Below are 500,168 nucleotides of genomic sequence, written 5' to 3'. Positions count from 1 at the left end.
TATTGGAAACCAGACTTACCTTCTTTCTTTTAAGTGGTTACGTGTGGCTAGATGGTATTTCATTTTATGTAATTATTAGGATTTATCACACAATCTCTCCACAATGATGGACTTTGAGATTGTATCTTGTTTTCTATTAGAAACAATCTCCTTTTCTTGGCTAAACTGGTTTATTATTATCTGTTTTATTTTGTTTTTCCCCAGAGAACTATACCTTTAATTATGTATTCTATTATTTTTCTGTTTTGTAATTCATTAGTTTCTGCTTTTGTTTTTTCTTATACCTTCCTTAGATTAATTTTGTTGATCCATCTCTATCTTTCTAAATAGAATGGTTTTTAAATTCATTTTTATTATAATTTGCTTGGTAAAGTTTTACCTTGAGCCCAACTTCTAAAGTTTTTTGCTACGTACTATCTTTAATATTGTTATTTTTTATATACTCTAATTTCAGTTTTACCTGTTTCCTTTGCATCAAGATCTCAAAGAGCTTTAAAATTTCAGGTAGCTAGGTTTCTTGTTTTTATTATTAGTATTTAGTTTTATTTCAGTATGGTCAGGGAAGATTGTTCTAATTCCACTTTTCCTAGAATGCATCAAGACTTTACTTTGTGGACTAATGTATTCTTTCTTTTAAAATTAAATATCCCATCAGTGCTTGAAAAGAAGTCTTATGTTAGATTATGCACTTTGATATGTATCTACTGGGTTAACCATATTGATTGTATGATTCATATTTCATATTATTTTGTCTCCTTGTTCTGTTATGACTGGCAATATCTGTTACTCTTATTGTGTTTTGTTGATTTCTTATAGAGGTTTATGCTTTTATAAATTTTAACACTGTTTTTGGTGCTGAAATATTTATAACACTCGTTACTGATTTAAACTTTGATATTCTAACAGCATGTAGAACAGTACCTGGTGCATAGTAATTGCTCAATTATTATTACTGAATGTACTAATAACACTTTATATTCTTTAATAGTTTTTGCCTTGAATTTACTCTTTTCTGATGTTAATACTATGATTTTTTTGGTTGTGTTACCATCTGACTGGCTTATCTTTGACCTCCTTTTACCTTTAACCTTTCTGAGTCATAAAGACTCCTAGATAGTTTATTTTAGTGTGGATCTTTATAGATTTGGTTTGTTCTCATTAAAGAATCCTGTATTTATTGATATAATAAATGTTTACATTCTTAATGCTTCTTAACTTACATTATATTTTCTATCTTTAATGCTCCCCCTATCTCTTACCTCATGGGTTGTCTTTTCTTCAAATGGTATACATATGTGTCTTTATGAATAAGTGTACATTTTAATGATAATGTCAAAGATTTATAGTCTATTTTTTGGTCTTTCAGAGATTCCTTTTATAACTTTGTAGAGTGGTTTTAACCTTTATCAATTTATCAATTATTTACTGACTCAGTGACATGAGTGAGAAAATTAACACATAGGCTTTCTCCTTACTTTTGTCAATATTGTCATTTCACTTGGTTAATTTTATAATTTTAAATAGTATATTTAAATCTCAGTTTCTTGATTTATCATCTTTAGAAAGTAGAGAAACTTTCCCCCTCCCCTGAATTTGGTTTATTATCATTTTTTATTACTGAAATGTATAACAGTTCTCTCCATAAATGTACTTCATACTGCTGCTTTGCATCATTTCTAAATATAAATAGGTTCAGATATCCCTATCAGGCTTTCTACTAGAGCTCCACATTTATCTCTTTGTTTGCTGGGTTTTGGACCCGTCTTTTTTTTTTTTTTTTTTTAAGTAAGACTCATGGAGTCACTGAGCTCTTGCATGTCTGAAAATGTCTGTCGTCTTTATACTTGAACAACACTTTGGCTAAATATAAAAATATTTGTTCATACTTTTTTCTCTCTCAGACTTTTGTACACATACATTACAGGTGGATTACAGATTTTCCTCTATTGAGTATTGAGTGTTGGTGTGGAGAGAAGCCTGAGTTTTTGTTCTCTTTTGTTTGCTTTCCATTTTGTTTCAGGGTACGTATTTGTGTGTGTGTGTGTGTGTGTGTGTGTGTGTGTGTGTCTCCTCTGTACCTGAAACATTCTATCCTTTATACTCAGTAATTTTACCAGGAAACGTCTGTCCGTCTGGACTGTTCATTTTGCCTTCTGAAGTACAAGGTATTGGACCTTAGGGGCAGTCATGCTTGATGGATATTGACTTTGCTTTTCTTTCCAAAATATTGTTTAAAATGCTGTGCTAGCATTACTCTACTTGGCAGGAGGCATCTTTTCCTACATATCTTTGGAACTGTAACTTGTTTTAAAATAGAGCCTGATTATTTCTTTTACTTCTTTTAATGACCCACAAAGCTTAGTTTGAGTAATGTAGGCAAAAGGTTCCTACTAAATTCTTATTGCATATATAAGTGATGAGCCTGGACCCACTTCCCTGCTGCTCATTCACCCTCTGTCTCTACTTCTCTCTAAATAGGGAGTGTTAATGAGGTTTTTCAGAATGTTGTCCAATCACCGTCTCCCAAACTTACCACACTTCTGGGAAAAGAGAGAGAGCTGGGCTGAGAAGAGAAGTCATTCCTGGTACCTTCCATCTCTCACTTTCCCCAAACGAGACTTTTCAAAGATTGTGGCATGAAATTGTATCCCTTGTTCTGTTTGATTACTGCTGTACATTTTGTTTTGTATTCTTTGCTGGATCTCAATTTTTTCTGTTAACAATGTTCATTCACTCAGTTTTAGGGAAACTTGATACCTGACTTCACTCTTCCATCTTACCCCAAAAGTCATAAAGCTTTCTTAAACAAGTTTAGAACCTTAAAAGCAAAGCTGAGCTTCTTATTCTCCCTTATATTTCTTATAGATCCTAGGCCAGGGCTTGCATACAATTGGCATTTAATAACTACTTACTAAATGCATAAGTAATAAATTTTATGGTAAGTTGGTCTAATCTATAACCTATTGTTGAGGTACAGTCACCTTGGAATCGCCAAGTCTAGTTTTTGATTAATCCACAGAGGTGATGGGCAAAGCACAAGGGAAGAGCAGTAGGACATGGAAAAAATGGCCACACTTCACAGTGAGGATGTTTAGTGCCCACTTCAACCTTGGAAGAACTGAGCTCATCTATTTACTTTCGACCCCTCATGGTATATCAGGTCATAGGGCCTCTAAAAAGACACAGGTGAATGAGCAGGAAATTTATTAGGAGTACCGTTTTCCTTTGGATTAGTTTTTTTTTCCTTCTTTTTCACTAAACATATCAGTTTTAAGGGCACCATGTGAAATTTGTCCCGTGGCTTCCTTTTATTGCCAAAGCCAAGGCTCACCTTGGACTATCCATTTTCCCTCTGGGCCTTTCACCTGCTGCTTAGGGGCCACCCACCCAGCTACTTAGTGGGTATGTGGCTCTGCATTTAGCCTTGGGCAGGTTCAGCTTCATGCCATTGGGCAGTTTCTTTTTCAGGGACCAGATGAAAAAGATCACAGATCTTTTTGTTCATTTCGGTGTCTGTATATTGATGTTGTTTCTCTCTTCCTCCTTCAGGAAAAAAGAACAGGAGTTGGACGGGCAGAAGAAGGTGACTTGCCTTCTGCCTATTGATTTTCCTGTGCCATTCAGCGGTTCATTAGTTTCTCCTAACTACAGTTCTGCATTTAGTGGCAGTTTGGGCTGGGACATTAGCCACCGAGGGGGACTGACTGTGCCTCAGTCACCTAGAGGTGAATTGGGAAGGTGACTTTCTGACAATATGAGTGTGGGTGCTTTAGAATCAAATGCCAGGGTGTTTTTCTGTTGGTCTTATATTAGTGGTTTACTATTTCTTACATGAGTAAAGTTCTAGCCCACATGAAACTTTGAGACTTTAAAAAATTAATTAACTTATTTTTATTGAAGTATAGTTCATTTGCAATGTTGTATTAGTTTCAGGTATACAGCAAAGTGTTTCAGTTATACAAACATATACATCTATTTGTTTTAGATTCTTTTCCCTTATAGGTTATTACAAAATATTGAGTATAGTTCCCTGTGCTATATAGTAGGTCCTTGTTGGTTATCTGTTTTATATATAGTAGTGTGTATATGTTAATCCCCAAATCCTAATTTATTCCCCCCCGCTTTTCCCCCTTTTGTAACCATAAGTTTGTTTTCTATGTCTGTGGGTCTGTTTCTGTTTTGTGTATAAGTTCATTTTTATCATGTTTTCTTTTAGATTCCACATGTAAGCAATATCATATATTTGTCTTTCTTTGTCTGGCTTACTTCACTTAGTATGATAATCCCTAGTTGCATCCATGTTGCTGCACATGGCATTATTTCATCCCCTTTTTTGGCTGAGTGATATTTCATTGTATAAATGTACCACATCTTCTTTATCCATTCGTCTGTCAATGGACATTTAGGTTGCTTCCATGTCTTGGCTATTGTAAATAGTGCTGCAATGAACATTGGGGTACATGTATCCTTTTGAATTATGGTTTTCTCCGGATATATGCCCAGGAATGGGATTGCTGGATCATATGGTAGCTCTATTTTTAGTTTTTTAAGGAACCTCCATACTGTTCTCCATAGTGGCTGTACCAATTTACACTGGTACATTGGTTGGGAATGTTGGTGGTACATTCCCACCAACACTGTAGGAGGAGGGTTCCTTTTCCTCCACACCCTCTCCAGCATTTCTTATTTGTAGACATTTTGATGATGGCTATTCTGACCAGTGTGAAGTGATACCTCATTGTAGTTTTGATTTGCATTTCTCTAAGAATTAGTGATGTTGAGCATCTTTTCATGTGCCGTTTGGCCACCTGCATGTCTTCTTTGGAGAAATGTCTATTTAGATCTTCTGCCCATTTTTTGATTGGGTTGTTTGTTTTTTTGAGACTGAGCTGTATGAGCTACTTGTATATTTTTGAGATTAATCCCTTGTCGGTTGCATCATTTGCAAATATTTTCTCTCATTCTCTAGGTTGTCTTTCCGTTTTGTTTATGGTTTCCTTTGCTGTGCAAGAGCTTTAAGGTCCCCTTTGTTTATTTTTATTTTTTAATTTTTATATTTTTTTGTGGTACGCGGGCCTCTCACTGTTGTGGCCTCTCCCGTTGCGGAGCACAGGCTCCGGACGCGCAGGCCCAGTGGCCATGGCTCACAGGCCTAGCCGCTCTGCGGCACATGGGATCTTCCCGGACTGGGGCATGAACCCGTGTCCCCTGCATCGGCAGGCGGACTCTCAACCACTGCGCCACCAGGGAAACCGCCCCCCGCTTTGTTTATTTTTGTTTTTATTTCCATTACTCTAGGAGATGGATCCAAAAAGATATTGCTGCAATTTATGTCAGAGGGTGTTCTGCCTATGTTTTCTTCTAGGAGTTTTATAGGATCTGGTCTTACATTTGGGTCTTTAATCCATTTTGAGTTTATTTTTGTGTGTGGTGTTATAGTCTGTTCTAATTTCATTCTTTTACATGAAGCTGTCCAGAGACTTTTTAGAATATCATCCAGGGTGGTGGTGGGGAGACAGTTCAGGGAGAGGTGGGGCTAACCACGTGTATGAAGACTAGAATGTACACTGACATATTTTAATTACACATAATTAAAAAAACTTTTTATAATTTCTAAAATAAGGAATTGAAAAACATACGAAAGTAAACAACATTACCATGAACCCTCATGTACTTAGGTTCAGTAATATTCCCCCGTGGTCCATCTTGTGTCATGAATGCCCTTTATTTTTTCCACTCATATTTTTCCAGACAGCATATTATTACACCTCTAAATATTTCAGGATGTATTGCTAAAAGATAAGGACTAAAAACACACCCACAAATACAGTTATCACAACTAAAACATAATTAACAATGTTTCTTTAGTACCATCAGATAACTAGTTGGTGTTCTAATGATCTCATAACTTATTTCTTTAGCTTGTTTTTGTGAATCCACCCTTTATTTCACGTTTGGTATGTATCTTAAGCATCTTTTAATCCTGAGGTTATCCCTTTCAGTTTACTTATTTTTATTTGCCATTTAGTTTTTGAAGAAGTTGGGTCATTTGTCTGGAGAGTTTCTTACTTAGAGTCTGGATTTTGCTTATTGTACACCTATGGTGTTGCCTAGCATGTTGCCCTGACCTGTGTTATTCCTGTAGATTGGTAATCTAGATGCTTGATTAGATTCAGGTTTAATTTTTTTTTTGGCCAATGCATAATGCCTGACTTTCTTTTTGTGATGCTAGAAATGTATAGAATTTAAATCTCTATGGTGTAATATTTGATGAAACGTAAGCATGGAATATTTTGACTTATTTTAAAAAGTGTATCCTTTGCTGATAATTGAAACCAGAACTCCTAAGGAAGTCTTTAGACATTCAATCCTGATAAGATAAAGCAGCAGATGTGCTATTAGTTTACAGCCATATGGGAAACTCCTCACTGCAGTGTGAAGTGTAACCTGGGCAAGGTGCCCCTCTCTTGCGGTAGAGGGATCTGGAGCTGAGGTGTTCTGTGATGGAACAAGACCTGCCCCTGCTGTTAGTTGCAAACAGAGGTCATTTTTAGTCCATTTTTACTTATCAACAGAAAGAATCTTATTGACAGCCTGCTTTCCCAACTGCTGCAAAGAGACACGGCCTCTGACTCTAGGAGTTTGCCTTCTAAAAACAAAACAAAACAAAACAAGAAAAAGACTATTGTTCTTAACTTCCAAGGGACTCTGTTACCACAAGAATAAAGCCTCTTTTTTTCTTTCGGTTGAAGTATGGTTGGTTTACAATGTGTTAGTTTCTGGTGTGCAGCAAAGTGATTGTTTTATATATATATATATATATATATATATATATATATATATATATATATATATATAATATATATATTCTTTTTCAGATTCTTTTTCCATTATAGGTTAGTAGAAGATATTGAATATAGTTCCCTGTGCTGTACAGCAGGACCTTGTTGTTTAAATTCTCTTATTAAATACCTGTCTATCTATCTATCTGTGTGTCTGTCTCTCTAGTGGCCTAAGTAATGAGAAGTTGGGTATTTCCTAGATATTTGGTTAATAGTGATGTGTGGGCAAAGATAGGGAAATATTCCTTTAATACCTGTGTTACCCTTTTTACTGGATGGGGATATCTTTCCTAGGTGAAAGATATCCCCATAGTGGGACTTTCCCCATAGTGGGAGGGTTTGGATACCACAGGAAGCTGGGGGACAGCAGAATCTTGCTCTGAGAGAGTAGTGACTTTGATCAGAAATCTCTTTGTGGCATTGACTTCCGTAATACCACTACATGCAAAATCAAAGCATATTCATCAAGTCTTCACTCTAGAACAGCCGCACACACAGACACGTCCAGGCCCATAGGACTTCTGAATTGGTGTGTAAATTGCATGAGTTTCCTCTGTGCTGACAAATGCCATCACTCACCTCTTCCCAGATAGATTCGTCCTTCAATTTGCTTTGCAATGAGAGTAGCCCATGTAACTTGAGTTTTCTAGCCTCTTGAGGTCACCCTTTCATTTTGTGTCCAAATAAACGATGGAGGCCCCATCTGGGGAACTGCAGGAAGCCCAGGTACCTCTGAGGGAACTTCTGAGGGTTCTGTAGAGTGCTGAGGTCCCAGGTTCATCCCTCTCACTCCAGACTGCTCCTGGCCCTTCTTTGGTCACCCCTAGCTAGTTCCATGAGGCCCCAAACACAGACATGGGCAGAAGCACGGTCTACCCTGAGGTCAACATTCTGGCCAGGAGCGGCTTTTCAGCTGTCTGAAGGGCTGCCTCCACGAGCGAGTATCAGCATCTTTATAGGGCTATATTAGCATCCACTGTTTGGGCTGGCTGTTAATCATCAGAGAGTTTATAGAGTCGGGTGTTGATTTTAAAGAGAGAAGACTGGCGACCCTATTAATGTGCACCTGTTTTTTTTTTTTTTTTTTTAGTTTCTGCTTCATAACAAAGTGAATCAGTCATACATATACATCTGTTCCCACATCCCTTCCCTCATGCATCTCCCTCCCTCCCACCCTCCCCATCCCACCCCTCCAGGCGGTCACAAAGCACCGAGCTGATCTCCCTGTGCTCTGCGGCTGCTTCCCACTATCTATCTACCTTACGTTTGGTAGTGTATATATGTCCATGCCTCTCTTTCGCTTTGTCACAGCTTACCCTTCCCCCTCCCCATATCCTCAAGTCCATTCTCAAGTAGGTCTGTGTCTTTATTCCCGTTTTACCCCTAGGTTCTTCATGACATTTTTTTTTTTAAATTCCATATATATGTGTTAGCATACGGTATTTGTCTTTCTCTTTCTGACTTACTTCACTCTGTATGACAGACTCTAGGTCTATCCACCTCATTACAAATAGCTCAGTTTCGTTTCTTTTTATGGCTGAGTAATATTCCATTGTATATATGTGCCACATCTTCTTTATCCATTCATCCGATGATGGACACTTAGGTTGTTTCCAGCTCCAGGCTATTGTGAATAGAGCTTGTGCACCTGTTCTGTTGCACCTTTATTTAACCTTGTCTGCGAGTGTCCGGATGGACATGATGGGTGTGGCCGTGGGACCTGATGAGTGTGCCTCCTGCTCACCCATTACTGGTGCCAACGGTAGAGGAATCCCTCTGGTGAGTTTTCCTTGTTTTGCAGGGAGCAGAGAGTGCTGTCCATTAGGTCCGTGAGGCATTTGGCCTCCATGTGGGAGGGTACTTCCCCCACAGAACTTTTCCGTATTTGGTGCAGTTGTTCAGAACCATTGCTAATCAGATGACTCCCTTCATTCTGTTCTGTGGAACAAAGGTCTTGGGCCTAGGGAGGCCTGGATTCCTATTCCTGTACTTCCCCTAAACAGTCCTGTCACCAATCTGGCCTTCAGTTTCTTCATCTGTAAGTTAAAAGTCTGTTAGTTTGCTAGGACTGCCATAACAAAGTACCACAGACTGGGTAGCTTAAACAACAGAAATTTACTTCCTCACAGTTCTGGAGGCTAGAAGTCCAAGATCAAGGTGTCAGCAAGGTCGGTTCCTTCTGAGGTCTCTCTCCTTGGCTTGTGGATGACCACCTTCCCTCTGTGTTCACATGGTCTCTCCTCTGTGCATGTCTGTGCCCTCTTCTCTTCTTGTAAGGACACTGGTGATTGGGATTAACTCCTGCCCTACCCCTCTGCCCCATAACTCATTTTACCTTAATTACCTCTTTTTAAAGGCCCCATATCCAAATACAGTCACATTCTGAGGTACTGGAGGTCAAGACACTTCATCATATGAATTTGGGGTGGGGGGGTGAGATACAGTTTAGCCCAGAGCAGGGGGTGAGGTGGTGGTGGTAGAGGGTACTTAACCAGTGATTTTCTAATAGTGCTCAGAGGAGATCCCAGAGACCGGGGTGACAGACTATCCCGGTTTGCCTAGTTCTGAGGTTTCCCAGGACATGGGACTTGCAGTGCTGAACTGAGCAGCCCAGGCAAACCAGGGCGGTTGGTCACCCTGCTGGTCTCCCACGGAAGGCACAGGGCAGGCACTTGCTTCCCCAGCCTCTCTCAGCCAGAGCGGCACTGCTTCTCTCAGCTTATCCATTGGCCTTCTAAGTGAGAGTTAATGTAAGAAAAGGGTCTCGTGGCCCCAAATCATTAGAAAAACCACTTGATTCAGTGGCCTCCAGGATCCTCTCCTGCTGTCAAACGGTATGATTTGATCTCACTTGCACACACCGAATTCCAGCCCGTTGTTTGAAACTAATAACTGATCGGAGCAAAACGAATATGGTTCTCATTTTGTCTGTGGCTAAGGGTAAAATAAAACAGAACAAGAAACTGTGTGAAGCCTTGCCTGTTCCGAAGCAGAGCTTGGTGCCGTGCCTTAGTGATGGCAGGTGACACTGGCCAGGCACTCACTGTGCTCACTTTATTTTATCTTCACCCCCTAGCCTCCTAGCAACTCTGTGAAGTGGGTGGCAGCAGCAGCCCCACGTGCCGGTGAAGAAGCGGAGGCCCAGGGAGGTGGGCAGGTCTCCAGGCTGGCCAGGGCAGGGCCTGGACCACGAAGGCAGTCTGACTTAGCGCCTGTGTGTCACGGCGCTGAGCCCAGGTGCAAGTGGGGAAACAGGGACTGTCCTGGTAAGTGTAACGTAACCCCGTCTAGGCTGATGGGCCAGATTCTTCTCTCCAGGAAGGACATCTCACCCACCCTCACTTGTCTGGCCTTGACCAGCACCCACTGCTGGTCCTGCTTTTTGCTCCTGTAGAAGCAGAGCCTAGAGCAGTTCTCAAGGTGTTCAGAGGTTTTGGTGATCTTGCAATAAAGGACACTGAATCACATAGTGGCAAAATTGTTCCCTTGCTAATTCTTTTTCACGTCTTGTGATGACGTTAAGGGAAAAGTTTGTACTAGGCTTTAATTCTACCCCATCACTCCATGATCTCCCTTTTTGCAAAAGAACAGAGGGCAGCACTATCTGGCTGGACTTGAACAATTGTTGTTTTTAGCATAATCATCTTTTTGCTGTTAACTTTGATATATGGCAAATGATTTAGGGTAGAGATATAAAGTGCCTTTAAAAGACATTTATGAGACTTCCCTGGCAGTCCAGTGGTTAAGACTCCACAATTCCACTGCAAGGGGCACGGGTTTGATCCCTGGTTGGGGAACTAAGATCCTGCATGCTGCACGGCATGCCCCCCCCAAAAAAAAAAGACATTTATTTATATGAAAAAGCAAATAATTTAAATGTATTTAGTAACTACTAGCACAGGTAATGTACACATATGGCAAGAATTGTGAAGCATGTGCTGAGAAAGATGGATTTTGTGAAACACTGGCCGGGAGGAAAGGTTAGAGTTCGTTAGAATCTTGAAACCAGCGGATGAAAGGCAGGAGTCATTTGACCAGCCGACCTTTTAGGGTCATTGTCTCAACTCAGTGTGAGCCTGGCCTGGGCTCTTGAGGTGCTGGTTGGAGATCCCTTTAGAGCACGGTACGCCTGCTAGGTGAACTCTGGAAAGACAGATTCCCTTCCAGTATCAACACAACAGCTATTGGGATTTTGTTTTGTTTTATTTTGGTAATGGTTTTCAGTATCTTTGAAATGCCCCCATCAGAAAGGGTAGGGATTAAATAATGGATTTTTGTTCCAAGTCAAAAGGCTGTGTCTTGAGAGAATGCAGTTTAGAAGATAATTAGAATTAGAAGTGCAAATTGGATTGCCCAGCATGAGGCAGAAGTGCTCACCTTGGGTGGACACCAAGCCACAGCATGGGGATTGGATGCTGTGGCTGTCTGTGTTGGAGCTGATGGTCTCTCCCTTGGGGTTAGAAGCAGCCTAGGGTTGGGACCCCTCTTCTAGCCTTGGAGTAACTACACTTGAAGGGACTTTTTCGTGGGATCAGTCTCGGGTGACTTTGTTTGCCTGCCAAGCTTGCTGCTGGTACTTAAAAGTACTTAAACTCCACAGGGCCATGTCCTTATTAAGTAGAGTACTGCTAAGGCAGAGTGAGTTTGAAGCTTCTGGTTAACCATTCAGTGTGGTTCCCACAGTAGGCTGTTGCTGTATGGATGGGATCTGGGCTTGGCTAATCCTTGCAGGACCCAAGACCTGGATGGCAGTGGATACTGTGCACTGACTGATGCTGTTACCAAACCAAACTTGGGTCTGATCACCCGGGCACAGCAAAGCCATCTACAGACACTGGTTGTGGTGAAGGAAAGTACAGCATTTATTGCAGGGCACCAAGCAAGGAGAATGGGCAGCTCATGCTCAAAAGACCCAAAATCCCTGATGGCTTTCAGGGAAGGGGTTTTAAAGGCAGTGTGAGGGAGGTAGCTGCAGGGTGCATGATCAGCTCGTGCACAGTTCTTGGATTGGTTGGCATCAAGGTGAAGTTTCAAGCATCACCAACCTTCTCGTTTCAACCAGTCTAGGGTCTATGTTCTTGTGGTCAGCAGTTTTCATCTGGTGGGGCTCTGCTTCCTGTAAAAACAGCTTAGGAATGTGTGTCAGGCCTTTGTCCATACCTTTCAGGGAACTGGGAGTTTGGTGATTCTGCTATGTGGCAGATTTACAGTCTAAATTGTTACCAGTTTCCTGGCCCAACAACTGTTCTTTGTTTCTACATCTTCACATTTCCTAATCATTAACTCTTGAGCCAGCCTTTTGAGATTCAAGGCAGGCCTGGAAGACTAAACATAAGCCTTCTGCTTCAAAGGACAGGGACACAGGGGTTTGTACATGGTTTCAGTGCCTGGTACAGGCACCAGATCCTCCTCCTTAACAGCCCAGACTGTGCACATAGACACTAGTTTCTAGTGACCATCAGAGAGGTCTGGTCAAGGTTACTATAACCTGGTACATAGTCTCAGACCCCTGGCTTTCAGCTATTTTCCCTGCAGCAGCAGCCACCAGTCCGCAACTTAGAACGACAATTGTCTGGTCATGACTGGACATCCTCTTTGGCCCTTTTACTCCCTCCTGCTGTGTGGATATAATTTCCCCTTTTAGAACTGTGTTCTTCAAGATGTTTCAGAGTCATGTTGCCCGCCCCTCCATCTTCTACCCCCATTTCTTAAGGAGGCTTCATATCCCTCATTTAAAAAAATCTACTTAATATAGAAGGGGAAAATTAAAAAAAAAAAGAGAGCGAGAGAGAGAAAAGTACCACAAGGTTGCTGGTTAAGAAATAAAAATATTCTTTTTTTTAAAAACATCTTTATTGGAGTTTAATTGCTTTAAAATGGTGTGTTAGTTTCTGCTTTATAACAAAGTGAATCAGCTATACGTATACATATATCCCCATATCTCTTCCCTCTTGCGTCTCCCTCCCACCCTCCCTATCCCACCCTTCTAGGTGGTCAAAAAGCACCGAGCTGATCTCCCTGTGCTGTGCAGCTGCTTTCCACTAGCTATCTATTGTACATTTCATAGTGTATATATGTCCATGCCACTCTCTCACTTCATCCCAGTTTACCCTTCCTGCTCCCCATGTCCTCAAGCCCATTCTCTACATCTGCATCTTTATTCCTGTCTTGCCCCTAGGTTCTTCAGAACCTTTTTTTGTTTCATATATATGTGTTAGCATACGGTATTTGTTTTTCTCTTTCTGACTTACTTCACTCTGTATGACAGATTCTAGGTCCATCCACCTCACTACAAATAACTCAATTTCATTTCTTTTTATGGCTGAGTAATATTCCATTGTATATATGTGCCACATTCTTTATGCATTTATCTATCGATGGACACTTAGGTTGCTTCCATGTCCTGGCTATTGTAAATAGAACTGCGATGAACATTTTGGTACATGACTCTTTTTGAATTATGGTTTTCTCAGGGTATGTGCCCAGTAGTGGGATTGCTGGGTTGTATGGTAGTTCTATTTTTAGTTTTTTAAGGAACCTCCATACTGTTCTCCATAGTGGCTGTATCAATTTACATTCCCACCAGCAGTGCAAGAGGGTTCCCTTTTCTCCACACCCTCTCCAGCATTTATTGTTTCTAGATTTTTTGATGATGGCCATTCTGACCGGTGTGAGGTGATACCTCATTGTAGGTTTGATTGACATTTCTCTAATGATTACTGATGTTGAGCATCCTTTGATGTGTTTGTTGGCAATCTGTATATCTTCTTTGGAGAAATGACTATTTAGGTCTTCTGCCCATTTTTGGATTGTGTTGTTTGTTTTTTCGATATTGAGCTGCATGAGCTGCTTGTGAATTTTGGAGATTAATCTTTTGTCAGTTGCTTGGTTTGCAAATATTTTCTCCCATTCTGAGGGTTGTCTTTTTCTCTTGTTTGTGGTTTCCTTTGCTGTGCAAAAGCTTTTAAGTTCCATTAGGTCCCATTTGTTTATTTTTGTTTTTATTTCCATTTCTCTAGGAGGTGGGTCAAAAAGGATCTTGCTGTGATTTATGTCATAGGGTGTTCTGCCTATGTTTTCCTCTAAGAGTTTGATAGTGTCTGGCCTTACAGTTAGGTTTTTAATCCATTTTGAGTTTATTTTTGTATACGGTGTTAAGGAGTGTTCTAATTTCATTCTTTTACATGTTGCTGTCCAGTTTTCCCAGCACCACTTATTGAAGAGTCTGTCTTTTCTCCATTGTATATTCTTGCCTCCTATATCAAAAATAAGGTGACTGTATGTGTGTGGGTTTATCTCTGGGCTTTCTATCTTGTTACATTGATCTATATTTCTGTTTCTGTGCCAGTACCATACTGTCTTGATTACTGTAGCTTTGTAGTATAGTCCGAAGTCCGGGAGCCTGATTCCTCCAGCTCCGTTTTTCTTTCTCAAGATTGCTTTGGCTATGTGGGGTGTTTTGTGTTTCCATACAAATTGTAAAATTTTTTATTCTAGTTCTGTGAAAAATGCCATTGGTAGTTTGATAGGGATTGCATTGAATCTGTAGATTGCTTTGGGTAGTATAGTCATTTTCACAGTGTTGATTCTTCCAATCCAAGAACATGGTATATGTCTCCATCTGTTTGTATCATCTTTAATTTCTTTCATCATTGTCTTATAGTTTTCTGCATACACGTCCTTTTTCTCCTTAGGTAGGTTTATTCCTAGGTGTTTTATTCTTTTTGTTGCTGTGGTAATTGGGAGTGTTTCCTTAATTTCTCTTTCAGATTTGTCATCATTAGTGTATAGGAATGCAAGAGATTTCTGTGTATTAATTTTGTATCCTGCTACTTTACCAAATTCATTGATTAGCTCTAGTAGTTTTCTGGTAGCCTCTTTAGGATTCTCTATGTATAATATCATGTCATCTGCAAAACAGTGACAGCTTTACTTCTTTTCCGATTTGGATTCCTTTTATTTCTTTTTCTCCTCTGATTGCTGTGGCTAAAACTTACAAAACTATGTTCAATAATAGTGGTTAGAGTGGACAACTGCCTTGTCTTGTTCCTGATCTTAGAGAAAATGGTTTCAGTTTTTCACCATTGAGAATGATGTTGGCTGTGGGTTTGTCATATATGGCCTTTATTATGTTGAGGTAAGTTCCCTCTGTGCCTACTTTCTGTAGGGTTTTTATCATAAATGGGTGTTGAATTTTGTTGAAAGCTTTTTCTGCATTTATTGAGATGATAATATGGTTTTTCTCCTTCAGTTTGTTAATATGGTGTATCACATTGATTGTTTGGCATATGTTGAAGAATCCTTGCATTCCTGGGATAGACCCCACTTGATCATGGTGTGTGATCCTTTTAATGTGCTGCTGGATTCTGAAGAAGTAAACATATTCTTGTTTCAAAAGCCCAATGCCAGTAATCCTGTGATCTGTTGCACATAACAAACTTTTCTTCCCACCAGGAAACATCTGTATGGATTGTTTCATTACAGCACCACGATGCTTGGACTTGAATCGCTTCCAGATCCCACAGATACCTGGGAAATTGTAGAGACCATAGGTAAAGGCACCTATGGCAAGGTCTACAAAGTAACTAACAAGAGAGATGGGAGCCTGGCTGCAGTAAAAATTCTAGATCCAATCAGTGTAAGTAACAGTTATAAATTATAGCCACAATATAGTGTTTCATACACACTGAGCTTTCAACTTCTTTCTTTGTTCTGGGGATGATTTTCTAGGGATAATGAAACCTGGCATGAAATCTCAAAATGAGTTATGACTCCTTAGCCCATCTGAATGAAGGGACTCCATTTGGAGTTAAAACTTCCCTTGATTTTCTCTTTTGTCCATTTACTATTGTTTTGATTTTGGTTCCCTGGACCCTTCAAATGTTATTCTCTTGGAAAGAGTGATTTGTTAGGTTTATACAGAGGCTGATCTCTCTGTAAGTTACAAAGTGATCCAGACTTGTGGTATTCAGTCATCTTAGCCTGGCATCCTATTTCAGAGCACTGAATACTGAGCCTATAATGTTGTGCACTGTTTACCACAGTGCGGTTGTAAGTGTCCTATCCTGGTTGGGTCCCTTTGGGCTACTTCTCCTTAATTGCTTTGAAAATTCAGACATTTTTAAATTAAAAAAAAGATATTTATAATATTATTATTAAGAATATATAATGAAGACATTTATTGGTATAACAGTTAGAAGGCTTTAGTTGGTATCTGAATGTCCATTGTTAGGTATTTTCAAGATATGGTAATGATGACATTAAAAATACAGACTACATATGCTTTATTAAATGGTTACTTGATCGTGATATCATTCCTGTACCCTTCCTCGCACATTATACTGAATCCAGCATGCACTTTTTACCTTGTGTAGGATATGGATGAGGAGATTGAGGCAGAATACAACATTTTGCAGTTTCTTCCGAATCACCCCAACGTTGTAAAGTTTTATGGGATGTTTTACAAAGCAGATCACGGTGTGGGAGGACAGCTGTGGCTGGTCCTGGAGGTAAGAGGCTCCCATTGGGTAACCAGCAGTTCAAACAGAGCGCCAGGGGTGAGCAGACTCATTGTTGCCTAAATAGTGTAAGATGCACATCTGGGAAGGTGGTCTCTCCTGCATGGCACAGGTACCTTACCAGATGTGGTGTTCTCCACGTTCTTATGAGTAGGCTGTGTGCTGAAAATGTGCACGTTTCTCTGCTTGTAAGGTTTAGTAATCTTCTTCTAATTCAGTGAATACAGGAACACAGTTGGAAAAGGTTATTTTCAACCCTAGGCTGGGAAAATTTCACTGAAAACATGTTCCGATTGATGCAACTCATTTTCAAAAATTGTTAACCCAACTTTTACTTGGTTGCCAGGTTTGAATCAGCCCATTCATGTTTATTTGTCCTCATCTTTGGCTGGGTTTCCTGAAAACGGACTCTGAGAATTGTGTATGGAAGGTGTATTGGAGAGTTCTTACAGGAGCTAGATGTGCAAGGAAGGTGGGATTGGGCAAGGGAGCCATTAAGCATCAGTGTGGTTGCAGAGGTCTCAGCCCATCCTCAGGGAGAAGAAGACCTGGGATCCTCTTGTAGGGTTGTCCTGGATTTTGTCTCTGCAAGAGCCAATCACTTGGTGCATGCCACCCTGGGAGGGGGTGTGGCCTTGGGGGAGGCAGTTCCCTGTAGTTGGGCACTGTTCCTGGTGAGAGGTGCCACTGGGACTTGGGAGCAGGGAGCAGCTGATATTCCTGGCAGCATCTGCTCTGAGGAGAGAATCTGAAGGGAGCACCAGTATATCCAGTGTAGTCTTGCCCTTTTTCTGCCTTCTTAATGGGAATGAATGTGTGTAACTGGATGCAAAAGAGTCCATTCTCCACACATAACAACTCCTCCACGGAACTAACATGGCAAAGACACAGTGACAACATATGAAATTAGTATATTAGGACAGGTCTATTGTATTGCCTCAGGGTGGGTATAGGTCCACCCTGATCTGTCCTGGACTCTGCCCCTCTGAACCAGCCTCCGAGCCTGAGGTCACATGTGTGATCCATGAGCACGGGGACATGTGTGAAAGCTTTAAGAGAGAAGCAACAAAGGAGAAACCAGCCCTCAATTCGCTGTCTGGGGTCTCTTGTCGAAAACCTTCCACCTGGCTCTGGGAGGGCCTGGCCATGAGGCAATATATACTGGCTGCCATGGCAACGAGGTATGGGGAATTCGCTGGTATTCAAATGGAATGATCTGCAGGGACATTTCTGTCACATCAGTTGCCCTCTTCAGAATATAAAGATGTAAGCAAGGGGTTTTGGTTTTCAGAAATCATCTTTGTCTGTTTAGTTGGCTGGTTAAGTCACATAACATATTCTCATAGTATCACCTTTTGGATTTCATGATCCCCCACCCCCTCCCTGGGAATATTATAGATTTTATCCTGCCAATGAAGCTCTAGAATAACATTAATTTTTTTAATGCTCATTTTCATGAGATATGGAAAGTATTGTTTCTAGGGTCTCTGATTATATTCTTTTTTTTTAATTAAAAAAATTATTTATTTATTTTTGGCTGCGTTGGGTCTTCATTGCTACACGCGGGCTTTCTCTAGTTGTGGAGAGCGGGGGCTACTCTTTGTTGCGGTGTGCGGGCTTCTCATTGTGGTGGCTTCTCTTGTGGAGCACAGGCTCTAAGTACGTGGGCTGCAGTAGTTGTGACACATGGGATCAGTAGTTGTGGCTCACGGGCTCTAGAGCACAGGCTCAGTAGTTGTGGCACATGGGCTTAGTTGCTCTGCGGCATGTGAGATCTTCCCAGACCAGGGATCGAACCTGTGTCCTGTGCATTGGCAGGCAGATTCTTATCCACTGCACCACCAGGGAAGCTCTGATTGTATTCTTCTTAAGCTCTGTAAGGTCTCAGTGTTTTAAACCTCATTATAATTTGATAATGTAAGTACAGTGACCGAGAAGTTTGTTTCTTTTCACTTTACCACCGACTCAAAAAGACTCTGCATTCGGATATAGAAAACTGAACTTCCAGGGATTTTCCAGGGCCTGAAATGGGACCTTCCCTCCCTCCCTTTTACCAGGAGAGTAGGTGGGCTGCTCAGACCTGCCACCACCTGGAGAATAATTGCTCTTCCTGATGAGGAGTGACCAAATGTTAGCCCCTCAGGCACAGCCAAGGCAGCCAGAAAGGGCCACACATGGCCTTGAAAGATGAGAAGGAGCCCAGAACTATGAACTGAGCCTTGTGCAAATGCTCCCCTGCGACTGTCTCTTGCTTTTTCAGGGTGACTAAGTACAGATAATGAGGTTGCCCTGGCACACTGAATTATTCATACCTCAGCAATACAATATGCTGATATTATGCCCTTTGCAGGTTGTGTTGGCCCATGCCAAAGTTGCTGGCATGGGGAACCAGATATCCTCAATCTTTTCTGTCCAGGAATAGGCCATCCGTGCCAGGCTACTGGGGTAGGTATGTCCAGTGCCTCCAGTATGCTCATAGACACAGGGATTCTTGGGCTCCTAGAACTGACAGGGACCTCGGCCTTCCTTCTGTCACTCTCCTAGTGTTCAGCTGAAGAACAGAGACCCAAAGGAGGAGTGACGTGCCGATGGTCCCATACGAGTTATATGGCAGAACTGGAGGTGGACAACACTTCAACACTTTTCTCCCATCCTGTGCTGTTGCTGTCTGCCGGGTCCGGGGAAAACAGACTTGGGATCTCTGGTTAAAATGGCAGCAGTTCCTGATTTCACACACAGACACACAGACACACACACACACACACACACACGGAAGATAATGACAGTCCACATAGCACCTTGACCATGTTGCTCCATCTGCAACTTTTTTAGGACACACACACACACACACACACACACACGCGCGGAAGATAATGACAGTCCACATAGCACCTTGACCATGTTGCTCCGTCTGCAACTTTTTTAGGAGTGCTTTAGGAGACTTGCACAATAAAATTATGATCTGTTTAATATTGCTCCCCTCATCCTGTATATTGAGATTAAATTTATGTTGCCTTTGCTCTTTCCTTGCCCGAATGTGATGAAAGGACCAGGGAGAAGCTATTCCACAGAGCAATTCTTGAGGATAGAAAAATGTCATTAATAACCCTCTTAAATCACCACAACTCTGAAAACAAAAGCAAATAAAAATGTCATTTCTGAAATTAATTACTAATTGTTAGCAGAAAGCAAACCAAAGCTTTCTTGCATAACAGACACTTACTATAGGAGAAAAATATGGACAGAAAACACTCATACATAGTAATGTTTTGGAAAATTTGTGAATAAGTTTTATTCTAAATTAATATTAAATTTGGAAAATCTGTAAGTTCTATTATCTCTCACCTAAATGAAACATGATAAGAAATTAGACTTTTAAGAAAAAGCACCAGGGACTTCCCTGGTCGCACAGTGGTTAAGAATCCGCCTGCCAATGCAGGGAGCATGTGTCTGATCCCTGGTCCGGGAAGATCCCACATGCTGTGGAGCAGCTAAGCCTGTGCACCACAACTACTGAGCCTGCACTTTGGAGCCTGCGAGGCACAACTACTGAGCCTGTGTGCTACAACTACTGAAGCCCACGCGCCTAGAGCCCATACTCCACAGCAAGAGAAGCCACTGCAATGAGAAGCCTGCGCACCACAATGAAGAGTAGCCCCCGCTCACCGCAACTAGAGGAAGCCCACGCACAGCAACGAGGACCCAACGCAGCCAAAGATAAATAAATAAAACAAATAAATTTTTAAAAACCTCACATTAAAAAAAAAAGCACCATATTTCAGAAAAAATACCTAGTATGTGCTAAGACATGAAGTACATTTTCTCTTTTCCTTTCAGTATAAAACCTTCAGCAGGTAAATACTATTTCAGCCTGAATCACATTCAACTTAAAAGAAATGGTTTAGAGTTTAGAGTGTTAGTAAATGAGAATGTAAAGTAAAAACAAACAAACAAAAAGCCAACTCCTTATATTTTAAAGCCAGATAAAAGAATTATTTTTTAACCTGTTTTTTCCTCTCAGAGGTCTTTGTGTAAGTTCAGTATCTAAGCCAGAAGGGGGGAGAAAAGATATCTCTGTTCAGTTTTTGCATTTATATAAGGCCCTAGAAAGTCCAGTCTAGGCCCCAATATCATTGCAAGTTAACACTTAAAACCATTTTCACCCATTGACATTGTGGCATGAGTCGAGTTTATCACGTTAACAAGTCAGGGTCCTAGCAGGACACTGATGGTCTGCAACGTAGCTCTGGCATGTTTTGATTGGCCAGAGATGGTTAGAAAGCCCTGGAGCACCGAACACTGACTCAGATGGCAGGTTCTGGCCAGGTTCTAGAATGAGAGTCACTGGAGTGTTGGGGGTCAGGAGGAAAGTACAGAACGGTTGGGAGCGGAGAAGGGAATAACTGTGAGATGTAACCGAGGTGCATCCGATATTTATGTGCTCTCTGCGTTCAGCAAAAGCAAGAGAGCGTGAAGAGCTGAGGTGTGGGAGCAATTCTGCCCAACCGCCAGTCTGTGCATGTGCCCTGGAGAGAGGCTGGAATGGGAGGCGGGAGTCTTGGGGCCCTCCTGCCTCTCATAGTGTGAGCATCTTCCCCCCAACCCCGCCCCCCGACTGGAGCTCCAGGGTTTCAAGTGACATTGTCTTCATTCTTCTAGGTGCAGGCCAGTGACTTTATCTGGTATCAGTAAAATAAACACAATCTCTCCCAACAGTGTGGAGGAAAACTATGTTGCTTGGCCTTCCTGAGAGGTGGGCAGTGTCCAACACGGTGCTCCCTAAGGCATCTTCTAGAGTAATTTTGACGATCCTTGACTTTTGCTTTATGCCCTCTGTAGACCCTAACACCCTTGAAAGATGAAGTCAACCAAACAAAAGAGCACTGAAAAGAAATTCCTCTTAATTCTGCCATCTGACTAGGGCAAATCAAGATGCCAGTATAGAATCTACTTGACAGTTGCAATTTTGACTAGAATAAAGGTCTGGTGATTGTGTTGCATGGGCCATTCTTTAATAACATGGAGGAAAGTTGATGGCTTATTGAGCAAGGAACATTTTATTGCTTGAAATTATGGCCGTCATAGCAAATGCACATACTGTGATTGAATCAATATTCAATGATGTTTTAGAAAATTGATGTGGAATGTAAATGATTTTTCCATTTTTCTTGGTTTGGAGTAAAATGCTCGTTAAATTCTAGATGCATCCAGCTGCCACATTTCCTGAATGCTGAGGGCGTCGGGAGGAATGCAGGGATGGAGACCTACCTCTGTATTTGAGTCTGATGGCTGGCAGGGTGGGCAGGAATAAAAGGCTGCAGGTGCCAGCCCTCAGGGGTGGGGTAGGAGGCTTGGCTGCTTTCTTACAACTCTAAGGGGATTATTTTATTTGATGCATTTAAATATAGTTCCTTGTCATGCTTTTAAAATGTTCAGTCCATCTCACTGAATATTTACTCCGATTAGACCATTGTCAGTATGTACCTGCTTTCCTTTTTTATATCCAGGTACCCAAAGTCCTTTCCCTGTAACCCATGGGTTGCTCTTTAAAACCTTGCTGGTGGGCTTATCAACTTCACAGGACTGCTTCCTTTAAAGGTGCCCTGAGCAGTTTATTTATATGTTTCTTTGAACCACAAGTCAGACAGTTCTTAAATTCTGACATTTAGTGAACAAAAGGCACCAACTGAGTCTGATCCTTTTGTTGTTCTTAAATCCACAGCTGAGTTTTGATCCTGCTGACAAAATGGCAGCTCTTAGTCCCTCCGTAGGTTCTAGAGCTATGAAGAAAGTTTATAAGTTGGCTACCTATATAAAATGCCACTGAATAGGCTCTTGTTGCAGAAATGGCCAGATTTAAAGTAGGGCAGGAGAGACTCAAATGAGGTTTCAGGGGAAAATTCCAGGGTTGAGTTAGCTTGGATCATCACCCAGCACTTAATTTAAATGTTCTCTGGGTAGAATTTTAATAGTGCACTTGCAGTACAGTAAAGCATGTGCCTCCCTGAGATGGGAGCCAGGCTGAGGAGTGGCTCTGAAGGCGTTACAGTGCCTTGTATGTCTATTGCTGCTTTAGCTTTAGAGGATCAAAGAACTTTATTGCTATTCTTATACTCACAAGATCCCTAGACTCTGTTTCTTCTTAACTTTCTCTATCCAGTTGGTACAAAATTCCTGTCGATTCTATGTCATAAAAGTCTCCCATATCTGTCCCTGACTCTTCGTCCTCAGGACTCTTGACTTTTTGACCCTGCCTCTCTCGATTGCTTCAACACCTCCTAACAGGTGTCCAGCTCCCTGTGTCTTCCTGTTCTGTCCACCCTCCAATCTGCTACCAAGGTCATCTTTCTAGAAATCTGAACAGACCTCCTGCCTAAAACCTGTCAATAGCTTACCACTCCTATCTAATGGTATATTATGGTATCATAATATGTGTGTGTATAGTAATAAAGCCCACACTTCTTAGAAGGGCACACCTGTCATTCCCTGTTCCCCCCTTTTTTTCCCTGTCTTACCTGCTCTAGGATTCTGTCCCTTTGTCCCAACAGTGGCAGAGTATGTAGAATTCAAAGACACACAGACATAGACACATACACACACACACGTGCAGGCAGACAGACACACTACCTCCCCCCTCATTCTTCTGTGCTCCCCTCCTTTGCACACGGTGTTCCCTTTCCAGGGATGCTCTTCTTCTTGTTCACCTGCCATAAGGTCCTATGTCCTTCAAACTCATTGTATGTGTTATGTCCTCTGGGAAGATTCCCAGACTGTTCCCTCTTCACCCTAGCACAAGAGAAGGCACCATTCTCTCTTCGATGCCACCACACTCCCCTTGGGCACACCCTTTCTTCCACCTGCCACTCTTATTACTCACGAGTCCATTTCTGATGCTGAGCTCTTTGAGGGCAGGCACTGTGTTCATGATTGAGTAATGGGTAATAAACTGGGCAGTCACAAGCTATTGAGAACAAAGAGGTAACTTTTTTTTAACATCTTTATTGGAGTATAATTGCTTTACAATGGTATGTTAGTTTCTGCTGTACAACAAAGTGAATCAGCTAGATGGATACATATCCCCATATCCCCTCCTTCTTGCATCTCCCTCCCACCCTCCCTTTCCCTCTAGGTGGTCACAAAGCACCGAGATGATCTCCCTGTGCTATGCAGCTGCTTCCCACTAGCTGTCTATTTTACATTTGGTAGTGTATATACGTCCATGCGACTCTCTCACTTCATCCCAGCTTACCCTTCCCCCTCCCCGTGTCCTCAAGTCCATTCTCTACGTCTGCATCTTTATTCCTGTCCTGCCCCTAGGTTCATCAGAACCATTTTTTTCCTTAAATTCCATGTATATGTGTAGCATATGGTATTTGTTTTTCTCTTTCTGACTTACTTCACTCTGTATGACAGACTCTAGGTCCATCCACCTCACTACAAATAATTTGGTTTCTTTTTATGGCTGAGTAATATTCCATTGTATATATGTGCCACATCTTCTTTATCCATTCATCTATTGATGGACACTTAGGTTGCTTCCATGTCCTGGCTACTGTAAATAGAGCTGCGATGAACATTGTAGTACATGACTTTTTTTTTTATTATTTTATTATTTTTTTATTTTTTTTCTTTTTGCGGTATGCGGGCCTCTCACTGTCGTGGCCTCTCCCGTTGCGGAGCACAGGCTCCGGACACGCAGGCCCAGCGGCCATGGCTCACGGGCCCAGCCGCTCCGCGGCATATGGGATCCTCCCAGACCGGGGCACGAACCCGTATCCCCTGCATCCGCAGGCGGACTCTCAACCACTGCGCCACCAGGGAGGCCCAATGACTTTTTGAATTATGGTTTTCTTAGGGTATATGCCCAGTAGTGGGATTGCTGGATCGTATGGTAGTTCTATTTTTAGTTTTTTAAAGAACCTCCATACTGTTTTCCATAGTGGCTGTATCAATTTACATTCCCACCAACAGTGCAAGAGGGTTCCCTTTTTTCCATACCCTCTCCAGCATTTATTGTTTGTAGGTTTTTTGATGATGGCCATTTTGACTGGTGTGAGGTGATACCTCATTGTAGTTTTTTTTTTTTTTTTTTTGTGGTACACGGGCCTCTCACTGTTGTGGCCTCTCCTGTTGTGGAGCACAGGCTCCGGATGCGCAGGCTCAGTGGCCATGGCTCACGGTCCCAGCCGCTCCACGGCATGTGGGATCTTCCTGGACCGGGGCACGAACCTGTGTCCCCTGCATCGGCAGGCGGACTCTCAACCACTGCGCCACCAGGGAAGCCCCCTCACTGTAGTTTTGATTTGTATTTCTCTATTGATTAGTGATGTTGAGCATCCTTTCATGTGTTTGTTGGCAATCTGTATGTCTTCTTTGGAGAAATGTTTGTTTAGGTCTTCTGCCCATTTTTGGATTGTGTTGTTTGTTTTTTAGATATTGAGCTGCATGAGCTGCTTGTATATTTTGGAGATTAATCCTTTGTCAGTTGCTTGGTTTGCAAATATTTTCTCCCATTCTGAGGGTTGTCTTTTCATCTTGTTTATGGTTTTCTTTGCTGTGCAAAAGCTTTTAAGTTTCATTAGGTCCCATTTGTTTATTTTCATTTCTCTAGGAGGTGGGTCAAAAAAGGATCTTGCTGTGGTTTATGTCATAGAGTGTTCTGCCTATGTTTTCCTCTAAGAGTTTTATAGTGTCTGGCCTTACATTTAAGTCTTCAATCCATTTTGAGTTTATTTTTGTGTATGGTGTTAGGAAGCGTTCTAATTTCATTCTTTTACATGTAGCTGTTGAGTTTTCCCAGCACGTAACTTTCTTTTTAATAACTAAACCCAACTTTGTTATTGAGCCCCCAGCCTGCCTAGAGAAGACAATTGATTTTAACTTAACCTGTTAAACTTAGTCCATAGAGTGACCTCTTTGGGAAGGGGCAAGTTCTGGGAATTTGTATCCCGTTTTCACAATCCAGTTCAAAGCTTAGTCACTTGGATAAGGACTTAGTTTTTTAGTGGTTTTCTCTTTCCCCATTCATCTTTCCTTCTCCTGGGTGACGTCTGGATTTGGATACAGCAGATGGTCATGTAAAGCCATGGCAGTGAGGTCAGGGACCTCCAACTGGTGACCCTAAGTCCTTCTACTGTCTGCGTTTGGTGTCTCCCCATGTCCCAGGTCCCTGATACTCCTTCTTATTGTGAGGTCTGCACTCACTGTCTTTCCTTCTCATTCAAACTGTAGCCTTGTCCCTGAACCCAAATGGAGTATTAAGTTCTGAATCTCCAGCAAGTCATGAGCAGGCTGTAGGGAACTGTTAGAATCCCAGCCTTGATGGACCTCACCATACTCTACTGCCATTCCACTCAGCATGAACACCCCTTTTTTGGCATAAGGCTCCTGTGAGGAGGTCTCTCCTTAGATTTCCATATAAAAAGAGGTTCATAAGAAATGGTTTCATTAGCATTATCCCCTTACACAACCACCCCCAAGAGGGAGCATCCTCACCCCAATCTTATTCTCTCAAGCTCTCCAAGCTTTATGCCATCAGCCCCAGAAAAGCTTTTCTTTTTGTGGGTTGAGAACTTCCCTCATGTCATGTCCTACATTCTTTCATAGTCATCATTTGACTCTGTGGTCAGTTCTCCAATTTTTGTTACTTGAAATATAAATCTAATTTGGGGAGTCCTGAGAAAATTATTATATATTTGTCGAAAGCTTAGCTTTTAAGATTATTTTACGAATCATGACACCGAAAATGCATTCATTGCTCAAGAGAGTATTAGATTGAACATTGAATGTTATGTGCCCTTTCAGGGTCATGTAAGACATAGTTGAAATAAAAAGAAAGTGGAATCCTTTGGAAGACATTATCCTGGTACTCAACATTAGGGCCATGAGAGGTATCAGTGTTGAGTTACAAGTTACAACTGACATTGGTAGAGAGAGGATTCCAAGGACACATATAATCCCAGACTCATGGGACCATTATAGCCTTCAGTGCATTTCACTGTTCTTGGCTCCTTCCTGAATCATTCCTGACAGATAGTAATTTTATCCTAGTTTTAAAGATTCCTCATTTTGTATTATATTTTTAGTCAAATACTATTGTTTAAGAGCAACTTAAATGGTAAAAACTTGGGCAGATTCATTTCCAGTTTATCTTGATTGTTAATGTGTGTGCAAGGTATCTGCTGCATATGTAGTGGGGAACGATACACACATCAAACAAAAGCACCTGTTCACCATTTATTAAAACCTTGCAGATGTTCATCAGAGTCGAATGGATCCTACTGTATTATTATCTTGATAAAGAGTGTCTTCTTTTAGGAAAGGTGCTAATCTGTGCCCCTCACATTTCTTTGCTTATGAAAAGCCAGTTGACTCAAGCAGCCACAACCCAGAGGACCCCCCACTGTTCACTAGTTAACTCTTTCCCAGATTGTAGACAAAGTGCCAGGAGGAAACCTAGGTCTCTAAAGTAGGGTTGTAACCTGTATAAGGACAAGGAGGGCTCTGAGTCTCCAACAAAAGCTCTGAATTTTCTCAGCAGAAAAGTGCAAGATGCATATACAACATGCTGCCTACAGTTTCAAGGTATTTACAAGCCCTGCTGAAACAAGTTAAGAACCCTTGATTTAAGATGGCATGTAGCAGACCCAAATGGGCACATTGCCTTCTGCACTTAGTCAAAATCACCCTTGAAAATCCTTAAATTGCTGTGAAAGAATAGTATGCCTGGCTTACGCATTCTCACATCTCAGTAATGTATAATATGTAAAAAGAGCAAATATGATATACTTTTACAGTGTTTTTAATTACAGGAATAAAACAAGAAGAGCATAAAGTTGCTGAACTCCTACAGTTGAACATGAAAAGGTTAACTGCACACATGATGCAGTTCTACTCCATAAACTTGACGTGTAGCGGCAACTCGGGAAAGAGCTGCTGGTTGGGCTTCTGCTGCTGGCAGTACCAGCACTGGAGACAGGGAGATTGAAACAAAATGTATTCCCTCCTAAGTGTCAAGGGCGTCCATCTTGCCTCTTTCAGCCTTTCCTTCAAAATGCATGTTTTTTAAAAAAAAAATAGTCAATATTCATGTAAAATGAAAATATCCCATAAGTCACCATGATTCCTTATATGCTTTCTCTTTTTAATTTCTAAATAATGTCTTGTGCTTTTATATTTCACTTAACAATTTAAAAAATCAACTTTTTGGACATGTACTTTCACTCATAAATCATCACCTTGAATAAACACACACACACACACACACAGAGAGAATGAGATTTGATTGTGTAATGGAAAAGGGAAGTTTAATTGTTCTGACCTGGAGTTTTGTGATTTGCAAATTTATTTTACTACGTTGAGTCGGTAATAAGTGGGCTTTTCTTCTTAATATGTTTTTCTTTTCTTTTTGTATGTGTTCTCTTGCTGTCTCTCTCCCCTGGCACCTCTTCTTGCAGCTGTGTAATGGGGGCTCTGTCACCGAGCTTGTCAAAAGTCTACTCAGGTGTGGCCAGCGGCTGGATGAAGCAGTGATCTCATACATCTTATATGGGGCCCTCTTGGTAAGGACATCCATCAAGCTGGGGGCAGAGGGAGCAATTTGTCATTGGTTGGCTCCCCATTGCATATTAACAAGGGGAAACTGCCCTATAATATGCAAGGTGTATAATAGGGGGTGTAGCCAAATGTGGACTTTGATTAGATTTTTAATAGTAGGGTAACTGTTTAAAAATAACCATGCAAATTTTCCTTTTCTCTTTCCTGTTGTTTGGTGGCGGTGGGACACCGTGCAGGGCCTTCAGCATTTGCACAATAACCGAATCATCCACCGTGATGTCAAGGGGAATAATATTCTTCTGACAACAGAAGGAGGAGTTAAGCTCGTTGACTTTGGTAATGACTGCTTGTCGTTTGTTTTCTTGATGTGTGCAGTTTAGCCAAGGGCAACAATTTATTGCAGTCTCAGAAGACTGGGGCCTCTCTTCTACGCCATGGGCTGAGGGCCTTTCCAGTCACACACAGGCTGGAGAATGGGGGGTCGTTCACCACATGGATCACCCTAGGAGATGCTGTTTGTTAATCTATTTTCAGCTTTAGAAGCAATTTTTAATTTTTTAATTTTAATTTTAATTTTAATTTTTTAATTTAATTTTATTTGTTTTTTTTTTCTAATTAGTTTCTGCTTTATAACAAAGTGAATCAGTCATACATATACATCTGTTCCCACATCCCTTCTCTCTTGCGTCTCCCTCCCTCCCACCCTCCTTATCCCACCCCTCCAGGCGGTCACAAAGCACCGAGCTGATCTCCCTGTGCTATGCGGCTGTAGAAGCAATTTTTTTAAAAGAGAATATAAAAGCGTTTCAAAAGAAGAATTCGAGGGAAAAACTTTGGTTTTCTGGGAAGGATTTCACATCTCAGGGCAATTGTCTATAATTTACATTTTGTCTATTTTTTGCATATGAAAAGAGAAAGCAGTTTGGTCTTTCAAATGATTTTCTGTAGCCTTAGGCATACTTATTCCCAGTGAGCAGAAGGTAAAATAGTCCTTTGGGTCTGAAAGCTAACATCCCTTTAAATTGTGATTATTGCTGCTACATGTGAGGCTGGTTGAACTGGAAACATTAACAGGAAATGGAAGTGTGAAAGGAAACGCAGAGCAATATCACCTAAGGCCAGAGAACTATTAAATATCTGCTTGTGACACTCCTGTGTTGATAGTCACAAACCAACAAACCATTTGGTTTTCCTTTTTAAGTTTATCGAATGGTTTAGTCTTCTAAACAGGTTCAACAACAATTAGTACCTCAGCATGATTGTTATAAATAATGAGAAACCATTTACAGAAGCACTTTTTAAAATGTTCTTTATCATTGTCAGCGTAGTAGGAGAAAAGATCGATGATTTTGAATATTCATTGTTTTATTGGTAAGAAAGAATTCAGTGTTAAAATGTATCAGTGAATCATTTACTCAGAAGAAATTACTCAAAAATAAATGAATTACACTAAGTATATTGGTTTATTTACTAAAAAGCAAAGAAAAATTGCAGAGGGTTTAAATAGAATTTAAAGAGCCCTCTTTGGCTTCCTAATAAAGAATAAGGAATGAAAGCAGTTAGCACAACAACTACCCTGAAAAAACAACCCATGGTCCTTGGCAAATCTATGCCTAATGTTTTAAAGGTATGTTCTTTGCTGATGAGCATATGTATTCAGATTTCTAAGTTCTTATCAACATCATTAGTGGCCACCATTGTTATTCTCTTAAGGGCTGCATTAGATTTTGCTTGGTATAAAAGAATACCTTGTATTTGTAAAATACTTTACAATTTATAAATCATTTTCACAGTTCCATTTTTTAAAAAATTTACTTATTTTATTTATTTTTGGCTGCATTGGGTCTTCGTTGCTGATTTTATTTATTTTTGGCTGCATTGGGTCTTCGTTGCTGCATGCAGGCTTTTTCTAGTTTCAGCGAGCGGGGGCTACTCTCCGTTGTGGTGCGCGGTCTTCTCATTGCGGTGGCTTCTTGTGTGGAGCACGGGCTCTAGGTGCGTGGGCTATGGTAGTTGTGGCTCGCGGGCTCGGTAGTTGTGGCTCATGGGCTCTAGAGCGCAGGCTCAGTAGTTGTGGCGCATGGGCTTAGTTGCTCTGCGGCATGTGGGATCTTCCCGGACCAGGGCTCTAACCCGTGTCCCCTGTATTGGCAGGCGGATTCTTATCCACTGCACCACCAGGGAAGCCCCCATAGTTGTTTTCTTACTTGGTATTTAAGAAGAACTCTTTGTGATAGGTGTGATGAGTAGCATTATCCCCAATTTGAAGGTAAGAAAACTGAGGCTCAGAGTGAGGTTGTCTGCTTGAGGTCATACAATTAGGAAAAGACATAATTGAGAAGGGAAACAGGTCTTATGACTCCTAATCCAGTGTACCTTTACATCCATTATGGCATAAAGAAGAGGGCTGGCTTAAGACTATGACAAAGTACATTGGAATTATATTAAAATTCAGATCCTCAACGTTGAGCCCTAGATAATAATATTATTAGTCAATTTCTTTTTCCATTTGACAAATGTATTTTTCATGTCAGATTTCCAGCCTTCTAGGTAAGATAAGGCACTGAAAACTTTTTACGTCTACACTGATGCTCTATTATAGATAATACATGCCAATTTTCTTCCTCCATCACATGAAACACCATTTTAAGAAAGATATCACCTGAAATATTTTGGAAATATAGTAGGAAGGTATTTTGGGTTGATCCTAGTTCTTGATGTTTTCTTTTGATTCCAATTTTGCAGCAGTATGGTAGAAATGCTCGATTTAGATAGATATGTGCTCCCACACAGCGGTTGGCAAACTACAGCCTGTGAACCGAATCTGACCTGCCTCCTGTTTTTGTATGGCCTGTGAACTAAGAATGGTTTTTACATTTTTAAATGGTTGGGAAAAAATCAAAAGAAAAATATTTTATGACTGTTAAAACTATGCATCCATAAATGAATTTTTGTGGAAACACAGCTACACTCATTTGCTTCTGTGTCGTCTATGCTGCTTTTACATTACAATGGCAGAGTTGAGTAGCTGTGACAGAGCCTTAGGCTCGCAAAGCCTAAGATATTTACTGTCTGACCCTTTATGGAAGAAGTTTGCCAGCCCCTGGTCTAGCATCATCTTCTGCTCACTGCTGAATTGTGACACCCTTTTCTTATAGGCGTCTCAGCTCAACTCACCAGTACACGTCTGCGGAGAAACACGTCTGTCGGCACCCCATTCTGGATGGCCCCTGAGGTAAGTAGAGGGCAACTCTTTCTTTGTATTTGCTGAGAGCCTTGGTACTATGCCTTTTTATGGGGAGGTCACACACTTCACAGAACTTTCAGGAAGAAGAAAATCCTTTTTCCTCATTGAGCTGTGAGGGTTCTGGTTTGGTGAGTGATAATGATGACAAACCAGAACTTAATTTCAGAAAATCGGGATTAAGTCACAGCTGGCCCGCAGAATACCTTCATGCAGTTAGAAAAAGGTGCCCCCTCCAGAAGATGCAGCCCTCTACAAGGGTCCTGGCTTGACAGGTTCATCCAGCCATTGTGTAAATTAGAAAAAGTCACCTTCCCTGGATAGATGCAGCCCCAGTGACACATGGCTTGGTGAAGAGACAGATTTCAGCTCCAGCTGGCTTACAGAACTATATGCCATAGTCCTGGTGGTTTTTTTTGTTACCAGATACATAGCAACTTCTCTTGTGTACTTTTTTGGCTCTGTAGTAAAACCTGGGATTTCGCCCTAATTTAGTACTGGCATTACCACAGAATCCTCTATGAAATGACACATATAGAAGTTTTGGGAATCTTCGGGCTAGTTACCGCATACCCTGAAACAGTGGCACTGTACAGCTTTGCTTGTCAGGTCAGCATGTTAATTCCACAGCACTCTGGCCTGAGAGCAGCTCTCTTGGATCAAGCAAATGGGTTCTTTTAATACGAGGACTCGGCAGTCATCTCCTTAGAGGTCTGTCCATCTCCATCCTGTCCCTGGGCTTTCCTTCCTCTGTGTGACTGCCAAGGTGGTCTCCTAACACAGTAATCGGCTTACGCCAATATGCTCAAATTTATTCTATCTCAATGGCCTTCTCTTTCATACTTGGATAATGGACAGACCCATTTTAGAGAAAAAGAAAATCCCTGCAGATTCCAGTGTTTACTTAAATCTTAAATTGATTTTAAAAACCATGAAACTAGACACACACTTATTTAGTCATTTATATTTGTAATGCTATAAACAGCTTTAATTTAATGAGACAAATGACATTGTTTTGTGAAACTCAGTTGTCCTTTGCAATGTGAATATGTTTCAGAGCATGACGGCATGGATTATTTTGAGTTATTTTGTCAACCTTACTACCGCATACCATGTGGTGACCCAGTTTTCCCACCACTTTACTCAGCGAGAGTGATCTGTTTGTTTAAACAGCATCTCCTTTGGCCTCTAACAGGCACATCTCTGTTGGCTTAGTGCCGGCTTAATAATAAACATAAATATGGGCACTGAAATTGTGTGGCAATTAGCCATCCAGATGATCTGGAACATGTTTTTACTGCAACTTCTCCCATTTTATTATTATTAATAAACTATCATTGAAACAAAAGCAAAAACATAAAAATTTTCATAGGGACCTCATGAACCCCACTTTGAGAAACACTGTCGGACAAAGTCAAGATTCCTTTGAATGGGGAACAAAGCCCTTCATATTCCAGCTTCTGTACTGTCCAGCCTCATTTCAGGTTACTTTTCCCCAAGTTACTTGTTTTTAATGCCTCAACAGAAATGGACAACAGGTAATTCTCCAAATCTATCCTTATGTGTCATTCCTTTAAACCTTTCCATATATTGTTACATCATCTGGGATGGCCCTCAGAACTCTGGAACATTCCTCCTCAATCTTCAAGTCTCAGTGCAAATGCAACTCCCCTAGGAAGCCTTCCCTCATCCTTGGCCAACTAAGGTTCTTCTTCCTGAGTTTCCACTGCAGCCTTTACACCTTCCATTAGAAAACCATGACCATTGTATTGTATTGGGTTGGCCAAAAGGTTTGTTCCGTTTTCTCCATAAGATGGCTCTAGTAACACTTAGTCGTCTTTAACTTCATTCAGAACAATTTTGTTAGATTGTATTGTGACAGCTGTCATATCAGCGTGCATTTAAGAAAAACTTATCAAAATTGGTGAATTTTTGTGTAGCCATTTTAATATGGAAGGTGGAAGAAAAAACGCAACACTTTTGGCATATTATGCTTTATTATTTCAAGAAAGGTAAAAATGCAACTGAAATGCAAAAAAAAAGATTTCTGCAGTGTATGGAGAAGGTGCTGTGACTGATTGAACGTGTCAAAGGTGGTTTGCAAAGTTTCGTCCTGGAGATTTCTCACTGGACAATGCTCCACGGTCGGGTAGACCAGTTGAAGTTGACAGCGATCAAATTGAGACATTAATTGAGAACAATCAGTGTTATACCACACAGGAGATAACTGACATACTCAAAATATCCAAATCAAGAAATGAAAATCATTTGTACCAACTTGGTTATGTTCATTGCTTTGATGTTTGGGTTTCATATAAGTTAAGCAAAAAAACCCCTTCTTGACTATATTTCCATGTGCGATTCTCTACTTAAACATAATGAAAACGTTCCATTTTTAAAACAAATTGTGACAGATGATGAAAAATGGATACTGTACAATAACGTAGAATGGAAGAGATCGTGGAGCAAGTGAAATGAACCACCACCAACCACACCAAAGGCCGATCTTCATCTAAAGAAGGTGACGTTGTGTATATGGTGGGATTGGAAGGGAGTCCTCTATTATGAGCTCCTTCTGGAAAACCAAATGATTAATTCCAACAAGTACTGCTCCCAGTTAGACCAACTGAAAGCAGCACTTCAGTGAAAAGCATCCGGAATGAGTCAACAGGAAATACATAATCTTCCATCGGGGTAATGCAAGACTGCATGTTTCTTTGATGACCAGGCAAAAACCATTACAGCTTGGCTGGGAAGTTTTGATTCATCCGCCATATTCACCAGATATTGCACCTTCAGATTTCCATTTATTTTGGTCTTTACAAAATTCTCTTAATGGAGAAAATTTCAATTCCCTGGAAGACTGTAAAGGGCACCTGGAAGAATTCTTTGTTCAAAAAGATAAAAAGTTTTGGGAAGATGGAATGATGAATTTGCCTGAAAAATGGCAGAAAGTAGTGGAATAAAACATTGAATACGTTGTTCAATAAAGTTCTTGGTGAAAATGAAAAATGTGTCTTTTATTTTTACTTAAAAACCAAAGTCACTTTTTGGCCAACCCAATAGTTGTTGGTAAGCAGGTCTCCCAACTGGACTCTAAACTCTGGCAGGGACTTGGGATGCCCAGCTCTCGGTGTAGTGCTTGATACAGGCTAGATGCTCAATAAGCATCTGTTGGATGAATGAATACATCGGTAAAAAAGTCAAAGGAGAAGATGAATTTGGAGGGTAGTTTGAGGAGGGCTTTAAAACTATTGGTATTCACAAATTTCTCTGTAGATTTTGATTAATTTATTATTAAAGGAAAGCATAACAGGCCACTCAACTAATATTTAGTGTGGCATAACTCAGAAGATGGTGTTCCCGTTACAATCCGCGGCAAGTTGGTGTTCCCAGAACCACAAAATGCAAATAAGAGCAACCTGCTCTTGGCTTTGTACATTTCTCATGAGGTGTTTGTGACTTTTCAGTTTCAGCTGGGTTGAAGAAAATATGTGGAGTGTTTCTATTTACGGGCAGTTTAGTGGTCCATGGTGAGCTTCTGTTGCCCAGATTGCCTGAAACTGGTTCCCTTCTCATCAGGGAAAAGCCAGTGTTGCATTTTGCCTGCTGTAGTGGATAAATTGAGGAGTAGGCAGATTATGGGGCGGAGACCTTGACAGTGCCTCTCAGGAGCAAGTGCCCAGTTGCTCTGTGTATGACTCAGAGATTCTCTCAGGATGTGTGCTTGCATCCAAGATGCTTTGGGACCAGGCTGCAGTTCTTGAGACTCAGTCCTACACAAACCTCACATTTTTATTTTTCAAATGGAGAATTACTCTTTCCAAAAAAGAGTCTTTTAAGAGTGTCCACAGGAATAATCTTCCATTTGTCAGTTCAATTCAACAAACTTTAAAAAAAATTTTTATCTTACTGAAATATAGCTGATTTACAATGTTGTGTTGATTTCTGCTATATAGCAGTGATTCAGTTATATATATACATATATATACATATATTCTTTTTCACATTCCTTTCCGTTATGGTTTATCACAGGATACTGAACACAGTTCCCTGCGCTATACAGTACGTCCTTGTTGTATATCCATTCTATATATAATAGTTTGCATCTGCTAATCCCAAACTCCCAATCCATCCCTCCCTCATCCCTTCTCCCCTTCGGCAACCACAAGTCTGTTCTCTATATCTGTGAGTCTGTTTCTGTTTCGGAGATAAGTTCGTTTGTGTCATATTTTAGATTCCATATATAAGTGATATCATATGGTATTTGTCTTTCTCTGTCTGACTCACTTTGCTTAGTATGATAATCTCTAGGTCCATCCATGTTGCTGCAAATGGCGTTATTTCATTATTTTTTATGGCTAAGTAGCATTCCATTCAACAAACATTGATACTCTCTTCCGTGAGCCAGGCTTTGGGTAAGACGAGTCCTTGAAAGTACAATCAGTAGTAGTTCAAATGGACATTGTCTTCGTATGGTGGCCTGTGTAGTATATTGATCCCAATATGCTTTCACTTCTGCTTGTGTGAATAAGTGGTATTTAGATTAAATATGACAGCAATGTATGCGATGCCAATGCCAGTGGAATAAAACCATTGCATGCCACCAGTGCTTTTATTTTGAAAATGCAGCAGAATGATCCTTGATCCTATTTTATTTTTGAGAAATTGAACCAAATTATTCTTTTCCCATTTGTATTTCCATTTTGATTTCACCAGCCTAAGCACAATATTTAATTCAAATAGGCTATGCTTCAAACCAGGTAGCTAATGGAATGTGACCAGATCACCGTCAAACTTTGACACGCAGTCCAAACAGCAGTTCACCGGGGCAGCTTGAAGCTGCAGCATGAACTGACTATCATATTCACAACAGTCTCCACTTATCTCCTCTTGCCATCTCACGTGGACACTCAGAAAGTTGAAAGATGCTGGGTAAAAACAGTATCAACTCAGCAGTGTAGGAGAAGAAAAATTTTAGGGGGTGCGCTTAGTGTGATAGTACTTTGAAACAGTGCTACTGGGGAAATATTGGCTGGCATAGTAAGGGTTAATCTAAAAGTCAAGGTCAGTACAGTTTTTTACAAACTGAGTACGTCAGTAGCATACTATGACTCGGGAAGATGATTTTAAGAGGGAAAGAAAGATGCTCAACATAGAAACTGTATTTAACAGATTACCCTGAGCAAAATGACTTCAGCAATAGGAAATGAAGTTTCTCCTGTGAGTACAGAGGTAGATGGTACAGAGGTAGAATCCAGACTTTGTTGATTCAGCAGCTCAGTAAAGCCATCAGAAACCCAGGTTCTTAGATTTCCCTGGCTGTGACTGCTGCAAGTTGCCTGGCTTCATTGTTAGGGACAGACCTGGAGGCGGTTAGGACAACATCGTCTGTGAGTGTCTGAGGGGCAGCAGGGGCCCCAGTATTCTAGCAGCCACCAGTGAAAGCGCCCGTGGTACAATCCAACAGACACCCCCTTTACTCCCTTGGGGCTGCCCTTGGCCAGCCAAGAAGTTGAAGTGGGTTCTCCTCCTGTCCTGGGATCAAAGCCGTGGCCACTCCATACTGGTTTCCTAGGGCTGCCATACAAAGTAGCTCAAACTGGGTGGTTTAAAACAACAGAAATTTATTATCTCACGGTTCTGGAGGTTAGAAGTCCAAGCAAGGTGTTAGCAGGGCATGCTCCCTTTGAAGCCTCTAGGATCGTTCCTTGCCTCTTCCTAGCTTCTGGTGGCTTGCTGGCAATCTTTGGCGTTCTTTGGCTAGCAGCTCCGTATCGCTAATATCTGCCTTTGTAATCACATTGCGTTCTCCCTGTTTGTCTGTCTTCACATGGCCATCATGTTGTAAGGACACCAGTCATATTGGATTAGCGAGCCACCTACTTCAGTATGACCTCACCTTAACTAATTACATCTGCAATGACCCTATTTCCAGATAATTTCACATTCTGAGCTCCTGGGGGCTAGCACCTTAACATATCTTTTTTTTTTTTTTTTTGGAGGACACGATTCAACCTATAACAACCCTCCAAATACTTAACATCCCTCCTCTGTAGTAAATAATTCAGATTTCCAAGGTAATCAGTCAGTCATTTGCAACCTACAGGTCCTCATGTTACAGGCGCTAGCTTAGTTGGAGAGCTCAGCTTTGCCTGTCTGCGCGCGCGCACGCACACACACACACACGCACACACACACACACTGATCTCTCTCAGCCTAAGGTGTTTGAGGCAAACACAGTTCTTTCTGTATGTGCTAGAATGTACCATATGTTCTTCTGGACATACCATAACAAACTGCCTTCTCACGTGAGCCCTCAGTACCTTGAAAATTTTGTGCTGTCCTACCTGCTCTCTGGCCAAGCATTTTTGGATTATCTCCTGAGATGTTTGGCTCAGGTCACTTCCCTCAACCTTCTGTTGACATCGAGCCTCTGGTCTCCCTCCCTGCCTGTGACATTGGCTTGTATCTTAGACATATATATATGTTAACACAGTCCTCCCTTTACCCATGTTTATTGCCTCTTTTCTCCTTCCCTCTCTCCTGATAGCCAGTTTCTTATAAGAATAGAATAATAACATCCCAGATCTGCATAGAACTTTTACAAATATTATTCTTAAGTGCTCACTACCTGTGAGGATGCCAGTTAGGCACGATGACATTGATTTTATAGACAAGGAATCCAAGGCTCTGCCAGTCTAAGTGCCCAGGGACACTGGGTGGGTAGGTGGGTAACAGTGACTGGAGTCTTTGTGTTGTGACTCAGTGAACTAAGGCACGTGCAGTACAACCCATGCCCACTGTCAGTATTGGTATTGCTTGGCTAGTATTTCCATCTAACACGTACCAGATTAATATCCTGGTCTATAGCAAAAAAGGGATACAAGCCTAACTTATATTTATTTATAGTGATGGCAGGGGGTTAGGGGTAGTTGATCCTTAATCTACCTTTCCCACCATCACATGTAGTGAAGAATTAAACTGAATATTTATAAATGACTGAAACCCAAGAAAAGTAACCAACATCATCATTATTGTTTTTGTTGAGGATATTTGTAGTCTCTGTTAAAATAACGCCTTACAGGTAGCTGGGATGCACTGGTGTGACCATGCTGATTGTTAAAATATTGAAATACTTCTGTTCTAGATGGTAAGTAGCTGCCATCCAGAACCCCTTGAGTGCTCCTTGGCCACGAGAGGTGCCTGTCTCTTTCCCTGGGACACCCAGATTTTCTAATGGTCCAGCAACTCCAGGGGGTAATGTCTGGCGAGAGGGGACCTCAGGGACCAGTTTCAGTGCCGTGTGCAGCTGATTGTCAGATAGTTTGAATATTCCACCTACTAAGCAAGTATACAGTGGGAAGGAAACTTTCACCTACTGAGGACTCACCCACTAATGCACCGGGACTGGGATGGGTGCTTTTTTTTTTTTTTTTTTAAACTAAGTACCTAAGGTGTCATATACTGTATGCCCAGTAAGTCATTTAGTTTTCTTTTTTTTAAAATCTATTTATTTAATATATTTATTTTTGGCTGCATTGGGTCTTCGTTGCTGCGCGGGCTTTTCTCTAGTTGAGGTGAGCGGGGGCTACTCTTGGTTGCGGTGCACAGGCTTCTCATTGCAGTGACTTCTCTTGTTGTGGAGCACGGGCTCTAGGCACACGGGCTTCAGTAGTTGTGGCTCGAGGGCTCTGGAGCACAGGCTCAGTAGTTGTGGCGCACGGGCTTAGTTGCTCTGCGGCATGTGGGATCTTCCTGGACCAGGGCTCAAACCCGTGTCCCCGGCATTGGATTCTTAACCACTGTGCGACCAGGGAAGCCCCGGGTGCTTTTTTAATACATTATTTTATTTCATTCTCACAACAGCTCTCTAGAGTAGATATTATTTTCTTCATTTTACCACTGAGGAAAATGAGGCTCAAAGAGGGGTAGGAGGTATTGTGCCCAAATTCACATATCTGGTAAATACTGGAGCTGTTTGGCTTTTCAGAGTGCATGGGAATCCAAGTTACATTTTACAGGTGAAGAAACTAAGGCAGGGAGAGGATACTATTCATGCTAGTTCAGAGCAGACTTGCCCCCAGAATTCAGGTTTCCTAGCCCACCAGCCTTGTATTCTTCTGCTTCAGTGTGTTCATATGAGATGTGCAGTGTGGAAAGTGTGTGCTGAGTCAGCTCCTACAACAAAGCCATGCAGAGATGGAGTGGTGGTGGAGACACATCATTTTAAAAGACATACATGAAGGACCTATCACCTGTAACGTATAGGTTGACTAAACTTTGCCATCCCACCAATGAGAGAAGCAGCCTATATATTAAGGATCCAGTTTACTTGGAATCTTCCTAAAATAACCAAAGGTCTGTTTCTGTATTAGAAAGCAGACTTGTGGATAAAATAAATATTTGCTTCTTTAAAAAAATTTTTTTTTCATTTTTACTTCCATCTGCTAATTGTTGCAAACAAGAGCTAATCAGCTGAGTGGAAAAACAGATGTGCTGCGACAGCTCCAAAAATGGGTCTCTCTCTCCCTGGCAAGGGGTTGACTGGGGACGGTTGCCATAACAACTGGCTTACACCAATGCAGACATATCGCAGGCTTTTTGCAACCACTCTTGCCTTCGTCAATTATGCCGTTCCTAGCTAAAGGATACAATAATGCTATTTCCTTTGGCACTGCCAGGAATAGACATGACAAAAGAGATATTTTGTGTTGAAGGGCTGAGAAAGCCATAAACCACTACAGAGCTGAAATATTATTGTTGTCATTATTACCGTTTTGTTCCCTAAGCTCTAGCTAATGGGTTTGGTACCTAATAAGAATTAATAGCATCTGTGGAGTGCTTACTATGTGCCAGGCACTAAGTGCTTTGTATGAATTAATTCATTTGTAATCCTTACAATAACCCCATAAAGTTACTGCTATTACTAGTCCAATGTTTTAGAGAAAGTAAATAAGTCACAGAAAGTACTGTTCTTGTCCTTGGACAGGTTGTTAGGTGATGCCACCAGGATTTTAACCCAGGTATTTAGCTCCAAAATCCTCCCTCTTAGCCACTATACTAGAGTATATTTTAGGAAGATTCCTTCCTATTTTAGGAAGATTCCAAGTAAACTGGATCCTTAATATATACGCTGCTTCTCTCATTGGTGGGATGGCAAAGTTTAGTCAACCTATACGTTACAGGTGATAGGTCCTTCATGTATGTCTTTTAAAATGATGTGTCTCCACCACCACTCCATCTAGTATAGTGGCTAAGCAAACCATTTAATTGCAACCACCAGTGTACCAGGTAAGATGAATATCTTTTTTTTCCAATTTAAAAATTATTTTAGATAAAAATTATACTTCCTAATATGTTGAGGAAAGTGCAGTATTTCAACATGACACTAGAAACCAATGTAATTAATGCCCAAGGGAAGGATCTGGAAAAATAAAATAACAAAGTTCTTCAGAATAGAATTTAGGAGATTCGGATTTTAAATAGTTACAGCTCTGCTACTCATTTTAAAAAAGCGATTGTGGTTCAGTTATTTTAATATGGCTTCACATTTGGTAGAAGAGATAAGAGTACAAGTTTTGGAGTCAGATAGACCTGGGAGCAAATCCTAGATACCCTGCTTACCCACCTGATCACTGACCAACAGCGTCAGAGGACAAAATGAAACGATGTACTGAAAGTGCTTGCTGCAGTACCCAGCATAGTAAGTGCTTTAAAAATGGTGGTGCTGGGCTTCCCTGGTGGCGCAGTGGTTGAGAGTCTGCCTGCCGATGCAGGGGACACGGGTTCGTGCCCCGGTCTGGGAAGATCCCACATGCTGCGGAGCGGCTGGGCCCGTGAGCCATGGCCGCTGAGCCTGCGCGTCCGGAGCCTGTGCTCCGCAACAGGAGAGGCCACAACAGTGAGAGGCCCGCGTACCGCACAAAAAAAAAAAAAAAAAAAATGGTGGTGCCTATTGCCTGAGCCCAACCCTCCCTATCCTGTTCTCAGCTGGAAGGAGACTGGCCTGGGTAGTCTCTGCCTCCTAGGTCCCTTCTGTGTCTCAGAGAACATTTATGGTTTCCAGGGGGAAGAGCCTCTTCCAGCTCTCACATTCCGTGCCTCTGGTATTAGTCAGATAAGGAAGGTGGGATCTCTCCAGATCTCAATAAGGGTGAAACAATGGCAATGGCGAGACCTTTAGGGTCTGATTTTACCTGACTCTGTTCTAAAAGGCTGAGGATTCTTGGGATCCCATCTGCCAGTTACTTCACTGTGAGGAATGTAGGCTTTGGTTGCTCAACAGATTCAAGTGAGGGGTTTAGAACCTTGGATCCTTGGCTGAAAGACCTGTGTGTCTTCCCCCAAGACATTCACCTCTGAGATTCTGTAGCCATTTGTGTTCCCTGGTTCCCTCCAGATTCCTGTGTCAGTCTCTAAGAAGCAGGGATTCCCTCCCTTCTCATTCTGGGGCTGACCCTGCCTGCATTCCCAGAGTGGTCCTGCCTTCAGGGGGCCTGGAGCACAACCCAGGCACCTGGGGCTTCGGCGGGTAAAGGGCCCAGAGCAAGGGCAGAGTGACTGGTGCAGCCCTGGATTGTACCCTCAGCTTCAGTGATAGCTCCCCTCTCAGCTGGAGCTCTGTGGGGTTGAGTCATATGTCATCTGTCAGTGTGGAGGTGGGGGGCTGGCCCTGGAGGTGACGGTGACTTGTTACACTCCTCCTGGCGGGTCTAAATATAGGACCCCATCTGAGGCCTCAGCTCCCAGATGTGCAGAAGCACGTGAGCCCAGAGCAGAGGCCTCATATCCCCCCTTCCCCATCCTGCCTTCTGCTCAGTGCTAAGTAAGATGTTTCAAAGTAATAGCCTCTGTGAGCATTTGGAACTTTCCAGGCTGTCCTCCCACCCCTCTCTGGGGAGGTGAGAAGGGCAAGACACCTGCTGTTTCCCCTTCCTTATCCACCAAAGAGGAAGAACTGTTCCCGCAGGGGCAGAAGTGTTCGCTGAAGAAACGTCAGAGCCCACCTCTGCTCTTCCTGAGCTCTGAGGCTCAAATCACCTGGTGGCTACCCTCTGGTCAGTGCTTCCACTGCCCCGCCCAGGGCATAGGGGCTCAGCCCCAAGAAAGGGAAAGGGAGTTCACGGCTAGGCCAACGCTGCATCGGCTCCTCTGTCCGACGGTCCTTGAGCTGTCGGAGGAAAGAAAAGGGAGGCGGGCAGTCAGCATCAGGAATGGGACCCAGAGGAGCCTTGGGGTGGAGATGAAGGCAGGAGCAGGTAGGGGTGTGCAGACTTGTAGTTATGGTGCTCTGTTATGGCCCAGCTTTTCCCCACACCTTCTTTAAACGGTTAAAGGAAATCACTGTTTGGTAGGAATGTGTGACATTCCCAAGGGCATTCTGGTTTGCCTGGTGACATCAGCCTGGGAGAGGACAGACCCAGAGACTACGTGCAGGTAGAGGGGTTTGCCCGTGCGGGAGCATTCAGGTATTCTGTTTGATTTGCTTCCCTTCCTGTTTTTCAGATGTACTGTGGAGGAGAACCCCCCTCCCCAGTTAGTTTCTTGTCACGGGTTTATGCTTTAGTTCCGTTACCTACTAGCTGTATGACTTTGAGAAATTTCTTAGCCCATCCTAATCTTTTTCCTCACCTGGGGTAAGAATACCTGACTTAACAGCTGTAAAATGAACTGAATTATAGAGCTCCTACTCATTCTTTTTTTAACTGAACTCTGGTAGAATTGGAGCACTAGCTGACAAAGGAAAGGGGCAGTGGAAGGGAAAGTGAGGGGACAGGGGAAGGGAGAGGTGGCAGGAACTCCATCTGCTTACATGCTCAGAGTATGGTGTGGCTATGGCTTATGGAGCACGGAATCCCTTTGGCAATGGCTCAGCGTTCTGTGTACTATAATAATCCCCAGGAGATACTTCCCTCATGCGGGAACCATGGAGTTTGCTCCTGGTTTGGCCACGAACCAGCTCTGTGACTCTGGACAGGTCAGCTCTCCCCCAGCACCTTAGTTTCCTCCTCTGTGAAATAGGGGGGTTGACTTAATGAATCCTAGGATCCCTTTCAGCATCCATCTCTGATGTGGGGAAGCTGCTGGAGCCGGGGAGGGTGGTGGGATGATCCTGGGTCTCTAAGCAAATGTGTTCCTTTGGAGCCTTTGAGTACTAAGGACAGATACAAAAATTTGGGGTCGTTGATTTACCTTTCACAGGGGAGTTCTGTGATACTGGTCCTGAGTTTGAGAGCAGGGCTTACCATATAGTTAAGTATAAGTGATATGTTCCCAGGACTTTGGGGAATTTAAGTGCAAAAATCAGTGTGTATGCTGGCCTCAGACCCAGAACAGTTCCCCTCTGCCCTCCACCAGCCATGGTGGGAAGTGGTGTTGTGTATGCGTGTTCTGTGTCTTTTTTTTTTAAATTAATTAATTAATTAATTTTATTTATTTACTTTTGGCTGTGTTGGGTCTTCATTGCTGCGTGCGGGCTTTCTCTAGTTGCGGTGCGCAGGCTTCTCACTGCGGTGGCTTCTCTTGTTGCGGAGCACGGGCTCTAGGTGGGTGCACGGGCTTCAGTAGTTGTGGCTCGCGGGCTTGAGAGCACAGGCTCAGTAGTTGTGGCGCACGGGCTTAGTTGCTCTGCGGCATGTGGGATCTTCCCGGACCAGGGATCGGACCCATGTCCCCTGCATTGGCAGGCAGATTCTTAACCACTGCGCCACCAGGGAAGCCCTGAGTGTTTTTAATTTGAACTTTGTTTTATTTTTCTAAAGGCATACGCTGAATGTTACAATCCTGAGAAAAAACTTGTAGAACGTCATATTTTAATTAGAGACCTTTCTGAATTTCATAAGAACAGTATAATTTAAATTATTTCTGGCAGTTTCTCAGCGTACAAAATATAGATTCAGTTCTAGTCTTGAGTTTTATGAATGAACTAAAAAAAAAGAAGAGAGAGAAAAAAAAAACCCCATACATTTCAGTTCTTCTAGTCCACATCCTCTTATAGCAAAAAAGCTCAAATCTCAAATGTATCCTCCCTCAAAGTTACATTTCATCCAAGGGAAGAGATTTCATGTGCTTGTTCAGTATCTCAGCTTGTAACACTTTAAGATGTTTGTATGTAAAACTGATGAATAATATTTGCCACTGGAATATTTATAACTGCAATTTACTATTCCAGGGAAATTCCATTTTCGAAATCTTTATGATCAATAACATTTATTAATTATGCTATGTGAATTATGTAAGCAAAATTAAGAATCCTATTTGCCTTCTTACCTCTCAGCCCATCTTATTTGCCATTCTATTGACTGTATTTTGGGGCTCAAGGTCAGCCAAAGATTAATAGCTTTAGGTTTATTTGCTTTGCCTCTTTGTGAGCTGAAATTTAGCTCTTGAGATAACAGCATTTTGCCTCTGTACTTGAGTGAAATTGTAGTCTTGACCTTTTGTTATAGTTTTGGATCACATGATCAATTCTAGTAAGGTGAGAAATCAGATCATATAAAGCAAACCTAAGTGCATTTTTAATGACATTTAAAAATATTAGTGGAAAAATAAAATAGTCTGAATAACATCTATTGTTTTTTAAGTTTGGTAAATCATTTTTTATAAGAGCAAAACATTTTTCCTTATGGTGGATGGTGCTACTATAATATTATTTGCTTGAAAGTATTGGTTAAAAATCACATTATTGAAAGATTTCAGCACAGCAGCTCTTTGATATATCATTTGATAAATGGTTTAAGTTAAATAGGTTGGAGAAATCTAGGTTTTCTGAATGCAGGAGTTCGTACGTTGACTGTTTTTTGTCCCCTTTACATCCAGTTTAATACAGATGTTCTTTATAGATAATGAAGACTTTGAGATGAGGAGAAACTGTTCTCTAAGGTTCTTATAGCCCAAGTCTTTCTGCAAGAGGTAGAGGGTGGATCTTACCCCCTATCTTGGGAACTTTATCAGTAAGCCCTACTCTTGGTCTAGGCTGAAATGAAACTGTAATCATGGGGCATTTCATGGGATCGTGGTGGCCTGAGAAAGTGTAAGTACTAACTCTAGTCTGGTGCTTACAATGGAAAAGAATATGGTTGAGAAGAGAATTTCTTTAATTCTTTTTAAATTCATGGGACCCTAGTTTTACAACCAAGACAACACCTTTAACCTGTCACCTTGCTGATGAAGAATCCCCACAGCCAGTACATACCCCTGAGGAAGGAAACACACCCTTGAAGATCAAGGCAAACTTTCTAATACTTATTTACATTTTCAAGACAGAAAAACAGACAAAATTTGTTCTTTTTTGTTATAGAAATAATCCATGTTCCCTGTAGACATTTTAGAAAATGCAAAAAGTTTTAAAGAAGTAAATAAATAAAATGGATATTACCCATACATCAGTGACCTAATGATATCTACTATTAACATTTTGGTGCCATAGAAAAAGCTGGGTAACCTGCATTTTCCTAAGCAGTGCTTCAGATAAGACCCATGAGGAAGGGATTGTTTAGTTTGCATAGGAAGAAGAGATACAGGGAGATTAAATAATTTGCTAAAGTTACCCAGTGAGGGGGTGGCAACCAAAATGAAGATGGCTTGCTCTGGGATTTTCTTGCACCATCCAGAGGTGCAAGTCTTTTCACGGTCCCAGAGCTTTTCACAGTTATTTTTCTCCAGCTCGTGGCTGAGGAAAGGGCCAGCCTCCTCAACAGAACTCAGGGGACCAGGCCCGGGATGGATAAGGAGATGACATGTGTCAAAGCAGTTGCGTTATCAAGTTGTGGGTGCAGTTTTACCCTATAAACTCCTTTAGGAGAGGGGAGGAGGGAGTGACTGGGGAAGATTTAGAGTCTACAACTTTGGAACCCGTTAGCTTGAAGAAGGCTTACAAAGAACTGCCCTAACAAAGAAAGCTGACTGCTGGCCTTTGCTACAAAGACCAGTAGAGCTAAACTATAGTGAAAACTTATTTCTTGTCCTTGGTTCCCTCCAGAAAGAAGTTTTGGGCAGCCAAGGTGGTAATGACCAACATTTGGGAGGCTCAAGCCCACCTCTGGGTAAAATTGGCATTGAGCACTGAGGCTGTTAGTGCATAGATATTGCTAGTTATCCGAGTATTCGTGTCTTTCCCCTTCCTAAAATAAGCAGCAGTGTAGTCTAAACGTATCAGAAAAGCCATAAGTTTGCATTTCAAGGTAGGAACGTGGACATGCTCCATGAACCAGCATCCAAACAATTGCTCTGTCGCTGAAACTCATCTTCCTTAACGGAGGCATCGTCACAGCAACCAGCATCTTTTCATAGACCTTAAGACCTACAAAATACTGGCAATAAAATCCCCTCAAGGTTCCAGCCACCCAGTTCACACCCCAGAATGATCTACTGTTCCTAGGTAATTTGCATGGAGAGGTTAGTCTCTCAGTTTGAGATATCTTTTTGAGATAAGAAAGCCACTTATTTGGAAATCATTAAGTCATAGAATATTAGAGCTGGAAGGGTTAGTAGAGATGATTCATCCCCACCTTGCCATCTTATAGATCTAGAAAGTGAGGTCACTATAACTAAAGAATCCTCAGCTCAAAGTTTTCACGGGACTTGCTCAAAGGGACCCAGCTGGTGAATAATGGAGTTCCGACTTTCTGATTCCAATCCAAAGATTTTTCAACAAAGCTTCTCTGATGAGTGCCACAAATTGATGTGGATGAGGAAGGAAGAAAGATAAGACATAATCCTTACCCTGGGTTACTTCTGTTTACTTCAGAGGTCACATTGATGAGATCCTAAGACTGGCCCCTTTAAAACCTAGAAGAAGTGATGAGGTTAATGATAGATTAACACCAAGTAGATAAAACTACTCATTAAAACTCAGAAACAGTATAAACACTCACCGATGTCATGACAAAGAGTTGAAGATTGTTAAAGGTGAGTATGCAGAAGTATGCAGGGACTTATACATCCTGAAACTCGTTGAGACTCAGCGAGACAATAATTTAATCTTGGAGCCAATAGGCCATTAGCAAATACTGCACTAGAGCTCTCTTTATTTTGATTCATTTAATTCTGTGCTCTTAGCCTTTGCCAGGTGCACTAAATATTTTGTAACAGTCTACATACACATCTTTTGGAACATTCCAGAAGGCATATCCTCTTCATATGAACATGCTAGTGGGACTTTAAAATCAACTTTGGAGAATTCTTACTTTGTAAAATTGACATTCATTCGCAGTTTTTCTATTCACAATGCTGGATTAAGATAAATTTACCAGTTTGTTAAAGTTCATGATATATTGGGTTGGCTAGAAAGTTCGTTCGGGTTTTCCGAACGAAATGTAAGATATATTTACTATAATATAAAACTCCATGAAGTCACTGATAACATATCAGTGCTCTATTGTTACCCTTTAGTATATTCTGCTTCTGACCCTGATGGAATTTTGTTTTTCTTATTGCATCTACATGTGAAAAAAAAGAAGTGAGTTTCCAAGAGCACACATGATTTTTCTGTACCTGGTTAGAGGTAGAGCTTAGACCCAATTTGAACTTGTTATACTGCCTACCAAACTGACTTCTTCTTCCTGACTTCCTGTTTTATAAATGGCACCATCATTCTCCTGGTCACCCAGGGTCATCATGTTAGTCTTCCTTGGTGTGTCCCTTTTCCTAGCCTCCCAAGTCCTGCAAGTCTTGCCTTGAACTCTCTCTCACACCTATTCTGTCTTCCCCATTCCACTGCCACCAACATCATTTATACTGCTATGACTGAAGTAAAGGCTTGAGGTAGAGGAGAGAATACACTTCCCTTAGGCATGTCTCCTCCTGGGGGCAGTAGAGGTGAGGTGGAGGAGTGGAAGAGGACAAGGTGTTTGGGGTTCTGGGCCTGTGTCAATACCATTTCAGACTCCTCACTCCCCACCCCTCTAAAATGACTTACAGAACCTGGGAAACCTGGTGCCAGGGCAGTGCACTTACTTGACATTGCCACTCTCCTTTTCTTTGGGGAGCATTGTAACAACTGATTCAGAGAGCTCTTTGAGAGGTCACTTCCTCCTGGGGGCAAGACCAATCGACCATTTAAGCATTCTTAACTCAGCTTTAGTTTACCTAGAGACAAGGAGAATGCTGAGCTAAGGAGAATGAAATTACTTTTTCTCCTAAAGAAATAGGTGCAGACTTTGTTGTTGGATTGATAGGGAATCCAGTTCTAGGATGTGTTGACCTTCAGTTGGGGTGCAACCTCTCAGAGTACCTCTTTGAATCCCATCACATGTAACCCAGTAAAGAGAGATGGAAAGAGAGACTCCCTCTGAAGAGATAGAATTTAGGTGACAAAAATCACGAAAACGTGATTAGTTTGGTCAAAATATGTGTACAGATGCTGATAATTCAACTGATTCTTGAATATAACCTTTATTATTTAGAGTAGTTTTATCACATTGTGATAATCTGTTTACTTGTCTCTCCTCTGCCTGCGTTCAAATTCTGTCCCTGACCATGACTAGCTATGGGTACTGGGGAAGCTATTTAACTGTGCTATGCCTCAGTTTCCATACCTACAAAAGGTGATACTAGTACCTACCTGACAGAATGATTATCTACCTACCTAGTACCATGCCTGGCTCATGGGTACTCAATAATTATTTGTGAGTTATTTTACTAGAGACATTTTCTTTAAACTTTTCTAGAAGGCTAAGCTTAAATAATTCCCTTGTCACATTACAACCTGAGTTTAGGGAAGAGAATTTGGCCAACGGATACTCTTCTATTAATCAGACTGAGCTGAAGATAGTGTGTGACTGTCTGTAAAGAGAAGTGGAAACCAGATAAACGTTTTGAATATTTTATGACAGCACTTGGGAATCGATAGGATGTCTCCATTCCCACATTTGGACGGGTTCTTGGAATTGCCTTCTGTGTCCCATCCAAGATAGCTAGAAGTTGATTTGAATTTCTTTCTGGAAGTTGTGGACTATGGGCACTATTTACTTTTTGTTGTCTTGCTTAGCCTGAATTGGTCTCCCTGTAATATCCCAAGCTTTTGGAGCCCATATCCTTTATTGGACATGCTAGGACGTATTGTCTTAGGACATTTTTAGTTGTCAAGGTTTGTCATTTAATTTATTATAGATTCACTTTAAATTTCACTTGGCCGTAGCTCCTGTTGGAGAAGGATAGAGTCTTATTTCTTTTTCTTTCACAAGAATGTATAAGAATGGTGAACTATTTGCTGATTGATAGGTCTAAAATTATGTTTGTCTTACACATTTGGAAATGTCATTTCTGGAAGGGAAGGTGGTAAATAGCCTTCTCTAGAGACCTTTTAGAATAATGTAGTTTCTCACCAGATTGAGGTGATGAAAGTGAGATCTTCGGGGGGCAATGTAATGGCCTCTGCTTCCAAAATTGGAATTATTTGAACTTGAGGCTGAATGCATATTTGAAAATAATGTGTTAAAAGTATGACTTTTATGTGTTAAAAGGATGTTCTATGGCAGGATAGTCTATTCAGAGGATTGGGCTGGGATCAGGCCAAGGATGCAGGTACATAGAGTATCCTCAGCACAGTAGCCTGGGTGCAGGTACATAGAGTATCCTCAGCACAGTAGCCTGGGTGCAGGTACATAGAGTATCCTCAGCACAGTAGCCTGGGTGCAGGTACATACAGTATCCTCAACACAATAGCCTGGGTGCAGGTACATACAGTATCCTCAGCACAGTAACCTGCTAATACATAGGCCAGATCCGTCACTCTTCTACTCCCCATGGCCAGTTGGTCCATCTTACTCAAAGTCAGAGACCTTCTGATGGCCAAAGAGGGCAGGCAGGACCATCACTTTGGCCCTGCTGAGGTCTCCATTGATGCTGTATATCTACCTCATAGGCTGTTGGACATACATCATCAGACTCTAATAAAAGTCTCCCACCTGCTCATAGCCATGGGTCATACTTGGTCAAGGAAGCAGATTTAAGGTCAAACAGGAGCATTTGGTTCCTGCACAGCCTCTGGCCCACCCCTGCCTTCTCCTGACCCCACTGTGATAGCCACCAGAGTCTAAGTGGTGGGGCTTTTCCTGTCTGGCTCAAAACGTTGATAGAAAAAGATTTCCCCACAAGGTTCCATACTTTCCAAACCAATGACAAGCCCAAGGGCACTTTCTGGTTCCCCTTCTCTTGCACCTAGTAGAGCTAATACCTGAAGCAGCAGCTGGGCTGAGACACAAACCAGTTGTTGGGGTATGAGGAGGGGGCCGATTTTCTTGGAAAAGGGGAATGGGAGGGAGTGGTTCCTCTTTTAAGTTAAGCACATCAGTCTCCCAGCAGCTTTGTGCTCAAATGCCCTGCTCCTAGGGACTTTGTGCAGGAGATAGGCATCTTTGAGAACAGTCACTCCTCACTGTTGAATTCAGCAGCTGGTAATGAGATGAAGGATCTAGACAAAGCCTTTCCTTAAAGGACATCAGGGTGGCTGTGGTGATGTATTCACCCTTGTGCCTCCCCTTGCACTGTTCTTGGTATCTAGAGGGTTCAATGCATGTTTCTTGAACTGAACTGATACATTTTTAAAAGTTAATGAACATATCAGATGATAAATCAATCACACAAATAAGGCCTAGAAAACGGACATCTTATTATTACTGGAATTTAATATCAGTATAGCCAAGGGAACTGAGAAGGGGGCTAAGATCGGCCAAGGGCCTTTCAGGACATCTGCGGTGTCGGTGGGGTTGATGTGTTGTGTCCTGCTTTTGTCTGATAGGTCATTGCTTGTGAGCAGCAGTATGACTCTTCCTATGACGCTCGCTGTGACGTCTGGTCCTTGGGGATCACAGCTATTGAACTGGGGGATGGAGACCCTCCCCTCTTTGACATGCATCCTGTGAAAACGCTTTTTAAGATTCCAAGGTAGGACACAAGATGGCGCTCTTGGCTTATTAGTTCTTTGTGAAAGAGGCTCTTTAAGGATAATAAATAGTTCATTAACAGTTTCTCTCCAAACCTGTGAAAGCCTGATTGTAAAATGTATTTCTTTTTTGGGGGGAGGTGGGGGCGGATGCAGGGAAGTGGGGGAGAGGGTGTTCCTGAAAGGTAACATAGTCTAAAAATGATAGGACTATGTCATAACAATTGTATATTTTCAGTACTCTTATTTTTTTGACATGTTCATTTTTTGCGCTTTGCAGGAGAAGACTGAAAATGCGGTGTTGGATTAGGCAATCTGTCTAAATACTGGTGTTTTCTTTTTAAATTATATAATCATGTCTGGTTTTTTTTTTTTTTTTTCCCAGTTTGAATCTTTCTCCAGTATGCTGAAAAATTTAGGGACAAAAAAATGTATACCAGCACTAAAAAATATCAGAAAAATGTTACATCAGTCATGACTTTCTCTCCATCCTTTAATTTCTGTCTCAATGGGCAATTGTGCTGAACGAGATCTGTTTGAAGGGTATTTAAATGCCAGTTTATTATCTATTGTCTGTATTCATTAAGGGTTTGTACAAGAGGTTTGGTTGTTTGTCTTCCGTCAGAATAGGGCTGATGTTTGGCTGGAGCTTCTAGTTATAGAAAATGAAGCTCTGGAAAGCTCCATCCAGGAGTGTTGCAGGTTGGGAGATTTGTACCTTCCACATGCCTCTTTCAGAGGAAGGCCCTGGGCCGGCTGGGAGCCATTTAACTGCTTTAACAATACAAGTGTTAACCTTTCCTTATCTGCACAGTCACACAGCTATCACAGTCTTTAAAAATGTCTCCTGATTGCAATTTGCATTTCTGATTAGGTCTATTTATATGCAGATGAGGCTCTGTGGCATTCATCATCATAATGTTATCATTTTATACTTAATCCGGATGTGAACAACCACCCACCATTATTCCCAAAATGATTCCCACCCAAGTCAGAGTTGGTTTTTTTGCCTTTTCCAAAGTACAAAAACAGGTCCTGGTGATTAGGACAAAGCTCCTGGCTTTTAAAATTAATAGTCTGATGAATGTTCAAAACAATGTAAGAATGCAGGACCCCAAAACAGTATTGTGTGCAGTAATATGTCAGGAAATGAGAACTGGTATCTGGGATGATTTGTGTGTTTTGATTTTTTACAAATGGTTTACTCTTTATTTACAGTAGCCACATAATTTCTCAGTTATCAGAATTAAGATGTGGTTTCTGATTAGCAAGACATGTACTTTTGATAAGAGATCATCTACTTGGATATGTTTTCTCTCTCTGTCTTATTTATTTATTTATTTATTAGTGTGCATTTGTGTACAGAGCAACTGTTCAAAAATTTCATAGGGTGATTAATACGAGGCAGCCTAGAAAGTGTGTGTGTGTGTGTATGTGTGTATGTGTGTGTGTGTGTGTACATGCAAATGTGTATGTGTTTGACAGACCGTTCATCTCCAGTGACTCCTCTTAGCTTGCTTGTGGTGCCCAGCCAAACCTCTGATATCTAATAACCTTTATACTTTCGCTCCCCTCTCTTCTTCCATCTTGGGAGAAGCTTCCAGATCTGAAACACAAATAACCAAGCCCCCTACTGCTTGCCTCAGGACAGGGTGAACTTCAGGAACAGAGCAATTGCTAGAAAAGGATCTTAGGGGTGACAAGGATCCTTATCCCAAAGTAGCTTGAAGCTTTCTTTCTTTCCTCCTGGTGTAATCTCCGACCCTTTTACCATCTCTTGGTTCCTGTGCAAGAGATGAATCAGGTTGAACTAGGGAACGTCAGCACTAGTCGGTTAGCAGGACCCTCAGTGTGATTACGTGTGCTCAACACTTGGCCTTTATCACAACCTTAACGGCCGACTGGACATTTCTGGACAGGAAGGATGGAGGTTTTTTTTAAAAAATGTAACATATTTGTATGTACTGTATAGCTTTTTATAATCACTAAGTTATTTACTTAAAAAGTATCCTGTTAATTAGAATCACGCAGTTCTCTTATGAAGGGCTGTGGATTGACCAAGTGCAGTCTCATGTGTGTTCACGCGCATGTGTATACTCTGTATTAACCTTGAGAGGTAAAAATGTATCCTTTCCTCAGAAAAGCTTTTTGATGGAAAGTGGAGAAATTTAACATTTACGTATTTTAAACAGGCACTCAGTTTATCTACCTGTATGTTTCATGGGGCTCTCTCTCTCATTCTATCTCAGCGTTTCCTTTTGTAATAGGAGAAGAGTAAATGACAGGTAATGACAAAAATCCTTTGAATCTATTAGGCTTCAGAATTTTCTTTGGTTATGAGTGTTGTCGGTGTTCTGGAATTCTCTTCGATTAAACGATGAAGTCCATTGCAGGGCACTCTTGGGGGCCAGAGTCCTGTGTGTGGCTTCCTCCTCTTCCCTACAACCCTTTCCTGGCTGGAAAGAAATTGAGTAAATTACCAAGTAAGGAAAGAAAAGACCTTTCCTCAGTCCGGGAAGAAGTGACTTTCACGAGTTCTAAAGGACTTAGGAATTAATGCAGTGCTGGTTACATGTGAGGTGGGAGCCTCAGATGTCAACGAAGCAGGTGATCACACGGGTTCCCCAGGCTTTGTCAGAAAATAGGAGTCGAGACCTGCCTGGGTGTGCTTGATTTGCCTGCACAGGGGTCTCCTGCTTTCCCCTCTCTGCCTCCACCCACCTTCCCCTTTCTTTTGACCTTCACATTAGAAGATGACACACGGGGTCGTTGTGACCTGTCTTTGAAACACTGCGCGACTCACAGTCTTTCCTAGTTGCAGACACTCAGAAATTGTCTGCTGATTGGCATTAGAATATGACACATGGGGTCGTCGTGACCTGTCTTTGAAACACTGCCTGACTGACAATCTTTCCTACATTGCAGATGCACAGAAATTGTCTGCTGATTGGCAGAGCAGCCACTGTTTGCTGAGCCTGTCAGCATGTGTCATCTTGTCTAACGCCTTTGCTCTAAAAAAGTCACCCCTCTCTGACAGTCACTGCTCTGGCTGCTGCTATTTCTCTCCAGGAGTTAGAAGAGAGGAAAGGAATGTAAACCATTTCTCTAGGCATCAGTGGGTTCGACAACATCTCTCTCAGGACTCTCTCCTGAGGACTGTAAATTCCAAAGGCTTAGAAGGATCCTGCAGATGACCAGGATATATTTTTCACTTAAAAGGAGATCTGTTTCATAGATTATTTGCAAGAACCCATAGAATTAGGAGTATACAATTATGTACATTTCTTGGCAACCAGGTATCTTTCCTTAGCTTGGAGTCTTTGGCTAATGACCTCTTGGACCTCTACAGATGGGGTCAGGGGGACAGCAGGGACTAGCGTGCGTGTGTTTATTGGACAAGGACGGGGAGCCACGTCACCTGCCCATTTATTTGGGGCCAGATAGCTGCTGACTCTGTGCAGAGTCTTACTGCACGTTGAGTGCTTCCACCGCATTCCTGTGGAAAAATCCTGTTTTCAGGATTCCCAGCAGAAATGTCCTCGGTTGGGAGTGGATGGGAAAGAATGGCTTGAACATTCCAGTCCCTGAAGCCAGTGATTTTTCCTTCGTAAAGAGAAATTTCCCTGTAGTACATGATTTGGGAAAAGAACTTGTGATAATTCCAATTTATATTCGGGCTTGTTTTCCTCACCAAATTTAGGTTGTTCCAAACTGTACCCAGCAAGTTAGTTTCCTAGGGCTGCCACCACAAATTACCACAAACCTCGTGTCTTAACAGAAATGTATTCTCTCACAGTTCTAGGGGCCAGACATCCAAAATCAAAATGTCAGCAGAGCCCTGCTCCCTCTGAAGGCTCTAGAGGAGACTGCTTCTTGCCCCTTCCAGATTCTGGTGGCTTCTGGTGCTCTTTGGTTTGTGGCAGCATAGTTCCAGTCTCTGCCTCTGTTTCCACGTGGCTTTCTTCCCTGTCTCTCTGTGTCTTCTTTTCTGTCTGACCAGTAAGGGCACTCGTCATTGGATATAGGTCTCATCCTAATTTAGGATGGTTTCGTCTCAAGATCCTTGTCTTAATTACATTTGCAAAAGACCCTTATTCCAAATGATGTCACATTCTCAGGTTCCAAGGGGACATATCTTTAGGGGACCACAATTCAACACACTGCACCAACCAACTTTCATGTTCACCACATTCCCTGAGAAACTAATTTGGGGGGCAAAATATAGGACAAGTAGCTACAGGATGATGGGAAAACAATAGCTTAGATTTATCGAGTGCTAACTATGTGGCAGGCACAGTGCTATGCGATTCACAAATACAAGTGCATTCATTCCCACGGTGACCCTTGAGGTAAGTGCTATCACCACCCTTTTTTCTAGAGGAGAAAACTGGAAGCCCTGGGAGAAAGCCGCTGGTCCTGCACCTATAGAAGGAAAATGATTTGAATCTGTGAAGTTTGACTCCAAAGCCCTCATGTTTTGCAACTACACTGAAAAGTTAAAGACCTTCCTTAAATTATACTTATTTATTGATGAATTATGAATTCACACCAAGGGGACTGGAGTATAAAGAAATGAATAGGAGGGAACAGTTCTCAGAGCTTTCTGAGAGGCTGTTCCTGAGTTATATTTGGCTTGAATAAAATTTTCCTTTAAAAAAAAAACAGAGACAGAAATGAATTGGATATCCCGGCCTTTAAGAAGCTCACAATCCAGCTTCCTTCTCCATGCTCCCAATTTCAAACTGACACAGTAAACCTGAGAGTTAGAATTTTATTAGCATCAGTGAGTGTGTCAGTCAAGGAACTGAAGAACAGAAATCAAGAGTCATCATAGGTGAGCACAGGCCCTCCTTGGCTCATTGATTTATGACTCCCAAACCAGAAATCCCTCCCTTCTCCAAACTCCCCTTCAAGCAGCTGCCTTTTAGTTCCTGTTTTAGAACACTTAAGACCAGTGTTTAAACTAAAGAATTTCAGGTTATCATTATTGGTACCCAGTCCTTTCTGTCCCATCCCACCCTCCTTGCAAAACCTGCACCTGCCATGAACATCAGGGCTGTTTCTGGTAGGGGCAGCATCTCCTCCCTTTCATCTTCCTCTTATTTTTTCAGTAGGAAAACCTTGCTTTGGTTGTGGAATAAATGGAAATCTGCTTCTGGCATCCTGATTTGGAATGCGTTTTCTCACAGAAACTATTTAAAATGGTTATTTAGGAGGAGTCAATGGAATACCTGAAGTTCTCACTTTTCGTGCATTATTAGACTCTTATGGCCAACTCGAGTTTTATAATTGAGTCTGAGGACATAGCCTGTCTCTAGAACTTCATGCTTATGTAAAAAAAAAAAAAAATGCTTTCCAAGCTCTAAACTACCCATTTACAAAAGTGCTTTGGAACACAGTCTGCTGGGGATTTGAGAGTGAGCGTGCCCTCTAATCTAGGATATCTCTAACTCTGTTCATGCTAAGTCAGGCTTGGGCTGAGTGCTTGAGTTGCAAGATGAATAAGACAGGGATTTTTTTTCTCTCAAGGAGAACATAGTTTACTGTCCCCTCCCCCATTCATTGGCAGAGGTGAAATGGGCAGAAGTCGGATACCCAGGAAAAAGGAGAAAGGAGGAGAAATCACAGAGGATACTCTTGGGCTACCTGGATGCTGTGGACGGCAGGGCTCAGAAAGCATGAGTCTTTGTGGGTCTCAGTGCCTGCAATTGACTCTTGTTCTGAAACAGACTCCCTGGGCTGAGTTTTCATCGAATTTCATCTGAATTTCTATGATTTTTAAAGGGTAAAGATTTCTTTTATTCTGAATTTCCCAATTCACAAAGCAAATTGTTCCTACATGGGTGGGAAGCCAGCTCCTCAGCTGTGAGAAGATTCAGAGGCAGCAGGGAGTCCCGAGTCACCAGTAATTGTCTTAGTGTCACAGAATTGTCACAGGACATTTTCCCTTATGGCTGTGAAATGTAAGGAAAAGAAATTAAAGCTAAACTATTGTTGGAGTGTAATCAGTGAAGGGGGGTGGGTGTTTAATGGCACAGTAAGGCTTGGTTTACCCTGGGGGAACTTTGGTTTCTCTTTATCAACCCAGGTCACTTAGCTATTGGCCTGAGCAACAAACCCTCCCAATCCCAGCTTCACTCATGAAGCAAGAAGAGCTAGAAGAATTAGCATCATTTAGCATTTATTGAGTGCCTAAGAGCAAAAAAAGTTTTGAAATACTCCAGTAGAAAAACCATGGTCTTTTATGAGTCTTTTTCTTTCTTTGTTTTTTTTCTAGTCGCATTTTAGCGGATTGTAATCCCTACCCCTCATGATGCCTTCGGGGTGCCCTCCTTCCCTGTGGGGTATCCCCTCCATTTCCTTGAGAACATAACATAGTAGCTGGAGGCAGCTGGTAGAAATGCCCCAGAAGGCTTCTGCTCTGTGGAACATGTTTCCAAACTCTTTTCTAATTTGAGTCGAGCAGCTGGGGCTGTTAGTTCCTGTGGAGGTGCGGCTTGCTGCCCCTCCTGAATCCTGACAGGCAGGGAAAGTTCAGCTTTGCAGGGTTTCATCTAGGGATCAGGTGGCAAAGCAGGGGCGTGCCTCCAGGGAGTGCTGGTCCCCATCCCCGTGGAGTAAGAAGCCCACCTTGAGAGAAGGGAAAGGCCAGTGAATGAGAGGTGTTGACTTCAAGCACTATCCGCGCTTTCTCCCTCATGACTCTGATTTCATTATTTTGGCACCACTTTGGCTAATTCCCATTTAGCTCCTGAATGGTGGAGAGATGGGCAAAGAGGGTAGGCAAGGAAATAGAGCTCGAAATAGTACCAAAGGGTTTGAGGCACCCTCATTTCCTCTTGATTCCAAAGAAAACCAGGGAGTCAAGGTGAAGAATAGTTATAAACTGCCTTCCTGGGTTAGCATAGTGGTCGGGCAGGGGCAGCACTAGGATGAAGGGTGGTAAGGTGGTTATCTGGGTGAAGGCTCATCACAGCTGGAGCTGTCCGTTCCTGGAGAATCCTGGAGTCAGGTGAAGCCAGTGTCATAGGAAAGAAAATACAGCGTAGTGGTCAAGCATCGGTGTTTGTGTCACTTATGTACTGGTAGGTAACAAACCACCCCCAAACTCAGTTGCTTAAAACAGCAATTATTTATTGTTTCTCATGAGTCTGTGGGTTCTTGGGTGGATCTTGGCTGGACTTCCTCGTGCAGCTGTGGTCAGCTGGGGATTTGGCTGGGTGCTGGCTGGTCTAGGATGGCCTTGTCTAGGACGACTTGGCTCTGCTACATGTGGCTTCTCATCATCTAGCAGGCTAGCCAGGGCACGTCTCACATTGGTGACAGGGTTCCAAGCATAGATACAGGAAGGGGTAGAAAACTGGGCTATTTTTACAATTCATTGACCTCAGTGTTCTGTAGTCAGTCGGCATGGGTTCAAATACCAGTTCTACTACTTTCAAGCTGTATGAACTTGACCAAATCACTTGTCTCTGCACCTCAGTTTCTTCCTCTGTAAAATGGAAATATGAATGGTATCAGTCTCATAGAGTTGCTGTGAGCAGTTAATGAATGTAAATTGCTCGGAACGGTATATAGTAAGCATTCCATTTTTGCTGGCTGCTATCGAAGAAAAAAATCTCAAAAGTGTATTTATATTGTAAGGAATTTGCTTTCCCTTGTAGCTCAAGAACTGACACCTTCCATTCAAAAGAACCACCTGTGAGATCAATCATTTGAGGGTTTTAGCTAATTGACTGATTGATGATTACATGGGACATTGAGAAGGAAGACTGATTTCTCAGTAAACCCTTACTACTTCCACTGTGTCTCTCTGAGGGAATCTGCCCTGAATATCCATTGTCACAACTCCTTTGTTAACAGACCCACTCCTAAGAGATGTGGACCCAGCCCCCCCCGTCCCCAGACACACCCATGAATGTGATCATGGGACTTCCCCTTGGGGAGCAGAGCTGGCCTTGGTCCCCATTCCCATGACGTCTACAATGAGCGGTGACACTGTCATCCTCTGAGAACTGAGGCTGCAAGGCTTTTCCTTTCCTCTCAGTTCCATCTTCGTGGCAGGTTTGTGCTTGGTGGGTGAGTTGTGTGATGGGGGCTTGGCTGCCTCCCTCTACAGGGTCCCTTCAGCCCTCTGGGTAGGTATAACCTTCCCCCAGGTTCTGGAAATTTCATGTCCCCAGGTAAAGGGACAATGGTAAGAGCTCTGTCAAGATTGGGTTTCTTTTTGCTACCACTTTCTCCTCCAGAGGGAATGATTTCTTTCCAGCTCAGCCTGCAAAGGCTATAAACATTGGCAAAGGGAGACTGAAACCCAAGCCAGGTGAGGGGATTGTAAGGAGAGCACTTCGTTGCTCCAAATGAGTTCAAGTTTCTTGGCTGGGAGGAGTGATACTCCAGGGACTGAGCAGATGAGACTGCTGACCCACTGACAGTGATCTTGGAAGAATTCTGGAGGACAGGAACAGTGTTAGAGGAGTGGAAAGGGAGAATGTGTTTTAATTCTTCAGAAAAGGGAAGAAGGCAGGACCTGCAGACTACTATCTGGTGAGCTTGACTTTATGCTGGGCTAATTATTAAGATTCTTTTTTTTCTTTGAATAGCTTATGAATTCTTAGAAGGAAAAGCTGTGATCACTAGGAATTGGCATGGGTTCACTAAAAATAAGCTATGTTCGACTAATGTCCTTGTTTGGTGTTACTGCAAGATGAAAGCAAATGGGGACTGTTTTATACAGAATATATTTGGAATATTGCCCTGAGGTTAAAATCTATTGTGATGTCTTTGTGGCCAAGATGGAGAAACACAGGCTGGAGGATGGTGGTGGTGATGTTGATGGATCATAGTCCAGGAAGGATTGTGTTGAGGAGCACTGGGTGATGGTGTGGGTGTCAACATGGAGGGAAGTCCTGGAGGCCTTGGGCAGGGCTCTGCTGACTGTCCTGCCTGCTGAATGTTTTAAAATGTGTAATGAGTTGCAGGACACAGTAGCCTGTTGGTCACATAAGGGTAGCTGGTATGCTGCATGGCAGACTTGGAATCCCCCAAAGACCTCTACTGCCAAGAACAATGGGATTCTCTAACAAGCAAGTAGGCTTGGAAACTCTGGTGAGCTGTATAGGCTGAGAGGGCCATGGCTTGAGAATTCATGGGTGGAAAATGAATTTAATTGTGGCTGTAAGTTCAGTTGGGGTCAAACAGTAAGACAGTCTTTCATGGTTCACGTTTGGAAGTCAGAACAAACACCAGCCCACACTGGCTCCATCCCAACCAGACCCCCTTTGGAATGATGGCTTCGTTCTGGGCACCACACTGAAGATGCTGCCAGAGAGTCTTACCCTGAGAGAACTCTAGTGGGCCTGGAGCTGGCATTTCAAACTGGGATTCGGACACTCAGCTCTGGTTCTGCTCCTGCTCTGTCACCGGTCCATCCTTTCACCTCTCAGGGGGGCAAAAATGGCACCACCTTAAGCAGAATGTTTGGCACTCAGATAACAAGGCCTGTGTAAACCGTTTCCTTCAGCATCCTCCCTACGCTTTATGGGTACCAACAGAGAGAAACGTGAGTAGTCACCAGCTGCAGGGCCGGAGCCATTCCCTAAGCAGCCAGTCTCACCCGGCACAGAGGTCCTTAATCTTCACTGCAGTTTACAATCTCCTGGGAGCTTTAAAAAATACCAGTGCCTAGGCACCACCCCCAGAGATTCCAATGTAATTGGTCTGGAGTCAAACTCAGCATTTATATTAATATATAATTATTTTTTACAAATATATACATTTGTAATAATATGCATATAGTTTTGTATTTTAAGGTTCCCCCAGACGATTCTGAAGCGCACCCAAGGTTGAGAAAAACCCTGCCCTGAAACAACTATTAGACTGTTGTTTGTTTATTTATATTTCAAAACTGCAGTGTCTCCCCTGAAAATTCTGGTTCCTGCCTTCCCCATCCCCACCCCCTGGTTGAGAATCGAGAAATTAGAGATGTTACAGGTGGGAGTGTGTTGTACATTATAAAGAATGTAAAAGCAGAAAAAAAGCATTTCATCAGAATAGTCAGTGGTGATTGTCCGGGGTTGAATTGTCTCCCACAAAAAGATATGTTGGGGCCTCCCTGGTGGCGCAGTGGTTGAGAGTCCGCCTGCCGATGCAGGGGATACGGGTTCGTGCCCCGGTCTGGGAGGATCCCATATGCCGCAGAGCGGCTGGGCCCGTGAGCCATGGCCGCTGGGCCTGCGCATCCGGAGCCTGTGCTCCGCAACGGGAGAGGCCACAACAGTGAGAGGCCCGCATACCGCAAAAAGAAAAAAAAAAAAAAGATATGTTGAAGTCCTAATTCCACAGGACCTCAGAATTTGACCTTATTTGGAAATAAGGTCATTGCAGATGTAATTAGCTAGGTTAAGATGAGATCATACTGGAGCAGAGATGGTCCTTAATCCAATATGACTGGTGTCCCTATAAAAAGAGGGAGATTTAGGGACTCCCCTGGTGGTCCAGTGGGTAAGACTCCGTGCTCCCAATGCGGGGGAGCCCAGATTCGATCCCTGGTCGGGGAACTAGATCCCTCATGCATGCCGCAAGTAAGAAGTCCGCATGCCACAACTAAAGACCCCATATGCTGCGATGAAGATATCGCATGCTGCAACTAAGACAGCCAAAATAAATGAATGAATGAATAAATAAATATTTTTAAAAATTATTAAAATAAAAAAAAGAAGAGTGAGATTTGGACCTAGACTTACAGACATATGAAGACAAAGACATACAGGAAGATGGCCACAGTGCCACAAGCCAAGGAATACCTGGGCCATCAGAAGCTGGAAAAGATGAGGAAGGCGCTTTCCCTAGAGGCTTCAGAGGGAGCCTGGCCCTGATGACACTTTGGTTTTGGACTTCTGGCCTCCAGAGCTGCGAGGGAATGAATTTCTGTTGTTTTAAGCACCTAGTTTGTGATACTTTGTTACAGCAGCCCAAGGAAAAGAATACAGCAATTTTATCTTGTTTGGAGCCTGTTGGTCCTGGACGACTGCCTAAGTCATGATTAGGGCTGGGGGTTTGGGGATAGGAGTGAGAAGTTTGGCCTGTAAGAGTCCTGGGGGAGGGGGTAGTGGGGGAGGGTTAGACTGGCTAGACTTCCACTCCATCAACCCCCAGGGGGTATTTCTGTAGAAATCAAGGCGTTCTTACATACCATGCCTAGCAGGACTCACATAGGAAGTGGGTACATGAGAGTTCCTCCCCTCCCTTGCTCTGGCCCACTGAGCCAAGACTTCCTTCCCCATCCAGCCCTACCTGGGCAGGGAAGAGTCCCTCCCTTCCACAGTGCTCAGCATGGAGAACAGAGCTCTGCATTTCTTCTCTGAGTTCCTTCCAGACTCTGGACTTGTGGAGTGGAGTACCAGAATGAAAGGAAATGGCTCCATCTGAGAATAAAGGGAACCACATGGTAGAACTTGGGGCATTGAGAAGTAGCTGTGGTGGCCTATCACGTATCTGGGACAGGTATTGTGAGGCAGGTGAGGATGTCCCAGAAGACCCACATGTCCTTTTGGGCAGGGCCAAGCACAGTGGAGCACAATCCAATGAGCAGAATCATGCGCTTTCCATGTCCCAAAGGGCCTCTCCACCTGCACAGAGGACAGATGGGCATCCCAGCATCATGCCTGGTCCTACCTCTGGGATGCAGGTGTTGCCTTCCACCAGGCTTCATCCAGGTTTTGTTCTTTAGCTGCACACCTAGCTTGTGGCCAGTTTAGGGAACGGTGAGGAGTACTGTGTGTGTGTGTGGGGGTCTCCTCCTGGGCCCTATGGCCTTATTGCTTCCTCTGCATCCAAACCCTCAGCTCCTGCTTACTTTGGCCTCATATTCTTGGTGTGAATTCTGGTTCTGCTCTCTGGAGTCCTGGTCCCCTGCTACCCCTCTTTCTGTGCCACCTGTCTCTTGGGTTGGAAGCTCCAGCACGCATGCTGCATTACTTATCAGTCTCAATGGGTGTGGCCTCTCCTGCTGCCCTTATCCTGCAGTCCACTCCTTCTATATGCCTTCCTTCTGGAAGAGTGAGGGGATGGGAAGCCTAGTGTTTGAAGGACTGAGGAGAGGTTTGAAGTTAGTTACCTTTAGGCCACCAAGTCACAGGGAATCTGCCTGATTTGGACATTTCTGGAAGTCACTCAGCTTCTGCAGGATAATACTGATTTATATATTTTTCTAATGTCTTCAGGCGCAGCCCCATAATAGCAAGATCTGAGGTGCACATCCCCTGTGTTAATTTCTTACTGCTGCTATAACAAATGATCACAAACGTAAGTGGCTTAAAACAACACAGATGTATTATCTTACAGTTCTGAAAGTCAGATATCTTTAAAATCTGACTAAAATCAAGAAGTCATCAGGGTTGAGGTCCATTCTGGAGGCTCTAGGGAAAAATCCATTTTTTGCCTTTTCCAGCTTCTAGAGCCTACCTGCATTCCTTGGCCTCTTCCTCCATCCTCAAAGCCAGCAATGGCTGGTCAAGGCTTTCCCACATTGTATCACTCTGACACTGGCTCTTCTGCCTTCCTCCTCCCCAGTTACGAGTTCTTGTGATTACACTGGGCCCACACAGGGTAATCTTCCCATCTTAAGGTCAGTTAATTAGCAACTGTAATTCCATCTGCAACCTTAATTCTCCCTTGCTATGTGGCCTAAGAATGTAACCTAGTGTGCAGATTCCGGGGGTTAGGACACAGACATCTTTGGGGGCCATTATTCTGCCTACAATACCCCTCAGAATACTGCCCAGGAATTCTTAGAAATCTTCAAAGGTGTGTTCCATTTGTGGCCACAGCCATTTTGAGCTCCCATCATTGTGTGACCTCTGCCCTCTTATTTCTCTCATGTCTGACTCTTCTTTGCCCATATCTATTGCCCTCTCAAATGCCATAACACCCCTGCCTATGGGGCTGCTGGTTCTGGTTATGCCCAAAGGCTCTGGTCTTTGGAGGCCAAAGCACTGGTTCCACCCAGAAGAAGGGAAGAGTAGCCTCTCTAGCTCTGAGCTAGACTCTTGTCATTTGCGTCCCTGTGCAACTCTACTTGTGCCCAGAGCCACATCATTTTGGTCAGCTTCTGGGCTTCCTCTCTTGACAGAGTAGCATCAAATCCCTCTAGAATAACAGGTTCTTCTTCTTTTTTTTTTTTTTTTTGGCGGTATGCAGGCCTCTCACTGTCGTGGCCTTTCCCGCTGCGGAGCACAGGCTCCGGACGCACAGGCCCAGCAGCCATGGCTCATGGGCCCAGCCGCTCCACGGCACATGGGATCCTCCCGGGCCGGGGCACGAACCCACATCCCCTGCATCGGCAGGCGGACTCTCAACCACTGCGCCACCAGGGAAGCCTGGTTCTTCTATTTTTATCATCATTCTCTTAATCATTCCAAGGAGACAGAAAGGAAACAAACCTACACCACCCCCTCCACCTTCCTCTGTACTTCCCCTGCTCCAAACTTAATCCTTTTGGTTGCATGAGTTAGTCAATAGATGCTCTTATTCATGTGAACCTACACTTGAGGTTGAAGCTGAATAAAGGAGAGGTGCTGACTGTCTAGTGGTCTCCAGGGTGGGAGGATACAGGACAACCCATCTTAGTACAGAGAGGAACTAGTAAGTCTTCTATACCTATGCATTTTAAATCTAAAAACCAAGAAACAAATTATGCTTTCCTATTACTGAATATGAAGCTTGACCCTGGTGCCTTCACTCAGTCCATGTGTTGGATGGTCCTTTCTGGTTTGATCTGCAGATGAATCACGAGGGAGCTCCACAGCCAAGGGGCTGAGAAGGCCCCACTTGTAGGTTCAAGTGTAGAGTCCTAGAAAACATTGAGGTTATAGGGTGCCTCATTAAGTGGTTGTATGGAAAATGCCATCAAGTGTCAACTAAGTAGATCTCCACAAAGTGGACAAGAGGCTTTAAAAGATTTCTGCAAAGCAACCTTGGATTGTATCTGATTCTCCTAATGCAAGCACATCCAAGCAACAGAAAGAAATTGCTGAGATGATGACACGGCTCCTCCTAGGAGAGCTCTTCATCAGCCACATGAGGTTCAAAACAATGATAAGCTAATCAGCTATGCCAAGAAATCAGTTTTTAAAATCCAAAATTACCATGAAGACTATCTGAACTATGGCTTTATATCCACTACTGTTAATGATAAACCTCTTCCTCAGTATATATTGTGCACGAAGTCATTAGTATGAGCCAATCAAACCTCTGCAGTCTAACTGCTGAATGTTTTGGAGTAATGTTAAAAAACACATTATTTATTTCATGTTATTCATTTTTTTAAATTGAGTAACACTTGTACACAATTGATAAGAAAGGAAATTGTTATTAGAGGGTACACTCAAAAATTTCTTACTGATAAAATATACAATCAAAAAAACTTGGAGACCACACTCTTCTAAACGTAGCTTTGGGCCCTAGTTCAACCATTGTAAATAGTTCTTCTAAAATCGTTTGTCCCTTCACAATTCACATTTACTGTCTTAAATGTAATTTCTTTGAATCTCCACTGTAATTCTGATAGGTAAGGTTTTTGTCATTTTAGAGTTGAGGATTCAGGGCTCAAAAGAGTTATGGTTTGCTCCAAGACACACAGTTAATAGAAGCTGATACGTAGCAGGGGGTGAGCTTCAAGTGGTCTGTAAACTCCCCAAGATTGAATGCAAAATGGACCATTTTTAGGAAGATGGTTGTCATGAGTCTAATTGTGTTCCTCAAAAGTTATATTGAAGTCCTAACCTTCAGTACCTCAGAATGTGACCTTCTTTGGAAATATGGTCTTGCCAGAGGTAAAATATAAGCCATCCAGTTTGTAGTACTTTGTCATGGCAGCCCTGGGAAACTAATACAATGGTCCATAACTCTGAAAGGGGTTCAGGACCCTAAAACGTTTAAAACCACTGATGTAATCCAGTACAATCATGAGCAGAGGAAGAAGCCCAGAGGCTGAGAGTTTCTCTAGATGATGTGGCTAATTAAGAGGGATACGTGGCTGAGTCCCACACATTCTGACTCCTCAGTTCAACTTCAAGGCCAGGAGGGGTGAATGTGGAGAAATTGGCCTTTTCCCTTCATCACTAGATTTGTTGTTGGTTCTGCCTTGGTGGTCTGCCTCGATTTGGCATGTCTCACCATTCTGCCGATGACTTTAAAGGAACAGGTGGAAAGTGTGTTGTGTCTTTGCCTTGATGATGATGTACTTCTCTGGAGATCATGGTCTTCCTTCTGCTCCCCCCTTCACTTCCTTCCAAAAGTTCACATTTGGTACTTCTGCGTCTATTAAAAGAGGGGGAAAAAAACAAACTCAACTGTAACTAAATATGTATATGAACAGGGAAATAGTTCATTGGCTTGGTAATGTTAAGCTCTCTAACTGGAAAGGGGTTGAAAAAAATCAGTGCATCTGGCACAAAATTACAAGTCAGGGAAGAATGACTCTAGGGTAAAAAATATTTGCCAAATAAGTTTGGCAAAATGTAAGAGTTTCCTAGTTAAAACTAGGAGCATGTGTGTGAATAGTGACCTACTTACAAATGGATTGTAAACTGTTGCTCGGAATTAATTTATTCAATCATCTGATCAGTATTCATCAAGCGTACACTGTGATCAGGCACTGTGTCAGGCACAGCAGTGAACAAAACTAATTTCCTATCCTCATGGAGTTTTTATTTGGGGGGTGGAGAGAAATAATAAACAAACAAAATATGTAATATGCTAAGTGGTGATAGGTGCCTGACTGAAGAAAATAAAGTGGGACAAGGAGAGTAGAGGGTGACAGCTGGGGTGGGATTTACTATTATACAAGGTGCTGAGAAAAAGCCTCTCTGGTAAGGTAGAGGGGAGAGTCTAAAAGGAGTGAGGGAGCAAGCCATGCCTAGGGAAAAAGAAAGGGCAAAGTTCCTGAGATGGGAAGGAGGTGGGCGTGTTTTAGGATAGCAAGGAAGCCAAGCTGGAGCATGATGAGAGAAAGGCAGGGCCTCGTAGGCCACTGTAATGGTTTTGGATTTTTTATGAAAGAGATCAAAAGCCATTAGAGTTCCGAGTAGAGAAGTGACATGAAATGACTTCTGTTTAAAGAGATCTTCTGAATAGTACATGGAGAATGGAATGTTGAGGGGTGGGTAGGAGTACAGGCAGAGAAACAAGGAAGGTAAGAGGCTCTTACCTGTTATAACACAGGTAGGGGAGAACGGCACCTTGGACCAAGGTGGAGGTGGTGAGAAGTAGCTGGATTATGGATATAATTTGAAGGTGGATTTGATAGGCTTGCTGATGGATTAGATGTAGGGCATGAGAAAAAGTGAGGAGATCTCAAGGTTGTTGCCTGGAGAAACTGGAAACAGGCCATTTTCTGCGGTGGGGATGGTTGTAGGAGGAGCTGACTTGGTGGGGGTGGGGCAGGAAATAAGAGTTCCGTTTCAGACATTAAGTTTGAAATGCAAATTGGTCATCCGAGTAGAGCTATTGAGCAGGCAGTGAGAAACAGGAGTCTGGAGCTCCGTGGAGACATCTGGTCTGATGTCCTCAGATGGGAGTCCTCAGAATATACATGATATTTAATGTCATGCGTCTAGTAGACTTTACCTGGACAGTGGGTGTAGATAAAGAAGGTACAAGGTCCTGAAGGTGACTCCAACATTTAGAGATGGGAAAGATGAAGAGAAACCAGGAAAGGAGTTTGATAAGTAGTGGCCACCGAGACAAGAGGGGGGCTAAATGAGGGTGGTACTCCAGAAACCAAAGAAGGAAGGGTTGAGAGAGAATGATCAAAATGTAGCAGTGCTCATGAGTCAAGTAAGATGCAGATTGAGAATTGACTATTGGATCTGATGACATGGAGGAAACCAGTGACTCTGTCAAGAGCTAGTTCCATGGTGCTATGGGGATGAAAACCAACCTGGAGTAGGGTCTGAGGTGATGGCAATTCTGTTTCTTGAGCTGGGTGGTAGTTAGACGAGCTTCAGAGTTTACATGATACAGGACATAACAGAGCAGTTCAAAAGGGAGGCGGGGTTGAGAGTGATCAGAGACAACTCTTTTGATAAGTTTGCCCTAAAGGGAGCAGACAAATGGGATGGGAGCCGAAGGAGGAGATGAAGAATACATTTTCTAAGTTTCAGTGGTCATTTGTATCTGTGAGTGCTATTAGTAGGGCACTGCCAGTACGCATGCATAAGACCGTGGTCTTTGTTATGTGTATGATGTAGTCTTTCATTATGAAGTGCACGCAGTATGAAAACTATGTTCTAGAGAACCATATGTGCCTGCCTGGGGCATGGTTCTATATGTAGCAATGTTACGTCCCACCTAGGATGATTTGATAATCTCAGTTGTTAATCTGCATCTTTGGGGTTGAGGATGCAAATGTTTGAGAATAAAATAGATTGGGCAAGCTTAATCAAAGCTCAAAGTCAACGATCTAAATATTTAGGATACCATCCATTGAATATAAATGTGTAAGTACCGACAAGGTATGAAGGATTGCTCAAACCTGTGGAGATGCAGAGGTCAGACAGGCAGAGCTTCTGCCCTCAGGAGTTCACAATCTATTTGAAACTCCCTCATGTAACGAAGAGCACACGTAAGGCAGACAGAGGGAAGGTGTCAAGTCTGTGGAGATGTAAGAGGAGAAATGATTTTGACCAAGGAGATCCAGGAAGGCCTGGCTTTGTACCTGCGCTGAACCGTTACGGATGGATGAGGTGATACTTCAGAAGCGAAGTGAGAACACGAGCAGGGGAAAAGTGCAAAAGTGGGTCCAGGACTGGAGTTGTGGGCATAGGAGTTGGGACTTGAAAGTGACTTGGAGAACCGCGTGCTGAGGGTCTTGATGGCCACCTGGAGCAGTTTGTTGGGACTGCAGAGAACTGGAAGCCATTAGTCTTTAGGAGAACCGTGACAAAAACTCCACCTGTGTTTTAGTAAGATAACGACAGAGTAAGGATGAACTGGAGAAAGTACGAGCAAGGAGGCAAGGGGGGCATACAGAGGCTGTGCCAGGGCCCAAGCAAGACAGCACACCGCCGGGGGAGGGGGAGGGGTCGCAGGGGCACAGGTGTCTGGACTTGCTGATGCTTGTGGGGCACGGTCAGCAGGTAGAAGTCAAGGCTGATCCGTGCCCAGGTTGCCGTGGGTGTGTTTACCCCAGTCGTGTACTGAGGCCTCTCTGTAAATCTGAGGGTTCCAGTCAGAACCCTGAACCTGGGCTTTTCCATGTCAAGTTCTCACTCTCAAATGCATCTTTACTCACTCCTTTGTGTATCTGGGGTCATCTGTGTAGTTTGATTATCTCTCTGATTGGATGTAAGGGCCTTTGAGGACTAGGACTATAACTTTCTGACTCTTTATATCTGTCATAGCACCTAGGACCAAAATTGTATGCATACTATATGCTCAAATTTGTTTAAAATAAAGAGTAATTTTGAGGTAACTGAGAGTAGATGTATCATTAAATAAGTCTGAAAACAGAGAACGAGAAACGGGTTCACGGGAAAATAGGAGACAGTGAAAATTAGAGAGGCCACGTGGCATAGACTTTTAGCATCAGGCTTCTTTGATTGTTTATTGCTGTGTTACAAACAACCCTAAATGGCTGAAATGCTTAGTGACTTGAGCAGCAGTTGATGGTTTATCGTGATGCTGTGGGTCAGGAATTCAGGCTTGGATAGTTCTGCTCCACGTAGTGAGAATCAGCTGGAGTATTGGCTCAGCTGGAGCTGCTACTTTCAGCTAGTAGTTGACTGGGCCGGGAGTTCTGAGAAGTCTTCACTTACATGCCCTGGGCTCCTGCACGTGGCCTCCCCTCTCCACCGGCTTCCTCACAGCATGGTGGTCTCAGGGTTGTCGAACTCCCTATGTGGCGGCCAACTTCCCAGTGCACAAAAGCAGAGCTGCAGCTCTCATAAGGCCCTGCCATGGAAGTTACACACATCCCTTCTGCTACATTCCACTGGTCAGAACGCATCACAGGGCCAGCCCAGATTCAAGGGGAGGAAAATAGACTCCACCTCTCCGAGGGAGGACTGGCAGAGAATTTGCAGCCATCTGTAATCCACCACACAGACATTCCTGAATTTGAATCCTGGCTCTGCCATTGCTGGTTGTGTGATTTTGGGTAAGTGTTGTGAACTCTTTTAGCTGAGATAATATCAATGTTATTGGGTGCTGTGAGGGAAAGAGATGATATGGCAAAGTGCCCTGGCATGTAGTAGGTGCTCAATAAATAGTAGCTCCTATTATTGCTACTGTCACACGCACTCAAAGGATAAGTTCGATGAAAATTGGCAAGAGGACGTCTGTTGGATATGACATTTAAGAAACCTTTCGTGACTGCCTGACTTTGGGAGAAAGTAGAAGCAGGGTGATTAGAAAAAGCCAGTGGCAAAGGTTAAGCTGTAAGTGGATTTGAGGGCAGTGAGCACAGCTTGGCAATGAAAGGTGAAATAAAGTGAAAGGGACTGTCATGTGGGGAAACCAGGTTAAACAGAAGGGCAGGCGGAGAGGTGGAAAATGACATATGAAAGGAGATAATTGATGAGGGCAGAGGTTTTAAAGAGGTTTCTTAAAATTTTACAGATTCATATTTAGAATGCTGTGATTATGAGCCAGAAAGCTGTTGAGTTTTGCTTTCATAACAGGACTCCATCTCTTTAACTTTTCTTGCTTCGTGATAGAGGGGTCTCTTGTCCTCTCACCTTCCAAAGTCTCCCTCTGGTTGGACACAGACACTTAAAGAATTTGAAGCTCCTCTAGATTTTTAAGTCTTGGCCTTAATTTCAGAGTACTATGAATTCTTTGCCTATAAATCACACCACTGGAGACTCTAAAACTCTGAAAAGGTTCATGCATTCCAAAAAGATTCTAAAAGAAAGCACTTTTCTGAATAACTTGGAAGGTAAATGTGATAAAAACCTACATCATATGTGAATTTGGGAGTAATTATAGCATGGCTGGGGCCAAAATCAGCAAATTAAAGTTATTAGGAACACAGCCAGGGCCCCAGGGCCCCATGCCAAGGTGTGGGTAGTCACAAGCAGAAGGCAGTCAAGGTCAGGCAAGGCAGGGGCCAGGACACAAAGTAAAGGAGCTGTCAGGTCAGAGAGATGTCCAAACCAGGGGTTTCAAGGTAGAGAGATAGGCAGGGAGTTAAAGGACTTTAGTTCCCTGGTTGGATTACAGCTCAGGTAATGCCAGACTTCGTTGCTTGAAGAAAATCTGTGATCCTACTGAGGGCTTACTTTTAGCTTCCACTCTTTTTTTTTTTTTTTTTTTTTTAATCTTTTTAATCTTTCATACTTTATTCCTTATATTGATAGGTTAAGAAAGTAAAATTTTCCTAAGTACTGATTCACAGATAATGTTTAGAAGCAGCACACAAAACATTCAGTTTCACAAACAGTAATATCCAATGATCCCCTTAAATGCAATTTTAAATCCTTACTTCAAGCTAAGTGCAAGAATAATACAATAAGTTAAATACACACAAAACCTGTATATGCTGAACTACAAACGTGGTTTCCATAGCCACACATGGTCTTAGTCAAGTACACATTTCCACAATGAACAAGTACTAACAAATATGTTAATAAAACACCACCCCAAATGCTTATCCTACCATCAGCTTTTTCAGCAATGCCATTCCTGCTACTGAAAACATTTATATTTAGAAGCTTTAATTTGACCTGGGAAAATGAGTTCTCTTAAAACCTGACAAACAGTATAAGCCCCAAAGATTTAAAATCAAATAGGTCTTCCAACACAGAAGCATTCATAGGAAACTTTTAGTTTCTCAAAGAGTAAAAAATTAAAATCAAAAAAATCACTTGTTATCTAAAGAAAACAGTATTAAAACAAATTATCTTAAGACAAATAAACACTCTTTAAAAAGGCTGTATTTTCTATCATTTTCTCCTTAAAAGAAACACAAACCAGTTCACTTTTTTTTCTTTTTTTTTTTTGCGGTACGCGGGCCTCTCACTGTTGTGGCTTCTCCTGCTGCGGAGCACAGGCTCCGAACGCGCAGGCTCAGCGGCCATGGCTCACGGGCCTAGCCGCTCCGCGGCACGTGGGATCTTCCCGGACCGGGGCACGAACCCATGTCCCCTGCATGGGCAGGCGGACTCTCAACCACTGCGCCACCAGGAAAGCCCTCACTATCTTTTAATAACTTAGACTACTGTAATCTAAAAACTTTAGAAACATGAAACACATGTCTTAGCTATCAAAGGTACCATTTAGATTTCACATATTAAACAGCTACAGTACAGCCTACAATGGCACAAAATCAGAAGGAACTGAATGGTTTGCAAGGTACTTTGACTTACATGTGGTCATTAAAATCCAGTAAGTAATTCAAAGTATGGTAATATAATGGCAGGCAATTAAAGGCTCAAATATCACTCTAAAATTGAAGACATGAAAATAGACTGAAAACTTTGTGGTTCTCTATCTTTCATTCACATGGCTAGATATCAGAACCCTACTGTGGAAAATATAGTTATTAAATATGGTTTCCCCAGAAAATAATGAAGCTTCAGAAAGTACAAAAGGTGTCAAGATCCATAGTTTGCTTCATCAAATGCTTTTCTAGCTCGTTTCAATTCTTCATTCATAGTAAGCAAGTCTTTAACCCTAGCAAACTTTCTTGGGTCCTTTCGAATCAAGAAGACGATATCTTCAACTTGTACCCGACCTTGTCTTCCAATTGACATTGCCTTGTGAGTCATTTCAGTGATGAACTCTATGACAGGGTCTTCAAGAATATCTACTAACTCAGTATAAGGATTCTGGTCATCCCCAAACCCATACATCATACACCGTAATTCTTTAGAAAAAAGTCTCTTTCTTTTACCCTGTCCACCTTCTGCACCTCCTCCAATTTCTTCATTTTCTTCCTCAAACGTGGGGTCTTCTTCTTCATCTGCCATCCCAGCAGCCAGCCACCTCCAGAGCGCGCCCGCCTCCCACGGAGCGGGTTTTACTACTTCCCAGCTTCCACTCTTATACCTTGATTTCTCTCTTCTCTCTAGTTAGGTATCCATCTCTCCATCACTTGGCTTATTCCAAAAAGTATTTAAGGCCATTTAAGAAAATGCAGACTATGCAACCAGATGAAAACACTTGAGGGAAGGAATTTGCATAGATAGAAAACAAACATAGGAAAAAGATTAAGCCAAGGGGAGGGTGATAAACAAAATGCACACCATACTTTCTCATTCACTCATGGACCACACATTTGTTTCTGAGCTTCCTAGCTGTCAAGGCAAAAATAAAAATACAATCAGTTACATGATTTGCACAGTGTTCAGAAGATTAAAAACAAAAGCAGAGTGCTCAGGATGGGTAACATAGTAAACAATGTTTTCACTATCATCTTCATGGTAAATCCAACAACGGTTTTTCAATGTAGATTGATATTATGACTATAAAGAAAAATTCAGTCAAAATTAATAAAACAGTGCAGTTCATATGTATAGCTCTCTGATGATTTGGCCTAATACAAGATTAATTTTTGGATTTTCTAGAGTAATAGATTAAATGCCCACTCTGGCTATAAAACAAAACACATCTAAAGTTAGTAAAGCATCTAATTTTAATTTTTAAGCTAACTTTAATCCATGTCATTTCCTGGTATACTCCCTGAGTTAAACAAATGGATTTCTAGGTAACTGATCAAGGTGGTTTATTGTTGGTTTTAAACTAATTATATTTTTGTAGGGTATCTACCAGAAATTATGACTTGTTTTAGAATATTCTTAAGTAATCTTTTTCCACGGCTCATCTCTCACCTATTTCTTAACAGTTTTTGTCAGTTCTCTGTATGTAGAAGTGAGCTTATCCTTTTCTCTGTCTCATGGGGGAGTGGAAGGACTGACGCAAGTGAGAGAAGGAAGTCCCAAATTCTATGAAAGTGTCATAGTAACTAGGGATCTGTAGTGAGTTCATAATTCTTAGTTCATGATGGATTCTCATCTGTGGAGTCAGAAATTAAAGAAAGGTCAATAAGAGCTATAAACAGTCCTATATTGTTCTTAACAGGTTGCTTCTGGTGGTAATAGTGTAAAACAGTGGCCAGTGGACAGAGTGTTTGAAAGAAGGAATCCTAGCAGAAACTGTTCAAATTATTAAATTGAATGTCAAGTAATATGGGGTTTATATGCTTAAAACTTTGCTTTTCTGTACGGTAACTCATTCAATTTATGAACATTTCTGCCTATTGGTAACTCTACTACAACCTTGGTGGCTAGAGGGGATGGGGAGATAAATTTTAAAATGTAAGACACATTCACTATTCTTCAGTCTTAACAGTCATCTAGTTAGAAAGACATATGAAACATGTGAAAAATGTGTGTGTATAAAGGAGTACCAATGAGCAATACTGAGATGGAAGTAAAATATTTGTAACATATGTAACAGATAAAAAATTAATATCCATAATATATAAGGACCCCCTTCAAATAAGTAAGAAAAAGATAGTCCAGTTGAAAAAAGGATAAAAGTTAGAAATTGGAATTCTACAGAAGAAATATGGATGATGCTCAAACTGTTCAAATCACTATACAGAGACATCAAGGAAATGTGAAATAAAATAATGGGACACACTTGAGTTGCTTCATAGGGTGTGAAAGTTACCTGAATCCAGCTCTGCCCAGGTGAAGGTAACATGAGAGCTGGGGACCTGCTATTTGCTCAGGTGGTGGCACATGTCATTAAGCCTTCTTAATGTGAGAGATTCCTCCACAACAGAGTGTGGGCCTGGTGTTTAAATGATGTGTACTTTTCATATGACAAGGCCCCCAAACAACTCATCTGGAGCTCCAGAGATAGCCTAGGAAAAAAGCTGACTGAGTTGTCCCTATTTGAAGCGAGTGTGTATGTCACCAAAATAACATATTCCTAAGAGATCTTCAGAGGTAATTTTGACTGTATGTTTTTTTTTTTTTTTAACCTTACCACTTCAGAACCTACACTCCATTCTGCTACAAGTAACATGTGATTTTACTGTGCCACTTTTTTTCACTCATTAGATTTGTAAAATAGGGAAGGACTGCTAATAACAAGTGTTGGTGAGAATGTGGGGAAACAGGCATTACCATTGTCGATGGTAATATTGGTAGCCTTTTGGAGGGCAGTTTATCAGTATCAAAATCTCAATAAAAATACACTTTGGCACAGCAATTCTCTTAGAAATCCATCTACAGACATACTACAAAAGTTCATTGAAGTGAATGTACCAGAATGTTCATCACAGCAGTTTTTATATTAGGAAAAAACTCTCTTAAGTAGGGGAATGGCTAAACAACTATGATATATACATTCTGTGGAATGATATGCATCCATTAAAAAGAATGTATAGATCTGTATGTGCTGACCTGGAAAGATTTTAAACAGAGGTTCTCAAACTTTAGTGTGCATTAGAATCACCTGCAGGACTTGTTAAAACAGATTGCTGGGCCCTGTCCCCAGATTTCTGATTCAGGAGGTCTGGTGGGGGGCAGGGCAGAAAGAATTTGCATTTCTAAACAAGTCTCATGTGATAACGATGCTGCTGCTGGTACGGGGTCTACCCTCTGAGAACAGCTGTTCCAGAACTCAGCTTTCAATGAAGAAAACCAAGTTGCAGAGCATTATGTACAGTACGGTCCTAGTTACCACAAATCTCTGCATATTTGAATGGACATAAACTCATGGAAAAAGGCTCAGAAGATATACTATAGCAAACTGTTAACAGTGCTTCCCTCTGAGGAAAAGCAGCACTTTTGCTTTGATTCTATGCTTCTGTATTATTTCAGTTTTTTACATGGGGGATATATTTATGTTTTACTTATGTTAAAAAGAGAAATTATAAAAAGAAACAGAACTAATAAGTCTGTTCAGTCGTTTTGAGAGAAACAGGGCTAGAGTTTGGATGAGAAAGACGGATACTGATGGGTGACAGAGCCACAGAATCCAAAGCGTTCATTTTGAGTTTTGCTTCGCTCTCAGACGCTGGACACAGGGCCGCTTAGATCTGAGGCACCTCTTTACTTCTCCCAGAGCCTGTTCTCTCAGATTTGGGATTTGATGTTTCTGCTCCTTGCTCTTAACCCAGTGCTGTTTAAACCTGCGCTATCTACTAACTTGCACAATTTGGGCTCCTGTCCTTGTGGCCCTGCCCCCCGTGAAAGCCCCCCATAGTCTGACAGTCATGGGTGGAGCCGCCATTTTGTGTCCTCCAGTTGTTGCAAGGTGTTGGGATGGGGTGGTAGCTTAGGATAGGACTTTGTAGGGGTGAGGAGTCGGAGCTGTGACCTGAGGGAAGGGGGTACTCACCAAGGGAGCTACACCTCCTGGCTAGCCTTTGTATGAACTTAGACATTTGGTAACTGTCACTGTTTATTTCATCAGCCTTTCTTTACTTGAATTTGTATAGTAAATGTGAGAGAGGAGAAAGAAAAGTGTTTTACTCCAACTACCATTCCTGCTACTACTACCAGCCCCACAACCATGGAGTTGTGTAACACTTCACCCTTTGCACACTGTATCTACACGTATTCTCTACTTAATTCTCAGACTCTGGAGGGAAGTGTTATACTTATGTTCTAGATATGGAAACTGAAGCCCATAAAGATTGCTCCTAAGTAGCAGATTTGGAAATCACATCCAGTTTTTGTAACCTCAAGTCCAGGCCCAAGAATTCAGAAATGAGAAGGACCTCTCCCTGTTCTCCTCAGGGTATTATTTTAGTTTATTTTAGTATTTGTTAATGGGGTAAAGAAATGGGCGGGGGAATATAAATGTGGTGAACATGTTTTAGCTCTAAAGCTTCTAATTGGAAAGTGGCATAATCTTAAATAGTTTCATTTTGTTTTTCAGTAATGCGCACATTTCCTTTCAACAAAATAGAATTGTATAGGTAGCTCATAAATCTCTTGAATGGGGGGCCTCTGGTGTCTATAGATAGAGATAAATCACAGTGAGAGGACACTGAACCATGAAATGATTCTGTTAACATGTCCATCTGCCTAGAATATATTTTCAAATCTCCAACAGAAGTGTCTAAATTATGAAGGGAGGTGGCCTAGCAAAGTTGATACATTGGTATTTGATACTTTTAAGCTCCTCCATCTGCTGCTTCTGCTTGTGTCAAGCGCGGCCCAGTGGATGGAGTACGACATGGCCTAATGCTGAGTGGCTGGAATGAACCATTTTAACATGCAGTGAACCCAGAGATTCCTTAAGCTGTGTTATCTTGTGAAAAGTAAGATATTAGTGCTACTTGCCTGGTCTAAGAAATTGCAAAAATTGCTAAGAGTCATAATGAGAATTTTTACCACAAAGAAAACAAATTTAATGAGTTCTCGCTTTAAGCCCAGTACTGATTCTGATACTACCTACAATGGGATTTGGAAACCTTCCTTAAAATTGCTTTTGCCTTTTCAAGTTGCTTTGAATGTAGTCTCAGAATTTGGGGTGGGGACTAGTAAGTTTGGGTGGCCTGTGTGTTCCTGGGTTTCCGTACACGGCAAGGTGCGAATAGCTCTTTGTGTCTAGGAACCTTGCAGATGCCAGATGACTGCTAGGGGACTGTTATTTTTCTACGTTTTATTTTAATGCCTCTAGCACAGGTGACTTATCTTTCTAAATGAGAACAAAAGTGAATACTTCATTTTTGACTTGGCACATGGAATGGTTCTCTTCCAGTGGTTCGCAAAGCTTGGTCCCTGAACCAGTAGCATCAGCATCACTCGGGAGCCTGTTAGAAATGCAGATTCTCAGACCCTAGCCCAGACCTACTGAATCAGAAACTGGAGGTTCGGCCCAGTGATGTGTGTTTTAACAAACGCTGTGGCCTATTCTGATGCTCCCTGAGGCTTGAAAACACCTGGGTGGGCCATTCCCCCTTGACTCCTTTCCAAGCCCTCTGCTGCCTTGGTGCAGGCCCTCATGAACCCTGACCTGAGCCATTGGAGCAGCCCCTCCCAACTGGTCTCCCTACCTTCAAGTCAACCTCTCCAATCCATTCTCCATGTCACTGTTGGCCTTCTTAATGAAATGCCAATTTTGTCTAGTCACTAGTGGAGCACTCAACACTGTAGAGGGAGACCAAGTTTCTCCCCTTTACGCCACTCACTCGCAAGGGGTGGCCCCAGGCAGTGGATGCAGTAAGACCTTGGTAGTGACGGGGGCATGTGTGGGGGGTGGTAACCATTACGAGAAGGAATATTGGGTAACTGATCTTTCTTCCTTTTCTCTTAGATGAGCTTGTGTGGTGTGCATGTGTTTTCCTGGAGACCAACTTTATTTGCTAAGACAGGATCAAGAGGGTCAAGATTCAAGAATGGCTCTCTAAGAAGGATCCATAGAGGCTACTCAGTGTGCTTTTAGTATAAGCCTGAGGGCTGCCTGGAGCCTAGGCCAAAGGGGTCTTCTCAGATCTCTGACGTCTGACCCATCTCGTGCAATGACCATCCAGGTGTTTAGGGTCAAAGCCTCAGCTGATAATTAACAGAGAAGCCTGGAACAGTCCTTCTGCATTTCTCTCTTGGGAACTAGAGGCAAATGTAGGGATCTGAGAATTCTGAGACCCTGGGTCCTTGCTGTATATTATCCTAACAAACCTAGGATCTTCCTTTTGCCTCAAATCCCTGAGTGACCCATGATTGCCCACAGGATGTAGTCCAGATATCTTGCTACAGCCTATAAGGCCCTTCATATTCTGGTTCCCACTTGCTTTTTCTTGACACTGCCCAAATGCACCCTGCTCTCCACTCATATCAAGTTTCCTAAGGAAGACATGCTCTTTCCTAGTTCTCTATGTTTTTCACATACTGTATCCTTAGCCTGGAATGCTCATTGCCCCCTCGTTCTCACATATTCCACATCTTCCACATTCCCCTTGGGCCCTGCCACTAACCACATGTTGACCCTCCTTTAAAACCCAGCTCATATTTCACCTCCTCTGTGAAACCTTCTTCAAACCCATCAGGCAGGATTGGGCTCATGTATTTATCACATAATGTTGGTCTAAGAAATACTTTTTGTGACAATTGCCTTATTTCCAGAGTAAGACATTCCCAAGCTTGAAATGCCCCCAATTTCCTGGGCCATAGGTAAGAGGCCATAAGAGGCCTGGAGACTCCACTTTGAATGGGGAGGGTGGCTGTGGAAGCCACAGTGTGGTGCTGGGCCAGTCAGATTTCCTCTCTTAGAAATTTTAACTGAGACATAGAGAGTCTTCTAACTGGTGGTATAACATCAGTATAGACTGGTTGGCTTATGAACAGCAGAAACTTCTCTCTCACAGTGCTGGAGGCTGAAAAGTCCAAGGTCAAGGCGCTGGCAGATTTGGTGTCTGGTGAGAGCCCACTTCCTCATTCATGGACAGCAGTCTTCTCACTGTGTCCCCGCATGGACGAAGGGCTGAGGGAGCTCTCTGGAATCCCTTTCAAAAGGGCACTAGTCTCATTCATGAGAATTCTGCTCTCACGACGTAATCATCTCCCACAGACCCCACATCTAAATACCAACACATTAGGGACTAGGTTTCAACATAGGAATTTTGAGGGGAAACAAACATTCAGTCTATTGCAGTATATGAGCTGAAAAGCTGGAAAGAGTTGGGGCTGGGATGGCCATAATGGACCTATAGCAAGATGGATAAGTAGAGCCAGCTGAGGGGGGAGAGAGAGAGACAGAGACAGAGAGAGACAGAGAGAGGAAGGAAAAGAGAACAGAACTGACTAGGAGTCGGTGAGACAGCGTGGTTTAGGAGTATGATCCAAATTTTACGTACCTTTCCTCTTCCCAGCCTGGTTCACTTGGGACCTGTCTGAATGTAATTTTGTGTTCTCAGGTTTATTGGAATGCTATAGCCTTAAATAAAACTCCCTTTGCTCAAGCTATTTGAAACAGATTTTTCTTCAGTGCAAACAGGAGAGCTTTAACCAGCCCATCTCTGGGAGCTTTCTGAGGGAAGATAACAAGGCTTCTCCCCTTTGTATATTTTGTATCCTGGTATTAGTAAATTTTGAATGAGTGAACTAACATTAGGCACTAAGGACGCCGCAGAGCATCTAGGAAATTATTCTGTAGAATCAGAACTGAAAGGTGTAGGGGGAGTGGGGGGGGGGGTTGACTGCAAAGGAGCACCAAGCAACTTGGTGCTCGGAGTGATGGAAATGTTCTCTATCTTGATTCTGGTGGTGATTACGTCTGTATATGTTTGTTAAAACACACACAATTGTACACCAAAAAAGGGAGCGTTTTGCTGAACATAAATGATAACTCAATAAACTTGACCTAAATAAATGAATCAATTAGAAAGAAAAAAGAGCAAAGTAAAATAAGATTTTCTCCATAACATATTAATTTCCTAATAAAGAATCTCAAAACATTTTTATTGTTTAGTTTACCCACTTCTCTTTTTCTTTTTTTCCTGTGCCCTTAGTCTCCAGATAATATGATTTTGCTTTCTGGCATGTTCGACATTATTCAAAGTGCTGCCAAAATAGAAGGTACTAGTTCTCCACTTTCTACTTCTGAGTAGTGTTAGAAACAGAAGATTATGCTTGAAGAGAAATGCATCCACTTTCCTGAGCTCTAGGTTCTGCTGGACCCTCATTTAAACATTTTGCCTATTAACTATTTGATTTAAGGTCTTGAAGCAATATTGATTATACTATCCTAAGCCAGCATCTCCCAGACTTAAACACTGGTTCATAGGATGTTTAAACAGGGTAACTGAAACCAACAACAATTACAGCTTATGAAGCTTGCTAGGGTCAAATGCATTTGGGAAATTCTGGTTTAAACAAAGTAAACAGGCCTTTTTGTTTTTGTTTTAGTTTGTCTGTTTTTTTAATTGAGGTATTATGACATACAACATTATATTAGTTTCAGGGGTTCAACATAATGATTTGATAATTGTATATATTGTGAAGTGATCACCGCCATGAATCTAGTTAACATCCATCTCCATACATAGTTACAAATTTTTTTTTCTTGTGATGAGAACTTTTAAGATTTACTGTCTTAGCAACTTTCAAATATACAATACAGTATTATTCACTGCAGTCACCATGCTGTACATTACATCCCCATGCTTTATGTATTTTATAACTGGAAGCTTGTACCTTTTGATTGCCTTCACCCACTTTGGCAAACCACCCCCTTCCAATTCCTGCCTCTGGCAATCACCACCAATCTGTTTTCTGTATCTGTGAGCTTGTTTTTTTTTGTTTGTTTGTTTTGGATTCCACTTAGAAGTGAGATCATGTGTTTTTTGTCTGTCTTTGTCTCATTTCACTTAGCATAATGCCCTTAGGGTCCATTCACATTGCTGCAAATGGCAAGATTTCATTCTTTTTAATGGCTGAATAATATTCCATTGCATATATATATATTTCATATATATATAGATATATAGATAGACACACACACACACACACCCCACATTTTCTTTATCCATTCATTTGTCCATGGACACTTAAGTTGTTTCCATATCTTGGCTATTGTAAATGATTCTGTGATGAACATGGGAATCGGATATCTTTTCAAGTTAGTGTTTTCATTTTCTTTGGATAAATTTCCAGAAGTGGGATTTGTGGATCATGTGATAGTTCTATTTTTAAGTTTTTGAGCAACCTCCATACTGTTTTCCATTGTGGCTGCACCAACTTACATTCCACTAACAGTGTATAGGGTTCCCTTTCCTCCACATCCTCGCTAACACTTGTTATTTCTTGTCTTTTTGATAATAACCATTCTGACAGGTGGGGGTTTTTTTTGTATAAATTTATTTTATTTATTTTTGGCCACGTTGAGTCTTCGTTGCTGCATGCGGGCTTTCTCTAGTTGCAGCGAGGGGGGGCTACTCTTCGTTGTGGTGTGCGGGCCCAGTAGTTGTGGCGCGCAGGCTCAGTACATGTGGTGCACGGGCTTAGTTGCTCCACGGCATATGGGATCTTCCCAGACCAGGGAATGAACTTGTGTCCCCTGTGTTGGCAGGCGGATTCTTAACCACTGTGCCATCAGGGAAGTCCCCTGACAGGTGGTTTTGATTTGCATTTCTTTGATGATTAGTGATGTTGAGCATCTTTTCATGTACCTGTTAGCTATCTGTGTATCTTCTTTGGAAAAATGTCTATTCAGATCGTCTGCTCATTTTTTAAATTGGCAGCAAAAAATGTTTTTAGCTATTGAGTTCTTTGAGTTCTTTATGTATTTTGGATATTAACCCCTTATCAGATGTAGTAAACAGGTTTTCTTATTTCAGGACTTCCTGATGTCTTAGAATAGAGTCTGTGAAATGAGATACTGAGATTTGCAAATGTCTTAGATTACTGCCAATCCCATTTCATCCAAAATTATCAGGTATTTCCATCCCCTTCCTACATCTTTGCTTTGGAACTTGATTTAATTGAATCATTACTGTTACTATGACTTATTTCATGTGTACTATGTCCTAAATACTGTGTTGTTGCATTAATTTTATTTTGTTTTATTTTAGAAAGGCATGGAGCTAGGGCTTCTTGAACTTTTCATGTTTATGCCATATAACACATACATTAGTTCAGTACTAGCTTATTTTAAAAATAAGTCTTTGGTGCTTGTAAGGAAGGCTCATTGTCAGGGCAGGAATGGTTTTCCTACCCTTTTGTTTTGACTTCTGAGGCATGTTTCTTTTTTTCTTTTTTTTTTTTTTTTTGTGGTATGCGGGCCTCCCACTGTTGTGGCCTCTCCCATTGCGGAGCACAGGCTCCGGACACGCAGGCTCAGCGGCCATGGCTCACGGGCCCAGCCGCTCCGCGGCATGTGGGATCCTCCCAGACCAGAGCTCGAACCCGTGTCCCCTGCACCGGCAGGCGGACTCTCAACCACTGCGCCACCAGGGAAGCCCTGAGGCATGTTTCTTAAGGAATTGTTTCATGCTTTGCAGAAAACACATAGTGCCATAAAACCAGTAAAATCTGTGCAGAAAACAAAACACACAATGAATAGGTTAAACCAGTGGGCATTCTGTGGGTGTAAAGGTAGAAATTTTCATCTTAAATAATAGTGCTTATATTTTGTTCACACAGGGAAAAATAAAACAAAAATAAGCACCTCTGTGTGATTCTGTATATAGTTACAGTGGTCATGGCCTTTAAATACTCTCCATCATTTATGTTTTTTTAACAGCAGAATTTTGTAATCTTTACTAAATCCAAGCTGCAATGAGTGAAGACCTTGGAGGTACCGTTCCATACTTTTTATGCTAGCCAGTGTCATCTCCTGGAAGGGATTATTCATAGATCACTTGTAAATATTATTCCTAGAACAGTGATTGTCACTCTAGACAAATGAAGTGATACAAAAAGTTGGAATGGGTTTCCCATCTATACCTGCTGTCATAGAAAGAGACTTTCACTGAAGTCAGGAGTGGGTGGTATGGAAAGTAATGTTGGTTCAAGACCTAAATGAACTGTTCCTAGTACAGACCGTTTAAATGGCAAATAAATGGGTAACATAGAGAACCTTGGACCGATATGAATGGGTCCTCTATTATTGATAGACTACTTATTCAGAAAACCCAAGCTATGTTAATTCTGGTCTCATGGTACCCTAAAAAGCTTTCTAGAGTAGAACTCATATGCTTATGTTTATCTAAGAGCTTCCAAAGTCCACTTTGGTAAAATGAGGAAACATTTTATGTAGTCTGCAAACCCTGTAGCTTAAACAGTCCTGCCATCATACAGTTTGCAGCTGTCATTAGGTTGTGAATGTGGGCGTAGTCACGTGCCTGGCCAATTACAGGAAGCACAGGAATAGATCATCAAATCATTACTGGAGCCTAAAGTGATGACCATCAAAAAGGCAAGTGGGAGTAGTTAGTATTCAGTTCTTCACAGGTGGATAAAATCATGCCTGGCCAGTATAGCCAATTACCTGTCTTGTAAACATAATTCTTTGATCTCCAATCTCTTTTGTAGCAGCAATTTCCAGCATAAATTTCACCAGCGGAAAAAGAGTCAGGACTCTGATACAAAGGGGCTGTTTTTGCTTTATAATTTATTTATTTATTTGGATCATAATTCTGTTTCTGGTTTCTGTATATTTTAGTCTAAAAGATGAGGACTGTTCTGTGAGCCCCCTCCCTGCCCCCCAAATATGGGCCATTTTATGCGTTATGTGGTAAATGGGCTCCAAAGGTAAATTGTTACTCTGCAAAACCTGCTGCTCAGCCAGGCAGGGGCGGCTAAGATACAGTGAGCACCAGCTCTGTTTGCTGTTGTGGAAAATGTCCTGCTGACAGGTCACTGCTGAAGCCCAGTGTCATCAAGCGGCACAGGTTCTTGCAGCCGCGGGTCGGAAGGCTCCTGCTCTCTCTGCTGTTGGTCAAGTAAGCGTCTGAAATGCGGGGCTCTGGGTGTACCTAGAAGCCCAGGCTTAGCAGTAGGTTTGAGGGCTTTGGAAGCACACATACTCTATTCTAATGATTGTTAGGGTTAATCACATCATTACCAGACTGTTTTTCAAGCATATTGTGCTTTAAATAGGATTTCCCAGGAAGCTAAAATTTAATGGTGTTTTTCACTGACCATACTGCTTTGTGGTGATCTCTTGGGCAGTCAACATCTGTGGCTGATGCAGAAAAAAAAAAAAAAGTTACTAAATCAATGTACATCAGTTGCTGGTTTTCAAAGAGATTCTTGATTTGTGCCTAATGTAACTTATAAGGGTAACTGTACTGTGGCTGAGTGTGATTGCACAAAGAACTCACTGAGCACTGCTTTTACAAATGAAAGCCGGTTAGAGGGAAGTGGTCCTTTATAAATGGCTTCATCTATTCATGCAACTTAGGAAACCATTTCTTTTACGCTGGTAATTTAAGGATAGCTCTGCTGGGAACTAGGAATTTTGTTTTAACTGTACTGTTTTATCTGATTACAAAAGTAATATATGCTGACTGAAAAAATTCAGACATTACACAAATATATGTCTTACGGAGAATGAAAGCCTGCCTTAATCCTACCCCTCAGAGAGTAGCACTGTCAACAGTTCGCTGCACATTTGTATTTTTCGTGCAGAATACACACACACACACACACACACTCTTCTGCAATTTGCTTTCCCAGCTAGCATTTAGAGAAAATGTATTTTAGACGGAAATGTTCTGATATATCATAAAAGAAACTAACTTTTCTATATGTTAGATTTTTCAAATTATGTTTGTGTTCCTGGAGTAGGTTAAGATGAGGCATTTTCAGTGCCTATTTATCTCCATAATTATCCAAAGGCCCTGAGAGGCCATGGGTGGTTTATTAGATAGATGTAGAAAGAATAACTTCAGTACTAAGCTTTTACCTACATAGTGGTCTTCCAATGCACAAAGCATTACAATTATATGGAGACAATCTGTAGCCTTGGAAACAATATGGCAGTAGTGACATCAACAGCAATTATGTGTAATTTTTATCCCCAATTTATCACCAAGGTAACCAGAGCAAGGCTTGAAATTTTAAGAATTTTAAAATCCTATATTCAGCAAGAATGTAGGAAAGGATTATACACGCAGGATCCCTTCTACGATTCATTCTATTTCCCTTATAAAACAGCTCTTTGGAATTCAACTAGCAGACATCTATTTTTGGCAACAGCTGAATGCTTTAGAAGCTATTAAATAAGAGTCCAAATATCCTAAACACTAAAAAGAATTCATTATGGTGCTTAAATTTTATGATGTTCTTCCCTGTTAGAGTATCTTCTGCTTTAAACAGCAGTTATGGGACACACCCTTTTACAGAAGCAGAAGAAAGGGGACAAGTGCACCATCCTTTGGTCCTTTGTAAAGCAGGCACAAACTGGCTCATTCCTGAAACTAACAGCATTGTTACCACTAACAGCAATCATAATTGCCTATTCCTAGGTTAAAAGATTCTGGTCAGTTCTCTGTGCAGATGTCAGAAGGCTGGAGGTGGGCAATGGTGCCTCTAGTTGAAAATGGCAGTTAAAGTGGCACATTATGTTCAGATTATTGGGTCATTCCTGATAAGTTTGGATAAGTTGAATACTGATGCTGAGCAAACGAGTAAGTGAAAGAATGAATGAAAAATGCATAGATGTGCATCTTTATGCATTATTGCTACAATAAACTGACTCTTCAGTTTCCCAAGAATCCCTTTTGTCCCGCAGCTGAGCAGTTCTTGTGAATTCTTCACTCACATATTCTGTTTTTAGTTCCTTCCATAAGTAGAGAACTCCATGAAACAAAGACCACAGCAATGACCACTCCACAGCTCCTTGCTGATATACAGTGGAAGAGTGTTCATACCATTCATCTATCCTCTTAAATCTAGGGGAAAGGACTGAAGGAGAGGCAGAGAGGAAATGCCTGTCCTTCTGGGATCTGTTCAATTTGAATGTCCACCGAGCACCCTCTATGTGCCATTCCCGCACAAAGCAGTGAATCTAACACGAACATTCAAGGGACCCAGAGTCTAGTTACAAAAGGCAGATACGTAAGTATAATTATTGGTGGAACTGTATGACATTCCCAATGTTTAAATGTTTTTGACCTACAAACAGCAGCAGTCTCTTGTGGTTCAGCCCAGTATGTGTCAGTGTGGTAGTTATGATAACAGAGAAGTATTCGAGTCCAGTGGGGGTGTCCAGAGGGAGTGTGGAGCAGGGAGGGAGAGAGGCAGGCAGAACAGGGTATTTTTCTGAGGCCTTCACAGAATTTTGGTGAATGATAGGGAGAAGAAGAAAGAGAAAGGAAACTTTGGGAAAGGTGTTTATGGTAACATGATTTATTCCCTAAAGAGAGTGGCCTAGGCTTTTTAATTTTTAAAAATAAATTTATTTGTTTGTTTGTTTGTTTGTTTATTTATTTTTGGCTGTGTTGGGTCTTTGTTGCTGCACATGGGCTTTCTCTAGTTGTGGTGAGTGGGGGCTACTCTTTGTTGCGGTGCACGGGCTTCTTATTGCGGTGGCTTCTCTTGTTGCGGAGCATGGGCTCTAAGCACGTGGGCTTCAGTAGTTGTGGCACGTGGGCTCAGCAGTTGTGGCTCGTAGGCTCTAGAGCACAGACTCAGTAGTTGTGGCGCATGGGCTTAGTTGCTCTGTGGCATGTGGGATCTTCGCGGACCAGGGCTCCAACCCGTGTCCCCTTACATTGGCAGGTGGATTCTTAACCACTGCGCAACCAGGGAAGTCCTTTAAATTTTGATTTCATTATTGTGTTAAATATTTAAAACATACAGAAAAACTTAGAAAATAATATGACACTTGTGAATCTCCTACATCTGCTTGAATTCCTTTCCCTTAATGAATAAAATGTAATAAATAGAGGTAAAGGACCTCTACCTATCTCATTCCTCTCTCTCCATCACACTAAAATTGGGGTGTATCTTTCCCATGAATTTTTGCAAACTTTTATTGCATATGCATATATTAATAAAATAGTACATTGTTTGATTCTTTTAAAATGTTACATAAACTGTCTCATACTATACATATTCATTTGTAGCTTGCTAAACATACTGTTTTTGAGGTTTATCCATGCTGATGCATGTAAATCTAATTTGTTCATTTTACCTGCTGCATAGTATTCCATTATTCAAATACATCATACTTTATCCATGTTCTTATTGATGGGTGTCTACATTGTTACTACAAACAATATTGTAGTTGTCTTCTTGTGTACATGTACAATGAGGATTTCTCTGGAGGACATACCTAGAAGTAGAACAGCTATGTTATTGGATATGCACATCTTCAATTTAAACAGGTATTAGCAACTTGCATTTCCACAGGTTTTTTTGTCTTTATTAATTTATGGGAACGTCTTATAGATTATGGAGACTAATTCTTTATTGTTTTATGTATTGTAAGTAGCTTCTCTAAGTCTGTGGCTTGTATTTATCTTTATTATAAGACATCTTCATTTTTGAAAAATAACTTAGCTGGGAATAGAATGCCATGTTGAGAGCTCTTTTTTCTCAGTATGTTGAAGATGTTATTCCAAAGAATGCTGGCATCTGCTCCAAGTCTCTGTCTGAAGCCCACCTCTGCTAAGCCAATGGGCTTCACCCATTTCGCGGGTCCTGAGCTCATAGGAGCCTGCTGAAAATCATATAACCTTCTGCCTAGAAAATGTATAAAATGTTGCCTATTAGTTTGAGAGATTGTGCATGCTCAGAAGCTCATCCATGGCCCCAGGTTAAGAAGACTTGTTATAGGCCCTCCAAAGGTGGGCGGTCTTTCCTTGTGGGAGGCAGACCCTATCTTTCCATGTAGAATTTCGACCCTTTTCCATTTCTAAGCTCCAACTCTGAGGAGCAGGGCACTGGCCTGTGTGTGGGTTGAGTACTTCTTTTGTCCTTCCAGTCTAAGGAGTAGCTGAAGGAGTGGCAAAAGGAAGAAGTTGGTCTAAAGCAGAAGAGATCTGTAAAGGACAGTCCATATGGAAATTGAAGTGGAAATATAAGTTGCTAAGATGTTACTTATCCATCTGTGTAACCACTGGTGGCTAATGGTACATCTGTACCCACATGGTATACAAGAAGAAGGGTGTTTGAATGGGCTTTCCAGTATGAATTATTTAGATGTCTCCACATTAAAGCAGACCTATTATAGAAGATTCTTGTTATCCAGGTATTGGGAAGCTGCAGGATAGCACTGTGTGGGATTAAAAGGAGGTTACAGAACCGAGCAGAGGGCTGTAATGGGGAGGTACCTGGGTCCTCATGGGCCATGAGACCACTCTTCATAGCCCAGAGGAGTGCAAAACCTTTGCACCAATTGGTCTCCTTCGCATGTTGAATAGGATTATTAATAGGAGGAAGTCCTGGGGGGAATACACAGCTACTTCTTCATCTTCAACAAACTTACTTGGCATCCTTCATGACTGAGGCCCTCACTGGGTGCTGGGATATAAAAATTCACCTTAGGAAAATATTCATTCCCCATCCCCTCTCCCGCATTGTTGCTTCAGACGGTTAAGAACGTGTGGTTGTTCTCCTTGCACCTTGCAAAAGGAATTGAGCTAAATTATAGCTTTCCATTTATAAAACAGTGGTAGTCTAAAGCTGCAGAGTGCAAAATTCAGAGATTGCCATAGTAACTCTGCTTTTCTCAGGAAGTAATCGAAAAAAAGGCACTTTTTACAAAAATAGAATATTGATGTCTATAAGGGAATTAATTTACTGACTGATAGAGGGGAAAGACAAAAGATGAGCCATTGAGCTGCATTTTAATGTGATTGTGATTATCCCCAGGGTGGCAAGTAGCTTAAATTTGTTCTTCTATTTTTGTAGCAAAGAGCACATTTCAGCTTGGTTTGTGTATAGAAATAGTTTCCAGAACAATATAGCGTAATAAGGAATTAGCACATTTGGTAAAACACTGAAAGGCTCCACTTTGTTTCTTGCCATTATCAGTTTGACGAATGTTACAATTGCTTGCAAGATATTTAATCGCTGTTCATGATTAGCACAGCAGCAGTACTATAGGAATAGCTTGTGAGCGTACTTTTAACAAGGAAATCTAGCCTTTCACAGGTGCCATCATGAGACCAAAGACACAAATATATGAAGGAAAAATGATTAGGTGAGCAAATAATAATTATGATAATCATGTCCTAAAAATACTATTTGGAGAGTTGATAGAATTTTGATGAAGGCTTATAAATGTGTATATTTATATATGCGTTGATATAAATATATGCCATATATATTTCAGGGCTTGTTCTCTGTGAATTTTCTTCCAGAGAATTAGAATCATTCCAGGGGTAATTTGTTTTATTTCCAAATCAGGTCCCAGGTGGCTAAAGAGTAATCCAAATGAGTGAATCTCAGACAGTGAAATATTGGGTCCTGTGACGGGAATGGGGAGGGGAATTTGAGGATACAGCCTTCCCCAGAGACCAGCCAGATCATACCTCTGGTACGGTTGGTCTTAGATGGGAGGAAGTGAGAATAATATGGTTCTTCCCTCAGGACTATTTTCTTTTTAACAAGAGAGGCAAATCCTTACACCAAAGGACTAGAACTCTAGGAGAAAATCTCAAGCAAGATAACCTGCCATGGGAGTTCAGGATGGTTGGTGACTAGGAGCTGTCTCTAGCTCTACTTAGGATTTATATCTCTTACAATGTTTCTTATGCTCTGGAACAGTGTGTTTATGTATCTGCTTTCCCTACTAGATTATGAATTCATGGAAGGAAGGATAGTGTCTTAATTATCTCTGGAGTTATAGACCTAGCACAGTGCCTGAAATAGAGAGAATGGGAAATAAATGCCTGAATGATTAACTTATTAAATGAATGAATCCACTGAGGCAGGCTCATGTCCCATTTTCTAGGACCATCCTTGTTCCCTGGACATTGCCAATGGCTTGGCTGACATAACAGTTACCTTCAGTGCTACTGTGACCCTTAAAATAACTTTCCAGTAAGTTTCTTTTTTCTTAAAAAAAAAAAGAAACGGAAAGGGAAAATATTCACTGAATGCTTATGGTAAGCCAGTCATTGAGCTGAGCACTTTACATATTATTATATACATTTAATCCTTCAAAACCCTTGCAGAGTAGGTGCTATTAATATGCCCGCTTTTTTTTTTTTTTTTTTTTGCGGTACGCGGGCCTCTCACTTGCCGTGGCCTCTCCCGTCGTGGAGCACAGGCTCTGGACGCGCAGGCTCAGCGGCCATGGCTCACGGGCCCAGCCGCTCCACGGCATGTGGGATCCTCTCGGGCCGGGGCACGAACCCAACCCGCGTTCCCGGCATCGGCAGGCGGACTCTCAACCACTGCGCCACCAGGGAAGCCCCTATGCCCACTTTTTAGAGAAGGAAACTGAGGCTCAGAAAGGTTAGCTAAGATTTCATAACTAGCAAGTATTAGGGCCAGAATTTGCAACCAAGCAGTTTAGCTTCCATTTCTTTTCCTTTGTTCCCAGGAGACTGAGTATAGATGGAAATGAGCTCAATTCTGGGATTCCAGAAATAAGGGTAAAAAGCTTTTTAGTGTGGGAGAGGCTGGTAAGGAAAAAAGGTACATCCCTAGATCACAGGAAGAATTATCTAGGGTCTTTGATGAGATCTAAAAGCCTAGGAGGTATCTCCTGAATATCAAAAAACATTTGTGCTTGCCTTGTTAGAATGAGATTATAAAATCTTGGTGTGGCAAAAGTCTTGAATACTCTCAGTGGTATTGTATGCACTAATAAGGGGACTCACTGTTGTGTTGCGTTTGCAGTTTTTTAAAGCACTTTCATATCTTGTTTCATCTGATTCAACCCCCTCTGAAGTATGGAGTGCATAGAGCTGGTCAGTATCCCAGTTCCCTTTGTCTGGGCACAGGGTCAGATTGCATTCACCTACGCCTTTGAAATTGTGTCCGACCATGTGAGTTGCTTTGGCCAAGGAAATGTGAGTGGAGGTAACACATGACATTTCTGGGTGGAAGCCTTTGAAAAGCGAGTTAGTTACATGTTCTCTTTCCCCTGACACTCGGATGGACAACGTTCTTGATAGTGTGCCTTGTCAGCTACAGGACCGATATGGGTATGGCTTATATTAAAAGAATGGAGTCATAATCTTCATGTAAGCACCTCCTACCATACTAGGTGGCTTAGGGCCACAAGAGAAGACTCATTTCCAACCCTCAATCTAAGGATATGTCATCTTCTAAATCCTTACCCTATGGCATATCTTACGCCAACCCCTGCCCGCCAACCATGTCCCTCTGGGGAGTAGTAATGCAGAAGGTGCTGGTGTCCCTGGGAGGTTGGTAATAAGGGCACTTGGTGGCTGGGCCAGAGTGGCAGAATCAGGGACTTAGTGCTGCAGATGTGAGAATACCTATTTCTCCTCTTCTATTCACCTTTGGGTTTTAAAAAGTAGAGGGTCAAGCACTATAGGAAACAATAAGAATGACAAGATTGAAACCAATTCTCTTTTTTTTTTTTTTTTTTTTTTTTGTGATATGCGGGTCTCTCACTGTTGTGGCCTCTCCCGTTATGGAGCACAGGCTCCGGACGCGCAGGCTCAGCGGCCGTGGCTCACGGGCCTAGCCGCTTCACGGCATGTGGGATCTTCCCGGACGGGGGCACGAACCTGTGTCCCCTGCATCGGCAGGCGGACTCTCAACCACTGCGCCACCAGGGAAGCCAAAACCAATTCTTGCTGGCTTTTCATCCTGGCACATCTAATCTGCAACCAACTTCAACTAGTGCTCATAAAACAAAAGTGAGGTAGACATCAGGGTATTCTTCTGCCTTTTGAGATTCAGCACCTTACATCTTAAATGACTTATTTGGTAAGACTTAAGAGTTAGGGTTTGTTTTTGTTTTTATAGTCCTTCATCTCAAAACTAGCTAAGAGTGAAGATGAACCAGATCTCCACATGTGACATCTCTTGGAGATTCAAAACGAATCTGGAGAAGAGGTGCTGAATTACAAAGAGAGGGTTTCTTCAGTTAGTTGATGTACCGTGGTGGGTGCTGGCATGCAGGCACATCAGACTCTTGCAGGCTACGTCTGTTGCAGGCGGCCTGTGGAGAAGACATCTCAGCCTAGGAAAGATGCTCCATCAGACAGGGGAGCTGGAATCAACTGGATGGCAATGAGAGTAATTTCCCTGAATGTTAAACCAATCTTCTTGTCAGTGTGTGGTGATCCCTTCCTCAGCTGAACTGGAAAGACCACAGGACCCTTAATTATCTACACCGACTGCTCAACCAGGTTTTATTTTGGGGACTGAAGACCTAGGAAAAAGCATCCTAGGTGACTAATGAAGATATCCTAGACTTGAATAAATTACTTAGTCCTAATAACATATTAGGGTGTCGAATTTGGGGATGTTGATATTTTAGGTTACTTTATACATCAAATGATTTATCTGAAGTTTGAGGGAATCATAGTCCCTCAAACTGAATTGATAATGGTTATAGATTATCCTATTTTTGTATACTTCTGGGTACAAAACACAGTCCAATTAAGGTGGAATGTTACTAAGAAATTTTTCTGCATTCAAACTCTTCTGCTAAATTCAATTTACGCTTAAAATGATCAGAAGGGGAAAGAGGCAGAATCCTTTAAAGAGAATGCCCTTTGCCAGAATCCCAGCTTCCATCAAGAAACAAAACAGCGGTTGGGAGTTGCTGGGTGGTTTCATGACTAATCTTCAATAGTCTACTTGCTATAACAGATGATAGTTATCATGAGCAATTGTTTCCTGATTGTGTGGTGCAGAGTCACGTGGCAGGTGATGGTGGGGACACACCAGCCTAGCATTTCAGGGCCTTTTTGTGTGTCAGGGTCTGTGACACACGAAAGAGGAGAAAGCCTATAGGAAACAAGCAACATAGAACTGCCACTTAGGCTGAGTGGAAGCAGGAGCCTGAATTTTCCCTTAGGTGCTGGCTAGATAATTAGAGCCAGCAACAGGAGGCAAATTAAAGCCTTACTGGGAAATTCTAAATAGGTAGGTGTTTGTGAGCTTTGGATACTTCTCTGAAGCCCTGAAGCAAGACTCCAGTGTGGGAGCAGGCATCAGCAAGTCTTCCCACCAAGCTGGATGTGTCCTTCAGCAGCTCTGAAAATTCCTCTAACCCACAACGCTGCCATAGAGAATGAGATCGACGAGACTTCTGATTTTAAAAAAGGAATAGGCACAATGAGTAATAACAGTTGAAGCTGAAATTGTGTGAATAGAATTCTTAATTTTGTATGTGGTCTTGTATTTCTTTAACTCTTACTCCACCTGGTATTTCCTCTTAGAGTTAATATATGAATGTTAGTTAACATGATTATGAAGAGTTTTAAATGGAAAAAAAATTATATGGAATGGAAGTACTTATTTTAAATAAAAACAGAATTAGTTATCTGTTTTCCACAATTTAAATGAGCTAGCTGTGTTTGGGACTGTGTAATGTCAATCAATAGTACTTCCCATAGTGGGAACAGCCCTAATTTCAACATGGGATTTCAGAGGGGCTAACTTAACTAGTTCTTAGAGCAGTGGTTCCCAAACTTCTTCCTGCCTCCAAACTCCTGAGAGGTGTAACATATACTATACTAAAAGGAGGGACTTTCCGTAGTTGTGAAGTTCATCCTAGTAAAAGCCCATGGCAGGGGTAGGGGAAAGGGTATTATCTGGAGAGCATGAAGCGTGTTTCGTTTTAAATTTTTCACTCTCCCTCAATGAGATCACTGCTTTAGAGAATGGGTCCTTGCAAAAACAACTCTTAGATGCTAGTTAATCTCTCAGATGTTGAGCATTTTTCAGGAGAAAGAGTTAAAATGTAGAGGTATTGACTATGGGGCAAGGATGAAGGCAGCTTTGGTGTCATGATGCAATTACAAAAAGCAGATGGTTTGACCCAATACTAAACCTTTTTGATCACTTTATTGTTTGATTGGTTTTTCTATTATAAAAGGACTATGATTAGGTCCTTGTTATAAAAAGATTGTGAGATACTAAGTACTGTAAATCTCTCTATTAGAGGTAGCTCCTGACTACAGCTTGGTTTATATAATCTCAGACATTTTCTATTTTCTCGTGTACGTATGTATGTATTTATGTGTTTGTGCACCCTTAGATTTTTCTTGTGCACATACTAACATATATTTATACACACACACACTTTTGTAAATTTGCTTTTTCACCAAAATATGATCATACCATTTGTATTTTACTAACTTTTATTTTTTTCACTTAACAATTTCATCAAAGATATCTTTCCTTGTCAGGTCTTATGTAGATCAACCTATTCTTTAAAATGGCTGTGTTGTGTTCTGTAGTACAGAAGTTTTATAATATATTTAACTTTTCCCTTAGAGATAAATATTTTGGATGTTTCTCTTTTTTGTTGCTCTTATAGACAATGCCTCCATGAATATCATTGTGTATATATTTGTGTATCTGTGCATTTCTGTGGGATAGTTAGTAAAAAGTGGAACCTGTGAGTCAAAAGATATATTTATTTTTAATATTAACACATATGACCAAGTTGTTCTAAAAGATAGCTGTGTCCGTTTATATTTTCCTCCAACAGTGTGAGAATACCCATCTTTTTGCATTTTATTAACACTGGATATTCTCAGTCTTCAAAATTCTTATCAACATGGTGGGTAAAATTATATCTTATTTTCATTACTCTGGTTATTGGTAGATTTGAACATATTTCTGTATGTTTTTGGCCATTTGCACTCCATCTAAGTGAATTGCTTGTTGATGTTTTTCATCTATTTTTCTATTGGGGTTTTTATATATTCTTAGGAATTTGTAGATGCTTATAATAGATTATGGCTCTTAACCCTTTGACTATTATGTGTTGCAGGTACTTTTTTCCAAGTTTTCTTTTGGCTTTCTAATTTTGTTTAATGTATCTTTTTCTGTACAGAATTTGAAATTTTAGTGTAATTAAATCTGACAACTTTTCCATTGATGGCTCTTGAATTTTATATTATGCTCATGAAGCCCTTTCCTATCTCAGATTTTAAAAGTATTCTTTATGTTATCATTTGAGATCATGTATTTAGATAATAGAAATATTTAGATTTTTAGTTAGTTAGATTTTTAGTCCATCTGGAACTTATTTTATGATTAATTCAAGTAAGGATGTAATTAGATTTATTAAAATGTGAATAACCTATTGTCCTAATACCATAGGACATATCCTCCATTCTCTACTATTGTTAAGGATAGTTCATCCTTTTCCAGTGAAATGGCTATTTATCCCACACTGAAATATCACATATACATGGGTCTGTTTCTGCTCTTTCTATTCTGTTCCGTGTTTAAAACAGTACCATACTGTTTTAATTACTTTACGGTACATTTTTTTAGCTGACAGGGTGAATCCTCACTTTTTTTCCAATATATTTCTGGCTATTTTCCCACATTTCCTCTTCCAGAGGCTATTCACAGTAGAATGTGGCAATGATAATGTCAGAGGCAGTTTCCTTCAGATTAGAACTGAAGATTATTTAGTCCTGGTCCAACCCTTGTACTTCTCGTTTCCTAACCTTGTCACCAAGCATTATATCAAGGCTTTAGTAATAATGGGGGGAAGGAGATACAGACTTCCCTCTGTCTGCTAATTAATACCTTCCTAGGACACTTTCCCCTTGCCCATCACTCAAGTAGTCCCGGCCCTGAGATCCTGTAAGCGTTTGTTCCACGTATTTATTGTTGCGTAACAAATTACCCCAAACCTTTGTGGGTTAAAACAACAAACATTTTATTACATTTCGTGATTTTGGGGTTAGGAATTTGGGCAGAGTTCAGTTGAATGATTCTTTTATTTCACACTACATAACCCGGGGTTACCCAGTGGTATTCTGCTGGTAACTGGTCCAGTCTGCAGGGTCCAAGATGGCTTCACTTGCATGCCTTGTGCCTTGGTGGGAATGTCTAGAAGCCTGGGCTCAGGTGAACCCCTCTCCTTATGCATGTGGTCTCTGCAGCAGGGTAGTTATCTGCATGGCTGTTCAAGGCTCTACGAGCAAGTGTTTCAAGAGACGGGAGGTGAAGGCTGCCATTCTTTTAAGGTCTGGTTTCCCAAACTGTCACTACATCACTTTTGCAAGAGTCTGTTGATCAAAGTAGTCACAGAGCTGGCCCAGATCTAAGGGGTGAGGGCATGGATCTCACTTATTAATAGGGGCATAGACCCTACCTCTCAGTGGGAAGAGTATCACAAAACATTTGCATGTGGCAGTTTCTAATGACCTGTTTTGGGCATGCTTCCACAGCATTTAGAACTTACAAGTCAGAGCCATGTGAAGCCTTTCTTCATTATTTTATGAACTCCATGGGTGTACATACACAATTTATGTGTGTGTGTGTGTGTGGTGGGGAAGTTCAAACTCAAACAGTCTAACCTTGGAAATACTGGCCATTAGTTTGGCTTGTGATTTTCAAAATGTCCTTGTCAAGTAGAGTTCAGTTGGCTGGAGCACTGCATTCATGACCCCAAGGCCAGGGATGTGGTCCTCATGTGAGATGGGAGGACTTCTGCAGTTCTGGCCCCACATTAACCCATCCGCCATTACATGTCTGGATGCCAAGTGACAGCATGGACAGATGACCGTTTGGGGGAAAGCAAACCCAGGTTCTTCTCTAGTTGGGTCTGTGATGTCATCTTAGTACATGAAGAGTCATTAGGTACCCACGTACATTTTGTACTTTTGAATAATCTATTAAAAAACTGTTTTTTAATTATTATGTTTATTGTTTTTTGCAAGTATCTCTGTGTGTTCTCAGGCAAATGGAAATGGGGAAAACATTTCTTTTACACTCATTCATTCACAGGTGATATAATCTTTCTTCCATTTCAAAATCCCTGTGATTTACCAGGTCTTTTATTTTAGGTTGATCACAACATTCTCTGCTTTTCTCTTGACCAGTGACTTGAAAAGGCATATGTACTTTCACTACAGAATAGGGTGCTCAGAAACAGGTGGTGAATTACGCCTTTAATGTGAGAAAATTAAAATGATCTGTTCAGCGAGTCAGTTTTCTTCCCAATGTACCTTTCTTCCTATTATCAATATGATAGAGAATTCATTGCATATCAGTGGCATGTATGACTCTAAAGCTGTCAAATCCCATTAATTTAGGCTTCCCATCCCCTCACATGGCCTTGCAGTGTGAGGGCAAGACACTTTGTTTCACAGGTGGAGGGAATGCTTTGTCTCAGCTGAAAATGGGAAGTCATTCTTTCATGTGCCTGCTCTGGCTCACAATGAGTACTCGATAAATATTTTTTGAGTGAATGGCTAGGGCAATGATTTAAATGTACTGGCCTCCTATTTCCAGTCTTTTGTTTGCCCTGTTGAACCCCATTGTCTCAGAACATACAGTGATAATAGACTATTCTCAGTTTCTGAGAAAATGTGAATGTTCTATTCCAACAACATTGCAAGGGGGTGCTGTAATTGCTGTATGCGGTGCCCTGTGGAGGCCTTTCTGGTATTCAGAGACCTGAAAGCAAAAGTTAAAGAAATCATTGCCTCCTGTAATTATTTTTGTAGCCATGTTGCTGAGGGTAAGACATGGACACCTCCCTTCTCTGTGTCTGCACAAAGGCACCTCCCTGGGCCTGGTGGGAATAGATCTCTCTCTCCCACCAATATTTACATCAGTGGATGTGCAGAAATCACTGCTCCCACAACAATCTTGACTTGTGTAGGGATCATGCTTCCTTCTCCTTGATCGCAGACAGAATCTTTAGTGCTGGGCATACTCTGGGTGTATGTCGGTCTCTGGGCTTCAGAGTCCAAGGGGCTGGGTTCAGACACTCATGTTGATTTAATTTCTCATCCTTCTCTCAAGAATCCTTTTATTCCTTGATGTATTAAAAATACCATCTTAGTTATGTATTATGGTTAATGACCCCTTCTCACATTCCTACAGACCTTGCCCAATTAGACTATCACACTCCTCCCTTCCCCAGCCTTCAAGAAAGACAGCACCAAAAGCCACCCAAACAAGCTTATTCTTTTAGAAGGGACCACGAATTCAAATATAGTCAGAGGCCACATCTAGCCATGAAAGTCTTTTCTAGCTATGAAAGTCCTAAATAGCATCTTCTTCCAATAGAAGGCTGTTTTGCTTACATTGAAAATCTGTTGTTTGATGTTGCCACCTTCATTAATTATCTTAGCTGGATCTTCTGGATAACTTGCTACAGCTACTACATCAGCACTTGCTGCTTCACCCTGCACTTTTGTGTTACAGAGATGGCTTCTTTCCTTAAACCTTATGAACCAACCTCTGCTAGCTTCAAACTTTTCTTCTGCAGCTTCCTCACCTCTCTCAGCCTTCATAAAATTGGAGACTTAAGTCCTTGCTCTGGCTCAGGCTTTGGCTTAAGGGAATGTTGTGGCTGGTTTGATCTTTTATTCGGACCACTCAGACTTTCTCCATATCAGCAATAGGGCTGTTTCAGTTTCTTATCATTCTTGTGTTCACTGCAGTAGCACTTCTAATTTCCTTCAAGAACTTTTCCTTTGCATTCGTAACCTGGCTAACTGTTTGGCACAAGAGGCCTAGCCTTTGGCCTATCTCAACTTTCCACATGCCTTCCTCACTAAGTTTCATCATTTCTAGCTTTTGATTTAGAGTGAGAGATGTGCAACTCTTCCTTTAACTTGAACACGTAGAGGCCATTATAGGGTTGTTAATTGGCCTAATCTCAATATTGTCATGTCTCAGGGAATAGGGTGGCTCAAGGAGAGGGAGAGAATGGTTGGTGGAGCAGTCAGAACATACACAGCATTTACGGATTGACTTCATCATCTTGTGTGGGCGCGGTTCATGATGCCTGAAAACAATTACAGTGGTAACATCAAAGATCACTGATCACAGATTACCATAACAAGCAGAGTAATAATGAAAAAGCTTGAAATATTGCAAAAATTACCAAAATGTGACACAGAGACACGAAGTGAGCAAATGCTGTTGGAAAAGCACAGAGTTGCCACAAACCTTCAATTCGTTAAAAAAAAAAAAAATGCAGTAAAGTGCAATAAAATGAGGTATGCCTATAGATTCCAATTTCTCCACATCCCCTCTAACACTTGTTATTTTCCATTTTAAAAATATAGCCACCCTAGTGGGTCTGAAGTGGTACCTAATTGTGCTTTTGACTTGCATTTTCCAAATGACTAATGATGTTGAACATATTTTCATGTGGTTATTGGCCATTTGTAAATTTTCTCTGGGAAAATGTCTATTCAAGTTCTTTGCCCATTTTTTAAGTTAACTGTTTATCTTTTTATTGTTGAGCAGTAAGAGTTTTTTTGAAAATGCATTCTGGATACTAGGTCCTTATCTGATATATGATTTGGAAGTATTTCTTCCCATTCTGTGGGTTGTGTTTTTACTTTTTTGATGGTGTCCTATGAAGCACAATTCATCTTTTTTTCCTTTTGTTGCTTGTGCTTGTAGTATCATATCTAAGAATCCATTGCCAAATCTAAGGTCATGAATATTTACTCCTTTGTTCTGTTCTAAGAGTTCTCTGGCTTTAGCTGTTAAATTTAGATTGTGCATTCATTTGAGTTAATTTTTGTATTTGATGTGAGGTCTGGGTCAGTACTTTTGCATGTGGATATCCAGTTGTCCCAGCATCACTTGTTGAAGAGACTGTTATTTCCCCATTAAATGGTCTTGGCATCCTTGTTGAAAATCAATCAGCCATAGATATATGGGTTTATTTCTGGATTCTCAATTCTATTTCTTTTGTCTATATATCTGTCCTTATGCCAGTACCACACTGTTTTGATTACCATTGCTTTGAAGTAAGTTTTGAAGTCTGGAAGTGTGAGTCCTCTAACTTTGTTCTTATTTTCCAATATTATTTTGGCACAGGATTATCACTACTTGTACCTAAGGCTGTCTCATTCCTTTGCATACCTTCTTCTCCATCCTTTCCATCACTCACATAGTAAGTATCCTAAGATGCACATTTCTTTAGGTGTTCATTCTTTTCACTGTCACAGATGTTTCTGGGGAGTAGAGTTTGCTGTGATTTCGTGATACTAATAACCTCTGAACACGGTCTGGGATAGGATGAAATAGCAGGGAGCCAAAAATTCGACACAGCATCCGTCTCTGACCCATCCAGCTGGGACACCCAGACAGCATTTTGTAGTGGTCCATTTACTTATCTGTGATTAATCTGTAAGCAGTTAGAGTGCAAGGATGGCACCTCTGATATTTAATGACCCTTGCCTTCAGTAGGAGCTTACTATGCCTGTTTAGTATATTACTGAACAAAGGAATCCCTGACCAAATGTGGGTAAATGTTGTCTCACATCTAGGGAAGGGTTCCAATCCCAGTGACAAAGGAATTGCTTCTGGTCGTTAGTAAACCAGTTTTTAAATTGTGATCTAATTTTGATCTAAACCAATAGACAAAATGCCACCACAGCAAACCCTGCATGGAAGGCTAGTGGGAAGGAGAGGAAATGTTTATTGGCAATTAGCTAAGCATAGGGGAGACTTTTCTGAATATTTTACTTGGCAGCTCCATGTGGTCCATGCAGACCACTGTGCTAACCACCTTCCCTGTAGTTTAGAGGCCTGTTGAGATCACTGCCATCTGTTAGCCAGGGAAATCATGCCTACCTGCAATTTGGGGGCCATGTTTACCTACTATTATTGTCTGAATTCTAGTTATATTTAAAGCTGGCAAGTTCCCCAGTGCCTTATATGGTGTGGGGATTTTATACCCACATATCTGAAAATGTATGTAAACTATACATGGAGGTGCTATCTATATTTAATTTGTGATGTAATGGTGTTTATTTTATTAACCACTGTGGAATTGTAGGACCTAGACAAGTGGGTATCTATTTTTAGAAAGACAAATAAACATATTAGCATTGCCCCCTCCACTGTTTCCATTAATTGACATTCTTGCTTCCCAAATTTGTAGTTTTAAAGGTATAATAGAAACAAAATACTGCATAATATTTTATAAATTAAAAACAAAATCTCTACTGTGCTTCTGCATCCTTGATGCCCAATTTGATCTGCCTCCTTGCTTTGACATGCCATTTCAGTCACAGGAATGATTGGGTAAAATACCATAGACATATTGCATTTAGCCTGGAGGGTGACCATTAGCTAGTGAAGAGGTATTTGTCTTTTCCCTCCTTCCCCCTTAACCACAGTTTTTAGTGTTCCAGAGCAATCTGTTCTTACCAAAGGAAGCTGGAAACAAAATGAGAATAAATAGTTCTTGGTCAGGCTGTAAATGAAACCTCACACCTGCTCATTTTGCCTATAACCTGCAACTTGCACACATTCCAGTGTGTCAAGAAAAAGGTCACATGTGGGCCAGCTGCTCCAAACCAGGATATTTTTTGTTTTTTTTTAAAATCATTTTCTTATTTATTTTTATGAGTAGGAGGCTAAGGTATAATTCTCTTAAGAGATACTCCAAGCAGATTAAGGAAGACTTACAAGGTCTCCTGTAGTCTGAGGAATGTATGACAATTCTTATACCTTGATTTCTGGAGACCCAGGTTTGTTTGAGGCTGTCTGACTCATTGAACAAGCTCCATCTAAAGATATACCTATGGTCTTCATATATTCAAAAGGCCTCCCTTGCAATGATGTTGTGAGAATAAGGTCATAGTGTGCACTCACTATGAAAGTTCTTCAGGCTGTAGAGACAGAATTGTTGGTGTGGTCTAGGATGGATGTGTGTGGGACTGAACACACAACCCAGAGTCAGGGCTGGTCTAAGGCAAGCTGGGATGTAGGTTGAGTTTGTCTTTGCAGCTCAGCTTTGCCATTCTTTGCAGAGACCTGCCCTACTTGTGACTGTCCCCTGTACTCCTCCTACAGTTCCCGTCCTTGTCTTTCCATGCCCCACACATAAGCTTTTCTCCCAGAACCAGACCCAGGGCATGGGGCCTTTCTTGTTCCCTTCTCGTCTGTACTGCCTGTTCCTGTGTCCCACACTCTGGCCAACAATTCCTCAATAATGGGGTAGTAAGTTCAGTAATAGGTTCTGATGGCCAGGGAGATGATGTTTCAGAGAACAGAGCACTGTGACTGCTGTGACCAGATGAAGGCTCAGCATTGCCCTGTGGGTGGGAGACTCAGTTTGAAGTGGCCCTGACGGGGCTGCTCACCCTGACACTGAACATCCTTGTGCTGGTTATTTCACCTCCCTGAACTTCACTTTCCTCCCCTGTAAAATGAGGGCTGTGACCTTTCCCTCTCAGGGGAGTGGTCGGGGTTACACGGGGTGGTAGATAACACGTATGGCCTAGGGGCAAGATTTACTGCTCAGGAAATAAATGAGAGTTCCTCTGCCTCCACCCCCAAACACACACTTACAAAAAAAAAGACTTGGGGTGGAGTGGAAGGGAATATAAAAATCATCTCATCTAACCTCTTGGAGAAACATATCAGTTGTAACCTAGAAAAGTGATTCCAGATGCAGAGGGAGAAATGTCCAGCTGAGTCCTCTGACTGAGAGCTGTAGGCTGCACTTATCCTCAGGGCCAGCCTTGTCCAAGTCTGATCTTGCTGCTGTATGATCCAGTGAGAACATCTTTGGAAATTAACACTCAAAATGTTCCTGAAAGGGACTTACTTCCCACAGATATGCAACCAGCCACCTGGACCCCAGATTCGTTTTTAACATTAGTAACCCTGATCTTCTAAAAATACTCCTCTGGGAATGTACTGAATCCATGTTGTATTGTTTCCTCCTCTCTGGACAAGGCCTCTTATCCTCTCTCCACACCCACCTCTTGGTCACCCTCTCATTCTGGCAGCTGCAGGGAAGATTTCTCTCCAGCTGTCTATCAAGTCTTCAGAAGCCAGCTGGAATGTAATTGTAATCTATTTTCCACCCCTCAATAGTAGTGGATGAACACACACACACACATACACACACACACACACACTGCTCAAAATTGCAAGGAGATGGGAGCCAGCACTGCCTCGTGACTCACACAGAGCCCCGCGTGGATAATTTCTGCCATTCATACTGGCCTAGGAAAGAAAACAAGGGTCCATTTGGGTTTTGACAGATAAGAGGGGAAGGAGGGGGCTGTGCTCCCTCCCTACTGCCTCCCCCCTCTGCCCCCCGTTCCCCAACTCACACGCCATTTCCATAAAAATCACATCCTGCTGGCCATTCCCCTCCCTGCTCTCATCTTTATTATGCTTATTTAATGTGCAGTTTAGAATTGGGACTGTGGCTAGATTCTGCCAAGCACTTCATCGCAGAAGGCCTCAATAACCTTGAGCTAGGACCTGATGTGCCCATTTTCCTGGTGAAGGTTAAATAGGCTCTATTTCATTAAATCATGTATTCATCCAACCAAAATTGTCATGAACTCAGCACGAAGAGTCAGATTCAGAGGGGAAAGCTGAAGTTGCATTCCTCCCTATGAAGTGTGCTTCCCCTCCCTAGACAGGCTAGGGTGCCATTTACAGGCTCATCCCAGTCATTGCATTCTCTCCCTCCCCTAAATTCCCTTGGTTGTGCTGCTCTGTCTTACGATCTTTCATTGGATCTTTAACTTGTTAAGGACAGAAAATACAGCTTAAAAGGGAGGAATATATACACAAAAATACATCAATATTCAGCTCTGAGTACAGAGTTTTATATTTTGTTTGCAGGCACTCAATTAAGCAGTATTGAATGAATGAATGAATGAATGTTCACATAAGGAACAATGTATTTTTTTTTTTTTTTTTTTTTTTTTTTTTTTTTGCTGTACGTGGGTCTCTCACTGCTGTGGCCTCTCCCACTGCGGAGCACAGGCTCCAGACGCGCAGGCTCAGCGGCCATGGTTCACGGCCATGGCTCACGGGCCCAGCCGCTCCGCGGCATGTGGGATCCTCCCGGACCGGGACACGAACCCGTGTCCCCTGCATCGGCAGGCGGACTCTCAACCACTGCGCCACCAGGGAAGCCCAGGAACAATGTATTTTAAGCTAAATGTCTTGGGATGGCTATGGGGAAATGCAAGTCCTAATGGAAGAGTAAGATTTGGGTTAGTTGACAGAGATAGGAAGTCCTAGAATGGGAAGTGTTGGAAGAAAAGCATCTTGTGCTGGGGGTGAATCTCTGGTGTTAGAATACATAAAAGAATACACTAAAGCTGTATTACTCAAGATTATTCAATTTTGTCCCCACTTATGTTCCTCAAGGCTGGTCTACCAATAGCCATATATTTCATATAGCATCAGGCATTCCTTACAGGAGTTCATAAACTGTATGGAATTTGTATTGGGTGATTAAGGCCCTGACTGGACAAATTTAGGACAAATTTTGCTTCAGATCATTCGTACCTTATTGTTCTTACTCTTTTATTCTATTGTTTTTTGGTTCCCACGATTCATAAGCAGTACATAATTCCTCATCCCTTTGCTTTTGAAAAGACTGAAGTTTCAGGAAATAAAAGAAGCATTTATCTTATGATTCCTGGAAGTCTGCTTTATTTTGCAGAATGAGTCCTCATAAATTTATTGTACAATGTTAGGGATTATCTGGAGAATTAGTTAGAGTGAAGAGACTTATGATTTACTTATAGTTCTTAACAGTAAGGTCAATTTTAACATCACCTATTGAATGTTTACTTGGCTCTTGATATTGCATTTAATGTTTTATGTGAATCATTTTTACTGATCTCATCTGATCCCAATATTGTATGTGTCATTGCGATCTCACTTTACATATGATGAAACCGAGGCTTCAGGGGTTGAGAAATTGTCCAGGCTCATGCAGACAGTAAGCAGTGGAACTGGGATTTGAACCCAGGCGGTCCAACTCAAGAGCCCACATTTTGCAGGTTCTCCCAGCCGTAGCTTCTTTCTGTGACTGGAACTGTGGGCCTGACAAATACCTGGAAAGATCACATTCTTTATCTCCCAGGATCTAGGCAGATCAACACAAATGTGACAGATGTCTGGGCTATTTCAGAGATGATTCCAAAGCATTATTATTATTATTATTTTGTAGGCAGGATTACTATTGATTGTTACTACAATTTAGGTGGAATAACTTGCCAAGTATTCCAAACTGAAAATTCCTAGTGTTACAACCTTCCAACCATACATGCACATGTATATACATATGTATATAGTATGTGTGTGTGTATGTATAGATGATGGGGTGTATCAGATTTAGACAGTTAATTATTTATTTTAGGTGTATCAATCTGCTGAAGTCTCTCCCAGTTACTCTGAAACCAAGGTATTCCCAGGAAAATCTGTTGAAATTTTTCAGATGATCTCCAAATGAATCATTTACTCTTCCAAAGAGCTTTTTTTTGTTGTTGTTCCTCAGAACAACCTTCTCTAAATGCATCTTCTGAATACTTGTTAAAATCTTTATTCTAATTTGAAAAGGTCATCTTGTTTACCCACCTATGCCTGGGCAGGAAATCTTCTTGGAAGATTGTGCTTATATTTTTATTGACCTTGAGGATACCATACCACCTATCTTGGCAGCTTATTGCCATTCCTAGTAATCTAGATAGTCAGGTATTTCCTGATGTGTGATCCAAACCTCTCCAGCTGCTTTGGCTCATTCCATTTGATTGTCATGATACTGATGTTATCCTGTTTGTGGTCCTTTTCCCAAAGCTAGGAAATCACAGCATTTATAACTGAGTCAGTAGTTATGGTCACATTTCAATTTCCTTAAGTGCCTCCATCTTGAACAGCCCTCTGAGTCCCAGCTTTTGTAATGTGGCCGAGAAGCTGTGAGAATGCCGTCTGTTTGCAAGAATGGGGCCATTGATGGTTGCACAGTTGACTTTGAAGATGGCACTACTGATCCAAATCAAGATTTGAGACTTACAGAATCTTGCCTTGGACAGTTAGGTGGACCCTCACTTTGTAGAGAGATGTGGCCTTTTGAGAGTAATTGGGTAGAAAAATGAGCCTGGAGTGGCATTTATATAGCATTTTTATTTATTAAGTGTAACTGCTGTACTCAGCTTTGTATAAAACATGGGAGTAATAGGATCAAATTAAGGAAAACTACTTAGATGGAATAGCAGGGAAGTTCCCTAATGAAGAGATCTGGTAGACCATGGAATAGTCTTCCCCAGGAAGGCTGGTCTTATTGAGATGGGTTACTTACCATGGAACCAAATAGTCCCCTACTGGATGCATCTCAGATCATTTTCACTTTGGTTTGTGACTTTGGTTTAATTGGAAAAGTATCTCACATCTGTTGTTGACTACCTAAGGCTATGCTTCTCAGATTCTAATCATGGCAAAATCACCTCATAAGCTTGTTAAGATGCAGATTCCTGGGCCCTATTCCCAGAGATTCTGTTTCATCAGGTTTGAGTGTTGTCTGGGAATATTCATGGTCACTAGATTCCCTAGATGCTTCTGATGCACAAGTGCTACTATAAACTCCATTGTGACAAACAGTGAGTTAGGGCCACTTTAGAAAGTTTCCCGATATTATAGTAAGTATATCTGTACATTTTGATTTGTTCCTTGCCCTCATTCTAATAGTCTACTTTTCCCCATCACCAGAGTCCCTTTCTACTTGAGAGGGATGATGTTTGATGGAGGAAATGTTTGGTGAAAGGGGGGAGGTTGCTCAGAGGAGCATGCTCCTCCAAGTATCCCCTAGCCTCACTCAATCTGGCCTTCCCTGGCTTTCCTGTAAGGCAGCTTGGTGTAGGACAGTGTTTCCCAAAGTTCTATGGCATGTTAACAGTTATTAGGAAAAAAGGGGTTGTATGGTCAGATAAGTGTGAGGAACACTGCAGGAAACAAAGTTAACTAGATTTTTTTACTTCAGTGTTTCCCAGAGACTTTATCATGGCAGAATCTTCACATTTTCCTGAACTTTTTGACCACAGCATTTCTCATGGGACTACTGATTCATGGAACACACTCTGAAAAACTCAGTGATTTGAAAGCAAGAAAAATTAGTTTGTAACTTCAATTCTGCACCCAAATAGCTCAGTAACTTTATGCTCTCTAAGCCTGTTTCCTCATCTGTGTAATGGGAGTAATCATGTGACTTTTCCTAGATCACAGGGTTTTTGTGATGATTGAATGAAATACATTTATGAAGGTACTTTGTGAAGTGTAACGTGCCATTAGTTGTCATTGGAAAACTTATGAGGGTCACGTTCATTGAGAAACTTATGAGTTGCATGCAAGTTTGGAGAGTGGAGAGTGAACACTGGACAATTTGTCTTCATCTTTGCTTAGACTTTGCCTAGACTGGCCAAATGGACTAGAAAATCTGATCTGTTTATTTCACCTAGGTTTGTATTAATACCACATTAGTAGTTAACTAGAAATTCTCAGAATACTGCTTTCTAGATCATTCCACTGACATACTGATTTAGCCAAATATTATAGCCATAGATACTTTGCAGTCAGTGCAGAAACAGGACTGGGAAGTGGTGACTCATGGTGAAGGAGATGTTCAAGGCCATGAGCCAATAGGATGAAGAGGGCTAGGACTGGGAAGAACTGGAACCTGGGCTGCTGATGTGTTTATTGGGCTGTATCCCATGGGATCGTTGACCCTAGACCAAATTCCATTGTTTCAAGGAGTTTGGACAAACTTGAGCTCAAATAAATAATAGTCATATACAAGGGGTCCAGTACAGTGGGTGGGAAAGGTAGAGCAGTGGGTGCTTTGTTGCAGAAACAATGCTCATCATTTAATAGGTGGAGTGATGTGATTCTGAATTGTTAGTGTGGGTTGGAGCCTGATGACAACTACCACCTACAGGCATGAGTTTGTTGAAAGACAAAGATAAAGAGAAAATCTTGTAATCAGCAGGGGAAAAACAGCTGATAATGTGCAGAGGAACAGCAATATGATTAATGGCTGATTTAGCACCTGAAAAATGGTAGTCAGAAGGCAGTGGGATGACATATTCAAAGTGCTGGGGAATACTGATAAAAATTTTATATCCAGCAAAACTGTCTTTCAAAAATGAAAATAAAGGCAGTCCCAGATAAACAAAGACTGAGAAAATTTGTTGTTAACTGACCTGCCTTATAAGAAATACTAAAGGATGTCTTTCATACTGAAAGGGAATGATAACAGATGGTAACTGAAGTCCACAGGAAGAAATAGAGAGACAGGAAATGGTAAATATGTGTGTTAATATGAAAACTTCTTTAAGTATATTTTTTTCAGTTTCTCTCTTAATTTCTCTAAAAGATACATGATTTTGTAAAGCAATAATTATAACACTGTGTTCTTAATATGAGACAATATTGAATTCAGGACCAAGAACATTAAATTAGTCCAAGAAGGGCACTTTTTAATAGGTGCTATTTTTTAATGAAGATATAAGATGTATATCTATTTATGGCATCACATTCATAAAGCAGAAGGTACAAGGAGTTATACATTAATTGCAAAAGTTATTTATTGAACCTCTTTCATTCCATGACAGTTGTAATACATTAAAAAATGTAAGCAATACTATAAGTTTTTATGAATGTTTCAAGAGTGCTTGAAAAGAGGAGCATTCTCTATTCTTGAGGGACAAGGTTTTATATATACGTGTATATATATAATATATCATATATATGATATATTATTTGCATATATTATATAAAAATATATATACTTAAGTTGTGCCTATTACAAAGACTACAGAGGCATTCTCAGATTCCAAAAGTATAAACAGTACAGACAACATTCACTGTCCACAGTGCAAACAAACTAGAAATAAACAAACACAGAAAACAAAAATTACCTGCCATCGGGGTATGAAAAAAACAAAATCATCTTTAACAACTTAGGCTTAAAAGAAAATCTAAATGAAAGTTGAAGAATATGTAGAAAGTAATAATTATCAAAGTACTACATATCAGAATTAATAGGAAATAGTTAAAGCAGGGATTAGAGGCAAATTCATAGCTCTAAATACTTATATTAATAATCAAGAAAGAATGAAAGTAAATGCATTAAGCTTCCAACACAAGAAATTTAAAAAAAATGTTTAAACCCAAGTGAAGTAGAGGAAGGAATTTAATAAAATAGAAGTGGAAATTAATGAAGCAAAAATATAGGAAACAATAGAACCAATATATAAATCATAAGCTCTTTTTTTTTTTCTTTTACGGTATGCAGGCCTCTCACTGCTGTGGCCTCTCCCGTTGCGGAGCACAGGCTCTGGACGCGCAGGCCCAGCGGCCATGGCTCACAGGCCCAGCCACTCTGCAGCATGTGGGATCTTCCCGGACTGGGGCACGAACACGTGTCCCCTGCATCGGCAGGCGGACTCTCAACCACTGCGCCACCAGGGAAGCCCCCATAAGCTCTTTTTGGATAAAAATAATAAAATAGATGAATTGTTAACTAATCATGAAAAAGTAAAGTTTTAACATACAAAATTTTAAAAAAAAGAGGAAAGTAACCACAGACACTGAGGAAATTAAAAGAATCATGGGAGGCTACTTTGCTCAATTCCTTGCAAATAAACTTGAGCATCTGAATGGAATGGGTACTTTTTGTAGGGAAATATTATTTAGCAAAAGAAAGGATACCAGGCAGATGAGAATGCTGTGTTGTTCACCAGCCACTCACAACCAGGAGGAAATCAAAGAGATTACAGGTTTTCCTCAGGCATGGTCTGAGACCTTCCTGAGAGAGAACAGTGAAATGGGCATTGTGTTTACTCAGTATGTTTCTTTTGACTTGATGTTGATGTATTTGTTCTTAATATTCTTAAGGTGCAGTAACCAGTGATACCTCCCCTGCCCTCTGTTTGCTGAGTATGCTTGTATAAATATACTTGCTGGCATTGTATGTTCCTGCTATAAGAGTAGCAGCACAGTTATATGATAATATAACACAGCCCCTCCTCCCCCACCCACCCACACCCCAGGAGGGACAACAGATTGATTTTTGAAAAGGAATCTGTGAAATAAATACAAATTCATTCATTGGTATGTCTCCAGCATCCCTCTCCCATATTTCTGTTCTTTCAAAAGGTTGCTAAGCAACCAGGTAGGAAAATGGTCAAAGCCCATGTAAAGAAAAGACATGCTTATGATGTCAGAGAAATAAATGTGGGCTTGTTCACTTGGGCTTGCTTACAGACTGCCAGGACTTGCACCATAATTCATTCAGTTTCAATGACTGCAATTGATCTTGAGGTTGGTGAAACAATTGGCCCTATCTGCCCACTGGAGACATGACTCAAGCCACCCAGGTGTTAGAGGGGGTTGCTGCTCTGGTGGTACCTTTTGCCCTTGCAAGGGGATGAATGTTCAGTGGTTTCTACTGGGGCGAGTCTCTCTGCCTAAGTCTGTGTGGTTCCACTGGCAGTTAGCACAATCTCCATAAAACATCTTCAGAGCTCACACTTAAAAACACCCAGTCTTCCTTAGGAACTGCAGCTGCATCTCCCCTGGCATTAATATATCCACTTGATTTTAAATGGAGCCTGCTTCTGTGAGCATTGGCATGCACGCTGGCTCTGGTGGCCTAGGCTCAGATTGCTCTAAGGAGCTGCACAGTCTTCCTACCTGGTGTGTGTGCCAGGGTCTGCTCATGGTGACAGGTGTTGATGTTCAGCTGCTAATTTCCCCCATTAGTGACAATGTGGTAGGATCTGATGATACAATCTGTTCATCTGAGGTCTGCTCTGCTTTTTCCTGTCTAGAATATATTGCTAACTTTACTGAAACATAAAAGAAGAAATAGCTGTGCAAAATGCCCTTTAAATGGTTTTGCTTTGCTGGGGAAAAATAAATCCATAGCAGTCAATTTCTGTTTGTCTATTATAAATTTATTAACAGTGTGTTGTAATTAGGTGCATGGCTTTGCCTTAGAGGACAAATGGTGCTTCTTGAACTGTGACGTTAGTCTGATTGGGGTAAAATGACCCATTTGGTTTTACCAGCTGTGACTTTAGAAGGAGCTGAATGACAGAGGATGCATAAAACTCAACAGATGAAAACATTCTGAGCTCATACTCCCTATTACTGATCATTTTGCATCCCAAACAGAATGTTCTTTGGATTTGCTTGCTAATGTCTTGGTTATCTGAAGAGTACTGCGTTTAAGTTTTGGGATGTCAGAAAGACAACTGGCTTATTAAATCCGACCCATATTCCCCTATTAAAAGGACATAAATTGCTCTGGCAGAATCTAAAGATACTGTGGTGTCTAATTAACCAAGAGGAATTCCCAGGTGGGGAAGCAGGATGGCGCATTGGTTGCAATTGTGTTCTTCGGGATCCGGCTGCCTGCACTGGAAGCCTGACCACACCATTACCAGCTTCTGAACTGCTCTAAGCCTTGGTTTCTTTATCTCTAAAATAGGGAGTTGTATAACCTGCTTCAGAGAGTTTATGTGAGGATTAAATGAGTGAATTCTTAGCACAGTGCTTATTATACATAATAAGCTCTCAAGAAATTAAGGACTCAGACCCCAGAAATAATATTAGATGGTACAGAAGAAAATGGTCCAGCTTAAGGGAAAGTCTTGGGTTCCAGAATGGGCTTGAGAGAATAGGAGGAAGCACCATTTTCAGCTCCCCTCAGCCTATTCTGTACCGAGCACTCCTGTGACTGTGTTGGTGGGAAAGGGGGCCCAGAAGAAAAAGGAGTTCCCCTTTGTGTCCATGATCCTGGAATAAGTATTTTGAACCACACTGAGTTTCACTGTTTCCTTTTCTGTGTTGAGAGAAATCTTAGAGGCAGAGAGACAGAAAAGAGTAAAAAGAGGTGTCATGCCACCTGACTCTTCACTTTTTCAGCTCACACAAAGTTGGAATCCTGGAAATGGAAAATCACAAAGAGATTAAGTTTGTGTTTGTGGTCCTGTCCCCTCACTGGTCCTTGTTCTGGGTCCCTTTTTCTAAGTTTTTATTCTTGTCTGCCTTTTATCCCAAGTAAAGTTTTGGCCAATAAAGGTTTACAATAGGATGCTTCCCAGAACATTCCTATTTCAATAAGGAGCTTCTGGGATAGAAAGCAGTGAGTCTTAATGAGGAAATTTGATGCACCATGACAAAACAGATTTTTTAAGTGGGGGAAGAAGAAGTTTTCCATTATCTCTTCATTACCTCTAAAATATATCCAGCAAATGCTCCTAAGGCAGAAGAGACTGGACTCATTCAGTTGATCATGGTTGGAAGTTACCTTGCATCATATGGCAAGCCTGAAATAGAAATTTCTTTTTTAAAAAATATTTTATTGAAGTATAGTTGATTTACAGTGCTGTGTTATTGATAATTTTTGCTGTATAGCAAAGCAATTCAGTTATAGATATGTATTCTTTTTCATATTCCATTATGGCTTATTACTGAATATTGAATATAGTTCCCTGTGCTATACAGTAGGACCTTGTTGTTTATCCATCCTATATATACTAGTTTGCATCTGTTAATCTCAAACTCCCAATCCTTCCCTCCCCTACCCTGAAACAGAAATTTCTTAAAATCTGGTGTTTCATCTTTAAAAAAAAAAAAAAAAAGAACATTGTAAGACTCCTAGCCTCTCTCTGTAAGACTCCTAGCCTCTCTCTGTTTTCTCATTCACTTCTTTCCTGTGCCAGTTATTAATTTAGTGCCTTTCAGCTCCAAATCTACCCTTCTTTCCCCTGCTTTGTGATACAGGAGTGGACTCATAAACATTTCTCGTTTGCCATATGGCAGAAGTTAAGCTTTGTCAGTAGAGGGCACTGGAAGGCCACTGCCAGAGGAAAGGGCCCACTTCCCGGTTTCAGGGAGCCTTTTCCTTCTTGTTTCTGTGGCCTTTGTCTAATCAGTGGCATTTGGGACACCCAGTGGTGCTCACCCTCCAGCAAGTTTTACCAGTACCCACTGGGCAGCTTCCTAGTGAGTCTCAGGCACCAGGCAGCTGGTTTCCTGTTTGCCAGCCCTGGCTTGTTTTACCTTGAGAACTTCACCCACCATAGGCCATAGTCACATCTTTTCCAATGAGGTCTGAGTCTCAGCCTTGAGTTTGGGGGCAGGGGCTCTTCCAAATTAGTTTCTTCCTCGGATAATCTTTCTCATCTAGACATGGTAGCTGCTCCCATATCTGCTCTTTGTGTACTTGTTAGAGCTCTCTTCACTCCTTAGTATCTAATCCCCTATTACTAGTTAATAATTCTTTATATTAAATTTTCCCTATTCAAATTATGGGTGTTTTTCCTGTCTTCTGATTGGACCCAAACTGATAGAGCCTAGAGGATCAGAAGTGATGTATGCAAATGGTGAATTTGGGAAGGCACTGGACGTGCAGATCCCAGCTCTTTCCCTTCTCCTTTCTTTTGAGAGTCAGCCTGCCCTGGTGTATTGTTCTCAGCCTGCACTCAGCTCAGTGGCCAAGGCTCTGCCCTTGAGTGAGGGACCCAGCCCTGGCCCCAAGACCAGCTGGATAAGTCTGCCTAACTCTGTCTTTCAGTCTTAGAAAGCCTACTTCCTGCAGGTAAAATCCACATTCTCTGAGATCAGCTCTATCAGTAACAAAGGTGTCATTTCGGACTCAATCTGCTGACTACTTTTTCTTGTTCCTCAATTAGTTCAGAGCCCAGGCAGGGAGAAGTCCTACTTTTTATTGTCTCTCCCTCCCCTACTCCCCAGTGATTTTTATATGAAACAACTTTAAATAACTTATCACCAGAAAAATGGATACTCCAGGAAAGCATAGCGTGCCGAACCCATGCTCTTTAGCTTTGCCTGTTCCCTGGCCCACTGTCTTATCACCGTGACTTTCACCCCACCACATATAAAGCTGTTTTTTCTTAAAATGCTAACCTAATTGGGGAGTGATTCTGTATCTCCAGAATGCTTTGACACACCTTAGTGATCACCTTCAATGAGTACAATCCCACAGAACCCACAGAAACAGTCCAGAATTTGAGGATAGGAAAAGCATTTAGAAAACGTCATCTATTTGAAACACATCTCTTTAAAATCATGAATTAATAAATCATACATTTAAAACTGTGTGTGAAAAAAAAATAGACTTGTGGCTTGCACTCTGTGCTTAAAGGACCACAGAGGAAAAGGGTCATTAGCCAGCCCTTGGGCAAGGTCTACTTCCCTGACACATTGGACACTAACAGTTGGATTTGATGGCATTGCTGAGTTCTTGTTGAAGGAGGAAAGTGAAGAATGGATGTCAGCAAATGACCACATTGGCTCAGACAGTGAGCCACACACCACTTGATATAGCAGTTTCTATTGTCCTTGACTTTCTCTCGCACTCTGCATGCATGGCTGAGTTGCCTGTGTGTCCTGTGTGTTTACATAGTGAGAGTACAGAGAAGGGAAAGGTACCCCAATGTGCTTTAGAGAGAATTAGAATATGCAATTCATGCCTTTTGTAAACATTTGAAATGTTAGTGTAGTGGCCAAGGATTAATAAAGCTCCATGACACGCCCTATCTCAAGCACAGGCCTGACATGGGGTGCATAATGTAACCTTGGGATTCTGAGATGATCTTTGAAACAGATTCTTGTTGGGTTGAAAAGCCAGAGGAAATGAACATCTTGTCACTTACTGATGGTAAATGGTTAAAAATGGGTTTATTATGAGCCATGTGATTTGATGTGGTAACTTTACATTTTAGTGATTATAGCTTAACATTGCAAACGGTGTTATTTAAGGGACAGGATCAAATTAGGTTATTAAGAATCAGAAAAAAAAGGAATCAACAAGCTTGAAGTTTAAGTACAAATCTTTGCTTTTCTCCTCACTGCTTTTAGTAACTTCTTCAGTTATTGTAGAATAAATTATCATAGGTATTAATCAACCTCTACTTTCTTAGACAGTGGTTATCTAAGGCTGAGATGTGACTTAGGCTCATTCTGTTTTTGTGACACGGTTCAGGACACGCTACCCCTGAATATGGGACCTTGGCATATTGAATATTTCAAACTGAAGGAATTTGAGAAATTGTGTGTGCAGGAAGGGCTTTCTGACCTTCCCCAGAAGCAGGTCATAAGACCCTCTTCCTCCCTACACCCAGAGGGAAGGAGCATCCTTACCTCCAAAGACCAAGACAGTGGACACAGAAAGGACCTGCATGAATAGGCCTTGCTAAGTTTCCCCAGTTCACCACACTTACTCATACTCTTTGTTCTATCACGTCTTTCCAAGACTTTCCACCCTTCAACATACTCAGGTTTAACTGTTTCTTCGGGCCTTTATTTCCTTATGAGGGCTCCCATGCATGTAAAACTTATATTAAAGAAATTTGTATGCTTTTCTCTTGTTGTCTGTCCTTTGCTACAGAGGCCCCAGTTGAGAACTTGAAGGGTGAAGGAGAAAAGGTATTTTTCCTTTCCTACATTTGCTTCTTTCCAGACATGTTCCCATCTAGCGTTGTCCTTGCAAATCTTTTCTTTCCTCCTTTTCCCTGCTTCAGAGGACTGCCCCTGATAGAGCTGCCTTCACTGTGGAGTTAGCCCTCTGCATGGGTATCCATTCTAGCCTGGACCTGCCTTTCACGTTTACTGAGGGTGCAGTGCATAGCATTGTGTTTCTGATTTCTGTGTCATTTTCATATCTTCTCTTTTCTGATGTTAAAGAAATATCTTCAGCTATTTAATTTTTTTCAAAGGATTCCTCTTCAGCAGACTTATATGTATATTTTGAATAAATCTTGGCCTGTGTCCCATGTGTCAAGATAATTACCCAGAGATACCCACTGTCCGAACCAGGGAGCAGGTGCCTGCAAGGGGCAGAGGGGACCCCAGCAGCAGGATTTTTGGTCTGACCCCGGTGGGGTTGAGTAACTCAAGAGTTCTCACGCACAGCGTGTTCTGGGGGGGGTGACCCGGGGGTGCTCTTCACAGCCCTGCAAGCCCTGTGGGTGGGCACTGTCTCCTCTGCTCCACAACTGCTCACTGGGTCACCCCGGGGAAATGAGGCAGTCAGCACCTGCTCTCTCTTCATTCGAGTTACACGGCAGGATCCTAAATGTTCACTGACAGGAGGTGTCCGCCACCTAAAAAACATTTTAAAAGTTAGAAATCACTTATGACATGTGTAAACCATTTCAGCCTTCTTTCTAACAGTGGGAAAAAAAGAAAAAAGAAACAGCCTGAACATCCATCAGTGGGTGAATGGCTAAACTATAGTTTGCACACATTATGGAAAACTATTTGGGTGTGAAACTGGCATGGGATGATCTTTAAGCCATGTTACTGAATGGAAAAAATAGGTACCAGGACACTTACGTGTAGCATATAATCCTATTTCCACTGTCCCCAACTATAAATATATTATAAATACTAATATAAAATTTATATTGTGTTTATTGTATTATAATTTATAGCACAGCAAAAATATATATATTATATTTATAACAAATATTTTAAAATGCAAAAACAAAATGTCTGAGAGAATACAAGCCATACTGATGCAGGGAGGAGACTGGGATTAGGGGTGGTAATGAAGAGGTATTTTGCTCTTTGCTTTCTATGTCCCTGCATTGGGGAATTTTTTAATATTAAGATGGAGTCATATATTACAAATAAATACAAAAATTTTGAAATATTTAATTTTGAACAGGGAAGATGTGACTTAGGGCAAAAAGCAGCTTTGGCTGGGGCTAGGTGGTGATACTGAAGGATGAGACGTAGGCACGTATCTAACCACTCACCCTCATTAATGAATCTTGCAGTTGTCAGAATGGCAGCTCTGTTGTTGCAGTGTTTAACACTCTCAGAATAGTTCATTGTGCTCAGATGTCTTGCTTTTATTGCTTTTATGAGTAAAGACATAGAATAGCTTTGGAACACACTCCTGTGTTTATTTAACTGTATGTTATTGATTATTTATTAACTATTATACTTCAGTCTTTGTATCTTCCTCCCTATATTCTCCTTCTCCTTTCCTAACACCCTCCCCCTCTCACCAAATGGTTGATATATCCTGTTTAGGACCTGCCTCAAAATTGACACCTTCCAGGAAGTCTTTCTTAATTGACTCAGTCCCATTGATAAATCTTTTACTCAGCGTTTCCTTGTTGAGTGTGCTTTGATATTAGAGGACTTTATTTTGCGCCTTCTTAGAGGTATTGCTTGCTAATTGTTTTTCTGTCATTTTTTGCATGTATGTTCTCTTCATTCACCTTCCAGAGTAATGGATTCTTCATTAGATGAAATACAGAGAGCAGTGTGGTAGACATTGGAGACAGAAATACCTCCTTGAAACCTGACCCTTCCACTTTTTAGTTGGATGTTTTTAAGCAAATTCCTTCTCTTAAGCTGCATTTTCCCCACCTGTGAAACTGGAATAATAACTCCTATTGTTATTTCAATGGGAATATGATTGTTGTGATGTTCTGTTGTCCTACATGTGAAGCACTTCACATGGAGCTTGGTATACTGTAATACCACTCAACATGGGATAATTATTAGTATTGATCCTCTTCTGTCTCCAACCCCCATGCATGTATATAGTGGTCCTGACATTAGATAGTGTCTTTAATGCAGTTTAAATCATGATTGATTTGCTCACTTTAATCAGATATATTCAGGGACCTGGTGACATTTGGGCTACAAAGGTAGCCCAGATGATGAGAGATGAGGCTTATATTGTCAAATCCAACTCAAGTTACTACCTAAGGGGACTCCTTTGTTCCTCAAACCCTGCTTGCTGTGAAGTTGCTCACATCCAAAGGAGCTGCTCCATATTTGTCTAACTTTATGCTACTTTGGGGACCGAGGTCATATTTTGTCCTGGCATCATTTCTTGGTTTACTTACAGTATATGTATGTTTGTGTGCATTCCTTCATGTAGTCATTCATTCAGCAAAAATTTACTGAGTGCTGCTGTGCTGGGTACTAAAGATACACATGAAGCATGAGTAGGAGCCTACTAGGTTGACAAATTGGGGAGAGCATTCTGAAACTGAAGGTATAGCATGTACAAAGACCCCCAAGGCATGAAAGAACAGGACTTGCTTTAGGAGCTGCAAGCTCTGCCCAGTGCAGTACTGCAGCATTGGGTGAGCATAGGCAGGTGGTTTGAGATGGGACTGGGTAGATAGGCAGGCAAGGCCATCTGTATATAATGCAAAATAGTTGACATTTTATCATGCTGGCAGTGTAGATCTACTGAAGAATTTTGAGCAAGAAAATAACAAGGTCAGATTTGTATGTTATAAAGAAATTCTAGCTGCCAAGTGCAAGGTGGATTAGAGGGAGATGAGGATAGAGGGAAAGAGAAAAATAAGGAGGCTACTGGAGTAGGCGGATGGAGATAATGTGACTGAACTCGTCTGTGAAGGAGGGGATGGGGTGATAAGAAAGGAATTTAGGAAGTAGAACTGATAGGTGTTGGTGCTTGATTGATGTATTAGTTTTCTATTGCTTTTCTAACAAATTTAACATCTTAGAACAGCACAGATTTATTGCCTTCCAGTTCTGTAGCTTAGAAATCTGACGTGGGTCTCACTGGGCTAAAATCTGGGTGTCAGCAGGGCTGTACCCCTTTGTGGAGGCTCTAGGGGAGAACTGATTTCCTTGTTCATTCAGTTCATTAGCAGAATTCAGTTTCTTGCATTTGTAGAATTGAGGTCCTTATTTCCTTGCTGGGTGTTAGCTGAGGCCCATTCCCATCTTCCAGAGGCCACCTGCATTCCTCGGCTCATGGCTCCCTTCCCCCATCTTCAAAGCCAACAGTGGCGAGTCGAGCACCTTTCACACTTTGAATCTGTCCTGCCTCTTCTTTCTTTCTGCCTCTCTTTTCTGCTTTAAAGAACCTGAGATTAAATTGAGTCCATCCAGACAATCCAAGGTAATCTTCCATGTCCAGGTCCTTAACCTTAATCACATCAGCAAAGTCCCTTTTGCTGTGGAAGGTAGCATGTTCACAGGCTCTGGGCATTAGAATGTGGACTTCTTTAATAAGGGGAACCCTTATTCTGCCTTTTCAAGTTGGATGTGAGGTCAATGGAGAGGGGTGAACTCAAGTTTCTGACTTCAACAACCAGGTAGAATGCAGATTTAGGGGAAAATGATGAGTTTGGTTTTGAACATGCTGACTTTAAGGTGCCCCTGGGAAATCAAAATGAAACTTCTAATAAGTAGCTGGATGCACCAGCCAAAAAGCAGAGGAAAAATTGAGGCACGAGATATAGATTAGGAAGCTGATGACGTATAGTGAGCCCTCAGTGAATGTGTAGAACGGGAGGAGAATAGAGCTAAGAACAGAATGCTGGGGCCGATAATATTGTAGGTGCACCAGAGGGAGAAGCACTCACAAAAGAAACTGAAGAAAAACCTACATGGTCTCCCATCATGGGGTCTGTGTTCCTCATGGCTCATTTCTTCCTTTCTCCTCTACCTGGCCTGCTTTCTTCTCGTTCCCTGATTTCCTGCCTGTTCCTAGTATCTGCTTCCTAAAACCAGTTTGTACAGTGTACTCCATGGCCTCTCCCATCTGCCTCGTCACCATGGATCTTTCAGCTTCAGCTCCCATTACTGAAGTGCCTCACTCTCCTGGTTTTTTGTTTGTTTGTTTGTTTGTTTTGTTTCTCAGTTCAAGGTGAAAAAAAAGGAAAACCTTCTAAAGAGAATCTAATTGACCCAGCTTATCATTTGGGATCATGCCTTGGCGTAGGTTACCAGATTAAATTTGGATTGGTTGTCCTGAGGTCAGGTACCCCCCTTCATCCAATCAGCTGCTTCTCTATTTCAGAAACTAAAATGAATTCAGTTTGACTGTTCAGCAAATCATTTTGTTCCACAGAGGCTTTGGGGGAAGGAGGTTAACTTTATCTCCATCGTATTTGCTGGACCCAGGATTATGATGTCAAAAGTGGGCGTCACCCCTTGCTGCTAGCCTCATGTAGCCCTAATCCTGTCTGTGTGCAGGGGATCATTTTGTAGAAATTGAATTTAGGGTCCAAACACAGGAATAAAATCCAGGCAGGCAAACCTCAAATCGAAAATAGTCATTTTCCTTTACTGACTAATCTCTTTTCTACATTGCCTTGGTATGTTTATAAACATTATCTGTTTATAAACATTATCCAAATGAGCGCTTGTTATTCAGGTTCGTGGACCTTTCAGGACTCACCATTCATACATCCTGCTCTCAGCATCCATACACATACCTGAGTGATGCCTGCCTATCTCAGCTATGCACTGGGTCTTCTATCACATTGAATATGAAGCATCTCTCCTTTCAGGGAGAGATGCTTTGGGCAAGGTTGCAGTTTGCATCTGTAGTGTTGAGAGGAGCCAAAAAGGTGCAATTTTTATTATTTGGTGCTCTTCCTGGATGGCAGGAGAACTAGAGTTTATATTGCCAATGCAAACAAAGTACTGTAAAGCCTTCAAATTCCTTTTAGTTTCCATTATACTCAGATAGTAATCTTTCACAAGACCTCAATTTACTGAACCTAAGTATGATGGATGGACTCCAGGAAAGGTGGGGCATCTACAAGTTCAAATGAGCTTCTCTAAAACCAAATTCCCATGATGCCAAGCTTCAGAGAAAGTGTTTCCTTGTGTGGGGTTCATGTGAGGCCACCATGGATTGGTGGTGGCCTGGCTGGGTGGCGATCTGCTGCTTTCCTCTGTGTCCTACTACAGAGGTTCAGGCCAACACATAAACAGTAGCCCCTGCCCATGGTTCCTGCTGAGGGACAGACTGAAAACAGGGAAGGGACAGTGGACAGTGTTCTCTACACAAGTATTGACACTTCCATCTATTCCTCCGGTGGACCCTTGCCAGGTCATTCTCTAATTTCAGTAGAGGGTTATCCCTCCATGCTTGGCTGGCCAAGGTCAAGCTTACTAGGGTTTAATCAAGTCTGTTACTCTGTCTACAAGTAACTTCTTCATCCACACCCAAAAATGGTTAACGGTTTTGGGGGTGGATGAAGTGTGTTAGACAATAGATTTCTTGAGCACCTCTTCTCTGTGGAACTGACCCCCGTGAGAACAGAATGAGCAGGAAACCTGAGCAGAGCAAGGGAAGTTTGAGCTCTGGAGAGGGCTGTAGAGATGATGTAGGGTAAGCTGCTCACTGAGAGATGCCCACAGAGGTGAACTGGGAGGACATATGGATGTACAATCTCAAACAGCTGGAGCCAGTAAGAACAGGTCAGCCATGCTGGTATTAAAGCAGAAGTTATGTGATGGTACTTTTATTATTTAAAGAAAGCCAGGGAAAGATAAAGGCAAATATTGTTGAATGAAATGAATGAGATAGAGGCAGCCTCCAAAATAACTGAAGGGCAACTTTCAACTGTTACTCTTTCTAGGTGGGTACACAGATAATTTTCCTTTGGGTCTTTGAATCAGAAGATCTGAAGGATGATTAAATTCTTATGCAGAATGGGGAAACCGTATATTTCCTCTCATCATTCTTCCTTCCCACCTCATCCTTCCCTTCTGCTCTCTCTCCAGACCTGAAAGAATCATATAGTCTAGCCTCAAAAACTTACTCATGTTCTTTGAACCTACCAGACTTTTTTACACTTCTGTGACTTGGTACATCTTGTTTCCTAAGCCTGAAATGGCTTCCTTCTCCTCTGTCTTGAAAAATCCAACCAATCTTCAGGGGCCAGCTCAAGTTCATTTTCTTTTTAAAGTCTTCTGGGACTCCCCAGATTGGGTAAGTTGCCCCTTTATTATGCTTCCACTTACCTTTGTAGTTGTGATATACTTATCAAATTATGTTCTAATCGTGTAATAGGATAATAATCTGAAATATGATCAGCTCAATTAGGACTAATTGCATATAACAATGGCTTAAAGAAGATGGAAGTTTATTTCTCTTTCCTGTTAAGGAAGACTAGGGAGAAGCAGTCTAGAGCTGGTATGGCAGCTTTACAGTGTCATCATGAATCCAGTTTCCTATCTACCTTCTTTGCCATACTCAGCTCATAGCTCTCATTTTCATTTCATGTCCAAAATGGCTGCTCAGGCTCCAGCCATCATATCCATGCTCCAGGAAGCAAATAGGGGGAAGAAAAAAATGGCATGTCTCCCGTCTTTTAAGAAGACTTTCTGGAAACACCACAGAACAATTTTAGTAATATATCATTTGGCCAGAATGCAGTCGCATGGCCACATCTAGATGCAAGGAACTCCGGAAAATATATATGGCAGCATTGTGCCAGAATAAAAATTGTACTAGAAGAAATGAAAAAAGGAATGGTATTGAAGAGGCAAATTACAATCACATTATCTGATACATTTTTTAAATTTCTGGTCATTCTTGCTGCTTCCCCTGCCTCTGCCTGTGGAGGCTGAGCAATCTATGGCTTTAGGAAGTAGTTAGAACCCAAGTGAAGGGTTATATATACAAAGGTGTATAATGGGTTTAAGATTTACAGTCATAATTCAGGTGTGCAGAAATGTAACTTTCTTCATTTGCTGAACTTGACTTGCTCACAAACCCCTATTTCCATTAATAGCTAGAAAGAAAAGATTCTTATCAATTAAAGGTAATGTCCCTTCTGTTTTAAAATTGATTCTCTTTGGGTAAATATTCAGCCAAATGCAGGGTTCTTACTTTTTCCTTTTCCTGCCTTCCCACCAGGAAATGGTCTGGTTACCAGAGTCTCTCCACAGTTCTCTAGTTCTCTTGGACCGCCAGTACTTAGTTGTATTAGGTGTTGTCCTCCTTGCTACCCAGGATCTTCTTGGGGTCTGAAACTTGTCTTAGTGGTTTTGCTTTCTCCAGTACCTATTGCAGAGGTTGACATACAGGAAAGAGTTAAAAACATGACCAGTGAATTTATAAGTATACTTTAATTTCATCACATAATTAATTCAAATGGTAGTATAATGATCTGAAAATCCTGTAAAATTAAAAGTCTATTTCTCTCAAGCCCCTAGCACTTGGTTTATAGCCTTCTTATGGCACTAATAATACTCAGCTCTCAGTTATAGTGGCTGTGTGCTTGCCTCACCCTTCATTACAGTGTCTGCTCCTTGAGGAATGTTGTTGATCTGTGTAACCCTCAGAGGTCCTGCAGAAAGCCGTGGACATGATTGGCCTTCAGTCAATGGAAATGAGCCACTAAATGAGTAGGGGCTGACACTTTATAATTTATCATTGGTGAATGACTCTCACCCAGGAAGAAATAAGAATAGATTTTATCAGAGCTATTTAGAACAGTATCAGTAAAGGCAAGTTGATATTTTGCTTTTAACGGAACCCTTTCTTTGTAAGAAAAAAAATTGCTTTTATTTTTCAGAAATCCTCCACCTACTTTACTTCATCCGGAAAAATGGTGTGAGGAATTCAACCACTTCATTTCACAGTGAGTATTTCTTCCACTGAAAATTGCTCATCCAGCAAGTCCTTGGACAGTGATTGGAGAAGTCCAAGGTGTGGAATTGACTTGATGCTAGAAGTTGTTATGCCTTCTAGCACATTATGACACAAAATTTGTTCCAGTAAATGATAGAAGATGCCCCTGCAGGATTTGAGAAATAAGGAGTTCCATTTGACTCTTGGTTATAATCAGTTCTTCTGATCATATGTGTCACATTCATCTGACTCTGCTCTGTCCTGGGGCAAATATTGCCAGTGGGTCTTGTTTAATAAGGGAGGAGACTGTATCTAAAAATCTGACACCCACACTTGGGCCAGAGAGGGAACAGAAGGTGCCAGCCTTCAGTAGAGGTTTTGCAGCTTGGAAGTTGGACTTTGCTTTAGGATCTGTGCTTTGGGAGCAGGGCTCCAGTTCCCAAGATGATTGAGGGGCCAAAGTAAGATCTCAGACCTGAGGCTCCAAGGTGAGGAGCCCCAGCCAGGGCTCAGAGTGTGGAGAACAAGATGAAAACCCAACTGATGGGTGATGTTCCTGGTGGGAGCTCTGTTACCAGGAACTAGGCAGTATTGCATGGGACTAAGACAGGAACAGAATCAACAGCAGCACCAACGGGGTGGTGACTGAGTGCTGGGAACATGAGCTTTTGGCCTGTCCCCTGACAGAGAACCACACTGGTCCTGACTCTGGGGAAGATGCTCAGTATGTTGGAGGGGGCTATATGATCCCAAGCAAAGGGCCTGGTGAACTGCAGGGGCAGGAATCTAGACAAGGCTGTTACAAGCCATATCCCAGCTAGGAGCTGGGAAGAGGTGCTCTCAGTGTCTACTGTATCAAACACGGGGTTCAGAGGTCATGGGAGGAGAAAAGAAGTGACCAAAATAGCTGATGAACAGGAAGTAGGGAAGGGTCAACACAAATTTCTCTAAATTATACCTATGTGCATACTTAACTTCCACCAAGATGCAGAGCAATGAAGCAGACTGGGTCTCTTGATCGCCTTCCTTAAATACAATACAATCCCTTGTTCACAATTCCAAAATCCAAAGAGCTCTGAAAAATGGAAGTTTTTTTGTACTTGAGTCATTCATCTGCAAGCCCTGACCTTATGTGAACTGATTTGGTGGCAACACATGACCTAAACTGAATTGAGGCTATTTATAGCCATTATTTATCCTACTCAGTGTGAATATTCATGTGAATTGCTGCAGATATATTAATGTGTTTGATTACAGTGTGCTGCCCCAGATCCTGCTGGGGATGTTACATAAAATACAGTAAATGTACGGGTTTACTTTTATATAATTTGATAAAATTCTGAATTCCAAAACATATTTGGCCCCAAGGGTTTTGTATAAAGAACTGTGAACCTGTGTTTCATTTTCATTTCAATGCAACATAGTTCAAGGTCCTTGAAATTGTTTGATTGTCCAGTCAATCCCTCCTAGCTTTTTGCCATCTTGCTCAGGAGAGAGGAAGGGTAAAGAACTCCAAGAATTCTACTAGCAAGGCTGTGTCGGAATGTGACCATGAAGTTCAAGGCCAGGGATGGAGGACATTTCCTTGTCCCTTCAGTCCCCACTCTGATGTTTCTGCAGAATGCAGAAGCAGCCCCACGTCAATGGTGGTGACAGTGGGCAATGTTGAGAGGAACAACAGATAACAGCAGGAGGGATGATGCTCCCATAGGAGCAGAGGAAGAGCTACTTCCTGATATTTGGAAGCCAAAGGAGGAGGTGGAAGGCCCTGGAGAGCTAAAGACATCCTGGTGGCTGGGAACACATTTCAGATCACCCCAGGGAAAGAAATCCAGGGGCTAGGGTTCCAGTGATTTTGCTGGAAAAGGCTGGAGCCAAAGAGTTTTCCTTTTCATTCCATTGCTGCACACAGATGCCCTTGACTGACCTTCTCTAAGCTGCTGGCCTGGAAAACCACATTACATATTCACAGATACACTTTCCTATACCAAGCTCTCGTGATGCCTCTAAAATGTGACTTGACCCACTCACCAAAGTTTGGTTTCTGTATACTTCTCCAAGAGTATGTTTGTGTTCTTAAACTGAGCACAGTATTGCTTGGATAGATTTGGGAATAAAGGTACATAATTGATGATAGGGTTGGGACTTTCAGGGTTAAATACAGTATAGAAATCCCTCTCTACTGTTGATTTTTCTTTATGGCAAATCCTGTTATATGCCATTTAAATCTGCTTTTGTCTTCCCCAACTCTGAGAATTCCAAATGCGCTCATTCTGAGTTGCTTTAGACTTAGGAAAGTGTTGATACTAGAATGGAGGACTCAATGTAGAAAACAATGCCTTTAGTATGCATACATCAGGGGCAAAGCAAAAGCATCTTATTGAAACTACAGAGTAGAGTGTCTGAAGAGGTTCTAATGAACCAAGGAAGGTAAATAGAAATTAAGTGATTGTGTGCTTTATTACTAATTTAAGATATGGAAAAATGTCATCAGTCTTCTATTTATTTAATGACTTGTCCTTATTGGTTTTATTAGTGAAAATATTATATATTTTAGGTGTTCATGGATTCTTTCCTGACCTCAGCCCCCCAGTCCTGTTTTCCCCATAACATCTGAGATTCTTCAATCATGAGTTTTCCTTTTACAAGATTTTTAGGAATGTAACTCTCAAGATTAGGAACTAATTATTATATTTTATATTTTTAGGTAGAAAACTACCCACTATTCCCGCATAATGTCCTTTGGTTTCATAAAGGAGCCAGACTACCAAATGTAATTTTAATTTTCTATTTCATTCTATTTATTCAAATTTCTAATTAAATGTAAGCAAAGACACTCACTGGGTTAGAAATGTCTATTTAAAGAGAGAGCCTTGGTTTATTTTTATACTTACCTTGCTCATATTGGGAGGGAAAGGGAAAAAGGATGAAGGATTAAGACCTCCAGATTATAAAATTTTCATTATTGCTGGGACTGAGGTGGGAAGATGATTATCTGGTAATTTAGGAAAAGTTTTTTAGCCTGAATTATCCAGAAAATTTCTTCAATTCCCATTGTAAATGGGGCCACAGTGCATTGTATTAGAGTAAACTAAACTGGTTCTTTCTAAAGAATAAACAGGACAAGAAAATTTTTAACAGCTTTAAAACCTTTAATACCCTGTCCCCACATGACTGCTGAACCATAGCAGAGTCAATTCAGTAATTTCAGTCTTTCTTGGTCCATGATGGTCACCACTCACCAGAGGACCTTATGGCTTCTCATCGTTGCTGCGGGGATCTGAAGGGATTGACCAGGCTGCAGCCCAGTGATCACAGCTGTGTAGACAGGGGACTGTGTGTGTGTGTGTGTGTGTGTGTGTGTGAGAGAGAGAGGGAGAGAGAGAGAGAGAGAAGAGAAGAGAAGAGAAGAGAAGAGAAGAGAAGAGAAATAAGTGCATGAGTGAGAGCAGAGGCAGGATGTAAGTACCAGGCTATGGCTTAGTGTTTTCCAGACGTGTTTCCAGCCTTCTTAATTTAGAGACAGGAGGAGAGATTTTAAGGTCCGAAATCCTATTAGTAAACCTATTTTGAGGGTTAAAAAAAAAAAGAAACATCAGCCTGTTTGGTTTTGAACCTGTGGTCGTTAGTGATAATTGACTCATTTATATGTGTTAGTTATGCATTTGTCAAAGCATGACTCCTGACAGCTTAGTTATGATAAATTAAACATGATGCTCACATAAATTCTGCACTGCTTTTTATCCATATGGTAGGTCGCTGCTTGATGTTTTTTGTCACCTCTGTAATGTGTGGTTGGCTTTGTGGCGATTTCATTATCAGCCCTTTCCCCTTTGCCTAAAGCTATTTGCATAACAAGTTTATCTGGTTCAAGTCCCAGCCAGACTTCTGTGTCAGGAGGCTCCATTCAGAAGTAGCCTTTTGATAAGATAACAATTTTCCTTTGGCAGCTTCACCTTGGTCCTAAAGGATGTCACTCCTTTTTTCAGTTCAGACTAATTTCAGGTCTTTGGACTAAAAAACAAAAATAGTTTCCCAACCTTTGGCCAAAAGGTATCTGTGAACTATGCTTTTTCATTTTGCCTCTAAAACTTTTGGGGTTTTATTAAGAATTAGAGGGCTTCCCTGGTGGCGCAGTGGTTGAGAGTCCGCCTGCCGATGCAGGGGGCGCGGGTTCGTGCCCCGGTCCGGGAGGATCCCACATGCCGCGGAGCGGCTGGGCCCGTGAGCCATGGCTGCTGAGCCTCCGCGTCCGGAGCCTGTGCTCCGCAACGGGAGAGGCCACAACAGTGAGAGGCCCGCGTACCGCAAAAAAAAAAAAAAAAAAAAAAGAGTTAGATTTAGGACTTCATCAATGGCTCTTGAGCTGACTAGTGAGACAATAAAGATGGATTTCTCTTCTCAAGGGCAAATCCATCAAGAGCACTATGGCTGCTCAGCTTTGGACTCAGTGATGACTTGAACTATATGGTTGCCCACGCACACACTGCTTTCCAGGGTTGGCTGACTTGAGCAGCTAAGTGTGCAGGTGTGTCTAATTCCTAGGGTGAACATCATGGTCGAGCCCTGCCATTTAGTCATGAAATGTTGAGGTGACCTTTCCTATCCCTGCAAATGACATTAGAATGGCTATAAGCAGTTGCACTGAATGTTAACAAGGTGAGATCACTCTAGCTACTAAAGTACTAAAACAAATGGGCGTTTGCATAAATTTATTCCTTAAAAATTGAAACTCAGACCTGGAACATCTGCTTTTCTCTAGGCCTGAATGTTTATAAAGTAATCATTTTGGAGTGGTTGATTCCTTGACATTGAGTGTATTCCCTTCAAGGCAACAATTCTCAGTCCTTTGGCATTCTCCATTTTGTGTTTCAAGGCAGCTTAATTCCACATAGGTTTGTAATGTCAATGAACAACGCGCTTGGAATGATAAATATTCTAACTCAGAAATTGATAAGATTCTACAAGTATTCTTGGCTTTTTAAGTCCTCTTGGATTCTCAGGTGGCCATGCACAATGTTAATACTTCCTGAGTAGAAGGATACAGTAACCTTTATTTACATTACTTCACAAATTGGTAATTTTAATTAAAATGAGTAGTGGTATCTCCAGTGACAGACTCTCTCCATTTTAGATTTATTTAGCCAATGATTAGCTATTACGGTTTCTTGAATTAATTAGCATCCCTTGAGCTATAGGGAATTGGTGAATTAATAAAAATTCATGGAGAAGCTAAAAAAAAATTCTAATTTAAAAAAAACCCAATTCTCCTCTCACCTCTAAACATACATTGATCAATATACTTATAAATGCAACCCAACTTCTTTCTCACTTTGAAAAATTGGGATTATTTTTTCCTTTATGAGAAGAACAAATAAAGCTGTGTGTTTCAAGGTTATATCTCCCTGAAGAGCATCTAATTTAGATTACCTAATAGATCATCTAAAGACACCGAGGGCCTGATTCAATCTCACTTGTACTCCACTTACAAACTCAGCTGATAAAATCTGCTTCTCTCATGATATAAACCAAGAAGTGACTCAGTATGACTTGAGGTTTGAAACACAGTGCAGTATCCACACATACCTGGAATATACTGTTGTCCTGGGAACCGTGGCAATGACAGGTTTAGCATCATCCAAAATAAGCAAAATGCATAATAAAGTAGGTGCTCCAGACTCTAGCCAGCATATTCTGTTTATTTCGCACCAAATGCTGAGTTTAGATCTTGTAAGAAACCAGGTCTGTAGCATATGTCATAGATTTCATATTAGTCCTTGTGACGCATGATGTTAGATGACTTTTATTATTTTTTTATTAATTTTTATTGGAGTGTAGTTGCTTTACAATGTTGTGTTAGCTTCTGCTATACAACAAAGTGAATTATATATATATATATAATATATATATATATATATATCTCCCCTCTTTTTTCAGATTCCCTTCCCATTTATGTCACCACAGAGCACTGAGTAGAGTTCCCTGTGCTATCAGTAGGTTCTCATTAGTTATCATTAGTAGTGTATATATGTCAATCCCAATCTCCCAGTTCATCCCATTCCCCCTTCCCCATTTGATAATCACAAGTTTATTTTCTACATCTGTGACTCTGTTTCTGCTTTGCAAATAAATTCATCTGCACCATTTTTCTAAATTCCACATAGAAGCGATATTATATTTGTCTTTCTCTTTCTCTTTTTTTTGCGGTACATGGGCCTCTCACTGCTGTGGCCTCTCCCGTTGCGGAGCACAGGCTCCGGACGCACAGGCTCAGCGGCCATGGCTCACGGGCCTAGCCACTCTGCGGCATGTGGGATCTTCCCGGATCGGGGCACGAACCCGTGTCCCCTGCCTCTGCAGGTGGACTCTTAACCACTGCACCACCAGGGAAGCCCCTGTCTTTCTCTTTCTTACTTCACTCTGTATGACAATCTCTAGGTCCATCCATGTTGCTACAAATGGCATTATTTTGTTCCTTTTTATGGCTGAGTAATACTCCATTTTATATTTGTACCACATCTTCTTTATCCATTCCTTTGTTGATGGACATTTAGGTTGCTTCCATGTCCTGGCTATTGTAAATAGTGCTGCAGTGAACATCGGGGTGCATGCATCCTTTCAAATAATGGTTTTCTCCAGGAGTGGGATTGCTGGGTCATATAGTGGCTCTATTTTTATTTATTTATTTATTTATTTATTTATGGCTGTGTTGGCTCTTCGTTTCTGTGCGAGGGCTTTCTCTAGTTGCGGCAAGTGGGGGCCACTCCTCATCGCGCTGCGCGGGCCTCTCACTATCGCGGCCTCTCTTGTTGCGGAGCACAGGCTCCAGACACGCAGGCTCAGTAATTGTGGCTCACGGGGCTAGTTGCTCCGCGGCATGTGGGAATCTTCCCAAACCAGGGCTCGAACCCGCGTCCCCTGCATCGGCAGGCGGACTCTCAACCACTGCGCCCCCAGGGAAGCCCAGTGGCTCTATTTTTAGTTTTCTAAGGAACCTCCATGCTGTTCTCCATAGTGGCTGTACCAGTTTGCATTCCCATCAACAGTGTTGGAGGGTTCCCTTTACTCTACACCCTCTCCAGCATTTATTGTTGGTAGTTTTTTTGTTGTTAGGTGACTTTTACATAAGGTTAGAATGTACTGTCTGTACCATTTATTCCATAATGGCTTTTCTTTCTTTCTTCTTTAAAAAAAAATCTTACTTGAATTTCATAATGTAAATCAAAAAGAATCTGCAGTTGAAATAAACAAGTGGTGGTGAGCTCTGCGCTCTCTGTATGTCTACGCACCTGGTGTGTGTGGGCTGGGGGGGGAGATGGGGATGTGGCTCACCCATCCATCCACAGCCTGTTCCCCCTAAGCCCCTCTCCACGTGCTGCCTGGCTTATCATCAAGAAGAGGCAGCTGTGGAAGAGCAGTGTGTGCATCCAGCTGTGTCACTTAATAGCTCTGTAACCTGGGGGGAAATATTTAACCTCTCTGACCTTTGCTTTTCAATTGTCAAATTTGGCTGAGAATACCCATCTCAGAGGGTTACTATAAGGATTAAATTATATAATGTGTATGTAGAACCTGGCAGAAAATAATAACTAACATATGTAACTCTTACTCGTGCCAGGCTCTGTTCTCTGCATGTCACACAATTGGCTTAATCCTCACAGTCCTATGAGGTGGTTCTAATATTATCCCCACTTTACAGAAATTGAGGTTGAAAGAGTCCAAGAGTCCCAAGACCACAGCTATTAAGGACTGGAGCTGGGATTTGAACGCCAGAAGGCTTGCTTCGTATATATTCACGCTCAGCCAACAGTAGCTGTTATTTTTATCATCCTTTGCATTTGGCCATACCACTATCCTGAAACTGCTTTTTTGAAAGTGTCACTGGCTCCCTCCCTTTCCCTGCCATCGTGGGGTATGTGGTTGACTCTGTTCTTCTCACAAGACTTTCAGGATCAAGCAGTTCCTGGCCAAGAAACAAAGGCAGAATTGTCCCATTCCATTGCCTAGTGGATTCACATGGCAAAACTGGTTTTAAAGTCAGGTGTAACTCTAAGAGGAGACATTGGAGAAGAACCAAGCTGGGTCTGTAAGGAATCACACATGAGATGGCACACATGGTGATGCTAAGGCCACTAACGTCTTACCCCATCAAGCTGAAAACATCACCACTATTTGGACAGTTGGACATTTGTGAGGAGGCTATTATTTTTCTCTTTGTTTCTTTGCCTTTGCACTAGTAGTTTCAGTAATAAAGTGTGAGACCTTTTGTTTGGAAAAAAAAGAAAGTGTCAATGACCTCCTCATCTTTGACACCTCTGGAGTATTTCAGTCTGCTGTCCAGCTTCTCTTTATTTAGACTTCAGCTCACTGACTTTCACAGCTCAGGACACACACACACACACACACACACACACACAGACACACACACACTCCTCGGCTCCCTTCTCAAGGGCAACAGCAGAGCCCCTCAAGCTCAGCCTAGAGACCAGCCCCAGCAGGAGTCGAACAGAAGCGCAGACAGCCCTAGCTCTCCCTGCATCCCAGCGCACACCTTGTCTAGGCTGAGGCCTCTATCTCTGCTGTCTGCTGGCCACACCTTTCTTGGTAAGGATGGAGCAGTGGGGCAGGAAATGGCTGCCAAGACCCGGGGAAGCAGAACCCACAGAGCATGGCAGCTAACTATGGGAGGAGACAGGTGCTACAGAGAGGGAAGAGTTAACCATGACTCCACTGTCTTCAGCATGGGAAAAGGTCTTTTCACAGAACACATGTTGGGGAGATTAAGAGCACAGGATCTGAAGTCAGGTTGTATTCTAGCACTGCCACTGACATTTTTCACCTTGAACAAGTTATTTAACTTCTCTGAGCCTCAGTCTGTAAAATGGAAGTACTAATTCTTAACCACTTGGGATTAAGATCAGGTCTGCTGTGATAGAAAATCCCAAATAGGGGCCTCCCTGGTGGCGCAGTGGTTGGGAGTCCGCCTGCCAATGCAGGGGACACGGGTTTGTGCCCCGGTCCCGGAGGATCCCACATGCCACGGAGCGGCTGGGCCCGTGAGCCATGGCCGCTGAGCCTGCACATCCGGAGCCTGTGCTCCTCAACGGGAGAGGCCACGGCAGTGAGAGGCCCGTGTACCACAAAAAAAAAAAAAAGAAAATCCCAAATAACAGTGGCTTAAACAGGATAGATTTTTATTTCCTCTCACATGAAGTAAGCTGGGAGTCAAACCATGCATGTACTGCTGGTCTGGCAGAGTATGTGGCAACCACCCAGACTCCTGCCCTCGTGCTGCCCCATTAAGTGTTGTTTCCATTCCCAAGGGCACCTCATGGGCCAAGATGGCTGCTGTAGCTCCAACATTTATGGGCAGATGGAAGGAGAGGAAAATGAAAGTTTCCTTTCTCTAAGAAGATTTTCTGGCAGATTCATACAATATATTGTTAGCTGCAATTTATCACGTGGCCACACCTAGCTACAAAAGAAGCTGAGAAATGCAGTCTTTGGACAGGGCAGCTGCAGGCCCAGGTCGGTACCAGAGCTCCATCCCTACGGCAAGTGGAGAGTGTGTAGACAGGTAGCAGTCTGGAATCATGCTCCTTTATAGAGTGTTTTAAGAATTAAGTGAGATACAGACTGAGAGCTCAGCAAATGTGAGTGATCATGATGAATATTGTAACTTAGAATAGTAGTGACGTCAAGAGATGAGGGAGTCAGGAAGCAGAGCCAGGGGGTTCTATGGGGTGATGAGTCAAAACAGAGGTGGATCTTGAGGAAAGGCAGTCATGATCCCCCACCAAGGCTGACCTGTTGCCTGAGAGAGATGAGGAAATTAAGGACAAGGTGTGAGCATGGAGTGGCCAGGTTCACACGCCTCCTGGTCTTCTCCCAAGGGCTGTGACGTTCTTTTGGTTTGATGCTAAGCCCCAGATTCCTGCCTGCTCCTCCATTCCCAGGCCACTGTAGTTTCCACTGTGGAGCTTCCACAGGCTCTGGTGAAAAAGCATATCTGGCTCAGAGTCAGTAAGAATTTTAATTAAAAATGGAAATGGAGGCTCATGTCATAGTACTACATTCTTCCAACCCACTGATAATTTCTGGCAGAGTTAAAAATAACAGACATCACCCTTTGGCACTAAGGAAAAGGCTGCTTTTTTAAAATTTTTTAATTTTTTTTTATATAGCAGGTTCTTATTAGTTATCTATTTTATACATATTAGTGTATATATATTAATCCCAATCTCCCAATTCATCCCACCACACCCCCCCTGCCACTTTCCCCCGCTTGGTGTCCATACGTTTGTTCTCTACATCTGTGTCTCTTTTTCTGCCTTGCAAACCTGTTCATCTGTACCGTTTTTCTAGACTCCACATATATGTGTTAACATATGATATTTGTTTTTCTCTTTCTGACTTACTTCACTCTGTATGACAGTCTCTAGATCCATCCACGTCTCAACAAATGACCCAATTTCATTCCTTTTTATGGCTCAGTAATATTCTATTGTATATATGTACCACATCTTCTTTATCCATTCATCTGTCGATGGGCATTTAGGTTGCTTCCATGACCTGGCTATTGTAAATAGTGCTGCATTGAACAATGGGGTGCATGTGTCTTTTTAAATTATGGTTTTCTCTGGGTATATGCCCAGTAGTGGGATTGCTGGATCATATGGTAATTCTATTTTTAGTTTTTTAAGGAACCTCCATACTGTTCTCCATAGTGGCTGTATCAACTTATATTCCCATCACAGTGCAAGAGGGTTCCCTTTTCTCCACACCCTCTCCAGCATTTGCTGTTCGTAGATTTTCTGATGATGCCCATTCTAACTGGTGTGAGGTGATACCTCATTGTAGTTTTGATTCGCGTTTCTCTAATAATTAGAGATGTTGAGCAGCTTTTCATGTGCTTCTTGGCCATCTGTATGCCTTCTTTGGAGAAATGTCTATTTAGGTCTTCTGCCCATTTTTGGATTGGGTTGTTTGTTTTCTTAATATTGAGCTGCATGAGTTGTTTATGTATTTTGGAGATTAATCTTTGTCCATTGATTTCGTTTGCAAATATTTTCTCCCATTCTGAGGGTTGTCTTTTCATCTTGTTTGTAGTTTCCTTTGCTCTGCAAAAGCTTTTAAGCTTCATTAGGTCCCAATTGTATATTTTTGTTTTTATTTCCATTCCTCTAGGAGGTGGGTCAAAAAAGATCTTGCTGTGATTTATGTCAAAGAGTGTTCTTCCTATGTTTTCCTCTAAGAGTTTTATCGTGTCCAGTCTTATATTTAGGTCTCTAATTCATTTTGAATTTATTTTTGTGTATGGTGTTAGGGAGTGTTCTAATTTCATTCATTTACATGTAGCTGTCCAGGTTTCCCATCACCACTTATTAAAGAGACTGTCTTTCCTCCATTGTATATCCTTGCCTCCTTTGTCATAAATTAGTTGACCATAGGTATATGGGTTTATCTCTGGTCTTTCTATCCTGTTCCATTGATCTGTATTTCTGTTTTTGTGCCAGTACCATATTGTCTTGATGACTGCAGCTTTGTAGTATAGTGTGAAGTCAGGGAGTCTGATTCCTCCAGCTCCTTTTTTTTTCCCTCAAGACCACTTTAGCTATTCGGGGTCTTTTGTGTCTCCATAAAAATTTTAAGATTTTTTGTCCTAGTTCTGTAAAAAAAAAGCCACTGGTAGTTTGATAGGGATTGCATTGAATCTGTAGATTGCTTTGGGTAGTATAGTCATTTTCACAATATTGATTCTTCCAATCCAAGAACATGGTATATCTCTCCATCTGTTTGTGTTATCTTTGATTTCTTTCGTCAGTGTCGTATAGTTTTCTGAATACAGGTCTTTTATCTCCTTACGTAGGTTTATTTCTAGGTATTTTATTCTTTTTGTTACAGTGGTGAATGGGAGTGTTTCCTTAATTTTTCTTTCTGATCTTTCATTGTTAGTGTATAGGAATGCAAGTGATTTCTGTGCATTAAGTTTGTATCCTGCAACTTTATCAAATTCATTGATTAGCTCTAGTAGTTTTCTGGTGGCATCTTTAGGTTTCTCTATGTACAGTATTATGTCATCTGCAAACAGTGACAGTTTTACTTCTTTTCCAATTTGTATTCCTTTAATTTCTTTTTCTTCTCTGATTGCTGTGGCTAAAACTTCCAAAACTGTGTTGAATAAGAGTGGTGAGAGTGGGCAACCTTGTCTTGTTCTTGATCTTAGAGGAAATGGTTTTAGTTTTTCACCATTGAGAACGATGTTGGCTGTGGGTTTGTCATATGTGGCCTTTATTATGTTGAGGTAGGTTCCCTCTATGCCCACTTTCTGGAGAGTTTTTATCATAAATGGGTGTTAAATTTTGTCAAAAGCTTTTTCTGCATCTATTGAGGTGATCATATTCTTCAATTTGTTAATATGCCGTATCACATTGATTGATTTGCGTATATTGAAGAATGCTTGCATCCCTGGGATGAATCCCACTTGATCATTCTGTATGATCCTTTTAATGTGTTGTTGTATTCAGTTTGCTAGTATTTTGTTGATGATTTTTGCATCTATATTCATCAGCGATAGTGGTCTGTAATTTTCTTTTTCTGTGACATCTCTGTCTGGTTTTGGTATGAGGGTGATGGTGGCCTCATAGAATGAGTTTGGGAGTGTCCCTTCCTCTGCAATTTTTTGCAAGAGTTTGAGAAGGATGGGTGTTAGCTCTTCTCTCAATGTTTGATAGAATTCACCTGTGAAGCCCTCTGGTCCTGGGCTTTTGTTTGTTGGAAGATTTTTAATCACAGTTTCAATTTCATTACTTGTGATTGGTCTGTTCATATTTTCTATTTCTTCCTGTTTCAGTCTTGGAAGGTTATACCTTTCTAAGTATTTGTCGATTTCTTCCAGGTTTTCCATTTTATTGGCATAGCGTTGCTTGTAGTAGTCTCTTGGGATGCTTTGTATTTCTGCGGTGTCTGTTGAAACTTCTCCTTTTTCATTTCTAATTTTATTGATTTGCGTCCTCTCCCTCTTTGTCTTGATGAGTCTGGCTGAAGGTTTACCAATTTTGTTTATCTTCTCAAAGAACCAGCTTTTAGTTTTATTGATCTTTGCTATTGTTTTCTTTGTTTCTATTTCATTTGTTTTTGCTCTGATCTTTATGATTTCTTTCCTTCTACTAACTTTTGGTTTTGTTTGTTCTTCTTTCTCTAATTTCTTTAGGTGTAAGGTTAGATTGTTTATTTCAGATCTTTCTTGTTTCTTGAGGTAGGATTGTATTGCTATAAACTTCCCTCTTAGAACTGCTATTGCTGCATCCCATAGGTTTTGGATCATTGTGTTTTCATTGTCATCATTTGTCTCTAGGTATTTTTTGATTTCCTCTTTGATTTCTTCAGTGATCTCTTGGTTATTTAGTAACATATTGTTTAGCCTCCATGTGTTTGTTTTTTATTACGTTTTTTTCCCCTGTAATTGATTTCTAATCTCATAACATTGTGGTCGGAAAAGATGCTTGAAATGATTTCAATTTTCTTAAATTTACCGAGGCTTTATTTGTGACCCTAGATATGATCTATCCTGGAGAATGTTCCGTGTGCACTTGAGAAGAAAGTGTAATCTGCTGTCTTTGGATGGAATGTCCTATAAATATCAATTAAATCTATCTGGTCTATTGTGTCATTTAAAGCTTGTGTTTCCTTATTAATGTTCTGTCTGATGATCTGTCCATTGGTGTAAGTGAAGTGTTAAAGTCCCCCAATATCGTTGTGTTACTGTCGATTTCCTCTTTTATAGTTGTTAGCAGTTGCCTTATGTATTGAGGTGCTCCTATGTTGGGTGCATATACATTTATAATTGTTATATCTTCTTGGATTGATCCCTTGATCGTTATGTAGTGTCCTTCCTTGTCTCTCATAACAGTCTTTGTTTTAAAGTTCATTTTATCTGATGAGTATTGCTACTCCAGCTTTCTTTTGATTTCCATTTGCATGGAATATCTTTTTCCATGCCCTCACTTTCAGTCTGTATGTGTCCCTAGGTCTGAAGTGGGTCTCTTGTAGACAACATATATATGGGTCTTGTTTTTTTATCCATTCAGTGAGCTTGTGTCTTTTGCTTGGAGCATTTAATCCATTCACGTTTAAGGTAATTATTGATATGTATGTTCCTATTACCATTGTCTTAATTGTTTTGGGTTTGTTTTTGTAGGTCCTTTTCTTCTCTTGTGTTTCCCAGTTAGAGAAGTTCCTTTAATATTTGTCGTAGAGCTTGTTTGGTGATGCTGAATTCTCTTAGCTTTTACTTGTCTGTAAATCTTTTGATTTCTCCGTCAAATCTGAATGAGATCCTTGCTGGGTAGAGTAATCTTGGTTGTAGATTCTTCCCTTTAATCACTTTAAATATATTGTGCACTCCCTTCTGACCTGTAGAGTTTCTGCTGAGAAAGCAGCTGTTAACCTTATGGGAGTTCCTTTTTATGTTATTTGTCATTTTTCCCTTGTTGCTTTCAATAATTTTTCTTTGTCTGTAATTTTTGTCAATTTGATTACTGTGTGTCTCAGTGTGTTTCTCCTTGGTTTTCTCCTGCCTGGGACTCTGCACTCCCTGGGCTTAGGTGGCTATTTCCTTTCCCACATTAGGGAAGTTTTTGACTATAATCTCTTCAAGTATTTTCTCTGGTCCTTTCTCTCTCTCTTCTCCTTCTGGGACCCCTATAATGCGAATGTTGTTGTGTTTAATGTTGTCCCAGAGGTCTCTTAGGCTGTCTTCATTTCTTTTCATTCTTTTTTCTTTATTCTGTTCCACAGCAGTGAATTCCACCATTCTGTCTTCCAGGTCACTTATCCCTTCTTCTGCCTCAGTTATTCTGCCATTGATTCCTTCTAGTGTAGTTTTCATTTCAGTTATTGTAACGTTCATCTCTGTTTGTTTGTTCTTTAATTCTTCTAGGTGGTTGTTCTTTAATTCTTCTAGGTCTTTGTTATACATTTCTTACGTCTTCTTGATCTTTGCCTCCATTCTTTTTCTGAGGTCCTGGATCAATCTTCACTATCATTATTCTGAATTCTTTTTCTGGAAGGTTTCTCCACTTCATTTAGTTGTTCTTCTGGGGTTTTATCTTGTTCCTTCTTCTGATACATAGTCCTCTGCCTTTTCATTTTGTCTTTCTTTCTGTGAATGTGGTTTTCCTTCCACAGGCTGGAGAATTGTAGTTCTTCTTGCTTCTGCTGTCTGCCCCTCTGGTGGATGAGGCTATCTAAGAGGCTTGTGCAAGCTTCCTGATGGGAGGGACTCTTTTTTTTAAGTGGATTCAAATTTTATAACAGTGTTTTCAAATATAATAAATCATTATAGATTCTCTTGGTCTTTCATCTCCTTTTGGGTATGTGTGTGGCTTTTGGTAACCTCTCAGTATTTTAATTTGGAACCTCCTAAGGTCATCAGGTGTATGATATAGCTATCATACTGGGTTAATGAGTGGGGGGGGCGGAAATCCCATAATTGATTTTTGATGTGAAGGACTATTGGATGTTTTTATGAAAGAAAAATTTTATTTAAAAGGCTATATTTTAGTGAATAGTGAGAATTCTTGCCTTTAAGGGAGGCCCAAAACTTAAACCCTTACACTCAAGCAGTGCTCCTCATACATGTACAGAAAGTCTGGCCTTGATCACCCCATGATATGGGTTGAATCGTACCCCTAAAACTTCATATGTTGACGTCCCAAGCCTCAGTATCTCAGAATGTGACCTTATTTGGAAATAGGGCCATTGCACCTATAATTAGTTAAGATGAGATCATGCTGCAGTAGCATTCACCCCTAATCCAGTATAACTGGTGTCTTTATAAAACGAGGAAATTTGGGTACAGACACACCCAGAGAGAACATCATGTGAAGATTGGAGTTATGCCACTGCAAGCCAAGGAACTACTAGAAGGTAGGAAAGAGGCCTGAATAGATCATTCTCTAGCACCTTCAGAGGGAACATGGCTCTACTCATCTTAAGTCTTGATCTCAGACTTCCAGTCTCCAGAGCTGTGAGAAAATAAATATCAGTTTGTGGTGCTTAGTTACAGTAGCCCTAGGAAACTAATGTAGCCCATGACTTGGTGGTTACATGACCTTAAATCATTTGATCTCTCCAGGCCTCTGATTCCTAAGCTGTGGGTTAGCAATGTCTGCCAGTGAGGATAAATGTAAAATCCTTTAATGCATACAGTTTCATCACAACCTCAAGTATTAGTATTACACCATAAAGCCATAGTGTATTTTCATTCTTCCTTTTCTTTCTTTCCTTCCTTCCTTTCTTCCTTTTCCCTTTTTTTTTTGTTTCTGTTTTTTTTTTTTTTTTTTTTTTTTTTTTTTTGTGGGCCTCTCACTGTTGTGGCCTCTCCCGTTGCGGAGCACTGCTCTGGATGCACAGGCTCAGTGGCCATGGCTCACGGGCCCAGCCACTCCGCGGCATGTGGGATCTTCCCAGACTGGGCACGAACCCGTGTCCCCTGCATCGGCAGGCGGACTCTCAACCACTGCACCACCAGGGAAGCCCTGTTTTTGTTTTTTTAATATGTCTCAAATGTTAAGGGTTTATGTTAAATTCCTCCTCCCAAGCCTACTGCCCAATAGTAAAAGAGGGATACTTTTGTAATTATCAATGATTTGCTGGCCTTTATTGAGGACTTCAAGAACCAAATACAGTTAGCTGCACTAAGATTTCATGGTCACATGTACTTCTCTGAGAGGAAGCAATTACAATAGAAGGAGATGGCAGATTGGTGTCATCTTACATCCCACCACTAATCACCTGATCACCTTCCTAGAATGCTGTGTTAGAAGGATTCTGAGGCCACCACCAGGATAGAGGATTATGATCACTTAGTGATATTTGCTGTGAGCCTGAACTGGGGTAACTCTAGCTTATAGAGTACAGATACAACCTCAGAGTTCACATTTCTTTTTTTTTCTTTTTTTTTTTTTTTTGGCTTGAAACAGCAATGATTTATTTTTTAGCCTGGTTTTATGGGTTGACTGGGTGAACCACACAGTCATGTGGCACATCATGTCAGCCTGGTCTCTCATGTGGTTGCATTTAGCTGGGAGCTTAGCTGAGCTCCAAGAAGGGATGTTCAAGAAGGCCTATGGTCCTCATTCACATGCTTCTTATCATCAGTAGTCTAGCTCAAGCTTCGTATATGGCAGCTGGACTCCAAGAGCCCCCAGACTGAAGCACCCTGCCTTTTTAAACGTTAGGCCCAGAGTTAGCAGACTGTCACTTCTATAGATAAAGCAAGTACATGGCCACTCCAGATTCAGGGGGGAGGGGAATCAGACTCCGAGTCTTATTGGGCAGAGAGGCATGCATATGTTGGAAGAGGAGGAATTATTGGCAGCTGTGTTAGTCAGGGTTCTCCAGAGAAATAGAACCAATAAGAATATATATGGAGATTTCTTGGCTCTTGTGGTTATAAAAGCTGAGAAGTCCCACAGTCTGCCATCTACAAGCTGGAAAACCAGGAAAACTGGTGGTGTACTTCAGTCTGAGCCTGACGCCCTGAGAATTGGGGATGAGGTGGGGTAGGGCTGATGGTGTAAGTCCTGATCTGAGCCTGAAAGCCCTAGACAAAGGGCAGCAGACGATGGAGGTCTCAGCTCAAGCAGAGAGAGTGTGTTTGCCCTTTTTGTTGTATCCGGGCCCTCAGTGGGTTGGATGAGGCCCACCCACCGTGGGTTTTCTTAACTCAGTCTACTGAATCCAGTGTTAAGCTATTCTGGATACACCGTCATAGACACACCCAGAAATGATGTTTCACCAGCTATCGGGGAATCCCTTAGCCCAGCTGACACATAAAATTAACCATCACAGCAGCCATATTTGAAGACTATCTCTTGTGGAAACATTCATTTTAGACCTTACTGTCTAACAGAGTGCTGCCTTTGAGCTACAGATATTTACCATGAAGGCTGATACCCTGTGAGTGCGTTAGTTTTTTTAGAGATGACTTAACAGAGCTTCAGTTGGACCCTGCATGAAGGATGTGAAATTGCTATGGAAGGAAAAAGGAGAGGGTCTATCTGCTGTTCTGATTTTTCACCCATGTGAACCAGGACAAACTCTGTAAGTTGGGGAGGGAAGATGGGGACCCTGACTTTAACTGTCAAATTGATCTAGAGTTGTCAGGTGGGATAATTTAACCCTCAAATGAGGGTGATTTATACCATGTATTGTAATCAGATAGTCATGTAAGTTGTTCCCTATGAGCTCTGGTAAATCACTTTTAGTACATATTGAAAGTGACAGTATTGAATTTTATCACCGAATGGCCATCTTACAGTAATAACTAATGCATGTCATCGGCTTTGGCTCCAACACTGAATTACACTTACTTGGAGGCACATAGATCCACAGGGGAGCTGTCACTTCTGTCTGCTAGTCCATGGCTGGGACCAAGAGGCTGGTGGGGAAACTGTATTGTTGCAACCTTTGCAGATTAGCTGGTGCAGAGATACCTGTGGTCTCGTGAAGCATGGAACTTCTCTTCAGTGCAGTTTGGGTCAATATGATCTAGGGTGGACCTAGTAATTCTATTAAATGAGTGATGAGTGCTTTGATGACTAAAGGTAAGGATCTTATTTAAGCAGAGAAATAAGGACTGGTCAGGAATCAGGCTCAAATTATCTCTCTCTGGTCTGGCTCCTGTCCACGTGTCCAGCCTCAGCTTGCTCTGATCCCCATCTTGAACTTTCTGCTCTACCTGTACACACCGTACTCTGCTTCTCTGTACCATTGTTCATGTCCTTTTCTTTGCCTGGAATGTGCTCTCCCATTTACTACGCCAATTCCCCTGGTCAGGGAAGATGCACTGCAAACACCCCCTCCCGGGTGCCTCACTCCTCTCATTGTTTCATTCGTCACAATGCATTATCATTACTTACTTATGCCTCTAGCTCTGCCACTAGACAGACTGTGAGCTCCTTGAAGCCAGGAACTCATTTTATTTTTATTTATATTTTAATTAAAAGTAATTGTATTCTTTTTTTTAATGGTGTGTTAGTTTCTGCATTATAACAAAGTGAATCAGTTATACCTATACATATGTTCCCATATCTCTTCCCTCTTGAGTCTCCCTCCCTCCCACCCTCCCTATCCCACCCCTCTAGGTGGTCACAAAGCACCAAGTTGATCTCCCTGTGCTACGTGGCTGCTTCCCACTAGCTATCTGTTTTACGTTTGGTAGTGTATATATGTCCATGCCACTCTCTCACTTTGTCAGCTTACCCTTCCCCCTCCCCACATCCTCAGGTCCATTCTCTAGTAAGTCTGTGTCTTTATTCCTGTCTTACCCCTAGGTTCTTCATGACATTTTTTTTCTTAGATTCCATATATATGTGTTAGCATACGGTATTTGTCTTTCTCTTTCTGACTTACTTCACTCTGTATGACAGACACTAGGTCCATCCACCTCACTACAAATAACTCAATTTTGTTTCTTTTTATGGCTGAGTAATATTCCATTGTACATATGTGCCACATCTTCTTTATCCATTCATCCGATGATGGACACTTAGGTTGTTTCCATCTCCTGGCTATTGTAAATAGAGCTGCAATGAACATTTTGGTACATGACTCTTTCTGAACTATGGTTTTCTCAGGGTATATGCCCAGTAGTGGGATTGCTGGGTCATATGGTAGTTCTATTTGTAGATTTTTAAGGAACCTCCAAACAGTTCTCCATAGTGGCTGTACCAATTCACATTCCCACCAGCAGTGCAAGAGTGTTCCCTTTTCTCCACACCCTCTCCAGTGTTTATTGTTTCTAGATTTTTTGATGATGGCCATTCTGACCGGTATGAGATGATATCTCATTGTAGTTTTGATTTGCATTTCTCTAATGATTAATGATGTTGAGCATTCTTTCATGTGTTTGTTGGCAGTCTGTATATCTTCTTTGGAGACATGTCTATTTAGGTCTTCTGCCCATTTTTGGATTGGGTTGTTTGTTTTTTTCTTATTGAGCTGCATGAGCTGCTTATAAATTTTGGAGATTAATCCTTTGTCAGTTGCTTCATTTGCAAATATTTTCTCCCATTCTGAGGGTTGTCTTTTGGTCTTGTTTATGGTTTCCTTTGCTGTGCAAAAGCTTTTAAGTTTCATTAGGTCCCATTTGTTTATTTTTGTTTTTATTTCCATTTCTCTAGGAAGTGGGTCCAAAAGGATCTTGCTGTGATTTATGTCATAGAGTATTCTGCCTATATTTTCCTCTAAGAGTTTGATAGTTTCTGGCCTTACATTTAGGTTTTTAATCCATTTTGAGCTTATTTTTATGTATGGTGTTAGGGAGTTTTCCAATCTCATACTTTTACATGTAGCTGTCCAGTTTTCCCAGCACCACTTATTGAAGAGGCTGTCCTTTCTCCACTTCCTCCACTGTACATTCCTGCCTCCTTTATCAAGGATAAGGTGACCATATGTGTGTGAGTTTATCTCTGGGCTTTCTATCCTGCTCCATTGAGCTATATTTCTGTTTTTGTGCCAGTACCATACTGTCTTGATTACTGTAGCTTTGTAGTATAGTCTGAAGTCAGGGAGCCTGATTCCTCCAGCTCCGTTTTTCGTTCTCAAGGTTGCTTTGGCTATTCGGGGTCTTTTGTATTTCCATACAAATTGTGAAATTTCTTGTTCTAGTTCTGTGAAAGATGCCAGTGGTAGTTTGATATGGATTGCATTGAATCTATAGATTGCTTTGGGTATAGTCATTTTCACAATGTTGATTCTTCCAATCCAAGAACATGGTATATCTCTCCATCTGTTTGTATCATCTTTAATTTCTTTCATCAATGTCTTATAATTTTCTGCATACAGGTCTTTTGTCTCCTTAGGTAGGTTTATTCCTAGATATTTTATTCTTTTTGTTGCAATGGTAAATGGGAGTGTTTTCTTGATTTCACTTTCACATTTTTCATCATTAGTTTATAGGAATGCCAGAGATTTCTGTGCATTAATTTTGTATCCTGCTACTTTACCAAATTCATTGATTAGCTCTAGTAGTTTTCTGGTATCATCTTTACGATTCTCTATGTATAGTATCATGTCATCTGCAAACAGTGACAGCTTTACTTCTTCTCTTCCGATTTGGATTCCTTTTATTTCCTTTTCTTCTCTGATTGCTGTGGCTAAAACTTCCAAAACTATGTTGAATAAGAGTGGTGAGAGTGGGCAACCTTGTCTTGTTCCTGATCTCAGTGGAAATGTTTCAGTTTTTCACCACTGAGGACGATGTTGGCTGTGGGTTTGCATTATATGGCCTTTATTACGTTGAGGAAAGTTCCCTCTATGCCTACTTTCTGGAGGGTTTTTATTATAAATGGGTGTTGAATTTTGTCGAAAGCTTTCTCTGCATCTATTGAGATGACCATATCGTTTTTCTCCTTCAATTTGTTAATATGGTGTATCACATTCATTGATGTGCATATATTGAAGAATCCTTGCATTCCTGGAATAAACCCCACTTGATCATGGTGTATGATCCTCTTAATGTGCTGTTGGATTCTGTTTGCTAGTATTTTGTTGAGGTTTTTTGCATCTATGTTCATCAGTGATGTTGGCCTGTAGTTTTCTTTCTTTGTGACATCCTTGTCTGGTTTTGGTATCAGGGTGATGGTGGCCTCGTAGAATGAGTTTGGGAGTATTCCTCCCTCTGCTATATTTTGGAGGAGTTTGAGAAGGATAGGTGTTAGCTCTTCTCTAAATGTTTGATAGAATTCGCCTGTGAAGCCATCTGGTCCTGGGCTTTTGTTTGTTGGAAGATTTTTAATCACAGTTTCAATTTCAGTGCTTGTGATTGGTCTGTTCATATTTTCTATTTCTTCCTGATTCAGTCTTGGCAGGTTGTGCATTTCTAAGAATTTGTCCATTTCTTCCAGGTTGTCCATTTTATTGGCATAGAGTTGCTTGTAGTAATCTCTCATGATCTTTTGTATTTCTGCAGTGTCAGTTGTTACTTCTCCTTTTTCATTTCTAATTCTATTGATTTGAGTCTTCTCTCTTTTTTTCTTGATGAGCATGGCTAATGGTTTATCAATTTTGTTTGTCTTCTCAAAGAACCAGCTTTTAGTTCTGTTGATCTTTGCTATCGTTTCCTTCATTTCTTTTTCATTTATTTCTGATCTGATCTTTATGATTCCTTTCCTTCTGCTAACTTTGGTTTTTTTTGTTCTTCTTTCTCTAATTGCTTTAGGTGCAAGGTTAGGTTGTTTACTCGAGATGTTTCCTGTTTCTTAAAGTAGGATTGTATTGCTATAAACTTCCCTCTTAGAACTGCTTTTGCTGCATCCCATAGGTTTTGGGTCGTCATGTCTCCATTGTCATTTGTTTCTAGGTATTTTTTGATTTCCTCTTTGATTTTTTCAGTGATCACTTCGTTATTAAGTAGTGTATTGCTTAGCCTCCATGTGTTTGTATTTTTTACAGATCTTTTCCTGTAATTGATATCTAGTCTCATAGCGTTGTGGTCGGAAAAGATACTTGATACAATTTCAATTTTCTTAAATTTACCAAGGCTTGATTTGTGACCCAAGATATGATCTATCCTGGAGAATGTTCCATGAGCACTTGAGAAAAATGTGTATTCTGTTGTTTTTGGATGGAATGTCCTATAAATATCAATTAAGTCCATCTTGTTTAATGTGTCATTTAAAGCTTGTGTTTCCTTCTTTATTTTCATTTTGCATGATCTGTCCATTGGTGAAAGTGGGGTGTTAAAGTCCCCTACTATGAATGTGTTACTGACGATTTCCCCTTTTATGGCTGTTAGCATTTGCCTTATGTATTCAGGTGCTCCTATGTTGGGTGCATAAATATTTACAATTGTTATATCTTCTTCTTGGATGGATCCCTTGATCATTATGTAGTGTCCTTCTTTGTCTCTTCTAATAGTCTTTATTTTAAAGTCTATTTTGTCTGATATGAGAATTGCCACTCCAACTTTCTTTTGGTTTCCATTTGCATGCAATATCTTTTTCCACCCCCTCACTTTCAGTCTGTATGTGTCCCTAGGTCTGAAGTGTGGGTCTCTTGTAGACAGCATATATATGGGTCTTGTTTTTGTATCCATTCAGCCACTCTGTGTCTTTTGGTGGGAGCATTTAGTCCATTTCCATTTAAGGTAATTATCAATATGTATGTTCCTATTCCCTTTTTCGTAATTGTTTTGGGTTTGTTATTGTAGGTGTTTTCATTCTCCTGTGTTTTCTTGCCTAGAGAAGATCCTTTAGCATTTGTTGTAAAGCTGTTTTGGTGGTGCTGAACTCTCTCAGCTTTTGCATGTCTGTAAATGTTTTAATTTCTCCATCAACTCTGAATGAGATCCTTGCTGGATAGAGTAATCTTGGTTGTAGGTTTTCGTCCTTCATCGCCTTAAATATGTCCTGCCAGTCCCTTCTGGCTTGCAGAGTTTCTGCTGAAAGATCAGCTGTTAACCTTATGGGGATTCCCTTGTGTGTTATTTGTTGTTTTTCCCTTGCTGCTTTTAATATGTTTTCTTTGTATTTAATTTTTGACAGTTTGATTAATATGTGTTTTGGCGTGTTTCTCCTTGGATTTATCCTGTATGGGACTCTCTGTGCTTCGTGGACTTGATTGACTATTTCCTTTCCTGTATTAGGGAAGTTTTCAACTATAATCTCTTCAAATATTTCCTCAGTCCCTTTCTTTTTCTCTTCTGCTTCTGGAACCTCTATAATTCAAATGTTGGTGCATTTAATGTTGTCCCAGAGGTCTCTGAGACTGTCCTCAGTTCTTTTCATTCTTTTTTCTTTATTCTGCTCTGCAGTAGTTATTTCCACTATTTTATCTTTCTGGTCACTTATCCGTTCTTCTGCCTCAGTTTTTCCACTGTTGATCCCTTCTAGAGTATTTTTAATTTCATTTATTGTGTTGTTCATCATTGCTTGTTTCATCTTTAGTTCTTCTAGGTCCTTGTTAAATGTTGCATTTTCTCTATTCTATTTCCAAGATTTTGGATCATCTTTACTATCATTATTCTGAATTCTTTTTCAGGTAGACTGCCTATTTCCTCTTCATTTGTTAGGTCTGCTGGGTTTTTATCTTGCTCCTTCATTTGCTGTGTGTTTTTCTGTCTTCTCATTTTGCTTATCTTACTGTGTTTGGGGTCTCCTTTTTGCAGGCTGCAAGTTTGTGGTTCCCGTTGTTTTTGGTGCCTGTCCCCAGTGGCTAAGGTTGGTTCAGTGGGTTGTGTAGGCTTCCTGGTGGAGAGGACTAGTGCTTGTGTTCTGGTGGACGAGGCTGGATCTTGTCTTTCTGGTGGGCAGGTCCACGTCTGGTGGTGTGTTTTGGGGTGTCTGTGGACTTATTATGATTTTAGGCAGCCTCTCTGCTAATGGGTGGTGTTGTGTTCCTGTCTTGCTAGTTGTTTGGCATAGGGTGTCCAGCACTGTAGCTTGCTGGTCGTTGAATGAAGCTGGGTATTGGTGTTGAGATGGAGATCTCTGGGAGATTTTCGCCGTTTGATATTATGTGGAGCTGGGAGGTCTCTTGTGGACCCGTGTCCTGAAGTTGGCTCTCCCACCTCAGAGGCACAGCACTGACTCCTGGCTGCAGCACCAAGAGCCTTTCATCCACACGGCTCAGAGTATAAGGGAGAAAAAGTAGAAAGGAAGAAAGAGGATAGAAGAAAAGAAAATACAGTAAGATAAATTAAAGTTATTAAAATAAAAAATAATTAAGAAAACAATTTTTTAAGTAAAAAAAAAAGGGGGGGGAGGGACGGGTAGAACCCTAGGACAAATGGTGAAAGCAAAGCTATACAGACAAAATCTCACACAGAAGCATGCACATACATACTCACAAACAGAAGAAAAGGGGGAAAAATAATAAATCTTGCTCTCAAAGTCCACCTCCTCAATTTGGGATGATTCGTTGTCTATTCAGGTATTCCACAGATGCAGGGTACATCAAGTTGATTGTGGAGATTTAATCCGCTGCTCCTGAGGCTGCTGGGAGAGATTTCCCTTTCTCTTCTTTGTTTGCACAGCTCCCGGGGTTCAGCTTTGGATTTGGACCCACCTCTGCGTGTAGTTCGCCGTAGGGCATCCGTTCTTCGCTCAGACAGGACGGGGTTAAAGGAGCTGCTGATTCGGGGGCTCTGGCTCACTCAGGCCAGGGGGAGGGAGGGGCACCATGCGGGGTGAGCCTGCAGTGGCAGAGGCCGGTGTGACGTTGCACCAGCCTGAGGCATGCCGTGCGTTCTCCCGGGGAAGTTGTCCCTGCATCCCAGGACCCTGGCCGTGGCGGGCTGCACAGGCTCCCCGGAAGGGAGGTGTGGATAGTGACCTGTGCTCGCACACAGGCTTCTTGGTGGCGGCAGCAGCAGCCCCAGCGTCCCACGCCCGTCTCTGGGGTCCGCGCTGTTAGCCACGGCTCGCGCCCGTCTCTGGAGCTCCTTTAAGCAGCGCTCTTAATCCCCTCTCCTCGCGCACCAGGAAACAAAGAGGGAAGAAAAAGTCTCTTGCCTCTTCAGCAGGTCCAGACTTTTCCCCGGACTCCGTCCCGGCTAGCCGTGGTGCACTAACCCCTTCAGGCTGTGTTCACGTCGCCGACCCCAGTCCTCTCCCCGCGCTCCGACCAAAACCCGAGCCCCGGTGGGCGAGCAGACAAGCCTCTTGGGCTGGTGAGTGCCAGTCGGCACCGATCCTCTGTGCGGGAATCTCCCCGCTTTGCCCTCCGCACCCCTGTGGCTGTGCTCTCCTCCGCAGCTCCGAAGCTCCCCCCCTCCGCCACCCGCAGTCTCCGCCCGCGAGAGGGCTTCTAGTGTGTGGAAGCCTTTCCTCCTTCACAGCTCCCTCCCACTGGTGCAGGTCCCATCCCTATTCTTTTGTCTCTGTTTATTCTTTTTTCTTTTGCCCTCCCCAGGTACGTGGGGAGTTTCTTGCCTTTTGGGAGGTCTGAGGTCTTCCTCCAGTGTTCAGTAGGTGTTCTGTAGGAGCTGTTCCACGTGTAGATGTATTTCTGATGTATCTGTGGGGAGGAAGGTGATCTCCACCCACATTTCTTTTTAATTATGACCATGTTCTCTGCTATGTGAAAATCTGTGTTCTTGGCAGAACTTATTCCACCAAGGAAAGCAAAGAAGGCTTACACTCAGCTAAATCAGGTGTATCCTAAAAGGTACTTGAGAGTTAAAATAAAAGTAGTTGAATAAATTTGGGGTTGTGTGTGTGAAGAGTACAGACATTAATCTTAAGGATTTATTTAAAGCTTGTCATGTGTCACAATGAAATGGACTTTACATGTGTTGCTTCAGTGACTCTTCACTGCTGCCATATGAGGCAGGTTACTGCTCAAACGGGGAGCTGAGCATCTTAGGAGTTAAGTGACCAGCCTGAGCTCTCACAGCTGGACCTGCTAGAAACTGGCAGAGCTAAGAGTGAAACCCAGGTTGGCATCATAGTCCAATATCTGTTCTGAGGCTCATGACGCTGCAGTGCGCGTGTGTGTGCGTGTTTAATTGAGGTGAAATTCACATAATATTAACCATTTTAAAGTGAACACTTCAGTGGCATCCACAGCATTGTGCAATTACCACTTCTGTCTAGTTCCAAAACATTTTAATCATTCCAAAGGAAGCTCTGTACCCATTAAGCAGTTACTCTCTGTTTCCACCTCTCCTCCAGCCCCTGGCAGACACTAATCTGCTTTCTGCCTCTTCTTTCTTTATGGATTTACCTAGTCTGGATATTTCATATAAATGGAATCATATAATAGGTGACCTTTTACGTTTGTCTCCTTTCACCTAGCATGTTTTTGAAGTTCATTCCTGTTGTAGCGTGTATCAGTATTGTCATTGCTTTTTATGGCTGAATGATACTGTATGTATGTTTTTGAGGCAGAATGTCAGCAGCCACCCCACCACCTTCCTCCACTTGGAGATATGAAGAGGACCCATGTCTAGCTGCTCAGATACCTCCTCCAGTTCCCCCCGTCAGTCCGTGCATAATGCCAAGGATGACCAGACTGTTGAAATACCAGGCATTCACCCTTCTTCTTCCCCTGTACCCATATAAAGTAGGAATGTTTGGACATGGTCTTCTGTCCCCTGGATGTCCCAAAGAACCCAGAGGCTCTAGAAGTGGGAACACTGACTATAGCCTAGGGTAAGTGGTTTCCCCTGTTTGCTCCCAACTTAGGGTCATAGTTTTGCTATCTGGCTTCTTTTGGGTGCCTAGATATTCCATCATACAGGATTCAGCTCTGTGTTGTAACTAGGGCAACAGCTTTTATGTTATTCTCCTTGGTTCTACAATTACAGTCATTGCAAACCATCCTACATAAGATCTTTCTGAAAAGATCATGATCACCACGATCTTTCTGATACCTCAAACTGTTCAAGTCATGCCCTCCTCACAGTCATGCTGTGGCTCTCCATTGCTGAAAACATACATCAAAACTCTTCAACACACAAGGTCATTCAGGATAGACTCTATATGTCTATGCACTAGCATTCTCTCCTCCATACTCCCTGTACATTCTAGCAAAGTCGAATAAGTGGGGCATCCCCTAACTTCCTAAGTTGAATTAGGTCCCTTTCCCTCATGCTTTCATGTCAGCGTGGTGCCTTTTACAGACCTTCAAATAAGGAGGGGAGAGAAGCAGGTCAAGCCATTCTGAAATTGTTTGTGCATCTATCTCCCCACTCAAACTTCGAGTACCTTGGGAGCAGAGAATGTCTTTTCTGCTTTGTATCCCCAATATCTGGCACAATTTCTGGCACATTGCAGGAGCTCAGTAAGCACCAATTCCTTTTGAAGAACCAAGGATCCTAGAGAGGAGGTGATATCTTCAAAATTATACACAGCGTATGATGCACCTGGTTAGAAGTTGGATGTTATGACTCATGATCTTTGGACAATCTCTTCTAGACACAAACATAATATTAAGGAAATGTATGAGGGGTGGAAAGGTGGTCACATGTACCCCCCAAAACACATACACTTTCAAAGCAAAAATAAAATTGCAACTGTCAGAAACATGATAAGATTGTTAAAAGTGAATGATGACAGCTACATGGTTAGCTGTCGATTCTGTTTTTGGTTGCTTTGGATACACGGAAATGACATCAAAACAAATCCTCTCCCCGGTACTCTTAGTGGTTATTCCTCTCCAATAACCTCTGCCCATTCTTCTCCATTTCTCCCATCTTCTTTCCCCTGACCCCAATCCACTTCTATTATTTCCCCCCATCATATACTTTATCACCTGGTTCAGAAGTCCAGGGAAAGGTTGAAGAGGAGCCATTTCTGAACCCAGGATTAAGAGAAAAAGCTGTGTTCTCATAGCTCATGATGTTTCAGGACCACAGTCAGTGACATGACATTCTACAGAGCTGGCAATTCCCCCCCCCTTTTTTAAATTGAAGTATAGTTGATTTACAACATTATATTAGTTTCAGGCGTACAACATAGTGATTCAATTTTTCATAGATTATACTGCAGTTAAAGTTATTACAAAATAATGGCTATATTTCCCTGTGCTGTACAATATGTCCTTGTTGGTTATTTATTTTATACAGAGTAGATTGTATCTCTCAATTCCACACCCCTATTTTGCCACTGCCCCCTTTCCTCTTACCACTGGTAATCACTATTTTGTTCTCTATATCTGTGAGTCTGTTTCTCTTTTGTTATATACGTTCATTTGTTTTATTTGTTAGATTCCACATGTAAGTGATAATATAGAGTATTTTTCTTTCTCTGTCTTATTTCACTAAGCATAATATCCTCTAGGTCCATCCACATTGTTGCAAATAGCAGAATTTAATTCTTTGTTTATGGCTTAGTAATATTCCATTGTATATCTCTATATACTACATCTTCTTTTTTTTTTTTTTTTTCCTGCGGTATGCAGGCCTCTCACTGTTGTGGCCTCTCCTGTTGCCTCCGGGCCTCTCCCAGAGCAGGGCTCCGGACGCGCAGGCTCAGCGGCCATGGCTCATGGACCCAACCGCTCCACAGCATATGGGATCTTCCCGGACCAGGGCACAAACCCGTGTCCCCTGCATCGGCAGGCGGACTCTCAACCATTGCGCCACCAGGGAAGCTCCCACATCTTCTTTATCCATAATCAGTTGATGAACATGTAGGTTGCTTCCATATCTTGGCTATTATAAATTATGCTGCTCTGAATTTTGGAGTGCATCTATCTTTTTAAATTAGTGTTTTCATTTTCTTCAGATATATACTCAGGAGTGGAATTGCTTGATCATATCAAATGGTGGTCCTATTTTTAGGTTTTTGAGGAATTACCATACTGTTTTCCATGGTGGCTGCACCAATTTACATTCCCACCAATAGTGTACTAGGGTTTCCTTTACATCTTCACCATTTGTTGTTTGTAGACTTTTTGATGATAGCCATTTTGACAGGTGCGAGGTGATATCTCATTGTGGTATTGATTTGCATTTCTCTGATGATTAGCGATGTTGAACATCTTTTTTTGTGCCTGTTGGTCATCTGTGTATCCTCTTTGGAAAACTGTCTATTCAAGTCTTCTGCCCATTTTTTATTTGGGGCCTTTTAAAAAATTGAGTTATATGAGCTGTTTATATATTTTGAATATTAATCCCTTATTGGTCATATCATTTGCAAACATTTTTTACCATTCCGTAGGTTGTCTTTTCATTTTGTTGATGATTTCCTTTACTGTGCAAAAGCTTTTAACTTTAATTAGGTCCCATTTCTTTATTTCTGCTTCTGTTTCTTTTGCCTTAGGAGACAGATCCAAAATAATAATGCTACAGTTTATGTCAAAGAGTGTTCTGCCTTTGTTCTCTTCTAGGAGTCTTATGGTTTCAAGTCTTACATTTAGGTCTTTAATCCAATTTGAGTTTATTTTTGTATATGGTGTGAGAAAATGTTCTAATTTCATTCTTTTACTTGTAACTGTCCAGTTTTCCAAGCACCACTTATTGATGAGACTGTCTTCTCCATTGTATATTCTTGCCTCCTTTGAAATAGATTAGTTGACCATATATGCGTGAGCTTATTTCTGGCCTCTCTATTCTGCTCTGTTGATCTATGAGTCTGTTTTTGTGCCAGTACCATGCTGTTTTGATTACTATAACTTTGTAGTATAGTCTGAAGTCAGGGAGGGTGATGCCTCCAGCTTTGCTAGTTTTTCTCAAGATTACTTTGGCAATACAGGGTCTTTGGGGATTCCATATAAATTTTAGGATTATTTGTTCTAGTTCTGTGAAAAATGCCATGGGTATTTTGATAGGGGTTGCATTAAATCTGTAGACTGCTTTGGGTAGTATGGACATTTTAACAATATTAATTCTCCAACCCAAGAACATGGGATGTCTTTCCATTTCTTTGTATCATCTTCAGTTTCCTTCATCAATGTTTTATGGTTTTCAGAGTACAGGTCTTTCACCTCCTTGGTTAATTTTATTAGTGGATATATTATTCTTTTTGATGTGATTTTAAGTGGGACTGTTTTCTTGCTTTCTCTTTCTAATAGTTCATTAGTAGTAGAGGACTAATTTCATTTTTAGGATTTTCTATATGTAGTATCATGTCATCTGCAAATAGTGACAGTTCTACTTCTTACCTTCCAATTTGGATGCCTTTTATTTATTTATTTTTTTGTTTGATTGTTGTGGCTAGGACTTCCAATACTGTGTTAAATAATGGTGGCAAGAATGGGCATCCTTGTTTTGTTCCTGAGTTTAGAGGAATGGCTTTCAGCTTTTCACCATTGAGTATAATGTTAGCTGTGGGTTTGTTGTAAATGGCCTTTATTATGTTGACATATGTTCCTTCTATACCAACTTTGATGAGGGTTTTTATCATGAATGGATGTTGAGATTTTTTGGGTTTTATTAACTTATTTATTTATTTATTTTTGGCTGCAATGGGTCTTTGTTGCTGCGTGCAGGCTTTCTCTAGTTGTGGTGAGTGGGGGCTACCCTTCGTTGTGGTTCATGGGCTTCTCATTGCAGTGGCTTCTCTTGTTGTGGAGCACGGGCTCTGGGCACGCAGGCTTCAGTAGTTGTGGCTCGTGGGCTATAGAGCGCAGGCTCAGTAGTTGTGGTGAATGGGCTTAGTTGCTCTGCAGCATGTGGGATCTTCCTGGACCAGGGCTCGAGCCCGTGTCCCCTGCATTGGCAGGCAGATTCTTAACCATTGCACCACCAGGGAAGTCCTGGATGTTGAGTTTTGTCAAATGCTTTTCCTGTGTCTGTTGAGATGATCATGTGATTTTTATCCATCCTTCTGTTCACGTGGTGTATCCCATTAATTGATTTGTGAATATTGAACCACCCTTGTATCCCTGGAATAAATCACCTGATCATGGTGCAGGGTTCTTTTTACATATTGTTGATTTTGATTTGCTAAGATTTTGTCAAGGATTTTTGATCAGAGATATTGGCCTATAATTTTCTTCTTTTGTAGTATCTTTGTCTGGTTTTGGTATCAGGGTAATGGTGGCCTCATAGAATGAATTTGGGGGGTGTTCCATCTCCTTCAATTTTTTGGAATTGTTTGAGAAGTATAGGTATTAGCTGTTCTTTATATTTTTGGTAGAATTCCCCTTTGAAACTATTTGGTTCTGGACTTTTGTTTGCTGGGATTTTTTAAATTACAAATTCAATTTCACTACTAGTGTTCAGTCTGTTCAGATTGTCTATTTCTTTCTGATTCAGTCTTGGAAAATTTTATGTTTCTAGAAATTCGTCCATTTCTTCTAGGTTGTTCAATTTGTCGGCATATAACTGTTTGTAGTATTCACTTACGATTTTTTTTTGTATCTCTGTGATGTGTTATTTTTCATCTTTCATTTCTTAATTGTTTTTGAGTGCTCTCTTTTTTTCCTCAATGAGTCTGGCCAGCGGTTTATCAATTTTGTTTATCTTTTCATAAAACCAACTGTTGGTTTCATTGAACTTTTCTATTGTTTTTTGGTATCTATTTTATTTATTTACTCTCTGATCTTTATTATTCTTTCCTTCTGATGACTTGGGGCTTTGCTTGTTCTTCTTTTTCTAATTTCATTAGACGGTTTGTGAGGTTTTTTATTCAGGATTTTTCTTGTTTCTTGAGGTAGGCCTGTATCGCTATAAACTTCCCTCTTCCCACTAGAATTGCTTTTGCTGCATCCCATAGATTTCGGAAATATCCTTCTAGTGTATACATTGCCTCGCCAAGGCTGCTTAGGGGAATACACATGTGTGATGGATGAAAATGAAAGTGTGGGGGAGTTTGTGGCCTGTGACCTAAACTTTGCTTCCTCCCTATAAAATAAAAGCAGGGACACGTCTCATAGGTGTTCATCGTGGCCACATATGTTAATAGCTTTATACATTTGTCACATCTATAGGTGTTACTAAAAAAATAATTTAGGATAGTGTTAAGAAGAAGAAATTACTCCATAAATCTGGTATTTAAGGATTTTTTGCCTTTAGATGTAAGAGATTTTCTGTCAAGGGGGCTTTTCAAGTTTACACTTTTCCAAACACACAACGACAGGCCACATGTAAAAAGAAAAGGCCAAAAACATACCACTATGGAGGGAAGGAAGGAATCTAAATATTGTAACAGATCAGAATGGGACAAAACCAAAAGGTGCTCAGCCAGGCTGAAGTCATAGTCTGCTGGGATCAGAAGCAAGCAGTGGTGGCTGGGAGTTTGGCTCCTGTAAATAAAAGGATTAAGAGGACTTTATGCAATTCAGTTGGACTCCGGCTTGAAGCAGTGTCTGGGGTGGTTCTCCAGGGCTGATAAAAAGAGGCTGGGAAAAGAATGGGATAGGGGAGGGGTCATAAGATCCTGTGTTCTGACTATGGCAGTTTCTTCCATGTTGTTCTCCATCACTTGAGGTAGTGCTGACCGTCACCAGGCACAATGGCTTTTAGCCAGCTTCTGACTCAAGGTGGTAGAAGGATATATAAGCAGCTGGGCCTTCTGCCACAGGGATGGGCTCTTCCATATACCTAATAGAACTATGGAACAGGTGCACAAAATGCCATTTTAAAACCTGGCTCTGGGCTAGAGACTCAGAGAGCTAAGAAGACACAGCCCTAAAATTATTAGACTAGGAGGATGGACACAGAAGAAGTGAAAAGGAAAACAAAATCCTTCTCCTCCTCACAGTGAGCCTGCCAACTGATATTTCAAAACACATGAAGAAGTCTAAGGCTAAGCAAAACAACCCACCAAAACAACAAATGAAGCATAAATACATTTGAAATGAAATTAAGTTCATGGAACAATCTGAAGGAGTGAAATAAGTAACTATTAACTATAAGAAGGAAAACTATTTGGGATAAAACATGTAAAAACTAAAGAATCAAAAATGGGGGGGCTGTGTTTACTGCATGGTTATGGCATGCATAGATTCTTGGGCTCAAAACGAGAATAGAACTACTGGAAAATTTCTAGTTAAGCAAATATGTTAAACATGTATGGTAATTACTAATAAAGTATAGAAAAATAATGTCTAGTTTCTAAACCAACAGAAGGAAAAAAGTTATAGAAAACTTTATTAATCCAACAGAAGACAGGAAATGAGAAAAAAGAATTAGAGGGAAAAGGTGGTAAAAAGAGATTTCTATGCATATGAATTATTGAATTATCAGACAGTCAGTTTTTCCCAGGATCTCTACTCTACAAGCAGTGATGTTTAACAACTGACTGGGTGGGGATGGGGGGCTGATTTGTATTGTTTATACTGATTTCTGTGAGGTAAATACTCCTACCATGGCCAATTTCAAGCTACCAATGTAACATCAATCTGTTCACAGAATTCTTGGATATGTAATAGTAATATGTAGGGAGCTTGTATTTGCTGGCTCCAGCATACTGCTGTTTGTTTGGGATAAACAGGCTTTTCTCCATGGTCTTCATACTATATATAATTTTGACAGTAAAATAAAAATTAAAAAAAACCCCAGATTCTATGCATTTTACTTCTCTAATTGAAACCATATGGAAATTTATTGGGAAACCAGGAGTTGGTGGCATTCTGTTATTAGAGTATTTATCATATGGTTATGGAAGGCTAGTAATTTATGATCCTTGCTAGAAAAGCCAGATCAATACAGAGATAAATGTCCTCAGCAGAATAGAATTTATATCATCCACATGATAATTGACCACTGTGTCATACGTTCAATCATTCGTCTCATTATCTGATAAAAAGAGCCAGAAGTCTAATGTGTATGTGATTTATTAATGCACACTAGTGTGAAACCCATGACCTATCTAACCTGTTACCTGTCCTTGGCAACATAGTATACGGTTGTCTACCGCCTGTAATAGGATCCTACAAAGAGGATCAACAGCTTTTTAAATACTAGACATCTTTTGTTGAATTAGAACAGATCAGAGAAATGCTTGAGCTACAACTCCCTCTCTTCCTTTCACTTCTCCCTTTCCCCCAGTCATGGGTTCCTACTCTTTTTACTCTTTTTTTTTTTTTTTAGCACAAGTAGTTTGTCCTAGAGCAGGATGGGTGGGTAAATGGTCCTGAAATAGTCTTTCATGTCACTGATTTGCTTCTATGAGTATATTTAGCGACACAGTCATTCCACATCACCTGTCTATGCATGTCACTGAATTACAGTGGCTTGAAGCTCAGGACACACCACTGTACCAAAGCAGGGAAGTGGCATGTTCCCTGGAGAGAGAGAGAATAGGGAAAATGAAAAAGGAAAACAGAAAGCTAACCATTTAGAAATCTATGCACAGTTAGTTCACTAACAGTGGGAGTAGGAGCTATCCACTCACCCCCACTTTCTTTCTCAACCCCCAGGAATATTTGTTCCCTGCAACGTCTATGCGCCTATGCTTTGCTTTGCAAGGCTTAATCAGAGGGCCCATTATTCATCAAATTAAAGGCTTGACTGCCTGAGAGTTCCTTTCCAAAAGGATTAGGGTCTCTGATGAGGCTTTGATGTAATAGATGGAGCTGTTCTCCTCCTTCCTGTTCATGGAGGGGCTTTGAGGACTCCCCACGCTCTCTTTGGCAGTTGGTCTCCCTTGCCTAAAAAAGAAAAATATTTTGTCTTACGGAAATTTAGTGCTTAAAGAAGGCTTCATATTGGTGTCCTTGGTGTGGGCGAGAGAGGGTGAAGCGTTCATTTCTTGGTCTAAAACCACAGAGGCGCGGCAGTAACTGGCTTCCTTGGGTGGCCACTTCCTCAGGAAGAACTGTCTCTCCACAGAGCAAGAGAAGTAATCATTTTGGCCTTGTGATTCATTGCCCTTGGAAGGTTTTTTTGTCAGAAGCTAGGCAGAGGGATGGCAGGTGACAGGCATGGTAGTGGTTTGTGTCCTCAGGACCATGAACCAAGGCAGCCAATAGCTGTGCAAAATCCTGATTTGCATAAGACACTTACAACTACTTATTATCTGACAGTATTTTCTCCAGGTTTTTCAGTAGTGGTTAGGTTGTTAATGAAAACCTGGCATAGTTTATTTTCCCCAATTTAATCTCACACCATTAATAATAATCATATAATTGGCAATCAGCCAGAGAAGTGTTTAGTCAATTTAAATATTTACCAAAAGAACACACGTTAAAGGCAGGGCGCTGAATGTGGGCAGACACAATGCCTGCAAGACTATTGAACTAGGCCATTATCTTTCTTCTTTCCTCCACCTTCATTATATGCTATGGCCTGAAATTTTATTTGGAACCATTATTGTCATCATTTAAGAGGCAAATGTGACTGTCCTATTGTTTCCCTGCCCACTTACGTGATGCTCCAGTCCTCTTCCCACCCTCTCCCAACCTCCCCTCCCCCTTTTTGAGTTGCTTTTGATTCATGGACTAAACTTTTAAAGCTATCTTCTTTCCATTCTTTGCAATGAACTGCACATGGTAGCTTGGCACCCTGCCTTTTCCTTGATGCATTTCCTTGATGCACTGCATTCAGGAATCAAGGGACTTAACTGTACAAAAATTCACCAAGTTGCTGGTAGATATATAGCCCTGGATTAAGATCAGAGAGCTCTGTGTTTCCTTGAATTGGCCACCCAGGGAGAATTTTTTTACTAGATGGTTCTTTGAAAGAAGATCTCAGTTGGGATTAAAGGGTGTTATAACAAACAACCCTATGAAACCCATGGCCATGTTAACTGGAGGGAAATAATATTTATTACAGTATATGAAGTCATTTCTGTGAAAACTCAGGAAGGACATGTATCTCTAGTCTCCTTACCAGTCAACAGATACATCATCATTATCATCATCATCATCATCATCATCATTCTTCAAGCAGCTGGTCTATTTTTATATAATGAATTTTAAGAAATAGAGCACAGACTGCATTTTCCCTTTCACATTGGCTGCTTGAGAGCTGAGCCAAATTTGTGGCCACCTCTAACAAAGTAGTTTATTTGGTATTCTGATTCCTATTTTTGTTCCCTAATTTCCCCGTTGTTTCAGTTTTCTCTTCTGCTTTTAATTATTTTTATCTTGCCTTATTAGACATACCTTTATTTATTTAAGCACATGTTGTTGTGAGATGCCTTAAATTATTTCTAGAACAAGATGAAGTATTAAAAATCAATTGCATCTGATGGTAGGAATTTAAAATGACGCAGACACTTTGAAAAATAGTCTTGTAGTTCCTCAAAAGATTAAACATAAAGTTATATGATCTAGCAATTCCACTCCTAGGTATATACACCCAGGAGAAACCCACATAAAAACTTGCACACAAATGTTCATAGAAGCATTATTCATAATAGCCAAAAAGTAGAAACAACCCAAATGATGAATGGATAAACAAGATGTGGTATATCCATACAATGGAGCATTATTTAGCAATAAAAAGGAATGAAGTATTGATATATTCTACAACATGGATGAACTTTGAAAATATTTTGCTAAGTGAATGAATCCAGTCACAAAAGACCACATATATTATATGAAACATCCAGATTAGGCAAATCCGTAGAAACAGAGAGTAGATTGGTAGTCTCCTGGGACTGAGGAGGTTGAAGGGAAGTTGGGAGTGATTGCTAAAGGATACAGAGTTTCTTTTGGGGGTGATGAAAATGTTCTAAAAATTGATTATGGTAATGGTTGTTAAACTGTATGAATATGCTAAAACTTTGAATTGCATACTTTAAATGAGTGAACTATATGGTATGTTAATTATATCTCATTAAAGCTGTTATAAAAGTCATTTGTGGGCTTCCCTGGTGGCGCAGTGGTTGAGAGTCTGCCTGCCGATGCAGGGGACATGTGTTCGTGCCCCGGTCCGGGAAGATCCCACATGCCGTGGAGCAGCTGGGCCCATGAGCCATGGCCGCTGAGCCTGCGCGTCTGGAGCCTGTGCTCTTCAATGGGAGAGGTCACAACAGTGAGAGGCCCGCATACCACAAAAAAAAAAAAAGTCATTTGCAGCAATCAACTGTAAATTTTCTGAAGTAGTTTTTGTTGCTTTTCTTACACTTTTAATTTTCAGTTTGTGCTAGACATGCACACTCTAGTTAAATCCACTTATTTTCTGCAGGCTCTGCAGACTTGTTTGGGATTGTGAGTCTCCAAGAGTAGGGATAGCCTTCTCCATAGAATGCAAATTCTCTCTGTATTATTTAGTTTGGGTCATTTGATCCACCAGGCAAAGCTTGTGGTTGTTCAGTGGCAACTTCCAAGCCTGTGGGCATAAAGGCTGTTGTTCTACTTCCACTCTTCCTTGTTTTTGCAGACCCTGTATCCTCTGTCTTGCCATCTTACTCTAGCTGGTAGTGAAAATAAACGAGCAAGAGTGGTCAGAGAAGTAATAGAATAACTAAAAGATGTAGCATCACTACAGACAAGGAAAGAGAATATTTCTGGGGCAGGTCAACAATGACTGTCAGTGAACAGAGAGGTTGAGTAGAATGAGAAGAGACCATTGAATTGGTAACTTAAAGGCCTTTGGTTTACATCAAGAGAGATTGTAGTTGGATACTGAAGGTAAAAAAGTAGATAGTTATGTTCACAAAGATTTAGCTACAGGTCCATCCTTAAATTTAAGTTGGCCCAAGAGTCCACTGGTAGTCCCTTCTTTTTTCTTTATATATTCTTGACTTGTCTTCAAGTACCACAGCTACAACCATCATTTTCCCCTTCCCATTTTCTTAATTCAGACTGTATGCTTCCAAAATGGATCCCCTCCGTGCCTACTTCCCTCCAACTTACACTCTAATATGGTGCCAGTTGATTTTTTTTAACATCTTTATTGGAGTATAATTGCTTTACAATGGTGTGTTAGTTTCTGCTGTGTAACAAAGTGAATCAGCTACATGTATACATATATCCCCATATCCCCTCCCTCTTGCCCTCCCTCCCACCCTCCCTATCCCACCCCTCTAGGTGGCACAAAGCACTGAGTTGATCTCCCTGTGCTATGCAGCTGCTTCCCACTAGCTGTCTGTTTTGCATTTGGTAGTGTATATATGTCAGTGCTACTCTCTCCCTTCATCCCAGCTTACCCTTCTCCCTCCCTGTGTGCTCAAGTCCACTCTCTACGTCTGCATCTTTATTCCTGTCCTGCCCCTAGGTTCTGCAGAACCATTTTTTTTAGATTCCATATACATGTGTTAGCATCCGGTATTTGTTTTTTTGTTTTTTTTGCGGTACACGGGCCTCTCACTGTTGTGGCCTCTCTCATTGTGGAGCACAGGCTCCGACACGCAGGCTCAGTGGCCATGGCTCATGGGCCTAGCTGCTCCACGGCATGTGGGATCTTCCCGGACCAGGGCACGAACCCGTGTCCCCTGCATCAGCAGGTGTACTCTCAACCACTGCGCCACCAGGGAAGCCCACGGTATTTGTTTTTCTCTTTCTGACTTACTTCACTCTGTATGACAGACACTAGGTCCATCCACCTCACTACAAATAAATCAATTTTGTTTCTTTTTATGGCTAATATTCCATTGTATATATGTGCCACATCTTCTTTATCCATTCATCTGTCGATAGACACTTAGGTTGTTTCCATGTCCTGGCTATTGTAAATAGTGCTGCAGTGAACATTGGGGTGCATGTGTCTTTTTGAATTATGGTTTTCTCAGAGTATAGGCCCAGTAGTGGGATTGCTGGGTCACATGATAGTTCTGTTTTTAGTTTTTTAAGGACCCTTCATACTGTTCTCCATAGTGGCTGTATCAATTTACATTCCCACCAACAGTGCAAGACGGTTCCTTTTTCTCCACACCCTCTCCAGCATTTATGTTTGTAGATTTTTTGATGATGGCCATTCTGACCGGTGTGAGGTGATACCTCATTGTGATTTTGATTTGCATTTCTCTAATGATTAGTGATGTTGAGCATCCTTTCATGTGTTTGTTGGCAATCTGTATATCTTCTTTGGAGAAATGTCTGTTTAGGTCTTCTGCCCATTTTTGGATTCGGTTATTTGTTTTTTTGATATTCAGCTGCATGAGCTGCTTGTATATTTTGGAGATGAATCCTTTGTCAGTTGCTTCATTTGCAAATACTTTCTCTCATTCTGAGGGTTGGCTTTTTGTCTTGTTTATGGTTTCCTTTGCTTTGCAAAAGCTTTGAAGTTTCATTAGGTCCCATTTGTTTATTTTTGTTTTTATTTCCATTTCTCTAGGAGGTGGGTCCAAAAGGATCTTGCTGTGATTTATGTCATAGAGTGTTCTGCCTATGTTTTCCTCTAAGAGTTTGATAGTTTCTGGCCTTACATTTAGGTCTTTAATCCATTTTGAGTTTATTTTCGTATATGGTGTTAGGAAGTGTTCTAATTTCATTCTTTTACATGTTGCTGTCCAGTTTTCCCAGCACCACTTATTGAAGAGGCTGTTTTTTCTCTATTGTGTATTCTTTTTTTTTTTTTTTTGCGGTATGCGGGCCTCTCACTGTTGTGGCCTCTCCCGTTGCGGAGCACAGTCTCTGGACGCACAGGCTCAGCGGCCATGGCTCACGGGCCTAGCCGCTCCGCACATGTGGGATCTTCCCAGACCGGGGCACAAACCTGTGTCCCCTGCATCGGCAGGCGGACTCTCAACCATTGCGCCACCAGGGAAGCCCTCTATTGTGTATTCTTGCCTCATTTATCAACAGTAATGTGACCGTACGTGTGTGGGTTAATCTCTAGGCTTTCTATCCTGCTCCATTGATCTATATGTCTGTGTTTGTGGCAGTACCATACTGTCCTTTTTTTTTTTTTTTTTCTTTTTAAGATGTTGGGGGTAGGAGTTAATTAATTAATTAATTTAGTTTTGCTGTGTTGGGTCTTCATTTCTGTGCGAGGGCTTTCTCTAGTTGTGGCAAGCGGGGGCCACTCTTCATTGCAGTGCGCGGGCCCCTCACTGTCGCGGCCTCTCTTGTTGCGGAACACAGGCTCCAGACGCGCAGGCTCAGTAGCCGTGGCTCACGGGCCCAGTCGCTCTGCGGCATGCGGGACCTTCCCAGACCAGGGCCCGAACCCGTGTCCCCTGCATCGGCAGGCAGACTCTCAACCACTGCGCCACCAGGGAAGCCCCCATACTGTCTTGATTACTTTAGCTTTGTAGTGTAGTCTGAAGTCAGGGAGCCTGATTCCTCCAGCTCTGTTTTCCTTTTCCAGGATTTCTTTGGACATTCGGGTTCTTTTGTGTTTACATACAAATTGTGCAATTTTTTGTTCTAGTTCTGTGAAAAATGCCATTGGTAGTTTGATAGGGATTGTATTGAATCTGTAGATTGCTTTGGGTAGTATAGTAATTTTCACAATGTTGATTCTTCCAATCCAAGAACATGGTATATATCTCCATCTGTTTGTATCATCTTTAATTTCCTTCATCGGTGTCTTACAGTTTTCTGCATACAGGTCTTTTGTCTCCTTAGGTAGGTTTATTCCTAGGTATTTTATTCATTTTGTTGCAGTGGTAAATGGGAGTGTTTCCTTAATTTCTCTTTCAGATTTGTCATCATTAGTGTATAGGAATGCCAGAGATTTCGGTGCATTAATTTTGTATCCTGCTACTTTACCAAATTCATTGATTAGCTCTAGTAGTTTTCTGGTAGCATCTTTAGGATTCTCTATGTAAAGCATCATGTCATCTGCAAACAGTGACAGCTTTACTTCTTCTTTTCCGATTTGGATTCCTTTTATCTCTTTTTCTTCTCTGATTGCTATGGCTAAAACTTCCAAAATTATGTTGAATAAGAGTGGTGAGAGTGGGCAACCTTGTCTTGTTCCTGATCTTAGAGGAAATGGTTTTAGTTTTTCACCATTGAGAATGATGTTGGCTGTGGGTTTGTCATATATGGCCTTTATTATGTTGAGGTAGGTTCCCTCTGTGCCCACTTTCTGGAGAGTTTTTATCATAAATGGGTGTTGAATTTTGTCAAAAGCTTTTTCTGCATCTATTGAGATGACCATATGGTTTTTCTCCTTCACTTTGTTAATATGGTGTATCACATTGATTGATTTGTATATATTGAAGAATCCTTGTATTCCTGGGATTAACCCCACTTGATCATGGTGTATGATCCTTTTAATGTGCTGTTGGATTCTGTTTGCTAGTATTTTGTTGAGGATTTTTGCATCTATGTTCATCAGTGATATTGGCCTGTAGTTTACTTTTTTGTGACATCTTTGTCTGGTTTTGGTATCAGGGCGCTGGTGGCCTCGTAGAATGAATTTAGGAGTGTTCCTCCCTCTGCTGTATTTTGGAAGAGTTTGAGAAGGGTAGGTGTTAGTTCTTCTCTAAATGTGTGATAGAATTTGCCTGTGAAGCCATCTGGTCCTGGGCTTTTGTTTGTTGGAATATTTTTAATCACAGTTTCAATTTCAGTGCTTGTGATTGGTCTGCTTATATTTTCTATTTCTTCCTTGTTCTGTCTTGGAAAATTATACCTTTCTAAGAATTTGTCCATTTGTTCCAGGTTGTCCATTTTATTGGCATATAGTTGCTTGTAGTAATCTCTCATGATCTTTTGTATTTTTGCAGTGTCAGTTGTTACTTTTCCTTTTTCATTTCTAATTCTGTTGATTTGAGTCTTCTCCCTTTTTTTTCTTGATGAGTCTGGCTAATGGTTTATCAATTTTGATTATATTCTCAAAGAACCAGCTTTTAGTTTTATTGATCTCTGCTATTGTTTCCTTTGTTTCCTTTTCATTTGTTTTTGCTCTAATCTTTATGATTTCTTTCCTTCTACTAACTTTGGGTTTTGTTTGTTCTTCTTTCTCTAGTTTCTTTAGGTTTAAGGTTAGATTGTTTATTTGAGATTTTTCTTGTTTCTTGAGGTAGGATTGTATTGCTATAAACTTCCCACTTAGAACTGCTTTTGCTGCATCCCTTAGGTTTTGGGTCATTGTGCTTTCATTGTCATTTGTTTCTAGGTATTTTTTTGTTTTTGGTTTTGGTTTTTTGCGGTACGTGGGCCTCTCGCTGCTGTGGCCTCTCCCGTTGTGGAGCACAGGCTCCGGACGCACAGGCTCAGTGGCCATGGCTCACGGGCCCAGCCGCTCCGCGGCATATGGGATCTTCCCAGACCAGGGCACGAACCCATGTCCCCTGCATCGGCAGGAGGACTCTCAACCACTGCGCCACCAGGGAAGACCCTGTTTCTAGGTATTTTTTGATACCCTCTTCGATTTCTTCATTGATCTCTTGGTTATTTAGTAGTGTATTGTTTAGCCTCCATGTGTTTGCATTTTTTTTTGTGTGTGTGTGTGGTACACAGGCCTCTCACTGTTGTGGCCTCTCCTGTTGCGGAGCACAGGCTTTGGACGCGCAGGCTCAGCGGCCATGGCTCACGGGCCTAGCCGCTCCGCGGCATGTGGGATCTTCCTGGACCGGGGCACAAACCTGTGTCCCCTGCATCAGCAGGTGGACTCTCAACCACTGCACCACCAGGGAAGCCCTGTTTGTATTTTTTACATTTTTTTTCCTGTAATTGATATCTAGTCTCATAACGTTGTTGTTGGAAAAGATACTTGATACGATTTCAATTTTCTTAAATTTACCAAGGCTTGATTTGTGACCCAAGGTATGATCTATCCTGCAGAATGTTTCATGAGCACTTGAGAAGAAAGTGTTTTCTGTTATTTTTGGATGGAATGTCCTATAAATATCAATTAAGTCCATCTTGTCTAATGTGTCATTTAAAGCTTGTGTTTCCTTCTTTATTTTCATTTTGCATGATCTGTCCATTGGTGAAAGTGGGGTGTTAAAGTCCCCTACTATGAATGTGTTATTGTCCATTTCCCCTTTTATGGCTGTTAGCATTTGCCTTATGTATTGAGGTGCTCCTATGTTGGGTGCATAAATATTTACAATTGTTATATCTTCTTCTTGGATGGATCCCTTGATCATTATGTAGTGTCCTTCTTTGTCTCTTGTAATAGTCTTTATTTTAAAGTCTATTTTGTCTGATATGAGAATTACTCCTCCAGCTTTCTTTTGATTTCCATTTACATGGAATATCTTTTTCCATCCCCTCACTTTCACTTTCTGTATGTGTCCCTAGGTCTGAAGTGGGTCTCTTGTAGACAGCATATATATGGGTCTTGTTTTTGTGTCCATTCAGCCAGTCTGTGTCTTTTGGTTAGAGCATTTAATCCATTTATGTTTAAAGTAGGTATCGATATGTATGTGCCTATTACCATTTTCTTAATTGTTCTGGGTTTGTTATTGTAGGTCTTTTCCTTCTCTTGTGTTTCCTGCCTAGAGAAGTTCCATTAGCATTTGTTGTAAAGCTGGTTTGGTGGTGCTGAATTCTCTTAGCTTTTGTTTGTCTGTAAAGATTTTAATTTCTCCATCAAATCTGAATGAGATCCTTGCTGGGTAGAGTAATCTTGTTTGCAGGTTTTTCCCTTTCTTCACTTTAAATATGTCCTGCCGCTCCCTTCTGGCTTGCAGAGTTTCTGCTGAAAGATCAGCTGTTAACCTTATGGGGATTCCCCTGTATGTTATTTGTTGGCTTTCCCTTGGTGCTTTTAATATTTTTTCTTTGTTTTTAATTTTTGATAGTTTGATTAGTATGTGTCTTGGTGTGTTTCTCCTGGGATTTATCCTTTATGGGTTTCTCTGCACTTCCTGGACTTGATTGACTATTTCCTTTCCCATGTTAGGGAAGTTTTCAACTCTAATCTCTTCAAATATTTTCTCAGACCCTTTCTTTTTCTCTTCTTCTTCTGGGACCCCTATAATTCAAATGTTTGTGTTTTTAATGTTGTCCCAGAGGTCTCTGAGGGTGTCCTTAATTCTTTTCATTCTTTTTTCTTTATTCTGCTCTGCAGCAGTTATTTCCATTATTTTATCTTCCAGGTCACTTGTCTGTTCTTTTGCCTCAGTTATTCTGCTATTGATTCCTTCTAGAGAATTTTTAATTTCATTTATTGTGTTGTTCATCATTGTTTGTTTGATTGGTAGTTCTTCTCGGTCCTTGTTAAACGTTTCTTATATTTTCTCCATTCTATTTCCAAGATTTTGGATCATCTTTACTATCATTATTCTGAATTCTTTTTCAGGTAAACTGCCTATTTCCTCTTCATTTGTTTGGTCTGGTGGGTGTTTCCCTTGCTCCTTCATCTGCATATTTGTCTGTCTTCTCATTTTGTTTAACTTACTGTGTTTGGGATCTCCTTTTTTCAGGCTGCAGGTTCGTAGTTTCTGTTGTTTTGGGTATCTGTCCCTAGTGGGTGAGGTTTGTTCAGTGTCTTGTATAGGTTTCCTGGTGGAGGGGACTGGTGCCTGTGTTCTGGTGGGTGGGGTGGATCTTGTCTTTCTGGTGGGCAGGGCCACGTCCGGTGGTGTGTTTTGGGGTGTCTGTGAACTTAGTATGATTTTAGGCAGACTCTCTGCTAATGGATGGGCTTGTGTTCCTGTCTTGCTACTTGTTTGGCATGGGGCATCCAACCCTGGGGCTTGCTGGCCATTGGGTGGAGCTGGGTCCACCCAGCAGAGACAGAGATCTCTGGGAGAGCTCTCACCCATTGATATTGCTTGGGGCTGGGAGGTCTCTGGTGGTCAAATATTCTGGACTCTGCTCTCCCACCCCAAAGGCTCAGGCCTGATACCCGGCCAGATCACCAAGACCCTGTCAGCCACGCAGCTTACTCTTGTTTCCAACAGACCCTGCAGGCAGAGATCCAGGAGACTGACTGATCCCAGTTCATTTTTTAGAGTAACGATCTAATTGTGTTATCTCCCTGCTCAAAAACGCCACTTCACTGTGACTAAGAAAGAAAACCCAAACTCACTGGCATGGCCTTCTAGGTTCTGAGTAAGATGTTTGTGGTCAGATTTTCACCCCATCTATTACAATTGTATTATTCTGTTCCACTGTGTTCCCCATTTGAGCCATGCATTTTACCTATGGGCTTCCATTCCTACTGTACTCTCTGCTTAGAATGCTCCTCCCCTGTACTTCTGTCAATATCCCTTTCATCCTTTAAGACCCAAGTGTCATCTCTCATGTGAAACACTTGTTCTCCTAACTAGGATTGTTTACTTCATCTGAGCCACTCTAGTGCTTACACTTTTTAGCCTTGAATTATTTTTATTTATGTCTATATCTATTCTACTACTTGTTTCTAAATTCCATGAAACCTAACATCTCACTCCAGGCATCTTTTCTTCCAAGCACTTGATGCAGTGCCATTCACAGTAAATACCTAGTAAGTGTTTGAATGAATCAGTGCATTGAGTCCCAGCTGGGTCTATAAATATTTCATATGTGTAAGTTTGGTATTATCCCAGAAGATAAATTTTTTATGGAGGCATACATCTTTTGTTTGTTTTGTACTCTCCTATCCCCCACCCCAGTCCTGGAGTAGTCCTGAGCATGTAATGGTCATGCACTATGGAACTGGTTGTTCATTTCTCATAGGTTACTGGGTACTAGCTGGGTACGGTCCATTGCTTCCCCTTGTAGGGAAAAAAATGCATACAAATGAGAATTATGGATTTAATTCTGGACAGCATGGCAAGTAGGATTAAGGGAAAGATTAGAATTCATATATTCCCTGGCACTTAAGCCTGGACTAAGAAGCAGACCATAACTGTCTGTCAAAATGGAAACTGATTTTTGAATCAAAGAAATTAGCCAGACATTCAAAAACAGGAGTGCCCAGAGGCCTGAACTTGAAAATGCCAAAATTCTTTGCTTTTGCTAAGTTGTCAGACCCTAGAAGTCCCCATTCTCCCTGAACTTTGGAACTTCTGATCAGGACATCTATCAAATAGTAATTTTGTGCTGAGTCATGGGAATCACATTGAGAAAAAGTATCTAATTAATGGGCACACTGTTATTCAAGTCTGGCTCAAGGACCCTTTGCACATTAACATTTCCTTTTATAGCACTCATCCTGCTTGGAGTTGGGTATGCTATGGCTGTCTTCCTCCAATGCGCTGACTGTAACCCCACCATCTAGTACAGTGGTTGGCCCACATAGCTGGCATTTATTGAGTGCTTACTATGTACCAGGTACTGTACATGGATTATCTCATTTACGGCTGACAGTGACATTATTACCATTTTATAGAAGAAGAAACTGTGGCCCAGAGAATTAAATTAACTTGCATATCATCACATACCTATAAGAAGTAGAGTTAGGTTTGACCCTAACCCCTGACTTTTAACCTTTATATATTACTGCCCCAATGATAGGCACCAAACATTTTTAAAAATGAGTGAGTACATGTATCATGCTTGGGCAAATAATACTGATTAAGTATACTGTTTTTAAATAAGTCAGATTGTTTTAAATATTTGAGATTAATAATTTAAATATAATAATATAATATACATTATATATGTTACATGAATCTATATTGTATCCATTAATAATTAACATAAAGATTAATATCTTTAAAAACTGGACTTGCCAACATTTAGGTTATTTTGCCCCGACTCACCCACATTTTATACACCCATTTCTGTCTGAGTTCAGCCATCACTTCCCTCTGCTCCTCATCTTACCTGGGCTGCTTCAAGCAAATATTTTCTTGATTTCCACCTGAAGCCAAGACCTCTAACAGAAGACAGGGGCCACATCTGGTTTCCTGGCCGAGTCTCGGGCTGACCTGTGGCCAACCTCAGCCCCGTGCAGAAGCCCCAAAAGGCAGCAACAGCCAATACCCAGCTCCTTGGGAAGCAATAGCACTGCAGCCTGAGAGGTGGAGCCATCACTGTATTCCCAGCTCCCAGGGCCCAGGCCTTCCCCAGCTCTTTGAACCAGAGGGTGGGATTTGAATGCAGATTTCATCGTCCAGTAAACTAGTTGCTGGGGCTGTGCAATGAAGTGGTGGCTCATTTTTGTTCAGCACGCTGACTGAACCGCATGGCTAGAGTGGCCTGGAGAAACATGTTTAATTGCAAAGTATTGATACTTTTCCCAAATAAGGAAGAAAGAAACAACGAAAACAAAGAGGAGTGAGAAGGTGGTGACTTGGGGCCACTGGTTACAGCCCTTAAGACAGCCTTAGTCCTAAGACATGGACATCAGGATCTTCCTTGGCTACAGCATGTCCAGTGGAGGGTGTGCTCGTCCCCAGTCTTTGCAACTTGGAAAGCACAGCTGAAACCGCAGAGGGAAGTGTCAGTACAACAATAATAAGCCTGCACCTCTGCCACCATGCCCTCCACTGGCTGCTCCTTGAACAGCTTCTGTGTCCCCTGAGCCCCATCTTGTCTTGTTCCTAAGTTCTGGCCTGGTTCCTCTTGACCCTTCTCCTCACTTTGCCTCCTTGCTTGGCATTTTTACTCCCTTTTCCTTGGTATGGTAAACTCTTCTTCTCTCGGTCCCTCCTGGCCGTGGCCCAGAGGTTGTCCACCAGACAAGCCACGCTTGAGGATCTAGAATTTCTGTTACCATATCTCCTTCCCTAAGAATACAATGAGTTAGTCTGGACTCTTCTAATTATTTACTATTGATCACGGGATCAAAGACATAAAGGTAACATGAAGAGGTAGTTGTGTTCACAGGTGTCACGCAGGCCACGACCCTGGGTCATTCTGGGTTACGTGTGGTGGCTCTCTGCCCTAGGACCGCCCTCCAGTCCTGGACCCTCTTTTTGCATTGAGACTCTCTCCAGCTACCATGGTGCACATTCCTTAACTCTGGAGGGAGATTCTGTCCTACCTGTTCTTAGAGTTTATCTTTTGGCTTGAAACCACCCTACACTTTTCCTCCAGTCATCTTCTTCACCTTCTGAGAGTCTTCTCTGGGTGACAGAAGTTGGCTCTTCTCTCTCCCCAGCCTCATGCTTCTGGAAATGCCATGTTCTTCCACTTCTGTTGCCTTCCTGTGTTCCCTTGAGCTCACTCTGGACCTTCAGTGCTGATGGCTTTGTCTAAAGGTAGGGCTGACTTGCTGATCTTTCTAACCCTGCACCTGCCTTCTCCTCACCCTAGTGACCTCAGGCAAGATGCCAGCTGCCCTGTGGTCCTGCTGCCCTGTAGCCTCCCTCCCACTTCGCCACACAGGATCTGCTCTCATTACCCACCTCATAAAAAGAACTGAGCTTCCTGTTATAAAACCTTCCATCCTACCCTCTGAGGACTTTTTTCTCTCAGTGAATCCTGACTGTTTTTCTCTGATGGATAACCCTAGGTTTGCCTCGCTGAGAAATATGCCCCTGGTCCTCACTTCTCTGTTTCAGGTTAGGACCCCACTTCCCCACGCTACGTGTGAAGTTAGTGTACAGTTTCAGTTCTCACCAGTGAGACTTTAAAACGCCACCATGTGCAATATTTGCAAACTTCATGAAAACTGAAATGGAGTTAAGTATTCCACCAAACGGGAAGGTTTGGTTTTGCTGAAATAACATATGCAATGTCAAGTTTCTCAGCCTGCCTTCTTTTGAGGCATTAGTCATCTTGAGAAAACGACTGTTTTTGTCATAGTCCTGTCTTCCAAAATGGAAATTTCCTTCCAAGACAGAGCACCATGGGCTCTGATATTTAACCTGTAATTAGTGTACCCTCCGGAGGATTTCTCCTCTTGATGAAGAGGCCTCTTTGTCACTCAGGCTTCTGTCTGCTGATGATAGGAACTGCAGATGCAGTGCATCACGGGGCAGGGAAATGCTTGCTCAAATCAGAAGTGTTTAGATATTTGGTGCCAATGGAAACACTTAACAATCTAAGCAGCAAACCCACAAGAAAACAGCAGTAAGTATAAAAGAATATTAAAAAGGAAATGAGAAGAGACATAAGTCTCAAGTTTTCATCTAGTTTTGCCCCAATGTGTGGAATAAGATTGCTCACCCTCCTGCTTTTCTCACCAAGTTCACCAGTATTTTTAGTTTTTGACTTGCTCAGCTTCTCTTTATCAAGTGTAGTTTAGTCATCAGTAAACATCCGTTCGTGACTCTTGATAAATAGCTCCCCCTTGCAGGCGTCTGATTCTTTGGTTATGAAATGGCAGTTTACAGTGGCAAGGCAGCCGTGTCTCGACAGCATGATCCTTTGGGAGCAAATGGAAGGAGCACAAGCACTGCCAGCTCCAGAGCCCAACGCAGGAGCCCAACCTTGTTTCTTGTTAAGAAATGCCTCCTGGGGCTTCCCTGGTGGCGCAGTGGTTGAGAATCTGCCTGCCAATGCAGGGGACACGGGTTCGAGCCCTGGTCTGGGAAGATCCCACATGCCGTGGAGCAACTAGGCCCGTGAGCCACAACTACTGAGCCTGCGCATCTGGAGCCTGTGCTCCACGACAAGAGAGGCCGCGATAGTGAGAGGCCCGCGCACCGTGATGAAGAGTGGCCCCCACCTGCCGCAACTAGAGAAAGCCCTCGCACAGAAACGAAGACCCAACACAGCCAAAAATAAATAAATAAATAAATAAATAAGACCACATATAAAAAAAAAAAAAAAAAAAAAAAAAAGAAATGCCTCCTGGACTTCCCTGGTGGCGCAGTGGTTAAGAATCCGCCTGCCAATGCAGGGGACACGGGTTCGAGCCCTGGTCCGGGAAGATCCCGCATGCCACAGAGCAGCTAAGCCTGTGAGCCACAACTACTGAGCCTGCACTCTAAAGCCCGTGAGCCACAACTACTGAGCCCATGAGCCACAACTACTGAGCCCATGTGCCTAGAGCCCATGCTTCGCAACAAGAGAAGCCACCGCAGTGAGAAGCCCATGCACCGCAACGAAGAGTAGCCCCCACTTGCCGCACATAGAGAAAGCCCATGTGCAGCAATGAAGACCCAACGCAGCCAAAAGTAAATAAATAAATAAATAAATTTAAAAAAAAAGAAATGCCTCCTTTTTTGCCTGTTTCTGGCAGAGGCCAGGCTGGGAGATCCCAGCAAATGTCTGCAACAACCTGTGTTTAATGTGGTGACACTAATGAATTCTGAGAATTAATCTTCAGCCAAGAATGCATGATGGAAGGTACTAGAATTTCAAATTAGGTAATGGATTAGATTTCCTTCAGGGCTGAAATTTGCTTCCTTTTTCTTCTCATGGACTTTTCTGTCACATTCAAACCACCTTCCATGGCCTTGTAAATCCAGGTAATACATCTCATGGTAGTTTTAATTTTTTTATTCTTTTGTTTTGTATCTTAGCACAGAGATAACCACACCTAAATCCAGATTTTTAAAAATGACTTTTAAAAAGTCTGGGACTGAAAGAATTACTTATGATTTTGGAAAAAAAGCAGCATTCCCTAAATTTAGTCCTTGTTCAATTTCTTTTTTCCAGAGTAAAAGATTCTGGGAAGAACTGAGCTTGGTGAATGTATTTCCCCAATTTGAGACAGTCTTCTGCAGAAACTGCAGCCTACAGGTGTCTCAAACATGCTGGTGACAATTAGGGGCTCTGAGTGTCTCCCCTCAGTCAGCTGAGATAAAGACTCAGCCGCCGATTTCAAGAGCCTAGTACTGATTTCTCACAACAGAGCTTCCAAAGATGTCATTTGCAGGGCCCTGGTTCCGGTGATACAAAAAAAGGATCTGTGGCCGAGTAAGTTTGGAAACATGGATTTAAACAAAATTAAGCTGTTTTCTTTACCTCCATACTTCTAAGAACATTTAATATGCTCACACGCACTATGAAACTCCAGATTTACTTGGTTTAGAGAATCACAAATGTTTCCCAAACCTTTTTGACCAGAAGACTAGTTTCATTTTTCAGTGGAATGTCTCATGTGTCTAGTGTTTCACCCAACTTACCTCACACTGGCTGGCCCCCATTCTCCCATACAGAGGTCAACGTTTTATGCATTTTCTTGTAAAAACGGCTCAATCCCCGCTGGGGGAAAATATTCTGCATCTGGAATTTGCAATTCCTAGTTTAATAAGCAATCTGAAAATGAATAAGCATATTATAACTTCCTTAATTTTCCATGTTTGTTCTCCAAATCAAGTTAGAGGATTTAATCATGCTTATAAAAGGACATGGAGGCTGTCAGGAGTTCTTACCGATCCCAGCTGTCAATTCTATCTTAATCCACTAAATCCCTGCCTGAAAGGAGAATAAGACAGAAATGGCAAGCTGAAAACATAACAGTACGAGTTTGGGGCACAAAACTGCAACATCTTAAGCAATAAAGAATATGCCCTAGTTAAAGTTGGTAAAAGGACTAAAGCAAAGAATTGTTCTTAGATGTTCAAAGGAGGCAGCTTAGGAGGTGAAGGTCAACGTTCTGGTGACCTCCTGAGTTCCTGGCTACACAGCTTGCCTAGGCTGGCTTCTTTCATTGCTGATCCAGTTTCCCAACCTTGAAATGCCTTCTACATCTTCTCCACATATTGAGTTCAATTTAGTTCCAAAAATTCCCTCCAAACTCAGCTCAATCCTCACTCTTTCCATTAAGGCTTCTCTGGCTGCCCTGCACCCACTGCTGCCTAGTATTATTTTGCACGTTGTACCTGTGCCATTTTAACAACACATTGCAGAGTAGGAGGGGTTCTCTCATGGGAACCAGGGAATTGACCTCATCACTATCAGGACTTGACCTCAACTTCCTCACCTCGTAAAAGAAGGGTTAGAATAGAAAATCTTGGTCCCCTAGCTCCAAAACCTTATGCTTTCGTGTGACTATTTCTTATTCTAAATATAAAAGCAAACACTGACTTCTGCTGTTTCCTGTGTTTCTCTTGTCCTTCCATCTTTATAATAAGATTGTCCATCTTTGAGGACAATGGTCATAATTTTTTATGAATTCATCTATTTTGACTAATTCCAGCTGTGCAATAAATGTTTGCTGAACAAATGAAATGATATGATTCCAATGACCTGGTATCTAGTAATGCTTGACTTTCGCCATATCTGCTCCTAACATAGAACTTTCCTCTATTTATCAGTAAAATAATAAGTCCATTTCATTCTGGCTCTTTGCTCCCCATGAGAAAAAAAGTATGCAAGAGTGTTTCAGAATAAGGCTGTACCCTCAAGGTCTTCCTGCCCTTCTCCTAAAAATCTGCCAATGCAGTTGGATATGTCATAGCTCTGCTTAGCATTCTTCCCATATACACTTGGTTTCAGTTTTGCTGATCCGCTGGTATGACATTCAGCCCACTTGGGCCTTACTGAGAGAACTAACAAATAAATCCTCTTGATCATTCCTTCAGAGAGTAGAACGCCTACCATCTTTATTTTTTGGATCTCCAGGAGACAACAGATTCACTGTTGTTTCTCCCTTGTCTGATTATCTCACTTCATTATTTAGTCCTCATTTCTCTTACTCCCTCTGTGATCTAGAGAGAGATCCCTTCCAAAATACCAAATGATCTTGCAACCTTGTTTGCAACCTTGCTCTCCCACTGGATGCTAAGATTATGAAACAAGATATAGCACCTTTAATTGCACCCCCAGAATCTAGCAGACACCTATTTTCCTAAGGCTGGAGTATGGGTTTCCTGGCTTCTCTCAAACCCTATCTAAGGAGCTTTAATTACCGGGCACCTAAGGCACCTATCCTGAGGGAGAAGATAGAGGCAGCGCCTGCTCACTTTCCCATTCACCTGCTCTGAATTTCCTATTAATTGTTACACCTCCCACTTTCAGCCCCCTTGAGTTTACTCATCTGAAGTTTTGGCACTAGTCAACAAACAGTTGAGAGTTGCCCAGAAAGCAAAAAAAAAAAAAAGGCGGGGAAACCGATTAAGAAATCGGTCTCCCTGTGTTTGGGGATATACTTGGGTACAGGAAGTATGTCTATTTGGTGATGAGAGACAGATGTAATGTGACCTGCGCCAGATGCCTGGACAGGCTTAGCTGGGGGTCCCAGCAGTTCCTGGTCTCCCGTCCTACCCATGCCCTCTGGGGGGGCAGGGCTCTGTGCAAAGCCACCATGTCCATCTTCAGTAGGAATTCTCAGAGGACACAGACTTTATTTGGGGAGTTTTTATACACCATATCTCAAGCTAGGAGGATGAGGCATACACTTGTATTACTGACCATATAAACTACCAAGAGGTTCCTTTTTTCCAGGTGCTTAGGGAAACGTTAGCATTTATTTTCCTTTGGTAGTCACATAATTATATACGGATTAATATACATGGAATCTAGGGAACATTGCTGATGTAAAAACATGAACGGAGTATTTTTTTTTAAGCATGTGCACTGATTTTTTTATTTTTAGTAGGAAATATAATAGATTATACAAAAGGCCCCTGGACCCATAAAAGTCAAATGATTGATTTCTCCCCATAGCGAGACACAGGTGGTATTTATAGTCATGCAGGCAGCAGAATGGAGATAATCTAGGTTCTTTTGGCTTTTCTAGCCGAAAGCTCCAATTCCAATAGACAGGAAATCCCTGAATCAATTCTAAAATGGGATGACTGGGAAATTTACTGAATATCTTTCAGGACTAGAATTCGATGGATGCGAAAGTGGTTTGAAATGCAAAGATTAAGGCCTTTTTGTAAAACCAACAGTTGAGGACTGTTCTAGGAACTCTGCTTAAATGTTTTGAAAGGATGCTTAGGGTGAGGCTGAACATTTTACCATTTGTCAGTGCGTTTCATCATTTTAAATATGTTGTGTTTCACATGTTGTTGGCATGTCGCTATTGGGAAAACTGGAAACATTTATTTCATGGAGTGGGCAGAATGGCATCTAGTACTTATCCTGAGCCTTCCAACGTGAGCTAAATAAAAACTGATAACTTAAAAGGGCGGATGTTGAAATTTCTTCCTCCCCGTCAAGGGCAGCTACTCAGAATGGAAATGCAATGGTAATTGGAGGGGTATTCATCAGATTCAATTTCACTAGAGATTTCCTGTGTCAAAATCATCTTTAATAATATACATCACACAGCAAAATGTACTGAATCATTGTTTTCTTTGAAAAGGGCATTGAACCTGAAACAGAAAGTGGTTATACCAGTGCGGTTTTAACCGATTAACCACAGAGGAGTTTAAATGCAACCCAATTTTTACCATTTTGTATGGACTTTTTGTTTCCTGTTTGAATAATTCCATTCCAATTCATCTGAACTATATTGTAGTCACTTCCTGTTCTGAGGTTTTTCTGATTCTTCAGAAGATATTAGAAATCAAGGGGTTGAATTTTCTCTGTGAACGTTTCTTTATGATTCGTTTCTATCCTTGCAAACTCCTAAATGCATTTTCCCCACCACCAAATAGTGGACATTTCATATACTTCTAAAATAAAGTATATAGACTAATCAACTTGGCTCCATTGTAAACATTTTTCTGTAATGAAAATTCAGACAGAAAATTCAGTCTGGCCAGTCTATTTTTCAGTGTTTTGAATATTTCAAATTAAATTGATTGTGTTTTCAATATATACTTAAAGTAAACTAAAATAGATTTCTGATGTTTTGATCAATTCAACTAGTAGAGAATGTTTTTTTCTGTTCTGGTACCTATGAATAAAGAAAGAGCTATGTAAGGTTAGTGATCAGGTTTTATAAATGAGCTTTTTCTCCTCCTCCCATATTTACAGGGGAGCCAGGTTTGTAAGATTGTACTTCAGTTGTTTGTTGATTTTTGAACAGGTGTCTTATTAAGGATTTTGAAAAGCGGCCTTCCGTCACACATCTCCTCGACCACCCATTTATTAAGGGAGTCCACGGGAAGGTTTTGTTTCTGCAAAAACAGCTGGCCAAGGTCCTTCAAGACCAGAAGCATCTAAATCCTGTTGTTAAAACCAGGTATGGTCCTCGGCGTCTTCCTGCTTCCTCTCTCTGGTTATTTATGAAGAAAAATGGCATGTCATGTGTTTTGATTTGCCCAGCATTATTACTGTTTTGATAATGCCCAACATTATCACATCCATGCATTTTTAAGTTTCATTTACATGACATTAAGTACTCCATGCCCGGTGGATGAGAGCAGGAGAGCTTCAGAAACAAGCTGCCCATTTGTGCTCTTATGGCTAATTTCTCTCAACTGTGGCTGAAATCTCACTCCACCCTCATGTTCTAGTTAAAAACCAATGCATATATATTTATATTTAATATACACATAGATTTTTAAAAATTTCACCAATAAAGAAAACTGGATGAAAGCAGCCACGGCTGAGATTGTGTGAGAAATCTTTACTTGGCTATTGCAGGCTAGAGAGTAGAAGTATATAAGGTGGTTTTGGAAAGATTACAAGTTAAACACTGGAGGCTTTTTCTCTAAAGTTCTCTGAGCCCATTTTCTTTAGTTAAAAATTCCTTAGAGGCAGTTTAGTATTTTTAAATGATTTTTTCCCCAGATACCATCTATGCTATCTAAAGCAACTGTGATTTTCCCCCTCTCCTATTTTTATAGGGTAGATTAAAAAAAATAAATGTTTATTTTCAAGGGCAGTTGCTTAAAACAGTATTCTGTGGTGGTCTCTAAGAAATAGATCTTTGGTTTCTGTCCAGAGGGTGGCAGAATTTCTCTTTAAAAAAAAATTAAATGCAAATAAAGCTGCTTCCGCAGCTAAGCAATTATTTGGTTTTACAAAACTGGCCAGGATGCAGATAAGCTCTAATCCATTATTACTAAAAGAACATTCAAAGGACTGGAGGTGAAGAAACTAAAATATCACAAGTCACAAGTTCTGGAAATATTCGTGTATTCTGCAGAAAATTGTTTACAAATCAAAAGCATCAGAACTCTAGGAGCTAGAGGCATAGTTTCAAGGTGACTATATCTTGCCGATTCCCACCCCCCCACCCCAAGCCCCGCAACCCAGGTTCCCTTTTTGATAGCTCAAAACAAATTTTTTCCTACTCTTTTCCCTTTTCCACTGCAATTTCTCTTTCTATGGCTTGCCCATGGGATAGAGAAATGCAGAGAAATTCTTGTAACTTGGTGCCTTTTGAAGCAGTAGAATTTGTGTTTAAGCCCCAGGGAACTGAAATCTTCTTTTCTTCCTCTGCTTTTGTTCCTATCCACCAGCCACCACCCCTTTACCACACACACACACACACACACACACACACACACACACACACACACACACACACACACACACACACACACACACACACACACACACACACACACACACACACACACACACACACACACACACACACACACACACACACACACACACACACACACACACACACACACACAGCACTGCCACCAAAAATGAAGATGAAATAAAGTACAAACCAAGCAAAAAAAACAAACTCAGAATTTAAATGCTCTCTGTTGAATCGGGTATCTTCTTGTTTCTTCTGATTTGCTGCAGAACAATTTCTGAAACTTAGTTGCAAAGTTATTCAGCTTTTCACTTTTGCCTGAATTTGCCTGTCCAGATGTGTGTCCTCTTTTTAAACACTTTTCTACCTTTACCATAGAAAGCCAGGGCTCCAGGCTCTCTCACCCCCTCTAATTTCTCTTCATCTTTGTTAACTCCTTTGATGTCAAAGGTCTCATACGGTCAAAGACCCTTCTCTCAGGGTCTTTGTAATCTTCAGTTTCACTCAGAAGTTTGTGTTTCTTTGAAAAAGTCACTAAAAAAATACAACCTCACAAATAGGTATCAAAACTTTTAACTAGCCACTTCTTTAGGAGAGAGGAAAATTCTAAAGGAAACACGATGCATGAAATTAACACATTTTACCACCTGTCCTGCACTATTACTTCCTCTTAGCAAGTGGCAGGGAGTTGGCTACATGGGTGTTTTTTTAAGCCCATCTGGAAAAATTCTCAAATATCATTTGATGCTGGTAATTCAATATATTTATAAAGTTGTGAGTTTCCAAGTTAAGGTGGAAAAAACAAAGAATTATTGAGGTGAGCGCATAGTTGAGTGAGGCGAATACCCAATTTACATTTTTCTGCACAATTATGGTCACACAGCAAGTGGTACAATGCAGTGGTTAAAAAAACCCTGACTCTGCCAGGTTTGAATCCCAGCTCAACCACTTATAGACAAGTTATTAAATTTTTCTGTTCCAAAATTTCTTCATCTATAAGATGGAGATTATTTTGAGGGTTGAGTCAATACATTAAAAAATACTTAATGTTGATAACAGAGTTAAACCTCAGTCAATGGTAGCAGTAGTTGTAGAAGTTGTATACGTTGTGGTCTGTTTAATTCAGTCCTCTGTTTCTTTTGGCCTTAATCTGTGCAAATTCATCTCTATTACCAAACAACATCATGAAAATAAACAGTACTGAGATACTAAATGTTAAAAATATAAATTTCTGTCTCTTATTTAAAATCTAATTTATTCATTCCAGAGATATTTATATGTGTGTATGTGTCAAGCCCTCTGCCGAACCGAGGAAATCAGATAACAGTTCCTGATAAAGAGCTAATAGTCCAGTGTGTGAAACACACAAGAATCAGATGAGAAGAGCTCAGCATGAAAAGTACCTGGATAGAGGGTTGCCCAGAGTACCTCCCAGAGTACCTGGGAAGGGTAGACCCTGGAAACTGGTGGGAAGGTGATCCTTGAACTGTCCTGAAGAACGAATAGAAGATAGTTGGGGAAGGGGGGTTATTCCACGTGGAGGAAAGAATGAGCAAAGGGTAAAGACACAGAGGCTGGAGAGAGCTTAGGGGATTTGGTGAACAATTAGTTGGCATTGCTGGAGCTTGGCATGGGACGTGGGGAGGGAGGAACAAGGCAGGCAGGGGCCAGAGCATGATGGGCTAAGGAGCTTGGATTTGTTCCTTAGACACCTGGGAGCCACAGAAGGATTTCAAGCAGAGATGTGCTTTAGGAAGATTGTTCCGATTGCAGTGAGGAGAATGAAATGGAGCTGGGCAAGGCTGGAGCTATGGAGGCTAGTGAGAGCAGATTGTGGCAATTGTAAATAACAGAAGGTATTAAGGTAATGGTATTGTCAAGACTTAGTGGTGAATTGGATGAGAGAGATTAGGGAAAGAGAGAAGCATCACAGGGTCTACCTGAATTGGCTGCCTCCCTACCCTGGTTCAGACTGTAATCAAACAGAAATTGCAAGACACTCAGAGACAGAGACCAGTAAAAAGACTTTGCTTCCTGTTCATATCCTATCAAATGCCATGCATAGCCTATGCAATGCCATGTACTTCCAGATATTACACAAAGCTTCCAGCTTTCTGCCCAAAGAAGTGTTCTTCAATGGTCCAAACAGTCCCAGGACCCCCAGCTTTAGAGACGTGTTTAGTTTTGAGAGCTAATGCAGAGAAATGAGAACTACAGCCTACAGGGGGAAATTTTTTGACTGTTTTTTTACTGTTTTACTGTTCCTGCAAAAGCAGGGAATGTTCTGTCCTCTTCAGTACTTTCTCCAGGGGCTAAAGAAGTTGGTATTTTCAGGGGGTTGCAGAGAAGAAGGCAGGTTCTTAAAGGATGGGGAAGAACTTGGATAGGTGAAGGGGAGGATCTTATATAGAGGGAGACATTGAAAATAGAGAGAAGGTAACAGAGGAAGCAAGAGGGAGGGAGATCAAGCACCTAAGAGGAAGACTGAACTTAGAAAGAACCTCTAGGTTGGGAAAGACACAGAAAGGTTAGATGAAGATATCCAGAAAATTTGAGGGGTGGGGGGCAAGAAGCAGAGGAGATACTATGAGGAAACTCATGTTGAATGGCCTTTAGCTTTCCAAAAAAAAGTAAGCAAAATGGTCTCAAAGTTGGGAGTGAGCTGTGGACTCCAGGGAAGTGTTAAATCTTTGAAATAGCTGCTATGAGGAATATGATAAAGGGTTCATTAAAGGTGGACATAACGATTGCTCAATAGCACAGAAAACCCAGGTGGAACTTAACTGAATAGCATTACATTGTAGTGAAGTTAATCAGTGTTTAAGATAATGCATGTAGAGCATTCAGGAGAGCATTTGGCATTAGAACCTCTGAAAAATTGTACCATCAACACCATCATCACCTTTTCCATCTATCATCTCTACCAATTCTTAGCCACAGGAGTAGGAGTAGAGAAAGCAGATACTGTGGTCTTCTTCAGGCTGGAGACTGGCTTGGATGGACATTGATGGGTGGACACGGGGGCAAGAGAATCTGAGTAGGAGAGTATCCTTGAGGTCTTTTTGGAGATTTGGAAGAAAGTGAAGCCAGAGTGGCTTATTGGCTTTGAATGTGGGTCTGGGTCAGGGGACTGGCAGTTACAATGAAGACAAAAAGCAGATTCAGTGAGAGGATGGTGAGAAAAGAGATTGTAGAACTGAGTCCTGGGGAACTTTTGAGAGATTATTGGGAACTAGTCATAGCTGGACTTGTGGACAACTTCAGTGGAGGAGAAATAAAAGCTTTTAAAGAATTGACAAAGAGGAATCTTGAAATTAGAACGTGAGAAGAATTGACAAAGTGATTGGTAGGGTATGGGAAAACCAAAGACTGGAATTAGGGGTAGGAGTAGAGAGAAAGGAAAATGGGGGTCAAGTGCTGGAGAAGATGGTACGAGAGGGTGATATGAACTGTTTAAAAGAGATTGGTTAGGGAGAACAATGGATGGAAAAAGGCAGAGGGGAGCAAGGAGGACACTCTTTTCCCCACCCCCTCACCACGAATGGATGGAAGGTGGAAGGAGGCAGGAACATTATGGGGAAATGGTCCGTTCCTGTTATGATGAGGAAATAGACACGTATTCAGGAATAAGGCTAGGAATCATGGGGAGGTCATTCACAATAGAGCAGAAGCTGTACTGTGTATTGTTGACTGAAAAAAAATGCACAACCTAAAAGTTGAGAGTTACGTTTTATTCGGTGGACAAAACTGAGGACTGAAGCCTGGGACACAGCATCTCAGATAACTCTGGGAGACTGCTCTGAAGATGCAAGGCGGGGAGCCGGGATATGTAGGAGTCTTTTTGCAGCAAAAACCAGGTGGTTGATTGTTACTTAAAGAAAACCAGATATCTCAAGTTAAGGAATTCAGCACTTTTCTGTGTATGGGAAGATGCAAGAGTCTGGGCTCCCTGGAACCATTCCTTCGACGTGCACCTCAGCTATCTGGGGCCAGTAGCCTGTGCTTTCTCATCCTGAGTCTCCTCACAGTACACCGTTGGGGGATGGCTGCAGCAGTTGACTGCTGAATGGTGGGCATCAGGCATCCTGTTCCCATCCTCAGTTCCCTCAGAGCTCATCTTTGGAGATGTTGTAATGTGATGGCTTGACGGCTGCACATCCTCTGTTCACTGATAAGGCAGCCAATATTTTTCATTCACAGTATAAAGAAGAGCTTGAGTGGTGAGGCCCTACCGCTCCTCTCCTGGTGTAAGTGTTCTAGCTTTTCTGAATGGTGCAGTTTTTTGGGACAGCCAGGCTGTGATCCATTCCCATTGCACATTATGTATATGAGGCACCTATGGAGAAGTGACATTGTACTATTTGAGATTTGATACCATTTCCTGATGCTGATTGAATGAGTGAAACCATTGGAATTTAAGTTTTTCCAGTAATTTATAATTTTTCTATAGCATATGTTTGACTCAGGAACAGTAGAGAGGTTATGCATCCAAGGCTGACTCTCTCAAAGGAAGTCACATAGCCCTAATATTCTGTGAACAACAGTTTAGGGCTACATTTTTAGTTAACCTGTCAGGGATGCTGTTAAACAATTTGGTCATTTCCTTTACATCAGCTCCCATTTCTTTGACTTTCAAAAGGAATTTTTCCCCCAAATCACTTTTGCAAATCCCTGAATTCATCAGTATTATCTGGCATATCATGTCACTATCAAAGCTAGAGACCTTGACTTGAAAACATGCTTTTTAAAAAATCACTTCACAAGGTTTAGTGGGAAAAGAGCAAAGCCTCTGTCTGCAATTAGAGTAGAGGCAGGGAAAGCGCCAGTTGGCTGTGCTGTGACCCGACCCACTCCCACCTTCCAACCTCCCATCATGGACTCAACTTCTAGCCTCAGGAAAATTGCAAAACCCAGCACTTTGTTTGTTCCCCTGTGGGTGGTTTGGGACTACCTGAAACCACAAATGTTAAACCCTCAAATGCCAAGGGTCTACTACCAAGTATTACTTGGTAGAATAATTAAGTTCCTGGTTGTTTCCTGCTCTGTTTAATGGATTTTGATTCTACCCTTGCAATTTGCCTGAGGCTTATTGAAACAATGACCTCAGCTTTTCTGATTTCTTTTCAACCAGCAGCAGTGGCCCTTAAAAACAGATTTTTCACTGCTGAGCTTTCCCTAGTAAGTCTTGCTCACTCGCTTCCTCTTTTACCTGCAAACATGCACCCCCCCACATGTATACACATACATCACATTACATACACTGTTGGGTTCTTGGAATCCTGTGCAAATGAATGACTTTTGAATGATTACTTCATCAAGTGCTGGAGACACTTGCCACATAGCAGGTTAAGAATTTTCCTGTTTTCCTAACAGACAAGAAATAAATCCATACCCTAATGTAATCTGCTATCTATCTCTATCTATAATGGAATGAGTGAATTAATATTTAATTTTCTGCTGGTGTCACTGATTCTTGCTGCCTAGAGAAGATAGCTATATCAAATACACTTAATATAATTGATAAGATGCTGATCTATTGAAATTCCGGTCAAAAACAATGCTTGGATGAAAAAACAGGGAGATACTATAGAGATTTCCACCCAAATAATCCTTGTATTTTTTAATCTATGTATTATAATGTTTGTTTGATAAATATAAGCTTAAATTTCAGATCAAGATTGAGCTCATATAGTTAAAGTTATCTAGGTGGTAACTTTACTCATATTTGGATCTCAGTAGGATGGTGTTACACCTAGATGGTTTGCCATTATTTTTCTCATGCTAGGTCCATGATTATGTGATTATAGTAAAAAGTTTCTCTTTCATCCACTCTGTTATCAAGAGGTATACTGAAATGGAAATAATGATTTGGAAGAAATATTCAACATCACTACCTTTGTTGGCGTAATAGTACTCTATCCCCAATTTTGAGTAACATTTTCCTTACTATATGAGATCCATTGAATGTGGTGATAAGGGAATGGTTCCTCTAATCTATCCAAATTGTCAACTTGTTCCTGAGCTTTGTACATGGCTGCAGAAGCCTTTGTCTTAGACTCTTGAGGACCACCACCTTTGAGCCTGGACCCTCTCCCTTACTCCTTTACTCCTTTTTTCTCCATCCCCAACGGATTTTACTTACTTATCTGGAATCTGGTGGGAGTGTTAGTCATTTTCCAGTCCTTTCGGTTCCACTCTTGGATGGAGGGAAGGGCTCTGATCCTGAGTGTAGAGGAGTGGAGGTAGAGGTGGCCTTCCCAATGGTCCTCCTGCCATAGGACGACCGTCTAAAAGACCATCAGGCATTTTTCAGTGCAGAGTTTCACCTCTCACTAGCAATCCCCTGTCATTTTTAGACTAAAAGATTTTGTTTCAAATATCATATATTAACGCATATATGTGGAACCTAGAAAAATGGTACAGATGAACCGGTTTGCAAGGCAGAAATAGAGACACAGATGTAGGGAACAAACGTATGGACACCAAGGGGGGAAAGCGGCAGGGGGTGGGGTGGTGGTGTGATGAATTGGGCAATTGGGATTGACATGTATACACTGATGTGTATAAAATGGGCAACTAGGGCTTCCCTGGTGGCGCGGTCGTTGAGGGTCCGCCTGCCGATGCAGGGGACACGGGTTCGTGCCCTGGTCTGGGAGGATCCCACATGCCGCGGAGTGGCTGGGCCCGTGAGCCATGGCCGCTGAGCCTGTGCGTCCGGAGCCTGTGCTCTGCAACGGGAGAGGCCACAGCAGTGAGAGGCCCGCGTACCGCAAAAAAAAAAAAAAAAAGGCAACTATTAAGAACAGGCTGTTCTTACAAAATAAAGATTTTGTTTCCTTCCTACCCTTGAATTATAATTTAGAGGCCTTTCTTCTATGCCTTGTTCTTCATCATAGTTGGGCATGAAGGGAAGAATGCCTCCTGCCATACCTACGTGAAGCTCCTGCAGCCCGGTGTGGACCTGCCTACATGGATGTTACTGCTTCCACAGGCAAAGTTGACAGGAACAGGCTAAGGGATTAAGGAATCACTTTTGGACAAAATATATAGTATTTTGTCAGTGTTATTCATAGGGCCAGCAGCTCAAACAAAGAAGTCTGCAGGCCCAGTGATGAGATATCAAAGAGAACTCCCAGAAATGGTTTTAACCATAATGCAGGTATAGAGATTAAGTGATAGTGAAGCCAACAGCACTTTAGGACTTTATTCCCCCAGTGTCTGAACTAACCTGGTACCTTCTACAGCTTCTTTCCCCCCTCATGGGCTGGACCTAAGCCATCCCCAAGACCCCCCATCCTCTATCTGATCTGTGCCCACTGTTGTTTCAGGGGAGCTCCCAGTCTCCGTCTCACCGACTCTTCAGATCCAGTTCTTATCCTCCACCCATTGCCTTAGACCTGATGTTTCAGAATTGCCCTCCTTCCCACCTTACTTGAACTGGGGACTCAGACACCAGTTTCCCCTTTTCCTGATCCCTGAATCCTTAGGTCAACCCTTCTCACCACTACCTGCCCCACACCACACCAAACCCGAACTCCAAGAACCAGCCTAAGCCAGGGCTTTGAGTCTCATCCTCTCTAAGCTGTACCCCCAAAACTCCATTTGTCTGGGAAACCAGGCTTGGCAGACAACATACTTAGGGCTTCATGAAAACAAAGAGAAAATCTAGCAAAAAGCAGTATAGACTTTGTTGGGATTTGAAAATATCTTCTAAATCATCAAACCTATAATACCTTACCATATACTCTTAATAGAATGCCTTTTGCTTTATCCAACCATTTACCTATCTCTCCATTCCTCTAAGCTTTGGAATACTCAATCCAAAGTTTTTAGTTGGAAATCTGTGATTTGCACATTAAACAAGGAATTCTTCAGCAAGAATTGATAATAGATGCTATTCTCAAGTAAGGCACTAGGTGGAGCATGTGAATTTAAAGGAAATTTAAGTTGATGGTTACTGGTGACAACAAATTATTTAACTCAAGAAAACTGTAAAAAAATTTAAACCAAATTTCTTTTGATTAATTTCAACTAAAAATAGACAAATGTAAAACAATGTAACACTTTTAATAAATATATGTACTCTAGGATAATGTAAATTTAAAAAGATAAAAATTGGAATAAATAATTTTTTTCCTCTTCATTCTCTCCAAACACTATAGCCAAAACAGGAAAATGAAGCAGGTAGCAATTTCAGAAGAACACTAGTTGGGGAATACTGAGATAGGGCTGGAATATATTTTTTTTCCCTGAGTGAGAAAATGAAGTGGTCTGTATCAGAGTGGAAATACCTTGCAAGCTCAGATTTGTGGACAGCATCTGCATGATTCCTGGAGGTTAAATCTGTGAGATAGATATACAGATAAGTTCTTCAGGGTTCAGAAGATAGCAGTTTCGATCCTGGTGGTATTGCATTGTACATGTTCACAGTTATAGTCACGACTTTCTACTAGAGTTTATTTATTTGTGATATTGCAAGTGAGGTTTGTCAATGCTTCCATTTTTAGTTGGCTGTAAAAATGTCATCCAGCGTGCAGCTTGACATCCCTATATGCAGTTCAGGCTGACTTCAAGTCCAGGTCAGGGGCTTCCCTGGTGGCGCAGTGGTTGAGAGTCCGCCTGCCGATGCAGGGGACACGGGTTCGTGCCCCGGTCCGGGAAGATCCCACATGCCTCAGAGCGGCTAGACCCATGAGCCTGCACATCCGGAGCCTGTGCTCCGCAACGGGAGAGGCCACAACAGTGAGAGGCCCGCGTACCGCAAAAAAAAAAAAAGTCTAGGTCAGGAGTTACTGGAAGAAAAAAAAAATCTCAGGAAACTCACCATTGACTCAGTGATATTTTGAATTCTGATTCCCCCTGTCAGCCTGTTACCATATACTTCTCAGAGTACCATGCATTCTGTCCAAGATATTTAGTTGCATTCAGTGGGGAGACAGAATGGAGAGTGCTTACTTCATCTTGACCCGAACCAGAGCTGTGGATTTTTTTAAAAATTCCTGACTTTCTTTGTCAAAAGATGCTTGAAATAAACTCTAACATAGACTGTTTCATACGATTGCAAGATATAAATTTAGGAGGGAGATAAACTAGCTGAATTTAATATGATGAGAATTTAATTTATGAAAAATATGTTGCAATATTTTGTTTTATGGTGAACTTCAAAGGAAAAAAATGCTTGGGTTTTATGTAAAGAGGATTTGGCCAGAAATGTGTACCCTCCTGCTGTTTTATTTGGCAAAGTGGCTAGATAGAAGCAGCTCTGAGTTTTTTTAAAAAGCTGTTTTTCAAACAGATATGATTTTTCTTTGACATCACTAATATGTTAGAATACAGATGAATAAACTGTTCTGTCTAATAATAATTTTAAAATGCTTAGGTTATAAATTTGACTTTATTAAGTAAAATTAAGTTTCATCTACTTTGGACTTTTATATGAATTAGCAGCAAAATTGGTTCTAGCACTGGAGATGACTAATACCATGCTTAAAATACTCCTTCTTCAAATCTATCAATAATAGGGGTTAAGAAGTAACTTTTAATTTAATAGGCAGGAAGTTTTTTAAATGCCTAGTGAGTACACTCCCAAGAGAAAATCTCACATGTACGCAAGGAGATGCACATAAAGATACTGAGTGCTGCTTTGTTTTTGATAGCAAAAAGTTGGAATCAGCCTAAATGTTGTTCAAGACTGGGTAAAGAAATTGGTACATATTTATATGATGTAATATTACCCAGTGATTAAAGTGACAGTCACTTGCTCACTCACTCTCATTCTCTCTCTCTCCCTCGTTCCCTGTCTTTCTCTCTATGTATGTATGTGTGTGTGTCTATCCCTGTCACTTTTCATGCCCCGTATCATCACAGGTCCATATATATATATATATATATATATATATATATATATATATATATATATATATATATATGGAAAGAGAGAGAGAGATGGGAGAAGGGGGGTTGGGGAAGCATGATGTTGAATGGAAAAAAGTAAATTTGCAAAATGAAACCACCAGTATGATAACATTTTTATAATTTAACATACCAAATCTGTGTATTATGGGTACATATATGTGTATGACCAATATTTTTAAATTGGAAAGATACCCATGAAATAGTGGTCACTCAGGAAGGGGAGTGGGATGGAACATGGGTCCCAAAGGGATTTAAAATAAACAAGATAAAATGTAAGCATTTAGCGATTCGTTGGTATCTGCTATATTATTCTTTGAAGTTTTCTGTAGTTTCAGAAATTTCTCAAGAAGTGTGGGGTGGTGCTGGTGGACAGCAGGAGGGGACCTCAAGGGAAGTACCCTAGTGAGAATTACATGCCTGACACTGAACAGAAAACAATGCAAGGAAGTGCTGTGGTTGGCACGTAAGAAAAGCAGATATAAGTGTTAGATGGGCCCCCTTGGCTGTGCTCCTCATGGCAGCAGAAGGCTTGAGCTCTGGAGCTCCCCTTCCCCCGGGAGCCCTGCAGTGATGGGGAGAGAGCTGGGGACCTGGACTGGACTCGCTCTTCCTGCCCCTTCTCTGAAGTCTCTGAACACGTTGTGTGGTAAGACTGTGGCTGAGTTGTTCTTGTTGCCTACTTTCTGCTATATTTTTTACTGCCTTAGTGCTAATATTCTCTGGATAAACTCTAGGCATGAAAGGATGCATACCAGAAGACCCTATCATGTGGAAGATGCTGAAAAATACTGCCTTGAGGATGATTTGGTCAATCTCGAGGTTCTGGATGAGGTACTAAATATTTAATAGACAATTTTCACCAATGACATTTGTTTCACATGAGTGGTGTGACCTTTCTGTTGTAGATCATATTCTCCTAAGGTCACTTGAAACTTTAATTGTTTGTATAGCCTTGGGGTGAAGCTCAGGAACATTTGGCTGCTGTGACTATGATCCGGTGTTGTGTGCATTTATAGTCCCCCAGATGTCCTGAATGATGATGAGAAAAGGATTTGGATTTTTCCCATAAAGGCCTTTATATTGTAGGCTTAAATGATGTATTAGATCAGCTGAAATTATTTTCTGTTTATAGAAAAGTGCAACTTAACCCTTAAATTAAGATAGTTGTTTGTTCTTCATAAAGAGGAGCTTCATTTAGGGAAATAGTGAAGCTAATATAGCTTGAATTCTAAATTTGGAAACTGTGATAATCCCCATTTAAAATATGCATGTTTAATAGAGCTGTTAATTGCACCGGACCTGCTTCTGCTGATTCTAACTCTGGGGACCCTTAACTGCAATGCATGAATCACTAAAGTGTGATATAAAAGTGTTCAATTCTGCATTCCCACCACATAAATTTTAAGTGTAATGCTTTGAGAAATGAAGTTACAATTTGTCTGTACTTTATTAATAGTAATGACCTATTAAATCAAATTCTAAATAGAACATTTTGGTTGGGTGAGACATGTTTTTTTTTCATAATAACTAACAAAAGCTTTGTTGCATATGTCAGAGTCTCTTAGCAAGTCCTAAGTGGGCCGAATTCTTTTAGCATATTACTAATTTTTTCTTTTTTCAAGGCAAGTATCTGCATTTAGGATCATTAGGGTCCTAATGATTAGGATCCTAATCAATAGGGTATGACTTAAATGGACTATTTTAATGTTTTAGAGAAAAATATTCTCGTAAGATTACATTTATTGTTATTTTTAGGATCTCTCCCTTGACTAGAAATAATGTTTACTGTCAGTACTATTTATCCTCTTCTTAGGATACAATTATTCATCAGTTGCAGAAGCGTTATGTGGACTTACTTATTTATACATATGTTGGAGACATCTTAATTGCCTTAAACCCCTTCCAGAATCTAAACATATACTCTCCACAGGTAAGGGATCCTTTATGAGCATGTGGCTCCTTAATAGGAAATGTGAAATCTCAAGGGAAAATGAAAAGGGAGAAAAAAATGAGAATAAAATTATGTCGTCCTAGGGGTGTACATACCCCAAACTGAAGATAATAATGCAACACAGATGGAATTGTTACATTTTGGGGGTAACTTTTTAAGTTAATATGTAACAAAACAGCTAACATTCATTTAGTGCTTACCATATACCAGACACCGGGTTACCTTGTTTATCTCTCATGAACCTGTGTGACAGGTAATATTATTAAGCCTATTTGGCAGATGAGGACACTTAGCATAGTGAAGTTAATGCCCTTCCACAAGCTTAGGAAGCCAGTAAGTGAAGAATTGGGATTTGAAGTCAGCTCTGTAGACTCCAGAGCCTCAGCTCTACAGCCTCCCTGATGCCACAATTCCCCTAATAAGTGACGAAGCCTTGGTTTTGTGGGCAAAAGGTACTGGGACATTAGAAGAGTTCTTTAAGTTAATGTTTTTCAGTTTTCCAGACTTTATCATGGAGTGAAACGTGCCTCAAATCCCCCCCACATATTTGCATCAGCAGATGCTGCTTACCAATGCATGGTTACTTTCAGCAAAGACCAGGTAAGAGCTTACTGCCCTTCCCCACCAAGTCCCACAGTAGGATGTGTTCTGTCCTCCTCTGCAGCTCTTAAGTCTTCCTAAAAACTTTCCATTCTGGTTGCTGGTGCTGACTCAAGGAAATAGGCAGTAAAATAGTAGCTCAGTGGAACAGGAACAGTGATAAAGCCAGAGTAGCAGGAAAATGTGAAAACCCTTTTCAAGAAATGTGAAACGTCCTTATCAAGGGCACTCATTTCCCCTGGTAAAATATAATAAAGATAATTCTAATGTGAATATAAGAATGTAGAGCTAACACAAACCTGATGACATGGCAATGACTGTCATAAAAATGGGATGGAAAATGACGGACATGAAGTTATTTCCAATGAAGGTCTCAGAAATTTCATGGTCCAATCCCTTTTGTATGAAATACTGCACACAGGTTGATAGTGGTTCTGCACCACACTGTTTAGCTGCTGAGAAATTGTGATGAATTGGGTAAAGACTGAACAAATCTTAAACTCAGTGCTAGTTAAACACAAAGCTCACCCATACGTTTTAACTTTCTGGACCTCTGATTCATAGTGGTGGCATATCCAACCTTTGGCCCTTCCTTTACTTTCAATATGTGTGTTTTCCCTTCTGTCTTTATTCTGTTTGAAATAGAAACAATCTAATGTGGTGAGAAAATTTTATGAGAGAAGCACAATGTGTATATTTCCTGAGACCTGTGAAGTCCCAGCTTTGGATTTGCTGAGGAGCTGATCGAAATTATAATAGTGCCAGTTACGAAATGGAGTACCTGGATTCACTGTGTGTTAGAAACTTGGCTTCTCCACATTCTTACCTTTCCCGGAGACTTGTGAAATGTCCATAGAATTCATAGAAAGGAAGGAAATGAAGAGCGATATATGTGTTTCTCAAGTTAAAAATTTACCCCACTGTGTTATCTTTTTTCTAACACTAAATGTATGTCTTTACCAACACCAGCCAGTTCTCCAATTCCCTGACACCAACTGGCTGTCTAACAATTCAATTCCATCAATTCTGATACGAACTATCCATATTTAGCACAGACCTCACAGGTTCAGGGCTCAGTCCACAGACTGCCCCTACTTCAGACACCAGCTGTGAATGGGGTACCCAGGCTACCTACACTTCCTCCTGGCTGACTGCAAATTCAGGGGTTCCCACAGCCCCCCACAGGTTTGATAATTCACTAGAACGACTCACAGAACTCAGGAAAACACTTTACTTAGGTTTACTGGGTTTTTATAAAGGATACAACTCAGGAGCAGACAAATGGAAGAGATGCATAGGACAAGATACAGGGAGGAAAGTGGCGTAAAGCTTCCACGCGTTATCCTCCCAGGCCTGCGACATATTCACACCGGAAGCTCTCTGAATCTTGTTGTTCAAGAGTTTTTATGATCTCTGGCCCTTCTCTCCTCCCCAGAAGTTGGGGTGGCGGGGGTGAAATTTCCCACCCTCTAAACCATGTGTTTGGTCTTTTTAGTAACCAGCCCCCATCCTGAAGCTGTCTTGGGCTCCACCTTGAACCACTTAGTGAGCAGTTAGGTTTGGTTGAAAGAGACTTGTTTGTGAATAACAAAGGATGCTCTCATCACTCCCGTCATTCAGGACATTCCAAGGTTTTTAGGAGCTCAGTGCGAGGAACCAGAGACAAAGACCAAATATATGTTTTTTTATTATACCACACCCACTAATCTCCTTTATATATACATAAAGAGCTCCTAGAAAGAAATAGTAAAAGACCAATAATGTATATTTTTAAAAAGGCAAAATATGGACTGGTCACAAAAAAAGGAAAATATGAATGACCTTAAACTTACGAAAGGATGCCCAATCTCACTCCTAATAATAGAAGTGCAAATTAAAAGTGTACCAAGGTGTAATGTTTTGCCTATCAGACTGGCAAAAATCCAACATAGCCATTTGGTGAGGGTGCAGGAGAACAGACACTTTCAAATACTGACACAGTCCTTAGGAAAGCAATTTGGTATTATCTATCAGACTTATAAATGTGTTTACCTTTTGGTCCAACAGCCCCATTTCTGGGAATTTATTCTACAAATGAAGCTGCATATAAATATAATGACCTACGTATCGGGTTATTCATTGCAGTATTGTTTGTAATCACATCGGGAAAATCTCAAGTATCCATCAATATGGGACAGGTTAAATAGACTATGGTCCATCTATATAAGGGAGCGACAAACTACTGAAAAGGTTGAGGAAGCTCTCGGTGTACTGAAATGGAAAGATTCCTAAGATATATCGCTCAGTGAAGATTTAAGGTATACAGTGGTAGATGTTATATGAAAACCATAGCTGAGCACACAGGGTGTTTACTGTGCTTTGAATTCTTCACCAACACTTCATTTTCTGTGTTAGTGCATTGTCATCAGTGGAGAAAGTGGCTCTGGGAAGACGGAAAGCGCTCACCTGATAGTTCAGCATTTGACTTTCTTGGGAAAGGTATTGACGAACTGCTTTCTGTATCGTGGTTAGAAGACTGCGTATTTTCTAAATGAGGGAAATACTGGTTTTTATTAGGGGTTACATAGAAACATTCCATCTTTGTTATGTTCACCTCCTGATCGCTAGGCCTCTTAAGATGTCAGCATGTCCTCCACCTTTCACACAGTGAAGAAAATAATGCCAGCACCAATTTACTAGATTATCGGCAATTAATTTTTCATGTTTTCAATGCAATACAAACATTCAGCCATTAAGCAGTAAAAGTGGTTAAACATTAGGAGCAGGAGCAGGGAGCGCCACTAAGGTGATTAAAGGGTTGGAAATAGAGCTCTCTGAGCAAAAGTTGAGGGAAATGGAAATTCTCAGCGTGGTGAAATGGACATCAAAGGGTTAGCTTTAAAGATACCCTAGCAGTTGCTCATACTCAGAATTAGTGTATTATGAGACAAAGAACAAATTTAAGAGTATTTTTTACAGATGAGATTTGTTGAATATTATAGTGAATACCTGAGAAAAGTGATGGTATCTCTCTATTTAAAATTCTTTCTGGGCTTCCCTGGTGGCGCAGTGGTTGAGAGTCCGCCTGCCGATGCAGGGGACACGGGTTCGTGCCCCGGTCCGGGAAGATCCCACATGCCGCAGAGCGGCTGGGCCCGTGAGCCATGGCCGCTGAGCCTGCGCATCCGGAGCCTGTGCTCCGCAATGGGAGAGGCCACAACAGTGAGAGGCCCGTGTACCGCAAAAAAAAAAAAAAAAAAAAAAAAAAATTCTTTCTAAGCTCTTCAGGCATTTTATCTGTCAAGAATTTTAAGAGAAGTGTATCTGGTTGTAAAAACTAATGACCTAATCTAGCCTCATCTGATGCTTATACATCTGGGGAAATGCTCATCTGAGAAAACAATGCTGGTGACTGATGCTAACTTCCCCAAATGGAGTTTTTCCCCCTGAGGATAAATGTGAAATCTGGGGGCTGGGTGGTGTGGGTGGACCTTGCGTGGCAGCTCTATTGGAGTAATGTTTCTGGAGGCTCCTTCTGACTGTTCTTGTTTGGCACAGGCAAATAATCAGACCTTGAGAGAGAAAATTCTGCAAGTCAACTCTCTGGTGGAAGCCTTTGGAAATGCATGCACTGCCATCAATGACAATTCCAGCCGTTTTGGAAAATATCTGGAAATGATGTTTACACCAACTGGAGCTGTGATGGGGGCAAGAATCTCTGAATATCTCCTTGAAAAATCCAGAGTTATAAAACAGGCAGTGTAGGTGCACTATTTTCTCGCTCTGGCTTTGCGCTGCAATATAGACCGGGCGGCTTTGGGAATTTTCATGGTTCCATTCACCCTTGTTCTTAGCATCCTTGCCCCCCATCTCCAACCCCCAGCCTCCCCAAGAGCAAGGAATTATTTAAGCAGAGGGTAAGTGGTGACTTCTAACCTAAAAGGTGTTTACAAGCAGAGTAGAAAGGGCTGGGTGGGATTACACTGGGATAGGTATGCCCATTCCTCCTGAGTTTGTTATACCAGGTATAATTTAACAATATGCAGTTACTTTTAAAAATCATTAAGTCCCTTAAAATTGAGCTTGTCTATCAAAAAAAACCCACTGAGAATATTCCGCATGTTCATTTTTTCCCTAGATTGAGAGAGGAAAAAAACTTCTGTTTTAAGAAGAGCAGTATAGCAATAGCCCAATAGCATGGACTGCCCCTGGTTCAAGTGCTGCCTCTGACCTTGACTGTGTGACCCTGGGTATGTCCCCTATCTTCTCTGTGCCTCCTCTGTGAAATGGAGATGCTACTAGAGCCTACCTCATGGGTTTGTTGTGAAGATCAGTGAGTTTGTTTATATAAAATGACTTTACAAAGTACGTGGGTTGGTATATGTGATCAGAGAGTTAGCCGCTGTTACTACTGTTGCAGGACATCAGAATTCCTCAGGAGCATGGCTCCCTTCATGCATTAATCAGTAATTATCTGTTGAATTCCCGCTGTGTTCCAGTGCTGTGCTCTCTGTTGGAGTTGCAAGAGTGAACAAAATAGACAAGGTCCCAGTGTTCATGGGGCTTGGAGTGGATAGGGGATGGAAGAGGGGTGGGCGCCCAGGGACGGGGTGGCAGGGGAATCGCAGGCATTAAGCACAAAAAACCATACATGCAGACCAAGTGTGATAAGTACCGGGAAGCAAAGCAAGGTGCTATGAAGGTAAAACAGGAGAAAAGGGCCATAACCTAGTCCAGGAAGAGAGGGCTCCCTGTGTAAGAGACGTTGAATCTGAGAGTCACTAGGAGTGAGCCAACGAGGTGAGATGGGGACAGGAGTGGGGAGGTGGGAGAGAGGAGCAAAGACAAGGCTGAGGCCAGGTCATGCAGGGCTTTGGAACCAGGCCGAGGAACCTGATTCTAAAGGCAATAACAGGAAGCCATTTGACATTTTCAAGAAGGGGAGGGAGTCTCAAAAACCAACTTGCATTTTGATATAATGAAATAATGGCTCTGGCTTCAATGGGGCAAATGGATTGGAGGAGACGTGAGACGTACAGTCACGACACCGAGACCACCAGGAGGCTGGTTTCAAATCCGTGTGAGCGGGAATGTTAGCCTGCGCTGAGGTGACAGCGGTGGAGCTGGGGATGCAGGGGAGTTGATGCACCTGAGAGATGCTGTGCAAGGAGAACCCACAGGACTTGGTTTGGGCTCAGAGCCCCAGCGTCGTTTATCACGCACCTGCAGTTTCCTCACAAAATGGGGCCTGACGTGAAAATCAAACAAATGCACCGAAGGCTAGGGTCAGCCATTTTAGCTTCCGTGTGGTGTCTCAATTAATTTTTATGAGGTCCCTACTTCTTTCTTTCCAAATTCGGGTGATCTTAAAGTTTAGGGAGCTACCTCTGAGAGAATGGAAATTATAGTTTTCTGTGTTCAAATGTAAAGTGGTCTTTCGTAAGGAAAATGTGAGGAGGGTTCCAGTCACAGCTATGTCACTTATTAATATAACTATCCTCATACCTTATTTTCCTCATGTGCAAAAAGGGCATGATAAAGCCAACCTCACAGGGCTGTTATGAGAATTAAATGAGATGATATGTGATTTTTACCAAATATAGAATCTGAAACATAATTGGCACCTAATAAACCATAACATTATTACTATTAAATTTAGTCAATATGATAGCACTAATGGATAAAATAGACTGAAGACATTGGATGGGGAGAAGATGGGACCTGTGCAAGTTCTGTTTGTCTGACCTTTCTGGTTCTGTCCTCCTCCAGCACATAGTAGGATTCTCCTTCTTGGAACCCTGTGGCTGGATATGGTCTTAGGACTAGTTCTGGCAAATGAGTGTTTAATGGAAAGACCCTCCAGAGTGCTGGCAAAGTGCAAGATGGTGGCTGCTCCATCAGCCTGGGCCCAGTGACTCTGATGAGCAACCCCACCCCCCACCCCCTGCACCGTGACCCTCAGTAGACAAGTATTCTGAGCAAGAAGTAAGACTTTATTGAGTTAAGCCACTAAGATCTTGGGATGTTTGTTACTGCAACCAGATGGATGTCGGTAGGCAAAGCGTGGAAGAATTGAGCACTAGAAGTACCTGCAAAAATCTATAGGAAGGTAGGACCACGATGGGTCAGCCAATGCCTGCACCTTTACCAGAGGCAGAAGAACAACTGGCATTCATGCGGGGCATACCAGTTCATGAGGCCCTGTAAAGGCCTCTCGCCTCAGTGAATGGTGCCACCATCGCCAGATACTCAAGATAGAAAACTAGGAGCCAGCCTCCAGGTCCCTTTCCCTCACCACCCTCACTCATTCTATCTGGACAGTCTTTTAGTTGTTTTTCCAAAACATATCTTTAAGCTTACCCTTGTTCTCCATCGTCCCTGCCATTACCCTGTCCCAGTCACTCACTGTCTCACCAGATCCTCCTAATTGGTCTCCTTGCATCCATCTTAACTTCTTACAGTCTAGTCACACACTTACAGTTTAAGACACTTCAAAGAATTCTAATTGCATAATCAACAAAATCCTCATTATGGCCTGACAGGCCTTGTGTGGGCTGACCCTGCCCACCTGCCCACCCGCTTCTCACCAGCCTTCCTTTGTTCTACTTGGATATCATGCTCAGAGCCTTTTCGTATACGTTGCTCCCTCTCTTGGGGATGCTCTCCCCCTTCTCTCTGTAGCTCCTCCCAGTCCCTTCTCATGCTTCACAGTTTGATTTTAGTGTTATTTCCTTCCAGAGTCCTTCCCTTGACTTGTCGCAAGTGGCCCTCATCCCCCAGCGTTGTTCATCTCAGTCCCTTGTTTGTTTCTTTCAAAGCCCTCATCACCAGTTTCCCCGTTGATTCATCTGACTCCATCACTAGAAGGAAGCTCCAGAGGGCATGAATCCTCTGAGTCCTGTATCCCTGGCACCTAGTGCAGTGCCTGCCATGCTTGGCACTCAATAAGCTTATTAGTTGAGTGAACAGATGGGTGAGAAATGGCAAGTAGAGACATCTAGAACACAGGGCAGAGCTAAGAATGTATCAGAAGAGCTTGGACAGGATGAACAACCACAGGAAGACTAGGATATCCAGGAGATGCTGAAGAAAAGAGTAGGGCCCTTGTCACAGATAGGGACAAGGAGTAGAAGGAAGACAGGTTTCTTCCACAGAGCTACGTTGGCCAAGGTGAGGATTTGAGAAAATCCTGGGGCATCAACAGAAGAGAATGACCTCCTCCAAAGGAGAGAAAGGGATGTAGATAGAGCAGGGCTTTTCAAACTATCTTTGCTGAAAGACTAGCTTTTCCAAAAAATATTGGGTTGGCCCAAAAATTTGTTTGGGTTTTTCCTTAAGATGTTACGGAGGGCTTCCCTGGTGGCGCAGTGGTTGAGAGTCCGCCTGCCAATGCAGGGGACACGGGTTCGTGCCCCGGTTCGGGAAGATCCCACATGCCGCGGAGTGGCTGGGCCCGTGAGCCATGGCCGCTGAGCCTGTGCGTCTGGAGCCTGTGCTCCGCAGTGGGAGAGGCCACAACAATGACAGGCCCGCGTACGGCAAAAAAAAAAAAAAAAAAAGATGTTACGGAAAAATCCAAACAAACTTTTGGGCCACCCCAGTAGTAGTTCACAATCTATTGTGAACCAATACTTTCGTAAAATGTAATTGAAATGTATTCAGAAAAATTATCATACTCTTAGATGTCATAGCAATATCACTTGCTATAAAATGTCTAGACGTAGACTTTCTAGTTCCTTGTCTTATCATAAGCTGACAGCAATCCACAGACCACACTGAGAGCAACACCCATCCGAAAGAACCCTGGCCAGGGTGGCCTAAAAGAGGGTGCCTAGCAGGAGACCAGGGGACGGATGCAAGCCATTTTGAATCATATTTGAGAGAATACAAGTTTGAGAGAGTAGTCACCTCTCTTCTGCAACCAATTCCCCTCCCTAACTTGCTGTACACCTGGCTAGCTGCTTCCTGTCTTGGGCTTCAGTAAAGTAGGGAGTTTGGCTGATCTCTCTAAGCTGGACATCACTGTCTCTGAAGCAACGTGGGCTACAAACAGAAGACGAGTGGCACAGACGCATAGTCATTTGTTCTGGAAAGATCTCTAAACATATGTAACCTGAGCTGTTACCTATAATTGTTCCATTCTCTAAAACCCCCTTCTGCATATAGTAAACATAAGTGTGTTTAATAGTGTGACATTGTGGCAATTACTATACTAATCCTATCACTATTGCTATTCTGAAATTGGGAAGTAGCATATTTAATTGCCTGTAAATGCAAATTTGCTACAGAATAATATTTTGTACAGAAAGGAAACTATATAAATTACTTGGAGTGGGGGAATCCCAGAATATATTGTTAGTAATGTCCCTTTCCTTTTTTTTTTTTTCCAGGGGAGAGAAAAATTTTCACATATTTTACTATATTTATGCTGGCCTTTATCACCAAAAGAAACTTTCTGAGTTCAGACTTCCTGAGGAAAAGCCTCCTAGGTAGGTGTCAGGGGGTTTAGTTGTTAATTTTTAATGAATATACAATTAGCAGTGGACAAAACTTGGAAATAGAGCTGTTCTCCTAACTGGACACTCAGTCCCTTTAGCTGAAATGCCCACATGAGACGGCAGGAACTACATCTCCCTTTGCATTTTCTAGAAAGTTCAAAAACTCAATTGCAACCATTTTACTCAGCATGTGCACCATTATTTTATCACTGTAAGGAAATGCCCTTGCAAAGAAGGAGCCCAATGGTGCTCTGGTATTTGGGGTGCCATTTCCAAGTCATTGCTCATTCTGTTTGGTCATACTCTCTGTAGGTACATAGCTGATGAAACTGGAAGGGTGATGCACGACATAACTTCCAAGGAGTCTTACAGAAGACAGTTTGAAGCAATTCAGCATTGCTTCAGGATTATAGGGTTCACTGACAAGGTAAGTGATTGTCAGCAGAGAAAGAAACTCAAGTGTTAATATTCTTGGGTGAATGTGAGTGAAGATATGAATGTTCTAACTTGGGGCTGGACACTTGCTTTTCAAATGCCATGCTGGTCATGTTATAAGGTCTTGCTACTCAAAAGTGTGATGCGTGGAAGAGAAACATTGTCATTACACAGGATTAGTTAGAAATGCAGACTCTCAGATCCAACTAAGAACAGCAGAATCAGAATCTCCATTTTAATAAGATGCGAGGTGAACATTAAAATATAAGTACCCTTGTAAGTGCCTCGTGCCTGTGAATTGTTGTCACTGTCATCAGTTCACGCCAGCTGTGATAACAAACACCTAAACAATGCTGCCCTTTTCTGAGTTGGGGTTGTTCCAGCCATTAGAGTGAATTGTGTAATAGGAGTATAGGAATATGTAGGTTACCCCCAAGCCACAGGAGTATATTTATGCAAGTAGTTCCTTGTGCCCCCAAACAAATTAAGCCTTTTCAACTTTCTTGCAGTCACTTCCTTCTCCATGGCACACACTTGCACATTATTAGCCATAGCTCTAAGTACTGTGCTACCCTTATCATACTAGATACAGGCTGTCTCTATTATATATATGCCAGAGGTGACAGAAAATATTTATTACCCTAGGCTCAAATATTACTCTGTGGTACATTTATGTCATAGTTTCTGGGCTTCTTGCCATCAATTTTGTAAAATATACAGATTCTTTTGCTTTTCCAACAAAGGAGGTGAATGATTAGGAGGTAAGTGAGAGTGTTTAAATCTTCAGGGATTAGATTACAAGACACTTGAGTTACCCTGGGACAGCCACTCTGGATAAAGCATTGCTTTTGTAATCTGTTGAGTTTGGCCAGCCCTTTCCTCCCCAGCATGGTTGATTTTAGTCATAAAAATACTTTTCTTCTTTCTAGCCAGCTGTTAATTTTCTCTGTCAGCCTCCCACAGACTTTAAACTGACAGACAGTGGAAAATCCCAAAAGTCAGATACAAATAGAAATATATTTCCCTTGGCTCCTTAGAGGAGAGCAACTTAACAGGTTCCAGCATTGTTAAAGGACCTTTATGGTTATTAATTTATAGAGCTGGTTGTTATCAAAGGTGCATCACCAGAAAAGTCAAAGTTCAGTGGAGATGGCAGTAGAGCCATTTAAAGTCACCTGGGTCATGCCAAAGTGTTTAGGGGCATACTTTCTTGAAAGGGTACAGGAACAGTAGAGAAGTCAATCATAGGGTTAATAATATTTTGCATTCCATAAGTACAATGATGGTTGCAGAATACTGTGGAGAGATTGGTACTAGCTCTAAAGGAAAGGCTATAATATCAGCCCTGTCCAATGATAGAAATGTGCTGCAAATAATAATAAAACAGATGCTGTTTTAAGATAACAAAATTAAAAATGTTAAGTATGTATCCTTGAAGTAAGCCATCCCTAACCCCTATGGGAAAAAAAGTCTAGTAGAAATGAATGAATGGCTGCATAAATAGATATGAAAATAAACATAAAAGGTGGTAAACATTTTTAATTTGTGCCTGGTCTGGACTGTTAAATGGTTATTTAACTGGTTATAAACTGGTTATTAATGAATAACCAGACTGGAATTATATGTATATGTGTAGATATTCACCATGTCCACTGTTAATTCATTGGAAATAAACACAATTTATGTCAGTTAGCAGCCCTGGAAATGGAAGGAAGAGTCTAGATCTTATCTTTCTTATCCTTAATTCTTTGGTTATATCTCTGTTTGTATCTCTATAGACAAACCATTTTGCTGAATCGACTCAGTTTGCTTTATGTTTGTAAACTCAAAGTAGTTCGACTAAATTCAGAAAGATTCAGTTGACTGTAGTTAGGCAGTAGATGCTAAATAGCTGATGTAACAGAATTTCTCTTAAGTTTTTCTGAGGGACATTTCTAGACAGAGCTTGAATGAGCTGGTTAATTTAATAAAAATTATGGATGGTCCCTATCCTTTCTTATAATGTCACTAATTCGGATGCCCTTCAGTTTTTCCCAAACCCTTAGAGCTCCTGGACTCAGGAGCATGAATTAAGTTCTGGGACACCAGCCAAAAGTATCTGAAAGACGCCTTGACCCTACGTTTATTGTAAAGAATCTTCACTGGTGGAAGGAATCTTCCAATAACAATGAAGTTCCTCATGGGGGTGGGGGATTATACTTAAAACCCTATGATAAAGATCAGTGCTTTTCTACCCTTAGTTTGTTTGTTTGGGTTTTTGTTTGTTTGTTTTTTCCTTAACATCTTTATTGGAGTATAATTGCTTTACAATGTTGTGTTAGTTTCTGCTGTATAACAAAGTGAATCAGCTATACGTATACATATATCCCCATATCCCCTCCCTCTTGCATCTCCCTCTCACCCTCCCTGTTCCATCTACTCTTATTTTTGGATTAAACGATACTGTTTTTGTTTAATATTATGTTTGTCTTGCTGGTATATGAATTATCATAACATATTAAATAAATTGAGTTTTAGGTTTGTTTATGTTTAATACTACATGAAGAGTTTTTGGCAGGTTATCTGGGATGGTCAAGATTGGACATTTGGGCTTCCCTGGTGGCGCAGTGGTTGAGAGTCCGCCTGCCGATGCGGGGGACACGGGTTCGTGCCCCGGTCTGGGAAGATCCCACGTGCCGTGGAGCGGCTGGGCCCGTGAGCCATGGCCGCTGAGCCTGCGCATCCGGAGCCTGTGCTCCACAACGGGAGAGGCCACAGTAGTGAGAAGCCTGTGTACTGCACACACAAAAAAAAGATTGGACATTTACTGCAGATCACTTGATGAAGAGGTTAGGGAGAAGGCTTTGCGATTAGGGCAAATTTTTTTCCTTTTCTTCAAAACAGATTATGAATTGGGAGAGTACTGCTGAGGATAGACTGAGGGTTATATGTTAAAATGTTAATTGGGGGTGTTGAGGATTTCAAGTGTCTTAAAGACAATAGGACTTACCATTGACTTTAAAAACAAAAAACCTTTATTGCTGTATGATTGACATGCCAAAAAAAATTTTTCTAAACCAACTACTGACTTGCAAGTTACAAATGTTGTGAGCCTCTGAAAAGGGAACTGAGTAAAGGCATTGGAATAGAGCCTGTAAGGGAGAAGGCCCTTCAGCTGGGCCTAATGCAGTGCTTTGGGCAAAACTGGTGAAAAACTCAAGACATTGAAAAAGAAGCACGGTAAAGAGAGACTGAGTGGGCAAGTAAATTCCTAGGGAGATACCAGAGACACAACTGCCATGAGATGCCCATGAACCCTGCCAGAGGTAATTTCCTTTAATCAGCTCCAGGCTAACAGAGAAAACCAGGATTCTTCTCAACTTTCCACTTAGCCTCAAATCTATGGAGAGAATACCTATCTCAGTGAAAGTAGTATCTTCTGAGAAAAAGAGAGAAGAAGCCAAGACCATACATCCTGCATGGGGCTTTGGTGGAGAAATGCTTCCCCACTTTTGCTGATTGGTGGTGAAACTGAATTCACACTCATCAGCAGTGAATTGGGAAACCTAATTGGAGGAGTTTTTAGACTTCTTAATACATTTTCCTGTCCTGAGTGAAGTGATTCCATTTTATCATGTAGAAAGTTGGGAATTGGTAAGAAATAAAAAGAGAGCAGCTTAGCAAGATTCTATAGGAAAGGCAGGGTTACCAGGAAAGGCTTCATAGCTGGAGATGAGGCAAGAGAAAATGAGCAAGGTAAGGAAGGTGAAAAATCCTTCCCAGGGTGGCTATGCAGGGAAGAGAAGAGACATTGGATTAAGTATTAGGGAGGGAGGAATAATCCCACAGATGGACATACTACTGATTGAACTCTACCCTTATATGAATAATGTTTTGACCTGAACAGAGGAGTGGATGTAGGTTCCTAGGCCAGAAAAGAAGAACTAATTAGCCCAAGAATGGGACTAAAGAGTCAAGTGGAATAGCCTGGAAATGGAGCAGGGGAGTACTGTAAGGCTAATACCTCCATAATGAGGTGATGAGCGTTGGTCACCCCCCTTGTGGAGTTCCCTTCTCTGAACCAAGGAAGGAGACCCAATCTGCTGTTAACTTCAGTCTTTTGCACAGTGCTTGAACCCCAAAATTTTTGCTGAAGGTTATAGGTAGTTCTTCTCTTTGAAAGAGGAAATCTGAGCATTATGCTGAAAAGAATATTGTCAGAGACACAAAAGGTGAGGGTGTGGTCTTTGACTGTCATTTCCTTTGGGGATGGTCATCCCAGCAGTAAAATGCCTGGAAGCCTTATTTTGGGAGGTTTCATAGCTTGTATAGTTATACATGGTGTGTGTGTGTGTGTGTGTGTGTGTGTATGTTTTAATTAGAAGAAATACTTTTTTCCCTAAGTATATTGAGAGTTTTAGGTAAGCTCTTTTTTTAATGTATTCTTTTTTGTAAATTAATTTATTTAATTTATTTATTTTTGGCTGTGTTGGGTGTTCGTTGCTATGTGCGGGCTTTCTCTAGTTGCGGTTAGCGGGGACTACCCTTCGTTGCCGTGTGCGGGCTTCTCATTGCAGTGGCTTCTCTTGTTGTGGAGCATGCGCCCTAGGCACGTGGGCTCAGTAGTTGTGGCTCGCGGGCTCTAGAGTGCAGGCTCAGTAGTTGTGGTGCACGTGCTTAGTTGCTCCGCGGCATGTGGGATCTTCCCAGACCAGGGCCCAAACCCGTGTCCCCTTCATTGGCAGACGGATTCTTAACCCCTGTGCCACCTGGGAAGCCCTAGATAAGCTCTTGAGATAACTGTGTATAGACGTGACAGATACAGAACTCACTGCTGTGGAGTCTCTGTTTTACTGTCTGGGATCTGCTTCTGTGGGGAGTTGCGGGATGCATTCTGTAAGCCTCACACTGTATCGATCAAGGTGATGAGGTGCTGTCATGTTACATCCATGCTAGTCCCAGAGAACCTGTCTGGTAGGTGCTCTCCGTAGCCACTTTTAAGTTGTGTGATGAAAACAGTGATTCTTGAAGTCAGGAACATGACATCTTGCCTTTGATTTAGGAGTTTGAAGAACAGTATTTTTCTATAGTGGAAGCCCAGTTTAAAATTCTCATTTGTGGGCTTCCCTGGTGGCGCAGTGGCTGAGAGTCCGCCTGCCGATGCAGGGGACACGGGTTCGTGCCCCCGTCCAAGAAGATCCCACATGCCACAGAGCGGCTGGGCCCCTGAGCCATGGCCGCTGAGCCTGCGCGTCCGGAGCCTGTGCTCCGCAACGGGAGAGGCCACAGCGGTGAGAGGCCCGTGTACCGCCAAAAAAAAAAAAAAAAAAAAATTCTCATCTGTCTTTGTAGCATTGTCATGTATCCAGCAGATGTCAGTGTTACAGTCCGTGTTCAGCTTTTTGGCTTTACTGAGCATTGTTTGCAGGAAGGCTCAATTTGGGGACAATGCTTTATCAATGGTCTGATGACAGTTCCTATTAGTTTGCTGCTATGTATAGTACTAAATCAAGTTCCCTGCCTGAGTATTTTTTGTGGAAGTACTTTTCTCTATCTATAAGCATAATACGCAGAAATTTCCTGGCTATATATTTCATTTCTCACCTAAAGGCAAATATTTAAATAAATAATTGTACTTTATTTATTTATTTATTTTACCATTAATGATACTTATGTATTCCACTTTCAGTATAAAAGAGGACTTAGAGCAGCTCAACTGTTTTTACCCACATCACTTCTGTTTTTACCAAATGTGTGGAGTCTTCTTCCCCACACCAACCAATTCTCCTACAATTCAATTCAATTCTGACACTGTCTAACCTGGAGTTAGCTTCTGATTGCACAAGTTAGGGGCTTTGTCCCACAAGACTGCCCCCACTTCAGGTACCAGTTGCAATTCCCATGTTCTCATATTTCTGATGGACTGGCTATAAATTGGGAGTTCCCAAGACCTCCCCCTCCTCAGGTTCAATAATTTGATAGAAGGATTCACAGAACTCAGGAAAGCGGTTTACTTACTATTACTGGTTTATTATAAAGGATACAACTCAGGAACAGATAAATGGAAGAGATGCATAGGGCAAGGTATTGGGAGAAGGGACACCACCTCCTTTTACCACCTTCCTGTGTTTGCCAACCCGGAAGTGCTCCAAGCCTCATCAATTAGGGATTTTAGTGGAGGCTCCATTACATACGCATGACTGATCAAGCCATTGCCTACTGAGGATTAACTCCATCTCCAGCCAGTATCCCCTCCTTGAGGTGCAGGGTTCCACTAAAAGTTCCAACCCTTGAATCACTTTGTTGGTGCCTCTGGCAACAAGCCCTTGCCCCACCTATCCTCCAAGAGTCACCTCATTAGCACACACTCAAGTGTGGTTGAAAGGGGCTTATCGTGAATAACAAAGAACGCCCTTCTCACCCCTATCACTCAGAAAATTCCTGGAGTTTTAGAAACTCTTGTGCCAGAAATGGGTATGAAGACCAAATATATATTGGACTGGCCAGAAAGTTCATAAAAACCCGAATGAACTTTTTGGCCAACCCAATATTATTATATTAAAACACCACAGGTAATTTCTAGTGAGTCTTTCAAAAGATTTTCTGACCTCATTCATGACTATATACTCCATAATTCAACTTCGAATGTTCTAGTGAAACATCAGTGAATGCCCTGCCAACTATTTCATAAAAGCTATGTTCAGAAGAGGTTAAGGAAACATATCCACTCTTGTTTTGAAGAAAGAAGCATACCTGAATTTGGGAGCTGGTATTAGTTAGGGTGAAAGGCTAAAAGTGGCTGAAAGGACAAAGAAGATCAGTTCTCTCTAAGGTAAGCATTCCAAGGCAAGAGTTTCAGGTTGTACAACATCTCTGTTCCATCAGGTCATTGGTCTCAGGCACTCTAATCAGTGGTACGGTTGAGGCTGGGTTGCTGGGAGCTCTCCATCCAGCAATAACGGACAAAATGCTTGGAGGAGGCAGGCTCCATTCTGTAAGGCAGGTCTGGAAATGGCCCACGTTGTTCTGCTTGCTCCTTTCTTAAGAATTTAGTCACATGGCCTAACTGCAAGGGAGGCTTGGAAAATTTTTTGTGTGCCCAGGAGAAGGGGGAGGATGGACGTTGGTGGACAACTAGCAGTTTGCACCACAGCACTAGTGATCTCATTGACTGGCAGTGACCAAACATGGTTCTTGATGTCCTTTCCAGGAGGTGCACTCAGTGTACAGAATTTTGGCTGGGATTCTGAACATTGGAAACATTGAGTTTGCAGCTATTTCCTCTCAACATCAAACTGATAAAAGTGAGGTGCCCAATGCAGAAGCCTTGGAAAATGGTAATTATTTGACGCCTGTGCACTGTGTGGCTAAAGTACACGTTTCTTTTACTTTCGGAGTTTTTCAAGACTCTGAAGTATGGTGTTTTGTTGCTGGTCGTTCAACTGGCTCTGGGCGTTTTCACTAACCAGTATTTCCCAGAGGCTGTCTTGTAGAACATCAGTGTTCTTTTCATAAGTGGCAAATAGATGTTCTTCAGAAAAGAATTCCATGCCAGGTAACTCTGGGCAGTGATGCTCACCAGTGGCTGCTTTTGAAAATTATCTACAAATTTTTGAAAAATATAGGAGAGGTTGGACCTCACTCTAAATTCACTGAATCGGCATCTGCAGGGGACAAAGTTGGCACCTATTTATTTTTAAAGTTCCACAGATAATAATGGTGGCACAAGGAATAAGAATCCTGAGTTAGAAAAAAACTGACTTAAATAAACACCTTTTGTGTTAAACTGTAGCACTTTTTATGGTCTTTAATATACTAACGTGCTTTGTGATTCTGTAAGAGCAGCCTATACTCTCCAGCAACTGCTCCAACTTATTTGGCCAAAGACCACCTCCTTCCGCATTTTCTTCATCTAACATGTGTGAAGAGTTTTCAGAACAGTTTGGGAGGTATTGCATCAGTCTGGGTGCTTCTTGGGGTTAAGGACCCGGCTTGTTTATCCTTGGCCCTGAAGTGCTGAGGATGAGCCTGGCATGTAGCTGGTGTTGAGTAAATACTGGCTAGATGAATGGATGGATGGGTGGATGGATAGATGGATGTCTGCATTCTCCGGCATCATCCTTACCCTCTCTTCTAGCTGCCTCGGTTCTCTGTATCAGCCCTGAAGAGCTCCAGGAGGCCCTCACCTCACACTGCGTGGTCACCCGGGGTGAGACCATCATCCGCGCCAACACCGTCGACAGGGCCTTGGATGTCCGAGATGCCATGTCCAAAGCCCTGTATGGGAGGCTTTTCAGCTGGATCGTAAATCGCATCAATACACTCCTGCAGCCAGACAAAAACTTATGGCAAGTTCCCCCGGAGAGCAGAGGCCTTGGGGAGAGTTGTCATTCAGTGTCTCTTAGAGATTGCAAGAGGAAGCATTTGGTTCTCTCTTGGGTTTTCTTTAGTGAAGATCTCAGGCCATCTCCTTTAAAAGACGCTGTGTTTATACCCGAGAGGCTCATGATTGACGGAGCCATTACAGTGCAGTGTTCAAGAGAACAGTCTTGGCTGGGAGCTGGGAAAACTGGGTTTGCATCCAAGCTTCACAGCTTCATCAGTGCATGTTCTAGGTTGTAGCTTCCTCATCTGTAAAATGAGTATAATATCCTCATCATAGTGTTGCTTTTAGAATCAACTAAGACATTTCATGAAAAGTGTTTAAAGCACAGTATCTCACAGTATTATTACTGCTACAGCTTTTTCTTTGCTAAGCATTAGTGGTTTCAGATTGTGGAAGAATTGACAACATCAAACTCTAGAGTCTTCTTCCAACTAAGCTTTGTGTGTGAGAAAGTAGAAGAATAAATGAGCAGCCGCTCCAGCCCCTTCAAACAGAGTGGTTCCTCTTTAATCTCTTTATAAATGGAGCTTCTGAGGAAGGTTTGAAAGGATTCTACTGCTTTTAAACAAGAAGTTGGAAGTACTGTTGAAAAACTCAAGGAGCCGATGGTTTAACACACAGACAGTTTCTCTCCCGAAGGTGGCAGGATGCCGATTTCCCTGAGTGGCTACATGTGTTGACAAAATGCAGGCACGTATATTCTCACTGTCCTGAGATGGCTGTTTCCTCCCCTAAAAGATTTTATTCTTCTCTCTCATGCAGTACTTCAGACGATGGTATGAACGTGGGGATCTTGGATATTTTTGGATTCGAGAACTTTCAGAGAAATTCATTTGAGCAGCTCTGCATAAACATCGCCAATGAGCAAATCCAATACTATTTCAATCAGCACGTTTTTGCTCTTGAGCAGGTAACAGTGAACTCTGAAGGCACTAGAGCTGGTGGGAAAGGTACCTCAGGCTGCTCAGAGTTTGAAGCAGAAACCCTGTTAGGTTAACAAGCCAAAGACTCCAAAGAAAAACCACTGGTCACTCAGCTCAGTGCTTTGTGACCACCTAGAGGGGTGGGAGGGAGGCGCAAGAGGGAGATGATACGGGGATATACCTGTGCATATAGCTGATTCACTTTGCTATACAGCAGAAACTAACACAACATTGTAAAGCAATTATACTCCAATAAAGGTGTTAAAAAAAAAAACCCACTGGTGAGGCAGTCCTGTCAAAATAACTCGAGTCTAAATTTAGTCTGGGACAAAAAAGGTATCGATTTCTGTGGAAAGGTACATTTCCTCCCTTGAGTGAAGCTGGTGACAAGCCAATTATTTAAATGTTGTTTCCAAACTGATTCATGTGCATTGCTCAGAATGCTACATTCTCTTCTGCTTTATTTAACTAAAAATATCTATGATTGTGCCCAAAATGACTCAGGATGATCTTGAACTCAGGACACAGGTTCTTGTTGTTCTTAACTCCCAAACTGGCCAGCCCCATCCCCTCTCTTGCAGACCAGACCCCACAAGAAGTGGTTGGGTATCTTCAGGGAGGAATAAGAGATGTTCGTGGTTTTCTCAAAATGGAAATCTTTCCCCTGTTTAATGGTAAATAAAACAGGATGTGAAGCTAGTGGACCCAAAGGCTAGGGGCCCTTCTCCTCCACCACAGCCTGTACCCCAACCCCAAGACTCTCCTGTATGAAGAGGGATTATGTAGTTGCACAAACTAAACGTTCTGACCAAGCTCCTTGTTTTAATACAGGAGCAAGGACACACAAACTACTATGATTAGATAAACACAAAGACATGGACTAAAAATACCAGTATTGGTTTTATCACTGGAACTGGATAAATCCGTATCGCACTCTTCTCCCCACTCAGTTGTACAAAACTAGACCTTATTTCAGTCCAGTTTCCTTCCATTTATCTTCCTGGGATATCTGGAGTTTTTCTAGTTTTTTAGTCTGAGATGATTCCTTTGCAGAATCCTTTGCAGAAGATAGAAATCGGCTTTCTTCCTGGTTTAAACCTTACTTGTCACTAAAATAAAAAATTTTCAGCTTCCCTTCCTTTCTACATCAGTTTCTCAATTCTGAGTCCCCAGGTCAGTGTTTGGGAGACAGAGAGCCATCCCTTCTCTTGCCACCTTCACCTGCCTACTGCAGAAGAGCCCTGTCCTACTCACATAATAAAATACACCCTGTTCAGTGTTACCAGACACAGAAAGTGCAGGAAAACTGGTGGTACCTAGGCCAGTTTTGGGCTGGAGAGCTTCACAATCCGTTTCCTTCCAGATGGAGTATCAGAATGAGGGCATTGACATGACACCCGTGGAGTATGAGGACAACCGCCCCCTCTTGGATATGTTCCTCCAGAAACCTCTGGGACTGCTTGCACTTCTAGATGAGGAAAGTAGGTTTCCCCAGGCAACGGACCAGACCCTGGTTGGTAGGTACCTTTTGTAAAAGGCATATACGTGCAGAAGAGAACTTGGCTACTGGGCTCACGTCATCAAATGAATGTGGTTTAAGGAATCTTTCCTGTGTATTTTGGCTACCCAGTGATTGTGAAAATATAGACCCTGCTTTTAATGAATTGGGCTGTTCAGAACATGTCCTGGTAGAATTTGACGGCAAACCTGTCACCATCTCTCAGACCTTGCTCACTTTCCTATTTCTGAAAATGGAAATACCTTTACCCTATGTCAATATCATTTTTTCCCACCTTCTGCTCCCTTATTTCCCATAACCAGTACTTGATTCCCCTCCTTTTTCATGTCCTTCTCTCGTATCTCCACCTGGACGCCCAGCCATCTCTAGTCCAAGTTTGTACAGAAGGCCCTGCTGGTCTCCTGGGTTCCAGGTTCATAGTCTCCCCCTCTACCCTGGACATCCCAGCTGATTTAGTCTTCCTAAAGCTACCTTTTCATTAGGTTACCATTACCTATGCGGTGACAGTAAAACACCTCCTTCTGGCATTCAAGGCCCTCTGTGCTTTACCCCTATACCTATTGACCTGCTCCTCCTTTGTGAATCTTCAGTGTTGCACATGGTCCTGTCTCTCACTTACATTGTGAGATCCTTGGGCAACAAAGCCCCAACCCTTGCATCCCTTTACTGGTTAGCACAGTTCCTCACACAGAGTAGGTCGTCAGTCACAACAAAAGCAAAACTATTTGCAGAGGGAGGAACACGAAGTGTCAAGCCTTTTTCCCAGATGGAAAATTGATCTGTGGGAGAGATTCACTTCTAGGAGTTGAGACTGTCACCCTCAAGTGACTTTCTTTTATCTATAAAATTGTCAAAAGTTGCCAAGAGGAGTATAAACCAGGGTTATTCGCCTTCCATGGAATATCTTCATAGTTCTAAAGCTAATTAGCTGGTCTCCTGGTGGCATCAGTGTTCATTCTAGGAGTTCTCAGAGCAGAGCATGATATCATAGGGAACAGCCTGACACTAAAGACAACAGGAAACAAGTACATGAGAACTCCGTTGTAAATGTCCATCACACGGGGGAATCTTTCTCCATCACTGAACATACAAGAATATCAGGCTACTCTGAAATTCCTTATTCTGGGTCATCATGGTTCGAGGAGCACACTTTTGTCTCAAGGACCAAATAGGTCACGTTGTAACTTTTAAACATGAAAATCCACACAGATAAATTTGAAGATAATCTCCGATGCAAATACGTCTGGAGGCCCAAAGGAATGGAGCTGTGCTTTGGCATTCAGCACTTTGCTGGAAAGGTGAGACACGTCAGTTATTAAACCTGAACTTGACAAGGGGTAAGTGTCAGCCGTACCCTGTTTGTGGCCCTCACGAAATTGCTTGCAGGTTCCTTTCTCCTTTTAATTCTTCTTGACTACGTAATCATAATTCCCAAACGTTCTCAGTGGCGGTGCTCACGGAAAGTAGCCTCTGGCAAAGAAGCACTTTCTCGCTGGGGTGGCCCACAGAGCTGCCATCTGCTTCTCACCTGGGGTTTGGCCTGGAAGTGACAACTCTCCAGAGAGAAAACATATTATAGCTTTTGCAGCGCTGAGTGGTGAACGTCCACATTCAAAAGTCATTTGGAGATGTGTACGTAATGGAGGAGGGTTAATATCACAGTGGGGCTCAATTCTTAGCACTTCGTAGCCCGAGTGTGTGTCTACAGGGCACCAAAAATGTCTAGATGAAGAGGAAAAAAAAAAAAAACTCACTTCATCATCCAGATGTTAAGCTTTTACAACATTAACTGAAATTTCCATTTTTCACCCATTATGCCTGAGTCTCAATTTCAAGTTCCTGAAGCGAATTAGTGAGTGATTGAGGAAATTCTTTCCCCCGGTAGCCAACAATTCATCGCGCACGTTACTCTCAAAGGAGCGGCGTGAATTATGGCTAATTGGTTCTCGCAGGGTCTGCTGAGGCCCTGGGTCCAGAAAATGGATAGGAGCTCAATAAAAGGTATTTCTGATTATTTTGTTGATTTGAGACTTATTGAAATTATTTTTCACATTCACATCATGGCATGGAAATTAATTTTGCCTGACTGGAGGTTGGTTAAAAGGCAGTCTAATACAAGTGAAGAGGTGGTTTTGCCCTCCACATAATACATCATGGTATCTATTTTGGATCTTTGCTAGAAATTGCAATCCAGTTTTCGCTCTTAAAAACTTAGTTTACCTTAGCATTGAAGCCTGACTGCGTATGACATCTACCCTGATCCCCGCGTCCCCATTCTTCTCTGCTCTTCTGCCTTCCATTCCTGTCCCTTTTCTCACACCTCTCTTCCCATCTCTCTGTCCTTTTTCACCTATTTCCTACCCACCTCTTTTCTTCTCTCTTTCTCCCTCTTGTCCTTTCTTGACTTTAAAGGAAAAATAGGATCCTTTTCCTTCTGGGCTCTGTGTCTTTTCCTGAATTCATTTGTCACTCAACACTTATTTCATTGGAACATCCCTTAAAATTGCACTGACCTGGATCCCCTCTGTCCTGAGAACCGAGAACTGCTCAGAATCCCTGAGCCATCACTCAGGTGCCACAAGAACCTTGGGAAGAGTGAGGGTGCAGTGGTTGTGAGCGTGGAGCCAAACTGCCCAGGTTGGGATACCTGCCCACCGCTGTGACACGTGTGGCACATTATTCAGCCTCTCTCTAAGCCTCTGTTTGCCCACAGTAAAATAGAGACAATAACAGTGTTAACCTCATAGGATGGATGCTTCCCATATTGTGAGTGCCCGATACAATTATTCTGATGTGATATATCTTTGACAGGACTCTTCTTCAAAGAATAATTGAACAAGAGGTTAAGATAAACTGGCCTCTCAAACATTACAATTTCCCCCCCTTATATGGTGGTCTGGGTTTTAAAGCATGGCTGTGTCAAGATGAATTCTATACAGAGGTTGATTAATTACTGACCTCGGACAGTGTTCCTGTGTCGCCAGTGATGGGGTTGGTATTGGCTCACTTGTGCTTTACTATTTGTGTTGCAGGTATTATATGATGCTTCTGGGGTTCTTGAGAAAAACAGAGACACTCTCCCTGCCGATGTGGTTGTCGTACTGAGGACATCGGAAAACCAGCTTCTTCAGCAACTCTTCTCAATCCCTTTGACCAAAACAGGTACTTGGAACCTCCCTGACAGCCCTGGGTCTGATGCTTTTACAAGCTCTGCTGGGGTTTTCCATTTCGTGTCTAAATCCTGCCAGGGCTGCACTACTAACATTTTGAACTTTGAGCAGGTGTAAAGGTCTATTCAGCTAGGTTCAAGAAAAGGAAAGTGATTGTTTCTTTTGCATCTAATTGCACAGCATCAGCCTATATATACTTGTGTACACACACACATACACACACACACACACACACACACTTTCTATAACATCACCTCTTAGACTTCTCATTTTCCCTGCCTGCTTCCTTCATTCTTCCACTTATAACAACGTATTTTGGGAATTCCCTGGCAGTCCCGTGGTTAGGACTCCACACTTCCACTGCAGAGGGCACAGGTTCGATCCCAGGTCAGGGAACTAAGATCCTGCAAGACACACAGTGCGTCCAATAAAAAATAAATAAGTAAAGCAGATGTTATTATCAGTTTATGCAAAACACTCTAGAATGGTCTCAGTTTACCTAGAATTATTGGGAAGATTATTTCTATTTATGTATTATTTCAAGTAATGGGACTGGGGCCAATCAAAGTCATCCAATCATGGGGTCCTCAGAGGTCAGCTGGTCCAACTTCCCACCTAGTCATCGACCCCAGCCCACTGCTCTCCTAACCAACTTGGAACAGGTTTGTCACTGGCCTATATACACAGCCTTTGTCTACTTACAGTCAGCCTCTGTGTAGTTGCTCGGTCAGTCCTCATGCAGGAGCAGGAAGCTAGAGCCAACAAATGGAGCATCCTGGTCTTTGCTGTTTCACCAAGTAGATTCTAATTGGGTCAAGCTCCTTTGATTTATCTGGGATTCTTCTGCCTTTGGCTGGGCAGCAGACTCAATCTTCCCATAGCTCTCCTCTCAAGGGCTTTATGTTTTTGAGGCTATGCCTGGAAACAGCTGCAGATATGCTTTTAAGAAAGGAGGCAGAGAAACCTCTTTATCATTGTTCATAATTTCTTTTTCTTTCCACATCCCTCGTGAAATTATTGGCAGTGTGTCTGGCATGGGGCCTCTGCAAGCTAAAAGAGTGTGGTTGCCAGGCCTGAATTTTACCAGCATGCAGAGGAATAAAAAGCTTGCTTAAGAAAAAAGTCATAATCTACAACGTTTTTTTCATCTTTACTTTGAAACCATGTTCTTAACCTTTTTCAAACATGCTCCTTTAAATGAAAATAGTAGAGTGCCCATCAGAAGGCTCCCCTCCAGCTTCTTCTCCAGACCTCCATTGGGCACAGCCAGGATTTGATTCATTATCAACTTCTGGGAGAGTGGGCAGCTGTGGGCACAGCTGTGGCTCCCTCACCAGACACTCAGGTGTATCAACTCACTGGGTAACTTGTGCAGAAGCAAAGACACGGCCACTTTTGATAGATGTCCTCTTTGAAATAAAATATATCCAAGGGACTTGTTAGCCAGCATTTATACCCTCCCATAAATATGAGTAATGACTTGTCAAATCTGTTCACAACTTCAGAATTTCTAATTTTTCAACCTTTGGCAAAATAAAAACAAGTTCACAGTCTAGGCCACTGGGTGGCGCTGTGCAAGAAGTCAGGCTCTGCAGCCAGCCTGCTGTTGCCCTTGATCACCTAAAAGCCAGGGAGGAAGAACAAAGAGGTAGCCTCCTCTTCTTATTTTTGCTTTTCTCTGAAAAAACTTTCCTCCTGTCTTATAACTCTTTCTGCGTCTTGCTTTAAAACTGCACCCCACATGACCTGGAGGAAACAAAAGTGAAAACTAAGACTAGAACAAACATGTTTTCTGGACAAGCTTCCTTGTGTTCCTGAGTTGTATATTATGCATAATAATTTCTTTTGAGATCCTTAACTTTCTCTTCTCCACTATACTTTTGAGTATAATTAAGAAGCCACGAATACACGTCAAAACTAGTAAGCATGATTCTGTTTTCTTTTTCTGAAATTATTCATGGAAAAATGCCTTCAATCAACAAACATTTATAGAAGAGCTGCTAATAATAAGGCACTGTATAGGCAGTAAAGGGGCATATAGAGATAAAGATAATGTGGCTTTGCCCTAAAAGCAACTGGAACTTTCTTTTTTTAAAGAAAATACTTAATTTTATTTTATTTATTTTTTTATACAGCAGGTTCTTATTAGTCATCAGTTTTATACACATCACTGTATACATGTCAATCCCAATCGCCCAGTTCATCCCACCACCACCACCACCCCCCGCGGCTTTCTCCCCTTGGTGTCCGTACGTTTGTTCTCTACATCTGTGTCTCAACTTCTGCCCTGCAAACCGGTTCATCTGTACCATTTTTCTAGGTTCCACATACATGTGTTAATATACGATACTTGTTTTTCTCTTTCTGACTTACTTCACTCTGTATGACAGTCTCTAGATCCATCCACCTCTCAACAAATGACCCAATTTAGTTCGTTTTTATGGCTGAGTAATATTCCATTCTATATATGTACCACATCTTCTTTATCCATTCATCTGTCAATGGGCATTTAGGTTGCTTCCATGACCTGGCTATTGTAAATAGTGCTGCAATGACCATTGGGGTGCATGTGTCTTTTTGAATTATGGTTTTCTCTGGGTATATGCCCAGTAGTGGGATTGCTGGATCATATGGTAATTCTATTTTTAGTTTTTAAGGAACCTCCATACTGTTCTCCAGAGTGGCTGTATCAATTTACATTCCCACCCAACAGTGCAAGAGGGTTCCCTTTTCTCCACACCCTCTCAGCATTTGTTGTTTGTAGATTTTCTGATGATGCCCATTCTAACTGATGTGAGGTGATACCTCGTTGTAGTTTTGATTTGCATTTCTCTAATAATTCGTGATGTTGAGCAGCTTTTCCTGTGCTTCTTGGCCATCTGTATGTCTTCTATGGAGAAATGTCTATTTAGGTCTTCTGCCCATTTTTGGATTGGGTTGTTTGTTTTTTTAATATTGAGCTGCATGAGCTGTTTATATATTTTGGAGATTAATCCTTTGTCCACTGATTTGTTTGCAAATATTTTCTCCCATTTTGAGGGTTGTCTTTTCGTCTTGTTTATGGTTTCCTTTGCTGTGCAAAAGCTTTAAGTTTCATTAGGTCCCATTTGTTTATTTTTGTTTTTATTTCCATTACTCTAGGAGGTGGATCAAAAAAGATCTTGCTGTGATTTATGTCAAAGAGTGTCCTTCCTATGTTTTCCTCTAAGAGTTTTATAGTGTCTGGCCTTACATTTAGGTCTCGAATCCATTTTGAGTTTATTTTTGTGTATGGTGTTAGGGAGTGTTCTAATTTAACTCTTTTACATGTAGCTGTCCAGTTTTCCCAGCACCACTTATTGAAGAGACTGTCTTTTCTCCATTGTATATCCTTGCCTCCTTTGTCATAGATTAGTTGACCATAGGTCTGTGGGTTTATCTCTGGGCTTTCTATCTTGTTCCATTGATGTATGTTTCTGTTTTTGTGCCAGTACCATATTGTCTTGATGACTGTAGCTTTGTAGTATAGTCTGAAGTCAGGGAGTCTGATTCCTCCAGCTCTGTTCTTTTCCCTCAAGACTGCTTTGGCTATTCGGGGTCTTTTGTGTCTCCATACAAATTTTAGGAGTTTTTGTTCTAGTTCTGTAAAAAATGCCATTGGTAATTTGATAGGGATTGCATTGCATCTGTAGAATGCTTTGGGTGGTATAGTCATTTTCACAATGTTCATTCTTCCAATCCAAGAACATGGTATATCTCTCCATCTGTTTGTATCATCTTTAATTTCTTTCATCAGTGTCTTATAGTTTTCTGCATACAGGTCTTTTGTCTCCCTAGGTAGGTTTATTCCTAGGTATTTTATTCATTTTGTTGCAATGGTAAATAGGAGTGTTTCCTTAATTTCTCTTTCAGGTTTTTCATCATTAGAGTATAGGAATGCAAGAGATTTCTGTGAATTAATTTTGTGTGCTGCGACTTTACCAAATTCATTGATTAGCTCTAGTAGTTTTCTGGTGGCATTTTTACGATTCTCTATGTATAGTATCATGTCATCTGCAAACAGTGACAGTTTTACGTCTTCTTTTCCTATTTGTATTCCTTTTATTTCTTTTTCTTCTCTGATTGCCATGGCTAGGACTTCCAAAACTATGTTGAATAATAGTGGTGAAAGTGGACATCCTTGTCTTGATCCTGATCTTAGAGGAAATGGTTTCAGTCATTCACCATTGAGAATGATGTTTGCTGTGGGTTTGTCGTATATGGCCTTTATTATGTTGAGTTAGGTTCCCTCTATGCCTACCTTCTGGAGAGTTTTTATCATAAATGGGTGTTGAATTTTTTCAAAAGCTTTTTCTGCATCTATTGAGATGATCATATGGTTTTTATTCTTCAATTTGTTAATATGGTGTATCACATTGATTGATTTGCGTATACTGAAGAATCCTTGCATCCCTGGGGTAAATCCCACCTGATCATGGTGTATGATCCTTTTAATGTGTTGTTGGATTCGGTTTGCTAGTATTTTGTTGAGGATTTTTGCATCTATATTCATCAGTGATGATGAATGACTATAATCCCTTCAAATATTTTCTCTGGTACTTTCTCTCTCTCTTCTCCTTCTGGGACCCCTATAATGTGAATGTTGTTGCACTTAATGTTGTCCCAGAGGTCTCTTAGGCTGTCTTCATTTCTTTTCATTCTTTTTTCTTTATTCTGTTCCGCAGCAGTGAATTCCACCAGTCTGTCTTCCAGGTCACTTATCCGTTCTTCTCCCTCAGTTATTCTGCTATTGATTCCTTCTAGTGTAGTTTTCATTTCAGTTATTGTATTGTTCATCTCTGTTTGTTTGTTCTTTAATTCTTCTAGGTCTTTGTTAAACATTTCTCGCATCTTCTTGATCTTTGCCTCCATTCTTTTTCCAAGGTCCTGGATCATCTTCACTATCATTATTCTGAATTCTTTTTCTGGAAGGTTGCCTATCTCCACTTCATTTAGTTGTTTTTCTGGGGTTTTATCTTGTTCCTTCATCTGGTACATAGCCCTCTGCCTTTTCATCTTGTCTGTCTTTCTGTGAATGTGGTTTTTGTTCCACAGGCTGCAGGATTGTAGTTCTGCTTGCTTCTGCTGTCTGCCCTCTGGTGGATGAGGCTATCTAAGAGGCTTGTCCAACTGGAACTTTCTTTTACCATCACTTTCCATCTAGAATTGGGCACTAATTTATCTCCTTATGACGATATTTGCCTTCAGACTTCAGTTTTAAAGAGACTGTGTGTCTTGTTGAAGGTCAGAATATTAATTAAGCTTCTAAAGGTTAAAAGCTCCACATTCTATATTTTTTGGTTTTATTATATTATAGCCTTTTTATTGTTATTATTAATTAATTTATTTATTTTTGGCTGCATTGGGTCTTCATTGCTGCACAGGGTTTCTCTAGTTGCAGTGAGCAGGGGCTACTCTTCGTTGCTGTGCACGGGCTTCTCATTGCGGTGGCTTCTCTTTGTTGCGGAGCACGGGCTCTAGGCATGCAGGCTTCAGTAGTTGTGGCTCGCGGGCTTTAGAGCGCAGGCTCAGTAGTTGTGGTGCACAGGATTAGTTGGTCCGCAGCATGTGAGATCTTCCTGGACCAGGGCTCAAACCGGTGAACCTTGCATTGGCAGGCAGATTCTTAACCGCTGCGCCACCAGGGAAGTCCCTGTATTACAGCCTTTGAAAGTGGGAAAACCTGGACAGAAATAGGTTCTATTATTTTTGCTAAAAATGCAAATACTTGTTTCCAGCACATACCCTTTCGGAAGGGTGATGTAGCTGTGCATCTCAGCATTGTGGCTGGCAGCAAGGTCCCACGCATCCTAGCATTTTGGAAAAGAATATGCTAATATTTTCAGCGCATGAGAAACTATTTTCTTGGTTATTTAAATTTTTATTTAACCTGCTTCAAACCCTTAAATACTTAAACAAGGCACTAGTTCAGTGAGCATACATATTATGGACAATTACTTTACAAATTTCTTTTAGGGGATGAACTACAGAGAAGGTGGAGAAAGGTCAAAGTTGGGAAAACTTGGAGGCTATTAACCCCAAACTTTAAAAAGAGGTCCAGGGTTGGGCTCCTCGATTTCGAGAGGAGAGACCCCTAAGGGATGTTGGCAATACTTTGGCTGCTCGTCTTGGTGGTGGCTGCATGGATTTTGCTCTGTAATGTTCATTTTGCTGTACATTTATATTTTGTACACTTTTATACACATGCAATCTATTTCACAATACTACTTCTTTTCCCCGAAGGATAGAGAAGGATCTTAAAATGCAAAGAAAAACTTTAAATTTCTTTATCTAAGGTGTCCTGTCCAGTTAAGTTCAAGTGTCCTGGTAGACAGACTCCTGCGCTCCTTTGCTTTCAAACACAGGCGTCAGAGAGCCTCCAGCTGACATTCCTTGAAAAAAGTCAGCCTCCTTTCCTGGACTGCTGGGCGGGTGACAATCCCTTCGTTGGTGGATATCGAATAGAAGTATTGGCCCTTGGTTTAATCTCTTATCAAGGTTAAGAGGATTAACCTCTGAGTATGTTTGTGTAAAACTGTAATATAAAATCAGAGAGAGTAATCCAGTTGGCATTTTCAAGTTTCCTGTTCCCACCTTCCTGTTCACGTTCTACATCCCCAAACACTGAAAAGGGTAAAGAACGTGGAGCATGAGCTCTTGGGTCCAAGGTGGTCAGCTTCTCCCAGGGTGCTGCAGCTCCCTTCCCAGCAGCCGTTTCTGCGGGCGCCCAGCTGCGCCTGGTGGTGGAAACATCCCTGCCTGAAGGGTGTGTTCTCATTCTGAGATGCCCAGTGACCATCAGGTAAACGGAGGCAGCTGTAGTCAGGACGGATCCTCTCTGTTCCCCTCTCTGCTTTTGCGACCACTCTTTGACCACTTCAGACATGTCAGCATTTTCTTTGTAATCCTTCCTATTAACAGGAGATTCTCTGAAGACTTTATGTGTGAAGATGTGATGCGGCTGCAACGCTGCTTTCCAACCCTTCAGCTGGGACTTCTCAAACCGAATGAGGGAGGCAGAAAAACAGTCAAAGGAAAGATGTTAGGACGAGGTTTCATGGCCTGTTTTCCTGTTGGGGGAATGTTCCACTTGCTACAAGTAAACTAGAGAAGAGTTCAGAAGGCTCAGGGGAGGAAAGAGAAGAGGAGGTTTCAAAAGGAGCTTGAAAAATCCATTTCTGTCTTTGAATCGTGAATTCTGACTTCCAAATAGGAGTGTGGGGTTTTAAGGGAGTTAGGAACTTGGGAGAAACTAGAGAAAACAGGAGTACCACGGAGGGGATATTCTCTGAGCCTCAAAGTCTGGTTTGGCTTCAGAATCTGGAACTGAATTTTGTCTCTGTTGCCCTCTTCTGTCTGAGGACTCTCAGGTTTCTCCCTTGGAATTTGATTTGCAGTAAAAATCAACAGTAAATTTTCTGTCTTGACTTCCGCTGGTTTCCCTTTTTATTTGAATGGGGAGTGGAGGCAAGACGAGTCCCCACCCTGTGGCTGCAAAGCTCAGTAACACCTTCACTGCTGAAATCCTTGCCGTGGATGGTCTGGTCCTGATTCTGTAACTCCCCAAATTAACGGCATTAAGCTCTTAAGAGGATGCCTTTTTGTAACCATCTCTAAGAGTTTTCATTTTCCACTGACGGCTGCTCCTGCATCCTGGCAGTTCAGCACATGAGTCTGGCAAGATGAGCTGACTCTAAGTGACAAAGTTCCAGGTCACAGACATGGACAGTGCTCCGCTCTTCCTGAAAGGGAGAGGCGCGAATGAGCCAACTCTGTCAGGGAGCCTGGCGAGTCAGTTCCTCCTTGTACAGAGGCCTGCCTCTTTGTTCTAATTTGGGAGTGCATCTCAGTCAACAACCAATATGTATTTATAATCTTTCTAGATCTGGTGCCTTCTAGAAGGAATAAAAGAAAATCCCAGCCAGAATAGTCAGTGACAGATAAAGAGAGCAAAATCCTAAAATGTTTAAGGGATGCACAACAGGCATGTAAGTCAATAAATGGGGGCAATATAAGCCCTGTTTCTATACAAGTAAAAATATCAGTAGAAGGAGAAGTCATGGAAATATCATGGTTCAATGTGGAGAAAGTTCTTTTAACTAAGAAACGTTTCTTGGAAGAGATTTTTTTTTTTTTTTTTTTTTTTTTTTTTTTTTTTCTTTTTGCGGTATGCGGGCCTCTCACTCTTGTGGCCTCTCCCGTTGCGGAGCACAGGCTCCGGATGCGCAGGCCCAGCGGCCATAGCTCACGGGCCCAGCCGCTCCGCGGCATATGGGATCCTCCCAGACCGGGGCACGAACCCGTATCCCCTGCATCAGCAGGCGGACTCTCAACCACTGCGCCACCAGGGAGGCCCGAGATTTTTTTTTTTTTAATAGGAGACTAGAGAAAAATTGAATATAAAGCCTGGTGTGATGAGGCATTCTACGCCAGGGTCTACAGCCCTGGAAAGGAGAGGGAGGTGGAAGTGGGATGAGTAAGTGAACAGGACGGGGAGGAAAGGACTCAGGGCAGAGGGAGGGAAGCAGGATGGATAAACGATGATGGGCTCCTGATGCTGATCCGAAATGCTAGGGGTGGTCAGGGTAGGCTCCTGAAGGGAGCAGCTTCAGGGTGAGAAAGAAAAACTTGAACAGGGTGTTAAAGACTAACTAGAGAGAACCAGGTCCTATCTCCAAATATGGTCACCTTCTCAGGTACTGGGCATTAGGACTTCAACATATGACTTCGGTCATGGAGGTGGGGGGACTACAGTTCAGCCCCTAACAGATCCCTAATTGCTGAGGGAGCTGTTCCATATGAGCCCTCTTACCAGGGGGGCATATGGGGCCACCGCCTTTCCCCATAAAGCCCAGGGACTGCTGTGTTCAGCCGGAGAGGGTTTGCAGCCTCACCCAGTCTGGAAAGAGAGCTCGGCCCTCGCCTTTTTCCTCCCTCCCCCTCCCACACCAGAGCAGCTAGCCCAGAGCAGAGGGGTGAGAGAGAAGACTGCTTCAGGCCATGATGGTGTCAATCAGCCTGGAGGGAAAGGAACAGTGGGAAAAAGAGCTTTGACTTGAGACGATATTAAAGGTTAAAAATAAATAAGAAAGAATCTTCAAAACCAAAAGTAATCTTTAATAACAGAAAATATCTGAAAGTCTGTGAAATGGGCTTAAACATAGTTAATGGAGCTGCCATCCTCACAGAAAGGTGAGGGGTCAGCAGGGGTGGGGAAGTTACAGGAAAAAGTGGAACTGTTTCTTGTTTATCCCCAGTGAACTGAGAGGCCTCATTATGCTGATTTCATGCTCAAGGCACAGCAGAGAACCACAAAGCTTTCTGTAGGTGAGACCCTGGGAGGCTGCCAGATTCCATCACTAGCTGAGGATTCCTCCCAGCACCAGCCCAGAGTGGGTGAGAGTCAGATTCTTGTCTCAGGAACAGAGCAAATGACACCAAGGGTTACTCAGAAATAGTGGAAATAGCAAATGTTAATCACATGGGCTCCTCATCTCCAACAACCTACCATCAGAGCTGTGCAATTCAGTACTTCGGGCTACCCAGCTGTGCAGTTGTGCCTCATGCAACCATCTTGTATACTTGGGAAGACTGTGAGCTTCATGAGAACAAGGACCATGTCTTCTATTTCATTTATATACAGAAAATACAGTCAGGACAGTTCACAGGACTTCACTGTTCCATGCCATTGCTTCTGTCCCCCGCTCCCACCCTCATCACCACACCTTCCATCCCTGCCCCTTCCCTGCCTCCTAATCCTTTTTTCTTCCTCCAAAACTCAGCCCTAGCATCACCTCCTCCAGGAAGTTCTTGGTCTGGGTTGGGTGAGATCCCTGGCGCCACTGGGGTGTAAGTTCCACGAGGACAGGATTTTGTTCATTCAGTAGGATCCTCTTTCTAGCTCCTGGAGAGGCGCCTGGCACATATGAGGTGCTCAGGAGAGTCTTGTCTTTTCAGGCAGGGAGTGTACTCTGTGAACGGAATTTCCTTGTGGTCTTGAGAGCACTTGCAATGTTCTTGGGTCATCCTGATTTATGGTGCTGGCTGGGAGCCCACCAGCATGAGAGATTTATTTCAACAAGTTGTGAAATCCAGAGCTCCACCTAGAATTCCATATTCTGAATCTGGGGAGACACGCGTGAAGCCCTATTAGGACTCAGATGCCAGAGAAGCGCAGATAGAATCGCAGCTACATCTCTAGCATTTGAGATTGATTGCCAGCCCCCTTCCTGGTGGAGTGGACAGGGTGGGCTTTCCCAGAAGCAAACAGTACACGCACGTGCTGTAAGTACTTTGCTGGGAAGCCGGAGATCCATGTACTTGCTCAGAAACGTGGGTACCCTGGGGACTCTGGGTGCCCGTGTGGTCGCACTCCCTTCTATTACTGCCACAGCCAACTGGGAGGACCAGCCAAGAGACCTCTGCTGCCTCTGTGAGGTTCCATGGGGAGCAGTGTCCCCTTCTGCCCTTTGACAGGCTGGAGGGGAAGGCAGAGGGTACTGGCAACCGCTGGACCATTCACACCTTCCCGCATCTCCCTTTGTTAATGGTTTTCAGCCCTTGTCTAGAAGAATCTTTGATTTTCTTTGCTAGGCTTGTTGAGGACAAAGTGTATGTGTGGTGTGGTTGTGAGGTAAGAGATCATCTCTTGAAATTCTTCTTTTGGTTTGTTTTTTCGAATCCCTGAATGCCTGTAGGTTTTGAGTTTGTATTCTCCAGGTGCTGGAGTTTTTTTGCTTATTTGTCTTTTGGTTCAAATATAAGCAGCTTAAATGTTTCTTTCCTTTTAAAACGTCTACCTGCAGTTTCTTCCACCCAGTCAACTGTGGTGGAATAAAGAGCCCTGGGCTATAAGTCAGGAGACAGGCTGAGTTTCACCTGGGTTGGTACTTTGCACCCAACGGGTTTAATTCAATTTTCTGAACTAGCTTCCCATCTGCAAAGTGAGGGCTTTGCGTGAAGAAGAACCTCTCAAGTAGAAGGAAGCTTACGGTCAAACAGACCAACCTCTAGTAATCCCTAGGCCAAACTTTCAGTCTGGAGTTACTGTGGTTTGAGAGCTCTCACTGGCTCTCTGTTGTTCATTGGTCTATTGCACCATGCTGTCCAGTGTGATATAAAATGGTCTATTCATCACATTTTCAAAAGTAAAAAGAAGCAGGTTGTCTTAGACCATTGGGCTGCTATAACACAATACCACAGACTGCGTGGCTAGTAAACAACAGAAATTTATTTCTCACCCTTCTGGAGGCTGGGAAGTTCAAGATCAAGGCACCAACAGATTTGATGCCTGGTGAGGGACCATTTCCTGGTCCATAGTTGGCTGTCTTTTCACTGTGTCCTCAGATGGCAGAAGGGGCGAGGGAGCTCTCAGGGGTCTCTTTTATTAGGGCACTAATCCCATTGATAAGGGCTCTGCCTTCATGAATCAATTAACTCCCAAAGTCCTTACCTCCAAATACCATCACATTGGGGGTTAGGATTTAGCATATGAATTTGTAGGGGGTGGGGAACACAGACATTTAGTCTACAGCACAGACAACATTAATTTTACTAATACATCTTTACTCAACATATCAAAAATATTATCATTCAATAAGTAATCAATATAAAAATTGAGATATCTTACCTTTTTTCTTTTTTTAAACTAAGTCTTTGAAATCTGGTGTGTATTTTTTACTTACGGCACATCTAGTTTGGACTAACCACATTTCATGTGTTCTGCAGCTACCACGTTGAATAACATGGTGGCTACAGAGAAGCGCTGCCCTAGCCACAGATGTGCCTCATTCCTGCTCTCAAAGAGAATTGCAGAAATGCCAAAGAGCCCTTCTTGCTGGTCCTTCCAAAGAAAATAAATTCTTGTTTCTTCATAAAATAATATTTTACTGCATTCAGACTTCAGCCTGTTTCCCAGTATGTGAGAAAAGTCAGTGTTCTGGATTTGCAGAGTTCCAGCACAAGCTTGTTGAAAGTTCCCTTGGCTCTCTTTGCAGAGATAGAAAGGTCCCATATCATCAGTATCAAGAGCAATGTTTTCCCAAGTGTGTTTCATGAAACTCTAGGTTTGTGGGATGTGATGAAGTGTGAGGTAGAGAAGAGATTTCCATGGTCAAAAAGCGGGGAGGGGGCTTCCCTGGTGGCTCAGTGGTTGAGAGTCCGCCTGCCGATGCAGGGGACGCGGGTTCGTGCCCCGGTCCGGGAAGATCCCACATGCCGCGGAGCGGCTGGGCCCGTGAGCCATGGCCGCTGAGCCTGCGCGTCCGGAGCCTGTGCTCCGCAACGGGAGAGGCCACAGCAGTGAGAGGCCCGCATACCGCAAAAAAAAAAAAAAAAAAAGCGTGGGGAATACTAGGTATTAAATTCCATAAGCATCTTTACTGCAGAAATATCAAGAGATGGCTCTCCTGTACAGGGCTTCTGAAACCAGGAAGGTGCTTTTTTGCGAAAAGCATCTTGAGGGTCAAGAGTCAAGTGGGACTTACTGAGGCATTGCTGATCAGAAAATTTTCTCCCTGAGTCTTTTCCAGGGCAGTCTTCCAGTGTGGATCTTAAATCCATTTCCAAAAGTTCTTCATGCTTTCCTAGCTCTAGGGACCCTGTTGCTGCTGTGTCCTTGAAAGACAAAAACCAAAGTAACCTTCACTAATGAGTTGTAATAATGGCTCTAATATTGGGAAAGTATCTGTTCTGAATCAGATCCACTATCTTTCCTCAACACATTTTAATACTTTTTTCATAGCTCCTAAATGTGACAGTGAATGTACATTTTATTTTTAAGTGGCAGTACAGTTGAGGGCCATTTTATTTCTTTAATGATCTTGTCAAGTACAGCAAATATGGCAGCTTTGATTTTTCAAATGGTCAGAAATGCAAGAAAAACAAATTCTGCTTCTCTCACCAGAATCCTTCTTATTCATAGAGAAGAAATATGTTCCCATTTAAGATGAAAGGTTCTTTGCATTTATTTCATAGCTCATATTGAGGAAAAGTCTCAAGGCCATTTACGGTTTATTATTTCATCCCACTACAAAATCTCTTTATCATGGGGCTTTCACGTCACCCTCCCTCCTCCCCACCTTACTAAAAGGTAACTCCAGGCACTTCAAATAAAGTGAATTAGAAACAAAGCCATCATAATTATAATCTCTCTACTTAGAAATGGATCACAGCTTAATGCTTTTTTCCCCAGGAATTTGGGTCATGTTAATAAAAACTATTTTTCTCTTTAGAACACAAGACCAGCTTCTAACAGTCTGGCCCATATGTTAGAAGCATATAAAAGTTAATCATTTTGCTCTGGTGCCAGCGTGTTGTGTGCGAAGAGAAGCTGTAAACCACAGCTGTGTGGAGTAACAATTGTGAACTTTACTGGCTCGCACATGTGAGATGTCAGTAAACTAAATAAAATGTCACTTAACTTTACTGGAGAGTTGGAAGTGGGAGAGGAGCGCTAAGATTTTATTAAGGTTTGCATTTAGTAGAGTGGTTCCATTCTTTACGTTTCACAAGGATAGTTCTAGTTACACAAAACCCAGATCAACTGTTTTCCAGATGATTAGGTTTGGCTTAGCCACAAGGATAGTGATTGCTGGGTAATCAGTGGGAACTGTGTGCAGTTCACCTGGTTTGGTATGTAAATGACTAAAAAATTCAGACATCATCTAAAATCAGTCGGGTTCAATCAGTTTGATCAGGCAGCAGTCCCCTCAGTTACTCAGGGGTTTCCTTTGAATGTGGCCAGAAACCCTGAAACAACGACAGAATCTTTAATTAGGCCATCCTAGTTGATGGGCCCTCTCAACATCACTGCTCATTGCTCTGCTCATATCTGCTCAGCAGATATCTGACCTTGGGCCGTAGGCTTGTATACTCTTTGCCGCCATTTCCTTTCTTGGTGAACCGGGGACACGGCTCACAGTGTTGTATTAAATAATTCATTCTGTACACTTAGCATAGTATCTACTACATTGTAAACATTCAATAAATGTTAGTATTTAAGTATTGTTAACTCTTTGCTGATCTGGAGCAGAGGGACAAATATAGGGCAAAATAAGTGGATTTCTACATGTATTTCCTTATCTCTGATGAATTGTTTTAAAAGACAGTAGATAATATTATACAGTACTGTGGGTTCTCCTCCCTCCCTCCCTCCTTTCTTCCTTCCTTCCTTCCTTCTTTCCTTCCTTCATCTCTTTCTTTCTTCTGAGAGTTTGTGATTTCTTTGTTTTAAAAATAGTACCTTAAGAATATAGACAGGAAAGAATAAAATACACCCTCAAACCTTAAATCTTCAGTTTATTTACTTTCTTTTCTAGTCATCCAACCCAACATTTAGTGAGTTCTAGGCAATAGAAAATCGGATAGTCTATAAAACTCTGATTAACCGAAATCCCTAATTGATAACGTTTTATAAATCTCCAAATACATGCTGAAGAGAAGGTCACTAACCTGAGTCAACTGATTTAGCTTGAACTAGAACTCCGTGGCCAACTAGGACCTCTAGGGGCTCCACGTGGCTCTAATCAAATCCCCTAGACCAGCAACATCTACATCTCCACTCGCCACTGAAACTCTGTTAACTATAAATTTAACGGGAACACTTTATTCCCAAAACTCAATAAACATTCATCCAGCCTTCTGGATGATGAAACCCAGATACTTAGAAGGCAAGTAACTCATTCAAGCCCTCCTAACAAGTAAGTGACAGAGCTGAGACAAACCCCAGGTGGTTCGACCCTAGAACTCACAATCTTAACCACTTCACCTCTGCAATCCAGGCCTCAAATAGCTTGAGCAAAGTTTCTGAAATATGAAGGGAGAGTGGTATGGCCAGAGACCAGCAAAAAGTTCAGGGTACGTGGAGGGAAGTGAGGTGAGCTGGGGCTTGCTCCTAGAAGGGCATTGGATGTCATGTTAAATAAAATTTAATGCCACACATTTTATTCCTTCCCTCATTCATTCACATATATTTATTGAGTGCCTACTATGTGCTAGGTTAATTATGCTAAACACTAGCTATAAAGTGGTAGATAGAATGGACTTAGTGCCTGCCCTAATGGAGCTTAGACTCCAGTGAGGAGTCACAGACACAGTGTTAGCTTCATGGGTAGCTTTCAGTGTCACATCAAGGAACATCTAGGCATTCTTTAGAAACATTTAAATCCTAAATCTATTTCATTCAGGCTTATTACTCATCCATGGTGCTATTGAATACACTAACTCTGTAGAATGGTTCACAGTCAATTGCTATTTCTTTGGAATAATGAGCCATAGTGTTCTTGGATGACTGAAGGAAGCATCTGTGATACTGAAGTTTTCCAAGAGATGGTAGATGTGATCCATCTATAGAAGGCAAGGATCTACTGTATATAGAATAGCTAACTAATAAGGACCTACTGTATAGCACAGGGAACTCTACTCAATATTCTGTAATAACCTATATGGGAAAAGAATCAGAAAAAGAATGGAGATTTATGTATCTCCATTCTGTATATATATATAACTGATTCACTTTGCTGTATACCTAAAACTAAGACAACATTGTAAGTCAACTATACTCCAATAAAAATTTTTTAAAAAAAGAAGGCAAGGGCTTCCCTGGTGGCACAGTGGTTGAGAGTCTGCCTGCCGATGCAGGGGACACGGGTTCATGCCCCGATCCGGGAAGATCCCACATGCCGCGGAGCGGCTGGGCCCGTGAGCCATGGCCGCTGAGCCTGCGCGTCTGGAGCCTGTGCTCCGCAACAGGAGAGGGCACAACAGTGAGAGGCCCATGTACGGCAAAAGAAACCCCCAAAAAACAAAAAAACAAAACAAAAAAAAAAGAAGGCAAGGGTAGAAATCATCTTAAATGTTGTTCTGGTACATTGGAGCATCTTCGATAAACTTTTTTTTTTCAGCATCTACTATATGTAGGGCATTTCACAAATCTTCTAGCAGGTGCTAAAGAAATTTTTTTTGAATTAATGAATGGGAATAGAAATTCTTAGTGCCTGGCTTCAGAGACCATGTGACCTATATAAGGAAACAAAGCATTTCTAAAGGTAAATACCAATAGAAGGTAAAATATTTGCACTGATTTAAAAGGACTCAAAAGGGCTCAGACACAAGTGCACTAAATAACTGCAGCCTCTAGAATTAGCACAGAATTGTGATGCTTGTAGAGTTCCTTCATCAGATGAATCTTTTTTTGTTGGCCTTTATTCTCAGTAAGGTCTATTCTTTCAAAGAAAAGTCAGTAATTAATTGCATCCCAAGTCTGCAGGATAAGACTTTAATTTAGGAAGATTTGGAAATCAAGCAGTTATTCTGGATGCTATGCCACAGTTCTATAAAGCCAAGTTCTCAAAAAAGCAATGTCTGTACTTACGAAATAAAACTTACGTTAACTGCATCCTTCAACACCATGACACATAGCAGGTTCAGTAGAAGAATCTTTCTGGTCAATGCCATTTTATGAACTGGTAAAAACAAACAAATCTGAGAGAGAGAGAGAGAGAGAGAGAAAGAAGAGAAGAGAGAAAAGAGAGAAATATGTGGTTGTGTTTGTGTCCAAGAAAACCTGTGGCAGTGTAGCTCAGATGTGAGTCACGCTGGCCAGTTAGGCATGTTATAAGCTTTGCTTCCTATAGAGTGTTGCATTTCTCAGTATGCCTGTCCTTTCTTTCTGGATTCTTAAGCTGCTACATTTTTTCTCAAAGAGATACACCTGAATGTTCAGACTAGGTCCTTTAAAAAGGCGCTAGGTGATATGAAATAGTCATTCCCTGAAAGAAAGCAAAAGAATTGGTAAGTGGGAAAATTATACTTGGATACCTACAGATCAGAAGTTAACCTTGAATGCTTTCAGAATCTCAATCAAAAAAAGGTTTATATAAGTGATGATTGCATTCATATTAGCACCCAGCTTTTCAAAATGACTGATATTTGCTAATATGCAAACTGAAAGAATCGTAATTTTTTACTAAGAGAATACATATTATGAAGATGTTGAAGATGTTGGTGCAGAAAGAATTCAGCAAGAGGCAGAGTGACAGGTAAGGAAGGAGTTTATTAGTATAGGACGCTTGTGAGAGATACGAGCAGGCAGGCAAGGGAGTGCCACCCCAAGAACTTAGTGGGCTACAGTTTTATAATCAAAGGAAAAATGAGGAGTGGGAAAAGACCACTTTTTTTTTCATTCTTGAGTAAACTTCAGGCTTCCATCATCAGCTCTTCCTCCACGTCGGGCAGGGGAGTATTTTGTCCCTACATGGTCAAACCGGGACTGTCATGGCACTATGGAAATGGCCCAGAAGTCACTAATATGTACTAAAATATGGCAAATCATCTCAGGTTTTAGTATAATGTCATCTTTCCCTATAATTTTGTTTTTAGTGCATGCAGAGGAGCGTGTCCTAGGAATCATTAACTTATCTCACTGGGCAGGATGTGGGTCTCATTCCTCCGTTGTCATATTGTTTGGGGGCATGTCTCATGCTTCTGTTGCATGGTTTTGTTGCTAAGCAAGCCCACTTGGTTTAGTTGTTTAGCAAGCCTGCTTTCTTGAGTGATCATTAACTTACAGGGGTCTCCTATACTTTTTTCTCTACTTACAATCCGCTAGTGGGATTAACTATTTAATCACCTACTTTGTTCTTTTCCTCTGTCCTATCACCTCGAATTACTTAATCTTAAAAACATTGTTGGTGGGAAGCAAAGAACTATACCTCTGTCCCCTCGCTCATGTGCTAAGGAAGAAGAGTGATACACAAATTAGAGATCTGAATAAGCTTACTTTAGTCACAATAGCAAGGGAAGGAGGAGGAGTAACTAGAAAGAGATGACAGAAACCGAGCCGTTGTTAGCTGCTCATGGCGAGCAGCTGTGAAGAGAACGCTGGCAAATTAAATATCCAGGCCTCCATCAAATCATTACTTAGGCTTCCTCCGTTTATCTAAGCCACATTATCATCACCGTCCTCCCCCCTTCCGTTGCCTGCCAGACTGTGAAGAAATAACACATCATGCGGATTTTAGTTTTATCCTCTTTATTTTGTTCTTTCTTATTTTCTCCACCTCAGCAATCTCTTAAAATGTATTTCACAGACTTAGATAGACCTTCAGACCTGAATGGAAGCCCAACACTATTCAACCTTTTTTACTCCAGTTTGCATCCACAGATATTTCTCTTACTCATGTGCTTGTTGGTCAGCTTGATGTTGCTTTTTTATTAAAAAAAAAAAAAAGACTCTAGGTTTTAGAACAGTTTTAGGTTCTCAGCAAAATTGAGAGGAAAGTACAGAGATTTCCCATATACTCTTTGCCACTATACTTGCACAGTCTCCCCCATTATTACCATCCCCCACCAGAGTGGTACATTTGTTACAGTTGATGAATCTACATTGACACATCATCATCACTCCAAATCCATTATGGTTTACGTTATGGTTCACTCTTGGTGTTGTACGTTCTGAAGGATTGGACAAAGGTATAATGACATATTCATCATTATAGAGTCATACAGAGTATTTTCACTATCCTTAAAATCTTCTGTGCCTTGCCTATTCATCTCTTCCCTGGATCCATGAGCTTTTTATTATCTCCATTGTTTTGCCTTTTCCAGTTGGAATAATACAGTATGTAGCCTTTTCAGATGACTTTTTTCACTTAGTAATATACATTTAAGGTTCTTCCATGTCTTCATGATTTCATAGCTCATTTTTTTAGCACTAAATAATCCATTGTCTGGATGTAACTCAATTTATTTATCTATTCACCTACTGACATCTTGGTTGCTTCCAATTTTTGGCAACAGGGATTTCTGTGCAGACATGTTTTCAACTCCTTTGGGTAAATACCAAGGAGCGTGATTGCTGGATCGTATGTCAGAGTATGTTTATTTTTGTAAGAAAGCACCAAACTGTCTTCCAAAGTGGCTGCACCATTTTGCACTCCCATCAGCAATGAATGAGAGTTCCTCTTGCTCCACATCCCTGGCAGCATTTGATGATGTCAGTGTTCTGGATGTTGGCTATTTTAATAGGTGTGTAATGGTATCTCGTTTTAATTTGGATTTCCTTGATGATATAATGTGGAGCATCTTTTCATGTGGTTATTTGCCATCTGTGTATCTTCTTTGGTGAGGTGTCTGTTAAAGTATTTGGCCCATTTTAAAATCAGGTTGTTTGTTTTCTAACTGTTGAATTTCAAGAGTTCTTTGTGTATTTTGGATAACAGTCCATTATCAGATGTGCCTTTTGCAATTTTTTTCCCTGATGTTGCTTTTCAAACAATATTGTTTACTACCCTGACCAGCTCTCTAATCTACAGCCTAGGTGAAGTTCTCACATGTCCTGGCCACAGATGTCACACGGTCTTTTTTTGGTACTAGGTCAACATTACACTGTTCTTTGTAGTTCCCTCTTGCAAGAGTCCACCCCTCTTACACCACATTGCCTGACATTGATCTAGATGCAGCTGCATAGCAGAGAGGGTTTGTTCCATGGATGCCATGGCAAAATGCACGTGAGTGGAGGACCACTAATCTACTCCAACTTCTCATTTGATGTGTAACACAGGTGAGTCATAGAGAGGAGTGATCTGAAGTCAATGGCAGGCCTGGAATAAGAATTCAGGTTTCTCAATTTTAAGTCTAGTGTTCTTTTCATTGCTTCTAGGCTAAAGAGGGAGAACTAAAGAAGCACTTATAATTCCAAGCACTCAATCATCATTCTGCAAAATGTGAAGTTAACAGCCTCTTGTTTCTGAAGCCCTGTGTGGCTTTCTCAGTCTTAACTGAAAACACAAGGAAACATAATGTTACGCTTTACACAGGGAAATCTATAACTGACCCACCATGAATAGATAAGGTGTGTTGAGCAGAGCTTTTAGGGAGAGATGTTTTATCTGTAGTAATCAGTTTATTCTCTCTTGCCTTGGCATTTTATTTAGGATTCTAGTCTTGGACTATGGAATGTGAGTTCCCTGTGTTGCAACAACCTGACCCATATGAGATTTTACTCAAGGCTGTGGCCCCATTAACACTTGTAGTAACTAACAGGTATGAGTCCTCTAGTGGCTTGTATCCAAACCCTTCACCTTTGGCCACACAGTTGGATGAGTATCTACCTAAAGGCCACCGGAATAGCAAAATTAGCTAAGCTTTTGTCCATGGTCCCACCAGTAGCTTATGATGTCTTAATAAAGCCTTCCTTTTCCATGTTTTTGCCCTCCAAAAATTTTTTACAAAAGAGTAATTTCTACTCAGTTTTCAGAGTTTCTCCTATGACAACTGTTTCTTAAAAGTAATCAGCCTGAAATAATAATACTATCAAAGAGGTATATTTTGGTGTGACAAATTCTGCTCCCCTTCATATGTAAACATTTCACCTGAGTGAAGTAATACATTTATCCATCCATGAAGAAATTAGATCAGGATTAGTTGTCAGAGAAGAATAGTAACCTGAAGGTTGGGAACATAGACAGGGAGAGTCTGCGGGAAGATTTCCAGGTTAGGGCAAGGAAATAGGGAGAATTAGTTGTTGCGGGTAAGGAAGAGACACAGCATTAAAGCCGTGTTGCACTTTTGGAAGTGGGAATAGGAATGTGAAAAGCCGTGTGGGGGATCTTGAATATATCCTTTGCCTAAATTATAGTTTTGTCCAGGACTAGCCATGGTTGGACTAGAAACTGCTCTGCTGTGTATGGATGTCGCTCTGAGACTGGAATAAGCAATCCTTATGTGTCAGTGATATGTGGGTGCTGGCAGATATGCGTGTGTGGATTTCATTTTTTTCTCAATGGGTTAAATAAGTCTTCTTGGATAGATATTAACAGTCTAGGCTCCAGCACTTTTGTGAACATGTCATGTAACTTGGCAGCCGTGTTATTTCCAAGTAAACTCCAAGCAAAACATGAGGGGAAGGCAAACAATACCCAGGGCTTTTCAAAACTAGCTCTATCTTTATTAAGATAGGCTGAACTAGCACCTTCCACCAATGTGGCAATAAAATGCAGGAAGCAGAGAGCCTCAGCTCCACTGTTGATTGAGTTAAGAAGGGGAAGCCTGATTGCCTCCTTGACACATTCTGATGATTTGGTACAGTTGTTTGCTGTGTGACATCCTGTTTATAAGTTTTCAAGTTTAAAGAGCAAAAGAGTTATTATATTTTCCTCAGCTCTACAATTTTGAAATCTCTGGGCCACAAATCTTTAAAGCTGTAGTTCCAATTCTAAATGAAAAAAAAAAATCAGTGAAAACCTTGGTTTGGCTTCCTTCAAACAGATAGTCTAGAGGTGTTCACTGTGCAGAAATTCCTTAAATTTCCAGACAAATATCAATTAAAAGTAGATACAGAAAAGAGGAAGAGGTTTCTTTTGGACATTGAATTTCCCACATACGTGGTAAAGGCTAGGTTGTGCATTCAGAAAAGAGTATTTGCTATATGTGCGTATCTTTCTTCATTAGAACAGCCTGGAGGACAGGCTGATCTCTTATTTCTTCCCTCCACAAAACTACAGCCCCTTCTATATATATAAAATTTATCCGTGTTCTTTTCTTGGGAAATTAAGTAGGCTGGGAGCTCTTCTACCTCCCCCCTGCCCGTTTATTGATATTAACACTCAAAGCCATAGATAAATGCCAGGAGAGAAAGTGAAAACTGTAGAACAAAATCTAACATTACACTTTCTTTCTTGGCCTCCTACAGCTGTGTCATATTTTTTGTCACTATTTTAATTTACCTCAATGTATCAAATCTAAAACAAGTCTTTGTTATATAGATTTAGGATAGATCAGTATCTAAGTGTTTTTTTTAAAACATACAAAATACTATAGTATGTTTTATACAACTACTAAATTTAACCCCTTGCCTTTTAATTGGGTACAGTGTTATTAACTGAAGTTAGAGCATTTCATTCACTGCAAGTATCACCCCATCATAGGTCTGTCCCAAGGTGACTCTCTAACCATTACTCACACTGCCTGTTGATTAGACAAAGTGGAGTTCATTGCTCACCGCATTAAGGGAGACCACCACCTCTCAAAGCTTTGGCAGTGTCTTGGAGAAGGAAAGGCAGGGTCAGAATTTGTTGAGAGATCAAGTTTGATTTAAGGCGGGTCTTTCTAAGTGAGAGGGCATGATTAGGATTGTGTAAAGATCACACACAATACAACCAGTCCGTGATTGGTGGAAACAACAAGGTGAGGCTTTTAAAACAAGGGATTCATAGAATCATAGGGCTTAAACTGTCTTTGGACATTTTCCATAAAAGAGTTAATGGGTCTTGGGTCTTTCGGGCAGTTCTTGTAATGAACAGTCAAACCATGAACTGTCTAGACAGGAGACTCCTGGAAGAAGAAATTCATGCTAATGGAGACTGGAATAACATAAGGTCATTCTCATGTAGACAGGAAGGTGTGATTTTGGTGTTCAGTATCCAAGCTTACTGTAGGGTACAACATTCTAGTTCTCAGGTCTACTCAGATAATCTGGTAACAGAATAGCTGAAGCACTGGATATTTTCTTTGCAGCTCCTTTTGAGTAGCATTTGACACAAGCCTTTTACTTTTCAGCGTTGCTTTGCAGTCGTTTATTAGCCTATTTCTTGTGTTACAGGAAATTTCCCAAACAAATGCCCCCCAGCGGTTACCACCAGAACCCTGCAACCAATCTTTTAATCCCAGAGGGGGCAGCAGAGGGAAGCCAAGTTCCAAGCAAGATTATTTAAAACAGCAACCCATCATCTTGGGCAATTCTTAAGAGGCAACTGAAATCATGGGTGCTGGGTGCTTTCCAAGAGCTGAAAATCCTCTGAAGCAGGCAGGAAATTGCCATCTTTTAAAAGTTTCAGCTCTGTCTTCAGACCACTTGTCTCTTTCCCTTTAAGTTGGAAGCAGGGAAATTATGTGGGATCATTGCAAGCTCCTTTTTAGAGTCTTTCCTAACCCAGTTCCCACGTAGGATATAAATTCCATCCAAAGCCTCTGACATCCGTTTTCGCTCCCCAACACACGTCAGGCAGTCACAGGAGGGTGCTCTGGGGCAATGAGGCATCCTTAGCAAAGAGACTGTCTGGGGGGTGAAGCAATGAGGATGCTTAACATTTGAAAGAAGTGTGAACACTGTATTTACATTTAAATTAAAATGGAAACTTCTTATAGGTAATGTTTCTGAAAGGTGTGTGTGGCACATCTGCCGAGGTCTATTGTTTATTCATGCTGTAAATCCTTTGAAATGTGTTAAAATGCTTCCCACTCATTATAAAGCTCCTGCCACCCCTGGATTACGACTTTGATGTCACCAATCCTGCTTCAAAGGGTTCTTTCTGGGCTATTAATCACAGTTTAGCCTCTGAAGATATCGCCAGAGAAAACATTTGGACATCTTTGTGCTAGACTTGCTAAAAACTTTGAAATCTTGAGTGTCTTGCAAATGCACAAATTGCAGCATTTCCTTTCATTGACAACTTTTTATTTTGCTACAGGATCAAATGACATTTTAGGTAAAAATGCAAACAGATCTCTTGGTTTGGGAGGTTAGGGATGAGAGAGGAGATGAAGGGTGGGTGGTGAGGAAGGGAGATGGGAGTCTGAACAGGCCATTCAGACCCTTCAAAGGCAAAACGTGGTAGGAGTTAAAGTGGCCAAGACATGGAGGTTCAAGATGGAGTTGCCTTATCATTTTTTCTCAGCTTTATATTTTGAACAAACCAGTGTTCACAGTAGCCAATTAGTGAGATTCTCTGTTCTTCTCTTACCTTCTACTCTCTGAGACCTATGTGAACTGTTCAAGCAAATCATCATCATCATCATCATCGATGCTAGTAACACAAAGTGAGCACTTACCTTGTACCAGCTGTGTGTTGACAGTGCTTTTCGTGAATTATTTCATCCAATGCCCATAAACAGCTCTGAGGATTAGGTAGTAAGTACTGTCTTCATGTTGTAGACAAAGAAACCAAAGCTCTGAGATGTTAATTAACTTGTTCAAAGTCAGCCCCTATGACTCAGAGGCTGTCCCCCCTGCCTAACTAACTCTCTCTTCATCAGCTGTTTCAATGGGGGTGGTCAGGTTCCTCCCTTCAGGCTGAGGGACCCATACTGACAGACCTGCTTATCAGTCTATACCTTAAATCCTGGCAGTAGTGTTCTCTATCGCCCACCTTCTCTTTCAGGAAAACTCCCAGCATCTTTTTTTCTTCCTTATTTGTCTCTTTCAGTGACTGGTAAGCCCTAATTGGAGACTTTTTGTGGTAAAAACTTATAACGTGAAATCTACCCTCTTAACAGACTTTTAAGTATACAGTATGATATTGTTTACTGTATGCACACTGATGTACAGCAGATCTCGAGAAATTTTTCGTCTTGTATGACTGAAACTCTGTACCCATTGAACAACAGCTCCCCATTTCCCTGTCCCCCCAGCCCCTGGCAACTACCTTCTCCCCCTTGCTTTTATGAGTTTGACTGCTTTTGGTACCTCACATAAGAAGAATCTAACAGTATTTGTCCTTCTGTGACTGGCTTATTTCACTTTGCATAATGTCCTCCTGGTTCATCCGTGTTGCCCCAATGGCATGGTTTCCTTCTTTTTCTAAGGCTGAATAAATATTCCATTGTATGTACATGCCACATTTTCTCTATCCACTCACCCTCTGACGAATAGTTAGCTGTTTCCACTGCTTGGCTATTGTGAATAATGCTGCAGTGAACATGGGATGCAGATATCTCTTCAAGATTCTGCTTTCAGTTCTTTTGGATAAGTACCCAGAGGTGGGATTACTGGATCATATGGCAGTTCTAGTTTTAATTTTTTGAAGAACCTCCATACTGTTTTCCGTAGCAGCTGTACCATTTTACATTCCCACCCACGGTGCACAAGGGTTCCAGTTTCTCCACATCCTCGCCAACACTTGTTATTTTTTGTTGCTGCTGGTGGTGTTTTTTATGTAGGGAAGGGAAAATAATTTTCCCTCTACCCTTCTAGGTTCTTAGCTGAGACACCCCTGTAACAAAAAGATTTAATGGGAGAAAAACAAACAAATTTAATAACATGTATACCTCCTGTATACATGGGAGATATCCAGGGAAAACTGACTAAACTCCCCGAAATGGCCCAAGCCACCAACTTAAACATTATATCTAGCTAAAGACAAAGGATGTTGGGGAGTGGGGAGGCTGGTTATTGGAGTTGACTAGGAAAAGCACAGTAAACAAGGGTAAGGTTGTTATGCAAATGTAAGTTGGTGCCTTCTCCATTGAGAAGAGTTCCTAGAGGTTTAGAGTCATCTCTTTCTGGTACAGAGAGGGAGACACCTACATATGGAGATTCCCCTTGTAAATTTTTCTTACAAAAGGGTAATTTCTGCTCAGTTTTCAGAGCTTCACGTGTGTCTGCATTTTAAAAAAAATAACCAGCTTAGAGTAATCAGTATGTCAAAGGGGCGTATTTTGCTCCTCTTCATTTATAATGGCCACCCTAACAAGTGTGAGGTGATACCTCATTGTGGCTTTGATTTGCATTTCCCTGACTGTTAGTGAAGTTGAGCATCTTTTCATATACCTGCAAGCCATTTGTATGTCATCTTTGGAGAAATGTCTATTCAAGTTCTTTGCCCATTTTTTAATCAGCTTATTTTATTTTATTTTTTGCTGTTGAGTTGTAGGAGTTCCTTATATATTTTGGAAATTAACCTCTTATCAAATATATGGTTTGTAAATATTTTCTCCCATCTCTGGGTTGTTTTTCCCCCCTGTTGATGGTATCCTTTGCTTTGCAGAAACTTAGTTTGATACAGTCCCAATTGTCTGTTTTTGCTTTTGTTGCCTGTGCTTTTGGTGTCCTATCCAAGAAATAATTGTCAAGACCAGTGTTAGGAAGATTTTCCCCTGTGTTTTTTTTCTAGGAGTTTTATAGTTTCTGGTCTTACATTTAAGTCTTTAATCCAGTGTGAGTTGATTTTCCAGTATGATGTAAGATACGGTTTCAGTTTCATTCTTTTGCATGTAGATGTCCAGTATTCCCAACACCATTTGTTGAAGAGATAATCCTTTCCCCATTGTGTAATCTTGGCACCCATGTCAAAGATTATTTGACCATGTGTGCATGGGTCTATTTTTGGGCTCTCTATTCTGTTCCATTGGTCTGTATGTTTATCTTCAGGTCAGTACTGTTTTGCCATATTGTTTTGATTACTATAGCTTTATAATATATTTTGAAATCAGGAAATGTAAGGTCTTCAGCTTTTGCTTTCCTTCTCAAGATTGTCTTGCAGTCCTTTGTGGTTCTATATGAATTTTAGGATTGTTTTTTCTATTTCTCCAGAAATGCCATTGAGATTTTGATGGGGATTGCACTGAATCTGTAGATCTCTTTGGGTAGCATGGACATTCTAACAATATTAAGTCTTCTAATCAATGAACACAGTGAAGGGTAACAGAATATGCCACCCCAAAATATGCCACTTCGGCATTAAAATTATTTTAAGCTGAAGGCAATTGAGAAGAAGCAGATACAAGAAAAGGTGCTCTCCCTTCCCCCTATTTGCCCAAAAGCAGGGCATAAATTTGTAAAAATATGCCCCCTCTCCTCTTTACCCAGAAAGCACATAAATTAATCACCAGAGACAACTCTAGACGCTTATCAACTCAAAGACAGCACCAGAGGAATCTATATAACGAATTAGCCCTTATCTTCCATTAGCTTCCCTATATATTTACCTTCCCACAATTTCCCACCCCTAGAAACTCAAAGTTCTTTTCCTTTGTCTTGTCACTTCTTTATAAATTTATTGTTCTTTTGTTAAGATGTTATGTAAGCCCAAGTTCTAACCACCCCTTTGAGTTACTCATCCCTAAATACTCCTGTGTATATGTGTGATACATGCGTTAATAGACTTCTGATTGCTTTTCTCTTGTTACTCTGTCTCCTGTCAGTCTAATTTTTAGGGCCTCAGCCAGTGAACCTAAGATGAGTAGAGGAAAAAGGTTTTTTCCTCCCCCACAATGGAATTGCTTTCCTTTTACTTTTGTTTTACAGTTTTCAGTATACAAGTTTTCGCCTCCTTGGTTAAGTTTACTTCCAAGTATTCTATTCTTTTTGATGCTATTGTAAATGGAATTGTTTTCTTAACTTCCTTTTCAGATTTTCATTGTTAGTATATAGAAATGCAACTGATTTTTTTATCTGTTGATTTTATATCCTACAACTTTGTTGAATTTATTTGTTAGTTCTGTTAGGGGTGTGTGTGTGTGTGTGATCTTTAGGGTTTTCTACATATAAGGTAATGTCACCTATGAACAGAGATAATTTTACTTCTTCCTTTACAATTTGGATGCTTTTATTTCTATTTCTCACCTAACTGATCTAGCTAGGACTGCCAGTACTATGTTGAACAGAAGTGGTGAGAGTGGACATTCTTGCCTTGTCTTAGAGAAAAACTTTCCGTTTTTCACTGTTGAGTACGTGATTTGTGGGCTTTTCATATATGGCCCTTTTATGTTGTAGTAATTTCCTTCTATTCCTAGTTTAAGTGAATTTGAGACCTTTTGTCCTTTCTTATTTGCTTATTAAACTAATATATATTCAAATTATATTACAAATTATTTATAACTTATAATTATTATAATTTACTTCCAATTTATATCATTGAAGTTTCAAAATTCAAGTTTTTCCAAATTTTTCAAATTCAGAGCAGATCAGTTAGAACATTCTGAAAAATACAAGGGCACAAAGAGAAAAATTACTCATCATACTACTGTTTCACTTTTCCTTTGCGTTAACTTCTTTGTCTTTTTTGCTCAGGTAACTTGGCCCAGACAAGAGCCAGGATAACAGCAGCCTCAAGATCTTTGCCTCCGCATTTCAGTGCTGGGAGACCCAAGGTAAGTAGTATGTTTGTCCTCAAAATACTGTGGACGACAAGATGTTCCCACCCTGGGGATTATCCTAGGTGGGCAACATTAGTTTCCTTTATCTGGCCCACTACCTGGGCAGTCTGGAAGAGAGATTGAAGGGATTTAGGAATCAGGGGTTAGGAAATTTGAAACAACACTGTGGAATCCTTTGCAATCCTGTGTCAGGGAAGAAAAACTTTTCTTCTACCCTCTTAAGTTCAGTACTTGGGGGAATGTGAATTAAACTGACATATTAGCAAGAGAAAAAAAATACTTTAATCATATACATACAGTAGTTCACCAAATAAGTGACTCAAAGGGCCAGTTAGATTTTGGGGCTTATATACCATCTTAATAGGAGATGAAGAGAGGAAGAAGGACGTTTCTGGGGCAACAAATGACTTTTGGGAAAAATAAATGGTCCTTTAGGAGAATAGAAGGGAGGTATAACAGTTTTATGACAATGTCTATTTAGGCAATTTCTTATCCCAGTGCTGACTTCTCATCTCTGGTGATAGGAGTCAATCTTCTCTGATTGCAAAGCTCCCCTCTCAGAGGGGATTTGACACAGTTGAATTCTTTTGGAAGCCTTTGCTTTTAGGCAGATAAGGGGAGTTCCAAAAAGCTTCTTCTTGCGACTGTTGATTCTTACATGTCTTCAGTTCAAAATAATCCTTATGCCACTGTGGCATATCTAGACCCCTTCACCTGATTTTCAGAAATATCACTTAAGATACATGGGCTTCCCTGGTGGCGCAGTGGTTGAGAGTCCGCCTGCCAATGCAGGGGACGCGGGTTCGTGCCCCGGTCCGGGAAGATCCCACATGCCGTGGAGCGCCTGGGCCCGTGAGCCGTGGCCACTGAGCCTGCGCGTCCAGAGCCTGTGCTTCGCAACGGGAGAGGCCACAACAGTGAGAGGCCCGCGTACTGCAAAAAAAAAAAAAAAAAAAGATACAGAACAATGACACTTGAAAATTGTTGACACTTGAAAACAAAGTCCATCTAGGAAGAGATAAAGCACTTTTCCTTGAAGCTATCACCAACCTACAGAGGAGGATAACAAAAGGAGTCAGTAGGGAGGAAAGAAACCAAACCCTTTCCTATTTCTCTGCTTTGCTCTCTGAAAAATGAGCGGTGCACTTGTCCATGCAAAAGCGGTGTTAGAAGGGTTCCGAAATATCCCGCTGTAAAATATTTTTAACTCTTCCATCCTTCCTGATAATGCTTCGCGCAAATCTCAAGGACTGGCTGGTTAATGCTCACTGTATATACTAATACTAACACCAAGAGACAATAATGTTAAAGGTGATGGAGTAATAAACAGGTCACATCTCTGAATTTTCTTACCTTTTTGTTTACATTGAATATTAAATAATTCACTTAATAAAGAATGATCAATACAGCTGCACATAATACCATTGACTATTACCCCCAAATTGATAGAGACATACATATCTATACTTACTCCCTCTCAGAATAAAAGACCTGCACATAAATAGGGATTCAGATCATCTTTGTTAACAATAATTTTTATACCCACATTGTTAGTACAATCCTGTGGAATATTCTACTTTTCAACCTTGTGAATTTGTGGCAAGATGTTAGGGCTATTTAACATGAGTTATATGGACCTCTCAATGAGATTTACAGAGAAGTTTCAGTGGTTATGAGAGCCTCTTGATATTACATGTAAAATGTTGTTTGTATTAAATACAGTTGATTCTCATTATTCACAAGACTTATGTAAAGTTACTGTGAACACTGAATCAGCAAATCCTAAGCATTGCTCCTAGAGGAAATACACAGTTAGGTTCCTGCAAGCCTCTGGTTATGACACTTTTGTCAACTAATTAATACATAATTTTATATTATGTGTGTTTCTATTTAAAGACACTTTATTTAATACAATTGACCCTTGAACAACATGGGGGTCGGGGCACCAACTCTCCACACAGTCAAAAACCCACATATAACTTTATAGAGGGCTGTCTGTATCCACGGTTCCACAGATGCAGATTCAACCAACTGTGGATCGTGTAGTAGTACTGTATTTACCATTGAAAAATATATGTGTGTAAGTACATCCATGCAGTTCAAACCTGTGTTGCTCAGGTCAACTAGATACTTTTTATAAATAATTATATGTAGTATTGCTTTGTATAAAACAATATTTCAAGTACAGTATTTGTATCATTGAACTCAAGGCCAACGGCACTATAACTCATGCCTTGAACAAAGCTAATCTAACACACAAATGTTCTCCAACAGGCACATGACAGCCTCCTTCCACTTAGGAACACTAGACAGCACTTCAGCACTATGATTAGGGGCTATTTTTTTAAATAAATTTATTTATGTTTTATTTTTATTTTTGGCTGCGTTGGGTCTTTGTTGCTGTGTGCGGGCTTTCTCTGGTTGTGGCGAGCAGAGGCTACTCTTCGTTGTGGTGCGTGGGCTTCTCATTGCGGTGGCTTCTCTTGTGGAGCACAGGCTCTAGGCTCATGGGCTTCAGTAGTTGTGGCACGTAGGCTCATTAGTTGTGGCATGCGAGCTCTAGAGCACAGGCTCAGTAGTTGTGGCGCACGGGTTTAGTTGCTCCGCGGCATGTGGGATCTTCCTGGGCCAGGGCTCAAACCCGTGTCCCTTGCATTGACAGGGGGATTCTTAACCACTGTGCCACCAGGAAAGCCCCAGGGGCTACTTTAAACAGTAAAATCACCAGCCAAAAGCACAAAAATGCGGCACAAAAGTCGTGGCACTTAAGTAGACCTTGAAAAAGACACTTGTTTACAGCATGAGAGCTAGAACAAGAAGACAGAGTGTCACCTTGTTCAACCTCAGCTGGAAGCATGCACATCAGGTGTCAAAGTTTCCACTGCTCTGCATGTCTGCAAATGACCGTGAAAGCGTGTGAGCACTGATAGATTTGGAGATTACAAATACATTTCAGCAAGTAGGCAAATTCACAAATACAGCATCGACAAATAATGAGGATCAACCGTATATGTGTTTTTTTGCAGTCATTGGCTTCCACCAGATTCTAAAAAGGATCGTGAGACGTTCCTTTCAAAAAGATGAAAGACTCCTGTGTAATATTCTCTGTCAACTCATATTCCCCTCCTTTCCCCAATTTGATTTTTTGACTGCTGGACTCTGCCAGGACCTGTCCCCCTGCCTTCCACATTCGGTATCAGCACGTTGTTATCTCCCTCCCTGCCCTGCCTACATGAGAAGTGTGCCCTCGAGTGTGTGGCGTGTATTTACATCACTATAATAAATATAGGTGAGATGAAAATGACTAGAGATTTATCGTCCCCGGGAAAGAATATGGGCTGAAAGTTCTAATTAAGGCATCAGAAAATATGAAGGGTAACGACAGCAATAAAAAACTCCATCAGTTCCTCTCTGCTCGCACTGGCCGGTGTCAAGGCCAGCCTTGCTTCCTCATTCAGTGCTGTGGAGACTTTTGAGGGGAGTGATGCTGTAGGGACTGTTTCCTTGAGAGAGGGATGAATCACTTGATAGCAGTAAAAATTCTTGACCAAAGGCCTTGTCAAGAGCCTCAATATAAATACTTCTGAGGTTTGGGGATGCAGATAGTAGGTACTTACAGAGACCAAGGGGGAAAAGAAATCCTTCAGTTTTTCATTTATTGCTGAGATCTAGATGGTTTGTGAGACTTTTTGGAGTCTATGTCTTTATCCTAAAGTAAATTTAGTTGACAGATGAGGCAAGTCTTTTTAATAATACCATGCTTTCAGACCAATTCTATAAGTTGTAACAAACCACATAGAAAGGCAGTATGTAATGTTTAAGGAGTAGGTTTTGGAATCAGAACTGGGTTCAGACCTAGGCATGGCCAGTTACTAGCTACAGGACTCTGGGAAATTTACCTAAAATCTTTGAGCCTTAACTTTGTTATATGTAGGATAGGAGTGATAACAGTGTTTACCTCATAGGGTCCTTTTGAGAATTCATTGACATAGTGTAGGCAAAGTGTTTAGCATAGTGATTTCACATCGGAAACAGTAAATGTTTTATTACTCACATTTTGATAACCATCTAAAATTCCATGTGTGTAGTCCATATGTATACAGAAGCTTGCTCATTTCCTGTGGGCTTGGGGTCTGTACCACAATTTGTAACGCTTACTCATGACTACTTTGAAGGCTAACCAGCACTGCTCACAAGGAATGGGGTAGGACATTTGTCACGTGGGCAAAAACAAGCTCACCTGGGCAAAAAACAAGCTTGCTTAGCTCCAGTTGGCTTCTATTGTTGTAGCAATTGGTGGTGTAGAAGAAGGGTATACTGGGTTAGAAAGACAATGTCTTTATCCAGAATATCAGTTCTACTGATCATTTTGAAACTGTTTTCATTGGAAGTATTTTCTCTGCCAATAAATAAAAAGATGTCCTTGCTGTGTTGCATGGGAGCTAGTACTCACCTTATTCCATGGAACAATACCCTGCATCCTTAGTATTGATCACTAAGCTAAGACTGAATCCAACACGGTAATGAAGGAAGGGGAACTGACTGGCCTCTTGTGTGTGTGCAAGGCAGTGGTTTTTTTGTTTTTTTTTTTTTTTTTTTTTTTGTGGTACGCGGGCCTCTCACTGTTGTGGCCTCTCCCGTTGCGGAGCACAGGCTCCGGATGCGCAGGCTCAGCGGCCATGGCTCACGGGCCCAGCCGCTCCGCGGCATGTGGGATCTTCCCGGACCGGGGCACGAACCCGTGTCTCCTGCATCGGCAGGCAGGCTCTCAACCACTGCGCCACCAGGGAAGCCCAAGGCAGTGGTTTTTAAATAACACAGGCTTTGGGAAGTTAACAAGTCCAAGTCCATACAGCTATTAAGCGGAGGAGCCAGAATTTGAAGCAGGTGTGTCCAGTTCCAAACCCTCTGCCCTGTAGCACGTACCCCCTGTGTCTAGGAAGCCTTTCCTGTCTCTTTTCCTCCTATCTGAGGTAAAAACTTATAAGATGCTATGGAGAGGACTGGTTTTTTGTTGTGAAATCCCCACCTTTGGAAAGAACTATTTGTTAGATGATGACCTCAATAGAACCTACTTTCTGGATTGTTTCTAAGAGACTTTTATTTTTTTTTTTAATTAAATGAGGCTACCATTAACTAAATTCAGAAAGACAAGCTCTTAGGTTAGACAACAACCTTCTCATCTCTTTTTTTTTTTTTTCCGAGTTTTTTTGAATTCTGTGGAGGTCATGGCAGGCCCAGTGCAGACAGAGGTCTCCTACTTTGAAAGGTCAAGAGAGGCAACTTGTGGTATGTCCCTTGTCCGAAGTGAAATTCCCTCTTTTAGATCTACTCCATGCACAGGAGGACTTCATGACTATGCAAATATGCAAGAGACCCTTGACCAACCCAAGACCTTTCCAAATTCTTAAATTAGAAGGTACCCCAACAGTATATTACTTATTCTTTAAAATATAGTACTAAATATGTAGGTGATGAACTGTAGACAAGCATTAACATTTCCAAGTTATATGTAACACAGAAAAGGTTTTTACTGACTTTACAAGAGTTACTCTGTATGTGAGTATAAGGACAGACCTGAAGTCGTGCTGGGTGGCTACAGGAGCACACCAGCCCTATAAGTTGGATTGCAGATTGGTGCTTCGTTCTGTATTTTTCCAGTTTGCTGCAGGGGATGGGTACCGATCTTGAAAACAATGCATATCACACTTTTTAAATTATGTCTTAGCAGAATTAATATACATCAGAGATTTTTCTGATCACTAAACTGTTAAATTCTCAAATGCCAAGGGTCCACTGTATGTTCTGAGGAAGGGTAACAGGTAAATGCTATAGTAAGAGAAATATGGATGAGCTTTTCAGCTGCCCTTTCACAGTGAATTAGAGCTTGAGAGGCTGGCACTCGCTGGCTAATTTGAGTGAAAAGGGAGGGAAAGGAAGGAGGAAAAGCAGGGTTCAAAGCAAGCTGTGGTTCTTCAGGGAGGATCTCTGAATAAAACAAATAGTGGGAAATTCCCAAAAGTTGTGTGCACATGAAGGTCAGGTGGGGAGAAAGAATGTTTAGGAAAACTCTCAGAATTTACAATTTGGCCGAAGGCAGACCCTAGCCAAGATCTTTCTTCCTTCAGTCCTAACTAGCTTTCCCCAAACCTCACCAGTGCTGAGCTCTGTCCTCCAAGTGGGGGTGAGATGGGGAAGAAACCTTCCATGTGGTCCCTGCAGATAACACCATAGGACCTCTGCAGGTGGGGCGGGTGTGTTTGTGTTTTTCTCTTTTCTCTATGAGAGCAGCCTTCCTTCTCAACACAGAGCTTTCATTTCCTCCTTTCTCATTAAAAATATTAAAAACTCAGACCTACAGGCAGGTGTACCATTGCTTCAGCTGCATCCAAATGAAATGATGGTTTTGGGAACAGATCCAATCTGCAGCCTAGAGAATGCAAGCTGCACCGCGCACCGCCCCCTGACCCCCGACTCCTGACATCACTTCTCTCAGAGTTACCCTTATATTCCTGCTCACTATTTAGGTTGCTTTTCTAGTCTTTGAAAACTTAGCTCCACATTTATTCCCCTTCTTAAACAGACCTGTTTTCTTTATCCAAGCCAGTTGAAGCCTTTTCTTCCCTTTTGCACACAGTCTCCTAAATGCCCCTCGAGGTAAGCCTCATTATTCACCCACCTCCCCCTGGCCCCATCCCTTCTAGCACCCACTTCTCACTGTTGTTGAACAAGGCTGCAGACATTCTCACCCCGTGGGGCGGTGGCTGCCTGGACAGCGATCCACTGAGTGGAACACACGTGCTGACAGCAGTATCTTCCAGTTCAAATGTCTGTGCGTCATACCCTTGCCACCTGTTCCGAGCAGATGGGAGGCTGCCACAGAGGAGGCTGGTGCTGAAACGCCCCTCATGTGCTCTGCAAACCAAATAGCTTTGAGTGTGCGGGAGCAGGGATTTTATTGTTGAGATAAAATGATGGAACACAGGGTGCCACAACTGTTTGCCACAGTTGTTTTCATTCTAAATTCCTTCCAGTCGGCCCAGGTAGTTGGGGCAGGTGATTGGGAACAGGTGTATCCCAAGCTCTGGTCCGCAGTGAGCACGTGGTAACTGTGGGCAGCAGCAGAAGTGTAGCAGGGTTAGTGTCTGATGGCCGGAAGGTGAAAGGGCTCCCCTAATGCCCTGTGGTGCAACGGGGGCTTTGGGTCTGGGGCTTTGTAATCGCCCAGCCTCATGGGTTTTGCCCAGTTTTCTTTTAAGAAATAATTTGGTCTCGTGACATTATTGGAGAACTTAATAGTGGCCCATTAGAGCATGGAGAAATACAGAAATAACACTGATGGGGGTTTGTACTGAGACCATGTAGTATGTCACAGAGTGTGGTCATTGTCAAGAGAGTAGAACAGTGTGAATTCAGTTTTTCTTTTAGATGTCTTTAAACTCCTCCCCCACAGTCTGTACAGTTGTGTCCTAAACATCAAGGCTCCTCAGATATTTGACCAAATAACCTTTCAGATTTGGGGAAAATAAATTGTCTATATCCTCAAACCACTTGCCTCTGCCTGTGTTCCAGGTGGACACTCTGGAGGTGATACGGCATCCGGAAGAAACCACCAACATGAAGGGGCAGACCATGGCTTCTTACTTCCGGGTATGGAGTCTTCTTGATCTCTATTCTGCCTGTTTCCAGAAAGGACTTGCCAACCCTTCCCACAAGAAGCCCAGATACCACAGAGTCACTGAAATAAGAGCAAAGCTCAAGAGTCAGTTAAGAAAGGTGGTGGTGTAGGGAGAGGAAAATTATAACAGGGAACCCCCCTCTGAGTACAGTGTTCTCTGATCTCAGAAAGACCAGATGAGCCCTCAAGTGTGTACAGAAGGCCCTCTCTGCCACTGGCACATAGCCCTGTCCATTGAATGTGCTGATTCTGTTAGCATTTCAGCTGCTTCTTGGCCTTAAAACTACTGGAGTCAGCCACTTTTCCAGCATATTTACTGAGAAGTAAAGTAGTTAATACAATTCCAGAAGATGGTTTATCAAGTTCCTGAGAGGCTATGTCTTAGCTTTGACTTTCTTTTCCTAGATTGAATTGACCCATTGCAAGACCCATTTGCCTGAGCCCAATTATTTCCCATCTCTGTTACCACAATTCCTCATGTTTCATCTGGTGAAATGACTCCTTTGAGTAAAAACGTCATCTCAAGAGGGACTCTGTCAAATGCACATTAGTTAGGAAAGATAAGACACTGACACTTTGTACTAATTTGAACAGATTTGTTTATCTTCAAATTATTAAGCATTGGGGTTGGAAGCCCCTTTTAGATCATTGACTACAGGGGGCTGAGGTCCAGGCAGCTTCACGACGGACATGCTGTTAAGCCAAAGACGGAAATACTGAACTCAGGGACGACGAAATAAGGTTGTAAGGTGGGATTGGCCCCAGGAAGGGGTTTGGCAGGAATGGTAAGTCAAGTGGATCATGAGCTGGAGTTGCCAGGCAGGCTGAAGGGTAGGGCCTGGGAGCCAGCACCGTGGAAAGAAGGTTCCACCAAAAGCTAGCAGGTTCAAGAAAGATGTAAAGCTAAGAAGTCTGACTTATCCAGCTGTGCTTTAGAGGCAGACTAGAATTGGCCTCAGGGGTATGGATTGTAAGGGCCTAGAGGACTTTGGGTCCAGCACTCCATCTGTACAGTGATCCCTTCTCCAGCAGGTGGGTTTTCAGCCCCTGCTTCATCCCTCATGGTTGGACATTTCTAATTGCCACTTATTTCTTATCTGAGACCTACCCTGATCATGTCCCTTTAGTGGCTTGACTATATCCTCCTAGCATATGTGTGTGTGTGTGTGTGTGTGTGTGTGTGTTTAGGCTCTGATTGACTCTGTGAGGCCATCCTCAAGATCCTAGAGTCCCTCTTTCAGCAGAAGAAGCCTCTGGCTTACAATTTTCAGAAATATATCCATAACAACCACTTGGGCGTCCTCAAAATACTGGTCCCAAAATGCTAAAAAAAGGCACATTGCCAAGCTAGGTAACCATGTATTGGATTAGTAGGATGTAGGATTATGAAATAATGGGACTGATTTTACATGTGGCTTGTGATTGCCCCTGAAGGCATGTCCAAAAGAGGAGCTGCCCCAGTGGATGCCCGTGAGGAGCAGCGAGCACCGCTCAGCTTTTCTGTGTGCTCTCTCTCTGCGAGAGCCCCATGCCAGACGCTCGCTGTATGTTAGTTCATCTTCATTATAATCTCTGTTTTCCCTCTGATTTTCTTGTTTTCCTTGCCCTCTTTATTTTTCTCATTTTTCCTCTGCCTTATTATTATTGGTAAGATTTGCTTAGACTTTCTGGTGATTGTTAGGTTGAAGAAGCAACTGACCCCTTCCCTGAAAGCTGGACATTTTATGAGACCAGTGCTCTAACCCCTGAGTTAGGGAGCCAAAGCTGGATATTTTAAATTATGGTTACAGTTTATGAACATCACCTTGGCATACCAGAGACAAGCTAGTTCTGGTGATGGAGTTACGAGGTAACCTAAGCAAGTTCTTAGACGGCTGAGTTTCTGCCAGATGGGATATTGCCTGGCACCAGGTGATGTTTAAAGAATACTTTTGAATCTGTGGGCAGTGATAAGTACTCGTCAGAACTTATATTGTTATTTCATTTTGCTGGATTCTTCTGTAGCCTCAAAGGTTCCATGAGTTGTTTAGAAGCCAACAAACTGCCCTGGAGGCCCAGCAGGCCTGTGCCGTAATTATCTATTATGTTTGTGGTAACCTCATTTCGTGTGTGTTTTTCTCCCTGGTAGTATTCTCTGATGGATCTGCTCTCCAAAATGGTGGTGGGACAGCCCCACTTTGTACGCTGCATCAAGCCCAACGATGACCGAGAGGCACTGAAGTTCACCCGAGACAGAGTGCGGGCCCAGCTCCGCTCCACAGGCATCCTAGAGACGGTCAGCATCCGCCAGCAGGGTTATTCCCACCGTATCCTCTTCGAAGAGTTTGTGAAAAGGTCAGTCTGGTATCTTGGGAACTACATTATGTTGAACACAGCTCTGCCAAGGCCATTCTGTCCCCTGGGATCACTCCTCCTGCCCACTTGCCTCCAAACATGTAATTGGCTAGTTACCAGCTAGCATTTATTTGCTTAAATGTTGTGTTTCTCTTGTACTCCAACTAAATTATACAGTCATCTGGGGGACAGGTTAAGCTCCCTCCTGATCACATTTGAAAAATAAAAATGTCCATAGATATTTATCTGTTATATATCCTTGGGTTTCAAAATCTCCAGATATTTAATTGCTATGGCAAAAGTATCCCTCCATAAATGGGTCAAGATTCTGGCAAATGTAAATGCACCCAGGTGTCCACTCCTCTCCCAGCATCTGGCACGATATAATATGATAGTTAACATCTACATAGCACCTAAATTGTCCCAAATATATAATCTCCTTTGATCCATACAACCGCCCTGTAAGCTAGGCTTTATTATTATCCCCGTTTTACAGTTGAGGAAATTGAAGCACAGAAGGAAATTAAGTGATTTTACCAAGATCCCATGCTAGTAAATGGTTGAGCCAAAATTTGAACCCAGGCAGTCTGGCTATAGCAGCCACACTTTTAATCTCCTCGGTCTCCTGCATTCAATAAATGTTTATTGCAAAAATTGCTGTAGAGCTTTCTAAACCCAGAAACTGCCCTTACCTAAGAGTGAAATGCTGCTCTTTTCTGAACAGCTGCCATAGGTATGCCTTACACATGCATATGATTACAGGTAGAATTTTCACAAAACTTTCCGTGAAGAAATAAGGAACAAGAATAACAAAAAAACCATCTCTGAGGAACACTACTGTCTGAGGATATCCAGAGAGGAAAATTAATATTCATTATAAAATCTGTTTCTTTTTACCACCGTTCTGAAACTTATGCCCAAGGTCATTTTTCCATTTTTTCCTCAGGGAAGAATGGATCCTAATATGGCGGGTCGCTTCATCAGGTCTTCCCAATGCCACTAAATTCCATGGAGAGAAAAGGGCAAAATAAAGTTCCTTGCAATGAGAGCTTTTAAATTAAAAATAAGAACGAAATGGCTTTTTAAAACAAAGTGTCTTTGAGCCTCTTTTTCCCTCTTAAATTTGGAGGTGGAACAAACAAACAAAAAAAGATTATTTTAGCTCATGAATGTGACTAGTCAAGTATTTTTAGCCACTAAGTGTTGAATACATAAAAATATTTGAGAAAACAGGTCAAATGCTAAACAGATTGGCACTTCTTTGTTCGTAATCAGAAAGCCAATAGGCAAGTATGAACAAGAGTTTCAAAATGTCAGTAAATCTGAGGGTATCAAAGATTTCTGAGCCAGCAGGTTAATTGGTATTTTGATCCTTTTGAGCAACTTAACAACAAAATGGATGAGTTAACAGTTTCCCTCCTTGATGTTATTCAACAAATAGGTGTGCCTCTTATCTTCCTGTTCAGGAGTGCTGTTTTGTAAACTCTCAGCAGGAAATATGCAGACAAAACAATCAAAGGCAGGGCTTATCAGGTGGTGGTAAATAAAAGATAAAGACTTGTTTAATGTTACTCTTTACCTTTTTGTATTTTCTGGCACTCAGGACTGAAGCCTGACGTGCACACCTGAAAGGCAGTGTTTTGAGGATTACGTTGTCGGGTTCTCAAATGCAGAAGGACTTCCCCAAGTCACCCAAGTCTTCAGACATGGCCAAACCTAAAACATTTCTTTGCCCCATCATCCTTGAATTTTCTGGCAAAATGACTTAGAAGTGCCTTCCTATTTTCCTTTCATGGAGCCTTCAAAGAAAGGGTTACTTCCAACACCCTCTCATCAATGGGCCAGGTGGATTGGAAGCATTCATCTATCTAGTCTCAGGTAGGCATGAGAAAGGCCACCTGACAGTGCTGGGCAGCTGGCTGAAACCTCCTGGAAGTCATGCTGTTGAGACATCACAGAAAATGACTATGAACACTCATTGGCTTTGTGGTCAGTGGGCTCTGAAGTATGGTCTGGCAGAAGGTCTATACTGGGATACACACATATGACTGCACATATTGGGATGTGTTCTGGCCAATGTCTAAAGAGTAGCACAGCACATTCAGTTCAGAGTCTTATGGTTTGTTTATTAAACTCTTGTAGAATAGTATAATTTAGTGAGGAGATCGGAGTTCTCGTCTCCTCTTGGATCTAGTATTTGGCAAGTAACCTACTATTTCTGTAAAAGGTGTTTCATCATCTGCCTGATAAGAAGTCAGGAATACACAGAGCCCACATCCTAAAGATTTTCAGAGATTACGTGCAGACTCCGGGGGCTCAGCCTCTTGAGTCCTCCAGAAAGGCCCACCTCTCCCAGTTGAGCTCACAGGCGGGAGAACTGCCTCTCCCAGGACCCAATTCATAACAGTTGTTAAATCAGTGTCTGTTGAACAAAGTGAAACTCTTACCTCTTCTCCTTCATCAGCAACTTCCATTTCTTCTCATGATGGCATGAGAGCTATGTGCCCTGGTATCTCCTTCATCTCCTTCTCCCTTCTATTCCTCTGCTTCCTCTCCTCCAGAAATCTAGGGTCACCTCTGTCTTCTCACTTTCTTCAAACAATTCATCAAAAGTCCTGCCAACTTTACCTGCTAAAGTTTCTCAAAAAGTTTCCCTTGGGAATTACCCGATCCCTTCTCCCAAGGCTTTATTAATGCCCCATCCCTTCTCCCAAGGCCTTTTAATACCAACAACAATAATAATAATAATAAAGCAACAGCTTGAGCTATAATTCATATATGATAAAAATCACCCTTTTAAAGTACACAGTTCTGGGCTTCCCTGGTGGCGCAGTGGTTGAGAGTCCGCCTGCCGATGCAGGGGACACGGGTTCGTGCTCCGGTCCGGGAGGATCCCACATGCCGCGGAGCGGCTGGGCCCATGAGCCATGGCAGCTGAGCCTGCGCATCCGGAGCCTGTGCTCCGCAATGGAAGAGGCCACAACAGTGAGAGGCCCGCGTACCGCAAAAAAAAAAAAAAAAAAAAAGTACACAGTTCTAAGGTTTTGGTATACTCACAAGTTGTGCAACAATAACCACTATCTAATCTGAACAGCTTTTTATGTGCTTATTGGTCATTTGTATTATTTCCTTTGAAGAAAGGTTTATTCAAATCCTTTACCCATTTAATTATTGATTTTTATATATTCTGGATACTAGCCCATTATCAGATATACGATTTGCAAATGTTCTCTCTTATTCTGTGGGTTGTCTTTTCAATTTCATGATGGTATCTTTTCATGAATGAAAGTTTAAAATTTTGATGAAGCCAAATTTTTCTGTGTTTTCTTTTGTTAGTAATGCTTTTGGTGTCATATCTAAGAAACCATGCTTAATCCAAGGTCGTGAAGCTTTATTCCTATGTTTTCTTCTAAGACTTTTATAGTTTTAGGTCTTATATTTAGATCAGTGATCCAATTTGAATTATCTTTATGTATGGTGTGAAGTACAGGTCCAACTTAATTCATTTGTTCATAGATATTGAGCTTTTTCTAGCGCTATTTGTTGAAAAGACTATTCTTTCCCCTGTTGAATTGTCTTGGCATCCTTGTTAAAAATCAGTTGACCATAAATTGGTCATAAGTTATTTCTGACTTCTCAATTCTATCCCATTGATCAATACCTATTCCAAACTTTTTGAGGCTCTTCTGTCCACCCTCTTGACTTAACTTCCTAAACGGACTTCATGCCTCTTCTGTTCTCCAAGGAGCCACAGAGTACAATTTACCTAAAATTCCTATCTAATCATGTTGCTTCCTTGATTAAAATCCTTAATTGAAATGACCATCCCAGACCTCACTGGGTGAGCATCAACCCCTCTGCCTGATATGGGGAGTCTCCCTGTCTGGATCCTGCCCACCTTTCCAGTCTCTTCTTTCTTGTCTTCCCACCTCTCAGCTCACATTCCAGCAAAAACCAAACTACTTAAGAGTTCTATGAACACCCCACATCATTCCATGCTTCCCTGCTTTTGCTCATGTTGTGCTCATGCTTTGGTGCCTGAATCCCCCTTCTCCAAGTTTTCAGTCAGCTGACTTAACCTGGCTAACCCCTGCTCATTCCTCAGGACTTTGAACAGGCTTTTCTTCCCTACAACACCCTCCTTGCCTCTCCCAGGCTGACTTAGGAGCCCCTCTGATGAACTTCATCAGTAGCGCTTACTACATTGAGGTAGAAACTAGCTGCTGGTCTCTTACCTTGACATTAACCACCTGGGAGGCAGGGATATTTTGCAGCCAACTTTGTATCTGTACTGTCCAGCACTGTCCAGCACTGTCCCTGATACAAATTAGGTGTTTAATAAATATTTATTGAATTGAATCAAACTTTTACTCCTTCCCCTTCATCACTATCTTCTTTTACCATCTCCTGACTGACTCTTTGGTCCTTGCAGTTCTGAAGTGCATGACAAGAATATGGAGCTGGCTTTGTTGAGGTTAAGTTTAATTTGCATTATAAAGTAGACTCTAGATTGTTAGAGCATAAGATTTCAGGTAAGTGATAAATAGCTCTCTATCAAGAAAAGGTAAGAAACCGTAATAAGTTAATAAAAAGTCTCTACGCAGCTTGAAAATGCTATTATTAGAGTTTGATACATTAAAAAGGTGACATTTAAACAAACTTTCCTTCCTTCTCTCTACAATAAACGCTGATGTGTTTTGTTTTGTTTTGTTTTTCTAGAAGAGACAGACTTCACAGGCAAGGGAGATTCTCTGCTCTGGCTCCTTTCTAGACTCTTTTCTCATCTTCCCACCTCTTAGCTCACATTCCAGAAAAGAAGGAATCTTTTAGATTTAGAGCTCCCTAACATAGCACAACATATGCCCTATTAAGGCAAGAGCCTCTAAAAGCAGGCTGCTTACTTGGTGTATTAGTCAGGAATCTTTTAATAACAAGTGACTGAAACTGAAGTGAATTGAAGCAAAATTTAAAAGGGGATGATATATTGGCTTACATAACTAGGAAGTTCAAAGATATGTCTGGATACAAGACGTCAAGCTATTTTACCAAACCACTGTCTTCTTTTCAGCAGCTTTGCTTTCCCTCTTTTGAGTTTCTTGTCAGCTAGGCAGTTCTTCCTCACATGTTGGCAAAGACGGTTCCTGGAAGCTCCTGTAGGAAGCATCCTAAAGGCTTAGCAACATCAGCAGCAAGCAAGTTCCTGAGAGTTCCCATACAAGGAACTCTCTGGTTGTCCCAGCTTGGGTCATGTGCTGGTGCTTATACCAGTAACTGTGCCCAGGGGGATGATTGGCAGGGTCTTTGGTCACGTGCCAGGGCATGGAGTCAGCCCCATGTGAACCATGGTCTGAGGGGCTCTGTTAAAGGAAGGTGAGGAAGAGGGTGGATAGGCTAAAACCATAGGCATTCATTACCCCTTATCTGACCAATACATACCCTGGAATCAACTGTAACAGTGCCAAAGGGTCTACCCCAACCTGGGTAGCTAGAGGAGATCTTTTTTTTTTGCAGTACGCGGGCCTCTCACTGTTGTGGCCTCTCCCGTTGCGGAGCGCAGGCTCCGGACGCACAGGCTCAGCGGCCATGGCTCGCAGGCCCAGCCGCTCCACGGCATGTGGGATCTTCCCGGACCGGGGCACGAACCCATATTCCCTGCATCGGCAGGCGGACTCTCAACCACTGTGCCACCAGGGAAGCCCTAGAGGAGATCTTTAATTTAGAATTTCCTAAGAAGAATAAAAGTTCTGTTGACAATAACAGTGTTAACTCTGGAATGAGAACTATATACAGTTTACTAAGTTAGCCTAAGCATAGTTGGCTTTTTGTCTTCTGGGATGTCTTTTGAACCACCACTCTACTCTACAGCAGGTTTCTGAAAACAGTTTCCACCTCTACTTCACCAAGGGATTAGAAAAAACTTACAGTCTATTCTGGCCCAGCTTGAATTCATCTTCTTGCATTTTTGACAGTTTTCTCTTTCTCAGTATGGGTCATGATAGCCTTGTCCTATCTAGGACTGTGTCGGATGTCACTTTTCTTTGTCAGGGTCTCTCACCTGGCCTCTATTTGTACTCTAAGAATAGTCTTTAGTAATTACTTTGCTCAAGAAGGCTGCTTCTTCCCTTTCATACTGCAGAATTCTTGCCATGATTTAATACTCCCTTAACAAAGCCTTCTTTCTATTACAATTTATACTCTAAGAGACAAGACCCATAAAACTCCTCACTGAGGACATCTCCAGAGTTGACCAACTGACTTTCTTGGATTCTAGAGCAGTCCTTTGAGATCCACATACTTTTGCCAGTGGATTGTCTGGAGCAACTCTAGACATCCAGACATTTTTGGAGTTGACCTTTGTTTTCAAGTCTTTCATATTTGGACTTTGACCGTTGACTTCTTACTTATTCTTGTATCTCTAGCAACTTGTATGGTATGGTGTCTGGCCCATGGTATATGTTTAGTATTTCTCAAATCAGGGAATCTATCAATTAGGAATGCATTTGACTGTGAATAACAAACAATAAATATTTTTAGTGGCTTAACCCAGAGTTTCTCAGTCTCAGCCCTGCTGACATTTTGGACCAGGTACTTCTTTGTTGTGGAAGGCTATCCCTGGGCCTTGTAAGATGTACAGCAGCATCCCTGGCTTCTACCTTTTAAGATGCGAATAGCAACACCCCCCCACCCTAAATTGTGACAATAAATATTGTCTCCAGATATTGGCAAATGTCCCCTGGGGAGCAAAATTGCCCAAACTGAGAACCATTGCCAAATAGATTTGTTTGTTTGTTTGTTTCTCACAAAAAGAAATTGAGAGGTAAGCTATTTTTAATGTTATATTAGCTGTTCAATGATGTTATCAGGGGCCTATGTATCTTCTGACCTCCTTTCGTTTCTTTTTACCATCTTTAGTGTGTATGGGTTAGCTTATAGTCTCATGGTTACAAGGTAGCTGCTACCTCTCCAGGCATTATGTCTGCATTCAAGGCAGGAAGAAAGGGAAAGGGCAGGACGAATAGCTAAGTCAGCCACATTTGCCCAGCTTTTATTAGGAAAGAAAACATTTTCCCAGAAACCATTTCACATCACCTCTCATTGGCTTGGACTGTGTCACATGACCATTCCTAGCTACAAAGAGGGGCTTAGAAAGTGGGGAACAGGTCTGGGGCTGGGTGCATTGTGACCCAAAGAAAAACTGGTGTTCAGTTAGCTAGGAAGATGTGGGAATGGTAATGGGAGAGGCACTAATTATGCTTGTCACAGAAAAGAAATCTAATGTTTATTAATTGAATGAAGGAGTGACTGAACGACTAAGGGGCTGAATGAACTTGAATAAATACTTTCAGTTCCTCACAACCCGCTCATTTCTTGCTCCTTGCTACCAGCTTCTTCCTCAGGATTGTAGTTTAAGAATTAAAAAGTGCAGAAGTGCCTGAGTGGAAGCAGGCAAGATATTGAGGACCCTTTAATCCCATTGCCATGGAAAGATGTGTTTGCAGTTTTAAGCCTGCAACAAATGCTTTTAGCTCTTGCAAAGTGAACTGAATGTCATCAGTTATCACTGTGAAAACTTTATCTATAAGGACAGGGTCCCTGATATTCTCTTACAGAGCCCCAGGGTTAGTACTGGCTCACAAAACAGGAGTTGAAAGAAAAATCAGCATCACAGAAGAATCCAGACATATCAAGAAAGACTGAAATCCAAATTTCAATTTTCAAAAAATAAAGCTGCTACTTTCTTCTCTGGGTAGTGAGCAGTGAATAAGGAAACACAAATCCTCCAGCAGCTAGGATGGCGATGCCATGCCTTATCTCTCCCAGGACATCCCTGGGTTTTTTTTCTTTTCACCTATAACCACACAGGTGAGAGCCTGACATAAAATAGGTCTTAATGTGCTATTTAGGTAAGTTACTATGTCTGCAGCTAAGTGAACAGAATCCTCAGTTCCCTGCAAACTGATTTACGTGGTTGCGAGAGACATGTAAGAGATAATACTTAGGGAGGATAATGGACAGTTTCAGCATTGTGAGTAAAATATATTGCATGCTTATGTGAACAGTCTCTGCATTTAGCTTCTAGGGGCAGCAATTGAGTGGTGGCATTCCCTGGGAGGAATCTCTAACAACTGCTGTTCTTGTATACTGTCATTCCCACCCTTTTGTTGTTGTTGTTGTTTTGAGAGAGTGAGTTGCTCACCTCTCCCCAACTCTGTGTGCATTGATGCCTTTTATATAGGTGAGACCTTGGATGACTTCTTTTCTCCCTTAACTCGTATATTACCATTGTTATAACTTTGGTTAGTGCAATATACAAAAAACATTCTAAAACTACCTTTTAAGATATCATTGAAAAACTCTTAAGAGATGGCCTGGTCCAACCTTCCCATTTCACAGATGAGAAGACTGAGGCCAGAGGGATGATGTAGCTTTGCCAAGGTCCCATCTCTAAGGAGGTGACAGTATCAGTAACTCTCCAGGTTACTATGGACTGAAGAGAATTTCTGTGACTACCTCTCTCCATTCTTAGGGTGCAGTATGGGTTCAACTTGGCCTGGCCTGGCCTGAAGATCCCTCCCAACTTGCCTATAGATGATTCACAATCCCCAAACTTATTCTTTTGAGACCCTCCCTTTCTCACAGAGCCCACACTGCTGACAGCTGTTTCTTATCTATTCAAGTATCAGAAAAATCATTTTTGTAGCTGATAGCTCTGCAAATTGAGACTGAAATCTATAGTGGTGATTTGAAAAGTGTATATAAGAGGTAATATCAATCACACTACTCTCCAAAGATACTGAGTAGCAGCAGTAATAAGCCCAGGCTGTCTTTCCCAATTTCCTTAATGTCTGCTCTGTGGGCAGCCTCATGAGCTAATTCAGTTATAGGGAGGAATCCATGTAGTAAAGAAACACAGGGAATGGTGGCCATGCTATGGAAACAGTATGTGAAGAAATAATAAAGGAAAACAAGAAGAAAGATGCTATGAAGATGTTAGTATTAGTGCAGTTGAGAAGACTGCCACCCTGGACTTTTGAATTGGCTGTCTGGCTTATTCTGTGAAAATCAGTAGATGAATTAAAACTCTATGTCCTTGCTTGGAGGTTCCTTAAACAAATTTCAGTGGGACTAGCTTATGTTGGATAATTACAATGAAGCAACAGAAGGAAGACAGAATGAAGAAAATAATGGACAAAAAAGAGAAAAGGTGGAAGAGGAGGAGTATGCAAGGAAACCTTCTGGCACAGAGATGGCAAATGGGCGCCACTTTGCTCTCCAGCCCCAGCTGCAGACCTGGCTCCTCAGTCAAGGCACATTTCCTCCAGAGCCCAGATGGGGCTTTGGAACTCCCTCCAATATGGTGCTCTAAGAAACCACTGCCGAGCCCATCAGCTGACCCACAGTTGACCTCTTAGTCATTCCTGTTCTAGCATGTTCTGTTCACTTTACAGTGCATATCTGCCCAACCCTGAAAACCATGGTTTAGGGATGACTCAGAGGAAAAATTGCTAGCTGCTTTTTCATAGACGTTTGGGTTGGGGAAGAGAAAAATAAATTTTTGTCAAAGAAAGGAATAGAAGAAAGGAGAGAGGAGCATTTATTGACCATCTGCTTAAGGCAGGCTTTATGTTAGTGCTTTACATATACATCTCACTTACTACTGGTACTAGACCCCCAAATAGATAAAATTATTCCACTTCTACAAATGAGGAAACTGGTTAAAGTCACACAGGTAGTCTGTGGTAGAGTCAGGATATGAAATGAGGGTCAATCTGATTTCATAGCCCATCCTCAAAATACATAAATGACACAGTTGAACACATCCAAATACTCACTGCAAAATCAATCTGTAGAATTCAGGCAGAAAAAATACATAATTTTACTAGTTGTGAAATAGAATGATCAGTTTAAAGCTTAACTTTCTATTACAAATTAATTTTTGAATAAACTCAGCCTCAAATCTCTAATTCTGTTTTTCTTCTTTAGAAAGTCTCCCATTTAGAGCATATAAGGAGGCAGCAACAGCATCAGAAACATTTATTAAGCACCTATTGTGTGTGCCAAGTGCTGTAGTGAGCACTACCAAATTAGGATTTACAATCTCAGGACTTCCACAATCTAATAGCATAGATCAACGTGACTTTTTATCCCAAGGTCCAAATTTGAAGAGTCTTCTTAAGGATATAACGGATATAATGACTTTTTTTTTTTTGGTAGCAGATGGTGGCCAGCTGTTCTGTCTTTATTAAAGGCCAAACATGAAGGGGGAAAAAATTTAAAATAAAAGGCCCTATGGTAAATATGAGAAAGAACTTAATAAACTAAATCTGGATTTTTATACACACTGAAGGGAAATGGGCAATTGGTGGTAATTATCAAATTATCCAAGCCAAAATAGCTCAGTTCCCTCCATTATCTACATAAGAGAAAATTATTTATGTGGATTTAATTGTTCAGATAATTGTCCTGTATTTCGGGTGTCTGAGTAGACAATCTGGGTGGTCACTGATACAGATATAGGGTCCCTCAAGTGATATTTTAAAATAGGGAAAGGATTGCTACTCTTCACATGATTGGGGTTATTTCTACTTCGATGCAGGAGATATTAATCAAACTAGTATACAGGATTCTTTGACCAGGATTTGGGCCCATCGTAATTAAACCATAACAATTTTTACTTAATGTTTGAAATTAATTTTCAAATTGCAAAAATAATGTATGAATACCATTTCCTCTAAAACTTTAAAATATTACATGTTAGGCTAAAGTCTTTCTTTCTGCATCCCTAATTCCATTTCCCAGCATCCCCATCATGGCCCCTCTCTAGAGTATCCACTATTATTTTTGGGGTAGTTTTATCCTTTCAGAATACAGACACACACAGGGAGGGAGAGAGAGAGAGAGAGATTGAGAAAGGGAAAAACCCCTAAATTTTCAGCTTGAATCACACATTTTATACCGTTTGGCAACTTGCTTTCCTATTTAACAATATGTATTAGAGATAAATCCATGTTGTTCCATAGCTGTAACAGATTCCTTTTAACTCCCTCATTGAAACCTGTGATATTTATTTAGCCATCCCTCTCCTGGTGGATATTGACATTGTGTCCAATTGTTTGCCAGCAAGGCTCAGTAAACAATCCTAAATATTAAACATGTGTGAGAATTTCTTGAGGGTAGATTTTGAACAGTTGCCCTTTCCAAGGGAAAATGATGTGCTCCAGAAAGTCATTTGGACCTAAACAAAGGAGAAGGATGACATGGGAGCCAGTTTCTTTCCTGAGATAGATTGGATCACTGTAGACAAGTCACTTCACTTCTGTGGGATTGTGTTTGTCTAAGACAGTGGTTTTTCAACTTTCTCACACATGAGACTATCCTGGGGGGCTAATCTGTTCAAACACAAATTGCTGAGCCCTGCCCTCAGAGTCTCTGATTCAGCAGGGAGGTGTCTGTGCAAGTTTCCAGGTGATGCTGCTGTAGGAGACTTCCAACTTACCCAAATGTAATAACAATCACCCAAGATTTGTGATAGTAACAGTACTGGGTTAATGGTAAACATCAGTTTTAAAATCACAGAAGTAATTGTTTAGGCCAAGGAACATGTCAGCATGGCATCTTTGTTGGAAGGAATCTTAAAGGGTCATCCAATTCAACTACCTAACTAAAACTAGAATTTCTTTGGCAATATGCTTGACCTTGTCAGTCTGATTCCTATTGAACAGCTCTGAGTCTAAGAATTTGCTCTCTGGCTCCTGAGGCAGCTCATTCCATGTTTCAGATGTTTGATCACAGCCAAGTCCTTCCTAACCTTGACCCAAACCAACCGTCAGAAACTCCTATACATTCATCCCAGTTCTACCCTCTGGGCTTCAGACAACAAATCAGCTCCCTTCTCCACTTGATGGCAGTCAGCTATTATGTTCCCCTCAGTCAGTGGTTCTCAAACTCTACAGTGTATCAGAATCACCATAGGAGCTTGTTAAAATATAGATTCTTGAGCCCTGACCACAGAGATTCTGTATCTGGAGTGTGACCCAGGAATCCACATCTTTTATGAAATCTCCAGGTGGATCTGATGCAAGTGGTCTGCACATGACAGTTTAAGAGACTTAACTATGTTCAGGACACACTACCCCAAAATTTGACACCTTGGCATATTGAATATTTCAAACTGAAGGAATTTGAGAAATGACGTGTGTAGGAAGGACCTTCTGACCTTCCATGAAGCAGGCCATAAAACTGTCCTGTGTGAGATTTTTCTCTCACCAGTTAGTCGGAGTTTGGATTTTTCTCACTCTTTCCCGGATCTATAGTTCTTCTTTATTACTTTGTAGCAGTTTGAGAGCCTTAAGCATCACCTTCCCCTGGAACCCAAAGGAACTTCAAGCTGTGACTAGACTTCCAATGGACTCATCAGAGTTTAACCCAACCTGAACCCTGGAGTCTCCTCAGATGTCCATCGAAGAAAATTCCCAGGAAGTTCCAGCTGCCTCTCAACCTGTCTCTGAAGTGTTAATAAAGAACCTTCGTAACTTGACTCTCAACCCTAGTACCAAATTCCCTTCACTTCTACCAGAATATCTACCTCAACAGGGTGGACAGAGACTTGGTGAAGGCATACTCCATAGGAGGAGAGGAGTGAGGACATTGTTAACTGCTTGGGAAGAAAGGATAGAAAGGATGATTCAAGTTATTAAATACCACTAGGGCAACCAATTTCCTCTGACTCAAAGAGAACCTTTGCAGAAGGAAGTTGAGACTTAGTTAAACATGGAAAGATTTAGATGTAGCTGTCATTATTGCCTGTATCATAGAGATCCTTCTGAGGATACGATCACGGAGAATAATTACGACACAGAGTCGATTGAGCTATAAACTTTATTCGTGTACTGTTTTTTTCTTGCTAATAATTTTAGGATCATTATGAAGCAGCTTGGGAAAGCTACTGTACTCTAGGAGAGACTGTGTACCAATATTTTGATAACCTATAAGTTCTGTGATGTGTTTTTTTCTTGCATCTCTTTTCTATCTTGATACAGGTAACTTATAAGGAATCTATATATTGATAGTTTGCATTTGAATAACTTGAATATACTTTAGTTCCACTTCTTGATTTGACACAAAGAAGCACTAATAGGTCTCAAGTATTGCCTGTTTTAGCAGCCTGAAGTCAGTAAGATGAAACCCAATATCAAGAATTTGAAACAAATTAACTTGTGTGGAAGGAATGTAAAGAAAACATTGGGTAGTTTGGCTAGAGCATAATTAGAGCAAGGTGTATTAACTAAATTTTCTGGTTTTCAAAAATTTGAATTGTAATAAAAATTTTTGATGTGCTATTTCAATTTTCAGTAGTAAATAAATGTATGTATGGAGAATCTTATTAAAATTTGAGACATATTTGAGTACCTTTAAAAAAAAAAACTGTCTTGTGAGTGGTGCCCTCCATACACCTAGAGGAAAGGACCATCCTTATCTCTGAAGACAAAGGGACACAGAGAGGAATCTGAACAAACAGGCCTTGTTCAGTTTCCCCCAGTTTACTATACTTAGCTCAAACTCCTTGTTTATCTCACATTTCCACAGCTCTCTACCCTTCATCACACCTAGTGTAAAAACACTCAAGTTTAATCATTTCTTTGGGTCTTCATTTCCTTATGAAGGCTCCTGTGTCACATAAAACTATTGAATAAATTTGTGTGCTTTTCTTCTGTAAATCTGTCTGTGAAAGTCTAATTCTCAGACCCAGACAGGGAAGGACCCTAAGAGAGTCAAAGAAAACTATCCCCTCCCGTCCAAGACTTTGTTAAGTATTTTTGTCTCTTAAGTTCAATGCCCCCAATGTCTTCACCAGTTCTCAGATAATGTGGCTTGAGTTCCCTCACCATCCCAGCTGCTAAAGGCTGCCTGCCAAAATACACCCCCAAATATACTCATTAACCCCCTCCACCCTGATTTGTTATTCTTCATAGCACTTGTCCCTACTCAACATGATGTCCTTTATGTACTTGTTTAACGTTTGTCTCCCCGACTAGAATGGAAGCTTTATGAGGGTGGGGAAATTGTCTGCCTTGCTCACTCATGTCATTCCAGCACTTCCATCAGTATCTGGCACATTAATAGGTCCTAAATGAAGTTTTATTTAATAAACAAATGAGTAGAGTGGGGATGAAAAGTCAGTTTAATTTAGAAAGTGATGAATGGGAACAGCATGGTTATATCAGAGCCCTAAAACTGTACAGAATGAATGACCCGTCCTAAAGGAAGTTATTTGCTTAAGGTTGTTTTTTTTTTTAAAAGGAAAATAAAAATGTATAATTAACCTTTTTTTATAAGTCTCACTATTGACTTAGGTCTGTTCACATCTCCATTTAGAGGTATAGACGTTTTGCATGTGTTTGAATGCAAAACTCAAACTGGAGGGATGAATCAAAGCAGAGCTCATTCATTATAGGTTGGGATTTCAAAAACATCTTTAAAGGAGGCAGATCCTTCCCAAACAACATAAAAATGCAGGAGGAGGATAAGATAAGAGGCACAAATTTAAAATGTCAGGCATTACAAAAATGTAAGCAATTTTCAATGCTAATAAAATTTTTACCTAAAATAAATACCTCTTAGTTCTCTCTCCTTTTCCTTTCCCCTTCCAGGAGTATGGGTAATCATTAGGAAAAAATAGAGGAATTAAATTCATTGTACTATATATTGTCCATTGTCGGAGGATGTCATTGTCAGAAGACTTTGCTGAAAACAAAAGGGAAGTTCAGCCACATCTAATTAAGGAAATGCAAATTAAAACCACAATTAAATACCATTTTACACCTATTTTGGCAGTAATCGGTGTGTCTGACAATTCCTAGGGTTGCCATGGATAGAGGGCAGCGGGACTCTTATACTCCAGTGGTGAGGCTATAAATTGGCGTGATCACTTTGGAAAACAGCTTGACTTTTTTGGTAAACTCTGACATGAACATATAACACTAACCAATATTTCCACTTCAAAGGTTATAAGTAGAAGAGTGGCAGTGTTTCTGAGCACACTAGACTTTTAGACTGCTTGGTAGCACCGGGTCTACCTAAGTGTGAGGACTTCCTGCATCCACCTGCCCATGTGTTTGTGCTCCTTTGGGTCAAACCTCCATAGCCTGAATTTTTCAATTTCTTTCTTTCTCTTGTTTAAAGATAATTTTCAGAAGAAGGTAAAATCATGACTTACATACAGATGTAAAGATGAATGTGTTTAAAGAATTTATTTTATTCACATGATATGAGGGAACCAAGCACATGTAATAATTGGTTCAAAGGGAAAGTCAAACTAGCAGAGGCTTATATGAAGTAAAGGAATGTTGAGGTGAATTGTGAATAGAGACAAAACTGATTTTTCCACAGTGGAGAGGAAGTCAGTTAAAATCATCACCAGAATGGACAGAACTTATGTATCTATCAGTTACCTACAATTGAGAAAGAGTTGCAAAATAGCTCAAAGAAGATGAATGGGGCTAGAATCTGATAACCCTGGAAGGTACGCTAAAGACAATGTCTGTTGTTTTCCATTGAAACACCAACACCTTACTGATACACTAGGGCAAGTAGAGTATTGTTTGGATCTCTCACACGTGTCAAGGAGGGCCTGACAGCTGAGGTTCAGATGTAGGAAATCAACACTTCTCCTAAGTCAAAAGCCCAATATTCCAGATCACTGTAGACACTCCAGTTAGCTGTAAATTGCTGGAGGATCAAAGGTACCTGTTAGAGAGTCAAAGATACTACCCAGTATATACAGTACACCAGGTGTATACACTAAGAGCTAAGAGTAGACGTAGGTTTGATGAGCATAAAGAGGCCTGAATTGGGGATTAGAAGACCTGGGGAAGTCTCAGCTCTTCTTACTAAGTTTGTGACCTTGAGCCAGTTGCTTTGGCTCTCTGGCTTTCTCTCAGGCTTTCTCCTCTAAACAAAGTAAGAATTTTTATTGATGACTCTAAATTCCCTTCAGGATCCAAATGTTTATTAGATGAGCCAGCTAATCCCCTGCACAGATGGCCCTGCAACAATGCCCAGGCACAGAGAGTTTTGACACAGGACAGGGAAGATCTGTTTGTGAAAACATGAGGAAGAACAGCTGGATTTGGATGTCCTGGACCCCCAGTGTACAGTACACAAACCCAACATCTGTGGGAAACTTGGGAAGTTCAGTGACAAAGGGAGAAGTGTGAGAGAGGAAAGGAAGTTATTAAAAAACAACCTTCTACCAACTCATGGTTTTGCACAAGACTTGCCTCTACCATTTGTGACATCGTAAGAAGTTTATCACCAGGGTTGGCTCTGTCTTTACTCTGTGCTTAAATAACAGCAAAGGGGAACTGGAACTGTATTAGGGTTCTCCAGAGAAATGGACCAATAGGATGTGTGTGTGTGTGTGTGTGTGTGTGTATTTATATATACAGATATAGGTATAGATGTAGATCTCTCTCTCTCTCTCTTTCGCTCTCAGAGAAATTGACTTATTTTAAGGAGTTGGCTCATGTGATTGTGGAGGCTGGCAAGTCAGAAATCTGCAGAGAAGGCTGTGAGACTGGAAATTCCAGCAGGAGTTGATGTTGTAGTCTTGTGTCCAAAGACAGTGTGGTGATAATATTCCTTTCTTTTCAGGGACCGTAGACTTTTCTCTTAAGGCCTTCAACTGCTTGGTTGAGGCTCACTGCATTATGGAGGGTAACCTGCTTTACTCAAATATTAACAATATTAATTCTTCTGACCCAGAAACGTAGTATCTCTCTCCATCTATTTAGGTCTTCTTTCATTTTTCTTAACCAATGTTTTACAATTTTCAGTGCACAGGTCTTGTGTACTGTCAGATTTATCCCTATGTATTTCACATTTTTAAATGTTATAAATGATATTGTTTTTTCAATTTCAATTGTTCGTTACTAGTATATAGAAATACAATAATTTTTGTATATTGATCTTTAACCTACAATACTACTAAATTCACTTATTAGTTCTGGTAGGGGTATTTTTTGTTTTGTAGATTTCATTGGCTTTTCTACGTAGACAATTGTGTCGTCTTCAAATTAAGACAATTCTACTTATTCCATTCTTATATAGATGTTTTTTATTTCTTCCTCTTGTTTGCACTGGCTAGAACCTCTTCAATGTTGAATAGAAGTGGTGATAGTATGCCTACATGACTTGTTCCTAAGCTTCGGGGGGGATAGCACAGGGGGATAGCATTCAGTCTTCCACCATTGAATATGGTGTTAGCTGTAGGTTCGTCATAGATAGTTTATTTTTTCCGGTTGAGGAAATCCCCTTTTAGTATGAGCCTATTGAAAATTTTTGTTTTTTAAAAAATAGTGTTGGATATTGGATTTTATCACATCCTTTTCCTCATTTATTAAGATAATATGCTTTGGGCTTCCCTGGTGGCGCAGTGGTTGGGAGTCTGCCTGCCGATGCAGGGGGTGCGGGTTCGTGCCCCGGTCCGGGAGGATCCCACATGCCGTGGAGCGGCTGGGCCTGTGGGCCGTGGCCGCTGGGCCTGCGCGTCCGGGGCCTGTGCTCCGCGACGGGAGAGGCCACAGCAGTGAGAGGCCCGCGTACTGCAAAAAAAAAAAAAAAAAAAAAGTAATATGCTTTTTCTCTTCTAGCTTGTTAATATGGCATAAAGTTGTTTGTAATACTCCCTTATACTTTTAATATCCATAGAATCTATAGAATATCACTAATCTCATACCTTTGTTTTCTTTTCTTCCCTTCCCTTTCCTTTCCTTTCCTTTCCTTTTCCTGATCTGTATGGCTAGAGGCTTATCAGTTTTATTAACCTTCTCAAAGAACAGCTTTTAATTTCATTCATTGTGTCTTTTCTATTTCAATGATTTTTCACTATGATCTTTTTTTTTTTTTTTTTTAGCGGTACGCAGGCCTCTCACTGTTGTGGCCTCTCCCGTTGCGGAGCACAGGCTCCGGACGTGCAGGCTCAGTGGCCATGGCTCACGGGTCCAGCCACTCCGCGGCATGTGGGATCTTTCCGGACTGGGGCACGAACTCGTGTCCCCTGCATCGGCAGGCGGACTCTCAACCACTGTGTCACCAGGGAAGCCCACTATGATCTTTATTATTTCCTTTCTTCTGCTTACTTTGGGTTTAATTTACTCTTTTTTTCCTAATTTATTGTGGAGGTTGAGATCATGTATTTGAGACCATTCTTTTTTTCTATTAGAGGTGTTTCTTGGTATACATTTCTAAGTACTACTTTAGTTAGCAGTCTCCCACAAATTTTGACAGGTTTTTTCATTTTCATTGGATCAAATTTAATTTCTCTTTTGATTTCTTCTTTGTTATGTGGGTTATTTAGAAGTCTGTTCATAAATATTTGGGAATTTTCCAGATACCTTCTTGTTAATTTCTAATCTAATTCCACTCTGGTCAGAGAACATACCTTGCATGACTTGAATATTTTTAATTTGTTAAGTCATGTTTTATGGCCCAGAACATGGCCGATTGTGGTAAGTGTTTCATATGTAATTGAAAAGAATATGTATTCTGTTATTTTTGGCTGGAATTTTCTATAAATGTCCATTAGGTTAAGTTGGTTGTTCATACCTTCTATATCCTTGATGATTTTTTTTTTTGCCTACTTGTTCTATCAATTATTGGAAGAGGGTATTGAATTCTCTGACTATAATTGTGTATTTGTTTATTTCTCTTTGCAGTATTAACACTTTTAGGTTCATGTATTTTCAAGCTTTGTTTTTAAGTGCAAAAATGCTTCAAATTTTTAGGTTCTTCTGATGAATTGACCTCTTTATCACTATGAAATAAACTTCTTTATCCCTGGTAATATATTTTTGCTCTGAAATCTACTTTGTTTGATATTAATATAGCCAGTCCAGTTTTAATTTGACTGGTGTTAGCATGGTATATCTTCTTCTTTTACTTTTAACTTATTTTATCTTTGTATTGTGCATTTTTTGGTAAGACTTGATGATCTAGAGAGATTCTTTATGGTGGTTTAAAGATATGTCCACAAATCACTTGATACTCCTCCCTTTAAGAGGTAGAACTTAAATTCTCTCTCATTATATGCAATCTGGACTTAGTGACTTGCTTCTAATGAATAGAAGAATATGGAAGAAGTGATGATGTATCACTTCTAAGCCTCGGTCATAAATGGCATTGCAAATTCCTTCTTGCTCTCTCTCTGGGATCCCTTGTTCTGGTGGAAGCCATGTTCTATGTTATGAAGATACTCAAACAGTCCTCTGGAGAGGCCCATGTGCCAAGGAACTGAGAGGCATCCTGACAATAGCCAGTAAGGAACTAAGGCTTTCTACCCTTAGCCTTGTGGCTGCACCATCTTGAAAATAGATCCTCCAGTCTTAGTCAAGCCTTTAGATGACTGCACCCTTGGCTGACATCTTGAGTGTAATCTCATGAAAGACCCTGAGCCAGAATTGCCAGATAAGCTGCTCCTAAATTCCTGACCCTCACAAACTATGAGATGATAAATGTCTACTTTTTAGGCCATTAAATTTGTTATGTAGCAGTAGAAAAGTAGTATATCCTAGGATCATACAGATCCTTCCAGTTTATGATTCTAGCATTTAAATGAAGAAGGATGTGTCTCCAGTTGCCTGTTGCTTTTACTAGCACTTTAAAAACTGCTTTGCCTGTTGTATTTTAAAACTCTTCCTTGAAAAGTCTGCATTCCATACAACAAGACATTTTAGGCAGAAAATTAAATAACATTTTGAATAGAGATATTTTTCAACTAGATATTTACTATTTTAATAGCTTATGTGATTTAATAAGATGAGGCCTTACCCAGTCAATGAATGATTACAAAATGAACACACTACCCACATGTGCCACCAGATCAAGAACAGAAATGTGTTTTATTAATAAACAATAATGTGGGAATTCCCTGGCAGTCCAGTGGTTAGGACTCCGTGCTTTCACTGCAGTGGCCCTGGGTTCAGTCCCTGGTTGGGGAACTAAGATCCCACAAGCCACACAGCATGGCCAAAAAAATAATAATAATAATTTTTTAAAAAAGATGAGGCCTTGGGAAATTTAACGCTTGCCATAGAGTTCTGAAAGAGAGAAGAGCTCTTAGGTCCTTGGAGGGCCAACAGGAGCTATGTGGACCCCTTGGCATTGTATGCAATGTGCTGTGTCAAGAGCATCTTCCTAAGAAAGAATGTGTATAGCTTTTACCAGATTTTCATAGAGTCTTGCCCCCCCACACCAAAAAAAAGAGTTAAGAACCACTTATTTGGTTCCCATTGCCACCTACGAGAATTCAAGTACAGAGAGTTAAGTGACTTACCTACGGTTAGAAACAGAGACTTTCTCATTCTTAACTCAAGACTCAAACTCCAATCTGAGAGATGAATTCTACCCACCAGAGACAGCTCAGAGTAGAACTGGTCTTTACGGTGCTCTCAAGTGCCCAGACCCTCAAGACAAATCTTTACATGTATTACTTTGCTGTTGCGTATCTCCTGCTTGTTTAACTCATCAAGCTGCTTCAAGAAGGGGGTGGAATGGATCTTCTCCAAAAGATGTCCCCTTGCTGGCAGATCTTTTATCTTGGTGCTGTTCAATTTTGCCCTTATACTGAAGCACACAGAAGCTCAGCCAAATTCCTCCCCCCGCCACACACCCCGCCATGGTATCTGCTAGAATACAGAATTACTCTGTGGAGGAAACACAGTGTATTTCTCTGACCTGATTCCTGTAAGCATATCACTTACATGTTTCGTCAGTATTTTTTGAAACCTTCACATCTTTGCAATAACTGTTATCCATCTCTTTCTGAACTATGAATGTTATCATCATAATAAATTAAAAGATTTGGGTTGAAGAGTCAAAAATCAAAGTTAATTTCTAGTATTTATGTTAGTTCAAGATACATTCTGCTTATTTAGAAATTAGAAATTGCTAAGAAGCATCCATGGTTGCTCAAAAAACAAGTATAAATCCTTGAATGGAGAGCTAGAACATATCTTGCAATCTTCTTATATCTTGCACAGTGCTGGTCATTCATTAGATTCTCTCTAAATACTTCATCACCAGTAGTGTTGAGCAGTCATCCTGAGCAAGCCTGGCTGATTAAAGCCAAGGGAGCCCATGTTCTGAATGGCCAGGCCTAAAGGAAAGAGAGTAGGAAGTCCTGGTGTTACCACTGACTTTTACATCTTAAGCTATCTATACTTCAGCTTTCCCAAGACATTCACCCCTATAGATTTGCCATCTATTCCCACCAACCCCATGCACTCTAGGACACAATCTTTTTGCTTTGGTCAAATCCAAATCCAAGAAGCCATGACTGAAACTACAGTCCTGGAGAAACTAGACTGAAGAAACTAGGCTGAAGAATTGTGCTGATGCCACGAACTGCTCAGACCTAAGCCTGACTCCTGGCTGTCCCTCCTCCGGCTTACCTCCAGAAGACAACTGCTGTGAGCAGGTTCCTGGGCTTGGCCAAATGACCTAGTGTGGTCCTGGCCACCATTCAGGGCTTCTGAGAGAGCACTGCTCCTCCTCCTCAAAGGTGGAAACAGAGACCCAGAGCCTTGGAATCATTCCCAGGATCTCTGAATGCAAATGTTTTCAGCAAATTCAGCATTCAATCCTAACTTGTGAAACAGTCTTGTAGCCCTAAGATAAATTTAAATGGCTCAAGTGTTAATCGGGTATGTTTATTTTTCCATAAACAGAAAGACGTGGGAATATTTGGCAGGAGGAAAGGACATATTTTATATTTTGGTGATTTTCTTAAAAAGTAAAAACAACTCTATATTTTAAAGCAATTCTAAAATAACAGATCACCCTTTCTGAGGAATGACAGGAAAATCCTCTGACAAGGAAATTAAGTTTATTTTTAAACTTCCAAGCAGTTGAATTTAATTATAGATGGCAGCAAAGAGCAGAGGAAAGATCCTTAAAAGTTTTTAAAAGAAAAACTAAGGTAAAGTTTTCTAAAGGATAATGTATTCAATATTATATACATATATATGCATATATATAGACATAGACATATATATGGACATATATACACACACACACACATATACACACACACACACACACACACACACACACGTATATGGAGAAGAAAGAAGAAAGAAAAGGAGAGAAAAACCCTTTTGGTGGTGTTCTTTGAATCTACCCAGAAACTCTTTCATCTGGAAGTATGGAAGTTCATTAAAATGAGTAATTTAGGAAGACAAATGTGGTTTTGGTGATTGTCTCAAGAAAACATGCCAACTTTTTACCTTGAGAGAGACATGTAGCTTAACAGACAAAATTAGTCGTATTAGGCTATGATCATTTTTGCTATCTACATATTGCTTCAGATGGGATTTTCAAAGCAGAGTCAAATTTTATACAATGAGATGACAAATTATTTTTATAATAGTAATACTAACATTTAAAATGATGACTTTTACTAGGAGAGCTGTCTAAATTTCAGTTTTTTAAAGGATTAGATACTTTGATTTTGCGAGCAAAAGATGCCAGGTATGTACTGAATATGAATTACAAAGCAATATTAAAAGGAAAATACACATAGCAGAAAATATGAAAGTAGGTAAGAGCCAATAAGCATCAATTGTATATATTCCACTACCTAGTACACTATTACTGATGCTCAAGAAATATTTGATATTAAAAAAAAAGATATGTCAATGGGCCCAGAGTAATTCTACTATACTGAATCAAATGGTGACTAAAAATGCTTTATTTCACTCTTTCATTTTGTAGGTATTATTATTTGGCATTCAGAGCACATCAAACACCTCTTGCCAGCAAAGAGAGCTGTGTCGCTATCTTGGAAAAGTCCAGATTAGATCACTGGCTGCTGGGAAAAACAAAGGTAGTTCTTTCTTTGTTGTTTAGATTGTCACTCGAGTTGCTCTTCTGTGAACCTTTGTCTCTTATCAGTTATTTGAATAGCTCTGTAAATTGTGTAGCTTAGCAGACAAGACCCCAAGCTAATAGTGATTTTTGTCGGTCTTGGGTCAGGAGTCCCAGGACCTCAGGGACCAGAGGAGGAGAGTTTGCCTCCTGTTCTGCATGTAGTGAGAACCATTTAGCATTTCTAGAATGAGATCTTTGAGCTCATTTTCAAATGTCCCTTCTTCAATGCTGCTTATTCCAGCACCGCAGGCAAATACACAAATTATACGAATGACAATGAGTATCTTTTATAGTTTTGTCCATTTTTTTTAGACTCGTGATATTTCCTGCCCACTCTGATTAGTAGTCTCATCATGTCTAGCTTTTCATTCAGGGGAACATCATGTCCCTGCAGGCTCCCAGGTTTTTATGGTCCGCTCTGAATTGCCCTACAAAGCCAGCCTTCGCCTGAGCGTGGATGGCGACACTGCTGCACCTCAGCAGAAATAATTAGATCACTGTGGGTCATCCAGGCCCCAATCCCTCTGAACTTCTGTTGGCCGTGGGTCAGTTTTGTTGGTTAGCACCTCCACCAGAGCTGTGGAGAAAGAGATCAAGCTGAGAAAATGGAACTCATGGCAAAACTGAGGCTGGCCTGGAGAACATTTAGGATCTCCTAAACCCCTGTTAACTTCATCGTCTGTTTATATCAGTAGTTCCACATAGGCTGGACCTTAGAAGGGGAATTGTATTTGCTTCCAAGAAGTCAGTAATGTTAGCATAAATCAAGTCACTGTAAACTTTATTTAGATGATGCTTTTAATATTTACGTTAAGAATATGTTGGAGCAGAGTGAATTTCTGTTTGGGAGCCCACACGTAATGCTAAAACTGATGTCTCATTTCAGGTTTTTCTCAAGTATTACCATATTGAGCAGTTAAATTTGCTACTGCGGGAAGTCATAGGCAGAGTGGCTGTGCTGCAGGCCCATGTCAAGGGGTGGCTTGGAGCCAGGAGATACAAAAGAGTCAGAGAGAAGAGAGAGAAGGGGGCTGTTGCCATCCAGTCAGGTAAACGGTCCTGAATCTTGGCATTTCATTAAGTACTTGAGGCCACTCTCCTATTGCTCTTCTCGGTGGTTCCTTCTCCTCCCTCCGTTCCTTCCTTCTTCTTTCCTTTCTTCCTGGCTTCAGCAAATATTTAGCGAGTATCTACTGCAGGCCAAACCTTGTGCTAGGTCCTGGGGATATAGCTGTGAGCAAGACCATCATGGTCCCTAACCTCCAGGTAAGCAAACAAGCCATCCCTACCTGAGGCAAGATAGAGGGGGTAGCAGTGGATGGATGTAAAACCCACATCACACAGACGTGTGCCTCAGCTCCCAGATGCACCACATCATATACACTTCAGGTCCATTACCAGGTTTTCAACATCAGAATTGCTACTGCCACGTCCAGGAGGCTTTTCTACCCCAGACAGAGCTTGTAAACCAAGGGAACAAATCACTAGGCTCTGTCATACGCCCAGCCCAGTCAGTGCCTCTTTACGTACATGTGTGTCATTTGTGCTACAACCAGCATTTGAGTTCCTGTGCTATCTCGAGTGGTTGTGAAAGCCCCAGGTCTTGAACACAGTAGATGAATTCCTTTGTGTTTTCATAACCCAGCATCATAATGTCCACTCCGGACTTCATGACCTCACTCAGACTGGAGAGCTGTGGTGCTCAGGGCGGGAACAAAAAGGAGAGCCGGTCATGCTCCTGGTGGCAGCTCAGTGCCCTGGTTCTCTGTCTGAAGGACTTAACACTCCGCCCCCTGCCCCCAGGTTCCCTTTTCCTTTCTCTTCTTTTCTGCATCCACTTCCCATGCCTTTTCCCTTCCTATCACATGCATTCCCTCCCTGAGCACAGTTCTGCACATAGTCCACCCTCACCAAATGTAACTGTGATGCTACTAATCATTATTATTTATTTATCTCTCCTTCAACTTTCATGTTTATTCCTTCCTCCCAATAAAAAATATGGAGTGGGTTGGGCTATTTCAGTCCTCTCCCAGCCCCCAAGTCCTGAAGACAGAGCTTCCTCCGTGGATTGGAATGACAGGGACCCACCTCACCTAGACAGGGGTCCCAAGTGATTCATAAGTGGAATCCAGAGGGCTCTGGAAACTCACTGCCTGAACCAAAATAACTCCTTATCAAGAAGCATCTCGGAGGCCAAGCTGAGAGTACAGAGAGGCCCCTCTTCCCCACCATCACTCACGTAGCTCTGCTTATTTTGTTCAGTGAGAAAGTAGGAGGGAGGAGGAGAGGGGTAATAGATTGGAGGGAAAACAGCTTATATCAATTCTCTGGCACATTCTTAAATTAATGTCATTCCTAGCACATGGTTTTATATTTTTAGCCTGGAGAGGATATGATGCTCGGAGGAAATTTAAGAAAATAAGCAACAGAAGGAGTGAGTCTGCTGTTCATATTCAAGCAGGTAATTAAAACATCATTTTCATAGTGTCCACTTGGAAATATTCTGTGATTAAGTTCATATGAGTTTCAAAAAGCTGAAATGTTAATAATTCAGGAGCACTGGAATAGGAGTCAAGAGTTCTAGTGAGGGAGGGTTCTAGTGCTTGTTCTGATGCACACCCCCACCATGTGAGAATTGGCTGCATGCCATACTTGGCTAAGGATGCTCCAAGTAGGTACCCTTGTATTCCAAATTTTATGGAATACAAGAGAAGGAAAATGAGGCACAGAGAAGTGAAGTAACTTGTCCATGATCATACAGCTAGTCAGTGACAGAGCCAGAATTCGTTCACAGGCAGTTTGGATAGATTCCACTTTGCATACTGCCAACTGAACAAATCCCTTTCCCTCTTGGAGTCACCCGTCCCTCGTCTGTGAACAGGAGCATTGGCTAAAAAGGTCTAAAGGACGTCTTCCAACCTTGGAGTTCTCTGGTATCACAGAGAATTGGTATCACAGAGATAGGAACAGCTCAGGGACTTTCCTGGCTAACTGAGTTTCCCACACCCAGACCTGTATGTGGCTAAGGCAGTCCTTTGGGCCCTACAGGGTGAGGGCACTGTGGCTCAGCTTGTGGCTGCCTGAGCACCTCGAGCTCTGGTGCCTGGCTCCCAGGTCATTCTGCTCTTCTGCAAATGGCAGTACCCACGGTGGCTGCGAGGCCCGGCTCCCTCTGTCATTCGGAGCTGCATGTGCCTAATTGAGGCCCTGGAAGAAACAGGCCACAGAGCACACCAGGAGCTCCTAGAGCACAAGAAATTGGAGACAGAATGAGAGAGAAGTGGCCAGTCCAGTGGACTGAGCAGCAGGGAGAGGGAGAGGGTTTCAGATACTGCCACGCATGAAGCAAACGTTTAAATAAAACAGCTGCAACCTTTTCGAGGAGGTCCCTGCCCAGAGCCTGGCTCCAGGGACACTCCTCAGAACTCTCTGGCCCGGTAGAGACCTGACAACTTCATTCAAAACCAAAATATCTGGGAGGAAGGGGTGTCATTTAAATCCAAATGTGTAACTTTTAACACCATTCCCTAGGAATTCTAAGCTCTACAACTTCAAAGCATCAGGAAGAAGGATGCAATTCTAGTTGCAGCTTAAGAAAGACAACTCAAAGTGCGTTTTTTTCTCTACCTCCCCACTGCCCAACACACACACACAGTACTCCCCACCCCTGCCCCCGCCATTAAGAGAGGATGCTGGACTGATCTTGCCGTTTGGCCCAAAGCCCAACATACATTTTCAAATAAAAACTTTGAGCTTATGTATTGTTGAGCCACTGATCATAAATAAAGTATGTGGGATCATAAATCAAATTTTCTCTCTCTGAAAATCATCTTTAGAGGGCTCCCTGTTTGCACTCTGTTATTGCCAAGTGAACACTGCATAAAAACAGACAAGTGGGAAGCCTCATCACATCAGGACAGTCAGGATTTCATCTCTTCAGTGCAGCACCTATGGGATAGGTACCACGGGAGGGTACTTTTGTTTCATGGGACCACAGAGACCACGTTTCTTTAAGGAGCTTCCTCTTGTTGTTTCTTTTTTTCTTTTAGCCTTGCAGGCACCCCCCTTCTTAGCCTGGCAGCCATCGTTCCTGCTTATCAAGTGGCATCGGGAGCTTCTGAGTCCGCAGGGGCTTAGGCAGGCATGTAGTCATTGAGGGTGGTACTCACGCCACCTTGCCCTCTTGGCAGGAGAGTGTGGCAGCCAGAGCAAAAGCAGGCAGCGTCATTTTGCCCTTCAGCCAACACCATGGACAGGAACTGAGGTGCTGGTTCGGTGTTAGTGGTAAAGATACTTAGATAGGGTAACAACATTTGCAATTTTATGGGCAGTTTACTTTTACTTGAGAATGTTTTCCTTATCTTTAGAGTCAAAGGCAATGTGTTGATCTAAAAAGCAAAGCAACTCATCCCAAAGTCTCTGTTTCAGGGTGTGCACTTCCCAAAGCATAATCCTCTCATTCCAAGCTCTTCGTCGTGACACTAAGACATTTCAAGTAGAACAAGCCCCAAACATAGGGGTGCTCTTACTTTTGAAGCCTGCAGAGGTGGCTTAGGGAAACGCAACCGTTTCTGGATATTTTCTAAGGTTATTCTGTAATTTATTATTTTTTCAACAAATCATTTCATTTGAAATTTAGATTCTGTGCTATGTGTTTGTTTATATTTCAAGTTCTGGCTGATAGTCTTTTTTTTTTTTAATCGTGTTGCTGAGCTATGTTATATAGTTTTAAAAGAACAGCCCTTGAAATTTAGGAAGCATTTGGCCTACATGTTGCTACAGAGCAGCACATATTGAAATTTGTTTTCCTTTCATCTCCTTCCCAATAAAAGCAGCCGCGCGGCTTATCCCTTTAGCTTCCTCAGAACTTCCTTTCAGAATTCCCGATCTATTACGGCACATTCACATACCAGAAACAAGATGCCTTTTCATGCTGTCAACCTTTTTCATCTGAAATGTAAATTAATTCTTGCTGGTATGCCTTGACAGAGATCAAAGTCGAGGTATCAACCTTCCCGGGCTTTCTCCAGGAATCCGTCCCCAGGACCGGGCTGCTGTTGTTAGGAGGCCGGTGTCCCCATTACGGGCCCTCCTCCAGGCAGTCCTCGGCCTAGGTGCCGCCATCTCAAAGGCCCAGGGTCCTTTTGGAAGTGACCTCATCAGTACTTTAAAGCAGGTGAGGAATGATCTGCCTGGCTAGTCTTGGGAGAGATGAGCCTTCTCATTTGAATTGTGGGCCCTTCGCTCAGATTCCTGGAGCTTGTTAAGTGGTTCTGACAGCTAGTGATCTGGGTGTGATACAGGGAGGGACAGGGCTCCAGATTGGAAACCTCTCCCTTTGCTCCATGGGTCTTTTCTTGCCTGTGAGTCTTTGAGGTAGGCCACATTTGCATTTTCAAAATAAACAGATCCCTTTCAAATACATGAGCTGGTGGTCTTGAGATCTCTGTGGGCCCGAAACTGTTCACCAGCCAGGGAGCAATGCTGGAAGAGAAGACAAACGGGAAAACACTCCTGGCACATGCGCACACGTTTCCTGTGCGCAGAACATTATGCCGGCAATAAAGGGCCTTTGTGAGATATGGGGTCGCAGGGAGAGAGCTAGCTGGGGATCTGGGCAAAAGTATCCTTTATCAGTTTCTTTTTTTGGCGGGGAGGGAAACCACTTTGAATGTCACCTTGGTGAGAAGTGGCATGCTTCATTGTGTTTTTATTATTGATTAATGCTGATAATAGGCTCTTACCATAGGAAAACACACTCCTTTAAACACCAAAGAATTTTAAAAATGTACTTTTTTAATCAGAAAAATAATTGAGCACCTATTAGTGTTCAGATACATGGGGTATTCTAAGTAAAAACTAATAGTTGTATGTCATCCCATCACTAATCTGGTTTTTTTTTTTTTCCGAGTTTCTAGTGTTTATTTTTTTTTAATTTTTATTGGAGTACAGTTGATTTACAATGTTGTGTTAGTTTCGGGTGTACAGCAAAGTGAATCGGTTATACATATACATATATCCACTCTTTTTAAGATTCTTTTCCCATATAGGTCATTCGACAGTACTGAGTAGAGTTCTCTGTGCTATACAGTAGGTCCTTATTAGTCATCTAAGTAATCTATTATTTTTTAAAATGAATTCTTGGGCTTCCCTGGTGGCGCAGTGGTTGAGAGTCCGCCTGCCGATGCAGGGGACACGGGTTCGTGCCCCGGTCCGGGAGGATCCCACATGCCGCAGAGCGGCTGGGCCGGTGAGCCATGGCCGCTGAGCCTGCGCGTCCGGAGCCTGTGCTCCGCAATGGGAGAGGCCACAACAGTGAGAGGCCCGCGTACCACAAAAAAAAAAAAAAAAAAAAAAAAAAAAAAAAAAGAATTCTTAAGTTTCAGAAAGTGGATATAACTAGATTTTGTCAACTAAAATTGCATACCTTCCTCAGTAAATACTATCAAAACAAACAACCTGCAGGGAATTTTAAAAAATATCTACAGTGTCTCAGTCTTTTAAGTTTTTGAAAGCACAATTTTAAAAAATTGCCCCTCTAATTCAAAATCTTTTTTTAAGCGACAGCAAAGTGCTGGGCTCCCCATGTCACAGGGGAAAAGCCTCAAGTAGGTGACAGTGGAGCCCTAGAGGCTGGGAAGGAACTGCAAAGAGTGTTTCCAGGAGGATCTGGCTTTTCCAGCCTCCCTTCCCGTCTGTCCCCCTGCAGCCACCCCTGGAGCAGGAAGAACCCACTGGTTGATAGCACTTTTTCATCTCATTGCTTCAGTGCTGTGGAAATTGTCATTTTCTCTTCCTCTCTGTCCTCTGGCCAGCTTCCTACTTGCTCCCCTCCTCGGTCCTCCGGGAGATAACAGCACTAAGATCTATGGCCGTTTCCCCCTCTGATGCCCTTTGGGGGGAGTGCTTTCTGGGGCGGCAACCTCAACCTTGCGGAGGCTGAGGGGGCCTCTTCCTTGAGCCTGTGAGCAGGCATTTTAAACCAGCTGCAGCTGGAACCTCTGGGCCACGCATCATGTGACTCCAGCCAATGGGAGTTGCTTTAAATGCAGCTTCCAGAGAGGAAAGCAAGCAGAGAATCCAGACAGGCTCTGCCCCTCCTCCAGGTTAACTTCTTTTAGAAACCCGACCCCTACATCACGTCGGAACCAAGTGTTTAGTGTTCAAAACTGCCTGAACTTTTCAATCTCTCTCAGGGTAAGGCCTCCTCCTGGTCTTTTCTAACTTTGAAAGGCTGGTTCCTTTAGCATTGTTGGTGGGTTGGCAATGGCTAGGTGGTTACAATAATTTCCTAGAACGAGATTTGCACAAATATCCCTAGGTGCACAGGACAACTGTATTGTAAATTCGGAAATTTCTTTCTTTCATTCACTTATTCAACTGTTTAAGTACCTGTTTTATGTTGGAGCTACTACCAAGATGAGCAATAGGATTTCATTTGGGGCCTCAAATTTCCCATCTTCAATACAGAGGGCTAAAAAACATTCTCTCCCTCAAATGGATGCTGTTTGTATAATCAGGTCCTCTATATTATGTCAACATTCAATGGAAGGGAGTTCTGTAAAACTCCAAAGAGTCAAAATCATGATAAAATATAGCTGAGGATATACACTGAAAATGGCCCATGCTTCTTGAAGGTGAAAATAATTAGGTAGATATTTTTCAGCCTGTCGAATCTGTGCATAAGCAGGTTGTTGATCACAAGCCAAACAGTAGAGGAAAGTCAAGCGAATGTACCATGGAGAGAAAAGGTCCACTTTGAACAGACAGAAGGAAAGCAAGCCGCCCTTTGTCACTCCTTTATGCATCTGTATTTGTCATTCTACCTCTATCCCAGTGTTTCTTTACTCACTCCATTTCTCTCTCTTGGAAGGATTCCCGGTCATTTTTGCACAAAACAATATAACCCCTCAAAATGTGAGAGAAGACAGATTGTGAACTCTTCTTGGCAGGAGCCAGCTGCCTATCCTTTTCTGGTGTCTTAGGCCATTTCCACACAAGAGTAAAGCAGCATCTAGGGGAAAGAGTTAACTGGAGCATCGGAGCCTGAGGTGAACTGTCAACTCACACTAGCTCCACTGTCTTCTAAAGCTCTGCGTAACCAAAGGCAGGGTGCCCTTCAGGCTAACACAAGGGTCCTGCTGAGTCCACTTGCGCTGTCTGGCTTTCTCTAACTCTCTGTAGATACAGGTCTGTGGCTGGCTTCTGACAACCACAGGCATAACGTTTTGGAGGGGGAAATGTTTGGGGGGACAAGCACTGTGATTTACTTGGGGAAAATGTGCCTTGTCTGTGAGCAGGGTCAGGACATACAGAGAGCCCCGGAAGCATGGCTTCAAGAAAGTGGTTTATAGCGGAGGGGAGGCCTGGCCGTAGCTTCAAGGTTTCTGTCGAGAAATGGGCTCTGCCAAACCTCAAGGGGCACAAGCAGTAGAATTCTTGCCATGAAATAACTTGTGATGCAAAGGCATGTCCTTTGCTGTGGAATCAAAGTATTGCCTATGTTAGAATTAAACACCCAGAGGGCAGGGTACTAGTCACCTAATGCACAGAGAAGAAGCTGCAAAGCCAAAGTGGGTTTGACGTCCACTTGCCTGATATCCTACCGGCATGGCATGGAAATGCTCAAGATGAAACTTTGGTGCAGCAGTTAGCACCCCAGGACTCAAGATTAAATTTCAGAGCAAGCCCATGGATAGAACCTCTTCAGTTTGGAATCGCTTCCTCCTTTATGGACCTCATGTAGAGCTCTAGAACCTGGCTGCAAAGAGGCAGTGCCCAAAATGGTATCCTTACCACTTCAACATTGAGTGAAGCAACAACTTTATGATCAGTAATAATTGATTAATAATGGTGTCAAAACCACACTCGAGTTGCCTTTATGTCTTTTAATGTTTTTTCACATAGAATCATAAAATGTGGGGCTTCCCTGATGACGCAGTGGTTGAGAGTCCGCCTGCCGATGCAGGGAACACGGGTTCGTGCCCCGGTCCGGGAAGATCCCACATGCCGCGGAGCGGCTGGGCCCGTGAGCCATGGCCGCTGAGCTTGCGCGTCCGGAGCCTGTGCTCCGCAACGGGAGAGGCCACAACAGTGAGAGAGGCCCGCGTACCGCAAAAAACAAAAACAAAAGAATCATAAAATGTGGTATCACGTTTTCTAACCCTTATTAGTTATTGGGCTCTATCCAAGTTACAGTAAAGAAACATTCAGGGGAAAAATTAACTGTGCTATGGCAAGAATTATCAGGCTTTTTTCCTCAAAAGACTCCTGTGTGTACAAAGGCAGATTTTGTTTCCCCCTAAATAGATGAAACAGAAGCACAGAGAGTCTACATAAGTTGTCTCCCCTTATGTGTTACGTGAGCATAATGACTGGTATCAGAGCCCTCTTCTGAGTCTTTACCCAATGCTCTTTCTAGTAGAACATGCTCTACTAGATGGTTTCCATCTTGGATATGGCACATGGACATAGAGTACCAGTCAAAACTGGTACTGAACTACTGACTTCAAATCCTGGCTATACCACCATTTGTCATATGGTTTGGGGGAAATTGCTTAACTTCTGAGCTTTAGTTTCCTTAGCTATAAAGTGAGGCTTGTTAAGGTCTACTTCTCTGGACTGTTGTGAAGATGATAGCAGATAATATACACAAAGCATCCTGCATGGGACCCGGCACATGGCAGATATTCAGTAAGTGTTAGTTTCCTCTCTGTTCCCCCTTCCTAAGTATGAACTTAACTTGAGGGGGAAAAAAATTGTCTGTGAAATACTCTTCTATGATTAGAATAATAATGTTATAACTTCAAAAAGATGAAACTATTTCTCTCACTTTTGGAGAAAAAAAATGGTACCTGTCAAATCTCAAATACAGTTACAATAAAGCCTTTATAAAAGAGAGAATTTTCCAAATCTTAACTTATGTCTTGCTTATCTGACAGGGAAAAATTGAAATACAACAATAGCACGTGAAAGATTTCAGGTGGTTTTGTTTTTATCAAGAGCTATTCTCCATCATGCTGAGAGCTTGGTTCATTTGTGTGGATACATTTTCCAGTGACCTCAAAATTGTTCCAACTTAGGTGGTGTGCTCCTGACATCATTTTTCCCACTCAGGGGTTTGAGGCCCTTCTGCAACTTGTTCTGTAAAATAACAAGTCTCCTCCTCACCTCCTTCCAGAAGTCAGAAATTCTAAAATCCAGGAGTTAAATATCACTCAGATTTGCTGCTCTGCTGGTGTGGAAAGCAAGTCGCCTTTCAGATGTCTGAAGAGTTGGAAGATGTTGGTGAGCCTGTCACATTTAACCCACAGTGACGGGTGACTGGCAACATAACAACTGAGCGACAGCCATTTGGCCAAGAGTTCAAACCCCAACATGAAGAGCCATTGCAGGATCACGGCTTGATTTGCTGTGGCCATGAAGTCTGAATCACCCAGCACAGAGGCAGAGGCAGAGGTGACAGCTGGTAGCCATTCTCATCAATAAACTTGTGACGAGTGAGATGTACAAGCGACCAGAGCCTGCTAATTTCATAGACTTTGAGCCAAGTGCTTAGTGTCAAAACCAGCTATGGTCAGTGATGCAAACGATTGTGAAGGGTCCCTCGTCAACAGCAAGGCTTTCCTCACCAGACTCTCCTCCTAGTGGGTTAGAAGCAATTGCATCCTGCTGTCCAAGAACAATCCAGTTTGAGGATAAGGAGGACTTATCCTTTTATTTTTTTTTAATTCTGGTAACTTTTTGCAAGTCAGATTTATTGAGGTATAATTTATACAGAGTAAAACTCAGTTTGATAAAATTGGATGAACACATATAGTCAGGTAACCCCCTCCACAATCAAGAAAAGAAACGTTTCCAAAAGTTCTCTCATGCCCCTTCTGTCGTCCATCCCTTCCCCACCCCCAGCTACTGGTGACCACTAATGGTTTTCCTGTCCCTGTAATTTTACATTTTCCAAAATGTCATATAAATGGAGTCATATAGTATGTAGATATTTGCGTCTGGCTTCTTTCACTTATCCTAATGCTTTTGAGAGTCATCAGTGTTGTTACATTTATCAGTAGTTTGTTCTTTTTCATTGCTGAGCTGAATTCTGGTCTGTGGATGTACCACAGTTGTGTCCATTTACCAGCTAAAGGACACTTGTTTCCAGTTCCTGTGATTATGAATAAAGCTACTATAAATTTTCAGAAATTTGTCTTTTTTTTTTTTTTCTTTTTTTTTTTTTTTAATTAGTTTCTGCTTTATAACAAAGTGAATCAGTCATACATATACATCTGTTCCCACATCCCTTCCCTCATGCATCTCCCTCCCTCCCACCCTCCCCATCCCACCCCTCCAGGCGGTCACAAAGCACCGAGCTGATCTCCCTGTGCTCTGCGGCTGCTTCCCACTATCTATCTACCTTACGTTTGGTAGTGTATATATGTCCATGCCTCTCTTTCGCTTTGTCACAGCTTACCCTTCCCCCTCCCCATATCCTCAAGTCCATTCTCAAGTAGGTCTGTGTCTTTATTCTCGTTTTGCCCCTAGGTTCTTCATGACATTTTTTTTTAAATTCCGTATATATGTGTTAGCATACGGTATTTGTCTTTCTCTTTCTGACTAACTTCACTCTGTATGACAGACTCTAGGTCTATCCACCTCATTACAAATAGCTCAGTTTCGTTTCTTTTTATGGCTGAGTAATATTCCATTGTATATATGTGCCACATCTTCTTTATCCATTCATCCGATGATGGACACTTAGGTTGTTTCCAGCTCCGGGCTATTGTGAATAGAGCTGCAATGAACATTTTGGTACATGTCTCTTTTTGAATTATGGTTTTCTCAGGGTATATGCCCAGTAGTGGGATTGCTGGGTCATATGGTAGTTCTATTTGTAGTTTTTTAAGGAACCTCCATACCGTTCTCCATAGTGGCTGTACCAATTCACATTCCCACCAGCAGTGCAAGAGTGTTCCCTTTTCTCCACACCCTCTCCAGCATTTATTGTTTCTAGATTTTTTGATGATGGCCATTCTGACTGGTGTGAGATGATATCTCATTGTAGTTTTGATTTGCATTTCTCTAATGATTAATGATGTTGAGCATTCTTTCATGTGTTTGTTGGCAGTCTGTATATCTTCTTTGGAGAAATGCCTATTTAAGTCTTCTGCCCATTTTTGGATTGGGTTGTCTGTTTTTTTGCTATTGAGCTGCATGAGCTGTTTATAAATTTTGGAGATTAATCCTTTGTCAGTTGCTTCATTTGCAAATATTTTCTCCCATTCTGAGGGTTGTCTTTTGGTCTTCTTTATGGTTTCCTTTGCTGTGCAAAAGCTTTGAAGTTTCATTAGGTCCCATTTGTTTATCTTTGTTTTTATTTCCATTTCTCTAGGAGGTGGGTCCAAAAGGATCTTGCTGTGATTTATGTCATAGAGTGTTCTACCTATGTTTTCCTCTAAGAGTTTGATAGTTTCTGGCCTTACATTTAAGTCTTTAATCCATTTTGAGCTTATTTTTGTGTATGGTGCTAGGGAATGATCTAATCTCAAACTTTTACATGTCCCTGTCCAGTTTTCCCAGCACCACTTATTGAAGAGGCTGTCCTTTCTCCACTGTACATTCCTGCCTCCTTTATCAAAGATAAGTTGGCCATATGTGCGTGGGTTTATCTCTGGGCTTTCTATCCTGATCCACTGATCTATCTTTCTGTTTTTATGCCAGTACCAGACTGTCTTAATTACTGTAGCTTTGTAGTATAGTCTGAAGTCAGGGAGCCTGATTCCTCCAGCTCCGTTTTTCGTTCTCAAGATTGCTTTAGCTATTCGGGGCCTTTTGTTTTTCCAAACAAATTTTGAAATTTTTTGTTCTAGTTCTGTGAAAAATGCCATTGGTAGTTTGATAGGGATTGCATTGAATCTGTAGATTGCTTTCGGTAGTAGAGTCATTTTCACAATATTGATTCTTCCAATCCAGGAGCATGGTATATCTCTCCATCTATTTGTATCATCTTTAATTTCTTTCATCAGTGTCTTATAGTTTTCTGCATACAGGTCTTTTGTCTCCTTAGGTAGGTTTATTCCTAGATATTTTATTCTTTTTGTTGCGATGGTAAATGGGAGTGTTTTCTTGATTTCATTTTCAGATTTTTCATCATTAGTGTATAGGAATGCCAGAGATTTCTGTACATTAATTTTATATCCTGCTACTTTACCAAATTCATTGATTAGCTCTAGTAGTTTTTCGGTAGCATCTTTAGGATTCTCTATGTATAGTATCATGTCATCTGCAAACAGTGACAGCTTTACTTCTTCTTTTCCAATTTGGATTCCTTTTATTTCCTTTTCTTCTCTGATTGCTGTGGCTAAAACTTCCAAAACTATGTTGAATAAGAGTGGTGAGAGTGGGCAGCCTTGTCTTGTTCCTGATCTTAGTGGAAATGGTTTCAGTTTTTCACCATTGAGGACAATGTTGGCTGTGGGTTTGTCATATATGGCCTTTATTATGTTGAGGAAAGATCCCTCTATACCTACTTTCTGCAGGGTTTTTATCATAAATGGGTGTTGAATTTTGTCGAAAGCTTTCTCTGCATCTATTGAGATGATCATATGGTTTTTCTCCTTCAACTTGTTAATATGGTGTATTACATTGATTGATTTGCGTATATTGAAGAATCCTTGCATTCCTGGGATAAACCCCACTTGATCATGGTGTATGATCCTTTTAATGTGCTGTTGGATTCTGTTTGCTAGTATTTTGTTGAGGATTTTTGCATCTATGTTCATCAGTGATATTGGCCTGTAGTTTTCTTTCTTTGTGACATCCTTGCCTGGTTTTGGTATCAAGGTGATGTCGGCCTCGTAGAATGAGTTTGGGAGTGTTCCTCCCTCTGCTATATTTTGGAAGAGTTTGAGAAGGATAGGTGTTAGCTCTTCTCTAAATGTTTGATAGAATTCACCTGTGAAGCCATCTGGTCCTGGGCTTTTGTTTGATGGAAGATTTTTAATCACAGTTTCAATTTCAGTGCTTGTGATTGGTCTATTCATATTTTCTATTTCTTCCTGAGTCAGTCTTGGCAGGTTGTGCATTTCTAAGAATGTGTCCATTTCTTCCAGGTTGTCCATTTTATTGGACAAATTTCTTTCCAAGAAATTTGTCTTTTTAAGAAAAATTTAGAGGAAAGTAAATAACTTCGTTTTCTAAGAAGCCAGAATGATCCTAGAGGTAAGAGTTGTTTCCTTCTTGATTAACCAATAGAAATGCTTATTTTTATAACATCTTATACTTTTTGCATGGCAATTTACAATTCATACATTCATGCAAAGGACTTCCACTAACCTTATTCCTGTAATTATCATAGTAACCCTGAGAGGTAGGTTAGGGATTTTATCCCATTTTACAGATTGTGGCTAAGAAACCTCCCGCAATTCAGACTCCTGACTCCTGATCTGCTGTCCTTCCCCCCAAACATTCTGAACATCCTGTCTATAAAGAACACTCTGCTGGATGCTTTGGGGGTGGTCACAAAAACAACATAAAAATTTTGCCCTTTTTTTCCCCTTAAAAAGAGGGGAAGACAGTCTGATGCTCCACATCATACATCATCAGGGAAATACAAATTAAAACACTGGTGAGATACCACTATTTACCTGTTAGAATAGCCAAAATCTGGAACACCGACAGCACCAAATGCTGGTGAGAATGTGGAGCAATAGGAACTCATTCATTGCTAGTGGGAGTGCAAAATGGTGCAGCCACTTTGGAAGAGAGTGTGGCGGTTTCTTATAAAACTAAACATGCTCTTACTGTATGATCCAGTAATCGTTCTTCTTGGTATTTCCCCAAAGGAGTTGAAAACTTGTGTCCACACAAAAACCTGCACAGATGCAGGCAGCTTTACTCTTAAGTGCCCAAACTTGGAAGTGACCAAGATGTCCTCCTGTAGGCGGATGGATAAACTGTGGCACATCCATACAACGGGATCGTTTTCAGCACTGAAAAAAAGTGAGCTATCAAGCCACAAAAGACATGAAGTAATCTTAAATGCATATTACTAAGTGAAAGAAGCCAACCTGAAAATGATACATACTGTATGATCCCAACCGTATGACATTCTGGAAAAGGCAAAACTATGGAGACAGTAAAAAGACCAGTAGTTGTCAGGGGGTGAGGAGCTGTGGGAAGGGATGAATAGGCAGAACACAGAGGATTTTTAGGGCAGTGAAAATACTCTGTATGGTACCATAATGGTGGATACATGTCATTATACTTTTGTCCAAACTCATAGAATGTACAGCACCAGGAGCGAGCTGTAATGTAAACTATGCAATTTGGGTAATTATGGGAAATTATGATGTGTCAATGTAGGTTCATCGATCGTAACAAATGTACACTTGATGGGGGATGTTGATGATGGGGAGACTGTGTATGTATGGGGGTAGAGGGTTAGAGGAGATCTCTGTACCTTCCCCTCAATTTTGCTGTGAACCTAAAACTGCTCTAAAAATACACACTTTTTAACAAGGGGGCACAGTCTCAGATGGAACCAGGACCAACACGCCTACCACAGCCTTGACAGGAGTACTAAGCTAGAGCCAACTAACACAGCCACAAGGAGCAAATGATCTATGACGCCCCCCCCCCAGTCCTTTTTGGAAACAAGCAGGGCATAAATTATAAGAAATGAATCCAACCTGAGGCTGCTGGGAGTTGGGAGAGAAGAGAGCGGCAGTCCCTAGAAGCTGGAATGGAAGAGAAATTCCTCAGTGATGCTCCAGGATAGGAAGGAAACTGACCTCTAGGGTGAGGGAAAGCCTCCCTCCTTAGCCTCCAAGTTAGAGAAAGCAGTTCCCAGACAAGACTTTCTTTGAACTCTGTCAAAGTTTGACTGGAATAATAACTGGAATTAAGTAGTGAAGAATCAAAGTGGAAAATGCTCTCATAGGCCTAAAATTACTAGACTTGTTTTGTGTGGTGGAGATGGAGACCAGGGTTTCTGATGCAGCTGTAGGGGGGAAAAATGTGTCAATGAGATTCTATTCTTTAAGAATTCGACTTTGTGCTGCTTTTGGTGGCATTTGCCTGTTGGACCTCCAACAAGTTGGCCTCTTTAAGTTCTGATAAGATGGCTGCTGACCAGCCGTCACTCCAGCCAGAAACCACAGGGTCCTCGCGCCATTGGCCCGCAGTGGTGAGGAGGGGAAGGCTGGGCTTCTGTGCCTCAATCTTTATGCGCCCTCTCTGCCAGGTACAGTGGGCACCTTTGCCAGGTCCATGGTGAAGGCAGGAAAGCTTACCCAGCCTAGATCACCAACCAGGAAACCTACCCAGTGTCCCTGCTGGAAATAATGCCTGGGTCTGTCCTCTGGGTGGATCATCAAACACCAGGCCAGAGCCTCCTTCTGCAGCGGCTAATCTGTGGGACCCTTAAAGGCCCAGGCATGTGAATGAAATAGTCTGAATTTTATTTCCATTTGTAAATTAAAAAATAGGACAGTGGAGGTTAATCATTTTTAAATGTTTAAATAAATGTGCTCTACCCTGTAATATTTAGGAATTCAGACTTTAGGGCAAAACTGCTTAGGTTTGAACCCTGTGTCTGCCATTCTCCAGCTGTGTGTGACTTTCCTGGGAAAATCATTTAACCTCCCTGTGCCTCAGTTTCCTCAGCTGTAAAATGGGAATAATAGTGGTCTCTGCCTTTTACAGTTCCTATGAGGATTAAATGAGTTAATTTTTATAAAGGGCTTAGGACACTGGATGGAACATCATAATTCATACATTTGTGTTTGTTAAATACAAACAATGGCCATTTCCCTAGCTCCTGTTCCTAGTTTTTCTCCCACCACCCCATCCCCACCTTGCCAGCCAATTCAAGCTGAATGCACATACTTGATCTTTTTCTCCTCTTTCTTCTAGTTAAACCTTTAACATCCATCAGCTCCCCCTTCTCATATTATTGTAGTTTCCTAGGGCTACAAATTACCACAAACTTTGTAGTTTAAAACAACGGATATTTATTCTCTCACAGTTCAGGAGACTAGAAACCCAGAATCAAGGTGTCACTGAGGTTGGTTTCCACTGGAGGCTCTGAGGGAGAATCCTTTCCATACCCCTCTCCTAGCTCCTTCTGGGTCCTAGCAATCCTTGGCATCCCTTGGCTTGTTAGACCCATCACTTTACTCTCAGCTTCTGTTGTCACTTGCATTCTCCCTGTGTCTTTCTGTGTCTTCACATGGCCTTCTTATAAGGATACTAATTGCTGGATTTAAGACCCACCGTAATCCAGTAGGGCCTCGTTTTAAACTAATTACATCTGCACAGACCCTATTTCCAAGTAAGGTCACACATTCTGAGGTTCCCGATAGATATCTCTTTTTATTCTCACTCTCTGTGTCAGAATGCAAGCTCCATGAGGGTAGGGACTGTGTGTGCCTCCTTAAGTATAGTCTGAGTTAGCCGGCATTAGTTAACACAGGAATGTTTACTGGGCCTCCATAAAGGAATGGAGAGAGATGGCTGGGTGGGAGAGCAATGCTTGAAGCAGGAGAGCCATCCAGAAAGAAGGAGAGAGATGGCATGAAAAAAACCACATCTGAGGAAATAAAGAAGGAGAAAGGTCAAAGATCCCAAATATTCTAATATGGTATATCTAGAAGCACTGTCGGCAGAACTGGAAACAGCCAGAGTTAGGAGGAGGTGCAGACGAGAGAGAAAACAGGGTCTAGATCACAGGCCAGGGAGAAGGGAGACGGGACAGAGTTAGGGTTGATGCCTAAGGGAAGAGGCCGAAGACGGTCTCCTCTGTGGAGAGGAGGCCCCGGTGGCAGGATGGTTTCTTCTAAAGCCAAGGGATCCAGTTGGAAAGGACCTGGTCTCTCCGGATACTTGAGGTGGTCTGAGATGTGGGGACATCTTCAACCCATTGTGACCTTGAGGGTCGTGGAGCATGGAAGAAGACATGGGACAGCCGGGAACATCCCTTTAGCACCTTTACACCCAAGCCATCAGCTGTCTTGGTAGAGAAGTATTTAGGCGTTCATCAACGCAAAGTAAGCTAAACTGGATGATGAAAAGCTGCAGTGGTGACATTCCTCGACTAAGAATTGTGTGTAGCCTGTTTTTTCCATGGCAGGGTAAATGACCGTTGACCCACAAAGGTCAGTGGACAGGACTGCATGACAAAAGAGGCCTGCCCTAGAGCAGACGTTTGGAGGGAAGTAGGAGACCTGTCTCTCTTTTTACTCTCAGGCGGAAACTGAAAGGCAACAGGAAAGCCATCCAGTTGTCAAACCAGGAGCCCTGGCCTAGTACACGCATGACTCTATTTGTCTATTTGTCTCCCAGCTCCCTGTTTCACTAACGCAATCAGTGAGACAGAAAGGTTACCCAACCTACCCAATGTCACCAAACTAGTAGGGAGTCCAGCCAAGACAGCTACTAATTCTCCTGTTCCCTATAGTGGTGCCCTTTCACAACCACACTGTATTAAATCTTCAAAATAACACTCAACCCATGGGTGAGATTCATCACCTCAGAGCCTCAAACCATAAGAAAAGTGTGGGTTTCCCTAGCCACACTGTATCTCCCACTTTGGTAATTCGTCTAGGTGTAGGGCATAACCTAGAGAAGATTCTGTTTTGTTTCATTCCACAGAGAGCCCTTCAGACCAAAGCTGTGATCTACACCCCACTGTTGCAGGGAGCACCAGGGGAACTGCCCAGGTTCAAGACTACAGTGAGCCCGGCGACCACAAAGGTGAGGTCATTAGAGGTTTGGGATGGGTGTCCTGTATTTGTGGACACTCCAGAGAAGATTCCAGAGCTGGAAATGATCACCTGATATGGACCCTCTGTCGGGCATTCTTTTTTTTCCTACAGGTGACAGCTGATTAAATTCAGGGGCAGCCTTGCAGGGGACCCTGCAAGGTGATTTCACAGAAGGAGAGAGAGTAGACAGAGATAAGCTCAAGCCCTCCCTCCGCAGCTGTCCTGGGTGCCCTGTTCACTGGGGAAACGGGTCTAGTTGCAGCTCTCTGTACCAGCTGTCTCCCTTCCACGCATCCTCTTAGAGCAGACGCTGACATGTTTCTCTCTGATTTACCTTAAGACCTTCTGAAAGTTTAGCTTCTCAGGAAGATCTTTCTGTGGTCCTGACACTGGAACATGTTGAGAACATTCATGGGGGGAAGGAACACTGTGGACAAGAAGTTAAAACTTGGGTATCTGGTCTAAGCCTTCCCTTAATTACCATCATTGTAAAATGAGAGAATTGGACTAAATCAATGGTTTTCAAACATTTAAAAAATATTTTTTTTTCAGTTTGAAGTTTTTTTCAGTTTGAAGTTCCCTGGACTTCCGCTTGAAGAAGAAGCTATGATTTTTTAAAATATGACCTTTAACGTTAATGCTAGCATTGTATGGAAAGAGAAGCTGAGTTGCTCTGGATTTCACGGTAGAGTTTGTAGTTACAGTTTATCCGCCAGGCCCAGTAAGGAGGCTCTGGGCGCTTCCAGCTCCTTTGGAATCTGCTGCCCAGCCTAGGTTTCAAGAAAATACACAACTGGAGCTTTACCTGGGGGCAAGGAGGTTAGGGTGTGGGAAAAAAAGGAAAGGGAGAGCCCCAGGAGCAGCAGTGTTTCTTGAACTTGAGGAGACATGGAGGTGGAGACTGTGAGACACTTTTCATTTTCAAAAAAGGATGTCTAGCTCTTACAGACCTGCAGTCTAGACCCTTTCTCCCTAGCAGAAGTCAGAAGTAGGAGTCTTCCTCTTGCAGTCAGCACGCAGGTATGTTTTCTTTGGCCAGACACAGAGTTTTTGTTATGTTTTTTTACAAAAACATTGAACCCGAATGTTTTCAGATGGGGTGTACGTCCTCTGGCTCGCCACAAACCCCACTACTCCCCACCCTCTGCCTGACACTGCTCATATTCGTGTTACCTGAGTGACCCCAAAGGCATTTTGAGTTTGTAACACTTGCTATGTTGTTTTCTTTCTTTTTTTTTTTTTTTTTTCTCCTGATGGTCAAATGCTTTTTCATCCTATTTCAAAATGGTCCAGTGGAGGGCTTCCCTGGTGGCGCAGTGGTTGAGAGTCCGCCTGCCGATGCAGGGGACACGGGTTCGTGCCCCGGCCTGGGAAGATCCCACATGCCGTGGAGCGGCTGGGCCTGTGAGCCATGGCCGCTGACCCTGCGCGTCCGGAGCCTGTGCTCTGCAACAGGAGAGGCCACAACAGTGAGAGGTCCGTGTACCGCAAAAAAAAAAAAAAAAAAAAAAAAAGATCCAGTGGAGAATTGGCTCAATTTTCCTGGGAAATATGAATGGCTCTAGAGTTCAGCCTGATTTTGGAAGGATTCAACTCCTCCAGAGAAGTCCCTCCCAGTATTTCTTTATTCCACTTAACCAGAATACTTAAGGATGCTTTCCTGAAGACAGGAGACCCATGTCTGGAGGAGCCTCTGTGGTCACACCTGCACATACCTCAAGTCTGATATTTTGTGAACGTTTCTGCTATTGAAGTTCATCATTTAGTTTTCTCAGCCATGTCACTGGTCTAATTCCTTTAACCTATCTACTCACTTAGAATGAATCACCCTATTTTACTCTACTGTTTTTCTCCATAGCTCCATTTCTCCAATCTCCTTGTTTAACAATTAATTTGCCAGAGAGATGCCAGGTGATTCCAACTGTCACCAGACATATTTAACAATATTTGACAATTTAGGATTTTGCTTTGAACTCAGTGGTTTGACAACCTCCTTCTTATTTTTTATTCATTAAAAGAAAAACTTTTAAAATTGAGGTATAATTGACCTACAACATTATGTTTGTGTCAGGTGTACAACATAATGATTACTTCCTTCTTATTTAAGTTTATCTCTTTACTCTGACCCAAATCCTTATCCCTGCTCTTCTGGCAGAGCTGGGAGATGGAGGGGCAGACTTCATCTAAGCTTTAATAAGAATATTCTGTAAGTTTCTGTTTGGTTTTTAAACTTCAAATAACTCTAAAAAATCAATATTTTGATGACTGAAGTGCAAGTGAATAAGAAACAAGGAATGAGTTTTCCCTTTAATTACACAAATAGAAACTCTATGGGTTGTTACTAGAAACCCAGGCAAAGTAACTGGGGGCATTTTGCTAAGCTGCAAATAAAGGTGTTACTGCCTTCTCTCTTCCTGGTAGTGGAAAGGGCACCTTCCTAAGGAGAGCCCCAAACCAAAAGGGGTTGGTGGTCTTTCCTAGCTTTGCTTGTGCTTCTTCTTCCCTGAATTGCTCCTTTTCATACTGAGGATCTCAAAATAGGTGCAGACAATAGCAACCTCAACTTCCCACATGGCAAGACCATCTAGGGTTTGATCAGTGAGTGGTAGCCCTTGGTGCTACTGAACTGGGCCAGAGAACAAGGTTAAAAATGAGTTGTGTCGGGCTTCCCTGGTGGCGCAGTGATTGAGAGTCCACCTGCCGATGCAGGGGACATGGGTTCGTGCCCCGGTCCGGGAAGATCCCACATGCCACGGAGCGGCTGGACCCGTGAGCCATGGCCACTGAGCCTGCGCGTCCGGAGCCTGTGCTCCACAAGGGGAGAGGCCAGAACAGTGAGAGGCCCACGTACCACAAAAAAAAAAAAAAAAAAAAGAGTTGTGTCGATTTTCCTCTTAATAAGGAAACAGATATTTGTGCCCCTGAAGTGGGCTTCTCTCTCTCTTTTTTTTTATGTCAGTTCTTGATTTTATGCTGCTTATCACAGTATTACAAGAGAGCTTGGGCCAAACAATGTTTTAGAATCTCGGGGAGAGGAAACCTTCCTGGTCCTCTAACCAGAGGAGTTCATCTATCAAGAGAAGGCGGGGGAGGGGGGGATCAGCTCATGAAATTCTAAAAGGCTATTTTTCTTGATTTCTCCTTTTTCTCCCCCTTCTTTTAATATTGTTGTTTCACTGTTTGGTCATAATGTTTGTGTGTGTGTGTGTGTAATAATAAAAATGTAATTATGTTCCATATAAAATTTTCTCTTTATCCTTTTGGTGTTTATAGCAATAGTAATAACAAAAACAGATGGTCTTATCTACCACTGATAGCGAAAAAGCATTACATTTCTTCTACACAAGAGATAAATATGCCTAAGGAACCAAACCAATAATGTAGAATCAGAGCATACTCTTTCCAGAATAGACAACACAAAAAACAATTGATTTCCATATTTCTTTTTCTGTACTCCATTTTTGTTGTGTTATATGTTTCATCATTATAACATTAACCTTTTATATTTTATGTACCTTCCAAAATTTGTCACAATTGGTAAATTTACAGATTATCTTCATTGGTTGTATTTTGGTTTGGATGTTTCTAGATGATCTGAAATAAGGATAGCAAATAGGTGTAGAGTCTCTTTACAACCCTAAAGGATTGGTAGTGACTACATGGAACTATGATTCTCAGCCTTGGCCACACTTTAAAATTATCTAGAGAGCTTTTTAAAAATGATGCCAACTCCACACCAGATCAGTTTCAGAATCTCTGGGAGTTGGGTTCAGGCATATTTAAAATCTTTGTGGGTGATTCTAATGTACAGCTAGGATTAAGAATTGTTGATCTGGAGCAATGTCTCCCAAACTTCAACATGGATCCTGATTACCTCAAGGGCTTGTTAAAAACACATATTGCCAGTCTCCACCCCCGGACTTTCTGGTTCACTTAGGTCACGGCTGGGACCCAAGAATTTGCATTTCTAACAAGTCTCTAGGCGATGTTGATGCTTCATGAGATGTGTTCTTGATTAGCCGTGATGATGTGGGGTCCATACTTTGAGAACCACTGATGTGAAACGTTGTGTTAGAAAGGAACTTGAAGCCGAATGAAAGTTCAAGAGAGAGGGACCATGATTCGTCAGTCATGGCTGCCATGGTCACAGGAAGGAGGCAGTGTATTTGTGACCCCCGACTCTTGAGAAACTCACCAGTAAGCTGTCCTCAATCACAATACAGAACTGAGTTCCTCCTGGAATGATTCCCTAGTTGCCATAATCCTAGCCATGTTGTGACAGTGTTTCTCGACCACTGTCCTCATCAGCGGGCAGCCCTGCCCAGCCCAGCTGGGAGTGGAGGCTGGTCTCCTAACTCTGTCTAGCACTGCACCATTCCAGCCACTATGTGCTGCTGCCCTCACCATCTACCTCACCGTGGGGCTTCCAACCTGCCCACTCTTCATATCTGTTGTCAAAGAGAGGTAGCTTGTTTTCCTGTAGATGAGTCATTTTATCCAGTTTGCTGGCTGGGACCGAGTACTGAGCAAGGCCTGTAATCACAGAACAGGTCAGTTTTGATGAGGTGTCCTAGACAAAGGCTGCAGAAAGGGAGCAGCACGAGGACGGGGAGACGGGTGCGGCGGAGAGTAAACCCTGCCTACTTCTGAGTTTATCCTTAGTCTCTAAATACTCATTTGCTTTCTCTCAGTTCTGAGGGGCTCTATCGATCATAAAAGCAGTCCACAAGCAGAATCCAGCAATGGCCGTGCAAAGACTTCAAGCAACTCTCCTGCTATCGCTGAGAAAGATCGGTGAGTCTTATCCATAAGATTTCATTCCAATGGATAATGAAACAACAGTATTTCTTACACTTTGTTCTTTTGGTGAGTTGGAGAGAGTGGAGCCAAAAAGTATTGCCTATCAGATTCTTCCATGTCAGAGGTCATTACTCTGTGGGCAAAAGTCTTTGTTCCACAGGGCAACCTGACTACAACCCTCTCTTGTGGGTTCTCCTCGTGGTGAAACCTGTACTTGGCCTCATTAGGTTAAAGCAGTGGTTCTCAACTGGGGGCAGTTTTGCCCCTCTCCCCCTCTCCTTCTGGGGACATGTCTGGTTGTCACAACTTTTCTCAGAGGGGCTTGTGCTAAGGGCATCTAGTGGGTAGAGGCCAGGGATGCTGCTACACATCCTACAGTACATAGGACAGGCCTCCACAGCAAAGAATTGCTTAGCCTAAAAAGGCAATAGGCCTGAGGTTAAACAAAACTGTGGGCTTAAGCTAATGCAAAAGGGGTGTATCATTTTTATTACAAGTTTACTCCAGGATTTTGGAGAAATAAGCAGGCCATTAGAAAGTTCTTCACGTATTTTCACCTGGAAAAAGAGGTGGCCTTGATTTATAACTTTTAAAAATAATTCTTAATTTTTTGAGACATCTTATTAATATTTTTGAAACTTGACAAATTAAATTCTCAGTCCTTCACTAGTGGTCTCAAATTGCTCGAGCTGCTTTCAAAGTAGACTAAAGTTGTCTCTCGGTAGCCACGGGCATTGGTTCCAGGAGCCCCCACGGGCACCAAAACTTGCAGATGCTCAAGTCCCTTATATATAAAATGTCACGGTAGAGTCTGCCCTCCATATCCATGGGTTTCCCAATCGCAAATTCAACCAACCTTGGATATGCGCGAAACCCACGCATGTGGAGGGCAGATTGTCCTTCCCTAAATAGTCAGAATAGCTTATTTAAGGGTACTTGATGAAATAGTATAGACCTAACATCTCATTTTAGAATAACAAAGTTTAGAATTTCCGTTGCAGCAGAAAGACCACTGAACTTGGCAGGTGGAAGACTTGGGTTCTGGTCCTAAAGCTAGCATTTTCCAGCTCTTTGATCTTGGGCACGTCAGTGAACCAGTTTGGGAAATGGCTCCAGCCCCAGCCTGACTGCCGTCAACCTCAGCTGATGACTAACTTTACTCAGAATATCAGGACAGTGCTGTGAGCAACGTCCACTTCCCTTCCCTCCACCTTAGAATCGCTCCTTCTGTTCAGCTGTCCTTTCTTCCTTCTCTCCCATCTCAAAAGACCGTAGGTTCCCTCCCTGGCTCACCCCTCTGTGGTGTCCCTGCCCCTCAGGCCCTGCCATCATCAGGTAGCCCAGCCCCTCCTGCCACCTCTTCTCTTTCTGCCGCCTCTTCCCCTTTTGCTGATTCCTCTCCCCATTCTAACAAAAGCCTGCCCTTGGCCCTGTCACTCCCTCTTCTTATTTGACCATCAGACTTCCTCAGACTGACATCATCAAGCTCAGTTGCCTCATTCCGTCACCAACCCCTCCCTCCCTAAACCTGAAATCTGATCTGTGCCCTCACCACGTCCCTCAAACAATCCTTGGGAAGCTCAGCTCCCAGTCACAGGAGCCTCATATTCATCAGGCTCTACAGCTCTCAGTGCCATGTGCTGTGCTTTCCTTGGACCGGACTCTTCCGTGGGTTTCTACAGCACCGCGGTCCTCAGCTTCTTTCTCCAAGATGTACTCCGTCTTTATCCTCCTTCTCTTCCACCCACCTTGAAATGTAGACAGTTCTCCAAATCCTTGACTGTCATCTTTGTGTACTCCTCCCCTGGGTGATATCCTCTCTCGCTAGTGTATTCTGGTGCCAACTCTCAGATGAGTGAGTGTGACTCTCAGATCTCTGTTCTGAGCTCCACACTCCTACACCCACCTCCTGTTGCCCATGGATTCCTGATCCACATACCAGAGCCTCAATAGAAAAGTCCACCAAGCACCTCCCCTGGCTCACCTGACCTTGCCACTTCTGTCAGTGCTCTCTTGGGACCTGGTCTTCAAACCTGGTGCTCATTTTTGATCCCTACCTCTCACTTAACCCCATTCCAGTCACTTTCTTATCATCCTCCCTGGCCCAGGCCTACGTCTGTCTCTGTCTCTCTCTCCACTCACTCCTCTTTACAGACCAGCTCTCATTTCTGACACCTGATCAATTGTCCTAAAGCTACTCTGACTTTTCAAAGAACGTTAATGGCTTCCCATTTTAGACCAAAAGAGGTTCAGACTCCTCGGTCTGCTATTGCAAGCCCCTCCCTGTCTCGCTCCAATTTGTCCTCCAGACTCACCTCCTGTATGACCCTGTATGCACCCTCAGGCTACCTGGAGTCAGACTTCATATTGTTCCTACCAATGTACCTACTTCTGTTCTCTCTTCCCACTCCTTTCTGTTCCGTTCTTACCTATTTCATCAAGATACATCATCATATCCCTTTCTTCCACAGAGAACTTAATTCTCTCTAACACCCCTTAGTCCCTTTATGACAGTACTACCCAACGTGCTGGTTCACAACAAAATAATGAGCTGTGTCCAAATGTAAATCAATCCGCTGCTTTCTTCATCAAATACACACGCACACACACACAGACACACACACGTCATCTCGGCCAAATGAAGCAAGATACTTGGTAATGAATTGAATCGCTTTGCATTCTGGTACTAGCCCTTACGGCACTGTGAGTGGTAACATTCACAGACTGTGTCCTCAGACCACACTTCGGTGTCTCACTCTCTGGGGCTCTTCCTGTTTTTGCCTGTTGACCATGTGCTAGCAGGTCAGCTTCTCAAGGGTGACGGCTGAGTCTTCATTCTTCCTATTTCCAGCACGTGCACTGGGTCTCAATAAGCTAGTCAAGCTGACTTCCAAGACCACTCTTCAGAATTCAGACGTTTATGAAAGAAATGTTCTTCCTCCTCAATCTTTAAGTGGTGGTGGCAACAACAGGATCCAGAATAACACATCAGATACTGTTTCAGGACATCCCTGCCCCCGGGGGCTGGGGGCTCATTTTTCCCACTGTGTTTGATAGTCCCCTCAATGCCCTGTGGATGGATCAAGTCAGGGATTGAAAGGAAGGAAATCTTGGCGGGTGGGGGGTGGGCAGGCAGAGCATAATGAGAAGAGAACCGGGTCATGCCAATGGTGATGCTCTCAGCGGCAAGTAACAGAGCTCAGTAGATTCAAGGATCCCTCAGGATAAGAGGTCCAAAGAGAGAAGTTCCAGTGCTGGGTCTGCCACTCAGGGATGTGGACACAGGCTCCTTCCATCTCTTTCCTTTGCTATCTCAGCACGTCAGTGATACCCCCACTTATGGGCACAAGGTGGCTGAAGCAGTGTGCTAAGTATCACTTGTTCACATAGCATTGTCCAAAGCAGGAAAGAAGAGATGGATGGAAAGGGGCCTCTCCTCAGGAATCTCTCTCTGCTTGTTAGGAGGGAGACCTTTCCCAGAAGTCCCCAGGACATTCCCATCCCATCTCATCAGCCAGAATTTGCAGAGGTGGCTCCACAGGGGAGCTGCAAGGGAGGCTGGGAAAGTGAGCATTTTCACCTTCTTCAAGAGAAAGTACTCAAAGAATAAAGGGGTTGGAGAAGCAACCAGCAAAGTTTTCCAGAAGAGTCCTGAAGGGGTAGTGATAGGAGCAGATAAGTACTGGGGAATGATGGAGGAAAGGCAAAATCAGAGGAAGAGTGTATAAGGAAGACCCAGACATGACAAGAAATACTGTGAGGATAGTACAACAGGGACGTGTTGAGGTCACCCAACATTTATGGCGATGGCAAGTCTTTCCCACAATTATCTCACATAACACACACGGGTCTTTTGGGTGGTGTTCTTGATGAGTAAACTGAACATGGGGAAGGCTAATCAAGTAGCTCCCAAATGCTGGACCAGAGATGAGTGCTGGGTTGGAGGCATCAGATTTACCTACTCCTGCCCCAGTCAGCTAGCATGGGGGTCACCCAGTGTCACAGAGAGTAAATGGCAGGTCTGGGGTTTGAATCCGGATCTTCTGTCTCCAACAGTAATAACAACTAATATTTGATATTTGTTAACAACTTCCTGGGCACTATGCTAAGTGTTTCACGTGCATGATTCTTTTTAATCCTCATAACAACCCTATGGGAGAAGTGCATATTATATTGGATTGGCCAAAAAGTTTGTTCAGGTTTTTCAGTAAGATGTTACCAATATAATTTCTGACATTTAGAGAGTACAAGGAACTTGCCATTGTCACCTAGTCAGTAAAGTGACAGAGTAAAGATTTGAACACAGGTCTTCTAACTCCAGGGCCCACACTTATAACCAGTACATTCTGCTGCCTCTCTGGGGTTCCAAATGCCTAGCCCAGGGCTTTTTCTATTCTGTGTTCTCTATAACTGTCATTGCAGCAAAACTTTTTTTTTCTTTATTTTTTATACAGCAGGTTCTTATTAGTTATCTACTTTATACATATTAGTGTATACATGTCAATCCCAATCTCCCAATTCGTCCCACCACAACCACCCACCCCCTGCCCGCCACTTTCCCCCCTTGGTGTCCATACGTTTGTTCCCTACATCTGTGTCTCTATTTCTGCCTTGCAAACCAGTTCATCTGTACATTTTTCTAGATTCCACATATATGCGTCAGTATACGATATTTGTTTTTCTCTTTCTGACTTACTTCACTCTTATGACTATCTCTGTGTTCATCCACGTCTCTACAAATGACCCAATTTCATTCCTTTTTATGGCTGAGTAGTAGTCCATTATATATATGTACCCATCTTAAATCATAGCCAGCTAAGGAGTAAACTCTGATCAGCATCAAACCCTTACCCTGTGATTGGTGGAGAAGATTCCAGCACCAAATCTTGGGAGAAAGCCACTGGCCTCATGGGAAAGGTGTTCCCATGGGTGCATGGTGGGGCAGGGCTCACTTGGCTGGGGAGGAGGAAGCCTCACGCTGCAAGTCAAGGTCAGTGGTTGGCCTGGTGCTTCTCTGCTCCTTCCTTCCTGTGTGAGCCCATAACTGTGTACAGTGAATGACAGGATGGAAGTAGTCTTTTATGTCGGGGGGCTTTGCTCCCTTGATGGTAATCCTCCATTTTAATTCTGATAAGTACAATAGTGAGGATTACGCCCCTTAGCCCCTAATTTAATTTGGCCTGCGTATGGCAAAGCTCTCACAATGCTTTTATTTGACATTCTTTAGTACAGCTAGCCTGTTGTTGTGTAAAAAGAAGCCCCTATGAGGGAGGCAGGAGATTGATCTTACTGGTGCAGATGTTTTTACCCAGCAGCTTTAACACACCCCCAGAGAAGCTGCTTCATCCTGGGCCACTTCAGTGAGGATTCAGACTCAGAGAGATCGTAACCTTCGTGACTCAGGCAGCTCAAGGGGAGCTGGCACCTCGCAAGAGGGGAAAATGAGCACATATTTCTCCCGTGTGTCATCCTTGCAGCCCCAGGGCTTGGAGCCAGTCGGGCTGACCTCAGAATTGATGAGCCAGAGAAACAGCCTCCCTATTAGGGCCGACTGTGGGCCAGATTTTCCTGTGGGCTGTGAAATACAGACTGCCACATATCTTGACAGACTGTGTGGTGGGTCATTGTAGAAATACGTGGCAGTGCTAAGAAGATTCAACAAAACAAAACTTTTCTTTCCATATCAGTATCCGGAGGAGGTTTCCTCTCCCACCCTTCAATTCCCATGCTAATTTTTCCTTCCACTTTCATTTCACTCCCTCAGGGGGTTAGTGCCCTCCAGCAAATTTCCCACCCCTGTGACCAAGTTAGTGCACTAAAGCATTAGAGAACCCCCTACAGCACCAGAGGGGAAACGGCAGCAGATGTAAGAGGAGGTAGGGGTGGTGGCCTTCTTTCATGAGATGCCTATGATGCTATGTGTTACCTTCTTCTGGTAGAAAATCAGGTGACAGACCTGGGTTTGAATCTTAGTTTAACTGTTTACAAACTATGAGACTTGGGCAAGTTCCTTCATCTTTCTGACAGCAGTATGCTAGGCTGAAAAAAGGGAACAATTGTAAAGATTAGATATAATCTTACCTCAAGAAACAAGAAAAATCTCAAATAAACGACCTAACCTTACACCTAAAACAACTAGAGAAAGAAGAACAAACAAAACCCAGACTTAGTAGAAGGAAAGAAATCATAAAGATCAGAGCAGAAATAAATGAAATAGAGGCAAAGAAGACAATAGCAAAGATCAATGAAACTAAAAGCTGGCTCTTTGAGAAGATAAACAAAATTGATAAACCTTTAGCCAAACTTATCAAGAAAAAAAGGGAGAGGACTCAAATCAATAAAATTAGAAATGAAAAAGGAGAAGTTACAATGGACACCATAGAAATACAAAGGATCATAAGAGACTACTGCAAGCAGCCTACACGCCAATAAAATGGACAACCTAGAAGAAATGGACAAATTCCTAGAAAGGTACAACCTTCCAAGACTGAACCAGGAAGAAATAGAAAATATGAACAGACCGATCACAAGTAATGATATTGAAAGTGTGATTTAAAAACTCCCAACAGGGCTTCCCTGGTGGTGCAGTGGTTGAGAGTCCACCTGCCGATGCAGGGGACACGTGTTCGTGCCCCAGTCCGGGAAGATCCCACGTGCCGCGGAGCAGCTGGGCCTGTGAGCCATGGCCGCTGAGCCTGCACATCCGGAGCCTGTGCTCCGCAACGGGAGAGGCCACAACAGTGAGAGGCCCGCGTACCACAAAAAAAACAAAAACAAAAACAAAAAACAAAGTTCCTAACAAACAAAAGTCCAGGACCAGATGGCTTCACAGGTGAGTTCTATCAAACATTTAGAGAAGAGTTAACACCTACCCTTCTGAAACGCTTCCAAAAAATTGCAGAGGGAGGAATACTCCCAAGCTCATTCTATGAGGCCACCATCACCCTGATACCAAAATCAGAAAAAGATAGCACAGAAAAAAGAAAATTACAGGCCAATATCACTGACGAACATAGACGCAAAACTCCTCAACAAAATAGTAGCAAACTGAATCCAACAACACATTAGAAGGATCATACACCCTGATGAAGTGGGATTTATCCCAGAGATGCAGGGATTCTTCAATATATGCAAATCAATCAATATGATACACCACATTAACAAATTGAAGAGTAAAAAGAGTATGATCACTTAGTAGATGCAGAAAAAGCTTTTGACAGAATTCAACACCCATTTATGATAAAAACTCTCCAGAAAGTGGGCTTAGAGGGAACCTACCTCAACATAATAAAGGCCATATATGACAAACCTACAGCTAACATCACACTCAATGGGACAAGCTGAAAGCATTTCCTCTAAGATCAGAAACAAAACAAGGATGTCCACTGTCACCACTTTTATTCAACATAGTTTTGGAAGTCCTAGCTGCAGCTATCAGAGAAGAAAAAGAAATAAAAGGAATACAAATTGGAAAAGAAGACGTAAAACTGTCACTGTTTGTGGATGACGTGATACCATGCATAGAAAATCCTAAAGATGCTACCAGAAATCTACTGGAGCTCATCAATGAATTTGGTAAAGTAGCAGGATACAAAATGAATACACAGAAATCTCTTGCATTCCTATACACTAACAATGAAAGATCAGAAAGAGAGATTAAGGAAACAATCCCATTTACCATCACATCAGAAAGAATAAAATATCTAGGACTAAACCTACCTAAGGAAGCAAAAGACCTGTACTCAGAAAACTATAAGATATTGATGAAAGAAATTAAAGATGACACAAACAGAAGGAGAGGTATACCATGTTCTTGGATTGGAGGAATCAATATTGTGAAAATGACTGTACTACCCAAAGCAATCTACAGATTCAGTGCAATTCCTATCAAATTACCAATGGCACTTTTCACAGAATTAGAACAAAATTTTTTTTAAATTTGTTTGGAAATACAAAAGACCCCAAATAGCCAAAGTAATCTTGAGAAAGAAGAATGGAGCTGGAGGAATCAGGCTCCCTGACTTCAGACTATACTACAAAGCTACAGTAATCAAGACAGTATGGTACTAGCACAAAAAACAGAAATATAGATCAGTGGAACAGGGTAGAAAGTTCAGAGGTAAACCCACACACCTATGGTCACCTAATCTATGACAAAGGAGGCAAGAATATACAATGGAGAAAAGACAGTCTCTTCCGCACACATAGAGAGTGGACTTAAGGACATGGGGAGGGGGAGGGTAAGCTGGGATGAAGTGAGAGAGAGGCATGGACATATATACACTACCAAATGTAAAATAGATAGCTAGTGGGAAGCAGCCACATAGCACAGGGAGATCAGCTCGGTGCTTTGTGACCGCCTGGAGGGGTGGGATAGGGAGGGTGGGAGGGAGGGAGACGCAAGAGGGAAGGGATGTGGGAACAGATGTATATGTATGACTGATTCACTTTGTTATAAAGCAGAAACTAATAAAAAAAAGAATTAAAAAAAACAAAAACAAATGGGACCTCATGAAACTTAAAAGCTTTTGCACAGCAAGGGAAACCATAAACAAAATGAAAAGACAACCCTCAGAATGGGAGAAAATATTTGCAAATGAAACAACAGACAAAGGATTAATCTCCAAAATATACAGGCAACTCATGCAGCTCAATATCAGAAACACAAACAACCCAGTCAAAAAATGGGTGGAAGATCTAAATAGACATTTCTCCAAAGAAGGCATACATATGGCCAAAAAACACATGAAAAGATGCTCAACGTCACTAATTACTAGAGAAATGCAAATCAAAACTACAATGAGGTATCACCTCACACCAGTCAGAATGGCCATCATCAAAAAATCTACAAGTAGGGCCTCCCTGGTGGCACAGTGGTTGAGAGTCCGCCTGCCGATGCAGGGGATACGGGTTCGTGCCCCGGTCTGGGAGGATCCCATATGCCGCGGAGCGGCTGGGCCCGTGAGCCATGGCCGCTGGGCCTGCGCATCCGGAGCCTGTGCTCCGCAACGGGAGAGGCCACAACAGTGAGAGGCCCGCATACCGCAAAAAGAAAAAAAAAAAAAAAAAAAAAAAAAAAAATCTACAAGTAGTAAATACTAGAGAGGGTGTGGAGAAAAGGGAACCCTCTTACACTGTTGGTGGGAGTGTAAATTGATACAGCCACTATGGAGAACAGTATGGAGGTTCCTTAAAAAACTAAAAACAGAACTACCATATGACCCAGCAATCCCACTACTGGGCATATACCCTGAGAAAACCATAATTCAAAAAGACACATGCACCCCAATGTTCATTGCAGCACTATTTACAATAGCCAGGACATGGAAGCAACCTAAATGTCCGTCAGCAGAGGAATGGATAAAGAAGATGTGGTATTAAAAAAAAAAAAAGAAGAAGAAGAAGATGTTGTATATATATATATACAATGGAATATTACTCAGCCAAGAAAAGGATCAAAATAATGCCATTTGCAGTGACATGGATGGACCTAGAGATTGTCATACAGAGTGAAGTAAGTCAGAGAAAGACAAATATCATATAATATCACCTGTATGTGGAATCTAGAAAAATGGTACAGATGAACTTATTTGCAAAGCAGAAATAGAGTCACAGATATAGAAAACAAACTTATGGTTACCAAGGGGGGAAAGTTGGGGGTGGGATGAATTGGGAGATTGGGATTGACATATATACACTAGTATATATGAAATAGGTAACTAATGAGAACCTACTGTGTAGAACAGGGAACTCTACTCAGTGCTCTGTGGTGACCTAGATGGGAAGGGAATCTAAGAAAGAGTGGATATATGTATATGTATAGCAGATTCACTTTGCTGTAAGCAGAAGCTAACACAACATTGTTAAGCGACTATACTCCAATATCATTTAATTTTTAAAAAATGAGAAAAAAATTTTAAAAAATCAGTTATCTGAGATTAGAGCTTAAAAAAAGATTAGATATAATCTATGCAGATGAACTAGCACAGTTCTAGACATAATAAACACCCAATTAAAGATGATGGCAAGTTGTTGGTCATGGTGATAGAAGGAGTAGTAATAATAGTAGCGATAGTAGTATTTAAAAGGTTCCTGTAAAGCTATCCTGATATAAAGAGTCAAGACCCCTCTGGTTTAGCTCTAGAGCTGTGGACTAAAATAAACATTGAGGATTCCAACACTTTAGAACAATACTTACTCTCAGCTTTAAACTGAGAGCCAAATTTTATTTTCCTGTGTTCCTGGCTCTTAGCTGAGATTGACTTTGGGCCCAAGACTCACCCTTGTCAATATGGCCAGGTTTCACTGGCAACACCGTCAAATGATAACTTTCAGAGCTTCCTTGATTGTTAGAGCCTTCTTAGAGTTTAAAATATTAATTGGTCACTTTATTTTCAAAACCTTTTTGAAGCCAGAAACCTTATCACCAGCTGAAAGGAGCTTTAACGAAACATCTGTTTTGAATTATATTTTCCTTGTGGATTTGCTTATGGCTATACATAAATATTTATCTGGACTGTTTGAATAAACCTTAAATCATCAGTGATCCTTATGCAAAGGACTCTTTTAGAAGGACCGTGGATGTCCAGAATGTCAGAAATTAGAGTTTTCTTTATAGGACCAGATTCCAAGGGCCAGAGGCCTTTAAAAATACTTGGAGGTGTTTGGTGGTTTTCAACATCTTTTGTTTTCCTATTTCTGTATATCTGTTAATTCTGTTCCTTCTAAATAGAAATCCCTTGCCAGTTCTTTCTTTACCTGTTGATATTTAACCATCCTTCAAGGTCTCACCCATGTGGCACCTCCTGCAGGGCCTTGAAGCAGACTAGTGCCAAAAGAAGAGCAGCCCAGGTGGCAGAATAGAGTGGGCCCTGGCCCCGAGGCAGGATGTATGTGGTGGGGGGCATTCTGGGGAGGGTGAGATGTCTGGTGGGATAAAGACTGAGGATGGGTGGGAGTGGTGTGATGCAGGGAGAACTACCATAGGGAATAAGGCAGATGGGAGCCAGGATTTGGGAAGCCTTAAAAGCTGCATGAGGGCTTCCCTGGTGGCGCAGTGGTTGAGAGTCCGCCTGCTGATGCAGGGGACACGGGTTCATGCCCCGGTCCGGGAAGATCCCACATGCCGTGGAGCGGCTGGGCCCACGAGCCATGGCCGCTGAGCCTGTGCGTCCGGAGCCTGTGCGTCCGGAGTCTGTGCTCCGCAACGGGAGAGGCCACAACAGTGAGAGGCCCGCGTACCGGAAAAAAAAAAAAAGCTGCATGAATGTTTTGGACTTTATTCTGTAAGCCAAGAGATGCACACCCACAGTCACTGGGTAGAATATGGTCTGCAGACATTTAATTTGGCCTGAACAATAGTTTTAAAATTCTCAATTAGTTTCCAACATATAAAAATAGAAATATTTCATGTAACAATTCAGATTTCTGATGGCTCCTGAAAAGTTGGAGTATCTAGCAGCAATCTCTTAGAACTGAAGAGAGGCTGTTTTCCATTGGTACCAACCCACTGGCCTGCTTAATTCATGGCCTGACCCCACCAGCATCTGAGTCTGATTCCCGCCCTATGTGTACAGGGGCTCCATGCAGGTAGAGAAAACAGTTTAGGCTACAGACTCTGGAGCCAAATTGCTTCTCTTCTAGGCCCAGGTCTGTGTCCAACTAGCTAAATGACCTTGGGCAAGTTAAGCATATTTCTAACACTGGTATTTACCTTATATGGCGGTTGTGAGAATAAGCCATAGTAAAATTTCAGAGAACTATCTAGCATGTAGTAAGTACCCAAAAATATTAGCTGTTATTACTATATTCTACACAACATAGTAAACTCCAGGGCTTAAACTATCTGTCACATATTTCTGTATGACTCACCAAATCTAGAATCTAGAATCTTTGGCCATTATAGGCATAAAATAAAAGTAATTAATGAATGGATGAATGAATACGTGCTCTTGAATTTTTATTTCAGTTGGGTCCAAACCTAAATTTTATTACTTTGTCCTCAAGAAATGCTTCCTATATATCTTGGGTTTGACTTGAGTACAATAATTAATTTTTGATAAGGTGGGAAGCTGGCTTTCTCAAAACGCCAACAGTGTTAACAAAATAAGTGAAGGGGGATGCTGTTAATACTGTGTGGTTTTTCTGTAATGGATCTGCTTTCCTAAGTCAAAAATAAGCCTGCCCCAAGTTTGGGAAGATGTTTAATTTTGTATTTTCTTTAAAAGCGCAGTTATTGGCAGGTAGCTGTCTATGGTTAATTCCTTAACTTAAAGGTCAGTTGCAAGGAATCAGCACATAGTGAACTTAAGCAGAAGTGATGTTAGAACGCATGTTTGACTTGGGTTCTCTGGCGACCTCCACCCTTACATGAGATCCCTACTTCAAGGCACTGATTTTGTGTCTGGTGCCTCAAAGATGGAGCATGTCCAGAAACAATTTGGACAGTCTGTCAGAACGGGTTTCCAGTATGTCCAATGCATCTCATACATAGCTGAGCTTTCTGTACCACTCCACCAAGGTCTTTAACGTGATCACCTGTGGACAGACTTTTGTGCTTATGTTAATCTGTCACTTTTGTGCTTCTGTTAATCTGTCCCTAAACATGTTTGCTATCAGCAAATGATAATGACATCAGCAAATGATGGCTTGAGCTCTGCGAAGTTGACCTGCAGGGTTGGATTCACTTTCTCTCTGGAAAACTTGCACATTTACAGAGAACTTGGGTCCAGCAACATTTACTTTTATTTGGAGAAACATCATCTAAAACTGAATGATATAGTCTAAAAAACTGCTTTCTGACTTTATACTGTAAATGTCAGGCAGTTCTCTTATTTATAAAAAGTCAGTTTTTTAGTATGCTAATGCCTCTGCTTTTTCTAAAGTAATCTCAACCTCTCTTTAGCTCTCTCCCTTTCCTTCTGTCTTTCTTTCCTTGTTTCTCTCTCTGTCTTTCTTCATCTCTCTCCTCTATCTCTAAAGTTCTGCTTTCCAATCTAAAGGACAATTTCCAGTAATGACAAAATCTGACAAATTCTTCTGACCATTTTGCCATCCCTTGTTCCCTTCCTACATTACTCTTTTTGTGAGTGTAGGAAATTCTAGAAATTCAGCACATCTCTGGTATCTACTGTGCTTGTATCCTCATCAAGACCTTTGCTATATTCAAGCTCAGAATGAATTTTTGACAAAAATGCCTTTTCATATTGAGGCTATCTTGAAAGGAAAGAAACTTGAGAAAAGAAAACTTGCTCAAGTTGAAAATATTGCAGGAAACAATATTTGCGTAAAAAATGAATTCTGTATGAAAGCACTTCATTATGAACACTTAAAGAAACTGAGACTATAATCCTTCAGGTTGAAAGAAGATTAACTTTGCACATGTCCACAGCCTCTTTAACTTTATTTCATTTTCTTCTCTGGGTTAGAAGGAAAAAATATTAGTGTTTCAGTTCCAAGTGTATTTTGTGAACTAAACAGCAGTTTGCTCCTACCTGTAGGACACAAATATGCCAGCATATTTCCCATTAGCATTGCTCCGGTCGCTTTAAATTCAGAAGGAACCTGAATGAGTGTTTGCCACAGAAGCTGTTGACAGTGGTAATGCCACACTCTCTGTGTGCATCTTAGTAACTTCTCAGACTTGTCTCCTTGATGAGTAGACATAACAGGAGGAGAGTTGAGTTTTTTCTTTTCATCTGAATGGTGTAGGTCAGGGAGACAGAGAGGAATAGAGAGCTCTGGTGAAACAGAGCTCTAGCAACTGCTGTGATTGGGAAATTAGATAATAAACAGTCCCTGATACCAAGATTCTAATGGCCTAAGATCAACACAGTCTGGAGACGCAGGCAGGAGTGGCCTTCCGCGCTCTGGCCCAGACCCTCCCTGGAGAGCTCTTTGTGTCAACAAGAACAGCCAGCGCTCCTGGCCGGCTCCCAGCACTCAGAATGGGGCTATCATTTTTGTTTGCTTTGCAAATATCTTAATGGGAAGTGGTTCAACACCACCTATGGGTTAATCTGAGGGGTTCTGCTTGGCAGCTGTCAGTTCTGAGAACCACATGGCCGTTCTCCGGTGGAGGGAGCCGGGCTGACTGTTAACTGCCCAGCACCAGGTTGAGGCATCTTCTTTGCTTATTGGATTTACTGACTGGCAGGAAGCACCTTGTTGTCTTTTATTTTTAGTTTGTTCCTCCTGGGAGGGTAAGGGTGTTATTCTCAGATTCAGTTGTGCTTTTCCCTCTAGGGCAGGATGGTTGTTTGAATTAGTTTCACTAGCATGCACCATATTTTTTTCACCCAAGCTCATTTGCATAGAATCTGAAATGCGATAATAAAAGTGGTGGTGTGTTGGTGATGGAGGTTCTGGTATTGTTGCAGGAAGAAGGATCTAGTATGTTAGCCTGGCGGGGAGGGCTCCACAGCACTGTCTTCACCTGGGATCTCCGTAGTTGAATAGATACTGAATTTCTTAAGAATCCTTGCTCTACTGTTCCCTTAGTTTTCTCTTCTCTGCCTGAATTTGGCTTTCACTTGTCTTGACCCATGGGAATGCCTCCCTGGGTGATTTGGCCAACTCATGTCTTTCTCGAACCGTGTCAGCTGACATTGGCACAAATGAGCACTTTATTTATGCTTTCCTCCCTGGATTTTAGGCAGGGTTGGATACTTTACACAGTGCAGGTTAGGGAAGTTTCTAGACTAATGACAGACTTGTAGGCAGTTTCCAAATGCCCCATTTGTAAAAATGCATAAAGTTCAGATGACTCTAGATCCTGGAACAAATGTCCAGCTACCCTCAGTAACAGTGCAGCCTTGCTTCTAAGAGCTTTTCCTTTCCTGAAGGTTCCCACACCTATTTGTAGGGTTGCCTGGTGGTTGAGAGCAGGGGCCCTGGACTTCACTAGACCTGCTACTACTGAGGGTAAGATCTTGATGAACTTACTTATTTTCTCAGAGCCTCTGTTTCCTCATCTTTAAACGGAAGATAAAAATGGCATAATGACTACCTCACCAGGTCATTAAAGTTAAATGAGGGAACACATACAAAGCACATGGCATTTCATCTGACACACAAAAAGCACTCGTGAATAGTAGTAATAGGGAGAGTTACTATTGTTCTTTCGGAGGCATTCACCTTTCTTTATGTAATCCCTAGTATTATACATTCCTTTCCAAAGTCCTCATTTTGAAGTACGTTAATCCCAACCCTTTAAAATTAAGCCAGTGCCAAACTGAGGACAATTTCAGTATCAAAGTAAATAATGATAATAAAAGGATATAATATATTGAATACTGTAAGAATTCATGAATCCACATTGATGGAAGGAGGAAATGAAGGAAAGAAGAAAGGAAGGAAGAGAGAGAGAGGAAGGAAGGGAAGTGGGGGAGGAGGGAAAAAAAAAACAGAGTAAGCTTTTCCTTGCAGTAAGATGTGAAATAATAAATGTAAAAGGAATGATGAAGGCATAAAATCACCATTTGGCAGCTACCAAAATAATCATTGTTTCAGGCAGGAATCTTCAATGGATGCTAAAACTGGTAGGTGAAAGCTTAAGGAGTAACAAGCTATTTGCATAGTCTTAGAGTAAATTTCCATAAGTTGCTTATTAATTACAAAAGGTCAGTGGGAGAAATCTGGCAGACACCACCTTAACCAAGTGATGAAAGTTAGCATCACCAGTAATCAGACAAATTGACAGCATGTGCCTCCTGATAGGACGTACTGAGACGAACACAACATCACTTCTGTGGATTTCCTGCCAAATATGCATAACCTGATTTAATCATGAGGAAACAGCAGATAAACCAAACAAAGGGACCTCTTCCAAAATGACTGACCTGTGGGCTTCAAAGTCAGACACAAAGGGTGACTGAGGAACTGTTCCAGATGAAAGGAGATTAAAGGAACATGACAACTGAATGCAATGTATGATCCAGAATTTTCTTTTTCTGTAGAAGACATCATTGAGACAATAGGCAAAAATCTGAGTATAATCTATACATTGGATAATAGCATTATAGTAACATTAATTTCCTGACTTTGATCATTGCACTATCGTCATATAGGCGAGTGCCCTTGCTTTTAAGAAACACACACTGAAGTATTTAGGGATAAAGGAGTATCAGGTGCAACTGACTTAAATGGTTCAGAAAAAATTTTATGTATTTGTATGTGTGTATGGTTATCAGTATACATGTACCAAAAGAAAGAGAGAGACACAGAGAGAGGATAAAGCAAATGTATACATTGCTAACAGTTGGAGAACCTGCTGAGGAAGATACAGAATTCCTTATACTATTCTTGCATCTTTTCTATAAAAATGAAATTAGGTCAAATTAAAATGTTAAAATGAAAAAAGTAAGACAGTGCTACTTCCCTCCTTTAGACAGGACAGTCCATCAGCCACTTTCTCTTTAGAAACTGATCCCTCCCCATCCACACCTCCATGTCTGTCCACATCAGCATGGCATTGCTCAGGGTCTGTCCTCGAGCTTCTCCCCTGTGACCTCGCTGACTGGTCAGCACCTGCTGCACACAGTCTTGTTCAGGCTTTTTCACTTCATTTTTTCAAAACTCCGTAAAGTGTTCCTCCTCTACCCTCACGCCCCCGCCCTCATCTGTCTTTGGGTCTCATCACTTAGTGCCACGCTCATCCTGCACTTCATTTCAGGGCTTCTTGCTTCTCTTTACCCGAAATGAACACTGCTTTCAGAATTAAAGGGGGAAAACTGGATTAAATATTATCTTTGGGGGCTGCACTGGCGACAAGAGCATCATCCAAGAAACGTGGATGTTAGACCCATCTCTTCCTCTGACTCACCTGGGCAAGTCCTATCACCCCTCTGGGCCTCAGTTTCCCCGCTTACAACATGAAAAAAATATGTAATAACCGGCCTCTGAAGTTTCCTTTGCCTCCACAAATCTATGCCTGGCCTAATCCACTCTTTAAAGTGCTAAAACTGTAACTCAACCCACAAGTTACCTTGTGACCCCACCCAGAGGAGAGACAAAGGTTACAGAATGGAAGCCACTCCAGATACCTGTCATTGTCATTCTCCACCCTGTTGAGCCTGAAGTGTCCAAGTTCAGGGATTTGTCTTTCAGAAGTGCAATAAGTATAACGCTTTGCCGAGTGTGCATTTTATTTCTAAATTCTGACCAAGTATACCTCTCGATTTAATCCTCTTAAAATCCTGTTGTCTTATATTTTCATTTTATTCTGCCAGAAAGGACAAATTAATCTTTTTGCCCCAGTTTGGCAAGAGTTTGTTTTTTTTTTTTAAAGAAGATGTTGGGGGTAGGAGTTTATTAATTAATTAATTTATTTTTGCTGTGTTGGGTCTTCGTTTCTGTGCAAGGGCTATTTCTAGTTGTGGCAAGCGGGGGCCACCCTTCATCACGGTGCATGGGCCCCCCACTATCACGGCCTCTCTTGTTGCGGAGCACAGGCTCCAGATGCGCAGGCTCAGTAGTTGTGGCCCACGGGCCCAGCCGCTCCGCGGCATGTGGGATCCCCCCAGACCAGGGCTCGAACCCATGTCTCCTGCACTAGCAGGCAGACTCTCAACCACTGCGCCACCAAGGAAGCCCTGGCAAGAGTTTTTATTCAGATTTTGCCAATGAAGAAGCTGAGGTGCTGATTTGCCCAAGTTAGAGTTGCCATTTTTGGCAAATGAAGATTCAGGATACCCACAGAAATTTGAACTTTATATAAACAACAAATTTCTTTTTAGCATAAGTATGTCCCATGAAGTACTTGAAAATTTTTATGCTAAAAAAACTATTCACCTTGTACCTGGAATTCACATTTAACAGAGTGTCCTGTATTTTGTATGGCAACACTAGCCCAAGTGCTTGGAAACTAATATATCATGAATATGTATGTATATATCATGAATATATATATATCATAAAGTGTGTTGCTAAACTTTTACCAAGTGTTTACATCAGTCCTCTGACCTCTATGTGCCATAACATATAAAGTTTTTTACCTGTTAGGCGCTTTCAGTTGAAAACGTATTCAAAGACATCAATTCCCATTTATTTACTAAGGTCTTTACTCACATATCATCTACTGTACCCACTTCATCTAAAATTGCAGAGCCTGCCAGCAGCACTTCCTATACCCCTTCCCTGCTTTAATTTTCTTCTTTGGCCCTTACTTCTGTGGAACATGCTAACATATTTACTTATTTTTTCATTTATTATCTACCTTCCCTGCTAGAATGTAGGTTCTTATGAGCATAGGCATCTTAGATTTCCTGTTCACTGCTGTATCCTCCAAAACAGTAGGAGACAAATTAAAGGGGCTCAATAAATATTTGTGGAATGAATGAGTGATGTCTGGGAGGCTGTCGAGGACCCTGTATTGCACAATGTAATATCCGTTCTTATAGTCATAGAGAATCTCAAGAAGCCTTGCCACCAAATTAGAGCCTTGAGTGTGGCACAGATGTGTATAATCTTAATATTAGTCCATAGACATAAGGTGAGTAAAAGGTCAGCAGGTCAGGGGCTAAGGATTACCTCCAGACCTAGTCTGGATTTAATTTAATCTACCTCCTTGTAGGTTTTCTAGAGTTAAATGTTTGTCACCCCCATTTATTAAGATCCTAAATATGATTGAGTGAATATCTGGAAGAGTCCTGTAACAAAATGGCAGTGGAGGCTGAGAGCACACGCTCTGTGTCCACAGGATCTGGGTTTGTATCTGCGTATCTGGGTACCTCCTGGGCAGGTTCCTCAAACAGCCCAAGCTTCAGCTGTGAAATGGAGACCCTGATAGGATCTACATTTCTAGTGTGGATGCAAGGATTGAATGGTCAGCTCTTCTGGCTGTGCTGTGGCCTCAGCCCATGGCCATGCAGTCCTTTGGGTCACGTGCTCTTCCTTACTACTGCATCTTATTGCATCCCCAGCCCTGAGGCCGGGTTTTCTCTTGGCTCCCTTGGTTGCTGGCAAAGAACTAAAGTAAGCTTTGTGGGTTACTTTAAGTTTAGGTTACTTTAAGGGCTCTCCACTGAGTGTCCTTTTTTTCCAATAAGGCAAGCATTCTCAGCAGAATGAAGAAAAGCCTTCTGCTCTTACCTTAGACTTTACACAATGACAGCTGCCTGCAATAAAATAGTAAAGGAGAAAGAAAAAGAAATGAAAATACAAGAAGTGGCAAATTAAGGCGGTATGGGCTCATGGTTGGGGAAAAACAATGAGGCAAACAAATATGATCAAATCTGAAGGGCTCAGTGGGATTTGGGAAATTAGCATAAGTACATAAACTAGTAGTGCTAACTTAACAGCAATGGCATTATGAAACATTTAGCAGCCTTTTTGAGCCCTTTTGATAAATTTCTCCTTGAGCCATGTTCTAAAACTTAGAATAATTGTGTCCAAGAGCAAACAAATATCCATAAATTTAAGTATAACTTGCATTCAACTCATTCAGTAATGACACTGACTTGGGGTGAGATACAGGGTATGCACTCAAAACAGAAAAGTTACCAAGTAGCCAAACCCAATGAGAAAAAAATAATACAAAAGCTGTCGTCATTCCTTTTTGTTTCCCTTTTTTCCTGCTGCGATGGTGATCTTATTTTTCATGATCATTGCTTTCATTTCTCCTATACTCTTTGTATTTCCTTCATATCATATATTAAAGCCCAGGAATAATGTTTTCCCTCTTTAGAAATAAAGAAATGCAGGTAAAGAGGTAAGCAAAGATTAAAAAGACTAATAATACCCAGTGTTGGTGATATGGCAAATGGGTCCTTTCGTAGCTTTATGGTCATGAGTGTTCATCTTTGTTGCTTTTTAAAGGAGAATTTGATGATACAATTCAAAAGCTTTAAAACAGAAAATTTGTTCACTCTTTAACCTAATAGCCTTAAATTTAGATTTACCCTAGTCAAATTTGGCTGGGTACTCATAACTATATGCACATTATCTTTTTTTTTTTTTTTTTTTTTTTTTTTGCGGTACGCAGGCCTCTCACTGTTGTGGCCTCTCCCGTTGCGGAGCACAGGCTCCGGACATGCAGGCTCAGCAGCCATGGTTCACGGGGCCAGCCGCTCCGCGGCATGTGGGATCTTCCTGGACCAGGGCATGAACCCGTGTCCCCTGCATCGGCAGGTGGACTCTCAACCACTGCGCCACCAGGGAAGCCCTGCACATTATCTTTAATGACCCATTATTTATAATATCATAAAACTGGAAACAACTTAAAAATCCAAAAAAAGAGATTACTTAAATCATTTATGATAATCAACCAATGTAATATTGTACAACCATAAATATAACGTATGTGCACACTTACATATGTTGTATTCCACACAAATGTATGGGAAGATGCTCATAATACAAAAGGTAAGTTAAAATAGCAAATATATCATGAGCCATTATTTTTTAAATGTATATTATATACAGAGAAAAGCATCTGAAAATATATACAGAAAGATATTATATCTGGGTGTAGAGATTCTCCCAGGACTTTATTTTCTTCTCCTTGGATATTTGTATTTTATACAGTACAACAGTGAATATATATTATTTTTTAATCAGAAAAAACTTTAATCAGACAGAGGAAAAAAAAGGAAACATTTTACCACCAGTTCTTTTAGTCATTTACTTTGGGGAGAAAGTCAGATATTGCTACACTTTCATTGATTAGTGATTGGTGAATATTCAGACCTCTTGGGAGTTTAGAGCATTTTCATCAAATAAAAAATAGAGAAGAAGGGCTTCCTCGGTGGCGCAGTGGTTGGGAGTCCGCCTGCCGATGCGGAGGACACGGGTTCGTGCCCCGGTCCGGGAGGATCCCGCATGCTGCGGGGTGGCTGGGCCCGTGGGCCATGGCTGCTGGGCCTGTGTGTCCGGAGCCTGTGCTCTGCAGCGGGGGAGGCCACAATGGTGAGAGGCCCTCGTACTGCAAAAAAAAAAAAAAATAGAGAAGAAAAGATAACACCGATGAGCACAGGAATAAGAAGAACTGTGAGATCTCAAAAGCCAAGTGAATTATGGTACTTGCTCTTTGCTTTCCCTCCCTTGATCAAAATTTGATGAAGCTTGCCTTTGGTAGATGATTTGCATTTTTAATTGGTCAAGATGTGGTACCAGATGAGTCAGTTACAGAACCAAGTTTTCAGTATGGTTATGCTCAGTAGACTGTGGGAACACACCAAGGAGCCTCCAACTCTGCCCCAAGTGGAAGAGGTGGCCAGGATGGGGATGGGACAGGAAAGGTTCTGCAGAGCAGCCGACCCCCTCAGCTAAAGGGTACGGATGCAGTGGCCAGGTGGGCAAGAGAGATGACATTGCAGGTAAAAGCACAGAAGTATGAATACAACCCTGGGGAGATTTAGTGTGTGCTTGGCAAATACTTAGGTGGTGGTGGTGAATAGAAAACAACAAAGCATTCTAGAAATCCTTACTTTTCAGTTTTTGTAATAAAAGATTCATTAACTTATACACTTTGGGTGCCTTCGAACTTAACACAATAATCTGTGTTCTTAAAACATTATCTTCCAATCTCCTGTGCCTTCAAAGCTATTTAAATAAATATAAGCAGTAAGAAGAATATGCAGTGACACCTAGCTGATATAAATCAGGAAAGAGTTGATACATAGTGACAGTGTGGGTAGATTCAGATCTAGGTGTTGTTCCACGTTTATACCCTCAACCCTTAAAATATTCAGATTCCATATAAGAGCTAAGTAAGTATGCTTGAGTTGCCAATTCAACCTATGGCCAGTTCATATAGAAACCTTGTTAGCACTCAGGTTAGCACAGGATCTTTTACATAGGTCAGTGTCTTCTTCTCTGATGTCATCCCTTAAATGTCTTAATTTACCTTCAAAACTTGAACTTATTGAAACCATTTCTAAAGGTGTTTATGTTTTCTATTATCTTTCATGGTAATAACTTCCAGAAGGAAAGTTGTATGACTTATTTGTCTGAAACCTGCCTCCCTCAAGATTCATGGGCCTCCTACTGTGTTAAAATATCTTGGTCTGAGCATATCTTTTGCAGGGTGGATTGGCTGCTGATTCTTGGGAAAAAGAAATGACCTCTTTGTATTAAAAGCTGCATGTACAGAAGATTTTTTTCAGAGCTGTTGAAGAGGCAGGAACAAATTTGCTTGGTTATGCTGATTAGCCTTTCTCTCAGGGCTACCAAGTAAGACATGAGTTTACAATGAGAACTACTCCCAAATCTGGATACAGCGGGAAGCTAAGAAAAATCAATCCACAGTGAATAAGCTGCAACCTATCCTGTTTTGAAATTAGATTATGCTTGCAAGTGAATGACTAATGGCTTTCATTTGTGGATGACTAATGGATTTCTCAGTTTGTCTAGAAGCCATTCTAAATTATAATTGATAAAAGATAACACACAATCTTGCAAATTTTATCAAAGTTAATAAAAACTGTGCAAAGAAATTTAAATGAAGTTTAGAAAATGGAGAGTCAACGGGTAGCGTGTCTCTATTCCTGTCCAAGAAAAAAGTTACTGATTCTAACCCTAAACTTGAAAAAGGCCAGTTACAAGACCAGCCTGATCGGTCAGATCCTGGAAGAGCACGCTGCTTCCTTTGTTTTCATTCTTATGTGTAATTTGGTCTCCAGAGTGTATCAGCCAACTAGTGAGGGGGAAAGTATAGTCCAGATTATTGTATTCACTGTAAAATCACACACTGGCATTCTACTTTTCAAATATGACTCTTCTGAGTTTGGTTAGTACCACTCAGCTCTCGAAAAAATCATTACCCCTCAACAAACTGGCAAACTGACTTTTGGAGGCTGCAAAGCTAAGACCCAGTTTTGGAACAAGGTGACTTCACCTAGTGCTGCCAGCCCAGCATGACTAAGCCAGCTGGCCCCATGGATCTTTGCTGCACAAGAGAGATGCTAGGGCATTCTTGGCAGCCGTGTGCTCAGGAGCCAGCCTTCCCCCTGCCTCTCATCCGGTCGCACTGGGATTGGAGGTTAAGAAAAGGGAATTAAATGTGACTTTCGTCTGGGGGGCTTTTCAGGCAGAGGCCCAGCAGAAGGGTTTTAAGTGGTGACAGAGAGTTTTCGTCTCCCCAAGAACCCACAATTCAGTGACTGCAGTAAAGCAGCAGAGTGGCCAAGCCCTGGAGGCAATCTGCTTAAGACTTTAGTCATGACTTCTGAGAGGCTACAGGAGCCCTAGAAATATGCAGTGAATCATTTCTAGAGAGACAACTACCTCCTATTCACCACCCTTTGATAACCAAATGTATTGCTTCTCTCATTTAGCATCAGATTCCTTACAGAGGCTGAGAACAGTGTTATTTCAAAAAATTTCTCCTGCAGGTTCAAAATAATAATATCATGCTTTAAAATGAATAATTCCTTAATATCATCTAATACCAATCAAAATTTCCCAATTGTTCTAATTGTCCTTTACACCTGTTTGTCCAAGCCAAGATCTAATCGAGGACATTACATCAACTTGTTATTTCCCTAAATCTCTATTAATATACAATACTCCCTTTTTTCATGGCAGTGACTTGTTAAGAGAATGAGCCAATTATTCCATAAAATAACTCACCTTCTATATTTGTCTGCTTGATTCTTTGCAGTCCTAGCTTTTCCCTTCTATACCTTGTGTTTGGGGTAAACTGTTAGATCTAAAGCTTTGATTAGATTAAAGGTAAATGTTTTGACTAAAAGAAAAAATATAAATATCCTGGGTGATGTCAAATATTTCATATTGCCTCACATCACAAGACAATATTGCCTGGGCATTAGTGGTGCTAAGATTTGCACTGGATTGAGATGGTATCCTGATTTCTCCCATATGCAGTTCCCTTGCTCCCCTTGTGACCTAAAGGAGGAATCTGTTCGGTGGTATTTTGGCACCATATGAATGTCCTATTCACCATCAATCATTTGTCTAAGGTTTTATCAGTAACTGATAATTCATATCTGAATCAATAATTTCCCTTGGAGTCTCCTTTTCTATGTAGGTAGGTTTTATGCTGCACTATTTACTAGTTATGACATGAAACAAGTCATTAGCTTCTTGAGTCTTAATTTCCTCACCTGTAAAACGGGTATAAAAATAGAACCAATCCACATGGTTGTTGGAAGTATTAGATGAGATAACCATGTATCCATGCTTTGCCCATGGCCTGGTGGCATGTGTGCAGGCAATAAGCATTGGATATTTTTTCATTGTGCCTTTCCTTATTTTGGTGGTGACAGCTTGCAAAAGCATTATCCATTTGTTGCCAGGCTCAAGTCCCTGAGGCAAATGACAACATATCTGATAAATTTGCTGCAAAGGAGTTGAGGCAGTTAGACTTTTGAAGAAAATTGACTTAACCCTTTTTTGAAAGGCAAATTGGAACTTGTTTCAAATAAGGGCTGCTCAGATTAGTGTTTTTCTAAGGCATGTTATAAGAACCAGGGCCTCTGATATCCTCCAGGGGAGGGTTCCATTGTTAGGATAACGTCTGGGGGATGCTGCCTGTTCTCTCCCACTCTTAAGGTTTCACTGTGCATATTATTAAGTTAAAGGTTCTGGAAATCCTCTTAGGAAAAAAACCTGCCTAACTTTGTTTAGTCAAGTATTTTCTCATCTATTTGCCTTTGGACACTCCCCATCCTGCCTCCGCCCTTTAAAACCATGTAACACATGTAAAAATTATATTGAGATGCCTTAGATTCTCCCAAAGGCTTGAATAAGAAGGTAGTCAAACTGATGAGCCGACTGCCAGTGTATTGTTGGAGGGCATCTGCACTGACCTTTGGACCTGAAAAGCCATGCAGGCAAGAGGAGGTCTTAAGAGGTTTCATTTTCTTGTAGGTGCAGGAAAGGCAGAAATTGGGGACCCCATGGTAATTCAACAGCTAAACTCTCTTCCTTAGATTTTCTCCAAAGCCTACCGGGACTCCTAGAAGAACTGAATCCACCTGTCCTATAGGTGTCCCACTGCCACTGAGACCTGCCTAAGCTGACAGGAATGAGTTCCTTGGGCCAATGCACAGAGACCCAAGGGCATTGGAGAGGGGGGTGTCATTGTTCAGAGGAAGAGCAGAGGATTTGGAGTCAAACTAACAGGGGTCAGTGTCTTAGCTCTGCCAGGTATGTGCCATGATCCCTGGGCAGATCCCTTGCCCTCTCTGAACTACAGTTTCTTCAGCTATATAATAGGGACAGTTAAAGCACTTAGCTCAAATGGTTGTGAAATTCTTATTAGATATATAAAAGCATTTTTTAAAAATATGAAGTGCTATATAAATGCTACTTAATTTAATTTTAATGTAAAGGGTATTCTTCATGGCCGATATTTTGGGGGTCCACTAGCCCTTTCATTCATTCAAGCTGTCAAATATTTATTGAGCACTTACAGTGTACCAGGTACAGATTAGGTGCTAATATAGAGTACAGAATAAAGCAGACCTAGTCCCCGCCTTCTTGGAACTTACATTTCATAGTGGGAGACATATGATAAACAATTATACACACGCAAATAAATATATATTTATATTCATCATAGTCTCCTCTCCCCAGGTACTGATGTGATATTTTTTAAATGGGTATATTGTTTATAATCTATATAGATGCATTTTGAAGGTAATACCAGTGAACCATTCACAGAAATTCAAAAAATGAAATTGTTAGTTTAAATAAAGAATAAGATTTTAAATGTGGAACTAGAAGAGCCCTTAGGAATAACATTTCAATCCCTTCATTTTATAGATGAGGAAAACTAGAACCCAGAATACTACAGAAATTTACCCAATTGTGTGTCTGTGTGTGTGTGTGCATGCACACGTGCGTCCATGCATGTGTGTGTATAAGAGAGACAGAAACAGAGAGACCAGAGAGGAAGATCAGGGGTCTTGAGGCAGGAGTTAGAATCCAGACTTCCCTTCCCCTAGTCAGTGCTTTCCACATTCCTGGGTTCCATATGAAAGGAGTTGTAAGAGTCTGTTTATATAACAGAGAGTTATAATCATCACACTTTTATACAGTGTGTTCCAATTTCTGGAAATTGGGGCACAGCACAGTTGATTTTTCCAAACTTTCCTCCATGAAACATTACTAGATGTTAATAGGTTATCACTTTTTAAATTTCTCGGTCACAGTAGTTTAGGAAACTGAATTCTCCCCCCATACGCCCTACTTTAGAAACCCTTAAATGCATATTGTGATGGTGAAAGATCATTCTGCAGTAAGGAAACCTCTTAAACTATGTACAGTTCAGCATTTCCCAAACTTATTTGACTACAGGATCTATTTTGAATTATTTAACAACGTGATTAATGTGCTGGGTGGGAAGTAGAGCCTTTGCATCAACTTGGTTGGCTACTTGGTAAAGTCTGTGAACGCCAATAGTAAACCAGATTGGATCACACAACTTTAAAAGGGGCAGTTTCTTGGGTCTTAGCATCTCAGGCTGACGGTGGGTATATGAGCAGCACCTGGTAGGATGCATTTCCTTAAGTTGACCATATCCTTCTAACCGAGGACTGGAATGGAAAACAATGGAATCCTAATTAAAGAGTATTTTCTGATCCATTTTTGGAGGAAAGCAACCCTCTTTAAGTTTTTTTTTTAATTATCATTTTCAGGCCTTCTAAAAATTATTATTATTTTTATTTTTAGGCGTTCACAAGCCCAGAGTTCTTCAAAACGGTGTGATGTCTTCGCAGGACATTCAAATAAGGTAGAAGGACATCTTGATTCTGAAGTGACTGTGTATCCTTATTACAGACTCATCCAAGTCCATGGTCGTGGTGCCTGTCTATGGCGGGTTGGTCAGGCCATCCAAACATGAACTGTTAGTGATAGTTCGAAGGCTTTGAGACAACGGCCCAGCTTGCTAAAGAATTTTGGTTCAGCAGAGAGACAGGGAGATACAGTGAAGAGAGCATCAAAAGCCTGGGAATTTGCTGCTGAGAATAAATGCTAGCTGCTCCCTGAGGTGATTTGTCTGCGCACTCCACTCTCTACAGATGTTAGAGCCTCTTTTTGAGTAAGGACCTGAGGTTCTTTGGTAGCACTTTGATATCCTGCTCGAATTCAATATGTGAAATGGAGGCGTCTCTCTGTGACTTGGAGCCCACAGCAGGCTTTGAAGTCTGATCCAATTTTTACTGCCTACTATTTGATGTTGAAAGGATGAAATGAAGAAAATGTACAGTTTTTGCCAGTAACTCTGCTGAGCATATGTAAGATTAAAAAACAAAATCCTTTGGATGATATACTTAGAAATGTTAAGTAGATTAATACCTTCCTATAGGTTTTCTTTTTTCTTTCTTAGGGATAAAAATTAGTATAGGAGAAAATCAGCACATAGCTGTTTTCTATATGGACTATAATTAATTTAAGAGGGGGCTAGGTTGGCTTGTTCAGAGGAAGAAATAAATGGATGAAGCAAAAGGTGTTGAGACTTTGCAGCTAATTGCCCCAAGGAGAGGACCTCTACTCAATTCTACTGCAAGACACATGCAACTAACCACATGACCCCAATATACTTAGATTTTTCCCTAGTACCATTGAGGTTAAGGGTCCCTTAGTTAAATGGAAGCCAAGTTCTGAGGCTGCCTCATCAGAGGATAAAAATAATGTTTCTTTTCCTAGGTCTTTCTGAAGCACTCAGTTTCTGGGACTGAGTCTCTGTCTTCTCAGACATGCCATGCTGCTCCAGATCGCCCAGGACTGAGTCCCTCGAGGGGAGCCCCTGCAAAATCTGGTAAGAAGAACATTTTGAATTGCAAGCTGTTTCTACCATTTGCATGCTTTTGTACTTTTTAATGAGTTGTTTAGGCAGGACTGTGTAGAAGGCAGATAGTAATATAACCTAATGTTAGCAGAAAGTTCAGGTTTGGGAAGCCATAAAGACTGGAAACAAAACCTGCATTAAAAGTAGCAGTTTATCACCCACCTGTGCCACTGAAGTTTACCTTTTTGAAGGAAGAAAATGAATATCAAAGGCCATACTTTTCCCTTTACTTGTAAGAACCTCAAATTAGGAAACTGCTTTAAAACTTTATTTTCTAGTGCTCGCTTAGGCAGCACATATACTAAAATTGGAACAGTACAGAGAAGATTAGCATGGCCCCTGCGTAAGGATGACACGCAAATTTGTGAAGCATTCCATATGTTTAAAAAAACTTTATTTTCTTAAAGGAAAGATAAACAATTGGCCAGCTTTCAGTGGAGCAGATAGTTCAGGGTCAAAATCTAGGGCTTGGTAAAGACTATGGATTTAGAGAGAAGTTCTGCCCTTTTGGCAACACAGCTGTTCTTTCAGCAAGAATGTAGACATCTTGCCACACTCATGGAAAATAGAATTTTTGGCCCCTTTTCTAAATTATTCACTACAAAATATAGTAAAAAGTCAGTTTGGGGCCATATGTATGGCTATAATCAATACTTCTGGAAGATAAAATAGAAGCATGATCATAAGAAATATTTATGAACCAGGAAATACTAAGCACAAGGTGGATCATTCCACAGGAAAAAATCTTTTCAACTTAAAATACTAATATTACACTTACTGTTGACATCATTTATTTTTCTGAAATATGCAGTAGTTTCTTAGGTTTCTCAAATTTTCTTCTTAGTCTGTTTTTCAGTGGCAAAGTAGTACAATATGAAGTGGGAAATGCGTAATAAATGTGTTAGGACCTTCAGTTCATACAAAGCAAACTCTTCAAGAGAGATGAGAGAGGATTAGTGTATTACAGCAGAACCTTTTAAATGAATATGCCAAAAATGATAAAACTGTCCAATGGACTAATTTCCCCACAGCCAGATAGTGTTTAGGAATAAGGCCACATGAGGTACGGGTAGGAGTAGTGCAAAAAAGAAAATTGAGGGAAAAGATGGTGGGTGGAACAGAATCCATTATTTGGATTGGCATTTTCCTCTATCCAAACAGACAATTTCTACCTTTTAATTGGGATATTTAGACCATTTACATCTAATGAGATTGTTGATATATTTTGGTTTATATCTATCATCTTGCTATTTGTTTTCCATGTGTCCCATCCGGTCTTTGTTCTCTTTTAGCATTCTACTTTAAAATACACGTAAAAAGAAAATTTTAAAGCATGGTTGAGTAGCCAAAGGCACAGATTCTGGAGTCAGACCTGCCTGGATTCAAATCTCTGCTTTCTTGTGTAGTGTTAATAAAGCTATGTAACAACTCCTTACCTCAATAACTACACATGTAAAATAGGGAAATGGTAGTTCATAGCCAAAGGGTTGTACTGAGGATTAAATAAGCTAGTAGGAGTAAAGGGCACAGCATGGTGTCTGGTTCATAGTAAGGGTACATTATTGTGTCAGATGCTGCCGTGGTATTTACTGCTATTGATATTATATAAATGCACATTAAGTATTAAAAAATGGGTAGAGAAATAAAGTTCTTACTGTAAGGCATTACGTTTTGGTGGTATAGTTTAGGAGTAAAAATATATTGCATTTTTAATTAACTACTAAAGAGACTTGTTGGATTATAGGCATCTTTCCCTCTCTTTAGAAAAGTATCCCCCAAACTCAAACTTTTTAATAAGTTTCACATCTGATTTGCTGTAAATGGTTCATATGCACTCTCCTGTCACAGTTGCTCCTTCCTTCCAATCTAGATGGTTTTCTGTTGGGTTTGCCACCACTACCATGACTTCTCCTTAAACTCTTGTAAACAGTATCCTAAGTGGTCTTCCTGCTTCCATTCTTTTCCTCCTTCAGCTTCCCTCATGCACAGATATCAGAGGAGCTTTTCTAAAGCATACCCTGATCATAACATTCTCTTCCACTATAATCTTCAGTGGCTCCCCATTGCTCCAGCATCGTCTCAAAACTTCTTGGCATGACATACAAGGCTGTCTCTCTTCTGGTCCTAATCTTCCTTTCTAGCTCTATAGTCCGCTGATCTCTCTCGCTGATCTCTCTCCCTTATTCTGTGCTTCAGGATATCCAAACTACTCTCTATCCTCCATGCATGCCCAGTGTGTTCTTTCTCTCCTCTGTGAGTTTGCTCATGCTGCTCCCTGTGCCCCACCTGTCCTCCTTTACTGTTCATTCTGAGTCCTCTCCGTTCTTCAGAGTCCACAATGGCTTCCTCTGAGCCCTTTGACTTTCCTTTAGTACTTACTGCCTTCTGCCTTGTATTACAATTATTTTTATGCATCTACTAGATTTTAAACTCTCTGGGGTCCTATCTTTTCATTTCTGAATTCTCTCCTCGCAACCTAGCCTAGGTTCCCAAATTGAATTCTTGAGCATCCAAAGCTGTGATGAAATATAGTGGAAGCAAGAATGAAATGAAACTCTTGAGTAAATGAGTCAGAGAAAGTTTTAAACCGTATTTTTAATAACCCTGGAACAAAATAAAAGATCTTTTAGGCACCCCCACATAGGTAGAGCACACCGGTGGGACAAGTTAAAAAGATCCAAGTCGTTTCATTTTGTTGCTGTTGTTGTTCTGAGCAGGGGGAGAGGGAAGGAAGGCTTGGGCAGGAAAAAGCATTTATAAATCAGATTCCTCCTGACCTTGGAAGGCAACGAAGATGGATTGAAGAACAAAAGTTGTCCAGTTTTGTTTACGTTTTCAAGGTGATAAGCTGCCAAACTAAGAGTATATTTATTCTGCAGGAGACCTTTTAGCCAGTTGTACCTTTATGTTTAGTTCTTTGCCTTAAATGATCCGTTATTTCAATCCATGTTTCTGTGAAAGCCTGAGAATATTACGACCTTTTCAGTTTTAAGAAAACACCAACACCCAACGATTTTGCCTTCTACCTGGCCGTGAGTGCTAACTTCACTGTTTCATAAAGGGGTCTGGGGGATATGGGGGTGGGGGGAGGCAGGGAGTAAATCTAAAGTTGCTTAATCAGGCCATCTCTGCTTAGAGCAGGCAGGCGAAAGAGCGCAGATGTGGGGCTTGGACAAAGTCTGTCTTCTGCCCCTCAGTCAGAGAATCTCAGGAAGGTCCTTAACGGATCCATTTGAGATCGACTCATTCCTCACACGGGAGAGGAAAGCACAGTATACCCAGGAAGTTCATAGTATGAATCACTTTGCCACTGATCCAAGCAGAAATTATTTAATTGTACTCACAGGCATATATACAGACCTGATCTGGCTTTACTATGTAAAAATTTACTCTTTTTTAAAAAATTGTGTTTATTTATTTTTGGCTGCGTTGGGTCTCCCTTGCTGTGTGCGGGCTTTCTCTAGTCGCAGCGAGCAGGGGCTACTCTTCGTTGCGGTGCGCGGGCTTCTCACTGCGGTGCCTTCTCTTGTAGAGGACAGGCTTCTAGGCTTGCAGACTTCAGTAGTAGTGGTTCGCGGGCACTAGAGCGCAGGCTCAGTAGTTGTGGTGCACGGGCTTAGCTGCTCCGCGGCATGTGGGATCTTCCCGGACCAGGGCTTGAACCCTTGTTCCCTGCATTGGCAGGCGGATTCTTAACCACTGCACCACCAGGGAAGCCTCAAAATTTATTCTTTAACCATTTGTTCTTCTATGTATTTATTCAGCAAACATTTATTAACACTTACTAAGTGCCAGGAACTTTCCTGGGCCAGTGCCTCTCAAAACAGTTTTAAAAGACCCGTTCTGGGTTGGGTGTTTTAATTTCCAGTGTTCACAGTCTGATACTTTTGTGAAATATAGTAAAAATGAATTACTAGGTAAATAATCACACATGTAGGTGTGGTGTCCGTATCAAATTGATCTAAACTTTTCAAAATTTCTTGCTCTAACTTAAATTACTCTAAATTTCTTTAGTGATCTAATGATGGTTGGGACCAGTAACAAGAGTCAGCCTGCAGACCACACTTCAGTAGCACTGTTCTGGGCATGTGTGTTACATCAGGGAACAACACGGTCAAAAAGTCCTGTCCTCATGATGCTACATTCTAGCAGAGGGACAATAAACAATACGCATAATCCATGAGTCAGTTGTATGGGATGTTAGAAAGGCAAAGTGTTATAGGGGAGAAAATACAGCAAGAGAGATTGGGAGTGGCCAAAGTGTGGAGGACGATTTACTTTTAAATAGGGTGGTCAGGGTGGGCTGCACTGAGAAGGCTTGAAGGTGGTGTGCTAATTAGCCATGTGGATATCTAGGAGAAGAGCATTACAGGCAAAGGAAACAGATGAGGCAGATGCCCTGAGGAGAGAGCGTGTGTGGAAAATGTGAAGAGTAGAAGGGAGCCCCGGTGACTGGAGCTGAGAGCAAGGAAGAGTATCATAGGGGATGAGGAGCCAGCTGATGCAGGTCCTAACAGACACCCTGGGGGTCTGGTTAAAATGAAGGCTCTGATTCATCAGGTCTGGGTGGCTCCTGAGATTCCTCAGTGCTAAGGAGCTTCCAGGTGTTGCTGATATTGTCCACATTTTGAGTAGCAAGGGTATAAACTCAGTGAATTGGGAGCGACTGGGTTGAGGATAGACTACAGACACTATCAATGTGTGAGATATTCTATGTAAGTTACAATTTCCAGACAGCTGAAACTTTCTAAAACCTACAACTGCCTTTCATATTAAGTGTACTGGACAGTTCTCCTTATTCTCAGTGTCTCGGGACATGATTATTAACAACAGTTGTCACACTGGCTGTAACACAGAGATCCTTGGAGACCATTGTGAAATGGGACCACCTACCCGTGCATTAAATGACCCTCAGCCATTATGATTTGTACTTAATGTGCCTAATTATTTTAACTTTCTTCTCTCTCAACACGAAGCTGGTGTTTCCTGCTATTGTTAATGTGCTCATTTTTTGTAACATACTTTCCTTGCACCTTCTCTCTTTTTCTCCTTGGTTGTGGCCTAAAAACAACAGGTTTTAAGCATTTTTTTCTGCATTTTATCAATAAAAAAAGGGACCTGAGTGGGGGATGTGAGGAAATCCCAATGAATGAAAGAAAGGGAACTGCCACAGATGTAGTAGGTATTGACTTTGGGCACATGCTAGGTGCTTTACCTGTATTTTCTTAGTGTGACGTATACAAGTTTAGTTTAAGTTTGTGACCTGCTTGTTCAGGGACCGTCATTGCCTGCCCCTGGGTTTCCTGTGATACCTCACCTACATGAGGTAGTCCTGCCCTTGGTTATCTTCCCGTCTGCAGGTAGTATAAATTATTCGTATTTTTTTGAAGGTCAAAAAGTCATTTTTTGACTAAGAGTAACTTTAACTACATGGCTTTTTAAAGATGGAGCCTAGTACATTTTTAGGGAGCTGGGGAGCAGGTGGTATTGTACCAGCCTCCCAAGGGGGTCACAGTGGCAGTGTGCAGTGTCAGGGTGTGGTGGAACCCCCTGCCCCTGCCAGAGCATCTAATTTTGGGCTTTAGTGATCTGGTTTCAGATCTTTCTTCAGATTTGCTGAGCAAATCACACACCCTTTCTTTTACCCACTTCCTTCTCTAATGCCATCTACTTTGTTATTTGCCTTTACCTTCCTCACTGCTCATCACTAAATTTTGTTGATCTTGGCAGAAGTTCAGCTATCAGAAAGCAAACTTGGGCTGTATTTTATCCTTGGAACTCTTAATCCTTAGGGTGGCCAAACATCTCAATTTTCCCAGGACTGAAGGTTTTCCAAGATGTGGATTTTCAGAACTGTTCCAGGCAAACTGGGACAAGTTGGTCATCCTATATATAATAATACTGGAAGTTGAACTTGATTGGGCCGAGAACTAATTTTTTTAATTAGATCACTGTATCAGGCAAGACTGAGCCTTGGATCTGTGCTACAGAATCACCTCACACTGCTGCCTGTGTTTGGAAGGGGATACAAGCAGCTTGCCAAACCACAGCCACTGTGATCATAAAGGGCTCAGATGTCGCCCATTTGACAGGGAGAACGTGTTCCTACAACAGAGACTCAAAGGCAACATAATCCCTGTCGGGAAAGCACATGGAAGCCAGACCCTATGGAGGCAAGGCTATTGGGCCTCCCTGTCCCGCACCCAATGCCATGGCAGAAAGCCACATACAAGGCTTAGAGGCCACTCTTGTGCCCTCACATATGGGTCATCTCTGGTGTTTCGAATCCCGCTCTTTTTGGCTCCCATATGGCTGATCCATCTTTTCTTCTTGCCTGGGTGCCACGGAACTCACCATAAACCCTCATCAGGAAGCCTCGGTCTCAGGACTTTTCTCAGTGAGATGGCAAAGGAATTACAGGCCTAGAATTCTTACCTTTAGTGCGGGGGGGTAGAAAAACACACCTCTTTGTTAAAGGATCTTTTTTAGGCTGTTGATTCTCAAACTTCAGTAAACGTCAGTATCACCCAGAGCACTTGTGAAAACCCAAGTTGCTGGCCCATTCCATAGTTTCCGATTTTGTGTGGGGTATGGGAGAGGGGGGATTTGTATTTTTATCATGTTCCCAGGTGATGCAGTGCTGCTTGTTGGGGGACTGCCCTTTGGGAACCACATCCCCTATCTCTATGATACTATATTGAATCAGAAAAAGTGAACTTTATATATATGGCTTTCTATTCTTTCACTTAACAGACACTTATCAAGCACCTACTGTATGCCAAACACAGCCCCCCAGTGAAGTAAGACACTTAAGAGACAAATGCAATTCTAATGGCTGGGTCTTTGCAGCTGTTATTTTCTGAAGCAAGTTTGGTAACATATTGCGTGTCCACATTTATCTCAAGTGGTCTCATTAAATTCTCAGGAAGTTGTCAAGAACAAAGTTTCATTTACTTGTAACTTTGCTATAGAGGAGGAGGAGGGGAGTGTTCCAGACTTTTTAAAGTGTCTCAATTTCTGAAGTTATTAGAAATTACTGCCTTTAAAAGATATTTCTATTGTACAAACTCTACTGCCTCTGCTAGCCTCCCGCAAGGCAGACGTGCTTAAAACCCTACCAGATCTGAATATTTGCTTGTACCTCTAATATGTATGTCATTGCCATAATGTTTGTGTCCTGGCTTTTTGCAAAAGAATTTAGGCAAGGCCAACATAAGGAATGCACAGATTGAGGCTTGAAGGCATGAGGGCAGAGGAATGGAAGGAGAAAGGGGAGAGACTATAGTTCTCCTGATCCCAAATTTAATTTCTAACCTATAGCCCCTTTTATATTAATCACACACCTTCCCTATTCTGTTTAAAAGACTTTCCTCATTTTACTAGATCTTGTGTGGGTCTTGCTTAATTTTGTAATTTTGGAGAATGCAGAGTGCTTGGGTCATCAATTGCAGTCATGGCCGTTTACGCCAGCTGAGGCTTCTGTGCAAAATGGTGGCTTTCTACAGGAATCGTATACGGTACCTACCAAGAGGCAAAGATTCCTTTTGGCAAAGCATTTTCCCTGAAATTTGGGGGTGTGGAGGATGAGGAAGAAGAGATGCAGTCCACATAGGTCAGCACTGCATCCACCCCTCAGCCAGCTGAGTCAGTGAGATTTGGGCTCCACTGGAGGAGTTGAGGCTGGAGGGGAAAGTGGCTGCCACTGTGAGGGCTGGTAGGTAGAAGCCATGAGGTCATTTGTCAGCCACAATTCTTAAGGTCACATACTTCAGGGACAGCCTTGTGACAGCCTGTTCTCATTCTTGCAGCTCATTAAAGCCTGTTACAGAGTTGGATAGTTTGGGGACATTATTTCTGCTTAGATTGTTACTGCAAATATCTCTGAGGAGGGTTCAGCAGAAACTTGTACAGTGCTTTCCTGAGTGCATTAGGTCAGGATGCCCTCTTTGCTGATGCCAAGTTAGGTTCTGGCATTGACCCAGGATGTCAGGAGCGTAGCTGCCAAACAACGCAGGGCAGGGGTGGGGGCATGTGTGAGTCAAGTTAGGGTGCTTGGCTTTCAGAATTGGACGTTGATGGCATGGCTGTAAAACGTGCCAAGAGGAATTTTATTTTTACATTCTTTTCTTACTCGATGTATTTGAAACAGCACAAATTCACTGTTAACCTTGGCTGCCTCATTTCTTTCATTTTAAAGGATTCTTTTCAACTTTAAAATGAAACATAGTTGTGTAGTAGGCGTGGAGTGATTTTTCTTTTTTACTTTTATTTGTTTTCCAAGATTGGGAGTAATAAATTTTTTGAGTTTTTTTAAAGTGAATACTGTTCTTTAATAGTTTTGGGTTTTTAGAAAAACTGAGCGCAAAGTATTGAGTTCCCATACACTCCCTTACCTCTCCCCCTCCCCCCAGTTTCCCCTATTATTAATATCTTGCATTAGTGTGGCTTGTTTGTTCACAATGATGAGCCAATATTGATCTATTATTATTAACAAGGTCCATAATTCACATTAAGGTTCACTCTTTGTGTCATACAGTCTGAGTTTTGACAAATATGTAATGACATGTATCCATCATTGCAGTGTCAAACAGAATAGTTTTATTTGCCTCACAATCCCCTGTGCTCCACCTGTTCATCCCTTCCTCTTTTTCCTTAGGCTCCTGGCGACCACTGATTTCTTTTTTTTTTTTTTTACTGTCTTCATAGTTTTGCCATTTCCAGAATGTCATAAAGTTGGAATCACACATATTATACATTAGTATACAGCCTTTTCAGATTGACTTCTTTCCATTAGCAATATGCATTTAAGATTTCTCCATGTCTTTACATAGTTTGATAGTTTATTTCTTTTTATTGCTGAAAATCTATTATATGGACGTACCACAATTTGTTCACCAAGTCACCTACTGAAGGACATCTTGGTTGCTTCCAAGTTTTGGCAATTATGAATAAAGCTGTTATAAACTTTCTTGTGTGGACATAGGTTTTCAACTCCTTTGGGTAAATACCAAAACGTGTGATTGCTAGATAATATGATAAGAGTACCTGTTTAGTTTTATAAGAAACTGCCAAACTGTCTTCCAAAATGACTACGCCATTTTGCATTCCTACCAGCAATGAATGCGAGTTCCTGTTGTTCCTCATCCTCACCAGCATTTGGTGTTGTCAGTGTTCTGGCTTTTTGCCATTTTAATAGGTGTGCAGTGGTATCTCATTGTTTTAATTTGTATTTCCCTGATGTGGAGCATCTTTTCATATGCTTATTTGCTATCTGTATAACTTCTTTGGTGAAGTGTCAGTTCACATCTTTTGCCTGTTTTTAAATTGTGTTGTTCATTTTCTTATTTGGAGGGTTTAAGAGTTCTTTGCATATTTCGGATACCGGTCCTGTGTGAGATATGTGTTTTGCAAATATTTCTCCCAGTCTGGGGCTTGTCTTTTCATTCTCTTAACAGTGTGTTTTGTGGAGTGGTAATGAATTTTTTATGTATATAATCAGGGAGAAAAATGTTTTTAAATAAACCTGGCTCTCATCTTAGTATAGTACCCACTCCCTTTCCCAGAAGAGGAAACAGCCTGAGAGGAACAAGGTGATTGGTTGTTCAGTAATTGAATATGTGAGGACCGTGACATGAGTGTGTTCCCTAAATTAAATGTAATCAATTCTAAGTGTTATAGGGAGGCAAGAGAGACATAGTCCAAAATTAAATGAGGGGGAAAACACTGTGTTTATACAACTGTTTGTAGAACCATGGTAAGATTTTTCTCTATTTTCATTTTTATTTGACTCTCTTTTAAGTAACTAGAACTCCTAGAATGACCAGGAAGATTCTGGGGTTGTCCGCTTCCAGTAAAAACTGTACTTAGCAAGAGAGAAATTGTAGGTTTAAGTTCAAAGAGGGCTGGGAGAGAGTGAAATGCACCTTTATTACTCATTCATTCAGGTACTCGGTCAGCTGATGTTTACTGAGCAGTTATTAAGTGGTGGTGCTATATTGGGTGCTGGTGGTATATAATGCAATGCATCAAGATCCAGGCTTGCCCTGTGGGTTTACATTCCTAGGGAGAAATGGATAAGTAAACCTAAAAGCAAATCTCCTTCGGCCAGGGTGTTAGTAAGATCGAGCCTTGGTGACCCCTGTAGTTGTTCTACGACAGGGATACCTTCGTGGTCTCATGGGAGCAGAGAAGGGTCAGTGGGCTGACACCAAAGCTGAGAACTGAAGGGGAATCAAGAACCAGCCAGGCAAAGAGTGAAAGATGTTTCTGGCCTTCTGCCTGTTCCCTCTTCACACCAGGAAAAGCTCACACATGAGAGATATCAGATTGTGGTTGTTTTGTTTTTAACCTAGTTTTAAATTCTGAAATGTAACATGCTGACAGAAAAAAAAAAGGTTTAAAAAAGAGATGGACAGCATAATGAATTATTATAAAGTCCCTGCGCAATTACAGCTGAGATCAGAAGAGAGAACTTGCAGCACCTCAGAAGCCTTCTGCTACCCTTTCCTGATGATGACTTTCCTCCTCCTCCCTAGAGGTCACCCCCTAAGTATGCATCCTAAATATCATAGTTTCCTTTTGCCTGATTTTCAGCTTTGTATAACTGGAATCACACAGTATATATTCTTTGGTTTCTAGCTTTTTCTTCTTCTTTTTTTCTTAACATAATATTTTAAGATTAACGTGTTTGTTTTCAATGCTGTACAGTATCCCATTTTATGAATCGATTCTTGTGTCGCTGGGCATCTGGTTGAGATCCTTTTGCTCAACCTTCTCATTTTACAGATGAGAAAACTGAGTCCCAGTTGGTCACCCCAGAGCTAGAACCCAACCCAGAGCTGTGTTCTAGGGAGAAATCAAGGAAGTGATGCCTCTGGACCAGCTCTCAGGGCCCAGATCATTCTTTTTTTTTTTTTTTTTTTTTTGCGGTACACGGGCCTCTCAATGTTGTGGCCTTTCTTGTTGCGGAGCACAGGCTCCGGACGCGCAGGCTCAGCGGCCATGGCTCATGGGCCCAGCCGCTCCGCGGCATGTGGGACCTTCCCAGACCTGGGCACGAACCCGAGTCCCCTGCATCAGCAGGTGGACTCAACCACTGCGCCACCAGGGAAGCCCCCAGATCATTCTTGATGGTACTTTAGATGGCCATTTTAGCCTCTTAAATGTATTCTCCTCTTTGCTCTTCAGAGGAACAGAGAAAAATAGAAACCTCAAGGGGCTGAACACTTAGCTATATGTTCAGTTGTAGAATCTGAAGTCTGCTACATTACACTCAAGTTATTTGACTGTTTGTTCCTGGCCAGAGTTTAGGACTTCATGGGCTCAATCCTGATTAGGCTCAAAGGCAAGAAGGCAAAATAAGGGACATACAGCCATGCCTGGGAGATTATTGGAATTAGGTGTAAGTGTTTTGTTTAGCTCAGACTGCTGCTGGATTTAGATTAAAATTACTTGTGATTTAAAAAAGGGAACAGATACATTTTTTATAAAACTGTGAATATGAAGTTGGGATAATGACAGGAGGGAGAAGTTGAAGATAAACAATTGATATTAAATGAGTCCACAGTTTTTCTCCCAACTCAGAACAATCCACAGCAATCTCCTGATCACCTGCAAGTCACTGTACTCTATCCTAAACCAAAGCCTTCCTGAGCTCTGCCCACCACCCCAAACCTGTCCACTCCCACATTTTGCCCATATTTCCACTGCTTTGCTAGTATTTAAGCCTTTTATTACACTGAACTTTCCTGCTCTGTGATCTGTGTTCCTAGGATGTGTGTGTGTGTGTGTGTGCGTGTGCGCGCACACTCACGCGCGTGAGTGTTGGAGGCGCTCTGGCAGCTTTGAGGGAACTCTGGGTCAGAACTTTGTCCTTCAAAAATAAGACGCTGGATTATGGGCTTAACGCATGAGAATAGAGCCTGGCATATGTAAAGCACCTAATAAATGTTTAGCTGCTGCCGCTGCCATTTCTCCCTCCTGAAATGAGAATCACTCCTGAAAGCACTTAATTTTCAAGTTAACAACTCCTTCCTTCCTTCTATTCAAATTGTCAAGTCTTATGGAGTGTGCTAAGAGTTCTACAAACTGCATTTGTTTTTTTCTCGATGCCACCACGAGTCTTAAGAGTTTATCACCTTGGAACTTTACCACATTTAAAAAGCGTGGGACTAATTTGTTGGTATTTTCTGTGTCTGGCAATTTGTGTAATGGGAAGGAGTCATGTTTCAGTAATCCGCCTAAATGGTATACGGACTATTTAGAGCTCCCACCAACTCAGAGCCCCATTTCCTTTCTCTGCTGTGCAGAAGGTCTGTTAGCCTGCTTGGTGGTAGGTAGTTAGAACAGCCAGTCTACCCAGACATTAGGCTGGGTTTGTCTGACGTCATATACACAAAGATCAGTGGTCCCAAAGGAACACTTCCTTTTTAAAGGAAGAAATTAATGATATCCCTTTTCATTACACTGGTGCCAGGAATTTTCTCTAAGCAGCCTCTTTTAAAGAACAAATTCAAACAGGCCCCAGCAACAAATGCAAGCGATCTACAAAGCTCTTAAGGGATGAGTTTACACACTATCCTAATTTCAAAGGAGAAGTTTTGATGCCAGGACACAATGGCTGGGCTCTCCCAGTGGGCACACACCAACTTTAAATGCCAAACTCTGCATTTATGCAGAAATCAGATAAGTGCAAAGAGCTCTAAGCTTGTTTCAGCTCTTAACTGATATGTCCTCCAAAAGGACAGTTTGCATGCTAACTCATTACCCAGGGTCTGAATGTTTGGGGTATGGGTGGGGGACAGAGCGTCCAAGGATCCACTCCAAATCTCCAAGGGTCAAATTACGAAGTGTCCGTTCTGTTTGCCCTTCGCTGCTGTATTTATCCACACCCAGAGCAGTTCAGCTCACAGCCTCACACTTGCACTCTGCCCTCTGATCAACTTGGGTTGCCGTCTGGGGTCCAGGTTCTTCTCATGTGTTGTGGGCTGCCATTCTTTGTTCTAGACTGCATCCTCTTATTCAGTTTATTAATGGAGCCTCCACTTCATGTAGCAGTTTCTACCGAACACTGTGGGAAAGCACTGGAAAAAGGTACATCACATTATCTCTCCCCATAAAGGGGGAGTTAAAATAGATGCTCCCTCCAACCCACCACTCTGAGCAAATTATTTGATGAACAACCTATAAATAATTGCTGAATGATTAGAGGATTGAACACACACTGCATAAAAGTTTTGCTTACATTATCTGTAACCACTGAATTAAAAATATTGACCTTAGAGTGATTATCTTCTCTCTAGCACTCCTGACAAATGGTCATGCAGACTGATTTCATGCATTCTTTTGCAGACTTTTTTATATCCTGAGCCCCTTTGAGAAGCTGATATAATCCACGCCCCCTAAGCCCAGAAAAATGGACAAATGCACAACTGCACCATTTTGCGCATAATGTCAAGGACTTCCTGAACATCTTCGTGGTTCCATAAGGGTCTACATCACACGTTAAGAATCTCTATACCAGTGAGAGTAGCTGACTAATTTTGAAGACTATCAATTTTATGGTTAGAAAGCTTGATAGAAGTGCTTTTCTTCTTGCTTCGCAGTAACAGAACAATAAAAGAAAACGGCTGCTTCCTTTGCCATGTGGTAGTTCTTCAAGTATTTGTAGATTGTTATAGGTTTCTCAGTGAGACTTCTCTTTGGGGTCTTTGACAGTGTAATTCATCAAATAACCCTTAAAAGCTATGGCCACATTAGGAAAATTTTGTGCCAGGATCTAAGGCCTTGGAGCTAGAAGACATGCATGCAATCCAAAAAAGATAGGGGTGTAGTTCTCAAAAATGCCAAGGTAGGTTGCTATAGTATTTTCCTTCTTCATTAAAATAAAACAGAACAAAACAAAACAACTGATCCCTTTAAAAAAAATTTTTTTAACCTCAATTCTCTAAAAGACTAAAACATTGAACTCTGTTTATATCTCCATCACCTTAACTCTTTTTTTAATTAAAAAATATTACTTAGGGGACTTCCCTAGCGGTCCAGTGGTTAAGACTTTGCCTTCCAATGCAGAGGGTGCATGTTTGATCCCTGGTCAGGGAGGTAAGATCCCACATGCCTCATGGCCAAAAAAACAAAACATGAAACAGAAGCAATATTGTAACAAATTCAATAAAGACTTTAAAAATGCTCCATATCAAAAAATCTTAAAAAAATATATTACTTAGCTATTGCTCAATTTTCCATACTTAATAGAGAGAGAAGGAGAATTCTTAGTAGAATTCTAGACTGAAAGATGGAACATAAAGATTGAGATAAAATCATTTTACATTTTACTTTGAATTCCCTGCAAAGTGGGGCTAATATTTTCCGAGCCACTTGTAAATGCTCAGATTCTTTATGCACAACATACATTAGCATTTTTGCTCTCCTTGAAAGCAGTTACTTCCTGGTTCTCATTAATATCAATCTGAACTTAGATGTTACCCTATTTTGACTTCTTAGGCCACTAATTTTATAAAAGTATTAACGGTCCCAGAAATCTCATATGTTGTATTTTAGAGTTTTAAAATCGCGCTTGGTTTTTTTCTTTCATTGAAGGCTGAATTATAACTAGATAGAATTTAGGAAGAATCAAGATACAGATAAAACAATAAAAAAAACCTCATAAAACCCCCAAATAACCAAAACAAACTTGACTGAATGTCTAGAAATGAGGTATTTGACTCGGCTTTAGGCAGTCAGTTAGCCATCACTAAAAAATGAGTAGGTTGGACCAAGTCATGCCTGAATTCCCTAAAGTTAAAAGATTCTATGTAAGTAAGTTCAAGAAATGTATCAGACAGAATCCCAGGAGGAAATAGATTGCACACTCAAATTAGGATAGATTGGGGCTTGCTTAATAAAGGGATTATTTTAAAAGGTTATGGGGAGGATATAAGGAAACTATAAAGGATAGTAAGGATAGTATGGTACCCTGGGGGCTAATGAGAGTGGAGCTGTTAGCACATACACCTAAAAGACAAGGAAAGGTCATGGCATCTGGAACCCAGAAGGAAAGATCCATGTGAGTAGAAGGGTCTTGAGAGATGACCTTCAGTCAAGAACACAGTCAACACAAGACAACCACACAGGAAGGAAGCTGTGAAATAAGAGAGAGTATTTTATCTCTCTTTCCTCACTTTCTTCCTTCCTTCTGATGTCCTGCTAGGGCTTTTCATTGGCCAAGCCACTGGGAAGCCAGAGTCCTCCATTTAGGTCAGCTTCTGGGTCAGAGAACATGGTAGAAATAGATGGAGAATGGATCTACTGGGAAGAAAGGATCCAATATAACTTCAGTTCCTAATAAAAAATTCACACTCTCTTTCACAGAGATGAAAAATACTTCTTTGGAATATATTTTTTAAATAGTGCCTTAGTAAGGAATTGTTCTCTGCTTAAATAAGAGACACTGGAATACAGTGACTTCAGTAGATAAATGTTCATTTTCCTAATGCCACCAGAACTCCAGAGGGTAGGCAGTTTTTGGTATTGATTCAGGATATCAAGAATGTCAGGCAAGGCCAAGCCTCTGCAATTCTCTTGGCTTTCTTTTTTTCATGGCCTCAAGATGACTGCTGGAGCTCCAGCCATCGTGGCTGCATTCTTTGTGAAAGGACAAAAAGGATTTTCCTAGAGGCCCTATGCAGTGCCTTCTGTTTACATCTCACGGCCCTCCTTTATCTGCCGGAGAACCTAAAAAAAATATTTAAGTTGATCATGTTGTTGCCCCTATAATATAAGCATTCTATTGGGAAAGAAGCAAGAAATAATGACTGTTGAGTAGACATTAATATTGTCTACCCAAGACAGAATTTAATCATCTCAGGTGCATATGCTAAGGACATAGTTTCAAAGGATATAGTTTCATGCTGGTTTCTGATCTGGGGAATTTTCAAGTCATATGAATCAAATATTCCCTCCTGAATGATCAGATTTAGCCTTCTATCTCTCTTCATGGAATACCAAGGCCTGCAGTAAAGAGAAAGGCCACTTATAAGAGATGGCTATAAAATTCTAAGGCAGATTTTCAAGTGTGTCTTTGAAACAGTTTGTCCAAACAAAATGAAACTATTTCTGGTAGAGTCTAGAAATGGGAGAAATGGAAAAGACACACTTGGTTAGCATGCTGGTAGAAGTATAAAGGAACAATTTTTGTGCAGAAATATTTTGCAGTGTATATTGAGGGACTTTAAAAAATGGTCAGATCCTTTATCCCAATAATTTACTCATAATCTGCCTTTTAAAAAGTCTAGAAAAAGAGAACAACTAAGTAAATTTGATGCCGCTATATTGTGGAATAATATATAACTATTAAAATTATATTACATTACATAAATGCATTTATGATAGCATGGGAGAATTGGTTTTATTATCATATTAGCCTAAGGTTCTGCTGCAGTTTTTTTCTTGAGTATTTTAATTCTCTAGGTCTCCCTTTCCTTTAATATCCAACCGAAATGGCTGGAGCCCCCATCCTAGTATTAATAGTAGGATTTATACCCTCTACTCCATTGCTGCTCGTCAAACAAACAAACACCCCTTCAGAAAGAAATTGACCAAGAGCTTTAAAGGGATGTTCATAAAAGGAAAAAATACAAATGACCTATGACTATATGCAAAAATGTTCAACCTCAAAATTTAATAAGAGAAATGAAAATTTCTCTCTTGCTTATCAAACAGGCTGTGATGAAAAAAAGACAATACCTGGGCTGTCGGGAAAACGAGGCAACAAGGGCACTCATATATAGTTTGTGGCAGGGCAACAGCCTCTTTTAGGGCAAATCTGCCAATATATCATTTGGCCCAGCAATACCTGCTCCATAAACTTATCCTCTGTACATAATTGGATAAACACATTGGAAGCAATATATACTATTCTGTGGCTAGTTGTATTGAAGTATAAAAAGAACCCATTGATGTTCATTCTTGGTCACTCTGTGAATTTTGGTAGATAACAAACAGGGAAGTGCTTGACATGGTACCTAGCACGCAGTAGGTGCTTAATAAGTGTTTATCAAACAATAAGTTAATTCAGATGGGTAGACACTTTTGGGGAAATAGGTTTTGTCTCAAAGAGTATCTTGCATTTTAGTCTCGTGTTCTGAATATTTCTGGTCAACATTTGTAGCTGTGGGACTAGAGCTTAGGAGATAGGGCACAGCCATCTGTCAAGAACAGTGGGAGACTTTAAGGGATGAGATTTCTGTTTGTCTGTCTTTCTTGTCTTTTTTGTACAAATTGATAATAAATGTGGTCTCCAAACAAGACCGGAGAAAGAGATTAGTAGTGAGCCTTGGAAAAGTCTGTAGGGGGCAAGGTAGACCAAATCAGGTTGCTTTGTGATTTATTTAGCTTATGCAGTGCTTTGGGTGAGAGAAAAATTAACTGGGTCATCTGATTGACAAGCATAATCATTTTAGATAAATTTGCATAGCCTGGAGAGATGGTCTCAGGCCCTGCTGAAAGGAGGTGTAGCTTGCTTTCAAGTCTTTTCTCCTCCTCTGCTCAAACACTTTTCCCATAACACACCTGAAAAATCCCCCAACCTTTGTTGCAAAAGAATTTAGCTACAGTAATCAGTGAAGACAACTTGAAATATTGGACTTCATATCAGCAGGTTACAGCACATTAAAATACGCTTGGATTTTAATGATGAAAATATGTCGAATTAGAAACTTCTGCAAGTTGCATTATTTTCTCAGCAATTCCCAACAGAATATGTTTCCCAACAGAATATGTTTAAATCACTCAATGTAAGAAAGCATCTAAAATAGGTTAAGAGACTTGTTCTTAACTGTTTGTGTTACAAAGGGAAGGAGGAAGTAATGCCACTCAGTTAGAAGGACTTTGGATAGAAAATTCAATTTAGGTATATAACATGGTGTCTAAGAAGAAAAATGAGTTTTAGAAAATGGCTATGGCATTATTTTTTTATTGATTGTAATGCCTGAGAATTTTTACCATGTGAATTGTATAGGCAATTAAAGAAAATAAAGCTTACATTTTAGTCTCATTTTGAATATGCATTACGGCTAGAATTCTGTTATTTGAATTTTTCTAAGTTCTGCTTACCCCAGCAACTAAATATTATTATCCACTTTACAGAGAAAGTTATGAGTGGCTGGTAAGAAAATCCTAATTTTTTCCACAGCATTTTCCCCTGACTAATTTATTAACGTTATCTGCACCAAACTTATTCAAAGTATTGAAATCTATGGTGTTATCAGACGAGGCTGGCAAAAGAAAGCTCAGTTTTTAAAAAATTATATGCCAAGTGTGAATAGAGTTGGCATTTTGAAGAGGGTCTCACTCTCAGTAAGTAAATCTTCTCAGCATAATTCTGAAGCTCAAATGTTTCTGATTAGTGTCCTGCTGTCTTATTGGTACCTCCTGTAAGTCAGAAAGATTAGTAGAGTGCATGCGGTCCTCACATCTCGGCGTGATTGAGTCCAGGTTTGAGAGGAGGGCAGTGACCTGATGAAGAAGTGCAGCCTTCTCTGCCCGAGTCACAGACTTAAAGCTTTAGAACTTTAGCATGGGTATTTGTCAACCATCTAATCTTTAATATTGTCGTATTTTTAAATGAGACACTCAGCCCGGTGGCCTGTGGGAAACCGGTTATAGAATTTTTGCAAGCAACCTTTAGTTAAAACAATTTGAACTGCATTTATAGTCATGAGGAGGGTGTTGTCTTTCCAGAGACTCCTTCTAAGAGCAAAAATAAGACGATGCAATGCAGGAAGAAGAAGGAATGATTTCAGTTATAAACTTGATGTTTAGTTGTAAGCTTATTATTATATATTTGTAATAATAATTAAAATATATTCTACTGAAACTGTCATTCTAATACTAAAATTATAACTAGATGAGTATTAATGAAATCAATAAGAATTTCAATAAGATCTTTGTAAATTTCTTTAAGTTTCTCAACTGAAAATGTTAAATTTCTCCCCTACTGATAGATTTTAGGTGATGCTAGTGAAGATTGCAGGGGATTCAAAGAAAAGGACTTATAGAAATGTTTGAAGCTGTCTTTGGACCTGAAAGTATGACATTCCTTTGCTCATATAAAAAGTCACATAATGAAATGTTTAAGAAAGTTAACAGGGTACAGATCGAATCAGAGCCGCAAAGAACAAAATCACTGAGCTTCACTTCTGATCAGCGTAAGATGTTTTGTTTGGGTCCTTTGGCTAAAGTTGGAAAGGAATGATGTGCTGTGTGGCTCATCTCAGGATGCTGAGATGCCTCCAGGCAGAAAGTCCAATGGAAAAAAACAACTCTCAGCCAGACTCACAAAGTGAATGTCACCGTGAGGAAAGCCACACCTTTTATTGCTTCTTATGGGGAACAGAAATAACTACAAGTGTTTGTAGAGTCTTAAGTAGTCTTAACACAGACCCAAACTGTGAAAAGCTCGATGAGATTAAGGAGTGGGGTGATGAAGAGTCATGCACATTTTTATGTGCTTTCAAATAAAAAGTTCATATTCCATTTAGGAACTTTTTAAAGAATTGATAGTGTTAACATCACCTAGAAGCAAATACATTTTCCAGTAGGTCTCCGTGATGTGCTGCAGTGCACTGGTGGGTTGTTGGGGAGTTATGCTTGTGCCAATATATCGAAGCAGTCGGGCCAAACTGGGCAACTGGAGCGCCTCTGTTGGCCTGGCTCGCCGGGTTGTGCCACACGAATAGTACCCTTTTTTTCTGTGTGTCACGACCTGGCGGAGGCTAAAAACCTGCTTTGCAAAGTTCCTGAAGTCTAAAAGAAGGGACGTGTAAAATTATTTTATGAGTGAATAAACAGAGGCAGAAAGAGTTCAGCATCCCCTAAAAGGACACATGACATGCGTGGTGATAACAGGCCTGGAGGGAGTCCAGGGGACTTCCCGTCGGGCTTTTTTGCTTTCTTCACTTGACCACACTGACACTCTAACAATAAATACTCAAAAAAGTTCTAGCAAATGTTCAGGAGTGACGGCATATGGAGCGTTTGATTTTGTTTGTGTTTAAAATACGATTTCCAAACAGATGGCATTGGTTTAGCTGTTGTGTGCCTTTGTACCTTTTTGTTCTCAATAAAGAGATGAGAACCATAGCTCTTTGAAACATCCAGCTCCCAGGTTTGTATTCCATAATCTGCCTCCCCACGTTTGCAAATTTACAGGCTTTGTCCCTAAAATGCGTTTGTTTGTCAGTGAGATTACAGTGACTCTCAACAGTGGTTTCAGCTGGATCTTGGGTTAAGGCAACTGTTTCGTTGAAAAGTTGGATGGCCAGGGACGAGGCTTACAAAAATGAAGTCAATGGCATATGTGTCCTATTAGATAAGTTGGTATTTAATATCCACATATATTTTTAGACATCCAGTCTGTCATTTTTCCCTTTCAACCTTGGTGGTGAGGGCAGTTGGAGGAGAGAAAAAAACCAAAACTTAACATACTAGAAATTCATAAAATTGTGAGTATCACTTTATCATCATACCTCTACTTTCCCATTAGCTGGGACCTAGATATTATTCCAGGGAATGTTAGCATGCCAGTTTTGATTCCCCTTGTCTCTATTTAGCTTCCCTTTTGTCTGTATTTAGCTTTTCCTGATAGCTCTTCACCCATCTTTCCAAAAGTTAGCTAAAGTCAGTGTTTCCCCACCAAAAAATGCAACTTCCAGCAATATTCAAGTAATATGTTCTTCTCTTCGCACTGACGTGGTTGATGTCTTAGGTAAAAACTGGTATATAAGAAGACATGCTTAATCACCAACAGCCTCTGCAGGATATTTCACTGGAAGCTGTGAAGCTGTACTTGAATTGTAACCCATAAGCAGAGGAGTCATTTTCTTCCTGGGACCTTGAGAGAGAGAGACTCTGTAAAACCAAACTGGGTTATCTTCTCAAGCTTCAAGTTTTGAATTGTGGTCCATAGAAAACTGAGAGTCATGGAAGTATTTTGCTCTTTTATTCCCTAAATTCTAGAATTCAGGATATTTTGCTAATTTTTTTTTCTGCAGGATCTGGCTCTTTTTAAGTGTTCTCATTATAAGGTGGTGTGGATTATTTGAAGACGAGAGTATTTGGTAAATGCTTCATCCGACTAAACCTAATTTAACTAATTTGGAAGAGGATTAAGGAGACTCAGACCCTGGTATGTTCCGGGGGGAAGAGCCAAGAGTAATGTACTGAGCTGCCAGAACTATTGTTTCAGACGTTGTGAAATCAGATTTAGATCTCATACACAAGTTCTTGGCTGAAGAAAAAGAGTTTTCCAGTTTGGAGAGAAAACCAGCTTCTCCCAGCTGCTGTAACAGGAGCATGAAAATGGTGTTTAAAGGAAAGAAAACTTGCATGTAAAAAATTGGTTTGAAGGGTTGGAGTCCAATTGGTTTTCTGTCTTCCTTTTTAATTTAGCTCCTTTTCTTAGGCTAGGTAGGCTTAGGCTACTCTGGATAAAATTAATCTTTTTTATATTGGATCTTTGTTAACAAAGTAACAATATCCCCATTTCACAGATGAGGAGACTGCTGCTCCCAAAGGTTAGGTGCCTAGAGCACACTCACACAGCCAGGAGCCAGGATTCCATGTGGGTTCTTCTCACTGGAAAGCCTGGGCTGTGGACCACTGTGCTCTGTCATCTTCCACAGCAGACTGATTATTCAACTCAGTGTCGTTGCACACTGTCTCAGTCTGTTAACAGCTGCTGGAACAAAAATGCCACAGGCTAGGTGGCTTTAACAACAAACATTTATTTCTCGCAGTTCTGGAGGCTAAGAAGTCCATGATCACGGTGCTGGCAGATTCAGTATCTGGTGAGGGCCCTCTTCCTGGTTCATAGACAAGGATCTTTTGGGTGTCCTCACATGGCAGAAGTGGTAAGGGACCTCTCCCGGGTCTCTTTAATAAGGGCAGAATCCCACTGAGGGCTCCTCATCACCTCCCAAAGGCTCTACCTCCAAATACCAGCACACTAGGGATTAGGATTTCAACATATGAATTTGGGAGTGGGGGTGGGGAGACGGATACAGACTTCTAGTCTGTAGCAGACACCTAACCCTGCTTGTTGGTGGTTTTCCTTAATTACTGTTGTATGGCTGGCAGGGCTGATTTTATTTAGCAAGTGACCCTTCTGATTACTGGTTCTTAAGAAAATAATCATTTCTGTTTTATTCTGGCCTAGTTTTTAGATTCTTAATTTGCAGTTTTTCACTGTGGTTTTGCAGATCTCTGGACAGTTTCTCCGTTATTGCAGATATCAGTATAAACATTTATTCTGCAAATTAGCGGCACCCCAGCAACCCATCTGTAAGTGATAGGCAGGAATTTGAAGTTCTCACAGCCTTCTCCTTAAGCCTCTCGCTATCATCGTTCCCTAATGTGGTGCTCGGAACACAGTCGGGACTCAATCTTTGTGAAATAAATGAGTCTATCTGATCATCCTGAAAGACTCACCAATAACATCTCCCTTGCTGATTTAGGATTACCTCCTAAAAGCCTGCTGTTTACATAACCTTATGTTTCTCAAGATAGTTAACACTTAGATTTAATTTATCAGACTAGCTGGCTTTCATCTAGCAATGAGTAATTTCTAAAGGAATTGGAGATGTTGGTGGATGTTTTTGAGCAAGAGCAACTAAAAGATTGGTTCATTTCTTGAATATACACTCATTTATCATTTGCTTTGATACAAGCCACAGAAATAGAAAGATGAATATGATTCTATACCTGCTGTCAGGTGGGATAATTGTTATTATGTTGTTATGTACAGGCTGAAATGGGAACCCAGTGTTAGGGCATTCAGCTTGCACTTAGGAGTAAGGGAAGGTTCCAAGAGAAGATGAGCCTGAGAAGGTTCTTCAGATGGAGTTTGTTGTTTCGGAACATAGGCTGAGCTCTGAGGAATAGTAGGAAATGAGCTGTAGAGGTAAGTAGGTATCAGATCAGGAAGGGCCTTGTGTGCTGAGCTGAAGAGTGCCATCTCCTGAAAGTTATGGAAAACCACTGAAGATACTAAGCAGAGGAATGACATGCTCATTTTGAAAATTATCTCTGGCTACCATGTGGAGAATAGATAGGATGGGGTCAAAACTAGAGATGAGATTAACAGAGAGGCAGTCACTGTAGTCCAGGCAAGAGTTGAGGAGGGCCTGCATTACAGCAGTGAGATAGATGGAATGCTTCCCACTCGGAGGCTAAAAGTGGAAGGTACAGGGCCTGGTGACTGATGTATGGTAAGGAGTAGTGGAGAGAGGAACCTGGAATGAGATTCCTCTGTTTCTGCGCTTTGTGCTTTTCCTGAACACATTGTAGAAAAGTGATGCCTTTTCAATAACTTTATAAGGCAATGAGTCTCAATGGCAGCTGCTAAGGTTATGATGAAATGATGCTAAAGAAATAAGTGGGAAACAAGGGTTAGTCTTTCAATACACAATTGAAAGATTGGTGAGCAGTTGGTAGAAAAGTGGAGGAGGCTGTAAAATGTTGGCCTTTCCTCCACCCACCAATGGCACAGGCCCCACCTTCATGGTCAAGGTTGGCACCCACTTATGCAAGACACCCCCCCGGTGCAATATGGCAGATGCTCCACTGGGCCTTATGCTTCTTGAAATAATTTTGACCAAGATAAATATCTATAAACATATTTGGCTAAATTGGGGAAACAAATACACAATGTAATATGTGTTGTGAATCTATCCTTGGTTCTCATTTTTCCATGCCAATCTATTATGAGAAAGAATCTGTGTCATGAGTGGTTTTCCTCTAGATATTCCTTATCCCTTCAGTAATTTGACATATAAACTCCAGTCTTCCATACTTGATATTCAGCTGTATGTACCTTGAAGTTGGTCTCAATGTGTTACTAGTCAATAATAGGGCTCCAAAAAAAAGGCATATATATATATATATATATATATATATATATATATATAGCTAGATTGTAAACTCTAAAGCAGAACCACTCTCTATAGAAGATACTTGTTATTCTGGAGATTAGACTGCTTCTAGGAGATATGATATGTATGTAGACTATGTTGTATCAGCAAAGTTTGACTGAATTGAGAATCAAAACTGCATTACCTAATTACTAGTAGGATGTAGGGTGTTTGTCAGTTAAATTCCAAGAAACTAGAGAGTGGCTATTTGGCAATTAATTCAAAATGAGCGCATGATTGCATTCTTCAGGAAAGAACTACATCCGGGCTTAAAACATAAGCCCTCCTGCAAACCAAGGAGGGCTCTCAACTCCATTAGAAGTCTGGGAAACTTTATCTTCCAAAGTAAAAGGAATAGCTGACAAAAGGCAATTAACCTTATGAAATGAGCAAGAATAATTTGTGACATTTAGTGGTGTGCAGGTTATGGACCTTTGATTGACACAAAATTCCCTTAAAAATATTTTATACCATTAATTGAATAAGCTCTAAGGGGAAGGAAAGACTATCCCAGCATCAGCTAGAAGAACATTTCAAGTTAAGAGGTGAAAAGATAATGCCAATATATGTTTCACAATACATTTTTTTTAAGAAAAGAAAAAGACCGTCTAAAAGACTGTGTAGTCATAAAAAGGATATATAAATGGTCTTGTTTAAGATTAATTTCCATCAGTCAACGCTAGTTGCACTTTTTCCTCTCCAGTCCTTCTTGAGTTAATTAGTACCTATAGTCCCGGTAAAGTTTAAAGTTCCTTTAAAATGTGTTAGATAACAGTCCTGCTATTACTTCTTATTAGTGCTTAGAGCTGGAATATGCCTTAGAATTTACCAGCCTAATCACCCCATTTTACAGAGGAAGAAACAAAGGACCAAGAAAGGGGAATGACTTGCTATAGCTCAATACAAAGAAAAAGACTTTCACCCAGAACACTGAAGCACTTAATACAGCATGCATATCTTTGTTAATCAGAAAAGCTTTATTGTGTTCTGTTTACTGAAGTTAAGTAAATCACAAAGCCTTAACTAGTTTGTCCCTGAAATAAATGTGACCATCTTGATGCGCACGCATGGTGGGCTCTCATTAACCTTTGTCAGGTTTAAGCAATATTTATTTCTAATTGGCTTCATTTTCAATTGGCCATTATTTAATCTATTGAGATTGACCAGTGTAATGTATGGCTTTCAGGATTTCAACACAATTTGGGGATTTTTTTGCAATGCAGATATTTTCCTTTGGCCCAAGGCAATAATAGACAGGGATGCAAACACTGCTTTAGAGAGGATGTCTGTTGATTTACATATTTTAAAAGTATTAAGATCAAAGGTAATGAGAATTTAATCCATATGGCATGCAGAAGATAAATAAGAATATTAATACTGTATCAAATACTAATTAAAAGAAACACATGGATCTAATTTTAAGAACGTAACACAGGGATAAAATACTCTTTGTAAAGACCCGATTCTCTCATAAACAGGACAGTTATGGTGAGTTGCTTTTCCACCCTCGGGGTGAACTACTGGTTGGTTCATATATGTAGTTTTCATAGGATCCTGGTAATAATTATGAGACAGGGATCGTACTCTTACCAGCATATCACTGAAGAGGAAATATGCTCAAGGGGCACATGAACCTGGACCTAATCTCAACCTCAGTCTTAGCCTCCTCCTCCCTCCCTCCCCCTCTCTCTCTCCCCTTCATCCTCTCCCTGCCTCTCCCCTCTCTCTCCTTTAATGATAGTTACTCAGAGGATACAGAGAGACAAGCACTCTCACTCACTAAGAATAATGGATGTGTAAACAACATTTTTAGACTGTAACTCTTCATATAGTTTATGCTAGTCATCTCCCTTCTAGCAATCTGATTTTAGGAAATAATAAGAGATATTTGTGGCAATTATAAGTGAAAAATATTAATAAACCAAATGTCCAACAACATCTTAAATGATGTAATATTAGGAGGCTATTAAATCATGTTGACAAAGGATATTTACAGTTACCATCAAGTGTTTGTATCTAAGTGTTAAGAGAAAAAAAGTAGAATATAAGATATATAATGTAATTTTTCATATATGTTTACATATACCCACATATTTATATTTTATCTATATCAAGGGTTGGCAAACATTTTCTGTGTTGAACCAGAGAGTAAACATTTTAGGTTTGGTGGGCCGTAATATCTGTTGTTGTAGGGTAAAAGCAGCATAGACAGTACATAAGCTAATCAACATGACTGTATTCCAATAAAACTTTATTTATGGACACCTAAATTTAAATTTCCTATAATTTTCACAAGCCACAAAATATTATTACTCTTTGGATTTTTTTTCAACTATTTAAAATGTAAAAACCATTCTTTGATCACAGGCCATACAAAAATAGCAGTGGGCCTGAGGGTCAGTTTGCCAACCCCTGATTTACAGCACTGAAAGAAACACCCTAAAATAGCTGATTACCTCTGGGTAGCAGAATTATAAGACATCCTTATTTTTTTCCTTAATATACTTGCCTATATGTTCTATATTTTCTATAGTACATATATTATACTTTAATAATAGAAAGAAAAAAATAAGCATTATTTTTTAAAAGAAAGAATTTGTCCAAGTTTAACAAACAGTAGGTGGCAAGGGCAGGTTTTGAACAGAGAACCCCTTTCTGCCATACCCAGTGCCCCCTAGAATCGCATGGCTAGAAGAGTCTTTAGAGAGGTATGAATAGTACAACCCTTTATTTTACAAAAGGAAGTGAAGACTCCCAAAACTTAACAACACGCTCAAGATACATGGCAATCAGTGGCAGAGAGGCAATTTTTATTACTGGTGCCTTTGCTCTTTACTAAAGAGTCAAAGGCCAGAGGCTGAGGCTTTGACAGTGTTTAAGAATGTTTAAGGAGAGCAGGGAATTCCCTGGTGGTTCAGTGGTTAGGACTCCAAGCTTCCACTGCAGGCAGCAGGGGTTCAATCGCGGGGAACTAAGATCCTGCATGCCACGTGGCACAGCCAAAGAGAAAACAAAAGGAGAGGGCTTCCCTGGTGGCACAGTGGTTGAGAGTCCGCCTGCCGATGCAGGGAACACGGGTTCGTGCCCCGGTCCAGGAAGATCCCACATGCCGCGGAGCGGCTGGGCCTGTGAGCCATGGCCGCTGACACGAAAGAAGGAGAGCGGAGGCAGGCCCTGAGAGAGCGTCAAGATCTCAGGTTTCTAGAAATAAGAGCAGGCTGCCCCTGGTCCTTTCCTCCCAATTGGCCCATCAACATGCTAGCATAAGGAGCTGAAAGTGAAGCTGCTGGAAGTTAAAGTAGTTTCTGGGTTGTGATTCATTTGAACTTGTATGTGTTCTAATGGCTCTGAATTCATATCCCCAGAATATTATTAGAAATACCAACCAAAAATTTAAAAATAAACAGGTTCCCATGTCCTGATGACCACAAAAAAACAGACTCAAAAAAACTTTTCCTATTCAGATAAAGTTTTCATTATTTTTAAGGTGCAGAGGGAAGGCAGGTTATAAAGGATAACTCTAGTTGAAGGACCCAAACAAAGGTGAAGGACTTATCATTCTTCAATATTTACTGTACTCGCCTCGTATGGGTTATATACCCTGTGAGTGCTTAATGCATGTATATAAAACTATATCATAGTATAAGCCCACATGGTCCTTTATAGTCACACATATGTTTAATTACAAGATGACTTCGTTGTCAGGCTTTTGCTGGCAAGTAATTGCACACCTAACTCAAACTAGCTGAAACAATAAAGAGAATTTACTGGCTCACTGAATTGAAATGTCCTGAGTACATGAGGCATGACTTGCTCAGGACTTCAGGCTCTGTTCTTTGCAATTCCCTTGACTCTGCCATCCTGCCTGGTTTAGCTTCACTCTTGGTTTGCTTTCTCTTAAGATGGCAAAATGGCTACAGCAGTTGTAGACTTTACATTTAAATAAAACCCTGTTCACATGGAGATAGAGCCTCCATGTCCCACAGTTTGACTGGACTACCCCTAACCAATCCCTGTGGCTGTGAGCTCATTGGCTGAGGCCTGGGTTGTTATGCACCAATTACTCTAAGGAAGGGAATGAAGTTGCCCCGAGTTAGACCAATTAGAGCCTATCCCTGGGTCAGGGGCAGGATCGATCTCTCCCAAATACAACTGCTAGGCATTGTAGAAGGGGTAGAAAGGATATTGGAGAGGTAAGTGTTCATTTTATCAGTCAAGGTCCAGTCAGGAGACAGAAACCACACCAGATATTTTAACTGAGAGACTTTAACTCTTTAGTTGGTAACCGATATTAGAGAACTGAAAAGGTAAAAGGGGAGACCCTGCAGTATCCTGGAGATAATAACTTTAGGAAGCAGCTACCACCCCTAAAGTTTGAGGACCAAAAGATGTGATTGTTAGAACTTAGGCTTGGTTGAGGGGCCTCCCAGAGCTGAAGTTCAGACCTCTGAGAAGAGTCACTGTCCAGCTGGTATTGGTGTCTGAGGGGATGCAGTGAGGCTAGTTCTGGTGTGTGGGCACACTGCACATTGGAACTAACTGTGACTGCTGGAATCAACAGTGCTGCCAGGATGAAGATTTGTGGCTGCAGTGATGCTGATTGGAACAAGAAGCAAACAGAAAGAAGCAAGTCCCACCTTCCCCTGCCTCACAGTCTCCCTCTAGCGCCCCCCGCTGGCAGAGCCTAATAGGAAGTCATATAGCAAAGGAGAAGTGATTTGTCAGGTCCCATCCCTACCATCAGAGAGTGTGGAACTGAGAGTAATAGTAATAGTAGGAGCGCGAGAAGAAAAGAGAAAAGAAATTAGTGTGCTTGTGCATACACACTCGTGCATAAGAAAGTCAAGAAGAAAATACATAGAGCTGCTATAGTCCTTGTTACTATAAATGAAATGGTCATAAAGCCATAGTTGATGCTTATAATTTCCTTATTCCTTAACCTGTGATCTCTCAGCCAAGAGGAAGAGGATCACCTCGCTGAGGATCTCAGCTTGTTGAGGATCTTTACCTCATTCCTGAAGGGTCTGAATCTTCACTGGTTCTGCATATTTCTGCTTGCTTTAGTTTGCCATTAACCTTTACTGTTGGACACGGAAGTACTGAGAGGGCCAAAGAAGGTCCTGAGTTCCAGACAGAGTCCTCTTTGCTCCATGGTGTAGTCCCAATTCCCTGACAATCAGGATCATTCCATTCAGTGATCCCTTTCTGTAACCTGTTGGTTCAGTGTCATAAGGCGCCCCAAATGCCAAGTGGCAGTCTCATCTTCCAGTTCAGTGGAACCACTGTTAAATCCCCAGGTGGAAGCATTCCTCTCTTGGGTACCAAGACCTTCAAATCAGGAGAAGTGAAAGTTGTGGAGATAAGAAGCAAAAATTCTATATCAAACTATTTTAATTATTTAGGAAGTAATAAAAGTTCTAGAATGGATCCATTATCTCTGATTTATTACTCCCTGGAAAAATATTTTTACCTTAGACTTTAATCTCCTGGAGGGCAAAGTCTCCAACTCGTTCTAGTAGGGCCTTTTATAACATCTGTAACCTGAGAGGCAGTCAATAAATGCTGGTTGGGCCTCCTTGGTGGCGCAGTGGTTGAGAGTCCGCCTGCCGATGCAGGGGATATGGGTTCGTGCCCCGGTCTGGGAGGGTCCCATATGCCGTGGAGCGGCTGGGCCTGTGCGTCCGGAGCCTGTGCTCCGCAGCGGGAGAGGCCACAGCAGTGAGAGGCCCGCATACCGCAAAAAAATAAAATAAAATAAATGCTGGTTGAATGTACTGGTAGATAGATAGCTAGATATGGGCTAACTGGGGTGTGTCAGAAGACTAAAATTTTTTTTTGTTTTCACTTTAATGTTGCTAGCTCATACATGAAGGCTAGGTTTCTTCAGTCTGGACTTAACGAATAAGTTCCAGTAACCTATGACTCAGCACCCCATTTATCAGTATTGGGTTGAAGATTACTAGGATATGAATTCCTCAAACGAGATGGTGGGTCCCTACTTCCCTTCAGAGTGTCATGGCTTTCGGATAGTGTTTTACATTACTGCGCACTTTATACACAGTTTTTTTTTTTTTTTGCGGTATGTGGGCCTCTCACTGCTGTGGCCTTTCCCGCCGTGGAGCACAGGCTCCGGACGCGCAGGCTCAGCGGCCATGGTTCACGGGCCCAGCCCCTCCGCGGCATGTGGGATCTTCCCGGACCGGGGCATGAACCCGCGTCCCCTACATCGGCAGGCGGACTCTCAACCACTGCGCCACCAGGGAAGCCCTCACTGTGCACTTTAAAATGGAATATCTTAAATTTTAGAAGATTCATTTCCTGTGACTTTAAATAGGGAAATATTTCATTAGCTCCTCTTCCCAAATCCTGAGGAGCTACTGAAATGTGAACCAAAGCAGTCTTCCACTGCCTGGAGCTCCTTCACAACATCAAACACTTAATGAAAATGTTTTCCCCAAACCTCAAGCATTTCCTGATATTAAATGTGAAGAGGAAAGATTTTGCTCTAACTGCAAAGTGTTCTACAACTGCAGGGTAAGTGAGAATGCCTCTGTGTGTGTGTGTGTGTGTGTGTGTGTGTCCCATTTAATACTTCTGAGATAAATTGAATATTATGCCCAAACCCTCTCTAAACAAGGTTGCATAAACAATACCTGTTTGGGGTATTCTCAAGGGTTCATTAGGAAGAAGTAGGAGGTATGTGTGACCTCCCCCAAACACAGCCAAGCTGTCAGCCTGAGAGAAAGTGGGTTCTCATGCACACAAGGTTGCTGTGCTCTCTCAGGGGTATAATATCTGGTGACCCAACATGGTTTGTTTCAGGGGAAGAGGCAGGGGTGGACAAAAAGGTACCAAGCAGCTTAATTTTAATTAGATCTGTTTTGCTAAAGCACAATTTTAAGGGCTAGCCTGGACTTTAAAAACAGAGCAGCTGTTCTGTATTTGAAGGTTCACCCTCTCCTGAGCTGCTATGAAGTACTTTATTTTAAATAAATAATATCAAAAGTAGTTCCCTGGGCTTCCCCGATGGCGCAGTGGTTGAGAGTCCACCTGCCGATGCAGGGGACACGGGTTCGTGCCCCGGTCCGGGAGGATCCCACATGCTGAGGAGCAGCTGGGCCCGTGAACCATGGCCGCTGAGCCTGCGCGTCCGGAGCCTGTGCTCCGCAACGGGAGAGGCCGCAACAGTGAGAGGCCTGCGTACCGCAAAAAAAAAAAAAAAAAAAAAGTAGTTCCCTGTGAGAGGGTATTGGAAAGTTAATAAATACTTTCTGTTAAAGGATTTCAAAAGCATCCTAAGGTAAATACAGTGAACACTCTTAATTACTGTTAAAAATTTGCATTTTACATAATTTATACTTTGTTTAAAATATATTAAATATCCTAGGTTAGTAATATATTTGCTGTATTATCCACAATCTGTACTCATTTCTCTGAACTAACTGCTAAAATGTTCACATTGTTCACTTGCGAAACTCGCTTTAAAAGAGTAGATATTATGGTCTAAGTGAACAGACCCCCCCCAGGAATTGTGTTGTCCCCAGCTGATGGTGGCATTACATGGAGGGCCTGGAAAGCTTACTGAAGGCTTGGATCTTTAGCAGTAGCTCCAAAGAGCTTTGCACTTTCTTAGAGAAATGACTTTGTTACAGAAATTCTACATAGTATGGGGAACAAGTTATTATTTTAAGAAATTCATATTCTAATTAGTCCCTAAATCCTGGGCAACAAAAAGTTTATGGATTGCATTTAATTACTCAGCATGTTTGTAGAGCTTGTCACTATAGAAGCAACTATTCGTATAAAGGCAATAAAATATGCTTCTTGGTTGTGTAATAAAATGAGAAACTATGACCAGCAGAGAACTGGAGAATCAGCATCACCTAATTTGAAGATCCGTAATTTGTAAATAGTATTTTCTCTTTGGCCAAGACCTTTTCAAGTCATTTGAGCACAGAGTGGGCACTGCCAGTTACAACCCCAATTGTCAGTGCTTTGGTTTTTATATACGTATATATAAAGTAATAAAATATTTTCAAACACCCAGAAAAGAAGAAAAATAGTACTAAAACACCCCCATAAGAGGTCTTAATATCCCACCCTGTTTGCATCGTTTTTTTTTTTAATTTGAGATACTGTTGAAACCCCCCATCACCCTATCCCAATCCTATCCTTCCTCTCTCATCCCTACGGTAATCACTATTCTGAATTTTCATTTCTTTCCCTAACATGTTATTAACTTTTTGTTAAATGTGTAGTGACTTGGTTCAGGACACACTACCCCAAAATATGACACCATATTGAACATTTCAAGCTGAAGGAATTTGAGAAATGGCGTGTGCAGGAAGGACTTTCTGCCCTTCCCCTAAAGCACATTATGAAACTCTCATATGAGGTGTCCTCCCTATGCCTAGAGGAAAGGAGCATCCTTGTCTCCCAAGAGAAGGGACACAGAGAGGAATCTGATCAAACACACCTTGCTAAGTTTCCCCCAGTTTACTACCCTTAGCTCACCTTTGTCCTAGCACATCTTTCTACTCTTCAACAAACCTGGCATAAAAACACTCAAGTTTAACCATTTCTTTGGGTCTTCATTGCCTTATGAAGGCTCCCGTGTCATGTAAAATTTATATTAAGTAAATTTGTTTTTCTCCTGTTAATCTGTCTTTGTCAGTCTAATTTTCAGACCCAGCCAGGGACCCTAAGAGGGTTGGAAAAAATAGGCAGAAGCCAATTTACCCTGAAGCTAAAGAATTTTAGGCTCAGGAGCAGCCACTCCCACCCCTTGCTCCAAAACCCAGAAGTTGTCAGGGTAGAAGTCTGGAGCACCACCCAAGGATTGGGGGGGCCTCTCTGGGCCTGGAGCAGGGGCCCTGGGGCTGCCAGGATGACCTCTGTACCCTTCCAGCTCCCAGCTGCCAGAGATTTTCTGCCCCTGCTAGATCTCCCTGCACCTCTGATTCCCTTCAACCTGTGAGAAGAATCTGCTCCTTGCTCAGGGGCCATACTCCAGGCTGCCTGGGGAGCCCTGCCCTTGACCCTTCTGGGTCAAATGGCCATTCTGCTGTGCAAGAAGGACAGAAGTTACAGAGTTGTGATGCTTAAAGAATCTTTTCTAAAGGATCCTTTTTTTCTTATATTTGTTGATCAGCCTTACTAGAAAAAAGATGGAATTGTCTTTTAACACTCTCTATAGAGAAGTTTATTACAAAATTGAAGTCAAAGAGAATGAAGCTAACAAATATAAGAAAAGATTGTATTATAGAGGTGTGCTGAATAGTTAATATTACATTGTTTTTCTGGATTTTATTATTCGTGGTATTTGTCAGCTTTTTAAAATTTAAGATTTGTTGTGTTTTTCTTATTCAAAATTAATATTCAGTTTTGTACATAATTTTATATTCTATTTGATATTTAAAAATTTTCTTAATGAGGCCCCCCAAATTGTATAAGCTTCAGGTCCTATACAAGCTTCTATATACAAAAGCATAAATAGTATATTTTTTAAAACTTTATGCAGAATATATTTATCACTCTGAAAGCTTATTTTTTTTCTTAAAGTGTTTCCAATATTTATCCATGTTGATACATGTATTTTGTTAATTTCATGGAAACAACACAGCATCTATTTTGTTTTTCACTGGCATTTAGGTGTTCATGAGTTTTCAGTGTTCAGAATGATGCTGCGATGGATGTTCTTGTGCATGTCTTCTTATATAAAAGTACAAGGGTGTATCCCTTCCTAAATAGGAATTACTGGGTCACACAAGATGCACATCTACTGTTCAGAATACTGCCAAATTTCTCTCCAAAAATAAGGTACAAATTTGCACTCATACCAGAAGACTATTAGCCTTCCTTTTCTCCATGTCCTCACCAGCCCTAAGAATTTTCAGATTAAAAAAAAAAACTTTCCAGTCAGAAACACAGTGATGTATGGCTTTCTTTGCTTGTCTCTGACTAATAATAAAGATAAGCACTTTCTCATATGTTAATGGGTATCTGAATTTCTTTTTTATGAACTGCCTACTCATGCCCTTCATTTATTTTTCTATTGGGTTGTTTTTCTTTCGTTGATTTGGAAGAATTATATCTATATTATGGATATTTTTTGTGCCTTAGATGCACTGCAAATATATTCTCCTAGTCTGTGTCTTGTTTTCTGTATTTATGTATAGTATCTTTTACTGAGCAGATGATTTTAATTTTAACATAGTTTTACTAATTTCTTCTTTATAGCTTGTGCTTTTTGTGCCTTGTTTAAGAAATCTTTCCTCTCCAAGCTCATAAAAATATTAAACTTTATGTCTCTTAAAAGTTTTACTATTTTGCTTTTCACATGTAGGTACTCACTCCACCTCAAATTTATTTTTGTATATAACATGAGAGAGGGAACTAATTTTCTTTTCTTCTGTATGGATAACCAGTTGGTCCCGCTCCATTGGTGGAATAGTATGTTCTTTCCCTACTGACTTGTAACATAGATTGTATTCATTTCCTATGGCTCCTGTAACAAATTACCACTAATTTGGTAGCTTAAAACAACACAAATTTATTATCTTACAATTCTTGAGGTCAGAAATCCAAAATGGGTCCTGCTGGGCTGAGATCAAGGTGTAGGCAGAGCTTCATCCCTTCTAGAGGTTCTAGGGGAGAATTCATTTCCTTGCCTTTCCAACTTCTACATGGCTTCTGCATTCTGTGGCTCATGACCCCATTCCTCCATCTTAAAAATCAGCTATGCCAGGCCACGTCCTTCTCACAGTGCCATTTGTCTGACACTGACAGTTCTGCTTCCCACTTCCATTTTAAAAGACTTTTGTGATTACATTGTGCTCACCCAGATAATCCAGGATAATCTCCCTATTCTAAAGTCAGGTCAGCTGATTAGCAACTGTAATTCCATCTGTACCCTTAATTCCCCTTTACTATTGTAACCTAACATATTCACAAATTCTGAGAACTGGAATGTGTGCATCTTTTGGTGGGTGGGTGGGGTTGGGCATTGTTCTGCCTATCACATTGATCAAGGTTCCAAGTCGGTTTCTGGGCTTTCTATTCTGTTCCATTGGTTTATTTGTCTATTCTTGTGCCAATACCCATACCATCTTAATTACAACAGCTTTGTAATAAATTTTGATAGCTGGTAGACAAGGCTTATCCCCCTTCACACACCTGGTGTTATTCTTCAAATTGTTTTTGAATATTCTTGCTCTTCTGACTATCCATGTAAATTTTAGGATTAGCTCATCAAGTTGCATAGGAAGTAGGTTGGGATTTTGTCCAGAATATATAGTTTAAATTGGAAAGAATTTCTATCCTCAAGTAAAGAATATTGTATCTATTCAGTTTGTCTTTTATGTCATTCAATAATGATTTTTAAAATACTTTTTCTATAAACCTTTCATATCTTTCCTTAGATTAATTTTTTAAAATTTTGTTAAACTTATTTATCTATTGTTGCCTAATTACCCCAAAACTTAGTTACTTAGAACAACAAACATTTAATATCTCAACTTATTTACCTGTTTCTGAGGGTCAGAAATTCAGAAGAAGAAATATAAAAACCAGAAGAAGTGATTCTGGTTCAGGATTTTTCATGAGATTTAAGTCAGGATATCAGCCAGGGCTGCAGTCATCTGAAGGCTTGACTAGGGCTGGAGGAGGATCTGCTTCCAAGATGGCTATTGGAAGGAAGCCACAGTTAACTTTCTGGTTGTTGTCAAGAGGCTTCACTTCTTCACCACGTGGGCCTCTCTTTAGGGCTGCTTTAGTGTCCTCATGACATGGTGACTGGCTTCCACCCACAAGGGATCCAAGAGAGAAGGGTTGAAGCCACAATATCTTATACACCTCAACCTTGGAAGTCACACATTGTTATTTCTGTGGTATCCTATTGATTACACAAGAATACCTGGAAGGCAGGGAATGGGGGGCCCATTGGAGGCCATCTTGGAGGTGGGCTACCACACATATTTTCTGTTACTATTATAAATGGGACTGAAACACTGTTGATTTTTGTATGTTGATTCTGAATATCAACTTGCTGGACACTTATTAGTTTCAATAGTTTACAGATTGTCTCAGGCTTCTTATATAGCCTATAACATTGCTACAAATGAGAAAAAAATTCTCTCTTCGTTTCCAGTGATACCCTTCTCTTTTTCATGCCTCATCATGTTGTCTAGAAGCTTCAATACAATACTGGATATTAGCAGAACTAATGAGTATGACTATTTCCTGACCTTAATGAGAATGCCTCTAAAGTTTCACCACTAAGTATGATTTTTACTGTGTTTTAAATAAATTAATTTAATGAGATTAAGTATATTATCTTCTATTCCTAGCTTGATAATACTTAAGGGTATATTTTGTTAAAAGCTATTTCTGTATCTACCTAGATGAACCACAGAACTAAAGTTCTTCTTTAATTTCTAGGTAGTATGCTGTGTTGGTATTACACATTACTAAGACTTTAAAAATATTGAGGCAGCCTTGAAATCCTGGAATTCTACTGGATCATAATGTAATTTTTTACACACTACTGAATTTTACTTGCGAATGCTTTATAGCATTCGCTGTCGTTTTGTAGTTTTTCCTCAGAGCTTAGCACGGTTCTGTGGAGTCAGTGACTTACGTAAATGTTTTGCAGAGGTTTATATGCAGAACACTGACTGACAGAGTTCTTGGGTGCTCTCTTACTGTGGTGCTTGTGGTCTGCCAGGGCCCCTGTGCTGTCACCCTCACTATTAGTCACAGTACTCCAGACAGCTTGCCTATGCAGGGAAAGTTAGGTAAAGACTGAATGCTGTGTTCCTGGGGGAAAAAAAAAAATATATATATATATATATGTATGTATGTATTTTAGGCTTGAGCTGTAGAGGAACAAGATTTGGTACTCCAAGACTGAGTTCCTTTTACTCATTCTCATGGGCAGTGGCTGAATATTTGACGCAGTAGCAATGACCATAGGTAGGAATTGAAACCCATGTGATATTACTCAGTGTTAGGAGAACCAGAAACTGGCAGGTCTTGGTTTGGAATTTTTTTCTTCATTGTTGCTGTTGCCAGGTTTTAATTGTATACTTGAATAGGCACACACACATGTGCTCTAACATTTATCTACTTTTTCCCCCTCTCTTGTTATAGGAGTCCTTGTAGGCAGGGGACATTATATTCAATGAAATAATTCAATAAACATGAAGCAACGTATGTGCTAGGCATGAAGTTTTAGGCTATTGGCACATAGTTATAAAGAAGACAGAGGGCTTTCCCCTCATGAAATTTACAGATGGGAAGAAAGACATTTAAGCAGTGATAAACATGAAAGGGATTATTTGAAAGGGGAAGTTCAGGAGGCTATGGGAGCAAATAGAAAATTAACAAAGCCTAGTCCCGAGGATCAGAGAAGACTATCCTAGAAAAGTTACAACTAAGCTTCGATTTAAAGGATGAGAAATAATTAGTCTCATACGAAAGTGTGTTCCAGGCAGATGGAATGATGAAAAAGCTGGGAGAAAAAAGAAAGCAGGGAACACTCACAGAACTTGAAGGACTGGAGGAAGTTCAGTCCACCTGGTGCATAGTGTACCATAAGCTTGGAGAGGGAGGCAAGGGGCGGGTCTTGTCAACAGGCTAAGGATTCAGGATGTTATACTAGGGACATTTTCCATGTACCTTAATAGGGCTCCTTGCTCACTGGCAGATATTAACTAATGTTTGTTAAATGATTTAATACAAAAGTCACTTGCATTTCCTTCTCTCTATGCATCTCCTCAGTAAATAGGAAACTCCAAACACTGCTTCTCTGATAGCTATAGCCAGTGCTGGCTCCAGAATCCCCACAGGGGCAGACATTAGGGACCGCAACCTGGTTGGAGAGCTGCTAGAAGACTGGCTTTGAAGCTATGTTTACACGGTAGTACCATGGCTTCTTCTGAGACTGTGTGTTTACTGAGGTGTGGATTATCGGGAGGGACCCCTAAAGCCGTGCCAGCCTCTCATTTGGACTTCTGATGGGCTGCAGCCTTCTCTGCAAACTTGGCTATTGCTGAACCCTCACAGTTACAGCTAAGCAACTTAACCTCTATCTGATTTATTACAAAAGCTAATATTTACTTTAGGTACAATAATAACATTATGGTTTTGATGGAGGCATATGTTAATGAGCTATCTTTTCATGCAAGAACCTTTTGTGGCAATTTTCATGAAGCTATTAAAAAATATGTAGTGTAAAGGAGCTGAAAGGTACATGTCATTATTAACAAGTAAAAACAACCCCAAAAGTCAAGAATTATCTTAATCTAATGTAAGATATACCTCAAAGTTGGACAGGCCAACAATTGTAAAGCAGCCTGTTGATTTATAAACTACCTTCTAACCACTTTTCAGGAAGAAAAAAAAAAAACTTTTGCAGGGGCAAAGGAAAGGCTCTTTCATGTAACATAGCTTTGTGAGGAAGAGGTTCTAGGACTGTAAGCAGATTGAGGTTGGTGATGGCTAGAGACACACCACCCATAGGTCTGGAAAATTCCCAGGAAGCAAGGAACAGGAGCTCCTGGGATTTTATGTCACTCAGAGAAGCAGTTTGGGAAGGGTTGAGGGTGGAGATAGGAAGTTTGGTGGACAACCGCTGCTTCATTTCTTAGACTCAGGAAAGAAAACAAACCAATATAGGCTTTGGGGCACATGTGTGTGGGATGGAGTCAAGTCTTGGAGGAAGAGCACTGTTCTTGAGGAAAGGTGACCTCACCACCAGTTCTCCAATCGCTGGGGCCATTGCTGGAGCTGCTGCATTTAACCACGTCCCTGGCTAGTCCGGCTCTAAATGACACCCAGTGAGGACTCTCCAGTTTCCCACAGTTTCTTGCTTTTCCTCACAGTTCTCCTTTCTCTTCTTTGCCCCCCTTTCCTTCCTCTACTTCTCTCTCATCTTTTTCTTTAAAAAATACAAATCCCAGCAGGAGTTGTGACTTTAAGGTCCCCCAGAAGAGTGAAATAAGTACTCAGCAACAGACATTCAATATTTACACCTTTTATTAAGAAAAACAATTGTCTTTGTGGCTTTTATCTCTTGGGGCCCTGGGGAGAGGAACAATGGGACTTTTTCTTTCACTCTCCCACAGAAGGCCCTCCTGAGCTTACTCTCTGGAGGTTCACAGACCCTTTTCTGCAACAGCTCACTTCAAAGGGTGAACGTTGCAGCTTGGCGAAGAGACACAACCCCTCTCCGCAGATGCAAAACTAGCCCTGGCCAGAGCACTGGGGGCCCAACCTTGCCCCGGGCCCTCTGGCCAGTCCTGTCACTCCCGCTGCCCCTGGACTGCTACCACACTGCAGAAACCACCCCCAGGTCCTAATGGAACTCAGTGGGCTTGAATTTTAGCATTTGAGCATATTTGTGTGTATAGGTAACTCTGGTCTCCCCTACCAGATTGACAGATTCTTGAGAGCGGGGACCAAGTCTCCTTCCACCTCTGGTCTTCTCTGCATCCTGACCCTATGGAGGAGAGCTCAGCTTCCCCGTGGACAGAGGCCCTCGGTGAGCAGCCGGGTCCTTTCTCGCTGAGCCTTCTCCACTGGCTGCCAGGAACATTGTATCCCTTCTAAATTTGCTTTCACCATTCCCTTAGCCACATCCAAGGTCTCCATGAGAAACAGGGATGACAGGTCAAGGCTGGAGGCATCACTTTTCTAAATTTTCTTATATTTTATGTAGAGTCATTGATCTGTATTTACATCTGAATCTAGGTCTTTGCTCTGAGGGATCCATTTCTGTAAGAATTGAGTTTCTCTGAGAAAAATCCAGATGGGTACTAGGCTTGTCTACCCATAGTTAGTAACAATAATAAATATTTCATGAGCATTTTCCCCTGTGCCCACACCAGGTTCAAATGTTTTTCACACGATATCTTAAATAAGACAATGTCTTTATAAGTAGGTACCATTATTCTTCCCTGATGGGGAAGGAGATTTAGTATCTTGCCCAAGGTCACACAGTGGGCAAGCAGTACAGCCTGACCTCAGACTCAGGTCTCATGGTGAGGGGAAAAAAAGGCTTTCTCTCTGAAGATGTTATTTTCATATATAGCAGTAACCTTATAAGATAAAAAAAAAATTAAACCTCAGAAAGGAAGCTAATTTACAAAGTGTCTCTTTTGTTTTTAGTCTATCCTGGGAAAGATCTATTTTCATCGTCTCCTATGCCTGTCTTGTTTTCTTTTCCTCTGTCTGTAGTCATGTTCACACAGTGACAAACAACTAGACCAAAACGAAAATGTGGTAACATCCAGATTTAGGATGTCTTGTGTACATGCTACCAGGCATCTGGCTAATTAAACCAATCTGAATTTTTCATTTGATTATAAACTCTTCATCCAGGACTGTGGTCACCATGTGGGGCTCTATCTTTGTTGTATAATTCCCTCCAACAAACTTGGAGGTATTATAAAATCGAAGTAGATGAGGTGTGGTTATCTCTACCAAACCTACAACTAAAGCTTTTTTCTGTTTGTTTTGGTTTTTTTTTTAAAGAAAAACAGAATCTGTAGACCCATCACCATTTTCATGAAGTATTTATTTACCAATTAGTCAGCACTGTGAACTGGTTGATTTAATGATCTCTCCTATGATTTATGCATAACTTTTATTAATTGAGCCTGTGGAGATGAAGGGTGGATATAAATTAATGTGGAAAATGTATCACTCGTCATTCCTTTAAGGAAATGCAGTTCTCTTCAACAATATTTGCTGGGTTTTTTTTTCCCCTTTAAGTGTTTCTTGAATTTTAGGTGGAGAGTTATGTCAGTACTGGGGAATACTCACAGGGTGTTGTTTTGAACCTTTCACACTTGTTAACACGGTGAACAAGAACTTTTATTGATCTGTAAGGTGATTCTTAATACTTGAAGTATTTCAAAGAGAGAAGGCAATAAGCTAAAGTTAAAAAGCAACTTAGAGCTTCCACAATTTTCATCAGCCAAACAAGCTGCTGATGAGTTATTTTCAGGCTGTCTGCCTTTGATTCTGACCCTTAAGAGGAAAACTGAAATAACTTTTCAGCAGACACTAAGTAGTTACCCTAGAAATCTGGGACGCTTTTAACCAGTCAGCATAACTGACAGCATTTCCACCCTTCTCAGTTCCTGAGTCGGGGCCCATGCACCTGTCATTCCTCTAATACAGCACTTCTCAACCTTGGCTGCACATTGGAATCACCAGGGGAGCTTTAAAAAATATCGAGCTGCCTGGGTCCCACCTCCAGAGATTCTGATATAATTGTTCCGGGGTGTGATCTGGCCGTCAAGATTATTTTCAAGTTCCTCAGATGACGCTAATGTGCAGTCAAGGCTGAAAATTACAGCTCCAGGGAAATGCAGAGAGAGGAAACCTGATAAATAAGTCTTGAACATAAATTCCAGCATGTCCTCAGGTTGCAAATGTTTCTACTAGCCTGAATAATGCATCGCAGACGAATAATGTGTTACTCCTAGTGATTCTTTGTTCTGAGCCAAGAAAAGTTTCAGGAGTCACTTGAGTATGTCTTTCTTATAAGGGGAGGCCAAAAAATAATCAGTTCTTATACCTCACTCACCTCCGAAAGCTCCTCAGGAACAGCAAGAAGCAGCACAGTTGTGAGGTCTGCTCACCTTCCCCACCCCCACCCCGCCCCTCCCCCCACGCACTGTAGGGCCTTGAGCTCTTGCAGAGCCGTCCCCACTTTTGCAAACCATTTCGTGGTTTTCCAGGAGTGGACACAGGGTCACATGGGGCACAGGCGTGCTCTCGGGTTTGCCCCCCAGTGACATTTGTGAGATGACCAGCTGACATCAGGGGTACCATTTGTGGACAGCGGAACAGACCCAGGTGATCAGAAAACCTACAGCTGTGACTTCACTAGCAGCAGTCTCTAAACAAGCAACTGAATAAGGAAATAAGCAAAGTCACAGCTCTTGGAGTTGGAAGTCACTTCAAGAAGTCACACGGTGTTGGTACAGGGAGAGGTTTTATTATCCTCATTTGGGAAAGCAGCGCCGTTGGTGAAGTGAATTTACTAAGCAGTGGAATGAAAAGTAGAAACTAGAATGCAGGTCTCCTTCTAGCTCAGACTCTATTATAAGCCAGTAGTAGATATCCGTGCTGCTTTGGGTTTGGTCTTTGACTTCGTGCTCTGTAGCTATTTGTTTTAGTTGCCTTTACCTTGTGACCTAAAGTTCACAGGCCCAGTGGATTTTTGCTTCCTTGTACTAGACTCAACAGAAATACGAGGCTGAGAGCCATCATTTTCACAGCAGGCTGGGCCTCACCAAAGTGATTTATGTGTTTTTACTTGCAGGCTATATTTTAATGCCGAGATTTTTCTGATTATCTTTTTGTGTGCACCCGCTCACCACATGGGTTCTTAATTTAGAAAATATTCAGCAATTACATGTGGAATTGATACTTTACATAAAAGCAAAAATGGTGCCTGTTATATATGTTACTGAAAAACTCGATGTCTTTTATTTTTCTGGCAACAGAGATACGTGACCCAAAGAAATTGCTCATTATTTTTCATTTTCTGTGAGATGAAAAGTTCTTAATTTAAAAGTAGAGCTGCCCCTGAATAAAGGTCACATGGTGGAAGTTTCGGTTTCAGTGGCCCTTAAGACTTTGCCAGGCACCAGAGATTCTGCTGTGTGCTCATAAAATTTAATTATTGATGGCTCCGAATCAAGTCTAAATTTGATTTAAACTAAATCTAAAATTTTGTGAAATTAATTTTGATGTCAAAATCAGATACTTTGGCAGCTTCATGGAAAATAATTCTTCCAGGAACTGCTACTTTGACAGTTGATTATCCAAATATTTAACAGTTTGTATAAACAACGCTTAAGTAAAAGCTTTGGAACTCAATTCAGATTTTTTTTTTAGTAAATGGGTATGTTAGTTTTCAGCTTTGCCAACTCTGCCCAGTGCCAACAAAGTAAGAATTTCAGCACTTTTCGGAAGGGGCATTTTGCGATAAAGAAAAGTCAACCGACTATAACAGAAAAGGCTTAGATAACTTTTCACACCTGCCTGTGCAACAGTGCATGACATGGGTTTTTGTTTTGCTGAAATCACACGAACACAGGTAAAGGAAAGAAAACAACTATTCCCAGACACAAAACCATAGAGGATTTACGTCTGTATTAGCTTGGTCAAAATATGCCTCAAACTTGTTTTACTTCCTGTAGTTAATATCCTTTATCACAACCACTGTCCAAATTACAGTGATCTCAGAGACAAAAGTGTTTGTTATATATATACATATATATATATAGACACACTCTATACATATACACATATGTATATATTATATATTATTTCCATTATAGATATACATATTATATATACATATAAATAATATATACATAAATATATAAGTATACATATATACAAATATATATATGTTTATATATATATAGGAAATTACTTTCCAGTACAGAATTCTTGGTACAGTTACTTTCTCTGAAAACAACCAAAAGGCACAGGAGAGTGAATGCTTCCTATGAATAAAAGGACAAAGTTTCAAATATTGAGGGTTTTTTCCTCAAAAGTTCTATCCTAACTTTTCTCCTCTGAGAATAAGAGTTGGCACCCTAAGCTGTCTGAAAACAAATGGAATTACTCTTCCATATTTTGGTTTTACCTCTAATGAAACTCCTCATTATGGCCCCGCCCCTACATTAACATATTTTATTCTTAATCCACCTGTAATGAGTGAGCCCAGCACCCAGTAGACCAGGAACCAAATGCTCCTCTCCTCTCACCAGCTACGACTACTGTCTTCAAACTTTTTTTTTCAAACATTTTCCTTTCCGTTATCAGTAGTCATGCACTAAATAGTTTTTTGTTTGTTTGTTTTTTCTTTCTGTTTTGTTTGCCTCAAATCTCTCTGAATCTACAAAATCCAGTTACCTGAAAGATCTTTCCTCATCTGCATATTTATCTCTGTGAAGGACAAGACATAGAACTGAGCTAAGAAAATCTAGCTGAATTTGGAGGGAAAAAAATGGTCCACTGCTCTCTGTTAAACCCAGGAAGGAAGGGTGGGGAGGGGTGGGGCTACACTCTGATACCAAATTTAGAATCTCCTGGGATGGGGGCTGGAGTATTCAAATGGTTTCTCTCCATCAGGGCCTCTAGGGTGCTCCTGGGAAAAACACTCGGCTGAACCACTCTCTTCACACTCGCCATCCCTCACACTTTTGATTTTGTTGCGGGATCCTTGAGTAAATTAACTTGATTACGGCCCAATATTCAGAGGCCACAGAGTCCTGCCACAAGGGGCTGATAGAAGAAAAAGGTCATAATACCATATTTGCTCTCAGCATTTAAACATGAACATCACCAAGCTGGGCCTTTGGATATTTTACTACCTCTTCCCCCTGCTTGGGACTTTTTTTCCAATAGCCTCAGGCATGCTAATTTTTTTCTTTCCTTAGCAAAATCTATTGACACAATTACTAATTTAGGTTTTTGATTGCTCTCCTTTGAGCACCAGCGGATTCCTGTGGATTTAAGAGCTTGTACAGTGTCAATATGTGCCTGCAATTTTAGACCTTCACAAACACTAACCTCATTCCTAGGAGGCCCAGAACTCTTGCCTCTGTGTTAAAGGTACATAGGGCCTCTATCGTTTCTCATGATCTTGGCTAAGTGAGTTCAAACCACTTTCTCTGAGATCAAATATTAAAAATCAAAGATATGATGGGGTTGTAAACCACACCTTTTCACATTTCACTGGACAAAACGGGCTTTCTGTGAAAACGTGAGGTTAATGACAACAGAGGTTGGTGGTAACATAGGACAGCTAACAGTCATCCGTCAGCAGGTCCAGTGTGGGAAGAGAGAGTGAGGTAGAGTAGAATGAAAGATATTTTTTCCTTTTCCGCAAATTCCCTCACAGACTTTTAGCAAAGCCTGGAATCCTAGAACTTTAGAATTTATAAGGATATTCGAGGTCACCTAGTCCAGCCCTCGTTTCATAGGTGAGCATCACACTTCCTAGTTAACCTTCTTAATGTCTCTTCCCCCAGCCTTCTGCTAAAAGAATAATGTATTCACAGAATGCACAAATATTATGTACTAAACTCATTTAAAACACATTAAGCCTGATAATACAAATCTAGAACTAGCTCCAGGTCCTTTACTTTCCAGCAGGAGCTCCTTACATCTACCATTTTGCAATTAACATGCAGTGACTTCTCAAGTCAAGGTAGTATATTCCATTTACTAATACACTCCACACCAGGCAACCCTCCATACATTATCTTGTTCAATCCTCACATTATCCCTGTTGAAGTAGTTTTTTTTCCTTCCCATTTACACATATGGAAAATGAGGCATGAAGAGGTTAAATCGTTTGTCCGAAAATCTCATACTATTGCTGAGATTCCAGCCAAATCTATCTGAATGAAAGCCCTTATCATAACCACACTGCCTCTTATGGGTATTGTAAAATCACTCTTATAGGCACCTTTATGTTGATAGAGTTGCTTGCTGAGGCTGTTTTAGATGGGGTGGGGTAGAGGTATCTCTGCAAGCTTTACATTGGGGTCAGGTTGATGGTATAGGGGCCAGGTTGGCAACAATAATAAAGCTGCCCTTTAAAGACAGGATTCAAGTGATAGTCCCCAGTGACATTCCCTTTAATAAGCCCATTCTCTGTGCCCTGGGTGAAGAGGAAAGAGAGCCAAAGATTCGCAGAATTTTAAAGCAAGATGAAACATCAGAAAATCTCTCCAAACCCTTCAATTAACCCCATGAGAAAATTGAGGCTCAGAGAAATTAAGAGATTTGCTACCATTTTTTGATTAAGACAGGATGAGTGAGTGGATTGGCAGGAAAAGGGAAGACAGTTCACACTTACTGAGCACTTACTGTGTACCAGGCTCTGTGCCAGGTGTCTTTTGAATATCATTTCCTTTCATTGGTCTCCTTCACTGATGGCAGGGATCCTGTTCGTGCTGTTTAGTGCTGTATCCTTGGTGCCCATCACACAGCCATGCTAGATGCTCAATAAACATTACTGTTTGAACATAGTAATGAACGAATTCCTCACCAGTTTTAATGAGAGTCTTACCACCTCCGTTTTACAAAGGAGAAAACTGAGGTTCAGTGACCCAACGTAGCTTACCGAGGTTCACAGAGTTTCGCTCAGTCCACTGACTCCAAAGCCCACGGCCACCGGCACACATCAGCATAGAAAAGATACATCTCCAAGCAGATAAACAGATCTGAATATCAACTTCCACTGCCTCTCTCTCAATTCTTAGCGAAAGCTGGAGAACAGAGACCCGAGTGAGGTCTATTACTCCTACGACGTCATTATTCTCACAAAACATACTGGGATCCACTTACAGTATGCTGTGAGGTATCATAAATAATTAAAAGAGAACTGCACATCTTAAAATAAATGAGCTCCATATACTTGAACACGATGCAGCCTTGGCTTTCCACTGTTTTGTCTCCAATTCTCTCTGATGTGCACCCTGGTAGTCATTAGTCAGGAGCATCTGTAAGATTTTCCTATGTCATGAGACGTCTGCCCATTTTTCACAGAGAGTCCATATTATTTCATGGAACTCTGATTTTGTACACTGTGATATTCACGACGCTGTAGCCAACAACCCTTAGTGTTGTCAGCACTCCTCCTCCACTTCTGATCATGTCACCTGCCTTCCTTTGGGAAATTGCTCCCCACACACACACACTTCCTGCGGTTCTGATGAGATGCTCAAATTATGCCAACTCCTGGTCAAACCTCTGGGAATGAGACCCAGGCCTGGTCTATCAGAATCCCTGATCGCCCCGCCCCTGGCCGCTGTGATTGGTACAGAGTGGGAGAAATGCCTCAAGTTAGGCCCACCTAGGTTTTATGTATGGCTGCTTCCCTCCCCCAAATCACATCCTCCAGCACCGTCACTCTCCCACCTCCACCAGGTGGAGAGAGGCTGTATGAAGTAAAAGCGAGTGTGGTCGATGCCTAGGGGGGAGCAGGGCTTAGGGACAGAAGGAATGGGGGACGGTGGGCATACAGGAGACCGCAGGAGAGAGAAATTCCAGGTTACGTGACGTGAGCCCCTGGAACACCTGAAGCCACCTCTTCCTCCCAGACTGTTCTGTCCAGTAAGCCTATGTTTCCTGTGCTAGGAGAACAGATTTGAACTGGCTCCTGTCACCTGAGCTAACAGACATTTAACACATTATCTAATAGCAAATGGGAATGTTACCATGGGAATAAACAACAAAATGGCTACCATTGTGCTACAGAATCATCTCCCTGAGGGCGGCCGGTCCCAAGCAGCCCCCGATGCCCCATCCAGCGGCGGATGTGTCGAGGTAAACCGTGCCCCAAGCCCGGCCCCTCATTCGCCACCGCAGTCCCCCCGTGTTCCAGCCCCTGCTTCCTCCTCGCAAGGTTCCCCGTGCTTTGCTCCGTCGCTTGCGGCCCCCCCCCGCCTCCCTGTGCTCTCTCTCCCAGCGCACACCTTCAGTGCCCAGCTACATTTACACGCCTTCATCTGTCACTTTTCTCTCTCTCTTGCTGAAGGCAGGCCAGTACCAGGCACAGAAGGTGAGCATTAAAGTTTCACTGGCGGCGCCTGACTCAGCCGTGAGGGTTGTGTGGCGCCCTAAGGCCAGGGTCATGCCCGTGTCTCCAGAGCACCTGTGCAAGAGAGGGACGCAGGTTCCGACATCCACGAGCCTTGGGATCTTGGGCAAGTCACTAACCCGCCTAGAACCTAAGTTTCATCAGTAAAATAGGAACCACAGCCACCATTTTGCAGAGGTGGGGGGAGGAGAAAAGATAATATATGCCAATTGGGCAGCCCAGCCCCTCGCGTATAGGAGGTGGTCAAAAAAAATGGCAATAGTTCTTGCACCGCTGCCTCGACTGAAGATGGCCAGATGGTGGGATGGGAAGCTCGTGGCCACCAGGGAGATGAGCTGCCAGTCTTTAGACAGGCAAGACTGAATGATAAGGTAGAAGCCATTGCTGGCCCTATACCTCCGCCCTGCCCCTCCTCCCCACACGGCCCACTTCTCCTCATCTACTTTTACTCTCCAAGGGCTCTAAGGGTGTTCGGGCGTCTCCCAGCTCCAAAGGACATACCATCTGGGCCTTCACTGGCCTCCCTTCTTACTCTTAACCCCAACCACTTCTTCCCCCTTTCTCAGCTAGTCTAATGAATGAATGAAGCCTCTAGTCACTATTCCTAATGAATCCACTCTTCCTAAATCTGGTTGCATTTTAGTGGGGACCTTTGCAGTCAAAATGCCCAAATCCAGGTGTTCCCAACATTTCTTGTCACTTTTAACACCTTCTATTATTCTCTCTTGTGGCTATTTTGAAATCTATATCTTCTTCCAAGCACACAGTTTATTAAGTAAAATTAACTTCCCCACTTTATTAATTATGGGAATGTTTGCCATTAGGGCTTAACCCACCAGCATGATAAAGTCAACAGCACTACATTGCGTGAGTTCATTTCAGGCCAAAAGGAAAGAAATGTGAAGTTCTAATTAGCCTGTCTTTGATGCTGGCCAGGTGTTTTCAAATACTGAAAATAATCTAAGAAGCCCCATCACAACCATTCTGAGGGGCATCCCTACCTTAACCCCTCTCCCCAGAAAAAGCTGTCATTTCTGGTACCAGGCCTGAAAGAAAGCTGGCCCTTTAGCCCCTCACGTCTCACCTCCTAGGTGGTCCCTCTGTTGACTGGTCCCAGCCCCAGGGGCTCCCTCTGCCTCTCCTCATCTGAGCTTGCTTTTACCTAAGTTCAGCTGGGCCTCAGAGTACAATGTAAATCGTGCAGAACACTGTTTCTAGCTGTTCCACATACCTAAGCATTACCGCACATTCCTAATTGGCCTTAATTTGGCCATGAAATTCCTTAATTCTGATTATATGTTTTCTCTTACCCATAACATTCACAGGCGGAAGAACGACCCATTTTAAATAAGCATCTCTTCTTCTGTTCTTTTTTCCCCCCGCCTCTGCCCCTCAACCACCACTATCCCACCCACCTCACTGCCTCCAGGGCGGAGAAGGCCCTTTAAGGCGATAAGAAATGATGCTTTTTGTAGAAGACAACCTCCCAGCTGAAGTAGGCCTAAAAAGCCGTTGTTCTAAACACACATTCACCAGCCACAAGCCTGTGAAATAAGCTTCAATTCCTTCAGGAAGGAGTCTCTTTCACTTGCTAGTGCCTGCTCATTAGGTGCTGCATCCTACCTTTACGTCTTCTGTGACCCTCATAGAGTTGGTTTTCTATCCACACATTTTCCTGCTTAGGTAGGAAAACATGACCTGAAAATGGAAATGGTCTCCATTTCAGGAATGTGGTACCAGAATCTTTGGCTGCCTAGCATTGACCTTGCCTTGCTCTTAGCAACCCCATCTTCCTGGGGGAATTTCCTCACCATCTAGGTGGGAAGTATGGGCGACCTCCACTTCTACTACAGAGCAGCCCTTAAAAGAGGCCCTGCCGAGCTGGTGCCCCCCAGACTCTTGAGCCAACCAGGCAAAGACGTGGGAAGGAGGTGGAGGCATCAACATAGCAGTGGCCATGCTTCTTTCCACTCCCTGACTTTCCAGACTGCCTCTGGATCCAACCTGTTGTCCAGGCTGGGTTGGCTACCTCCCCATCAGTTCTGTGAGTCCCTGACTTCCTTCCAGTGAATTCCCCTTTTTACTTAAGATGACCTCAGTTGGTTTCTGATGACTGCAGCCAAGGCCCATAGCTGATTCTGGTACCAACCACATGGTGAAGGAATCTTCTGACCACGTAGACATAACAGTATCTATTAGTGGTGGTTCTGCTGCCAACGTATCCAGCTCTGGGGCTCTGCTGTTTATTGCTCATGTAACTAAAAAGCTTTGCATTCTAATACAATGAATTGGAATAAAATGGCTAAGAGAAAGATCAGGACAGTATTGGAGTAGGGAACAAACAATTCTAAAAAAGGTCTAGTTGTGCAACTTGTTCCTCAACATAGCATTTAAACGTAATCATAGCATTTGGGGACAGCTAAAGTGATTGATTTTGCAGAAAATATTTGTTGTTTAATTACAGGATCATATGGGTCTTTTGGCAACCAACAGATGCCAAAACAGACTTTAAGCACCATCTTGAGAAACTTGTGATTTGCTTAGTGTGCTTTTAATTTAAAGCATATGGCTTCACATTCAACTGCAGTGTCCAAAATGAAGACATTAGTAATGAATCACCCTATTGGAGAAAACGCAGTGCTCCCGGACCAGGTCTTTGGTCTGTGTACTCAAATGGTTTTATTTAGAGGCATAAACATGAAGCAGCTCTCCCTGTTTTAGCTGGGTGTTCCTGGGATGCATGTGACATCAAAGGACCTCACAAACGAATTCCCCTTCAATGTACAGTGCTTGGCACCAGAGTTTGCCTCCATCTGAATAAACAGAGTGCAGTTTGGTCACTGGAAAGTAGAAAGAAAGACCATTTCTTTTGTGGCAGCTTTTCCACTTTTTAGTCTCTCAGTCTCCTAGCCTAGCCTGATGCTTCATGGCACTTGGAGAATCCAGCCATCCTGTGTGGAAATTCCGAACTACAGCCCTTCTACCAAGAACCATGTTTGTGGCTACAGGCTGAGGACCTGGGTCCATTCAGACCCATGTGGTCTCCCTGCTAATGAGAGATGGCCAGTGAGGAAGTAGAGTGTAGTGGTAAGAACATGGGCTCTGGAGTCAAATTTTAATCACCTGGCCATTTTCTAGTCATGTGAACCTGAGCAAAGCATTTCAGTTTCCTGAGTCTCAGTTTCCAAATCTGTTAAATAGGGGTAATAGTACCAATCTTACAGAGGTTGTTATGAGAATTAAATGAAATCACCCATATCAGAGCTAAGCTAAGCATCTGGTACCTAGTAAGCCATAATCATATAATTAGCTATTGTAATTATTGTTAAAGGTAGGACCTACTTCATCTCTGCCCCTTTGCCTCTAGTTATGTCATACCTTTGCTTAAATTCAGTACACTTTAATAAAGTGCCTACTGCAGGCTGGGTTCTATGTTTTAGATGCTTTTACATTCTTCTCAGTATTGTGTTGCTTGAAAAATAGATTTAGTATTTCTCTGCTATCTTCTTCAGTGTTTCCACACATCCTGTCTTCATTTCACTCTACAAGACCTTCTTCCCCACACCCGTGTCATGTTCTTAGTCATCCTCTATTTCCTTACTAACCAGCAGAAAGGGCTGTATCAAACTAAGGTATATAATTCTGTTAACACTGGGAGCATCCATTTGGCCATACTCCGGGTAACTATGGCTGTCTTTCTATCAAAGGAGAGGCATTTCAGGTGTGTCCAGTCTGCTATATTCTCTGAAGAGAGAGAGCGCTGAGTAGGAACTCTCTTCCTCTCAAAGATTTGTAGTAGCTCTTTATACATTAGGCACAGTGATCTGTTGTTCAATATAGATGTTACAAATATTTTTACACTTTGTTGTTTGCCATTTATTTATTTATTTTGCTGTTTTTGTTTGCACCTTTACTATCAAAAGGTTTTTTTGGGTTTTTTTTCTCATTTTAATGTAGTCAGCTCACTATTTTAGAGTGTCTGTCTTTGGTCTCCTGCTTCCAGAGATTTTTCCCACCCCCTAATTATATATTCACCCATCTATTTTATCATTTTAAAAACTTTTTTAACATTTAGATTTAATATAAATATCCTTAAAATGTTTATTCTTAAGCTATCTAGAATTTACCTAGCACAGATGATTAAGTTCGTGAATCAACCATCATTGCTGACTGTATCTTCCATTCTTGGAGGTCTTGCCTCGCTACCTTATAGCAGTGATGGCTCATGGAAGGCACCAAAGAAGGCAAAAGCAGCCCATTCAATGTAAGCAACAGAACACTCTGAAGACACTCACTTCCTTGTTTATATTCATTTTAATGGTTTGTTGTGACACACTTTAATGGTTTAGCCTTTTAATTGGGCTTTGTGCTGCATTCATGACAAAATTTTGAATGCAGAGTGAATCGCTGTTAATTAATGGGATCTGTCTCACTTCGCAAGGGTGTTGGGACAGAGAAAGAGGGTTAAGGTTCACTCTTAGGTCCTTTTCACTTTTTGTTTTTGCTGTTCTCTCCCTAGCTTAGGTTTTCCTCACCTCAGCGTGGAATCCTGCGGTGTTCTTTCTGATTCTCCCTTTTGCCCCTCCTCTAATTCATTCTACATGCCACTGCCGTTCACAGTCGGCCCTCCCCTCAGAATCTGCGGGTTGATTGAATCTGTGGGTGTGGAACCCACAGATACGGAGGGGCGACTGTACTATGCCATTTTATACCAGGGACTTGAGCATCCACGGACTCTGGTGTCCACGGGGTTTCCTGGAACCAATCCCCCAGCAGACACTGAGGGACAACTGTACTGTGTCATGTTCCTGATCAGAAACCTCAGGTTTCTCCACAGCTCACAGGATAAAAGGCAAAATCTTTAAGACTGACTTCCAAACCTTCACAACCAAACTTTATGTGTTTCCAAACAGATCTCCACCTCCCTAACCCCTGAAACACACCTTCCTAATTAATGAAGATACTAGGGGAAGGCATGTGAGCACTTGGCTTCCATAATACATTTATTAGGCCCACGAAAAATCTCCCCCAAATAAAAGCAGTATATTTTTTTCTTTTTTTCTTCTTGTTTATTAGATACACTCTTCTAAAACATCTAACAAGATTTAACTTAAACATAAGCAGTATAAAATTTTTTCTTTTTAAAATTTTTATTTTATATTGGAGTATAGTTGATTAACAATGTTGTATGAATTTCAGGTGTACAGCAAAGTGATTCAATTACACATTTACAAGTATCTATTCTTTTTCAAATTCTTTTCCCATTTTGGTTATTACAGAATATTGAGCAGAGTTCCCGGTGCTGTACAACAGGTCCTTGTTGGTTATCTATTTTAAATATAGTACAGTGTACATGTCAATCCCAAACTCCCAATCTATCCCTCCCCCTGCAAAAGCAGTATTATTGTTTGAAATTGAAAATACTAATTGTCCATGTAATATAAAGTTTGAAAGAAAGCATCTTTAGAAAACTTCGCCATTTTAGAAATGTCTTGTAGCATATTAGCCAAGAAAAGAAAAACAAAAACACCACGTACTTGTTATATAAGCCATTTGATAGCCCATATACTATTTCTTTATTCTAAAGGATTGTTTTTCTAAATGTCTTAAAACTTTCATATTTGTTCTTTTCCTTATTATTCCTATGACTTATGCTTATTATTCCTAAAGGCTAGGGTTGCTATTATCCCCAGATGTCATAAATGAAAAAGTCACCAAAATACCAGCCATCTTTCTTATCACAAACTATAAAAATATCAGTTATTCCCAGTCTAACCTTCTTTGGGATTGAGAATAACAACTGTTTAATTAACGTTGGGCAAAAGTTTTGTGTATTCTTGGGCAACGGTCTTATGTAATCACTTTAAAACATTTTTTATCTTATGGTTTTAAGATGCTAATAAAAACCTACATCTTCATCAACAGAAAACTTATTAAATGATGGCACAACCATAAAAATGTAATACTAGGAAACCACAAAAAAGAATGAGTTGTATCCATATGTATTCCTATGGAACAGCCTCCATAATATATTGGAATATGAGGAAAGCAAGGCACAGAGTGTAGAAATATGCCCACACCTCAGGGGCTTGGGGGTTTGGGTTTTGCTCTAACAATAGGAGCTATAGCTTTAGAATTGTATCTTCATAGACTATGGCACACAATATGGTAATGCCAGTGGTTTCCTCTGGAGCAAGGACTGGGGGTCTGGAGAGGACTTCTTATTCATTCTATAATCTTTTGTGCTATTTGTTCTTTTCCTATACCTAAAGTGCGTACAGTTTTCAATTAAAAATATTAATTAAACATTGTTTTTATTAAAATGTGTAATGAAATTTTACTCTCGTTTAATAACCCTTAAGCTAAGAGGGAAGTGAACTGTACCAAGAGATACAGAAACCAGCTAGGTCAGCATTTTCTATAAGTATAGGAAAAAAAAGTGGAGCAGGAGACGATGCTTGAGGAATAGAGTATTTCAGAAACCGGCCACATCATGCAGGTATGCAGGGTTCTAACTGGTTAGCTAGTTCTCAAGCCTACATTTTTGCTGATGGAAGAAAACAATCTGGTAGCTTCCAGGTAAACTCAATCATTTCCAGGATTTTTCATAGTCTTTTTAAAATAAATACTGTTAATTCTGGGCTCTCCTCCCTTACCCTTCTTCACTTTTCTACTTCTTAGCCAAGTTTTTTTTGCCATTTTAGATTTTGCAAATGTACTTCTAAAAAAAATTTATTAGGGTATAGTTGATTTACAATGTTGTGTTAGTTTCAGGTGTACAACAAAGTGAATCTGTTATGCATATACACATATCTACTCTTCTTTAGATACTTTTCCCATGTAGGTCATTACAGAGTATTGAGTAGAGTTCCCTGTGCTATACAGCAGGTCCTTATTAGTTATCTGTTTTATACATAGTAGTGTGTATATGTCAATCCCAAATTTTAAAACATTTTTTACTGTACCTATTGCCTGTATTTCCTCCCCTACAGAACTCCTTGGGCTCATCACTCTCCTGAAACACACTTCCAAGGTCGCTGGACACCTCCAGTTTGCTAGGTCCAGAGGACCTTCTCTGTCCTTTTCTTATTCCACCTCTCTTAGCCTTCATAAACCATTCCCTTTTCTTAGTGTCTGCGAAGACGCACCCTCCTGGCTTTGCCCCAACCTCATGGCTACTCTTTGCTTCCTACTAAAACCTCTAAATGCTGGGGTTCCTCAGGCATCCAAAAACCTTCTTTCTTCTCCATCTACATTTATTCCCCAAACCTGAAACCCCACTGATGTGTTGATGACTCTTCAGTTCCTATGTCCAGCCCAGATTGTACCTCCGCATTGCAGACATGCTTCCCCACTCGACATCTCTGCTCAGATGTTTCGCAGGCATCTCATGCTTCACGTGTCCAAAACAGAACCCTTGATTTCCCCATAGCCTCAGAAACCTCCATCTTCCCTGGGTGTTCCCTATTTCAGTATATGGCACAGCATGCACTCAAGGACCCAAGCCAGAAGTCTGGAAGTCATTCTTGGTCGTGCCCTTTTCCTCACCTTCCACATCCAGCCCTTCAAGTTCTGTTTTTGTTTTGACTTACAACATATATCTTGATTTTGTCCCCATCTCTTCCTCTTCACCACTACAGCCTGGTCTAGACAGCCATCACCTCTGACCTACAGTGGCCTCCTCACTGGTCTTCTTGCTTCCATACTTGTGCCTCCACATGTATGGAACTCCAGCCAGAGAAAATGCTCTTCGTTAAAGAAATAAACTGGCTCATGTCTTTTTTCTTCCCATCTCCTTCAGTAGCTTCCCACTGAATTAAAATTCAAATTCCCTCCATGGCCATCAAAGCCCTGGATGATCTGTCCACAGCCTGTTTCTCCAACTTTATCTCACATTATGGTCCTTTTCCTCACTACAGTCCAGCCACCCTGGTCAGATCTGATCTGCCTGGAGGACACAGACACGGTGTCTGTATATGCTGTTCCCTCAGCCTGGAATGCTCCCCACCCCCACTTTTACCTTCTCTTCACGTGGCTGGCTCTTATCCTTCTTTAGGCCTCATCTTAACTGTCACCTTTTCAGAGGGATCATCTCCTACCACCCTATCCTTTAGCTCCTTTTCCTATGTAATTGCGACTTAAAACAGCCTATTTGTTTTCTTGTTTGCACTTAAGATCATTTGCAATAATCTACCTGTTTAGAGTTGAACTCCATCACTAGAATGAATGAAATCCCCATGAAGGCAGGGATCATGCCTGTCTTGCTTACCAATGCATCCCTAGGAACTGACACATGGAAGACACTCAGTTGATCATTGATATTGCTATGGTTTTAGGAATGAGTATTTAAATTGCCACCATTTTCTAACTCTGCTATGATGTTGCTTATAAAAGGAGACTAAAAGTAATAATTATGTTCTTCTCTTAATGAGCAATTACACCTTAGAAGGAAAAGCATTCATGAATACAAATTTATATTCCAGTTTTTCTCAATTATAATATTTTGAATCACATGAGATTCCTGCTATTAGATCATTTGTTACTACCAATGGCAATTTCATAAGGTGCCAGCTAATAAATAGTTAAATAAAGTGTCTATCTCTGGTTTAAGCTATTGTTTCAGGATAGATTAGATTATGCTGCAGAAACAAACACTCCCACACCTAAGTGGTTTACAACCACAAAGGCTCATTTCTCACTCGTACTGCGCCACTGTGGCTCGGCCGTGCCTTTGCTGTGTGTTATCTTCACTCCAGGGCCCAGGCTGGTGTAGTGGTTTCTGTCTAGATCATTGCTGGTAGTTGCAGCAGAGATTTGGTGAACCACATTCTAGCTTCTACATAGAAATACACACATCCTTTTGTGTGTTTCACTGGCCTGAAAAAGTCACACAACCACTCCTGAGTTCAACAGGGCGGGGGTGTGAGTCTTTCTCCTGGGAGATGCACTTTAGGGGTGGCAATAGAAATATTTGGTATAAAAGTAACACAGTCTATTACAGTAATCCTGAGCAATTACTGCTTTCACCTGATAGTAGGTACCTATACTTCAAGTATATGTCCTAGTTGTAAAATGGACTAGGTTTATGCCCTTTAGCCCATTTGTAAAAGCAATATTATATAGTAAAAATATCTACCTTAGTGTTCTGACTTGTATTTAGCATTTTATACATAATAATGTAAGTTTGTTGTATTTAATGACAAGCTCTAGGAGAAGGCACAAAGCTCATAGAAATCAGGAATTCTAAAGAGTGACAGAAGTCTCTCTGCTTGCTGATTTGAAAGATTTGTTTAGTGAAGGGGAAATAATATCATTAGGGGTTGCTGATTTTGATGTAATTTTAAAAACTCGGATACCTTTAAAACAACCTATAGAGAAAATCCAGGGATGTTTAAGAAGTTGCCTGAATTTTGGGAACAGGTGCATTTTTGGAGGTTTTCTATTCTGCTAAGTTAGTCTCGTGATATAGTTATAGGCATGAGGTTGGTATGGAACACGGTGTGGGGCTAATCCCATGTCTTATTTGCTATGTACTTTCTCTTTCTAAAAGATATAAAAATTTATAGAGTGTAAGTTCCACAGACTTCTCAGTACAGTTCATGGACTACAAAATAACTGATAATCAATTAATAGACTTTGAAAGGATGGCACTTCGTAAGCATTGCTTTGACTTCCCAGTGGGATTATATAAGATGGAGGGATCCAAAACTCACAGAGAGAAGTGTCCATAAATGATAAATAGCATTTCTCACAGCCTCCTCACCTTCCCTTCTCCAGCACCAGTAATGCAGGTTCTTATTAATGTCTAAATGTTCTTTACATAGAAGCTCTTAGGGAAAAAAAAAAAAAAACGTAACTTTTCTTATGGCCTCCATGTGTTCTGAGTGGCTCATTGGAGCCTGAAGTCCTTTCTCCCCCCTTCCCCCCTCTCCCCATGCTCCCAGCCTCTCTCTCGTGAAATTAACCATTGATCTGAAAGTCAAGGGATGCAAATCCAGAGAAAACTGGAAGCATTCCAGGGCCCACAAATACAAAGTTAATTACCTAAGGAAAACTACAAGAAAGACTTTTGTTTTCCACCAAAATCTCCTCCCCAGGCTGTTAGTTATGTCGTACATGGACCCAATCGATATATGAGGGCTTGAGAACCAAAGTCCCTTGGAATAAATTAATCTGTCAGGGAAAGAAATAAACAAAGAACAAATTAACATGTTTTAAGACATTGCTTAAATTTTCATAAATATAGACCTTGAGTTGGGATGATGAGTTCCCAGGGGCCAGAGCTAATATTTGGTTGTAATTAAGAGTTGCTCTTTCATGTTTTGTCTGATGTAGGTGGGAAATTGGCCACGTGTTTGCTGAGTTCCTTGCTCATGCTTCCTCACAAATGCCTCTGTTTACTTCATTAATAAGAAATGGATGTCTCAAAAATTACACTGGCACACTTAGCTTGTTTCACTTCTAGCTAATATTAAAATCACGAAATGCTACACGCACGCACACACACACACACATACACACACCCCATACAAACATGATTTTTTTTTTAAGCATATTTTTTAGGAACCTCCATGTATTAACTTTTTAGTGGCTCAGAAGGACCTAATGACCTAATCTGTGATGGACTACACCCATCTGAGAAACTTAGGCGTGCGTTGCTGACAGTGGACCCTGGTGGGCTCCACGCTGGGTGTAGGTGTGGAGTGTCAATGCTGGTGATGAGCAGGGAGGGCAATAACTATGTAAGTTACTCGTCTGTAAGGACAATGCAAGAATTCATTTAGATCCAGGAACCAGAAATCCATCTCATCCTAGGTTAGGCCATAATGCACTTTGTTAGGGTTTAGACAATGTCATTAGGCCCCTGTCTCTCCCTCTCTCTCTAAGTACTGCTTACCCCTTTTGGGCTGCCACTTTCAATGTTGGTAAAATGGCCACTGCCAGCCCTGAGCCAATATCCACTATGTAGAACTTGAGATCCCAAAGGACAAAGGGCTCTCTCTCCTCCAGTGTCCACACTCAGATCTAGAGGAACTCTAGCCCTGTGGCTTGTGTGTCCACCCCTGAACTAGTCACCATGGGTGGGAAAGGGGGACTCTACCAGCCAGGCCTGGGCCACGTGTTCAGCCTGGTCTGGGGGAGAGGCAGAGGAGGGGAGGGCAGCCACATCCACGTTCCTGGAAGGCGTTCCCCACAGGAAAGAGGAAGCTCTTTTACCAAAGCAGAAGGGAGGAGATACTAGGGCAAAACAACCAGTATCCACCTGGAAACTTTTATTCCCATCATATTCATCATGCTCAGTTGCTGAATGTAGCTAATTTTCAGAAGGGGAGGCCAAGGCAGAGATTTCTGTGATTGTACAACAAGTCTAAGCTCTGTTGACAAAATTGACTACCCTCCATCAGGTTGTCGGTAGTTTTCTATCAAGTTCTAAACAAAAACTCCCTGTGGGTCTTGAATAGCAGAATTGAGGCACCTATGGATGTTCCTTTTACAACTATAGTAGCTCTCTCAAAGTCACTTTCTTTTTATTTCCCTGTACGTGTTTAAGTATTATTCTAGTTCTCTCAAAGTCACTTTCTTTTTATTTCCCTATACGTGTTTAAGTATTATTCTAGTTCGTGGAACATATTTGCATTAAATATCCTAATACTTACTAAGTCATACCCAGGAGAAAGAAACAGGGTATAGTACTTTTTATCAGTTGAGAACTTTTTAAATACTTCTCTGTTTGAATAATTTCATAACTCAGCCCTCTTGAGGATTTTGCATTTGGGTAGTAGATAGAATATTAATTGCATATTTTGATGTGAAATGCCAGTTCTAATTATTGAGCAATTTATATATGGTGAACCTAGTATATATAATTCTCAGTACATGGAGACAAGGTAGAAATATACTCTTCAAAGCTATGCTATCACAGAAAAGAGACTAAAATCTCTGGAGCAAGTAGTTGTAGATCTGGAAGGTCAGAAAGATTCACTGAGTCTATTTTACTGCTTGGGAGGCAGGATAAGCATAGTTTGACTTTACTAACCTTCATGTAGGATTCACAGATCAACCCCAGCTAACAGCATAGCAAATTCATCAGCACTGCAAACAAACCATGTTCTGGAATGGATAGAATTAGCAGGTCAGCTCTGTTGGCAATTAGATGAGGCATCATCTAGATCCTCATGGAGTAGAGATTTGGCTGACCTAAAACACTGTGCCTCAAAATAACTTACATAACATCACTTAGAAGCAGGACATTTAACCCATGATTGGGGAAACTTGTTTAAATAAAGATTCTATCAACAAGTCATATGTCTTAAATGATTATGCTTTTTTGCCTTATTCATTTAAATAGCAAGGGCCAGAGTCATTTGACAAAATGGAATATCCAGCAACTAGCTCCTGGAATAATGTTTATTGCAACAAAACTTCACCATGTGCACAAAATGGGAGCGTCAAGCACAGTGGAGCCTAAGGGAACTCTACAGATTGGAAATGAAATCAGGAGTAGTTCAGTATTTCCTCTCTGAGAAGTCCATTCCTGGAGATGGGAGAGGACAGGCATAAGAGCTCAAAGCGCCTTCTGCTATTGCATTCAATAAACTAAATAAAAGACGGCACACTAAAGAGACAACAGTCGTAATCAGTAGACAAGTCTTTTGTGAAGTTTTACTATAAGATTGGCAGCAAGTTTGCATCAAGGTTGGATATTTTTACCAAACAATTTATTTAAAAGAAACTTCTCATATCCATTCCCAGGAACCCATAACCCTAATCAGTGCTCAGTTTCCATTATTTAAAAGTCATGTTCACATAGATAGTCACACCTACCTAAGAAAACTTCCATGAGAACTGTCAAAATCAGCATGAGCCCAACTACAGAACTTTTCTTTTCTTGCATCACAGATTTTTATTTTATCATTATTATTTTTTTATAGCCTCCTTTCCTGGCCCTCTCTTTTTTTAATTATTAATTAATTATTTATTTATTTTTAACATCTTTATTGGAGTATAATTGCTTTACAATGGTGTGTTAGTTTCTGCTGTGTAACAAAGTGAATCAGCTATACATATACATATAGCCCCATATCTCCTCCCTCTTGCATCTCCCTCCCACCCTCCCTATCCCACTCCTCTAGGTGGTCACAAAGCACAGAGCTGATCTCCCTGTGCTATGTGGCTGCTTCCTAGTAGCTATCTGTTTTACATTTGGTAGTGTATATATGTCCATGCCACTCTCTCACTTCATCCCAGCTTACCTTTTCCCCTCCCTGTGTCCTCAAGTCCATTCCCTACGTCTGCGTCTTTATTCCTGTCCTGCCCCTAGGTTCTTCAGAACATTTTTTTTTTTAGATTCCATATATATGTGTTAGCATATGGTATTTGTTTTTCTCTTTCTGACTTACTCTGTATGACAGTCTCTAGGTCCATCCACCTCACTACAAATAACTCAATTTCGTTTCTTTTTATGGCTAATATTCCATTGTATATATGTACCACATCTTCTTTAGCTATTCATCTGTCAGTGGACACTTAGGTTGCTTCCATGTCCTGACTATTGTAAATAGAGCTGCAGTGAACATTGTGGTACATGACTCTTTTTGAATTATGGTTTTCTCAGGGTATATGCCCAGTCCAACTACAGAACTTTAAGGATAGGATTCCTCCACGCATTATATCCACAGTGTTCTATCTCTGGGTATTTGCAGGTCTCTTTTTAAACAAGCTCTGTTCTGTGTGACTGGACCTTTAATTAAAACACGATTTCTGGGCTTCCCTGGTGGCGCAGTGGTTGAGAGTCCGCCTGCCGATGCAGGGGACACGGGTTCGTGCCCCGGTCTGGGAAGATCCCACATGCCGCAGAGCGGCTAGGCCCGTGAGCCATGGCTGCTGAGCCTGCGCATCCGGAGCCTGTGCTCTGCAAGGGGAGAGGCCACAACAGTGAGAGGCCCGCCTACCGCAAAAAAAAAAAAAAAAAAAAAAACACGATTTCTGACAGGCTAGCCACTAATGGATGTAAATTTGTCCAAAGTTTACTAAAAATTATCTAAATCCCAACTCTCAGAATCTTGTGTTTCTACTGGTCTGCTAACCACCTTGATTTCTTTTCCAAATGATGTCTATTGCCTGGGTCAGCAGGCAATGTCACCTGACCCTCCACTCCACTCTGGTAACCCTGAATCTGAGAGACCACAGTGTCTTAGATCTTCCTTGTTACTTTTTCCCTTTCCCAGGCATCTGTAAACTTGCCAAAAGCTCCATGAGGATAATTTTAGCTACTATTCATTCTTAACAATACCAGAAGAGTACATCCACCATGTAAAAAACAAATATAACCCTCAGTCCTTTTCCTTGCACTGGCTGCTTTGTTATCAGAACTTAAAGGTATACCAAAGACCAGTGTTAGAATCATACAGTAATGAGCTGGAATGCAAATTCCTCTGCAAATTCAACTATAATATTAATGATTCTTACAAAGAGATTGGCAGCTTGTTCTAAATTAGTTTTGTAATATATCTTAAAGATCATGTTATGAGGCTTCTTTATTCTATAAGCCTACAATCTATGACCAAAAGAAATAAAATTCTGTATTTTAAACATTTTTTCTTTCTTATTTATAGATAAGGTGAAGGGGGAGGGGGACCCAAAAGTCTAAAAAGAAAAAGAAGAGAAAAGCAACTTAATGAATAATGTGAACTGAGTCAGTGACCAGGTAGATGCAATTGTGACATCTGTGACTGCCTGTATCTGCCACCTCTTTGTACAGATTACCTTAGAATGACCTTAGGAAGTGAGCCATGACTTGTTTTTAAATTTTTATTGTGTCAAAAATTACAGCTTGAGGGGCTTCCCTGGTGGCGCAGTGGTTGAGAGTCCGCCTGCTGATGCAGGGGACACGGGTTCGTGCCCCGGTCTGGGAGGATCCCACATGCCGCGGAGCGGCTGGGCCCGTGAGCCATGGCCGCTGGGCCTGCACGTCCGGAGCCTGTGCTCTGCAACGGGAGAGGCCACGGCAGTGAGAGGCCCACGTACCGCAAAAAAAAAAAAAAAAAAAAAAAATTACAGCTTGAATGATCAACTTGTGCATATCCTAAGTAAAGCTGTCAGGTTTTCTCTTTTTCATCACAGATTGGATTATAATGCACAGACTACAGATAAATGTGTTATTTGCTATGAACTCTGCCCCACACTTCAGGCTTCACAATGCTGGTACCTCATTATCCAGCATGGGTGTTCTGATCACTAGCCACTAGCAAACCACTAGTCAGAGTTTCTTGGGCTGGTCCCACCTCAGGTGCCAATGACTGGTCCATTATGACTAGGGATTGACCTGGAAATATGGCTACCTGGACCTGCTCTCAAAAAAGGAGGGACCCACTTGGAAAACGACATCACTGTTCATGTTTGTATCTCCAAGAAAGGGGTCTCCATGAAGTCCTTTTTTAAAAAAATTCAGCTTTGACAGCCTCTGTCCTTCCAGATGGTGCACAGAGCCAAGGCTGTCAGAGACCCTTAGTCTCCTGCTGCCTTTTAATGCTGCTCCTTGATTGCTAATGACCCCCAGCTGGACTGGCTTCTCAACCCATTTAACCCCTCCCTGCTGGGTCCCCATCTCACGCAGGGTGAGAGACAGTGAGAGCTGGAAGTGGGAAGGTGCCAAGCCATCCAGGAGCTCCCGCCCTTCCAGAGCTGGTGGCACGTTTCCCGGCGCCATCACGCATGTCCAAGGTTGCTCCAGTGGAGAGCTCCTGTTAACATGATTTTCACTCTGATGTCAGATAAATGGATAAATGCTACCAGGCTTCAGATTGTTGAAATTCCATTTGACTAAGCCAGGAAACACTGAAAGAGCATTTCCTGTAGGGCTCAAGAGTTGAGGACTACTGATATGAATCCCCTGAAATATGTTAGTTTGGAAACTTAAAATTAAATTGCACTGGAACTGTCTTTTAGTCTGGTCGAACTCAGTGATAAGAGCAGGTCATATGTGTCAGTATACAAAGTCACTACAGAGAAGCCTGAGTGAAGGTGATAATTTCCTTGTCTAGGCCTAAATCACTGTATAACACAGGAGATACCCATTTCAGGCATGCGGATAATAGCTGTATTTACTTTGGTTAAGCTTGGCTTGTTTTTTTGCAACATGCTGGAATGTATTTTTTGCAGCATACTGGTCAGGTGACTCAGAGAAGGGGGATTTAAAAGGGAAGAAAGCTGATGACATTAGTTTGTTGAAAGATCTTGAGTCCAGTGGAGAAACTCAAACTCAGATCTCTCAGGACCTGCTCATGACAAAATAACCTTCCATGAGAATAGAGGGAAGTGGAGAGCTTGAGAGGTCATTATTCTGTGTATGGTTTCATAAAGGGTTTTCATTAACCTCATATCAAACTGTAAGAAAACAAGGCAAAGAAATTAAATAATTCTATATGACCCTAAAGAACCAAAGTCTAAACTCTTGATCTGAGCAGAGAACTGGGAACTTTGTGTCTCACTATTTTTATAAATCTTTAAATGTTTACTGGATAGTTGAACCAGATTTAATTTACAGTGTACTAAGGAATTTTTTTCCAACATGAAGCACAAGATAGGAAAATAACCCAAATATAATTATATTCTATTTAACTTTGTTTCCCCAGACACTTCCGATTTTATTGGTTTTTTGGAGATTAAAACTGAAAGCACCAGAGTGATCTACTTTTTCACCACTAATACTGCATTGATCTCACTTTTGCATCTCATTAGTTTAACGCAAACAAAAGTCATACCTGTGATTTCATTTCATCTGTTATTCACATTCTCTACTGTTGCCCACAGGCGTGCGCACACCTGCCAGTCATTTGTGTATATAATCGCCCCCGAACCAACTCATCCATACTAACGACTGCTCTCTCTACCTGTAAAAATATTTTAGAATTTATGGACCTTGGTGGGTGTTTGTACAGTTGTACGATATTAACCTGTCCAATGCAGTTTTTGCTCACAGATGGGGAAAGGCAGTAACTGGTTAAAATGTGGTCTTTTAGTCCATCAGTGACCAAATGATCCAGAAAGGGGTTCGGATAAGGCCACCTGGTGCAGCATTGCTTTTTTTTTTTTTTTTTTCTTTTTGCGGTATGCGGGCCTCTCACTGTTGTGGCCTCTCCCGTTGCGGAGCACAGGCTCCGGACGCGCAGGCCCAGCGGCCATGGCTCACGGGCCCAGCCGCTCCGCTTCATATGGGATCCTCCCAGACCGGGGCACGAACCCGTATCCCCTGCATCCGCAGGCGGACTCTCAACCACTGCGCCACCAGGGAGGCCCATCATTGCTTTTTAAATGAGTGAATTCCGTTAGAATAAAGTTCTGGTGTAGTTGTGGAGAATTCTCCTCCCTGAAGCCCTGAATGCATTTTGTTTGGTCATCTTTAAATTCCAACAAGCCAGTAAGGTCAACGGCATTTATGTCCATTTTGCAGATGAGGTACTAAGAGGCCAAGCGGCAGGAAATCTGTAGTCACAGCATCTTAAAGTTGGCAGGGACCTTAAAGAGCCTCTCAACTAATGGTTCTCACCCTTTACCTGCTTTCACACTGGTTTCATGCAACAAACCTCCATCAGGTACATCTTTCACTGCACACAGTTGCTCACACATTGGGAAGGAGCATGACTCCTAGGAGAACAGCTCAGAATCTCCAGGCAAGAACAGCTGTAATGTCCCACATCACCACCCTCTTGAAAAAATCACTATATTAGTCCAACCCCCTGTTTCACAGATAACACATGGCAGCCCAGGGGGCTAAGCAATTCACCCAAGGTCACATACCAGTAAGTTCCAGAACTTGAACTACGCCCAGGCCTTCTGACCCCAAGTCCAGTGCTGGTGTCACTACAGCTGACCGGCCCTTTGCACGCTAACAGCAGGTACCAGAACCAGGTCCCCAATTTAGAGAGCCAGGCAGAGGTGGGGATGAACACCCCAGAATCCCCTGCCACGAGAAATCAAAGACCCATTCACAATTAGTATAGTAAAAACCAGCACTATCTGGTGTCCCATATCCTCAAGCATTTAAAATGTCGTTCCAATCTTCAAAGACATTCTTCCGTTCCATTTTTATCTGCTTTTACCTAGGACATTGTTTCCCAGCTCCGGAGGAGTTCACTAGGTGATTTGCATCTCATTAGGAGCTCCAGAAATGATATCTCCCAGCCTGCTGCCTGGTGCTGTGGGTCCACTAAGCATCAGATCCAGGTCTTAGATTTTTTTTTTCATGTTGACATTTTTGAAAAAGCTGAATTAATGCTGTTTTCCCACTGGGCACACTTTGAGTGGCCATTTTGGTCTTAATTCCTGCCCCCCGCCACAGGACCAAAGTTAGAGAAGAGCCATTGTCAGAGAGGGTACAGAGGAAGTCAGTCATCCCACATGAAGACAACTGGCTAGAAAGGAATATTGTGAGACATGAAAATAAGCAGTTAGAAAACTCCTAAAAGCAGAGAGATGGGACATGATACAATCTGACCACTATGCAAAGTAAAACAAAAAGAAAACCAACAGCAACCCACTAGTATCTGTATAACTGATTCTAAACTTGCACATTTTAAACATTTTTGACTAGTTTCAAATCTCCTGACACCTGAGTTTTATGTTTTGCTTTAAAAGGAGTCTTACTAGGTCCAAATGGCTTTTCAGCTTTGTCATGCATTCATACTGAACCCTCCAGAAGAGCAATGAGCAGCATTGTACCTCTGGAAACCAGACACGTTTCCATGATCAGCAAAACTGTTCTCTTGGAATAAGAGAAATTATTTTCCCAGTGTCCAGGGAAATTAATGTCTGCTTTGGGCTCAAGCCATTTGATGCAGCCAGCTTCCAGTGCAAAGAAAATGCTTGACAATGCTGGGAGCTCTACTGGAGATGCTTCCCCTTCCCAGAATTCCTTCTGCCATCTCAAAACCTCTCTGACCCTAGGCCAACTTTTCAAGATGCAGCTAGCTAATCTGCAAAATCAACCTAAGCTCTTAGGAAAGAGTTAAATCTCTGGTTTTTCCAACCCTGGCTACAAATTAAAATCATCTGAAAGGGGGAGGGTCATTTTTTAAACAATAAAAATGCCAGAGACCTAACCCTAACCAACTGAATTAGGATCTCCAGGGATAAGGCTGAGGCGTTTTTCAAAAGGCCTTCAGGTGATACTAATGTACAACCAGGACGGAGAATCACTCTCATATAACAAGAATCACGACCCCTTAGGCGCACCTGCTGTGCCTCAGGTGCCATGCTTTCTCTTCTCATACATTATCTGTCATCCTCACTACAGCCTTACTTGCGTGATCATCATCAGTGAGTTCAGACTTCTAACAAGTGCTAGAGATGAGATTCATAGTCAGGTTTTTCTGACTTTCTTTTTCTTCCGTAACATTCATGTTTCTCAAAGTGTGGGACATGGACCTCTGGTGGTCTGCAAGTTGATTTTACATGGTGTGTGGATGTGACCTTAAATAACACTGAATTGTGTAGAAGAAAGTTACTCCTTTTACAGTCCTCAGTTTAAATTCTTCAGGTTAAGGAGAAAGTCATAGTGATATTAGTATGTCTTAAGCTCCTCTCACATTTACTCACCTGTCTTTTTAACAAACCTTTAAGAAGCCCAGAATGTTCTGTGGGAAACAGAACCTAGCTCAGCTGTGAGAATATTGTTTTGTTCTTACTGTATTTACTTTACAGTTTACTTCTATTTATGGCAAATGACACGTGTTTTCCCTTTACAGTAGTAGTTTCATTTTTAAAGAAATGTATTTAAGAGAAAAAGAAATTGGCTGATTTTAAAATATTAAATAAAGAATAGTACAGGTGTCTCGAATATAGCAAAAAATACTTAAGTGGCAGATGAATGAAGAAGTTTGAGAAATACTTTCCCACAACATGGTAATTTTGAAAAATGGGCATCTCTACACCTATTAGCCAGTGGGGCCTCTCATCCTTTCACACCAGACAGGCAACTAGTTCCATCCTTTTTAGGTCCAGCCAGGACCTTTGAACTTTGCTGCTGCTTCCAACTCAAGAGGAATCCTGAAACACAAATGGCTAATAACATGGGAAGGGGGAAAGGAAGGGCACTTACCCTCTCAAGTAATCAATGAAATGCAAATCAAAACAAATGACGTGCCATTTTTTCACCTATTGAATTGTCAGGCTTTTTCTTAAAGATGCTGACCCATGCTGGTGAAGGCCTTCAAAAACAGGTAATCTCAGGTACAGGTGGTAGAAGTATATTTTACCACCCACTTCCTAGAAGGCAATTGGAAATAAAATTTTAAGTTTTTAAAATATGTATAGTCTTCGGCCAGTAATTCCACTTCTAGGGATTTATCCTAAGAAAATAATGTGAATTATCAAAGATCAAACTATAAGTATGTTCTTCACAGCATTGTTTATTAGAGAAAAACATTGGAAACAACTTCCATGCCCAAAACAGGAAATTGTATAAGTTAATCACGGTTCATTCATAAAATGAAATAGCATGCAACTATTAGAAATGATGCCATTTAGACTAAACTGGAAGACAGATAAGAAACTTGTTCCATCATTTGCTACTATTATGGGAATGGGATTGGGTTTTTTTTTTTTTTCACTGCTTAACTTATTTGAACATCATGTTCATTCATTACTTTAAAAAATGTAACTCTAGAAGTATAATACTATTTTTAAAGTAGATTAAATCATGGGAAAACATTTATGACTTTATTGTTAAGTGTGGGGAAAAGTAGTAACAAATTAGATGAATGATTAAGTTTTGGTTTTGTTTTTTTTGGCTAAAAAAGTGAATACATATTCCTAGAAAAAATATTGAAAGAATATTAAGAAAAAAATACTTAATGAACCTTGTTTTTAAAAGGCCAATTTCATCCCCCTCCTTGGTAGACTAAGGTTCCCCAGAGATGTTCCAGGATAAGAAAGTCCTTGGCAATAATATTCCAATTGACAGAAACAAAGAGTGGACCACAGAGATACAACAGTCCTTAACAAGAATAATGAATAGTAACCATTCATTCATTCATTCATTCATTCATTGTTTGTTGAGTGTGTGCCAGGACCTGAGCTGTGAAATCGTTTCAGCAGAAGTTATTACCACTTCCCTAACTAATAAGGGGAGAATTCCATATAGAAAATTTATAACTCCACCATCTTCCACAGGCACTAATTTAACTCAGGGATGTTTTCTTTGTAGCAATTTTGCAATTTTGAAGAAGATTGTTCATGACATAACATGGCAACTGGGAAAATTTGTAGCTTTCCTTTCATCTTAGAAAGGAAGATCTGAATTACATGCACCCCAGGAGAAATCTCTCTTTCTGGTTGTGTGTGTGTTTTACAAAAGCCTACTGAATTCCTTCGTCCCTCCTGAAGTTAGATGTGGTAAGGTGAAAACTTATAAGAACGTCTCATTTAAAGAAAAAGCATCGTAATAGAGGCCATGGCCTGGGCCTTGAGGTTTGAATCAAAAGACCTGAGTCCAAGGCTAGGCTGTGAGGGGAGACCAGCAGAGGGCCCCAAGCTCCCTGGGCTTCAGACCCCTTAGATATAAAAGCAAGGAGCCTAACCACAGAGGTTATCATCCTCCATGTCATAACTTAAAATTGAAAATTTCAGCTACCAGACATAATTTCTCCCCTTCTATTCCCTGTCAAGGCTCTGAGCATCCCTGACATAGCCCATGCCTCAGCAGATCAGGAGCAAATGCTTTACAACACACTGGTTGTTTATCTGAAATTCAAATCTAGCTCAGTGTCCTTTTTTTTCCCTAAATCTGGCAACCCTAATTCCATAATTTTCCAAAGACTGCGTCTTTAAGGTAGTGCAGATTATTGCAGACTTTCTGCCAGTGTGGTTCTTATTGGGAAGGGAAGATTTAAGATGGTCTAGTACCTTGTCTCTCAAGGCATGGCTGCACATTAGAACCACCTAAGGAGGTAAAATACGTGTCATATATATATATATATATATATATATATATATATATATATATATATATGATAGATAGATAGACAGACAGACAGATCGATCTATCAAGGTCCTGATCTGAGCACTGGTATTTTAAAAAGCTGAACATCAACTGTAGTGTGAAGAAAATGACCCTAAGTTGGGTGTATCTCGTAACTCTATACAGGATTTGCCATCTGTAAATCTAGAACGCTGAACACTCTGTTTGCCTCAAGGGCTCAGGGGGATGTTTTACTTGGCAAGTGATCCTCGGAATGCCTCATCCACAAAATGGCAATCAGATCAGCAGTCATACTGCTCAGAAAGTATCCATGTCTGCAGAGGCCCTCAAGGACGGTGCAAAGACTATGGCTCTCCCAGTATGCCCTCTCCCAAGAACCCTGCTCACTGCCTGTCCACTCCTCAGGGACCTGGAATTCATACTGTCCCACCCAGGATGGGGAATATTTGGGCTGCATGTGCCATCCTGCCGTCCCTGTGGTTGTCCTTGCCCCGCTGCAAGCCCAGCTAGGAAATTTACCAGAAGTGGCACATCTGTAATGGGTGCTGGTAAGTGAAACTAAGTGTTAGGGGACAATGTTAGGCAAGAGCATTTGTGGCCAAAATAGCTGTAACTCAGCAAGTCAAATAGAGTAAAGGAAGTCATTTCCTTCTTCATCTCTGAGACCCTGAGAGAAAACAAAAAGCCTCATTTGTAACTTAAAATGGTGTTTGAATTAGGGTTGCCAGATTTAGGGGGGAAAAAGTACACCTGGCTAGATCTGAATTTCAGATAAATAACCAATCACATTTTAATATAAGTATGTTCTGAATATATACTTACACTCGGAAGGTATTGGTTGTTTATCTGAAATTCAAATTTAACTGGGTACCCTGTACTTGATCTGACAACTCTAGTTTGGATATACCTGCGTGTTCAATATGGAAAATTGAAATATTAAATTTCCAAACCAGTTGTTTAAAGTTACGGAACAAAGCTATCAACTAAATTCAGCCATTTGTCTCTCACCAAGGACTTGACCAATTGTGCCGCCACACAATGATCTGGAATTAGGGAATAAGGAGTATGCATTTCCTGGTGCTCTTGAAACTCTCTCCATATTTCTTCCATTTTCTGACAGATTTATCTCCAGTTTATTATAGAGTTCTGTGACAACTCAGAAGAGAACGGTGTATTCAAGGTCTCAACTATGAAATCAAAAAGTGCAGGGGGAAAAGAAATGTACAGGGATTCCTGAAAGGAAAGAGAACCTATGTTAAGTTCAAACTGGTATTCATGATATGATATACTTTTAAAAAGCACAATAGGTAGGTAGCACCCAGAGTATTACAAACTGGAGAATTTGGCTTGGCTTCACAAATATTTATGTGAAACGCAAGTTGGCTACTTACACAATATGAACATCATTGTCTTCAAAGTAATAACTCATATTCTAATGTATATCTTCAAACTTGAACTGCCCAGCTTATCTACATAAACTAGTCAAATGAACTAGGAAAGTGCCAGATAACCCTATTGTTTTGTATCTCCTATGAGCAAACTGACTGGCTCAAGAGTCAAAAGACAGGGGTTAAGCTTCCACTCTGCCACTTACAGATTTAGCCTTTCTTACCTATAGTTTCTTTATATATTGAAAGAAATCATAATTTTTGTCCTACATACCTCATTCATTTTTTATTTTTAAATTTTTAAGGGAAAAAAATCATGACAAACTTCTCAAAGTGCACACATATTTAGATTTAATCAGTGTGCCATATGTTATTTTGTATTTGCTTCTTTTTCTGAATTTTCATCTATCAGTATCATACCCATATTTATCCTCATTGGTGCCTTCATGGTATGACATCATATTTATATCTCAGAGTTAACTTGTCCCCAATTATCAAATATTTATCATGTTTCTAGCTTTTTTTCTGTTAATGTAAGTATTGTTTCCAGCTTTTTTCTGTTAAAGTATTATATCCATCTTCATACAAATGGTATTTTTTTCTCTTTTGATTTACTTTGTTGGGACATGTTCCTTGGAACAAGTTGCTTAGCTCTTGTTATCTATTGTCAGGTAACTTCAGGAGAAGTGGAGCCTATGGACTCATCTGTGCACCTGGGGCCTATCCCACATTGTCTTTTTACTTTTTTATTTATCCTAATTAATAGAAAGACAGTAGTAATTGTTTTAGTTGAAGCTCTTTGTCAAGGTGGCTGAATGTTTTTCAATATCTCATATCATAATTGTATTTCAACATGTATAAATATTTCTCCATCTTTCTCTTGCCTCAGCCTTTCCACATTATGGATAATAGACTTTTGTGTCTATATTTTTAAATTTGTTTTTATCTTTCTGTTGCACTTTCTTTCATCTTAAGGTTTTGTTACTGTCCATCATATAGAATATTTTACTTTAGTATAATTGAACCCATCCTTGTCCCTAATATCTTCTTCCACATTTAAGATATATAGTCTACTTCATTTCCTTCTAAAGTTTTTATGGGAATGTTTAAAATGTTTAACTATATAGCTCATCTGGAATTTATTGTGGCTGGTGAGAATCAAGAAGTATATTGAGAAAAGTAAAAGATTTAGAATAAAAAAAAATTAATTTGGGTCCAACAGCAATAGCTATGGCCTTAGGCAAGTCACTTAACCTCTTAAGACTCACTGTCCTCTATTAGACTGAAGGCAGGGACCTTGTCTTTTTTCTTTTTGTCTTCCCTACAATACTGAGCAAATTTCCTTACATATAGAATAAGTTTTATAAGGTGTATATTTAAGTTACATTTTTTGCATATTGCTATCCAGTTGTTCCAACAGCAGTAATTGAATGATGATTCATTTCCCAATTATTTATTTGGTTGCTTGTGATCGATCATATATCAGTAATACTCAGATTTGTTCCAATGACAAAGCACCTGGAAGTTGTGGCACTTCTAGCAAAACATCATGAAATATGGAGATATTAAAGTTAAAATAATGAAAATTAAAATTTGATGCTAGGGCTTCCCTGGTGGCGCAGAGGTTGAGAGTCCGCCTGCTGATGCAGGGGACGCGGGTTCGTGCCCCGGTCCGGGAAGATCCCACATGCCGCGGAGCGGCTGGGCCCATGAGCCATGGTCGCTGAGCCTGCGCATCCGGAGCCTGTGCTCCGCAACGGGAGAGGCCACAACAGTGAGAGGCCTGTGCACCGCAAAAAAAAAAAATTGATGCTAAATCAGACACCAGCTTACATTAGATTCTAGTATGGTATAGATACCACCAGATACCAACAGTTTGTCTTAATTTATGGGAAATGTTAAAATAGGTAAAATTCAATCCAATAACTGAATTCTTTCTAAGAATCAGGAAAAGAACACCCAACTATGAAACAGCAAGTTCATCAAGAGCAAAAGTTGAGAACCACGTCTTTTAGTAAGCATTCCCAGTTGAGAATATAAAATAAAAGCTTCTGATCAATTGTAAACTTTACATAAAGTCCAACTGAATGGGGCTGAACGTCAGCTGAACCCCAAAACTATTTAAGAATCAGTCTTTTGAGTTGTCAAGTTTGGAATTCCTGTAATAGTAGAAAGTCTAAGAGGGAGTAGATGTCAGATCTCCAGTGCATGCTCACACCAGCAACCTTAACTCCAGATGTTTCTGTTCATTAATCTATGAATCAGAGGAGATAACATAAAAGAACCTCATGTTCTACCATATTACAGAATATAAACTTCATAAAGCGTATGGAGGTAGGTATGTTGGAACTATCAGAAAGTACCCTTATCAATTCTGGATTCCTTGTACTCTGAGGATGATGCCAGTACAAGAGGTTGGAATCCTCTTCTCTGCGCAGTTCCTGAAGATGTGGACAGGGATGTCTGTTAAGGTTACTGGAACCTTCTGCAAGCACCATCATATGGCTGTGCTAATTAATATTTTTTCATGGAGCTTTTACTTAAATTTGACTTTTTAAAACAATTTTTTATTAAGAAAGACAATACGCTGTAGTTTTTTTTTTAACTGCTAGAACAGGAGGTAAGAGATCTAGGGTTGGGTCCCCGCTCTGCCACTTAAACTGGGGTGTGTCATTCATTTTTTCCTTTTGTGAAAAAATGGGTATTTAGAATGGATGGTTCCTAAAGTCCTGTATGGTTCTAATAGTCTTGTTCAAACATAGATATGTTCCAATTCAAAAAAAAAAAAGATGCAAAACTTCATACTTAGGAAATTGATAATTCACTATTCATTATGGTCCTTGCTGAGTCATTCTTCACTTAGAAAATTCCCCCAGAATTTCCTTGTATAGTAGGAATCGCTAATGAAATCAATCTATGTTTCCAAATACAAAGCTCCAACTCTTTTTTATAAATAATTAGTTTATGGTATACCCTTGGTCCAAGAAAGTGATATGTCTTCTCCAAACCATGACATTCATGAGCAGTATTTTATGGCGGCTGTGTATGCGTGCATGCAGGCACGCGCGCGCGTGCACGCGTGTGTGTTGGCAAGAAGTTAGAACTGCTGAATCCTGATTCAGATATAGTGCCAAAAGGACAACAGATTTCATGAAAATCATCTGCTTGGAAGGGAAATAAATCATGACTTTGTTGGACCTGTGGTTTCTTAATTTCTAGTACACTCTTGGTCCAGGGTTCCAAAATCAGGACTAACACAGAGAGGCTGCTCCGTGAAATCATGAAATCATCCTTTCCCCTTCTCCTTTACACTACCTCCAGAGACTGCATGGATCAGTGGTATTGTTCAAAGCATTTCAGAAAATACTAGCTCAAGCCATTTGCCCTCCAAAATGTATCCCCCCAAAATGTATCCCACCAAAAGGTTTGCTTCTCAAGAGTGTGTGTGCTCCAGATGTCTTTGAACTCTCACTGTAGGATGTGGTGCAAACTGCCCCAGATTGCCTTCATTGCCTTAACTGAGTTATCTCACCAAGAGGGCATTCTCTACTCTACAAAGACTGACGACCAACCTCTACCTCACCAGCATGGACAAACCAATTTTCTTTCCTTCACTCTTGACTGCTGACTCAGATAAGAAAGATGAAGGCAAAGTCCCCGACAGCTGCCCTTGTTTACACTTAGCAATCCGTGTGTGTGTGTGTGTGTGTGTGTGTGTGTGTGTTTAGCATGATATTTCTCCTAATATTAGCAAAGCTCTAACGTGCCCGTTAAAACAGGACAGGGTTTCTGCTATGTGCATTTATGTGATGAGCAATTTTACACTCAGTTTTCCCAAAACCTCAGATGCTTTACAGTAAAGTTTTGCTATCCTGTTGCAGATTCAGAAAATGGTCTTGCACAGAAGCAGCGAACACCTCACCGAAGATGTCAGCAGCCCAAAATGTTGAGTAGTCCTGAGGACACCATGTACTATAACCAGTTAAATGTGAGTTCAAAGTGGCCATAAAGCTGTTTCACTGGCTTTGTTTCCAGTTAATAATTCTGTTATTAATACCTGTTCCAGCCCCTCCAGCCCCGCCCCCACTCTCTTATACTCTCCTCTTGAACATGTGCTTAGGCCCTTTATCTGTTGCTTTCATGTCAGGATGTCTGCCTTCACGGTGAATAATTGATGTGGTTTATCAAAGACGAGCAAGATGCATGCTTCATCAGGCTCACTTGAGCCCTTTGATCAAAAAAATTATGCTGTGACTTCTGATATTATCAGCATCTGCTTGCATTCAACACAAAATCACTTTGAATTAAAAATTAACGACTTGCTGCTTTCCTTTGACTGTGTGTTCTTGGCCCTCTCCACAGGGAACTCTAGAATATCAAGGGAGCAAGAGGAAGCCAAGAAAACTTGGGTAAATATCTGTCTTCTTAGTTCTAAGCAACTGTAAACAGAAGGGGTCCTTTGTGATATTATAGAAAATGCAAAACTTTCCAGAGAGGCTTCTAAAAATATTCAGTGGGGATATCACCACTATTATTGACACTAGAAACTACTTTTCACAGTAGCAAGTATACAAAACTTGAATCTATTCTGTCTGAAAATACTGAAATTGCCACCAAAAGGCAAGTGTTATTTTTCATAATTATCTCAGGAAATTGTACTGTCCTCATAATTTGAGACATGTATCAGGCTGTATAAAACTCTCCCACAAATCAGAGCACTCCATGCAGTGCAAATAGTCCCCTTCTCCCACGTTCCCCTACCCGTGGGCCTTAAAGGTACACAAAGGAGAATTTCCCCCTATGGTTAGCCAGGGACACTGCGGAGTTTGTGGCTGATTTGCTTGTTAGCATCTCGATTAAGAATAGGAGTGACCGGTCAGAATGGCCATCATCAAAAAATCTACAAACAATAAATGCTGGAGAGGGTGTGGAGAACAGGGAACCCTCTTGCTCTGTTGGTAGGAATGTAAATTGATACAGCCACTATAGAGAACAGTATGGAGGTTCCTTAAAAAGTTAAAAATAGAACTACCATACAACCCAGCAATCCCACTACTGGGCATATACCCTGAGAAAACCATAATTCAAAAAGAGTCATGTGGGCTTCCCTGGTGGCGCAGTGGTTGAGAGTCCACCTGCCGATGCAGGGGACATGGGTTCGTGCCCTGGTCTGGGAAGATCCCACATGCCGCGGAGCGGCTGGGCCCGTGAGCCATGGCCACTGAGCCTGAGCGTCCGGAGCCTGTGCTCTCCAACGGGAGAGGCCACAACAGGGAGAGGCCCACGTACCACAGAAAAAAAAAAAAAAGAGTCATGTGTTCATTGCAGCTGTATTTACAATAGCCAGGACATGGAAGCAACCTAAGTGTCTATTGACAGATGAATGGATAAAGAAGATGTGGCACATATATACAATGGAATATTACTCAGCCATAAAAAGAAACGAAATTGAGTTATTTGTAGTGAGGTGGATGGACCTAGAGTCTGTCATACAAACTGAGAGAGTGGCATGGACATATAAACACTACCAAATGTAAAATAGATAGCTAGTGGGAAGCAGCTGCATAGCACAGGGAGATCAGCTCGGTGCTTTGTGACCACCTAGAGGGGTGGGATAGGGAGGGTGGGAGGGAGGGAGACACGAGGGAAGAGATATGGGGACGTATGTATATGTATAACTGATTCACTTTGCTATAAAGCAGAAACTAACACACCAATTATAAGCAATTATACTCCAATAAAGATGTTAAAAAAAAGGTGCAGATGTAAAGCAATTATACTCCAATAAAGATGTTAAAAAAAGGAATTATACTCCAATAAAGCAATTATACTCCAATAAAGATGTTAAAAAAAAAAGGTGCAGATGTTAAAAAAAAAAAAAAAAAAGAATAGGAGTGAGGTAGGTAATGGTACTAGTCTGAGAACTAAAGAAGATCAGGAAGGGAACTTTCTCATCTAGAGGGAACCAGACAAGTTAATTCACATAAATTAAGTTGCAATATGATTACAGTTTTCAGATACCACTAAATTGGGCCCATTATTAGAGTGTGACCTAGATGTGAAAGGCTTTGTGGGTCAGACGCCAGTTCCTCTGGGCTGGGGGACCCTGAGGTACCATAAGCTGCCCCCCCAACTCAGTGTTGGGGCCCAACCCTGTTCCAAGTACTCACACAACTTAAGCTGCCCCATTGATGACTGCTGTACTTGTTTTCTTCTGCTGCTGAAACTCTTTCCTTTGTTGCAGCCAAATCAAAGTGCTTGATGGGGAAGATGACTATTACAAATCTCTGTCACCTGTGGGCTCTATCCCCGAGGAGGACAGCTCAGCCCACCCTCTCTTTTTTTCTTCATCCTCAAAGGGAGCATCTTCTGCTCAGCACTGAGCTGTACTTCCTGCCCCCCAAGTCTGTTGAGGGTAAGAACAATCATGGTAATTGACTGATTGTCATTTAATAAGAAAGTTGTGCAATGGGGTCAGCTTCTATGGACATGTGGTCAGTTCTCGAGCCTTACTGAACAGTTTTCAGATTTTAAACCATTTTCTCCTACCTCTGTCACCCTCTCCACATCTGCTGTGTAGCCTGACCTAGGCAACCTCTCCTTTCCTCATCCCATGGGTACCTGTGGGACACTGAGCACACCTCCACTACAGCAGTAACCATCATTCATGCCCCAACATCTAAGAGGGTATCAGTCTCACTTGTGGACACTGATGGTATTTCTTTATTTTTCCCACCATGTCATTCCATGCAGAATCCACCCATGTGGAAATCCAGGAGTCCCTTTCCTCCTCGCGTCTACACTGCATCCCCTCCCCCTTTGCTGGTCTTCTCTACCCCATCCTGCCTCTCCCCAGGGTCAGGGCTCCATTGCTGAGTGCCCCCATCCTTGAGGAGTACACTCAAGTTCTCTGAGGCCAGGATAGTTTTTCATGCTCAGGGGAACCTGAACCTGAATCTTTCAGGTTCTTCCTTTAAGACAAATGAACCCCCCTCTTGCTAATTATTATCCTGATAAAGCCTTTGCGTCTTTATTCTACCTTACCAAGACACCCCCATCAACTTGGCAGTCAAAAGAAAGGAATGAGATGGAAAGAAAATCTGGACCTGTCAGAGTCCGTGTCACATCGTTTTGTAACTGTCCATTCTCTGGTTGGCTGTCTCCATGAGGCTGTGAGTGGCTGCAAGGGAAGCATTTTGTCTTGTCCACCTTTCTGTGCACAGAGCCTAGCACGGTGCCTGGCACAGAGAGGACATCCAGTAAATGCCCACCCTTGAGTGAGTGGAGAGACTTAGTTACACAACATATCTGACAGGAAAGTTACTTTCAATTATATGTGATAGACTATTAATCACTTTTCTTACACCATAGCTCTGATTTTTCAATGAAGTTTGGGCTAGTCCTATTGTAATGATGTTTTACCATATATTATATTACTCAGTGTGATTCAACACAACAAACTTCTTGAGTAACTACTCTGTGCACAGCAATATGTGAGAGATTGCTGTGTGATATGAAAACCTAACAAGACCCTTTCTCTAGAAACGATGTTCTTAACATTCTTCTTGCGGGGCGCCTTCAAGATGGCAGAGGAGTAAGACATGGAGATCACCTTCCTCCCCACAAATACATCAAAACTACATCTACATGTGGAACAACTCCTACAGAACACGTACTGAACGCTGGCAGAAGACCTCAGACTTCCCAAAAGGCACCCTCAGGTCACCTACACGCAGAGGCAGGGCCACATCCAAAGCTGAACCCCAGGAGCTGTGCGAACAAAGCAGAGAAAGGGAAATCTGTCCCAGCAGCCTCAAGAGCAGTGGATTAAATCTCCACAGTCAACTTGATGTACCCTGCATCTGTGGAATACCTGAATAGACAAAGGATCATCCCAAAATTGAGGTGGTGGACTTTGGGAGCAACTGTAGACTTGGGGTTTACCTTCTGCATCTAATTTGTTTCTGGTTTTATGTTTATCTTAGTTTAGTATTTAGAGCTTATTATCGTTGGTAGATTTGTTTATTGATTTGGTTGCTCGCTTCCTTTTTTTAAAATATATATTTATATATTTTTTCTTTTTCCTCTTTTTGTGAGTGTGTATGTGTATGCTTCTTTGTGTGATTTTGTCTGTATAGTTTTTCTTTTGCCATTTGTCCTAGGGTTCTGAATGTCCTTTTTTTTTTTTTTTGTATAGTTTTTAGCACTTGTTATCGTTGGTGGATTTGTTTTTTGGTTTGGTTGCTCTCTTCTTTCTCTCTTTTTTAAAATTACTTTTTAATGTTTTTATTTTTAATAATTTTTTTCTATTTTAATAACTATTTTATTTATTTATTTTTTCTTTCTTTCTTTCTTTTATTTTTTCTCCCTTTTCTTCTGAGCCGAGTGGCTGACATGGTCTTGGTGCTCTAGCCGGGTGTCAGGCCTCAGCCTATAAGGTGGGAGAGCCCAGTTCAGGACATTGGTCCACCAGAGACCTCCCAGCCCCATATAATATCAAATGGTGAAAGCTCTTCCAGAGATTTCCATCTCAGCGCTAAGACCCAGCTCCACTCAACGACCAGCAAGCTACAGTGCTAGACACCCTATGCCGAACAACTAGCAAGACAGGAACACAACGCCACCCAATAGCACAGAGGCTGCCTAAAATCATAATAAGTTCACAGACACCCCAAAACACACCACCGGACACAGTCCTGCCCACCAGAAAGACAAGATCCACCCTCATCCACCAGAACACAGGCACCAGTCCTCTCCACCAGCAGGCCTACACAACCAATGAAACCAACTTCACCCACTGGGAGCAAACACCAAAAACAACGGGAAATACAAACCTGCAACCTGCAAAAAGGAGACCCCAAACACAGTAAGTTAAGCAAAATGAGAAGACAGAGAAATACACAACAGATGAAGGAGCAAGGTGAAAACCCACCAGACCAAACAAATGAAGAGGAAATAGGCAGTCTACCTGAAAAAGAATTCAGAGTAATGACAGTAAAGATGATCAAAATCTTGGAAATAGAATGGAGAAAATACAAGAAACGTTTAACAAGGACCTAGAAGGCCTAAAGAGCAAACAAACAGTGATAAACAACACAATAAATGAAATTAAAAATTCTCTAGAAGGAATCAGTAGCAGAATAACTGAGGCAGAAGAACACATAAGTGACCTGGAAGATAAAATAGTGGAAATAACTACTGCAGAGCAGAATAAAGAAAAGAATGAAAAGAATTGAGGACAATCTCAGAGACCTCTGGGACAACAAAATACACACCAACATTTGAATTATAGGGGTCCCAGAAGAAGAAGAGAAAAAGAAAGGGACTGAGAAAATATTTGAAGAGATTATAGTTGAAAACTTCCCTAATATGGGTAAGGAAATAGTCAATCAAGTCCAGAAAGCACAGAGAGTCCTACACAGGCTAAATCCAAGGAGAAACACGCCAAGACAGATATTAATCAAACTATGAAAAATTAAATACAAAGAAAAAATACTAAAAGCAGCAAGGGAAAAGCAACAATTAACATACAAGGGAATCCCCATAAGGTTAACAGCTGATCTGTCAGCAGAAACTCTGCAAGCCAGAAGGGAGTGGCAGGACATATTTAAAGTGATGAAAGGGAAAAAACTACAACCAAGATTACCCTACCCAGCAAGGATCTCATTAAGATTCGACAGAAATTAAAACCTTTATAGACAAGCAAAAGCTAAGAGAATTCAGCACCACCAGACCAGCTCTACAACAAACGCTAAAGGAACTTCTCTAGGCAGGAAACACAAGAGAAGGAAAAGACCTACAATAACCCAAAACAATTAAGAAAATGGGAATAGGAACATACATATCGATAACTACCTTAAATGGAAATGGATTAAATGCTCCAACCAAAAGACATAGACTGGCTGAATGGATACAAAAACAAAACCCATACATATGCTGTCTACAAGAGACCCACTTCAGAACTAGGGACACATACAGACTGAAAGTGAGGGGATGGAAAAATATATTCCATGCAAATGGAAATCAAAAGAAAGCTGCAGTAGCAATTCTCATATCAGACAAAATAGATTTTAAAATAAAGACTATTACAAGAGACAAAGAAGGACACTACATAATGATCAAGGGGACAATCCAAGAAGAAGATATAACAATTGTAGATATTTATGCACCCAACATAGGAGCACCTCAATACATAAGGCAAATGCTAACAGCCATAAAACAGGAAATCGACAGTAACATAATAATAGTAGGGGACTTTAACACCCCACTTTCACCAATGGACAGATCATCCAAAATGAAAATAAATAAGTAAACATAAGCTTTAAATGATACATTAAACAAGATGGACTTAATTGATATTTATAGGACATTCCATCCGGAAACAGCAGATTACACTTTCTTCTCAAGTGCTCATGAAACATTCTCCAGGATGGATCATATCTTGGGTCACAAATCAAGCCCTGGCAAATTTAAGAAAATCGAAATCATATCAAGTATCTTTTACTACCACAATGCTATGAGACTAGGTATCAATTACAAGAAAAAAATCTGTAAAAAATACAAACACATGGAGGCTAAACAATACACTACTAAATAACCAAGAGATCACTGAAGAAATCAAAGAGGAAATTTAAAAATTCCTAGAAGCAAATGACAATGAAAACGACAACCCAAAACATATGGGATGCAGCAAAGGCAGTTCTAAGAGGGAAGTTTATAGCAATACAATTCAACCTCAAGAAACAAGAAACATCTCAAATAAAAAACCTAACCTTACACCTAAAGCAATTAGAGAAAGAAAAACAAAAAAAAAACCCAAAGTTAGCAGAAGGAAAGAAATCATAAAGATCAGATCAGAAATAAATGAAGGAAATGATAGCAAAGATCAATAAAACTAAAAGGTGGTTCTTTAAGAAGATAAACAAAATTGATAAACCATTAGCCATGCTCATCAAGAAAATAAGGGAGAAGACTCAAATCAATAGAATTAGAAATGAAAAAAGAGAGGTAATAACTAACACTGCAGAAATACAAAGGATCATGAGAGATTACTACAAGCAACTCTATGCCAATAAAATGGACAACCTGGAAGAAATGGACAAATTCTTATAAAAGCACAACCTTCCGAGACTGAACCAGGAAGAAATAGAAAATATAAACAGACCAATCACAAGCACTGAAATTAAAACTGTGATTAAAAATCTTCCAACAAAAGCCCAGGAGAAAATGGCTTCACAGGCGAATTCTATCAAACATTTAGAGAAGAACTAACACCTATCCTTCTCAAACTCTTCCAAAATATAGCAGAGGGAGGAACACTCCCAAACTCATTCTACAAGGCCACCATCACCCTGACACCAAAACCAGGCAAAGATGTCACAAAGAAAGAAAACTACAGGCCAATAACACTGATGAACATAGATGCAAAAATCCTCAACAAAATACTAGCAAACAGAATCCAACAGCACATTAAAAGGATCATACACTATGATCAAGTGGGGTTTATCCCAGGGATGCAAGGATTCTTCAGTATTTGCAAATCAATCAATATGATAAACCATATTAACAGACTGAAGGAGAAAAACCATATGATCATCTCAATAGATGCAGAAAAAGCTTTCTACAAAATTCAAAACCCATTTATGATAAAAAAACCCTCCAGAAAGTAGGCAGAGAAACTTACCTCAAAATGATAAAGGCCATATATGACAAACTCACAGCCAACATCCTTCTCAATGGTGAAAAACTGAAACCATTTCCACTAAGATCAGGAACAAGACAAGGTTGCCCACTCTCACCACTACTATTCAACATAGTTTTGGAAGTTTTAGCCACCGTAATCAGAGAAGAAAAAGAAATAAAAGGAATCCAAATCAGAAAAGAAGGAGTAAAACTGTCACTGTTTGCAGATGACATGATACCATACATAGAGAATCCTAAAGATGCTACCAGAAAACTACTAGAGCTAATCAATGAATTTGGTATCAGGATACAAAATTAATGCATAGAAATTTCTTGCATTCCTATACACTAATGATGAAAAATCTGGAAGAGAAATTAAGGAAACACTCCCATTTACCACTACAACAAAGAGAATAAAATACCTAGGAATAAACCTACATAAGGGGACAAAAGACCTGTATGTAGAAAACTGTAAGACACTGATGACAGAAATTAAGGGTGATACAAACAGATGGAGAGATATACCATGTTCTTGGATTGGAAGAATCAATATTATGAAAATGACTATACTACCCAAAGCAATCTACAGATTCAGTGCAATCCCTAGCAAATTACCAGTGGCGTATTTTACAGAACCAGAACAAAAAAATCTTAAAATTTGTATGGAGACATGAAAGACCATGAATAGCCAAAGCAATCTTGAGAAAGAAAAATGGAGCTGGAGGAATCAGGCTCCCAGACTTCAGACTATACTGCAAAGCTACAGTAATCAAGACAGTATGGTACTGGCACAAAAACAGAAATACAGATCAATGGAACAGGATAGAAAGCCCAGAGAAAAACCCACACACATATGGTCACCTTATCTTTGATAAAGGAGGCAAGAATATACAATGGAGAAAAGACAGCCTCTTCAATAAGTGGTGCTGGGAAAACTGGACAACTATATGTAAAAGAGTGAAAATAGAACACTCCCTAACACCATACACAAAAATAAACTCAAAGTGGATTAAAGACCTAAATGTAAGACCAGACACTATAAAACTCTTACAGGAAAACATAGGCAGAACACTCCATGACATAAATCACAGCAAGATCCTTTTTGACCCACCTCCTAGAGAAATGGAAATAAAACCAAAATTAAACAAATGGGACCTAATGAAACTTAAAAGCTTTTGCACAGCAAAGGAAACCATAAACAAGACTAAAAGACAACCCTCAGAATAGGAGAAAATATTTGCAAATGAAGAAACTGACAAAGGATTAATCTCCAAAATATACAAGCAGCTCATGCAGCTAAATATCAAAAAAGCAAACAACCCAGTCCAAAGATGGGCCTAAATAGACATTTCTCCAAAGAAGACATACAGATTGCCAACACATGAAAGGATACTCAACACCACTAATAATTAGAGAAATGCTAATCAAAACTACAATGAGGTATCACCGCACACAAGTCAGAATGGCCATCATCAAAAAATCTACAAACAGTAAATGCTGGAGAGGGTGTGGAGAAAAGGGAACCCTCTTGCCCTTTTGGTGGGAATGTAAATTGATACAGCCACTATGGAGAGCAGTATGGAGCTTCCTCAGAAAACTAAAAATAGAACTACCATACGACCCAGCAATCCCACTACTGGGCATATACCCTGAGAAAACCATAATTCAAAAAGAGTCATGTACCACAGTGTTCATTGAAGCTGTGTTTACAATAGCCAGGACATGGAAGCAACCTAAGTGTCCATCAACAGATGAATGGATAAAGAAGATGTGGCACATATATACAATGGAATATTACTCAGCCATAAAAAGAAACGAAATTGAGTTATTTGTAGTGAGGTGGATGGACCTAGAGTCTGTCATACAGGTGAAGTAAGTCAGAAAGAGAAAAACAAATACCGTATGCTAACACATATATATAGAATCTAAAAAAAAAAAAAAAATTGGTACTGAAGAACCTAGGGGCCAGACCAGGAATAAAGACACAGTCGTAGAGAATGGACTTGAGGACACTGGGAGGGGGAAGGGTAAGCTGGGACGAAGTGAGAGAGTGGCATGGACATAGGTACACTACCAAATGTAAAATAGATAGCTAGTGGGAAGCAGCCACATAGCACAGGGAGATCAGCTTGGTGCTTTGTGACCACCTAGAGGGGTGGAATAGGGAGGGTGGGAGGGAGACGCAAGAGGGAGGAGATATGGGGATATATGCATATGTATAGCTGATTCACTTTGTTATATAGAAGAAGCTAACACACCATTGTAAAGCAATTATACTCCAATAAAGATGTTTAGAAAATAAATAAATAAATAAAGCCCCCACCCCAAAAAAATTCTTCTTACTTTAAAATATTTGGGGCCTCCCTGGTGGCGCAGTGGTTGAGAGTCCGCCTGCCGATGCAGGGGATATGGGTTCGTGCCCCGGTCTGGGAGGATCCCATATGCTGCGGAGCAGCTGGGCCCGTGAGCCATGGCTGCTGGGCCTGCGCGTCCGGAGCCTGTGGTCCGCAACGGGAGAGGCCACAACAGTGAGAGGCCTGCGTACCGCAAAAAAAAAAAAAAAAATTTGGCAGATAGTACACATGGGGGTACCCAGATTTTGAGAAAAATAAAGTTGAGGAAATAGAAAAAATAATTGTTACTAGAGCTTTCAAGGGGAGAGTTCTAATAAGCATCTTACAAACGTAATGAAATGAGGCATTTAAAGATCTCAGAAATTGTAATGTTACAAGAAAAAGAAATAGATAGAGCCAATTATTCAGTAGTTACACTTTTTTAAAAATGAGTCTTGGGCTTCCCTGGTGGCACAGTGGTTGAGAGTCTGCCTGCCGATGCAGGGGACACAGGTTTGTGCCCAGGTCCGGGAAGATCCCACATGCCGTGGAGCAGCTGGGCCTGTGAGCCGTGGCCGCTGAGCCTGCGCGTCCGGAGCCTGTGTTCCACAATGGGAGAGGCCACAACAGTGAGAGGCCCGCATACTGCAAAAAAATAAAAATAAAAAATGAAGGGTAAGCTGTGACAAAGCGAAAGAGAGGCATGGACATATATACACTACCAAACGTAAGGTAGATAGATAGTGGGAAGCAGCCGCAGAGCACAGGGAGATCAGCTTGGTGCTATGTGACCGCCTGGAGGGGTGGGATGGGGAGGGTGGGAGGGAGGGAGATGCATGAGGGAAGGGATGTGGGAACAGATGTATATGTATGACTGATTCACTTTGTTATAAAGCAGAAACTAATTAAAAAAAAAAAAAAAGTGAAAAAAAAAAAAAAAAAAAAAATGAGTCTTGATCTTTTTTCCAGATCTTCACCCCAAAGGTAATGTTCATAAGGTATGCAAGTAGAGCAGGAGAAACACAAATGAATTTTATTTTATCGTATCGTTTAAAATATAGTATGTACAATATATATATTTTTAAAGTTATTATTAATATGAGTGGTTTGGGGAATTTCACTTTCATCAATTCATGTACTTTTGATTTGATAATATTAGCTTTTCAAGCTGTTAGATATAGATGTTCGTAACTTCCAACTTGTCAGTGTACAATTGTATACCTGCCTTGTTTCTAATTAAAATATATCTATAAAGTTTAAACGGAAATAGAAGCCATTACAAAATCATAATTCAGAAGCTCTATAATAACTGGTCATTGCCACAGTAATGCCATAGCTCCTAAAAATACTTTAGAAATGGTGTTCATTATCAACTACAACACAGAGAAGACAGACTGTCGATATTATTCTTTCACAAGTCATAATGCCACAAACTCAAAGAGCAGTTCTTAAATCAGTAGATTAGAATGATACAACCTGGAATCTCATAGATGTCTTACTAGATTTATCAAGGTAATATGAACATGGCAAAAACAAATCAAAAATCAAATCATCCAGAGCAGTCTTCTTCTCTGTGCTCCTTAGTCCCTCTCGCAGAAGCAATCATTTTTTTAAATTATTTGTAATTCTTGTAATGGTTTCCATCATATCTCTGAATAATTTGCTTCTATGTTGTTGATTCATCATTTTAGACAATATCTACTTTCCCCCTCTATGAAAGATGTGCATTTATCTCAGTTTCTTCACCCCTCTGTCTTATTTCTTCCAGTGCTTACAATTTTGTTTTTAAATTTTTGTTGATTACCTTTTAAACTTTGAATTATATAATTAAACCCTATTTTTTGTGCTATTGACTTTAGATAGTATCTTTATGAGGATAGCTGACCTGAAGAAAACCAACAACCTGAAGGGTAATATCAAGACTAATAGAATAATGGTCCCTGGACAAAATAAAAATAATTATGAGAATAGAACAGTTTTTTAAAACTTCACTGCAGCCATTGGTGTTCATGTTCTGAGCTGCTGTTTATTCCTCCATTTTGGTTCATCTGCACATATGCTTCCATCCACTTTTTAAACTTAATTTTTAAATATAATACAAATACAGAAAAGTGCACAAATCAGAAGACTCAGCTCAATAAGTTATCAGAAAGTGAGTATCTATGTAACCACTCCTACAGTCAAGAATAGAACATTGTCAACTGCCTCCTTCATGTCCCTTACAGTTGCTCCTACCCCCACCTGCCTCCTCATAGATAAGCACTCTCATGATTTTTATGGTGAACATTTCCTTGATTTCTTTATAGTTTTACCACTTACATGTATCCCTAAACACTATAGTTAGGTTTTACCTCTTATAGGTAGGTTTGGGGAACTTTATATAAGTAGAATCATGTAGTATGTAATTTGGGGGGTCATGTTCCTTTTATTCAGTGTTATATTTGTGAGATTCATCTGTGTTGTGGGATGTAAATGTAGTTCATTTTCATGTCTGTATAGTACTCCAGGATATGAACATGCCATAATTGATTTAGCCATTCTGATTTTGATATATGACTTGTTTCCAATATGGGGCTATTTTGCAAATTGCTACTACAACATTGTTGTATATGTGTCTTAGTATATATTTGCATGCATTTCTGTTGGCTATATACCTAGGATTAGAATTGCAGGGTCCTAACGTACATATACCTTCACTTCAGTAGACAATGCCAAACTGTTTTCCTAAGTGATGTACCAATTTATAGTCACTCCAGTGGTACAAGAGAGCTCCCATTGGTCTGCATTCTCACTGACGCTTGCTAGTATCAGTCTTCTTCATACAGGCACTCTGATGGGTATATAGTCTCACTGTGATTATAGCTCACACATGGCTGACTAATAATGATATTGAGCACATTTGTATGTGTTTAGTGACCATTTTAGAGATCTCCTTTTGTTACATGTCCATTTTTAACTGGTTAACTATTTTTCTTTTAATTTGAAGAAATGTATCATATATTGTTAGTTACATGTGTTGCAAGTAATTCCTTGACTACGTGGCTTGCTCTTAAAGTGACTTTTGCTTAAAAAAAAAAAAGTTTGGGGCTTCCCTGGTGGTGCGGTGGTTGAGAGTCCGCCTGCCGATGCAGGGGACACGGGTTCGTGCCCCAGTCCAGGAAGATCCCACATGCTGCGGAGCAGCTAGGCCCATGAGCCATGGCCACTGAGCCTGTGCGTCTGGAGCCTGTGCTCTGCAACGGGAGAGGCCACAACAGTGAGAGGCCCACAAAAAAAAAAAAAAAGAAAAGAAAAGAAAGAAAAAAACTACACTAGAAGGAATCAATAGCAGAATAACTAAGGCAGAAGTATGGATAAGTGACCTGGAAGACAGAATGGTGGAATTCACTGCTGTGGAACAGAATAAAGAAAAAAGAATGAAAAGAAATGAAGACAGCCTAACAGGCCTCTGGGACAACATTAAACTCACCAACATTTGCATTATAGGGGTCCCAGAAGAAGAAGAAGAGAGAGAAAGGACCCGAGAAAATATTTGAAGAGATTATAGTCGAAAACTTCCCTAATGTGGGAAAGGAAATAGCCACCCAAGTCCATGAAGCGCAGAGAGTCCCAGGCAGGATAAACCCAAAGAGAAGCACACCAAGACACATGGTAATAAAACTGATAAAAATTAAAGACAAATTATTAAAAGCAACAAGGGAAAAACAACAACATACAAAGAACTCCCATAAGGTTAACAGCTGATTTCTCAGCAGAAACTCTACAAGCCAGAAGGGAGTGGCCTGATATATTTAAAGTGATGAAAGGGAAGAACCTGCAACCAAGATGACTTTACCTGGCAAGGATCTCATTGAGATTCGACAGAGAAATTAAAAGCTTTACAAATGAGCAAAAGCTAAGAGAATTCAGCACCACCAAACCAGCTCTACAACAAATGCTACAGGAACTTCTCTAAGTGGGAAACACAAGAGAAGAAAAGAACCTACAAAAACTAACCCAAAACAATTAAGAAAATGGGAATAGGAACATACATATCGACAATTACCTTAAATTTCAATGGATTAAATGCTCCAACCAAAAGATACAGGATCACTGAATAGAAACAAAAACAGGACCCATATATATGCTGTCTACAAGAGACTCCCTTCAGACCTAGGGACACATACAGACTGAAAGGGAGGGGATGGAAAAAGATATTCCATGCAAATGGAAATCAAAAGAAAGCTGGAGTAACAATACTCATATCAGATAAAATAAAGAATGTTACAAAGAAGGTCACTACATAATGATCAAGGGATCAATCCAAGAAGAAGATATAACAATTATAAATATATATGCACCCAACATAGGAGCACCTCAATCCATAAGGCAAGTGCTAACAGCTATAAAACAGGAAATTGACAGTAACACAGTAATAGTGGGGGACTTTAACACCTCACACCAATGGACAGATCATCCAGACAGAAAATTAATATGGAAACACTAGCTTTAAATGACACAATAGACCAGATAGATTTAATTGATATTTATAGGACATTCCATCCAAAAACAGCAGATTACACTTTCTTCTCAAGTGCACACGGAACATTCTCCAGGATAGATCACATCTTGGGTCACAAATGAAGCCTCAGTAAATTGAAGAAAATTGAAATCATATCAAGCATCTTTTCCGACCACAGTGCTATGAGATTAGAAATCAATTACAGGGAAAAAAACGTAAAAAACACAAACACATGGAGGCTAAACAGTACGTTACTAAGTAACCAAGAGATCACTGAAGAAATCAAAGAGGAAATCAAAAAATACCTAGAGACAAATGACAACGAAAACCAATGATCCAAAACCTATGGGATGCAGCAAAAGCAGTGCTAAGAGGGAAGTTTATAGCAATCCAATCCTACCTCAAGAAACAAGAAAAATCTCAAATAAACAATCTAACCTTACACTTAAATAAACTAGAAAAAGAACAAACAAAACCCAAAGTTAGTAGAAGGAAAGAAATCATAAGATCAGAACAGAAATAAGTGAAAAAGAAATGAAGGAAATGATAGCAAAGCTCAATAAAACTAAAAGCTGGTTCTTTGAGAACATAAACAAAATTGATAAATCTTTAGCCAGACTCATCAAGAAAAAGAGGGAGAGGACTCAAATCAATAAAATTAGAAATGAAAAAGGAGAAGTTACAAGAGACACTGCAGAAATACAAAGCATTCTAAGAGACTACTACAGGCAACTCTATGCCAATAAAATGGACTGGAAGAAATCGACAAATTCTTAGAAAGGTATGACCTCCCAAGACTAAACCAGGAAGAAATAGAAAATATGAACAGACCAATCACAAGTAATGAAACTGACACTGTGGTTAAAAATCTCCCAAGAAACAAAAGTCCAGGATCAGATGGCTTCACAGGTGAATTCCATCAAATATTTAGAGAAGAGTTAACACCTACCCCTCTGAAACTCTTCCAAAAAATTGCAGAGGAAGGAACACTCCCAAACTCATGCTATAAGGCCACCTGATACCAAAACCAGAGAAAGATACTACAAGAAAAAGAAAATTACAGAGCAATATCACTGATGAATATAGACACAAAAATCCTCAACAAAATAATAGCAAACAGAATCCAACAACACATTAAAAGGATCATACACATGATCAAGTGGGATTTATCCCAGGGATGCAAGGATTCTTTAATATATGTAAATCAATCAATGTGATACACCATATTAACAAATTTAAGAATAAAAACCATATGATCATATAAATAGATGCAGAAAAAGCTTTTGACAAAATTCACCACCCATTTGTGATAAAAACTCTCCAGAAAGTGGGGACAGAGGGAACCTACCTCAACATAATAAAGGCCATATATGACAAACCCACAGCAAACATCATTCTCAATGGTGAAAAACTGAAAGCATTTCCTCTCAGATCAGGAACAAGACAAGGATGTCTGCTCTCGCCACTCTTATTCAACAGTTTTGGAAGTCCTAGCCATGGCAGTCAGAGAAGAAAAAGAAAGAAAAGGAATACAAATTGGAAAATAAAAAGTAAAACTGTCACTGTTTGCAGATGCCATGATACTATACGTAGAGAATCCTAAAGATGCCACCAGAAAACTCCTAGAGCTAATCAATCAATTTGGTAAAGCTGCAGGATACAAAATTAATGCACAGAAATCTCTTGCATTCCTATACACTAACAACAAAAGATCAGAAGAGAAATTAAGGAAACAATCCCATTCACCATTGCAACAAAAAGAATAAAATACCTAGGAATAAACCTACCTAAGGAGGTAAAAGACCTGTACTCAGAAAACTATAAGACACTGATGAAAAAAATCAAAATGACACAAACAGAGAGATATGCCATGTTCTTAGATTGGAAGAATCAATAATGTGAAAATGACTATACTACCCAAAGCAATTTACAGATTCAATGCAATCCCTATCAAATTACCAATGGCATTTTTTACAGAACTAGAAGAAAAAATCTTAAAATTTGTATGGAGACACAAAAGACCCCGAATAGCCAAAGCAGTCTTGAGTGGGAAAAAACGGAGCTGGAGGAATCAGACTCCCTGACTTCAGACTATTCTACAAAGCTACAGTCATCAAGACAATATGGTACTGGCACAAAAACAGAAATACAGATCAATGGAACAAGATAGAAAGCCCAGAGATAAACCCACGCACCTATGGTCAACTTATCTATGACAAAGGAGACAAGGATATACAGTGGAGAAAAGACAGTCTCTTCAATAAGTGGTGCTGGGAAAACTGGACAGCTACATGTAAAAGAATGAAATTAAAACACTCCGTAACACCATACACAAAAATAAACTCAAAATGGATTAGGGACCTAAACGTAAGACTGGACACTATAAAACTCTTAGAGGAAAACATAGGAAGAACACCCTTTGACATAAATCACAGCAAGATCTTTTTTTGACCCACCTCCTAGAGTAATGGAAAAAAAAACAAAAATAAACAAATGGGACCTAATGAAACTTAAAAGCTTTTGCACAGCAAAGGAAGCCATAAATAAAATGAAAAGACAAGCCTCAGAATGAGAGAAAATATTTGCCAATGAATCAACAGACAAAGGATTAATCTCCAAAATATATAAACAGCTCATGCAGCTCATTGTTAAAAAAACATACAACCCAATCCAAAAATGGGCAGAAGACCTAAATAGACATTTCTCCAAAGAAGATGTACAGATTGCCAACAAACACATGAAAGGATGCTCAACATCACTAATTATTAGAGAAATGCAAATCAAAACTACAATGACGTATCACCTCACACCGGTCAGAATGGTCATCATCAAAAAGCCTACAAACAACAAATGCTGGAGAGGGTGTGGAGAAAACGGAACCCTCTTGTACTATTGGTGGGAATGTAAATTGATACAGGCACTATGCAGAACAGTATGGAGGTTCCTTAAAAAACTAAAAATAGAATTACCATATGACCCAGTAATCCCACTACTCAGCATATACCCAGAGAAAACCATAATTCAAAAAGCCACATGCACCCCAGTGTTCATTGCAGCACTATTTACAATAGCCAGGTCATGGAAGCAACCTAAATGCCCATTGACAGACGAATGGATAAAGAAGATGTGGTACATATATACAATGGAATATTACTCAGCCATAAAAAGTAACGAAATTGGGTCATTTGTAGAGAGGTGGATGGATCTACAGACTGTCATACAGAGTGAAGTAAATCAGAAAGAGAAAAACAAATATATTAATGCATATATGTGGAATCTAGAAAAATGGTACAGATGTACTGGTCTGCAAGGCAGAAATAGAGACACAGATGTAGAGAAGAAACATATGGACACCAAGGGGGGAAAACGGGGTGGTGGGGTGGTGGGATGAATTTGGAGATTGGGATTGACATATATACACTAATATGTATAAAATAGATAACTAATAAGAACCTGCTGTATTAAAAATAAAACAAATTTCAAAAAAACAATTCGTATGCTGAAACCTAGGCCCCAGTGTGATGGTATTTGGTGGTGGTGCCTTTGAGAAGTGATTAGGTCATGAGGATGGAGCCCTCATGAATGGGATTAATGACCCTGTAAAACATACCCCAGAGAGCTTGCTTGCCTCTTCTGCCTTGTAAGGACACAGTGAAAAGATGGCTGTCTATCAACCAGGAAGCAGGATCTCACCAGACACCGTATCTGCCAGCACCCTAATCTTGAATTTCCCAGCCTTCAGGACTGTAAGAGAGAAATTTCTGTTGTTTAAGCCACCCAGTCTATGGTATTCTGTTATAGCAGACTGAACAGACTAAGATATCATCCTTATGTGGAAATGCAATTGATATTTTGCCCTTGAGATCCATCAACTTTGCTAAATTTACTCATTAATTCCAATAATGTATCTGTAGATAATTTTGGATTTTCTACATACACAATCTCTGCAAATAACTATAGACTTTTTCTTCCTTTTCAATATTTATACTTCGTTTTTTCTTGACTTACTATCTGTTTCAGTTAGTTATTGCTGCACTATAAACCACCGGAATCAACCACATATTTCTCACAACTCCTGTGGGTTGGCTGAGTGTTTCTGTTGATTTGAGAAGCCTATGATTTTTCTCCTTTATTTTGTTAAATAGTGAGTTATACTGGTTTTCTAATGTGAATAAACCTTGCATTCTTACAATATATACAACTCTATCGTGTTGTATTATCCTTTTACATATTGCTGCATTTGATTTGTTATTTTTTAAAAATGTTTATAGCAATGCTTATGATAAAATTAGCATGTAAAACTTTTATTCTCATAATATCCAATTTGTCTTAGGAAAAGTTTGTGTAAGAATGACATTAATTCCGTCTTAAAACTTTTAAAATTCACTAAGGGAGCTATTTGTGCCTGCAGTTTTTGTTGTTGTTGTTTTTGTTTTTTTTAAATTTTTGGCCGCAGCACTTGGCATGTGGGATCTTAGTTCCCAGAACAAGGGATCCACAGAGTCTTAACCACTAGACCACCAGGGAAGTGCATGCCTGCAGTTTTTTATAAGGGGAAAATTTTAACTATAGATTAAATTTCCTTAATAACATGACTTCATATTTTCTATTTCTTCCTGTGTCAGTTTTGGTAAGTTTCATTTTTCCAAGGAATTTTTCCATTTCTCCTACATTTTCAAATTTGGTTAGTATTGTTCAAAATATATCTTAAGGTATTTTTAATATTGTAGAATCTATAGTAAGGTCCCCTTTTTCATTTGTGATGGTGATAATTTGTGTTCTCTCTCTTTTTCCTTGACTAGTCTTTTCAGGTTTGTCAATTTTATTAGCCTTTTAAGGAAAACAACTTTTGATTTTGTTCATCTTTTTTATTACCTATTTGATTTCTATTTCACTAACTTTTACTCCTTTACTTACTATATCTTTTCTTTGATACAATTTGCCATTATTTTTCCTAACTTCTTAGAATTTTAAGACTTCCTTTCTAATACATTCATTTAAGCTATCATTTCCCTCTAAGTATGAAATTAGCAGCAACATACAAGTATTTTTATTATTATTGGACTCAAAACATGTTTCAAACATTCATTCCTTTTTTTGACCTTTTTTTATGAGATTTTTGGAATTTTATTTATTCATTTCTAAACATACAGGCATTTTCTCTTCTTTTTGTTGTTGAGCCTAGCTTAATTGTGTTATGGCCAGAGATCTAATTCAGTATGATTTGTTGGGACTTTATGGCCCAGCATATGATTTTTTTTGGATAAAACTTTTATAAATATTCCATATATGCTTTAAAATTAGGTGTATTCTGCAGCCTTCAATATACACACAGTAGTTCAAGTTTGATAATTGTCATCTTCCCCGTACTTACTGATTTTTTGGCTGCTTCTTCTGTTACTAAGAGAAGTATGTAAACTCTCCCTCTATGATTATGAATTTGCCTATTTCTTCTTTTATTTTTGTATATTTTTTCTTTATATATTTTGAGGCTATGTTACTAGGTATATACACACACTTTTATCATTCTCTTGTGGCTACCCAAGAAATTACAGTGTGTACCCTTGACTTATCAAAATCTAATATTGTGCTACTTATACTCTCTTCTTAGATCAAGCAAGAATCCAGGGACCTTAAAACACTATCTGTAGTTATCTATCAATCAATCAATCTATCTATCTATCTACATTATATACATTCTTCCTTGATTATATTGCCACTGTTATGGTGTATCTCAATTTCATATACATTTTATGTCCCACAGGATGTTATTATTATTTTCATTTCTCTTCATTTCTTCCCACATCTCTGACCTTCTATTCTAGAATCTGTTTCCTTCTGCCTAAATAGCACTCTTGAGTGTTTTCTTTAGTGTGAGTCTGCTGCTGTAAGTTTTTGTTTAACTGAAAATGTCATCATTTCACCTTAATTCTTGGAGGATATTTTTGATGAGTGTAGAATTCTATATTGGCAGTTATTTTCTCTTAGAACTTTAAAGGCAGCACTTTATCTTCCGGTCCTCATTGTATCTGTTGAAAGGTCAGCTGTAAGCCAAATTGTTGTTCCTTTGAAGGTAATCTGTCTTTTTCTGTGACCACTTTTAAGGTTTCCTCTCTCTGTGGTTTCCAGAAGTTTTACTATGATGTGGTTCTCATTCATGTTTTCTTACTCTTTTGGTTATTATTTATTGCATGCTGGAAATTATATTTGCAAAATTATTTATAAAGGTAATTTGAGGCCCAGGATAGTATTGTCTTCCTCCATAAAACAGTAATATTTGCTGGGGGCATGAACAAATCAGGACCACTTTATTCCAACTTCAGAGCCTGGGATGGTTGGAAACGGACCTGCAGTCTCTGTGATAGCAGTCTGCATCTGGTTCCGTCTCTGCTAGAGGGGAGCTCTTTGCAATCCCAAGTCAGAGTATGTGTGTGTGTTGCGGGGGTAGGTGTTCAAGACTCCAGCTTTTGTCCGCTTGACCCTGCACTGCACAGCCTAACAGCTTCTCCTTAGTTGTCTCTTCTGGAATTGGCAGATGTCTCCCAGAAGAAAAGTTGCCCCCAGTGCTCAGGTATCCTCTTGGAATTTCTATCCTCTCCTAGACCTTGGTTCAGTATTTTTTCACTCTCTTGCTAGCTTTCCAGTGCCTTCAGTCAGGTATATTTTATTTTATTTTATTTTATTTTATTTTATTTTATTTTACTTTTATTTTATTAAGTTTTTTGATTTTTTAAAATAATCTTATACAATTTTAAAGGTTACATTCCATTTACAGTTATTACAAAATATTGGCTATATTCCCTGTATTGTATAATATATCCTTGAGCCTATCTTACAACCAATAGTTTGTACCTCCCACTCCCCCACCCCTATATTGCCCCTTCCCTCTCCCCACTGGTAATGACTAGTTTGTTTTCTATATCTGTGAGTCTGCTTCTGTTTTTATTATATTCACTAGTTTGTTGTATTTTTTAGATTCCATATATAAGTGATATATTTCAGTATTTGTCTTCTTTTGTCTGACTTTTCAGGTTTATTTTAAATTTTGTCCTAACTTACTATTTGGCCTCAAAAGAAAAGCAGTTTGAATCACTTAGTCCTTTATGACTGGAAGCAGATACCTTTCTTCTATCTACTTTTCATCTTCCAGAAATATGTTAAAATCTTTTCCCTTGATAATTCCCTCTTCCATTCTCATCATTACTTTGAGTTTATTCTTTTTTGTTCTTCTTTACTGCCATTTAAATGAGGTCTCAAGAAATAGGAGATAAAAATGTGTGCATGCTTCATCTGCTATGTTGTAACCTGTCCTGCTTAAAATTATTTAAATGATTTTAAATCATTTACAAATATTAGTATTTGAATCTTTTTTATAGCAGCTTTATTGAGATGTAATTCACATACTGTACAATTCACCCTTTTAAAGTGTACAGTTCAATATTTGAACTATTATTAAAAATAAATGATTTGTTCTACACCTCATGACTAACCTTCAGATATTACTGTTTTAAGACACTATCATTGAGCTGATCTAGGAGCTTACAGTATAGGAAGGAAGTTATGACATATGCATAAATATTTACTAGGAAATGGCCGAGTAAGTAAGGTCAGAGCAGGGACCATAAAGGAATGCTTCATGAAGGAGTCAGTATTCATCCTGAATCTTGAATGGTGGATACAGCAGAGATGGGCAGAGGTAGGACAGACTGGCATCCCATAAAGTGAGGCTCAAGGGATGCTACTAGCCCCTAGTGTGAACTAGAAAAAAATACCTCCTCCCTCCCCGTCCCAAGCACCCTTATGCAACTTGAACAACCGGAAATGTCCCAGAAGAGCCCCATCAATCTGAAGCAGCAGGAAAATTCAGGTCCTATTCTGGCTTGATTAGAGCATAGAATATATATAAAAGGTAAAACTGGAGACATTGATTATGGAGGACTTTGAATGCTGTGCTAGGGAGTCTGTACTCTCCTGGGCAAAAAGAACCCAATGGGGACTTTGTTCAGAGGAATGCCATGAACAGAGCTAGGATTTGGCAAAAGCTTGTTGGCAGTAGAGTGAAGGGGAGAAGTGAGAGGCAAGGAGATCAGCTGGAAGACTTACACGGTAGTTCAGCAAAAGACAATGAAGACCTGAGTAAGAGTCATAGAAAAGGGTATGAAACCAATACCTCTTGCAAAACTATCATTTACATATTGGGTGGTAGGGGGTGGGAAAGGAAGGGATGGGGAGGGATAAATTAAAGATGACCCTATGCAGAAGAAATGGAACTGCTCTATGATTTATTAACTGGATGTTTGGAACAGTCACTTTAGTTTCCTGTGGCTGCAGACTACTTCTCCAGAAACTTAGTAGGAAAAAGAAGGAAAAAGGTGGAGAGGTAATTCAAGGAGATTGTAGTATTGTCCAGATTTTTAGGATGGAAACAATCAGAGGCTGAAGAGAAGGATTAGGATCGAGGTCTAGACTGAAGACAGGAGAGATTAAACTTTTTATGTTAATGAATTAGGTGAGGTTCAAAAGTAAAAAATCATTGTAATAACTGGACTGCACTGGACATTAAAGCCATCATCGAAAGGTAGTTTGTTCAGGGCTGTGTGTGTTGTATTTTCACACTGCTAATGTTGCTTTGTGGGATTTCATAAGGTATTTATTGCCAGCTCCCTGATGACAGTTAACATAACCTTCAAGAGACAGACTATTATATCATAGATATCATTTTAGATATACATTTCAAAGTTCAGAGACTATTACCTAAAATAAATGTTTGGGGACTTCTTCTTTTTTAAATTACATATGGTGCCCCTTTTCTATATAGCTATTATTAAATTACATTAGTCTTCATCCTAAGTCAAATTTGTGTGAAGTAGAAAATTTAAAAGGATGTTGAGATATTTCCTCTTAAATATTTTCTTATTTGCATCCATGTCTCACTCATAGAACTGTGTCTAATCATACTGAGTGGTTAGAATCATTTGATCCATTGAGGACCTCTCAATAAAGTCAGACTAGTTATTGATCAGGCTAACTGGTTGAATGACTGACCTGGTCATCAATTCAGACTGTGTCTATGTGTAAACACCAGTTTGGCTGTTTTTACTGAAGTGCCCAGCCAAATCAGGTTTTCAGTGTACTCAAATTATGTTAAAGATAGAGAAGGATTTTGTGCATTTACACATGACATACGTGAACCATACATGGGGAGAGCCTATGCTTAATTTATTTACTTGTGTAATGCTTCCCACTTATGTAAACCTCTGATGTTTACTGTTCTGCAAACCAGCCCCTTGATCAATGGCAGCAAAGAATGCTAGTCTTTTTTTTTTTTTTTTTTTTTTTTTTTTTTTTGGCTGCGTTGGGTCTTTGTTGCTGCACGCGGGCTTTTCTTTAGTTGCGGTGAGCGGGGGCTACTCTTAGTTGCAGTGCGCAGGCTTCTCATTGAAGTGGCTTCTCTTGTTGAGGAGCACGGGCTCTAGGCATGCTGATTTCAGTAGTTGTGGCTCTCGGGCGCTAGAGCACAGGCTCAGTAGTTGTGGCTCACAGGCTTAGTTGCTCCGCGGCATGTGGGATTTTCCCGGACCAGGGCTTGAACCCGTGTCCCCGGCATTGGCAGGCGGATTCTTAACCACTGCGCCACCAGGGAAGACAGGAATGCTAGCCTTTTGAGTCACACAGGAATGTCTTGTTCATTCACACACGCTTGTGGTTTTACTGGGCCACGTATAGTTCAAAACAAAAGGAGGGGAACAAAAATAAAACAATAGAAGTTTGACTGCCACTCACCCTACAGTGTTAAAAACAGAAAATATTTCTATTAATTAACATTCCCTTAACAACATTGGATGGTTGGATGTCACTTGCCGGTCTATGGACATAAAAATGACATGTCACTGCCCTATATATACAAAGGTTCTATTTTGGAACAGTAAGAAGACTTAGAAAATCCCTAGGCCAATCTACTCTTTTTACAGATGACAGAGCAGAGGTTCAGTGACTTGCTCAGGGGTTACACAGTGAGTCAGTAGCAGAGTAGAGACAAGAATGTAAGTCAGTTTATTCTACTTTCTGGTACTTTCTGTACCAAACTGTCAGCCTTCCCAGTGATGTCGTCCTATCTAGGACCTGCCTCATTCGTACACACAGCAAATAACCTACTTAGAAAAGAGATGTTCTTCTTTCCAAAAATATTTCTTTAATTCTCCCAAAATGTAAGATGTTGATACCAGACATAGTGCTTTGCAAGAACTCAACAGATATAATCTGAGGACATCTAAAGCCATTATTGAAATTTAAATATTCAATGCATTATTTAATGCAATTTCACTGTCATTCTCCTATCTAATCTTCACACCAGCTGTGTTAAGCAGGTGAAAAGCATAAACGTAAAGCTCAGAAAGGTTACGTTTACCTGACCCTGGTCAGAGAGCTAGGAGGAAGGAACTATCTGCAAATCTAGGTGTATCAGAGTCCTAAACCATGCTCTTTCCAGGAACAAAGCAACCTTCATTTGACTGCCCATTAACTGATAGTTAAATGACAATCTCCCTGGGGCCAGATAACTAAAACTCAGCTTAATATAAAATATGCTCATGCTTTCATATAATTTTTATCTGAGAATAATATAACTGGCATGTATTGAGTACCCATTATATGCCAAGTCCTGTGCTTTACCCCTAACACTCCATTTAATCTTCACAGTAACCTGTTAGATAGATGTTATCATCATCATTAGTAGCATTTTCATAGGAAACCAAGGTGTGGAAATGTTCAGTGGGGCTCAATGGGGCAGAGTTGGGAAAAAACTTGAAGCCTTCAGACAACTATTAGCTTATGAAATATGAAATTACTGGAGGTCTTGAGGCAGTGTGGAATAGCCTCCGCAGGGATTTGCAGAGAAATTCCTGATTTCTTGGTGAAAATTAACAAAGCAATGGGGAAAATGATGGTGAGCCTTCTGTTTGGAGACCACCTAAGCCATCTTTTATCCCAAAGAAGAGTGCATTAAACTATTGTCACAATCTACACTTCTGTTGTGATTAGTTTCTCAGATGAGCTAACTTCTGAGAGTTGGTGCTGAAACAAGGAACCAGGAAAAACAAGTTTTTTTGGAGATTGACGGGCAGTAAAAAGTCTGGGGCATGTTGTGCAAAGACAGCTATTGGCATTAGTTCTGACTGTTAGAACCTAAACTAAAAAACCCAGGCAAATATCCAACCGTTGTACAAATGTAACTCTAAATTCACAGTGTCTTCATTTTCAAAAGGCTTTCGTTAGAAATAGCATGCTGGTGCTTCCCTGGTGGTGCAGTGGTTGAAAATCTGCCTGCCAATGCAGGGGACACAAGTTCGAGCCCTGGTCTGGGAAGATCCCACATGCCGCGGAGCAACTAGCCCCGTGAGCCACAATTACTGAGCCTGCGCGTCTGGAGCCTGTGCTCTGCAACAAGAGAGGCCGCGATAGTGAGAGGCCCGTGCACCGCGATGAGGAGTGGCCCCCACTTGCTGCAACTAGAGAAAGCCCTCGCACAGAAACGAAGAGCCAACACAGCAATCAATCAATCAATCAGTCAATCAATAAAATTAAAAAAAAAAGAAATAGCATGCTGTTCCTATGTCACACAATATTTGGTTAACAGTCACTTCTGCTTTCATTCACAGAACATTCAGACTGAAAAAACAAAGACTAAAACTCATCAGCCTTTTGCCTCAGCTATTTGGTATTTAATATCCAGGTAGTAAAATAAATAATATGGACTTTCTTAACTACTGATATGCAGAATTATTCCCAACCGTGGCCATGCAGGGCAATGGCATTTCTCAAGATTAGTGGTTGACATACTATAGCCTATGGGCTGTATGTGGCCCATAGCCTCTATTTATAGATAGTTTTATTGGTGTACAGCCACACCCATTCATTTGCATGTTGTCCATCACTGTTTTCACACTGTAACAGCAGCGTTAGGTCAGCATGACAAAACCCTCATGGCCCACAAAATCTAAAATATTTACTATCTACCCTTTACAGAAAAAGTTTGCCAACCCCTGCTCTAGACTGTTACTCAGAGAAATGGAGGGGAAACTTTTTTCTAACCACTTTCCAACCATTCTGGGGGGACATCAAATAGGTTTAGCCTAGTGAAAAATTCTTGGACCAAAAACTTAGTAAAATGGTTCTGTTGCCCTTTTTTTTAAAGTTGCGTGATTAATACTCTAATATATAAATTGGACTATGGAATATGAGCCTTATTGATTGTTGACTATGGGAAGAAGGAGGACAGTAGGGGATGCTTAAAGGCTCACCAAGCAACTTGAGAAAAGAGGGGAGAAAACATGATCGGAGGGGCCAGAGAGGGAAGGAGCTGGGAAAGAATCCCTTCAGAACTGTAGTTTCCTGCTCTGTCCAGTGAGGGCACTGGTCTTCTCCATGGGGCCGATGCCTGGGTTTCCAAGGACCCTCAATCAGTAACTTCCTTGGCTTTTCCTGAACCAGCATGAAATCCCAAGACTTTATGTCCTGAAATCTAGCATCCTACATTCACTCCCAGATTTGGATGTGTTCTTGAATCCTGCCATCAACAAGCATCAAACCACTGAAGCATCTATTCAGTAGACTAGGTCTTTCCAGTTACTTACTTCTATAACTAAACATCTTTAGTTTGTATATGTATAATCTGTCTGGGTGACTTAGCAACTTTTGAAAAATTATTAGCAAATTCATATCTCTTCCTCAATATTTATACATACGAGCTAGATATAACAGGAAACAATTCTCATTAAACACTGCAAGAATCCAAAGTTCTATAAGGCCTCAGCAGTATATTTCTGGCAGTATATCCTTAATAACTAGCTGCAGACAAACGTATGCATCTTGGATCAGGTTAGTTTCTTGTTATATGTAGTGATGATCATCTCAACAGAAGCAATATCAGTTAGTGAAGAAATGTTTGAGAGATTTAATTGGAATAGTATGAAAGCACTTGGTTCAGTTCCCATTTTCACTGGGGTTCACTTCTTTCCCCCTGCAAATAGGAAGTGGGAGGGAAGTAGGTGTCACTGACGTTAAAAATTAATCTTGATTTTGTTTCTTGGCCTTCCTGACCTCTCCACCCCCATCTGAAGACTGAAGCCATCATAATGACACACGACACTAAGGGTATCCTTAGGGATAAAAGGCTGGAGACAAGGTCATGATTTATAATAGAAACACTTCTCCCTGATCATTGTATTGTAAGCTCCAGTTGACCAAGTTATGTCATGGCAAGTTAAGTGTATAATTCATTTCTTTGGGGGGAAACCAGTCCTACAATAATGGTACATTTTATGTGCACTCTGTCAGCAGGTACTACTTTGGTAAAGAGGCCATATCACTAAGACATTTATAGAACCAGATTTAATGTATCTAAGCAATTGATTCTTCTCTTTGGTGATCTATTATTATTTTGAAGGCATGAAGGCTGATGCTGGATTTCAGGACTTCAGAAATAGACTGAAAAGTGAAAAAGTTCCATCGTCATCTGGACATTGTCTGTGGCACACCAGTCATCATTGGGCTTTTTCCAAATAGCATCAGCATGTTCCCCAAGTCTCAGGAGGACAGTGTCCAGACTGAAACCTCCACGTATCAGTCATTTGTGTGGGCTGTATAGACATAGCTCCATACCATAACTCATAGGAAGAAGAGGGGAAATCCTTTAACATATAGGATAACTGCTTGCTAAATTAACTTTCCCTGACTTACAGTATATAGGACTTTCTGTAGTTCAAATAAAATTCCCTCTGGATTGTCAAGATCTTATTCATGAATAAGAAGAGTCTTATTAACTTTAGTGGCTTTTCCAAATTAAGGGTTCAGGAAAATAAGACTTCAGAGCCTGAGTGCAGCAATTCATTCTCTATTCTCATAAAGCAGTGTGTTTATTAGTTTGTAATGTAAGTCAGCTATGAACTACAGTGCTTTTATTAGTAACAGTATTCCTTACTGGAATCCATTTTATATCAGTAATATTTTATATTGAATAAAGTATGCTTTCGTTTTGAAAAGCTATATAATTTAGGTCTTATACAAAGTCAGACTGTCCACAGCACAAATATACACCCATTCTAAAGTAATGAAATATACCTGCACTAGTGCCATTATACAAAACAGTGTAAAATAGCACAAGTGTTTTACCATGTAGTCCACAAACTGAACACTACATGGGAAACATTTGGGAAAAGAACATGAAAAATTTGGGGAAAAACAAGATGGATGTCTCTCCCTAATTCCTAATAGTGAACGTCCTTCCCTTTAGACCTTTCTCTGTTATTGGGTAAGAGGAGAGAGATCAAGGTAAAAATAACAAGGAATAAGGACAGACAAGGCTAAGATGAAAGAAAGTTTGCCAACTGCCTGCCAGGTGGGAAAATCCTTACAATTCATGAGCATCTGAATTGCCCAAGATTTTTTACAGAGAGACATAAGTTATACATAGAAGATAAATTGCCTGAGCATTGAACTCAAAAAAATCTCTAAGACCACCTAATGTTATTTTTTTAATGTATGAATACATACATCTCCCTTTTTACTTTATAATCTGAGCTAGAGAAAATTTACTGCAGCATTATTATCCAGGCCTCATTACCTCGTGATTAATTAGCTAACATTTGTAAAGTGCTTTGAAGATGAAAAGCATCATATAAATGCTAAGAATTATTAAATAATATGAGAGGAAAATCATAAAACAGATACATTGTTAACATTAATTTGTATTTTATCTTTTCTTATTATCTGCTCCCTAGCATTTGACATTTGGGGCTGAACTATGTATAAAGGCTGAGGGAGTTGCCACATTTATTATAGCTATGAATGGTAGTATTAACCTGGCTGCAAATTAATACTTGCCAAAAATGAGTCCTCAAGTGGAAACAAATTAACTGTCCAGATCAGCACTTATACTGGTTGAACAGTTAACTTGTTAAACATTTTGTCCCCTCCAGCAGTTAAAGGAAAAGCTGTATTAATTAAGAAGCAATTAATAAACATTTCTGCTTTATTGAAAACAATGCAAAATATACAAATGAATAGTAAGATCAAACAATTTTGGCATGAAACATATGATTCTACTTTGCACCCACTATCTAGCTGCAGATCCCGCCCCGCTGAATAGCTTAGGACAGTATATTATGGGTATATTATGTAGCGTTGACTGTTCCCTACTCTTTGCTGTCATCAAAGCGAGTTAAACTTTTCTTGAAGCTGCATTTCTGCTCCCTGTCATTGCACCTCCTCTCTCCCCCAATCCTAAATGGACAGAAGGACAGACAGAGGCAAACCTGCCTTAGAAGGTCTTTGGCAACCTGCCAGGGACTGATCTCCAAGGAAGGAAAAGCCATAGTCAAATATTCTTGAAATATGCCGTATCATGAAAGCTTTCAATAAAACAGGAAATAATAGGTCAAGTACATTCAAAGTATTTGCAAAGTGTTTAATTGGGTAAAGGCAAGTCAAACTCTTCTCATCACAGCAACATCCTTATTGTAAAGCCAACTTCAGTAATACTAAAGTTAATCCCAAGTCCTGTTACAGGAAACTCATCCTTATTAAAGTAACATTAAGTGCTCCCTTTTTATTGATCTTCCCCTTCAGCTTAATGATAGAAACTTACTGATGTTTTAATAATAACCTCACAAGCTTTATCTCATCTTACTTTGCTTTGGTACTAAAAGATGCAGTGGAAACTAACTTAGCATAAACAGTTTGCAGATGTCTTTAAAGGCCAGGGGAAAAAAAGATTCAGTTGAGCTGCGGGTTAACAAAGATGGCTGAAAAACTAAAAGATAAAAGGGAGGCTCCAGTGTGAACATCAAAGAATCGTTAATGACAAGAAATACCATTAGGGTTAGCATCTCTTTTGTTTCAACCCTCTCACACCTGCAATGTGTGGTGAGCTAAGCCTTTGTTCCAAAATCTGAATTACCTCCATTAGCATTTATAGAAAATGCTATAAATGGTTGCAAAACAACAGAAACATACTTTTGGCTCTCCCCTTTTGCTTGAAAAGTCAGAAATTAGGTGTCTGTGGATTCTCTTCTAGTTGCTGGGTGTAACTATAGAGACTATAGAGGTGTAGGGTAATGGTTGCAAATAAGCTTGGTTGAAATGTGAGAATAGCTTTGTAACTAAAAAAGAGAGGTAATAGAAGCAACGCTGAGAAGCACACATAAGCAGCTCAGGCATTAGCAATAGCAAAATCAGAGCGTGAAATTCAGATTAGCCCTCCCCAGGCTGTGAGAGGAAGGGGGTATTACAAGACTTGGCATGGCTAAAGGTGTAACCTGTTTTATTTGGCCCCTGAAAAATTTTAACAGATGGTGGGACCAGCTGTCTTTTTCAGCCATTTAATAAACTCTTCGGTGGTAACAGTTTGGAAAGTGGGGGTTTTTTGTTTTAGGCCAGAGGAGAAAATAAAGAAATCTGTCCCAAATTGTCTTTGCCAAGTAGTAAAGCCTGGAAACATTATGAAAAGTTAAAGGGGAAAAATCTAATCAACTAGCTTATTGTCATTGTATCTTTTAAGGAATTTGTTCAAAAACAAATTCCTCTGCCAAATTAGATGACTACCAGCAAAATGTATTTTGTATCGGTATCTTTATCTAGGATTGGGTCCTTATATGGGATTTTATTTTGGGTCTTTCAGAAAGAGCTGCCTGGTTATTGTGTTTAACGCTCATTGACAAATAACACTTTAAGGCAAGTATGCACAGCATTACAAAAAGAAGCAAACTAAACATTTATTAGAAGTTAGTACTCATAGGCAGTAAATACTTTGTCATAATGAATGAAGGGGTGAATACCCTCCAACTTACATCATTAGTCTAAAATGGCATAGAATCCTCCATGATGTCGGGTAAATTACAGAGCCCAGCTCCAGACCACAGGGAATGGGAACAATGTTCATGTCAAGTTATTTTCAGGACAGGACCTAAGAGATTTTCTTTCCTGCCTAATATATTTTGTAAAATTGGCATTTTTTCCCACTAAACAGCAACTCTCAATTATGGGAGAGAGTTTGTTTATAAAGCGTCTCCCCTGATTGGCCACAAACACAACTCTTTTTGCAAATTTCCATGATTCCTGGCTGAGCAACAGGCACTCTCATTTGACAAAGCTTTATTTTTTCCACAGGCCTGTTATAGATCCTAGAGTGTTTGTCTCAAATAAATTGCAACAATAAAATATAAATTCTTATTAAATTAGGAGAAACGAGACACACCTTTTTAGATGCCCAAAGCATATGCAACATTCATTTTATTTAGTAAATCTCTTTTGCTTAGCTTTTCCAGTTTGCCTCTTTGCAGGACTACTAGTGATGTATGGCTTCTAAAGAGTTAGCCGGGGTAGGTGATGGAGAAAGGAATAATGAATAATTCTACCTGGAACAAGTTAGCTCAGTCATCTAGGATAAGTTCACTTATCTAGCTAGTCACCCAAATTAACAGAATACCATTTCTAATTCCCCAATTACCATGATTTGTGAAATGCCCTAGATAAATTATAGTTCTTCCTTAGAGGGTACTTTCTGTAGTCTGTAACGCCAGATCACCATTCAGTCAATACATTTTTCATGAGCACCTACTATGGGCCAGGCACTGTGCCAAGAGCTGGAGATCCCGAGGTGAACAAGATACAAAAGACTCCTGCACTCTGAGAGCTTGTATAACCGCATAACTTCTTCACTGTATAAAGAGTGAGAGAAATGGTATAAAGACCTCCACCAACTAAAAAACATGTCTAAATGATGCGGATGAGTTTGACAGTTAAATGTGGGGGAGAACGAACTTGGCCTCCACTTTCAATGGAAAAGCATTAAGGAAGAGTGGTAGAAGCAATTGCATGTACTTCCTAGAGATCCTTAGCAAAGCCTCCGGCTTTTCATTGTATCATTTTTGTTTTCCAGTCACTGGTTTCACACAGACATCATAAGGCCCTCACTAAACTATGATCATCCAGAAATTATATGCATTATCCTTACACATTACAGAGTGCTTTTCTAAATTATTGGGACTAAACAAGTAGGCAAAAAAAATTTTTTAATGGAGCTTTACTTTATAGAAACAGGAGCATTAACACTGCATCTGAAAACTAGGTTGATCTCATAACTGGAAGGCAGATTTTATTATTTAATTCCAGCCCCTACCTCCAAATTTTCAATACCTTTATTTCTTATAAGTCACTTACAAGTACTAAAGTCAATATAAACCCTGACACCAATTCGCCAGTTTTTCCAGAATGTAGAAATGTAGCTCCCCATGAATACAAGAGAAGAATGAGGAAATGCATGGATTTTACAAGTGCTGAAAAATTCATCTGTTTCTCTAGAGAGTATTATACTTTTATTTTTCTTTGAATAGCATCAGATCAACAGGGGATATGGGAGTGGTGAACAACACGAAATTTGGGACTAGTTGCCATTTTAAATGTCTTTAGGTTAACAAAGTTAGGATCCCTGTCTATGGGCGAGGGAAGCATCCAGAGGTTGCTTAGACTTAGACTCCCACTGCCATGGCTGCCCAGCTCACCTCCACAGCTGCTGGGCAGATCACCAGCAGTGGCTATGGCCCCAGCAGCGACCAGCAGGGTAGCCCATGGATAAAGGAGTAACTCTAGGAATAATCTCCATGACACCCAAGTAGCAGTTCTTGTCATGGACTAAGTCCACATATTTATGCTGCTTCCTTAATGCTCTCCCATAAATAAATGCCCTGACATAATTTTTCTTTCTAAGAAGTCTCTCCTGAGATAGTGAACTGTAACATTCCTAGCAGAGACAAAAGCGAAATTTTATTCTAATGAAAAGCTGAGAATGATGAAATAATAAAGCCCATTAAAAGGTAATAAATAAATAAATATTGACATACATTTCCTTAGAATTGTCAGGAAATGTCATTAATTTCAGAATTCTCCAAATATCCAGGAAACTCTAAAATTCAAAAAAAGTGCAAGAACTCTTTATGTTTTTATTAGACATTTTCTAAGAAGATAAATTCTTCTCCTAAATTGTATAATCAGTAACAGTTAAATTCTTAACACTTAAAGGACCAGTTTAACAAATTAGTTAACAAATTAGAAGTGCATGCAAAAATTAAATTATTTCCAGTTTAATTGCTATAATTAACATAATTAAAAACATTCAAAAGGGATGAAAATACTTGACAAATAGTTCTCAGTTTCATTAATAGCATTCCAAAGATATGTATTAAATATTTGCTGTGTGCCAGATAGAATGGTGAACAAAATAGATACCATTCATCTGGGACAAAGCAATAAAAAACAAAACAAAAAAAAAACTGAAAATGACAGGGAGGGAAAAAAAGAAGAAAACAAGAAATAGGAAAATAAAGAAGAAAGGAGGATTTTAAAATATGCTGTCAAATTTCCAAAAAGTAACAGAATTTTACTGGCACCAGATTGGACAAATTTTTAAAATGCAACAGACAAGAAAAATATGAAATAAACACAACTATATGTAAGTATTTCTTAATGATAAAGCTGAAATTTCAAATCAGTGGATAAATGATTCAATTAATGGTGCTGGGAAAATTAATTAAACTTTCGGAAAAAAGAAATTTCAGTTTTTGTCAAGAACTGTGAAGCTCTCACACTTTTACTCACTTGCACACTAACAAGTTAGCCTGCCATAGCTTCATGGATGTTGGCAAAAGACACAAGACTCCTGGGTCAGAGACAAAGTGCAGTAGCAATAGCCAGAGGATCAGCATTGGCACTGCTTCCCTGAGCCCCAGTTCCCACAGGGCGATGCAAAGAGGGCCAGATGATACTTGCACATACAGTGGGGTGTATTACAGAGAGGAACCCCAAACTTAAGGAACTCTATTCTTTTGTAATGGGCAGTAAGCCTGCCTAACCTCTGACCTGAATGAGTCATTATCTTTATTACATTGGACAACCTATCAACCTACTCTCTGCTCCTAAGGGGACACTGTCCATATTTTCCCAGGCTGGTCACTATGCAAACATCCTTGGAAACATAATTCAGAACAAAGGCAGTCAGTGCCTCTGCTCAGAAGACGTGCAGCCACACAAGAGACACATGGAGAATTATCTCCCGACGGTCATCGACTAGCGTTTTATTTTAAAAGAACTCTAGGTAGATTAAAGAAACAGTTCAGTGTAGAAAAAGAAGGAAAGAAAAAAAAAAGACTATAAAATCTAAGAGAAAATATATACAAATGCTTCCATAGTTTTTAGGAAGGGGGACCTTTCTAAACGTATTATCAAAGGCAACTTAAAGGAAAAAGAATAATGCATTTGACTACATAAAAATTAAAAGGCTCTCCACATCAAAGACACCATACAATAAATTAAATTGCACTGGTAGAATGGGGAGTTACTGTTTAATGTGCACAGAGTTTCAGTTTGGGAAGATGAAAAAGTTCTGGAGATGGATGATGATGATTGCACAACAATATGAATATACTTAATGCCACTAAACTCTAAAAAATAGTTAAAATGGTAATTTTTTATGTTGTGTGTAACTTTCAATAAAAATATTTTTAATATTAAAATTCAAATATAAGCTAGAAGTAACATCTGTTGCATATATGATAAAGGCTAACATTCTTACTACTTTTTCATTGAATATGTATTGACTGTTATGATGCACTAAGAATACAACGGAAATCAAGACGTTGTAGTCTTGCTTTCAAGATCCATAATGAACTCCCACAAACTATTAACAAAAAACACCCCAAAAAAGAAATGAAGAAAACCGGCCATGCACAGGCAGTTCACAAAGAAGAATACAAATTGATACCTATGGAAAAGAGGGCAAACTCTAGTAATAAAACAGATGACAAATTAAATACTATTTTTACTTTAAGAATGGCAATTTTTTTCCTTGATTAAAGTGCTCAGTGTTAGTGAGAATACGGGGCAATGTGCACTCTCAAGCTCTGCTGGTTGGAGTAAAAATTAGCATGGGCTTCCTGGCCTGCAACCTGAGTGTATATGTCAAAAGCCTTAAGACAGCTTACCCTCACTCCTCATAGGCATGCATCCTGAGAGAATGGTCTGAGATACGTGCAAAATGTTGTCTTCCCCACCATTGTATATAATAACAAAAAAACTAGAAACAAGTTAAATATTCAATAGTAAGGTGTTAATTAGGTGTATTATAGTGTAGCCATACCATGGGATAATATTGTATAGTCTTTAAAATGGCTCAAAAAGATGGAAAAAGAAGCCTGGCTTTTAAAAAGTGCAAAACGACACTATTTTCTATTTTAAAATAGGTCTCTGTAGCCATGAAAATTATTAGAAAGACATATCCTAGAAGGTTGTCAATGGTTGTCTTTCTGAATTAAACACTTAATACTTGTTCTTAGGAAACAAATGTTTAAGGAAAGAAAGTAACTGGCTCTTTCTTCTTCACTAGAAATTTGTATTATTTATGCTTGAAAAAATCTAATAATAATTCATTCTCTAATGCAAAATGCTTTTCTGTGTAATCTTTTTAACATTGTCCAATCTTGTTTTAAATTGTTCTGTTTCCTGTTAAAAGCTTTGGGGATGGATGCTCCATCAGTCAACCAGAGGAAAGGTCTTATAAACTTCTTTATTATGATCATTTAAGAATTATGACACATCATTAAAATGGACTATTACACAACTATTAAAAATTAAAATGGTGTTAATTATGGAGAAAGATGGGAAAACATGGTAAAATATTAAGCAAGACTGGCAGGATAAGTATATGTGATGGACCTTATAGTTTCAACAATGTATTATATATGGGAACACAGGAGGTGATAGATATGAAGATGACTAGAGACATGCCAGGAGGATGAAATGATGGATAATGAGGTTTATTTTTATGTTTTCATTTGAATTTGCAACAAATACAGAAAGAGGGGCTCTTTGAGAGTGGACAGTGGATTAATTTTGTGAGAGAAAAGCTAGATGACTTAGACCAAGCCTCATGGGGGCCTGCACCTTTGTGGGGTCACCACTTATCAAGGGGTACAGCCTCATCTTTGCAAGCTCAGCTCAGTTGAATCACTTTATCAAGGGATGGTCTGGCTCTGGAGGATTGATAAATATAACCCAATAATTTGCAGAATGTTTTTTTAATTTTGTGTGTGTGTGTGTGTTACGCGGGCCTCTCACTGCTGTGGCCTCTCCCGTTGCGGAGCACAGGCTCCGGACGCACAGGCTCAGCGGCCATGGCTCACGGGCCCAGCTGCTCCGTGGCATGTGGGATCCTCCCGGACCAGGGCATGAACCCATGTCCCCTGCATCAGCAGGAGGACTCTCAACCACTGTGCCACCAGGGAAGCCCTGCAGAATGTTTTAAGTCAAGAGGCCTTGACTTCCTTCCTGTGGAATCACAGAAGTCCATGAAGCACAGAGGGAGGGCCCAGCTCCTCCTGCCCCAGCCCCCCAGCGCCACACACCCTAGTGCACCTCTGCTGAACTCCTGGCCTTTTAGACACGGTGAAACCTCTGTGCACCTTATTTTGTAGAAGACATGTTTATCAAACAGGATACCAATTTACTGTCAGTAGGAAAACCTGCTGTGCAGACTCTGAGAAGGTCAAGTTAAGATGACTGGGGAGGATGAAGCCAGTGGGTCAGAGGAGCAGTGAGCACGTTTCTCAGGATGCTGGCAAGACCCACCCTCATCACAACCGTGGCAGGCCAAGCACCGTGCTTGCAGAGCCCCAAGCTCTAGTCCAAGCTCACTGATCAGAGTCTCCGAGGGTAGGGCCCAGGAGTCTGAGCTGAGGCACACTCTCCAAAGGGGGGCTATTGTAGGGAGAGTGTGTGGAGTTAAGATGGCCTGGTACACCAGCTCCATCAACTACCCTCTTCCCCAGGGATATGTTTTCCTAGAAGGCAGGACTGCTTGTGTCAGGCTGGCTGAGCACAGTCTTCTCATGACTGACAAATACTTCATTCTTCAAGACTGGTTCCGATGTTCATGTCACCATGATCCTCTGACCTTATGACATTGTCTCAGGGCAGGCAAAACACCAATAATTAGAATACTGCTCATCCTGTGTCAGTCACACGTTCAGATGAGAGTTTGAGGAGAAACATCAATTTCATCACATTGGCTGATAATTTCTTGGTAGTATGAGAGATTTCCAAAGGTACAATAATCTCATACATGCTTATGTTATTTAAATTTCAGAGGGAGATCTTTTCTTATTATGTTGCTAATTTTGGCTATACACTCCACTTAGGTTCTGAAAATCTCTGTATATCAATAAAAATCAGTACTCTAAAACTGAACTCCTAACAGAAAACGAGAACAAGATACTTCAAAACTCCTTTCCTTCCTGGCGTTCTCTTTTCTTTGACTGAAATAAAAACTTCTAAAGAAAAGGCAAAGTCCAGGACACTGCTCTTTTTACTTCATTTCTGACAGCAGAATTCAGAGCCTAAAACTTTGCATTAATTATGTTATTCTTTTGATAATAAAAGAGATGCATCTAATTCTTTGAAACAGTTGTGGCCAGATGGAAGTATAATGTGAATATGACAGTGTCTATGAAAGTTGTTGGACTGACTGCTCTGGGGGCCAAAACTTGAGATTTCTCTGCAAAGCAGAGTGTAGACCACAACAGCGAAGGATTTAACTCTGGTTGCCCAGTCTCTGTCACTGAGCCTCAGCCTTGCCTGCTGGGGCCACCAGCTCCAGGTGGAAGAGTAATTTGGTCTCCCCTCGACTTAATCCTCGCTCATCTGTGGAGAACTCACCAAGGGTGCCAATTTTAAGGATGGTTCTGGGTTTCAAACACCTGTCCACTAGGAGCTGGACTTACACTCCAAGCTCCTTTCATGCAGCCGCAAGACAGACATCAGATGGTAGCAACTTCCGGTCCCTCCTGAGCAGACCGGTTCCATTGTGTCCAACGGCTCCCTACTACAGCTTCACTATTTTCTGGATATTTATCAGAGCGTGGAATTTTGAATGTAGACCAAAACAGAAAACAAAATTTTTTTCAGGAAGCCTTGCCAGAATCACAGGCAACATGGCTTCGGTTTCCTTTCATTTGATCTCACAACAATCCTTTATTCTCATTGTATTTATTTATGTATGTTTAAAATTTTAATTAACATTAATTTTGTGCATTGTTCTGAGCCCTTCACATTTATGAACTGTTTTAATCATCATAACCCTATAAGGTAGGTACTATTATTATCCCCCGGTACAGATGAGAAAATGAGGCACAGAGAGGTTAAGTAAAGTGTCCAAGGTCACAAAGCATTAAGTGGCAGAGCTGGAGTCACACCCAGGCAGTCTGGCTCCAGGATCAGCGTCTAAGGTCTAACACCAATTATTTTCCTCATTTTACAGACAAGCTCAGGCATTGAAAGTTTATTTGACTTACTCCAAGTCACATAGCTTGAGCTTGCCTCTTGTAACTTTAAGTCCTGGCTTCTTCTGCTTTTTCTGCTCTGACAGTCTTCATGGTGCTGGTGTTGGTGCCCTTGTCTGCATCCTTCCAGCCTGTCATGTTTACTCTGAGGGCTCACTCTGTGACCCGTTATAGCCCTGAAACTCTCAGCACAGGAGTCAGTAACTAACTTGAGGCTCTGCCTTCTGCCCAGGCTTCCCTGACCTTGACCACCCTGAATACGGAGGAGAGCAGGACCTCCTTAGGGAGCTAACTGGGGTCTAAGTCCTTTCCCACCACACACAGTAACTGGACCCTCGGTTCATTCATTTGTTCTCTCATTCAACATACATTTAATGGGAGCCTACCGACCGGCACCATGCCATGCACTGGAGATTGACTGGTGAGCAGGACGCACGCCAAGGAGCCGCCAAGGAGCCCACAGTGTACAGACGATGGAGGCAGTTCCAAGATGCGGCAGCAAGTGTCATAAGAGAGACGGATAAGCAGGCGTGCTGTGGAGCTCAGCGAGGGGCAGACCCCGGGGGAAGGCTCTCAGGAGGAAGTGCCACCCGCTGTCACCTCAGCTCGCAGCACATGTAAAACGTCCACAGCAAGATATCGCTGCAAAGTTCACTAAGGCTTGTGTGTAGGATCTGAGGGGAGGTGTTAAAATAGTCCTCGAGGAGTTTTAAGCCAGGAACTGACGTGACCTCAGTTCCCACTACAGTAACAGTAAGTGCTAGCATTCACTGAGCTATTAATGTGTCCTAAGCCTCTACGTGAATTATATTTGAATCGTATTTGTCATAGCTTGGGCTGCTATAGACTAAGTGGCTTAAACAATAGAAATTCATTTTTCACAGCTCTGTAGGCTGGGCAAGTCCAAGATCAAGGTGCTGGCTGCTGACCGATTCTGTTCCTGGGAAGAGCTCTGTTCCTGGTTTGCAGAAGGATACTGTCTTGCTGCATCCTCACGTGGCAGAGACACAGAAGGGGAGAGCAAGTTCTCTGGTCTCTATAGCAGAGACCATCATGGGGCTCCACCCTCACAGCCTCATCTAAACCTAATTATCTCCTAAAGATCCCACCTCCAAATACCACCACACTGGGCATTAGGGCTTCAACATATGAACTTGGGGGTACACAAACATGCAGTCCATAGCAATATTCACTGCATGCTCACAACAGTACCCTGAGGTTGGTGTTGCTGTCCCATTTTATAGATGAGGTACTGAGGCATGGAGAGGTCAAGCTACAAAGTGGTGGAGCCAGGATTTGAGCCCAGGCAGTCTGTCTCCAACACCTGTGCTCTTATTACTCTTCTAGACCCCCTACCTCACAGCACAGCATCACACAGAGTACGTAGCAAATGTTTGAGATGTGTGGTAGCTACTTTTTCACTTTCCCCTGGTCTAAGAGTTCTTAGCCCTGCTTCCTATTGGAATGACCTGAAGTTTTGGGGGAAAAATGTATTCCAAAGAAATGAAAGGCTTCCCTGGTGGCGCAGTGGTTGAGAGTCCGCCTGCCGATGCAGGGGACGCGGGTTCATGCCCCGGTCCAGGAGGATCCCACATGCCGCGGAGCGGCTGGGCCCGTGAGCCGTGGCCGCTGAGCCTGTGCGTCCGGAGCCTGTGCTCCGCAACGGGAGAGGCCACAACAGTGAGAAGCCTGCGTACCGCAAAAAAAAAAAAAAAAAAAAAAGAAAGAAAACTTACATCCCCACAAAACCCTGTACATGAATGTTTATAGCAGCCTTATTTGTAATAATCAAACACTGGAAATAATCAAAGAGTGAATGGGTAAATTGTGTCATAGCCATACAATGGAACAGTACTCAGCAGTGAAAAGGAACAAACTTGATATGTGCAGCAACTTGAACGGCTCCCACTCAAGGGCATTATATCCAATGAAAAAAGTCAATCTCAAAAGGTCAAGTACTGTGTGATTCCATTTATGTAACATTCTCGAAATGACAAAATTAGAGAGGTGAAGAAGAGATCAGTGGTTCCCCAGCATTGAGGATGGTGAGGGGTGGCAGCTAGGTGTGGCTGTAAAGGGTAGCAGGAAGGAGGCTTGCAAGGATGAAATAGTTGTGTATCTTGAGTGTTGTGGCGGTCACGCTAACCTAGACATGTGAAAAAATGACATAGAACTATACACACACATTGTACCAGTATCAGTTTTCTGGTTTTATGTATTATGTAATCACAGGATGAAGGATACACGGGGCATCTCTACACTGTTTTTGCAACGTCCTATGAAGCTGTACCTATTTTTGAAATAAAACGTTTCTTTAAAATTCCAGTGCCTGGGCCTCACAGATTCTGATTTAATGTGTCCAGGTGGGGCCTGAGTATCTTGAAAATTTCCCTAAATGATTCTCACCTGCAGTCGGAGCCGAACACCTCGGAGACAGGGCCTGGAATCCTATGACTGGGAGCACTCTTTTGAGTTGAGCTATTATCTTCAAGAGGCCCTAAAAGAAGGTAAGAGGAAGTTTATGAGATTCGCTAGCTGTCACCTGGCAGAGGATGTGTTCCTGAGAGGGGAGGATACCAGACATATCCTCGTGAGTTATGAGTTGAGGGAGGGATGTCCTAAAGCAGAGGGAATGATCAGCAATTAGCAGCATTCAATTCCCAATTTGCTCCTTTGGCTGAGCTCCTTGCTGTTGCCTTTGCAAGCCTTAGCCCAGGTGTCCACAGTTGGATCCCAAGTCCTGCCTTAAGACTTTCCTCGCTTTCTGGAGGCCCCAGCTCCCAGGTAGTTTCGAGGCCTTGTCTATTTAATCTTTTACCACGACCTCGTAGGAAGGGTCGTGGAGTCCCAGATGGCCAACACTGATTTACCAGGTGACAAACTGTCTCTGGGACAGATCTCATACAGAAAGGTGCCAAGCCTGTTTTCACCACCCTGCAACCCGGCGGACGTTAACCTTTTCCAAGGGGTTACTAAATTGGTATTGATTAAGTGCAGGTCAAGAAATCAAGCACTTTATACTTGGCAGCTGGCAGCTCAGGTTTCCACTGGAAGTCTCCAAAACCTCCAAAGAGTTTCAGATGAAGAAAGGAAATAGATATGGGGCGTCTGAAGTTCCCTGGTTTCCCTGGGACCCCTAGTGAGATAGGAGCCACGTGTGCTCCCACGTTAACACAGTGGCCACCCACAGAGCCTTCTAAGCAGCTGCAGGAGTGAGCCCTGGAATGTATTTTCTGGTAGCTGCATCTGGGTAAGTGGCAGACTTCCTGGCTGCCTCTTTTTCTTTTTTATAGCCTCTTGGCTGTCTGTGCGCAGAGATGTTCTGGCAGCTGGGGACCGGCTGTGGGGCGGATTTGGGGTCGGAGTCCTGATGAGTGGCTTTGTTCTCTTAAACACTATTGTCATCCAACTCACCTATTACTGTGAATAATTTGCTAATTTTGGCCATAAAAACAAGTTCTTAGACAATCTCCAGTAATGTGTCTTTTTATGTCGATCAGGGGAGTATTTTCCTGCCTTCTCTTTGTTTGATATGGAAATGAGCCTGGTAGCTTTCTAGCCAGCCAGGAGTTGGAGCATGGGAGAGAAAGAAAATTCTGTCCACCGTAAAGGTGGCGGCTTCTGTTCTCTTCTGCGAGTCTTTGAAGAATTAGTTCTTGGAAAACAAAGACTCTCAAAATAAATGAACATCCAATTAGAGTTCCCAGGGTGTGCATGAATGCATTCTGGGTATCTAGGAAACATAGATATTATGGAACACGTGTTGCCTGGTCCGCTCTTTATGAATCACCTGGGACAGAGCTTCCTTGTGAAAGGAATTAACTGGGTTGAAAAAGTAAAATCTTCATAAATCCTGTGAACCTCTGGGTCCATAGTCATTGTTCTGGTCAAGGCAGATCTACCTCTGAATGCCCAGGCCCACGACAACGGCAGGCAACTGAAGCCCAGTACAGGCAGAGATGCACAGATCTCCCCACTCCTGGCTTCCCCTTCCTTCACTCTCCTGCGTTAATACCCACCTTTTTAGCAACCCCAGCAGCCCACCTGTTCTGCTCACTCTCTGGCCCCAAACAAGAAAGTTTCTGATAAAATCACTTACACTTGTTGAGGGGATTGGTTTAGTGGGCAGAGTGTCAGTCAACTTACCCTAACTAAGCATTTTCAGTTTAAGAGGCTGTAAGCCTTTGTCCTATGTTCAGGTATTTGAAGCATCCATGGACAGGTGGCTGTGGGGAAAATAGACCACTCCATGATTTTTCACTAAACTTAGCTGATTGGAGGCGGTGGGCCTGAAGTCAATGTGGTTTGGCTGCTCTGGGGCAGAGATAGTTGCAGGTTGGATTCCCTAGCCTATTCTAAAGCCTGGGTCTTAGACCATCACTGAGTTCCCATCTGGCTCTTCTCCTTCCCTCCCCTCTCCCTCTTTTCCCTCTCCCCCCACTCCTCCCTTCCCCCCAGTTCGATGCCCTGCCCCACATTCCCAGGTGCACACCTTGTTTTCCAGCACAACTGATGCTATTTTTCCCTTCTACCTAATGCTATTTTAAACCCCATAACCCTTCTTTTAGAATGTACTGAAATGCAGCCCCTGATCCCCTACGGTAGAAAAAGTACTTGGGCTGAAAGTCCTGAGAGCCTGAGTTCTGGCCCAGACTCCTACACGAAACTGCTGGGTGACCTTGCATGAGTCACTTAACTTCTCTGGGCCTCAGCTTCCACATCAGTAAAATAATAGATTGGATTTCAAGGCCTATCTCTACTCTAAAATTTTATGATCCTATCTACCTTCAGGAACAAGGTTCCTTTTTTAAAAAAAAAAAAAAAAGTGTCACTGCTTCAGATTAAAAAAGGAAGGAAATCTGACACATGCAACAACCTGGATGAAACTTGAGGATATTATGTCACAAAAAGACAAATATTGTTTGATTCCACTTATATAAGATAACTAGAGTAGGCGAACTCATAGAGAAAGTAGTATGATGGTTGCCAAGGGCTGGGGAAATGGGGAGTTGTTGTTTAATGGGTATAGAGTTTTAGTTCTGCAAGATTAAAACGTTTGAAGATTGGTTGCACAACAATGTGAATCTACTTAACTCCCCTGAACTGTATACTTAAAATGATTCAGATGGTCAATTTTAGTTATGCACTTTTTGCCCAATTTAAGCTTATTTTAAAACCCTCACATTTAACATATCCAAAAAAATAAGTGTCATTACTGTGTGTTGGAAACACATTACTATGTGTTGGAAAGAAAAGCAGAAGCAAAAAATTTTTTTAATTGTCCCTTATTACACAGGTGAAGAAAATGAGGCCCAGAATGGTCAAGAGCTTTGCCCAGGGTCACTCAGCTATGCCCGTGTGCATGCACAGAGGGCTGGACTTCTTACTATCTTGTAATCGCAATAAGAAGGTTAAAGAACTTCATGTTTCCCTGTACTGCTTTTAGAAGAAAGTGATGTTAACTCTTCATGTTATGCCAAGAGAACAGAGCAGTATATATTTTTGTCAATTGTTAATTAGGTTTATGGAGAACAAACTGCACAGGTATTGCATATAGTTCTTCCTTTCAGACTTATATTGAAGGCATCGTATTCTTTAGTTGTTGATGTCTGAAGCGTAATACCACCATTAGGGCAAATGATGTGGAAAGTTACTAAAACCCTGCCCTGGTGCTAGGATGGGAGTCCAGGCGCCATCCTGATCCAGAAGGACAAAGCTGCCCTCCCCTCAGCAGGCACATGGGAGTGGGGGAGGGCTATCTCCCTGCCCTGGGCCACACTGAGATGCCTGAGGCCCAAAAGCATCGCCCTGAAGTGCTGCGTAATAGTGCTAAGACCTGAGGGCACCCCTCTAAACTATCAAGAAAAAGTAATGCTTTCTGCATCTCAAAAACCCATCCTACCTAAGCAAGCATAAAATATTGTCATTATGGGTGAAGTTATAATTATTCTAAAGGGACAGCTAAGTTAGGAGAGTGGCCCAGAGGTATTCAACAGGCAGCTATGTGCTAATTTTCATTATCCCAGAAACAGGTAAATAAAGTCCCATTTATTACTGTCGGATAAAAGTAAAGTTATTGAGTAACTGAAAAACTGCTTCTGGTACAGAGTCCAGGTTTTATTGTTAAAACTGAATGTTTAAATTAAGTAAATATTAACCTCAAAAATGCCCCAGGTTTAATACAAGTTTCACTCTGTGATAATGAGTGAAGGGAGATGACGACGATCAACACTTACTAACATGAACACATAGTGTCATATGTAAAATCGTCAAAGCTTCTCTCTTATGGGGCTTGTGGAAGGCTGTGTTCCTGAACACAGTGAATCTACCACATCCCTAATAATCAGGCTTTATTATATGAGTGAAAATTTAGATGATTGACCTTAAAATTTCTCTCTCTCCCCCCTCTTCCACACACACACACACACACACACACACACACACACACACACACACACACACACACACACACTGAAGTAGTCCTATTACATAGTATATGATTTTAGAGCTTAGTTTTATGTGTCTTATTTGTATGAATTTAATAACTTGGGGCCTGGTAAAAACCTTTTCTTAAACCGAATAGAATTTCATCCATCTGGTAACTGGCTGGTACCATGTCCTCCTTTGTCAGAGAAAACTGTGTGAAGGAAATTTCTCCTTGTTCGATGGGATGTAGAGTTGGCATGTAGACTAAGATGTCATGAGGACTGAGCAAAAATTGGCATCCTTTGAGACAAAACACACACACACATTCCAAAATAATTAAATCCCTAGAATGGTTAGCTCCTGGAGAGAAATAAAGAAGGCTACACCTAGATGCCCCTCCCAAGAGACCCTCCTCCCAAATCATTTGTGATTTGAAGAAACAGTTCTCCTGGGAGATTACATATTGTTAAAGACATGTGATTTGTTGTTTGCTGAATATTTTACTAGAAAAGGTCCTAAGAGGTCATTTAATCCAAACCTCTTAGTACGGATAAGTTCATTGCTGCTTCCTTGCAACTCAAGAAATGTTTGAGCCCACCTACCATATACAGAACAATGCTCTAGAAGAGTAGAAAGCCAAGAAACATCTGTAATTTTATGGTATTGGATTATATGACCTTCAAAATGTCATTCAGATCAAAATTGCTAAAATTTCAGATTAAGGTTCTGTGGGAAAGGAGAGATTAATTGGAAAAGGTAAGGCTAAGAAGGCTTCTTAGAATAGTGCTGTTCAGTAGGATGTGGCTGCTGAGCACTGAAATGTGGCTAGTAAGACTGAGGAACTGAATTTTCATTTTAATCAATTTAACTTTACATGTAAATAGCCACAGGTGGCTATTGGCTACTATGTTGGACAGCATAGTCTTAGGGGATGTGAGATTTGAGCTGGCTTAAGAAGGATAGGTAGGAGTTTGATACATACAGAAAGTGAAAATTCCAGGCAAAGGGCAATGCTTGTGAAAGTTCGTCAAGGTAAAAAAGCTTCAGGCATGGCCAGGTAAGACTGGAATGAAAGGTGGTAGTGAAAGTGGAATCTAAGGTAGGAAGATTAAGAACTATGTGGCACCTTGAACGCAAACCCGGAAAACATACAATTAATTCCATATTCAGTGGGGAGACGTTTCAGTTTTTTGAGCAAGGTAAAAATATGAGCTGCTTGGTGTTTTAGCAAGATAATCATTAGACAATGTGCAATATGGATTTGAGGGCTGTTTACCTATTGCTGTATAACAAACCACCCTACACTTAGTGGAGTAAAACCACAGCCATTTCATTGTACTTATGGATTTTCTGGGTCAAGAATTTGGACAGAGCACAGAAAAGATGGCTCATCTCTGCTCCATGATGTCTGGCACCTCGGCTAGGATGACTGAAACATCTGGGGGCTGGAATCACCCCCAGGCTTCTTCACTTACATGTTGGCTCTTGGGCTGGGATGACCCAAAGGCTTCCTTCAGCTGGGACTGTTGACCAGAGCACCTCTAGGCAGATTCTCATGTAGCTTGGGCTTCTCATGCTGGGTTCCAAGAGGGAATGTTCTAAGGGGGAGCATCTGGAAAGCAAGCACTCCAAGAAGTCCAGGTGAAAGCCACTTGAACTCTATTGACCTAGCCCTGGAAGTCACTTCTGCTGCCTCCTATTGGTTATAAGCGAGTCACTAAGGCCAATCAGGTTGTGGGTTGAGAGATATTGTTCAGATCATCTCTGGAAAATATAGTCTGCCACAAAGGCCATGAAAAGAGAGTTGAAAAATAATGAAGGCTTCAACCAGGAAAATGGAAGTGGGAAAAGAAAGAAGTAAGAATTGGATGACAACATGGAAATGCAACTACAGTAATGGAAGTGGAGAGTAAAGAAGGAGGAAGCTCAGATGAGTTTGGACATGAACCAATTTAAAAATCACCAACCAGAAATCTTGGGAAGATGAGTTGGTTTGAAAAGTGGGGAAAGGAGCTGTTTCCTGGGGATATATTTATTTTGGAGATCTGGCGGGACATTCTTGAGGATATATCAAAAATGGCAGTTAATAATTCAGGGCTGGAGTTCTAGAGAAAGGTCAAAGTTAAAGCTGAAGACAGATTCGGGAATCATGAGATTAGGAAATGGTCAAGGGAGTGCACGTGGTAGGAACTCAATAAATATTGGTTGAATGACATAAATCCACTGTAGCTGGGACCAGAGTGACTGGACCAAAATTAGTGCTTATAATGAGATGAAAGAGAATATCAATCCCTGGGCAATTCCCTGAAGGAGAAGTGAGAACCTGGGAATGTAGACTAGGAATTAAAGTGAAGCAACCTCATAATCAGCAAATGTAGCAAATATTTGTATTGGTTCACTTAGTAGCTACTCCAATCTCTTTCTAGGCCAGAAAGGTAAAAAAAAAAATCTATATTTTCCAGACTCTCTTGCAGCTAGGGTTCCAGATCTATGATTTAGATTATTCCAATCAGATGCAACATACCAAATTTGGAAGACAGAATAAATAATTGTGAGGCAGGAACTGTATTTCTGCTGTCTGTACCATTAAGCAGAGTTCTGGTACATTTGCTTTTTCTATGACAGTTGTAACAGAGGTCCTAATGTCACAGCCCTATATACACAGTTGTCAAGAGGCAAGGTACAGACCACAGTAGAGGTGGCATAATTCTGAAACTGGGCAGGTGTTACTGTGGCTTCCCAGTAGGCAGGCAGCTTTCTAATTCCACAGCCTTCTGATCCTGGCAGAGGCAGTGGTTTCCTTGTCCACCCTAATAGCTCAGCTGAGACTTTGTTTTTTCAGCCCTCCTGTCAATCTGTAAGACACTGGCTACCTTGGAATAAGTCCCTTTATGCTTAAACTAGGTCCAGTGAATTCTACTCACTTAACTGAGCCCTGACCATACAGTAAGCAAGAAACAAGTATGGATCCTGCTGTAGGTCTTAGAGCCTTGTGTAGCAGCCGCCTAGGCAAATCTTAGAAAAATAATAAATGAGAAAGATTTCAGGGAGCAGCTATGAAAAGGCAAATGGAGAGGAGGATCAGTGAGGGTCCCCAAAGGGAACATCTAGGTCTGAGTGATTTTGCAGGGGAAGGTCCAGGGTAAAGAGAACTGTTCCTACTTGAAACCAAACCATGATCCTAGAACCCACATAAAAGGGTGTTGTTTCTCAAGAGCAAAAGGCCCATGGGTAAGCTGACCTTTTAAACAGAACTGGGGACACTCAGAGACCTGATGTTTGTGTTAGTGTGTCCCCAGCTGGACCCCTAAAGATATCGGACTCATTCTTATATCCTTAAAATTGGAGACCTAAACCTTCCAAGGTAAATAGCTGATTGCCCCCTGGTGGCTTGGGATGAGGGTGAGGGGGAGAGAAGTGTACTCTAGCCATGAAAGAAAAGGTCATAGGTCCATACTATCCTCCTTGAGGTCAACCTGTCTCTCTCCTTGGGTAAAACAGAGAGCAGCCGTCTCATATAGGTCTGGCATTTTAACCATGAGGCAAATAACAAACAACCTGTAATGTGGCCAATAAATTACCCAGGCTTCTTGTTTAATACCATCACTGCAGACCCATAGACACATATATTGTTTTTCTAATAATAGGAAGACTTGCATTCGCTCAGGGTGGCACTCTATCCTGAGGGTTAAAAGGTTGCCCTCTGGAGTAACATTACCTGGATCCAATTCCAGCAACAGGATCTTGGACAAATAACTTAACCCCTCTGTGCAACAATTCCCCCATCCATAAAATAGGGTTGTGAGAGATTTGGTGAGACCTTATATTGCTGTGATGGGCAGTAGCAGTGTGACCCACAGGACACAGTCACATAAGCACACTGTGAGTGAAAGTGCCTGGTGCACAGACAGGGCACATGCCATGGCCACCCAGAGACCACTACCAGCACACCAGAGAGATCGTGGTGCAAACCCACCACCTCATCAGCACTCCTTTTTCCAGCCTCTGGGCCACACCTCCCTCCATCCAGGGGGACTGGACTGAGAGGGTTAAAAATGGAGGGTCCAGAGTTTATTTGCATTTCTTGATATGCAGACAGAATCTTTATTAGACCTGCATCCAAAGTAATTTTCCTATATATTAATGTATGTTTTCATTTCATTGCTATTTCCAGATCACATTTCCAGAAATTTATGTGTAAAATGATTGTGTAGCTTAACGATTTATCACTTTCTTCTCTTTTAAGGGAAAAAATGCTCCCACAAATGAGTAACAGGTCCTGGAAAATCTTTCAATAGTCCTGTTTTCTATCGGCACTGGAGAAATAACGTATGCACGGCTCAGTTCTTCCACTGTGTTGTGTGATCTCAGGAAGCCACTCACATCTTCGGGCCTCAGTCCTTTCACCTGCCCTCAGTATCCTCCCCGTGGTCCTGTGACCCAACTGTGGCTCCCCTGTGAGCTTTCTTGTCCTCAGGACTCGATTCCAGACTATCCAAGGGCAGGGTACATCTTCTTTATCTCCGGGACCCCCCCACACTGTGCCTGAGCTCAGCTGCACACAAATCCTCTGTACTCAGTGCAGACTGGGTTCCCTGTGCCGGGGAATAAAGATGGGAGAGGAGCTGCAGAATGAGCTTAAGCTTCTACAGGCTCCTGCCACGACCTCAGTCCTTACACTTCTCTGTGCCTTTATTTCTTCTGGCATCAAGTGATCCTTGTCACAAATCAAACACGGGGTCATTTTAAAACATGAATATTAATGGATAAACTAAAATAGGAAAAGATATCCTTAAGAAAGGAAGTTTGGAAGCCAGCTAAGCTCACCACTATACCACCAACACCACTAAGAAAGGAAGCTTGGTACTACCGTTTCTAGGATATGTCTTTTGTAAGGGGGCCTTGTCTGTACCTAAAGATCACTCATATCCATGGTAGTGCTGTTGAAAGCAATTTTTTTGCCTACAACCCAGAGAAAACAATTTTATATGCCCCCCTCAAAAAGCATGTTTATGTGGGCAGCTCCCTCCCATGGGAGGCAGGTAACACCCCAGGGCTTCTCCCCCTGCCCCACATGACAGCCCCCAGAGCAGGACATTTGCACTGCCCCTCTCCTTACCAGACAGGAAGGTAAGGAGAGGGGCTGCATTCTTGTCTGAGGAAATCCAAATGCCAGTAGAGTGAACTAGAAGGCAGGGCTTAAGTGTGTGAGTCCTGAATGCAATCAAGTAAAACACATAGGACAAGCCCTGGCACAAGTAGGTATAAGCATCGCCTGATCTGTAACCCGTTTCAAGCTGCACTTTTAATGTGGGAGCCCCGCCCCCCGCCTTCACTCTCAGCAATGACTTGACCTTGTACCTTTTCTTTTAAGTGAAGATTTACAATATTGTGTTAGTTTCAGGTGTACAGCAGTTATACATACATATATATTTATACATACATATATATTTATTCTTTTTCAGATTCTTTTCTATTATAGGTTATTACAAGATGTGAATGAGTTCCTTGTGCTATATACTAGGTCCTTGTTGTTTATCGCTCTCTCTATATATTTTTAGAAGATGTTGGGGGTAGGAGTTTATTAATTTATTCATTTATTTTTGCTGTGTTGGGTCTTCGTTTCTGTGCGAGGGCGTTCTCTGGTTGTGGCAAGCGGGGGCCACTCTTCATCGCAGTGCGCGGGCCTCTCACTATCGCGGCCTCTCTTTTGGCGGAGCACAGGCTCCAGACGCGCAGGCTCAGTAGTTGTGGATCACGGGCCTAGTTGCTCCGTGGCATGTGGGATCCTCCCAGACCAGGGCCCAAACCGTGTCCCCTGCAGTAGCAGGCAGACTCTCAACCACTGCGCCACCAGGGAAGCTCCGTTTATCTATTTTATATACAGTAATGTGTATCTGTTAATCCCAACTCCTAATTTATCCCTCCCCGCCCCCTTTCCCCTTTGGTAACTTTGTTTTGTTTTCTATAACTTTGTTTTCTATGCCTGTGAGTCTGTTTCTGTTTTGTAAATAAGTTCATTTGTATCATTTTTTTTTAGATTCCACATATAAGTGATATATGATATTTGTCTTTTTCTGTCTGACTTAGTAGGATAATCTCTAGGTCCAGCCATGTTGCTACATACCTTGTACTTTTAAATGAATAAATAAGGAGCTTCCCCCTTGAGTTTCACTTGGCATGCCCTGCCATCAGAAGTTCCCTCCTGCAGTTACACTTGCTTGCCTCTCTCTGCAATTCATCAAAGGAAGGCCTCACACCTCCACTGCAAACACCCAGTCTCTAGGCTCCCCACCTAAAACCGCCCCCTCTTCCTAACATTTCCTTTTAACCACATCCTAAAACACACACATGAGGCTTTTGCCTTGACCCTGCTATCTGATCCAGCTGCTGCTTAGACTAATCCGCTTCCTGTCCTCACCTCAGTTCTGAGAGTGGATTCTCAAAGCTTCCTCCCAAATCAGACAGACTCTCTGTTTGGTCCTACCCTTTCTCTAGCCCTTCACCCCACCTTCGATGCCCTTGGTCATGTCCAGTGTTCTTACTCATCTCCCACGTCTACATTTTTTTTGTTTTCTCTGGCCTTTCTTGATTCCTTATCCTTTGGCTGCTTTGATGGTTCCTCTCCCTCTGTTCATCTTCTAATTGGGGTTTCCTCGCAAATTCTGCTGTAGCTTTTCTCTACCTGCTTGACCTCCACTCACTTCAGTGAGCTCACTTATTCCACCATTACTACTTCCCCAAAATTCACAAGTCCTTATCTCTAGCCCTATCGCTGGCTTGCACTGCCCACTCTCTACACTTCTGGCTTTCTGCAAGCATTTCCCCATGAACATCCAGCCTACATCTTAGACTCAATTCAGCCCAAAATTGAATTCAGGACTTCCACTTAACTCCAATCTGTCTTTTTTCTTTAATCTCCCACTTTGTCAGCAATTGAACCATTCTTGCTGCCTCACAGGCTAAAACTTTGAGTTCCTTTTGATTTTTTAACAGCTTTATTGAAATATAATCAGGTAGCACACTATTTATCCATTTAAAGTGCACAATTCAATGGTTTTTAGTATAGTCACAGAATTGTACAACCATCACCACAATAAATCTTAGAATATTTTACCCCCACCAAAGTCCCCAAACAATCGTTTCCTATTCTCCCCTCCACACAGGGCCTGGTAACCACTGGTTTACTTTCTGTCTCTGGATTTGTCTACTCTAGACATTTCATATAAATGGAAACATACTATATGTAATCTTTTGTGACTGGATTCTTCCACTTAGTATAATGTTTTCAGAGTTCATCCATATTATAACAGGTATCAGTATTTAAGACATTTTTACAGCTGAATAATATTCCATTGTATAAATATAACACATTTTGTTTATCTATTCATCAGTTGATGGACATTTGGGTTGCTTCTACCTTTTGGTTATTGCGAATAATGCTGCTATGACATGCATACAAGTTTTTGTGTGGACATATGTTTTCAATTATCTTTGATCTATATTTAGGAGTAGAATTATAACTATGTGGTTAACATTTTGAGAACTGCCAAATTGTATTTCAAACTGGTTGCACCATTTTACATTCCTATCAGCAGTTCATAAGAGTTTCAGTTTTATCACGCCTCACCAAAACTTACTATATTTTTCATCATAGCCATCCTCGTAGGTGTAAACCAGGACCTCATTTGGTTTTTATTTGTATTTCAGTGATGGCTAATGATGTTGAGCATCTTTTCACGTGCTTATTTGCCTTTTGCATATCTACTTCAGAGAAATGTCTATTCAAATCCTTTGCCTTTTTTAAAAAATTGGGTTAAAATTGTTGAGTTGCAAGAGTTCTTTATACATTATGGATACAAGTTTCTTATTAGATATATAATCTCCAAATATTTTCTCCCATTCTGTGGGGTTTTTCACTTTTTTGATGGTATCCTTTGAAGCACAAAGTTTTAAATTTTTATGAAGTCCAATTAATCTATTTTTTCTTTTGCCACTTGTGCTTTCGGTATATCTAAGAAGGCGTTACCTAACCCAAGGTCATAAGGCCTTACTCCTATGTTTTCTTCTATGAGTTTTATAGTTTAACTTTTGTATTTAGATCTATGATCCATTTAGAGTTAATTTTTATGCATGTTGTAAGGAAAATGTCTGACATCATTCTTTTACATATGGATATCCAGTTGTCCCAGCACCATTTGTCAAGAGAGGGATCTTTTTAATTATTCCCTTTGTTTTATCTCTTATTCCAACCTGTTAATCAAGTTTTGTTCTTTTTCCCTTTAAAATGTCTGTCACTGTTTCACTACCACACCAGTTCCCAGATTAGGCCTTTACCATCTCACACAGAGATATCTGCATCCATGTCTATCCTTGCAAGCCCTCAGCAAGCCAACCTTCCTAAAGAAGGAAATTTAAGAAATGAATTGAATTTATGTGATTCACCTGCTCAGGAGCCTAAAGTCCTACTACTGAATACATATAGCATCAGGGCCAAACTCTTCTCTCTGATTCTCTAATACGGCCTCACCCAGTTTATACCAGCAAATCAAAGAGGCAAAATTTCATCTTCCATGGTTATTCAGCTCCTCCCTGAAGGGGAGTTCTCTTTCCTTGCTGTACTTTCCCCCACCCTTCTATGAACCCAATTAAAATTCCATAGGGGGGCTTCCCTGGTGGCGCAGTGGTTGAGAGTCCGCCTGCCGATGCAGGGGACACGGGTTCGTGCCCCGGTCTGGGAGGATCCCACATGCCGCAGAGCGGCTGGGCCCGTGAGCCATGGCTGCTGAGCCTGCGCATCCGGAGCCTGTGCTCTGCAAGGGGAGAGGCCACAACAGTGAGAGGCCCGCCTACCGCAAAAAAAAAAAAAAAAAAAAAAAAAAAAAAAAAAAAATTCCATAGGTCCTTAAAGGCTCCTTCAAACCCCAGCTCCCTGATAAACCTCCCTTAACTACCCCAGCCTTTGCCAGTGCTCTCCTCTGTGTCCCTACTGCATTTGTGTGTTCCGTAGCACCAATCACTATGCAGGTAACACTGGTACACACAATTCTACGCTACCACCCAACACCGATAAGCATCTATTGAATAGCTACTGAAGTTCACAGCACTGAACAGGCATGACACATGTATGTGAACATTGTTTCCTTCTGCCATCAAGTGGGGGAGTCTAATTGGATGAGATAAAGTATCCCTCCTAGATTTAGAATTCCACTTCTTCCTCCATTACATACGGATCCAAATTTGAAGAGTAAGCTTAAAGTTAACTCAAGGTTTCTAGCTGAAACTTTCCAAAGCCAAGCCAGTGTTTTCCAAAGATTCCCAGCATTGTAATTCCTTGCTACAAAATGCTCTCGGCTGTAATTAACGATCCCGGCCCTGTTTCAGGCGCGAGCATTAGGGCATCTGTGATTTGGTTTGCAGTTTAAACTGTGAGATGGCTCCAAACCCTCACAGTTAAGAGTGTGTCCGATTGCAACACCCCCTCCCTACCCACCACTATTAAAAAAAAAACCAAAAACTTTCAAATTGAAGAGGCAAAGTTTGACCTCTTCCCTGTTGAGAGCTGAAAACAATAGCAGCTTTCTGCTCTAGCATAACTTCAGAAGGCTGCCGAGTGACTGCTCTAAGAATACTTGGTTGTAGATGACGGAAGAAACGCACCGGCCTCCTCCTGCGACTCTGCTCTACTAGCAAGAGGGAAATTCTGACCCCTCCCCTCCCAGCACCTTTAATAAAACAACCACTGGTACTGTATTAACTAGGCGGATGCGCGATCTTGGAAGGTTAAGGCTTTGGCAGACAAGGGGCGAGACTGGGCGGTCAAGCAACACCCTGCTGTAAAAAGCCGGTGAATTAAGAATTTGTCGAAATGACCTAAATCATGTACAGATTTTTAAAAAATCAACAGAAAATGGGAGACCAGTTGGATTGACCCCAGGGGCAGGAGTCCCCGGTTGCTGCAAGAAAATGCCTGAGGCGAGGTACCAGGCTCGGCGCGAAGTTGCAACCCCAGAGCTCTCAGTAAACACTTTTTTTTTTTTCCTGGAGTAGATTCCGGAGCGCGCACACCAGGTCAGTCCATCACGCTAATGCCTGTGCGGGTTCACCTACCCGCCTCTCCTCGCAGGTAGCACCTGGTCAGCACTTGCCCGCCCGCGAAGAAACCGCGAGGCCAACTTCGCAGCCTCGGAACACTGCTGCATGGAGAGCTACTAGGAGAACGGCTCCGCTGCGCCAGCAGCCGCCGGGAGGCTGGTATTCCTCCTCCCCCCACAACCCCCGCGTCGTGGTTAAAGTTTGCTCCCCATTCGCCGCTTCCCACCCCCGCCCCCTGCCTCCGCCCTCAGGCTGGAGGACCACAGAGGAGTTCCTGGGTCCTCGGTGCACAAACACACCCACCAAGAAAAGAAGCCCATTAAATCTTCCCTCCTGCGAACTCGCGCCCCAGCGGATACCTCTTTGAACCGACCCCTCCCCCGAAGCCCCCACAGCCCCCGCGCCGTCTGGGGCTCGCCCGGCCCTCCTGGGCTCACTCCCTCCTCCCGGCTGCGCACTTTTGCAGCGCGCTTGGTCTTTGATGTCTCTTTAGATTATGGCAGAGCAGCCACACGCTCTTCCCGGGCGCAGGGCTTTGTGTAACGGAACTGACATTTGGCCTTAATACCTGTATCTCTTGGTGATTGCAACAAATTTCAAAAATAAATATTGTACTTTGATCTCCCGGCATTGCATTTTTAATGGACGCTCCGAACATTACTTCATTAAGAATAAGTTTTTCAGGAGCCCCGAGTGCAAAGGGAGAGAGGCTAAACAGCACTTTGTGAAAGTCTCTCTCCAGACTTCAGCTTGCGCCTGGGAGGGCTGGAATCCCGGCGGGTGTTAACAAATGGAGGAGAGGCCCAGAGCCAGGACTTCAAACAGTCAAGGGAGGGCCTACCGTGCGCCCGCACAATCCTAAATACTTTGAATGTATTTACCTCTTTTAAGCCTACAAGGACTCTACAAGGTGAGCATTGCTATAACCCCCATTTTACAAATTGGGAAACTGAGGCACAAAGAGGTTGTGTAAGTTGCTGGCCCAGGTCATCAGCCAGGTCATCAACTAGAAAGTGGCATCTGGAAATCGGCCTTCAGATTCTCAGAGTTGGAGCTCTTGACACCAACCCACTACTCTCTCCCTGCTGGCCATTGATGGTGGCTTATTGGCTAACGGGGCATCTTGGAGAAAAAGTTCTCTTCTATAACAACTATGGAGATATGAATTGGCGTCTCTTGCCTTTTTGTTAAAATAGTGAACAAATTGGGCAAAAGAGAATGTCTTCTAGCCTGCTTGGCCCAGCCCGGCCTGCAGCCACCGATAGTGGAGGTCGATGAGCCCAAAGGAGCCCGAGAGGAAACTCACTAAGGGACCAGACCCTCTTCGACAGTGCCGACAGGTGCCTGCGTGTGTGTGTGCACCATGGGACTCCCTGGCCTCTGACTTGCAGGCGGGAAAGGGCTCCTTCCCCTCCCAGGCTTCGCGGGTAATCGATTTTCTGGACGCGGTGTGACCAAGTGTAGGTCTTCCCGGCCTCCGAAGCAAAACACTAAGTCCCCTCTCTTTCCTGGCTCCCAGAGCACTCGGACCTCCTCTTCAGGAGCCAGAACGCGGCGGCCAAGCTGTGCAGTCACTGCTCACCGTTCCTGGGTGACACCTTGTTGCAGAGAAGAGGGGCGTGCAAGGACGGGACTTGCGAAGTGCTCAAGCATAGTATTTGGGCTGCATTCGGCCCATTCGTCTTCAGCAACATGTTTCTATTTTGCTGGCGGGCCCTGGATGTGGGGAAATGGCCTGGTGGCATAGTGTTCTGACCCCTAATGCGAGTGCAGGGGGCACCAATACACAGCCCAGACTCCGAATCAGAAGCCTGTTGGTGTTGGGGTAACCGCTGGCGCCGCACGGCGAGTTGGACCAGCTGATCCGACCTCTCCACGTCAGTCCCGGCTGCTGTGCGGTACCCGGAAGGACCATACGCAGGAAGCCTGGGCGCGAGTTGGCTCAGAGGATCCCTGCCCGGTCGGCCGCGTCGCAGAGAGGAGGCGGTGTACCCGGAGGCCGCAAGTGGAGCGGGGTTGGCCAAGCCCAGGCGGCCCACTCTGCTGCGCCGTTCCACGGAGCGTGGCCGCCGGCTGGAGGCCTCAGAGGCCATTCCCGGCCCCTAATGCCCTCCAGCGCGGTGAGGACACCGAGGCGCCCCTCCTGCTCTCCCGGGTGAGGAGATCTGGTTGTCCGTACCTCCCCTGCAGGACGCGTCTTGCGCCGTGGGCCGGAGGAAGGCAGGTGGCCTACCGTCCCTCCTGGGCCAGGCATGGCTGGCAGCGAGGGTTTGGGGACACCACACTCTGGAGAGCGTTTTCCTGACTCTAGCGAAGCACGGCCCGCGCCTGAAGAAATTTCTTTTCTTTACAAAGGTGCTGGGAACAACAGTTTTTATTGACTTTTCTTTCCGGTTAGAGAGCCACCCTCGTGCTATTTGTGGTTTGCTCAACAAGAACAGCTACGGGCTTCCTCCACCGCGCCTTACTTTTTTCGGTTAGTTCCCTGTAGGTGTGTGCGGCTTGCAGGCGTGCGCACTTGCCTGGCCGGGCTTGGCGCCGGGGTGGGGATTTCTAGCATCTCTGTGGGTTTCAGTGGGGCTTACTAGCGGTCAGCTTGCCTTCTCCGAGAAGAGCAAGACTCCAAACATTTCCCCCTCGAGTTGCTCCGAGTGTCCCGCCAAACTTAGCTTTGGGGGTAAGCGTGGCCCGGGTGTTTTTCGCAGGCTCACTATTCGCAAAAGTTGTGGCCCGAGAACTTCCAGGTCGCCAGCAGGAACGTCGCAAGAGAGGCGGGCGGCCCTGGAGCGTGCGCGCCACCCACCGCCGCCCTGGGCGGCCGCCCGGCCCCGCCCCGGGTCCCAGGGCTGCTCACCGCTCCGCGGCGGCTGGGCTGGGGGAGGAAGGGGGAGCATGAGGCGGGCGGGGCTCAGGGCGTCCCAGGTTCAGCCCCGGGAATTCCCTCGGGTCCAAGGTGTGCTCGAGTTGACGACGTGCTCGGGCCGGTGCCTGTGCTGTCCGGGTGCCGGGTGTGTAAGTACCGGGGGCGGAGAGGAGAGAATTACCCTCATCTTCGTCTCCAAGTCCCGCGCCTGGAAGCCGAAGGCAGATTTCTCTGGAGATAGCAAAGATACTTTGTCACTTTGGGCGCTGCCTTGGCGCAAATCTGTAATTGCAAGGGAGCGGGGGTGGGGGGGAAGAGGGGGATAGAGTGTCTCAAGCAACCCAAGCGCGGGTCTCCCGGCGGCAAGGCCCCCTTTGATCAGGAAAATCCAATTATTTGTGTATATACATTTCCCACATAGTGATTACTTCATTAATTGTCCCGCCTTTATCTCCTCCCTTCCCATCCCCCCTAATAATCAGTTCTTTTATCCAGACCAACAAACACACCATAGGAGCTTTGTGGATTCAAAGGATTTGCTTTCGCTTCTGAAAGAGCCGCTATTCTTTGATGATTGGGTAGCGGCAAACTTCAAAGCCATAAATCTTCCCTCTGACTGGCTGGCGGCCCAGCAAAGTCCTTATCAAATTCTTGGAGGTGAGCCTGAAGCGCTCAGACCGCTCGCGGGGCGAGCGAGCGGGTTGCGGCGAGGGGCGCGGGCGGGGAGGGCCCTGGCGCGCAGAGAGGGCGCCCGGGAGGGACGCTAAGGCGGCCCTTCGTCCTCGCCTTCGGGTCTCCATGCCTCAGCAGCGCCCTGCACCTCAGCCAACGGCCCGCAAGCCATAGGCATGGCCGCCGTGGCCGTCCTCCGGAACGACTCGCTGCAGGCCTTCCTCCAGGTCAGGGCTGGGCTCGGAGGGGGCGAGGGAAAGGTGGGAAGGGTCATGTCTGGATCTTTCCTGATATTCTGTGCACCCTGAATTTCAAAGGGAATCCCGCTCGGTGGATGCCAATGGAGTGAGACCTAGGGGTGCCCACACCAACTTCACACTGAACCCTAGTGTCAAAAGAGTGTGGCCTTTGGGAGAGGGACGCGCGTATCCGGGGGTTGTTCGGAGGTGCGCGTCTGGCTGAGAACCGGTCCCAGCTCACCCCGCTGAGCCCTCCTGGGGCGGGCGGAGGAGGAGCGCGAGAGTAGCGTGGAAATGAGAGCTTAAAAGGTGGGAGGGAAGGCGGATGGGCAGCGGACTGTGGGTGTTTCCAGACCCTTTCTGGCCGCGGAGCCGGGAGTGGCACGTCGGATCTCTCTCCCCTCCCACTTTGTGCCTGCCTTCCTCTGAGGCTAGATGGCGTCTCTTTGCACCAAGTAGTTTCACAGGAAGCGCTCCCGCGCTCCGCGTCCAGGTAGCGCAAGCACCAAAAGTTTCCCGGGACTGGTGGGTGCGTGCGTGGTGTGCGGTGGCGGGGGGTGGGGGGAACACCCGGGATGGGGGAGGGGCGGCGGTATAATAGCCGGCGTGGGTGTGGCGGACCGGCCCGGAGACCGCGCTTGGAGCGCTAACCTTTTGTCTCTTCTCCGCCCTCCCCTGCCGCCGCCTATGCAGGACCGCACCCCCAGCGCCTCCCCGGACCTGGGCAAGCATTCGCCCCTGGCGCTGCTAGCCGCCACCTGTAGCCGGATTGGCCAGCCGGGCGCTACGGCGCCCCCGGACTTCCTGCAGGTGTCCTACGACCCCGCGCTGGGCTCGCCCTCCAGGCTCTTTCACCCGTGGACTGCCGACATGCCGGCGCACTCGCCCGGCACGCTGCCATCCCCGCACCCCAGCCTGGGGCTGACGCCGCAGAAAACGCACCTGCAGCCGTCCTTCGGGGCGGCGCATGAGCTGCCGCTTACACCCCCTGCAGACCCCTCGTACCCCTACGAGTTCTCACCGGTGAAGATGCTGCCCTCGAGCATGGCGGCGCTGCCCGCCAGCTGCGCGCCCGCCTACGTGCCCTACGCGGCCCAGGCCGCGCTGCCGCCCGGCTACTCCAACTTGCTGCCGCCGCCCCCGCCGCCTCCGCCGCCCACGTGCCGCCAGCTGTCCCCCAACTCGGCCCCCGACGACCTCCCGTGGTGGAGTATCCCGCAGACCGGCACCGGTCCGGGAACCTCGGGGGTTCCGGGGGGCAGCCTCTCCGGCGCCTGTGCGGGGGGCCCCCACGCGCCCCGCTTCCCGGCCTCAGCGGCCGCCGCTGCCGCCGCCGCCGCCGCCGCGCTGCAGCGGGGCCTGGTGTTGGGCCCGTCGGACTTCGCGCAATACCAGAGCCAGATCGCTGCGCTGCTGCAAACCAAGGCCCCCCTGGCGGCCACGGCCAGGAGGTGCCGTCGCTGCCGCTGCCCCAACTGCCAGGCGGCGGGCGGCGCCCCGGAGGCAGAGCCGGGCAAGAAGAAGCAGCACGTGTGCCACGTGCCAGGCTGCGGCAAGGTGTACGGTAAGACGTCGCACCTGAAGGCGCACCTGCGCTGGCACACGGGCGAGCGGCCCTTCGTGTGCAACTGGCTCTTCTGCGGCAAGAGCTTCACGCGCTCGGACGAGCTGCAGCGGCACCTGCGGACTCACACGGGCGAGAAGCGCTTCGCCTGTCCCGAGTGCGGCAAGCGCTTCATGCGCAGCGACCACCTCGCCAAGCACGTCAAGACGCACCAGAATAAGAAGCTCAAAGTTGCTGAGGCCGGAGTCAAGCGGGAGGACCCGCGGGACCTGTAAGCCCACCCGGGGGCGACTCGATGCCTCTCCCGCCTCGGGCTCCCTACCCAGCACCTCTTCGGAGAGGTTCCGGTGGCCTGTGGGCAGCCGGCCGAGAGGAGACCCAACAGAGGCACTTACTTGCCCCTTCCTGCTTGCCCGCCTCCCAAAAGCGACGCCAGGCCTCCAGCACCCTGGCCGGCCTGCGGACAGGGACCGTGTGCCCAGGAAGATCAGGGGAGGTAGGGTTGAGAGCTCTGCGTCACGAAAGAGCAGTTTCAGGCTCTGAACCATTCCCACCATCTGGGAGACCTACAGTTTGGGGGGACTACCCTCGGCTGACCTTTGTATATAGGAAACGCTGCTGAAATCAAAGCGGAAGAACCTTGAGAGATTTGAAATAGTGCTGGGTTTTTTGCTAGGACTGGGCCGGGCTTTGTACAGGTTATTTAATAGCTTTCTTAAAGAATAATTATAATAATTATAACGTTAATTAAAATGTTACTTTTGTCCTCAGCTCCATGCAGAGCTACAGCATGAAATGTCTCTGTAAAGCAATCAGCAGTTGCAGCGTGAAAATAAATACGTTAACTCCGGGGTCACCTCGGGAAGACCCCGCTGAGCCGGTCTCATTTGATCTTTTCTCCTTCCGGGAGGCTTTACAAAGCTGTCAGGTTTCACCGGGGATTTGAAGGCTCCTGTAGGCTGTCTCTGTCGGAGGCTTCTTTGGTTTGGAAGGTTCTGGGCAAGTATGTCGGGGGCAAAGATGCAGAAAGTAGGAGGGCAGGGTCAGTTTTGTGGTAAACAGATTAGGGCAAGATTTTCCAGTCCCACCTTGAGTTTCTCACGCGGCCTTAGGACCTGACCAGAGACTGTCGGGCTTCTCTTAAAAGTTGATACCTGCTGCACATACAATACACGATCTTTTTATCTGGCGAATTGCCTGTGGCTTTCCATTTGTTGGTACTCTGAGAGGTCACAGGCGAGCTGCGCTTCCTCCTGGCAGCCGGCTGTGCCGCTGTCTGCAGGGGTACTACTAACTCGAGGATCTGTTCACAGATGAGATTTTGGAGAGTTACAGAGAAACTAGGGGCCCTTGTTCAGGTTGGTCTTTGCTTGGGAAAGAAGCGGCTCTCCTGTATTTCAGCCCCGTCATGATACACAACCTTGTCTTGCTTGTTTTCTTCTTAATCCTTTTGCCGTGGCAATCTTACCAGTCTTGTTTCACAATAGCCTCTTAGGGATTTCTGTTTAGGCCTGGAAGTTTAGTTCCATTTTGTGTCTTGGGACTTTATTTTTTCAATCACTGCGGTAGACTAAGATTTTCTCAGGGAGGAGCCAGGAATACTCATATCTAGGTTTCTCACCTGTCTCTAAAATGTGAAGTTTTAAATGTGAAGTTTACAAGTGTTTTTTCAACTCAGCTGACTCCTGGATGTTTTCTAATATGTGAGTTTTTAACCTGAAACCAAAACCTTAATCATCTGATTTAGAACTAGCAAAGAAAAGAAATTGTTCTCAATTTTGTTACTATGTTAAACTGGCTGGCATCATTAATGCCAGATTTCAATGGAACTGAATAATTTTTTCATGGTAGTAGAAATGTATATAAATTGATAGGATTTCACAGTTTACACACTGCTGTTACCTTGCCTTTCGTTTGAAGTCAAACTGAGGGTAAGTTCTTAAAAACCAGGAGCGTTCTGCTTGAGACTTACTGTATGAAGTAAAACTCAACCGGCAACATAGTTGAGATGAAAATTACTTTTATACTCCTAAGAAATAGCATTTTTACTTTGTAACTTGGGACAAGGTGGTAACTATTAAAATCATTGTGGGACTATGCCTTAGAAGCTGTTACTCTCATTAGAGATTTTGGAACTATTTAATGACAAAATGGAATGTGAGTCTTTAGGGTTCTTTACCTGGGAAGGGCAGTTTGGGCTGGCTCAATTCTCAAGGCTGTGACAGTTTTGCAAGCAATAGCAATAAGAAAGTTGCTACACAGTAACATTAATATGCATTTAAATGTGTAATCCTAATATACATCAAGATTGATGAGAATAATTTCTGTGAAGAGTTACAGAAACTCTCACATCTGAACCATACCCTGGGATTGACTTCAGAGCCAGAAAAGGTTTTTTGGCAGATGATAGGGAAAGAGGAGTCCTTGTTAGAGAGTGAAAAGACCAAGGGCTTTCTTTGGGAATTTTGAAACGATTCTCTCATGTGAAAGAAAATGCCCTTGGTAGAGAAAGAAAACTGGCAATTTTGAAGTGACTCTACTAGCTATTATTGACAGCTACGATCATTTAGCATCCAAACAGGTGAAGTGTTGAAGATAAAATTTCCTTATAACTTTAACTTTGTTGTTAAGAGAGAAAATAGGTTAAATGTATGAAATTTTGTATCTAAGCAGATAAGGTGTTGAAGATAGTCTTCTTATAACTTTGTGGTGGTTAAGAGAAAGATAAAATATATGGTATTTATCTAAAAATACAATATTTACAATTTTAAAAAGCAGAATGAAGTCATTTGATGACAAATCACTTTCTTAGTTTTTAGGTAATTGAACCTGGAAATTTTAAAAGCTTGATAAAAGTATAGACTCTAAAGACTGTTCCTTATTGTCAGTGCAAATCTGTGTTCCAATTACTTTAGAAAAAATATTTATGCCATTATCCAAATAGAAGCCAGGAAGTCACAATAATGTGATATTATTATCCAAGTGTAGGAAAACATTTCATGTTTATACTGAAAAATAAGCTAATAAATGCTCAGAAATACAAGTTTGACAATGAAGAAATGTATTAGATTATGTAAGCTTTTAAAATGTGAACTGCTGCTGCATGCTTTATTTGGTTCATAAAACTGCAACCTACTATGGTATTATCCATTTATAACTTTAAAAAATTATTTTAAAATAAATCAGTATGCAAGAAATATATGCACAAATGATGTGAATTAAGCACATTTAATTTAATGACAGTCAAATTAAAAGAAGTTCAGAAGCAAATTACTTTTAAATGTAAACTGAAATTTATTTTTTATTTGGAATTTTGCCATCATCAAAAAAGAAAGTTTAATCCACCAACTGAAATCAAGGCTTTACTTAAGAACCCCAGAACCACATTCAATTGAGTTAAAAACCAGTTGAAGAAACTATGATAATGATGGCCTCAAATGTCAATAGACATTTTGTTTAAGCAACTGTTTTAGTAGCATGCAAATATAATGTAAAGTGTCGTATTTTAGAAAATTCTAAAATAAGTGTGATATGATTACATTGTTTAACACAATTGATAAATGAACCATTTGACCAAAAACTTGGAAACATGGAGAAATTGAGTTATCAGTAATTTAGGTAATTTGGAATTATATGTTTCTGAACTTATTAACAACACTGTATAGTTTTCTGCTTTTCTCAAGGGAAAATTGTGCAAATTTGCCTTTTGCTGACCACTAATTTGGAATAGTTTTGGTAATGAATGAAAGTAAATTATGTTAAATACAGCTACATTATTCACCATCGTGTTAAATAAGTCTTTTCTAGTTTCAGTTAAGAGTTTAAATCTTATAACTATGTTGTGTATGTTGTTTTAACTTATTTTCCCTTAAGTCAATCAGAAAACACATGCCTATTTAAAAAATTAACATTGATGAGATTGCTTCTGGCAGAAACCTACATGAAACAATATTTGTAGAAAAGGCAGTTTTTCACCCCAATTTGCACTCCATTTCTATTTTAATACTATTGGGGTTTAGATATTCAGTTTAAAGCAGCATCTTCAGTGTTTCCCATCTGTTTTGGTTCTGCTGTGAGATTTTCACAGAACCTTTAGCGGTAGCTATACCTTCACACTAACGTGAACACCTACTAAGTTGTTTAGGACTCTAAAATTGCAAACCACTTTTACTTGTGTTAGCTCACCACATTAAATAATGACAAGTTGTGGTAAATTGACATTATCTCACTGGGAAATCATCTGTTGTGGAATCAGATTCAAACCTCAAGCTTTGTTTTCTAGTAAATGTGATTATGCTTTGCTAATGTCCCAAACTGAGGGCCACTCAAAACAAGTCATACTAATGTTCTATTAAATATCATTTCCTTCCTCTGGTTTGCATGGTAGAGGGGAACTTAAAAGAGTATGAAACCAGGGGCAGCTTTGACATGAGGACATGTGCCAACATAGTTTGATAAACTAGGAACAAATAAGGAAAACATCTAGATAGAAAGATGTATGTTGGTAATGAGACATATATTTAGATTAATACACCAAAATGACAGGTTTCAGTATTGGGCCAGTATAATTGTAACCTGATTCATGTGGCATTCAATATATATAAACAGGGACTTCCCTGGTTGCGCAGTGGTTAGGAATCCGCCTGCTAATGCAGAGGACATGGGTTCAATCCCTGGTCCAGGAGGATACCACATGCTTTGGAGCAACTGGGCACGTACACCACAGCTGCTGAGCCTGTGCTCTGGAGCCCGCGAGCCACAACTACTGAGCCCGTGTGCCACAACTACTGAAGCCCGCGTGCTTGGAGCCCATGCTCTGCAACAAGAGAGGCCACTGCTGTGAGAAGCCCGCGCACCAAAAGGAAGAGTAGCTCCCACTCGCTGCAACTAGAGAAAAGCCCATGCACGGCAACGAAGACCCAACGCAGCCAAATATATATATATATATATATATATATACACACACACACACACACACACATATATATGTATATATATGTATATATATATATGTAAACAGTATATTTTTCTCTGGTGTTCAGACTCGACACATTTTTGCATAAAGATCTTTGTGTCAATTCCTCCTCCCTTGATTGTTTTTAAAGAATCAGCAATGTTTCAAGTTAATTTATGGACATTGTAAAATAACTTACATAATGTTACTTCCTAAAATGAGTAAGTGATATTGTTCAGCAAAGATGTAATCAAACAGCTATGGACCTTCATAATTTTTTTGATAGTTTCACAGTTGTTTTACTGTTACAGTTTATTACCAATTGAAGATTTGCATGTGATGATTGATACAGTATTCATTTTCATGCTGACGTTTTGATGACTCCCCTTTCTAGACTTTATATACTTCTCCTTCCATGTCTTTAGTGATTATGCTGAAGCATAATCCTCAATGGGGTATTTGACACTTAATTCGTAATTCAACCCATGCATGTGAACTGCAGTAGTTTCTGCACAACACATAATAAACTATATTAACTAATATATTTTGGTTGTCTACCTAATACCAAAATTCAATTCAGGGGAAATAAATCAAGTTCCTAGTTTGATACAGATCTTCCTTGACTAACGATGAGGTTACCTCCCAATAAACTCATCGTGAGTTGAAAATACCGAAGTTGAAAATGCGTTTAATACGCCTCACCTACCGAGCATCATAGCTTGGCCTAGCCTACCATAAACATGCTCAGAGCACTTACGTTAGCCTGCAGTTGGGCAAAATCTAACACAAAACCTATTTTATAATAACGTGTTGACTATCTCATGTAATTTATTGAATATTATACTGAAAGTGAACAACAGAGTGGTTATATAGGTACAGGATGATTGTGTTTCGGTTGTTTACCTTGGTGGTGGCGTGGCTCTCCGGGAGCTGTGGCTCGCTGCCCTGCCCAGCATCACAGGAATACCCTACAGCATATCGCTAGCCCAGGAAAAGACCAAAATTTGAAGTTTGGTTTCTACTGAATGTGTATCACTTTCACACCATCATAAAATCAAAAAATTGTATGTCACTCTATCATAAGTCAGGGATGCCTGTATATAAAAATCTGCAGCTTTCCCTTCTCAAAACGTCGTTTCAGCATTATGAAGATTTGGTTTGCCCATTATAAAATGGAAGTTTGTTTTATAGCAAAACTATTTAATTTTTTTTCATTAGTTGCCAAAACCCTAACATCAAAAATACGCTAAAATTTTCTGAGGTCTAAGGCAGTGTCTAGATATCACCTGATTTGTTAATACAATGTTAAACCATTCAGTCACATGGATGCTTTTTAATGATTCTGTGTTTAGCATAATCTAAAACACGGATGAAAAACATCTGGCCCTTAGCTTAATTTCATCCAATTCACAAGGCAAGTATCAAAGCTAAATCCTCATTTATGCTTATGGTTGGGAAAATGTGTCTTAATTTGAAAAGTGTTTGGTGGCAGTTTCCTAAAACTCTATGTAAGGTACCATGAAAGCTTATTTCTCTTATTTCTGTCTTTGTAAGTTTTATTCTTATATTCTGCATGTCTCTTTACTTGTGGATCTCACGTCATCGACATATTTGTGTTCATCTCTAGCATGGAAACTCATTTTGTGTCGTGTGTCTCTCTTCCTTTTCTTGATGTATTTATGCCCGTTATTTTATTTTGCTCCCTATAATGCAGGACTTGACAGGATTCTAAACTCCAATTATTTAAAACCTGTTGTATGTTTAACAGACACATATTCCTTGGTCTAAATTATACATGTGAGTGAGTTAAATTTAGAGTTCTGTTTATAGATTCAAATCATGTTTTATTTACGCATTACATGACTGCTGTTTACTGTGGATTTGTGAACATCATTTTACTTTCAGTTGTCATGGAAAAAATATTTCCATGACAATTGAGAGTAAAATTGTAAAATATGGTAGAGAATTATGGTTTGAGGTGATACCAGGTTGGATAGATTTTAATTAGTAAAAAGCATACAAAAGAAGTAGATTACCTAAATCTGTAAACATAGCCCTTTATTTATTGAGCTAAGGTGTTTTTTGTTCTTTGTTTTTTGGGTTTTTTTTGGCGGTACGCAGGCCTCTCACTGTTGTGGCCTCTCCCGTTGCGGAGCACAGGCTCCGGATGTGCAGGCTCAGCGGCCATGGCTCACGGGCCCAGCCGCTCCGCGGCATGTGGGATCTTCCCGGACCGGGGCACGAACCCATGTCCCCCTCATCGGCAGGCGGACTCTCAACCACTGAGCCACCAGGGAAGCCCGAGCTAAGGTTTTAATGAAGGGGATGTGAACTAAGACCTATAAGCATTTATCTATTTTTATTCCTTGTTAAGGTTATTATATTTGATGAAGGTTTCTTTTTCTCTCAAAGCCTTTATTCTCCTCTGTTTGATCCTTGATGAAGTTCATGTCATCTCTCCATACCTCAGACAACTGCCAAGAAAGTCATTTTGGTGACAGATTTTGTACCGAGACTGGGTTTGGAGTAGAAAGTTGCTGAAGTTTTCTAAGGAGAAAGCACTCCCTTCATCGATCATGATTCAGGCTTGTCAATAGCAAGTCTGTGTGCCCTGAGTAGCTAGTAGGTGGAAGCTGCCTCCTTGCTTCTGTAGCACAGAGGTCTAGAAGTAGTGAAAAGGGAAACAGATCAGAGGGAATAACATGACCATGGGGAATAATAGACATTTGGAAGATCCTGTTTAGACAGGATGTTCCTAAAGGGGTGAAAATAGGGCCATTGGGTAGAAGCTGAAGGAAAAGGCTTGATCACTTTCTCAAAGTTAGAGTGGACCCCTGGAAAGTGCCTCCCTCACCCCAGGTTGTTTTTTTCTTCCTTAAACCAAAGCTGAGTATGAGTAGGCTGTAGGGGAGATGCAGACCTTGACTGAGTTGGACTTGGAGGATCTTTATGGTCTCTTCCAAAGCTGAAATGCTTCAAATCTAAAATCTGTAAATCCAAATAACATTTTATTAAAGCTACTAAAAATGCAACAGTTGTATGGATATTCCTGGCATTCTGGTATCTGATTTCATCTGATTTCAGAAATCCAGTTTTGGAAAATATAGTTTATTCTTAAATAGTTAAAGGTATTAAAGAGCAGCAGAGTAATTTGGGATAAATCAGTCAGCCTCTCTGCAAGTAATATCAGAAGGTAGTCACGTGATCTTAATATTAGTTTTTGAAAATAACACTCCTGGGGGTGTCAGTCTTTGTAAATGCTGTACCATGATGCACATCACCAAATCCTGTTTTTATGTATGGAAATTTCACAGTACAGTGAAATGGAAAAGTATAGGTAACTTTTCAATAGTTATATAGGTGTGATCATTTAGATTTGCAAACTGTAGCCTAGCTAAATTTAAGGAAACCATTCTTTCCCCATACCCTTGAAGTCAGTCAAGTTGATATATATAACTAATACATGAGCTGCATACTTAATCCAGTATTTGTTATTTATAATTATTAGATGCAGAAAACTCAGGCAAAACAAATTCAAAACATGGATACATAACTAAATTCAATTCACCAAATATTTATTTGACTTTACAAGATACATTAAGGTACATTGAGGATTCGAAGATGAACACAATCCAAAGAGCTCACGGTCATAATGGAGCTAAGACATATACACAAATGAATGTAATACAAGGCCTAACTAAAAACCCACTAACGAAATTCCTATTATAACAAAAAGGAAAGAGAAATTACTTCAGGTAAAACAATGTTAAACTATTTTATGCCATAAATATTTCTGTCTTCAGAAACAACAGTCCACAGACTCCACCTGCAGCCTTCAGAATCCTTTTAGGTTTTTGCATGGAGCTGAGAGTTCAAAACAGTGTGGTCCCTAGACCAGCAGCATTAGCATCACTTGGGAACTTGTTAGAAATGCAGATTTTTGGGTCCAGTTCCAAGTTACTAAATCAGAAACTCTGGAAAGGGGCCCAGCAATCTGTGTTTTAATAAGTCCTGCAAATGATTCTGATGCACACTAAGGTTTGAGAACCACTGGTCTAGGAAATTGTACCCTTTATAATGCATAAGATTAACCTATGGAAAATAAGCAAATTCAAGCCTAACACATTTCTCATAAGCTATTCTGGGGAAACAGAGAATGGACAGGTCACTTGGCTGAAATCCCTCACCCAATCAAGAGACCCAACTGAGAATCTTCTAACTCCTGATGAGAAGACAGCGATAGTCTTAATTACAGAGTGATTCTTCTGTGCATCTTCTACAATTATGTAGACAACTGTCCTTTTATAGTAGTATTTAATTCACATAGAAGATTTACATTTTTGAATCATCAATCATATTTTATGTTAGTGGAATTTTCCCAAGAAAGTGGAATAGTGACTTTTAACAACATCTGTTTTCTTCAAAGGAGTGCTCAGCTAACTGAGCAGTTTGGTTTTTTAGTGTCATTGGATGATTAATAACTAATTATCTTAGGGCACGTATAAACTCTACCACTAAGAGTGAAAAATACATGTACACTCAATGCTGCAGAAATACAATGATGGCACTTCTAAAACACAAGCACAGTTGCTTCAAGCCTTTGTTTTGCTAGAAAAAAAAAAGGGCTTTTAAAACTACTGATAGGGAAGTGCAGAGTCCTAGGGCTTCATAGAGGCCCAAACTTAGGAAGTTGTAGATATTTATCTAAACCCGGGGTCTTCAATTCCTCTAGTTTCACTGCTGTCCTCCTCAGCCCACCTCTCTCCTCCACCAAATCTTCCTGTTCAAGGTGCATCTCAGGGCTGTTTCTCAAACCAGAGCATGATTTTGTAACATTTCTTTGAAAAACATTTTATTTCTGACCTTTGCAATTATAGAAGGATGCTGGGAATTACCAGTACCAGGGAAACTTGTAACATAAATGAGAATAGCTCCAAAATTTTTTCCAGTGAATGAACCTCTGCCTCCAAATCTAAACTATCCATCATTGATTTGGGGTACTTTAGGAGGGCACTTAGTGAATGACAACAAAAATCTAGGTTGCTGATGACTATGGCATATTCCCAAGGAGTTCCCCAGAACCCTGAAAGATCAAGGGAGCTCTCTCTGACCAGATAAATCTCCCCAACCAGGATTTGTAGAAATAGAATTTAACAGGTTAGAGTTGGAGAAAACCTTTAAAATCATCCAGTTTGACCTTCTCATTTAACAGAGGAGACAACTGAGGGCATGCTTAATCAAATGAAGCAACCATTATCTAATGTATCTATGATACATTAAAGAGTAAGTACACTCAGTAGAAACCCAGCAGCCTAGAAAAGGGAGTGATAGTTAAGGATCATGAACAGTGGGAGAAGACTCAGGGATCAAGACCAGGATCCCTTTCTACCCTTAGCTGTTTGGGTGGAGGTAGGGTGGTGGTCCTAGGAAGCTGCTAACTGGTTCCCTCTACCCCTCCCAGTATCCTGGGCCTCCTGCCTTCTCTGAGGCAATCTCAACTTCCCAATGCCTTAACAGTCATTCCCTTGCACGCCTAAGTCTCATTGCTTCAGCTTTTAAAGACATCCCCCCACCACAATCTTCCTATGTTATCAAAATGTAAGCTCATTTAGAAGATTATTAAGTGACCATTCAAAGGCAAAAAAAAAAAAAAAGAAGCAAAGACCAGAAGGGTTGGGGGTAGAAGAAGCAAAGACCAGAAGGGTTGGGGGTAGAAGAAGCCAGAGCTGAGGAGAAAAAGAGAGCCTCTCTGGTGGAAAAGAGCCGATAGTGGTGTGGGTGTGTGTCATGTGGAAGACTGATAGGTCTGGGGACGTGGAAGGACCATACTTCAGAAGGAACAGGTAAAAAAGTTGTAAAAAAGTCTAGATCCAGAGCTCTTGGCAACTGTCTCAGCAAAGATTCCTCCATATTTGTTATCTTTTGTTGCATAACAAATACCACAAATGTAAAGGCTTAAAACAGCATATGTTTATTATCTCACAGGTTCTGTGCACCAGGAATCTAGGCAGAGCTTAGCTGTAGCCTCTGCTTAGGGACATTCATAAGGCTGCAATCAAGGTGATGGCCAGGACTGGGGTCTCATCTGAAGGCTTGACCAGTGAAGGATATTCTTCCAAACTTAAGGGGTTGTTTTCAGGACTTGGTTCTCTGTGGGCTGTTGGACTGAGGACCTCAGTTCTTTGTTGGCTGCAGTCTGGAGACCACCCACAGTTTCTTGATACATGGGTCTCTCCAACATGGCCACTTGCTTCATCAACATGCAAGCTGGGAAGGCAATAAAGTCTACTAGAAAGGTGGAAGCTGGTGGCGCAGTGGTTAAGAATCCGCCTGCCAGTGCAGGGCACATGGGTTCGAGCCCTGGTCCGGGAAGATCCCACATGCCTCAGGGCAACTGAGCCTGTGCGCCACAACCACTGAGCCCGTGCGCCTAGAGCCCGTTCTCCACAACAAGAGAAGCCACCGCAATGAGAAGCCTGTGCACCGCAACAAAGAATAGCCCCGGCTCGCCGCAACTAGAGAAAGCCACATACAGCAACAAAGAAACAAAGTAGCCAAAAATAAATAAATAAATAAATAAATAAAGATGGAAGTACATCTTTTGTAATCTATTCACAGAAGTGACAGCCTATCAACATGCTACTCACTTGAAGAAGGTTACTCAAGAGAAGATGACACAAGGATTCGAATACCAGGAGGTGGGAATCATTGGAGGCCATTTTAGAGGATGACTATCACACCCTGTGATACAGCTTGTCAAAAACAATAAAAGGGCTTCCCTGGTGGCGCAGTGGTTGAGAGTCCGCCTGTCGATGCAGGGGACGCGGGTTCGTGCCCCGGTCCGGGAAGATCCCACATGCCGTGGAGCGGCTGGGCCCGTGAGCCATGGCCGCTGAGCCTGCGCGTCCGGAGTCTGCGCTCCGCAGTGGGAGGGGCCACAACAGTGAGAAGCCCTCGTACCGCAAAAAAAAAAACAATAAAAATAATGGAGTCATGTATGTAGACCATAAAGGTTTGGACAAAGAGTTTCTCAGCATCAGCTATGATGCTTCCTCACTCGTGAGAGACTGTCCCCCAGCATCCATCTTTCCCTTCTTCCTTATTGTAATAGTAATCCCCAAATTTTAGGGAGGCATATGGCTGTCCATCTAGAGACTACATGTGGCAGCCTCCCTTATAGTTAGGTATAGCCATATGACTAAGTTCCCACCAATGGGCTGTGAGCCTGTGTGATATATGCCACTTCTGAGTAACATCTGTAAAAGAAAGTTGCATGCCCTCCCCTTCTTTTTTACCCCCCTTTCTGAGGCTGGAGTGCATATATTGTGGTGGGCATCCAGTTCAATCATGTAGATAAGGCCAACACCCTGGAAGATCTTGGAAAAATAAAACAGAAGGAATAGGAGTCCCCAGACCATCACTTGAAGCAGAGTAGCCCAACTTTCCTGGGCTGCCTACCAGCTGGACTTCTATCTAAGAGAGAAATAAACCATCTTGTTTAAGCCATTGTTATTTGCTATCTGTTACAGTAACTAAACCAGTATCCTAACTGATGGATCACACAGTGCTTCCAGAGGCAGGTATTAGCAGTGCTCCTGCTGAGTCTTCCTGTGGCAGCTGTGAATTACATTGCTTTAAAAGATGTCACAATGTGTCACCTTTCCAAATCCTCCTAGGCTGTGTCTGCTGGAGTCCTCAAAATGAGTTCTCACCCCCGAAAGGGTATCCTCTTAGGATGCTGCTATGGAAAACTCTATCACTGCTTTCCAGCTTTGCCCATGCTTAGGCACCCAGAGGACTACAGTCATTCAGTGATTCATTTATTACACTATTTATGGGGGTTTTCTCATGTGGCAGTCACATGAGCCTGGGGATACAGCAGTGAACAGGACAGACCAGTTTTTTGCTCTCAGGAGACTGACATTCTAGTAGGACATTAAAGATACAATAAACAAATAAACCAACAAATAAGATAATTCAGGGAATCATAAAATAAAACAACTTGAAATTCATCTTCCTTTACCCTACAAGATCATGCAGGGAAACTGAGTCTCAGCCACATTGCTGGATAATTCATGGTCTCCAGCCTGAAGAATGGCCCCCAGTAGTCCTTGTCTCATAACTGCCTCAGACTGAAGGAGACAAATTATTTCCACCTACTACCCGTTGGTGAGAATTAGTCCCATTAACACACCTATACGCATGGTGGGTGGAAAATATAGAGATGCACATGGATATCTGTTGAACATTAACAGTGTTCCACCAACATACCCATCATAAAAATCCAAATAAATAAAAAACACATAAAGCAGAAAATAAAAGGGGCACTTTATCCTTTCCCTTCATAAATAACCACTGTTAACATTTTCATTCCTTCATTCAATCAACACGTCTTTATTGGTCTCCTGCGCTGTTCCCGGCCCTGTCCTTGATGCTGAATATGCTGGACATGGTTCCTAACCTCATGTGGCTTCTAGCTTGTGTGTGTGTGTATGTGTGTGTCTCCTCCTGGGTTTGTCAACTGCCTGTACCATACCTAGCTATATGATTTCAGGCAAACCACTTAACTCCCGAAGGCTCGGTTTCCTCATTGGCAAAATGGGTATAAAAATAGTAGCTAATATATAGGGTTGTTGGAGGGGATTAAATTTGATAGTATAGGTTAAATAACTTAGAATAAGCACTCAGTTAAAAAAAGGCTGCTACTATTGCTATATGTATAATATAAATATTTGCTTTTATATAAACAGGATTATACTATTGACACTTATATACAACTACGGTCTACTCCTTGAACCCTTTCAGTGATGTTCCTTTTTCCATTTCAAAACAGAGAAGGTGAAGTTCATCATTTTAACTGCTTTATGGTATTCTGTTGTCTGTATTTACATTTGTATATATATTTGATGGAGAGATTGATGGACATGGAGTCCATGAATGGGCATTGTATGCCAAGTTCTTTCTTTTTTTCTTTCTTTTCTTTTTTGCCAAGTTCTTGATGTACTTTTTTTTCTGGACAGTGGATACAAAACTTAATTACATTCTAAAAGGGTTCATAATCCAAAAGCAGAGCTGTGATTTAAATGGGCCAGTCCTTGACTTGATCACATAATTTCACCTCTTTATGCTCCAGTCCTTCCATCTGTGTGTTCAGTTTAATTACTCCTCTCTCTGTCCTAGAAATGTGAAAGCTTTCTAGAAAACAGGCAAAAACAGAAAACATAGAGCCAAAACCAACAATTTTACTACGTTTAAACTTAATGATTTCATTTCACATACCAGCTCCTCATTGGAGCAGGACTAATTGCCAACCTCTACACTTGGGTTTAGTTTAGACAACCCCAAATACCTTCCCAGCTCAGTCTTTAAAAATCTGAGTTTCTGTACTGTTTCTTCACAAGGCCTATTTCTTTTCCTCCATAAAGTGTGTCCTCATTTATATTTTCCTCCCTTTGTATCCATCTAAAGTACGACTCTCGAGAAGATACATATGCTCCATTAAACCCTACAATTTAAAGCTGCTATCTATAAAGTCTAAATTTGTGATTTGAAAATGTACTCTTTGAATACCAGTGACTTTAATATTAAACTGCCACAGATAAGATCTTTAAGGGGAAAAATACAACTGCCTATTTTGATTTGAGGGGATTTTAGTCCTGAGATCCACACAGAGGCACCAAGACTTGTGTGATCACAGACAAATCACTTCACTTCTCTGAGATCAGTTTCCTCATCTATTAATGGGAGCAAGCTTAAGGGGTTTCCAAATGTAATTCCTTAGCACCCCTGGAGACTGATGAGATGCTTCAGGAGTCTCATAGATGAGATGTTCTCCTTCTGTTCCATAATCTGAGCTCCTCTGATAACCACTAACCAGCTGGTTGATGATCCCTTCCACTCCTGTATGAGGCTGGACCGCCTGAACTACAAGCATAACCATTCATTGATACGCAAGGTTTCAATACATAGTGCTGAAAAAGGAAAATGGAAGAAACTAGTGGAGTGGGAGAAGCCAGGGGGAGGAGAGGGAAAGAGACCAGGGAAGATTGAAAAAGGAAGAAACAAGTTGGCCAGGCTAGTAATGTGACCCATGCAGAGGGCTGACTCCTTAGACAGGCCCTATGGGGAGTTTCAGCTGAAAGGTTTACCCAAAGTCAAGACCTTTTCCCTCCAGAGAGGTGGAACTTTCGTGAGGAGTAGCTGTTGCTGTTCCCGTTCATAGGTGACTGCACTGTATAATGGATTCATCTGTACTGCAATGGAAGAGGAGTCCAGACTCTTGGTCTGCTACTAACTAATGGCCTGACTTTAGGCAAGTCATGTGATTCTGTGAGGGTCAATTTCTTTATCTGAAAATGGAAGGAGTGGGACTGGATGATATCTTGAGGTCCTTTCCTGCTTGAAAATCGTATGATTCTTATGAACACTTGTATATATAGCCAGGGATTCTAGTTTATCCATTGCTAAGTAGAACCACCTCGACATTTAATGCCATAAAATAATGACCATTGTATTATGCTCACATATTTTGGGGGACAGGAATTCACCCAGGATGCATTGGGGGTAGTTTGTCTCACAGTCTTGGGTCTCTCTTCTGAGAATGACTCCGTTGGAGGTGACTTGAATGCCTAGGAGTTAGAATCATCTGGATGCTTCACTGACATGTCTGGTCCCTGAGCTAGAATGACTTGAAATCTGAGCTGAGTACTCTGTCAACCAGAGCACCTATTCGTGGCCTCCCCATGTGACTTGGGTTTCACAAAACATAGCAGCTGGGTTCCCAGAAAGAATGTCTTGAGATTGATCATCCCAATAGTGAGCCTTCCAGAACAGGCAGAAGCTACATGACCTTTTCAGACCTAGCTTTAGAAGTCACTTAGTGACAATTCTACCACATTTTGTTGGTTACAAGCAAATCACCAAGGCTAGCCTAGATTCGAGGGAAGGGAAAGTAGACTCCAGATCAGCAAGTTCACGTTGCAAAAGAACCATCATTGCTGCCATCTTTGGAAAAGTGTGATCTGCCCCAGTCTGCACCCTGGTAATGACGGTTCACATGTCTCCTGAATACGTTGCCTCATCCCTCCCTCGAGATCCCCAAAGTCTCATCCCCAAGATCTTCAACGTCTGCATCAATTCAAATTCCAAGATCTTGCTATCTAGTCGGGTCCAATGCTGATGAGGTTTCTCAGTACCTTTCTCAGGCACAGCCCCTTCACTGAAGTTCCTTGCAGTCTGAAGACTTGTGAACCAAAGAGACGAGTCTTCTAGTCTTAAGATCCTTTAAAGGCCTATTATCTATCTGTCTGAAATGGTTCATGAGGCACCATCTTAAATCTTTCTGAGGTCTTAAAAAAAGTATTTAAAGTCACATCGTTGGCTTCCTCTTTACTCTGAGACCGTGTCTTCCTAATCAAACCCTTGATTCGACCTTTGCACTGAGGGCCTTTCTTACTTTGAGGATGCTTTGCTGATTGGAAAGACTGACTTGAGCTCGCTACACTTCTTCTAAATGTTCCTGCAGAATTGAACATAGCCATATTTTGTCATCAGTAACTAAAAGAAACCAGTTGGGGCTTCCCTGGTGGCGCAGTGGTTGAGAGTCCGCCTGCCGATGCAGGGGACGCGGGTTCGTGCCCTGGTTTGGGAAGATCCCACATGCCGCGGAGCGGCTGGGCCCATGAGCCATGGCCGCTGAGCCTGCGCGTCTGGAGCCTGTGCTCTGCAACGGGAGAGGCCACAACAGTGAGAGGCCCGCGTACCGCAAAAAAAAAAAAAAAAGAAACCAGTTGACACTTTCATCTTTCTGTCAGGAAACCTCCTTAGGCAAATCCACTAGTTCACTTAGTATAGTTTCTATTTTTCATGTTACCACAGGTGATGGTGTTGCTAAACCTTTTGCTACAACTTAGCAAAGTCATCTTTTTTCCACCTTCCAACAATAATTTCCTCTTTGTCCCTCTAGCTTTCACTGACAGTCTTCTCAAGGTCCATCCAGGTTTCGCTAACTTCTAAGGCCATTTGACCTTGAGAAACTGAATATACAAACGGATAATGGCCAGATAATATCTAAAAGTGGAACTCTCACCCACAGTCTGCAGCAGCCAGCCGAGGAGACTAACCTATTATCTACAGTAACCAGCCCAGAAGGCCAACCTACTATAAGACAGACTAGGAAATCAGACAGCTATCTCTAGCAACAATCCAGGAAACAAAACAATAGCTCCTGTAAAAATTGGCCCCAAATGACCAGGACTTAATTAATAACCAACTGCTTCCCTAATTTTTGTCCCCGTTTCCAACTTAGGACCAACCAGAGAAAGCCAAATATTCATTCTAACCAATCAGATAGGATTTCCCACTTCTAGTCAGTCTGCTTATAGTATCCCCATGCCAACAGCCTCCATCCGGGGCATATCTGAAGCCTTGCCCTTTTTTCCACTGTAAAACTGTCCCACTCCTTTGCCTGCCTTTGAGTGTCTGCCAAAACGCAAGTGATGGTGGCTGACTCCCTTGCTATAGCAAGTTTTGAATAGATAGCCTTTGCTTGTTCTCATTTGGTTGGTCTTCCTTTATTTCCACAAGCTTCTTCCTGCTTCCCAGTCAAAAGCCAGTGGGTTATGGTTTGGGGTTTTGTTATGGGAGAATCCCATGTCCGGGTACCAAACTCTATTCTCGTTATCTATTGTTGTGTAAAAACCACCCCAAAACTTAGTGGCATAAAACAACAGTCATCTTACTATGCTCACAGATTCTGTGGGTCAGGAATTCCGACAGGGTTAATAAGGATGGCTTGTCTCTGATCCACCACATCTGGGGCCTCAGCTGTGAAAACTTAATGGCTGAGGGAGGACCCACCAGGAGGCTGCCTCATTCACACATCCTGATGCCTGATCTGCGGTGACTTGAAGATTGGGCTCAGGTGGGGATGGCAACCATTGGCTTAGGCTCTTCACAGCTCTTGACAACCATTGGCTGAGCTCTGTGAGGGAGTGTCCTGAGACGCACAGCCAGGCGGTGAGTGTTCTGAGAGAGACAGGTGGAAGCTACAAGCCTTTTCTGACCTGCCTTGGAATTTACATGTGTTGGTTAAGTGAGTCACTCAGCCTGACCTAGATTCAAGGGGAGGGAATCAGGCTCAACTCTGTTTTTTTGGTTTTGTTTGTTTGTTTGTTTGTTTTTGCGTTACACGGGCCTCTCACTGTTGTGGCCTCTCCCGTTGTGGAGCACAGGCTCCGGACGCGCAGCCTCAGCGGCCATGGCTCACGGGCCCAGCGCGACCCCGTGTCCCCTGCAACAGCAGGTGGACTCTCAACCACTGTGCCACCAGGGAAGCCCCAGGCTCACCTCTTAAAGGGGGAGTGACAAAGTCCCTCTGCACAAGGACACATGGGATAGGAGATACTGTTGCAGCCATTTTTGGTAGCTCTAACTTGCCACTCCAGGCCACCCTCTTCCTGGCACCTCTCTACTCCTTTGCTCCTACATTACTTATTTGTACCCTGCTTCCTTTCAGAAAGAATTTGAAGACACTCAGAAGATGGATTGGTGGGCATGGAAACAAAACAAAGGAAGTTGGTTGATGTCAGGTGATAATCTCATACAGGTATTCATTTATTCATTCCATGGGTCTTTTTATTTTTTTTTTTTTTTTTTTATTTTTTTTTTTTTTCCATGGGTCTTTTTAAAGCGTTAACAATGGGTTCCACACTGGAAATATACGGAGGAGATGTGAGATGAGCAAAATGAACACACATCCTGTTCTCATGAAGTTTAAGCCCAGTGGGAGAGGCAGACATTTAAAAATAATTCCACATAACCACAGGTGCTCTAAGTTCATAAGCATTATACAGCAATGGCCAGGAGCTGTGTAAGTGCACAACACAGGAGCTTGGTCCTGTTAGGGAATGAGAGATTCCCCTGGGAAAAAAAAAAAAAAGAATATTTAAACTTATAACTCAACAATGAGAAAAAAGTCAGGTAACTAAACTAGGGTGTTGCAAAGCATGTTACACGGACCACTAGTGATACAGAGAGATATAGCATTGGCCAAAAAGTTCGCTTGGGTTTTTCACAACATCTTATGGAAAAACCCAAACGAACCTTTTGGCCAACCCAGTATTATTATTGTCCTTGTTATGTATTTATTTTACAGTTTTGCAATTTATGACAGGTGATATTGGTTTTCCATTGCTGTTGGCAGATAAAATTTCCTTGTAAAATGAAAGTTTTTAAGTTTAACAAAGCTATCAATTTAAGGTAAAATAATACGGTAAGCATTACATCTTGAGTTGGCAAATATCATGTAGGTGATGTGTGGAACCTGAAACTCAGTATAAAGACTGGAGTTGGTATGTTGAGAGATGGGATGGGGAGGGGGATCATGGGTAGTAAAGAGAGCATTCTGGTGCAAAAGCCCTGAGGTGGAAGAGTGGGGGGTGGTCCACAAAACAGAAAGGTGACCAATATGGCTTGAGCAGAAAGCAAGAGGGAGTAGTTTACAGTGAGCAGGAGAGGCCTGCAGGCCCCTGAGAGTCAGGGACTTTAGTTCAAAACTGAAACTTCCAAAACTCAGCATGGACAATTACACTTTTTTCCTTTAAATACTGTACCTGTGGCAGGGTTAGTACAAAATCACTGGCATTTGAATAGTACATTTATAATAGGACAAATTTAGATGATACAGATATCAAGAATATTAATTTGCAGTGTCTGAGAGCTAATGTTTCCTTTGGAAATACTTTGTTCAACATGTTTAACTATCCTAAAAGCAATGGGGCATCATTGAAGAATTTGGGAAAAGGGAGTGATAAAACCTAGTTTGTGAGGTTTTAAAAAATAATGTTTATCAATGTAATTCATGCATTAAAAAAATTGTCCAGAAGAGCTAATCATAATAATAAGCAACATTCTGCTCTCCAACCTCTTCCCCACCCCAGAGGGAACCACTTTTTTTTTTTTTTTTTTTTTGCGGTCCGTGGACCTCTCAGTGTCGTGGCCTCTCCCGTTGCGGAGCACAGGCTCCGGACGCGCAGGCTCAGCAGCCATGGCTCACGGGCCCAGCCGCTCCGCGGCATGTGGGATCCTCCCGGACCGGGGCACGAACCCGTGTCCCCTGCATCGGCAGGCGGACTCGCAACCACTGCGCCACCAGGGAAGCCCAGAGGGAACCATTTTAAATCTCTTCTGGTTTTATTCTTCTGATAGTTTCCTTCTTATCTCCAAAAAATGCTTATATCTGTGTCTCTTGATTTATCAGATTTGGGCATTATATCAGATATATGTGCTTACTCAGATTTCCTCAGCCTTACCTTTCTCCCAGTCTCCCAGCTCACTCCACCCAGGCCATCCCAATGGTCACCAACTAAGTCTGAGCTTCTGTTTCCACTGCGGGAGGCCATCAGGCCACATGCCCAGGTCTACTTCCCCAATGGCTACTACAGGGCCCGAGTGGCACAACCTGCATGCGTGGGAGAGTAAACTCTCCAGGCAGCAAATTAAGTAAGTCCTGGTCATTTGGGGCCAATTTTTACAGGAGCTATTGTTTTGTTTCCTGGATTGTTGCTAGAGATAGCTGTCCAATCTTATAGTAGCCTTCTGGGCTGGTTACTGTAGATAATAGGTTAGTCTCCTCGGCTGGCTGCTGCAGACTGTGGGTGAGAGTTCCACTTTTAGATATTATCTGGCCATTATCTGTTTGTGTATTCAGTTTCTCAAGGTCAAATGGCCTTAGAAGTTAGCGAAACCTGGAAGAGAGAAGGCAAAGACAGATGGGAGATATGTTTTCTCTTCCTCTTTCCCTCTGATGGATTGTTCTGAGCACAACATTTCCATCCAGCCTGTCCAAAGAGGTTCTTTGTGACTGAGTGGTCACCTGCTGAGGAACCAGCTCTGGTTATTCATGGCATTTTATGAAGCAATGGTCAGTGCAGTAACTCATCACCTTGTACTTGCTGCCAGATCTTCTCCGCCTGTCTTCCTCCCTAACTCTCACAGAACTGGGCTTGTACCTCCTAACAAAGCATAAGCCCTTAAGCTTTGCCTCAAGCTCTGTTTTCTAGGGAAATCAGGCCGAGATAGATATTGCCCGTATTATCTGCTGACTTACAGCTATGACTTAAGATCACCACTCGCATCTCTCTCCCATGTTCCTACAGTGAACTCATTGTTCTTATTTCTTTTAGTTATGCTTCTAACTTTCGATTTTGTGCTTATAACTATACTTCTTTTTCCAACCACCAGAGAGAGCATCTCTTGGCTCTGATGTTTTGCAGGATGGAGATACTGGCATCCCTTCCTTCTTTGTACTTCTCCTCTTCCTTCCATCCCTAAACCGCTGCATCATACTTTCATATCCTTAAGGTTGACGGCACTTGCATTCCGTTCTGTAATCATGATTGTCTTCTGTTATCTTCCTAAGTGCTGATTCTATATTTGAAAATCAATGCATATATATACTATGTATAGTATATACAGTGCATAGACTATGATGACTGTTCATTAAACAATAAGTTTCTTGAGAGTTTGCTGTGTCTCAGGCACTGTTCTCTAGGCTCTAGGGATAACACAGTGAACAAAACAGACAGAAATCCTTGCCCTCTCAGAAGTTTCATGTCATTGGAGGAGACAAACAATTAACAAGGTAAATATATAGAATGTGTGGTATGACAGATAATGAAAAGTACTGCAAGGAAAGTAAAGCAAGGAAGGAGAATAGGAAGACTCAGGCTGGGGGTTGCAATTTTAGGTGTTCTGAGCAGGGAAGGCCTCACTGAGAAGGTAGCCTCCAGAAAGCAAGGCAGCAAAACAAACAACCATCTAGGCAAAGGGAACAGCTTTCTAGGCAAAGGGAGCAGCATTCTAGGCAAAGGGGACAGAAAGTACAATAGCCCTAAGACATGAATGTGCTTACTGTGTTCGAACAAGAGCAAGGAAGCTCATGTGGCTGGAGCGGACTGACCAAGAGGGAGACTTAGAGAGAAACAAAGAAAGAAGTAATGGGGAGCAGATAGTGTAGGACTGTGTAAGTCATAGCAAGGACTTTGACTTTTATTTTACGAGAGATGGGAAACCTTGAGAGAATTTTGAGCAATGGAGTGACACAATTTAATGTACATTTTAACAGGACCACTCTGGATATTGTGTCGGAAAGAGACTGAAGGGGGCAAGGGAGGAAGCAGGGAAACTAGTTAGGAGATAATTGAAATAATCTAAGAGATGACAGTGGCTTGAAGTAGGGTTGTAGCAGTGAAGGATAGGAGAAGTGGTCAGAACCTGGATATATTCGGAAGGTAGAATCAACATGATTAGTGAATAGTTGGATGTGAGAGGGAAAAAATGGAGCCAAGAATGACTATAAAGGTTTTGAACTGAGCAACTGGAAGAAAGGAGCTGTCATATAAGTAGAAGGGAAGACTGGGAACAACAGGTTTGAGGGAAAAGATCAGGGACCCAACTTAGGCAGTTTGAGTTGCTGTTTCAGTTCTCTGTTACTGCATAACAAATCACCACAAAACTTAGGGGCTTAAAAAAACAAGAATTAATTATCATGTCTCATGGTTTCTGTTGGCCAGGAATTCGACGGGGGTTAACCAAACAGTGCTTGTTTAAGGTCTCTCATTGTAATAATCCCAGTTTTAGCACTGAAAGTCTTGTGTCCTGGGAAGCCCCTCCCAAGGACGTGAAAAGTTCTGGGTTTCGGTGATGGGTGAAGAATTGAGGAGTAGGGGTAGTACAACACCTGTACAGTGGCCAAAAATATAAGGACTGAAAGCAGGGCTGTTTTTTTTTTTTTTTGCAGTACGCGGGCCTCTCACTGTTGTGGCCTCTCCCGTTGCGGAACACAGGCTCTGGACGCGCAGGCTCAGCGGCCATGGCTCACGGGCCCAGCCGCTCCGCGGCATGTGGGATCTTCCCAGACCGGGGCACGAACCCGTGTCCCCTGCATCGGCAGGCGGACTCTCAACCACTGCACCACCAGGGAAGCCCAGCAGGGCTGTTTTTAGTGTCAAACGGGTACAGCATGAACTATCTGTCCAGTCGTCGCCATCACTCACTGATTTTTCCCCTCACCATTCATGTTGGCAACCACGATTTGCAGTTCACAGTAATGGGTCACCCATTGTTGCCTCATTTCCAGTGATGTGACTTAGGTGTGCAACATAGTGTGTGTGATCATGGCGTTAACAGTCCAAGTTTGACCTGGCCTATGAATTAACTGTTGTGCTTTAAATTAAGAGTATAGAGGCCACCTTGAATAATCAGGGTAGATCCCCACCCCGAAATTTGGTTTGGACGTTGATATTGATGCACACACCAAGAGGCTGTGGAAAGATTTAATATTTACACCACTGAGGTCCCTGAGAAGGGCAGGGCGGGCCTCTCAAGCAGGTCCAGAAGGCCTTGTGAGAGCTGAGATAGGAGACATACTGGCTTGGGGTTTTTATTGTGGTGAGGGGATGGGGTGGGGGTGAGGGCTCCCAGTACGAGTAGCGACTTGTGTGGCTTGAATCTCCGCCAGCACCAAAGGAGAGAGCGCTCAGCCTTTCTTAGCAGCTTGCCCAGATGTAGGGCAGACGGGGAGATGAAGGGATGAGGTCTAAAGCTCTTGGCTGTCAAACATCAAAATGGAGCCACTCTCCTATTGCAGAGATAGTGCTAGGTTAATTTTTTTTTTTTTTTTTTTTTTGCGGTATGCGGGCCTCTCACCGCCGTGGCCTCTCCCGTTGTGGAGCACAGGCTCCGGACGCGCAGGCTCAGCGGCCATGGCTCACGGGCCCAGCCGCTCCGCGGCACGTGGGGTCTTCCCGGACCCGGGAACAAACCCGCGTCCCCTGCATCGGCAGGCGGACTCCCAACCCCTGCGCCACCAGGGAAGCCCTAGGTTAATTTTTAATGTGAATATTGTGACAATGTTTTCTGAAAGTTCAGATCATGAAGATGGGAACTACTGTGATATCACAGGCATGACACAGATATCACTGAAACAGGAGGCTAAATGGATTGGGGGTTTTTTTGTTTGTTTTTGCTTTTTGTTTTTTACATTTTGGCCATTCCATGCAGCCTGTGGGATCCTTGTTCCTGACTAGGGGTGGAACCTGGGCCGCTGTAGTGGAAGCGCCCCTGTGGAGTCTTAACACTGGACAACCAGGGAAGTCCCAGACTGGGTTGTTTTAATGATAGAAGGAAGGACACATACAGCTGGATTAGGGAGGAAAAGAGCCGAACCAGAGCATGCTGTACAATATGCAGAAAATAATTTTGGATTGGACATGGCAGAGGAGGAGACTGTGAAGACACATATGGAGAATGAATTCACAAGTCTGGGATTAGACAGGGAAATACCTCTAATTAATCAAATGGTTTTGTGATCTCCCAAAGAAACACCAATGTTCAGTTGAAAATAGTGAGCACAGAATTAATTTGGGCTAACCACACGACCAGCACGCATGATTGTATCATTCCCTTTGTGGCGCTGTGGAACTGAGTAGAGTACCATATACTGATTCACAGGTTGGAACTAAAATGTCCTGCGGGGAAACTTGAGAACAGGTACGTCAGCCTCTGTATTAAGTTGCTAGGGCTGCCACAGCAATATAGTGCAAACCAGGTGGTTTAAAACAAACAAGCAAAAAATTAATCCTCACAGTTCTGGAGACTAGAAGTCCAAAATCAAGCTGTTAGCAGGGCCATGTTGCCTCTGAGGTTCTAGGGAAGAATCTGTTTCGAGCCTCTCTCCTAGTTTCTGGCGGCTCTGGCACTCCTTGGGACTCCTTGGCTTCTGGGTTCATCACTCCAATTTGTGCCCCCATCTCCCCATGGCCATCTTCCCTCTGTGTGTGTGTGTGTGTGTGTGTGTGTGTGTGTGTGTATCTGTGGGCATATTTCCTTCTCACAAGAACACCAGTCATATTGGATTGAGGGCCCACCCTATTCCAGTATGACCTCCTTTTAACTTGACCCTATTTCCAAATAAGGTCACGTTCACAGGTTCCAGGTGGACATGACTTCTGGCGGAACACTGTTCAATCCAGGACAGCCCCTCATGGTGCAGAGCTCATTCTGTCAAATCTTTCCTATGATCATGCTTTCTACAATATATAGAAATGAGTCAAATAACAGCAACAAAAACATGTTTACCCACTCTTAGGTATTTTAATTTGAAAATGGAGTTTCAAATCATTTTCTTGATTTTTATGAAGATTTTAATAAAACTGTAGAAAACACAAAATATTGTTGACATCTTGTCCAAATAAAAGCTAGAGTTTATCTGTCTGCAGATTCAGCAGAGAGTGCAAATGTAAATCTTGGCAAGTTCAATTCAGCCTATAAACTTCTATAATATGGACTTGATAATAGCAGAGCTGCAAGTCAAAAAAAATTTACATTTGACTGTATTCAGTTTTACCACTACATAAAAGGAAAAATGGATGTCTTAAAGGGTGTAGGCAGTTCATAGAAATATTACTGGAAAAGAAAATAGAAAGATTAAAAATAACCTACTATAGGACTTCCCTGGTGGTGCAGTGGTTAAGAATCTGCCTGCCAATGCCAGGGACACAGGTTCGAGCCCTGGTCTGGGAAGATACCACATGGCACGGAGCAGCTAAGCCTGTGTGCCGCAACTACTGAAGCCCGCGCGCCTAGAGCCCGTGCTCCACAAGACAAGCCCCCGCAATAAGAAGCCCGCGCACCGCAATGAAGAGTAGCCCCCGCTCACCACAACTAGAGAAAAGCCCGTGCACAGCAACGAAGACCCAACACAGCCATAAATAAATAAATAAATAAATAAATTTATAAAAATAAACAAATAAAAATAAAAAAATAAAATAACCTACTACATCATGAAACAGAAGAAAACATGTCATTGTTATTTTTTATTAAATACAGATAATATCTGTTTCATTAGTACTTTGTATTTATATTCTCCTTTTAAAATATGTTTATAGATCTTAAGAATATACAATAACATAGCCTATAAAATTTAAATATCCAATATAGAGTATTTTAAAAAGATAAAATAAGTTGCTATATCAAAGGAGAACTATTAAAATATTGTTATATTTTTCTACATATATTTGTTTAATGATTCCTACTATTAATCACTTCTAATTGTCATTGCTAATTAGTCTTGTTATTGCTTATTTAAATAATAGCATTTATATTTATGTGCATATATTGATCTCTAACATTGTTTTTGAGAATAATTTAATTAAAATTTCAAATAAAAATTAGAAACAACTCCATTCATTTAATTAGACATCATAATTAGATTTTTCTATTTGTTTAACAAAATTGAAATGTATAGCCAGCTAGAAAAAAAATTTTTTTGAATCTAGCAACCATTATTTTAATAGGAGGTAGGCAATATTTCACACTTTAGAAGATGAGGATTAACTGTAATTTAAATAAATATTTCATGATATGATTTAATAAAATAGGTACTAACTACATTATTTAATAATGTATACCCAATCTGAAGGAAATCACATAAAAGTTTTATCTGTAGCTTTTATCTAATGCATCTACTAAAAATTAGTAGTCCCAGAAATCATTCCAGTTACACTGTAAAGAATCAGTGTTATTAACTTACACTGATTTGCTGTTCAAATTCTTTTCTTTCTAGCTAATGGCATGGCCCTAAGGATGAATACTGAGAATAGCTAAAAAGATTTGCCAATACTAAATACATCTTAAAAGCCATTTTTAGCATTCAATATTTTTCACCAATCCTCTTTGTTCTCCTGAACTCCCCCCAAGAATGCTCTAGGATCTTGACAATAGTCCCAGGGGTGGAGGAGACTAGATCTTTCAACAAAACCTGTCATCACTTCCACCACCCCACTCAATGATATATTACACTGAAAACATATCAGTGTGGGCCAAAATACCCTATTTCTAATGCTGGTTTCCCTTTAACTGAAATATACTTAGAACAGAGGAAGACAGACAATCCAACATGTTTATGACAACTTGCTCCATCATGAAAAATAACTGCCCTTTGGCTTGGCCCAGGAGGCATGTACAGCATGGGGGCCACCTCTGAGGTTTAAGGTGGGTGAGAGGTATGCCTTTCTTTTGTAAAGTGAGAGAAGCAGAAACTTTTTAGGAAAGAGTCCAGACAGATGTTGAGCATCCAGGAGCCCATTCCCTTAACTATTCTCTTCTTGAAAGCAACCACAGTTTGAAGACCACTGGTGCAGGAGAGGGAGAGCAGATGGACATGTGGCATGTGGCATGATGGTAGGGCAGCATTGACCACCCCCTTGTGGTTAACCATAATGAATTTAAAGTGAAACTAGTCATGTGTTTTCCATTAGCCACAGTCGGCTGAGCTGATACAGAGAGGAAGAAGGTAGAGAACTGGATTTAACCAGGGTTGTGGATTTAACCAAGCATGTAGTTTTGAGAATTTAAAGATGTGATACAGGCAATGAGCAACAGAAAAAAAGAAAGAAAGAAAAAGACTGTTCAAGAAAGAAAATGTAATCACAATGCACTACTAGATTCTGTAGCACTACTAGATTCTGAAAAATGTAGTACATTTTTCTATAGACTTTAGCTCCTGCCTCATCATACTCTCTAAGACCAGTCTGTCTACCCCCATTCTCTTTGTTGTGGATTTAGACCTTTTTTTATTTTTATATGATCTTTATAAGGGTGTTGGCAGGAATAGGTGATAAATATGTGTGTAGTTTGTCATCTTGAGCAAAAAGTTCTCAAATCACATTTTAAAAGATCACTCCGGCTCTTGGAGAATGAATTTGGTGGAGGAGACAAGAGTGGTTATAGTGACCTTAGGAGAATGTTGCAGTAATTCAAGTAAGGGGTGCTGGTAGTTTGGTCTAAAGTGGTAGAAGTAGACATGGAGAAAAGCACATGGCATGGAGAATTATTCAGGATGACATGACTTAACTCAGTCATGGACTAGAAATGGGAAATGAAAAAGAGGTATTTGTCCAGGCTTCTTGCTAATGGTTATACTCACTAAGATAGTAAACACTGAAGTAGGACAACATTTCTGGAGGAAGATCATTACTATATTTTTAGAGCTGATGAGCTTGAAGTATTATTGATATATCCAAGTGAAGAGGTTAAGGAGGAACGTGCTATACATGTTCAGAGGTAAGGTCTGGAAGGACACATATTAGGGAGTTGTTGATGGTGTTATCCATGAGTAATGATCCAGATGAATGTATGAGCTCTGTTAAGAAATGAATACAGAGTAAGATTGTAATACACAGTAAGAAGGGGGTTGTAGTATACTGTAAAAAAAAAAAGGGGGGGGCTTCCCTGGTGGCGCAGTGGTTGAGAGTCCACCTGCCAATGCAGGGGACACAAGTTCGTGCCCCGGTCCGGGAAGATCCCACATGCCGCAGAGTGGCTGGGCCCGTGAGCCATGGCCGCTGAGCCTGCGCATCCAGAGCCTGTGCTCTGCAGCAGGAGAGGCCATAACAGTGAAAGGCCCGCATACAGCAAAAAAAAAAAAAAAAAAAAAAGGCCACATATTCCTCTCATCCTGGTTTGCATGACTCTTTACAATATGATTTTGTCTCCTATGAAAAGGTAGACTTTATTTCTCCAGATCTCTTAAAGCTGGACCAGCATTGTAACTTGCTTGGACCAATAGAAAACAGGGAAAGTAATGTTGGGAGAATCAGACCCTAGATATCAAGATGCCTTCAGCTTCCACGCTTGCCCTTGAGACTGCCATGTTAAGAAGCCTAGATGAGCCTTCTTAAGCATAAGTGACAATGAGAGGGAGGTTCAGCCAGCAGCCATCGCTAACCACTGCACACATTCATAAGTTCATGTTCGATCAGCCAGGCCTCAATTTGCTATTAGATGACTTTTGCTACCTGAGTGACCACAGGCAAGAGCAGCAGAACCCCTCAGCCAAGCCAGACCCAATTTGCTGACCCACAGAATCATGGACAAATAAAATATCTGCTAGGTTTACGCCACAAAATTTTGAGGTTATGCAGCAATAGATCACTCACTGATGCAGGAGCCCAGGAAAGAGTCAAGAAATTCTAATATTTAAATTTCAGGTAGAGAAACAAAAGCTGGTCAAAAGAAAAAAAAAGTGGTAGCTAGAGAGATAGGATGAAAATCAGGAAGGTATAGTGTCACAGCAACAAGGAATAGACCCACAGAAACCAAGAGGTGTTTTGTGAATAAGGGAGTATTAACAGTGTCAAACATGGCTGAAAGGTCAAATAAGATGAAATGAAAAATTCCTGATGGATGTAATGACAGGAATGTCGTGGTGACTCTGACATTTAGGGCAGAGGGAAAATTAATAAGTTCATGTTTAGACAGAGTTTGAGATGCCTGTGGGATATTTAAGTGCATCTGTCCAGCACATAGTTAGATTATATGAGCCTGAAGCCCAGTGGAAAGTTTTTTTGTTTGTTTGTTTGTTTATTTAAAGTAGCCCTTGAGTTGATTCTTTTTTTGTTGTTTTTGGCTGCATTGGGTCTTCATTGCTGCATGCAGACTTTCTCTAGTTGCGGCGAGCAGGGGCTACTCTTCGTTGCGGTGCGTGGGCTTCTCATGTGGTGGCTTCTCTTGTTGCGGAGCACGGGTTCTAGGCACACGGGCTTCAGTAGTTGTGGCTCGGAGGCTCTAGAGCTCAGGCTCAGTAGTTGTGGCACACGGGCTTAGTTGCTCCTCAGCATGTGGGATCTTCCTGGACCAGGATTCGAACCTGTGTCCCCTGCATTGGCAGGCGGATTCTTAACCACTGTGCCACCAGGGAAGCCCCCAGTGAAAAGTTTAAGACTAGTCAGCACGTAGGTGATAGAGCCATTAGTGTGGCTGAATCCCCAGGGAGAGGATGTGGCGTGGGATCTTGGGGCACACCAAGGTTTTTAGAGGGTCCACACTGGCAGAAAACACTACAAAGAAGCCCATGAATTAGGAGAACTGAGAGAAAGATGTGTATGAAAGCTAAAAGATTAGAGTTTCAAAAAGGAGTGAGAAGTAACTGTGTCAAATGCAGCCTCTGCTCTAGTAAGGCAGGAACCAGAAGGTCCCCCCCACATTGAAGCTGGCACCGTTTACCAGAGCAGTTTCGGCAGCGCTGGGCAGTGACTGGAAATTAGAAGATGGATGCCGATGGGTAAGGAGACTTGCACAGAGAGGAGAGGGAAAGAGGGAATTTCCAAGAGCCAAGTATTTTGGTTTTTATTTATTTTAGTTTGTTTTAAGGCTATTTGACTTAAGCTTGTTTATTAATTGAGAGGAAAGAAGTAGTTTTAAAAAAAAAAAGAGGGTTACACTCTAACGGGATATTTTTTCCAACATCCACTTTTCCAGCTTTCATGAACAATTCTTCTACTTGTATTTAGTTTTTACAATATCACCCTTCCTCTTATAAGTAGTTGGTTAAAACTCCCAGATTTGTTTGCTTTTTCCATGAGAATTTTAGGTTAGCTGACTCCTGATTGAGTTGGGGAGAGACAAGGCATTTTTCTCACTTGGAGCTACCTTCCAAATCACAAAGGAAGTATCTAGTATTCTAAGAATTCCCAAATGACGCTAAGAAAAGAAGTGAAATTTCCTAGTAAAACAAATTTGAGAAAGGCTATACATTTGAAATCTCCCTCTGAGAGACTGACAAAGTATATTAGACTGACAAAGTCTTCCTCTGAGACTCCCTACATTAAGCAAAACAAGAATAAAAACAAACCAAAAAAACAAAAACAAAAAATCCCCACCCTGGTAAACAAACTATTTTCCTGGAGAATACTTTTTTCTCAGGTTGTTATTAACACATCAAAAGAATTTCCTCTTAACACCAGTTAGGAAACCCTGCCACAGCAAATTGGTTCTATCTAAATTCTGTGGATTCCTGTAAGGTTTTTACAGTAGAGTGGGTCTTCATCTTACCTCTAGATTTAGGGACTCATGTTACCTCAGGGACTTGGAGCCCTCTGTAGACTACCCACAGTGAAGAAGAGTGGTGTCACCACCAACTACCTTGGGGACCTTTTTTTTTTTTTTTTTTTTTGCAGTATGTGGGCCTCTCGTTGTTGTGGTCTCTCCCGTTGCGGAGCACAGGCCCCGGATGCGCAGGCTCGGCGGCCATGGCTCACGGGCCCAGCCGCTCTGCGGCTTGTGGGATCTTCCCGGACCGGGGCACGAACCCACGTCCGCTGAATCGGCAGGCGGACTCTCAACCACTGCGCCACCAGGGAAGCCCCTTGGGGACCTTTTTGTAACAGCAGGGTAGGGGGTGGAATTAACAAAAGATTGGACTGAGGATAAAGATGGTTGAGGACAGGTCAGCAAGAGACAATGTCTTTAATTAAGGCTAATGAAGTTTCCTACTCTGTGAGAGGATTGGTCATTTATTAACAAACCTTCCCAGAAGGATGTGAGTTGAAGACGGGATCAAAGTGCCTCCTTATATGTCTGGAGGAAACAATCAACTAAACTACAATCACCTTAAATTAAGACACACAATTGGAGATGAAAACATATTTGGAAGTTCTGATGGAATAAAGAAGAATCAGGAGGGACTTCCCTGGAGGTCCAGTTGTTAGTACTCTATGCTTCCACTGCAGCGGGCACGGGTTCCATCCCTGGTCTGGGAACTAAGATCCCTCATGCATCGCGTGGCCAAACTGAAAAAAAAAAGACAAAGAAGAATCAGGACATAATGCCCATGGAAATGGGGTGATCCACATTATGGGTTGAAAGAGGGAAATCTGTGGAGCACAGATTTGTCAGTGTGGCCACGTGCTGTCTTCAGCATGACTCAGAGAAGAGCAGAGAACAATGGGGTTCAGGTTGGTTCCACTGTGAACTCTGATGGGGTCTAGCCTGAACTGGTGGCCAACCTTCCCCTTCCCATCTTATTGAAGTGATTAAGTACAACCAATCTTAAAAAAAAAAAAGATTGCTATTTCACTTATATACTGATATTTAAATTCATCCACACATCAAGAATTGGAAGACAATTATCATTTACACACGACTTAAAATAACAACGTTTTGGTTCCAGGCTCCCTCTACTGTCTCTGCAATAATTAACAAACATTTTATGGCACTCTCCTGACTAGATTCCAACATTTATGAAAGTCAAAGCAAACATAATCTTGTACAATAATAAAGGATATCCTTAGTATGGTAATCAGGAAGTTAACTATTTGGAGAAAGCTGAAAAATTATAAACTAGTTAATGAAATATTTATATAGACAGAACCATATGAAGTTGGTTGACCATTTTTAATTCACAAATGGCAATTTCATAGGGTTCAACCTTATATATGAACATTTAATCGTCAAAGAATAGTAGGATGTGTGTGTGTGTGTGTGTGTGTGTGTGTGTGTGTGTTTCGGGGGGATTATTACCTTTAATAACCTCTACTATGAAATTCCCTAAATACATTGGTTAACTTACATGATGTTTCTTGGCCAAAATTAACTACAGGATATGTTAAATCTAGTGTCTTATAAGAATGTATATGTTATAACTTGGGTTTAGAAAAAAGAAGTCTGCCTTTAGGTTAAAAAGTGTAAAGATACAAAATGTTTCACACAGGAAGGTAAATGAAAGAAATGTAGAAAAGCCTTATGTTTACAAGAGGAAAGCTGGAAACAGTTAACATTTTAACTGTGAGAGGAGGAAGCAGGGCAATTTACATATACTTCAAACGATCTCACACTATTGAGAAAACCTGCAAATCCTGCAAAGAATTAGAGGAAAAAGCCAAAGTCAATACATTTCAAATACCCTTGATGTTTCACAGACACTAATGAGAAAGCATCTTCTGGGTAAGTTCACACTTTGCACAAAATAAATATTAATTCTGTTGTTGGTAATTTTCCAAAAAGTTAATATTTTACAGTTCAGAATTTTATTCCTTAAGTTTGCCTTTGAAGCTGGAAAATTGCTTTTTGAAGTTATGTTTTCATAATCCTAGGAATTCAGTCCAAGAATGAAAGATGCCATTGAAGATTTATTTACAAAGATGTCATCAAAACCTTATTTATTTATTTATTTTTTTGCGGTACGTGGGCTTCTCACTGTTGTGGCCTCTCCTGTTGCAGAGCACAGGCTCCGGCCCAGCGGCTCCACGGCATGTGGGATCTTCCCAGACCGGGGCACGAACCCATGTCCCCTGCAATAGCAGGCGGACTCTCAACCACTGCGCCACCAGGGAAGCCCCAACACCTTATTTTTATAGTTACTGTTCACCACTTAAATCTTATGCCTAGCATAGTGTCTAATATAAAATAAGCACTCAAATATTCTTGAAAGAAGGAATTACCGGAGAAGAGTCAGAAATTTCCGAATTGGAGGCTGGTTGAATAAATTATGGATAAATTGTGGTTTATACATACTATATAATATATAGCCACTAAAAATGTTTTTGAAGATTTATTAAAGACATTGGGGACATATTAAGACATTGGAGAGAATGTTAAGGAAAGAGGGATGCTAACAACGTGTATGCTATCTAATACAAGTTTTATAAAGTAAATATATACATGCACACAAAAAGGCTAGAAAGAAAAATAAAATTATTGACTAAGGTGGTTTTTATTGTTTTCTTTGTATTTCTCTTCACCTTGCAAAACTGTTATGAGCATGTACTACTTTTATAATCAGAAAAACACTAAATGTTAAACATTTTTTATGATGCTCTGCTGACAATTAGGTCTGTGATAAAAAAAATTAACCATTAAAAATTGTGAGTTTAAGATAGTTGTCGTGGGGTGATTCAACATTTTTATAAGTGTGTTTGGCTTTCCCCCTTCACTTTGTTAGAATAAACCCTCCCTAGATACATACTTCTGTAATTTATTCAGCGGCCTGAATGCACCAGCCAGAGCTAAATTGTGCTCTACGTTTGAGTATAACACCAAAAATAACTTCTGTACAAAAGTTATAGAGATAGGTGAAGTCTTTCTTTTTTTAAGCTTGCCATCCTTTTATTCACTATAAAATACACCACTTATGTCCACACTGCTTAGTCCTCTGCCTACAGGTGTAAAGGTCCAAAGCATCCAAAGGTCTAGGGCCCCAGAACTGGCCAAATTCACTCAGTGTTTGAGGAACAGTGACATAGAAGCGCACAACTGATAGAAATTTTACACCAGTGGTGACATCTAATCACAGAATATTGAGGGGCAGGGACATCTCCCCTTCTCTCATAATTTCTTTTTTTAATCTTCCAGTTTTATTGAGATATAACTGACATACATCACTGTATAAGTTTAAGGTGTACAGTATAATGATTTGACTTGGGCTTCCCTGGTGGCACAGTGGTTGAGAATCTGCCTGCTAATGCAGGGGACATGGGTTCGAGCTCATCTGGGAGGATCCCACATGCCGTAGAGCAACTAGGCCCGTGAGCCACAACTACTGAGCCTGTGCGTCTGGAGACTGTGCTCCACAACAAGAGAGGCTGCGATAGTGAGAGGCCCGCACACCGCGATGAAGAGTGGCCCCCGCTTGCCACAACTAGAGAAAGCCCTCGCACAGAAACGAAGACCCAACACAGCAAAAATAAATTAATTAATAATGATTTGACTTACATACATCACGAAATGATTACCACAATAAGTTAGTGAACATCATCTCATGTATATACAAAATTTTAAAAAAACAAAAAAATATTTTAGGTGAATTATTTTTAAAGTTATACAAAGATGAAATGTAATGTTTTTTCATCAGAGAGAAATAAAATAACCAACATGGGTTTAAATAGGCCCTGGGCCAGGCACTTTACCTAATGATCTTTAATCCTTACAGCTACCCTGGATGCAGAGACTTTTATTCACATACATAATATTATAGTAAAAGTAATCATAATAGCTAAGCATTATTGATCAATTGTCATGTGCCAGGCTCTGTGTCAGGGGCTTATTTTCTCTCAGTTCATGTTCTGAGCAAGTAGTGTTATCATCCCCACTTTGCACTTGAAGACCCTGTCCCAAAATGGAAGCCATATCTGTTTAACCACTTCTCCATGTGGAGAAAATATTTTTATTCTCCAAGGTCATTAAACCATTTTTGTCCCTTCTTTCAGGAACAATAAATAAATAATGAGGGCTTCCCTGGTGGCGCAGTGGTTAAGAATCCGCCTGCCAATGCAGGGGACACGGGTTCGAGCCCTGGTCCAGGAAGATCCCACATGCCGCGGAGCAACTAAGCCCGTGCACCACAACTACTGAGCCTGCGCTCTAGAGCCCATGCTCCGCAGCAAGAGAAACCACCGCAATGAGAAGCCCGCGTACCACAACAAAGAGTAGCCCCTGCTCACCGCAACTAGAGAAAGCCCACGCACAGCAACGAAGACCCAATGCAGACAAAAATAAATTAAATAAATTAATAATGAAATCACTGCATTCTACAAATGGGCTTGAGCTCTTCTGTTGCAGGAAAGAGGGGTGAAGGGGAAGTTTAATCAGTTAGATTTGGGGGTTTCTTACATTTCCTTGGAGCAGGACAATGGGAATAGCCAGTCAGACAATACCCATTTATCAACAGTAAGCAAATTCATCAAAACTAATGTTTTAAAAGGTACTGATCAAGAAATATAATGAATTTTCCTTGGCCTTTATTGAACAAAAAGTCTTCAGTCAAACTTAAGGTATAAAGGTGTTCCTATAACAGAGGAGGTAGTAGTTTGCTATGTCCTTATCAAGCTAGGGGTGTATTTGTCAAGGATTTCACTGAGCGCTCTAAAAAACCATCCATGCTGAAACTTCCATTCTGACTTTTTCCCTTTGCCTCTTTCCTACCATCCAGGGCTCCAAGGAGATTTAGAGTGAATGGGAACAGATGATTAAGAGAATTTTTTAAAAATTTATTTACTTTATTTTTGGCTACATTGGGTCTTCGCTGCTGCGCTCAGGCTTTCTCTAGTTGCCGCGAGAGGGGGCTACTCTTTGTTGCGGTGCACGGGCCTCTCATTGCGGTGGCTTCTCTTGTTGCGGAGCTCCGGCTGTAGGTTCGCGGGCTCAGCAGTTTTGGCGAAGGGGCCCCGTTGCTCCGCTGACGGACCAGGGATCAAACCCGTGTCCCCTGCCCTGGCAGGCAGATTCTTTAACCACTGTGCCACCAGGGAAATCCCAGAATTTTAAAATAACAGAATCTCCGTATACCCTTGGTTCCTGAAGTGGTCCACCTGGTTCCATTTTATTAAAATATAATTATAGAATTTACCATTTTTTAAGCATCTCTACATGTCAGAACTTTATATACTTTGTCATTTGAATCTGACAACCATCTACCAAAGTTCATATTCCCAGAGGGCACCTAAGAGGTTAAATAGTGATTATACCTCATATAACTAGTGAAATTCACATCCAAATTTGATTCCAGAAAGTGGGCTTCCTTCAAAACACGGTGCCTAGCAACAAATTGACCCTGGTGACTCCCTGCATCCAAAGTGGAGAAAACCAATTCCTTCCTAGAAGCCAAGCTTGAGGGACAATTAGAATTTTCTAATAGAAATGCTCTCCACACTCTTCTGTGACCAAACCACTTATTTAAGCAGTAAAACCTTCCATTGGCCAATGTCAATTTCATATCCCCCCGCTAGTGGGAGAGGAGGGTCCCTGGTTCTAATCATTTGAATCTGATCTGTGAGGAAACGCGTCCAGAGCCCTCCAGGAAACCCATAATATTTTCAGGGCGACCTAAGGTTGGGGGAACAAGTCCTCCAGGGGACATCGGTTCATCCACCTCCACGGACAACCCTCTCTCCCAACTCAAGACATCTTTTACTCCATAGGTTAGGTTTAAAACACTAACGAGTCCGCCCTGCCTTTTCCCCTCTCCCCGCCATGAATAAGATCAGGTATGGACAACGAAATTCCAATCCCCC

General features: G+C 41.4%; 3 protein-coding genes and 1 pseudogene across 5 annotated transcripts; 3 read left to right on the top strand and 1 right to left on the bottom strand.

Annotated features, from left to right (window-relative positions):
- Positions 1–15,333: 15,333 nt before the first annotated feature.
- MYO3B (myosin IIIB) lies at positions 15,334–404,992 on the top strand (the record flags this gene model as incomplete). Its single annotated transcript, XM_081243223.1, has 34 exons — positions 15,334–15,480; positions 16,217–16,351; positions 27,817–27,921; positions 28,153–28,252; positions 31,075–31,151; positions 50,905–51,050; positions 123,737–123,802; positions 178,730–178,885; positions 190,792–190,888; positions 191,871–191,987; positions 192,504–192,608; positions 195,003–195,086; positions 196,146–196,348; positions 200,978–201,076; positions 201,398–201,512; positions 208,710–208,836; positions 209,637–209,847; positions 210,648–210,795; positions 212,172–212,325; positions 213,537–213,625; positions 215,360–215,489; positions 243,303–243,382; positions 250,961–251,038; positions 253,195–253,400; positions 276,171–276,282; positions 277,213–277,375; positions 278,707–278,787; positions 294,969–295,070; positions 299,773–299,875; positions 326,516–326,576; positions 327,542–327,605; positions 402,491–402,597; positions 402,972–403,018; positions 404,854–404,992. 34 exons carry the CDS (start codon positions 15,334–15,336, stop codon positions 404,990–404,992), a joined length of 3,954 nt encoding a protein of 1,317 aa, XP_081099349.1.
- LOC308622109 (transcription initiation factor TFIID subunit 13-like) lies at positions 71,453–73,053 on the bottom strand. Its single transcript, XM_081243225.1, has one exon. The coding sequence runs from the start codon at positions 73,017–73,019 to the stop codon at positions 72,645–72,647; it is 375 nt and encodes a 124-aa protein (XP_081099351.1). The 5' UTR covers positions 73,020–73,053; the 3' UTR covers positions 71,453–72,644.
- Positions 131,729–131,882, top strand: LOC308622111 (large ribosomal subunit protein eL39-like; annotated as a pseudogene). Its single transcript has one exon. The product of its transcript is annotated as a large ribosomal subunit protein eL39-like (transcript).
- Positions 404,993–461,737: 56,745 nt separating the features above from the next.
- SP5 (Sp5 transcription factor) lies at positions 461,738–463,663 on the top strand. Of its 2 annotated transcripts, none has more exons than XM_081243188.1 (2): positions 461,738–461,791; positions 462,497–463,663. In XM_081243188.1, exons 1-2 carry the CDS (start codon positions 461,741–461,743, stop codon positions 463,640–463,642), a joined length of 1,197 nt encoding a protein of 398 aa, XP_081099314.1. In that variant the 5' UTR covers positions 461,738–461,740; the 3' UTR covers positions 463,643–463,663. The 2 variants fall into 2 exon arrangements, with proteins under 2 accessions (XP_081099314.1, XP_081099313.1); XM_081243187.1 differs by having other exon boundaries at positions 461,769–462,296.
- Positions 463,664–500,168: the final 36,505 nt, after the last annotated feature.

Source organism: Mesoplodon bidens, assembly GCF_964165515.1.
Source record: "Mesoplodon bidens genome assembly, chromosome: 8".
Taxonomy (NCBI): Eukaryota; Metazoa; Chordata; class Mammalia; order Artiodactyla; family Ziphiidae; genus Mesoplodon; species Mesoplodon bidens.
This window is presented reverse-complemented; position numbering and strand designations above follow the sequence as displayed.

Excerpts from the sequence above, each read along its gene's own strand:
- LOC308622109 (XM_081243225.1), bottom strand. The coding sequence starts at position 73,019 with ATGGCAGATGAAGAAGAAGACCCCACGTTTGAGGAAGAAAATGAAGAA.
- SP5 (XM_081243187.1), top strand. The coding sequence starts at position 462,129 with ATGGGCAGCGGACTGTGGGTGTTTCCAGACCCTTTCTGGCCGCGGAGC. Across the intron at positions 462,297-462,496 it reads CTCCCGCGCTCCGCGTCCAG|GACCGCACCCCCAGCGCCTC; the intron begins GTAGCGCAAGCA and ends CCGCCTATGCAG.